This window comes from Battus philenor, unplaced genomic scaffold (genome assembly GCF_028537555.1).
Source record: "Battus philenor isolate CCGP_79_NKW_IND1 unplaced genomic scaffold, ilBatPhil1.0.hap1 SCAF_19, whole genome shotgun sequence".
Classification (NCBI taxonomy): Eukaryota; Metazoa; Arthropoda; class Insecta; order Lepidoptera; family Papilionidae; genus Battus; species Battus philenor.
The window spans coordinates 7,948,705-8,504,521 of NW_027181681.1; the positions used below are offsets into that span (position 1 = coordinate 7,948,705).

At 31.9% G+C, this 555,817-nt stretch overlaps 21 protein-coding genes, 1 long non-coding RNA gene and 1 other non-coding gene across 42 annotated transcripts; 10 read left to right on the forward strand and 13 right to left on the reverse strand.

The window, feature by feature from the left end:
• The first annotated feature begins 95,012 nt into the window (after positions 1-95,012).
• Positions 95,013-102,157, forward strand: LOC137921686 (diuretic hormone receptor). Its single transcript, XM_068764497.1, has 11 exons — positions 95,013-95,105; positions 95,215-95,449; positions 96,399-96,576; positions 97,309-97,402; positions 98,488-98,590; positions 98,814-98,894; positions 99,236-99,315; positions 99,618-99,743; positions 100,123-100,311; positions 100,802-100,968; positions 102,028-102,157. Exons 1-11 carry the CDS (start codon positions 95,013-95,015, stop codon positions 102,155-102,157), a joined length of 1,476 nt encoding a protein of 491 aa, XP_068620598.1.
• A 34,035-nt stretch (positions 102,158-136,192) lies between these two features.
• On the reverse strand, positions 136,193-140,936 carry LOC137921508 (pentatricopeptide repeat-containing protein 2, mitochondrial-like). 2 transcript variants are annotated; one of them, XM_068764290.1, is made up of 9 exons: positions 140,781-140,936; positions 140,463-140,646; positions 139,656-139,758; positions 139,065-139,259; positions 138,460-138,556; positions 138,301-138,389; positions 137,586-137,699; positions 137,405-137,512; positions 136,193-137,033 (listed from the first exon to the last, which is right to left on the reverse strand). In XM_068764290.1, exons 1-9 carry the CDS (start codon positions 140,857-140,859, stop codon positions 136,905-136,907), a joined length of 1,098 nt encoding a protein of 365 aa, XP_068620391.1. In that variant the 5' UTR covers positions 140,860-140,936; the 3' UTR covers positions 136,193-136,904. The 2 variants fall into 2 exon arrangements, with proteins under 2 accessions (XP_068620391.1, XP_068620390.1); XM_068764289.1 differs by having other exon boundaries at positions 136,194-137,033; positions 140,463-140,682.
• A 310-nt stretch (positions 140,937-141,246) lies between these two features.
• On the forward strand, positions 141,247-145,277 carry LOC137921399 (serine/threonine-protein kinase PRP4 homolog). 8 transcript variants are annotated; one of them, XM_068764142.1, is made up of 3 exons: positions 142,222-142,716; positions 142,836-142,991; positions 143,574-145,277. In XM_068764142.1, exons 2-3 carry the CDS (start codon positions 142,950-142,952, stop codon positions 145,257-145,259), a joined length of 1,728 nt encoding a protein of 575 aa, XP_068620243.1. In that variant the 5' UTR covers positions 142,222-142,716; positions 142,836-142,949; the 3' UTR covers positions 145,260-145,277. The 8 variants fall into 8 exon arrangements, with proteins under 8 accessions (XP_068620249.1, XP_068620243.1, XP_068620244.1 ...); XM_068764143.1 differs by having other exon boundaries at positions 142,222-142,368; XM_068764148.1 differs by lacking the exons at positions 142,222-142,716; positions 142,836-142,991 and adding an exon at positions 141,247-141,254.
• A 2,545-nt stretch (positions 145,278-147,822) lies between these two features.
• On the reverse strand, positions 147,823-153,996 carry LOC137921358 (transmembrane protein adipocyte-associated 1 homolog). 2 transcript variants are annotated; one of them, XM_068764068.1, is made up of 6 exons: positions 153,682-153,996; positions 153,313-153,608; positions 152,977-153,234; positions 151,716-151,902; positions 151,293-151,422; positions 147,823-150,579 (listed from the first exon to the last, which is right to left on the reverse strand). In XM_068764068.1, exons 1-6 carry the CDS (start codon positions 153,768-153,770, stop codon positions 150,412-150,414), a joined length of 1,128 nt encoding a protein of 375 aa, XP_068620169.1. In that variant the 5' UTR covers positions 153,771-153,996; the 3' UTR covers positions 147,823-150,411. The 2 variants fall into 2 exon arrangements, with proteins under 2 accessions (XP_068620169.1, XP_068620168.1); XM_068764067.1 differs by having other exon boundaries at positions 147,823-150,582.
• An 845-nt stretch (positions 153,997-154,841) lies between these two features.
• On the forward strand, positions 154,842-156,468 carry LOC137921706 (peptidyl-prolyl cis-trans isomerase 6). Its single transcript, XM_068764519.1, has 4 exons — positions 154,842-155,095; positions 155,395-155,602; positions 155,744-155,928; positions 156,172-156,468. Exons 1-4 carry the CDS (start codon positions 155,003-155,005, stop codon positions 156,301-156,303), a joined length of 618 nt encoding a protein of 205 aa, XP_068620620.1. The 5' UTR covers positions 154,842-155,002; the 3' UTR covers positions 156,304-156,468.
• A 250-nt stretch (positions 156,469-156,718) lies between these two features.
• Ttc19 (tetratricopeptide repeat domain 19) lies at positions 156,719-159,912 on the reverse strand. Its single transcript, XM_068764518.1, has 4 exons — positions 159,905-159,912; positions 159,687-159,839; positions 159,143-159,165; positions 156,719-157,784 (listed from the first exon to the last, which is right to left on the reverse strand). Exons 2-4 carry the CDS (start codon positions 159,782-159,784, stop codon positions 157,195-157,197), a joined length of 711 nt encoding a protein of 236 aa, XP_068620619.1. The 5' UTR covers positions 159,785-159,839; positions 159,905-159,912; the 3' UTR covers positions 156,719-157,194.
• A 4,377-nt stretch (positions 159,913-164,289) lies between these two features.
• On the forward strand, positions 164,290-168,090 carry LOC137921704 (maspardin-like). Its single transcript, XM_068764517.1, has 5 exons — positions 164,290-164,456; positions 164,587-164,827; positions 165,135-165,364; positions 165,889-166,137; positions 166,527-168,090. Exons 1-5 carry the CDS (start codon positions 164,358-164,360, stop codon positions 166,668-166,670), a joined length of 963 nt encoding a protein of 320 aa, XP_068620618.1. The 5' UTR covers positions 164,290-164,357; the 3' UTR covers positions 166,671-168,090.
• Stoml2 (stomatin like 2) lies at positions 167,641-174,079 on the reverse strand. Its single transcript, XM_068764515.1, has 8 exons — positions 173,935-174,079; positions 173,751-173,864; positions 172,879-173,086; positions 172,377-172,565; positions 171,995-172,150; positions 171,747-171,862; positions 170,379-170,507; positions 167,641-167,939 (listed from the first exon to the last, which is right to left on the reverse strand). Exons 1-8 carry the CDS (start codon positions 173,980-173,982, stop codon positions 167,688-167,690), a joined length of 1,212 nt encoding a protein of 403 aa, XP_068620616.1. The 5' UTR covers positions 173,983-174,079; the 3' UTR covers positions 167,641-167,687.
• Positions 174,080-176,808: 2,729 nt separating this feature from the next.
• LOC137921337 (ubiquitin-conjugating enzyme E2 R2) lies at positions 176,809-194,072 on the reverse strand. Its single transcript, XM_068764045.1, has 5 exons — positions 193,471-194,072; positions 192,370-192,456; positions 179,672-179,904; positions 178,561-178,675; positions 176,809-177,767 (listed from the first exon to the last, which is right to left on the reverse strand). Exons 1-5 carry the CDS (start codon positions 193,648-193,650, stop codon positions 177,654-177,656), a joined length of 729 nt encoding a protein of 242 aa, XP_068620146.1. The 5' UTR covers positions 193,651-194,072; the 3' UTR covers positions 176,809-177,653.
• Positions 194,073-200,782: 6,710 nt separating this feature from the next.
• Positions 200,783-227,351, forward strand: Sdb (SAXO downstream of blistered). Its single transcript, XM_068764196.1, has 4 exons — positions 200,783-203,663; positions 203,744-204,003; positions 217,023-218,851; positions 219,522-227,351. The coding sequence occupies exons 1-4, from the start codon at positions 200,982-200,984 to the stop codon at positions 227,111-227,113; spliced, it is 12,363 nt and encodes a 4,120-aa protein (XP_068620297.1). The 5' UTR covers positions 200,783-200,981; the 3' UTR covers positions 227,114-227,351.
• Positions 227,352-227,891: 540 nt separating this feature from the next.
• Positions 227,892-232,501, reverse strand: LOC137921596 (putative uncharacterized protein DDB_G0282133). Its single transcript, XM_068764396.1, has 4 exons — positions 232,404-232,501; positions 231,124-231,214; positions 229,941-230,069; positions 227,892-229,871 (listed from the first exon to the last, which is right to left on the reverse strand). Exons 1-4 carry the CDS (start codon positions 232,490-232,492, stop codon positions 227,892-227,894), a joined length of 2,289 nt encoding a protein of 762 aa, XP_068620497.1. The 5' UTR covers positions 232,493-232,501.
• Positions 232,502-234,087: 1,586 nt separating this feature from the next.
• LOC137921385 (CREB-regulated transcription coactivator 3-like) lies at positions 234,088-253,432 on the reverse strand. The gene is made up of 12 exons (XM_068764124.1): positions 253,244-253,432; positions 251,559-251,734; positions 250,463-250,623; positions 250,105-250,201; positions 248,894-249,098; positions 248,041-248,184; positions 245,334-245,381; positions 242,040-242,147; positions 241,659-241,754; positions 237,533-237,628; positions 236,888-237,116; positions 234,088-236,421 (listed from the first exon to the last, which is right to left on the reverse strand). The coding sequence occupies exons 1-12, from the start codon at positions 253,367-253,369 to the stop codon at positions 236,267-236,269; spliced, it is 1,641 nt and encodes a 546-aa protein (XP_068620225.1). The 5' UTR covers positions 253,370-253,432; the 3' UTR covers positions 234,088-236,266.
• A 283-nt stretch (positions 253,433-253,715) lies between these two features.
• Positions 253,716-266,672, forward strand: LOC137921499 (putative glycerol kinase 5). Its single transcript, XM_068764274.1, has 11 exons — positions 253,716-253,890; positions 254,017-254,110; positions 255,514-255,683; positions 256,485-256,574; positions 257,901-258,015; positions 259,969-260,171; positions 260,763-260,994; positions 261,603-261,697; positions 261,989-262,152; positions 262,553-262,686; positions 266,208-266,672. Exons 1-11 carry the CDS (start codon positions 253,786-253,788, stop codon positions 266,447-266,449), a joined length of 1,644 nt encoding a protein of 547 aa, XP_068620375.1. The 5' UTR covers positions 253,716-253,785; the 3' UTR covers positions 266,450-266,672.
• A 6,734-nt stretch (positions 266,673-273,406) lies between these two features.
• Ih (hyperpolarization activated cyclic nucleotide gated potassium channel Ih) lies at positions 273,407-425,018 on the reverse strand. 9 transcript variants are annotated; one of them, XM_068763993.1, is made up of 11 exons: positions 424,967-425,018; positions 351,207-351,418; positions 307,011-307,287; positions 280,916-281,079; positions 280,704-280,840; positions 279,428-279,565; positions 278,136-278,237; positions 277,615-277,764; positions 276,870-277,088; positions 275,913-276,177; positions 273,407-275,832 (listed from the first exon to the last, which is right to left on the reverse strand). In XM_068763993.1, exons 1-11 carry the CDS (start codon positions 425,011-425,013, stop codon positions 275,204-275,206), a joined length of 2,340 nt encoding a protein of 779 aa, XP_068620094.1. In that variant the 5' UTR covers positions 425,014-425,018; the 3' UTR covers positions 273,407-275,203. The 9 variants fall into 9 exon arrangements, with proteins under 9 accessions (XP_068620094.1, XP_068620093.1, XP_068620099.1 ...); XM_068763992.1 differs by having other exon boundaries at positions 280,698-280,840; XM_068763998.1 differs by lacking the exons at positions 351,207-351,418; positions 424,967-425,018 and adding exons at positions 310,072-310,301; positions 342,773-342,913 and having other exon boundaries at positions 273,408-275,832; positions 280,698-280,840.
• Positions 425,019-457,636: 32,618 nt separating this feature from the next.
• Positions 457,637-460,038, reverse strand: LOC137921581 (uncharacterized). The gene is made up of 4 exons (XR_011107483.1): positions 459,988-460,038; positions 459,010-459,167; positions 458,754-458,831; positions 457,637-458,131 (listed from the first exon to the last, which is right to left on the reverse strand). It is a non-coding gene; the product is annotated as an uncharacterized lncRNA (long non-coding RNA).
• A 4,606-nt stretch (positions 460,039-464,644) lies between these two features.
• On the forward strand, positions 464,645-479,356 carry LOC137921687 (dynein intermediate chain 2, ciliary). The gene is made up of 17 exons (XM_068764498.1): positions 464,645-464,692; positions 464,819-464,926; positions 465,010-465,214; positions 465,395-465,517; positions 466,134-466,259; positions 467,566-467,684; positions 467,949-468,083; positions 468,680-468,809; positions 469,224-469,391; positions 470,418-470,561; positions 471,807-471,916; positions 473,806-473,983; positions 475,040-475,268; positions 475,597-475,696; positions 476,752-476,885; positions 478,467-478,563; positions 479,273-479,356. The coding sequence occupies exons 1-17, from the start codon at positions 464,645-464,647 to the stop codon at positions 479,354-479,356; spliced, it is 2,238 nt and encodes a 745-aa protein (XP_068620599.1).
• TRNAT-UGU (transfer RNA threonine (anticodon UGU)) lies at positions 478,351-478,423 on the forward strand. Its single transcript has one exon. It is a non-coding gene; the product is annotated as a tRNA-Thr (tRNA).
• A 415-nt stretch (positions 479,357-479,771) lies between the features above and the next one.
• On the reverse strand, positions 479,772-484,686 carry LOC137921509 (ribitol 5-phosphate transferase FKRP). The gene is made up of 5 exons (XM_068764291.1): positions 483,918-484,686; positions 483,546-483,728; positions 482,118-482,290; positions 481,576-481,855; positions 479,772-480,931 (listed from the first exon to the last, which is right to left on the reverse strand). Exons 1-5 carry the CDS (start codon positions 484,650-484,652, stop codon positions 480,809-480,811), a joined length of 1,494 nt encoding a protein of 497 aa, XP_068620392.1. The 5' UTR covers positions 484,653-484,686; the 3' UTR covers positions 479,772-480,808.
• Positions 484,687-485,864: 1,178 nt separating this feature from the next.
• On the forward strand, positions 485,865-488,317 carry LOC137921516 (ATPase ASNA1 homolog). Its single transcript, XM_068764302.1, has 5 exons — positions 485,865-486,043; positions 486,126-486,231; positions 486,825-487,010; positions 487,270-487,407; positions 487,498-488,317. The coding sequence occupies exons 1-5, from the start codon at positions 485,925-485,927 to the stop codon at positions 487,951-487,953; spliced, it is 1,005 nt and encodes a 334-aa protein (XP_068620403.1). The 5' UTR covers positions 485,865-485,924; the 3' UTR covers positions 487,954-488,317.
• A 182-nt stretch (positions 488,318-488,499) lies between these two features.
• On the reverse strand, positions 488,500-497,373 carry PIG-O (phosphatidylinositol glycan anchor biosynthesis class O). Its single transcript, XM_068764060.1, has 9 exons — positions 496,773-497,373; positions 496,576-496,705; positions 495,403-495,624; positions 493,906-494,153; positions 492,339-492,490; positions 490,680-491,704; positions 489,899-490,090; positions 489,105-489,244; positions 488,500-489,017 (listed from the first exon to the last, which is right to left on the reverse strand). Exons 1-9 carry the CDS (start codon positions 497,307-497,309, stop codon positions 488,844-488,846), a joined length of 2,820 nt encoding a protein of 939 aa, XP_068620161.1. The 5' UTR covers positions 497,310-497,373; the 3' UTR covers positions 488,500-488,843.
• Positions 497,374-498,044: 671 nt separating this feature from the next.
• Positions 498,045-510,765, forward strand: LOC137921463 (uncharacterized). 3 transcript variants are annotated; one of them, XM_068764231.1, is made up of 6 exons: positions 498,045-498,395; positions 498,796-498,968; positions 506,497-506,756; positions 507,405-507,641; positions 508,101-508,194; positions 510,279-510,765. In XM_068764231.1, exons 1-6 carry the CDS (start codon positions 498,277-498,279, stop codon positions 510,311-510,313), a joined length of 918 nt encoding a protein of 305 aa, XP_068620332.1. In that variant the 5' UTR covers positions 498,045-498,276; the 3' UTR covers positions 510,314-510,765. The 3 variants fall into 3 exon arrangements, with proteins under 3 accessions (XP_068620332.1, XP_068620330.1, XP_068620329.1); XM_068764229.1 differs by lacking the exon at positions 498,045-498,395 and adding an exon at positions 504,944-505,433 and having other exon boundaries at positions 498,879-498,968; XM_068764228.1 differs by lacking the exons at positions 498,045-498,395; positions 498,796-498,968 and adding exons at positions 501,303-501,389; positions 504,944-505,433.
• A 1,379-nt stretch (positions 510,766-512,144) lies between these two features.
• Gcat (Glycine C-acetyltransferase) lies at positions 512,145-518,305 on the reverse strand. Its single transcript, XM_068764334.1, has 9 exons — positions 518,240-518,305; positions 517,245-517,405; positions 515,972-516,037; positions 515,795-515,896; positions 515,505-515,712; positions 515,026-515,206; positions 513,870-514,062; positions 513,297-513,474; positions 512,145-512,477 (listed from the first exon to the last, which is right to left on the reverse strand). Exons 1-9 carry the CDS (start codon positions 518,268-518,270, stop codon positions 512,317-512,319), a joined length of 1,281 nt encoding a protein of 426 aa, XP_068620435.1. The 5' UTR covers positions 518,271-518,305; the 3' UTR covers positions 512,145-512,316.
• Positions 518,306-544,950: 26,645 nt separating this feature from the next.
• LOC137921273 (alpha-amylase 2-like) lies at positions 544,951-553,966 on the reverse strand. The gene is made up of 9 exons (XM_068763933.1): positions 553,860-553,966; positions 553,037-553,207; positions 549,288-549,439; positions 547,938-548,118; positions 547,235-547,350; positions 546,480-546,987; positions 546,042-546,242; positions 545,591-545,752; positions 544,951-545,102 (listed from the first exon to the last, which is right to left on the reverse strand). The coding sequence occupies exons 1-9, from the start codon at positions 553,860-553,862 to the stop codon at positions 545,091-545,093; spliced, it is 1,506 nt and encodes a 501-aa protein (XP_068620034.1). The 5' UTR covers positions 553,863-553,966; the 3' UTR covers positions 544,951-545,090.
• Between the last annotated feature and the right edge of the window lie 1,851 nt (positions 553,967-555,817).

The window sequence follows — 555,817 nt, forward strand, 5'->3', positions numbered from 1 at the left end:
CAACAAAAAGACTTACCTGTTTGGTCGCAGTGCCCATAAAAATTAAACAAAAAATTACTATAAATGTAAGTACCGTAAGTAAAAACCGTTTACCTTCTTTACATGGGTAAGGGAATAGCAAAACTACTTGATCTCATTTCGCAAGTCATGGGCGTATGTTAAAAAAACATTGAGAATTTTTGGGTACAAAATAATCAGGAATCTTACTTTATTAATATATGAAATTAAAAGTAACCAAAATTAAGAAGTTACCAATAATTTTGTCATACGAAATCATGTTCTTAAAATAACACTAAAATAATTTGTTGAGCGCATACATAATATTCATATTGTAATAATAAACACAGTGATCTTAAATAAATTAAGTTTCTTCTTTTAAATATAAATGCAGTACTTATCTTCCTGTGATTATCAAGTGTTTTTTTTTTCCATGCTTGAATTAGAAAAAGCTAAAACAACCAAGAAATTCTATTAAGGATAATTTTATACGACTAAATTTAGGGCGGTAACGCCAGCGGCAATTAAATAGCGGTTAGTGATACTTTTTTTCATTTCAGAATATTAAATTTCCTTTTTCCTTCTTTCCTAAGATCTCCGCTATAGATTTATTCTACAAGGCTTTAACGTAACATCGGTCATTATAATAGTGAAAATAAACCTTGGATTTGAAATTAAAAGTTTGTGTTAAATTTTTGTACCTGATTTCGCTTGTGTTCACACTATTGATAAGGTGAACAGTAGGTTCTGTTCGCAGTAGATTTATATAATTTAATTCACATTCTGCAGAAGTTATAATTACAGGCACAGTTAGTAAAATTCTATTAGCAATGAAAACATTAGTCATCATCATCAACATTTCCGCCGTAGGTTGTACACTGGTGAACATAGGCATCTCCAGATTTCCAACAGGACTGTTAGAAAGCGGCCTGCATCCAGCGTTTTCCATCTACTCCAATAAGGTTGTCTGTCCGCCTTGTATGTGAACGTACTACACTTTAAGGCGGCCAATATCGATTCAGCTAAAATGCCTACATGTCTGACGTAGATTTTTTTTTAATTTATTAGCTCGCGGATTTTAGATTCGCGAGCCCTGAGTTTGAAGAAGCTGTAAAAGCCAGAACGGCTATATAGCGTAGCGGCCATTGTTCAGCACTGCGTGGCACTCACCTTTCTTCACCTTTCCGTCTACGAATCTCGACATTTCTGATAAAAAAAATCATGGCTCATTGAGCGACTGTGATCTTGTTAAAGAATATTTTCAGGCGTTTTTCGATACCACAAATTTAAGAACATCAAATTATTTACATAAATTACAATCATATCACAAAATATTAATTAAAGAAAAGTACAGTTTGTTTTTACAGTCAGATTATTTTATCTTCGCTTACACAGATAAATCAATGTATCTATGATAACTTAATGAATGTATCTTTAAAACCGAAGTTCTCAACTTAAAATCATTTCTGTTAAATTTATGTTTTATGGATTTCTGGTTAATATAATATTCGGTTATAACCTATGAATATGTCGTTCAGTATACAAACAATTTTATCATTTTATTAGTTTTATGTTTCTGTTAATAATAAGCGCAGCAATAAAAGCAGCGCGGTAATAATTTTTGCTAAATCAGGTGCACGGAAGGCAACAAATCCTACATTTTGTGCTGCATGTCGCGCATTTAACTTTTTTCTGCCAAGGCGTTGTACAAGTTTTATAAAAAGTAAAAGTCGGTCAGCGTCTGTAGTTTAGAATATTATCATGTAGTAGCAGCGAAGATGAGCAACTTGCCAAAGCTGGTAAAAGAGTTTCTCGTTTATTATGTTAGTTCCTTGTAGTACACATCTGCACCGACGATTGATCTGAATTTGTGATGATACATGTACTACATTATCAAACAGTAACCGTTACTCAGGGATTAGTGTTCTAAACACCACAGTCAAACCAATATGTTGATCGGTTAACATTGTCAAAACATGCATGTCATCGCAATTTCAAAATCCTTTTTTTCTCTGTTTGGTATTCAATGCGTTAAGTTTTTTTCGTAGCCAATCTGCTAAATAAATATTGTTTTCATTCAGATGTCAAAAGTTGCTGTTAAGTTAGCAGTAGATTAAATATCGTCAATTTCCACTTTCGTCTTCAATTCGTCCTTGTTGACTTTTGTTTAACAGCGACCTCGGAGACTTCAGACTAAAATTTCCGTGTCTGAAGCGAATAACGTGCCGTGCGTTCATTTGTAATATTCATTCTATACACATTGTTGATTATTGTAAGCCATCTATGCCAAATTGGTACCACTACGTGACTAGTATTACATAACGAGTTTATGTATTTTTATCGTACCTACATTGATGTAAGTGACTCAAATGTAGTGACTATAAAACACCAGTCAATAAACTAATGACTTAATTTGAAAATAGAATTCCATATTTAAAATTAAAATCATTTAAATTGGTAATTTATTATTAGAGATGAATAAATTACTGATCAATAATTAATAATATTTATCAAGATCATAGGGAAAGTAATGAAAAAATTACAAATAACGTAAAAAAGTCTAGCCTTGCAATCTTTTGATTAGAGGACCATATGGCATAACTTATGTTTTATAGATGTATTTATGGAAATACCATAAAAATACACAAAAGATTCGCATTACTTTTATGATAATAACAATCTACTAAACATACTAAATTTAATCTTTTATTTTACTTGACTTTAGAGTGCGAAGCCGATTTCTAACTTCAATTTGTAGTGCGTAAGTGGTTTGTGGCGTCGTAGCTAATATAATTAAAGCACTGATGTAACCCTTTTTAGTAAATACAAGTAATAATGTAATTACGACGCTGCTGATTAGGGCCTAAATTTAAGTTGATCACTTAACAGTATAATATGGTTATCGACAAGATATACTTAAAGGTTTGATCTATCAACTGTTCTTATACACGATGTAAGAAAATTTTCACACGGATTTTCACAAAATATGCTTCCATTTATGCTTTTCACAATAGTACAGCTTAAGAGCAATTTTATAATAATGTATTTTAACTGGGGTTTTTACAGGATTAGCATTGGTATGACTTTTTTGCATTTTATATTCTTAAACAAAATTATGCTGTAATTGAACTTCTGATATTATTTGCGAATAAGTAGTAACTATCTCACGCCACTGATATTATTTTTAACCCCTACTTAAAAAAAATTTAAAACCGGCCCTGACACATAGACCTTTTTCAATTAAATTGAAAACTAAGCGCGAGATAATAATACGAAAGGTTAAATGTTTTTCATTATGAAAATATTCAGATTTATCAATGCCTTTCTCTAATATTCGCTTACAGTATACACGTATTGCCTTTCTTGCAAGGCAAAATAAATACCAAAATAAGTTACGTAGCGACATTAAAATAATTCAAAGATAATAACCATAGATTTCTTTCCTTTAATTTACGAATACTTTTTTAATAATTATATTGCGCTTCTCGTTCTTTGATATACTTTTCATTTTGAAAATCGTATTTTCCTACCGATATTGAATATTGGGATCCGTTCTAGAGGTCGAATAAATATTGGCTCAAAGCAATCTTGTAACCCGTGTAAATTTGCGTTTTAAATGTTACAGTGGCAAAGGCAGAGGCGTTGCTGAAGATCGCAAAACGCATAGTTAAAGATAATTGAATAACTTAAAAGTGTCTTATACTTAGCATCTATATTTAACTTGTATTTTAATTATTTGTATAAAGAGTACATGTTATAGGATATCTGATACAATACAAAAAATGGCTTTTGTTCCGTTTACAATAAACAAAAGTGATGAATCACCAGCATGATAAAAGAAAAACACAACGTTACATTAATTAGTCTATGCTGTGTAGGTTTTTAAAAATTCGATAACTGGTGTAAAAAATTTCGATTTCTGAACTATCTGTAGTAAGTTTATTTATTGCAAAGCCTACACATTTTTTTGCTACAATTGTAAAAAAATATATTATTTTAACAAACCTGTAACTAGGTTTATATATAGTTGTTATAGATTTGATGACTATATATATGGTTACAACAATGGAAAACCTAAGGAAGAATGAAATACTTTGTTAAAACCGATTATGTATAAAATCTATACACAATTTTGGACGCGTGAAGTCACTTAAATTATCAATGAGGTACTATCTGGGTGACCCGGAAAATAATTGTTCCGTCAGATATCCTTGATGTGGATATGACGGCATTATACACGCATGACGACGAGGTCAAGGAAAAAAAATTAATAAGACCCATAAACTACTTAGCCAGATAAGCTAATTAAACTCTCGCGATTTTCCTTCGTAAAAATTTTATATAAGATTTTCACGAGGAACGGATTCCTCTTAAAAATAGATAGACAGGATCTAAGTGACGTCAGGGATAATTGTAACACCGTTTAATAGAACGATGAGAGTAGTTTCAGTTTTTATTGTTTTCGTTAAATGTAATGATTATGTTCAATTAATTGTTTTCGGGCGTTTATCGTACCGACCCATTTACATACCACAGATACATTTAAATTACAACATAAAAAGCGACGTAATTAACATAAGACCATGAATTTAATACGTTGTAATAAATAAGGGTTTAACTATGCCATACGTATGTTCCAAATGATTATTTCATTACAAATAATTACTAAACATTGTAAAACTAAAAAATTATTATAGATCACATGGAACAATCAGGCTCTTAAATAATCAGTAAATCTGTGATAAGCTTTTCCCTTTACTACCTTATTGCAACTGAAAAAAGTTAAGTCACGTGTATATATCATGGGTATATCGCTATTAAAGTTTCAATCTTACCTACTGCCTAAATTACAGAGGAAATGAAAACTTGTGTAGTTCCTAAAATATAGCGAACACAATTATTAAAATTGAGCATCCGACATTTTTAAAACTAGATTCATTAAATTTTACTAAACTTAAACACATTTTCTGAACAAAGTTTTTTTTATTCTTTATTTTGTATGCAATATTTGTAAAATTATTAGATCTTTACCTATTTTTCTTACTTATTTGCTGTTTTATTTATTGTGTATTCATAATAAATATTGTGAATCTTGTACACACCTTAAATAAGTATGTGCATCAGAAGTTTTAATTGTTATTACGCATAATTGTACCATTTTAATCTATCTGCTTCTGGTAAGCGTACTTATCTAAATAGATAAATCTCCTAGGTTAGATACATGGTATCAGATAATCTCCCTTGGGTCGTATCCATCTCTACTGTGGATCGTGACCCTTTTTGGAAAGTTTGTCGCACACTTTGTATGTTACGTCATCTGTGTCAGTATTCGACGGAGTGTATTGCTTCGGCTTTTGTGGTATCATGCGTGGTTCTTACATAATTGTATGAGTGTGGACTGGTGATGGTCTTCCATTAATTGTTGCTATGAAAATGTTTTTTCACGATATCAACGCTTTTTCTTGCTACGTGACCGCAAAGCGTTTTGTGTCCTGTATCAAAATAATATGTGTTATAACGAATAACCTCTATAAATAACATCGTCAAATGTAGTTCCACAGAGAAAATCAATATATTCTTTAGTTGAAAAGCTTTACAAATTATATAACCCATTTTTTACGTAAACTCTTTATTAAACATATAAAAAAAGGATTGATGTCCGTTTCAGAAAGTATTTTTCGGTTTGATATGAGAAAACAGAGGGAGGAAAATAAATTGCAGGCTTTTTCTGATAAAAAGTTTGAGTTGTTTGTTCCGTTATACGGCATATGCGTACTGGCCACGACGGAAAAGCAATTTATACTTATAAATAAAAAGATATCCGAATATTCTACTTTAATATTCAATTCTAATATTTACTGTTTTAATAGAATAAGGTAAAAATTTTCCTTGAGGAGTATTTTATGTACACTTCTGCTAAAACAACGACATTTCTGTATCATCTTTATGTCTCTGTGTTAGCGGTAACGTAGATAATGAGAAAGTTTACTAAATTAAAAGTAAATCCCTGAACTTATAGAATAGCAATAATAGCAATAGGTGGCTTAAGCCCATTCAAACATCCCAGGAGCTGGTTCATGCTGAAGATAGCCATTGGGGCCGAAAGGTTCTCGAGTAGCGACCTCGAGCTGGTAGATGCAGCGTGGATAGGCCCCCTCACTAGGAAGACTTTTTTGTGGTGTTTCTTTATGCTTCTTCTCCACAATTACAATACCTAAAGTAGAGTCAGAAATAAAATAGATTAAAAACAAAATATTAAGTTAACGATCACTAAGAGTTCTGTTAAAACTTCCAATGTTGAATAAATAAATTTTATCTTTATCTTTTAGGTGGACTGATGATTAAGATCATGGACAGCGCTGGGAGCGGGCAGCTACGAAGAAAAATAATAGCAAAAGAGCCGTTTAACATTAGGCTGTTACGTAACTAACAGGCGCTTACTGATAATGAATAAAATTTTTATTCAAAATATCTTTAATCAGATAGATATTTACATGCATATTTGAATCATCGATCATTTTAACATCATAAGTAGTAAACTACTACTGGCATGAAATGGTGATCCGCTGAGAAGTGCCAGCCGAAAACTCATGTACTGTCGAGTCACCGAGACAGGAGTTTTGTGTTATCTTCGATCGCCAGTAGTTGGTAATTTTTTTTTAATTCTATCTGACGTGCTGTCAATGTCAAACCACTTTCTTTTTCCTACCTATATGGCTATGAACAATATTTAAAAAGAAAACTCAGCCTAATTGACTTCTATACAAAATTAGCAAACTTTTTAAATTTACTGTTTTTGGCAGACCTCGTATAATTTGGCTGGTTCGCACGTCAGTTGGCAATGACGAAGGTGCCACAGCAATCACATGCGAAGCGGCCGCAGACGGAGCGAACAACGATTCACAACGGGAATTTTGTGCTATCTCAGATCGCCAGCTTTAGAAAATATTATCTATTCTTTTTCCGCCTATATGGTGTCAAAATATATGCCACCACAATTTTCTTCGATATACAACTTCGAAAACAAAGGCCTAAGATAGATATCTAGTGGTTCTTTTTTAAATGCGTACATTCAGACCCATGAAGGATTTGTTCTTTGAAAATTTAGGCATATCGATTCATGATATATCCAAATATATTATATAATATCCATCGGTTTTAGTAGTAAATTTATTTTGAACTATCAATATAAGTGCTAAAACCGACTTGATCAAACAACGCTTGTATTTATTTGTTTCTCTATTACAATCTTGAAATATTATTACAATTTTTTCTTCAATTAAAAGGATAGTATGAGTGTAAACTTTCACACAAAATTAATTTAAAGTTCGAGTGTACTTTTTATCGCTTTGCTAATGACTTGGAAGAAATACCAAAACAATATAAGATAATACTTATATCTTCAATAACCCCGCATGCTTTTAGACGTTGTAGAATATTACGTAATACATACTAACCATTTCAAAGAAGACCACAAATTTACTTGGAACACATACTTTGATTAGATCTACATTGATTTTATACATTTATGAATAATGACTACTCGATCTCCTCAGAGAACTACCATTTGAGTAATTTCCTTACAGTTAATAGATCTATTTAATATAAATCTAGATATAAAGTCTTGTCAAGCTTGAAATGTAGAAAAGGATAATAAAACGTCTCATGGAAAATAAATGTACGTTTATAATTGGACTTAACCTTATTCATTTCTTCATAAGAACCATATCTCGAAATTATTTCTCCTCCACATCTCGTGTTATTAAATTTGTTAATGGATTCCGGTGCAAATGAGTAATCGTAGAATGTAAGTGGGTTAAAAATTTTAAAATCTACCAAAAAGGCTTACTATAAAGAGAGTTTGCTAAGTAAGATGTTATTTTCAGATATAACTTAAAATGAATACAACTGCACAATAATGGACAGTTTATTTTTTAACATTCTATGCTTTTTTAATACCGTAGTATTCGTTAAAATATTTGTAATAAATTAAATATAAAGTAATTATAAATATTACTTATTCTAATCATATTGGAAAATTCTGCATGAAGAAGGTTATCCGATTTAATTCCAATGTTTTTTTAGAGCTACCTTAAAGGAAAACTACATTAAGAATCTCCGAACTTTTGTAAATTTAAAAGAAAATATTCGTCGACAATTCAGCTCAAAATTTACTGCTGCATGCAGTGCAGAACACAAGGCTTCATTTTGAACACTGGACGCAACTCGATGGATGACATATGTTTCAAAAAATTAAATCTGAACTTCTATTCTATCCATCAATGCTTTTATTAAAACTATGAGTCAAAATTTTTATTTTTACTTAACTGTATAAATATAAATTTATCATCAGACAGCCTGTATATAGCTCTAGTAAGTTTATAACTTGGTCAGAATTTTTTTTCAGCATATTGAAAATTACCAAGAATTTATTTTATAAAATTATACCTATAAAAGGCAGCGCCGACCACGCGAAACTGCGAGGTACAGCTACTATATTATATTACTTGAAATATCTTTCATTTGTTTCCACTGTTACGGCACAAGGATCCGATAACTCGAGAAGCAGTTTCGTTTAAAAATATAAAGATTTAAATATAACAATTTTTCTATAATTTTGTGATTAAATAATTACTACTAGCATTCAGAATTATAATAGAAAAACATAAAAAAATGGATTAGTATTTGTGCAAAATTATTCAGGAATTTTTTTCTTTTTTTACATAAACACCAAGGAAACATATTGTTGAAGAGAGAATGATCTCCATTTTAATAGCGAATAATTAAATTCCACGATGTATTCTATTTCAGAATCAGTAATTAGTTATTTAAAAATTATATGATGACCTTGTGCTACCGAAACAGCTGTGCCGCACTTTAGGCATTATCTAAGCAGCGAGACAGGGGAGTATCAGCCGCTCCATTGCATTAGTCCTCCGGGCGGTGTTCATACTTTTTTCCGCGGCTTCTACCGAACCGCGCTAATATAAAGCGTTCTACTGTAATAGAACTACAGATAAAAACGAAAAATACTGTGAATTTGTAAACTTTTTCATAGCAATATAGTTCCCTTTTCCTAACCCTTATTTGTATTAGTTATTAGTTTGTTTATTTTCCTTAATAAAAATAAATGAATAAATACTAAAAATTAATCTCCAGACCGCAATCGCCAATTTTTATCGAAACTACAAAATTCATTAAAAATATGTCAAATGCCAAAAGGTTAAAATGAATCAGTCATAAATAAAAAAAAACTATTGAGACCAAGTATTAAATAAAAAGGTTGTTTATACATAGTTTTCGTTACCTTAGTCTCGTTTCAAAAAATTTTCACACTATCTTCTAATTTGTTCAAAATCTCTACAATGCCTTACGTTACATGACGTAAGCTGGCTCATAAATAATAAGATTTAGGGAGGGGCTTGACTCGGTGGGGAATAAAGTTATCAAATAACGCAAATCCCGCAATCAATTTACGAAAGGTGTTAAAATAAACGATTTTTTAAATAGATATTATGAATTCACAGGTCTTAGTATTCGCAATATCTATTTTAAGAATCAAAGAAATACGAGTACTATTGCAACACGCTAACACTGATCTCTCGACGACAAAGATTTTCGATCACATTGAATATTTAAAATTTTCTATAATCTAAGGGATTCTTCTGGTATTAAATTATTATTAACGTATAGTGTCCACAAATCATCACACCTACTTTATTTGTGTTTTTTAAAGAATAATTTATATTATTGGTGATAAAAATAAGATTATCATATTTGAAGAGAATTTATGTGGGCATACTAGTTTTGTTCATTGTAAATGGGCGCAAATCCTATTTACACGTGTGTAATTCTCGGTATCATTCAAGCCTATTTGATTAATGCGTTACTTAAAATGTCATTACTGGCTGCGTCAAATTGTTCAGTTAAGATTGGTACAAGCAGTACAAATTTCTTCTAAAATTTTTACTAAACATTGCTACAACTTATTTCATGAAGTTTTAAGGGAAGCTGAAGTTTAGGCTTGTAATTGTTAATTTAACATTGTTTTTGCAACATCCTTGATTAAGAAACTTGTATAGAAATATATCAAATTACACAGCTTCTAAAGAACAACAGAATTGTGAGATAAATCTGTCAATTTATTAACCATATTAGGTATATTTAAGGCTTAAAAATATTTAAATTAAATCGTTATTTTGAACAGATTTTTAAATGAAGCATAACGGCTTATTTTGTAATACAGCCGTTACGTATATTTCGTTGTAAAAAGGATAATCGCTTGTGATAGCACGTAATTGAAAAACATTGTGGAACACTACGGAGTGATTCAATTTTTTTTTGTTCCTGTACAAATTTAATCAAAGTTTATCTCCACGGGGAATGAAATAATGTTACGTAGAATCATTCAGGATGAAGTTTTTTTACATTTTTTACAACTTCATTAGCCTCGCTTTAATAATTGTATATGTACTATATTTTTTCCAATCCAACTGTAAAATTTATCTTAGACATACGTTAAATAAAGTGTATACGTGTACTAATAGTAGTCAAGGGGCTGACGAGAAAACAACTTCTAGAAGTTTATCTAACTTACAAGTCCATGCAGTACAACTAAAATAAGTTTTCTGCTCATTTACTATTATACATAATATTTCATAAACTTTACAGCAGCAGGCGGTAGTTCACACAACTTGTGAGATCTTTGTCGTTGACAGAATCATAATACTTGTTTGACTTAGTTGTTAAGTCTTTAAGTATATTTGTTGCCTAAAATAAGATGTTAGCACTGTATGTTTCAATGTTCTTGCAAATAGGTATAAGTCCAGCCCAGAAGATATGTCGATATGTCCTCAAGTATTCTATATTGTTTTAAATCAGTTTGAACACATATATCAAGTACAAAAGAACTGCTTCCAGAAAGAAAAAAATTAATGGACTTTTTATTTTTATTTTTTTTACTTTTGTCTTATATTTTTTTGTGGCCGTTAGCATTTCTAATACAGATAAGTAATTTTGTTTTACCTTTTTATTAGGTCGTCATTATTTCATTACCTTGACGTAATATGTATGTATAATAATGGAAGTATTGGCGCCTATAGATAGACCTCTAAAAAGGTAAAAACACTAATGATTTCTCTTTCTATACATATTGCGTTATGAAATATAATTTTTTCGTAATAATTTCACGATCTGTCAATACTTCAAAAGTAAATTTTTTATTTTATTTCACACCCCAATACCATACACACAATTTCATACAAGATACAAAAATAAAAAAATTAAATACAAAAAAACTTAGGAAAATGAACAAAACGATGAAAATTTAGCATTTAGCTAAAACTGATATTTATTTATATAGTATCAAAACTATATTACATCATAAAATTAATGTAATACATAAGTTAATAAGGATACACGAACCATAGTTTCGTTTTCACTATTACGATGGTAATAAATCAATGACAGAAAGTACAAACTTTTTATAATTACGAGTTTAGATCTTTGTCAACCAAACATTTGATATTTAATACTTAAACGCTTGTTCGATTACAATATTTACTTACTGACAGAGTGAAGTAATCACAGTCTGTCCCTAACGTTATTAGTGAAAATATAAGAATAATTAAATTTATCTTAAGTATCAAGATGACGAAAGTGACACAGGATCTCTTATTTTAAAATCATTAGTGCATTATATTACACCCGTTTTTTCAACCGAGAAGTATCTTTGTTTCATTCCATAGAGACTCACTAAAAGGCATAAATATTGATAGAGAGAAATATCATAATAGCCACGCTTAACAGGCGGGTTGGCGATTGCAGTGTGGTATTATAGTACGCAGCGGACGCTGTTGCCCATCCTCTGGAAACTTGTTTGTTAGCAGTAGCAATCCTATATAATTAACGCATAAAATGTGAATTACATAAGATTGTATCCCGGGAATCAAACCTACTATCGCAAGTCTCAGTCCTATACAACTAAGCTAACACTGCTCAAGAATGGCTGGGAGGTATATTTCTCAAAAATGTTTATTTTCAGTGTTGCCAAGGATATTAATCAAAGATAGAAAGGATAACCTCTGTTTGACATTAAGTAAGAGAAATTATTATTGACTTACGTCAACGCTTGGCCTGTTTAACATATTTTTCTCAGCAAGTGAACATTTTTCATCACATCGTTTGCTATTCCAAATAATAAAGCATCTAGCTACACGCCATCAATGTTTACTTGTCCTTTTATAAGAGACAAAAATTAAATTTTGGATTATTACCATGCTATGTCCAAAGAAGTCGTATATGTAGATATATAATAACAGGTTGTCAAGTATCTCCCTTCCGCTTTTTTGCTTTTTATTCAATGCTTTATAAAAAGTGTTACAGTGATCGGATTTAGTTCAAATATGCGCCGTTTTGTTCGATAATCTGTTTTCATCTAGACGGCAACTTCATAATACCTGCCTCGTAGAAGCCCCCCTCCTTATTTGCGAAGAACTCGGACAGCCCCTTTTCACAAACCTCTTTTGAGTTCAACTTTACACCACCAAGGGCGTTCGCCATGGACAGGAACAGGTGGTAATCACTTGGCGCTATGTCCGGGCTATATGGTAGATGTGATAAAACCTCCCATCCGAGCTCCCGTAGCTTCTGACAAGTCATCAACGAAGTGTGTGGTCTGGCGTTGTCCTGGTGGAACACTACACCCTTCCTGTTGGCCAATTCTGGACGCTTCTGGTCGATCGCCTGCTTTAAGCGGTCCAGTTGTTCGCAGTAGATGGTAGAATTAAGCGTCTGGCCATATGGGAGCCTTCCAATCCCACCAAACACACAGCAAAACCTTCCTGGCCGTCAATCTCGGCTTGGCCACTGTTTGGGACGATTCACTGGCCTTCGACCACGACCGTTTTCGCTTGATATTGTCGTATGTGATCCATTTTTCGTCGCCAGTCACCATCCGCTTCAAGAATGGGTCGAGTTCGTTCCGTTTCAGCAGCATATCGCAGGCGTTGATTCGGTCCAGAAGATTTTGAAGTCACGAGATGCCACATGCCGGTCTAACTCGATGTAGTCCATGATTTGATCGGTATTTGTCGTCACAGGTCTTCCGCCGGCTGGCTTATCCATGGTGTCGTTTTCGCCGGCTCTGAATCGTCGAAACCATTCCTCCGCGGTTCGAAGTGATAGAGTACCATCCCCCAAAACACCATTAATCTCACGGAACGTTTCTCTAGCAGATTGGCCTTTAACGAAGGAAAACTTTAAAATAGCGCGAATTTCGGCGTTAGTGAACTCCATGTTTACACGTCTATAACTGTTGAACGCAATATCCAAACTAATCATGCATAGCGTCGTTTTGTAGGTTATGTCAAGACCTTTCAAATTATGTAGTATTGCCAGATATGAGCTCTGTAGCGCTTTGTACATAGCCGCGAAATTCAAAAGACAAAAAGGCGGAAGGGAGATATTTGACAACCTATATAGCGTATAAATAATACATGTAAAAAGTAAAAAATATTTTCACAGTAACTTTTAAATAACTGCTGACTCTGTCGATTGAAAACCAATAACTGGATATCTCTCTTGGGGCAGTAAAATCTATAAAAGTATGCCTCAGTACAATTTCCTTCAAATTATTTTATTATTAACTTTGCTGGAAAGTTGATCAGATCCGAATGGGATTGTTGCTTGTGTTATCAACGCTAATATGATTAAGCGGTTCTGCTCTACTCCTATAATATAATATATTCAAAGTTTCCTTTATTTAAAAAATAATAATTTTAAGTTATTAAGGGGGTTTTCGTTAAAAAAAATGGGTAGAACCACACTTTCACTAAAAAAGATGATCACCATCATTATATCAGCCGATGGACCTCACCTAAAGATAGATGCGATTACTGGTTCGGACCGGGATGCGATTTGTTTTAACATTAAATATAATTACACTTATTCAATAATTTATATTTAAATTTACAGTGTAAACCAGTGGCGTAGCTATGGTATTTGGGGCCTGGGACAGGTTGGGGCTTGGTGCCCCCTCCCCCCCTCTAAAGAGAAAATAATTTCAAAATTTAGAACAGAATGTAGTTAATATATATTTTTTTGGTTCAAAATAATAATAAATATGTATAAAATAACATTAAATCTTTATAAAATTTATTGGGAAAATTTGAAACTAACATTCCTCACTTTTTGGCCTGCAAAGTCATTAATCATTTTCAAAATCAATAGTGTCCACTAGTTCATGTTCTATTGACATTATTGCAAGATTATTTAATCTATTTATCATTAAATAATCTTTGCAATAATGTATTATTTTATTATTTTGTCATTTAGGGCCCTTTTAAAAAACACTATGTGTTTTGCGAATGAAAGGCTTAAACACTGTGTATATTATAATTTGTAACTGTTTACTTCTTTTAATGGTTATATTATTTAACAACTTTTTTAGCACAAAAATAGTAAAATTCGATATTCTTTTCATATTATTTACTTTAAATTATGGTTTTCATTTTTCTTTTAACATTTCATTATTCATCATTCAAAGAAAAATTGCTTGTGGTGCCTGGTGCGACCGCCCCGCTCGCCACCCCCTAGCTACGCCACTGGTGTAAACTAAGATCTAGAATAGGAAGGTCTAGAATATCTTGTGAAACTTTATTATATATGCGTTTTACGAGCGCATTACGAGTTTTCTTTTTGTATTCCTTACATTTATTATGTATCTATCACTAGTTGTTGTTGTTGAAATTTGTAATATTGATACATGCGAGTAAGTGGCTGGTGTTGTAATGGATGAAATACATCAAAGGATTGTGTACGGATCCCGAAAGTTACACATTGAAGGTTATAAATTGGGGAATTATACACCAACTGCAATTTCTTTATTTATTACGAACACGTTATATAAACAAAACGAAGAATTTAGTGAATATTTTATTAAAGTATCTTACAAGCTGCACCGTACCGGATTAGTAATAAAAAATTTTCATGTGCACTTTAACTGTGCAGTTCTTGATCCCTTAAGAACAAGTTCATGCGAACTCAACCAGGCTCTCTCTTTCTCTAGAGTACATCACGAATATTCTCCCCAACACTCCATATAATAAGAAGCCAGCCCCAGTATTTGTATTTATATTCTGCGTATGACTTCTTTCATCGATGATTACCGGATCTTGAAAACCGCCACAGACACTTTTTTGACTAACAAGAATCTTTTTTGTTCTCTAAAAATAATCTTCATGAAATGTAGTACAAATAGTCACGCAATATGACAAGAAAGATTAAATAAATAAATTTTAAGCGCATTTGGTAAAACATTCGAAGCATTATTAAGTAAAAGAAGTGTTAAGCGCAAACCTTTCCATTACAGGAGTATACCCCTCTGTAGCTGATATTGGCTTTATTTGATCCGCCAGAATTTCGATCATTAAACATATATTCGGACTTGTTGGGTTACTGTGACGACTTTTATGGCTTCTAGAATATTGCTAGTAAAAACAACATAAAATATTTGATACTAGCACAATCATTCACAATTCTTATCAAAAATTCACCGAAATGAAGATTGTGTAATCTAAACGAAAATAACTTCTTCGTTTTATTTAGAATAATAGACTGTTCTTAAAATAATTGAAATGAATTAAAAAATAATTGTAGAAAAAAAAAGTGTGAATATTAAAGTACAGTAGTTAAGGTGCCATGTAGTAAATATAGACGTGGTTGAATTTTGGTGCAAAAACATTAAATCGGTGAATTTATAGCCCACTTGACGCAGCAAAATGCATTAAAGTTTTTACACCTATTTCAATCATTGTGTATAACCTAATCACTCTGAAAAATGTTACATTAATCTCATTATTTTTTCTATTAGAAAACGAAAAAAAATCTATTGGGAAAAGCCTGATGTTAAACGAAACAGGCCAATAACTCGTTGCAGTGCAAAGTCTGCTTGAACAGATAGTAAACAATAATTAGTATTGATATGTAATAATCCGAATTATGAAAAGGTTTTTTCTTGTCATCTATCTTTTATATTACGTTTTTTAATATTTCTGAAACCTTTGTTTTCGATAGTATATACCTGACATTAAATGACAGCAACTGAACTGAAAATTTTACGTTTTACGATTTTTACACTTATAACCAATAAGAGCGTAGAGGTGAAAAACGCTTGAAAACTCTAACAGTATAGTTCTTCATTGCAAATATTCTGGCGATAATGTTTTAATTTATTCTGTTTGAAATAACACCTACAAAAAATTAACTTTATTGTAGCTATTTCTGTTGTGTTTATTCAACCTTCATTTAAAAATATCCTGTTCTTTATACCAAACACAATTTCTCTTTAACCTTAACTATAGTTAATACTCATATAGTATAAAAGAAAATAACGTGAAATGAATTCTAGCTGTGAATGAATTGTAAAATATTTTAAATGTTTTTAGATCCTAATACAACTCCAAGACTAAGAATATCAAAAGTTTTGAAACATTATTCCGACTCAAATTATTATTAATTTATATGATAAAGCTACTTCCATAATTTTTCATATTACATATTTTTCATATTATACATATAATTTGTTTGATTTCGTTCTCTAAAACTTTCTATTTTAAGCGACGCAAAATTTTGGGATATATTATAGAATATAGAATAAATAAATAAGACTCTGTATGTATGTATGTATCTGTTTTCTTCGTCTCACAAGATAACGTGAAAGAAGTTTCAATACAATATTACTGCACCAACTCTACTCATTTCTGACATGTAATATAAAACATTTGCTTTAATTTATACGCACTAATAAAAAAAACTGTGTGTTTTTCCATTGATTGCCTAAATTTTAAAATAGATAAGTTAAGAAACTATTCACTTATTATATCTATCTCAAATCTGTTCATGTAAAAGTTAAAATTTGAAGGTAAAACATAAATAAATAAATAACTTTGTAGTAATATTTTATACACCATATTTACCATACTTTTTAATATAAATTTATTCTGAATCATAGTGACTGGGCCATTAATTAGCTTGGATTAATAATTTGACTATTTGGCTGTCTTTTAAAAATATACAATTGTATTTACATTATATCTTTTATTATTTAATTATATCAGCTTTTTGAAAAAATTAACTTTAACGGCAAAAAAGATTTTTGCGTTTATGTATTAAAACATATTTGTATATACGCACATTGTATTGTACTAACTATTGAAAATACGAACTGAAACTTTATGTTTCCAAGAATTCAGCTAAATCTCAATAGGTTATGGTACAAAGTTATTGGAGTTGTTGGAGTGTATAATTCATTATATTATAGTCAGAATAAACTTCCGACCAGTTCGTGCCGAACATCATCCGCCCTTGCTTCCTTCTGCTAGACGCAATCTCCGTTTTATAATTTCGTTATCGTATCGAATCGTGCTCCGTTACAAGTGGCTTGTGTGTAGCACCATAAAGCTGATCACGTGCTACACATTTTATTCAATTTTGTTGTGAATTGTTTTGGCAATATATAGTAAATAATATACTTGGTAATAAGGATACTTGTTATGAACAAACATTATAAAATTCATTCATAAGTACATAGGTGTTTTAGAACCAAAGACATATTCTCATATCTATAACATTATTCCCGTAATCATAGGATTAAAATCAAACAATAAAGTATGAAGCTTAAGTTATTATATATTTTATTATTTTTCAATACCTTTCGATACACATTTAGACGCTTATATTACGTTATAATTAAGGTTCCGGGGTGGAAACCATGGATTGACAAGTGCAGCGTACACCCACAAGGTGGATAGACAACCTCTCAACCTGTCCTATTAGAAATTTATGTGGGAGACTTATGACCAGCAGTGGACGCCCTAGTGCTAAAATGAAGATGATGATGATAACACAATGGAATTGGTGATATATGTCAGAAGGAACTACTACAATATTTTACCTCAAACAATTAGTATTTAAACTTTAATGAAACCAATAGAAGTATCAATTTATATTCAAATGTTGTGCCAATAACATAATGTATCGATAACTACATCGCTTCAATAAAACTGCTGTACATATTTATGTCACGTTTTGTTGGTTTATTATTATGGAATAATAATTGAACGGATGACACTTCTATACGTAGGCTCCGGAGAATATGTCGAAACGACCATAAAACCCGAATGGGTACGGCAATGAAATATATAGATGTATTGGCTACCACTTACTGCAAAGATAATAATAGAAATGGGAATATGTAATATGTTTTTACATTCGACTTCGCTTATCTACGTCTCTATAATATTTCATTGACATGAACTAAAAGACTCAGGCAATTATTTATATTGAAAAATAGACATACCTACGTATTATTTTTAGTAGAAGATAATTAGATATACCTCAATGGTCTCAAATGGATCGGGTCGATAAATTAAGCATACTGTAGTATAAAAATATTATGTGCTAAATTCCAGTTTAAAGGGCATAGTTAGAAAAATATTGGGACGTGTCTTGCGGCACTACTACCAAACTTTTTTATTACAAGAGTTTCATCATCTTCATCATTTCAGCCTTAGGACCTCTTTTGCTGGACATAGACCTCTCCCATGGATTTCCAAAAACCACCACGCATCATACAAAACACGTCTTATCTGCTGTTACATTGAAAATGTTCAGTCTTTAAAGATAGGAACTTAATGAATGAGAATTTAAAATATTATTACGTCACAAGTTTATTCTCCTACTAAACCTGGAATACAATGGTCTGGAAGGATTGTTTGTCTATTTTTACTTGATAATGGATGAATAAAATAATCAAAGACGAAAGTGAATACAGGAAACTTCAGCAATTGATTTATGAAATTCGCACATCACTTTAAACTAAAAGTAAGGTATAGAATCCTGCATTTAATTTAACACATATGGCAGAATAGTAAGACTTACAAATTATTGATTAACTGGTTTCGATTTTGTAGAGCGTTGTCTTTATTGCACAATAGTTCGTCGATAGCTGTACAAATACAGACTTACAAAATTTAAATATGATCTCCCATTTCAGGCATCATTGGCTAGTTCACGGTCGCTCAACAAGCTATGAAGGAGGCTATATTCAAGAAATCGTTACGTGATCGAAACAGAAATGAGGAAATCCGTAGACGAACGAACGTAACCAATAAAGCCAAACAGATATAACGCCCAGTATCAATGACCGCCGCGACATTCAAATTCTTGAGTGGAGATGATGAGCCAGAAGGAGCAGTGTTTGACGTCCACTGAATAGGTGAACAGAGGACCGTTAATGCCGTTGGAAAAGTAAGGAGGCTAGAAGATGGCTGTTTCCATCTTGTTATGTTGAGAATCTGCAGGAGGTCTATGTCTCGCAGTGGAAGTTCTACGGCTGAAATTATGAAGATGATTACATATATGACCACGTCTATAACTTTTTGTTTTATTTATTTTAGTGTTGATTTTTATGACTGCAAAATCGATATATATATATATATATATACATATATATATATATATATATATATATATGTGTAAATATATATATATGTATATATATATATATATATGTATATAGATTTATATCTCAGCTTTTAATAACTCCGAGACTACTTAAAAGCGGAATTCTTCTATGTAAATCCTTTAATGGTAAGAAAGAGATGATCATTGACTTACTGCACTGGCCGGCATCACAACGGGCTTCTAACCAAACCATTGTATTTTATCAAAGAAAAATTGCATATTTTTGAAAAGTTTAAATAGTTTTTTTTAAGTTTCCGAAGAAAGTTGACAAACAACTGATATTTTCACTGAAATGGTTCTTTTAAAACCATCAAAACAAAATTAATCAAAGTTTTCAAAATAAGATCACTACCCAACTACAAACATATTTCTTTTTTCAATTAAACGCTATTACATCTATTTTTGTACGCGGAGTCTCGCGGGAGAGCGACAATTATATTGACTTTGTAAACGTATAGCTCCGTAAATAATTTATGATGTTCCAATGTTAATATTTCGATATTTTTAATAACAAAGTACATCGTGTGACTTATATACCTACAGCATAACACCTACGTAATTTAATCTACATATATTTACAAAGTGATTGTTTTTAGATGTAAAATATTTAGTGATGAATGCTTTAAAAAGAAATATCATACGAGCCACTTCATGGAATCAAACCTATTAACCTCTACACAGTAGTTTTATAAATCTATCCTTGCCATGAATATTAACATAATGCCGCATCTCAACCCAACTTTTTCTACACAACAAAATAATTTGATTGAGGATTTCCACAAACCTCATTGAAGGACTTTATGGAAAATTTGCAATAACTATGATAGTTAAAATTAATGTGTCGCTATGCTTTATTTTCACTTTTTTAAAAATCAATTTGATTTTAAAAAAATATGCTATTAATTTTACATAAGGTTAAAAAAACATCTACTGGGCCACCGAAACAGCGATCGAGTTTATTCAAACCACCATCAATGATCGCTTCGGCGGCGCTCATGTTTTTTTTTATTCGGCCCTCGCCTAGGTGAGTATACCAAAGGCGGCAGCATTATGTATAAGATAAAAAAGAAAAACACAACGGATTTAAAACTACAGAAAGAAAAAATTAGACAGGTTAGTGGTTAGAGGTGTAAAAGCCTTAAAGGGGTGAATGTATGTTATACTAAATTTTAAAATTAATTATTGTGCGTATCTATCCCTGCAGAACTAGAAATTATTAGCCTATTGCATACCTATAACAAAACTAAATAATGTAACACATTAAAGAGTAACCTAATGCGTTGTAAGTAGTAACAGGTGTAAAAACATCAAAAACTTTTGGCGGACAAATGACCTAAACATTCACCCCTTTGCAGCTTTTTCACCAATTACACAGCATTCCGGCAGGTACGCCAAATTATATTTGTAATAATCATTAACATAGAAATTAATTATAATCTAATTTGAGAAAATATGGCCTGCAGCTATATTTAAGAATTTAGAATAGAAAGTCATACAAAGCATCGCGTTTGTGTTCATCAGATCATGTCATAAAATAAACCCACCTGTTAACCATAATTCCACTACCTGTGGCGCCTAGACTAAAACAATTATGTTTGCACGAAACTCCCCGACGGCAGAAATAATAAATTTATACGTACCTTTCCAAAAGGTCAAGGCAAACACACGGACAATTAAAGTTAAATTTAATTAAAACTGAAAATTAAAAAAAGACTACGGCTCGCTATACACGAAATATTTTAACTGAATTAGAAAAATTAAATTATGTTTAATGATTCTGTGCTCTCTTTGCGCACTTGGCAAATTGAATTAACAAAATGAGTCTTACCCCTCTAATTACGAAAAGGATGTTCCCTGAAAACTTATACGACGACTTTTTTTATATTGAGGACAAGGGACAAAATAAACTTTACATGACATAAATTAAAAATATATCAATTATACTGAATGATTGCATCTAGGAGTAAATGCTTTAAAGTGGCGAATTTATAAATCTTTTACTGGTAATTACATATGGTACACCTTAATCAAATTCATTTTTGAACAAAAATTGAGTTTTTAAGAGTCATCATCTTTATATTGGTTGATTGCAAATAGGTAGAAACTTTAAAGCTTTTAGCTGTCTAATGGGCCATACATTTACATATTTAAAACTTTTACCATATATATTATCACCATGTATATTTGAAGTCTTTATATATCAACTGTACTATTGATTTAGTTACTTTCGTAGTGTGTTTCATTTCATTAATTATTTGTCCCGTGGCAAGGTTACGGATTTTTTCAAAAGTACCTTAGACACTTATTCTACTAAACAACATATATCGCAAAGTCAATGTGAAATTATTAAGTGATCTATTAACAACATTAAAGTTTGAACATGCTAAAAGTGTCAAACGTGTTCTAAAAGGGTCAATAATAAAACGTAATGAATATACGAAAAGTTTATTACGTAAAACGATATTAAATATAATCCTTACATAACAACCGAAATAGTTATATCGTCATATTAATACTGAAATATTTAAAAAAAAATTGTTAAATTTTTCTGCCCTTCCAGATATTTTCATATACATTGCAATATCTAAACGATGCGACATAAACAGACTGAAATACGGGATCTGTACTTTGTACATAACAAATAATGTGCTCTTTGAACGTTAATACTTCTCTTTGTATGTTTATCAGCGTATGTATTCGTTACATGTTTGTCAACCGACCGAATAAATATGTTCGTCAAAGTCGTGTGTTGATGCCTGAAAAAAGACGCCTGCAAGGACCCTATACGCTAAGTAGAAAAATAAGCGTTTTATTGTATTACATATTTAAAAATGAAACTCGAAGGCAAAATGTCTAAATAACAGAATGCGGTGTTAAATGGTTTTGAGAACTAGTCACAGCGATACAGAAATTGGCTATGTTCTTTTTTTTTAAATATGATTTCTAACAATTAAAAAAGTCTTGGCCGTTATACAGAACATAGTTTTATAATTCATCCTCATTATCATCTGCATAATAGACACCCACAGCAGGGCATGGGACTGTCCAAAAGATCGCCATGATGGCCAGTCTTGCGCTAATTTTCCGTGATCTTATCTGTGGTCTACCTAGTGGGGAAACACTACCTACTACTACTATCTACCTACTATCCTATGATTATTGGTACGTGATACCAAGGACCATCGGTTACCCGAGCGATGTGCTCCGTCTACTGCCATTTCAGATGAGCAATTCTTCAAACTAAGTCGATAACCTTGGTTCTTCTGCGGCCTCCTTATTTTCTGAACCGATCTCGCAGTGAAGTTCCAAGCACGTTTTATAATTATTAGGTATAAAATCAGGTCAAGAATTCTTTGAAGAGATATATTTCAAAAATATGCTGCGTCATTCGCTTATACTCTTGAAGTTTTTGTGGAAAGATTTTTGTGAAGAGCTTGCGTCTTGATCTCTAAAGGGCACAGCGTCGCGTCAATATTAACGCTCTTAAATAACAATGGAAAAGTGTCCTTCTGTTCTTGCGAATCTTGCATATTTAAATAAAATTGTAAAGATGTTTTTAAAATTTATAAAAGAAAATAATTAACTTCCTAAATTATATATGTACCTTTTTCACGTAACAAATTTAGTACAATATGTTTTAAATATGATAATAAAACATAGCTTTTAACATAAAATAAACGGTTCGAAAGTACATTTACAAAGTTATAAATACGGATCATAAATCATCTCTGTAATATTATGTAAATCTTATTGACTAAATGAATAAATATTCAAGTTTATAATTGCCCCATAAAGACTTTCAGTGCAATGACTTCTAAATTACTTGGTGAATTAGATTTTTAGAATATACACATGTAAGATCGTAAGCAAATAACGCCTTAAACACATAAAGACCTTTGAATGCGTATTTGAGTTGTTTTGCTCGTTTACGTATTGTTAAAAATGATGATAGGTATTTTCCCCGTGATAATTTAGTCGCAAGATCCGTACTATAGGTACATACTTCAAAAAAGCTTGTTTTTAAATTCACTATTATAGATAACATTTTAAAAATATTTATAATAATTCTACTTAAGGTTAATTAATATTTATATATTCGTTAAAAGACAGTAATAAGTGCTTAGACCTGTTATTCAGACGCGCTGTATTAATATTAGATTATTCCATATCATTATAAAATTCGGTTATTATTGGCGAATTATGTATAAGAAAAATTAAAAAAAAAATAATCAAAACAATATTGGATATTCAAATACGTCACATTTGAATCTTCAAGACTTTTATATATAATGTATAGATAAATATCCAAAAAATGTCGTGATGTTTCAGTATTTAAGATAATCATATCTTTAAATAAGTATTTATCTATAAGTATCTTGACCAGGTAGTTTAGTAGATGTTTCTGCAATTACATTGACGTAGTACATCAACATTAATTACTTCATAAAACTACAATTAAGGTTTTAAAAGCTAAAAATCTTAAAAGTCGCACCTATTTTTTTCTAAAAATTTCTTTTAGATGAAATTAATTACAGAATTTAGTTTACCCAAATTCTTACACATAAATTGATCTTAGCTTAAACAGATTTAATCATGAAAATAACACCGTTTTTTTTTTAACAAAATTAGCTGGTAAGCGCTAAAATAAGCACTATTCACGCAGCTTATAGACACTAAATGCCTTGTAGATAAATAAAGCATTGTGGCATAAAACACACCCTGTATGAAATAGGAAAAAGTTCCCGTCTTTGATGCGTAGAACTCCGACAGAGGTTCAGTGCAAACGTAACGGTCACGGGTGACGAACGCACGCACTGCTCCTCGATCTAAACGTTCGTACGTATAAAATTATGTAAAGTTATATTCTCCGTTTTAAGACATTTTGAAATTGCAGAAGAAAAGCGAAATAGCCATGTGATGTTATCAGTGAATAATCATATATTCTAAAGTGAAGTTAGTGAACTAAGTTCTTGCTTGAAGAGGTCAGTAATAATTCTTTAAATATATTTACAAACTAAATTATCTTATATTTAGCATTCGAGACTTATGAAGATCGTAGTGATCTTGAATCATATCGCCGGTATCAAACGGTATCAAATGACCCCGGCATTGCAAGTGATATTTGCGCAATTTGTTAATATACAGTTTAGTATGCGTAGCACAACTAAGATGTTATAAAAATATTATCCACACATTTAAATAATAACAACCAATGCTATAACTGTGAATACTTATCTCACGACCGTAGCAACATATTTATTTTGTCATGCTTATTCACAATTATGAATGTTTTAAGCTAACTACTCGTACAAAACAGTGCATATTCAATTAACTACATTAAAAAGGTTGAAGGTTATGTTATTTAGTTACCGAACACATACGTCTCCCACGTAGAATTACGTAGAATATGTTGGTTTAGGTTAATTTATTTAGGTAAAATAAACCCTCATTTCCATACCTTGCAAGCATCAGACTGAAACAATTTACAATAATAACAATAAAACACTTATGTTTTACAAATAAATATAAAATCGCTAGTTTTCTTTTTAGTGATGTGACTCGTGAATTTCCTACAGAGAAGTATTTTATAATGATTTAAATATAATTATTATGGTACACTTCGGTTCACTTCAGGCATATTGAGAGCTGCTGATGTTTAGTATCCTTTTTTTTCTTCACCTTTTGTTTTTTTGAGCAGCGAGAGTCTTCTTTATATTTTATTTATATGTAGTTGATTTCAACAATACTTATTACTGTCTCTATTAATTCACTCTGAATAAAAAAGAAGCCATAAGTAATTTTTAAAAGGACCTTGTTTCATAGATCACATCAAAGGTATGATAGATAATATGTTTCTAATTAGTCGAATTAGGTTCCTTTAGGTAGTACTTCAAAGGCCCGGTACATATATCTCCGGGTCATATGTCCCCGGGTCTTAAGAAGGAGAGGAAAGTTTATATTATGCGCCTCATTTTCTTTTATTTTTTTAGTAAAATAACAGTTTTATTTTTTAACTATGGATAAATACTCACATACAAAGTGCAGTATTAGTTCAGAACTACTTAACCAGTATTAGTTAAAAAAGGAAAAAAAGGTGTCAATTTTAAACGTATTCTAAAGATAATGATCTAATAAATATTGTATTTTAATTTATTTTAATACAGTATTAAATACAATAAGGGATTAAATATTTACACATGTACAATTTCCAAAACAATAAAATTCATTTTATGTTTCGACAGTACTTAGATAATATACTCACGATATAGTAATATTTTATTAACAGCACGCTTCTTGCGATCCTGTGAAAGTAATATACAATAGTAGTGTACACGTACAGGACAATATATATCTTGTTAAGGACATTGAAATTTTGATTTATCTTATAAAATACAGTATTATTTACATAAGTAGAAGTAATACAATGAATCCTATTTACCCAAAAACTTATTTATATGCCGTAAAACAATATTACGACAGCATTTTTGGTTGTTGCTTCGAATATAGCACCATATTTGGACAATAAAACGTACTGCTGCTCAAAATTTTTTCATTTATTTAAACACTTCTTATAGAATATAAGTCTAACGATATTAAATTAGCCGTTTTCAGAATTCAGTTGTTTACACCGCGACATTTATCTATTATCGTTCTAAAACTACATAAAGCAGGGCATTTAAGTGATATACCTTCCCTTCGTATCGCTTCGAATAATTACCAAATCGATTTTATATACCAACTAGCTAACCCGGCAAAGGTTGTTTTGCCACATAACTTATTTCTAAGGTATATATAATAATAAATAAGCAACGTAACTGATTGTAAATGTGTTATATAAATAATAACGTGAAGAAGTACTGTGATGTAGAAAAATAGAAAACATTCTTTTCTTTTATTTTCGATAACTTTTATAAATCATTAATTAAAAAAAATTAAAAAAACAATCCGAATCCCTCAATGCTGTAGTAGCGTGTATGTGGCAATTGATCAATTACCAACCACCTTGAGTAGGAAATTAATGAAGTACTAATACAAATATTAAAAATAGAGGTTGATAGTAAGAGTGAGAATTTAGAATTATATTTATTCTCGATACCAAATTTAATAAAAAATATTAAAAAATTTGAAGGAAAACTAAAAAAAATAGAGGTAGGCCACCCTTATCAAATGGATTTGAAATACAATTTACGATCGATCCTCAGACCTGCGGAATATACATATGAAATTTTATAAAAATCTATCAATTCGCTTCAGAGGAATAGCTAATAACATTGTGACCCGAGACTCTTGTATATATAGATTAGTGAAAAACTTAATATATATGAAAGAATTACTTTAAAACTACAGATTGTCTAATACTTACCCTATTCGGGTCACTTTAGTAGTACACAGGCCCAATGTTAGAAAAAACATCCCTTGTCCATTTCAGAGGTTCAGTAGTTGACATTTATGTCCGGGTCTTGAAAAGGATACGTCGGCTTATTCACGATATTTTACCTCCTCCTTTACATTTTATTCACAATAGAAACTGAGAAATCATTTAACACGACTGATCTACTGCCATAAAATAATTAGTTAATATATCTGTGTTTTTAATTTTGGATACTTACGTAAAAATCTCGACACACTTATTGATGACAAAATTGTAAAACCTCACAACTATAACTATGAAACAACCGTACAAACACACTTAACCTCAATAACAACCTTCTCATCCCGACTAAACAATAAATATACTTACTGCAATAACCACACCTTGCTCTTTACTACATCTTTTAATGACACTGATAAGTACTTTATACAGTCCACTAACATGACCCAATAAGTATCCCTGAAGGATTTTTATTTTATTACACGCGCAAGAGCTTCTCTTTTTGATAGAGTACTGTGATTATTGCCTGGTAGGATTTTAAGCATAAGCATTCTTTATTTGTAAATATATACGCAATATGAACCATACTTTAAAATCTATTTTATTCATAAGTTTATTGGACAACCTGCGATGTACGAAAATTAGTATACATTTATATATTAATGTTAATAGTAGTTACCCAGCGACAGACGACTGATATTTGCGATCACAGGTCGCGAGTTCGATTCCCACGATACAATCTTATAAAATTCATACTTTGTGCGTTTATTGTAAAGGATTGCCACTACTCATAAACTAGTATTCAGAAGATGAGCAGCAGCGTTCTCTGCGTACTATAATACCACACTACGATCTGAGAAGCATGTCGATTATGGTATACACACCGTATATATCTTTGGGGGAGGCTTATACCTTAAAGTGGTCGTCTATAGGCGGCTCTATAAAACGACGAATCTATATATACATATAAGAGATTTCCACCTATGTTTTATAACATCTTTGGAACCATAAGGCTTAGAAACGTAAAATTTAGTAATATTCCTTTTTGAGTAGACATTATCTAAAAATAGATAATGTGAAACTCTACCGGCAAGGTGGCACCTTAAGTTCGCGAAGCAGATACAAAATAGCTGGTAGTCATACATTATTTAAAATATATTGTTTTATATAACCTACATTAAAGTTAAGAAGAGGAAAACGTACAAAAAAATTTCAGAAATATTAATGTTTAACAAATCTTTTGAACAACCACCCACAAAGTTGACAAATGACCTTATTGAAGTCGTCTCAAGACGCCTGTATGTAGGCCGTTGGAAATCTGTAGTAGAGACCTATGTCCAGCTGTGGGCTTCCTATTGCTAAAATGACGATGACAATGAAGAAAAAGTTATCAATAGAATAAAACGAATGGAGTAAAATTATAAGCCGATTAATCGAACTTGAGAAAATTTATTTTATATAATTGTTCATATAACAATAGCTATTAATTATAATATTAAATAATTGATTAAAAATAAATACATAATTATACAACATTTTATAACAAAATTTCATATTTAGTTGTATTGAGCTATCGATATCACTCCATAGTCACGATTTATGAGAGGCAATAGTTAGTCCTTGTATAATTCAATAATAAACATTTCACTGGCTCATTTTATATCTCATGAAAGACTTAATAAATTTATTTATCATTTGATATATTTTTGCCACAAATAGCGTCACACATTGCAGATAAAGTTTGTTATAAATAATGTATAATAAAAAATCGATAATTGGTTTCCACTTGCCCGCCCGCAGTCTGAGAGCTTTATTATAAAGTTTTTTTTTTATAAAATCAAATGTAAAAGTTAATTAAACGTTAAAGCCTGTTATAAAAAAATCATGAAATTTTACTTTAAGGAGAGAATGGTTTCGGATTTTTCACGGTTGTGTTAAGATGAGCTCTGCTTGTTGGTTTTATACAGGATAAAATTAGCTTTAAAGAAGTAAAGGGATAGCTCATTGTCTATTTTAAAACGTCTATTTCTCGTTACCATGCTTAAAGTGGTCACTGTGATTTAGGTTATATTAATCTTTTTTTTATTTGTCGATAACTTTACAGTACAAAGTGTGCAGGGATAGGGTTAGTAAAAAGTAATTATTTTTTATATGTTGTAATCCGAATTTAGAAAATGCGATTTCAAACATTATGTATGTATTATACTTTCACCGGTTTGAAGCTTTTACACCCACAACTAACACTGTACGCAAACTGACCTTTTGACGACATACGAATAAAATATTTTGGGATTCGAAAATTTTATATGTAATAATTTATAAATAATGAATTTAAATTTTTAATCTTTCGCTTGAAGGTTATTATTTTTTTTTTCTATAACAAGAACCCAACTGTCTAATTATCACAACACCTTTTTTTGTACATTACCACTTACTTAATACCTAATATAAATACTTGAAGAATAAACAAACAGTTAATCCCGTAGGCATTTTCTACAAAAGCCAAACTCGGCGGTTTGACTTATCCGCAGAAGTACAGAACTTCTTAGTTGTAACACCGTTTGCGGTTACCCTTTATAAATACTAGTTAATTGTTTAGCTTGAAACGTTTATCTTTTTAGTTAAAATATTATTTATATAAATATAAATACACAATTGGCCATAACGTGGTTCCGTTTTATGTAATTTTTTTATAAATTCTTGGAACCAAAACTTCTAGAGCTTGAAGAGTGCAACTCCAAGGTTTGGTTCCAGCGAGACGGGACCATATATCATACACCTAATGCCAATATAGAGCACGATAAATGTTCTCGAGAAAAGTCATATTGAAGATAGAGGCCGTTTAAGATGTCCAATTGAGAAACCAACATGAAATCTAGATTTATCTGATTTTTAAAGGAACATCTCAAAAGCAGAGTCATATGTAAATCTCCAAAAACACTAAATTAAAGCAAAACATTAAAGAAGAAATAGCGTCGATTCCAATGGCTTATCCTTTGAATGAAGAATATTATTTGGAGGACATTTTGACGACATTTTCGAAAAATATATTCTCGTAATAAATCCTTCATTTATTAAATAAAAAATATTCGTATTATATTCAAATGAGAACTTTATTATGGCGAATCTTTAATACAATTCATAAACATTATTAACTTTTAACAATTATTGTGTTTACTATATCAAGTTTAATCTGGTATCTATAATTAAACTATTAGTTTAAAAACAACAAATACGTATATGGCGTCGTGTAGCGGAACAAACAATAAACATGTGCATATCTGTAACTATAATTTTATATCACAGCTTGCGTAATAACTGTCCGAGGAAGTTTATCTACCGTATTGACCGCAGTTATTACGATCTTGAACGCCACTTGGTCATCGCTGTTTTATTAATTTTGGTTATTTCAATAACAAATAAATTGATTGATCCATCAATCAGGCCAGATATATCGCGTAAAGGCGAAAATTGATTAAATTCGCGCGTAGTCGCAAGGTTCGATATTAAAAAAAAATCTGTGTACAGATTAGCGCAGCCAATATCTACGAGTTAGATATTTATACGGTTATCGTAGCCTGTAGGCGCCAGTAAAGCCTTTCAAAGAGTACTCCGTGTGTTCACAATTTTAATAAAGTACCAGTGTACCTTACACACATAACACAAACTTAACAAAAATGAACACGAAACTATTTCTTTTAACATTATAATGAAAGTTCATTAAATAAAATGTTTGTAATTTTTTTTTACAAAATCACGTCCTACGTACACGTATAACTTTTTAAGTATTAATAAGTTTTTTTTAATGTGTATATTATGCTCTCTGATTCGAATTTCGACATTAGGAAAACTTCATATTTTATCAGGCTTCAAAGTTAATTATCTAAGGTAAATAAAATATGAAGTTAACACCGTAATGTCCATCAAACTGCTGGTTGACGAAATAAAAATCATTACATAAATATTAGAAGTTTTATAATGAGTTGCTAAAAAAACACAATACCATATCTATTTCTATTGCAACCAAAGTTTTTACTAATAGAATTTGCATAACCAATTTATTTTGGTTGACGTTTATTTTGGTTGAAATAGTAGTGCTAACCTATAATGTATAAAAATAACGCTATAACACTATACAATACACGAGTGGTCTATTATTTAATTTTATAGCGAGAACTAAAACGTTCATTAAAACTTAAAAACAATTTGGATCATGAATAATTTATACACAAAATCTTGTCATTAGAATTATAATTTCAAAACATTAAAGATGGCTGCAACGTAACTGGTATAATTTTGTTATTAGGACCTGTTGATGTTAATTTTTTTGCAAAACTTGATATATCGCCTAAACACATATATAAATTGTATATGTAGTATGTGTATAGTATTTAAATTACCTTTTTTCGTTAAAGAATGCGATCGAAAACAGACAAACACAAAAACGACCACAGTAATAACGGCTAGATTATATTAAATATAATCATCCTGTTTGTTCTGTTATCAGTTTCTATAAAAATACTTTTTCGATAAACCACAAAGCTTTTAGCCATATCTATAACAAACGACGAATTCTTAATTAATTATAATTTAATTGCCACTCAAAATGTAAAGCGATTTTGTCCGTGAAACACAGATTTAATTTGGCAGGCAAGAGTGACTACTGAATGCCAAAAAGATTTCTAAACCGCAATGGCCTCATCGTCGACGAAACTTTGGCATCGTTAGCAGATGTTCTAAACTAAGTGTCTTTTAACTTTGAACTTCTTATTATATATTCAAACAGGTATTATAATGAACAAATTTAATTAAGAAAAAATAGTAAAATTTTACTTTTAACTTCAAATGTAAAAATATAGTTCATACCTTGGAAGACTTACTCACCTTGGAATTATAAAATATTCTGCTAATATATTTATTATTTATATATTCGATTATAAATTTTAGATATTGTAAATTGCTTGCATATCTTCCACAAGTTTGTCTTTCGGATGAAATAAAAAAATGGATGATAATTTATGTACACAAATGTTACCAATAATTTGTCGCTGGATGGATAAGTTTTTTTTTTAAAAAAAAAGCGTACGCACTGTTTAACCTAATATAATGTTAGTAGAAATTTAGAATTAAAGAGATGATCAGTGGTTATGTACGTAGTGTTGCATATATTTGCAACACTTACAATAAATTTAATGGAAAAAGATCTGAATTGGACATTTTTAAAGATTCTAGAAGTCCTTTCAAGTATATCTTATACTTGCTTTGACAATTTTACTGATATACTCATAAATTAACAGCATATTTTTATTAATCTATAATTTGTAACTATAAAATTCTCTATAACCTTACATTATCTTTTTCGTAATTAATCTAATAGATATTAAATTATTTGTAACAATTTTAAAATTATTTAGAGGAGCCATTTGGTTTTAATGATTAGTTTAAAGGTGTTGCTCGCATAATTATGGCCAGGGCTGTGTACGTTTATAAAAGGCTAATATTTAAATTTCTACAAGTTTATAAAACAGTTATAAAAAATTATATTATATTAGACTACCAGCCAAACCATGAGCAATTCCTAATGTACGAGGATCACTTATTTTTAAGTCTTCTACTATCAAAGTTATATAAATATTGTTTGATGACAAAGGAATCTGTTGGCTATGTTCAAATTTTCTGTTGTTCGGAAATCTGATTGTGAGGGTAACCGCACAGATACAATGCGATAACCGCAAGTCAGTATTCGTTAAGCGTTCACTTCAAGTAAATAAAATGTAAAATAGTGTTAATTACCATTTTCATAAAAATTATTAATTGGAATACAATAAACATTTTGTAGCCAACATTTAAAATTAATAAAAATGAATATAATTATATGCGGCAAAAGTTATAACTTAGTTTTATATACCTATTATCAACATTATCATTTCAGTGTTGTTACGTCATAAAATTTCAATTTGATATACCATCACAGCAACATTGTATTCTAGTCGAAAGACATCATAAAGTAAATAGACTACCTAGTTAGAATCGTTAGAAATTTTATAAACTAATACGAAACATAATCATAAAAAGTCACATACGTGTGTGAATGTAACAGCACTTAAGAACGAATTAGTAACTGAAGAATTTGCGGTTGTAATCCATTAAATTGAAAGAGGCACGTCGAATTATTTACACACCAGTCGGCGCTTATCCACTCACGTATTCGCCACTGACTAATAAACCTTGACGTATGTCAACAAGATTTGCGATATTTTCACCAAACTATTAATCGGCTTGATAATTCATATAAATTGTTTACAAAGTTTAATCACATAATTATAACCCTGCAAACTTTAGAATCGGTTTTAAAATAAAAAGTAATATTAATTTGCATAATCACTCTATTAAAGTATTTGTAAAGATAATTTTAGTTGACCTTAAGTTTTAGATTAAAAATCTCAAAGAAAATTGTTTGTCACTTGTAAGTTACAGTTTATTATTGTATATGTTTACATAGTGAACAAATCGATTTCAATGTTTTTTCAATAACTCAATTTTAAGTAGTCTCAATGCCAGAACTTAAAGCGCACTGAAGGTTTTCTAATTGTTCATTTTCTAAGTTAGATGTTTGTTCAATGTATTTATTTATTTTTGAACACAGACTCTACAATATTATATGTTTTCGAAGCCTGTATGTAGTATTTTATAATTTTAAGCGTAAACAACACATGCCATAATATTGATGGCTGCAATCTTAAACTGTAGGTTTAAACGTTAGAAGTTAATAACAAAACAATAATACTCAAATATGCCTCTGAACAGTCAAAATAAGTGAATAAATAATTAAACTTAAATTAGTTCGTATTAAAAGACAATAGAGTTCCATACACTTACATCAATGTAAGTTATACGCTTTTAGCGAGCGGGGATGAGTTACCGCCTGTGCACGAATTCATGAACAGGGTTCCTTCTTCCATGGTTAGGAAAATGATAGCCAGGACTGATCAAGGTGGTATACGATATATTTACAGGGACTACTTACATTCTTGTACTGCTTACAATTTCGATCCGACTAGAATCGCAGCGACTATCTCACTGATGAGGTCCGAATTAAAATCTACGCTCAATTTTGAATTCGGACTCGGAAAAATATTTTAATGCCAAAAAGTATTGTGTCTTGAATGACTAGTAGTACGGAGCATTCTCACCTATTCACGGAATAACGCTACACAGAGATTTCGTTAGTAACTAAGTATATTTCATAAATGTAATAGTCCGACCTGAACCGCTGTAACTCACGTTAAGAATACGGCTGTTTCAGTATTCGTTTTTAAGCTATTTTTAAAGTCTTTAGAGTATCCATTGTGGGTATTCTTACATTAAGACAATGAATGTTCATACTCGTAGATGTTTCAAATTGTTGCAATCTAGTGATGTAGTCCAAGGTTTGTTTTGTGTTGAAGGATATTAAAATATTATTTAACGACCCTTCCGGTGACTCCTGAAATAAATAATGTTCCGTCTACCGGTCTACTTATATTCATGTTCCAAGTATAGATGAAGAGAGAAAACTTATACTGCGGTTGCAAAAGGTTGTAATTTGATAAAAAACTGACTTCGTTATTGAGAAACTCATTTTCTTAAAGAAAAGCGTTCAAGAGTTTTCTTTTAAATTCCAGAGAAAATTATTCAATTAATATTTTCCGAGCAGTTTCTCACAATGGAAACGTTTTTTACAATTTCTCAGTTTTGTATTGTATTTAGGTATCCTTTTCATGACAAGGATATTTACGCTTATATACAACTACATTATTTTTTGTTGCTGCCGTACGATGTATTGGTTTTTATTAAGCTAATAGAATTCAAAGTATACCTTTCCAACGAAAAAATTGTAGTCTATCCATCGATTATAAAAAAAAGTTTTTTTTTACTTACACCGCTACTCGTTTTATTACTCAGTCAGTTAAATAATAAAAATTATCTTATACAGAATTACATACAGTGCAACCAATATCGTGAATGGCACTACACCTGTAAGACAAAGAATAAAATAAACTTTTGTTTATTTAGTCTTTATTACAGTTGGGATGTCAATTTAAGCGTATTAAAGTTGGGTTATTATTTGCTTTTGTAAAACTTCTTACGCAATACGATCTTATAAATATCAATAACAGCATTTCAATATTCAAAGTCAAAAGCTTGAGTGTTTATTCATACTCTCTTTGACTCGAGGTGGACGTTTCTATACCATCGTCAATAGTACTAGAAGCAAGCTATCACGATATTTATTTCAAGTATTAGCTAATAATAGGAAAATTGGCATGAAAAGTTTCAAAGACTTGAGTTTTTAAATCGGAAATAGGAAACCGTAAACTTTTATGACAGCAGCTGTATATTTTAATTTACATAGCTAGTATTTATCTCTGGAACCATAATTTTTCAAGATTTGAAAATAGGTAGTAATATTTTTCTTACTGATATTTCAACTAAGAACCAATTTTATGAAATTCCACCTACACGTGGATTGAAGGGTTTTCATTAAATAGCACTACTTTAAACAATGACTATTCGTCGTTTCAGCCCTAAGCAAAGCTAAGGCCTCTCTCAAAGATGTCAATGGGGAGATACACCACAAATCGCCTCGATTGGCAAGCGGGTTGGCGATTGCAGTGTGGCATTATGATACGCAGAGGACGCTGTTGATCATCCTCTGGAAATTTGTTTTCGAGCAGTGGCAATGCTATATAATTAATGCATAAAATGTGAAAACTCGCTGGGCTAGCACTGCCATTCATAGATTATAAATATTACAACAAAATTTTTTTTACTATGTTAAAAATCGCCAACGCTAATCGGGCGAGGGACAGCTAGTGTTTATATATAGATCTATTGTTAGATTGTCTCGCTCAGTCATTAACATAAAGTATGACAAATTTTAACATTATCCAAACAAACTACTTGTATTAACTTATTGGGAAGTTGTAGATGTTTTTTAAAAGTAAACATAATTTTTATTAGCAAAATGTTCATCATTTCAATAACATTGCGAAATCTAATGCAAAATTCAAAACACAAACACCCATTGCCAAATCTTATATTTAAAGCATCAATTGATATCAGCAATAATAATTTAACTTACGTCATAAAACTTATTGATTGTTAGAACGTACGCATTGATTACTATTTTAAATTAGTGTGATAGTCCGTTTTTGTTGTTAGGAGCAATTAATCTTGTCATATTCTAATGCCAATTATATAAAATTGTTAAACTATCAATTTGTATGAGGAATTTACATGAGGTCGTTATAGGTAGTTGTCTGTGCATAGTTAAATGTGATTATTCCGTATTATTGATTCGCAGTACGTTAGCGGCCAAACTCCGAATCCTAGTATAAATAATAGAAATTTTGATTTACAAGCCGGTAGAGGGAAACGTGAGAGAATGAACGTTTGCGTCCACAGAATATTGATGATATATTAAATCCCTCCTATCTCCAACAAGGCCGTTTGCGGCTAAGACTCTTCGGATTTGCATTTCAAGAAAGTACGGCACTTAAACAACGAATGCCTGTTGCTAATGGTTGTATAATATCTATGAGATTTAAACGACAAATGTGACGCCTTCGCTTAATAGAAGTATAAAACCTAGTAATAACTTTTATTCCATTTTTTTATTCAATTAAAACACCAAAAAAATTAATACCTGACTGCTAGAGGTTATAAAAAAGAACTTAAAAAAATATTCCCTGATACTAAAATGCAATCTGCACAGATAATAAATATTTTTTACATATAATAATTTTTACTATTTTAGATTATGTTTCTACGGATCATAAAATATTTGTTTTAAAACATATAAATACGGAAAATAAATCATTAAAAACAAACAATAGTAAAAAAAATAAATGTATTAACTTTTCCAAAATATAAAAAATAAAAGGTGGTGCTATATGTACATTACCTCCGCAAAAGATATTTAATAGGACCGGTTGGAAGCGGCTTGCTTGCAGCATCTCGAAAAAATAAGAATAAAAACCAAAATTATACTATCTATCAAACCTTTGGACATTTTTGAAGGGTCATATGTAAACCAGACACAATCAAATATAACACAGCAGAATATTGTATTGATTTCAAAGATGTACATAATTTTATTTATAACCTTTCCATTACAAAAAAAATGCAATAAAGTGAAGATTCTTGATCAATAAGAAATACCAGTGCAATTCATAGGTTATCACATATGCTGTATAAGTTTTAAGCATTATCTGGTATTCACATAAACACAATAACTCTTTAAGTTCACTTTTATATCAAAAATACAACCCAAACGACTCCATTAAACAAGCGCGTAGAAGCACGTAAAAAGGAAATACATTTGGTCGGCCGAATTGTTTCCTTTGTGGTGGTTTTATGGCGGTTGCTTCGTTATTTTTAAAACGTTCGATTTTCAAATGTAATGAACAATGTTTATAATATTTATAACGATAGAAATATTCAAAATGGTTGATAGATACTTCATTTATGAAATACAGATCATTCAATTTTATTGATAAACATTTAACCAGAGATATTTATTATATGTACAAATGTTATTACTAAAAAATTGAAATGTGATAGTATATTAACAACATGTAACTATAAATAATAATGTACAAGGTTGCGAAAATTCTTAACAGACGCCCAATGTATAAAGATGTATGTTCCACAGTTGATTGACCCAATTATATTATTTTCGGTGTATAGACCCCATTTCCATGATTTTTTTTCTAAATAAGTATTTTCGTAACATCGAAAAACCGTCGTCTTTTCGGTCCATAGATGTCCACTGCAAGGCAAAGACCTTCCCCAGAGATATCTATGAGAGGATATACCATAATCGCCACGTTTGTCAGGCGGGTCAGCCTTCGCATTGTTATATCATAGCATCAATGCCAATCTCCTGAAAATTTGTTTGTGAGCAATGGCAATCCTGTATAACTAATGCACATAGTATGAATTATATGTATGATTATATCCATGGATTCAAACCAGCGACCTACGATCGCGAGTCCTAGCCCTCTACCGCTGGGCTACCAATGATGAAAGATTTTAAATTATTTATATTACAAATTCATATTAAAAATAATAATAATATCGCTTCTTATAATTTTAAAATCCTTTTACTCGTAACATTGACGACACACATGACTTATTTAAAATACAAAAAAACGCGTTTTCATTACAGGCTTAAATCACCTAGTCTAGCCTTTTAGGCTTCTGGCATATCCTTCTCTTCTCGTATTCGCCACTACTGAGGAATATGTCTCTTTTTGGAAAGTTTGTCATGCACTATGTTACGCCATCTGTGCCAGTCTTCAGCGGTGCGTATTGCTTCGGCTACTATGGTGTCGACCATGGTTTGAACTTGTTTAGACCGGCGCATGAGTCTGCCCCCAAGTGGTCGCCGTCAATGTACCTTGCCAGTAACAAATAAATTAAAAACTACCCTTAGTGTCACCGCTTTTCCTAGTTATATGACGAGAACCCTAAGATCCGCATTTTGTATAACAAATTTATTTTAATTATTGTATCAATTTTTTAAAATATGAATCCTTTATTAAATCATTGATAGTGACTTCACGGTAACAACGTCACGCTATAAATAACTTAATGGCAGGAAATAAAAGCACTGGTAATCTATAATCCGACTTTATTAGTCTGATATACGTTAACAGTCATAAAACAGCACTTGAATGCCTCATTTATTTTTAAATAACACATGTAGAGGAAATTTTGTACAAAAATACAACCACGCGGATATGCAGCACATGAAACGAATAAAATATTTATGTCACAAGAGAAACTCGAAAGATATTTATTTACTGTTTCAGCAGAAATAATTTTTACAGGGATAACTCATATCCCTTATTTTTCTGCCATAATTTAAAGAAAATCTTCGTTCTTATCTTAAATAATAACGGTGAGTAACATTTATCTCAATTATAGAAATATTAGTAACAAAATTAAACAAAGTCACAAATTGAAAATTTCCTTTGTTTTTATAGGTGATGAATAAACTTCAGTATTAGTTTTTCTTAAAAATGATTCTTTTTGTGTTCCACGGCGAAAAAGGCGAAATTTCATTTGATATATTACTATGATTTTCATTGTACATATCGTTATAATTTTATCTGAAAAGCTTAGTATATCAATCGAATTGGCTGACGTTCAAATAAAATCTGATGATAATGTGTGCTCCACGTCGGAAAAATTAACACAAAAGAAGGTTCATTATCTACTTATTAAACCTCATAATCGATCTTACCTAAAAAAAAACTCGATTCATAAATGTTACATGTAATAAAATAAAAAGTATACCAAGGAGTTTGAATAATAGTTTGACGGATTAGCCTGTGTATGTACTGGTTCCTTAATTTAAATCTATACGTAAATATGAATTACATAATAATATTTAAATAAACTTAAAAAAATTATTATTGTTTATAATTTAACAGATTGTCATTTTTTCTGGTTTTGTAAAAATAAAAAAAAATAATGGTAAAAATATAAATGTCATAATAGAGCAAGTAAATACATATTATTCATTAATTTCTCCACATTTTCATTAAACCTCTACAAATACGTGAATGTATTACATAGGCATTAAATTTAATGGGTGCTCAGAACTTTACTGCACAATAAACAAAAGTAAATGACCTCACCTGTTGCTACAAGTGAGAGGACCTAATGCATGTAGTTAAACGAAATATATGTGTACATTGACATTTTTCTTTTATTAACAATTTGTAAATTTTTACAACGCATCACTTTTACATGCGCGGTGTTGTAAATTTAAGGATATACTTTTAATTTTAGATTTAAACGAAACGTATAAAAGAACATCTTTTTTTAGTGATATTAATTAATATATTGATCCAAATAGAGGATCGCCAAAAAAATAAGTTTACTTCTTTAATGCTGACCGTATATACTGGTAATTAGAAACACATATAGAATAATCTCTATAACTAATAACTATCTTATAACTTTATTTTTTATGCTTTACTACGATACTAATTGAATTATTGCAGATTTTATGTTTAAACAAGCGTATATTTTGAAATATCAATAATAATTGATATTTATATTGATATAAAGTAGATTTATTAAATATAATAAGTTTGAGTGACAATGTAGCCTAACAAAGGTCTACGAAGCTAAACCTGCTAGAAAATGCAAGTACATGTAATAGATATTTTTTTATTTATAGCTTGTCATTCGCGTTTTGACTTTTGATTGGACAGTTTTTATTACAAAAACAATAAGATAAGCAAAGATAAAATTTAATAGTAGATAAAATAGGCAACATTAACGGTATATATGAAGATAGATAATCCCAATACTCAAGTATATAGTATATAGTACTTTCTATTAGCTAGTAAATTTTACTTCAGCGTAACGAATAATTCTAGGGTTCGTGTAAAAAAAACTGTATCTTGTGTTACGTGATTGATTATTGAATCTTAATTAATAACATATTTACACATCATATTAAGTATTTAAATTAATTTTTCTATGTTAACAGACTTCTTCATTTAAAAAAATCTTGTAAAACATCATTACAGTGTCAGGAATTTTTATGTGATAGAAGAACGTCGAAATAAATTGCTCGCCACTGTGATTTTGTAAAAGTTACCAATAAAGCAACCCGTTTAAATTTGTTGTGGGTTATTCAGATAAGGGCGCGTTTAGAACCCTCGTAAATTTAAGTTGAAGGATCCTATTATAGGAGAATTTAATCTGATTCTTGTTTTTTATTTATTTGGACTCTTCTAGCATTCTCGTGACGTATACAAGTGATCAACGAAAATGATCCAATGTGATCCTAACAATATGAATTAATGATACTCTTTATTAATTTAAAAATAAATTAATTATCAGTAGATATATATCAAAATTTGTTTGAAGAAGAATATATAACAGATATACGTAAGGTTAGCAATCAGTGGTGTAGTGTTACAGATTGCTCGAGCGGCGCCCACTGTACACGAACAATAAATTACCGACGTTGAAGGATAATTACTCGTAGAATACATTAATCTTTACTTATTGTTTAATTAAGTTGGCTAGGAGTGTTATTTTTTATTTGTACGTGTTCTAAAATATCGTTTTAAATATTTATTAACTTCTGATGAACAATTTAAACAAAAAGAAACGAACTAAACCATTCAAAAATTTTTCATTGATATTGAATTAAATAAGATAAAAAGCAACTTTGATTAAACGATTCTCAACGGTATCATAGAGGAGTACATTTAAAAGTTTTTATAATACCTTCAGTCATGGTTTAATTTAAAGTTAAATTAAATACCTAAACAGCAAAACTGTGCTATACATAATATGGCTAGCATAATAATTTTTTAATTAATTTTTTAATAAATTATACGATTGAATAGTTTCTCTTTATTTTTGTTAGTTTCATATTTAGTCATATTATCTGAGTAATAGATACGCGCTGTTCTTAAATATTATCGCATAGAATAAGCACTATAAGAATTATATCAATATTTTATGTTCTAGATGCGAAGGCCATGTTAGGAACATCGGATGAAGTTGACATGACATTAGTTCTGACAAAAAAGAACTAAAATCGTTTCTCGAGATGTTGCATTTCAATTTAGTTCAGTTCTTTAATGTATGTGCAAATTAAATAAAGTTCATTTTAAAAACGAAGTCGCGCAATCTCAAAATTTATCTACTTGTTTGTTATTCTCCTATGTCATTGACAATTCGATAAAATTCAGACAACTTTCCACTCTATTAAATCTGTATAAAAAGAATATATGAAATGAATCTGAAAGCTTTGAATCCATTGTGTTTTACATTTCCATGACTTTAATTCCATTTTTTATTAATCCGTTTCAAACGAAAAATGTTTATTATTTGTAAAAATATAGCCTTGTGTAAAATAAATGTGTAAAATTTATTTTTTTACAGTCGTATTGCTAGAATCTGCTGGCTTTATATTGTAGCATAAAAATCAATGTCTTTAACCCCAATCTTAGTGAATTAAAAAGAAAAATTAACATAGATTTCAAGTCCTTCCTGTTTTTTAAATTGTTATTTGTTTTTTTCATTTATGGCAACCGATATATGCCCGCTATAAGGTATGGACAAAACCCAAAATCGCCACTTTATGCTTGTGTTAATTATGTAGTTGGTCCGCCTAGGAGAGGCCTACCTAAGCCGAATACAAGTTTGAAGCCTTTAATACGAGTTACATCAGTGACTTTCTCCTCTGCGGCTTTCCTAATTTCAGATTAGGCCTCGCAGCGAAGCTTCAAACATAGCCCCCTCCATAGCTCTCTGGATGTCCTTGAGCTTTCTTCTAAGGCCCATCATAAGCGACCACGTCTGAAAAAAGTACAATATACACACATATATATATTATTACATAGTTGTTTTTTTTATTTTTGTGGTACATTGGCTATAGACTATAGCTATAGCTATATATAGCTATATGCTGTGGTGTATGCCTTATGTAAAAATACTGATGAGATAATACGCAATTATATCTTTTGATTATGAAGTCAAAATCGAAAAACGTGACTGCTTACGTCACTAAGGCTTAAGATATTTTTATAGCTAAACATTATTGCCATAGAGAAATTAGTACCATCATCTTGTTAATTAATTACGTTTCAATTTCAAATAATATTTAATGGCCAAATAACTCGTAACAAAATATTTTCGCCTTAAGCTTAACAAACTAATACAAAACAATGTAAATAGAGGTTTGTTATTTCATTACGTCGGCTCGGAATATAGCTAAATGAAATTGTATTTCTCCAGTGATTAACACATCATCTTTGATAGAATATTACGAAACATATGTCAACAACAAAATAAATATTTTTTTAATACCGACAGCATAACATTAAAACGTTCTTTCTTTTAATTTGTGAAATCTTTTAAATTGTCTTCCTGTGTTCTATAAGACATAAATAAAAAAAGATTGAATTATTGAATTATTTTCTGGGAAGTCTTGAAAACTGTTTACTATTTTTATCTTTTTTGCGGAACATATGTTAACAGTTAATCTTTATAAAATATCGGCTTATGTCATATTCCACATGTGGCTTAGACGGTTAAAAAAATAAACGCACCATAACCAATTTAAGTATTCATCGAACAACGAGTACTCTGGGTAATGTGGACGACGGAAAGTCCATGAGAAATCAATACGAACTTAATGACTTTTGTTTCTATGTATCTGGGCCCCATAACAAAAATTTACACGGCTCTATGATGGACAACGTAAAAATGTACAACTTATTATTACAAAATTGATTCGTCCACAAAGGAAAAGTTTTGACTGAACCCTTTACTAATGTTTCTAAACATTTCCGTAATGAAAGCTGATAACTAAAATGTCTATTAGTTTTTATATTTCTCTTTATAAACAACTTGAGAATAAAGAAGTTTAAATAAATTATTAGATCTTATAATTTAAAGTTAATAATGGATGGTAAATAAAGAGCCGTTTTATTTTTTCATAAGCCAGTCACACTGCCGCGAAATTGGATCTTCATGTTCAGGCTCCGTGGTAACGATCAAGTTTACACTCGTCGTAACTTACGCGTCATAACGTTTTACTGTTTTGTTAGCTCTACGCTGCGCACACAACCGGCCTGTATGATCAACATTTACTTCACTCAGTGTTCAATACGGCGAAAACATATTATTTTCATATTAACGTCTTTTCTACCTAATGTGTAGAAGTTCGAAAGCTTATAAATATAGAAAGGTTTTCTTTTTGTCTGTACGGCTCTCCTATTGAATGTATCATCTTATAACTAGTGCGCACTATTATCAAAGTATTCACTCTCTAACAATTTTGTATTTAATCGAATTTAAATGAATATGTTAGCAATTTTACTTATACGCAGTTCTATATAAAAAAATATGGAATGATGGCGAATAAAAATTAATTTTTGCATTCATTTATTAAAATGTAGAAAGGACTATTCTAGGGATTTCTCCACAAGATCGAATCAGAATGAGGAGTTCCGTAGACGAACGGAAATAGCTAGAAAATTAGCAAAATGATGTCGCAATAAGAATAAGAACAGATAGCCGCTGGGGCTTTAGATTCTGCAGTGGAGACTACAGAACGGCAGGCGCAGCATTCACGGACAGGATGACAACCACTCCCAACCGGTTTTGTTGTAAGATTATGGAGAAGGCATGCAGTGGACATACTAGAACTAAAATAATGATGATGAAAAATATTGTTCTTACCCGGTATACTTTTATTTTATATAATTATTATGTGTCACAAATAATTATTCTGCTTTAGGAACATAATCGTACAATAATTTTTAACGGCTAAAGTTTCATCTTGATACCCGGTAAATCGTTTAATCAACTTAAATTAACTTCCGTGGACGACGCGCCTTTTAACTTTTGTAATCGTTTAAATTTGAAAGATGAAGCGAGATGTGGTCGTCATTTCACTGTCATTATGAAAATATAACACAAGTAAAACTTTTATTCAACGTAAACGGCCAGTTATACTTTAGAACATTTAGCACAATCTGCTGATAAGACTTGGAAGTGTTCATGATATCCTACATAAGTGCTATAACCATGCCAAAAATCTTGGGAAATACCTCTTCCTAAACTCTCATTTAACTTTATGGACCACCTTAGGAAAAAATCTACGATAGAATCTTCGATGACTTGGCCCGGCACATTGTTTTAAACCTCAAGGCATTTAATGGTCGGTAGCGCTTGGGCGGACTTTTTTTATTAATTCAAATTTGTATCGCTATTGTTTTTTTTACAATATTTTTTTTTAATTTTTACTAAGCGCAGACAGTTGGGAGGGTTGCTGCTATTTGATACAGATCTTTCTTCTCATAGCTGCGAGGCACGACAGTGTTTTATAATTTTTACAATTTTTCTTACACAATTTTCTCTTATGGGTAAATACAGCTAAAATTTATACATATTAACAATAAAATTTGTAAGTTTTACTCAATTATATATTAGTTGGCACATTATTTTATTTCAACTCGCTGCCCTTGCGCTACAGACCGTTATATGCCTTGAGATTTAGGACAATGTGCTGGGCCAACTCATCAAAAGATTTTGCAGTACATTTTTTCTTGAGAAGGATCGGTAAGTTGAACGGAAGGGTATTAAGGTTTTCACATAACGTCTTTTCGATTCGAATCAGGAGCAGTGTTTAAGTAAGTGATGAAAAGTCTGTACTGTGGAGTCGTCACATGGGCAAATCTCATTACGGTCTCAAAACGGTGCAGGTACTGCTTGCAGTACCCGTGCCTGCTAAGTAGTTGTGTGAGATGGAAAGATGTCTTGATGATTATTTTCAGTTTGTTTATGTCGGTGAGTTTCGAAAGGAGTCCTATGGTATGTCGACCCTGAGCCAAGATTGGGCGGACTTGAAATGAAATAATGCAGAAATATTTTATTTATTTATTCATTTAATATTCTTTGTAGTACACTTTATCGTTAATGCATAATTGAGTAAAAATCTTAAATTACATTATTTGTATGATAAATTTTAGCTATAAGTTGTGACTCGCAGCTAGGAGAAGAAAGTTCAGTATCAAATAGCGGCGATACCTATGCCAAATGCCTGCGCTCAGCAAGTGCGAAAAATGAAACATGTCGTAAACAAAACACCCAGCGATACAAAAAAAATAATAAAAAAAACTATAACCACACCTTAGCGTAAGAAGGAGTGTATTACGCAAGGCACACCACAAACTCACCACGCTCGCGAATTTTGGTATCAAAACGACTGACGTTCTATTCACCACATAAGTGCAACGTTTGAATAATTTTATTTATAGCCATATTTTTTATAGTGTGACTTTATCTTATTCTCTAAAATTAAAACCTGGTAAATACTTATAGCGATCGAGAAGACCGTTAATTAAATACCTGTTTCAGCTTAGTAATGTTCTTTGAATTAACGCATATGCGTAAAGAGGCTGACAAAGAGCACTTTAAAAGTTTATTATTTTACGAAGTGCTCTTAATTTTTAATTTATATTAAGTAGTAAAAAATTATCTACGGAACATTTTGATCTAACTCACAATTTTCTGTGTAATATGATTAGTTTGATTTCAGAACTAACATAACGTTTCCGGCCTCAAAATATTGTTTACTTAAAAGATCTTTTCTTAGTTCAGTTTGATTGTGCCGCCAAACCGAATGTTTACTCCTACAAGATGAATGTCTACAGTATAATGAAATTGCTGTCCCGAAAAAGATTAATCTTGATTGAATGTTTACCGTCACAGTCACAAAACTACGTATCAAAGAAAATCTTTGTTTTCCTGTGACATCATATCTTTATAATAATGAATTAATCTAGATTTAACTTTAATGAAACAGTTAAGAACAAGTGTTATAAACATTACATTAAAAATGACATTACGTTTATACAATTGTGAAAGTACTGAAAATCTTAAGTAAACATAATTTGGACTTAAAATTTAAATGTATTTATTGTAGATTTCGGGTCACCGACGAAAACTCCAAAGTTTCCATGTTTATTAATAGCACGAGGGTAAAAATTGCGGTTGTTTACTTTACTACCACGGGGCGAAAATTTTTCGCAACCTGGTAGCAATTTCCAAATTAACTATGTTGACACAAATAAGTAGCAATTACTCGTAAAGGTAACACTCCCTACGTTTCGCGTAATCATATAACGTGCTTGAGTGCTATAAAACCACTTGTGTTAATGTCTCACTTGAGAGGTTTTTCGGGTACCTTATGCGGTCTGTATTATATTTATAATGTGTAGAATGTTCTTTCTAAAATAAATTTACTAATGTTTTAAACTGATGACTCTAATCACTTCTCATACTTAGTACTCGATTGAACTATAAAATGCCAAATATCTTATAATACTAAAATACTATCGGGAGTAACAGAAATAAACTAAAAAAGGTACATAAAATAATTATTAATTCAAATTTATTTAGTACACGAAAAAGTAACCGTCGTTGATGCAGTGTACTCCCATTTCTGTTACTATAATGTGACGTTCTATCACACACTTTCACAATTATCTTAATTCTAGAAAATGATATAATTCTAAATAGAAACATGAAAATTTATATCCATTATATCTACCTATTGTATTATCTGCTTTTAACTAATGGAGTTCCGAGAAAGCGTTTTAATTTTATAAAGTTGCATAATATAGTCTACTGATAAGCGAATACAAAATAAAAAATAATTAAACACAAAAGTTTATTTACTCTCAAGTAAGAGATCAATATACGATAACTATACGGATGTGAGGCCTGGACCATAAAGGAAGACCTTCGTAAGCGTATAGAGGCTTTCGAAATGTGGACATATAGACGCATGCTGTCCATAAGCTGGACTCAGAAGGTGACCAACGTCGAAGTTCTGAAACGAATCGGCCATATACGCGCACAGTAAAACGAAGGAAAATCGCTTACTTGGGACACGTTCTTCGACACCAACGATACAATCTCCTTCAACTTATCATGATGGGAAAGGTCGCTGGTAAAAGGAAGGTTGATAGGAGAAAGAAGTCGTGGCTTCGTAACATTAGAGAGTGGACCGGAATCGCCAGCGCTGCTGAGCTATTACGCAGAACTAAAAATAAGGAAGAGAGCAGGAAGCTGATAGCCAACCTCCACTAGTTGGAGAGGCACTTCAAGAAGAAGAAGAGATCAATCAATGTAAGAATACAAATTGACTATAGATATTAGATTTTAATTTCTTTTGTAAGTGTATAATCACTCATTGATTGATTTCTGGCTGGCGCGTAAATCTATAAACGCTTTGACAATGCATTATTGAGCTCTGTTGGATTTAAGCTGGATTTGTTACAAAACGCTCATACACCTATTTCATTAATGTCATATCGTATCAATTGTAGATCAATGCGTTCCAAATTTACAGAAGATTACATTATAAACATTAAGTTTACAGTCGCTAACAAAAAAATTGTGATTACAAAGATTAACAAGAAATCATCTTATCATAGATAATAATAGAGTATAATAGGAATAAATAAAATTATTATATACACTGTACTAGCCCGTATAGCTTGAAATATAGATAGCTTGAGGCGAATATATTTTTGTTATTTGTAACATATACATAACTACATGTATCTTTTAAGAAAAAATTCATTATTTTTTTTCATTTCTACTTCAAAATTTTTCATTGCGAAAGGAATGAAATAAATATATAAAATCTAAAGATTTGTTTCTAAATAAAACGTCGTGTTAATCATGCCCTGTGCCAGCTCGGTGACCAATAAAAGTGTACGGTAACACGGAACAGGAGGTCCATTAAGTGGCCGTGCAATTGACCAGAGGTCAGTGGGTAGCAGAAATCACATCAAGCGTAGAGCAGTCGGTGCCCAGTAATTACTAGATTCTATCCTGTATATATATCACACTTAGGCAAGAAGGACATCCTCTTGTTTGCTTTCGTCTAGAAAATTTTTATTTTAAATTTCTAAATAAAAATTAGTAAATAAAGTGAAAAGTGAAAGATATTAATTCGATCAGTAAAATTATTTGTAATTGTTATAATTTCACAAATTGCTTAGTACCAATTCTTCTACTTCTTTTTCTTATCAACCGATAAATACGATGAGTACGGGTATTACATAAAGGTACATGCTTTATATAATACCCGTAATATTCAGAAAGTTTTGAGGAAGAAATGGAACCACAACTATAATTTTTTTCTGAGAGAACATCCCCAGTGTGTTTTTAAACTTTCATGCATCTGAATCAACTTCCTTTTACCTACTTCTAGACCATAATGAATTTATCGTCTGGTGATGAACACAGTAACTTAATTTAACTGATTTTTAATTTTAAAGAAAAGAAAGAAGTTACGGTTTCAAGTCAGATTTGTAAGACTCATCAGCAAATCTTTTAGCTATGTCATGTCGTTCCTCAGGAAGAAGAAAGTCCTTCATCTTTATCGAGTGTACGAACATGTGAGTAGTATCTATAAATGCTAGTTGATTAGATTTCAAACTGGACTGGAAGTTTCACACAATCGAGCTTTTTTGTATAGCAATAAATAAGTGGAGATTTTGAAAAAGAAATGAATGAGATGCTGTCTTCCTTTACTGAAATGTAAATAATATTCTACCGAACAAAACGTCGTAAATTCAACAGCTGTTATGTTTAGATATTTGACACAAAGAGAATTGTTATATGCCATGTCAAAACAAAAAGATGCCTAAAATAGCGAACGACATCCACCTGTGCAGCCTTAAATAAATTTGACTCTGAATAAACACATTGGTTTTTTTTTTAATTGTCAGTGAACATAATAAAATAATTAAACAAATAATTTCCTTGCGTACTGTTCATCCAATATTTAAGTCAGTATATAATAGTGATGTGGTGATAATTAAACCTTATATACATTAGTAGAATCCCAGACTTATTGCACTGAGACTTAGGTAGTTCGCGGGTTCGATTCTCGGGATACAATCCTATATAATTCACACTTTGTGCGTTTATTATATAGGACTGCCACAGTTTACAAACAAATTTTCTGAGGATGAACAGCAGCGTCCTCTGCGTACCACAATTATACCGCGATCGCCAAACTGCCCGCCAAGCGTAGGTATTTTGGTATATCCCTTATACATGTCTTAATCGCAGGCCTAAGCTATGCTATACGTGGCTATTATAAGTACACTAGTTGCTAATTTAGAAGATAGATGTATGAAAAAATATTTCATACTAATTTTTTATTCATATCTATTCATCAAAGCGAATCATCAACTGACTCTTGAAATTACATAAAAAAACACATCTTAATTTTAAATTGTTTAGTTGTACTTCTAATGATAAAGTTTTTACTAATTTTCAAAGGACCTCGCATATTTTCCCGTTAATTTTTCAAAACATTATGATAATCATTTCGAAACCTTGCAAGAACTCCGTAATACTAAAACTCTACGCCTATAATGAACAAAGTTTTAACAGAAAACGATAATGGTATAAAAAATACACGAATAATTCTATATTTACATTCAGCAAAGATAAGTACATACTTTCTAATATGAATAAAGTATTATTTTCATTTTTATGACTTTTCATCTGTACACAACGTATTCAAATTATTTCACCTCAGTTTATCCCCCGAGAAAATACAGACAAATGTTTACAGGCAACCAAATTTTCACGCGAGTGATTCGTCGTGCGTTAAACATGATTGCGGTTAATCATATACACAAAATGCTCGCCTAAACGGTAAAGCTTTTCTTACCGCAAATATTGAATATACTGTTTAATTATTTATACATATAACTTTTACATTCAAATAAACATATTCTTCTTGAAATGTAATAATCACTCAAAGTTTGCCAGAAAAATATAAAATATTAACAAGCCACGACGCTCTACTTCCAATCGAAATATTAACTTATTTATAAAATTGGAACCCGTTCACCTGATTCTTATTTTACATTGTAGCTGAGGCGTTTTACTACATACAATAAATAAAATTGTGTCTCTGTTTAGGCATGGTATATGCCCGTTTCTCTCCGGGTCGGTATTCATACATTTTTTTATGATAATGAATAAGAAGATTCCTTTCCTGGTGGTCCTGGCCAGACAAGTCAATCTTCGTTTCTATTTTTCTACAGGCTGTTCTATCTTTTGAAAGTTTTACGCCACCGTGCACGGTTATGTTGCACGATTTTGAAACTTCTTCTGTCTAACGAGTAGGCGTCCGTCTTCTAACCTTTGGACTATAGTAAACTTCTAATGAGAAGTATGTTAAATAATAATTTGGTTTAAATACAAACTTTTATCAAGTTGCAGAAAATATAATTTATTAAGTTGATGGAAATTGAATGTAATCATAAATGAATTGTTAGTCCATAAAACTGTGTAATGTTATAAAATATACTTTACTTCATTTTTTTAAACACTTGAACTTTCGAATTCCACGGAAAGGAATTTAATATTTCTTTATTACTCTTTTTTATACCCTACAATAAAAAGGGACCAACTACTACTAGTCAAAAGAAATTTATAAATCTTCAAAGAAATAGCTGTTTTGCGCAATTATAAAACCAATAATCTAGATAACTTCATTGTCGCAAGAGATTTTTCTAACACAGTTTATTTGAATATCTCGTGAACCCTCTGAATTCCATCAAATAATCATCCATATTGATCTGCCGTATCCAACACGCATGCCACGTTTACACAAATATTGACGTTTATGGTGCTAGAAGGCTTGTACAAAAATTCAAATACAAAGCAACTAGCGATGTCACAAATCAACACGGTTACTAACGGAAATTATCAATCACTTACATTTCATGTTACAACTCCCTCTAAATAATAACAATAGGTTTTGATCTTTCCATTCTTTATACACAAGTGACTGGATATTTTTTAATAATCGTCGTTAAATAACATACAATACAACAATAGTCATCTTGAAATTAACCTGTGCTTTAACAATATAAAAAATATTTAATTCTTCCGCTTTTTACCATCTAAGAGTGATTAAAAGTATGAGCAGTGGTAGCCAAGCCAAGGTAGAGAACTGTGTCTGGCGATCAAAGGTCGCGGTATCGATTAGCAGGATATATTATGTGATATATAATTCACACTTTGTACATTAATTATATGAGATTGCAACTGCTCATAAACAAGTTTCTAGAGAATGGTCAGAAGCATGCTATGCAGACCATAATGCCAGAAAGCTATCGCGAACCCGCCTACCATACGAGGCGATTATGGTATGTCCTCCCCTAAATATCTTTGGGGAAAGTCTACCTGTGATTTTTGATACAAGTAAATGAATGTTCTCCAAAAACTTTGAATCAAAGGCTAAAATTTTAAATATTTAAAAGGAATAAACGAATTGAACAAAAAATATATTCTTTCAATAATATTATCTGATGGATTCATTGCATGCTTTCTCTTTATTAATATTATTTATTCTATCATTGATATTGAAAAAAGCATATTTGTAGATAAGAATCTCTTCTTTCTAACACTAACTCAAACTGCTTGATAAAGTGTTTAAATAATAAACAAAAATGTGACTCTAATGCTATAGTATATTACTCGGTTATTTACCATATAATACATTTGTTAAATATGAAGCCCATGTTAAAATTTTTAATAATACCCATAACATTTAATATTTTTTATAATCCAATCAGATCTACATCAGATTATACATAGTTAATGTTGCTGAAATTCTACAAAAGATGTCATTTTACACAAAAATTTATTCATTAAAATATGGCATCCTGCCTTGTTGTTACAAGAAACGGATATCTCATAAAATTAACTTCTATTAAGCACTTTAACATCGAGGATCAGAAAGCTAATAACAGCACAGACAACTAACCGTGTTGTTTTATAATTAATGTATACTGGGAATATTTCTCCGGCATTTTCTATTCAGAAGGAATTTTGTAATCCTCTGTTAGATATTTACAAAAAAATAAGATGAATGCTCTAATGTGTTTTTTAATATTTAATATTTTACCATAAGCTGACTCTCGACACGTTTGCTAGATTAAATCAAATACAAAGACGTTATAAATTTCTTATGAGAATTGATCGCCTAAAAACCACGCGACAATTTTGATAACAATTTCACGTGATGAATTAACAGAAAGCATTATTTATTCATCGCGTGTTTTTGTGTTAAAGTGCGTGTTTGTCTTTATTTATTTGTTTTCATATTCGGAATAATTACTAATAGCGTTTTTGTAGATAACATCAAGAAAACCACTTAAGTTTATATTTCTGCCGTCAGAGCTGATATTATGAGTAGTAAAAATATCTTAAATTACCTAGTTAGATTCATTTTGTACATTAAATTATCTAATAATAAATGTTAAAGACTAAATACGATGTTCGATAACAAACTATTTTCAAAAAAAAATACATGTTTATTTAACGTATCTACAAATTAATACATAACTTTTAGTTATCTATTCTTATGTTGTAATAACCATTAATACTGTATTATATTAATATCGTAGTAACCATTAGTGCGCAAGTAAGATTTATCATTCAAAGTATGTACAACAACGTAGCCTTGTCAAAATTAGGAATTTTAACATCAGTAATATTCATTATCATGAAAGTATCGCTACTTTGTATTATATAGAAATAGAAATGGAACAGCACTTATAATAGCAAAATACATTTGCTGGAAATAAATTTTACATTTGATATTTCATCTTGCTCAATAAAATAAAATTATTATTATCAAATTCAACACGAATGCATAAAAAATCATACTAAAATATCGTACAAAGTGATTGGTGATAGGTGTAAAAATCTTTAAAGAAGTGAATGTGTAGTTAATTTATCGTTAAAAAGATTAAAAAAGCTTTTACATCTATTTACATTAATCCTGTATAAAGTAAACAATTTAATAATTATTTTTATTGAATGGTTACAGACCACTATCTTCTGGCAGAACGATAAGGCAGTCTGTGGAGACAGATATCAAACAATTATCATTTTGCGATTTTTCTCGCTATACTTATTACCATTACCTTATTTATTTTTTAGAGATCATTAATATGTGGATAGGCTATGCCATACATTAAATGACATCAAAGTAGCTATACATTCACCTCTAAGGGTGGTAAGGTGAAAAGAAACAGCGAACTCGGCATCAGAGGAAATACATATTTCAATTAAAAGGATAGTGTGCAGAAGGCCTGGTCTGATCAGTACTCCTCTGATGGTTGCGGTAAGCAGCTGTATGATTTCCCAGGACTGGTCAGGCGGCAGCAGGTCGGTATGGGTAGCGCCGGTAGTAGACATGTGTTCGTGCTGATCCGATGTACGAATACATTCAACTTCAACGAAACCTTTTTCACCAAAAACCAATCAGCCTGTATAAGTGAAAGTATAATTATTAAAACGTAAAGAGATTTAAATCTAAATATTTTAAATTGATCAAAGAAAACACTAATCCGTCATCAAGTTCGGTCGATAGCAGCTCAGTTCACAACGAGCGATAATAAAATTCAAATTTAATGAAGTACTATTGGTTCTCGTTAACTTCCGTTTCCGTATCACTGCGCCGATTTATTATGCGCTCTGCAATGAAGAAATGCTTCACAAATAATTCTTTTTTATTAACATAGCTTAACTCGGTAAACAATTTTTTTGGTCATGTGACCATTTTATACCTTTTTTTTCAGCTCACCCTCTTCATCTTTCCATAGAACTTATAATTAAAAAAAACAATTTCAACCAATAACTTTATTAAAATGCAGTTTGAGTCAGAGTTTTACAATATAATTTTATGTAAAAGGTCATTGTTCTTAGGTATAAAATCTTTAAAGGGTTGAATGAGCTATTTGTTGTCAAATTTTTTATGCCACCCCTATGAAATATTCAATGGTTTCAGAAATTATGAATAACTTAACATAATAATTATAAATTAAAATACCTTTATTGAAGTAGGCATTTGAAAGCGCTTTGGATTATAATAATTAAACTGCTGCTGACTCGGAACGCTGATCTATTGAGAAGAGCTGACCAGTTACTCAACAGTTGCTCTTTTAAATTAAATTTATCATTTTTCATGTGTAATTATATCAATTGCGTAAATGAGTCAACAAACCAAGTTCCAGACATTTTGACCAACTAAAACTCTAGAATGCTGTAATAAGATTTAAATAATAAAAATTTAGAATTTAAAACTAACTAAAAGAAGATCTACACCTCATGTAACTTTCAATTTTTCATTCATTACATTTCAACATGGAGGATTTGTTAACTTTTTGAAAACAAAATTTGTATTTCTTGTATTTATCACTTGTTTGTTATGATTTTTCATATTAGGAAAAAGCGTTTCCAAAATTTTGATTACTAGATATTAAAATTAATTATTGTTTACTATATATCCCTCCAGACTGTGCACTACAAAAGAGTATTGGCCGATCGCATTCAAAAAAAATAATGAAATATTTTTCAGTATAATCATAACATATAGGGTTATTGGACATAATTGTAAAAGCTTTAATAAAGCCTTTTGCTTATAATTGTAAATATATTCTCCATTGAAAGCTCCTTCGCTTATAAACAATCAAGCCTTCATAATAATACATACAGAACATAGATAATCAAAATAAAGTATCATTAGCTCGTCCGCTAGCGGACCACTCCGTTTCTGCGAAATCATTTCGACGAAGCTGTAATAGCCCGCAAGGCTAGAAGCTTAAATATGAAGTATGCGTAAATAATGTAAGAGTTCAGCCCAAAAGCATATCTACATTCTGCTGCCTTTTTTATTTAATTTAAATTTTGTCTAGTTGCGATACTTAAAGCGCATAAGTATAATTTATAATCATAGGATATATACTCAGAAGCAATATAACTCTGTCATCGTTATGTATGTTTCGTATATAATTCTTTACATAAACGTTTCTACAACAGTTAATCGATTTTATTTAAAAGGAAAAAAATCTTGAATTTTATTCCTTTAACTTTATTTGCAACCAACGACACATGTCGTTCTCTACTGTAGCGTAGTCCAATGACTCACTACAACTTTTTTATTAGTAAATATATGTATACATTAATTGAAATAAGTTCCCCAAAGTCTTTCTAGATAAACCTATTGATACATTTTTACAGAAATAATTATTTCTATGTATACAACATTAATAGTGGCGCCTGTGTTAAATTAATTTTTTATGATCTTGAGAAAATATTAGGATTATCATATAAACGTGACATTAGATCGTTTTGATGCAGATAATTTTAATATAATGTGATTTAATGTACATCATGTTCTAAAGTTTTAAATAAAGTACTATATTGGTCTTATAAGTCGCATTAAAGTGAAAATGAAAAAAAATATCCCAACGACAAGAAAGAAAATCTCCTTTTTAAAATTGGACGATTTATAATAACGTTATGTAGTATATAGGACAAACAATTACTGTGAAATGCGGCAAAGGGCTGATAAAAACAAAAGTCGATTAGTATTCGATCGTGTGTATTATCGATCATTTTTAAATTAATTATGTCTTTCTAAAATATTCTGTTTTAGTGTACTTTTTTGCCTGAGTAATTATGTGTATAACGGTGCTGTAACATTACTAGTTATCTATCTAGACATATGAGTAATAAAGATTGAAAAATACACTAATAACTTGTATCCGTAGTATATATAAACCAACAACAAATGATATCTAACAATTAACAATGGCGGGGCGTGTGAACGTATAAATTTCTTTCAGCATGGCGTACCGTCTTAGGACCTAATGATATCCATTACTTAAATAGATGCCTTAACTCAAATGTTTTTTACTAGTTAGTTTTTTCTAGATTACTATAAGTACAGAGAAAATTAATTTATTTTTAATTTTTAAATCATTATTTACTATTTCATATGTATTTCAATTTTTTGAACTTAATTCATTTACCTTTACTATTAACTCTAACTTCATCCATCTTTTATATTTTCAGATAATACAATGGATTAAGGATTAATGGATTATTACAAATAATGTAAGTGCATGTTCTATTACAATTACTATAAATTACGATTATATTATTCAAACAATTTTAGCGCTACTGTCAAGCCGGTACGCGGCTTTGGAAAGAATAAAATCGATTACTATATAATACCATTCCAAATATCTGTCTCGAAAAGAGCTTATTTTGAAAGATATTTCACTAGCTAATGTTTACTACGCGTCCTTTTTTGAGACGACATTCAGAACAAGCTTCCAAAACGACTTAACAAGAAAGGCATTTTACCAACGTCGATTTCCCCCGTTTCCTTTTCTAGAAGGCTTTTCGGATCATTTCCCGGCGGTACGAAAATCTTTTTACTAGTACTTTAAACCCATTCAAATTTGTTATAAGAAATTCTTCATTTTATCATTCCAAACCCGATTTATACAACTCATTCAACGACGCAAAAATAAAATAATTTTAAGAACATAATAAAATTTTGTTAATTTCACATCGTGGTAATAAAAAACATCAGTTAACTGAGTGCCATAAGAGAACAACATTTCGTAAACAGTTGCTAATTCATTTTAATCCGTCGATGTGGAGGCATAGTGTAACAAAAATAATATGTAACAAAATTATGTTTTAATTATATGGATGGATATTATTTTATGTTTATAAGCAAATTTAAACTGTAATAATGTATTAATCGACGTGTTTCATTAATATATTTCTCCAGCGTAACTTCTACCAGCACTGGTTTGACCACCTGAACATACCTTAACACATTTTTATTAGATGAAAGTTAAAATATTAAAGCAAGTTATACAAAATGTTGTATATGTATCTGTTAATTCGCATTAAATCAGGGGCTTTAAAAATTACGAATAGTTGTAAATGGTCGAATTAGTTTAATTAGATTTAAGGCAGCTTGAGCATTTACAAGGGTCGTATTAAAACATCTATTCAAAATCTAAGCCGCGTAGGACAGAGGGCCGTGTAGAATTCTCTGCGAGCCAACCTTTACGAATCCCCTTATATACTGTTTGCAGTTAATATTCCTTTGTGCATAAAGCATTTTAATTTCTGTTTAATATTCATAACCCTTTAAAAGAATGTGAAATAAATTCCCTCTGGTACTGTGCTTTGATGCTCGTGATGTCGATTAAATGTATCTGATGAAAGATGTTGCATTCGAGATGAATTAATTATTATTAAATTACATATTACATTAGAAGAAATAATAATTATTTTTCGTTTTTCTGCATTACATTTTTAATAAAATATTTCTCTAACTCCTGTTTAAAATTACTGATATTAAAATTTAATAGTCACGTAACGTATATTAAAGTTATTTTACAATTTCAAGGATGGTTTCGTTTTACAAAATGTTGTATGAGAGCGTGTATTTCTATTGGCAAGGGAATGTTTGGGAAGTCAGGTCTGTGCTCCGGTTCGAGGAGCACCACAACTAGTGTAATTAGTAAGCTAATACATCTTATGTCAGAAACTAACAAGAGTTAGCACGATACTACACATAATTATAGACACTGCGATTATGGGCTCTCATTTCAGTCGCACAGAGTATATAATGCTTTCGAAACCGCTGCAACGCAGTTTAAGATATACGCGCGGCGAGCCTGGGGGGCGTTTCGGCCGCTCCGTTTCGTCAGTTCGCCGTCAACATTTGCAGCAGCGGCATTAATGTTTATTTATCATTTGCATCCCCCTTCGTGTTTGCCTAAGGCGCGGTACAGCAAGTTCGATAGCGCTTTTTTTTTTTTGTTTCGGTGGGGGAAATCTTCCGGTATTCAAGATGCCCTGCCTCTGGGGGAAGGACAGGGGTATGTGGGATTCCTACCCACTAAACCCCCCCCCCCCGGTGGTCGCCCTCTGCGCTAAACGGGGGACCGCGGTATCTCCCGGTCAGGGATCGCCACGCGGTCTTCCCTTGAAGTTCGATAGCGCTATAACAACATTTCTTAAATTTTGAATCAGTTTTAAAATCTGTCTAACATCTCGCTTTTAATACCGCTGTACTATATATTAGACTTAACATTAAACATCCACTGCTTTGGTCTTTTTCTACATACATTTCATTTCAAACGCACAATGACCGTAAAAGTGGAAATAATAGACAGGGCATACTTTAAGGTTATTTGTCTCTGAATTGGCTTGTGCCCAAAAGAGTGAAGAAGGCGAACAAATAACGACGATTTGATAGATAACTGTCAAGACTAGACCCTTGTCTTTTTATTTGAATATTATAGCATTCAAATTATTGTAAGTTACATGGTTATAAAATTTTATAAACTGGTAAATCTACTAGAATATTTATTGCATTGTTATATACTACTTGTGCTAAAGGAAGAGTATTATTAATACTTTAAAGTTAATATAATGGCTCCCTTTGCTTTATCTTTTGCAAATGTAATGTAGATATAGTACAGATGCAACTTATGATAAATTCCTCTAGACGATTCTCTCCAAGAAGTCATTATTATAAGTTACTTAAACAAGCTTTATTTTCGGTACAGTCTACTATTAAGTAGGTTAAAACAATGTTAGCGCGCACAAGTTTAATAATGTTAAATAGTTTATGTTTTATTATTAAAAAATTTTCAGCTATATGTGCGGGTTTAACAAAATTGTATTAAACGTTGTTTGTAAATTTTTAAGGGTCATCTTAACTAATTAAATGGATAAATAATTTAATCATGTTTCGTAAATATTTTGTTGGTGTTTAAGTTATTAATTTACTCTCTGTTTCTTTATAATTAAAACGAGTATAATTTTAAAAAAAATTAAAAATGCTTCATGCAAATAAAAATGAATTAGTATATCGTGCGAGGATTATTGAATCGTAAAATAATTTAAACTCTTATACTAGACGTTATATTTATAACTGGAATAAGTTAAAATGAAAAATAGAATAAAGTTGAGAACTCTTGAGATTTTATTAAACAAGTTGAAAGAGTGAGTCCTGATCAAAGTTTCCGATGATATCGGAGATGGTTTACTTATTTTACTTCCATTATTTTCTGAAACACAACAATCAACTATCTAAAAATCTGTGTCTTCATTTTTATAAATCACATTATTTATAATAAAACAAATATCACGTGCGTTTTTACAATGCTAGATAAATTTTGTACAATATATATTAATAAAAAGTTAAAGTTATCCAATTTTAGAAGCAAAAAAAGCACAAATGACGTCATTGGTTAGTAATTTTGAGCTGAAGATGCGTTTACAAAGGAACAGATCAGCCCTAATCCGTCGTTTGCACAGTGTGGGCGCATCCGTTTGCTCTTATGGATATTACGCCTTTTAACCCTACAATACACTTGTGTTGTAGGTTAAGAAGACGTAATCTACATAAGTTTATAGATAGTAATATAGAAAACATAGACGTTATCTACAAGAATATTTAGAGTAAAAGTCGTTTTGAAATGATCTTCACTTAAACTGTGGACAGCAAATTGATGCACCTGTTCCTGTTTTATCTTTAAGAAGATGTTTTTCTGGGACGAAGGTAACAAGGTGTCAAAATTGTACTGGAAGCTTCTCTTCTAGATATTGCAAATAATAAAATAAATAGCATTATCTATCGGCGTTTACTAGATGTCGGTGTACAGAATAATGAAAGAAAATAGTACCACAGGTGTTTCACCACCAAATAAAATCACCAAGACAAAAAATTCGAATCATTATATAATAATGATTATAAACGGTATAAGAGATTATATGAACAGAACACAGAACAGAGGTCGAAGGTCAAAACATGAATCCCGTGGATCATAGCATAGGAAAGATTGTTGAAACCTTTATTATTATTGTATGTATTGAATGTCATATTTAATATTAACCTTTTGGTATTTATAAATATATTTAAGTTAATAAGACCGTAGTTATCTAACATTTCACATTAAAAATAAAATTTATGAAATAAAATAACATATTAATAAAATTGTGACGTTTTTTAAAAAACAATCACGTAAAAGCATTTTTAATTTTAATTCCGCAATAATCTGTTTCTACATATATAACAGTGTTTTATACAAATGTGGTCGAAACTGCGCTATTTTAACTGTTCTCGTCTGATAAACGGCCCATGCTAAAACAGAAGAGTGTTGAATAAAGTTTTGTGCATACAAAATCCAGTAGAACATCAAGTTTACGATATTTAATTTGCGATGGGCGTTTCGTTACTTTCTTAGTTTAATTAAGCATGCCTTTTATTAATAGAAACAAGTGCAAGTGCGCAATGCAAATTGCTGGCTGGAATAGCGAACAGTAAAAATATTGTATTAATAAGCATTTAATTATTCATATCTATATTTCATATTTTGTAATTTCTCATATGTTTAATTGTTCATATTAATTTATTAGTACAACTTATTACACGACAACAGTAAATCCTTTCTTGTCGCTGACGTTTAGTAGGTAAATAAAAAAACATTTGAAAAAACTGTGTGTTCAAATACGGTGTAATAATTAAATTTTTTCGACATACTAGGCAAAGTTAATATAATTGAATTGAAAAGATAAATTTGATATCTTTGTTTCTTTTATTTGACATTTCTCCTAAGAAACATTTGCAATACAAAACACGATACAACATCTTATCTTAAAGCAGAAAATATTGAAATATTATAAGTACGTCGAGTATATTGGTAAATAAATATAGCTTTATTCAAAACTGTCGCAGCGTACGTTATAAAATCTACTCACTGCGGAACCTTGCACATGTCACCAATTGTTTTGTATAAAAATAGACAAATTGTTGTATATGCAATTGTCTCAAAATATGTTAAGTAATAAAATTAGGTATAATATGTGTATAATGTCCATGCCATGCCAAAGTACGAATTTCAAAGAAGCCAATCAATGCAGTTGGACCTGTTCTATAATACTTTTAACGAATGTGTGACTAGCTTCGATCAGAAATCCGTGATTTAACCTTGACACAATGATAACAAATAAAAATCGTCAATAAAGACGAAATACCGAGCACAAGCAGTGGAATCGATTTTTAAATCTGATATTGTTTTTGTTTTCGCTGAGACTTAAAATATTTTTAAAAAAGTACGGACAAATTCGGCATTAATTCTCTATGAACTCCGAATGCTAATATTGCAAATTCTCGGTTGGGTGTCCATTTTAAACTTAATAAAATACCTCAAAGCATTAAACGGCCTAGCAGCCTTTCAACGTCTGCTTAAAATTTATTTCAATACAGAGGCTTTACAGCGACATATTCTTGACTATCATTGCCTAAAAATTACTACAGGCAAACAGGTTACCCCCATTTTTAACTTGGTATCCTCTTAGAAAACATGATCACGAGGTAAAGTTTTTTGTTTAAAACTTTAAATTTTATTCTTTTAACACTTTTATATTTCTTCGGCCGCTATTTATACGTCAATATTATCATCTGATATATATTTATTTTTATACTTCATGCAAATAACAGAGCTATTTACAATTGCCCGCAGTAATAAATTCAACTTATTCCAAAGTCGAAACCAATATCTGTGACCATTACCTATATCGACTTTTCAAAACTCAAACAAACGCGGAAAACAATCCTAATGGTAGATGACGGGAATATGATAGATGTAAAAATATGACATAAAATTGAATATTGCATATCAACCTCAAACGGTTCAATAAAATACTATCTTTCACTTTAACTTTTTGTTGAGCTTTTTTGTTTGATAAATAAGTAATATATTGACCAAAAGTATTTAAAAACTAAAATTATTTTTAACATTTTCTTTTGTAATTTTAGATATTTTAAATAAAAATAAAAACTTATTTTTTACTGTTTATTAGATTTTTCATTCCCCGGTGAAACTATTACATTAACGGGAAGTAAACCTTTATAAATATAAAGGTCCTCCATATTTATAAAGGTTTGTTTTTTATTTACTTTTTTATAGTTTAATATTAAAATTTAATATTTGTAGTTTGTGTTAGTCTAACAATTGATATCATTTACTACATGGTTTGATTGTTTTGGATATTGGTTAAATAAGCTGAATTCTGTTTAAGCAAATTATTTCTGGATCAAAGTCAAACGAACTTTACTCAGGCCTTCCTCGAAATAGATGAATAAACAACTTCACTTGTTATAGATACCGTTTGAATATTTTGTTTATTAAACATGTTTACTCAGATCACTTTTATCGATTTATTTAGTTTATTTAATCGACAAACTGGTGATCACTGAGATTTATAACTAGTCCTAAAATAAATATGACGCATAAAAAATGTATTATAATCAATTTAAAATATACTAAATATATTCAGTTTCATAAAATTAGACTCATTTTATTTTAGCTATTCTTTTCTGCTACATTTCTAACCGTAGTTTATTTTATTCGATAAATCAAGCATGAGTTATATAAAGAATGAAAACTGTTTGAAAATAAAAGTATCATATGACATTACATTCTTAAGGAGAAAAACGTTACAACGGATAAAGCTTCGCGTTCAACGTTAACAAGCAGAAAAATAGTAATGTAATTCTATAAATAAGAATTGACTTTTTTATTGTAACAAATATTCCTTGTTAAATTTTTATATTACTTATAACCTTATTAACCTCATCTCGCAGTGCTAGAAGTATGCTGAAAAGGTAAGTAAACATTTCATGTGTATAAAAGGTGCATAAAAATATTACGTCATGAAGAACAAATATCTCGTTAATATTAATTAAAAACACGAATTCATAACAAGATATTCTATTAACTAGTTGTATTTTTTATTAACTTTTTATTAACCTGGCCATAAATACTGTCATAATTAAAAATAAACAAAATATTACTTTCAATTCGAAATCTGTCATTTTATGATTACTCATTGCGTTTTCTTACTGTGTTGCGTTAACATATTGCAAAATATTTTGTGATATTTATGTGAAGAAGGGTGATAAAAATTCCGAATTACTGTGATTGCATAACATAAAGTTTGCATTAGTCGAATGTTTGTATACGAGGCTCTTGATAGGTACAATAAAACCTCCCTTGTATGTGTTAGAAAAAGATCTAACCGTCCATATAAGAATCGTACGAAAAAGACAAGCAGTTACAGAAAGAATTCGAAAAAAACCGGGCCGAAAAACAAAAGATTTCACGAGAGACGAAGATAGCACATAGAATCATGTCGCGTATTATAAAAGATGACTTAGGATGTATTTAGTTTTAGAGAGTAAGGCATGATAATTCGGATTCCCTCATATTCTGCTATTGATAATTGGCCTAAAAAGGATTATCTTGCAGCTAAGAAAAACCACTTGTAGTAAGCTTTATTAAACGTACATTTTTAGTAGTTTTATATTAATATATATAAAACATACTGTATTAGTAATAAATGCTACGTGCAATTTATTATTAATTATTTAAGTTCTATTTTTGTAACTACCTTTATGGCTAAGCATTTTAAGTTAAGTATATTACTTAAACTCATCAAAGAAGCATATTCAAGTTGAATTCACGAAAGAATTCAAGACTCTTAGGGCTTACTAAAAGACAGCAGCATAAAATTTTAACGTTTGATTTTTTAAATTATATTGTCATATAATTTACAGTCCTATCATATTTTCCTTCAATAACCAGAAATACTACATAAAACAACGGAAATATAGATCTTTATCTGAAGTATTTTATTAACAGAAAGTGACTTTGGAAGTAATACACTCACTGGACTATTCAACAATAAAATAGATTAAGAAAATTAATAGATAGTAATTAGACAATCCTGAAATAAACCTGAAACAGTAATGCATCCTCACTATTCCATAGCGGAAGATGTAAGCTGTATACCAACCAATGTATAACCAATATACAATGTATTTCGATATTCTCTAACAAAGGAAAGCCGCCGGTAATAATGTTTTCAAAATGATAATTAAACTATAAAATAATATTAAACTATAATCATTATTCATATAATTATAATCCAACGTTATTATCATAAAAATTGAAAACTATTTTATAAAACAATCTCATGTGCTTAACTAGACACAATTTCAAAAGAATTTATAGTAATTAAACACTCGTCTTAATTTTTTTAAATACTACTTGCGATCCAACCCGCATAAACTTAAGACAGTGCTTGAATTTCAACATTAACTTTCCACATCAGACCTTTTGACAGTTATAATACAATTTTACAATTATTTAAGTTATATTTAAAAATGTTATAATAATTTCATTATATTCATGTTTTATCATCATTAACATTTTATACATGAGAATTAGTAAAAGGGTAAGCCAAGGTGTAAGTAAAATTAAGTAATGTAATATAGACGAACAGAGGTTTCAGCTCTTTACAGGCCATCTTTGAAAAATAGTGACTAAACTCATACGACGGTGTTTAGTGAAAACACGATCGATTTGCGTCTATCCCAATCGTTTTATCGCTTTCATATAAAGGGGAGAAAACAAAGTGTAGTTAATAACACTTAAATCAGATCAACTACAAAGAACTTGTCGATCTTGTCTAAAAGTGGTTTTATTATCCCATAACCTAGATTAACACTAGGAATTGTTCCCGTTTGAAAGTATCGATTTTATTTATATCCGTTGTAGTTCGCTGCTAACGATTGCGCCTCGCTAAGAATGATCGTTGAAACGTAATTATATTATAGAATCTTAATAAATTTCATGAAAAATCATAATATCTGTGAACATAAATTAGTCTTTTTACAAAAACCGTATGAAGCAAAAAGAGAAATAATTAAGAGTTCATAAGATACGATAGAGATATTTAATTACCTCTTGTAAACCTAAAACAAAGTTGGGTTAGATAGTTTAGTGCAGTGTCAAAACTTTTTCTTTAAACTATATTATAAAACTGTCATATCACGCACGATATCATCTTCTTCTCCGTGTTGTGGATCAGAATGCAAAAAAACTCTTTGTTGATAGCGTTTCATCTCTGTGTCCCTTTCAAAAGGTATAAAGTCATTCTTTACAAAAAATATGTTGCTACTTGTGCCGTTTGATATCGAATAAATTAAATTAACTTAAGCGCTGTGTTTGCACTCATTTAGTAATTTTATTATCAGCGATACTCTTTGAAATGTAACGTAATAATTGTGCAAAACTTACTGCAACCAAAAACAGAGGCTGTGATACAACCTGCTCAATCGGTCTTGCAAAACGAAACCGAAGAGGAGTAACCTGGTCTAATAAAGTTAATGAGATCAAGAAGTATTCATTTTTCTGAAATTTTTATAAGTAAATAATTTCCAAGTAAGTAATTTCCAAATAATTTCAAGAAAAATATTTAGAGATGCTATATATGTATATGAATGATATATTTATTTTAATAACTTATAACGGTATTAATAATTAGTTTCCATTTCAATAAATGATTTTTCTTCCATCTGTAAACATTATTTTGTCGACGTTTCAGTTCACAAATGCCCACTGTAAGGCATAGGTCTCCCCCAAAGATATACGAGGGCATACCATACTCGCCACGCTTAGCAAGCGAAATGGCGACCTTAGTGTGGTGTGATGGTACGCAGAGGACACTGCTCTTCATCTTCTGGAATCTTGTTAGTGACCAGTTGCAATCCCATATAATTAATGCACAAAGTGCGATCTACAATGGCAAGTGTCATCACTCTACCGCTGGGCTACCACTGCTATGTTAAATATAATAATAATTTACATATATTTGTATTCTACACTTGAATTTTTAAATAACCTTCACCCTAATAAAATGTTATTTCAACGTAATTCAATTCTGCCAGAGAGACTGTTGCAAGTTTTTTATTAAGTAGTAACTTGTGTTGTAAATCTGATGTTGTGGTAATAAAAAATATAGTTATTACTATTATTATTACTTATAGAAAGACATTGAATCGGGACTTACCACATTTCATATAAAATAAAAAACTAAAATAACTACGAATATGAATGAACTCGATGACCGATTAATGGTCACTAATATCAACCAAAACTTAGTATTAATAAACAAACGATAGAAATAACTTTATACTAATAGTGAACATTTCGTAACCAATACATCTCAATTAAACTACATTGGCAAATAATTGAGATTCGTATCAAATTATATTATTCATATAAATATGTGGAAAATATACATTAGTTGCCAGAAAATCAAATTCATTGTTTCTTACATTTTCAATAACCTAGAATGGTTCTTTCAGCAGGACTAGGCGCCTAGTCATAACGTTAGATCCACCCAAACTTAGAAACGAACGTTCCGGACTTCATCAGAGCTGAAGAATAACCGTCATCTAGTACTGATCATAGTCCACTGGATTATGATTTATATTTAGTTTTAGAGCTTCCTCTAAACGCCATGATAAAAGGGAGTCTTTAATATTTTAGTATTGTTAACTGGCCTCGTTTAAAGGATTGTATTGCAGCCAATGGTATCCATTCACAGTTCGGATACGCTTTGTTTATAGTATATTTTTATTAGTTTTATATTAATGTATTAAACAGACTATATTAGTTATAAATTTTACGTACGTAAATTGTTGCATATTAAATAAAAAGTTCTTGTTTAATTAACCTCATAATTTTTATTTCCTGACATTGTATCTTGCTTAAATATTTAGGTATAACGATCGAAATTAAAATTATTAAAATTATTATTCGCGTTGGATATACATTTAAATATTCTTGCAATAAAACTGTAAACATTTCGCTTCAAATCTCGGCCTAGACAATCGAACGCCACGCTTCAGCGATCTCTGCGTTGTCCTATTTATAGTACAGAATGACCTATGCTTTACAGCCGCTCAGGACAAATACACGGGAGGCTTTGTTCCCACCGCTGATATGTTACACAGAATTGTATATTACTCGCGCTTTGTTCCTAACTTAATTGTCTGAGTTGTGAGACGAAATGTATGTTACTACACACGGTATATCTTAGGCTATAGATATATCCTTTGACATTATGTTAAAAAAATTGTAATACATATGGGAAGTATTACGACGCTGGAAAAATATTAAAGCATAAACCAAAAACTAGTTTAGGAAGAAGAAGAAAAGGAAGAGTTAAACAAGACCTGGCTGGCCAGTTCGATCTCATTGGCAAACTCACTGTCGCACAATTAGCACGGAGGAAGCTTAAGATTTCTCTACGAGATCAAATTAGAAATAAGGATATCCGTAAATGAAAGAAACAAATTCACATAAACAAGCGGATCGGAAAGTTTATTCGTTCTACGGTGTTCCAACATTGATAGCTACACACATTATTACGGGGAAGCACACAAACCATTGATAGTGTCACAGCTTACGATGACTTACCACGGAGATAAAAAATCTCTTTATCTCAACTTTTCATCAACATTTACAAGAATTATAACTGTGGATAATAAGTGTAGACCAAATAGCACTCCCACACTGCATTCTGCCCTGTCATTGTAAAACATGTAATGTCAGTTCTACATCACAAACCTTCATTAAGGTTTGTCTTTCCGTCATCATGGGCAAACAATATGCGCTAAAAAGCAGAACGACAAAGCGACTCTGGTGGAGAGCGAACTTTATCGTACCGACCCCGCAATATTTATAAATCTCTGCACTGTTAAATACCTAAACTTATGTAACATTAAACAAAATAAAAAGACATTTTCGCCATTTTTTATGAAATGTGAATACCGGCGTAGTCTTACAAAATGTTATACTTCATTAACTCTATGTTAAAGGATATTTATTCACAGTTCAATGATAAGCACAATGCCTTAACAGTGAAACAAGACGAACGTATGTTTAAATTTTTTCACACATAATTATTTTTGTTTAAATTATTCATCCAAAATTTGGGGGTTACTTTAATAAAAGCTTCGTTATGATTACTTCAAGGTATAGGATACTAGCTTGAATAGATAATGATAAGCGTTATTAACAAACTGGCCTTTAACCGTTTCATACCTCAGTGATATTTCATTGAACAGTTCTATTGAATACGTTGCTTGTCTTAAATTTGATGTGCACATTTACGAATTTTCCAGATCAATCGGAGGAGTTCCTGTTAATAGCTTTATTATCGGTCGTTAGATCAAAATAGGTCAGCCGGAATACATCAGCTTCAAGATTAGACATTTGCAAAAAGACATACAGAAGTTGCTATAGGTTTTTGACGTGAGAGTCTTCATAAGTAGATAAGATGTATCAAAATTTGTGTCTATTCTTTTATATACATTATTTGGAATTAAATTTCTTTCACACAAAACTGTTTAGTGCGAAAAATTGGAATAAAATTGTATAAGGAAAATCATCTCCATTATACTACTGTAAAATACTAAAAATTTAGTGGCTCTAGGACAAAAAGACATGGGTTACATCCTGAAAATGTTTCCTAGTTTTAGAAAACAGTGTTTTTCAAAAGAACGATGCCTTGGGATTATACAGGTCTATGACTATAAATAATATTTTTATCATGTTAGAAAGCGATAAGTGTTCATTAAAATACAACAAAAACACATCTACATTCGTATTTAGTTCGTATCGCCACATCTACGTTCTTCACTCTAAAACTTAATATGGCATGTCTTAAGAGCCTAATAATGACTGTCTACGATCCAATATAGACATCAGTAGTTCATACACCCGTAGCAGGAGTAGACCTATTAAGAGTTGTGCCATAAGAACGGGTATGCATTTTCGTGCAAATGTTATTAATTATTCACATTTAAACGAAATTAACTCACAAAGACTCAAAGTACTCAAAGATTTAATGACGGATGCGTTACCTTGCCAGATAGGTAATAAAATTCTCATCAAGCGCTATTTCCTCGTGATTATAGCTAAGACCATGAACGTGTTTATAAGTACTTTTGAATTACATTTGATTCGTCTTTACAAAATTCTGTAAAGAACCGAAAAGATTGGAACAGTCAGCTCGTCCCGTCACTGTCCAGTTTAAAAAAACCTTTAATTTTAAGGTTCTATAACTTAATTATTCAATTAATATCTGTGCTTTATACTTCAATACGTTCTATGACATACCAGGATAACCTCAAATTAATCTAAAATCAATAGAAGAGCGATCATTATAGGCCGCTTGATAATTTTTTACATGTCAAAAGTTTCCAATTTATCGGTAATCTACAGAATTTCATTTTGGAGAGTATCTGTCGGAATTCCCCTGTCTTCGTTCTTCTATCGGACAACAAGATGCGTGGATTTTCGACATTCGTACACGGTTAAAATTCCTTCCGTCCGCACTAAGCGTTTCGCCTCTTTAAGAAACTTTTTATGTATTTAACGAAACATTTTAAGGCCACTGTGACGGGTCGTAACGTATAAATATTATATATTTACCATAAAATTCTAGTTTAGAATTTATGGAAACGGGTCGGCACACGGAAGAACGAGTTAATTACGAGTATCCATGCTGTTAAGGCATAACGCGTCAAGTGCATTTTAAAATTAAATGCAAATGCACGGGAGACATTTTTCCTTCATCTGATGAAAATTTTAATATATTTTCTATCGAATAAAACTATCACACGATAATCTTAAAAGTTTATAAAATAACTTTTACTGGGATTAAATTAGTAAGTCTTTTTTGGATAATTTTTTACGGTATTACAATACTCACCCCTGTAATGTATAGTAAAAGTTATCGTGTAATGAATTTAAGTAATCAATTAAATAAAACGTTGTAAAAAATGTATTTTGGCATAAAAGATTTTTTAAGTGATCATTAAACTTGGAAACGAATTTCCCTGCCATTGTGTTAAGGCTTTTGTAAAAGTGACCAGAAAAAAATCCTCCGAGGTTGTAACAAGGTAGCTCAATCTGTCTTCAATCAAATTTAAAATAAGACCCCATTACGTTCACGAGTGGTCAATGTTATTGATCCTAAATGTATCATAATATGAATAAATAAATGTAAATTAAGTATGTTGATGTCCCGAAAAAGTTGACTGTCTGAATGCATTAAATTTTTAGGCCTATGTCGTATACAGCGATGTCAAAACGACAATCAATTTTAATTTATAATTAATCACATATTAATTGTTATATAACAAGACTTAGGTACCAGGAATGAATTAAGACATTCTATTGATCACCAGAAAACCGAATACTCAAATCCAGGACGGTTTTTCTTAATCGATAGATTGTCTAAACTTTGTGTACTACTATGTGAGTTTAGCCAATCAATCGGTTTTTAAAAATTTGTATTATTTAAAATTATAATTTTCTTTAAGAAAATAAAACTTTTTTACGGTAGTAAGTTGTTAATTATGTTAATGATATATCCGCGAGGTAACGCCTGATTCCATTAAACATTAAATTATATATCCTTTTTTAAAACATGCAATTTAAGTAGAAAGATGCTATATCTTTCATTATAGTTAAAAAGTTAAATATTTTCGTAATTAAACAAGATTATACTTTTATTTTATAAAATGATATAAATGTAGTTAACGAAATTTAAGTTTCCGTAAGAAATCATGACTATTTCTCATATTATTCTAATGCTTCTTTATAATGAATCAAGTTATTTTTTACGCTGTGTATAGTTTTTCAGATGAATTTAAAATAAACAATAAGTAAGTTCTTTTAAAAAGACTGTGATTTTTATTTCTTCAGTAACTCGAGTTATATTGTTTTAATTTTTTGAGATAAGGAACAAATAATAGACATTTACTAATAGAATAGACAGAGAGAACGAATATTCGTTGACGTATTCGTTTTATTTAAATCTTATCATTGATTATTAAATGACTAACTATCATTGATTGTTCTTAAACGATCCTTTTGGCCATTGTAAACAAAATGTTATACGGTTGCTGCTTTCATTGACCTTTCGAAATTTGATGTTAGTTATTCCGCTATAGTGGAGCATTTCCAGTGTTGTGTATGCCAGAGAACTATGTAATTGCAACCACAGAGCTCAGAAGATTCTGTTTTACTTATACTGTTTAATTTGCTGAACTCGGTGCTTATCTTTTGGATTTGTCACACTCCAATAGCGGCTTTCCTACTTGTGTATAGCTCACTTTTCATTAGTTAACGTTAGATATTGCTCAATCGCGCTTGCATTTTAGCCTTTGGCTGGCTTTCTGGAGCCTTTTCATAAGTTCTTAATTTTCTTTCATATTTTTTAATATGTTTAATTTACTGTTACCTCTATTAATTAAATTGATATATTTTTAAAAACTAATTACATAGAAGTCTCATTTCGCTGTTTTAGCACATAGCGTAGATAACACATTAAAATTTGCTTCATTAATCCGCCAAAATTATTTTTAATTTACGTAAAAATCTTAAAATTACGTTAAAAAGATAATGATTATTAATTAAGACGGATATTATTCATATAAAACCTTATTTTTAATTTATAAATTTCTTTTGGGATACCTTATTACACTGTTAGTGTATTTTTTTACTTTTTATTTGTAGATCATATCTCACATATTATAAAACATACACGTATATAAATTATGTTACATAAACTATTCTTGAATGTGTACGTGTACGTAATTTATTTTACTTTTTGTAATGAATCTTTTAATTTGTCCAACTACCCACAACTTATTGTCGGATAAGCGAAATAAACTATTTTTTATTCATTGTGAAAAATGAAAAACCGAAGTTGACTTGTTCAATAAATCAAAATGATATGATTGAAATGTTATAATATATAAAAGACAGCTATTGAATCAAAAAGGAACTCACTTAGGTTATTCTGCATTTTTTAGTACTGTTATTATTTATAATCAAGCTTATAAATGATTATGTACATCATTATTAGATAATTGCTGCTAACATTACAGCAGCAGGTAAACCACAACATATTATACACGATTAATTCTCACAAACAACTGACAACTGGACACTTTGACGGACACGTAAGAAACAATATGGAATCCCTACGCATGTCAGTCACGCGTCTTTTTTTTTTTTAAATATTAAGACGTGTAGTATTAATAGAACTTACTGTTCCCTAGAAAAAAATATGTCTAAAAACCACATCACTAAGGTGGAGTTAACCAGTGATATAAAAGCGAAATGTATCTATAACCCGTTGATTGATTTAGGCAAATGAATGTGAATATCAGCTCATTTCTAAAACAGACTTTCAAAGCTGCTTTTGAATCTTTAAAAATACGGTTTGGTAGACAGAAGTCTAGTTGGCAAACATGAACATCAAAGCATTGTAAGGAGGCCTTAATAAACCTGCTGCGCTAGTCGTCGGTCCCGGCACCCGGCTTCTAGAAAGCGATGAATTCGTAATCCATGGAATGCTAAAAAGTTACGCCTCTAATACATTGGATTATTTTCTTTAATTATTTAGTAAAAATGCTCACATAATTGGAAGTAAATGTGAGTCTCTATGACTCACATTTACTAAATTACTCTTATTTCCATAGCGCCGTACCTATATTATCCAGCTTATTAATTATGTAAAGTCTTAAAAAAAAATGAAAACTAGATGTTGCTGCTTGTTGGTACAAAAGTAGCTATATCCGAATGGTGATGCGCGCTATTAACCGTTTTGGCTTTTAAACCTTTGTTGGACTCAGGGCTCGCGGATCCGAAATCCACGAGCTAAATAAACTAAAAGAAATCTACGTCAGATGCTTCACCTGACGTATTCTATTAGCTAATTGTATAAAGTTCGAACAATTAAATACATAACCTTCGATAGTAGAATCGCTTATGTTATAACTGTTATTTATTTTTAAAAAAAATTAGACTAAGGTTTTTTGAATTTACCTCAACGGCAAGTTATCCATATAACAATATTTCATACAATACAAATAGATGAGCAAAGCTAGAAAGACGTTAATATCGCGCCGAGAACGTTATCTGACATGATTTACTGGCCACAAAATGAAGTCAAACAGTTGACTAAGAGTAATGTATTTACAGTACAGATATCTTTTTTTGACTTATTTATTTTTACATAGTATTGTTTTTTCGAATCAGCGATAATAAAGATTAATGATAATTTATAACGCACAAAATTTCTTGCGTATAACATTAACTTCAAAAATAAGTCATTTCTACGAGCCTAGTTTAGTAAGTCACCCTTTATTCTTCCTGGTAAATGAGAAAAGCGTATTACTAATGTAATATTACGAGTATGTATTATTTACTTTAACTAGATAAATAGGGCATATTTAGGTGAAAATTTAAAAAAAAAACAAATATTCATTACTTTTTTAAAAAGTTTAGGCCAAATATTAAGGTTTAATGAAAATATTGAAAAGAAAAGTATGTACATTGTACAATAGCTGTAGAGAACGGAAATCTTTTGTAGCTTCGAAAAAATACAACTCATAATAAATAAAGAAATGAAATATTAATTCAAAGTATTTAAGTAACAAAATTTCTTCGAACTTATTCGAATTTTCTTTCACTTTTGTCAATTATGTTAGAATTCTTTTATTACGTACATAAATAGTGGTTAATATATTGAAAAGTTATTTAACGTACTGATCTGCATGTATATCCAAAAATAATGTATAGAGTGCCAAAAGACATATTTCACAAACTATAGTATTGATATATAATTAAATCTTTCTTAATGTTTTATGCGTAAAAGGAGAAAAATTTTTAGCAAATTTCGTCATGTCAAATTTCAAATTGTTAGCCATGAAAATAAAAACACAGAAATATCCCATTAGCGACCGATGACACTACTATATTCTTCCTAGAAAATTAAATAAGCAATTTATTTAATTATTTGAAGGTTTTTTCATTTCAGGTTTATAGCAGAAGATACAAAAACACAACATTGACTCGAAACATATAGACCACAATATATACTTTTACCAATGTACACTACACTTAATAACAATGCTTATTAAGTGTAGTGTACATTGGTAAATTGCATATACTATACTAGTAAACTTGTACAAGTTTTGTATTTTTTAACATATATTGAAAAAATGTACAACGAAAACTAATTTAGCCTATGACGTAAAATTTGAAAACTAAATAGTATTTATCAGATCAGTGTCTTCACGGTACTTGTCTATATCGCAATTCCTAACGACCGTCTCACTACGTGAATTACACGTAAATATCACCACCGCCCAGTGACATTAAAAAGAAAACATCGCATAGAAACGGGCAATACCCGTTCAACGAAAGCGTCCACAAATCCTCACTCCTCAACGAGATGGATTACAAATCGAACAGAACGGAAAAGATCGAGAAAATTGCAGATGAAAATTCGTTGCAGTCTGCAATGAATTTTCGAAAAAGTCTATAAATGCAGACTGAAAATTATGAATTTATCTAAACATTTATTGGTCTAGACTTGCGGTATCTAAAGTGTAATGAGGTTCCACGCATTGAGTGTAGACGAGAATCCGAGACATCATAGTGTCGATGCTCCTTTTAATCTTAATAGGATACTAACAGCGCATTTTGAACATTTTTGGTAACACGCTAATAAGTTCACATGCGGTTATTTGAAAACGAGATTTGATGTTTATTATACTCGTATATGATAAAATGAATAAACAAATAATACGTTTCAATATTTAGAAATTCTCTAAGATTAATAATATGTTATAAAAAAGGAGAAAAGAAAGAAATCTTCTCACATGATACATAAAATGAAACTGGACGACTACTTCAGAAATTTTCATAACTTCAATACCAGATATACGACCTTTTGCGGTCCACGCACACTGCCTCTTATATAACGACCAGATCCACGTGTCAATAACAAACGGACTTGACGTCTTAGACTGTAATAGATAAATAAAATATTGTTAAACTAATAAAATATTACGTAAAACATGAATTCGATCAGGCTACATCAAGTAAACGAGAAATTAGACATTAATTTCATAATAAAAAATTCGTTATTACAAATTTCCAAGTGACAATTTACGAAATATTTAGAAAAGGTTGATTAATGACGTTTATTGTTGACAAAATAAAAAGAACAAACCGCTTTATTATGTAAAACTTATCTTGCTACGAATTCACTCACTTCCGGATCCGCTTATGTTATTTTTATTTATATAAATTTAGTCTCAATTTTCCTTGATTTTTGCTTCCAAAATTAAAAAAATATAAATTTTTAAATGTGTAATAATTTGTAGTCGTTGTAAAATTTTAATTTACTGTAAGGTTTCAATACATAAACTTTGTAATAATCTAGTTGATGTCTAGTGATTTGTAATAGTCTAGTTGTTGTCTGGTATTTGCTTAGTAACAATACAAACTCCCAACGGAGTTGCGTCAAATTAGCGTAATTTCCGCTTTATCGGCTTTAATAGATACTCTGTACGCGTCACGTTTGATAGAATTAGGTTAACATGCGTATACATTAAAGGGCAAAGTTTTGTTCTACAGTCGACTTTTTTCTATATCTACATGAATACTTCATTGACACAAAAGGTCACTTGTAAATTACTGACATATAAAATTTAACAAGTGAAATTATACATAAATAATATTATTTTTATTATTACACTTGTAAACTTTAAAGTGCTCAAAGAAATCAATGAAAAAAAAAAGAATGCTAGTTCAAATAGTTAAAATTTTAAATAAAGTCCTCTAATTCTTAAATTTTTTGGTCAATCATTTATCATTATTTGCTTTTTTCATTTATCATTATTAAGCTTGGCTGGCGGGTTGGTGATCGCAGTGTGGTATTATGGTACGCATCGATTTGTTTTTAGACATTGGCAATCCTGTGTAATGAATGCACAAAATGTGAATTATATAAGGATACATCCCAGGATACATACCAGGAATCGAACCCGCGACCTACGATTAAAAGTCTCAACTCTCTACCGCCGGGCTACTACTGCTCGATAAATACTATTATGCTGTTTGAAAACTAGAAGAATGACTACAGTAAAGTTATACTGGACTCTTACCAGTTAAAATTCCGCAAAAATTGCGAAACCGTAACGTCACTTCGTCGCTAATGACACAAAAGAACATCGCCTCTTATTGTTTTGGATACAGACGATTATCTTTATAAAAAAACAAGGAAGTTAACGAAAGAAAAAGCTTAGACCTGCTACATAGTTTATTCGATGAAATATTACCGATAAGAATTTAATGTATCTATTTTGAGTGATGCAATATTGGCATAAATTCAAGAATTTACAATCGTGTAGGAGCCTTTTATAAAACATCAATTTCACAAATCCGATAAGGCACATCAAATAAACGAAACTTCTTGGCGTGTTTATGTTAGTGGGTGTATTCGTGAGCTATTACTGTATCAGTAATTTTGAATATCTATCGCCCATATAAAATAACCGTAACCAAAAACGTACAGGCTGTTTTTCAAAAATAAATTATGATTGTATTAACGAAAGCAAATTATTAATGTAATTGCTGAAAAGAGCAATATTTTTATGTATAAAGAATTCGCCGATGTTTGTTTACCGACTAGGAAATATAAATTTACCCCCGAGCTAATTGTATCATCAGTTGAAATCGGAGCTTTGTTATTATTAACCATTCTGTAAAATAATTGCCGATTATTTAAAAAAAAAACAAACCTTTTGTAGAATCTTGATAGAAATCAATAACAAGTTGTAAGAAAAATCTCTGTTAATAAATAATTATAAAACAAGTTACTGAATGAACATAGTTTAAGATCTATCTTGCCCGGAGGCAAGCCTTTGTTTGCTGGATAAGAAAGCTTTTCTCGTGCAATTAACGTACCTTTTAACAATAGTTTGCTTAATACAGGTGGAAATAGCCACTTCCTTGAATTAAGTTAGAGGAGGTTAGGTAAGCACCAAAATATTCTCCAGCAAAGTTTGGAATTTTGTTTTATCGATACATAATCTTTTACCAACGAACGATTAATAACAATTTTTTAAAATACCTTGCGGATTACGAAGTAATAAAATTTCTACACTTGATTAGAAATAAGTAAAACACGTTCAAATTAACTGCAGAAATATGTACTGGATTTTAAGTAGCATGCCTTGATGGATTTAATTAAATTAAATTTTAAACGTAAACTAACATTTTAAATTTATATGTTAGAGCGATATTATTAAAAGATAGAAACACTAATTAGAAGGTGTGAAATAAATAATATTAGTATATGAAGTGCATAGATGAAATGTTTACAATAAATTATTATCACTATTTAAACCCCTATTATGTACTATTACAAACAGCATAAACGATGAAAAGGAGCATTTAGACAATGCTAGTATAATCGATACAGTTTAAAACGTTCATATGTGATAGAAGTGGTATTACAAAACTTTCCTAACTCAAAATCTAAAAATACTTAGTGGTAAGCAACAGAGCATGAAATAATACTTACAGTAATTAAATTGTGTAGTAAATAATAACATCATTCGTACGTTAATTTTGCAAAATATTTACCTTTTATGTTTTTATTAATAAGTTTGACTACATTTACTAAATATTTTTATTTCATGGATCCGTTTTAAAAATAAATTGAAATATCACAATAGTTCAATTCATAAAATTTTTTAGGTCGTTAAATTAAAATTATAAAAAGCATTATTTGTTTATTCATTTCTTTATTATTTATAATATAATAACGGGATATAAAAAGAAACCAAATAAAATAATCAAAGAAAGATTGTAAATTTTACAGTGCAAAAATAAAATTCCACGTCTTGAATCACGAAGCGTCGACAGATAAAAAATGTTACGTTTTGTATAAATTATTCTGAAGTAAAACAGAACTGTTTTTGCTAATTACACTATATTACCATATTACTATTCCACATACGTAATACTATAATTTTTAATAAAATTCCAAATATATAGTAGGACCGTTGTCTTATTTTACTCAAGTAGCTTTAGCAGTGAAAATGTGCAAAAACACAATTTTTAACCTTATTAATTAATTCATACAATTTTTATAATATCTATGTGCGTAAAAGAACGCAAATATTCTGCTCGATATTACCGGGTTCTTAACGCGGCATCAATCTTTTTGTAAATTTTTTCCACGTGCTTTACGTCAAACCAAAGTAGCAGGTTACTATTATTCAATTTTACAGCTGTAATGTATCCTACGTCAAAGTCTTTAAAAATCTAGCGAAGAATTGATTGAAGATTCTAAAATTAGACTAAATTTTAATTTCATGGTGACGCGATCACTTTAAAAAACATTTCAAATAGAGTCAAATTAGAAACAGATAATTATATTTATTTATATACATATCTATGTGAAAACACAGCATATACACATCAATATAAAAGATCAACTGCGCAATTCTGCATATTTATCATTGAAGGTAAACAACAGACCAAAAGCTCAAGTCAAAAACAATCCACCGTTACGTTTTGGAGACCATAAGAACTAATAACATTATTTGAAGATCTTTTAGAGTAAGATATCTAAAAGATTTTTTTTAAAAGAAGACACGTAGTTAGACTAACGTAAAATAAGATTATTGGTAAAAGCACGTCTATGCGAGTACATTCATTAAAGTAGAAAAATCTCATCGACGAGCACAGACAGCACGTTTCGCGGGAACAAAGCCCGACATTCGTATATTATTAGTTTTTTTTTTTCAAATATTAAATACAAAAGTAAAAAACGTGGCAACACAATCAAGACAATGCTTACTACCATCCATTATTTACTATCTTCACATGGGTATTGTTATGGAAAAAGTTAAATTATATTAATCGATAATGAAAGACGCCAGAGCATTATCTGATTCTAAAAATTCACAATTACCCTCATGGCATCATTACATCATCATAGCATAGGCCTTCTCTAGATGAACGCTCTTGTTCTCCCCACGTCCAGCGACTTCCCGCAACCTTAACTTCACTGCGACTGCGACCCTAACGTCACTCCACTTGGTGGGTAACTCGCCCCACCGCATCTGAAAGCTCGTGGTCGCCACGAAGCATTAGGCCGACGATTGCGTAAGCAAAGTGCTCTGCCCACTGCCACTCGTGATGAGCAATTATCCAAGCTGTTTAGATGACCTAGATTCTTCTGCTAATCTCCTTGCTCTGAGCATAGTGCCCTTTCTATTGGTCACTGGGTGAACTTGGGCTTATTTATATAACACTTATTTATTTTTTCAAACCGAAACTGTATACAAAAAATTTCAAAAAATAAATGTAACAATATACATTGATTATAACTAAAAGAGAGGCATAAGGAGAGGGCTTACTCCTTGGCACCACATACTTATATATATATATTTATACAAAACAAACAATGTTGTTGTTCCTACTGAAGGGTCTATGCAAATAATGTCAATATTGTTATCGTGTTGTTATTACAGTGTATCTTTTTTGTAGCGTATTCATTACAATTTGGTGCACAAATCGATTTTGATATGACACGTATTTTTGTCTCGTTTGCACTCCTAAAGCGCTGCTTTTACTTTATTTGTACTAATAAATTTTACACTATCTTTGAAGGCAGAAAATATGCCGTTTTCTTTGCTAAATTGCCTGCAGCAAAAATATTCTATTACTTATTTCCAAATAAAAAAATCGGCATATGCATTTGTTAGTAAAAAAAATTATATTGTATTAAGTAAAAAATCTTTAGTTCCAGCTAAAACTAGTCTCGACCACACATTACATTTTTTTGGTTAGGGTGTTTATGTTAACGACATAAAGCAGAGAGAAAAACGAAAAAAAGGTTGCAACGTTCATGAACTTAATTCAATGTCAGTAACAGCGCAAGAGCCCGCTAGCGCCAGATTATCTCTATTTTATTCTAGCAAAAATTTTATAGCCGTCTACGTAGTTAAACGACTGTGGCTAATAACTGTATTTACTGAATGTATTTAAAATAACATATTACTTTCGCGAAATTTTAATATTTTTTAAATATTTTCTACGAAGTCATATCACAAATTATGTCATCAATTACATTACACTTAAAGGCAGTTGCTGTCTAGATACTCCAAAATTATAATGAGTAGAAAATTTATTTACATTACACGAAAGCTGAATTTTTTATTTCACCTTAATTTAGAGTAAATATTTAGAAGATGTCCTTACTATTAGATATTTCCTTAGTAACAGGACAGTTTTGACAGTTCAAAACCCTAGCCAGATCTTCGGTTTAAAAACATGGAGTGATATTGGTTGATTGATAATTACAACATAGCTGAAGAGACGAGTTTAAAGAAAAAATTGCGACCGTCTTAAAATGCAATGGGATGAGACCTGTTTATAAAAATATTGATCACTGGAAAAAAGAAGCGACGGATCTGTTATAAAACCATACCGAAAAGAAAAAAGTCCAGTACCGAAACCATAATAAACAAGTTAATCAAGGTGGTACCGGAAATTGGGCATTTATTACGCACTTTTATAATGATAAAAAACCAATGATTTTGATCACTACTTCCAACAATATACTTCTTTATAAATTTCACGTATAAAATCTATTCAAATATTCCAACTGTACACAATTACATTAAATTTGAAAAGCAAAGCTCCGTGGTTTTCAAATCCGCTTCCGAGACTTAAAAAGTTAAGAACTTATAATAAAGCTATTTTACCGAGATAGGACAGTATTGGTATGATAAACTTTTACTTGTATCCAAAAATGATAATGCCCAAAGCCAAGGGTACATCAATATATATCAGAGTATCAAAAAAATTATAGTTGGTTCTATTTAAACCTTTAAATTTAAATTTTTGTATATGACTAGACTTATTGTTGTTAACAACAATTGTTTATAATAAATGGTATTCCAAATCGTATATTAAACCTATCAACTACGTAATAAACATTTTTCAAGAAAAGAGACACACTTCGACAATTTGCAAAGTCATTGAACGGCGACAGGGGCCGGAAATGAGCAATCTGTCCACTTCAAGTCGTATTCGATCTGACATTTAATGAATCTGTAATTTGTCAGCATCGTTCCTACGTACGAAACACTATTCTTTGTTTCGATGTTTACTATCGGAACTCTTATTTATATTTTACCAAATAATACAATACCACATAAAACATTTATTATTTTTATAGCGCGATATTAAAGTATTCCAACGTCTTCTTTTCAATTTTATTGTTTTTCTTAATTAATATTTATATTTTTATATTTATCTGTGATAGCTTGTTATTAGCGTACTCGTATAATTTTATTTTTTCTCTTACATAAATTTGCTAAATTGCAATTAATTTGTGAGCTTTCTTTAAACATTAAATAAATAAATGACAAAATGTTTTTATACTAATACTGTAGAATTATTGTTTATGAGCAAAATAGAGGTTCTCTTAGTGAAATGTAAAGTTATGACTATTAGGCAAATATCTAAAAGTCATTGAATCACAAAGCTGAAATAAGGGCCAAATAATTACAGTTCAAATATTTAATCAAAGTGAATTTGTTCCGGGTCTATAAATTATTTGCACAGAGTTTCCTGCGAAATACAATTTACACTGCTGGGTCTGTAAATCCTTTTTTATTACTGTGTATTGTTACAAAAATTTTCAAGAATGACCTTTAATTTATAAAATATTTATAGAAGTAATTTCGAAATGCATTAGTAAATACCGTATTAATTTTCTGATATGCGCATAAGCAATACATAATATCTTTCTATATTATTGTAAGGTAGCCTTGTAGCGTTATTCATTTAGAAAATTGATTTTTAATAATGGATATTGTAAAGTAATACTTTTACTCCATATTCCTTTCTAGAGCATTATTAGTAATATCTGCAATTTAAAATTACGCCTTTTAAATTGCAAAACTATGATTTTTTGTTCTCCCTATTGAAATTTGCTTAATTTTACCGAAACGTTGATTACATTATTGTATATGTATTAAAAGATGCAGATTGTATCGTTAAATACGTACCAGGTTGTATGGTTAGATGTGTAATATAGTTTTAAACTTAAAACTAACAGTAACGAATAAAATGTACATTAAACAAAAACAATCATACGAAACAAACAATACCATCATACGAAACAAATATTTCTCGTTTAAAAATGAAAAGATGTGGCATTCCACCTCCTTCTGTCGTATTCGTACTACTATTGATCGTAATCATTTTTGGAAAGCTTATAATTATAAACCGCACATCATCAAAAAACAGAAAAATTGTCATAAGAAAATTTTTAACAACGCACGCAGAGGTTTTCAGTTAAATTTGCACTGAAAGTAACTTAATATTTCTGTAGTTATGACGTAATTTGTCAAAATTGATGTATTTGTATGATACTCTTTCGCAATATAAATGAAACATCACTTGTTTAAAATAGTATTGTAACGATACCTATAGTACAATGAAAAAAACTAGATAAAATATAAAACATTTTGCTTCAGTTACAGTTGGCAAGCAGGCGTCTGTGTAATGCAATAAATTTTTTGTTAGTTTTCATTCTTTAAAAAAAACTTCATCAAAGATCATAATCACATAAGTAAGTTTATAAGCTGCTAGTTTCTAATTAAAAAAAAAGATAAAAAGAATGTATAAAGGTAAAGGAAAATTATTAAAATCAAGTTTAATATGATTCTATTTAAGCAAATATTTTAATACAAAAGTCTAGATTAATTAATTCATATGTTGTAATTAATTGTTTGTCAACTATTAAGTTTTCAAAACTTGTGTGCGCGCATTTACATTTAAAATAAACAGCCAACAATTCTTCTTCAAAACAATGGGTTACGATTTGTAGAGACGATTTTAACGATAAATGAACTCTTGCTATTGAAGAAATAGAGTCGTCCCTTGATCCTCTTGTAATATCAGATTGTAAATGATATTATTTTTAAATTAATATTTTAACATGTACTCAAGCAAGTTTAAGACCGTCATAAACTGTATAAAGCTTGATTTTCATAGGTTGATACAAGTTTATTCACAATCACAAGTAAACCATTATGTTACAAAAACCTACTGTACCTATTCAAATCAAACATGATAAGCTAAGATGTTTTCCTACTATCTAAACTGCAATACCACTGCAAATGCCATCACTTAAATAAAAATATTTTTACTCGTGTAAATGGCAACGCATCAAATAGGATTATTTGACCATTGAAGGCGGCTTTGAATTTGGGTCAGACTACTTAAAAAGGTATCAGGATAGGATTACAATCACGTGACATTGGCAGTACGACGTCATACAGGATTGGGTTTTCATTATTTTTAACTATTATTTTACTTAGGGATGGTGTTAAACTTATCTTGTGTATTCAATAATTCACCCAGTTGGAAAAAAATGACTATGAATAATTTTATTACTGTTTTCTTCATTTCAAAATAAATTCAGTTTCAATTTCAACGTATTAACAAAAGTTCTTTGGTTAGAATATTTAATACTACCGCTACGTAAACAGTTATTTTCAGCCTTTTTGCAAAAGTACGTTAAAATTGAAACTGAAATTATTTTGGAATGTAGAAAACAATAATAAAATTATGCATAGTCATTTTTTGTCATAATCGAAGAATTTGGTAAAACATGCTTAATGATAGCGATCCTCCGCCCTTTGTTAATATGTAAACAATAGTAAAAAGCTGCAAAGTTGAAATTCATTAGAAAATTTTTAACGCCTATAGCAGGTGTTGCTTCATTTTGGCGAATAACTAATGTGCTTCCAAAGTTTTGGACGGTAGTGTACGTGTATTTATATATTAGAGTGGAAAAGGTATTACATAAATACAAATAAATTATTAATGCTTTTTAAAATCCACTTTTTATATCATACACGTCTATTTAGTCATTTTACAAAAAACAACATCGGGGCGGATAGCTACATTTAATTTTATGTTACAATAGCATATTTAAGTTTCTGTTGTACCACAGTTCATGTTTACCATTTAAAAAATTAATGCTTTCCTTATTCTTAAAAACTTTAACAGTAATTTAAAATATTTTTATAAACACGCAAACTATATGTAAACGATAATATATTTATAAGGCCTTACTGTGATAAAAATTCTTCCTCATTCAGATGATTTATTTCGTAATCATTTTACTAAATAATTCGAATTTATACTAAAGTATGTCCTACGTAATAAATAAACGTTATTTATTAGTCTTCATTTCATTTCTTTTCGGGCCGTTCACCAAAGTAAGGTTCCACAGATAACTGGAGATACTTGGCAAAAGGTATGCGTAAGATATGAGGTAAGGGTATGTGGGAGGTAACAGGTAAATGGGTACGGAAATTGCGTTGGGTTTTAATTCTGCTAGACGTTGAGGTATTGACGTGCTATGGGTATTTTATATATTCGTACTGGAACACCGTTACAATAGATTATTTATATACATATACACACGTACATATAATAAGATAAATAAATATAAACTTTTATTTCGAATCACAAAGATATACACGCACAACCATACCAAAAAAATGTAAAGTAGACACGAAATCTACATTGTTTATAATTACATTATAAAAAATCTCATAACATTATAAAATTAAAGTTTTTATGAATACTAATATGCGTTTATGAAAATACCATAAACTAGTGATATAGGCAGCACTTGTTTTGATAAATGGTAGCGTAATGGTTAAGAACCTTGACAACGACAATTTCGTTGGACGCGAGTTGAATTCTCAGCAAGTGCACACTTTGCGAAAACTATGTAGCATCGAACAACTTTACAAAAAGTAAAGTTAGAGGTTCAAAAGTAAATAGAAATAACCATAAATCAAAAATATATTCGACATCCAACCTAATTCGTGGTGGGCCAGTAGATAACGGACTACATACTCTCTTTGAGACAGCGGATATGTTTATATCCAACAAATAACAACTTGATGACAAAAGAATACAAAAATTGAATAATTACGACGATTTAAGTCTATTGTTCAGTAAAGAAAGCTTAGTAAATTCGTTATTCTCTTTGTTCTAACGTACAAACAAAATAACTAATGAAAGACAAAAGTACAGTAAGATAAATTAATTAGTGTTTTTTTCTTTATAAATTAAAATATTATTAAGCGTAACTTAAAAAATTAGTTTTACTCCTTTTAAGTTTTATAATAGTTGTTATTTTGCTTGCGTTTTACTGCACTAGTTATAATCCCAAAACATACTTTACTACATTCATCGTCATCATCATATCAGCCACAAGCACAGGCCTCCTTCAATTATCGTAACTATCACCAGGCTTGCGCTGTTCACCAGTTCGTGATCACCACTCGAGAAGCTTTCAGGCCGCCAACGGCGTAGGTTAAGCGAGCGATGTGCCTCTCCCAATCTTGCATCAATTATAATACGTAAAACAGTTTATCTGTTATGTTATAATTAACCATATATAACTCTATCGTCGATTAAATAACACACATTTTTTTTAAATACTGCAGCTCCATTAAAATTATTATAATAATAATATTTTTTACAAATTTGTAAGATTTATTCATAAATAAAAATAATAATTAAACGAGAAATAACTTTAATATTTACAATTTAAAGTTTTTTTTACCCTAAATCAACATGCAGTCATATATATTTTTAGATACAATTATTGTAGGTCAACAATTTTCATATTCAAACATAAAATGTATTAAACCATAAATAGTTTAAAGTTATATTTACAATAGATGAAATATGAATTGAACTGTGTCTATTCCCCGCAACTTGTGTTTTTCAAACACAAGTTAAGATGTATAAAATATTAATATAATACTATTGTAACACCTAGTATATGTTTATATTGCACTTGTCTATGGTATAATAATATGCGATTGATGTTCAAGCTTACTCGTGCTTATACATTTTATAGGAATCTGAGATACATAAGAAAACGCTTCTGAAAAACTTTTTCCAATTACTTTAAAACAAATCTTTTATAATTTGTGTTCAGCGTTTTTCGTTACAAATTAAACTTTTTATCTTAATCGGAAAGATCGCTGAAAAACTTTTTTAAAGATGATAAAAAGATCCCCCAGTTGATTTTTGTTTCTTCATTGATGGTTCTGTTCATTACTGCGGAATACTAGTCGTGGCTATAAATTGTATATTGAGTACCTTTGAATTATTGTGCCCATAAAAATTAGAATCAAATTAAAGCAATTCTTCGACATCACTATAATTATATTGATTATACATGAATAAGACATGGACGTATAAAAGAGGATATCCGTGTAGATCGCTATATCATCTGTGGGTGTGATTGTATTGATGTTTTACTTACTCTATCTAAATTTAGGAAAAATATTTTAAATATTTTTATTGAACTTAGTGATTTTTGTGCAATTTTTAAATTATTTCTTCTGTATTTAGGAACTTATACATACAACATGCTATACGTTTTTGCTTTTGAATTCATTTGTTTTTAATTTTTCAAACTGTGTGGACTATATATTACTATTTTTCAAAGTCTGTCTGTTTGCTATAATTTCCTTAACAAATATAAAAAAGTAATCGATTTGGAACACAAATCACAAAGCTATTAGTAAAAGTAAAATTTAAATTACTAGCACAAACCGGAACAAAGTAATACTGGCACAACACTATATTTTGGCACAAATTGTTATTACGGAAGTATCTACTTATATTTGTTCTGACATCAGTATTCCGACTTTAATTATAAATGATTGTTTATCAATAAAAATTTTCCTGTAAATTATATCCGGTTGATATTTGATCTGATTTTTTCTGTTTATAAATTCTAGCAAAAAAAAACGTAGTATCAACAGGACTTGTTGTTAACGTCAACAAATTGTAATAAAAGAAAGAGAAATGACTTTCCAATTGTTCTGACACTGATGGCTTTGTCACATGCAGCAATTTTTGAATCGTTCTTCATCGCGCATCGACGACTTCAATCGCTGTTATTGTGACATGATAGCGTCGCTACAAGCTTTTAAAGTATTCCATTACACAATAAACAGACAGTTCAAGCAACGGGTGGAAGATAAACGCTTATCTATGTTCACGTCGTTGCTGTACAGCGGTGTTCTCAAGTTTAAGTTTTAAGCTGCGTTTCTATTCCCTTGCCGTAAACTGCAAGAAAAATAATCGTTAATCGTTTAGAAAGTTTTTGAGTCTTTTTTAAAACTAGAATGTGTATTTTACAAAAACAAAAATGAGGAAATCGGCAGTAGAACCAATGTGTCACGTAGCTGAATAAAATCCTCGTCTGAAATGGCAGTGGGCGGTGCACTACGCTCGTACGACCGTTAACGTAACGGCCGTTAGAGCCAAAAACTCCTCGAATGGTGACCACGAGCCGGTTGACGCAGCGTGGATAAAGCCCCCCACTAGGCGGACTGACGGAGTCCTTTCCAGTGCCCTCGATGATGCGTCTGTCGGCTGATATTATGATGATGATCAATTTTAGACGATTTCAAAAGACAAAGCTATAAAGACTATTATAGCTCTAGTCAAATATTTGGCCTTTTGAGTTAAAATAAATAAGAAAAACATATTTTTGCTGCATTTTTTAATTTTAAAGATCGAAACATGATCATACGAAAATACGCGTAGTCTTTTAGCTACGTTAAGCTTGTGCCAGATAATTAAAAAAAATAAATGTGACTTTATTTTATTTACATATTTTATATCCAAAAATTATGACATTTTTATAGACACAGTATTACATGTTATCGCCATATGTGTGTTGCCTAAAAACCTATTGTCTTTTAAAAGAGTTTTTGGATTCAGTATTCACAAACGATTTTGAGCGTACCAATCGGGCAATTTCTTTCAACGCTTTTAAAGGTCAATCCAAGCGTTGGTTATTTCTCTGTCTAGATTGTATCAAATATGCATGAACTGGATTGAGAAAACTTTTGGTATAAATTTATGTTAACTCAAATTTTTATTATTTGTAGATTGCTAAATTTTTACACATTATCTTTATAAATGGCACGTTTACCAATCTAGGATTATAAATGGTAGTATGAATGACAGTAGTGAGCAGTCCAAAATTAATAATTTTAAAGAACTGTTGATAAACTACTTGCACAAGAGGCTAATGAAAAGTGCAGCCTTTAGGACGTATACAACGTGATGGAGACGATAACAAAATCTTAGTTATCTTAGTTAATAATTTATATGTAATAACTTATTAGTTGAAATACTCACTCGGCTTTTTCCTAGATAACATATAATGAAGATTGTTTAGTGTTTCTGCGCCCAAAAAAACACAAATCATATTCAATTTATGTTATAAAAACACATTTTCCGAGATTAAATTGTATATCAAATTAGCATGCATTACTCGAAAACCACTGAACTACAACTGATGTCATTTTTAATTTTCAAAAATACCTACCGCAATAATTTAAACAATTAACATATCTTTGCAAAACTATTTGTTTCAAAAAATAGTTATGTACTTTTTTCGATTAATACTTATTTATCTTCTCACGTGTAGTACAAATATGTTTCTATACTTAATGTTTTGAAACCAAGAAATAATTTTAGTAGATAAAATTGCATGGTCTGATTTTAGAAGGACTTGTTAAGATTGAATTCATATGCTCTAAAGAAATCGATATGTATTATCGATACTGAAGTAAATACATGGATACTTATTAATAAAAAGTCTATATATAAAACTCTTATAATGGTAATGTTATACCGTACATATCATTCAGACGTTACTAGAGATGCATAGTTTTACCATTTAAATATCAATTGTCCAATTTTTTAATTCATTAAATTTAAATAGCTAAAATGTTGATAAAGAAACGAATATATTGCTATTACAAAAAAAAGTAGGTCGGCGAAACATTAATGTATTTGGTTACATTCGTATCTATGTCAGTCTGTGACCTCGCCCATGCTCTGTAAACATTATTCACGGTTTCTGTTACCACAAATCTTTCCTTTTTTTTAAAAAAAAATGTTTTTCTTTCGTATCTAACGAAACTAAATTAAACATTTTCTTTTAAAAACTAAACTTGTACCGAAAACAAAACAATTTACAATTAAATTAAATCTATGAAGACTTGGCTGTGGCTCCTGGAATAGTAAACAACAAAGAAACCAATATAATATAATATCAAACCATAAATATCGTAAGGAAAAATATTTGTTTTTCTATTTCATAAAACATTTAATATTGTGATACATGTTGGAATTAAATTAATGAAGCCTATTATAATTTCCATGGGGATCAAGACAGTCCTATAAATTGAGGTAAAATTTGAATTTAGCCTCCCTTCATTCGAAAATTCTTCGTTGCCTAAATTATACATTGCTGTACGGACTTCAAATAATCATGACAGTTAGAGCAAGCCATACTCTCAAAAACTGATAATAATTCGTTATCTAGTGAATAAAGATTGAGACTCGTTGACAGCCTGTTTTCAGTTCAAGTGAAATACGAAAAGTTAACTTTTAACCAGGGTTAAAAAGGACTTACCTTTGGAACATAGTAAGGTTAAAAGTGTTAACCACATTCTCAAGAATCGTGTCTTGACATACTTAAGCCATTGTTACCTTCTACATAAAAGTAATAGCTGTTTCTCCTCGTTACCCAAAAACCTACAAAGCCATCACTGAAATCGGATAATATCTACTTTATGCTTATTATTTATGAATGCTGTAAATAATTACGTCAAAAGATATAGATTTTTTAAATTAAATTATGATAAATTCTATTATGTGATGTATGGAAAAAATATTCAGCATTTTTGAGCAATTTTCTCTTCGGTAATGTAAAAGGTATTGGCCTTCTGCACCCTCATGAATTACCTTTTGTTTTGATCGAGGATTATTATTTATGCAAATGATATCAAACGCAAAGGAAAATTGTAACTTTAGTTGGTCGTCTGTGTTTATTTTATGCTACAAGTATTGTAGAATAAAATGAAATTATTCATAACCATAAAACATTTTTTATAAAAAATATTTTATGGTTATGATTGTTAGTTATGGCCAATTAAAGAAATAAAGGAAGAAAAAAACAATCTTAAACGAATCTAGTAAGAATAAATATTACACTTTTCAATAAATTTTGTTTTATTATCGATTTATTATTTCCGAATCGAATTTTCTAAAACTTAAATCAATAAGGGCTTTTCTAAAACAATTCTATTAAAATTAATACAGCGTTTGTCGAGTGAATTTATTAATATAAACGTTTTTTAATATGTGAAATGATTTAAACGTGGGAAGATCCAAGACAACTCAGAAGTGTTTAAAAATTCCTAATATAACGGCGCAATTCTCTTTAGGTTTTTCTATTAATTGTAACGATCACCAGTAAGGGTATTAACTTATATTTGATAATAAAAATATTATTATATCCTGAGTAGCCAATATACACATCAATTTAGCACAGTCCAATCAGTATGTTGATGGGTTCCCAGTTAGTCATGATTAGGGGTACGGAAATTTCGTATTTACGAAATAGCTGCGAATAAATGCGAAAATTACACATAAATGCGAATAAATGCGAAATATATGGTAGTGTTCGTATGATGGATTATTAAATTATTATCGTATCGCCCGAGTCGCGACTCGCGTCAATTGAACTTGAGCGAAGTTCGTTTTGGACGTAACGGTCGACGCATTTTTTGGAAACGAACTGACTCGACAGAACGAAGGCTTTCGAGTCTTATTTGTTCGTAGCCTATCGCTAGAGTTGGGGACGTTGCATGCGAGAACTCGAGCAGTGGTCATTTGTAACGCTTCAGGCACGCAAGTGTTTTACAAAAATATTATTTTTTTATCATGCTCTTAAAATGGGACGCCCTAAGAAAGATGTGACAGATAGAATACTAGAATTTAAGAAAGATGGTCTGTATGTGACCGATACAAATATTGTGATGTGCCAATATTGTAACATTCGTTTGGATGGTGACAAAAAAGATACATTGAATTCTGAGTTCTGCCTCAAAATAATGAAATTGATTGATGAGTTAGAAGGGACAAGTTATCCAAATGCACACCTGTTATGGAACAAATTAGAAGATTTCAAATCATCGCTTGAACGGCAACGTCAAGGTTATTTTGATGAAAAGACGTCACAATGTCTTAAGGACTATGAAGGAATTGATGAGACAATGAAAACTATGTTGAAATCAGCAAGCGACAAAAGTTTCAGTAAGCTTTCTCTTCACATGAAATTAAATAAGACGAACGAGGCTTTCTTTCACATTGGCCAATTGTTTTCCCCATCTGTGGCTGAACCACATTAAATATAACCATATTGCTGAAAAGCTTTTCGAAAATTCCTTTTTTCCAAGGATTTCCTCAAAATGAGCTAATTGATGGGTCCCTTAAAGTGATGCGCACTTTCATAGGTAAATTCTTCGGTCTATTAATATAAGTGAAAACCCCAATGTAAGGGGACATATTGTTGGCAGTCAAATGCAACTTTCCGTCCTTTGCTGAAGCAGCATTGCAGAGTATTTGAAGTCCAACCAACAGCGTGGACGCTGAACGCTTCTTCAGCATATACAATGTCGTCGTAACGGACCGAAGAACGACGCTTAGGGAGTCAAATGTTGAAATTGTTAATTTGTTATCTTTTAATTAATTAAAATTGTTTAATGTTAAGACTTGTACTTTGAAATTTTGTATTTTGTTAAACTTTACTTTCATATTTAGTAATAAAATTACTAAACATGTATTTTTGTTTAAAAATACCTAATTTACCCAAATTTTTTAATTTCAAAAATATAAATGCGAAATTTATGCGAAATTTTTAAATTTTGAAAAATATAAATGCGATATTGGTGATTTTTTTTTGCGAAATTTCCGTACCTCTAGTCATGATGTATTCAAAGGTACTCGTAGTTGTATGCGAAATTTAATAAAAATAATAATCAATATTGAGACCACTGGGAATCTGTCCAGTTCTTTCATTATATTTTCTCTTATATTGATCATTGAATTCTTTATTAATGTAATAAATTTTATAACACAAATGTTTTTTTCTTAAGTAACTAGCTTTGACCGTTGCGAAAATGGAAATAAAAGTTGATGTGACGAATTTAATATTTAAAGACTCGGATTAGGGTGCCGCCACCGCCCTGGCTAATCCCTATTAAATAAAGTACTTTAAATAGTTATTATTTTTTAATTTTCTGTTACCAGAATCGAATAGAACTTGTTGTGAAAGGGTTAATACTAAAATATTGAAAGTTATCAGACGTTTTAAAAATTTAGCAAATTTTATCTACCACTTTTATTCGTGCTATATATAAAGATCAGTGATATAAAGATCATATATAAAGATCACCTATTAAATAGTTACACGAGTAAAGCAAGTACGTAAAAAGTGTCGTTGTTGAATGTCAAGACGATTTCATGCAAGAGAAATTACCCGCATAATGGACACGTTACTATTGAATTATGATAACACATTAAGTCCATCAATAGTTCTTGCTTAGTGCTTGCATAAAAATGAGTATGTACATATTTAAATTCAACTTGTACAGTTTACATTACTCCTTATTCAATGATTATAACTACTGATCGATTAAAATGCTTCGTCCTTTAACTTGTTAATAAATTTCTATTCAATTAATCCTGATTATAAACTTTCCAATACTAGATTATGTCTAGCTTTTAGTTTTTATCTCTAAAACTTTAAATGGTTAAAATTGATTTTCTATCGGCTACAGCCATACAATTAGATATATATATATATATATATATATATATATATATATATATATATATATATATAAATATTCAAGTGTGCGTGTGTATGTGTGTGCAAATATAACTAATCCGCGGAAGAACCAAACTCACCAACGTAGCTATAAAATTGCATGTCTGAAGTGGCAGTTGGCAGAACACATCGTTCGTGCAATCGACTGGACCCTCCACTAAGTGAACCAGCGATCGAGAAGTCATCGTAGCGATCTTAAACGAGAACTTGCATGTTGTGAGACAGGCGTCTATTATCTAAGATGATGATGATAGCCATATAATATGCTCCTCGTCATAGATGTACATTATACTAAAGTTTCCGATAGTAATATAGGCGAAGTCCGTTTCCATGAATATATTATTAAAATATAAACTTTACTCGAATGGAGGCACGGATGGCGCTCCAATAGATCGTAATTAATAAGTTTATATTTTTTCAACATGGCGCTGTATTCAATTTGTCCTTTATATTCACCTACCCGTGTTGACTATTTTATTAAGAGATTTGTCGAACAATGACAAATTTGTTTAAGCATGTTACTTTATCATTATGTACACTAAGAAGGAAAAATGTTATTTTACACTTGTGTCGTAATTATAATATCAATATCAGAAATGTTGAAGAGTCTATGTTGTACAAGGATTGTAACCATGCGTAAATATTCAAAATCTCGCTTGCATTTTGTGCATGAAATGGTTCTTACTTTTTTATCAGAGCGTTATTCGCCCTTTAATGCTAAGATTTACATTTATATTATTTACAATATTTAACTTGTAAATTATCATATTAAAACTTAAATGATAATCACATATTTTAACAAGTTTGGAAAACCGAAAACTTTTTCATAAGTACTAGAGAATTTTTGATGATTTATTTTCTATTAACTAGTAATTAAATTTTTGTGAGTTTACATGTCCCTTTTGGTCCGAATATAAATTGATCACTGATATTGAAAAATTCATCAGGAAAAGTATGCGCTAGTCGCCGATCAAGCTTTATATTACGAACAACTTTCTACAAATAGAGGTTGCACTTCAATAACCTCGTCGATCTTTGATGTTATTAAATTGATACATTTTTAATGTCAATATTTGACATTAAAAATTATAAATAAAGAAATCGAAGATAAGCCAAGATTTTTATAGCACTAAACCGCCAGGGAAATACACTTTCGCGTTTAAAACCTGTATTCGATGAATTTAATATGTACAAAGAGAAGTTGCTTACAAGGCACGATTTTTGTTTAAAAGTAAGGGATCCCAGAATGTAGTAACCTGATCAAATTGCCTAAATTGACCTGATAAAATCATATTAATATACATAATTTTCCACCGTACATTGTTTAACTGCCTACAGTCTTAGAGTGATAAAAAATACCTAAAAATATGTAAAATATTAATTATATAGTAAATCTGAATACAAAATACAAATAGTATTAAAACTGTTAAACAAGAGGATAGTCAAATTGCGCTGCGAAAATTTTGCAAAAAAAAAAAACTACGATTACAATAAATATCGTACGATCTTACTAATACTTTCGACATCGTCGTCATTTGAGCCCATAGACGGCCACTGCAGGCAAATACCTCTCCCAAAGAATATTTATGGAGGGATATCCGCTATAATCGCCATACTTGAAAAGCGAGCTAGCAGTGTGTTATTATGTTACACAGAAGACGCTGCTATGCATTCTCTGAAAACTTATTTTTAAGCAGTGGCAAACCTTAATTATTTCACAATGTGAATTATATACAATTGTATCCTGGGAATCTAACCAGCGACGTACGATCGCAAGCCTCAATCCTCTGCTACTGGGCTACCATTGCTCATAATGTTATCTGTTCATAGTTTGACAAATGAATAACTAAATTAAAAACAAAGAAAAATTACGTTTACCCAAATTTGTAATTTTACTACTTAAAAAAATGTATTAAATCTCAGATATCTAATGTTAACTACTTTTTTCAGCGTACGTGAAGAAAATTGAGAAACACGAAAAAAAACTCCGGTTCCTTGGACGATAGACAAATACTCCCGCAGACTGTCGATGTTTGTTCTGGAAGTCTTATCACTTGATAAGTTAGAACACAAGCCTCGAGCAAACAACCTTATCATGGTAACATTCTCGCTGGAAACACAAAAGTACTCTACAGAATCCGTTGCAATCAGGCGAATCGCACGAATACCGCATTTACAAAATATTTCAGTAAAATCTTTGAACTAAAGTAATGGAGAGAAATATTGTTGTTTTATAAATAATCAAGGCGATAGAATAAATATTGCCTCTGGAAGGATACCAAATTAAAACCAACTAGTCAACGAATAATCGCTTCAAACTGGAGGACCTACAAACGCTAGAAGGCGCTGAGAGCGTGCTTGAGAATGTCAGCGCGAAGACGCAGGAATGCTTGGAACAGAACTTTAACCTGTCCGGAAACTTCTGTCCCGCCTACTACGATGGATTGCTATGCTGGGACCCAACGCCCTGGTATACTTTGGCAGTCCAAAACTGTTTTAGTGAATTTCACGGCCTCCAATATGACGACACCCGTAAGTAAATATTTTTGTTAATACGAGGTGCTATATAAATTAAGATATTCTTTTAAATTTTTCATAGAAACAAGACAACTAGTTTAACGAATGATAAGAATTCCCAGTTCTTAATAAATACCTGTATCCTTCTCTGATAAGAAACAAAAGTGTAGTTACAGTTTTAACGCTAATGAAGAGGACGAAAATGTCTCTCTACTGATCTAAACAGCCCAAACGATATGACAATCTAAAGCAGATATTTTATTACACGTAACAATGTAATTTATTTCTATCTATCTTTCCTATAAATCAATAACAATCTCGTAATTGTGAATAAATTATCATAATCACTACAAACAAGTGTTACTTATGTTAATAAAAAGTTTGTTTTTTACAATTATATTTTATGAAGACTCAGTTCAAAACAAGTTTACGTCCCTGTTGTGGTTTATTTTGCTACAGCAAACAACCTTGACAACAAACTTGCAATAAAGCTAAGCAGGACTTTTCTTCATTTAATGATATTATTATTCATAACAGAGGGGCGGAATAACGCACGTTAGATATTATAAATCGTTATGATAATTTTAAATTTAAATAATTCCGATCGTTCTTCATGCTTATACCATTTTATTAGCTGAGTTTTAATGAAATTTTGTGATTGGTAAATTAGTAATATTTGATATTGTGTCAAGGATTAAATAAAAGGACCTCAACCTCATGATGAAAAACATTGGTAAAAATGTATTATAATATGTGAATCTACTAGTATACCAAAGTAACCTATAGTGTGAATTCGTGACAAGACCCGTTAATATTAGTTTATCCGGTAATGTTCATACTTTCTTATATATGAACATGTCAGTTATGAAGGGCCTGTAAATAAATAATTAATAGCCTTGTTAAGCCTTACGCGTCTAAAAGTGCATTAGAATATTCCTAGTATTAAGCTATGTTGTATTCACAGAAAACGCGTCGAGACTATGCCTGGACGGCGAGTGGCGTAACCACTCCAACTATGAAAACTGCACCGAGCGCATCGCAAACGTCGCGCCCACAGACGTGGCCAGTCTTATTTACTTAGTAGGCTACTCGCTTAGCCTCGCCGTTCTTTCCCTCGCCGTCTTTGTTTTCCTCTATTTTAAGTAAGTTTTCTCTTAGTACGTTTTTCCTTCATTAGAATAAATAAAAGCAAGTTGTTATGTAATATAAAACTACTTCAAAACTTGCTTTTATTCATATAAATGACGGTAAAGATTTTTATTATTTTGTTTATTAAGGATTGCCGACAAATTTTAAAACTTGTAAAATATAAAGCAATTAAAAAAGTAGAGGTTTAATTGCAATTTATGACAGGCCCGAAAATATAACCCAGGACATAAACAAAAAATTTAAAATAAAAATCATATAAAATACTCAAAAACTAATTAGTTATATGTAATCAAAAGAAACGCTAGACCAACAAAACATTATTTATTTTTATGTTGGTTACGCTTTTTTTTTGTTTAATTATTTCGCCATAATTTTTATTTTCAAAGTAATAACAATGTTATACATAACAATTATTTTTAATTCCACAAGTGTATATATATAAAAAATGTTCATACGTTTCTATTTCCTGAACTTAAAACGGGGGACAGTTTACGCTGCGTAATATTTCATTCTTAAATTAATTAAAGGTGCAAATAGAACAGCGGTAATCCCGATGTTGTGTATCATTTAGTTCAAACTAACATTTTTTCGCATATATTTTGATAACAACTGATCCTAGTTCTTATATTTTCTTTATGAATAACTCTTCAAAAAACATTATTTCGTACTCATATTTCATACGCACAGCGTTCCAACCATTTACTGATATTTAATTTTCTTTTCAGAGATTTAAAATGTCTTAGAAATACTATCCATACAAACCTGATGACCACTTATATATTATCAGCGTGTAGTTGGATGTTAAACTTAGCTTTACAAGTGAGTACTGTTATGAAAAATATAACTTTCAAGATTATGTTAAAATAAATTTATCGTATAATTTCAATTGAAAATGTAATATTTTATTTATATGTTTTTTTTTTGAAATATACTAAATGTTATATTGAAAAAAAAACAACAACAAAGGAAATGAAAAAATGAGGGCTTTTCTGGAAAATAAATCGTTCTAGCCATTTACAAACGAACTGTGTAATTCCAGAAGAAATAGTATTTCATTACAGCTACACTGTTATGTTTTAAATTATATTAAATTTTTTTTTAAAACTTAGTGTATGAAATATTATGGATATTTTCAAAATTCATCTCCAGTTTTGTTTTTTCATTACAATGTAATTTCATTTGTTAATTGTGCTTTGTAATGCCGGATCTCTCTACATAAATTACAATTAATTGACTCTATTCCGTACATTTTGAAGCTCATATTTTAAACATAAACCTTTATTTACGTTAAATATCCCTTTTTGCGTTACTCCTGTTATGTCTATGAGTACATATATAAGTGCAAAATGGTTCTGAAAAAATACATATGACATGTACAACAGCGGTGAAGTCTACTTTGATTTAACAATATATATGTGCTTTAGAAAGTTACTTTCCTTCAAAAGTAAAATTTGCATTTAATATGAAAACTTCCCGCATACATTACTAAACCTAACAAAGATTCTTAAGTTAACAAACCACTTTAAACATTTTAAATTTGATATACTTTTGAGATTATGTATTGATTAAAAGAAACCAATTTTATGACTCCTCTCAATGTAAGCTTTAAAAGAAAATTATATAATTTATATCCCATTATTACTAAGAAAAATGGAAGTATGATACACTTGAATTATTCTTCTATTGTAAGTAGTCTTACATACGTTATTACTCAATTATTATTATACATAATGAGTCTTAATTTAGTATTAGTAGTATAGAAATATTATCACTTAGTTTTGTTACAGTCGAGTTTCCATTTTACACGTTTGGTACTATAAGCAAAACATAATAAGTATAATCATGTACAATGTTGTAGTAGTGCTTGATTTTAATAATATATTATGTAGAATTTTTTTTTCCAGAATTGGTCGGACGAAGTTCAGCAAGACCAAACTTCTTGTGTGATACTAGTGATATGCATGCATTATTTCTACCTCACTAATTTTTTCTGGATGCTTGTTGAAGGTGAATTTGTAGATTTAAATTATTATTTACAAATTAAAAGTATATCTTGATTGACTGTTGTTTATAAAAGCATGAAAAGTCTTTAAGAATTAAAGCCAATAAACCCATATGAATCAATTAAATTTTATTAAAAAAAAAGAAAATTTATAATAATATAATAATGCAGAACTTAATCACGCTATTTTTGTTATATATCATATTACTTAATATTTCTTAATTTCAGGTTTATATTTATATATGTTAGTTGTGGAAACGTTTACTGCGGAAAATATCAAACTCAAGGTTTACACTACTATTGGATGGGGTAAGTTTTTTAAATAATAATCCTTGCGCTATGTTTTCAAATGTTTTTTTTTATTTACAATAGATAGATAGGTATATGGCGTGGCTAAATTAGTAATTTAAAATCTAAGACAAAGATTTTAGCTTATCACCTACTATTAACTCAAATGCTTAATTGTATCGCTTTTAAATCGTAATTTAGAATCAAGTGGGTAAAACAACCATTAACTATTTAAATTAACATTTAAATGTAATTGTATAAATTTGTTCATAATTTAGGCTTACGAGTGGTGTAATCCCAAATAACAACATATTGTTTTCGCCGTGTATGTACGGTTAATTCAAAATATTATTTTTTTTCAGGTGCCCCTGCCATATTCATCATAATATGGGTTATTTCCCGTTGCTTCGTGACTGTCGTTCCTTCAACTGGACCCGATGAAGTAAGCAAACTAAACATCAATTTTTCTTTTCAAAAATTTCTCATTATACGTTGCTGTTTAATTTTTTATAACATGAAGATACTATATATAGTGCTACCGAAACCGCTGTACCGCTTACGTCGACTTACTCGACGGACTGGCGAAATGGAGCGGCTGATACTCCCCCCGTCTCACCGCGCACATATCTGTGGCGCGGTACAGAGCTATCGGTAGCACTATAATTATATTGATACTAATTGTGTTCCTTAGTATTCGAGCTTAAAATCAAAACTTATATTATGACAATAATTCATTGTCCGCAGTTGACAATTTCCAGTGATACAAAAATGTGTCTTTGGATTCACGAACACCAAGTAGACTGGATCCACAAAACTCCGGCATTGGTAGGGTTAGCGCTAAATCTCTTCTTTCTCATTAGAATTATGTGGGTGAGTACTTTTATTAAAATTAATAATAACTTTACATTTATAACTAAAGCGTTCAATCTGTCTTTTTACGTAAAAATCTCGTGTTATTTGTTTTACTGTTTAAACTACCATTTAATCCGATGTCGGGTACGAAAGTCGTATTGTTTGATTGGCAAGTTGTAGTGGTTCGGAACGAATTTCGCATCGTGGGACATCAGAAAACGCTGGGAGCAAACCGCTTCCAACCAGTCCTTTAGGAAATCTTTAAGATAGGCCTATGTCCAACAACAGTGGATTTACTACGCCTGAAATAATGATGATGATATAATTTTTCTTTCACGTCAACTAAGATCACTTACTTGTTGTTAATTTGAGCTTGATCATTATTTTTGATTACCAGGTTCTGATAACAAAGTTGAGGTCGGCAAATACTTTAGAAACGGAGCAATACAGGAAAGCTACCAAAGCACTTCTAGTTTTAATACCTCTGCTGGGTATTACAAATTTGCTTGTTTTGTGTGGACCCAGTGATAACTCATGGTTTGCACATGCGTTTGACTACATGCGTGCTCTGATGCTGTCGACTCAGGTACTTTATTGCTTCATCTAAAATCTTATGTATATTTCCAGGCGATAACCTATTCATGTATGATGGTTACTTAATCAACAGTTTATGTTTATTATGTATTAATTACATCATCATTAAACCACTTAGCAGAGGCAGCTCAGCAATAGAACACTGAGACTTGCGATTGTAGGTCGTGGGTTCGATTCCCCGAATACAATCATATATTATTCACACTACTGTATGTTATTTATTCACAATCATATATAACACAGACTTTGCCAATGCTAACAAATAAGTTTCCAGAGGATGGGTAGCAGCGTAGTGATTATTGTATATTTCCTTATAAATGTCTTTGGAAAAGGCCTTTGCCTAGCAGCGGGCGTTTATTGCCAAAACGACGAAGCAATACATCTTTAAAAAACTACAAAAATAAACACTAAAACTTTCGAAATTAAATATAAATTTATGTAATATTGATTATGCGCGTAAATAAAATTCACTGTTTTTTTAGGGTTTCACCGTAGCTTTATTCTACTGCTTTATGAATACTGAAGTTAGACATGCAATTCGATATCACGTGGAAAGATGGAAGACGGGACGAACCATCGGTGGGGGCAGGCGGAGAGGCGCATCTTACTCTAAAGACTGGTCACCACGATCTAGAACCGAAAGCATAAGGTGATTGGGTTTGATCGTATTATATAAATCAGATCTATGAAATAAACAAAATTGATATTTTTAATTAAAAGAATATTATAAGTATATTTTAGTTCATTGATTTTACAAAATCATTTATATGACGTTCTACTTTTGTTATATTTTAATTAGTTATACTTTTTTTAATATTTACATTGCATGCATAATTTGGTTTAATATTTCATTCAACGATAGATAACGTGCGTTCTGGTTACTTTAAAAAAATTGCACCTATTGTCTTACTAACATGATACCATATCTGTTATAAATATAATACATTCGTTTAAAAATAATTTTTCGTACTAGAATTAAAGCAATTTTCTATTAAACGTTTTTGATCATTTTCTTTTTATTTTCGTTAGGCTTACTGTTTGAAGAACTGTGAAGACTTGTTTCTGGATAAGTTACAAGGGATACAGCTAACAAGCGTGTTAGACCTAATAAGGAGATATAAGACTCGAGGACATATTGTGGATTTGAACCAAATTTTAATAATTATTACACATCACAGTTTTGCAATAAATCAGTATTAAGTGCGCTTTATTAATTTCATTTATTTCCTTCAGAGGCGTTTTTCATTAATAACATTGTGATAGCATGCAACTTTCTGTTAGTAAACTTGCCTTTTTAAATTAATTTGCACTTATTTTTTACGTGTGTTGTATTGCATCGGTCGCATTATATTTAATAACAATTCACATTATTCGTATATTTAACCCAAAGGTCGTACAAGTTCCTATTTAAACTGTAAAATGATTAACTTTGGATTATAGAAATATATGAAGCTTTCTAATTGTATGTTTTAGAATAAAAATAATCTATGAAAATAATTACCATGAAATAAAAATATAAACATGTTTCATTCATTATACTTATACGAAATTACGTGTTTTTTATTTCTTTTCGTTTTAAATGTTATTATAAAATAATTCTAGAATTATTCGACAAATAATAATTTAAAGAATATAAATACCAAACGTATTGATAATGTCTCAAGTTTGAAAAAACGTGGACGTTAACTTAAGCAAAGCTATGGAACAGGTTATACAGTCATCCTACAAAGCGAGAATCTGGGGCATCCGAGACTACCACCACCACATTGTTGGTACCACGGACATCCTTAGCTCCTCTTCATGACGTCAGACACCTTCATGCTGTGAGTATTAAATAGGTAAAAGAATTAGACGAAATTATTTGATCTGTACGAAATTTCTATTTAGTTACACCCTTATACGTTGATGATCCTGAAAGTTTTTAGAACTGGCCTGTTTAAAAATAATATTGAAACTAATTTTAAAATTCGTAAATAGAATTCTTTACGAATATTTTCACGTACAAGCATTGTCATTTATTTTCACAAAGTGACGGCAACTTAAATCTAACGTCTTTCCTAGATTTAACAAGTGAAAATAATCATTGTATATTTTTTTATGATATTTGTTGCGCTGTCATTTAACAATAAAGAAACGATGCCCTTCGGTAAGCTTTTGGGAAATAAGCTCTACCTTGTGCTACTATTTAAAACTAATTTAATGTAAAAAAAAAACCTAATGTAAGTAGAACTGAAGCCGCTGTACCGCGTTTTAGGAAATCCAGCGGTTCCGGTCATGTGTCAATCTCAATTAACGACCGCTGATGAACGAGTACTGTAATTAAAATCGAAGTCGCATGTCACATGATACAGTCTGATAGGAAAGTTACCCACCAGCCAATTACCAAGTCTGGTAATTTATATGAGTCAAACTGAAAATATTCACACAAATATGCAGTCGTAAGGAAACTTTGATATAGATAGATTTAGACCTTATGTTTTCGCCAAAGTTCAAAAACGCGATCGCATATATTATTACCTCAATTGCTGTATTAGAATTTATCACTGGTGATAAAAATCATATCTTTTGTTTTAATCCTGATATCAAAAGACTATCTTTACAATGGGTATTTGTTTAAGTAAAATGGGTACTAAAATCATGAGAGGAAATGTAAAAAAATTAGATGATCACCTCATTCTTTTGGCAAATAGGCTATTACGGAATAGTTGTTCCCGAAAACAAATCAACATCAGTAGAGTGATACTCTAGAGTTTGTTTTCCATTTGTTTTGGAAATATTTTGACAATAAAGTCCTCGTATCAGAATTCTCCCTTACCAGGACAACATGTTCGCGCACTCGTTTAAATGAACAACTGAGTAATTTGTTTATGGCAGTCATAGAATTATGGGTGATCATCCTTGCATTCTCGACTATACATCATGCGACTATTACTAATCCCAAAAATCAAAAAGCCGAAAAAGTGGTGGCTTCATTTGAAAATGCTGTGGAAAAGACCTCCAGAGTGTCTATTAAAATGATTGGCAAACTGATTTGAAAAACAATTAATAATATACAATTTGTAACTTAGCTTTAATTTCTAATATTCTAATAACTTTCAGTGTCTCCTCTCATATAACAATTATATCTGGATTTTTTTTAACATTGCTGTACCACACATAAATGTTTTAACCGTACAAATTATTTATTTCATATTCCATAGACCCGTCGGCAAGTTTCCATTCCTCTTTGTAATTTCTTATATTTACTCGCCAAAGTATTATTCGCATCGAAGCGTTTTAATTCACAAAGAATTGTGGAGTAGTTTGTCGGCATATGTTTTCACCCGAAAAGATGACGTAGACGCATTTTAGACGAAAAATACTTTTAGGCTTGGATGTTTCAACAGATTATCACCGTAACAAAACGCTTATCTCTATGAAAGTACATGCATATTAACATAAGAGCGATTTGCATGGCCATGGGCCATGAAGTTAATGCTCTTTTACTAAAAAAAAAAAAACAAATTCCGAACGACAATAAATTATTTACATTTTATTTTACTAACCGTCCCTAAGAGTTGTAAGTACAAAGTTTACGTATATAGTTGATAAACCCGTAGACCCCAAATGGTAAGCCAAAGCTAATTGCAACTTAGCTATTATTACTTTTAGGTTATACACCAACAAATTTAGAAGTTGTAACATTTATTGTTTCATTTAGATGTGTTTTAAAGCGATTGTTGTGGACTATGAGAAGAACGCAAAGCTATGTATAGGATTCTTACCACAAAATATATTTATGTAAACGCTACGTTCAGTACACGGTTTAGCTAGCGATGACTTACTACCTACCTACTTACCTAAATGATGCCTATTCTTAAAACACATCTATTACGTCAATCATGTGATCGTGTATTAATGTTGTAATAATGTAATGAATAAATAAAAAGAAAATGTAATGATAGTCTTTTTTGATATTTATATTCCATCGACGCAAATCATCGACATTGAATGTTATATATATTATTACGTAATACCACAAGGAAACAGACATAAGAAAATTCATTATAAAAAAGAAAACATAAATTAGAGAAATTTAGTGTGATAGCAGCTGATGATTAAATAAATTTAATTTGCAAATTACCTAGACTTCATTGAATTATTAGTAATATCACAAATAAAATACAGTAATTATTTTTTAAATACAATGTCTTTAAAGAATGTGACCAGTAATTAGACAGCCAAGTACACCAAAAGTTACTTCGAAACTCGTGTTAACCTTATTGTTTACCTTTGTGGTTAATATTAGAGTTGCCTTTGCCCAGGAGTACATAACCAGTGGCAGCGCCAGCGGGGAGCAATCGCCGGTGTGAAGTGGGGAGCGGGGGAGGCTTTCCCGCCTGCGCACTCTGCCCGAAGAGGAGGTAACCCTTGAGTTGCCCTCTCAAGCCTCTCCCGCTTCTACACCAACACTCCGCTGAACATTTGCGATGACGTCAATATACTATAAACATAAGAATTTGCTAAGTGTTACTTTATATGATATACAGGCTTGTTGCAACTTCTTTGTAAAATCAATACTCATTCCCATCAATACGTAAACGGTAACTATTTAAGTATATTTAAGCATAAAACTATGTCTTTTAATAAATGTATTACTATAATATATTTTAAAGTTAGTAATTAATAAAAAAACAGCATTTACTTATATATTAGTTAATCTAACCCCAAACTCTCAACTGTGAACTTGACAACTATTTGAGACAAGAAATTACGGTAGTATTTAAATACAAATGTTTAGAAGACTATGATGTATTTTGATATATATGTAGTTTAACATATAGCATGATGTGTATCATCAAGTCAAAGTTTATGTTTTTCGTAGAATAATATAGTACAGAATATACGGCTTGTCCTGAGAGGGATTTTGCATGAATGAAAACCACAACAATGTAGGTTACATTAGTTATGATAATATAGTATAATATAATATAGTATAAATATAGTATAGTGAATATATCCGTGACTCAGTCTGTGCTTAAGAAAAGCTGAAAGTCTAAAAATTAAATAAAAAAATAAAAATTAAATAAGTTATGACAGAAAGGGAAGAATTATTTACAATAAATCTTCAAAAATTAAATTATTACAATATGTATTTACGTTTATATAAGAATCTCAAAAGCTAAAATTAATTTCGAATCACGTTGGGTAAACGTGTAATACTTGGAGATGTGTTAACCTACATTGATATGTATAATTGTTTTGTAAGAGTTCGTTTCATTTTGGAATCTACCTGATTGCAATTATTATAAGTGATTCATTAATATTAATTTATTACAATTAGTCAATATTTTTATTCTACCTCTTTCTAAATAAACCTTTACTTAGTTACGTACTAATGTAAATATTATCATGACATTAAAAAATACAGAGTATTAAGTACATTGCGTAAATTTGATGAATAAATGTTAATGTTGCCAAATGTGTTAGAGAAATAATTAATCTACAAAGATAAATTTTTAGCCTAAAAAAAATTGGGAAACAATGCGCTATATGTAACATAATGTTTAGCATATCGTAATTCTATATAATATTATAGATCATAATTATATATTAAGCTATAAAATGTAATATCTATCTCAAATAAATGTTGATTGTATTTTTAAGATAAATTAACGTCCTTTTTTAACACAGAAATCGCTATTTATAAATGTATATCTAAAGCAGTTTTACTGAATATAAACTATACAATGTTCTTATTACTCTTTACTGGCAGACTGGTAATAGCAGTTTTTAAGATTTCTCAAGACTTAAATCGGATTTAAATGCAGTTAATAATATATATCGTAACAAAAAATTATGATATTATCAAAAAGTTAAGCCGCAGAGGAAAGTATAACTTTTTAATTTACTTACTCTTTTTACAACTTGTGTAATGGCGAACCTAATGCCTTGTAAGCATTCTATACTAATCAACACACAGTTGAGTGATAAATAGCAAGCAGATATGTAATGTTTTATAAAATAAAATTGTTGAATAAAAAAAATATAAACTATGCTTCTGACTATATTACAGATAATAAAATGAGTAATATTATATTTTAGCTAAATGTACATAACCTCAAAACTTTTTATCACTTGTATGTATTGATGTTTATATCTTTAATAAAACGTACTGCTGAAATATGTTTTTATTTATAATCAATTTTGAAAAATAATTATTGGAGCCGAGTTTACATAAACACACTGTAAAATGTCGACTTACAGATGACAGCGAATGTGAACATGTCATTTTTTTTTCATTCAATCATGTCAGCTGATAGATGTTCACTGTAAGGCATAGGCTTCTCCCACGATAGCCACAATTACTAATCATGCGCTGTCCACATCCACCAACTCCCCACGACCTTGACAACCTCGTTGTCGTACCAAGTCATATTATTTTGCCTAGCTTATATCGATATAAAATTAATTGTTAGTAAATTTTCTCACTTAATTATACAACTTTCTTTAACAACCTTTCGAACATTACGACTTGACCTGATAGATTCAAATCAAGTTTTATATGAACATTATTTCTTCATGTTTTAGCTAAATATTCCAGTTGCAACTGTTGTATGAGATTATTTAATAACACACCATGTCCTTGTCAACGTAAAGTCTGTTTTCCACATCGGAGGTGAATTGCGGTGAGGAGGCACGCAACTTTATCCTGACAGCCGTTATTAAAACCAGGGTAACGCAAAATTTCCAACGAATTGACATTTTATTGCTATGAACAAGAAAAGTATACCTTAGCCAAAATCAAGTGTACATTAAAAAGTATTTATTTCAGAGAAAAACGTTCTGTTACAAACCAGGACAACCAATAAATTGTTTAGAATAAAAAATTGAATATTTAAAGAGAACAATAGTTTTTAAACAATATTTCTTAAATAAATTCAATATGATAATTAAGTGCATCAACCTTTATTTGCAACCATAAAGAAGTAATTAAGAAGTAGCACCGTTTTGTGATTTTAATTCCATCCGATGTAAATCTTTATTCATATGCATGTTAAGGTTCTCGGTAACTGGTCTTGCGTAGCCTGCATCCAATGACTTACCACAATCAAGGACGGGACATGGTGCTAGTCCAAATGTTCACGAAGAACGATCCTGCGTGCCTTAATGGATTTTAAGCACAAGGAGAATCCCTCTTGCATCTGTGACTCGAATATGGACCACACTATGGTTGCACGAGATCACAAGATGTCACATCTTCTCTTATATTTCTATTCTCACAAACTAAAGGCCAAAGAAATCATAAATAAAGCGGGTTTATTTAATTTGCTTTCTATGTCTCCCTTAAATACAAAATGCAGTAATGGCCTTATTTTTACATTTTCTTCTGTTCAATATTAAATACTAATAATAATAATGCAAAGTTTGAATGAATGATATATGACAAATACTACTCAAAAACTCGAATTCTAGAATATATAATTTTACAGTTTTATTTCTTCGGGACAAAGTTTATGTCCCTTTCATCTAAGTAAGAAAGGAAAGCATAATAGACGCTGCATCTCTACTGCGAATGAAGCGGGCCTGTCATGCTTTTAAAATTATATAATACCATAAAGCGAGAATCCATACAAAGAATTCTTGTTAAGCAGGAAAGAACCCAGGAAGAGAAAATATTAAAATTTTACAAAAGATAGTCTTTACATTGTCTGCGATAATAACAATTATAATCAATTCTTATTCATTGTAATGTTATTTACATTACATTAAATCAGAAAACCAAAAACAAAACAATAATTTCGATAAAACACTAAATAAAACATGGTAACAAATGGCAGCAAGCTTCTATCATAATAAAACAATAAAAATGCTCATTTTTCAACAAATTATACGAATAGTTTGCAGTTAAAGCATTGTAAGCGTGTTTTGACATTAATTAATCTTACACTCCACTTTCGATTTGAAACGATGACTCCACAAAATTTTACCAATAAACTAAAGCACTAAACATGACGCAGCTGTATGCTTTTACTTTGCTATTTTTTATTTATTGATAAAATTAAAATTATTTATGTACGACACTTGGTCCAAGTTAAATAAAATAGTAAATGATTTCACACCAGAGAAGGTAGTCCAAATCAGATTAAGTAATTAAATTAATAATGAGATGAACACACGCAAATTTATTATAAACATAACTGATAAAATTTAATTGATATTTATTTATAGGTGGTGTTATAGGTTTATAGGTGGTTGTAGTGTGTAACAGAATGATTAACAATCACTTACATGCACATTATAATTTTAAAATAATATGTAAAGCTGCGCAAATTACTAACATCGTCAGTGCTTTGGTGATCAGAATTATTGGGATGAAAAATCATCAACTTCTACTTGTTATCAAGCTTTTTATATGTTGAAACAATTACGGAGTACCCCTTACATACAAGTGTGTTACGATCTCCTAAAGTTTTACAAACAATGGTAAATTAATATCTGACGTAAAGCAACTTCTTATTGTTCCTAGTAAAATCAATATTCTTGACCTAATTACAGTGATACTAAAGACGATTTATTGTTTTTATTTTTCTTAGCTTCGTATAATAAAAGGATATAAGAACAAACTTTTAGATCAGGACATAAGTCATTAACCCTTTCTGTAAAATGATAAACGAAACAGGAGGTGCAATTCATATAGGTATCAGATCAGCCCATTAGGGCTGATCTGATACCTATATGCCCCCCAAAAATTAGGCGCTTGAACATCTGGCAATATTTAAAAAGTAGTTGTAATTACATAATATACATTGGTACACAAAGTTGTATTGACTTAATAATATTCTTTATTAATGACAGTGAAATTATGCAACTTTTACATAACAGATTAGTCCAAAAATAAATTACCTAAATGTGTATCGTCATCATTTTTGTTTGACTACAAAAAAACTTCAACAGGTTCTACGTCTATATAGATTTATCACTTACGAAAAAAATAAAATACTTTTCAAGGAAAACATTCTGTTATTATATGAGATACATAAATTTACAAAATAAAATCATTATCATCTAAAATTGATCACGACAGTTTTAATATTTAATATGAATATTATCATCTAAAAAAAAATAACGAAATAAATGATTTCAGTTTACAATGTTATCAAAGAAAAATTCTTTAAATTTACTTTTATGACGTTTACCTTTCCTTTTGAATGGCTACCAGACATAGGTAATAAATGGCATTAAACATAAGATTCAAACAAGAAGTATGGAACATTGTGTTAAAATAAGAAAAATACACAAATTTTTTATATATTATGATAGCCGGCGGGCCATACAAGCAACGAAAGAAGGAAGGAACCTTCTGGAAAAAAAAGGTAGACAGACTAAATTGAGCGTGGGCAGCAGACATCGCACGGAAAGTCTGCCGGGCCAACGACAGCCACCGTTATCGGGGATCTCTCCTTCCACCCCTATTTAAGTGGGAACAGGGATTTTTATTTCCGACTTTAATTATTTTTTCACATTCCCATTATTATTTCCGTACTCTTCTTTCATACGTCACATTATCTACCTTTCGTTCTTTCATTCTACAGTCCCATCAATCTTTTTTTTCTATTCAATTCCGTTTATCCATCCTCAATCACTGCAGTTTATTTTATTTTTCAAGTTATCACAGATTTGTATTAAATTTTTTCTTGTAGGTAATCAGAGTTTATTATATCACAGTTAAATTTGTCACATATATTTTTTCTAGTATAACTTTTTGTTCCGTTTCATTTTAATTTACATTATATTATTGATTTACATTTGTTGTTTGTTCACTCTTTATTCTTCTTTATTGTCTAATTTTCCACCACCCTGCAGAATCCGGGGAAGGACTCTCTGCTTTCCTTTTCCATCAAAATGGAGGCGACTGTGGCTTCCTCGATCCTTGTACCCGGCATTCGGTTTCGAAACGGAGCCCTCCAAATGCGGAGCATTCGTGAGTGACGGTTGCCGTCGCCTTCATTATTAAAGTATCTATAAAATATTTGTTTTATTAAATATCTTGTTTAAGATTGTTTACCGAACGAACGCCTAACCTAATTAAAAATATACTCTATGTGTTTGGTATTATTTTATTGGTTATGTTGTCACCACAAATGTGTTTCACACGTTTTTAGTATTGGAATTAAGTGTTGCTCAATGACGTATAAAAGATTGCGGCCATTGTACGCCGCGATAGTGCTCGTAAATACAACCCAGCAAATCTTCTAAATGGACTGTAAGATGAAAGTATAAAAGTAATACAATGGTATCTCAATATTCTCAGCAATTTTCATACTTGACGTGACATTCTTGTTACGATCGTTTTTTTTAATATCCAATCACATTCTTGTAGGCACAAGAATCTATAATCTATGATCGTCATTTTGATTCCGAACTAACGAATTTCGAGATACTTGTATAAAAGTCTACTATACATAAATCTTTTGTGCGAGAGACTTGAGTATCCGTAAATGAAAGCCAAAATAAAAATATGTTATAACGCCAAATACATATTTTTTTAAAAATATATAGATAATCTTGCTTAAGCTGTTTTTAGTTACAAATTATATTTTCAATGTTAATATGGTCCACTCACAAAATGAAGCGACGATCTTGTTAAGTTCGTCAGAAGACGTTATATGCTAGTCGCATCCGATCAATCATTTTTGAAAATCTATGGAGAAGGCCTGCAGTGTCGTACGACTGAAATGATTTTGCTTATTATTGATATTATATGTGGACGTAAATATTTGTAAACCCTTCAAACAAAAACGTTCATAAATCTATTCGAATTTGAAATTGGCAAATAAAAAGTCTGCCATTGCGTACAGTACGAGCTCGTTCCAATTCTAATGATTTTTCAGAGCGAACGCTTTACCGGAAAGATTTTAGATTGAACTTTCGCGACCCAGGCAGAAAATAATAATGCAAAATTAATTTTACTTTTGGAAAGATTTACACGAACATTAAAATGTTAAAATGATTGTTCAATGCCTTTGATACACTTATTTTTGTTGCTATTGTGCCTTCGCACCTCGCTGGCTAAAATCATGACCATTATTACAAGTCGCAGCACGGAACAAAGAAACTTTCTTCCTGTCAGGTCTTCCCTTTCCATTAAGTTTCCTTTGCCTTTGTGATGTCCGATATTTATTTCCCTTCAAAACATGACCAAAGTAACACAGCACAGTACGAAAAAAAACAAAACCTGAAGTTGTTACTACTGGCCTTTGTTTACTGTATTGCAATCGTTGTTTGTTTTGCAGCGGACATTGGTTTTTTAATTTAGTTAAGATTTGTATGGTATACCTTGTTTCTTATTTACGAGTTTTGAAAATTCGTTTTCGTATTTGCTTATTGCAATGTATGTATGTAGTTATTTGTACTTGAAAGTACCCATAACTGCTATAATTTTAATAAATTTGTTCCTGGTCATGGGTTTTGAACCTAGTGCGAATTAGAAAATGTTAAATTTTTATTGATATTGAAACCTATATTGTAACAATTTTTTTCGCTGTATTTTTTGTGAAGGTTAGTTAGCGGTGCAAATATTACATAATTTACATAAAGAACGTTTGCGGTTATCGGATAAAGTATCCATGACTTATTATTATTGAGTATCTTTAACAAACAAGCTACCATTACTCGTAAGAAATTTGATATTTTCAATGTCAAAGCCTAAGGTTGTTTACTTGAAAAGAACATATTTTTAAGAAACAAGTTTATACATATTACCTTACCTAACAAATGTAATTGTATGTATTTTTTAAAATTTTCCTCAGTATATATTAATAATATTATAACTTAAGACTGAACAAAAAAGATAAATGTATACGCTTTTACAATAGATTCCAAGATAATGTACAGAAAGTTTCTATTGCTAGATTAAAAAAATAAATAACATCACAAGTGTGTTTGCCTCCAGACCTATTTCAATATTAATTAAAAGTGAAATTTTATATTCTTTTTAAAAAGATGTTTTGCCTCGCTTAGTTTTCGTTGGCCTTTTTACCACAAATCTCACTTACACTTATCATACGAATCGGTGGTGGACACCTCTTGAAATAAATAAGAAATATAATGATGAACTAATATTTTTTTCAATTAATTTAATATTCTAGGATAACGTTGCCCGTAGAAATTCGTGAAATTAAATCTTAAAAAATTCCATACTCAAAGGTATTTTTTTACACAAACAAGTATAACAAATTTTATGTATTTCTTTGTATTTTATTAATAAGGTTATAACCAGGTGTACCAAAATTTTTCTAAACCAAAAACAGTTTTTTATAATGCATAGAGATTCGGTTTTAAATAGAATTCATAACTCACATAAAAATATATTTACGCATCTGCATAAATAAACAAACCGACAGTTACTATCATCTCCTTGGAAAGCGTTAACCCTGAAACGATAATTGATGTAATAACGCAGATCCAATTCTGACTTAATAGAAACGTTATATATTATACACACCTACACACATAAAATTACAATATAGGTGCAACCACAATATTAATGAAACACAAAGCTTTTGTGAAGGTCATATATACTCTTCGTTATTCTACTTATAGATATATTTCTATACTTGAGAAGCATAATTTATTATTTATTGTCAAAATAAGAAACTCATTTAAGTAATTTAAAACGATGCAGCATTAATATAAGAAAGCTTCGAATTGCTGGCCACCACAAACACAACACTTTTTGTTTTAAATCATTATTGCGCGAACGAATTCAAATTCGAACGATTTGAATTCGGACGCCGAGATTGATGTGACCGCTGTCATTGCATTGGATTTTGAGGAACAAATTTATGCACGGGCGGTAGTTCACCTAATCCGTTTATCGCCGCCCGTTAATCGAGTATATGTGATCTAATGTGGGATAACATATTTATTTTCCTTTAATATAGTACCAAAACACCATCGTTTCAGTCCCTAGGCCTTTATTGCAAGGCCCTATGACTTACCCCGTGATATCTAATTGAATGTCTAACTTCAGTATTTATAAAACAGTAGAATAAACAACTACTGAATGTTATTTACGTAATATAAGTCCTAGTATAAGTCACAAAGTTAATATTACTAATTTTCAAATCATACGCCGTCGTTTCAGCCGATAAACACCCACTGCAAGGTATTGGTCACCTCCAAAGATATCTATGGGGGTCATATAACATAATCACCACGCTTGGCAAACGGATTGACCATCGTAATGTGGTGTTATGATACGCAGAGTATGCTGCTGCCTATCCCCTGGACTGGACTTGTTTGTGAACACTGACAATCTAATATAATTAATGCACAAAGTGTGCTTATAAAATTGTAGCCCAGAATTGAACCCGCGACCTACAATCTCAAACCTCAGTCTTCTACCACTGCTTACAGATATCTGCTCGAGTGATAATTCACCTCCACGCGCTAAACGTGTATAACCACTCGTACCAATTTCTTAAAATGTACATTATGAAATTGATTTCTAAAATAAATAATTTTTTTCCCAATATTACTATTAAATTCTGTTTATATACTTTTTTCTCAGTAGACGTATAATTTTTGTACGTGTGTGTGACTTATGTACAAAATCAAAATTAATTCACAAAAAATCGGTTTCAATTGCATTCTTTACATTGTTCTTTAAAAAAATAACCGGTAAATACCATACAGTGATTATCGTATAAGTACTCTTTTACGTTGACTTCTTTTTGCAGCAAATAAACATTGCCCCGATCGACATTTTTTTTGATTAATGAAAGTCTTTTGGACTTTTAATCCTAGGATTATCAATATAAATATAATTGATGTTTATCCGTAAACAATTTAAAACATTACATTTATTTATCAAAAAAAATTAAAACACACAACCTGTGTGCAACGCAACCAAAAGTGTATAAAACCAATTATTTTTTCGGAAAGGTATATGAAACTAACACGTGATTGGGTGTCAAGTATAAAAAATGGTAGATCTTTTATAAATTACGCTGTCAACGTAACGCGAAAATGATTGAAAGAACGGTGCCGCCTTCGGAAGCGTAATTAAAATTCGGATATTTGCAAAATTTCACGGCGATCGTAAAAAATAAAATATCAATTCAATCAACATCAATTAAAACATTGCGTTTAATGATGTAAATATATAGAAATAAGTGCAAAATTCTTAGTCCTTTTGGCCTTTTCTTATCTGTGTTATGTACGTAATTGGGTGATAAGGTCTGAAAAATCTATATTTCATTTAAACTTCGGCCATGGTGCCCCATTTCTAAAGTTATTACTTGTTAAAAGAAGTTGTAAGAATTCGTGCTGATCAACCAAAAAACTAGCGCTGTCATGGAATAGTCTGCAAAAATTAGGCTGAACACGAAAGGAAACACCATAAAACCTTTTTCATAAGAAAAGCAAAAAAATTAGAGACTGACAAAAGTTATAACATGCATGCATAATCCATGTGTGTGTTTGAACCACATAAAAAGGTGAGCAGGCATTTGCCACGAATCTTTCGATTTCTTAACGTTACTAAAGTTAAATTCTACAGAGTTATCACAGATTTAAATGATATGATCGTGCATAACTAGAAACTTCTAACTCAGACTTAAAAGTGCTCGATCTTAATAGAATTTAAAGCCTCTTTTCTATTTCAGTTTGATAGAACTTTTTTTTTCGACCTAATAGTGACGTGTATCATCGGAAAGAAACTCATGGAATCCAGTATCAATAAGATAGGTTATGTATTATTTCAACCATCCCCTAGTAATTCTTAATAAACATCTACTTCATTATTTTCTTTTATTTCTTCTTCAACGAATAAGTTTTTACTACATATAGTTGTTACTGCGCTTGAAATACTAGCGATTGTGAGTCTCCGGTTGAAGAACACAAATATACCATAATTATATAATATAGATGTATGAATGTCATTGCGTAAAAGTGTGTCCCCTTTTCTCTCGCAAGACCGCAATTAAAACTTTTCAACTTTTTTTGTAAACGGTATGGTTGAACATGTTACGGAAACATTCTCATACTACATACATCTAACTCATATATGTGTAATTACAGGATCATTTTTCCCGTTCCCAGTTTTATTCTATTCTACTTCTATTTCACTGTTATAAAAATGATAATCATCTCTTTGGTAGTAAAGCTATCAAAATAAAATAAAATGGCCTCGATTAGAATACTGGTTCCCCGCTTCTGGGATCGTTACGATCTTAAATTGTTTTTCTTTAATTACACTAACGTTTAGTACTTTGTAAAGGGTTTTAGCTGTGCAATGTTATTTAAAATCTTGTCCTCCTAAATGGATATAATTTATGTATTAATATAAGCGTTTTCTAACAGTACACTAGTGACGTACGTACGAAAACTTTTTAAAATACTTTATTGACTACAGTGAACCGAAATCAATGAATCTTTTCGTTGTCTAAGATTTCGCTCTGGTCTCGTAAATCAAAGATAACAGGCTTTATTGTATTGAACGTTGGTGCATATTTGAGCGACGGTCTCGTTCATTTTATTTTGGCTGGTTTTTACTGGCTATTGAACACGAAACAGTGCTTAAATAAAATGCATGTTCTCAACAAAGCGTCGAGTACGCGCTTGACATACATAGAAGTTTACAAATAAACATTTTTTCGATTTGTTTCTTGAGTTTTGTATTTTATGTTTCCCATTAACTTTTATCTTAAATTTTCTGAGGCGTAAAAAATCATTAATCGAGTCACGCTTATCAGAAAGGGTAATTAAAAATTTGCTTCCGCCCGAAAAGTTTCTCATTTCAGACAAACTCACCGTGATATCGCTGTAAAGTGAAAGTACTTACTCGGTTTGGTTAAGTCATATTGAAGTTAACTTTCCTAAATAATATTTCTGTGCACAAAATATGTAAAGGTCACGCAAAATACAAGTGGAGTAAATATTATACTTACACAGTTTACACTTGTAATGCGTATATTAGTCAATAGGAACAAATTTTAAAAGTATTTAAAATGCAAAAAAATCTAATCATTAACATCAACAATGAAAACTTCGTTAACAGAATAAGCAATCATAAAAGTTTTCTGATATGTTTATATTCGGAACTTCCTTGAAAGTTCAAGTTTATGTAAATTAGAGATGTAGAACCAATCGATGGAATTTAATTATAAAGTTTAATTAGTGGATATTGTTACGTTAAAATTAAATTTCGTTGCCTTTAGGGATGTTAATGGTTAGATATAAGGACTGCCTTAATATACGCACATATAACAAATTATGAAGAAAAAAATTGACCCGTAGACAAACGGAATTATTCGACAGAGGCCGAGGGCCGAACACATAGCGCGCAGACTAGATGGCAGCTGGTGTAATAATGTTCAGGAGAGAAGACCACAAAAATTCTGAAGATGGACCGACAAATTTGTTAAGGTCGACAGAAGAGGCTGTATGCAAGTCGCTTGCAACCTGTACTTTTGGCAATCTATGTGAACATCTTACCATTAAAATAATGACGAAAGGTAACAGAAAAAAATCGATATTCTGTATGTATGTCTCAGCAGGCAAACTAAAAGGGATTTGAATTGATTACTAATAATGAGCTGCTGCGCCAAATTCCAATATACGTTAAACAATTTCCAACGCTCGCTTTAGGCTCTCCCTAAAGAGATTAAACGGAAGTAGCAAGCTTATCTAGTAATATAATTAACGACATGCGACATCAGGTCTCATACGGACACATAATTTACCTAAACTTGATAGAACAAGTCAAGTTAAACGATAGAATATCAACAATTGTTTAAAATTTGATTTATTATTTACTTAAACAACAACTATGTGATTATGTTTAATATTGAATGATATAACTTTTAAAGTAGATTGTTATAAGCAATCGCACGGTTATTCTTAATTTTAGGCGACGAAATAGGTTTTCCTTTATTTATTCTCACGAATTTGACGTATTTGTGTTGTTAATTATAAACAATCCAAAAATACAAGACTAAATTCTATTTAACCTTTGAAAATGATAAATTCCTATATAACCAATTTATTTAAACCCTTGCTGTTTAAATTGCTTTATTGTTCTGAAAAGATGTTTCAACCGTTGGAATACGTCCATGACAGCAAAAGCGGCTTTTGCATCTAAAGAACTTTGGAAAACAAGCTTATTTTACGTAATTTATAGACAAAAGTAGGGATCGTAGTTGTGAAATTTATGTATATATATATGTTTATATTTATATATATAACTGTCTATGTGCGTGTGTATAATGATATACATACGTGTTATATACATACGTTGTGCATATAAATAATAATAATGATTTTTATTTCATCATTTAAGACGTCAGAGTTATGATACAATAAAACTTACTGCTTAACGAAACGGTCTACATCAGATATTTTTGCTCAATGGCAACCCTGCAGAACAGAACTGAGACTTGCGATCGCAGGTCGTAGGATCGATTCCTGGGATATTATATAATTCCCACTTGGTGTATTAATTATATGGGATTGCCACTGCTTAAAACAAGTTTCTAGAGAATGCGACCTCTGCATACCTTATTACCACACTGTAATCACAAACTCGCATGCCATACGTGGCTACTAAAATATATCCCTCGCATAAATATCTTTAGGGTAGGCCTAGACCTTGCAGTGAATTTGTATGGGCTGAAACAAATGAAACGTATATTTTTTACTAGTGAGCAGCGTGAGACAATATTGAAATAATATTACATACCGAAAGTGTGTCATGGCTTAACAGCTATTTTATAACGGTTTTTTTAGGTTTCCAAAAACGTTAAGGTTGTAATTTTTTGAATCCGATTAAATTTGTTATATAAATAAGCACAAATGGTAAACTCGCAAAGCTTTCAAATACAACTACTAATAAGGCTTAAGTAAAAACATGAAAGTTGAAGTGGACTTTTCCTAACAAATAAACGCTTTTCATGTTGCGTAAACAAATATTTAACATTATTAATATGTTACGAAGTTAGTTTAGAAAGCTATTAGGATAACAATTTAGGAATATAATACAGTAAGTGATGTGTGATACGTAGATAATATATCTAATATATAAAATTCTCGCGAGGACCCACAGGACCGCGTCCCTGCACTCGGCCCTTATACTTGCCGGGTTGCTTCCCCTGGACCTTCGGGTCCAAGAAGCAGCAATTTGAAATAAGAAAGGGTCATTCCCGGCAGGTGGTAAGGGACCGAGACCTGGAGGTACCGGTCAGCTACCTGAGACTACCGCACCCGTCTGGTCAAGTTGGTGTGGAGTTCTCCTGTCTGGGGGAAAGTGCGGAGGAAGTCCGACTTGCCACCGCGGCTGCCGACTTGGTAATTTATACCGACGGCAGCCGCATAGAAGATAAGGTGGGTGCGGCGTTCTGCGTCAAGCGGGGCGCCGCAGAGCTGTACACAAAAAAGCTCAAGTTGGGCAATTTCTGCACCGTATACCAGGCAGAGCTGCTGGCTCTAGCTGAGGCAACAGGGTACGCGGCCGGCGAGTCAGCGCAAGCCTGCGCCATACTGAGCGACTCGCGGTCCGCCCTCGAAACTGTCGCAAGATCGGACACCCTCCATCCCTTAGCGTTAAGAGTGAAGGAGAACGTGATGAAAGCGAGAGAAAAAGGGAAGGATGTAAGGTTGTTTTGGGTGAAAGCGCACGCGGGGATGGAGGGGAACGAGAGGGCGGACCAGCTGGCCAAGGAAGCGGCCCTGAAGAGTAAATGCAAACCTGTATATGAGGAATGCCCCATCTCATTCGTCAAGCGGCAACTGAGACTGGAGTCGCTCGACGAATGGAACAGGAGGTATGTGGAAGGAACGACGGCTTCGGTAACGAGGATGTTTTTCCCGGACGCCGTCTCAGCCTACCGCGTGCTCCGCAGCATCGAGGTGGACGCGGTCTCGGCCCAGCTCTTCACGGGGCACGGGGGGTTCTCTGAGTACCTTCATAGGTTTAAGCTCAAGGAGGACCCCTCGTGCTTCTGTGAACCGGGCGTGGACCAGACCGTGATCCACCTTCTGGCCCGGTGTCCCGCATTCGGGGGACTCCGGTTCGGCTTCGAGTGCCGGTCTGGGGTTCAAATCAGGGAGGAGTCAATAGCCTCCCTGATAGGCGAAAGTGTAACTAGGAACGAATTCCTCAAGTATTGCAAAACAATAATAACACAAGCAATACAAAAAAACAAAACTAGATAAAAGAAAACAAGAAAGACTGAAGTAAAATAAATAATAACTATAAGTAAACAACTGTGATAACATACCTAGTAAATAAGATTTGTAAAACAAAATAAGAGGATGAAAGAAAGAAGAGTAGAGTAAAAGGGCATAAAAGAAAAGAAATATAACATGATAGAGAGAAAAGAATAAAAGATAATAAGATGAATGACAGATGATTATGGAAATAAAAAACTTTGTAAAAAAATATTTGTAAAAAAAGGTCCCTGTCCTAAAAATCAGATAGGGGTACGAGAGGCCCCCAATAGCGGGGGTCATTATAAAAAAAAAAAAAATATATAAAATTCTCATGTCACGGTGTTCGAACCAAATTTTATATGCGTATTTAGTAAGTCTGAGAATCGGCTACTATCTATTTTTCATACCTCTAAGTGATAAGGGTTGTTCACCCTTAAAAATTTTTCGTTTTTATATTTTTATGATACAACATACAAAAATACATACAACCCTAAATTTTCACTCCTCTACGATTAACCCTTATTTTTAAATTGAAAATTAAAAATTTTTTCTTTGCAAAACAACGTTTGCGGGATCAGCTAGTATATATATATATATAAATATATATATATATATATATATATATATATATATATATATGGGTAATTCTCATGGAATCTCGAAATTCTTGTCCTTTTAGTTTTTACACAGTTCGAAACTATTCATGGTGGTATTTTTTTTTTTTTAAGAACATCACTTAGGCTAATAATTTTGGTAATAACCTTAAAACTTTATGTATATCTGTAAGGAATAATAAATATATAATACCCTTAAAATCATTCCCTCACTATGTCCCAAACTTTAAAATAAAACATGTTATAATTTTTGTTATTATGTTTGCGCGTGTGACTATTTTATTAAAAATACATCAAAATTTTAAAAATTCTTCGAATTTAGGATTATAGATCGTAAATAAATGAGGAAATGTTGATTTGATATGTGTCCCTTAAAAAATAGTCATTCCCTCACACCATTACCGACAGTCGATAAGTTAGCGTACTTGAGATTTTTTATTGGAACTTCTATTAATTTTTGATAGTTGGTGACACTAACAATTGCTCAGAATGGCGAAGTTGTATTAAAATTGTCGGAGTACTTGTTGGAAGAAGATTAAATTACAATTTTTCAAAGATTACATTTCAGACAGTCATTCCATCACTGAGAAGAAGACAAAGAGGTAATTACTATATTCGAATATAAATTTAAAAATAAAGTATGTTTTTAGAAGCAGTAAAATCACCGAAAAATTTACATACAGCAGTTTACTACATTTGGAGATTTTTGAGGTTATGTTTTATTTTGTCATTCCCTCATTTCATTTCAAAATGAGGGAATGACAACTAATGAGGTAATGACGTCTAGACTATTTTAACTTAGTTTTTTAATGAACTTGCTTATGTCAACCTTAAATTTACTATTCTGTTTTGTTTTAGAGCTAAAAAATGGCACGAGGAAAGAAACTGTCTGATGCAGAAGCAAAATTGAAAAAAAAAGAATATGATCGAAAACGTAGAGAAAAAATGAAATCTAATCCTGAAGTGTTAGCAAAACTTCGCGAGAAAGAACGAATTTCATATCTTAAAAAAAACAGAAGGGCCAAATAAAATCTGTAACTGCCATGAGTTCCAGAGAAAGAAGATTAAAGAGAAAAAATTGGAAAAAAAACAGTCAATCGTACAGACACCGAAAGGCACAAGTCCGTAAGAATCTGACAAGTCTCCTCAATAAAGTATCACCTTCAAGTTCTAGACTTGCAGCAGACCCTGTTCTTCAAAATAATAATAAGCGTGAAAGTATGATAGCTGTTTTGAGAAGGAAGCAATTAAGAAAACGTAGAGCAATACAATATACAAAAATTGCTAAATTACAAAAAGAATTAAAAGAGCAAATTCGACAAAAAGAGAAGTACAAGAAGAGATCTCAAAGGCGAAATAAAAAGGTTTTATCCTCTCCTGAAGCTAAAGTATCAGCACTTTTGAAAAACGTTCAAGGTGTCACTGTTACGCCTTTCCGTGGAACGCAAAAAATTCGCCAATTTGTGTTCGCTAGTGATATATTAGAGTTTAGAAGCCTTTCTTGCTGTCAATGTATTGGAGAATGTAGCCATTTTCACCTGGGATACTACTTATCTTCGAAAACTCCTCATGTTGAAAAAAGACTTGGAAAAGTACAAACGCGGTCTTGTGGTAGACAATCTGCGAATAATTTTTTCAATGATAATGATTCCCAAATTGATGAATCTTATGATATAGGCGATTTCGTTCTCATCAAGTGGAACGACGCAATTTATCCCGGAAAAATAACTTCAGTTTCTGATGATGCCGCTGTGGTAGATTGTATGGAAAGAGTAATTAAATCCTGGAGATGGCCTACACCCAAGGATGAAGCATTGTATCCCTGGACTGATGTTGTGCAGAAAATTGAACCTCCAAAATTTATCAGAAAAGGATATTTTTCCGTAAAGGAAATAAATCAGCTTAAATTGTAAAAGTTAAGACTTGACTGCAAGGTATTCTATTGTAGACTGATTCGGAAAAGACTATTATATTATTATATTCTAACTTGTGTGATATAATATTGTTTACTTTAAGACTAAATGTTGATATTAATGGTTTTAAACAATATTTTAGGATTTATATAAGAGATTTTGAAAATTTCTAAATGAGTTGAATATTTTTAGTCATTATTAATTAAGTTTCATGTTGCAAAGAAAATGCAATTAATATAAAAATGAAAGCAAGTTTTGCTGTAAGCAATTTGAGTCACTTTCAGAGCTGTGTTATTAGATAACTCCAGAATTTTCATATATATATTACCTACTAAAGTTATACATGTGTTCAAAAAATAAATAATTAAATTTTTCATAATAAACTAACATAAACATCATTTCCTCACCACAGTCATCATTCCCTCACTTTTAAAGTTTATCAATATTGATTTACTTCATTTAAAACTCGTTTATTCTGGGGACCACTATATTCCCTAAAGTTACTAACACATATAGTACAAATTTAAGATAAATTTAATAGATATTAACTAAAATAATTCTGAATAATTTAATTTACATTTTTTCCAGATTTCATGAGAATTACCCATATATATATATATATATATATATATATATATATAAACTTTAACATTACGTCTAGACATATAAATGCGTCTATGAGTTTTAACTGGAATTATGATTATTTATAGTTGTCAAGGGCAAAGGTAGTTTTTTATATTTTGTTTAAAATCTTTTTATTCTTATTAAAATGCTTATTGCGTGTTATCATGTCATCATCATGATTATTTTAACCGTAAAACTTCCACAGCTGGCACCCCCATAGATTTCTGATAACATTGGCTGGAACAGGCCTGAATTCCAAAGTCGTCTGACGACCTCAACTATTTAAAACTTCTTTCTAGTGGCCAGGCCGTAAAACGCACAGAATGTGTGGATTCTACTTGCCAATCAGCTGGACTATGTCAGTTATTTTCATTCATCTATGAGTCTCGAAGAGAAATCCCTAGCGAAGTCCACTCCATGCCTCATTGAACGGCGTGTACACTTGTATAATAACATGTAATCTGTCTATTGTACACACATATACTTCGTTTGTGTTCTTCAAAGTAAAGGGTAAAATATCAGATTATTCGAAAATTCCTTTATGATATCCTTTAAGTTCAGGTTCAGGTTCAGTGAATAATTATAACTAGATATCACTAGATTAAATCCTCCAGCACTTATAACAGTGTCGGTCGTATCATACCATCATTTAGATGAAATGGTGAGATTTCTCTTTGATAAAGTTGCTCTCAACGTCAGCTGTTCGTCATATTAATCTTTTGTTCAAACTATGCGGGCATAAGAAAGGCTGACTAACTAAAAGCCCACGGCTAAACAATGTTGATTCCAAACCTTGCTGTATTCAACTGTTTAACATTTTCACTAAATGTTTTGTTTTGAACAATTAAAATTGATTTCATGGGTTTGCAAATCTAGATTATTCTGGATTACTCCTAAGATTACTATAGGCTTCATCACGTATTAACACCGATTATAGATCATATAACAAACAACGAAATGTTTTTATAATTCATCCACCAGATTCACATTTGCAAGCATTTATTACATACCCGTAGACGTGATCCATATTCAAAAAATCCTTATTTATACAACAACTCTTTATTTTATAAATTTTACCTAATAAATTAATAGCTTTTTGTTTATAGCGAAGGCCGTTTCGTCTTCTTTTTTTTAAATTAACAAAATATTTATAACACTCACAGTGAAGCTATATTTATTTTATAAATTACAGGAGAATTTATATTACTTCGAGCTCATCTCTTACAAATTATAATTTTTGTAAAAGAAATTTAACCGTTGAAGCTTAAAGTTTTATTATGGAGTAAAATGCTGTGAAGCATCATCCTTTTAAAAGAACTAGACCGTAGTTTATTAGTTTATGTCCAAACAGTACCTACATTATCTAGCTCAGCGAACATCAAAGAAACTAAAACTTACTTTTCAATTTGCAATAAAATTCCAATCAATGATAGTGATGAACTGAAATTCATTTTCCTTTTTACTTTTGATGTATTGAATAAAAAGTCCTAATTGCTGTAAGAATTAAAACACAGTGTAATATTAAACTTTAACGGATAATTGAACAGCTAATAGCCTCGTTATAGTCATAACTAAGAAACTTGTCATGTAGTTGAAGTAGAAATTTAGTTCGCGTATTATAATACCTTGTATAACAGTTATAAAATTTTAAAGTGCAGTAAATAAAACACGTAAGCAGCATACACTTGTTTAAAATATCACCGCGAATTTGAAACATTATAGTAGATGATAAAACTAATGATTTTTTTCTTTATTATATAACAAAAAGACTAAAGCGGCAGAGTTATTAGGTTATTGCATAAATAAGATGAATACCGAACTCGTCACAGAATGATGACGACCCCATTGTGGCAAATACAATTTTTGCGTTTAATTTCTTTAATATTTTTTTCAACTAGATCGGAATTTTAGATTTAATTGTGAATGTTAAAAAGAAAAGAAAAAGTTCACAGCTTTTCAGAATTTTTTTAAAGAAAAGCAGAAGTATCCAATTACATGGTCACGTCTTAATCACTTGTTATATTTTAGCCGGCGGACGAACAACTTTGTGTGTACAATTTAATTTAATTTAAATAACTTTTAATTAATTTTAACTTTGTGTAAGATATGAGAATTCCGCTGCGAGATCGAATCGGAAATAAGGAGATCTGCAGAAGAACCAAGGGCACCGACGTAACTAGTCTGAAACGGCAGTGGGCGGAGCATGTCACTTGTGAAACCGACGGCTGTTGCGGCGGTGAAAGGTTCTCGAGTGGCATACACGAGCCTAAGAGTTCTGCCACGCTGCATGTAGATGCAGCGAGGCAGAAACTCTCATTCGAAGGTCGCGGTTAGTCGCTATATACTGACAGTGCAAGATGGGGGGTCACCGTGACGATCTGTGTTAGAGGCTATATGCTTTGCAATGGGCGTAAATCGACGGACATAATGATGATGATGATGATAATAATAAAGAAATAAGTCATGATCTTTAACCACTTAAGTAAAATTAAACAAAAATCATAATGATATTGTATTAAAGTATAGATTGCTATTGCTCTAGAAACAATAGATGTTAAGCCATTCATCGGACAAAATTATCAGTAATGACAGCAGGTAATAAAATATTGTGCATAGTGCAAAACTATCAGATACAAACGCGTGTTACGTATCACACATATGTCACTATCAGAATTGATGACAATATAGCCGTCTACTGAAGTGTCACATACACGCTGTATCGATCCAGACTACGTACAAACGTTTGTTGTTTTATAATATGATTATATTAAGGACAATAGTTTACCCTACATCTGCAATGCAATCTGATACTACATTTTAACTTTAAATGGATTATTTACACCAGTTACCATAATATACTACGTTTTTTGTTAATCATTTAAAACTTTCGCTTTTAATTCGTATGACATTAAATATGAGAACCATGCATGTACTTTAATCCTTACAGAAATTGCATAAAGTATGCAATTCGAGTGCAATTAAATAAAAACGCATTATGCCCGGTCCAGCATTCAAAATTCCGAGTTTATATATATATTCACAAGGGTTCAGTCCACAATATACAACGTTTTTTTTAACTTTTATTTCAGTCTTTAATATAAATGTAAATATTAATATTTTTATAACATAATTTAATATAAATGCTTAGTAAATGGTTAGTTGTACAATAGTATTTATCCACTAAATTCTTATTTTACTTGTGTGATTTTTTTTCTATTTTTCTTGTTATTTGTGTTTTTTGTTTTTGTTTCGTAATAGTAGCCTCACCGTAGTTGCAGTTGTTCTGTTTTTGAGTTTTAGTGTTGGCATGTATTATCGCAAATTTTGTAGGCGATTCTAAATAAATAAAATATAACCAAAATTATAATTTCAATAGAAAAATTGATCCTTCGAAACGGAGTTATATTTGAAATTAATTGTAACGCCAAAATAAAAAAAAAACAACTAGGACTCATTACACCTTCTCTAGAAATATACAATGTCAAAACCACACTTCCATGGTGACTTTGTGTAATATATGTCTCACAGTAGTTGTAAAGGAAATATACAAGAACACTATATATCATAAGAAATCCAGAATCTATTAGAAGAATTCTTTAGCCCGTACACTTCTAAGCGACTGGAGAGATGTTACGTCGTAAACATTTGAGGAATAAAGGGAACCGTTGACCTAAATATTAGTAAACGTACATGTCATCTAAATCCTAAGATAAAAAGGTATCTATATCTTTCCTTTGAACAAATCGACTCGAATATTTACGGTCCAAAAAGGTTATATTGGTAATACGAAAAACTTCAGTCGCTTTTGCAAGAGATTGCCTAAAATGGGTTGTGACAAATATCTATTTCATGGTAACAGATTGTACGTTGCTAATAATAGCCTAAAAGAGTGCAAGTCATTACGTCATGCTAATGGTCATTAATATCCGGAAACATTGCGCTTTCGTCGACAATGACATGTTTGTTATGAAAAGGATTCAATTATGAAAAGAAAAAATTGTGTACAATATTTTCTTTTTTTTTGGCCTGGTATAATTCTATATCTTTTAGTAATTAACAGAAGTCTGACTGTGAAGATTGCATTATTGGAAATATTTCAAGGAATGAATAATTAGATCATTACCTGCCAAATGCTTAAAAAGTAAAAAGTAAAAGTATTTTTTCTTTTCAAACGATAGACGCCCGCCGCAGCGTTTCCCCCAAAGGTCCCCTTCGGATTACTACATAATAAAATTAATTACTGTATACTTTCTATTCTTGCAGTCTTTGAACTGCCAAAAGTTATTGGTCTGCTGCAAGAAAAAGAAAGAATAAATTGATTTAACAGATTTGAGAGTGACCACTTTGTGGATGAATTGCCAATTTGCTCACAAATGAGGTAAACATTTACCCCTTTAAGGCTTTTACGTCTACTTTCAATCAAACTGTAGAATCCTACAACCAAATCTATCGTATTATTATATTTATTGCATCGTTGAGCGGAACTTGTTATAACGTAAACGCACTTACTATATCGTAAACGAATTGGTCGTCTCTATAAAACCCAAAGTAATGGAAAAAGTAAATCGCGACACTGTCCACACATCTAATTTAATTTAGTAGATAAGGCTGTTTCATTACCCTTACCTTGATTTTCAGTGACCAATAACACAACGTAATGATGTCTCTTATATATTTTAATATTAAGACATTTAAAATATTTAAAGCTTTATTACATATTTTATAATATATTCGTTATCAGTAACCAAATAAAAAAAACCGTTTGTCCTAATTTTTAGTTAATTTATTGTTATCACAACTGCAATGTACGTAAACAAAATAGAAAAAGTGCTAGTAAGAAATATATTTTGTATAAATAGCATAAAGGTTTCAGATGTATATGACACCTAAAAGGTTATGGGTATAAAACGAAAAAATAACCTTGAAAAGTAGGTCAATCCTCTATTGAATTTCTCAAGTATTGTAAGGTCAACAATCTGTAGTCAGCTTTATTAAGAAGAAGATACTTGTCCTCATCTTAGTCAAACATTGAAAATGTTTATTCTTTTGTTAGAAACACGATGCCTGTTAATTGAGCATAGTATAAGATTTTTAAGCAACATATTGTAACTGATTATCGAAAATATAAATATCAACTTTTCATCGTACATTATTTTATTTAATTTCAAACAACGAACACAAAAAGTATCAAATGAAAAAGTTGTTCAATATACTTATATCTAAAGTGATATGCAGTTAGACTCAGTCAACTTATTAAAAAAAAAGGAAAATATTTATTAAAAATTGAAATATAACTTATGATTTAGGACTCACTATTGATTTAAGTCTAAATTATTACGACTATTTCTTTTTCTACAATTCAGGTGTTGATGACGTGGGAATAGAAAACAAAACATTATAGTTAATTATTATAAACACGTCATTTAGTATTTGAGTACATAAAGGATCTTATTACATAAACAAAGAGTATAAAGCGAATGATTACACAACTTAAAGATTAATATGTAATGTCCATAAATATATACTATATGGCAAAATCTTATGTTATTCTTATATTACATAATAAAGGTTATCATTAAGACATCACTTCTCCCAATAGTAAAAAATAAAAGCGAACAAGTCTTTAATAACTGTTTTTCAGTCAGTACCCGACTTGCACAAGACAAATTAGACGCTAGACGCGGAGAAAAGGGTTCAAAATCTAAAATCAACAAAGGTTTTATTAGTACAATATTTTTTAGTTATTAGAAAAGAATAACATTTACTTAAAAAATAAATGAAGAATGTTAACACATTCCAGCATTCTACAGCTAACTTGTGAAGTAATCATTTAAATATTTCTTTAATATAATTCCATTTTAATATCATTTAAGTATCACATCTTTGTCCACAGATATAATGATTCATGATCTTATTTTACTGGTGCTTTCGGGAAAATGGGGTGAATTGAAATAAATTCATGAATTTACAAAGAAACACTTATAAATAAAGTCGAAAATGCCACGCCCAAAAATAAATTATTTAATCGTAATATATTATTGACGTAACGGAGAGTTTGCATATTGAAATAAAGAAAATAGTAGAAATTATAAAAGCAGGTAAATACAATGTATCCTCTATTTACTAGTATTAGAAACTAAATTAAAATAATTAAAATGTCACCTTCATATAAAAATAACGGTTAACTAATACACGGCTTTTACATTCTTTCTATTAAACAACGTAGAGAATCTATTACTTCAGATAAATTTGAGCCTGCAATCGCCGTGTTTTGCAAATAATAAATCAATACCTCACTTTTTATTCCCGCACAGTGTTTGAACGTTTCACGATATATTACATTTTTAAAAGATTAAAAATATTCAAAAACTTGCAACGTGACTTGCGTATTATTTTCGGGGCATACTATTTAAACAAAATTTTACTTTGTATGTTGTTGGTTACAAAATTTTTGTTTTTGTTTTGGTTTAAAATTAGTTTTTAAAGTAGATGTTTGTTTTCAATAATAACTTTCTGTACGTCATTTGTTATAAGAAATATAGGATTTTTTTAAACCTCGACGACCGTGTACATTAACTTTTCAAATCAAAAATAGGTGTTTTGCAAGTGTTTTACAATAACCGATTTTAGCTAAAAAGTGAAACTGTTATATGCGGCGGATTTGATTCGTATGAAAGAAAATCTAAAACTTTTTAAATTTAATTTTTTTTTTGCAACATAATTATAAATATCTAACATATTGACTGCATAAAAAAGACCTACGCAGAAAAAAATCTCTTAACATTACAAATTAACTAGGAATTGCTTTTTTAAACAAAATCAAGGCACGAAGCGTGGAGCTACTTAGAATCTCGCCAACTTTTTTGAAAATTGATCCAGGAAAAAAATGCTAACATTTTTAATTACTTAATTTATACATAAGTACATATATAGACCAACTATTTTGGATATTATGTTTCAATTTGATTGAAATTTTCGAATACCGTGTATAAAAAAAACTAATACAAGTTTAAAAAAATCGCTTTAACAATTTTGCATTTACTAAAATCCAGAACAAATATGGATCGACGTACGAAATATTATGATTTTTAATAAGATTTAGATTTTACATGGTTGTTAGATTCATTTAACACGATTTTATGTAAAGTAAAAATGGTTTCGTAGTGAAGTAATTTACCAGCTGAATTAGGGGTAGGACGTTGACAAATGGCAGTTAATAGATTGCCGTCGATGTCGCAGTTACACGCGACTTCAATATGTTACGATCCTACCTAAGCGTTTAAATTCTATCATGTGTTTTGCACTCCACCATGGAATTTTTTTTATGTTATCATTTCGTCTAAAAGAATACGGTAATCTTTCCTTTCACTTGTTTTTTCAGTAAATGTATATAACAGGTATTTATTTCTAAACAAACATCCGCATAGAGTCACGTACTTAATAGGTTCACGCTCCGCAATGACTAAGCATTGAATTTAAATGTGAGATTTTCATGCAAATCATCACATAAAAATTTTGTCCACAGGCAAAAAGTTATGCTGTAATATAAATTGTGCCAACTCATCTGTTCATTTAACTTATTTTATCAAATACCGTTCGATGGTATTAATTCCATATATAAAGACATTTTTCAAGAAAAGATGCCGTAACCCAATAAAAGTAAAAAAAAGAATTACGCGCTACCTTATCATGTTACTTGCCAACATTTGATAGTAAATTATAAGGAAAAAGTATAATATAGTCGTTTTGAGTATAAAGTTTTTATCAGTTCTCTAGGTTTAGCTACAACTATGGCCTTTCACCCAATTTATATAAGTCATTGTTTTATGGAATAACTTGTAAGTTGAACACAAAAGTCCTGTTCATCTTGAAACGCCTTGGCAGAATTGATGACAAGCTCTTTCCATACTATTTGCTGTCCATCCGGCTTTTGGTTTGACACGATCAGGCCAACGAATAAGTGATCGCCCACGTAGTCTTTCACCCTACATCCAGTAGTTTGATGAATTTATCCGGTTGTCTACAGGTGATGTAGCCTAAATAACTTAGGACTCGTTGGCAGCTTATTGTAAAAAGTTTGCTGTTAATATTGATCTGCACGAATTTGTATTTATTGGTGCATCTTGCTTTCTACGGTTTGCGTAACATTTTTTCTGACGTTATAAAACGGCTTTCGTACGGCCTGTCAGCTGTAGGAACATTTATAAGCTACCAAGATTTTAAAATTGTCATTGCTATAAAAGAAAAGCTATTTAGACCTGTAATATGGCATAAGCTCTACGTGTTTTTCCTTCACTATATAACAATACCTACTGAACCCGCAATACCACGCCTTAGGAAAACGCAACGAGGTGGGGGCCGGAGAAAAAGAAAATGAGCGCCGCAGCATTAAGCTTTGACGGTGGACTGACGGATCCCGATACTCCCCTCCCTTACCGCGCATACCTTAGGCGCGGTATAGCATTTTAAGTAGCACTATTTTAAGTAGTCACATACGATCCACTGCAGAAGAAAATATGTTCTTTAAAGAATTAGGTCATGAAATAAACTTTCCAGCGAGTATATGCCAAGGAATTTCGCCACGATGTTCTTTGATCAGGACGAGAAGTGTTTTATCCCGGCATTATCTTACAAAGAGTGTATAAAGTCCCCGATGATTGAAATAATAAAAAATGCTATTGATATTAGTTACTTGTACAGGTTGATAGTTTATAGCTGTGAAAACTTTCAAGAAGTGAATGTATAGCTCATTTGCTGTCAACTAATGTATAGTAATCCTTTTTAAAAATTAATAATTTCAAAAATAATAAATAAAGTACTGATCAAATTTAAAAAATCACTATTCGGATTACTGCATATTAAAATGAATTATTTTTTGCTATTTGTTCCTGTAAACTTTGTACTGTCACGTTATTGCTATGTTGCATTTTAATAAAAAGTAACATATTTCAGAGTTATTACTTTATACTGGATAGTTGGAAATAGGTGTAAAAATTTTTTGCTGACAAAAGAATTATACATGAATGAACCTCTTCAATGCTGTTACACCTATAACCAATCACCTACATAACGAGGCTACTAAAGTTCAGGGCGTAAAAACGAATATTTAATTCAAAATGCTTTCAGAGAACACTACGCTACGTTCGACAACAATAGAAGTGCGATGTTTGCACAAATGGAGCACACACTACCTAATCCGATTAATACACGAGCACGGATCAAAGTCGGGTTCGAATGCAATATAAAGAACTGGATAAATACAAAGAGAACAATGTAGACTTGCGTATTATAAAACATTCTTTTACTACTCGTCTTCCGCCCGCCTCTCGTGGCCCGCACCGCCTTTTGCGGGTGTAATATCAAAAATTCATACTTTTTTTTATGCCAAAACAAATATTCTAGCCTGCATTCATACCTATAAAAATAGCGAAAATTTAAATATTTTTTTATGAATTCCTCCTCCAGCCCTCTTGCGGGTAAAAATCATAAAATCTTATCATTAATCTTAGGTGAACTCTACTCGATAAAAAAAGCATTTCTACCAAATTTTAAGTCTCAGTACATAAATTGAAAACATATGAGTGACATTCCCAGTATATGATTTTTCAAAACTTTTTAGCACAAAATGTAAAATGACCTTATGAATATAATTTTAAATAAATGTACAATGTTATTTAACTGTCAAAATAACTTTATATACTTACTAAACTTAAAACTAAAAGAAATATTGGATAACAGCATATCATTGATATTTAAAACAAAGGGTGACATATTCTCAAATGTTGAATTAACAAAAAAAAATATTCAAACCCAGAAAAACTATAGTGTTTAACGCGCTTTTAAAATTGCTGTAAATTTCTACATTGCAAATGCTGTAAAACGAATCATAACTATGATTGACATCGCTATGTTTAAAACTCCGACCATACAAATTTCTTGTAAAAAATAGAACATTGGTTGTTTATTTAACTTTGTCCGAACCTAGGGAATCCTCTACCTAACCGAATCCTCTATATTTCTGTCCAGAAATAATATACTATACGTAGTATCAAGTAAAGTAAATTAATTGTTACAGGTTGAAATAACGATTGTTTAATTTTTAATATCTTGAAGTACATTTTGCTGTAAATTACTTAGATAAGAAATGTAATTAAAATTAGTAAATTATTAAAATTTACGTTATGTGTTGATGCAGGGCTTTTGCACCGCCACAACGACTAAATTTCTTTTACGATTCTCGTTAAATTGCTGTTAAAATACCTTAGCAAAGAACTTTTCTCTGGTTTACTATGTCATAAGATGCTACTAAATCTCTCAAGAGCTCTCTGTTTTATGATCCTTTTGTTTTAATGTCTCCTACCTGTGCTTTCTTAGATAAAAAGTGACTTTAAAAGATTATCTTTAAAGATTTTATTAAAGATTTTCTTTTTAAAAAAGTGCAATCTGTGGTAAAATGATTCTCTATTTGGATAATCATTTTGTAAATTTATACAAGACTCAACTTGAAGTTGTGACAGGAAATACTTTATTTATTTATTTAATACCCTTTACTGTACTCATAACACCAAAAGGAAAAGTAATGAATGAGAAATCTTATAACTCAAAGTAATTTCTTACAGACAATCATAATATGTAAACAAAGAAAAGAGAAGTAGCGAATATTTGATATGTACTTTATACAAAATAGTTTACTATACTATAAATATATAATGTGCTGTGCTCGAGCCGTTTCGGAGGAGTTCAATCACGCACACCGTGACACGAGAATTTTATATGTTAGAAGACTAGAAGATATACCCAAGAGAAGAAAAAATATAAATCAATGAAAATCAACAAGTATAATGAACGGCACAACGTACCTTAGCTTATCATCAATAAAAAAATTAATTACATTTTAACATGTGTTCTACAATATTATAATGTAAAGCTCAAGGTCACCCTGAGAGTAATTGAGATGGTTATGCTCGGAACTTCGCTGCGGGATCGAATCAAAAATGGGGATAACGGCACAAGAATGGAAGCCACCGACGAAACTCAAACAATTGCTTGTCTGAAGTAGCAGTGGGCGGTGTATATCGCTTGTGCAACCGACGGACGAAAGGACCGTTCTCGACGGTGACCACGAGCCGGCTACGGTGCGAAATTTTACCTCCGTAGACCGTCGTTATATATTCATAATCACGGGAAGCCGCTGGAGACGAGCAGCGAAAGAACAGTCATTGTAGCGATCTTTGGACGAAGCCTTTGTATATATCTTCCAGTGGGCGTCTTCCAGCTGACATGGTGATAATGATAACGTATACTAATATCTTAGAGCTTACATAATAATCCAATTTTTGAAAGAATAGCTTTAATAAAATTTTATTTTAAAATCTCGATCTCAACGTAAAACGCGAGCAATTTACTTTCCATTTTAATAAATCCTTTTAAATATTACTAATATCACCAACGTGATTCAAACGCTAGTAAAACTACTATCAAAGCTTGTTTTACTGCTACGAAACTCGTGAACAGAACCACATACAGTCGGTCTATGCATTAAAATCAACAAAGCTGACGCTGTATTTACCAACCAGAGCCAAACAAATAAAGTTGCTCTTTGTATAATATCTCATTTGTTCTTTTACACACACAGGAAATGAAAAACTATTTTTTTTTGTTCATTAATGATTACGATTTGCATAATTAATTTACTTGTATAAAAAACTTCTTAGGATAGTTTGTTAACATTAATATTCAACAAAAATTAAATGTTTATAAAGTCTTTCGGAGAAAAATGACTGATTTTTTAATTATAAACCCATTTAGTATTTTAAATATTTGGCTAACGACAGGTGGATTTTTAACATTTTACATGTTATCTTTAGTATGTTACAATTTTTAAGTAAGGCATTTTCACAAAGATCGGATTTTATCGGAAGAAGGTTAAAAATGCATATCATTGTATTATTAGAAAAGAATTTTTGATAAAGTTTATGCGGATAGGCAAGTAAGGCGACAAACTATACCCGCATGTGCAGCAGAAAAATCCAAAAATAGTTTTTTTTTATTAATTTATCTACTGATAACTTATTGGAAGCGGCTACCATATTTTCTTAGATAAAATAACCTTTTGCAAATATGCATCCCATTGATAATAATAGATCTAGCTGTAATAGATCAAAAATAAATATATTACCCATTATTAACTTATACCCTTCCGTTAAATGTTAAAGTTAAATATACCTGTATAAATATTAGTTTTTAGCAAAAAAAGAACATGTAACTTTGTAGGCAAATTTTTTTGCTTGTTCAAAATATTGACCACAAGATTCGTCACATTTCAACTTCATTAATACATAATTCATTCACATTCATTCATTAATACTATACTAGGAAAATCGTGTTTTGTGGCAAACCATCAGCCGAGCTTTTTTCCAACAATTTCGAAATTGAAGAAGTACTGCTCTGCGAATGCGTGTCAAAGTGTGAGGTGAGCTAGCCGATAGTCTCATACAATCAATTTCAAAGAATCTTCCAGTGATTTTGTAGCGCGAGACGGAATATCGTCATGTAACATAATCACTGAGATATGTCTTTTGGCCCGATCCGGTTGACTTCCGTTTAATGCGTGGTTAAAATTATTCATTTGTTGGCGATTTTATTGTGGGATTCCTCCTAGGGCCGGTAGGTCTTGAGGTAGTAACAGCACGAAGTCCTAGGAAGAAGTGTGTGTATATTCATTCTATTGTTTCGATGAAGTTATTGCTGCTAGCCCCAAGATTTTTACAAGTTCGTCGGATATGAGTTTACGGAGAGGAAGGGTCCTTAAACTGTACATATTCATTGGAGCTTCGTACCATACTTTTGTACCGACGTAAATGAACAATTATATTTTTGTGGATTTCCCCTTTTCGATGTGCCGCTGATGATGATGAAATGTTGCTGCCATAATGCCGATATATATAAAGAATTATATTTCTGTGCAATTCCCCTTTTCTACGCACCGCTAACGATGACCTAATGTTGCCCCTACATTACATTAACCGTTTTGCTGGGATTTTTACTGTATTATTTTTGTGGTCTACCAGAACACTGTCTTTAACATAAAAATCACTACGTTTAAAATGTTAAAACTACGTTGTCTTAGATGACCTAATCGATGAAGCGTGTTTACCAAATGTATTTTGAGAATGGTTTTGCTAAAATGCATACCGTTAATGACATTATCTGTAAAGTAACAAAAAACGTTTATCTAAAATTAAAGTCTTAAATTTTGGGGTGAAATAAAAAGAATGACTATTATTTTTCTTCTGATACGCCTTCAAAGATCAGGAACGCCTTTACACGGCAATGACGACGATTATTTCTTATTTACTACAAATAAAAATGAAAGCATCTCGTTCTTTAAAATTACTTATTGCTGTGTCATTGTAGCTTGAATAAGCTTACTTAAACATCATTAACGGTATTTTAACGAACAATAAAGATTAACGTAGTTACGTCCCGGCGGGTAAATAAAACACAACCACGGACATACTTAACGTTTATTAGACTTTTACAGATTCATGGAAAAAAATCATAATCTTGACTTCCAGCTGTATTTAAAATAAACACTGTTAAATCTCTTTTTATACGAATTTGGATATGTGCGGTTTGTATTTCATCCGAAAATATCTAGGAAAAACTCATATAAGGATGTTCAGGAAATCCGCGAATAGACAATCTCCGAAAATCGTGAAACGCTCAAAGTTCACTACATTTATTCGACGGACATATAACATTTATGAATGTAAAGGACACGTTGATCTACTTTCTCTTTCTATCCAGATGTCAGATGATTTAAAATAAACTTTTTAAGGTCGGGTATTCCCTTTGTTTGTGATACTTGCCATCGAACCGTAACCGTTTTGAAATTAAATTTTAGTTCAGAGCTGTTTTGTTTATTTTTATAAATAGGGAATTTAAATTTTGCTGCCGCTGAAGATTTGGAAGCACTTCGCAAACGGTGCAAACCATTATTAGATAGCGATTCTGATTAAAAAAAATTTAAAAGAATATTGAATTTTTCAGTTAAATGAAATGAATGGGTTTAATTCAAAGTTTCTTTTAATATTTAAAAAATACGGAACGCATCCCTACTTTTTCTAAGGCAAGTAGTATTTTAATGCGAATTTCTCTTAAGCGCTCTTTTTGTAGAATGTATCCATCGCATAAAACGAGACCTGACAGAATACTAATTAATGCAATATATATAAATATCACGCTGCTCGTTCTAGCGAAACCTTTTTTCTTTGTCGCAAGCCATAGGGTAACTGTGGCATACCTCGTGGTTTCACTGGAGAGTTGCTTGAATTTTTGATCTCGGAAGTTACCAACTGATCTAAAGTCTGAATATAAAGTAAAAGAATAAATTATTTACACAGTGTTTAGTTACTGCTACATTACAATTCGGAATATCTTTATTCAAGTAAGCATTTACTCTCACTTTTAAATCGTCAATTCTTTACAGATTATAAGAAGTTAACCACTACCGGAATGCTTATCTGCAAAGAACAGCCGGCCAGAAACATTATCAACCATGTAAATGCGTCAACTAACCAAATACCACACATTTCAATAAATTTAAAACTCTTAAATGATATAACATTAACATAATAATATGTTTTTAATTTAAAACTAAGAAAAAGCTAATAGACGAAGATAAATTAAAAAGTGTTTAAATAAAACTGTGTTATAAATTTGAATATAAGATTTTCACCTTATTGTCTATGAGCTCACGATCCCTGAGTGCTCTTTCCAGATTTTGGAACTCCTTTTGGATATCTTTACTATCTGCTTTCTCGACAGCACAGTGTACCTTTGAAATCTACAAAATCAATAATTAAGTACAATTGACAATTTAATAATATTAAAAATAATATAAACCTTCGATATCTTACAGTCTCTTCAAAAAACGTGTGTTTGTTATTCTGCTCTGGGCTATCAATTTCTAAGACCCCTCTTAACACTGACAATGCGTCTTCTACTCTGCCAACTTCTGCCAAAGCTATTGCCTGTCATGAAAATGGGTAAATTTAGGAATAAGCTCATCATAATTGTGATCGTACAAGATGATTAGTTATAGGAGCAAAAGCTTTAAATCGGTAGATGTACAGTTCATTTGCTGCTAATTAATGTATGATATGAGTACTACACCTTACACGAATATCAATGGATTTCAAAAATTTTATATAAAGTAATAACATTATAGATAGAAAAAGCATTTTATAAATTTGGATTACTACATATTAAAATTAATAATCGTGCATAATGAATATTACACATAACAAGTTAGAAAGTAGACTTATATTTGACTATTTGTAATATGCATCACAAGATCATTCGCCACTTGTCTAAAAAACGAAGTAACTAAAGACGTACGTTTTTGACCAATGTGTGTTGCCTGTGACATACTGATCCGAGATATAATGGCTGTAAGAGCCGAAAGGTTCGGTGAACGCGGCAGCCCTTCCCCCCCCCCCCCAGGTGGTTAAAGTCGTGGGAATTCGCTCGATACTGGCATCGCAACAATGGCCAGCGTAGCGGCCTTTAGAGGAGACCTGATCTTTACAGTGGGTGTGAAAAAAACATGAGAAAGTAGTGCAATAAATTTACCTTAATGTTTCTTATAGTAACATAATGTGGTTTCTGCATGGAAATAGACTCCAGTGCTAAATGCGGAGCACCTTGATTTAAAGCAAGTGCTGTAATAACAAAAAAATACATTTTTAAACTGAAATCTCAAGATAAAATGTATTTAATAATTCTACATACCTGCAAATAATGCAGAAGCTCGTCTAACAGGAACTACGCCAACTTTTATCATATCAGACCATACTTTAGAAGCATACTCCATGCTTTCTGGTGTGTTCTTAATCACAATGTATTAATAATTAGAAATTTACTAACTAAAATTACAATTTTCCTTGGCGGGGCATGCAATATAATATAATTTTCTCCAATTTGTTAATAGGGAAATTTTTTTAGTCATATGCTCTACTATTTGAATTCATTTGAAACAAAGTACATTATCCTTTATCAAGCTTTAGTTTTTGTGGAAAAAAAAGATATAGCTAAGGTAACAAGGCAATCAATGTTTTTTTCCTAATATGTAGTCAAAGATGCGATCAGAGACATTAGGGTAAGCTATAAATAAATATGGTAAACAAATATAGTTCGAATTTGCTTGATAAAACATATCAAAAAAATCTTTACTGTTTAATTTTCCATTGTAAAATGAATTATAATTATCATGGCTTTTTAATGTGAAGAAAGTCACTTTCGATTTTTGTTTTGTAAATCATATAAACAGATATGAGCCACTGACACAATGACTCTCAAATTAAGTTTAATTGAAACATATTGCTTACATAACTTACTTGTTTATAACAGGCTGCAAGAATGAGGTTCACTGAGTATTTAGGGTATTTTGACATGTTCAATCGTTTTTGTTGTATTGTTTCAAATACTCTGTACATCTCTTCATACATTTTATTATTATAGAGTAAATTAAGTAATATCTGATAGGAAATAAGCTGATCAAAGAAACCGTTATTAGCAGGGTCTTCAAAACACTGAAACAATTATTATTTGCTCAAGATCCAAAAGTCTAACAAAAGTGAAATATACTTCTAACAAGTAATAAAATAAATATTGTGATTGCAATTATGTTCATAATCACAATGAAAAGTCTCTTGCGATTAACCATCTATCTAAGTGAGTGTTTCCTCATTATCATAAAATTTGTATTAATAAACAATTTAAAAATGCCATTTCTTTTATTGTGTTTATCATTAACTTAGAAATGACTATATCTTTTCTCTAGAATTGCTTTGAGTTGCTGGTAATATGAATAAAAAAAACTTTGATTGCAAAGATTTAAACATTACTCTATGTACTTCTCAAATATAATGTTTGAATATAATATATTTGAACAGAAAAATTCATCATTCACTCAAAATGTCTCATACCTGTAGTGCTTCATTTGGTGTATCAAGAAAATAAAACATTCTCATCACAACTGGACCAAATACAAACGAATCAAATCTCAACTTTGTGTTTTGATCATTAAACCTAAAACAGAGAAACCGCCCAATTGTAAATTGTTTGTGATTGATGCATTGATAGTTGACCGTTAAAATATTTTAAACATGTAGTTATTATATAATATCAGTGCTGTGAAGTCAGTATAAATTTTCATGATTTCAGTAAATTTTAATTATTTAAATTATTTTGTTATTTTTAAAATGTATAATTTACTTAATAGTCTTTATTGTCTATTTCAGAAAAGTAATATACAATTGGCAAAAGGTACAACGGGTGATCTTATCAAGGCATTTAATACAGAAAACCATAATATGGAAATTAAAGGAGGACAAGAAGCGAGTAATTGATATGTTCACACAAAACACACATTTATTTCTTAATTCTTAATACCAATATAAATTTTTAAAAAGATAATTAAAAAAAGAATGTTCTAAATACAAAAGAAATATTACAATTAATACCTAAAATATTCTTAAATTAAAATGAATTATATGTGTTACAGCATAAACATTTTTCAAATTATTGGTAATGAAGTTTTATTGCAGCTGCATTACCAACGTCAGTCAATATATCACTCATTATTATCTATTCCTTATAAAATATGAGATGAAATAAAAAAGCTATTTCCAAAAAAAGTATTCACAAAAAATACTACTACTACTACTACTTAAGCAATTATTGCCAAAATTATTTATTTTATGTGAAATTACGACTTTAAGAAAGTAACTTACTTTGTTATCATATTTAAAACTAAATGCAAATCGGTACATTCAGCCAGATGCACCATATTTTTTAAATCTTCAGTGAATATCATATTTTTTGATTCGTTAACAAAATCTTTCATTTTTGTCTTAAAGTTATCAGTCAGATGTGAAAATTGTTCCTTAATCCGTTTACGTGATTGAAGATATCCATCTATACCAAGAACAGATGGCGAGTAAAGATTAATAGCTGTAAAGAAATAAACTTAAAAAATCTTTAATTTATGTGAATATTTATAAAGCATTATCTTTTGTATAAACATAAGACAAATATTTTATTATTCTAACCCTGAGTCACATGAAAAAATCTAGTCACCATAAAACGTGAATCGCATAACTTTAAACTTTTTACAGAATTAACAAACATTGTTATTGCTAAAAACTAGTAGTTTATTTCAAATTTTATTTGAATGAATATATGAAAATTGTTGTTTTTCTTTAAATTTTGACATTAACTAGCAGTGAATTTAGTTTTATAGAGTATACAACTCCAAACAAAACTTGTATCTTTAAATAATTTATTTATAGTAATAATTCATCTATGTATTTACATTATATTTAAAACCTTTAAGATATAAATACAAATTGCATAAATTTATTTGAATTCGAGGTGTATTAACATTTATTTTTGTATGTTAAGAATGGAATGTTCACACTAACGTGTGCTTGAACGCTCCCGTAATGATTGAGATTGGGGGAACATGAAGGAGTCTCAGTCAGTGAGAGTCCGACAAAATTACTCCTAAGCGCCAATATTCGAAGGTATTTTTCCTGCTTAAAACGACAAAAATATTTTAAGCCATAAGTGAAAAAAATTAACATTTTTATGTTTTTTAATACGTAGAACCCTATAAAACTGAAAAAAAGTATATTCATGTGTCTGAATTCATTTTATAACATCTTTTCCATTTTGCACTAGGTACTTTTACAATCGCTGCAAATAGCCTTTCCTGGACACACTCAACACAACTTTTAGTGATATAAAATATCTCGTTGTGCCAGTTTTTAAATTTAGAGGATAAGCTGAAATCACAGTTCCAAATAAGAGGATTATATACACTATATTCTAGGAAATCCTTAATTTTAGTCGCTGACCGTGGAATGCCAGGACGCTAATAGTGTCTACTGTGCCAGGCACGAAAAATTCTTTCCCAGATAAAAGTTATAGTTACGATTAAATATATATGTTACTGCACTTATACTCCTTCTTTAGCAGTAAACAATAAGGATTTACAAGGTGTATTATTCACAGAGCTAAATGCAGAAAATTAAACATTTTATCTGGATTCAACAATTTTTCATAAAACTTGTCGGGTAGCCTAGTACTTATTAGTTAAATTTAGAATAGCTTTCAATAAGTTTGTCAAAATTCCCACAACAGAATAGCTTGAATTTAAATGTTTTATCTGCTGTACAAGCTTACCTATTTTATGAATATTTACTGTAAAGATCAATGAAATTTTATTGATATTAAAAAAAAACTAAGCGATGATTTTTAGATTTATTTCTATTACTTAAAACCATCAGCCTAATTTACTTTAATATTAATAATTTCATGTTGTTTTTTCTAAATTCAACGTTTAGCCGTATTTTTTAGGACTAGAGAAAATTTTACTATATTAATTATTATATAACTATATTAATTTTACTATATTGGAGAAACTAAAACAAGCAAACATGTCATTTGTATCTATGACAATTGACACTTTAATAGTACATGTAACGTTGCAATTTGGTAAATTATTGTATTTGCACATCAAATTTAAAATACTTGAAGATTTTTTAGGTTTATTAATCATAGTAAAAATATTAAAGAAAATCTTTTTAATACATGTTACAAATCGTTGGTTAATAATACATTTCAATGCTTTTTTTTGTAACCATAACTGTGTCATTTCTAAAGAACAAAGTTGGCGTTGCGTTCGCCGTGTAATGAATTACTTCTATTTACCATTTCAATGAATATTACGATAAAAGTATATGGATGCGTAAATCATATTAGTATTTTATTACATGTGTTTATGTATATATACTTGTTTAATGATACATTGGCAAAAATATACCTACTTTTTAAAGTACCCTTAACCTTTATATACAACTTTATTTTAAACAGTGCTCATGTCATGAATTTAGTCTGTAAAGAAATCAAACCGTATATGGGTTATGATTTTTCAATTGTTTTGAAAATATCATGATATGTGTACTGTTTTAATTTTACACAAGAGTAAGTATTTACAAGCAATGCATGCAATTGTCATGTATAGCGTTCATTTAATAAATTAGGCTAATTTTCAAGTTTGGTCATAATTTTCCAATCAAAATAATTTTTCATTTTTTACATAGATAACCATGGATGGCACAATAAAATGAGTGGCAAGGAGCCAAGAATTAAAAAGATTTATGAAAATGAAATATGACATCCTTCAATAACAACATGAAAGAATTTCTCTCTCAATAATGTTGCAAACTGAGTACAGAGATATACCACAGGGTGGAAATGTAATCAATGATATAGTTAACAAAGAATTTAACAGCAACTTTGTCAAATTCATGATGGTGTCCAATTCCCAATTTCATTCTTGTTATTTATTATGACAGTAATAATTGTAATAAGAAATGGTCTTAACCTAATAAATTTAACACAAAAAATTAAATACAGTCCTATACTTATGCTTACATGTGACAAATGGAGAAGATTGGGGACCAGTATTATTGATAATAGGTGTTCCTCATGCTCAAGGGCAACAGCACATTTAAAGTAAGATTAAAGGAAGGGCACTAACTGTGTGATTTTACTGATTTAGATAAACTTTGACTTTGACTTTATTGATTTAGATAAACCATTCAAGTACTTGCTGTGTGTTTACATAGGCAATACAAAATAATTATCTTTGAAGAAAATATATGATAAACTATCATAAATTTGACACAGGGAATTTGCTTACTACATTAATAAAATGAGATGACTAATTTATTGTTAACTTAAAGTCTAATATAAACATTTTTACTCATTACAGATAGCATGTTTTGCTAAAATAAAACTACAGCATCACAATATTTTAATATTCAAATTGCTTATAGAGAATGGCGGAAAGATTTGAAAAAGTTTGCAGAAAAAGTAAGCATAGTGGTTCCAAAAATGTAATAAGCAGTATGTCGGAAGATCAAAGAAAATCCAGGACAAAGTGTATAGAATCCCGAACACCACCCTTACCAACGATGGAGGACTGCACCATAGATGAATTATTAAAAAAGAGAGAAGTTATTTGTGAAAACTTACATAAAATCAGTAAACATACTCGTGATGAACAAAAATTAGTGCATAAATCTAATGAAAGAAAGAGAAGATATGTAAGGAAAGAAAAATATATTAAAACTGATATTGATTCCAAAGTATGTAAAGAATCATCTGACAGTAACCAAGAATACCTACTAAGCTCTGAATCTGAAGATGAAGAATACATAATTGAATTAAGAAGAAAACAACGCAAACAATTGTTAGACCAAATAAATAGTATGAAAGATAATAAGTTCAAAAATGAAGATGGTCCTGCTGCTTCACAAAATGTGCATACAAATCATGAGAGTAAAAAAGACCATACCATCATTAAACAAGATAAACAGTATTGTACAAAAGAGACCACTGATATGTTTGCAGACAAAGATGAAATTCCTGAAAAAAAAAATTCTGCAAATATTAACCACAATGCTAATAATGAGTTGTTAACTCTTTCTGATAATTGGGATGATCATGATGGATATTATAGGGTTTCTCTTGGAGATCGCCTCAATAACAACAAATTTACTATCAAAGCAATTCTTGGGCAAGGAGTATTTGCAAATGTTGTGCGTGCCCAAGACCATGAACATGGACATGATGTAGCAATAAAAATTGTTAGGAATAATGAGTATATGCTTAAAACAGGTCTAAAAGAAATTGAATTTTTAAAAGAAATAAATAGAAATGATACAGACAATAAATATCATTGTATTAAGCTACTTCAATATTTTATGCACAAAGGCCATCTCTGTCTAGTTTTAGAGCCATTATACATGGATATGCGATGCTTATTGAAAAAATTTGGTCAACACAAGAGAATAAGTTTGAAGACGTTAATGAATTACACAAAACAACTTCTCCTTGCTTTAAAATTACTTATGAAAATAGGCATTATACATGCTGATATTAAGCCTGACAACATATTGGTAAATGAGAATAAAAATGTTATAAAATTATGTGACTTTGGGTCAGCGACCAAAGTTGGTGACAATGACCCAACACCTTATCTTGTTTCAAGGTATTACAGAGCTCCAGAAATTATTTTGGGAATTCCCTACAATCATGGTGTGGATATTTGGTCAACAGCATGTTCTATTTATGAAATGGCAACAAGTACAATACTATTTGTAGGAAGATCTAACAATAAAATGTTAAAATGTTTTATGGATCTAAAGGGTAGATTTTCTAATAAATTGTTAAGAAAAAGTAAATTTAAGGACCAACATTTCAATACCAAAAACAATTTTCTTCTCCAAAAAAAAGATAGAATTACAGAAAGGGACACGATTGTTGAAGTTACCACAGTTAATATTTCTCGAGATCTTCACAATGACTTGAAGAAATACTTCAAAAAAATAACAGTGAATGAAGAGAAAAAGGTTGCACAACTTAAAGATTTATTAGACAAAATGTTAATGCTGGATGAAAAACAGAGACTATCCGTAGAAAATTGTTTAAAGCATTCTTTTATTCACAGTCCAATTTAAATTATTCGGAAATAAACTGATCCCATTGGCTATAACTTTTAATTCAATGTAACCAATGTCATTCTTTCTCAGATTTTTTTATCGTAATCATAATAAAAAATCTGCGTAATAAAAACCAAAAAACGTTAGGCACAATTCTGTTTAAATTTTGGAAATAAATTTAATTTCGATTTACACTTTCAAACTCTTCTTCATATCTCCGTAATTAAAATGGCTTAATGATTATTATGGAATTCACCCTAGCAATAATTACAATTGCCGAATTAATTTAGAATCTTAGATCATCTGGTTTATTATTGTTACCTATTAAATGAAATTACGAATTTGCTATTATTGGCCTTTAATAAAAATTACTTCCAGAAAATTCATTAACTATGAAAAGAAATTTTCAAATAATATACTTTTTTCTTGTTATATTTGTCGTACTATTCGTAGTCAAGGCAAGTGATATAATATCTACTTCTAAAAAACCAGCAATGCGTCAGTAATGCCACCTGAAATGATGAAATATACAACAGTCTAGCTAATCATTTAAAAAATTAGTACTAGACTATTTAGTACTTTTTCAAAAATAAATGCATTATTGACTAATAATAGCAGAAAAATTGAAAGCTGCCGCAGTAGTTTCCTTTTTGTTTTATGAATGCTTTTTGCCTTTGGTATCGACTTGGCTTCACCGGATTTGGGGTGGTTGAACTCTGGCGATACTTAGCCTAGAACTCTATAGTGTACTCCTGAGGTTTTAGAGAACTCTGTGCAGCGTTGAGACGCGACATAATATTACCTATTATACAGTGGCGTACCTAGGTGGGTGGGTGTACTAAGGGGCGGTGGGTGCGGTCCGCACCAGGCGGCACCTACCTTGGGGCGGCATTTTTTATATTTACTTATAGTTGTAAAAAGCAACTTATTCATTTCATATTTATTTTCTTTCTTGAATAATAAATGATTATTATAAATTTAATATTTGATTTATACAAATTATGATTAACTATATGATTTCGAATATTATTCCTCGGTGTATATAAATGCATTTTAGTGTAAATTTTGAATTCTAATTCAAAAACAAGATAATAATTTTATTTTATTGTATTCAATAAAATTCGTTGAATTCGTCTCCAAATGCAGAATTTGTAGGATGCATAAATCATTCTTTAAACCTGGCATGTTTACACGCAGCTTCTACAGCTATCAATTCCATCACATTTTTTGGAACTATCGAACAGTTGTTTTCGTTGTTTTCTTCTTCCACTCATAGATGGATTGTTTTACTTTCTGTCACTGGTCAAGTAGTATAGTGTGTAAACGCAGTGTAGAAACTCGCTGGAGCGCTAGAGCTGCCGCGGTAACTATAGTAAAAAACATTTTTTTTTACATTTTAAGCGCTTTGGAAAAATTGACAACTGAAGAAGAAAATAGTAAAACGAGATCAGATGCTACAATATTACACAATTCTATGCAATCTTTTTCTTTTCTATGCTAACTTCATTTATGGGAACCCGTCCTTTCGGAAATTAATGACGCTCAAAAATACCTGCAAAAAAAGGGTTAAATGTCCACCAATGCCATATAAAACTAAATTCTTTGCAAACACATTTCATGGAACAAAGAGATACGCTGGTACAAAACGCTGTTATAGCAACCAAAATAATTTGTGAAGACTTGGAAATATCGACTGAGCGCCGAGTTAGAAGGAGAAAATATATGAGTGGAGATTGACATTAATACTCAACTGAAAGTAATTAATAAAAAACTTAAACCCTAAATTTCAGTGAGAGTCTTGCGATCGCGTCCTGGGAAGCAATATACTTGGACATCGCGATTGCGAAATATTCGAATTTGAAAAAGTGTAATTTTGTGCAGGTTTTACTCGGGGGCCCCGGAAAGGTGCTTTCGGGATAGCGAAAAAAATCCATACGAGTACGCAAAATTGGAGATATTTCAAATAAATTTCACGATGCTGTCGCGCGACCGCGAAGCCAGCGCTCAAACGCATCTATGCAAAAGTTAGCTACCTTGTTTATTCGACTCCCCGTACTTTCATCGTATAGAGCGTCCCCTGATTACTTAAAAACGACACGCTGTGCGGGCGCTATCTTGAATTTCAAATGCTAGGTTTATTCGGAGATCGCGTGAGGAAATGCGGAAATCCGACCATACATTCGCATTTATTTGCATACATGAAACTACGTCTTGACTTCTTCCGGGATAATGGTCGCGTCGATCAGTCGAGAGAAGTTGCAGGATTATACATAATAAAATATATTTGTATGTAAAAAAAATGGTTTTGTATGTTAAACAATGGCTTTGAATGTAACAATGGGTCTGTATATAAAACAATGAGTTCCTGTGTAAAATAATGGGGTTGTATGTAAAAAAATGGGTTGGAATGTAAAAAAAAATTGAGTTATGTGATAGACTACTAAATAAAAACAGAATCATACATCTTGAAGAAGTTAGCAGTTATAAGGAGCTTAAAAATTATATAAATGTGAAACAAAGAACCAAATTAAGAATTATTTTAATAGATTCCTAAGACAGAATATAACAAAAATATACGCCATCAACCATATATCACTTAAAGAAATTTCACACGAATATAATTACATCATGAGAATATCACAACAAAAACGTAAATTGACCTTGTCACAGCTATGAGGAGCATTAGCAGATACAATTGACTTTTTTTATTTTTTACATCTTTTATATCATATTTATTGTTATAACGTAAATGTTTAAACAAACAAAACCATTTATTTATTACGAATCATTACTTTCAGACAATTCATTAGCTTCAAAGGTACATTAAAAGGGTTTTAAGAAATACGAGGATTTCTAAATATTATTCTAGTTACATTACTTATTAGCGACAAGGTTATGACATACATAAGACAGTAATTTTGCATGTCAAAAATAGGGCCTTTAAAAGTTTTTACATTTGATGGCTTAAATAAAACAAGTCGATTTAAAATGTCTGATTGAACCAAACGGATCATTTTTAATACACATTGCACCAGTTATTTGTGAAACTAACCATAAAATTTACAATGGTCCATTACCAATCGGCGACAATTTACTTACGCTACAGCTTAATTTTCTTACAGTACAAATTTTGAACCGTTTGAAAGTTATTTCACACTTCGTACGAAACAACATCTAAAACTGTGGAAACTTTGCAGGCACCAACAAAGCGAGAAAAGCTAATTTCGCATAAACAGACTATCGCATAACTACCGAAAGTTTTTTTTTCTGAATAATTTACTCACCAGATATAAAATTTATTTTTTATCAGAGTTAAAACGTTTACAAATTATTAACTGAATTTGTTACATTGTAATGATAAAACAGGCAAATAAATGACTAGTCATAAAAAGACGGGTACAAGTTTACGACTACATTTCGGAACAGAATAAACAACCAAACAAATACAAGTTGGTGGTAATTAATATCCACGCAAAATATTTCTTTAATTCATAATTTTCTAAATAATCTTCACTTATTTTGCGGGCTCGACTATCTTAAATAGCTACTCCCGTGTACAAATACATCAAACTTATTCAAATGAAGTAAAAAAAAAATTAACAAATACACAAATTTTATAGGAATATTACAGATCTGAGCTTAAAGTATAAAATATTTATAAATCAACAACTTAATATACAGGTAAATAATCACAGAATAAATATTAAATTCAATTAAACCAACTAAGGTCAATATGATAAAATAAAATTATTTCTTAAGCTTTTAACAATTTTGCATAATGATGTAACTGTTGCAAACATTTACATGAAATTCATATACAGTATTCTAACATGTATCGTACATGTACGGTATGGTTGTTTTAATATTTAAATGTATGTGTATAATATTTAATGCCATTTTCACAAAAGGTAGAACTTATAGCATAGAGAGCCTTAACTCTTACGTCAACCTCTTATGCAGGACATAATTTTCCAGTACTTTGATAATTTAATTAACATTAATTATCTAAGGCTAATATTATTTTCTATTAAGACAAGATTAATCAGATTTGATGCAATATTATGTTGTCATGCCTAAGAGGTTAAGTAAGACTTGCACCAATTTGACATAGTGATTGTGTGTATGTGTAAAGGTTAATACTTATGAAAATAAGAAATACTGTTCAAAAAGGTTGGTTAAAAATAAACAATCCACAAAAAATCTTAGTACAATATACCAGTAAAGTTAACCGATTATATTCCGAAAATTATCTATACCTATAAGGGATAAGGTTATTTTGTTTACAATTATTTTCCCTACAGCATATGAGTGCATGATTATAAAGAAAAACAACATCTCACATAACTTGACTTAAGGTACCATTTTCATTAAATTTCTTTTATATAAGCCTTTGGTTGTTTTGACAAAAATAAAAACATTTGCACGATGTAATTTACATTTTTTTTTCTCATTACTATTACTAGTAATAAGAAAAACCTTACGGTTTCTTCTCACGAAATATTTATTAGATGAATATTTTGTGATAACATCTTATTAATTTTAAAAACAATATATGACATTAAAGTTTAGGTTAAAGTATTTAAATTAAATAGGTTCATTAAATGGATAGGATTTTTTCTTATGCATGTTAAATATTTGAAAACTGCATTGTGGATTATGGATTTAAAAATGTTTTTTTACACTAATGGTATATTATAGTTAAACAATATTTTTACCTCACCAACCTATACATACATTGAATATATAGTATTGCGAGTTTAAAAGCATTCAGTTTGAAAACTACATAAGAATAAAATTTAAAAAATCACAAAACTATCATTCTATTTACATGTACATTGCAGTTTTACTCTAATGTGAAAGTTATATGGATGGATCTATTACACAACTCTAATTTTTAAAGCAGAAAAGGGATGTTATACAGTCTCAAGTGAGTTGTTCACTGGTGCTACATATCACAAAAGAATGACTTAGTTTAAATTCAACAATAAGATTGAATTTCAAATTCATTGATAATATCCACTTGAAGAAACTTTCTATACTATCAGATACTATGTTAAACAAGCAACTAATACTTTTACATTGAATTCATTTTGTTGATATTCCTAGTTTTTAATCGATAATGTTTTTCTTTGGATGAATACACTAAGTATTACTGATATCTATATTATTGTTATGTTGATGACATATGTTGCGTTTGGAAAGCAGATGGAGGAGCTCCTATCTCAATCGATTGTCCAGATATTATGGAATCAGGACTTTGCAATGATGCACTGTACACCGGATTCATTGGTGTAGTGCCCCCAGCCTCAAACAGCGTACTATCATATACACTGTTACTCTGCTGGAAGAAATAACATACTTCAAATATCCAATTTATGATGGTTAAGATATTCTGTGCCCCATGCTAAATGTTTTAGTTTATATAATGTATATAAAGTAACTTTCAATTTAATTGATTCTTTTAGACCATAATTAACATATTCAATAACTAAAAGTATTAATAATTGTTACCTGCATCTTATGCAATTATCTAGGTGCTAACACCCAAATTAAATGTTTGATTCTTAATAATTTCTCAAAATAATTAAAGAAGCAGTATAATAATGTCATTATTTATGATTGATTACTAATTCTTCAAGTTGGTCCTCAACTATCATTTGACACCCTTTCTATAGATCAAAAACTAAAATTTTTATTACTTTTGATAAAGTCAGCCCATTAATTAATTTTTTAGTATTATCTTAAACCTTGACATTATTGTGAGCTTTCTTTTAAAAACCTTTCAAAGTCCTTAATTTTTTTTTAATAACTCATTTTCAATATAATTTTATTTGTAACATAATTGTGTATTTCTACTTTAAGAATTAATATCAGACTTACTTAAATATTACACTTAAGACACTACATCGAAATAATATAACTGATACTAATTATATTTATTGAAACTATTATTAAACATGCTTACACAATTAATTACCTGAGCAACAATAATCTAATTTTTTTATGAGAACAATTTCTGAAATTATTGATAATTAACTAAACATCTATTACCTGATAAATATAATCAGAGTCTGTCTTAAGAGAGCTGAAACTCTGTTGATGCGGTAATGAGACTTGATCATCATCCATAGGTTCATCCATTTGGGCTTTGTAGGAGAACATGATACTGGGCTGGGATACACTGTGAAGTACATCAGTTAGTTAAAATTTTAAAAATGCATAAATTTCGTTATCATATTTCCTTTTGTATAATATAGTTACAGATATCCTTGAAAAACTTTTTCTAACATCATTGATAACCTTTATCAGATTAATATAAAATTATTTTGCTATAACCTTTTAGTGACAAGAAATAAGACAAATTCAGATTAAATAATATTATGCAACTTAATCTATTATGTTAAATTTACACTGGAAAAAATAGATATAATTTGATTTCCAAAATCAATTAAAAGAAAAATGGCACTTTAATACCTGAAAAATTCACTAAGGAATGTGTGATATACTAGTGGAGTATATAGAGAAAAATAAAGCCAAGTAGTAACATCAACAACACACAGTCCAGATTGCATGGAGCCCCAGGCTAGAAGACCAGCTCCAATGGCTTGAGTTGTATCCAAAAGCGCCAGTAATAATATGTATAAGTAAAATGATAACTTTGCTGCAACAAAAATAAAGTATTAACTTTTTATATTATTTACAACATACAAATCTAGGCCATTAAAATTAATATGTTATTTGGCGTTGTAATAAAAAATATGTGAGTAATAATATGCATCACAGTAGCACATATCAAAATACTAGATATTTCGAAAAAAAAACTATCCAATACTGTCAAAACAAAAGTGATCACATAAAAAATATTTTAAGTCTTATTTGTGTTCCATCAACTACTAGTATGATAAATATAAACAATTTATTTTTGGAGAATAGAATGTTACATATTTGAGATATCACTTAGTTTTAAATATACTTGTAAAAGTACAAGTACAAGTACTTGTAAAACATCAATCTACCAATTTAACATGAGGGATGTGCAGGGGAGAAGTCTTCCTACATTCTGTTAAAGTAAAGAACAGGAAAACAATGTACAACAAAAATGACAACAACTTCTCTTAAATGTTTATGGAGCAAGGAGGCTTTCAGCTTAAGTATTTTAATTAGTACATGTTAACATATTTTTTTTAAAATGCATAATGGATAAACCTACTAAGGACAGTACAACTTTTTTTTAGTTATAATTAATACATTTTAAAATTTAAAGTACTTCTCAACTGGTATGCTATTGAAAAATTAATGTAAAATTTGATCCATCAGCTAAATAATATTTGCTATTATTAAAACCTATTCAACGATGTCCCCACTATAACTACAAGTGTGACACTAGTAACAATTTGTATTTCCCTCCTTTTTTATTCTCTTTATCATGTTACCTCATGTTACTCATATAACTCAATTTAGTATTTATTCACTACTATTTGAATTAAAAAATTTTACATCAAATTTTATTTTAACTTTATTTAATACTTTTTTTTAATTTGATAAAAAATAGGGTATTGTCTGAAAATTGTTTTGCTATAATTTTTCATTATAATTTATTTAATACAGAACATGACATGTGCCTAAAACAATATAGATAATTGAATTTGCTATGATTTTTTCTCTTGCAACTTAGTTTCTTCTTCAATGCAAGAAATAATTGTAAACAAATGTATCTGACTATAATTATTCTTACTTGGTAACGCCAAATATTCTCGGAGAGGTATCCAAGGGAGTAGCAAAATTATGTAGTATATTAATGCAAACACCAAAGAAGATGTAAACCAAAACAGCATTCCTCCATGTCCAAATAAGTCATAATCTCTTGTATCAATATGAAACACATCATCGGGCATTACTATCTCTAGCGTACCCTGTGTGATGGTAAAGGCGAGAGATATGAAAGATGTAGCTAATAGAACATATCTAATGCTACTTCGACTGTCCATATGCCCTGAAATATAATTTTAAAATAAATGCTTTTAAAACTTCAAAAAGTTATTATTTTAAAGTAAGTACCACTTAAACTCACCAAAAGCCAATCCAAATATAACCACACTCATTTCAGTTGCTAAAAGAAAAAATCTCACTGTAACCCATAATATCTTATCTACCAGACCGCCAAATGGCATAGAAGCATTAACTGTCATGGACACAGCACATCGAATCAAGCTGATGATAACGTTGCCCCATACCAACGAATAGAAGGTCAAAAATATAGGACTACTTGTAGCACGTAACTTCAATTGAGCCTTATTAAATCTTACGACTAGGAACAACACAAATAAAGCATTAGGTATTAAGATTATCAAATCCCAGATGCGAACCCTGCAACAGAATACATAACGATATAAGCATAATAACAAACAGAGTCGTACGAGGACACTAAATAAACAGTTACCTTGAGTTATTTATTTCGTAGTATAATACATATTTACAGAACGTATCTTCTGTAACAGGAGGAAAATCCGATCCGTTTATTCCATACATTTTTCTTTTCAGAAGTCCATTGAATATTACGAAATTATTCGAAAGCAGTGATAAAAAAGCATTACTTGACTTTTAGTAATCAAATTTGTATTTCATTACGTCAACTTTTGATCTAACGTTATATGTATATACGTAAAAGTTAGTCAATTTTTCATTTTATTATTTTTAACTTGGTAATCTAATTTGTAATTAAGACACCATACAAATACAAAACTATCATCTAGGATTTTTTGTTGTCGTCGTTTTATAGCAAGAATGTAGTGATGCGAAAGCAAAGTCGCCAAGTGATTCGATTTTAGCAAATCATAACTCGAACAAATATCGAGTACATTCTAAATAAAGTTTGCTTACATTATTCGCATCAAGTAAACTAATAATATTGAATTGAAAGCATTGACATTAAAGTATAATAATTTTCTTAATCAAAATCTAATTTCCTAATTCTGTTATTGGTGTAATATGTTAGGCTCAAGTTTGTACTTTTGGTAAATAAAGGCCACCAAATATTTTTAGTATATACATTCCTAGTAATTCTGAATGGATGTATTTTCAGAGGTTTTTGCATAGAAATAGAAATATTAAATTTTCATTATTTAACGCAGATTCTAAATTTATAGCCAAAATGACATTATAAAGAATAAGTAAAAAATAATACGACGTCTAATAATCAATTTCTTATGTAATAAAATTGTTTTTTGATTTTAGATAGAGAAAGCAATTAAGTAACGGTCGGTGTCAGTTCAATACAGTAGTTTTGTATAGACTTGGTACAGGTTTATGTTTATTTGGTTTTATATTAGCTTAGTTACGATATAAAATACTTTTAAATTTAGTACCGCAACTACTAATTATCAATTTTTTTAACCCTTATCAATAAATTGCATCTGATTCAATACTAATGGTTTTATTCTTTTTATGTACGTACGGACTATCGTAATAAAATAGTTATGAACATGAAAAATCGGAAATATAAAATTTAACACAAAAGCTGTTTTAACGCATAGTAAAAATGTTTATTCCGAAAGTATAAACATACCTTTATCATTAATTGGATTATGACATAGCATGACATGACGTGGACGTTCACTTAACCGACATTTATAAGGACGATTTGCCGGCTACAAGTTGTGATAATATTAATAAGATTAAAAAATTATAGTTACTATTTACATTTTAAGAGATCTTTAAATTAAGAGAAAATAGCTAGGAGAAAAGCAAAATTAGTTGTAATAATGGGTGCAATTGCAGGCATCATTGGTCTTCTATTTCTGTTCTCTGGTGCTTGGTCCGAGGAGGCACCGAAGGGTCCTAAGGTTACTCATAAGGTAAGACACAATAAGATAAGTTTTTAATAAAACAGCATTATTTTAAATTAAACATTTCAAGGTCGGTGAACTTTTATGACGCTTCATTTTTCCGTTTAGGATCGTCTTTGTTACCGTTGACCCCACTCGATGTCATGAGGTCATGTCTTTTGTTAAGTTTTATTGGATGTTATTAGTGATGGTATAGGTATGGACTATAATACATTCACTTGATGTTACTTGTAGTCTTTTTTAGTCTGATTGTATGAATAAGAAATGTTATTAATAAATTAATACCGAGTTAAAATTGTTTTATACAGGTAACTTTTGACATAACTATCGGTGGGGAGCAAGCTGGCTCTATTGTTATTGGCCTCTTTGGAAAGACAGTGCCAAAAACAACAGAAAATTTCTTCCAATTGGCACAAAAAAATGAAGGTGAAGGTTATAAAGGCAGCAAATTCCACAGAGTTATTGAAAACTTTATGATCCAGGGTGGTGATTTCACTAAAGGAGATGGAACTGGGGGTATGTAGTAAAATAGCATAATAAAGTAGTTTTAAGTTTCTAAAATACTTGTTTTAATATTTTAGGCTGTATCAACACTTAAAGCTTACCTGTTTATTGACATATTAAAGATACATTGTTTAACCCCTAAATCTATAACAGGACGTAGCATTTACGGTGAACGATTTGAAGATGAGAACTTCAAGCTTCGTCACTACGGTGCTGGTTGGTTGTCAATGGCAAATGCTGGCAAGGACACTAATGGATCTCAGTTCTTCATTACAACCACTAAGACTCCCTGGCTGGATGGTAGACATGTAGTTTTTGGAAAAGTTTTGGAAGGAATGGTATGTCACTTCTTATATATTAATTCTCAAAGAAATTTTCACAAGTGGCAATCACAAGCCAATAGAGGGTTGTAGGTAGGCCTGCCACTAGGTGGACCAATGACAGTCTAGGTTGCAGATAGTTACTGGATATGGGCAGCCAAGATTAGTCATTGTGATCTTTGGTGGAGGCCTGTCTTGCTGATGGTATTTATCTGCAGACATGGCAATGAAAGAAATTTTAATTAAATTTTTTACTTACAGGATGTTGTTCGTAAAATTGAGAAAACTAAGACTGGAGCAAATGATCGTCCTGCTAAAGATGTTGTTATAGCTGAAACCCATACTGAAGTAGTATCTGAACCATTCAGTGTCACAAAAGAAAGTGCTCAATAACATATGTTTCAATTTATTAGTTAGTGATAATATTATTTTCTTTCTATTTTGTTGTTAAGAAAATTATTCTCATATTTTCAACAAAGTATATTCTATTTACTTTTGCCATGCATTTTTTTTTATCAATAAAATGAGATTTTAGGTTAATACAATAAATTTACCAATTTTTGTAGTTTTATTTTTCTGTAATAAGAAGCAATGATTATAGAGAACCACACAATTAGTGCAAGGGAAAACAATATAAATAATGATGAATAAAAATGAGGTAGTTTTTTTTTTATTTTGGAACTATTAAATTTTTCCTTTTGTTATGACATACAAGTTTAGTGTAGAAAGAATCACATTACAGAAAATTATTGAAGTATTGTACAACAATACTATTACTTTAATACATTGTGTTTATGAAGTTTTTATTTTGAAATGCCTTTTATTCATATCTGCCAATTACAAATAATAAATTACATAATTTATATTTTATTTTATTTACCAATATATAATATATTTACAATGTTTTAATTAATATTTCAAAATAGTAAAGATGTGCTTTTGCAATTTATATTTTCCAGATGGAGATCTAATATGTTACATGATGTGTTACTTAGAAATAAATGCAATGAGAGATACTCAAAGCCAAGATTGTATATATTAATCAATGGTACTTTAATTTATTTTGATTTTTCCCTCATGTTCTCTTTGAAGGTGATATTCCTAGATCCATCTCAGATCCTTAATGATCATTTAATGGCAAAGTACTCAGGAGCATTAGTATTATTTAATATCAGAAGAACTTAGCCAGTTTCAAAACTAATAAATAGTTGGACCATGTTGTTTTCTGTGAGGAGACTTGTTGTCAAATACTCTAGAAATTCATGTTAAAAGTTAATTTACAAGTCATAATTTTAATTCCTTAAAACATAATTCAGCCTCATGTTTTAAATTATCATTTTTTGTTGTGACACCAAGTTTCCAACCTTGACCACATGATTTCCTAGCCATTTCCAATAAGTTCTGCTTCATATAAATTCTTCCAAGGTTAACATACATTGTTCCTAGTTCATCCATAGCTGACATTTGTTTACCAAGTTCAATAGCTTTTAATAAATATTTGATACCTTCATCATATTTCCCAAGACGATCACAGACAGTACCAATATCATTCATCTGTACAATAACGTGCTCCTGTTCCACATTTGTTTTTTGCATTCTGTTTAAAGAACTTATCATTAAGTTAAGTCCTTTCTCACTGTTTTCCAAATCTACTAGCAACCGTCCATACCAGTCTTCTGCCATAGCTATAAGTTTAACAATATCTTCATTATTTTCCCCAGCTAAATTTTCCAATTTCTGTAAACACCATTCATAACCTAATTTAGCTGTAGAATATTCATTTTTTAAATAACTTATTCTTGCTAATTTGATACTTATATGTATAACACGGACATCATCTTCCTTTGCACCATCTGCCATTATTCTTTGTGTGACTGTAACAAACAATTTCTTAGCTTTGTCTAGTTGATTTCTCTCTAATGCCAAATTTGCCATAATATCATAGATATAAGTTATGGCAAGCTGATTTTGCATTTGTTGAGCTTGTCTTAAAGCAACATGTAGTAGTTGTTCTGCTTTTTCATACTCTTCTCTTTGTGTAAAAAGAACACAGTGTTTAATTGTGTGAATTAGTTCATCTTCCACACTTAATTTTTTGTCAAAACCTAACCACGTAAACCCGGAAAACCCTAAAGTAAGCGGTAAAATCGCTTTACTTGTTACTTGTTTGCATTGTGTGTTTGCCAAGTGTTGGATTAATGTGTAATTTTTTTTTAATTGCACCCATTTTCTCAACAGAAACCTATATCTGCTAATCATCATTGACCTTTAGTATTTATTGCGCTACACTTGTTCTTTATTGGAACTGGTTACGTAAGTTATAAAATTAGGATCAACTTTTAATAAAACTATCTTGAAGAGCCTGACACTGACAAGCATTTGACATAATCGCACCAAATAAGTGTTACTGTTTAGAAGTAAAAAGTCAGTTTCAGACAAGAATTTTATGATAACATTTGTCATTAAATGTTGTTGAAAATAACTTACGCAAACAAACATGTCTATACCATTAATGGCTGCTTATGTATTTCTCTTCCTTGTAGTATTTTATTAGCATGTTTGTATTCTACTACACGCGATAGCAACACTTGCAAAACTCTTTTTAGTTTATTTGATTACAATAATTCTTGCAAGCCTACAAAAAAAGATATGTAGATCGCAGATATAATTTCTTACATACTAGATGCAATATCTTACGTAAGAAATAACAATATTTTAAATATAGTAAACTACATAGACGCTTGTATTTCATTGTTTAAAATACTAGATAAATTTCTTATAGAATTATAATACGTATTACGACGAAATGCACTATTAAAACACACTGTATTCTGAAAATATGTGATTATGAAAAATACAAATCACTAAACTGTTTTTGAAATTTGTGCACTGAGTTCATACAATAAAGCCCTTACTGAATATTTACATAATACACAAACCTGTGAATACTTAATGTCTTTATGGAATCGAAACAAGTTTAAAAATAGTTTAGGAAGTGATAACAATTTTTTTATTTATTTACATCGTATGATGCGAAAAGAAAAAAAGTATTAGTTGGATTAATTTAGTTTTTCAATTAATTGTTATTACTTTCAGTTAAATCTACATATTACAAATTATAATATGTCACAAAATTTAATTAAGTTATTGCGTACACTAAACTATTGTTAACAAAATAAATTGTAAAATTGTCCTTTATTCCTGCATTTTGTTACTTAATTTTCATACAAACCTAATCGCCATGTTGGTACTCGCCTAAGAAAAAACAGAAAAATATTTTCATTTATATACATAAACACAATAACAAAAGAAATGAGAAATAAATGTATTGCAGTGACTTTATGTCAATGGTCGTACTGGTTAGTTTTCACTAAAAGGTTCTAAAAAATAAAGCACTGCTTCTAAGTGTGATAAAAGAAATAACCGTTTAATTTGATTAATATTTCACGGTTGTTATTTTTATATCTGTCGCGTTCTCTTCGTTAAAACATAGGCCACTTCTTAAGGGGGATCCGAATTTTTATTTGAAAGATATCGTCTTTCTTTTACGTTAAAATGTCTGACAAACCAGAAAATGACTACTATTATTGAACGTATCTGGAATCGTATACTGTAAATAGCAAATTCGATGAAATATCGCGATTTGAAAAGAATTTATCATATTTTTATTTAATTTTTTCTTTACTTTTTCTTGTGCAATACTTAAAGTGCTATAGTCTATGGTTCTGCTAGTCATGCACTGCCAACTTTATTTTTTTTAAATTTAAAATACTTACAATTGCCTTTTATCCGTGGTTATACCATAGAGTTGAAACGGGTGCTTAAAGTTCAGAAGTTCTGGCTTTCTTTGTTCTGTTTTTAACATATTGTCCATAATTTGTCCAAAATTACACGATTTTTCATTATTTTCCAGTGGTTTTATAGTTCGGCTAAAAAAACATTTTCGATACACTTTGAGATTAAACTAATGTATATAATCACTACATATAATTACCTGTACAAACTCCGAGAAGGATTATTTGAAAATTGCCACTTGACTGAAACAATTGACTCATTAGTAACAGAAAAAAGGAATAGTTAAATAATAAAGATTCTTTAATGAAAATGAAAAACTTACATCTAATTTTTAAAAAATATAAGAATAATCGTTTCCAGACAATTTCATGGAATAATGCACATTCGAAATAGTAATACGTTAATTTTTTTATACTGTCTATAAAATTTTAAAACTATATGCATCCAAATACACTTTAACGGTTGAACTGGCCGAATCTTTTTAATAACTAAATATCATTGTTTTATGCGAAATATTAGTATACCTTATTTCATATAAAACCTGAAAGCTACCTTACCTGTGTTTGCAGTTTGATTTTTTAACAATCCATAATGACATTTGGTAGGCTTCGCTGTAGAGTCGTTTGAATTAGCCTGCTTACCGTGTGTTATCTGCGAAATGTGATGTATAACAAATGAAACTTTCGAACAAGTAGACGTAATTTCAGATTTAGATCTGTTAGTGACTTTTCAGATTTAGGCCTACATATGTCTCTCCCACAGATTTCCAATAGGACGGAAGCAGTGTGCATCTAGCGTCTTCCGAAGACTTTAACGTCGTTTGCAGGTCCGTAGTCGCCAATCCAGAACCTTAAAGCCGCAACTCTACGTGGCCTGCCCCTTCCTTGAGAGTTATTATGAACTGGATACTAAATCTGAATTGTAAAAAGATGCAGTTATTTTCATTTGCATAATGAAATATTTACCTTTTCTGTTTTCGATGACGCCTTCTTCAATTTACTTTTATTTTCTTTCCATTTTTCTAAAGCTTTTTGCTGACAATTCTTCAAATATATGTATTCTGAATACCATTTATAATGAACCGTCACATCTTCAATAGTTAAACCTTTGAAATAAAAAGTAGTGAATGATTATATTTAAAATATGAACTTTTAGAGATTTATTATTTTTATTAATAAAAATAATAAATCTGTCTGTTTAATGGTATATTCGAGTATTTTTAATACGCTATTGTCTTCTATATTTTTCTTTTATGGTCGGAGTGGAATTAGACAACATAGGGTAAGCAAAAGTTGCTTAGCATGTAATTAACTGACAATTATAATAAATGTTTCCAACAGCTCGAGTTACAAAGAAATTATTTACTAATCAACATTGGTTAATACCTGTAATTTTTTCCAAAACTTCTTCATGGAATCTACGGAACCTGTCATCGTTTTCCAAAGAATCGTCACGTTTAAACGTATTATCGCATTGAAAATACTTATTCCATATTTGAATAAAAACTTTATGATTATATTCGTTCCAACCCTTGTAATGTTTACGAGTATTTTTTAAAAACTCTTGAAGATTTTGCACTTCCTAGAGAAAAAAGATATCAAATCATAGTCAATTTGGTAGACATCTTATGTTATACACGAAAGAGATAAGTCTGCCCTCGGGCTCCCTTGAATGATAATGCTAAAGGAGCACTGAGTTTTTTTTCTACTGGTCTCTTACTGCTACCTAAAAGGCATTTACAGATTACGCGGGTTTTAACTGGCAGAGCGCAGAGCGTACCTAGCCTAAAACTCGGTTGAAATTAGCGAAGCTCGAGAGGTCCCGGTTGAACCTTGGTTCAGGCCGCGACATACTATGACGATGGCATTGTATGCAGCTTGTCTTATTGTCTTCGCATCATCTGAAAACTCGAGTGCGTGTCTCGGTCAGCCCAAGTGATAAAAGAGCACGGCGACCTTTTAATTCAGCAGTACAGCCGCATGAAGGCGTCCGTCCCGAAGGTTGCTATCGAACTAAAAGGTTTAGAGTAGGGTGCCACTTACGCTTCAAAACTGTACTGTAAATACGAACAGGAAAGCAGGTAATTATCCTTTAAAAAACAAAAATGGACATTACTTACTGGACATTTAAACGGACAGTTTATGTGGATTCTCACGGGACTTGGTACAATCTTAGTGAACGATTTAACACGCGATTTGATCGGTTCATTTTTCCTTACAATCTGATCCGTAGAACTGATAGACAACTGTAAGCAAAATTAGTTACTTTTTATGTCATAAAAATAAAATACTTATAGTTTTATGTCGGCTGCATAATTTGATATCTTTCACGTATGAAACTGGAATAACTTAACATACTTTTCACAGTTCCGACGCGTTCGTTAGTTCGATAGGTAAGTTTAAAACTGTTTAATTATTTTTTTTATTTACAAAATATTTTTACTCGGCTCTGATCTGATCTATTGATTTCCTGACTTTTAATTTTTTTTTTAAAAATTAATATTTTAGTTAATTCCTATATGAAAGAGCGCCGAATTTTGTTTTCTTTTAGACGCTAAAACCTTGGATCAAGCCATGTTTGTTTATTGATCCAACAAATTTAATGATATTCAGAATTCCAAATAACTTTATTTCATTATTTTAACTGTAGAAGTAGTACCACAGTACAGTACAGTTTTGAAATGAAATTTAACCTTTGATGTATACTTTATAATAAATATCAAGCATGTAAATGAGTGAATAAACAAAGTTCCATATGTTTCGATCAACTCTTGAATGTTAAATAAGATTTGTACAATAATAATAAAAGGAAGCTCTAACATATTGTGGAACTTGTTTTTTATATGCGTCCACTTAGACCCATAAATGATTTCTGAACATTTTCAAAACTAAATTTAATCGTTACGAGGTAAGCTTCCGACTACCATGACAACTGAATAGAAGCACAGTGGCCAACAAAATCCATAATCACACTCCACCAGATCCCCACTGCTGAACTTCTAACCATTATAGCTAAGTTCTTTACACTAACAATGCGAAAGAAATTTAAACTTTTTTTTTCACGGATTCATTGGGTTATATCAATATTTACCTTATATTCAATTTCTTTTGCAGTAAGTATCAATGTACTTAGCTCTGTTCTAAGATATTTTTTAAAGGTACGTAATTTTGCTTCCAGATGAAAAATGTCTCTTTTAATTTCGTCAATATCTGTAAGAAATAAAAATAATGGCGCACACATTTGTATTTTATTTATTATTATAATTAAAAAGCTACTCTCTAATGTTATAATATATAAACACATTCAAATTTTAAAAGCAAATTAGGGAGCCTGTTTAGTTAGTTGTATTGCAAGATTTATTTAATAAGGCGAGAGAAACCGTTAACCAAACGGTCCTCGAATGTACAAAATATGAGAACGGTCACTCGCTTTACGTACAGTTATAGATTGTTATGTACTTATTATTACTTTTTTAAGGTCTAAGTTTTGGTACCTTCTAGGATAGCGCATCAATTCTATTTTTACAAATGTAACGGATCTTAGGCTGGATATGGTATATAGATAAATAATCATTTATTTATTCAGGTAGTCCATTTATACGTTATCTGTTTTAATACGCTTTTAAGCATGTTTATAATATAATAGATCTTACTAACCAAGCTTTTCGGAGTTTTTGAAAGAATTAACTGATATCCTTATATCTTCAAAAAGATTTCTAATTTCTATAAAGAGGATATTTAACGACGATTCTAGTCTTTTAATATCACTAAATGCTGGAGGCTTTGTGTTATCTTCATTCTCAGAATAAGATATTGAAAGAGACTTATTAAGTGATGAATATAATACACTTTCTTGTATTTTCAATCGTCTTAATTTTGCTAGCGCACTTGTGTTTACGTGTGGAGAATAATTTGATATATTGTTCATAATTAATAAAATGAACGCATAAAATGAAATGAATTGTAAAGCAAATACTTTCCTATTATTAAAGCGTAAACAAATTTGTTACACAGAATTCCATACAAACTAACAGTCCTAATTGTTGTCTGTTGCTATGGTAATTTAAAGTTGGAAAGAATTAATGAATGTATAGACTATGTTCACATGCATTTTCTCTCGATTTTGATATTAGCGCCATCAGTCATTAAATAAAGAAGCTTATTACGTTCATATACCGTACCCTATTTCCATTAATATCATTATTTCCCATATATGACACAACTACTCCTTGTCTATGGCTTTTTAATGAAATGCAGGCACGGAGAGTTATTCGACAACTTGTCTTGTATACAGAGTTTGTATTTAAAATACACTGTCGCTTAATACTATTACGTAACACAAGTCATAATTTTAAATTCAGAATATAAATGTAACTGATGATTTTAAAATTTTATATTACAATTTTATTCTACTCAGTACATATTCTCATACATTTAACTCAATTTGATATATTAAAAAATTAAACTTTAGCTTTGTGGGATATATATCAAAAATGGTTTACTGATATTTTTTTCGTTCCATTTATTTATCGTACTAGTTGTGTGACAACTCACAACCATAGATAAAATATTGTAAATACGTCGACCTCGTATGTCTATATATTAGAGACATTGAAATTATTTAATTAAAGAAAATCAAACTGATTAAATATAATGAGTTATGTGAGTGATTTATCGCAGTCGAACGAATATTTAAGCTTTAGGAGCAGTATTCCATTACGCAAAATCGTTGTGGACTCGGATAGTTCCAAGGTAAACAAACGAAAACAATGTTATCAATGACATTGTTTTACAGTACATGTACTTTATGTACGTGAACAATAAAAGTAAACATCTTTGAAATACTGTTATTATGAGATACATCTTTATAATATTTCTTTAGGCCTGGCGGATATTTGATAGCGGACCGAAGTCAGTTCATTGTCCATTAATATGTTTACCACCAGTGTCTGGGACGGCAGATATATTTTTTATGCAAGTAATGGGCTTGGCCTCGAGAGGTGTCCGTGTAATAGCAGCGGAACCCCCACCATACTGGAATATGAAAGAATGGATTGATGGCTTTAAGCGTCTCATAGATTATTTAGAACTTGATAGGGTACACATCTATGGGGCATCATTAGGTAAGCATATTTATCCAAAATAAAGTAAAAACATCTTTAAAAGATTCGAAAATTTGAGGCAATAGATGGCACTTATTTTTAGAAAAAATAATTGCCTAATAAATGAAGCTTTTAAATTAACTATAAATTTTTATAGATAAATCTAAACACTCATGAATTCTGCATATGAGTTTTCCACTTAAATAATACAATAATATTAGTGATTATTGCCTTGTGGTAGATTAAGTAGGAATCCCTATTCCTGTTGAAACAAATTACTCATTCAAAATTTACATTACTATCATAATAAAATAAATTACATTTTTAGGAGGATTCATGGCACAAAAGTTTGCAGAGTTAACAAAAAACTGTCCAAGGGTGGCATCCTTGATACTATGTAATACATTTACTGATACTTCAGTTTTTGAGTATAATGATTCTTCAGCTCTATTTTGGCTTCTGCCATCCATAGTTTTAAAAAGAATGTTAATGGGAAATTTTACAATGGATAAAGTTGATCAAAGAATAACCCAATCTATTGATTTTATGGTTGAAAGGGTAAGAATATATATTATTAATTAAACACTTGTCTAGAACAACTTTCTCACTCTATGACTCATTCGCAAGCTCAGGCCTTCAACAGACTATGAATAGAGCTATATTCGGGATTTCTTTATGAAATAGAATAAAAAATAAGATGCTTCGACAAACTAAGTTAACTGACATAGCCCAGTGGCTTTCCAAGTTGAAGTGATAGTAAGGAGGCCATGGACCATGCAGAACAGGTTGCTGGCAGCTTCTTAAGGTTTTAGAGTGGACCACAGATCAGCAAGCGCAGCATAGGATGTCCACTCACAAGGTGTACACACGTACATACAGATAACCATGTTAAAGTCATTGGTAGACTAGATGCAAGGCACTTCCAACCAGTTTTATGGGAAATTTCTAAGGAAAGTCATTTCCAGCAGCGGATGTCTTATGACTATAATGAAATGAAAATGATGTTTAAAATTCAATGTATAATTAATCTTTTTTGTATGCTTGAGAAATTAAGTGAAAATAGTTAATATATTTTTTTGTAGTTGGAATCACTGAACCAATCTGAACTAGCTTCAAGGTTAACTCTAAATTGCACTCCATGTTATATTCAACCCCAGCAATTAAATAACATTCCAATAACAATAATGGATGTATGGGATGAGAGTGCGCTGAGTTCAAGTGTTCGGGAAGACCTGTACAAGTCATATCCACAAGCAAAATTAGCACATCTAAAAAGTGGTGGCAATTTTCCATACCTAAGCAGAAGTGATGAAGTTAATTTACATTTATTGGTAAATATTACTATTTTTACTTATTTGAAAATAAAGATACAGTACATACAGATACAGTCCCTTCTTTGGTCTTATAATTCTATTGTTTTAAAACTGGATTGTATTTTTCAAATAAATCATAATAATGGTAAATCACTGAAAACTTCAAGAGTAGTGCTATTCATGAAACAAGTTTTTTTTAAATATATTTTTTGATATTTAAGTGCTTACCTTAATACAGTTTTTTTTTAAGTTTGTGTAGTATGCAAAGAATTAAGTATATAATGAAACTTGACTACATGTATTTTTTGTGTAAATATGCAAGTCTTCTTTTTGGTATATGTTTTGGATTTGTTTAATTCTTAAATTGCAAATATTTAGAATTATAGTGATGTTTATGATAATTTCAGATTCATTTAAGACAATTTGATGGCACAGAACTATCATCATCTTATTTAAGTCTTCTCAAGATGCCTGCTCAGTCAAGTAGTCAATGCGAAGAAGGCTCTGTCAGCTATCGTAATTTAAAAGATAAGATTGTTAAAATATCATAGTCAAAAATTGTGATTTATCTAGTTATGTATGGTTGTTAATGATTGATATTTTTACACTTTTGGTACTGATATTTTGTTAAATGTATAAAATGTTATATGTATAAAATAATAATGATATTTAATGAAATATGATTGTTTATTAAAGTTGTACAATTAATGATAGATGCTTATCAGATGATCATTAATATATTCTCTTTCTAGAGTAGAACACTTAACGAGCTTAATGACAATCTTTTAACTAAGCTTGATAGAGGAATAAAATATGTATTTGATAGTCTGCTTTTTTATTTTAAAACAAAATTGACATTACGTGGGCAACCGAAATTTTGCATTCCTAGTGTTGATAAAATTAAGTAGCATTTTTGATTAAGATATTTATCATGCACATAATTTATTTTTATCTACTTTACTAGTTACAGGTTTGATAATCAGATTTTAATAACATCTGAAAAATATTCAGAATAGTAATAGAAAACAGACTATATTGATACAAGATGGTAAGGATCATGTATCTCTTATGAGACAGTTATATTAATCTTTGACAGAGATTGGAACAAGAACATTAATTGGACATTTTGATATGGATGCTCGTAATAATGAGGTTCAAAATCAACTTAAATTCCATTAGAACTTTTATACAATAATAATTAGTACAGGAATCTTGATATTGACTATGGAAAGCTCACAAATTTAATTTATTATCTTCAAAATAAAAAAAAATGCCACCGGAAGTTCAAATCAATGCATTAATTACCTACTTAAAATAACACAAGTAACTAAGGTTCAATAGTTGTGTTTTAACACTTTTTAAGTTGATAATTAAAAATAGAGCACTCATAGAGAATGAATAAAAAATCAATTTATGAGAGGCATTCCGTGGGTGGCATTTAAGGTAAACTGAATAAATCAAATATTATGATAGTGTTATGATTTGTATAGAGAACAGTGGGGATGCATAAAAACGATGCAATTGTTTTAAGTGTTTTATTTTTTAAACCTTCCTAATAAATAGAAATTCTATGACTCTTTTTCTTTATTTTGTTGGGATTGTTTATTCTTTTCTTTTTGGAGCTGTAGTGCTTTTTCCCTTTCCTCATCATCAGAAAAGTATTCTGCTAAGCTATCATCAATATGATTTACAGCTTGACCAGCTAATGTTGTCCCTCTTTCACTCAGTGGAGACCCTAGAGTATTAACATGATTTACATCTGAAATACTAGGCTGGTTTTGTTCATTGTGTGCAGTTACTTTTGAATAAATTGACATAGCCTGTAAAGTAATTACAAAAACATGATTATTTTTTATACTATTTTTATGTAATCATATAACTAAATACATTTTTATTTATGGCATATAGTTTTATATAGAAAACTTATTCAAATAATGTTTACAATAACCAAGCAGAGATCACATACGAAACTGTTAACCCTTTCAGGACCATAAGGTTACGGTACCTTATTTAATCAATTTAGCTAGATGTAATAAATTAATAGGCATCCTAAAAACATAATTTATACTAAAAATTCAAAAAAGTTTTACATTTTTTTTGGAAATTTATGGGACAAATGTGTCCCTATGGTCGCTAAGGGTTACTTTCTACTTAAACATCTAAATTTTGGTTTACTTATTGGTAAGTCGGTTTTGTTGTAAATAATGTACATTTGTTACTTAGTGTACTTTTTTTTACTTGTTTATGAATAATATAAATATAATAGGGCAAGTTATTTGTGGTACTCGGCGAAACAATTCCTGTTGTTAGTGTAGCAAAGGTGCACTTTACAGAAAACACAAGTATTATTTGTGCGGTTTTCTTTTTTGTACTTGGCACAATATACGCACCTCTTTCTGGCATTCGACTTTTCCATTGGGTGCGATGGTAATTGTCGTTTCATTACTTTGCGTACTACACTACTTCTTGCAGTTGGGAGGCCTCTTTGCCTTTGGTAAAACCATTTATCAAACTCCGAGCAACAACTTGTTTGAATTGCAAGGTCGGCAACAAAGATCCTTCAATTTTTTTTTGTTCATGAAGCTTAGTGTAGATGGTATGTGCATTATTGACTGATATATCTAACTGATCAAAAAATAGGCGAAGATAATGCTTTATTTTTGATCTCCGATCTATTTCATAGCACACTTTTAGTTGGTCCATTAGGTCCACTCGGCTCATATTTTTCTTATAGTGTGATACAATTTTAGGACATCTCACGTCAATTTTACCTGCTTGAAACCCCATCTTACTGGATTATTTTTATGTATTGCTTCATTACGTTGTGGCCCTTGAATTTGATCATATGCTCGTCGATGGATTGTTTTTTTGAGATGTTGAAGGTTCAGGTGATTCTTGCCGTTGAAGAGTCGTCGTTTCTTCAACCTCGACATCAAATACCCCTTGGTCATCATCCTGTACTAGAAGTCTTTGGTCTTCGTCATCAAGCACTAAGTCATCTTCCTCATCGCTATTGTCACCCACCAAAATTTGTAGCATTTTATTTTTTTTTGAAGTTCCAAAACTCCATGCCTCTTACGAAACATATTTTGCGAAAAATATGAATAAGAAAATGATAGCATTTTGGTATATCACCAGGCCAAAAAGTTAAGAAATTCCGTATAAAAAGTATCCCTTTACGCCGACAGGGACATCCGTGTCCCATAATCTTTATAACGATTTATCACAGAATACAACATAAATACATTACTACTGAATATTTAGAATAACAATTTACTTACCAGGTAATGATAATTTGACACTGTAAAAACTTGAAAAGCACTTTTACAATATCAATTATTTATTCCAAACAGCAGATCATTCCCGCCAAAAGAACTCTAACGTTCCGGTGACGATAGACAATAAACGGTGTTAGTTATCGTGTATTGCCAGTAACAAATAATAAAAAGGTACTTTCCGAAATATTAAAACAAAAAAATAATTTACAATGGTTATGTAAATATTTAATTAATCCATGATTTTTGCTTGAGACACCGGCGTCCCCGTGGTCGTGAAAGGGTTAAAAATATGAAATTTTAAATCAATGTAAAACATTACAGATTTTTGTTGTAATAAATTCATTTAAATATTTATATTTGTCTTATTTGTTGTCCATATAAAAATCTGTTTTATCATATTTTCCCTGAAATCTGTGTTTCATTTTAATAACTGATTTTGGCGCCGTTTTAGGTGTCTGAAAAGTTATTAAAAAGTATGTAAAAGTTTAATTTATATTCTTTTCAATGGCTCAAATAATTTTTTCTACAATGGTGAATATTTTACATTGCTTTGTGCTTTGTAACATATGGAACAATGCATGTATTTTTAAATTTGGGTTATATCAATGTTAGGATATGTAAACCCAATTGTAACCATCATAAATCCATTCAACAATCACTGGAGACAAGACGAGATCTGCAAAATAATTTAGCCACTTCTGACTTTGGTTATCATATATAGTATAAACATTTCTTCTGGTTGTTCTCGCAAATGACTTGATTCGGAGTTTTTTTGTAGTTACATACCTGCTTGTTATAATGACAAATAAATTTTTTGAGATGCCAAATGAAAATTACTTAGGATATAAGTGTCATAGACATGGTAAAGAAAAATGTGTTATTTAATTCCGTTCTATAATATATTGTACATAAATGTAATACATGGTTTGCATTTCTAATGTAAGCATTAATGTTAAATAATCACCAATAAACAAAACTTACTTGTGCGACTAAACTGGAAACATCACCGGCATTTGCTGGTAAAATGAGGGTATTATTTGTTCTAGCGAGTTTATTAAACGCCGATACATATTGTTCTGCTAATGTAAGAGATGCTGCATATTTACTGTCCTATAAAAAGTAAAAATATTACTACATAGTCATTTTGTTTCAATGTAAATTTATATTGAAAACATAACAATGCTAAAATACAGTGAAAGTTGGAAAACTTTAAAAATGTCAAAATTCTTATAAAAGTACCAAAACTGACTTACTAACACAAGTATATTTTATCTTAACAAGATTAGTTAAGAAGCAGAAAGCAGACGTCAACCATATTTATGTACAGTTCCCTCAATAAATATTGCACATCGACCTTTGGAAAGAGACGATCGGCTAATTTTGGCTTCGTAGAGCACTATCTCTGTCCCACACTACCTATGTGACGTTTCGTCAGTCGTTGTATTTCGTGCGACAGAGATAACGATGTGCAATATTTATCGCCAGGTACTCAAATATCTTAATTTTTTAACTTCAAAGTTGATATTTGTGGTTGCTATTTTTAATAATTTTACCAATTTAGAGGATGTAAATGATATTCATCAATGCTTGATGGTGAATTATACAGTAAAAAGATAGAATTCTCATAATTATATAAATTCATTGAAAACTAAATATATGGCTAGTTTATACATGAACTGCTTTGCAGTGCTTTTTTAGTATGCACATAAACCGTTAACTACGCCCCTATAAACAAAACCGAGCAGCGGTAGCCTAATGATAGAAGACTGAAATATGCAATCGACGGTCGAGGGTTGGATTCCTGGGGTAAAATCTTGTATAATTCACACTTCGTGCATTAATTATATAGGATTGCCACTGCACATAAACAAGTTTCCAGAGGATGGGCAGCAAGAGTCCTCTTCATACGCTAATACCACAACGCGATCGCCAACCCGCCTGCCAAGCATGGCGATTATGGCATATCCCCCCATAAATATCCTACCAAGTGACTTATGCCTTGCTGTAGGCATTAATGGGCTGAAATGATGTAACAAACAACTAATTATTAAAACTGTTGGATGGACTAATGAGGCTCTACAGAGACAAACACATTTGGAAGGGTCTAGAAGAGGCCTTTGCCTGTGGGGCATTATTATTCAAAGGGATCAATATTTTAAAAAATAACTCAAAATTTATTTTTTCCTAATATCATGTTAAATGTAAATGTGGTGAATTAAAAAAGTTTTTCATTATTATTTTTATCACGCCCATATATTTAGTGTCAGGTTTAAATCCGGTAGTCTTTAAAGAAACCAAATATATAGACAATATTGTTACTAAATGTTACAGAACAAAAAAGATAAAAACCTGCTGTGCTAGAGCACTAGCAACAAGCTTCAAACCGCGTGCTCGGGCTTCGGCGACGGCAAGCATGGCCTGGGCTTCACCGGACGCCTTGTTTATCTGCTCTTGTTTCTCAGCCTCTTAAAATAAATATAACAAAAAAAATTAAAACTGACTTAATATTAACATTATACATTTTGTTTTTACCAAAATATACAAAATATGTGTTTGTCACTTAAGTCACCATGTATAATAATGCAATTGAAGCTTACCTGATGCTAATATTCTTGCTTGGCGTTTTCCTTCTGCCACATTGATGTCTGCTGCCCGTACTCCTTCAGACTCTAAAATAGCAGCACGCTTCCGCCTCTCTGCTTCCACTTGCATTTGCATAGCTTCATGAACACGTGTTGGTAGCTTTATATCACCTAAACATTAATCTTTTGTTTGCTTTATTTATTTTATTTTGACATGTTTATTACAATAAAATAAGCAAATATAACATTTTATTTTTTACCAAGAGTATAGCAAGAAAATGTGAACATTGTATTGCTTACTTAACTTTATATTAAAACAATTACTCATTTTTTGAACAATAAATTGTAAATCATTTAGAAAACATTTTATATATCACATAATAAACATTCAACATACGTATTTCATATCTTAGACAAGCAATCCCCCAAGCTTCACTTGCTTTGTTTATGGCATCCACAATGGAAACATTCAGAGATTCTCTTTCCCTAAACACTTTATCAAGAGATATTTTTCCTAGTTCTGATCTCATTGTGGTTTGTGCTAATTGTGTGATAGCAAATTCAGGATCTTCTACACCATATGAAGCTGAAATAAAGAATTATAATTATAAATTGAATTTAGTGAAAGTCATGAAATCAAAATGAAAATTTTATACTACTTTTTTAGCACATAACATAATCTACAAGAAAAACAAATAACAATAAAATATAAAAATTAAAAAGAACACTTTCAATGAACAGTTTTTAATTTTTCTTAAATATATATTATTAAAAAAATGAACACTTTAAAAAAAAAAGAATTACAGCCATATCAGATTTCCTCTTAATTATCATATATTGTAAACGAAAATTTGGTTGAGTTCTTTAAGACCCAAAATCATAAATTAGTTTTAACATACCTAAATATGGATCAACAATCCGAAGGTACAGGACACCATCAATACTAAGAGTGACATTGTCAGAAGTAATAGCGCTCTGTTTAGGAACATCAATTGCAATTTCCTTCAAGCTCTGAACATATTTTATCTTATCAACAATTGGCCATAGTAGATTTAATCCAGGTTCTAGCAATCTGTGAAACTTTCCCATACGTTCTACAATCCATGCCTAAAACATAAATAAAAAATATATGTTAACTAAACACAGGTTACTTAAGCTTTGATTTTCCAACCTTCCAAAAGTTTGAATTTTATTTGCAACACATTACCTTAGCAAGATGAGGCTATTAGAGAAATTTTATAATGTAAATTAACACAAAACATTGTACCTCTCCTTTTGTGACTAGACATTGTGTCTAATTAGTCCAGTGATTCCAACAGCTATTTAAACTAATAGAGAGTGGTAGCTACCTAAACTTTACACTTGTAAAATAATCATAGTATTTTGCAAAGGTAAAGCTTAGACAGATTTAAAAGGATATATTACTACAGATATATTACATAAGAATATTTTTAAATTGATGCATAAGTCTTTAAATATTTGCAAGCCAGTAAGCAATGTAGTTCCCTATAATTTATTCTATAATATACAGATTATGAGCAATAATAAACAATATCGGAGGTTATGTTTAAACAATTTTTTGATTTTTGAAACATTTGATCCATTTTGTCAAATTTATCTTGGATAAAAAATTGTCTATACATTTAAGACATGTATGACAAAATATGTGAAAAATACTGTTTAAAATATTAAAAATTAAGAACGAAATAAAGAGTTAAAAAATTGTTACTTTCTATTTTATTTTAAACTACGATATCAACTATCAACTAACCTCTTGCTGTGGTACAAACATTATAATTGTATTTAGTGGAGTTGTAGATCGATACCTTGTAGTTATGCTATACATACATCGTGCTTCATTATGATGTTCCGGTTTTAATACACTCTGAAAATAAATATCGGTCTATTAACCATGCCGACAAATTTCAATTAATAATGTGAAAAATAACACATACCTTTAAAGGAAAAGCTTTAGATAAGAAAAACTTGGAACGTGTGAACATATTTGTTTATATTTATTGGAATTACGCTTAGTTGGGTTACTTTTTTGGATTTTTAACAAATAGCTATACTTCACATCTCAATATTATTAACAATATCCTAAAACGTCAAATGTCAGTTTATGGTTTTGATACATTGGTAAAAATCTCTGAGTTTCCATTAAATAAATGATTTTTTTTACTAAAAATTGATTAGAGCTTCAGATTTTGTTGAGGCTAATTCCTCATCAAGTTTATAACAATGAAACACGAATTAAAGTCGATAGACAATTATTATTTACAGATCTCGACTCAATTGGAAATTTATCATTGAGGACAAATGAAATGATGAAATTAAATTTGTTCTTACTAATTATAAAAACTGAAGCACATAAATGAATTATTTGCGTTAAAATGTTTGTAGTCCGGTACTAAATTGCTGGGTCTATCAGACAGATGATGTGAATAGAGGTGGTGTTTTTTTGGGTCTCTCGTCTTCATGGACCCGTGCCTTTAGGTTTGACTTGTACGTATGATACGAACAGTTTGTTTGGATTCTCAGCTGCAGATGCTCTCGTCTGAAGCGATTGGAGTAAGAGCGTAGACCCTGCATTTGTTGTGTTAACGGACCATGTATAGCGCATGTTGGTTTCCTTAGTTAGCTTTTTTATAATGCCCATTAATACAAACAAGTCAGAGAATGTTTTATTAAATGAAAAATGTCTAGTAACAACCTTTGCACTAGCAAATATCGAAAAATTCTTAATAAAAATGTAAACATTTTTTTTAAGTAAAATTACAAAAATATTAAGCAATTACATGAATAAATATTACACATACATGAAGTTTTAATGAAAATACAAATAGGTATCATTCTAAGAATTTTTTTAAATATTTTTATTTTCACACAGAACAGGTGGTCGCCAAGTCCTTAAGGTTCTGGAATGGAGACCGCGAACCGACAAGAGTACACATCCACCCACAAGGTAAACAGACGATCTCGACTGGGAAGAAGCTAGATGTAGGCCATTTTTAACCGGTCCTATTGAAAATTTTTGAGGAAAGCCTATATCCAGTGGACCTCTTACGGTGGAAAGATGATGATGATTTCCGTTTTCCTCTCTTGCAAAACATTACTTTCCTCTTTACTGTTAAACTAATATCTATCTGAATGGCTTTTGTCTTAAGTGTGAAAATAATGAGTAATGTAATCAGACCTTTCTCCGAAAATCGACTAGATTACAATTAACTAATACAATACGTCAGGTGACGCATCTGACGTAGATTTTTTTTAAAATTTATTAACTGAGTCCTGAGTCCGCAGAAGCTGTAAAAGCCAAAATGGCTAGCAGCGTCCAGCACCAATCGAATATAACCTAATGTAATGAAAATTACATATTAGTGAAACAACTAAAATATTATCAATAACATAATATGGTATCAGAATAAAACGTGTATAGCATCCAAACATGTTTTATTGAATATTTTACATAATTAACATTCTTCTTGGGAATTCCTACAGTAAATTTCCAAACCACTTATTATATCTTATATCTATATATTAAATGATAAATTTCGGACGACCTTTTAAATTCTGCTTTAGAATAATCAGGATATTTAGTCACTGAAGTGTTCAAATGAAAAGCACAGCTCTATGAACCCAAAAAGTAATAGGTAAATAAAAACATGTTACTCAGTATCTCTGACATTATATTAGAAATTATAGATGTTAAGTTTACTATTATTAAATATCACCTTATAATTTGTTAGTCTTAACAAATAATAAGGCTTAGTAAACAAATTCAAAATAGCAATGAAAATAAAAAGCAGTTATCAATTTTTAAAGTCCAATTAGTATTTTTAACCTTAATTGTATACAAAGACAAACCTATTAAAATTTATCTAGTGCAAACATGAGTTGAAATAAAAATACCCTTAAAATCATTTCATTTATGAATAATTAAATATATATGCATGTACTATTTGAATTTATCTTAAGATTGACTGTTTTAGTGTTCATATACATTGTTTGAGCATGTCTATCCTCATATCTTAAGTCAAAATTGATAAAATTTCTGTACATTTGAGTTTTTATCGATTACAATGAACTAAGATCAGTTTATATACATTTACTAAAGAAATGTGATGTCGTCTACATATCACATTTGATACATTTAATTAATTTTCTTTAAAGCATGCAAGCACAAATTGTAATTAAGAGTTATAATTAACATTTAAGCATTTCTTTTATTCCTATTTTTGATTTCCACAGCAAAAATCTGACTCTGAAAAAATATATATATATACATGGTTGATCCACAAAACCTTTGTATGAGTGTGTTCAACTGCGAATGAATAATAACCTTCATGTAACCATATGAATATTTAAAAAATAGATAAGTATTTTGGTGTAATAATCAAACTTTGCTTACCATTAGGCATTTATGCGTAATGTTTGTCGCTGTTTCAATTTAAAAAATAATTTTCATAAATTTACTGATTTTTTTTCAAGTCCCAAAAAAATCATTAAAACGGCAACGAAAACGGTATTTAATATTATAAAGCGATATTATTTTAAATCACATAAATCATTAACATTACATTGCCTAGTTACAATATAGCTAAATTGAAGACAAAATCATAAATTTTTATAATAATCTAGTTTCTGAAATTAATAAAATTAAACTAAAATAGCACATAGTACAGACCACATTAGAGAGCAACCGGGGTCTTTTCCTTTATCTTTATGATCTAATTTTATATAATTTCAAATCTTAATATGGAACATCAAAAAAAAAATGAAAGCATTAGATTACAAAACATTTTTAATATAATCAAACAAACAATTTTTATACACAAACAAGCATTAACTAACTCAGAATATCATGCTTTGATGCCACTCAGATACAAACTGACCAGATGATAGTCAAGTGTATACTTAGTAGAAATCTGCTTATTAGATACAAATCATTGTTGTATAATTAAGAGATCTTTATTTATATGTAAAATGAGTTGAATATTTTTCTTAGAATGCATGTTAAGAATAGTTAAGTAAACAAAATTAGAAACTCCTTTATTTCTTTGGAAACAATGTATACTGAAAGTGTTGTGGCATGGCAGTGCTATTTTTAGGTTATGTAACACAATTGAATTACTAACACCACTATAAAGTCTCTGAAATGCTGTTTTCTTAACTGTTATAGATGGTAAGCCTTTAAGTAATAAATATATAAGTATTTTTAGTTGCATCTAAGACATTTTGGATATATTAGTTTTGTTTGTTACATTACTTGCTGATTTCAACTTGAAAAAATTGAAAATCGAAATATATAGGCTGAAAACTTTGATTGTATTCTCTTAATATTATAAAATGTGATTTAAAGGCGTATTGGCCTTAGCCAATTTATAATAATAATTAAATCAATTTGGACAAGGAATCTGTCTGATTAATATAGTCTAAGTTACAAAGCATTTCAGTTCTCTACTGGCAGCGGGTCAGGTATTACAAAGCTCTTGACCGAAGTGCTAAAAGCAGAATTTACTTTCGCCTGGAGGTATTATGATACATTCGTTTACGATCATTTATGGGTAACATAAGGCTTCTGACGTAAGGTAAGTTGCCCGGTGGTCCGTACGCGAGACTTCGCCTTGTGTGCTGTGGGCGGCGGTTGGGGTGGCAAAAGGGGGGCGCTGTCTCACGACTCTCCGTTGCCGCTATCGTCGCCGTCGCCCTCGCCACCTTCGATTTCTTCATCCGAATCGGAATCGAGGTCGTCGTAATCATCGTCGTAAAAATCTGTCATATCCAACTGAGCAAAAAAGATTGTTGATAATATAAATTTAAATTATAGAGAATTGCACAGGAAAATAAGTTTAAATGAGCATTATTCATATTATTATCGACATAAGACATAATTTAGTGTCAGGTTGTGTACATCATGAGAAGAACATAATCATATCATGAGATGTCATGTCTTGACCTGTAAATGTTGTCAGTGCCTAGTTATTTTTTGAACTTCAAAGTTTTTTACCATATTCATTTGTTTATATCACATATAATACTTCACAATGAGCACTTGTGTACGACTTAAGAATTTCAGAAGAGACTAATTTAATAAAAACTAGAATCACATCGACTCCCCTATAATGGCATGAGAACTTATGTTGCGAGGGTTACAAATGCGCCGTGATCTAAGATGTCATTACAAGCTCACGCAGGTTTTTTGTGGCCGTTTTTACAATATCTTTAAATCTTTCACATTGTAATGAGATTTTATTAAAATTTTTTGTTTAGTGAACTTATTTTTAGTTATTCTCATCCACTATTATTAAGAAGAATTATTTAATTTTACAAACAACACTTAATGGTTAGGTTAGTTAGAGACAGTTGCAACATGAATTGTTTTATATTAGTATTGGTAAATGTTGTCGGTTGTTTTATGGAGCGGACTCTAATGGCATTTGCTAATTCCGCGGGTTCGAGGCGGCTAACCCAACAGCACTTTCAAAGTAGCTAAGCTCGAGGGCTCCCAGGAGAGCCTCGACACTCCGTCGCTACCTACTATTTAACCGGAATAGGATGTGTTGTGATGTGTTCCGTACCTGCGGTTCTTGCGTCGTAGATTTAACTTGAGTTTTTATGCAATAATCTTCTAGTGTCAAAGGTACAACTATGCCTTCTTTTTCAGCTTCAACACGAGCTACCTGCGCTTGTTTCCTGAAAATATCAAATTTAATTAATATTCGCAATACATAGTGATTGCTTATTAGTGTAAAAGCCTTAAAGTGGCGAATACATATATAGATCATTGGCTATTAAATTATCAATACACATTATACGAAAATCAATGGTTTCAAAAATAATTTATGATAATATAATAAGTCAAAAGCGTTTTCAAAATTCGGATCACTACATATTCAAATTAATTATGGTTAACAGCCTGTCTGTGCACACTTTGTACTGTCAGAAGTTATTGACATGTCGCATTGCAAATTAATAAATTAACACAACATATTTCAGAGTAATCGTTTTATAAGGGGTAATTGGAAAGAGGCGTACGTAATAAAAGTTTTTTACTGACAAATAAGCTGTACATTTACCCCTTTAAAGTCGGGTTTACACCACACCGATTACCAATCACGCTGTACAAATACAGTCATAGATAAAATACTATTTTGAACTAGATATCTTTCACATACATTATTTACCCTTTTAGACAATTAATTGCAAACATCCAAATAACTTTTACAACCGAAATTAACTTTTACATTTTTTTTATTTACTAATATTTGATGAAATTTGCCTGTTACAATTTTTCATAAAGAAACAATAATTATTTAGGTCAGTTGAAGACCATGTCTTAAAGGGTTCTGACCGCGTTCAACTTTTACACAAATATCTTAAATAATAAAATGGACTCTTATAAAAATCACAGCAACTGGATTACATCTTCTACGCGTTGTTTTAATGTCGTGATAGTCATCATCATCAGCCTATAGACGTCCATTGCAAGGTATAAGCCTGCCACAAAGATCACCACGAACTATCGCGATCTTGAGTATCGTAGATCCACTTAGTGGGGAATCTGACGGGCCTCGTCCACCGGCTTGTGTTTGCCAATCGAGCGATATGCTTCGCCCACTGCCTCTAAACTATAATATATTAATAAAATTAACAATTTTATATGAGTTACATCATAAGCTATGTATATACCTGATAATGTTTTCATATTCCTTATCTTTTCCTTTAGAGTCGCGCCAACGGCGATACATAACGCTCGCGTCTACGTTGGCGGGGCTGAAGGTGTTCGGTTCGTTGAGCAAAGAAATAACGGAGAGTAGGACCGTGCGCACCGACTGCGTTGGGTTCCAGCGCTCGCAAGGCAGCTCTCCTGACTGCGGGTCATCAACCGGAGGATGCAGGATCGATATACACAGATCTCCGTTCTGAAAAATAATACAAAGAATTAATTTTTTAAATAATGAACAGTAGCAAAACGTTTACAACAACAATAATGTTAGTTAATTATGTAAAGCTGCCGCAACAGTATCTGAATAATTGAAAATAATTTTATGTATAAATACATATTCAAAATATATGTTATATCAGTGCCGTGTTCACTTGTTATAGCCTATTCAAATGTATATTAATTAAAAAAAATTTATTGTATTTATATATTGTAAGTATATATACTTACAATCAATAAAACACAAAATAATTTAAGAATAATAACCTAGTAGTATTATGCATGTAAATTGTGAGTTTTGCCCGTTTCATGTATTAAGGCTTTGTTAACAAATTAGTAAAAATGTGAAAACATTATTAACACAAAACACTGTGGCAATCGACAGGCGCGAGTATTTCAATTAAATTCGCCACTTTCTCTAACATTTCATTACTCCTTTCACTGTTTCGATATTTTACGTAAACGGATAAGACGATAAGTGAATTATATTCTATACTGTTATAATGTTAACATTTTTTTTTGCTTCTGTTACGTAAACTTTGTTTATTACAATACTTTATATAAATTCGGTTTATTCTAGTTATCATGCAGTTACAAGAATTAAGGAAGAAGGAATTATCAAATTTTAAGAAGGGATAGGCGCATTTTTTATGTACCAGCACGTATCGCGACGTATTCTTTTATTTGTTCTAATATGCAGAGGTGTGAAAAAGTTGCCCATAAATTGTCTGAAGTGGCAGTGGGCGGGGCATATCGCTCCCCGTTCTGACATCGCTCGTGCAACTGATGGCGGTAGGAGGCGAACGGTATTCGAGCGGCGACTGCGAACCGGTAGACGCGGCGTAGGTGGGTTCCCTCCTGAGGGGACAAGGTCGCGGGAAGTCGATGGATACGGGGCGCGCAAGACCAGACAAATTTTATACCTACCCTCTAAATCAAGATTTAGAATTTACATAACTTTTTATGGACGTTTCATCACCTGTACATACCGCAATAATTAAATTGTCTTACACTATTTTAATGAATTAAAACAAATGTTTCAATGAAACAATTTTTCTTTCATTTTTACTATAATTTTTTTTACATAATAAAAAATACACAATTTAGTAACTCTTTTTACTTAAGGAATAATTTATATTTTATTTATATTTTCATGTCTTAGGGTTTTGAGATTTTTGAGAATGTAAATGTTGCAAATTTAGATTAAAAAACTACAGAGTAAAGAACCTCCCGACGCTATGTAGCAACTGTGAGCTTGCTAACGAAGCACGAAGTTGTATTAGATTGGATAATGTATAGTGCAACCAGAGTCACTGTACTCCGTCTTAGGAAATCACGACGAGGTGGGAGCTGAAAAAAAGGAGTACGAGCGTTGACGGCAGGAGGGAACGGAGCTCCCGTCTCACCACGTATATACCTAAGGCGCGGTACAACGGTTTCGGTAGCACTGTAACAAGATATCGAAATGTCAAGTGAACGCCTGATTTTATTCCTCATCTATACCACAAAAATACAAAAACTCATCAGTGCTAAGTTGTCGAGAAACTGATTACAGTAGTTTACAAAGTAATACAACAAGCTTTACAGTATCACGAAATGTTACCAATCAAATAATGATTATTATTTACATTGACATAATTATATAAATATTTTTTAATTTTCATTTTATTTGCGTATTTTACAAGTACTACTCGTCGTCATCATATACTCCAAACTTTCTATGGGCATGGCGGAAGAAGCCCGGTAAGTGATAGCTGCTCACCTCTAAGTTACCCTTGAATAAGTGCGCAAGAAATATTCACTATTAAGATACTTTATTCTCGTATTATCGCTACTATAATTACAACCATTTGTTTTTTACACTTGTAATGAAACAAATGTTTATTTAATGTAAGTGACAAATGAACATATTGCGACAGACTGTTAGGTCTAAATGTAGGTGAAGGTTAATAACCTGAATGATCCATTTCGTCAACTAATATATTCGGGGAACCGAAAAGTAATGTCGTTTCTGTCGAAATATTTTACAGTAAAATCGATAGATCGCTCCGGCATTGAAAAATTGTATACTAGATGGCAAAAGGTTGCTGATAACGAAGGTGAATATGTGTTTTTATAAATATATTTTTGACATTACTTTCCGGTCCCATTAATATTTTGACGACTTGTAATGCAAAAAAAATTATATATTTTTTTTTGGATGTAGCGGTCTTTAGCAGAGGCCTATGCTTTGCAGTGGGTCTCACTGTTGCCCCATTGGCGCAGATATAGATTACACAGAGCCTTGTTTCAGTTAGCAAAGGCCTGGATATTACTTTATTACTGGATTGGAGGCCATGAGCGAATGGTAAATAAAATTGCAGTTGCTATAAATTAAAACGTAAAGTAATAGTTCAATTGCATTGACTTTTTAAGTTATCGTGAACATTTTTATTTGTACGGTGAACGAGACAATCGCCAGATATGCATAGTCATAAAGGTATAATCTTGAACTATCATGTATCAACAAGTTTTGTGCAGGGACTGTTAGATTGTAATCTCCAGATGCGACTGAAACTGAAAAAATACCTCAAGATATGTCGGAATCATAAAAGTGCATAAGTGCATGTCTGGCTATACCGCTTAATGTACCTTAAAGGCGACAGATCGCAGGATATATGAATTAAAATGAAAATAAACATTTTCTAGAAAGCCATCAAATCTAACGATAGCAACGTATGATCTCTGTTTCGTTAAATATGGTCGTATCTCGGACGTAGTCACGATGATAAAGCATAAAGCGATGAACAAGGATCGTCGCCCTCGGCTAAATATATGCCACCGGTTCATTGCGCTTCACAAAGAAAACGCGTCAGGAAAGACTCAACATACACTCGGCTCACAATACTTACGTGGTAAACGATAAAGACAACTAACTAGGTAGCCGATCAAGCGATCGACAGCAAATGATAACCACCAATACCTGTTCATAGGACTGGACGAAGGGGACGTTATTATATTTTTTTTTAGTTTATTTCCATGTGATTACAATTTTTCATGTGTTATACATTTAGAAGGTTCTATTATAAAACGATCTACCTTATCCTATCATGGCTTAAACATTAATTATTCAAATTATAATTTAAAAAATAAGTTTATATATGTCAAACTTTTAAACGCCCAAATACTGACACAAACAAAAACATTTACGAATAAATAACAAATAATGAATACATGTTGTATACGGTAACAGAATTTTAACTTGAGTTTTAAATGTTTGTAATATGTAATTAGATTATTTCGACATTTAAGAAGGACGTTAACAACTGACACATTTTATGAATAGTATAGCTGCCAACTATATATTAGAATTACATGCCGTAATTTTAAGTAATTAAATAAAATTTTAAGAATCGAATACACAGTTCAGGCAAGCAAATCAAAATTGACAAATATCCAATTTGCGACCTTGGCTGCTCGGTACACTTGGATTGAAGGTCCGTTGCCGCACGGTAATAACGGAAACATATTTCTATTTCTCGAATAAAAAGATTCTTTCGTTCTTTTAAGTATTTGTGATATAAAACACAATAGAACGACTGTAACCTGTTTCTGGGACTTTAATTGTCTCATAATATGAATGATATTTTTTTCTACATTTCTACAAATGATAAAATGGTATAAAATTATTTTTATATGTGTGAAGGCGAGATTGTAATTATAGGCGACTAATTACCAATTTATTAATCATTTTACTCTTTTCAATAACTCCTACAGCAATCTGCCATAAAAGAGCGCCTAAAAATTAAAAAATAAAGAAAGCAAAGGTAACTAAATATTTAGTCTTATCCCTATACTACATGGATATGGAACATTTTTCATTCTTTTTTAGCCGCTTGGGTTTTAAATAAAAAAATGCCTCTGAATATTACGTTTTAAATAACTGTATAGACGTGATTTAAATCAAAGTAACATTTATCTGTACGTTAATTATTGCGTATTTATCAGTGCTTTCGGGTCAGAGCCATAAACACGTCACTAACGCTCTACAAACAATCGGGCGTAAAAAGCGGCACCACGTGGTTTTACACAAAGAAAATGTGATCGAAATGTTTTGGCACAAACTGCAGAGATAGAGTCGTTCATCTAGGGCGCTATTTACGGTCATGGATATATGTAGGCAGCGCCAGTGCAAAATGACATCGATGGAGGAGGTCGTCTGGAATAAGGTTAATTATCTCATGGCCGCGGCCTGCCAATGTTGACCTGTATTACAAAAAAATCGGAACTCTTACCGTTGCCTGAATCTTTTGTATCAGTTATTAATTGTACAATGAATACGAATCCTCTAATGGGGCATCTGCTGGAGCGGTCTGAGGGCTTGGCAGCCTCTCTAGGGTCTCCCGGAAGTCACCTTAAAGGATACTATGTGCCATTTCCACTTTGCCGCCTCGATCCCACGGAATCTGCTAATGCCACTTGGGCCGCAAAACGTTTCATAGATACATTACATACATTTTGCCTACACACAACCCGTAAATAAATATATCAACGCCGAACAATTGTAGAAAAAACAGGCGGTGAATCATGTCGTTAGTTTGATGACCCTTGTTTCGACACAACTTTATTTCGCCTCACGGGGACACGATCGTCTCTCAAAAATTAACGGTAAATTTTGAACGTTACATGAATTGTAATCCGCGTGATGGTGCTAATGGTATTGGCAGCGGTACCATTTAATGTATTGATTTAATAAATATTATTCTCGAGAAATAATCTGACCATGTCGTTTAAAATTTCTCGATATACAAAATAAATGGTTTACTGGTATAAAAACTTTAAACGGGTGAATGTGTAGCTCATTGGTCAGTAAAAAACAATATTTGTTTACAATCACTTTGTATAAAGTGATAACTCTGAAGTATATTAAATTAAATCTTATTTTTCTATTGGAAAGCAACAGTCCAATAACTTCTGGCAATACAATCTGCAGTGATAATTTTTTGTGTAGTAAGTAATCCGAATTTTGAAAACGCATTTTCTTACTGAATTAAATTAAATTAAAATAACGTTAATAATAATTAATGAAACTATTGATTGACCAAGGTGTATCATAAATTAATTGAGAGTAAGAAAGCTAAACTTGTGTAATTCTTAAAGAATTGCGCTTTCAATGTTAACGTCGTGTATGTAAATACTTAAATCTCATAAATTTTTATGACGGAAAATATTTCTAAAATATTGAGAAGTGATATTCTGTGAGAGCGGAAATACATGCGGTATGACCACTTTTTAATTATTTTAAAGTACACTCATCATTATAGCCGATAGATACCCACAGCAAGGCCTGTCGCAAAGGTCGTAACGATGACTGGTTTTGCGCTACCTGCATTCAGCGACTTCCTGCGCTAGGCTGCACTCAGATCTGCGATCTTTATTAAGTATAAAAAATATTTAGAGAACACGGTGAACTGTTAAAACGTTCCGTGGCAATTTTTGAAGATTTTCCATTCAGGCCGCGTGGGGCATTTACGATTCACACTTTAAAAATTCCAAAAAGTCGTTTAAGACGTATGCTTTAGTTTTTCAATACTGCAAAGACATAATTAGCGGAAGAAAGTTATAAATTTCAATATGCATTACGAACGCACATACGTAATAATGTTAAGTTATCTATATCCAGCCCTACAATTAATTTTTTAAGAATCCTTTGTTTTTCAATGAGATCTGCAAATGAACCTGAGCGGAATGTGCAACGGGGGTCGTATACGCTCCACATGGCATGGAATGTGTTAACCTTGCCTCATGATGCCTATATTCATCCTCTAATGGAATTGAAAAATATTTAGAGTTTTATTTCGAAATAAAGTTTCCCGGTACATGTTTAAAGAAGAATCAACACTTTATAAATAATTTAAAAAGTATTCACGAAAGAAAGTCGGCAGATCCGATATCCCGGCACTGAAATAAAAATATGTAAATAAACGCTACGTACGAGTAAGTAACCCGCTTAGCGGTGAATTTTATAATTTTATCGAAATGCGCAGAAGAGAAAGTTTTGTAGCCTAGCCACGGACGATTGGTACAGAGTTTTTATTCTTAAAAACATTGGTTTGGGTGCTAAGGCAAGTAACATTTATTGCACTTTGCAAATTTCTGCGAAACTTTTTTATTCATATAAAAATGGTGTCAAAGGATCTTACAAATTTAACATTTGTTAATTTTTTCGGATTTAACATTTATAAATTTCTTTTGCACGAAGCATATAACATGTTAAGGTTAACTTATAATTACTAATTTGTATAATTAACTTATAATTATATAAATATTTTTAAAACAAAATAAGATTATAAGTTAACTTATAATCAGATGAGAAGCACTTCATTTGATAAGTTTTGGTAGTAATGACGGATAACAGCAAGTTTTTAAATCTGTAATTTTAATTAAAAGTTACTTAAACATCTTTAAATAGAAATAATATTCTCGTAACGTCCAAGTTTCTCCTTCAAAAAGTTAATAAACTTTCATTGGTCTTTGTGTATGCCCTTGTATATATATATATATATATATATATATATATATATATATATATATATATATATATATATAATAAAATTTCAACTTCGTTTTATTTTAGTTTTAAATATAAAATAAAATTTATTTCATCAAAAAAATCTTATTACAGCATTCAAGTGTTTTTAGTGGATCGAAATATGTGGAGCTTGGTTTTTTAGCACCTTTTACTGAGTTTTAAATAATAGTGTACACATCAGTTTCAAAAATCTGAGAAAAAACTGTTGAGTTTCTGTTTTAAAATTAACGACGATTTAAAAGTGCGTGTAAATTCCTACTTGAGAAAGATATTCTGAATTTGAATTCGACAAATAGAACTATTTAAAAAGACTTAGGTTTAAGACTGTATTTGGTCACTAGAGGCCCTTGTCTCGCCAAAGGTCATCGAGTAGCTCGATTTAACTTTATTCGTTCGCACCTAAATTGGGATGATGTCGCTTGGGAAATATACACTTTACCGATGGCCTAGATTCTCTTTTAAGATGACAGTACGGTCAATGTATGACGACGTCCCGAATAGATATAATCTCACTGTAGGAAAATAATCTTATTGTGGCAGTATATTATTTATTAAGGGGCATACCTAGTGTGAAATTTTCAAAAAATCGATTTTTTTTTATTTTCATATTTCGATAGGTTATACCTTTAAAAATAACATACTAAAATTTTGATCGATATCTTAAATAGTTTTTGAGTTACAGCCATTTAAAAGAGTAGCCGCTCGGCAGTTAGGTAGTTGCATTGGCTACGGGACATACCTGAGCTACTGTTCGGAGTCTACCGTCTTTTCCAACCTTTGCAAATAGGATTCAGGTTTCTATTGTGAGCCTCCAGGTATCAGCAATTTAGTGATGTGCAAAACTTGTCACAATGAAATTACTTTTAATCAAGCAAGTCCAAGAGGCCTGGGGTTTAAAATTGCTATCATTTGTGAATGTGGTAATTCGTACATTAATTCTGGACCAAAGGTCGATAATGCATTTGAAATAAACAGACGTCTTGTTGCTGTGATGCGTCTTTTGGACGTCGGAATAAATGGGATCAATCTTTTTGCGGACTAATGGATCTAGCAAGCAAATTTTACCATCAAACTTTTGATGGATGTTTTAAAAATTTGTGGACAGCTTCTTCAGCTCAACAAGCCCTTTTTGAGGAAGAGGAAGGTGAAACATATGGACCTGGAATAGCAGATTAGCTGTAAGTATGACTTTAATCCATTTATAACAGTGAAAACGATCATTTTATCTTTAAACGCGTTTTTCTCGAAACAGCATTTTTCGAATTTGCTGGAGTGATTACTCGGAGACAAATGATCCGATCGCTATCAAATTTTTTTCACATCTTCTCTATATAGTTCTCCATACGATGACCCTCCAGTTTTTTGATCTGATCAAAAATCGGATTTTGGTAGGCCAAAAACCACCAAAATTTTGGGTAAAATTTAACTTTTTTTTTCAACATGCCGCCATTTTGTCAATTTTTGATTTTTTGATTCGTCCGAGGGTCATCGTACAGACAATATGTTTTTTAACGAGAATTTTTTTTTTAGGTTTTATCAACAGTTCTCCGTTGATAATACCTAAAAAAAAGAAGAATGAAGAAAAGAGGCTGCAATCACTCCAGCAGTAGAGGACCTTTTTTTTTGGCGCCGCCGGAGATCGCGTGTTATTTCAAAAATATTTAATATATTATTCCAAAAATTATACTGTGTATTCTCAAAACATGTATAAATATACTCTCAAAATTTTAAAACGATTGATCCACTAGTTTTTTTTATTAATTCCCAAAAATCGCCTTTTTTTCTGGCTGTCACACTAGGTGTGCCACTTAAGTCAGCTCTTAAACGCATACTGCAACTCAATATCCTGAACGACCAGTCTTGTAGTGCCCGGAACCAGCGAGCAGGCTATGTCGTCGGTCCACCTACCCTAGCTCGCGGTCGCCACCAGCGAACTGTGTGATCTCAAAGAAAGGGCCAAGGACATTATGTGGTAGGGTGGTATTTTGTAATTAGCATGCACGCCCCCACACATAGTAAAAAGTGGATCACAGGCACATTTGACTGTAAATTGTGACATTTTTCGATATCCATAGAGAATTTTTTTTCATGCAGCTGTAGTCCCGGAATATCTGGCTAAGGTTGGAGTCCCGGGTTTGCGGTAGCCAGCACGCTCGTCAAGCGAAATCTATTTAAACATGCTGGGTAGATGCTGGGAAAAAGTTAGGCATAGGTATCCAGCACCAGCTGTGCTAAGGGACTTTAAAACTGCATTGGTGGAAGAATGCGAATGGAAACGTAATGCCTCTAAGTTTCATTCACAACAAAGAGTATGTCTGGATGAATACAGACAGTTTCTAAATATTTCTCTTTAAAATTGATAGAATAAGAAATTTAATAATAATATTATTATTAATAAACTATCAACTCATTTAAAAAGTATGGTTTGTAAATAAATTACTTTTATGTTAATTAATAATCATTTGTGTTCCTCTAAATACATACAGTAGTGTATTTACTGTTATTTTAGTATGAAGTATACATTAAGAAAATATGAAAGTTATATATATATTAAAAATGCATTATTTAAGAATATTTTGTAAAATTATGGTTATATTCAAACATCTACGATTTAAAAAAAGTACAAAACGGTAAAATTAGAAGTGATTTTGAGTATGATTGTTCTAAGCGACGGCTACAAATATGGCGGATATAAATTTCGTATTAATCTACCAATTTTACGTTATAACGTGTGATGAAATTGTCATTTAACATTTCCTAATTATTCTAAAATTGATCTGTCAATGGTTCAGAATTAATTATTCCTAACCAGAATTAATTATTCTCAAAAATATTAATAGTAGTCTCTATCGGAAGAACTACAAACAGACAACGAAGACGACAATTTAAAGCTATTATGTAGATATCGTGATAGTAGAAGTATATAAATTAATACTAAACATATTTCAAACGACTCGACTAAATCTCGAATATAAAATTTTAGCCTTGCATTTATTATCCAGAAAATCATTCAACGCTTTATCTCTAAATTGCAAATATATAACATCATTTATTCTTATGTCCCCAAGATGGGGCAGAGGGCGTCCACAGTACGTTGCTATCCTGAGCGGTCTGGAGCCTCGCGCTTTACTTCGCTCCACGTCGTTCCAACTGCCTTCACTTCTGCAGTGATCGACCGCCGCCAGGTTTGCTTTGGACGGCAAGGTCTACGTTTTCCGTGCAATACCGTGTATAGCATATACATAACAAAACTCGCCATTAAGTGGTTTTGGATATTTTAGTAATTATTTTTTTATTTGAGTAAATATGTTTATTAAAATAGTTATGTAAGTAATAATCCATTACGAAATTGTCAAAAAATTTTGTACTCAAAAATTTAAAAACATGAAACATATTTTATACCGTTACCGTACGTTCCGTACCGTCGACAATAATTGTAACGTCATTCAACGCATATTTTTTGATGCGAGGAATAATTCTAACTGAAGATAATAATCTTTTTAGGATTCACTGATTTGTGGAACTTGAAGTATAACGTTATCTAGTTATTATTAGAAGTACTGACGTTACCACTTTGTTGATGACTAAAAGGTAAATCAGAGAAAGTACAAATACCTACATAGAGAAATTGGATATAAATGTATGGAGGTTAAAGTTAACGGGATAAATATCGAAAGTGAAGGCTTGAAAATTTACAAAGCAAACATGACTATTTTAATAAGAAAAAAAGGCTCATAGAATTATTTGGGTCTTAAAAGACGGCACTTTTGTAAACGATAATGTTAAATAGATATAACTATCAGATTAATACTAAATATTTGGCAAAATTATGTCAAAGAACTATTTAAAGACAATTATAATCATTTGAACATATTGTCACAATTAACCGGACCTAGCATAACCAAAAAAGTAATTTTCGGTGCAAATGTTGTGATCGCTGATGAGATATTGAGTGAAACATTAAAGCTACCAATAAATGAAAATCTGAGTACTTAATGAGATCTGCAACAGCGGCATCACACCAAGATTGACTGCAAATAACTTATGACACTTACAATGCTAAAAGGTGTAATGAAATTAGGCTTATATCATTGATGAGTCATTATTGATATTAGCTTTAAAGATCTTTCAAAGGATCATTTATAACTGAGATTTTAATAAAACAGTAGTAAAAGTGCATCTGAAGGCCATCCAAAAACTGAGAACATTTATGAGGATACTTTAACAACTAAAATATCATGTTCAGTTGTGATTAAGCATTAAAGACAATTCCTAAAACAACAAATTGGATAGGTTGCTTTGTCAAATCAAGACCAACAATAGATTAGTATACAGAATCATTCATAATTATTTATCAAATGGTTTAAAATATTTGAAATTGATGGTAATGTTAAAACTCTTCAATTGAATTCCTAATGCACATATGCTGAGAGAGCTCAGAGCACAGAAGCTCAGAGAGCCAACCTTTAAGTAAAAATGAGGTTTTTTATATTGCATGTAGACTGAGAATAAATAACAGGTATTTAATGCTAACAAATAAAGCCCTGTTCATCTATGACAAATATTAATGGGTTTGTTATTTGTATCAGAAGGGTCAATGTATTTTATCCACTATGAACTGATTCTATGAGATCCAAAGTTAATAAGATTTTGGAGTGGTAGTGTCAGAATGTTGTTCTGTATGATTGACATCACATTAAAAATCATCTGCAATGGCTGTTAGATTCATTCAGTAAACAGACAAATATTTTATTGTATAATATAATAAAAAACAAATTCCAAATGTGATGAACTTAGAAACATACTTTTTAAGTTCAAGTGTAGGTACCTACACAAGTAATAATTTTTCTAACCTTTCTGAAATAATCATTGATTTACATCAAGTTTAAGTAACTATATAGGCAAAGTGCCTACAAATATTGGCAGTATCTCATACTATGTTACTTAATAATACCCAGCATAAAAAAAAATTGAAAACACTCATGAGGAACATTGTACTTCATATTTAAACTTGCACCTCTTTATACTTTTTAATTTCTTTTTGTTAATATATTGAATGTTGCTTGCTTAAAAATTTACCAGTTCACTTCTTTTTATGAATCAATAATTTTCTCCTAGAAGACTAACCATTTTTTTTTAGGAAAATTAAAGTTTTGGTTTGAACAAATAAGTATGTAGTAGACAGTGACACATTAACAAAGATATTCTTAAAAAGATATTCTTTCAATGAAATTGAAAAATAAATCACAAACAATGAGGAAAAATGATTTGAAACAACTACCTGTAAAATCACTGTTAAAAGCATCTAATATCCTTTATAATAATAAAAGTTGTTAATTTTTTTAATCTTAGTGGACTGGTAAAGCTTACTGTGTTAAAAAAGAGACTTATTACAATTTCTCATCATGAAAAACTTCAATACTTGTAATATTATGTAGTTAAGATTAATAACTCTAATATAGGACTTTACAACTAGTAAGAGTAAAATTAGCAGTTCTATCTGAAAGTTCTTTAATTACATAGACAAACAAAAAAAAATTAAAGTTGATATAATTTCCTAAGACCAACCCAAGCACCTATGGTTTACTGTAAAAGAAAAGTAATGCTCTATGTATTTATCAGTTTTTTGTAAATTTTTACTTATATGTTGATGGTTCATTTGAACAAAATGAAATGTTTCTTATCATTTATGTATGCCAATACAGATACAAGTCCTGGTAAAAAAGAATAGTGTTAATAATGATAAGAAGTGCTAATTATATTTTATAACCTTAAAATAATATAAAAGAACTATTTTGAGTTTTAATTTATATAATTTTGTGTGTTGTGCCTGTTAATATAATGGGTATGATTAAAATCTTAACATACACTTACCTCATAAACATTTGGATGCCATACTTTTGTCAAAAACCTAATAGAGGGTGGAGAATAAGGATAGTCTGGAGGGAACTTCATGTGTGCCTGCAATATAACAGAAAAAGAGGTCAATTCAAAGAGTTCATGTAAAATAAATCTAACAAACTAAAAATGATATAACATGGTTATTGCACTATACTCTTGGTGGCTTTTCATTAAAGCAGCTACAATATTTACTACCATGTTAATTGCAGAGAAATTGCACAAATGTAGAAGGGTCATGTTAAGTTAATTGTATTTGGTGAATAGATGTGGAAAAAAGTGAAATAAAAATATATCTTTTAAGAGTATATGTTTAAGGTTTGCTCTATTAATTTTAAAATTAAACATATAAATACTTTAGTTATTATTCCACCAATATATTATGAATATTCCTATAAAAGAAGCATAGAGTTTTGTTTTTTCTTCTCTTTTAATTTTAGCCCAAAATATGTTTGTATGTAATTATTATTGAATTATTTACTATATTAAAAATGTAACCTTAAATAGAACACAGATCAAATGCTAGAACATATAATGTTTCGATACATATCTTTATACCTATCTACAGATATATACAATTTAATTAGTGGGCACCATCTAAACAATGGATAAATGAAGTAAAGAAGAAGAAAAGATATTATTTTAAATATTTTTGGAGCTTATAATGAATGGATTCTTGGGATTATTAAAAGCAAAACAGGGAGATATTTAAGGTATGCATCAATCCCTATTCAATAATTATTCTATTTAGTAACTTTATTATTCACATATTAGAACTACACAGCAAGAGAGCAATAATTGCAAAACTGGTCAGCACAATCAGTGTTGTTATGCAGAAAAAACTTAGAAGATTAACATGAAATCTAAAATTTATTTGTTTTACGGATAATCCTTGAATATTAATAAAATCTCCAATTATTTAGTCCATTAAATTTGGTTGTCGAAAGTTTAGCCAAAATTTGAAAACTTAAGTTCATGTGCAAATCTTAGGTTAAGTTACATAAAATGAAATAACCAGTTAATTTTATTAAAAAGAAATATAATTGTAAAAGAGGTAATAGGAAAAAGAATATTTACCTTGAAATATCCGCCTTGATATAATGTATCCGGAGGACCAAATATTGCAACTTCCCATTCAAACAAATTGTCCTCTCCTAACAGTTTCACTCTAAAACCTTCCACGGGTTCTTCCTGAAGACTTTTATATTCTAAGGCTAAAGCTCTTAAAGCAGAACTCGTTGGAACCGTACTAGACATTTTCACAAATACTTCTTTTACAGTAATAAAAATTATAATTACTATCTTCAAGTGATTCTATTGACATAACACTGTAAAACTCTCACGGTCCACGTATTCACGAGGCATTTCAATTTGATTCGAGTCACAACAACAATGAACGAATTTTGGTAAACACATCGACAAGAAAGTCACGAATTGCTATGATTCACCCACTTTCGAAGCCAATATTGAAGCATGTGCTGACAGAAATAATTAAAATGGATCCGTTAATGCTATACGGCGAAAGATAAAACAATGAGGAAGGCACTATCCAATGGTTTAACAATCACAGATCTAAGGAAAACGGCTGTGTCCGTCCATACACAGCTGCTACCTGAGTTGCCCGAACGAAAATTGTAGAACAGCTGTTAGTTATTTCCGTGCTTGATTGCGCAGCGTTATGACGCACGCGGCCATTTATCGACTATCAATGCTAGTTGAGCCATCTAGTTGTTATTTAATAAGAATATTGAATTATTAACAGAGTCATCTACTGTAAATTTTTATTAACTTGTTAAGTGCAGATGTATTAAATTAGTTCAAATATTTATGCACAGATGTCGTCATAATAAAAACATTTGATTGCGTTTCGAAACTAAAAGTTAAAATTTTAAACATTGTATATCCTTCAGCTTAAAGTTTTATTTTTTAAATCTTTATCGTTTACAGATTGCCTTTGATGATCTGAGACTAGCAACACACAAGTTGTAGTTGCTACTCTTGTACCTTTATATTTTGTCGTCTTATTGCTAACTTGTGTCTCGACCGACATCACACTTCAAGCAAAGAAAGAATAATCGTCTTGTTGACAGACGACGAACTACAAGTAACGGTTCAAGTGCAACGGGAATAATTCACGGGGCGTGCGACTGTGGGAACTGTTCATGATATTATTGACGTAGGTACATACAGAACCACGTATCTTTGTAAGCACAAGCATTTTATAAAGCATTCCGTATAGAACAGTCATGCGGTTTATTTTACATAACAGCCTTTTAATTTATTTAGAATAAAAACTCTTCACTCCTAAAAGTCTCAATTCTTAAAAAGGCATCCAAATCATTTTTGAATGAAATTACTGACACAGTCAATCTAATCTACTTTTCTACTATACGCATTAAACATAATGGAGGAAAACGAGCAATTCCTTTCGTGTATCTTTTTGTCTGGTGATAAAAATACGAAAAGTAAAATCAAATTCAGTTAACAGACCCTAAACTAAAATTTCAAAGTTATCGCAAGATTGGGCACTCTGCGGTCTCCATTAAAACTATACATATGGGGACGTTACTTTAAGAGAATGTAAAGAAAAGATAGAGGGTTCTATCTCTATATTAGTTATTATAAACAAACGAAACGAAGAAATAAATACAAATTTGAAAAATATTTGTACTTGTTACCTATATTACCACTATAATTAAGATTTCTGAATATAAATAATCAGTAGCAATATAATAAATATAATCAGTAACCTTCGAGTAACAAAAATAGAGACAAGAGTAAAAAGGCTTCTAGGCAAGCTTTGACCGTCGTAGACCTCGTTATCTCTTAACATCAGATGATACAGAGGTCAAATATCATAAAATATTGAAAAGATAAAATAAAATAAAACCATGATCAATAAACTTATTTGCGGCAGTTGCATATATTCATGAAGTGGGCGCATGATTCAAAGCCGTCTCGCCCACCATAGCCTTTAAAGGCAGCAAAAGCGGGGCCTTTTCCAACCCACGTATTCTCTTAGGAAATGTCTGCACCATTGGATATATTACGCCCCGTTTATTATATTGTTTTAATTGATTTTAAAATTACGATTGAAATAAAAATTGGAATATGTTATTCATTCATTTTGGGTCAAATGACATCGCGATGACAAACATCCCTGTGTCCAGCAAATGAATTACACCTGTACGCATAAAACGGAAATTTAAATTATCGATGCATTTCTTAACATTTATTATAAAAGATTCTTACGTGTTGTTGATGTAAAATCAAAAGTACTATGTATAATCTGCCATCAAAAAAATTTACTTGGAATTTATAGTCTATAGAACACAAAATTTACTGTTACAGTGTTTTTGATAATATCATATTAAGATTTGCACACTATTTGTGGAAGACAGATTTCGGATTGATACCTAGATCACACAAGAGACCTCTATTAGAATGTTTTATGATATCTTGTTTTCTGTTTCAAGCGACTGAATCAATAAAGACTTAAGCCTGACAAAGAGACTTTTTTGACCGATGATAGTGTGCTGTGTATAATTTAATTTCGAACACACAGATGTGTTTGTAGAATTTATTAGCGACGGGGAAACTAGTAAGAATTTTGTAAAGTTTCTCATATTAATAGCAGAAAATTAAAAAAAAAAGAATCAAAGCTCTCAACTCCTTATATATCCGTGTGATAGTATGAAATGAACATAATCATATACAGGAATTTTTATATGTATGAAATAAAGTCGTGCTAGTTACACCATTTATAACTCAAAAACAGCTGCGCCAGTTTTAATGATTTTTGTGTTTTTCGATCCAAAAAATATGGAGATAAAAAGACAATAATTCATACCTGTCATGGCAAAGGATGATAAATGATTAAGCGTTGGCTTTACCACATTTATAAATTATATATATATATATATACTTATATATATATTTATATATATATATATACATACATACACATACATACTTATATATATATATATATATTCACAAAAAAAGTCTTGTTAATAATACCATTTACAGCTCTCTAACAAATTTTTATGAATTTTCTGTTTTCGGCTTTGTCCAATGTAAGTCGTATAATAAATTGAACTTAATAATTTTGTGTAAATTTTAAATCCAAAATATGATTATTTATTGACTCCAGACGGAAAGTTCGCCGGGTCAGTCACTTATAGATAAAAATGAGCAAACATTGTAAGATAAATGAAATACGAGCGTATAAATAAGAAATAGACTGTTAAAAAAAGAAATGAAGTATTGTATTGTGGTAGAATAAAAATAAAATGTAAAAGTAGAAGTCAGGAAGTTATAGAATAGGCACAAAATATGCACCATACTGATCAATATTAGTATTGTGCATATTTTGCATGCAATACAAAATCCCTTCGTTCATTGAAAAAAATAGAAATCGAAGGATAACAAGTCCTCATGCCTATGGGAGACAGAAAAATTTCGAGAAAAAATAGTGAACGTAATTAACTTTATAAATGTTTACATTAAGTTTTACAGCAGTAAGACATGACTGCAGGGAGATTGACTTGTTGAAGTGGTAGTAAGGAGACGACTTAACGCGCAGATCAGACGGCTGCTGGGGTTTTTAGATTCTGGAGTAGAGACCGCAGACCGGTAAGCGAAGCGTAGGATTTTCACCCACAGGTAGACAAACTTGTTACGTTATTCGGAAGACCCTGGATGCACGCCGATTCTAATCGGCTCTATTGGAAATCTTTGGGCAAGCTCTACGTTCAGCTTTGGACGTCTTATTGCAGAAGTGGTGATGACGTCGACTTAGTGTGCACATAACATAAAGCTAAAAGTTCATAATTATTTTTTGATATAATAAGGTGCTAGGCAATATTATTATTTTATGCTCAAGTAAGTTATCGATAATTGCAATCGAACAAGTCGAGATTAGGTCCTTCGGACACCCACGTGCCCAGTTATGCTGTGAACCGTAAGCGACCTATATACTGGTCAACCTCTCATTTCTATGAAATAAATAATTTAACGTTCAGTCCAGCGTTTCCTTTATTTGGTATCGATTTAGTTATTGTAAAAATGTGTAAGGCATGGGTAGGTCTTCCAAAAGGCTATTAGACCAACGATATAATTAAGGTCAACGGAATTAGTTGGATGCGAGCAGCGCATCACTGATCGTTGTGGCAATCATTGGTGGACGCCAATGCCTTGTAGTGGGCGTCTGTCGACTGATATGATGATTAAACAGGTAGGCCGAGATTCAGCGCTATGCCACCTCAAATCGTGTGATACTGTAAGTCCCTACGGACATACAGCTACTGCGACTACCTATATATAACACAGTAGTGGTGTCAGTGTTTTAAAAGCACAATATGCTGCAATAATCATTATCGATAACAGCATACAGTTTACATTCGATTTTGTGTGCTTATAATCTTTTTTATATTTGGCTCAAATTTACTTGTAGCAACACGTAAAACTGCTTCCAAACTTTCATTTGCAAGACGGTTTCGATTTTTTGTTTTATTATTATTTAGTATAGAAAAAGTTTGTTCACATATATAGGTAGAACCAAATAAGCTGGCACATTTCAGAGCGTTTATGCGCAACTCTTCGTACATATTTTTATCAATGCAGCGGTAAAAGTTCAGCAAGTCTCCTTCGTTGAATTTGTTGCGTAAATCTTGGTCGTTTTGAATGTCGATAATTTCTAATTGCATTGACTCTGGCACATTTTCAACTGAAATCGTGAAAGGATTGCTGAATATGTCCAACAGAGGTTTCACTTTTTTAAACTCCGAAAATCTGTCTTGAAAAGATTGAATCAAAATATCTATCTTTTCTACATAACTGAAATTAATCGCAGTTTTGTTGAATTTTTCAGCCATTTCCTTATAATTCGGAAAATGATTGTAATTTCCAGAATTCAACTGTGATCTGAAAAGTGTTAGCTTGCATTAAAAGGATGATACATGAGCGTAGAGCTGGGATATCAGTTGATTTTTGCCTTGAAGCCGTGTGTTCAAGACATTCAAATGATTTGTATTGTCAACTAAAAAAGCCAAATCACACAACCAATCAGGATTTTTAAGTTCCGGGACATCCCTTTGCTTTTCCGCCAGAAATATTTCAATTTCTTCTATTAAATCTAGAAATCGTGCCAGTGTCAATCCACGACTTAGCCACCTTATTTCTGTATTATACAGTAAATCTCCGTATTTGTTTTCGGTGCTATCAAGGAATTGTTTGAATTATCTGTGATTGAGTCCTCGTGATTTTAAGAAATTTACAGTCGAAACTACCACTTTCATGACATTTTGAAATTCAATTTTTTTAGAACCGAGGGCTTTTTGGTGTATAATGCAGTAAAACTGCATGAGATCTTCAGCGTTTATGTTTTTTTCTTGCAGATGCTTTTTCAGCAAAGTAACTAGCCCGGAATTAACACTTATCATCGAAGGAGCACCGTCAGTCGCAACTCCCGATAATTTTTATAAGTCCAAATCAGTTTTTGAACACTTATCCAAAAGTAAATTGAGTATAACAACTCCTTTGGTTTAACCTTTCAATGAACATATAACTAATCCTAATAACGCTTCTAAGACTTCAAAATCTTATGTAACATCTCGTATGAATATGAGAAGTTGAGCTGTAGAACTAATATCAGTGGATTCGTCGAGTGCTAACGAAAAAAATTCAATGATCTTAGTTTTTTCAATTAATTGTTCCGCAGTATTACCTGACAAAGACATAATTCGTCTTTGGATAGTCATACGATTCAGACACATTTTCGCAGCGGCAATTTCTATGCATTCTTTTACAAAATCGCTATCAATGAAGGGGCGATTCGATTTCTGTAGCTGTTTCTGAATCTTGAATGGGTTTTGTAAACATAGCTTGCTGACCAATAAGCTCCAGTTTTAAAGACAACATTTTTTGCTTTCTTAATTCGCCTGTAAACTTGGTAAAAGAAGGATGCTGCGTTTCATAGTTCCTTTTTACATTATATTCCTTTGCAATCGCAACAGAATTCTTGCAAAATAAACAAACGACTTTGTTATGCGACCATACAAAAAAGTATTTTTGTATGGTCGCATAACAAAGTCCAAATTTCTTGAAAATAACGATTTTCATCTTTAACCTTACGTTTTTTACTCGGTCCTGGCTTCTCCATGTTGTGTTATAATCCTGGCTAGGATTAACACAGCACCTAAAAACAATTACAGTACCTACTTAAATTACCCATCCTTTTTTAAATCATCAAAAATAATTGATTTTTCCTCAATTATTCCTTAGAAATTTTAAGATTTTTATACATCTTATGTTTTTTTTTAAATAAAATAAGATATCGTAAATAATTTTCTCGGTATGTACTTGACCTATCATGTACAGTGGTTTAAAATGGTCTTGTAATCAAATAAGAACGGTGAGGCTTAAAGCGTACTGATCCAAAATAAAATGTAAATTTCATATAGGATGATTGGTTAAATGAATATGCTATCAATTAATTTATGGTACACCTTATCTAAAAATCAATGGTTTGAGAAAATGTAAATAATAGTTATATATAAATAAAAGCGTTTTTAAAATTGATTATTGTTTACTATGTCTCTGCAGATTTTGTACAGCCAGAAGTTATAGCCTATTACATGTAAACAGAATAATTAAATTATTGTAAAATATCCGAGAGTGATCACTTTATACAGGTGATTGGCAGTACTGTAAAGAGTTTAAAGCTTTATGTTGACAAATGAGATAAACCCCTTTATAGTTTTAATACTAATAACCACCATCCTGTAAACGAGAGGTTTCTAATTACCAAATTTAAAAATAATATTTACCAAGAAATTTTAAATACCCTGTGCAAACGTTATTTAAGTTGTTATTGTAATTTTGCTATGATGTAATTAAATTCCATGAAATCATGTTGATTTCCAGCACCACACTATTGTTTCGGTGTAACCTCATTTTGCCATATTTGTATAATTTTTAACTATATACTGTTATAATTATTCGTTTTTTTCCTTCTACAATATTATAAAATCGACCAAGAAATTATAAATATGTTAAGAAAAAAATTACTTTCTTAACAAATAAATTACTTAAGTAACTTAAAATTCGTATGGCACTAGTTTCGATTTTTTTTTATTTTATTACACTAGTTTTCCTGTAAATTGGAAAAAGGACTTATTATTAGTATTTTTTTAATGTTTTATTTGTACTAGTTTCGTTTCGTTTCCATATAGGGACAACGCAGATTGTACCATTTTTGGTATGACTTCGAATGGTATATGTAAGCGCTTACGTGTCGTAAAGGTCCGGTGGGCGACGAGGTACACGTCAAGGTGCAAGGGGGGCGTCGAGCTCTTGCTCTCAGTAACGCTGCCGCGCAGCCCGTGCCACAGATAGCGCGAGACAGTCGCGAACAGCGCGCGCGCAGTATTCCCGACACGAACGACTCTCGCGGCGGTTTATATTACATGGCAAAGTTTATTTTATTATGTGCATAAAAATATTTTATACTACATTCATATTTTCTTATATTAGCCTTCAGTAAATTAAGTGTAATTTATATTTTAAAGTTATAAAGTGAATACAAAATGACTATAAAAAATAAAAAGACTAAACAATCTAAAACGTCAGAAGTGACGTCTTCAAGCAGTGCATCAAGCAGTGTTCAGAAGAGCAGCACCTCCACGGTGCAGAAGAGCAGCAATACCTTGCAAAAAGTCAGCTCTTCTGGTAAAAAGGTTCGCTATATAGAGGTAAAGGTGGAAGAAGATGACCCTCTAATGATTACCGACGTAAGTGACCACGCTTCTATAACCGGCTCCACAATATCGGAGCATTATAACAGTCATCCGCATTATATTATAACGGAAGCTCCGTCGGTAACAGATTTATCTCAGATAAGATCGCATGAACACAATGTAAGTGACATGGCACAGTCCACTACTGGAGAATTTGTTTCTAATTCTGTGCTTCAAGAAACTTCTTCTACACATCACCAGAGCTCCAAAAGTGAAACAATTCAATCATCTTCGACCTCAGTGCAACATTCTGATTCAACTCACAGTCAAACTTTTGATAGAACTGTTGACTCATCTGTCGAAAACCAGACACTCAATACAGCCTTTATAGATAGCTCTTCGCAAAGTATAACAAATTCGAATCCCTACAAATCGACACACGGTGTTAATGCCACCAATACTCTGCTTCAATCAGAACGCGAAAACGCAACCAATACACAAACGAAACGACAATCTTTCGTATCTCGCCATGATATGAAAGACAATTTCTCAAAAATAACTGATAAGAAATTTATTAACCAACGTGAGAAGGATCGCTATCAGAATTCCCCCGACGCCTCGAAGAGAAACCAAACTGTGAAATCGGATTCTTCTAATTTTTTCGGAGGAGAGGGAACGCTTGATCGAAATACGAAAACGAAAGAATACAGTACAATAAATCAGACAAGTGAAAATACAAGCAGTAATGTTACCAAATCTACATCTTCATCATATATCGTAGAAATTATCGACGGAAAAGAACGCATAGTTGACAGCACAAAAAGAGAGTGGGGTGACGCCCAAAAGCATTCATCAAAAGAAGCTTATGCGAGTGTCAGTGGAACCAATATTGCCCCGCAATCTGTTTATAGCCAACAAAATTATGATATGAAATCTAAATATGATTCTGGAAAAGATGGAGAGCCACCAATAAATGAGATGACTATTACAGAGAATTCGAAATTTGTCAAAGACGGAAATCAAACAACCTCCAAAGAGAGCATTATCTCTCAAAAAGACAATCAGAAACATCTTAGATCAAATGAAGAACAAATATCAACTCAAGACAATGTGAAGCAAAGCACCATGTCATCAAACACAAACGAAACTAAAACCAACACAAATATCGCACAAAGTAATACGGTGACTAGTGAAACTACAAATTTACAAATACGCAATCAAAATAAGAAAACAGATTCATCGGATTTCTATGGTTACGACTCAACAATTCAAAATGAACTAAGAAAGGTGGGAGACATTTTAGAAGTACGAGAGTCAGATAACATAAATTTTTCTACAAAAATACTGAAAAGTAATACTAGCAGTGCTCAACAAGCATCGACTTCATCTTACGTTTTGGAAGTAATTGATGGGAAACAAAGAATAGTTGATAGCTCTCACAGGGAATGGGGAGACAGCAAAGAACATTCTAGCCGCGAAAAAAGTCATTATGTAAGTGGATCTGGCATTGAGCCTGAGCATGAATACACACGGCATGTATTGGACAAGGAGTCTTATTATGACACTGGTAAAGACGGTATTCCCAAAAGTGCTACTCATGTTGCGGAAGAATCTGCTTTGTATAAAAACGGTAAAGAAATTGCTTCCACTCGAAACGTTTATTCTGGGGATTTTACTAAGAAACCAGCTATTACAGAACATCCAACTGAAAAACAAGATGATTATGCTAGAAATATTAAAGGCACAACCGATGACTCTGTATATTCTGAAACTCAATTAAAAACTACTACAGATAAAAAATCTGATGTACGCGATATTAAAGATGTAACTAAAACAACTGAATTTATTACAACCGAACAGCAAAACCTAACTAAAGAATCTACATCTAAAACAACTTCTGAAACTAAAGATACATTGACGACCTATGAAAGAAGTACTGGAACTTGGAATGGAAAATTCGTATACGAAAAAGATGATGACAGACCTAAAAGACCTCAACAAATGTCTCCATTTGGTAAATCGGAGCAACCACGACATCACTTAAAGCGACAAGATACCCAGGACAATATAATATTAACATCAAAAGATATAAAGGATTTTACGTCCATAAGTGACCTGCGTAAAATCATTGAAACATCATCTTCTAATAAAGATGTTACTGTAAGTAACAAAAACATTGTCATTAGAAGAAATATTGATGACAGGGTTTTAAAAGACATAATAGAAACAGTTAAAAAGTATCCTTTTAAGAGAATCGATAAAGTTACTTTTGGTACAAAAATTAAGGAGGATGTCAAAGATCTCTATGAGGGAGTTGACGAAGAACAGGTGACTGTTTTAAAAACAAGTAACGCGGACATGATTAAAAAGTCTTTTGAAATAGATAAAACAAGAAGTCAAGTCGAAGTCACACGGTATATAACAGAAAATGGGATTACCAGAAAAATAACTACTTACGAAGATGCAAAAGAGGATGAAAATGTAAAAACAAATGTTTTTGTCGATAATAGCGCGTTAGACATCAAAAACTTGGTACGTTAAAATATGGTAGGTGTAGTTATATTTTTATTCATACATTAATAATATTAACATGTTTGTTATTTTTTTTATAGAAGGATGTCCGAACTGTTCGAGATATAAACGAATACGATGTCGTAGATCATGCCATCACCGACACCACAAGAAAGGACACCGTCGTCAGCACTGTTTATGATGAAACCGTAATTGACGATAGGAAAACAGTGCGTGATGACAGGACCATTGTTGGAGAAAAAGTCTATATAGACGAAACTAGACCAAAACATGCTGGTCCTAGAAAACCAGAGAAAACAGTTATAAAGGAGCAGTGTATTTGTGAAATCTGTACTTGTGGGTAAGTAAATTATTGTTATACAGCAACATATAGTAAGCATTTGAATTTTTAAAATTATGGACCAATTGATTATAGCGAAATTATGATAGTACTTTGTTGAGGTATTTTAAAGTTAATAACATTCGTCATCGTTATTGCATTGACAACCGGCCATCACTCGCTTGGTGATACTTGTTATGTTATGATGACTGGGAGGTATTTTATGCGAAGAGCAATAGGTATGATGCATTTTAAATTGTCCAATTTCGTTAAATTGTTCAATACGTTCGTGTTATTATAAACAATGAAGATTTAAAAAAAATATCTATGAATTATCAGTAAGTAGATATCTGGTAATATAATTTTGGTAAGATAAGAAATCAAAGGAGCGGTTTCTGCATACTGATACAACGAAAACATATTGATATTGCATATTAATTTGATAAGTTTTTGTTTAATGCTTGTTTAGTTGATTATTAACTATCAAAACCTAAGTTACTTTGGAAGTACACAATATGAACAGTAATTAAAAAAATGAACATATCTGCATTCTAACTTGCGTTCTTATGTTGAAAAGCTAAATTTTAAATATAACTGGAATAGATTTATGTTGATGGACTCTTAGGTATTTACTATTTTTATCCAAATGCGAATACTTTTGAATATATTGAGCAATTATCAACTGTCGTTAAGCAAAAAAATTATTTTAATGTCCTAGATATCATGACTTTAATTTTTTATCATAATCTTTTTCTCGCGTGTCTTGAGTTAACAAATGTGGAGACAAAGCGTCGGTGTAAGGTAATTGACGATTACGAACAGTTTTGAACATTAAATCTAAACGAATTACGTACATAATAGTCATAGCGCGTGCGTGGGCGGCATTGGTTTAGTATATATGTTCATAGTACAGCTTCGCACAATTGTTTTATTATTAGAAACAAATGTCAAATTGTTCGAGTTTTTCGTTATGTAATAAAAAGATTAGCAAAGCATCTTTCAAGTTGAGTCCTTAGAATTTGATTAGAGGTAGTTTCAAGTGCGACTTATTTTTTTTTCCTACAACTTACTAATGCTATTTTAATTTCCTGTATGAAATTACGTATCGCAGATCGTGTTCGTAGATAATTTTGGCCCAATGCCTAGTTCAGCTAATCGAATATTTTTTAATAAGTTTGTATGAATTTTTGATATTAAATATCCCAAATAAATTATTTACAGCATAATTGAAGTTCCATTATTAGTCTTAAGTGTAGTCATAACATATATTGCTCGTCAAATCGATTTTACCAGCCACAGAAGTAGGCGATTGTCTTACGATAAACATGAGTCATGTGAAACCAGCAGTGGTTCTGTTGAATCCTTATGCGCAGATGCGTAGGAGTTTAACGAACTGAAAGTGCTATTAGCATCGCCCTCAATACCGAACTCGTTTAGATAGTCTGACAATTTGAAACAGCAAAAGGCAGCTGTGATCATTCAGTTGTATGTATAGTTGGACAATAATGAATATATTTCTGAATATTGGTTCTAAGAATTAAAAGAAATAAAGGAGACTATTGTAGATAATATTTAAGTTGTGTCGTTACCAAAATGGGCGTTTCGGAATGTAATATAAATTTCGGTCCGTTAAGCTGTGAGTGCAAGTACAGTGGAGGTATAAATAGAAGTGATGTGTTCTGTATGATGTCATAATGCAGTTACTTATTTTAAAATCATTCCATTTTCAAAGCGCCTTCAAATCCAGGCAAAAAACCTTTTTTTTACATTATTTTATTAATTCAGATAAATGGATTAACTGTTTTGTACACAGGTATATGTAGAAATCATAAGTAATATATGAATACCTTACTCACTGTTTAGTAAATTAGTATTGAAAATTTTAAGACTTAAATATTTGAAATATCGAAGCAGCATTTCTAAAGCTGTTACATAATTATTATAGTTTATTAATAAATAAACTTGAAGTGGAAGTATAATATTAATCTCTGGTCAGGTTTTACAAGCACATATATTTTAAGTAAATCGTATTAATAAGACCGACCGAAATGATCGAACAAAAATGTCACTAATTTTAAAAGATATTAAATTCCATGATATGCAAAATTTCATGTTATTTCACGTTTCGGTTTTATCTTTAATTCTAATTCCAAGCACTATCTTAATTTACACGTGTGGAAGAATTCTGTGCATTTTTGATTTTATATTGATTTTATAGTGCCTGATGTTTACAGTCATAATTATTGGTGGACAAGGGAATTACAAGATTTTTTACTGTTTCTTCTAAATTTTCTTCGCTATGACCAAAAAAAAAAAATCTTTCCTTATGATACAGCACCTTCTACTACCACTATAGGCCTCGTCTTTGGACGATCAAAGATCGCCTCGATGACCCGGTTTTACTCTACCCGCATCGATCCGTCCATGATAGAGGACAATACATAAGCGATGACATGACATATTTTTTTTAATTAACGTCAATTAAACTTTTATTAACCAGTTATAAATATTTAACATGTATATAGGAAACAAAAATTTTATTGCAGTAATATTATTGTTTTTAGCTAAAAAATTTGCTCTCGTAAAATCCCCGGATATGAGCCACTGTAGTGCATGCAAAATATGACAACGATATGCAACATAATGCTTTATTATTATTTTCATCTATAAATCGCATGAAATAATTATACATTGGTCACAAAATATACATTGGAGTAAATTTCTAAAAAACTATTATAGTAATTTTTTTTATAAAAGGTGTTTTTAGTCTACAAAGTCGATATCAGGCACATTTACATGACATTTAAATAAGTTCTTTATTCAATATTAAGCGGTGAAGTCATTTGTACAGTCATTTAAATTTATTTCTTACTTCTATATATTTCGAGAAGTGCGGTTAACTACGTAGTTTTTATGCCTGATAATTATTTATATATATTAATTAGTGACACCACGACTATATCTAATATAATATATATAATACTATACATACAGTTGTGATGTCTTTAATTAATTTAGTGTATCTCAACATAGCTTACAATATAAATAATAATAGTGTAATATAAACTGATTTTGAAAAATATTTCTAAAGTCTATGTTTACACAATCAAAAATCCTTAAATTGATTTTTTGAAATTATATTTGTAAATTTCCTGGTATTATTATTCATAAAACTAAGGTGCCTGACCCCATTAGGTATGTAAATAGTTGTACTGGCTGTTACTATCTTCAGCTATTCGAATAAGTCATGTGTCGTTCCTTCTATCTGTTTTGTTTTACAAAGATAAAAGCCAACGATGACCTCACTGTCCATTTTCTCTATTATTGGTACCTGCAATGTTAATATTATTACTATTTTTTTTAAATCACCGAAGTAGGGCTTTCTGAATATGAATTTTTGACATTATCATAAAAACACGTTAGCGATGAAGGTTTACGTAACATTATTTAGCTTAAATTAAAGTCTAAGTATTAAAGGGCAAACAGAAAATAGCATATCTTAGGAATATCGTGTTTAGGTTATTTCAACGTTTATCATCTGAATATGTGGTAGACTCATTTTGCCTCCCATGATAATATATTTTTTTTTAATTTAGAAAAGAAAACTTAATTTATATGTTTTTTGATCGCAAACTTATTTTCATTCGCAGTGATGTTATAATGTCTGTCCGTCTGCGTCCAAATATTCTTAAAATTCTGAATATGTTAATAAAATTCATATAAACATTTCAAAAACTATAGTGAGTCATTCATTTTATTTTAAATTTTGTAGGAACTCTCTTTATAATTTTAAACTATAAGTAATAACAAGCTATCTATTCTTTACTTTAAAATGTTTTGCACAATGTTAGAACGTAAAAATTTGTCATAAAAGTGTATCCCGTAAATGTTAGGTATGTGTGCATAGAGGTGCAGGTTACCCGACTGTAACGTAAGGCTTGTGTTCGTCCAACGTGACGGTTTGTTGTTATGGATTGCGACACACTATCGCGGTTGCAGAAAGGGCTTTGTATGGTCACGAGCTGTATGGCTTATTCATAACGTGGTTTCATATTATTAACCAAACCAATGAGGTCTATTGAGGAAAATCTTTGGGTTTGCTAATAACTTTTGCATTTAATGTTTATAATTGTTTATAATATTTTACATTAGTAAAAGAAATAAGAGGAAAGATAGATCTTAATAGGAATGACAGAAGAGCATAAAATAAAAAAGGATATAATAATAATAATAAATGAGGAATAAAAACCCTGTTCCAAACAAAATAGGTGTACGAGAGATCCACAACAGCAAGGGCCATAAAAAAATAGTAAAGCATTATTAAATATTACATATTTTTGTTAATCATTAAACAATCTTTAAAATTGGGTATTTTTATAGCCTTGGTCAAATTATACATAGCTTTCACTTGGGGGTTCCGAAGGCGCAAAGAGAATCATATATATAACAAACACGTGGGACACATGTACAAATACGTACAAATGTCAATTTCAGTCATACAGCTGCACATTTAAATAAAAAAGGAAATAGAACCATTGATAAGTTATTATTCACAAAACTAGTTATAACTATTCTGTATTTATATATACTATAACACGATAATAATATATTATTAATTTATCCTATCAATATTCGCGTGCGACAAATAAATAAATACCGAAATAAATAAATGCTAGATTCATTAATTTCGGTATTTATTTATTTTAAAATCAATGTAAAATAATTAGGAGTAAACACTTCAAAAAATGCTCAAAAATAATATTATAATTAGTTAAAACAAACGTAAATTAAAAACATGTGATAGAGTCAACCATAGTACACCGCCATGTCCATATTAAATTAAAAAAATATATATGTATATATAAAAATTGTTGTCATAAATATTCTTTTTTAATTTTTAGTTGCATTGTTTGAAAGAAGTTTTACTTTCAAATAGTTTACAAGGGGTAATAATACTATCAAATGTACGTGTGGTAATAAATAAATTTATATACAGCATGAATGCTGAATCTTTTATTATGTTATTTAATTTCACTGTTAGCAAATCCCCGCGGACCATTGTTACAAGCACAGGTTCGTACGTGACTAAATTTGTGCACTGAAGCAACCTAGGCGTTCTAAACATTCGAGACACGTAGAAGTATTAAGCGACGATACAAGTATGACAACCATATACGCTTATGGGGGAACCTTCTATGGAAACTATGATAGTTTAAACTAGTTTACTAGTACTCATTATTGATATAGTAATCTCGGCATGAATTTGGAAACAGAACTCATTCGCAAATTAAAATTTTTATAAGGCAACATTATAAAATAATGTCCTTGACTTTGAACTTGTTTTCTCACGTAGAAACGGCGAAAATTTGTTATTTATCTTTGAGTTTATATCATCTTTCGTCAATGTTAAAGTGTTCGTTTGCAAGGCACGAAGTAACTCGTTTTTTACGTTCGTACATCACGATTCACTAACAATGCCGAGAAATTTGTAACACGGTTATATATAGGTATTGTATGCAAATATTGAGAGGGAGTGTTCTTCCAGACTAACATTTAAACAACTTTTTGCATTGTGTAGCCTGCGAGAATAGTATATTGCTGCTCGTTTTATAGTAATATGTGAGATATTTAACAGCTAAGATAGGTTATCACGTACTGACATTAATGACAAACATATTGTTGTGTGATAAACCTCCTTGCATCTTAACGACCGTGTGCACTAGTGTACTGATTTCATCCGCGTGTTCTTGTGATTCTAATAAAAGCAATGAATAAACTGTCCGCTCCATCACTCCCACTTATGCCCGGTTCCTAAATTGAAAAATCTCTTGCCTCTAAATTGACCTTAACGCCGCCTATATAAATTGTTCTTTTAGAAAATATCTACCGAGTGCTTTACATTTCTGGAAATGATAAAAATAACTATTCTTAAGGATGATTAACATGCTCAAATGAAATTTATTCTGTGTTGAAACAGCGTAAATTTATGTTTTGCAGAACATTGATCAATATGTCAAGTTATGAGATATTATCAAACGTGTAATGTATTAGATATAGAATTTGGGACATTTTTAGTGATCAGACTATGTTCGCGCTTGGCTTTTGCGTTGTGAATATATTGGACGCGACATAAAGAAAGACGTGGGGCGTAGTGGTGCAGGCTGCGCGACCTCAGGCGGCTCTATTCGCGGCGGTGATCTCATCGAGCCCACGTCTCCGTCCTCGCTTAAACTCGTTTCTTACTTGTTTACTGGCGTTGATATAACAACTCGAACGTTTCGGTCGCAGGACGCTCTCTATACGGTGAAACAGGCTTTACGTCATCGTTTTCTCGAAAAATATGATCAAAATGCAACACCGTCTATTTTATTTGCATTTACGTAGTCATTTGACGCTTTTATATTTATAAGTTAGTTAAAAAAAATTATAAATTGAGATCTTTCGGGAATGTTCTATATTTGCGGTCTATGCATTTTGCAATCAAAATGCTATAGAGGGCTATATACTATAGCCAAAAAAATGGTCCCATTCTTCACATTATTACCACAGATGACAAAAATATATTAACCAAAATTATAAAGACTTTATACGTATATTTAAAAAGTAGAATATTACAGTCTGCACTGTCTGCCATTTTGTGTAACAAATTAATGAATTCGCGTGATAAACGCGCAAAAAAACCTTGAAAGCAATTATTTACGTCACCTACAGATAACTTCACATTTTCTACGCTCGCGCATTTTCTTTTATTTGAGTACTTGCATGTAATATATTTTTTAAAATTAATGCGATATGTGTGAGAGGTATATACTCGGCGTTATGTCCATGTAAAAGAGGAATTTGGAAACGTTGAGCAGACCAACAAATAAGGCACAGCAAAAGAACGACCCAAATGCACTAAGGTTGGAAAGTAGCTGCTGCGAACATAGCCAAAAATGGACTGTCGTTGACAACTGCAGCTCCTTTTAGGTATTGAGGTGTTCTTGGGAAGCCATTTCTTTATAAAATGTAAAAGGAAAACAATTTTACTTGTATTAAGTACTATAGTTGTTTTATAACAACCTCAATTCCATAGGAGTGGACCGAGAAATATTGGAACATTTTAAATAATTTCTATAAACCGCGATTTGTCTTGTTGTATGTTATTTAATATTTTTTTGCTACATATTAGCCAGTTCTTTTTCGACTATTACTTAGAAATATCATGACGTATACTGCTTAACATTTACCTCCATCATAGATATCAAATTAGACTGATTGAAACTTGTCTGCATCCAGCGTCTTCCGACCACCTTAATAAGGTCTCTTCTTCACCTTGTGGACGTCCTACGCTGTGCAACCCTAAGACCCCTGCTGCCATCTGTTCTGTGGGCTATGGAGTATGCTCTCTTCCACTTCAACTTGTCAATCCTCCGGGCTTTATCAGTTATTTTCATTCTTCTATGTATTTCCTCATTTTTGATTCAATCTCGTACAGAAATCTAGAGCATAGTTCTTTCTATGGTTCATAATCATTGTGAGTTAGCATTGTAAGCATAGAGAAGTTTAAATATTTAATCAATTTGAATAAATCCCTGCACATGCAACATGAATAAAACAGACACATTATAATGGCTTGCATGTATATATTTACCGGTAAATAAACAAGATAGTAATAAAATTGATGTAAATATAAATCCTTTCAACGAGTCTTTCCTGTTACGTCTTAGTTCCATGTTAAAAATATATTGTAAATTTATACATTTGACATTTGTATCCTTTAGCAGGGATTTCTATTACTACTTACCTACTAAAGTTGTGGAGTTGTTTAACCGCAAGCAGGTCGAATCAATATCTTGTAATTACATACTTCGTCAACTGCTCTACCTACGTAACAGTTTATTTTTAAAAACATCGACTTGTATTTACACTGTTACCTAGTCATCAATGCTGTTGCTTTTAAATAAATAAATTTAGATAAAAGATAATAAATGATAAAAGATAAAAAAGACAAATAGTTATTTGATTATTTCTTTGTTAATGTTAAAGTGTGTTTAATGCATTGTCCTCTGTTATTAATACATAGATTAAAATAATGAAAAAATTAAATCAGAATAAGCGCGTAGATGTAAAAACAGTTAGCTAGTTGCAAATGGCAATGTTGTAGAAGGTCGACGACCATATGGTCTGCTTGAGTAAAGCGAACTATCACGCTATAAATTGGGAAGTGATTTGTAATTTTACGAAGCTAGAATAATTTGATTACTACGAATATTATGTTATTATGTTTTTAAACAAATTTAGACTTATTCTAAACATTGTTTACACGTACAAAATCCATTAATATTTGAAAATGTATAATTTGATTTTTTTTATATTAAGTTTATGATTATACAAAGATCTTAAAGATTAATTCAGAATATAAATCTTTTATTCATAAAACTGAAGTCTGCAGGCATCACACAATACTTACTTTTAAAGATTAAAAAATAGTCTGCAGTGTTATAGAATAAACGGAACGTGATTTTTCTATTAGTCTCAATAAATAAGTTATGTATATTACAGATTGATAAAGTAGACCTCTACCTGAGCCATTCACGTAAAAGAATGAACGTTATAGGCGGCAGTGATGCCATAGCTCAAATTACTTCCCATGTTTGATTATTTCGTACTTGAAAACGTGAATGGGTAGATTACCTTGACTGATTCGTACTGGTTGCAAAAAATGCATTACCACCCGAATTCCTCTATTTGTTGATCAATAATTTAAAGCAGAAAAATATAATAATAAACAAGTATTATTTTAACAATGTGAAATATCAGTTTCTCTTTTGTACGAAATTCTAATTTTAGAGTTTTATTAAGATACTAGCTATAATTTTCTTCTTGACTCAATGATAATGACATATGATTTATTTCTGATGAGCTACAATTAAATTTTCATTTAAACAGTTTTCAAACACTTTAATATACTTTTTTTAATTTTGTAGAACTTATAAGATTTGCTATATATGAAATTCTCGCTTAGTTTTTATATTAAAGAATCGTGGCTTGTTATTAATACAAATCTGTTCAAACTTTCTTACTCACTGAATTCTGCGAATGTAAATTCCAGTTGCATGGTAGGCATCGACCGTTGAGTAATCACCTTAATATAGAGACCTCTTCGATCTCGTCATCCAATGTGCTTAGCTGAGCAGTGACTCAAGCTGCATCAACAGATGTTTCATTAAATACAAACAAATAGTATATTTGTGTGTTGTTATCAACTATATGGCTACTGTTTACAGACAGATGGAAAGTATATAAATTCATATAACATGCATCAATACAACATCCTTCTTTACATGCATAATGACTTATTTTGTTTCACGGACCATGTGTGGTCTTTTAAGGTTGCAAGTGAGTCAGATTTATTTTCACAGATATGTCATGGTCGGCTTGTTCACGAATGCGCCCTTGTTGTTTATTAAGAATTACCTCGATTGATAGAAAATGTAGCTTTTATCCTTGTTTGTAATATAGGTCATTTACTATAGTAAAATTAATTCATTAAATAACTAATGAATTCAAGCTGTGTTTTTAGGTACTGTCATATAATTTAATTTTAGTTGTTCAAAATAAATATCAATATGCGAGTTGAAACAACAACGTATTTAATAATAAAATATTTAAAAATATATTGGGGATAAATAAATAGCTCGTAAATAAATAATTAATAAAGAAATATAAAATAATATTTACCAACTAAAGTTTATTGATGCTCAGATTTCTTTCAAAATTTTCTTTTTTTTTGGTTAATCCGGCGTGTTATCCATCCATTGTGGTTGTCTGTTACTGAAATAGCAAATTTTCTTGTATTTTAATTGATTTGCATTTGCAGGTAACACTGTAAATTTTTAGGCGATCCATAAAAAACAAAATAAAATATCGGATTATAAAACCGTGTATTTGTGATAAAGACTCAATTTCCGACGCGGAAATTGTTACTGCTATTGACAGGCCTTGGCTTTAATTTTTTTTTCGTTCTTTTCCTGGAATGTAAACTGCGGTAATGAATATTTGATTTTAATTGTTATAATGGTTTTACCGTTAATGAAAATTTATTAATGTATCTATGATTGACATATAATTATAATTGTTATAAATTTATTGGCTGTTTACGTCAAATATTTTATTATGTCACTCGCATTTAAAAGAAAATTTTGAGAAAAGCTTTTCGTTATATATGTGGTCGTACAGAACATCTTTACTACTCATTGCCTAGCGACGAGTTATATCGCATCGGAACGTGAAACTATGTGTAACGTAAATATTCAATGTATATTTTTGTATTATTTTATTTCGTTTCATTACATAATTACCATAAAGGTAACATTGTGAATCTGATAAATAAGTTTATAATTTGAAAGTCCATAGTTTTACATTACTTGTGTTCTAAATATAGAAATATTATGAATAGCTTTTTGGATTAATGCTAACAAAATAAAGATTATAATTTGCTGCCATTGCAAAATACGATTATTGTAAAATCAGGAATAATTATATTATTGGATTGAAGAATATAACGCTTAATCATAAGATTTTAAGGAGGCCACGGATGGAAGCACGATAAAGACATCTTATAGCATTTCTACAGACTTCTCAGCTGAGTCACGTCTAAATTAGGATTGCAATTCATTATCGCCCGCTTTGCACTTTATACAACTCCCCTTGTGTTCTTAAAGAACTGAGTATTTGTTACAATTAAGAGACGGTTAAGATAGGTTGTGTTATTATTTTAGTCCTTCAGAAAGCCGCATGTTTACACACTTGTATTTTCATATATATATTTCAATTAATGTTTAAGATTACAGATTTGATTATTTACTCTGGTAGCCCTAGCGGCAGAGGACTGAGCCTTATGATTATACGATCATACTATACGATGTACATTCTTGTATAATTTATACTATTTGCATTAATTGTATAGGATTGTCACTGCTCACAAACAAGTTTCCAAAGGATGGGCAGATGCAACTTTTACGTACTATAATTAGGGGCACGGAAATTTCGTATTTATGAAATAGATACGAATAAATGCGAAAATTACTTTTTAATGCGAATAAATGCGAAATGATCTAATTGAAACATATGCACATTGTCATAGGTTAGTTCTTCGGGTTTTTAAAATTAATAAAAACCTCAATTTGCAGGACATATTGTTGGCCGTTAAATGCAACGTTTTGTTTTTTTTTTGGTGTTAAAAGTTCAATAAACAGCGTCGCGCTCAACGCTTCCTCTACATATGAAATCTTGACGTTTAGACCAAAAACGTCGTTTAAAAAGTCGAATCTTCCTTTTTTTAAAAATTAAAACTGTTGATGTCGCGACTTGTACTTTAAAATTTTGTAAAATTTTACTTTCAAATTTGGAAATAAAATTACTAAACAGAAATTTTTGTTGCTAAATGTTTAATTTACTTAAATTTTATAATTTTAAGGTATAAATGCGAAATTTATGCGAAATTTGCAAATTTTGAAAAATATAAATGCGAAATTGGTGATTTTTTTTTGCGAAAATTCTGTACCTCTAACTATAATACCACACCGCCATCGCCAACCCGCCAGCCAAGCGTGGCGATTATTGTGTATATTTCCATAGATATCTCTAGGAGACGCGTATGCTTAGCAATGGGCGTCTATAGGCTGAAACAACGATTCGTTTTACCGTATAATATAAATTAAAATAATAATATGCAATTAAATAATTTAACTGCAAGTAATTATTATTGTAAAATCGTAATAAAATAATAGAAAATTTGAATACCCTCAAGAGGTAATTAAAAGAATAATTACACATTAAATTACAGTACGGGTATTCGCATTTTAAACTTTAATTATGTATTTCTCATTATTCCTCCGCCCTAAGAGATATAATATTATTAAGGAATTTTAAATGTAAAAGGTTCTAGTTTAATTGAATTATTATGGGCTATTAGGCCCCATTGGTAGACAAAGGCGACCTGTTTTTCAGATTTCTCATTCGTGTTTTAAACTAATTATAATTGTATACATTGAATTCCAAACAGGAATAAACACATTTCCTATTGATTCAATATATTTTACATGTAAAACAAAACCTTTATTAAGAATATTGTTGACGTGTCTCAAATTAAAATATATTAGTAAAAAGCAAGATTTGTTATGAGTATTGAATTTGGAATAAAAAGAGAAAAACAGGTTGTTGCCCTTTGGCTTGTTAAGCTTTTTTTAACACCGACTGACCGCAGAGTTTTTCCAACAGCAGTTGCTATAGCAACTGAATCACATCAGTTACAGGATTGTTGTTTTCATTATTCAGGACGGTAATATCTAGTTCATTTTACGGAATAAAACGTTTATAACAAATTGTGAATGTTTGGAGAGTGGTTTATGTTAAATAATCGAATTAGAATATTATCAATGGGCAAAAATGTAGTACATTTCAAAATTATAGAACTAATACGGCAGTACACGGCGCGTGCCTGTGAATAGTGGCAGCACGTCCTTCGTGACTCAAACATTTCACAATGTTGTCAAATAAAAGACCAAGTTGGCTTGTAAATTTTGATGCTCTGAGTTTTAATAGATAATATTGTAAAATATCATTAGTTTCATAAAATTATTATTGTTACAAAACCTAACTTTATTATACCTTTTGTGAACGACTAACAGCAAACATGACGTACATATTAAAATATGTGTACACATGCCGTTAAATGGTTTATCTAGTAATTCTAACAATATAACTAGTAGATTCAATTTAATGATATACACTTTAGAGTGTTAGTTAGTGTGTTATGGTCAAAACAGTGAAAACTATGTGAAATGAAAACAAGTGATGGCCGATTCGCTGACGCTACCACCTTTGCCTTTACGTCAACGATTTCCAATTAATCTTCATCCTTATTTTATTACAAGGTGCAAATAAGTTTTAAAGAAACTTTATTTTAAAGTAGTAAACTTTAAATTCATGTAAAACTTAAAAATTTTCTTAATAAAAATATATCACTCAACTAAAAATCTTTCTTATTTTATTAGGCGTCATCGTTGTCCACACAATGATGTCCCGGAGCCATTGTTCGATGTGGAGCATACGACGAGCGTGGTTTCTGCGTACAAACATGATTACGATGAAAAGCACGTTAGCCGAACCACCGCTGTTCATCATGAAGACCATCTCCGCCTCGAAGGAGACTTTCAAGAACCTGAACGTTCTCAATGGCGACCTGTTGAACGACCTAGACCTGTTAAGCCTGAGGATAACCTTAAACCAGAAGGGGAGTTTGAAAAACGACGTCCCGAAGAATGGCAACCGGGCGACCGGGCAACAGTTAGACGCCCAGAAGACAATTTAAAACCAGAAGGTGATTTTAGTACACCAGAAAAGGAGCGATGGCGGCCAGCGGAAAGAGAAAAACCAAAAAAACCAGAGGATAATCTAAAGCCTGAAGGTGAATTCTATAAGCGTCAACCTGAAGAATGGCGTCCGGGTGACAGAGCTCCGATTCGTCGTCCTGATGATAATCTCAAAACAGAAGGGGACTTTGCCTTACCTCAAAAAGAAACTTGGCGTCCAGCTGACCGTCCTAAGCCTATTAAACCTGAGGATAATTTACGGCCAGAAGGTGAATTTGTCAAACGCCGACCAGAGGAATGGCGCCCGGGAGATCGTGAACCGGTACGTCGACCTGAAGATAATCTCTATCCTGAAGGTACATTTGAAAAACGAAAACCTGACGATTGGCACCCTGGAGATAGAGAGCCGACCCGACGTCCAGAAGATAATTTGAGACCTGAAGGAGATTTCGAAAAACGAAGACCTGAAGAATGGCGTCCAGGCGACAGAGCTCCGATACGACGACCAGACGATAACTTACGGCCTGAGGGAGAATTTACCACTCCTGAAAAAGAACCATGGAGACCAGCAGAAAGGCAGAAGCCGAAAAAACCGGAGGACAATTTAAGACCAGAAGGAGATTTTGAAAGGCGAAAACCAGACGAGTGGTATCCAGGTGACAGAGAGCCAGTTCGGCGTCCAGAAGATAATTTAAGACCTGAAGGAGATTTCGAAAAACGAAGACCTGAAGAATGGCGTCCGGGTGACAGAGCTCCAATACGACGACCTGAAGATAATTTACGGCCTGAGGGAGAATTTAATACTCCTGAAAAAGAACCCTGGAGACCAGCAGAGAGACAGAAGCCGAAAAAACCGGAGGACAATTTAAGACCAGAAGGAGACTTTGAAAGGCGAAAACCAGACGAGTGGTATCCAGGTGACAGAGAACCAGTTCGGCGCCCTAAAGACAATCTGAGACCAGAGGGAGATTTCGAAAAGAGAAAACCAGAAGAATGGTATCCAGGCGACAGAGAACCTGTTCGACGTCCTGTAGATAATCTAAAACCTGAAGGAGAATTCACTACACCAGAAAAACAACCTTGGAAACCCGCCGAGCGGCAGAAACCTAAAAAACCAGAAGACAATCTTCACCCGGAAGGTGAATTTGAGAAGCGCAAACCTGATGAATGGCGTCCCGGTGAAAGAGAGCCAGTACGGCGTCCAAAAGATAATTTAAAACCAGAAGGAGAATTCACAACTCCACAGAAAGAAGAATGGAAACCGGCTGAGAGACCACAACCAAAGAAACCTGAGGACAATCTGAAGCCAGAAGGAGATTTTGCTAAGCGTCAGCCAGATGAATTTGTCCCTGCAGAAAAATCAATTGTTAAAAAACCAAAGGATAACTTACGACCGGAAGGAGAATTTACATCCACAAAAAGTATAACAGAAGATTATAGAGTATTTACGGGAGAAAGAGCTGAAATTATAAGACGTACAGACAATATCATAATAGAAGGAGAATTTACGGGTAAGCATAACGTGTATTTAATAGAACATTTTTGTAATCTTTAATAACATAATCGTCTCCTTCTCTTGCGCAAATACGTTAAATTCTTTATTTGTTCAAAAACTAGGTAAAAGTGCAGTTAAAGACTAATTTCTTGGAAAAGAAAAATGCTGTTCATCACAAAATATACAATATCTACTCTTTCCTGTGCTAGCACGTCAATTATACAACTTGATAGCTTATTTTTTTAATAATTGGCTTACGATTGTAATTGCTGGTACAGTTTTTTTTTGTCATGCTTTTACCTAGAGGTATACAATGTTGAGATTGTAGTAGTGCAGTGCTCAATTTTTCCCCAAATAGTGCAATTTATTTTTATGGGTAGGCTAAAAGACCTTAAATTAAATAAACATTTCTTTATCTCGTTCGATCGTTTTATGTACTAAAAATTACATGTCTGTGTACTAAACAAGATAAATTTGGTTCTTTTCTATAGTTTCACGGCGTGGGAAGTAAAACGTCACCCTTTTTTTTTTAAATATTGTGTAGTAACAATTTAAGGTTATGTAATTATACAAAATACAGACACCAAAAAGATATGTAATAAAAGTCTGAAACAAGAAAGGTCGTGAAAAATCGAATTCTAAAAGGTTAAATAAGAAATTTCTTTAATAAACTATTGTATTTACAGATACCACTACGTCACGATCTGAATATGTTGGACGACCCGTTGAACGGCCAAAACCTGTGCGACGGAATACTTGGACTAAAATAGAAGGAGACATGACAACCGAGAGTACTACTAAATCGGAATTTATCGATTACACTGATACTGTTGAGAGAACAACCTTGATTACGCGGAAAACAGATAATTTGCTAAATGAAGGTGATATGGAATTTGTAACTTCAAACCAAAATGATTACACAGAAAAAAATACGATTGTGGAACGTCCCCATCGACGTCGCACGTGGACAAAAGAAGATTTTGAAAAGTTTTATTCTACTGAAAATTTGGAATCGGTTACTACGACACAAGAGGAATACAAAACATATGAAACAATTGATGTTAGGCAAAAGAAAATAAGACCAATAGACAATTTGAGGCCTGAAGGCGATTTCACAACCCCTGAAAAAGACCAGTGGAGACCAGCTGAGCGTCCAATACAAAAGAAACCGAAAGATAATTTGAAACCAGAAGGCGACTTCGAACAACCCAAACAAGATGAGTGGCGCCCAGCAGAGAGGCAAAAACCGAAAAAGCCACAGGATAATTTAAGACCAGAAGGTGACTTTGAACAGCCCAAACATGATGAATGGCGTCCAGCCGAGCGGCAAACACCGAAAAAACCGCAAGATAACTTAAGACCAGAAGGCGATTTCACAACTCCTGAAAAAGAACAATGGAAACCGGCTGAGCGGCCAACTCAAAAGAGACCTAAAGATAATTTGAAACCAGAGGGTGACTTCGATCAGCCTAAACATGATGAATGGCGTCCAGCAGAGCGACAGACACCGAAGAAGCCACAAGATAACTTAAGACCAGAAGGTGATTTTACAACTCCTGAAAAAGAGCGTTGGACACCGGCTGAGCGGCCAACTCAAAAGAGACCTAAAGATAATTTGAAACCAGAAGGTGATTTCGAACAACCGAAACAAGATGAATGGCGCCCGGCAGAGAGGCAAAAACCGAAAAAGCCCCAAGATAATTTAAGACCAGAAGGTGATTTTGAACAACCCAAACACGATGAATGGCGTCCAGCCGAGCGGCAGACACCGAAAAAGCCACAAGATAACTTAAGACCTGAAGGTGATTTTACAACCCCTGAAAAAGAACAGTGGACACCAGCGGAACGGCCAACTCAAAAGAGACCTAAAGATAATTTGAAACCAGAAGGTGACTTCGAACAACCGAAACAAGACGAATGGCGCCCAGCAGAGAGGCAAAAACCGAAAAAGCCGCAGGATAATTTAAGACCAGAAGGTGACTTTGAACAACCCAAACAAGATGAATGGCGTCCAGCCGAGCGGCAGACACCGAAAAAACCGCAAGATAACTTAAGACCAGAAGGTGATTTCACAACCCCTGAAAAAGAACGTTGGACACCAGCTGAGCGACCAACTCAAAAGAGACCTAAAGATAATTTGAAACCAGAAGGTGACTTCGAACAACCTAAACAAGATGAATGGCGTCCAGCAGAGCGGCAGAAACCGAAAAAGCCACAAGATAATTTAAGACCAGAAGGTGACTTTGAACAACCCAAACAAGATGAATGGCGTCCAGCCGAACGGCAAACACCGAAAAAACCACAAGATAACTTAAGACCAGAAGGTGATTTCACAACCCCTGAAAAAGAACAGTGGACACCGGCTGAGCGGCCAACTCAAAAGAGACCTAAAGATAATTTGAAACCAGAAGGTGACTTCGAACAACCGAAACAAGATGAATGGCGCCCGGCAGAGAGGCAAAAACCGAAAAAGCCCCAAGATAATTTAAGACCAGAAGGTGATTTTGAACAACCCAAACACGATGAATGGCGTCCAGCCGAGCGGCAGACACCGAAAAAGCCACAAGATAACTTAAGACCTGAAGGTGATTTTACAACCCCTGAAAAAGAACAGTGGACACCAGCGGAACGGCCAACTCAAAAGAGACCTAAAGATAATTTGAAACCAGAAGGTGACTTCGAACAACCGAAACAAGACGAATGGCGCCCAGCAGAGAGGCAAAAACCGAAAAAGCCACAGGATAATTTAAGACCAGAAGGTGACTTTGAACAACCCAAACAAGATGAATGGCGTCCAGCCGAGCGGCAGACACCGAAAAAACCACAAGATAACTTAAGACCAGAAGGTGATTTCACAACCCCTGAAAAAGAACGTTGGACACCAGCTGAGCGACCAACTCAAAAGAGACCTAAAGATAATTTGAAACCAGAAGGTGACTTCGAACAACCTAAACAAGATGAATGGCGTCCAGCAGAGCGGCAGAAACCGAAAAAGCCACAAGATAATTTAAGACCAGAAGGTGACTTTGAACAACCCAAACATGATGAATGGCGTCCAGCCGAGCGGCAGACACCGAAAAAACCGCAAGATAACTTAAGACCGGAAGGTGATTTCACAACTCCTGAAAAAGAACAGTGGACACCAGCGGAACGGCCAACTCAAAAGAAACCTAAAGATAATTTGAAACCAGAAGGTGACTTTGAACAACCCAAACAAGATGAATGGCGTCCAGCCGAGCGGCAGACACCGAAGAAGCCACAAGATAACTTAAGACCAGAAGGTGATTTTACAACTCCTGAAAAAGAGCGTTGGACACCGGCTGAGCGGCCAACTCAAAAGAGACCTAAAGATAATTTGAAACCAGAAGGTGATTTCGAACAACCCAAACAAGATGAATGGCGCCCAGCAGAGAGGCAAAAACCGAAAAAGCCACAAGATAATTTAAGACCAGAAGGTGATTTTGAACAACCCAAACACGATGAATGGCGTCCAGCCGAGCGGCAGACACCGAAAAAGCCTCAAGATAACTTAAGACCGGAAGGTGATTTCACAACTCCTGAAAAAGAACGTTGGACACCGGCTGAGCGGCCAATTCAAAAGAGACCTAAAGATAATTTGAAACCAGAAGGTGACTTCGAACAACCCAAACAAGATGAATGGCGCCCAGCAGAGAGGCAAAAACCGAAAAAGCCCCAAGATAATTTAAGACCAGAAGGTGATTTTGAAAAACCCAAACACGATGAATGGCGTCCAGCCGAGCGGCAGACACCGAAAAAGCCACAAGATAACTTAAGACCTGAAGGTGATTTTACAACTCCTGAAAAAGAACGTTGGACACCGGCTGAGCGGCCAACTCAAAAGAGACCTAAAGATAATTTGAAACCGGAAGGTGACTTCGAACAACCTAAACAAGATGAATGGCGTCCAGCAGAGCGGCAGAAACCGAAAAAGCCACAAGATAATTTAAGACCAGAAGGTGACTTTGAACAACCCAAACATGATGAATGGCGTCCAGCCGAGCGGCAGACACCGAAAAAACCGCAAGATAACTTAAGACCGGAAGGTGATTTTACAACTCCTGAAAAAGAACGTTGGACACCGGCTGAGCGGCCAACTCAAAAGAGACCTAAAGATAATTTGAAACCAGAAGGTGACTTCGAACAACCAAAACACGATGAATGGCGCCCAGCAGAGCGTCAAACTCCTAAAAAGCCTCAAGATAATTTAAAACCCGAAGGACAATTTACAACTCCGGATAAAGAATTTTGGCAACCTGCTGAACGTCCAATTCAAAAGAAACCTAAAGATAACCTGAAACCAGAAGGGGAGTTTGAAAAACCCAAACAAGAAGGATGGCGCCCGGCGGAAAGACAGACGCCTAAAAAACCAAAAGACAATTTGAAACCGGAAGGTGATTTTGAAAAGCCTTGTCAAGAAGAATGGCGGCCTGCTGAACGCCCTAAACAGACAAAACCAAAAGACAACCTAAAACCTGAAGGTGAATTTGAACATCCAAAGCAAGATGATTGGCGTCCGGCAGAACGTCCAACTCAAAAGAAACCTAAGGATAATCTTAAACCAGAAGGTGTTTTCGAGCAGCCTAAACAAGAACAATGGAGACCGGCTGAGAGACAAACTCCGAAAAAACCCAAAGATAACTTGAAACCTGAAGGTGATTTCACTACTCCTGAAAAAGATCACTGGCAACCCGCTGAGCGCCCAATTCAAAAGAAACCAAAAGATAACCTAAAACCTGAAGGTGAATTTGAGCAACCTAAACAAAAAGAGTGGAAACCAGCAGAAAAACAAGTACTGAAAAAGCCTCGAGATAATTTGAAACCAGAGGGTGACATGGAAATAGTTCGTCGATCAGATTATTCCATAACAAAAGGTGATCGCGTAGACGTTGTGAAACACGAGGATCATTTAAAAATGGAAGGAGTCATAGATACACACCGTTCAAGGGATGACTATAAGCGCATAGAAAAATCTGAAAAAGTTGTTATTCGAAAGCATGAAGATAATTTGAGAACTGAAGGAGAATTTATTGATCTTCATACTCGCGATGATTATCGAGGAACCAAAGGTGATAGAGCGCCTGTCATTAAACCCCAAGATAATTTAAAACCAGATGGTAAGTTTTATAAGCCCGAATCTATTCCATCGCAACCTGCAGAAAAACGAAAACCCTTTAAACATATTGATAATATTACTATTGATAGAGATGTTGATATTCATCAGAAACATAAAATTGAACGAGTTGACATAATAAGAAGAGAAGACAATTTAAAGATTGAAGGAGAATTTATCGATATGAAGCAAAGAAACGACTACAAGGTAGTTACGGGAGAAAAAGCAGCTATAGTAAAACATGAAGATAATCTAAAAATGGAAGGTAAAATGGAAAATATTAGATCATCAGATACTTATCGTGTTGTTAAAGGCCAACGCGTAAAGTTAACGCGAAGGGAAGATAATTTAAAAATCGAGGGAGTGTTCGAAGATCATACTAATAGAGACAACAAGAATATACAGCATTCAGATCGTAAGGCTATAGTATACTATTCTGATAAGCCAGATAAACCTAAAGACCATGATGGCAAAGAACCTGAGGATGATACGTATAGATTTATAAAACAAAAAGATTATACAGAACAAATAAAACACCAGAAAAATTATAAATTAGAACGAAATGTTGTAGAAGGCTCTGAATCACGGCAAATCCAAATTGATAAGATGATAAGTAAACCAGGCCAGCGATTACCCGAATATCCTAAAAACGAAGAGCAGCCTAAACAATTTCAGATTTATCCAGGTTCCGATAAGCAGTCAGAATCACCTATTTACATGCGTACAAAAGAAAAGCCAGAGGGAGATTTCCCTGAAGGACAAAAAATCCAACCCAAGGAGCCGTATTCTCAAAATCGTCCGCAAGATAATCGTTATACAAAAAGTGGATTCCAAAGTCAACCAAAATCTCCGAGACAGCCAGGTGAAACTTTATCTCAAATGCATCCTAAAGATCATCCAGAATTTCAAGGTAGACCAGAAACACATTGGCACCCAAGTGTCCTTGCGGATCAAGTTGAACCAAAGAGTGATCAATTCCAAGATCGGCCCAAAACACAATGGCAACCGGGAGAGACTCCAGCACAAGTAAGACCGAAAGATAACTTAAAGCCTGAAGGAGATTTTCACCGTCCTTCTAAACCAAAATGGGAGCCTGTTGATCGATCGACACCAATAAAACCAAAAGATAATTTAAGTTCAATAACAGATGCAGATTCATTCCCTAGATCTCCAGAAGGAGGAGTTATTCGTCCTAAATATAAAGATGGGGCTGAAACCGGATATCACAAAAATGATCATACTCATGCTATACATTACGATGCTACAAATCAAGCATCACAGCAAAATACGGATACAGTGTTTTATACAAGGACCGATAAAGCTGTAAATGAAGACAGTTTAAGAAAAACTCAAACTGAACAGAAAATAAACAAATCTACATCACAAACAATTGAATCTCTTACGCAAACTGAACGTTCTGCTTTAAAACATGAACAAAAAGATCATCAGACTAAGCATACAACGACACAATATCAGGACGTTATAAATCGTACGGGGTCGCAAAATAGCTTAGAAAATGTTGATAGGACATACGTTCAAAATGTAAATGATAGATCTGTATCACGAAATAGCGTACAGCGGAGTGAAAATATTAATAAAACTACGAAGAACATTAAAAGTGTTTCAAGTTCGACGACTACCAAAATTGTTAAACAAATTAAAGAAAAAAAATTAATAGCAGGTAAATGGGTAACTGTCACTCGTAATGTAGAAACCAGCGTAGCGCCAGATGTTAATCAGGAAAAAAATAATGTAAAAACTATCGACGACAGAAATCGGTCGCAGGTTAAAGCACTTCCTGGTGATACGAATGAGAGAATAATTACGACGGACCGCAGAGATAATTTAAGTAACACATCACATTCTTCGTATGAAAACTACGATACTATAAAGGATGGAAACCGACGTGAAGTTTTTAACAAAACATATGTTACAAAAGGAAATCAGGAAGAAAGATTTACGAAACATTCTTCAGAGCATGCAGATTCCGATAGCCATATAATTCACCGTCAACAACGAGGAGACAGTTCCCAAAGAATCATTTCTTCAGGAGAGTCTTCTCACCAAAGCCGTGCAACGTCCGAAGTTCGTGATCAAGTAAATATGAATACAACGCATGTTGTACATGGAAGCCGAATTACTGAAAGCCGATCTCAATCTAACCAGCAGAAGCAGTTATCTGCTAGTAACAATATTTATGGAGAAAACATCAATCAAACTCTTTCAACTGGTCATGTTTCTTCTAATGAACATCGTGTGAATTCTCATCAGCACACAGTTTCAGGTCAGACGCAAAGAGTTATTGGATCTACAACTAACGTAATTGAAAGTCACGTTGACCAAACAAGTCACACGACATCCAGTCATCAGGTGAACACATCTAATAGGAATCACTTGAGTGACAGCGTTACTAAAACCAGTATCGAATTTCAACGAGCCATGCACGGTGGAAATGATACTACATCTGCAATAGATAAATCAAACACTCGCAGTGGCTACCACAAAAGAACATCAGACTTAGTATCGGATTCAACAAGTGCTAATGCTGTCTTGCATCGAAAAGGTATTACTTCAACAAATGAAGCTCAACATTCTATAAGCTCCACTGCAGCTTCTCAACGTAAAAGTATTGGAAATCTTAATGATCGTGGCGAATACATCAGTAATTCAACACACAGTACTGACAGAAAAAGTATCAGTTCGATGCATCGCTCCGCTCGTGACAATACGGTTGTCATCACGCAGCAAACAGATAGCTCAGATAACCGCCGTTCACAAAGACGTGATGGACAATCTACTATGGTTATGGAACGACAGCCACGGGCAGTTGCTAGAGACAATCTTCGTGTCGGGGGAGAGTTCTATGGACAATCGGAAGCGCGTTCGTATGGTAATTTCTCTAGATCCGAACAGTTCCAGAAAGCAGAGAAAACTGAACGAGTAGAGCGCGTGGAGAGAGTAGCGCGGCACGGTCATACGTCGCATTTTGTATTAGGAGACGGAGGAAACACCAGCTACAAACGTGAATTCACAGCTCACGTGCACGGCACGTGTCCCGCTACCACGCTTCAGTCCCCGAGTACACCTTTCAAACACACTCGTGACTCCCGCGAACATAAATTTTATGCGTCGAAAATCACTCATTAACTTTTATATTTACGTAAAAGATAGAAACGTAACTTTTGCATTCCGTAAATGATTTTGCTTACTTTGAAATATAATATTTAAAAATACAACCTATTTACAAAATATTTAACTGGCTAGTCGATAATATTTCGTTTAATATATAAAGTCAGCTTAAATCGCAATATAATTCTTAAACCACTAACATTTTATTTATCTATTGTTATTTCTTCTTTGCCATGTAATAAATTTTTATAAATAAGCAAGAGTTTTATTTTACCTACTAAGTGCCATTATTTTTGAATATACGTGAAGATACGTGTGAATTTTTTTCAAAGTCCGTTATATAAAAATTTGTAGAGCATGGAAACTAACGTTTTTTTCCTAGTCAACTTTCACGGACAAAAAATTCTTCTATTCGCATCTCCAGCCTTAATCCAGGAGCCCTATATCGTAGTGACATAGAACTGAACCGAGGTGTGAGAGAAACTTAACGATGTATTTATTTGTTTTATACATTTTGGTTTCCTGTTAGTTGATAAGATAAGTATTTAAAGATAAACCCAAATATATTAAAACAATGATGTTAAAGTAAAATTTGTTTATTTTATTTAAGCAAATAATACAAATTTCGCTTTTCATGTAATACACACAAACAATTAAAGTTAATAAAGTACTTGAAACTTATAAAAAAACAAGGTAAACATTATTATAAACTAAGACATTATTCATTATTTAGAATTTTTAAAATTCTTATGAATTATTACTGAAAATTAAAATAATCTACGTAATGACTAACAAATTATTCGTTCAACGATGGATTTTCTTGAAACAGAGGTGGTTGCTTTACGCGTCTAATTCTTTTGTATCGACCTAAATCACCTTCATAATTTCGCGGGAGAGGTCCGAACGCGTCGTTCTCTTGATAACCTGGTACATTAACGTAGGTATCAAATGCCGTTTTTACTTCGTTATCCACTAAAGGAGTTGATCTCTGCTGACGTTCATCTGACTCGTTTTTAATATTATCGGATGCGTTATTGCTGTTGTCGTTGTCTTCTGGATTGCGCCGATTTCGTAAGCCGCTGTACATTAAGTTATCATTGACACCTTCCACACTAGTCATTACGTTGTCAGTGTCCGATCCTAAATTGACAGAGTCGCTTTCTAAATTTTCGTTCCCATAATTGTTCAAAGAATTTTGCGTTAAAACTTTTTCACCTGTCCTTCCACAATGGGATTCTAATGGTTTATTATTCTCATTATTTCTTGCGTAATTAGATGTCCGGTCATAGAAACCATCTTCATCAAATTCGCTGCCTTCGTCATTATCCTCATCATCATTCTCTCCCTTGTTAGGAAAATATGGTACATTTGAATCCGCTATAACATTTGCTGATCTTTTTATCAGTGAGCCCTCGGAGTCTTTTCTTTTAACTCTAACCAAAGGTGCCATATCAGACCCGGAGAAAGTATTAGATTCATCATAGGAATTAGGAAATGATTCCTCTAAGGACTTCATGGAATCTGAGAACTCTGAAGGGTCATCTAAAGAGACTTCTCTCTTACAACTGTTTTTATAGGAATTGTGCCTCTCAGTCTCTTCATTCATTAGCTCAGATAGTTTATCATCATGTAAAAACATTTCTTGATTGTTTACAGAACCATCGAAATCTTTAAGACTGTAATTACCGTCTATAGTTTGTGAGTCGTCTGATGACTTTCCAATATTCGTCATTTCACTAAAATTAGCTTCTCTCTTATTTTCGGTTTTCTCCAAAGCTTGAGAATTAGATTCTAATTCAGAATCATTATCGGATTTCTTGGAATCTAAATCTAAGTTACTTTCCGCTTTGACTTCCTTTACTTCTTCGTTCTGGTTTGTTAGTTCATGTTTGTTTTCTGCTTTTTCACAACTAGGAGAATTCTTGGAATGCATGACGTCTCCTATTTCAGTGACACTCATAGTTCTCTTATTAGCCTCAGTAGTTTCGCGTGATATTGACGGTTCCGTATTAACATCGTCGACATTTGAACTAACTCCTTGTATTTTGTTAGAATCTAGCTGACCATTCTCGATGTAGTTAATTTGTTCAACCGCTCCAGCCTTTTTCGTGATTTCGCGTTTATTTAATGCTTCGTTTTCATTATCAATATCGTTTTCCATAATTCTTTTTAGTAGGTTTCGTTTGTCTTCGGAAAGGGTATTGAAAAGCTCTTCAAGCTCTTGTCCAGACAATTTTTTGACATGTCTTTTAATTGCAGTTTCTTCATCTTCATTTATTGTATCTAGTTCTGTAGCATCTCCTATAGGTGTTGATTCATTTGATTCTTTTAAATTAGTCTTTTGTGCTTGGCGTCTATCACGGTTTGCGTTCAAACGCATTTTTTCATATTTTTTGTAATCTGTAAACTCCCTGTTTTCATTGGGAATGTTATAAAGTTGTTTATATCGTGATGGAATATCTTCGTCAACTTCTCTTGGATATCCTCCTTTGTCTAGTTTATTTACTTGATCTTTATTTTCGAATAATAATTCGCCTTCGTCGTTAGCACTAACGGAGAGCATAGGCCTGTTATTTATAGAATTGTCATATCCGGGGTTTTGTGCGTGATTAAATTTTAAGTTATTGTCATTAAAATGTCTGTTAGTTTCTTTTTCATTGTTTTTAATATATACATCGGGTTGTTGAAATTTTGCAGGTTTTACATCAGAATCTATGTTTGTGTTTGAAATTTTATCATTCCGAACGTCTCTGTTAGTTCCAGTCATTTCTGAAAACTTTACAAAGAGTTTTAGATGTTGCTAAATTAAAACTTTTTGACGAAAACTAAAAATTGACCTATTTACATTATCAAAGTTAGCAAGGTGCATAGTTTGACAGTTGTGGACATTTTGCTTGTAAGGATTATTACTTATTTCAGGTAAACGAGCATTCTCCTGTAAAGTATCCCGTCGTGCGCTGTTTCTTACAACTTCCTGAAATTTTAAGATAAAGTTTACATTTTATCTAACTCAATTACACAAAATTTTAATTGTAATATTGGTTTATTTACAATATTGACTAAGCCACAAACCACTGCAAACAGTTTGGGCTCAATATTACGTCAGAAGGTCTAGTGAAAATTCAGCATTCGTAGGGCTTTCATAAATTTATAAAACAAACTAAAAAGCATAAAAAATTAACAATTTTGAGTTAAGTTGGATAACCTGACAAATATGATTTGAATAGAGCTAAAAAGTTAAAGGTTCCGAACAGATTAAAGTGCAATTTTTATTTCATACTAATTACATTGCAATGGAACAAATATTTATTTCTTCGAATAGACTTTGCTAAGCTCGTTTAAAAAGTCAAAATATTAATACGACAAATATAAAGTTATGTTAAATACATAGACTACTGCCAAGCTGGGAATGTTAATTTTATAGAGAACTTGTCAAGAAACTCTCAGAGTTTGAGAGCCAATTTTCTGTTATAAATCGTCTATATGTTACGTGAAAATCAGCATGATACTAGTTTATATTTTTTATCATATAATACAATTGAAAACGTTTGTCAGTGGACAGATGGCTTTTGAGGCTGGAGGTGACCACGAGATAGACACGGCGTGGATAGCAAGGTAGACACACGACATGATGAAGCTCCCTGGAAGTCGTTGGATGCGGGCATCGCTTTGGCGATAGAGTGATTTATAGATTGCTCCTCGTAGCGATCTTTAAGGGAGGTCTAAGCCTTGTAGTAGGCGTCTATCGGCTGAGAAGATGAATATAATTAGTAAAAAAAAATGATAATATTTGCCAAAACAACCAACTTCTTATATGTTGGCAAACTAAATTCATAAGTTAGTTTATTTTGAAGTAATATATGTATATATATATATATATATATGTTTATATATATATATATATATATATGTGTGTGTGTGTGTATATACATGTTTTAAATTGAAAATACAATTTTATACAATAGTCCCTTTAAGCACAGATTTATGTAAAGTAAAGAGTAAGGTAAACGATTCAATATTACATTTACTTGACTCTCCATGGATGATTCTTGGTCATCTTGAGAATACTCTTCGGCTGTAGATTCTTCTTTGTTCTCATATTCCGCTTCCCCTGTATCTCTATAAATATATATATTATACATTTATTTCATCAGATCAATCTTTAAGAATATTTATTTTTGATTCTCTATTTTCTTACACGTGGATCAATATGCTATTGTTAGAAATTTAAATCATAGAAAATCTCTTTATGCTACGTATTCAAGTAAAATGCGCAAAAATTACGTCAATATCATCATTTCAGCAGACGTAAAATTTGGACGAAAGCCTCCCCACATAAGATCGAAAGGAAGCGGCATCCAGTGTTTACCGACGATCGCGGTCATATTCGTGATTTTCATTATAGACATATACGGCCCAGTGGCCTTCTGTCATGCGCGCTATGTGACCTGCCCACTTGCCACTTCAAATTATCAACGCGCTGAGCTATATGATATAGGCAAAATGATATGAAAATAACCGATATAGCCTTTACCGGTTACTTTTGTCCATTTACGGATCTGGTCATTCCTGATTTGATCTCGCATAGTATCATCGTCATTCATATTACATCATTCATTTTACACCATCATCATTCATATTGCATCATCATAATTCGTGCATTCATTTCAGAGTGGCCGTGGTCATACCCCGGTTGGTTCTGATGCCTCCGTTGCTCTCGCAATGCATCTCCGCTTTGCTGTGTTTGGCGGAGTGAATATTCATTTACTGACAGTTTTGATGATATCTGCCCATTTCACTTCACGTCGCTTACATTTTTCCATTCTTCGCGATATATACTCGGGAATAATATGTGAAATCGATTTGAATATTAAAACTTTGCAATTTAATAACACGTAAATATTTTAACAGAAAATGAATATTTTTTTACTTTGATTTTTTATGGTAGGTACACAAAGGTGTACAACAAAAACAATAACCAATGCACGTTGTTTTCTTACTTGTGTTTTTAAAATAACTACATAGTTATTATAATAAATAATTTCCTTTGTCCATTTTTTTCAGTCGATCAATTTTGAATATTAAAATTGTTAATGTTATATGCATATGTATAAAAATTTGAACAGCGTGAAAGTTACTCTCAATTTTAAAATTTAATTATTTATTGATCTAAATATACAAGTTTATGGTGCTTAATCGAATATGTAATTGAAAAATTAGATCAATTTTTTCGTCATATTGGAGTTAGTATTTTTTACAAATAATTTATGGAAAAAAATAAAATCAAACAGCTGAACTACGTACATACCTGTTTTGGTCTGTTATTGGTCGTAACGGCTTACCAGTCGTCAAGGCCAGTATACAGAAAATTGCAATATATATTACAAAAGAATGCATTCTAAGGTTTTTATGACAAGACATTTTGTGAAGACGACAATATACTGACAGCACCATATGAATTTGAAATTTAGTTCTCGTAATTACTTTTTCGTATTCTGCCTGTTTAATTCAATAAATTATACAAAATAAATTAATAAACAATTAATAAAGTTAATTTATCAGTATTTTTAGTGATTATAACCATGCATGAATAAATTGGTGAATTTAAACGCCTTTTATATAATATAAAATAAGAAATACCATGAAAAATTTTAAAACAAATATCGATTAGGCGTCATGTGTCAATTTAATTTTATATAAATTAGCCTAATTTGATTATTCTCTTTCAAGGATTTACAAGCAAGCAGTTACTCAACAGAGCCATGCATAGGGCTATTGCTCCGGATTTCTTTACGCGATCCAATCAGTGATGACAGCACCCATTGGCAAAAAAAAAGTTACATAGCCTCACATATCTCGACCACTAAAGAACTTTTAAATGCTATGATAATATCTATTTAATAATTTAATAAGAGTTTAAAACAAAGAAAAGAAAGGTTTATTATTTCCTTTTGAATTTTATTACATATGCATACATTTAAACCCATAAAATTTAACTTTTTGTAGATGAAATTTAGGCGTCAGGAATTTACTTTTATTTCTTGTATTTTCATGTGTCTGTCACTATTTATACAAGTACACAAAATTTAGGGAACAAATAATGTTATTAAATATGTTTTGAGAAGCAACCGTACTTTTAACATATAAATTTTACACTCTCGTTCTGATATTTCGAAATTAAAAATCTTGCTAAGAAGAACATTTATAGAATAGATATTCAGATTAATAGAACACCATGTGGCCGATATGGATATTTCTAAACAAATTGATTATAATTAAAATTCATTGTTGCATACTGGTGCATTTACGTAAAAACTGATTGACATTAGTATAGAAAATAATTTTCGGGTTTTCTTGGTAAGCTTATCGTCGCTTAATGATCCACGGAGATGGCTATGTTTGGACTTTTTTCACGAGATCGAACAAGGAATAAGGAGCTTCGAAGACGAAAGAAAGTAACTGAGATAGCCTAGCGGACTGGCAATTTGATGCGCTGGTGCGCAGGTCCCATCCAGTGCCTAACAGCCGTTCAGACTAGCATGCACAGCTTAGAACATCGATTTATAAGGTGGGTAGAATACTGGGGGTTGTCGCAAGTCGCTGGTGATGATTGAAGTTAGATTAAATTGCACAATGTATTATTTTATAGAAAAACCGTTGATCTTTGCGGCACTGGCAATGATAATTTGTATACAAGATGGCAAAAGGTTGTTGATAACGAAGGTGAATATATTGTTGATTAGAAATAAAAACTTGTTAAAAATGTGGTCGTGTGATTTTAACTTAAGCGTCGTTACTTTCCGGTCCCCCTAATAAATTAAAAACCAAATATGTAATATAATGTACCCTACATAGGGCCGCTAGTGTTATTTTAAAGATTAAGCTTGTAATCTATCCAAGTGCTCTAAATACTTTATGACAACTATTTAAATAAGAGTAAGTGCAGTTACTTATTTCTATAAATGAAATACATTTATTACTTACAACAATTTAATTTTTAAATGAGACCTTTTCATCTCTATCACACTTATTATGTACATTAATTTGGTTTTAATAAACAAACCTCATACAGCGAATCTTCAATAAGTTTGTGCATATTTGAGAAAAGAAATATTTAATGCTTACTTTTAATGTCATACAAATATAAAGAATACGTAGATAACGTAGTTATAGTACTAATAGTGTGGTATGCCTTGCATCTAGTCGTTTATTTGTCACAATCAAAATAAAATAATTCAATTCGTCAACAGTAATTATATCTGTAAAATGTAATGAAAATTGTAGTAATTTAAACATTTCAAAATGGAGCTGATAGTTGGAGGCCGCTTTACGTGTGCTTGAATATTAAAGAATTTATCCAAATTCATTTACGGCGTATATAAAATAATTTGAAATCGTTTGCAAATAATACGTCAAAACTAAATTAGTTTCATTTATAAAACAAAACTTCGCAAAACAATTGTTTTTTCTCTCTTTTCCCTCAAATAGCTTAATGCAGATAGATAATGTTCATATCTAACTTTTAAAAAAAATACTATGAAAATTGCTAAGAAAAAATATTACATTTGATTAGGCTTTACTATGATTTATCTTGTGCATATTTTCTTTATCACAAAGGTACAGTACTTTTTAACAGTAAACTATGAAATCGTCTATCTAACAGCATATCATTTTAGAAGTCATATATTTATACTATTTCAACGAGATTTTAAAATTTATTCACGTAAAACACTTTCAACGTAATATATAAATATATCATATTATAAATTTGCATTTAACAAAACAACAGAGCAAACACAGATATCGATGGTAGTTTCAAATGCAGTGGTATATATTGTACGATAAAACTGAACCCAGTGCGGGATGCGACTAAGTTTTTTATCTTTTGCAACTCATTGATGACTAGATTCATAAAACATAAAATAATGAGCATTAAAAACCAAACGTTACCAGCGTTCCGACGTACTCGCATTGTTCTCTTCAAACTGAATCGGATTTATATACAAGGAAAAATATAGTGTAGAACAATTACCGCGACGGAAAGGTAAAAATCACGAACCCTTTTGTGATCACGAGTAACCCGTCCAGACTTAACTCATACCTAATCGTAGTTTGACTACAGTGAGAACTCACCCAGAAGGATTGCATTACCGGCACAGAAAACTGTGCACATGGAACAGGCCTCAACCGCACTTACGCACACACGGATATGTTTGCGACAAAAGCTTATTTCGAATTCCAACAACTCTGCACATATTTACAACGAACTAGAACGACATCGCTAAAATTTACATTGTAAAAGGATTTTTGAGGGGGGAGGGGGCTTATTGTAGACATGCTTGATGTAATGAAGCGAGTGCTAAAAGTTTACATACTATCATCACGTGACCAAGGTGAACAGCGGCGATGGATGAGCTTCCAGTCAACGCTTGAGCAATCGCTGATCAGTATAATTAAGTAGAAAAGTGTTAAACAGGGAATATTTTTTACAAAAATCGCGCCAATATTCGATACTTCGGACGACGCAAATAACGCATGCAACGTCAGCTATTTAAATGCAACTTTAAAAAGTGAACACTTTCAAGATTGTATTTACAATAGAAATGGGCGATAATGCCACATAAAAACCTCTACTTTATGGTACTAATACCAAAAGTAAACTGATGATATTCGAGAACATATTCACGATGCTTATTCAAAACAAATTATCACTTAACGCTGTACAAAAATTATCGACTGATAGATCGAGTACCTTAAAAAAATCTAGAGCGCATCTATTTTTCGAATAAAAAGTGATGAGTAAAAAGTTTGAATTTGAACACTTACACCGTTGTTATTCACAGTCTACAGATAAACGTTCAAAGTAGCACGCAAGGATGCGGGCACACGAGCGCCCCAGTACGCTGGGAATGTATGACGAGGCGCGCCGTCGTATTTCTCGCTTCCACACCGAACACCCTCTTATAGTAACGACTACCTACAACATTTATTTCGAGTACTATATTCACTAACTCAGACTTGAAACGATAGAAATTGTCATGAAGTATAGGGAGCCTCGCGTCGCAGCCTCTGCGAGGGCGACGTCAGGGGACCCGCCCCGGCGACGGCGAGCAGCTGGCCGGCCTGACCGACGTGACCGGCGACGCCGTGTGTTGGGCCGGGCTCGCATTACTACAAACGGTCCAGCCGAAACTCGTGCTCCACCGAAGAATCAGGTAGAAGCGCGCTGGGCTCTTCCAACAGCGTCAGGTCATCTAAGTCTAGTCCGGCCCGCAGTTGAGCCTCTTCGCCACCGAATATGCCTGCGTCTAGTTCACCGGAATAATCTGCAAAAAATATCAAGTGTTACAAATGTTAATGGCGGATTTGGTATGACATTGGTATTAGTTCCCAAAGAGGCCCGGGCGGTCCCCAACGGAGATCTACATAGGCATGACAAATGGTTCACAGTTTGTGAGCGATGATTCACCAAATTATTTTCGCTTTCGAAGGTAAAGGAAACAAAAGTTGGCTTGGTTTTTCCCATCTATGTAGACAGATTATATCAGCTATTATTACTATTAAAAACTTACATGTACCTCATAATCTTCACAATTTTGAGTTCTGGGAATATGGTAGAAATATAGCTGCAGGGGGTCCACATAAAACTAGGTAAATTTTGAAAGTGATTTATGAGAGGAAAAGTTTGGGAGCCGCTGATATAGTATGAATAACTTGTGTTCACCAGTGAGTATGATTTACCTGAGAGTATGGTTCACTTGCGAGTAAGGTTCGTTTGTCGGTATGGTTCACCTGTGAGTATGATGTCCGGTATGCTGGCGGGCGTGGCGGGTGTGGGCGGGGCTGAGGGCGATGCGAGCGGCTGCAGCACGGGGAAGCCGCCGCCACCCGCTACGGGGTCGCGGGCGCGCCTCGGTTCCGGCGCATGCGTCGCGTGACCAGCGTGCGTCGCGTGGCTGCAGTGCGACTGCATCGAGAGCGACGTGTGCGGACTGTGCTGCACGTGATGAACATGCGACGCCTGCGTGCGTTTACAAGCGCAGTTTTGAATCATGAATTATTTTAACATAAAAAGTAGTAAACCACCACAGGCTCGGAATGCTACCTGCTGAGATGAGTCGACAAGAAATTCAATAATTGCTCGCCTTAATAATGTTTCTTATGATGAAATTTGATAATAACCAGAGAATTTATTTTAAGTGTTTTCAAAATTTCGAATTATCAGAATAAGAACGAGAAATGTTTTAGAAGTTTCTAGACAAAAAAATTAAGTAATGCTAAATAGTATAATTGCTTGTCAAAAAGTATTTAATAACATATTATTTTTTCGCCAAAATTTGTATAAAAATAGTGACAGAGACATGACAAATACAAGAAATAAAAGTACACTCAAGAGAGTTAAATATATAGTGTATAAGTATAGTGAATAATAATTACCTGTGAATAAGTGTGCTGTGAATTCGTTGACTGCGGCGAATGCGGTGAACTGTGATTTATATAGTTTGTGTTATAGCTCGATGTCGGTGGGTCCAGCTGAAAAAACATAATAATAATTTACCTCTTGCATAACATATTTCAATACAAGCCAAATATGTAATTAAATAAACAACTACAACACTTAAAAATGAAGCAAAAATTGTAAAATCTTAAGCGTAAATGGCAAAGACCGGTATTTCTTTATATAATAAAAATAGATTGCAAAAATACATATCATCAATAATTTACTATTATTGAATAATAACATCAACGAATAACTAGTAAGAAAATCTTAAAATGGTGACGAAAATGTATAAAAGAATTACTTTAAATTCATGCTTGATGGACTTAAAGAGTATACTTTTAAACGAACTGACATGCTTTTTTAAAATTCGGTGTGGCAACATTAGTGCATCGTCAACTATATTGTTAGGTGTAAATGGTAATTATGGGCAAATGTTTCAAAATAATCTTAAAATTCTAAATTAAATTTAATTATTATGTAATAACAACTATTTGCAGATCATGCTCAATAAAATAATAATTAAAACTGAGCAAAAGAAGCCCTCTATGTATTATTTAAATTATATTCACGTACTAAAGCATTAAAAATGGTATTACACTGTAATAAATAAAATGTAATACCAGAAAAATTGAAAGGAGATGAACATATTTAATTTATTATGGAATAGACAGTTTAAAATACTCTTCTGTGTTTGATTCTTTGTGCCTTTATTTTATAGTATATTACTACCAGATTTATGAAAATGCATTTCACACTAAATAAAATAACATGAAATTTGGAATATCCCTTATTCAATATTTTGTGGCCCTTTCTCTGTGGCAAAGTTTAACAACCCTGCTGTAAATGTACAAACGATAGCGCTTTATGTAAAGTTTAGTAAATTGAATATTTTCAGGCGAATCATATATATTTATATTTCATCTTCTGGAAATATATTGTAAGTTTAATATTGATATGAAAATACACATACTATTATACATCATTATGTTTAATGTCATAACGAAATGAGAGTGAATCAGGATTTATTTATTTATTGGTAATTTTGATTTTTTTTGCATAATTTTTAAATACAATTCGGATAGTAAATAAATACATTTTTTTAAAAATACAAATTAAATTCCCGGATATTATCAACGTTGTGAGCTCAATAATTCAATTGATAATGATTTCCTTTTTCACAAGTCGGGACTCTATTTAAAAAAAAATTACATTAAAAATTAGAATCGGTGCGCAGACAACTTTTTAAAAAGCGAAAGTTACGATATTTACGGGTAGAGACCGTCACTACCGGTAAATACATTGTACAAATTTAAATGTTCATTTCCTTTGCCGACAGTATACATAAATTGGCCCCAGTGTCGCAATAGAGTGCGCAAAACTAATCAGAAAATGTACGTGCGTCTAACTTATTGTGCTACCTCTACTTTTTAATCCTAGTTCCTTACAAGAGAGAATGATATATTTACACTAAAGTTTATTTTCTTATTTATTATAGTACGACGAACCCTTACCGTATATCTAGTTTGTATGTAATATATACCCAAACGTTTTTTATTGATGACAAATAGATTACATTCTAGCAAGGCATCGTCATCATGGCAATTGGTATGGCACACAAATAACGAGCAAAGACTTAAGATATTGCACTTCCGATCGAACGTCAATCTAATGGTAAATATCACGCCCCCGTGTACCCAAAAACGCGTCTCATAGCTGTTGTCTTGCTTTATCACGTCAGTGATGTCCACGCTGTTTCCATCATTAAACCGAAACTATATATATTAAATTTTGCTCGAAAATTAAAACAATCCACTTGAATTTTAATTACGTGACGACGAAATTTTTAAAGGCGTACGAATATTTGCAGGAGGACCATAGTTGGCAGCGGGCATCTATCGGCTGAGATAATGGCTTGAATATGATTATTTTATATAATTCCGTTTGATAAATTACAACTTTATTTTTGTTATAAAAATTTCGAATAAACCAGGATCAAATACGTAGAGGTAGCATGAGAGGGCTTAACAAACACTACACGTATGAAGTCAATGTGTACGTGGTGTATAGTCGTACATTGTCCGATACTTGTACGTGCGCAGTCCAACCCGACTCCACGAGACTCTGCACCAGCTGCGCCCAGTCCTTGTCCAACACCAACGTTACAAACGTTTACGTACAACAAATATATCACAATCCACACCTCCGCGATTAATTCACTATTAACCAAATTCAAAGAATTCTTCTATTGACGAATTTCAAGCTTATATAAGCTTATAATGTAGTAAAAAATCATGATAAATTATTTGTACACTGTCCTCTATTATAATAAGAGAATGAAACTAAAAGTAACTAAAGAAATGTAATGACATTACTCGAAAAATTTTTATCTTAAACAATAGTATTTATAATTTTATATCATATACTTTTTGTACTATCGCATGATATTTTTAACTTTAAATTTTCAAATAATATCTTGCCACAGGCGCTTCAAGAGCTCAATGAGTATAAATCCATGACTTGGTTCCAGCAGAATGTGGCCACGAGGTCGTAAGAGATATATATGTTGTCAAGAAAAATCATATCAAAGAAGGGTGACAATGAGTATAATGACATCTCAAGAGCAGAATACTCTGTATTTCACCGAAAACATATGGTGAATTAAACCGAGAATAAATTGCGGCGTTTCCAATATCTGCATCAATCTTATTTTTTAAAATCGTCAGTGTGGTTCAGAAAGATGTTTTTTTGAAATTTGACACTTCGACGGAATGACTTTCTAAAAGTAAATTAATTCCCTTCCTATCTTTAATTATAAATACATTTTCAACAAAGTCAGGCTATGTATCTTATTTTATTTTTAAAAAGCGAACTTTATGGACCCACATTATAACATAGTTTTATTTCACTTTATTAGTTGTATAAAAATTATAATTTAATCTCATCTAAATAAATAGATGGTAATACCACATCAAGCTTCTGCAGATGTCTCGTATGTTGTAATAGAATATATCCTATATTCTCTAGCATATATTGAATATTCGGTGTTTTATCTAACAGAAACTATTAATAAGCATTTAATTTGTTATAACAATTTCGTGACTGTATATTCTGTAGTCTTAATTGTGCTCACTATATTAACTTGACTATATATTAAGTGCAGTTCTCTATGTGTTTCGCTTTTCAAGGTGCTAAGGATACCTATGTTCAATTAAAAACTAAACAATGACTCTTAGATCACTATCTTTGGAACATATATTGGGTGATCTTTAAAAAGCTTTCGTGAGAAAAACATCAATATTTATTATTACTTACAACTCCTTGCTATTCCATTGAAGCATAGAAATATTATAAATTATTTTAACATCCATCGTTAATTGGGGCGGTAAGTTTCACTACATAATTTTCAATTAATTATTCGAAATAATAAGTCTGATTACTCTCTGTTAAAACATTATTTGTATTAGGAGAACATTTTTCAAAAGTAAATAGAGCAAACTGTGAAGTTTATCATTAATTATGACCTTCACACGGCCTTTTTTCTAATAATAATGGTAGGGTAATTTACTTCTGTTTAACAGACTGGATTATGTACAATATGTGAAATAAAAATTTTAAAATTAAAAACAAACATGACTCATTACCTTCTGTTTTTTATCAACTTTGTTCGATTCATAGATTTTACAGATTCTTTATTATGAAAATTCCAAACTCTTATTGTACATACAATTTGTAGGCAAGTGTGCCAATCTGCCTGTTTAAAGTGATCAATTTAGGATATGTAACATTATATATATTTTTTCTATTGGAATTCGACAGGCGAATAATTAATGGCAGTACAAAGTGCAGGGTCAGATAGTAAAAAATATTAATATTTAATACATTTCGAATTTTTAAAACGCTTTTTTTTTACTACATTATCATTACATTATTAATTATTTCTGAAACTATTGATTTTTGGATAAGGTGTACCATAGATTAATAGACCGGAAATGAGCTATACAACTACCCCTTTAAAGCTTTTACAACTATTTCCAATCAATCTGTATACATGTTTAAACTTACCATTGTGATTTGTTCAAATGGTTGTAATAACGCTTGGTGCAAGTTGTTGTAGTCCGTTTGCGGAGATTCGACTGGACTCGCGGGACTGTGCACCATCTGGTAAAAAAAATTGTTAACGTGCTATTTTGGATACATACTGAAACCGCAATATTTCGTTACTGTTGCAATTAGGACGTTCACCCACTAGGTAAACAGACGACCTTGTTAAGGTCCATGGGAGAGGTCTATGTCCATCAGTGGACGTCATACGGCTGTAATGACGAAACGAGTCTGTGACAAATTAATTTCTATTTCCATTCTAGTCACTAATAAGTGCGTCCTACTTTAATCAATGTTTTGCATGTTACGGAAAAAAAAATGTTTACCGTATATTGTACTCACCGTAGGTGAAGGTATATTTATATTTGTCGTTGATGAATATTGTGAAGGCGGACTACAATTTGATTGATATCCTGACGTGATCCAATTATGGTCTAGCGGCGACATGTTCTGCAAAAGCCAACGCGGATAAATTTACTCAAACACAGCGATGAGATCAAAATAATTAAAAAATAAAAATAATTAATTTGTAAACATTTCAAATTCAAATAGCTCTTCTTTGTCGAATTTGTTCCAAAAGATATTTGCAGTTATTTAAGCTTCCAGTATTTCCTTTGAAAAACAAAATCAACAGTGTATATTTTTCGTGGCAATTTTTTAAGACAGTTTTATATTCTGGTTTCTGTTAACCTTTTGAGGCTTTTACAAGTTCATCGGACAGAACTAAGTTTTTTTTTTTAAATACAACCCATTATAACATTTTACTTTTTCAAAGGAAAATACATATGTTTATTAAGCAAAATCATGCGATTAGTCTTGTACTTTGCATTTCGCCAAGAAAACATGTCAACATTGTTTTCTGCAATGAATAATATTTACAAGTTGTTAATCACAATATTAATTCCCACAAAACAGATGCAAGCTGCATGTTATTTTTTTCAACAAACAGTCAACATTTTAAATTTTAAAAATATATTAGAGTTCAAAACATGTATTTTAGTTATTTTATTGTGATTCAAAAATATTGCCGTTCATGAAAAACGACTATAAAATAAATATAAACAACGAGAAATCTATTCCGTGAGAAACAAATGTTTACATAGGTGACACTGAACGTTTTTAGAACTGGACAGTTTAAATATTATTTTAGAATAAAAAAGTAAAGGAATATGGGACAACTTAAAAATATAGTTTTACAGTCAATATTAATTACGATTTTAGTTGCGATTGCAGCAATAAAGCCAAGAGAAACTTAGATTACTTTTTGGTTATGAAGTTACATCTCGTGCTACTATTAACAACTGGTCTAACGAGGCCCTGGGCTTACTAATCTTAATGATGAACCGAGTGAGGAAGGTTTATCAATGGCGACGCTGTGCGGCACATGATAGAGTCACATTACACATAAATTATGATATAATGTTATGGCTCCGAAACCAAGAGGCAAGCAGAGAGAACCAAGTTGGTTTTCTTTGTTATTTTTTTTGTTTTGAATAATAGGCGCAGGGAATAAAATAAAACAAAAAATTACAGCAAAACAGACCGGTATTATCATTTTGCATGTTGTTTCAGAAAAAAAAAAATGTTGCAAAATAATGAACAACGGGTCACTGGTATTAAACATATCAATGGACTATTTTGAAAAACACTTATTTGTAATTTAAAACTCGGTTTAATTTCTGTATTCTAAAAACTTTCAAGTGTCACACTATTATAAAAAATGAAGTTTGAAGCGTGTATAATGAAAAGCGTGCTACGGGCGATATCTTCAATGTTATCTAAATCAAACAACGCACTCGTTTTTAGCTGAAATTTTTTAAAAAATTGGAGTACTTATTATTCATAAACCTCTCAATGAATATATACGATTTTAGTTACGGCGATGAATATCGGGAATGGCAGAATTGGAATTATTTTAATACAGAAATATTTATAAACATATAAGCAATTTTTGGTCATGTTGGTAGACCACGATATTGTATGAAAGATTACTTCACGATGATAGATCCTTTGCAAATATTTTTTACGTTTCTTTAACTACACCAATGCTCACATTGACACAATACCACGAAACATACCGTTAAATGTGTAATGTGAATTACTGATACATATGACATTAGTGCTGTTAACCTATGTGACTCTGTAGTTTGGTATGTACGGAACGAACTGGTTCGTCGGACTTATCAAAATTATTACCGCATCTTGCATGCAGGTGACCGTTTGCATCGCAAACTGAACTTGTATTTATGTTTAGTGAACAAATTTACACAACTTTTAATTCCTATTAGTTTTTTTTTTTAATTTTTATTTCATCTGATAACTTTCTACTTAAATTTTTATATTTTATTTATTTTTGATGTTTCGGTGATTACTTTTTAGTAATAATCTAAAAATAAGACGTCTGTTATGAATTATCTAGGAGGTTATGCAGTCAATATCTATCTTAATTCCTAGATGAAACCTCTAAATACGGGAACAGATTCACAAAGGGCTAACGAGACTCATTGAGCTTAAACCTGTGAAGGTACTCAGTGAATCCCCAATGCCCCGTGAACAACTGGTATAAATGACTTCCGGTCTTCCCCTGACCGCTTCCTGTGATCTTTACTATACCGTATGTCCACTGAGTTGGGGGCATGTCTTGTACAGCATCTTGTTTTGAATAGTTGAATCGAAAACGTAAAAATAGAAAAGTCAATATTTAAAAGACAGTTTTGTTCAATTACAAAAATCTGACAGGCCTATAAATATCGACGGGCAGTTCGAGAGTTATCTCCTTTTACACATTCAACATACAAAACATTGAAATGGTATGCTTTACTCTTTTAAATTTAATATCTGAACACAAAGTTATAGCGATGTGTACATAAAAAAATTTAATGTTGTGAGACTGTCAAAGAATGTAAGAGATAAGTTGTCAGTGTAGTACATGACATACATCTGTCAGTTTATCGTAATTTCTGAGTTACTCGTAAACATTGTTCTACAGAGGTAGCATTATCTGTAATGTTTTATATAGTTGTTACTGTTAAAAAATACGAATTTGCGTATAAGATCCAAAATTTTTATGTTTTTGAATTTGCTATTGATTTTTACGTAATAAATCTGCCTTACGAGTCTAAGCAATAATTTAACAAAAAGGTGTAAACGATTTATAAATGTTATCATATTAAAAAAATCAACTTGGTGACAATTCATACTTTCACGGTTTAAATAGGCAGTCATATGGGATTTAAACAAATAATTGGCATGAGAAAAGATGTTAATATTTTTATGATATGCTGTTTTAATACCCATGCTACTAGTGCAGAAAGGTTTTAAAACAGATTGTTACAAAAAAAAATCGAACTCCTTCGTAAATTTGAGAGATTTTGTATGTTCTCCATACCTGGATGAAATGTTTATGGTACAGGGTATAACTCTTAAATAATAAGAATATGCATGCACGACGTCGAAAGTTTATAACAATGATTTAAGCCGCAAATAAAGCTAATCTCAGGAAATGTTAATTTTATTGCAAAAACTTCTCATGACAGCGTCAAGAGTAAGAGAGTAGCGTTTTAAGCACTTAAGCAAACACTTCGTAAGTGAATGACTTGGAAATATATTAAAAGGAGGTTAAAAAAGAAAACGAACCTTATTATGATGAAGGTAATTATTTGTGTTTGGTACAGATAAGTGATTCTGAAATAAATAAAAAAAAAATGATTTGTGTAGAAAGCAAAGAAACACAACAAAAAACAACAAAAATGTACAATACACTATCGATATCGGTTGAGCTGCTATTGCGACACAACGACAATACACAAACATTACACAACCAGCAATGTACTTCATGTTGGATTCTATTTAATTTATCCTATAAATAATATAACCTATCATCATCTGCTTCCTTATTAAAAATTCTTAAAAGCCCACTTTTCTTCAAATATCATAAGCCATTTAATATATTTAATTATTTCATATGACAAACTGAACTACTAGATCTAACAGATTTTCATAAGCTTTATCACTGTCTGGGCAGAGTTAGAATCGTCCCGAAATAACCATAACTTTCCTTAATTAAAAAAAAGATTTACGTATTATAAATTAGATTTATTTAAAACATCCCAGAGACGAGTCGAGTAAAGACGAAAAAAAATATCATATTCTCTCTTTACTTTTATTGTACTAAAATTTTACCTTTATTGTTCCCTAGTTACACTAATACAGGGGAGAGTAACCTTTTTAAATAACGAGCTAATTTAAATAATAATTTTTATGGTTTCATTTACAACAAAAGTATGTAAAATTAAAAAAAGTGAAGATTTTATATAAAAGTCCAATACATAAAATTTTCACAAACGCGGCGCAATTGTATTCCATGCAAATAATAGTTTCGGTTTAGTATGTACAACCATTTTAGTTGTAATTACATTTTTAATTTATATAATGATGGGAGGTAGTCGATAAAATAAATTAAATTTTAGAATCGTTTTGCGTATCAGATAAACATGTTCAACAGCCGCAAGCAGACCGCGGGCCGCGTGTTGCACAGCCCTGCACTAGTACATAGATGCAAGAAAATCTTTATTCAACATATGATAGATTACATCACTTGTTGCTGTGCGGAAGAAATGCCTCAGACTTGAGAGAACAGGCGAAAGAAACTCAGGGAAATTATTTTTTTAAATTAAATATTTAAATAGTGAGGTGGCGAACACATCGTTCCTAAGGTTTGGTACGTGCTACAAAGTCATTTAGTGTAGTAACCCTTGGCATATAAACAATCTGTTTTTTTAACAACTGGAGCTTTTTTGACATTATCCGGGATCACTTATTGTAAAAATATAAACATTGCCCATAGAAAGATTTACTAACTAAATGAATTTAGAGACAGCAAAGTCAACATCATTTATTTAAAGTGGACAAGAAGTGGCACTGTATGATGATGGGCAGCAGGTTTAATAACTTGACGATTATCTTAAACATACTTAAATATTGCCCTTTATAAATATCTCAAAAGAAACCCTTGGACATATGAATAATAATAAATAATAATAAAGTAATTACATATTTATGTCTTCATTTCGGAATGTGGTGTGGCAATTAGTATCGAGTGAAATAAATTACAAATATTTTAAACAACAGTATTCTGTTATATTCACCTGACAAAGCTAATATTTATTCTATTTCACTGTGCACTTCACGTCAGCACTAAAACATGCATGTAAATTATCAAATGCTCTCGGGTAATATATTGAAATAAATTCTGTAATTCTCATCTTTCTACGGATATAGTCTAGTCTAAAGTATTTCATTAAAATACTGGGCATAAATACAAAACATAAGATAAAATTCTTTTAATAACCATTGGAACTTTCATCAGGACCCTATTGATTGTCTACTTTTTTTAAAAGATATTTTATGTTTGATACTACTCTGCTTCGCAATGTGTTACAGGTATGGAGAAGAAGCGGAAAGAAACTTCATAATAACATATTTTTTTAAAAAAAGTTTAATACAGATTTATTAATATAGACTTGGACCGATACAGCCTACATTAAAAACAAAATGATCAAGCCACATCATTGCCAAGGATTCTTGTCATTGAAATATGCGTTTTGAGTTCTATAAATGGTAGTTCAATAAAGTATTGTAGAATTACAACATATAAATTAAAGATTTTTAGCAGTTTATTTACAGCAGGAATTTTGTTACAGCCACTTTATGACAACCATAAAAAAGCCACAGGCTTTCAATTATCAGGCTAACAATTATTTATTAATAACTTCATCAAGAATTGTTTTTGTCTGCAACTAACATCATTTGTTATGTCCTAATTAAAACTAAAACGGGAGAATCTCGTTTTGGCTTGGCCTACCAATAAAACAAAATTGTTTCTATTAGTACTTATGTATCGTATCTAACGAACGGTGCAATATATTTTGTAATTATTTGTATTAGGTATGATGTAACAGCTAACTAAAGCAATAACATAATAGATAGTTTATTCATTAGTGTTTTATACGAGAAATTCGAGACGGCAGGGGGCAAAGGACGCCTAGCTTAAGATCTCTTTTAAGGTAGCGTAGCACGAGGGTTTCCACGGAACCCACGTCCAGGCCAATACAAATTACAATAACACGCTCAGTATGAATGCATGGATTCTAAGTGTTGTGCTAATCTACAATCACTAACATCTGCTGTACAAACTCACCCTGAATACGAGGTTATTAGAAGACGACCACTAATAAGGTTTGAAGATCACCGCCGATATAAAATAATTGTTAAGGTAACTCACCGAGTGGGTAGGGTCACGGTAGTGGGTCATGTCGTGGTAGCGGCGCTGGTCAGCACTGACCTGCGCGTCGTAGAGTGCGTCGTGAGGGTGTAGTGCGAGAGGAACCGTGGCGCCGACGGGAGAGCCCGACGCCGGCGACAGCCCACCCGTCGCCGGGGACACGCTCCCACCACCCGGGGACACAGCACCCGGTGACGTTGGACTCTGAAATCAAATGTACCATCTTTAATTATTCCTATAAATCATTGCAATTTAAACTGACACACTCTAACTAGCAGGCGTTAACCAAATAAGTCCTTTTTTACCATTTTTTCATGGAATGCCGCCGAAACAGTCTAAGAGTTTGGCGGAACCTGTACATGCCACTAGCGCGCCAATGTATATCCGGTCCAAATAAAAATGTTTAATAATATATATCTTATAATTCTTTTTCTTCACGTCTAATTAAGTAAATAAGCTTGAAGAAAAAGAGTTATAAGATAAGTATCTCAGTAGCTGTCTTTCTCCCGCTTTGCACGGTGTATAATATGTGTATTTTTATTTTCAAATTAAAGCACCGTCAGACTCCTTAGCAGGTGGAATATCAAAATATCCGTTCTTGACTTATACGGAAGTATTCCTAGCAATTCAAGTCTCTTAGCCTTATGGGAAGAAATCGCTTATTTATGTATATAATCATCATTGTCATATCAGCCAATTGATGCATACTGCAAGACAAAAGCCTCCCCAAAGATAGACTAGTTATATACTTATAAATATCATAAAAGCATTTTAGTAGATCAGTTTGATAAAAGTAAATAAAATATACAACATTAGTTAAGTAGCTCAATATATACATATATATATATATAAATAAACATATATATTTAATTACCATATACATCAAAATTAATATATAGATTTGGAGTCATACATAACGGGGTTGGTACTCAGGCGAAGTCCGATGCGGCAGGTAATGAGGCGTGTGCGGTGGGTAGTGCACGGAGGTGAGGTCGGGTAGCGAGCCGCCGGGTACTTGCAGTTCGCCGCATGCCAGCCCGCCGCCACTGCCGCTCCCGCTCCCGCCACCGCTCCCGCCCCCACCACCGCCCCCGCCATCTCCACTGTTCTCGTACGCGCTGTCACATATTACTCTCCATATTATCCTCGTAGCACAATTAAAACGGAACATGCAGATTATAAGAATATAGTTGTTAATTATATAAAGTTACACGTCAGTTGTCCGAGCCATCTATGAAATTACCGCTGTCAAAACATTTGAGGAAATTACATTTTGCGGTTTTTTTTGCGTATTTTGCTCTATTAACAACTTATAAAAGGGAAAGGAATATATCTCAGGATGCAAAGTCAATTCCGTCGAAATTGGGTGACATGATAATCACATAATTAATTAATTTCATTAGCGAAATTATCAAGCATTTCTGTTAATGTTGAATAAGTTAGTAGAAATGAGCCAAAGGCAATATCAGTACCAGAACATTGCCATGATAGTGTCGTTTAAGGAATAACCTCTTTGATGTGCTTTTTGTTCACAAACCCATTTTGAAATAATTACTGACTCTTATAAGGTACATTGTTCCATCCCTCTACCCTCGAAATAAAAGAGATTTATCATTGACAAATTATTAAAATTAAATGATTTTGAAGCTGTTAGATAATAATTTAGATTTGTATTAAATAAGTTTTGATTCTCTCTTCTATATGTCTTGTAATATTTCGTAACAGTTATAGGCCAGTCATTAAAACAATATATAAATATAATTATACAAATTTCACTGTAATTAAATTCAAAGTTGCTTCAAAATTTTGTACTACAATATATGTTATTTTTGCTGATCATGTGACATATGCACATTTCGAGGGTTTAAGGGAGCAGGCTGCCGAGGGTGCTTAGCCTAAAATCTCTTTCAAAGTAGCAAAGCTGTAGAGCTCTTTGGGAAGCCCCAGCATGTGCTGCTATGATATATCACATCATAGCTATGTGGGCAAATAATCTAATGTAAAATTATCATAGTACCAAAGGAAAATTATTGAAAAACTTATCACAATACATGTACAATCATAAAGTAATTAAAAATACATTAGAATATTAAGAATTTAAAATCTCTTGTTCTTCTTACTCACTTGTTGTTTGATATTCTTGGAATTTCACAAGATGATCGGGGACGGTTTGTGGGATTCATTCCAAGAGTTGCCAGCACATCTAGATGAATGTCAGGTACTAAAAAAATAAGTTATATATATTTTTTTAATTCATTCCTAGTATTCAATTCAAAAATTGGGATGTATAGTTAAATTTGTTAATTGAATTGTTTCAAAGGAAAATCTTTTAAATAAGCCATTGAAGACAAATGTTTTAAGATAAGCAGTATTGATACCATTAAGCTTCTGCTGACCTGTGGAGCTATACCTTCTACCATTTATTTATTTTACACCTATAAGCAATTATATTGCATATGATTGTAATAATGTAAACAATTACCTCTTCGATGATTTTGGTGGTGAGGGTGGAGGTGTGGATGTGCATGGGAGTGCAGCGGATGGTGTGGTGAGAGGGGCGGTGCTCCTGACTGTTGCTCGCCACACGATTGATGCAGCGCGGAGTCGGAATTAGTGCGCCGCCAGTTGCTGTCTGGTGGCGGGCTGAAGTATTTAAAATTTTAACTTGTTATAAAAAATGATACATTTAATTAACTGCTTACACTGCTGCTCAAGTAGATTTGTAGATTCCAAGGCGCAGAAGATGCTTAGCTCAAAACCTCTTTTCAGGTAGAGAAGCCCGGAAGCCCTTCCTTTACATCCATTTAGTCGTGGTTCAGGCCACTATGTACAACCTGGCTAACTTTACTATTATTACGGAAAGCATATAGTGCTGAAAAAAGTGGCCAAAAAAAGGGGCAATCGTTTTGTTTGGGATGATCACGAGGATTGGCGACCCCTGTAATATACAAGCGGAACTCGGCTCTGACGAAGCCAGTTTTTGAACAGCTCTGTTCCATTTCTCATCTCTATGATTTACAAGTTAAAAATGAATGACTATAGAATAGAGTGGATAATGTTCACTAATGTCAAAAATAAAGAGAAATAGAGTATAAAATTATATTTTTACTCATTTTCATCATAGCAGCCGATAGACATACACCACAAGGCATAGGCCAAAGATTGGCATGATGATGAGTCTTGCCATGCCCGCATCCAACACTATCCTGCAATTATGTTGTTAGTGTTTCTAATGGAGGTACTACCCCCAACACATCAATTTTAAATGTGACATTTTATTATTAGTTACTTAAAAAAAATGATGAAAAAATATTGGTCACTAGATCATCAGTTTAATGATATAGGAACTAATCTAATACACACAATTTAAAAAAAAAGATAATACATGCATAAGATATACACTATTCAATTTTACATTTGAGTTAACTAAAATTAAAGTCAAGTCAAAAGTTAATGCAAAACATTTCCTGTTGGTATAGTCATGAAGTGTGAACAATTAATTTATAAATTATGAATGAGATTTCCAAGAATGAATAAACAATGCAGCCTTAGGTAATGTGATGTGTCATGCTGTTTACCTCAAATAGACAGTACTTCCATATGGGCTAGTATCATGTTTCCGGTCAGCAGGCCTTCGCATGGGGCCAACAGAGGAAGAAGTTCTGCCTCTTTGAACTGGAGTTCGAGAAGGTGAGGTGCCCCCACTTCGACCGCTGCTCATTGCATACTGATTAACAAGGGTATTCCCCTCCGGCTGTAGACAATATTAAACTATTTAAATATTGATAATATTAAAAAAATTCAGATGCAAAACTTAAATTTTTTTTTAGCAGTAAGTTATTACAATAGCATGAAACTAAATAATTACTTACACACATTCTACGAAAAGAATCCTAATAATATGAAAGGTAATTTAAATTAATTAATTTTACTTACACAATTTATACTAGCTTGAACAAAACAGTTTTACTAGAAATAAACATATTACAGGTAACACTGTCATTGTCATGCTACTAGAGCAATTTAAAATGAACAAATTGTTATAGATCAAAAATAAAGTGAACTTATAATAATACAATTAGAAGAACTATGTTTTAGCTTTTAAATAAATAAATTATAACATGCCATCTCAATAGAAATCAAGAATTAACTTATGTTGTATTATATTGTATAACCAATAATAATAAAGAAACAATAAATTATGTTTCATTACCAACACAACAATGTGCATGAAGTGATGTAAATTGACTAATAAGACTTGGTACTTGATTTGTTTAACATCAACTTGTTTAGAGAATGAACACATGGGGATATTCCTAGCATGTGAAAAAAAAAACTTATAGAACACATGTTACAAAATTATGTAAATTTAACTCAGCTGTCATTCTATGATTTACAAAGGATACTGGCTACACATTATTGAAAAGCAGGTTATGAATGCTTTGCTTAATAAAAATAAATGAATTTTAACTCATTGTGGATTGATAAATTTGTTTGTTAAAAAATTACATTTATCAAAAGTAATAAAGAAACCAATTGTGGTAACACACATCTACAAAAAAAAGTTCTAATACAAATAAAAGGGACTATAATGATTTGATTCCAAAATGCGGAACCTTTATGTTTTCTTGTTCAGTGGTTGGAGGTTGTGGTGCTGCCACATTTGGGAGAGAGCCACTTCTAAATGTGCCAAGAGTCTGTTGGGTAGGCCTCAGGGATGATTCTATATTTTCTTTGGGCTCTGGCGGAGGAATATTTCTTGCACGTCGGCTATTCGTATTGACCTGCAACCATGTGGCTTCAGTTTCTAGCTGGAGTTTCATTTATCCTTCCTTTAAAAACTTATATCTAAATTAATGCAAAGAAAAGCGACAGGGCTAATTAACAAGTCATAGAACAAGTAAAATACTAAATACACACCACAAAAAAGTTATGAGAGATAATAACTTAAAACATTGTTGTTTAATTGATATACAAACTATTTTAAAATGTCAGTACCCATAGAAAGATATATGGATAAAGAACCGATTTCCATTTGAAACAGAAAAATAACTTTACTTCTATGATAAGGATAATAGTCAGTTCTTAAATTAAATAAGAGACTAACACTAGTTGTCTGCTGTTGTGTATCATACATATTTAGTAAGAATTCATCACTTGTTAATTATTAAGTCGCAATAGGCATAATGAAACAATTATTGTTTACGTCGGCTCACACATTTGACGGCCAGGAAGCGATTGCCTGAGTAAATAGGCGACATACCTTATTGGTTGCATCGGAAACTTCACGCATAATTTTTTCAAAAGCAGCGGTTTCCTCTGCCTGCTTTTGATTATGAAGGGCAATTTTTTCACTAAATTTTCGTGGATTCGCCATGATGGTTAACATACATTTATTATTTTCTATTTTACATCACAATTTTCTTTAATCGTAGTACAAAACGCGCTTATCTGTCAGATTGCTAACTAAGCGTTGCCATAAAAAATGAACACTTTATGCTATGTATAAATGTATAGTAAACATAAAAATTGTTTTTTGTTTTCAATTGTCATTTTAAATTCTCGCTGAATAATTTTAAACAAAATCATAACAGAAGAATAAAAAATTAACAAACTTGTGTACAACGTTAAAAAATTGTGCAAATGGTAATAATGAAGTCTTTAATTATTTGTATTTACACGTCAGTTGTCAGAACCATTTGTCAAATTACCGCTGTCACAACATGCGAAGAAATTCGAAAATATCTACAAATATTTTTTTGTATATATATTATCAGTTGCACCGCGACTATCATTGGTAACAGTATGATGGGAGAAATATACATTTTATCGTTAGATATTGGAACGAGTACCATTCGTTCTGTAATTTATAATTCCAAGACAGATATAATTGGTAAAGCTTTTGATCAGGTAATCAGTGAATAAGTTTTTAAATTGAATGACGAGCATATGTTATAATGTAATCAGTATTTACTGTTAATTATGGCAAAATGTAAATTTAATTCTTAAGTGTGTTTAGTTTTTGTTTCTTTACAGGTAGTTTTACATTATCCAAAACCTGGATTTGTAGAAATAGATCCCGATGAGCTATGGGTGTCGGTTGTAGAAGTGGTAAAAAAATCCTTACAAGGTATGTTTCTCCTATAATCTTCATATTTCTGATTGTTCCATTTAGTCTATTATATTTATTTATATGATATAATTTTATTGTATTCTTAATGATTAAATTAATATTTATAAGAAATGAATTTTGAAAGCACAATAAATGTACTAAATGTCAAATTACAACAGATAGAAAACAGTTTGTTTATAGTGATATAAAACATTTTTTTTTAAATTTATACAAATTAACTTTAGGTTAAATTATTCTGTAATAATTAATAATTATTCAACAATCTTCATAAACATAAGATATCCAAATTTTTAGAGTGACTAGCCTATTGCAAGAAATTTATTGCAATTTTTTTAAAACCTAAGTTTTAATTAAGCTTGCTATTCTTTTGGCAAAATGTAAATCTTAGGGTTGCAATTGTTAATATAATATGAGTTTTTTTTCACATGAGGTAGTAATCCATTATTATAATGTATCTTGTTTATACTATATGCACATCACTAATACTTATGATAAAAATATAAATATACTCTCAAGGGATTTTAAATAAAAAAGTATTTGATATATATTTAAAACCTAAGAAATATTTTATAAAAAACCATGTTTGTAAAATGTTAATTAATCTGGATCTTTTTAAAACATTTCACTATACGTTACTGACTAACAATTTGGACTGTTCACAAAGTTGCTTATTTCAATAGTTCAGGAAATTTATTTAACTCATTATATTGCCTCATAAATTTTCACCATATTATAAAATAAATATGGACAGGACTGGGCTGATGTCAATATTATGCTTACTCAAGTATTTATAGGAAGTGTTATGTCTGAAGTTGTAGATTATTGTATGTTTCTCGGATAAACCATTTAGTTTGGTAAGGCCACTTCATGAAAAAGATCACTCACCAAATCGAGCTCAGATGGTCAGCTCTCGGGAAGCTCCTAAACATTTTCTGAGATAGTTATGAGCAGAGATTTGCTGCAAGATTGAGTAAGAAATGAGGAGGTCTCTTAAAAAACCAAAGTCACCGATATAGGTCATAGAAGTGCTCATGTGTCATTGTGGCATGTGGATGTGGCAGTGGGTAGAGCAAATCATTTGTGCCATTGAAGCTGAAAGGTTCTTGATTGGCATCCACAAGCCAGTAGAGGCAGAGTGGGCTGGCTCCCTACTGTGTGGTGGATCAATGACATAGTGTCGCGGGTAGTCACTGGATGCGGGCAGCACAAAAGCAGACATCATAGAGATATTTTGGGGAGTCCTTTACCATGCAGTGACAATTTTTGGGCTGAAGAGAAGAATATAAAACATAATTTTTTTAAATATTATTTACACTAGAACAATTGTATAGTGTAAAGTTTTAAGTATTAAACTTTTTAAATATTGTATTTTTAAATACATTTCTTGTTATTTTTGTCAGATGCTGGTCTTTCTGCAGTACAGATATCAGCAATGGGTATTTCAACACAGCGCAGCACATTTATAACATGGTCACAGAAGACAGGGCAGCCTTTTCACCGATTTTGCACTTGGAAAGATATAAGAGCTGATAAACTTGTAAAAGAATGGAACGAGTCATATACATGGAAGGTATGTATATAAAAATTTGTAGTAGTGGAAGTCTTTTGTTAGCTTTGTACATAAGTCTCTCCTTTGTAATGAGATACTTGGTATACTAACTTTCGTCCTATGGGATTGTAGTACAGATTAGTGAAAGTCATATATTTTAAAGAATATATACTCAAGACCTGACAAATTCCTCCAATAATTGTTCTACAGTAGTCATTCTGAAAGTTTGGCTTCTCAAAGACCTCTTACTCCCCCTGCAGCTATATTTCTATCATATTCACATTGTGAATATGAAATAAAGAAGTGATAGTTGAAGAGCTTCTTAAAATAATATCTGCTTACATTGAGAGGTGAAGACAAGCCAATATTTCAGTTTTTCACTAACTAAAGGACTAGGTAACTTTTTATAAATTGGACTTTTCATAAATGCTAAAAAAATTTAAAATTTATGACTGATTTTGCTAATTAATTGTCTGTGTTTATCTAATATTTGTCTTCTTACCCTATTTCGGCTCTACTTTAATTTATTGGACAGCTTTATATTGACAGAAGAAAGCATTCAGTTATAAATTAGTATTTTTTTTGATATAATAAATTAATGAATAAATATTTTTAAATTCAAAAATTTCATCTTTGGGTTGCTAAATATTCATAATAAAATACCTATTTTGTCACATCCTTTAGACGATTTATCAATATAACTTGTAATCTAAGCTTATAATGAAGGATGTAAATTTAATATCCTTGTAGTGCGATATCTCGCACGCAATGGCGGCATGTTGAGGTCAGAAGTAATATTATTTTTTAACGGCTTCATTTTAGGTAATCAAATTAGGCGCTTACATATTATATATGGTATCAAGAAGTAAACGATTTAAAGCCGGAAGCGTCTTCAAATTTTCAAATAATCAGGTAATTATCTTTTTACCTTAAATTCCTTAAAGTTTTTATCATTGATGATAAAAATAATTTAAAAATATTTACAAATTATAAAGCATTTATCTCCAAATTCGTAAACAAGTCATGTCCGTGTTGTACAGGATGGTTGGATAGAAATGTAAAAGCTTTAAAAACGAGAATGTATAGCTAATGTATGGTACTTAATATCCAAAAAATTATGGTTTCAGAAGCAATTAATAACGTTATATAAAATAATAAAAGCATTTTCATCATTATGATAACTATATATTATAATTATTGTCAAAAATTGGAGTTCGGAATGTTCACTTTATACAGAGTGATTGGAAATAGGAGTAAAAGCTCTGAAGCTTCTTGCTGGCAAATGAACTATAGATTTACCACTTTGAAGCTTTTATACTTGTAACCAATCACCTTGTATATATTTTTAAATTTTGAACAGCAGCTTCGTTCCCGCTATACACGTAACATACACGATCATAGTCAAAATATATTAGAATATAAGAATGTATTAGTGTGTTAATATCGTTCAAAATTGTTTGTTTCGTATGTTTTTATAATCTAGTAATAATCGATATGATAAATATATCGATTATTGAATGCATACTTCGTAATCAATGTGGAAAAGTTATAAAAATATTCATATAAATAATATTTTAAAATTTGAATGGTATAATGTCTTCACGAAAAATTCTGTTTGTCAAAGAACAGTTGTCTGCTAAAGATTACTACACTGTAAATAACTTTATAGACTACAGTACACCTAGGGAATTATAGGTGTGCCTTCATGAAACTCCAATATTTATGAAATATATTATTTCACATTTGTTGAAAAATGTATAGTCCTGCCGAGTTCCACTCGCCTGTTCTTCTCAAGACTGAGATATTTACCATTGAAACAAATAGCCTCATTATGACGTCATTAAACATGTGTGTGGTGACGTGTGTGTAATATATTGAATAAAGAATTTTTAGTTTGAATTTGTAAACTGTAACTGTTGTAGCTGCCATTTGTAACTTTGTTTTATCGGCCGCTTGCTAACCCAAGAGTTCCGGTAAAATTATCGCCTCGTCGGCAGACGACGGTCAAGAAATGGCCCATGTGCAACTCTTGATGATATCATTCCCGCTGGTGTATCAATAGCTATGTAACTTTGACAAATACAAGAAATCCGTTATAGCGTTACATTCTGATTTGTTCAGAGTCTTGTATTTCTATAAACCTCTTTCGACTCATAAACAATATTTATTTGTTTCATTAAAAACTTTAGATGTCTATTCTCTATATAGTCTCTATAGTCTATAGTCTAATATTTCCAGACAACGTTACGATTGTTTTGGGCGCTTAACAATGTGCCTGCGCTGAAAACTGCAGTTCAGAATAACGAAGCAATGTTCGGTACATTGGATACCTGGCTACTATACAAGTTAACAGGTATTTCAATTCATATTATTAACATAAATGATTTATAGATTTGAATAAGCAAGTTAATTTTATTGAACTAAAATGAGCCCTCTCGGAAAAAAAATAATAATTTACGAGCCGGTAAATGCGGCGTAGATGGGCATCACACCCGGTGGACCGACGATATAATCAAGGTCGCGGGAAGTCGTTGGATGCGAGCAGTGCAATACCGGTCATCGCGGTGATCCTTGGGAGAGGGGAGGGGGGGGGGATCTCTGCCTTGTAGTGAGCGTCTATCGGCACACATGAATGAACAATGAATAAATCAATATGTTACTTTGAAAAAATTAAAATGAATTTTTCAAAAATCATAGGATCCGTGCGTTTCCTACTTATAATATCAATTATTATTTCTCGTATATAAACGAATAATAATCTTAATTCGAAGAAAGTACATCGTTTTATTATTCATGTTAGACGGAAGCGTTGCTGAAGTTTCTTTCGCCAGTTCTCACAGCGTTACTACTACGTGATGTGTACAATGTTAGGGTGTTAGCCACTATAGGCTTTGTGCAGCTTCATTGAGATTAAGCTCACCCGAAACAGATGTCCGTGGGTTAATTTTTTTTTCAAATTATATACCTATTACATCAATAAGTTTATCACAAAATGGGACTGTACCCGTATAAGTGTATAGTGTAGTGACGGGTGCAGGTTAGTTACACGGGCCTCAACTGACCCAGCTGTAACCGATCAAGTCGAGATTTGGCTCTCTTGGACGCACGGGAGACTGAACGCCAAAGACGTTTTGGATAATTATCCAAGCTAAGGACCCTTGCGCAAGATCACTCTTGCCAAAGCAATTTAATAGCTCGGCACCTTACTAAAATTGGGGCTCCCAAGAGAACCCTCGTGCTTTGCTGTTTATAAAGAGGTTTACTAACCTCCAACTGCAATGTAGATATTAAACTAAAAAATTCTAAATTAATTAAAAAAATGCAATATGTGAAAATATTTGAGATTTTTAAAATTGTGGATAAGGAAGGTAATTTTTTGCAACAGAACTCGTTTTCGCAACAAAACTTGTTATAAATACAAGTTATGTAAAACTGGCATTTATGCAACGTAGACGTCATTATTTCGCTCGTAAGAGCTGTCTGTGTCGACGTTGTAATGATTCATTGAAACTTGACATGTTTTTGGAAATCTTCGTTGAAAGTTTCTGAGGAACACGATTTCTTTTAACATGAATGAATAAAATTTATGTTATTTCACTTGTTGATAGGTTTCATTGTAGTTTGTTTTGTCAATAATACGTATTTTGTAATGTTATTTAATTAATTTATTTACCTTATAGTATTTTGTTACCTCAGACTACATGCACATTTTAATCTATTTGTCATATACGAGATTTCTGTGTATGTCTCAACTCGATTTCTCGAGAATTATAAAACTTACAGATTTTAAATTTGATAGGACAAATTGTTCTTTAAATCGGGTAAAGGTCAAAATTCTACAAGCAAAGAGTTGAAGAGGGCGTTCAATAAAAATACATAGTTTCAAACTATAGCTCTATGGGCACAAAAACTGGCATAAATTTTTTTTCCCGTATGTTAAAAATTGCCAAGAATGGTTTCTATAAAATTATACCCACAAAAGACAATAGAGGTCATGCGAAGCCGACAGAGGACTCTTTGTAAATAAAAGTGCGACTTAAATGATTTGTATAATTTATTTAACATAATATTAGAGCACTTAAAGTATGTTTAATAATTGTGATGCAGCGTAAAATCGCTTGTTCCTAAAACCTGGACGGATAAATTAAAAAATCATGTCATCGTATTGAACATTAAAATCCTACGAACATATTTAAATATTTATGATTGAACTCTTATTGACAGAATTTGTTTATTTTTACGTAATAAATTAGAGAAAAAAAAATATAGACACAGGCAATTACAATAAATCACTATAATTACTCAGGTAATAAAATCCACATGTCGGATGTTTCCTCGGCATCGGCGACAGGTTTCTTCGATCCCTTCACAATGCAGTGGGCAGGATGGGCAATGTCGATATTTGGAATACCAATGTCAGCCCTCCCCGAGGTTGTGGACACAGCTGGGGAACATTTTACTAGCACTGCACCAGAAATTTTTGGACATGCAATACCAATCCGGAGTTGTGTGAGTACATCTTTACATAATATTTTAACAAGTTTTAATGAACAAAAGTATAAAATAATAAACATTATAAATATCCGTTTTCAAAGTCGATACCGAATAATTGGAAGTATTATGAATTATCGTAAATACGTCATAGTGCTACCGAAACTGCTTTACCGCTCCTTAGGAATACTCGATGCGAGAGAGAGGAGGGAATATAGTAACAATTGTTAGCTATAACCTTGCTTTAAACATGTATTTGAACGCGTTCATCTAGCTTCGTAAATCGTACTTGAAATTTATTTACTTCATCTAGTCAAAAATTGTATTTCATGTACTTCTTTATTGAGTTATCTTGTAATTTTTAGTTTTGAGAGAAACAACACTGTCAGCTTTAGGCTACGAATGTGTGCAATAATATCTGCATCACTAACTAATGCAGATATAAAAAAAATACATTTTAAATTTTAAAGTAATATGTCTATTGCATTATTGTTTAATTGTATTAAATCAAAGGATAAATAAATAAATGAACAACTTAATTACTAAATCCCGCGCACTCGTAGGGGGTTTTACTTCATCTGAAAAGAAGTTTTTCGTTTATTTTCGCAGATAGCAGACCAAACCGCATCTATGTGGGGTTCATGTTGTTTCGACGTGGGTGAAGTGAAGCTAACGATGGGGACTGGCACATTCTTCAACATCAACACCGGATCCACGCCTCACGCGAGTGTATCCGGCCTGTACCCGATAGTGGGCTGGAGGCTGGGAAATGAGCTCGTGTTTTCTGCAGAAGGCGCTAATAACGATACTGCAACGATTATTAAATGGGCTCAAAATATAGGTTTAGTATCATATTCTATGTAATTATCCTTCGGTCTTAAATAACTAAATTAATGAAAGGGAGAACTGTGGACAAATTAATGTAACATATATAGCCCAGTGGATTGAGCAAGTTGAACAGATAGTAGCTGGGGTCTTATGATTCTGAAGTAGATGACACGGAACAGCGATCGCAGCGTAGAGCGTCCACCTACAAAGTAGACAGATGACGCTTGATTCAAACTGCTTTCTTTCGGTCTTATTGGAAGTAATTATGATGAATATTTAAGCTTAGAGCGTATTTTAAGTTAGAGAGTGAACTTCTCCATCCTAATATATAATAATAAAAACTTGGGTGAAATAAATTACACGACTATTCCATACGGAACCCAACGCCATTACGGAATGTTTGTATATCGGCGCATAAGTTATCGTCCTATTGCACTTCCGTTATCAAAACCGTGTCTGTCAACAATACGATTATTTTTATTGATTATTTTGGCGCCAGTCGGAGTCAGCGGGTTAGCAAGCGGCCGACAAAATATGCAGATTTAAGTGCTAGCGACACGTACAAAATGTTTGAAACTTACATTTGTAGACAAAAGTGTGAAAGGACATGTTTTCTTGCAGGTTTATTTGACAGCCCCGCGGATACTGCGGATATTGCAATATCCGTTCTCGATACAGATGGCGTTTACTTCATACCGGCATTCAGCGGCCTGGGAGTAAGTAATTTAACTGTCTTTTACAATATATTATATCATATAAAATATAATAGTATTCTATTTTTTTTCGTTTCCTTTGTCTAGTTCTGTAAATTTCTGTAATTTAGTTCTTTATGTTTCCGTATTCTAATTTATATTTCCATATTCATGTTTCTGTATTCTAGTTATATATATATATATATATATATATATATATATAAATATATATATATATATATATATTTCTGTATTCCAGTATTCTAGTACTTTATATATGTAAAGTAAAGAGAACATAATTTTTTTTCTTTTCAGCCACCGTATAATGATTGCACGGCCGCAGCTGGTTTTGTGGGTATGAAGCCGTCGACTACGAAGGCGCATCTGGTGCGCGCTGTTCTCGAGGCCATCGCATTTAGAACCGTCCAGCTCTATGCTTGCGTGCGGTCCGAGACCACGTATAATTTTCACAGCATAAGGTATAAACTGTAATAAGTAACTTAAATTAAGAAAATCTGTTACCATCATCATCTCAGCCAAAGGACGTCCACTGTTTCTCTATAGGTTTCTAAAGGAACTGATTAGAAGCAGCCTGCATCAGGCGTCTTCACAAGATCATTCGTCAACATTTTGGGTGGTCATACGCTGCGCTTGCAAGTCTGTGGTCCACTTCCGTACCTTAATGCCGCAGCGGCCTACTTTGCGTGCTATGTGGCCGGCCACTGCCACTCCAATACACACCAGCATGCCTATGTCGGTTAGAGAAATCTTGAGCCTAGCTATCTCTATAGATCATAGAGAATCCTTTATACAATACCTAATACCTTTACGGGTAACAATCCCACTTCAAAGCAATCCTTGAAGCAAAAATATTTACAGACTTGATGGCGGAGTGTCTAACAATGACTTCATAGCGCAACTGGTATCTGATCTCACCGGGTTGCGGGTAGAAAGGCCCGTGCAAGTGGAAATGTCTTCATTAGGATGCGCACATATCGTTGGTTTGCAATTAGGTAAGAAAATATATATTTTTAATATGGTACCCGTTATTTGGGACCTCTCGTTCCTCTACCTTATTTTTGGGACGGGGATATATTTTTCAATATTTTTTGGTTTATTTTTTTCTCTCTTATCCTCCACAATTCCTTTAACTTTTTCCTTTACCTTTCTTCACGTTATCTTTCAATTGTTTTTTACATACATTTATTCTTCATCTATCATCTTTCACTACAATTTCCGCAGTTTTACACTTTACATTTATAATTTTTTTAAGAGAATTTATTATAATGTGTATATATAAAGTTAGTTAATAGCAAAGGTATTGTTTTCCGCCAGGACTATGTAAGAAGCAAAAAATTATTTATATTAGTTGGGAATTGATAATACTTACTGCCAGAAGTTATTGACCTGTCACATTCCACTAGAAAAAGTAAATTAATGTAAAATATTTTATAGCGATCTCTTTATAAAGAGTCTATTGCGGCTCCGTTTTCGTTCCACAGAGGCGCTTTTCACATTAACATTAGACTGTAGCTTGTCACGTGGGGTCAACTCCGAAAAGAAACGCGCATGATGATGAAGTAACCAAACACGTTCATTGATCAGAAATACACGCAAGAATATAACAACTAATCAAGTTTAAGGTTTTCTAATAGGAAGTGATTAGAAGTAAGAGCTTCTTGGTCATCAAGGGTCACTGGCACGAGCGTTAGTGGTCGTGAGTTTACCGTACATTCTGACTTTACCATTAAAGTGAGTAGCATTATTACTTGTGGATACTTTGCATTGAGGCGCGCGATAGGCGGAGACGGCGTCCGGGAAGAATTTCCGCGCTCGTCGACGCCGGTTGTCGTTTGACGAATGCGATGGGGCATTCCTCATAGTCCGGTCTTCTTTTGCACTTCAGGGCCGCGTCCTTGGCCAGTTGATCCGGCTTCTCATTCTTCTCCGTCCCCGCGTGCGCTTTCACTCAGTATAATGTTATATCCTTCCCTGTTTCTCTCACTTTCATAATATTCTCTTTCACTCTTCACGCCAAGGGCTGGAGGGTGACAGATCTTGCGACTGTCTGGAGAGCAGACCGCGAGTCGCTTAGAATGGCGCAGGACTGCGCCGACCCGCCGGCCACGTACCCTGTCTCTTCCGCTAATCCTAGCAGCTCTGCCTGGTATACAGTGCAGAAGCTGCTCCACTTGAGTTTTTTGCTGTTCAGCTGTGCGGCCTCCCGCATAACGCAGAACGCCGCACCCACCTTTCCCTCTACGCGGCTGCCGTCGGTGTATATCCGGCCAGATCGGCAGCTGCGGTGGCAAGTCGGGCAGCCTTCTCACCTTCCTCCAGGCAGGAAAGTTCTACACCAAACTGACCAGACGGGTGTGGTAGTCTCAGGTAGTTGACCGATAACTCCAGGTCCCGGTTTTCTACCACTTGTCGAGAAAATCCTCTCTTTATTTCAAATAAATGGGCTGCTTAATGGAGCCACAGGTCCAGAGGAAGCAGCCCGGTAAGGAAAGGGACGCGGTCTTAAGGGTCCTCGCCTCAAAGCAAAGCCTCTCTGGACCGCGCTCAACTGCCTGCGTACCATCAGCTTCTTAGCCGCTAGCGCCCATACACTTACTGCATATAAAATAGCGGCAACCCTAACCTAATTAACTAACCCCGTTCACGTCCGTACAAGAACTCAGGACAGTAAAACCACGGGTCGCTCTCGTCCTTCTCTGCGTGATTAGCTCATGTAGCCTGATCGGATATGTTTTCATCCGTCGGTACCTATCTCCATTGGCTCGCATCGGTTAGTTCCGTGATCTCACCTAGGGGATACGCTATAAAGAGTGCATATCGCGCTCACTCGTTTCTTATCCAATACAGCGCGGTTTGAGAATCCGACCATAGTACTACGCGGTTCGCACGTATATGATGTTCCGTTTGAATCGACGTCGCTATTCTTTCGCCGATCAAATGCGTCTGTAACTCCAACCTCGAGATGTTCTGCGATTTTAGGGCGCTACTTTTGCCTTAGCCGCAGCTAACGAAACATGGATCGCTCCGTTTTCGTAGGTTTTTCTTCAGAATGCGGTCGTGGCTTATGCTCACGCGCTAGCGTCGCTGAATACGTAGAGTTGTCGTTCGCGAACTCTCCCCGTAGGCGCGTAACATCGCGGAAAACATAGGTCGGTCATAATGTCGTTCGCACGCAACCATCGTTGAAAGCCCTCGGCGGCGTCCTCGGGTAACTCGTCGTCCTATTAGACGTCCTTTATCCTCCGCCACAGATTCTGCAGTAATATTTTCGCAGTAATCGTGACGTAACTGACGAGTTCGTGGGGATCGAACACTGATATCACTGCGCTTAGCGCCTCCCGTTTCATCGGTGAACGAGCTTAGTGTCTTGACCTTGCTCCGGACTCTATACATGCTCGTGTTGAATCTCAAGCGGTCTTCATTGGAGGCTCATATCAACTCCAACGTCTTCTCATACTTCGCCGCTTCACCCACTACCTCCTTGGGGATGCATGCGTGCAACTGTTCAGGAATGTTATACAGACATTCGTGCTTAATTGTGCTACATTCCGCCAACGTAAAGCCGGCGACGGCGGCGTCTATGCGAATAACTTCGCTTGCCGTGAGATCGGCTCTGAGCTCTACCGTCGCGAAACTATCCATTAAATCGTCCATGTATTGATGCCGGGTAGTGGTATTTAGCGCCTTCGGACACTCCTAAGCATGTTGGCGCGAGTTGTAATCTCTTACGCTGTGCGCTAGGAACGCAGAGCTTTGAGCACCGAAAATCATCGACGTCATCGTATACACGCGCGGTGGATCTGTCCTGTTTTTGACTCGTCACAGGAACATCTACGTTGTTCGATCTTCGTTCCTAATCTTTATCTGTAAGAACATCTCTCGAGAGTCGGACATGGCGATTTCGATCTCGCGGAACCAGAACAATATATCGAGTAGGTTCTGGAGCAGGTCGGGCTCTTTGACAGGCTTGTCGTTGAAGCATGTGTCTGCAGACCATGCTGTAGCGTCGAAGACAAGCTGCACTTTACCCGGCTTTTTTGGGTTCGTAACAGCGAAGTGCGTTAAAAACCATGCTGTTTTGGTCGCTCGTTCTTTTTCGCAAGCTTCTACTGCGTATTCTTTGGTTAGCAGGTTCTCGATTTGGACGTTGTACGCTCGCTTGAAACCCACGGAGCTGTCTATTTTCTTATAGATGGATTTTAACGGTCGAAACGCCATGCCGTAGCTAGGTGGCATGTTAACATCATCTTCGCGCCAAGGGAAGCCTACGTGGTAGGATTCGTCTACTGGCGTAACAGTTCAGATGATTGGTGAATAGCTTCTTAAGGTATATATTATACATTTGAAGCTTATACACATATAACCAATAAAATACATAAAGAAACAACAAACACTCATCATCAGAACAAACATCATTTTCACTTTCTAGTATTATCGACTCATCGCGTTCCACCGATACTCAAAGACTATGCAATGGATAATTAATTATTAATCAAGCTTTATTTTATTGTAGGTATTTTCAAATCGAAAGAAGAGCTGATATCGCTTCGAAAAGTTGGAACAGTTTTTACACCTAGACCTCAAATAAAGAAAGCGTACGAATACACTTTCTCTCGTTGGGAAAATGCTGTAAAAAGGATGTGTGGCTGGTACACAGACCCAAAACCAACTCAGACCGTTTCTGACACGAACTCAATCACACCTAAAAACAGCGTTAAGGTAGACTCGAAGAAAAATGGCAGACATTCTAAATAACACTGGCTTTTTTCAATTATAGCTATAATTTTGGCGTGTTTTTCTTTATGATGATAAAGTATTGGCTCTGACATATTCGATTTGTCGGTATGTTCGATTGTTGTGTAATATAAATATATACATATTTCTATATATGTGTAAGTATACTCAAGTGCTTTCCGGAAGAAAGATAAGTATATTAATTTATAAAGTGATGGTAGCACTAACGCATTTGTACCTGATTTTCTTCTTCCTTTTTTACAAACCTATTAATAAAATAATTTAACATCAAATAAATAAATTTTAGTTCATGCGTTGTTTTGTGCAATAAAAGACATTTTTCTTTTAGTAAATATTCGTTGTAATTAACAAAAATCGAATTATAACATGTATTTGAACGTTTTATTTGTAGAGAAATATATGAATAATTGAGAGGACGATAAAAAAACATTTGTTTAAACAAATTTGTTTATTCGTCTCATATTGCTCAATGTAGTATATAATACATTTATTGACTTTTAGTAAATTGTTTAACAAGCATATCTTTATCTATTTATTGTAGTTCATAAACAACTGACTTTTCCCAAATTCCACAATGACAACATTTCCATTAACTAATCATTATTTTTAAATAAGAATAAAATAAAGAAATTACTTATTTAAATTTAAAAAAAATCATCGTTTACATTGAATATTATTACAAATACATATCGTTTTAGTATTGTTTGTAATATGTTTATAATTTTTATTTATTATCGTTTTATATTTACTTCAGTCGGTGTAGTTATACACAGTGCGTTTGGTTATAGGTGTAACATTCTTAAAGGGGTGAACGTACAGCTCATTTGCTGTCAATTAGTGCATTACATCCCATGCAAAAAACAATGATTTCAGAAGTAACAAATAACGTAATGATAATACTAATAAAGAGCTGCTTCAAACTCCTGGCTGCTAAAATTAATTATTGTGTATTATCGGGCTTTACTGACTTGTTACAGCAAGAAGTTATTGCCTTGTCGCATTCCAGTAGAAAATAAATAATGTAAAATATTTCAGCGATCACTTGTGTGGAATGGTGATTGGATTTAGATGAAAAAGCTTTCGTTATCAAATGAGCTATACATTCACCCCTTTAAAACTTTTACACCCATATATCCGCATAATCGTATCTGTACAGTAATAAAAACATTATTTCTACACTGCTACCGTAACAACTGAACCGCGCCTTAGGTAAGCGCGCGGCGCGACGAGGTGTATCGGTCACTCCCTTTTCCTCCCCCCTCCCTCCACATCCTTGCTCTTATTTAAGGCGCAGTTTTGGTACCTATGTTTAAAATCATTTTTTTATTGTACATTACTTTGAATTTACATTTTAAAAAGAAATGTTACCAATAATACATGGGCGACAAGAAATATTTTATACGCAAAATTAAATTGACTATGTTATCACATTTAAGCCATATTCATTGTTCGAGGCCGAAAGATTCTCGAGTGACGAACATGAGACGGTAGACGGTTGGCGTCTATAGGCTTATATAATGATATGCATGAATGAAACGTCTTAAGTAAGGAGTCCGAAAAAAAATATTTTAATTTTGCTAAGGAATTAGAAGATAATATAAGTAACAACGTTATACCACGTTAACGATGAGAACAGAGTTCTAAAAATAGAATAGAGTCCGTTTAGCAGTGTTAGAGATTTATCCAGTGTGTTCCTGTTATAAGTAAAGGTTGTAATATCCTATTTAAGGTCTGATTTTATAGTTTGTATTAAATATCTGCAATGATAGAAGCCTAGGGGTGCAATCATGGTGACAGTGTCTTTTTTATAGTTTAAACATATAATATTACTTATTGCATGTTAAGGCTATTTTGTTATAAGAATATATTTTTCATTAATAAATAATATAAAACTATTTTTTTTTTCATTTTAATCATGAACTTGTTGAACATTTTGTTACGAGAATAAACAATGTGACTAAAATCATAATGTTGTACATCATGAATTTTAGGTGTCCAAAAACCAATAATAAAATTTATTTTAGTTAATCTTTTTATTTACACCTTGTTAAGATATGGTGTTGAAAGACTGTACGATGACGAGTGCATATGTGATTTTAAATAAAATTTTGGAATTCAATGTTTCATTAAAAATAAGAGATAAAAAATTCTTTATTTTGTTGTTGCTTGAAAGAAACAGTTTTTGAATTTTACTGAAATAAAATGCTTATTTAAATTGAAATGTGATAATTATTTCATATACTTAAATAAATAAATTATTGAATCATTTTCAAGTACTAAGAAGACCTGTTACTATTTTACTTGTGTGTACATACATCTAACTACATATATTGCTAGATTTCATCACATAAACAGCATAATGATGCACATAAACAATTTAATGATCGCATATAATAAAGTTATTTAATAATAAAATAAAACCTTAGTATGGGTGGATATTTTAATCATAGTGAGCATATACGCACAAAGAATAAGCCACTATATGTTGCGTATGACAACACGACAGTGTTTAATTTATTTCTGTATGTTTTTTCAACTACAAATTATAACACTGTTATATTGATTAATAGTATATATGTTAGTGTTTTTTTAAACTAAAATTTAAGAAATGAAATACCTTTGTAATGGCACTACGCAGTACACGTACTGTATTACACTGCTACAATATATTTTTTAAATACATATATTACATTTATTTCAAATCATACAAGATACACACACAACGATACCAAAAAAATGTAAAGTAAAAACAAACTACGTTACTTATAATTACGATATAAAAAACCTTATTACACTATAAAATTAAAGTTAATTATGTAAGTGTGCAAACGTGAGTACTGTTGCCCCCCACACTAGGCAAAGCCTGTACCGCAGGGGTAGTAGCAGAGACATTCATTTATGGATTGCACGGTAACATACAAAATTAAATACATTCAGAAAAAAATTAGCACTTTGTTCTGAATTTAAGCTCTAGAAGAGACAATAAATATATAATTCGGGGTGGAAAATTAGGGAACAAACCAAACTATTGTTTTATGGCTTTTAAAGTGTTTTCAGTCTCATCATGTGATATAAATAATAACCACTTGACAATTTTAAATTTGGCTCCACGTACAGAGCAGTGATTAATATCTTGACAAGACTTTAGAATTCTATTACAAAGAAAAGCAGAAATATATGAATTAGAACGTTACGGGAAAGCTGTGTTTGTGATTGGTAACTGTATTCTGAAAATTCGCAGACTCAACAGGGGATGGAAATCTTTAGATGCGATAGTGGTTCTATGTGTCTAATTTCAGGATAAATAGCTTTCGTAGACTTAAGATATTTGCTACATTATATAGAAGAAAAGTGGAGTACAATCGTGGTCTAGTTTCCAGTATGTATCGCTGGGCAGGTTCCAGGCATATTAAGTGAGACTTTGTCGCGCTTCCTCACATCGAAATGCAGTATGTCATTAGTGATTGATGCAAAGCATAATAAGCGACCTTAAGTTTTTCCGGTGAGGCTATATCTCGCAGGTACTTTACAATCCATATGGTTAGCCGCACTCGTGCAGCAAGAGCTTTTATTCGATCAAGAAATTTTAATTTGTCAAAAGCACATCCAATATCCGAATATCGTATAACATTGGTCCTGTCAATCACACAGCTCAGTTAACAGTATATTTTTCTAATATAGCATAATTATATAAATATGGTAAAATAAAGAAAATGTGAAATATCATAATGTAAAACATGTAGTATTTATTTACCACGATAGTTACATACATGTATTAACAGAATTAATTCAGTCTTTTCTTTTATTGAAATCTCGATGATGTGGAAGAAATCATTAAATATTAAAATTAACATAATCCAGATTCAAACCGATGCCTCTCGATTAGCAGATTGAAGTATATCCGATCAGCTTGGCCGGATCGACATATTGGCCGGATTGACCGACATATCCATAAGTACTGCTTCCCTCCTATCCGGATACCAGGCAAAATCTATTATTAGCCAACAAGTATTTCAAAGTACACATATTTGCCACCTTCAATGGTATATCTTAAGATGTAAGTAAAAAGTTAAATAAATTAAATATATAATTAATACATTAACAATACAAATAAATAATACATTAACAAAAAACGTGATTGACAGGACGCACACGACTTATTAGAGACAGACGGTTTGACGATAGTCTAGCCACTCTGTCTTGTTTACAAGCCTAAAAAGTAAGTATCACAAGAGCATATATTCTTTATTTCATTATTATTATATGATGTAGGCAGGTACAAGTGGTAACAATGTTCCAAACTGAAAGCCTCCGGGTCTAAGCCTAATGGGATTGAAACCATTGAAGCTTTAAACTTTAAATAACTCTATTATATTACATAAAACTATTTCGCTTATTATTTCTGCAATGTATTGTAATATAAATATTCAGAATGGCTGTAATAGCGATAAATTAAAACAACGAGTTTTTAATTGAAGTGGGATGCAACATGTTAAAAACGTGACACGTTGTCCTCATGGGATATAATTCAAATAAAACGTTTTTTTAATTAAGGGCATATAAAAAGTATAGACATTTTGGCAATAACTCTGTGTTTAAATTGAAATGAAACAAAGCATTGTTATGTATCTGTCTTTCACATTCTATATATGTTTTTATACATTCTTTAGTATTTTTGCTAAATGTTATTGAATATAGATTTCAAAGCAATATCACGTCATCAAACGGTGCTTGCAGAGCCATCGTTGGAAAGATCCTATCCATTTTCGAGGCTTGGATGCAGCAACGAGACGGAAGGCTCACCTTCAGACTTAGGCAGGTGATCAACGGGCACGGTTGTTTCGATGATTACTTGTGTAGAATTGGACGCGACGGCGAAGTGCTACCACTGCGGCGAGGCGGCCAATTAGGCCTTCGTTAGCTGCCAGAAGTACCGGACCGCATTCGACACCATCGACCATGTTGCCCGAGCTGCTCACACCGCCGCAATCTAGGAAGAAGCTTGCGCATCTTCCTGTGTCAGAACTGCCTTCAGAAACGGCTCCGCCACTGTCAGCGTCGGCGCGGTCGCTGCCCAAAACACGGGAGCTGATGTCGCCAAATAAACTAGGACGGCGCCATGGCCCGCATTCGGTCTGAGTGATAACCCGTCTTCAGCATCCTGGAGACGAGGGACGGATACGGCGAGACGAACTCCTAATACGACAGCTGTGTCAGTGGTGCTGCCCGAAGACTCCATTTCTTCCACCACAGAGGTTATTAGGGTGGCTATGGCTAATGATACGGCTAGTAGATCACGGTCTCGAGGCTCTTCGTAAAAGACGTTCCGTCAGCGGACCGCTAATCTTGGAGAGCAGCGGACAGGAGTGCGGTGTATGGCCAAACTGTAGACGTATTGTCTAGCAGTGGGCGCATGATCTAGCATTGGACATATGGCCAAGCAGTAGATGTATTGTCTAGCAGTGGACGCATTGCCTAGCAGTGGACGAGTGGTCTAGCAGTGGACATGTGGTTTAGCAGTAGACGTATGGCCTGGCAGTGGACATATGATCTACCAAAGGACTTATAGACTAGCAGTGGACGTGTGGTACAGCAGTAGAGTTAAGATCTAGGAGTTAACGTATAATCTAACAGTGCACAAATGTTCTAGCAGTGGATGTGTGGTCTAGCATTGGACATATAGCCTAGCACTGGTCGTAGGGCCTAGCAGTTAACTTATATTCTGGGAGTAAACGTAGCGCCTGGTGGTGGACGGATGTTCTAGCAAAAGACTTATATTCTAGTAGCGGACGTATTGTCCAGCAATGCACGTATGTTCAAACAGTGGACCAATGGCCTAGCAGTAGACGTATGGCCTAGCAGTGGACGTATGGCCTAGCAGTGGACGTATGGCCTAGCAGTGGACGTATGTCCAGCAATGCACGTATGTTCAAACAGTGGACCAATGGCCTAGCAGTAGACGTATGGCCTAGCAGTGGACGTATGGCCTAGCAGTGGACGTATGGCCTAGCAGTGGACGTATGGTCTACGTTAGACCATACATCCTAGACTAGATAGGTAGACGTTTACGTGACAAGTTATTTAGTGTACGTCTGTTGCTTTATTGTATCTTAACATGGGAACGACAACTTAGTTATCGCGTTGTCAAACGTCGCTTAAACAAACGGCGTGCGATTTAATGCACGGCGCGACTGTTGGAATCCTTTATGATTGTATTTTCATTTTATTTGACTATTTTTAAGCACACTACGTTGAAGAGGATTATGCGCCTGAGGAAACACTTTCAAATTAAGAGCTCTTTTGGTGTCTAAAGTCGACAACTAGATGTTTTCTCTTACGTGCAATTACTTTTTTCTTCAATAATATTTTTTTTAGATTTGACGTGGTATGGTCTTTTCATAGAGTCGTATATAGTAAAATTTTAAATATTGCGTCGCCTATAAACGAACACATGACAGAACTATTATTTATGCGGTAACTTTTAATGTACTAAAAGTACTTATGTGTAAAGAGTCATGTAACTTCAAACGACAATGATTATTTCAGTTAGCATAAATCTGTCTACTTCTAAAACCTTAGATGATGAGTCGGTTCAATGACTTACTACTTACTTAGCTATACAAAGCTTTATACAAAAAATATTATCAAATCATATGATATTTCAAAAAGTATTTACATTTAAACAGGAACTTAGTTTTTCATAACAAAATTCTCTTTGAACAATAGTTTAACACGTAACTATTTTTAACACTTGTTGTCCTGGGTTTAAATAGCTAATTATACCAATAATTCCAAACAAAAACAAACTTTGACCATGTGGTACCGGCGGATTTACTCAGTCCTGGATACTAAATAGGACTACATAGTATTAAAGTAAAAAAATAGATTGGATATTTAGAAGGTAATAAAAAACTTTATCAAAATAAATAAGTTTTATTCAAATGCTGGTTTAGTGTGCATCTATTGGACTGGGATAATATAAAACAACCAGATGATTTTCATCATTCTTTAATGCATTTTTTCTAATTTTTTGACAGCGATGAGCACTTTTCGTGAAAGTAGATACCGGAAACAATAACAGTAGTTTTTGTCATTATATTAAAAAAAATAAAACATTTGATTCTATACATGATTATACTTTTCTGCGGTTAAACTTCACAATAAAAATAGATCTCTTCTATAAAATTTATATAATTTATAAAAGCGGCAATATTAGATAAAATAACTATAAATAAATGCTTCTGGGGATCAAACGCAATTTATATCCTTCGTCTTTTGTAGATAAATTGACAGATAGTCACTCTGCTACGATCAATCGTATAAATATCTTATAAGTATAAAGTATCTATTGGTGTTAGTCGACAAACTGAGAACTAGGCTGCTTTCACCTACGATTAAGCTACCGCGTATTGGTTCTCCTTCCATTTAACTATATTTTGGCTAAAAAGTCAACATTTGCAAAAGGATCTTTACAAAATGTTACTATAAGAATTAGTCAACGATAAATGTCGCCGAAGCGAGTCGCCGTCGGCTCGGCGTCGTTCACGTGCCGCACATTCCTCTTGGTGTTCCCATGTCACTATCAGGTCAGCATTAATAATTGAAAAGCGTGACTTTCGAGAAAAATAATACTGTTTCAATAAAACTAAGTACAGGCATTCTAAGTTCAAGTAAAGAAGCTTGAAATGCGTTTATTTTGAATCGAATGGTAGTCCTTGTAGCGGCAGAGTACGCCGAGCCGGCAGCGCGCAAGTGAGTGGCAACGTGCTGCTGATGTTACTGCCTATCACAAGAATTAATTCGTCATAACTCGACACCGCTTCGGCCTACTTATTCCTACGTAATGATCACTATCGATAATAAATTATTACTTCATCTACAATTAAAACAAGGTACGAAGTGTAGTGGTGCATAGAGAACGGGAACGGTCGCTGCCCGTCGCGAGCACACGTGTTAATTGACTGATAGCATCACGAACGCCCGCTAATCACTTCTATGTCAAAACAAATGCTACAGGCGAATTCTCAAAATTACAATATTTACATAAAAAAACCGATCCGAAGCGCTACTGATTCACTTCTACTTAAGAAACCGTAAGAAACGCGTGAATTTTGTCGGTCGGTATGTCTACTTATTCTTAAAATTAAGAAAGCAACTGTGCTGATTTGAGTGGTTTGAACGAGATGTGCCGTGCTGCGCTCGGGCGGAGGCCCACCTACTTCCTATGTCCCAACGTATCTGTACGTGTACATAGTAAACAACTTCAAATATATAACATACCCGACGAACGTGCCATGCAGGTGCGTACCCTTCCTCGATCGTTATTATAATCTCTCGATCGATTTTTTGCATTCGTTACAATAGCGACATTCTCATACGCCAACAAAGCATAAAATAGTGATATTTTTATATCTCAGTCTAGTCTATATAATTAATTTTCTCTTTTAATGGCAAGGTATCTCTATAAAGATTCAATAGTTACAATTCAATATTTAACAGTTATATTCTATACAATCGAAATACGTCGCGTATTCGATCCTCACAGCGTCGATGATATAAAATTTAACCTAAATTATAACACAGGAGAATTAAGTATAAGATCACAAAATGAGATTCAACGGGCGACGCGTTCGGGCGCACCCGCGAAGTCGCAGCTATGTGTCTACGCTACGCTAGCGAGGCGGCGAGCTCGCACTAAGCCTAGTATTGCTATCTTAGCCTGCGAGTGGCGCGGCACTAGCACAGGGTGCGGCGTCAGGGCGCGATGCCGGCGTCCGACTTGTGGAAGGCGGCGGCGGCGGCCAGCGCGCCGGGTGCCCCCTGTGCAGAGCTGAAGTCGTGTTCTGACTTTGGCCGAGGCAATGCCGCCGCCACGCCGAGCCCCGGCAGCGCCACGCCCGCCATGCGACACGACGCCGCCTGCAGCGGTTGCAGTGCCAGTCCCAGCGACCGTTCCGATAATCTTGCCACACTGTCGTCTGACAGACTCACGTGCTCCGCTTCCGCCGCAAGCGCATTCACCACTGCGTTTATTGTGTTCCCCTCTGACGTCGTGTCGTCTTCACGATGCGCTACAAGGTTCGGATTTTTTCCAATCTTATTAAGTCGTTCGGCGGCCACACTCTCCATCGTACGCCGCATTAACGGATATTGATCGAGTACCGCATTGAAATGGTCCACGGAAAGTGAGAAAAGATTGCAGTAGGTTTCGGCGCGGACGGAAGCGACTCGGCGAGCGTTGGTTAAGAGGCAGATCTCACCGAAATAAGAACCGTCGGATAGACTTGTTGCGACTTCACCGTTTGCCATAACGATGTCCACTATTCCTTCCTGAATGAAGTACATTTTGTTACCAATGGTTCCTTCTTTAATAATGATGTCGCCTGCGAAAAATAGAATATAACAATAAAATTAAGTTGACTTATGGAATATTCATAATAGCAAAGTATATATAATGTCTTACCGGGTTGGAATACTTCGTAACGTAGTTTGGTGACGACGTCCGAAACAAAGTTAGAATCGGCGTTCGCGAAGAACGGCACAGAGGCGACCAGCGAGCGACAGTTGTAGTTAATGACATCCTCGCGCAGTTTCTCACTCAGCTCGCCCAAGATTAGCTCTTCGTCGAAGAATTTTCCTTGATAGCGGTGTTCGAAGTACTCGGTTATGCGCTGCCGCATTTCTCGAGGCAACTTTCTGTAGGCCATGTACTCTTCTACTTGCTTCACCTTAAATATTTTGGAGTTTATAACATCAAGTCGTAAGCGTGTTTGTTCTTGTAAGAGCTAAGCTATGTATCTATATTCGTTAGAATAGTGCTACACACGCACACATTTTGCTTCACAACGAAATAAAAGTGCTTTACATACTAAATAGTTAGAATTTAGCCATTTCATTTTTATACAGTAATTTAATGTGTCTTTAACGTACATATTTATAGTATGGATACCACAGGAGAAGGTGATAAAGAACAGTAATCAGAAGCAAACTGTTATGACCACCCATTTTTAAATGAAAACTTTACGTTAAGATGAATATTAATCGCTTTTGAAAAGTTAGTGTTTAGGAGAGTTTAACCAAGCGATGAACGATACGTTTGTGATTCCATACAACGAAAACCAATTAACAACCATCCAGTCCGTACTCACGTCTAGTCTCTGAAACAGGCAATGACTAGTAATTAGTTGTTATTGGAATATTACTTAAATGTACATGCGCAAACATACAGAATTATTACTTTACGAAATGAAGGAATCGACATATATGTCATAGTGATTCTGTGAATTCTTGTGTCGGAAGTGATATAATCTTAATGTTCATAACAGCTTACGTTCTGATGTTCATATTGTAATCGAAGAAGTCACACGTTTTTGTTATCATAAGAAGAAAGAAGAAGGTTATAAAAGTTTTATGATTTTACCTTTTCTCGATATTGTCTTCGCGAAGAATCAAGACTCTGAATCAAGTTCGTGGCGTGGCCAAGGAAAAGGGCATAACACGTGGCGCCGGAAATCATGGAAAGCATGGTTAACCACATGTCGGTGAGGGACTGGGGAGGAAATCGGCCATAACCAATGCAAAGCATGTGGGACATGGCTTTGAACAGCGCCCACGAATATTGTTCTAGCCAAAATGCTTCCTGCAAAATAATTATTCAAGTCTATGATAAACACAAGTGATAAATAAGTAATTATAAAATAGCTAAGTACTGCAAATGGGTATATAGAAACGAAAAATCTCTTTTTTTAAAATGCCTTGTTGTCGTTTTGTTGCTAATATCTGGCGTGGGACAGTCGTCTAATAATAGCGCAACTAAATTATTGGTATAATGAAAAGTATATTAGGTGTCAAGACGTGTCATTGTCTTCAGTAAAGACCATTTCATTTCGTCATGACCCGTACATAATAACTTGATGTCATATTCAGATGGGTTCACGATAATGTCTTTTATGTCAAAAACCCGTGAAAATTGTTTTAACTTGGATAAAGCGTATTTACCTCAGGTTTAAGCCATCAATTGTCAAGTTTGGTTGGTTTCGTCACTTTATAAAATTGTGCTAGTTTCATTAACGACGTCAAAGTATCTGATTTTTTGTACTGCTCTCTTCTTATACAGGTAAATGTAAACAGTAAAAAACAGTAAATATAAACGTTCACATGGATACCTGAAGTTCATTGATAGCAACCCATGAATTTGGTGGGAAGCCTTGCAGCATCGGGACCAAGAATTGAAGACATCCAGACCAGTGACCAATAAGCAGCATCATGCAGATCAGATTGAATATCCGCATGAACACCGACGCCATGTTGAGGAACTGCGAACATAACAAATGCACTTGAGCAACATGTTGAAGGGATGTTTTCGCCTCTAAGGGAAGCCGTGCGGACTGCGCGCGACAAGGACGCTCGTGGTCAAGCTTCGCGATGATATCTACCGATGGACTCGTACGGTGACAGATAAGATCATGAACGCGTGAACGTCATTGAGCGAGCATGCGATGAGGGCGTGGCGTAGAGAGGCACGCTCTCGCCCACGCGCCCGCCGGCCGGTCTAGGGTCGGAAAGAAACGCCAACGAAAGATAGGAAGCGAAGCGAACGCAGCGGTGTAAAGGACGCCGGGCGGCGCCGGCTACATGCTAAGCGGGCGAACGAGCATGCGCGCCGGCTCGCGCCGACCCTGGTTACCTTGAAGATCAGATTGCTTTTCGTGTCACCCTTCTTTTTGGCGACGTCGGAGCTGAGCCTCCCTCGTCGTTCGGTGCGCTTTTTTTGTAGGTTCTGCAAGATCTAGAAAAGAAGCGAGAAACACGAGATAGTAGGAAGAGACTGTCGCGCGGGGGGGCGCGGGGCGCGGGCGGGGTCCGTCGTGTGTCGCGGGTGCGGGCGGGTGCTGCAGGCGGGGCTGTGCGAGCTGCGCGCGGGATGCACTAACACCGAGCCGGGCAGGCGGGCTAGGCCCCTACGTAGCGATCGCATGCGGCGCTTGCACCTGCGCGGTGAGGTCGCGGGAGCCGGCGCCGTCCGCGTCGCCCGGCTGGTCGCGCGGCTGCGGACCGGGGCTCATCTGCACACAACATCGTCACTGCGATGTCGCCACCACACCCTCCCCGTACTCCACTTCTCTATCACTCTCCGCTTCCCCAATTTATTGTCTACTTCTAAGATCGGATTTACCATGACTCATTCTCTAGTTTAGTTGTTTTAACGCTTTTCTTGTTGATATTTATGAACAACGATTTGTGCCCGCGACGCGTGCGTTGGATTATTTTTTAACGGAGGTAAATATTAGCTACCGAATACAAGTAGTTGACAATATTTGCGCAACTAAAGTAATTCAGCGTCTCGTATAGCGTATCTGTACTAAAGGTTTCGGAAGCAGCAACATAATATGGATAACTAAGCAAATTATATTCCAGTGGGCAAGTGTGGCACGGTTCGGGTCGGCGTCTGGCAGATTGCTGTTGGTGGGCTCGGCTGAGCGACGCGAGCGCGGCACGAACGGAGCGCGGATGCGAGACGGACGCGGCGCGGACGCGACACGGAGCTCAGATAAGAGATAGACTCACGAGTGAAAAAGTGCATAGGCAGAAAGAAGCTTGCAGAGAAGCAGTAGAGAAGTGCAGAGCGGGACTTGGGCTCACATTCATACGGTGGGGGCGGGGAATAGTGGTATAATACAGGATTACATCAAATTCCATTTACACATCGTAAGGTTCACTAATATCTATTCAGGTCGAAACGCTTAATATAATAAGAATTATCAAAATATTTTATTTTACAAGTACACAATATAGTAGCCAATTGAATAATACTTTAACAGTTTACTTCATAATAGTTTTAATCCAATATTATAAGGATATTAGTAGGGTGTTTAATCATGTCGTGTTAGTAAATGTGAGCGTCATGTCGTTAGAGCAGTGTTAGTGATTAGGTAATCGACGTTGCAGAAGTGACGGCTAGAAGAGATGATGGCTTACATATACTTCCTCCCACTGCGATACATATCTGACGAGCCTAGAGAGTCGCAACAGTCGCACCAGTGACAACAGCTTGGCTAGCCGCAGTATCCTAAGCGCTCGTCCCGCGTGGAGTATTTGAAAGCTTTCACTAAAGTCCTGCGAACATTATTAAGTTATATTAAAGACAAATGCGATGCTCACATCGATGCTCAAAGAAACTGCAGATTTCCTTGAGGCACCTTACTTAAAAGTCGCTGTTTTTTTTACAATTGGCGTGAAAAAGACATGCAAAACTTTTGCCAGTAATAGTCTCAGCCAAAGAAAAGTGCTCAAGCATTTAGTTAAAGATAATTTAAATATATGTACGTTAAGTAGTCTTAAATTAGATATAACTTTCTTTAAAAAGAGTTTGACAAGTTGGTACAAGCTGTTAAAGCTATAGAATTTTGTAATAAAACTAAATTTGGATAATTTTTGTATTCACTATATATAAATATCAAAAATGTAACAATTTGGTCGTGTTTCTTATAACCATAATAAATAAAAAACAAACAAAACATTTAGGTGCAAAACTAATTGAGAAAATTGTGTATAAAACCAAAAACATGTACAAATATAAATTATTCAAACTCCCGAAAAGGGTAAAATATATAAAGAAGAAGCTTTATAAACATCATGCATCTTGATAATTAACAAGGGGGAAAATATGATAAAGAAAATAGGAAATTTTACATATTAACAGTTGACGTGCATAGAGTCATAGCAGTAGCAAAATATTATTCAGAGTACGAACAAAGGTATGTGCGATAGTTACATTTTAGTTCGGAAAGTGGCCGGTGCACAAAGTGGAAATGTGCTAAGAGAGACCAAACGTTAAGAAAGGAATTAGCACCCCATACGATCATTATTACAAGGTCGACGGTAATGCCTTCGCGGGCGAAGAAACTAAAAATTGATACATATGGGCTGCTCATGTTAACCGTGCAGGCAGTAAAGTATCAAGAAATTAAGTTATGCGCTTGGAGGCTTCGAAAGAGGAAACTAGAGTGCCAATCAAACCTTAATTTTGATAGACCCCTAAAATATGCGACATTAACACGGTGGCGCGTTGTACGTTTTCATGGCAGTCGTATAAAAATCACAATGAGAAACAATAAAAAAAACAAACAAAACCCAAAAGTACAATGTTTGCTATAAAACAAATGAAGACCCAAGCTGAAACAGAATATCAAAACATAAAAGACAGTTAAGTCTATAATAAAAGAAACACGGCCAAATTGCAACGTACGTTTACCTGATTGAAGATCAAGAAAATATAATCTAGTGGTATACTAGAGATGAGGTCAAGGAAGAACCACGTCCTCAAATAGTGCTTGGCTATCAACTTGGGGTCTAATATCACTTGTTCCGCGTTGTCTTGCTGCATTATACCTAAAAGATAATCATTAATTTAACTAACACCTACAGTTTATGATCAAACGGTTGACTGACAAAAAGTGAACATACCTGTTCTAAAATTAACAACGATATCTATAAGAAATATAGTGTCAGATAGACAGTTGAACGCAATCCACCGGGTGCTGAGGTCGTCGTTGAAGAAGGAGATAGCAACAGGTAGAATGATCAGGTTGGCAACCAATAGCAGTAGCATACATAGGTCCCAGTAGAATCTGAAATTGTATGAAAGGGTCTAATGTTAATAATAATGAATTTTGTGAATATGTTACTACATTAGAAAATCCTGTAAAATTAACGGACAAACATAGTTTATTATAAAATAAGAAATGGATTCACCTGACTTCACATTTCTATAAATAAAAAAGTCACATTTTCAGTAACAAAGAATCATTGACGTTTATATTATATTTATTTAATTACCGGGGATAGATAATATTTTGGATAAATTATATATAACAAGTAAAGATTCGTCGTTTTGCTCCTAATTGTAAAATAAATATTCTTTCAGAGCTAAATCTCATTTTGTCCGTGTTAATGTTGGAATGTTCAAATGTATCATTCCTTAAAAGTGGTGGCTTAGTACTTTTGAGATCCTAATTTTCATGATCAATAAACACAACAAATTTATGTGTAAGAGTATTGAATACAGGCATTGACCGACACAGGATATATAAAGTTCAGATTTTTATGGAGGTCTTTGTTGAAATCCGATTAACAGATATAAGCCTAAGCAATGATGGGAAGAGCAAGTGACTGCATGAACAGTCGTTTAGTTTGCATGGTAGGAATTATGAGAGCGATATAAGTCCTTCTGTATACTTTTGTGGTAAAATATTATTTTATAGCAGGAATAAATACAGTCGCACTCAGTTCAAAGAAAAATAAGTTTTCTTACAAAATCAATAAACAGTTTAAATTTTTTCATTTAATCTTTAATTGATTTTCGACGTAGTAATGTTTTTATAGCTTACAAATTAAACGCAGCGCTGAATTGCATTTTTTACTCGCGGATGATTGTGAACGCGTTTTTATTACATTAAATATAACAAAAAAATCGATTTACGATCGTACGGTTGTAACTTGTCCCGAAGTCATGAGCCAGGCTCATTATCCCAGGAACTACTGTATACTATCATAATCATCATCATCATATCACTCAATAGACACCCGCTGCATGGCCAAAGATCGCCTCGATGGTTAGTCTTCTAGTGCCCGCATCCAGCAATTTCCCATGAGCTTAACTATGTTATTGGTCCACTTAGTGGGGACCTATCCATGTCTATCATGACTGCGCACTGCGGCGTCCAGTGGGTCGAGATCAGCGTTTGAAACGATCGGACGTGCGCGACGCTATGCAACGCCAAAACCCTCTCTCGCCGAAGATCCGAAGTTGAGTGACGGCTTCTGAGACTACACCTCCGGTTCCGAGTATTTAGGCTCGTATTCGGATATAGACATCAATGGACCTTAGCTTGGCATCACGGATGACAGCTTCTCCCTCGTTACGGAAAAAAGAATAGGGCCCTCTGAGCGGTATCGTCAGCTAGGAGAGGCCCGTGTCGCTTCCGACCGCTGATTAATCCTCCCTTCGCACAACTAATATTACACTACAGTAACAGCACTATACACCTACACGGATATAATCCCTACCGTGCAAATGTCATCGTTAGAAGCGTTGTTTTTAAATATTGAAGATGAATGTAGTAATGTTTTTATAGCTTATGAATTAAATCCGACGCTCGATTGAATTTCCTTGGCGATGAAAATGTAATGTTCAGGTCAATATTTTTACATTACTGTTGATAACTAATTTATTTCTTAACGCTGGCTAGTTATTATCCTCAAAATTGCATACGAACAAAAAGCGCTTATTCATCTACCGTATAGGTAATGATTACTATATAAAATTATTTTATACATTTAAAATCAACAGTCTCATAAACTTTACGTGTTCTATCGACGTTCTATCCGTATGCGGATTTACTTACGTAGACTACTTTTGAATAAGACGAATTACCAAAATTTGATGCATTTATATATGTACATTTTAATTCGAAGTTTTGGGTTTTAATTTATGTAGTCAGTGTATAGTATTACTGTAAGTATGTGTTGTTTAACAGATGTTTACATTGCGTACTGGTTTGAAATTTACCACATCAACAAATTTGTAATGACTTACCACTAAAATCAATGACATTACAATTATTACGTAATAATGTATAAATATGCGTAGAAACATTGCTGCAAAGGACCATAAATCCTCATTGGTTTAATTAACCCTAATTCGATGCACTTGGCCATTGCGATGTATAATACGTAAACATTCCTTTGTGTAACTAATAGCTACGTTGCAATCTGCTACTTATTCTTATCGTTGAATAGTCCGTTATCCTAGTGTAAGCGTAACGAACGCATGAATATAACTTTTCAAAAGATTGGTATGAAATCCGAACTTTAATAACCTTAAAATGTTTATAGCGAACGGGTAATTCAAGTCGAGGTAATTTTAACAGGATAGAAATATTTTAGTATTCCCTACAACATTGCTCTTTCCTAGTATCTTTAATACCAAGTTTCTTAAATTTTTAAATATCCAATTAATTATACTGGTCACACAAGAGGGGTCTGTAGTGACATCCATCTACATAAAATAAAACATTGAGGTTTGATGAGTTTAGAAGAGGTTTAGTTGTCTCTGGTAAAGTTTATATATTAATTTAATTTGATGGCTAAGTGAAATTATTAAACAATTTATGAATTTTTAATGCATTATCTCGTGAAATAACAAAAATTAATATAAACACGATGCAAATGAATTATATATAATAATATATACTGTGCTAAAGAAAATTAGTTGTCTTTAATATATTTCTCATTTCAGCAAGTCAGTAGCGGCACAATCTTAACCTTAATCATTGCAATTGTTTTTTCAATAGTAGTCTACTTGTACTGTTAGGGGGCGATCTGCATACATTATCATCATCCGATATGTTTAACGAACGTTAATAAGTTTAAAATTGTTAAAAAAATTTACATACGCGACAATCTCATGCTTACCTTAGCTTGCACATCCAAGAACTGATTTTCCATTTTATTTAAACAGTTTCTTGCTTCAAGCAAACGTATAACCCGGTCTTAGCCCTTTGTTTGGTTTTTGTCATTCAATGTCTTAATATTTGGTGCCTTTACAAGGAACTAACAGCTTGCGATTTGACTACCGCCATTCTTTACACGTATTTGATAACTAAAACTATAATATACGAAATTAGCCGACTGTCTCTTTCCAAAGGTCGATGTGCAATATTTATCGCCGGGTACTATAAATAGTGTGCATTTACGGTATTAGTTATGACGTTATCGATTTAAAAGTGATCTGCGATAGTAATTTATAACTGGCGTATAAAAAGTGAAAAATGTTATAAAGATATCACTTAAACATTTATATTTTTAAGTTTATTATAATAATAAATAAAATAATATATTATGTGTTTTTTACTTTCAACATGATTAACTTGTAGTAAAACTAATAATTATAGGCAAAACACAACTTCTGTTATGAGATAAAAGAATGTCTGTAAAAGCAATCTAGACTTTAATTCCTTAACTAGTTACATCAAGTGTTTTGTGGAAGATTTTTGGTATGTAATAACTATTAGAATGAGCTCATTCATGACCGTAATGACGTAGACAAATGTATTATTACTTTTGATTGAAATAACATTTCCTAATTAGTTTAATTTAGTGTTATATACATTGTGAACAAGTATATAAAAAAACAAACGCTTATAAAAACAATATACAGTATGACAAATAATTTCATGTGTAATTCTCATTTTAGCTTCTAGCTTGTATGGACACTATTAATTTTCGTCGATCCCTGCATTCGTAACTATTCATTTCTGCTTGGTGTAGAGAGATTCTCTCGTGTAGCCTATATAAATACTCCCGGTGGAAAATCCTTTTTCAAAGTGGATAATTTTTTTTGGAAATTTTAAGGTAAATCCGGATTAAATTAGTGACACATGCAAGTAAAGCATCGCTGTATTGCTAATGAGTAGAACAATAACAATAAACGTCGTCATGCTTAATAATAAATACCTGAGTTGTTATGTATTCTATATACAAATAATTAATTATAATAAAATTGTTTTCTAAAATAATTTCTTTTCAGCTTAGTTGTAAATATTTTTTTACTATGCTGCTGTCTATATTTACTATCAAGCCAGCTGCCTCAACAAACATCGAATTAAAAAAGGGACTAATACATAGTTACTTCCGCTATGTAATAGTAGTCATGCAATGAAGTGCACCGCCAGCCCGCTGATAAGTGCGCGTGCGATAAACAATGCGAAACACAACTACCACCGTTAATCTACTCTACACGTGTTTCACTCCTCCACGAGGCATCCTCAGAAGTAGAGGCAGTAGTCATGCACTTCGTTGTATGACTACTGCTGCATAGCGGAAGTAGCTATATAATAGTTCTTTTCTTAGTAAGGTTGGACTTCCGCGAGGTAACGCCTGAATCTATTAGATATTTAGATATCGGATTGTTAAAACTTATTGGCTAACAGCAGTCCAAAAGCAAAAATAAAGTAAGTAAAGAGTATTTCACAGCGATCACTTTTTTAATTAATTGCCTTAATAATAAAAAAAAACTGACCTTATAATAACGTGATTAGATTTTCATAGTAATGGACTAATGTGCACAATTTTTTCGGTATGTTTACATCCTTACACAATGACACGCTCTTTTTGGCCTGTTCTGTGGTTTTATGAGAAAGTGTGTTTTCACTTATTTTCCGTACAATTGTTATATTATCGTTTTTATCAAACCAAAGGTTCTCAGACTTTTATCTGATAGACTACTTTCAAAATTTAGCTGGTTAAGGTGGTCCTTCCGCAGCTACATTTGTACTGTATTTTCTAAACTCTTATATGTAATATGCAACATTTTAAAGTAACAGTTGCAGAGCTTCTTTAAATATTATCTGAACAGCTATGGGTGAAGTTAAGCCAACATTTTAGTTCATCACTGTTGAACGTAGATAAATTTTCGAGGATCCCTGTTTATGAATTGTAAACCTCCTCTTTTACCCATAATTGACCTCCGTCGCGTATGCCGTGGTACCGGGGTCCACCTGGATCGTTTTAAACACTAAGCTCATTAAACCTTGTGCCTTAACGGATATATTAAAAGAAAAATTAGCTCCATTGGACGAGTTTTGCGCAATATTTATTTCTATATCTAATTAACTTATCTTAAAATTTATAAAACAACTAGTACCGTGAACATTCAAATATTTGATTGTATTCCGCTATGATTTATTAAATCACCACGTGTTGGGTGTCCTTGTCTCGGATCTACTTAATATACAAATTGTAAATATACACGTGCCTCACCTTGTTAGGAATAATGATTGAGTTTCCTACTGTAATCTCTGTTTCTGTTTTATAATTAAAAATAACAAACCATTGATTAAAATCAATGATTAAATGCATTTTTCAGTAAAACACGTTATTATATGCTTAGTACATTCAAATGCATGATGATGAAAGTGAAGATGTAGAGGAACTCGAGTTAAATTTTAGATTGTCGAATGCTTGAATGACTGCAAACTATAACTACAAGTTATAACTGCAAATATATAAAATTGCATGGTTGATAACATTTTCTTTGTAATGTTATGAAGTTCTTTAAACATTTGATAATTAAACAAAATTTATAATTATTATCATCATTTCCACGTCCATTGCTGGACATAGATCTCCCACATATATTTTCAATAGGACTGGTTAGAAGCAGCCTGCATCCAGGGTCTTCGGATGACCTTCACAAGGTTATTTGTCTACGTCTTACGTTGCGGTTGACGTTGATCTCCACTCCAAAATCTTAAATCCCGAGCGGCTATCTCTTTTTATATATTTATAATACGCCCATGTTAATATATTTTATCGAGATTAACATCAGACCTCCGTCGCTGCATTGCATATTTAATGTTGTAATAACGAGTCTGCGAGATGTCAGTAATTATACATTATTGCTATGTTCAAGCAAAATGGACAGACTGTACACCTGGGACGAATGCTTCATGCAGTCGTTTGTTCGACATAGTCATATTATTAATATTACCTCTCAGATGACTATTGTTAATATGTTAATGTAATTTACCTTCAAAGAGACAAATTTTGAAATCTGGTTGGTTGATCCGAGCAATATAATAAATATTCAATGATATTACTACATTTACTTACATATTTAATGGCAGAGAATGAGGTTCGATTGAAATCATCAATTATGCTGTTCACTGTCTTGACATATCTTAAGATAGACGTTACGTTAAGACGTTAATCTTTAATTCTATCCAAGGACAAAGATCTTAAACACCAAGGACTCAAATAGTCAATGGCGTACTTGTATTTCTACTTTTATTTACTTATTTTTTGATGTTTTTACTCTATCGATCGACAGTCGAACTAAGCTCATTCCTTAGATATTTACGGAAGAAGCGAAGAATTTTACCATCCAATAAACATAAAGCTGCCATTGTTTCGTAATAACTTTATAGTTCTCACACTTTTTTGTCGGTTTATTAAGTTTACAGGGATTTACATGGACATATTTTCTTCTGTACAACTTTGATCTCTTGCACATGTACCAAAATCAATAGTCCTTGTAACATCAGACTCAAGAATATGGTATTCAGTATGGAGAAAATTGATGAATCGTGTACTTGTATGTTTATGCAATGTAAAAGTAATGATTTTTCATTTATGTGCAAAGTAACACCCAATTGCCGTATACCACTTTATTGCCTGGCCTTTTATTTGAGTGTTTTTAGTGCTCGACTTCGACACGAGTCAGCAGTTCAACGATTAGCGTTTCAACAGAGTGCCTGGTGGCAGATTTATGTATTTATGTAAAAGTGATGGACCGCGTGTAAATTTAATTCGTAGCGCAACTGCTTTAGTTATGAACATCCCATGGTCCAGTCGATATTCAAGTACCCTCGAAAATATTGAACTGGTTGAAAGTTGTTTACGTAAAAATCCACAATCTTCAATACGGAAACGGGCAACCTCGCTGACACTTTCAAGAGCAATTATTCATGAAATTTCAAAAAGAGATCTGAAGATTCGTTCTTTTAAAATACGAATTCTTCAAGAACTCATAGAAGTGACTTAGTTTCACGAAAAAATTTTTGCTAAACAATACTGGGTTGGATTAAATTCCATTTTTCTGTTCGAAGAGGCTCATTTTACTTAAATAGACAAGCCAACAAGGAAGATAGCAGTTACTGGTCTACTCTGAATATGCTTGAAACCAGGGGACGAATTATCAAGTCATGATAAGGTATTTCTTTTAGCCGAATCTGCGAATTTGTCCATCGTACTCATCTCACTATTAGTTGCAACAGGATTGTGTGCCAGCATACACGACCAGAGCATCGATGATTTTGTTTCAGAAAGCTTTTACCGAAAACTGACCAGACGTTTTGTGGATATCGTGGAGTCTCTGAGGTCAACCTACTTAACTTCACTGGATTTTTTTAAGGAGCTACCCCAAAGTTTATTATAACAATCCACGAACTCTATTTATTCCTTTAGACCACCTCTGCGATCTGGTGGATACCAGATCGCTATTAACAATACAGAGATTTTATTTAAGTTTGAAACCAGACACTCTGTACATAAATATTGTCTATATCTGATAATAATTGTTGATGCATTTATAAAAAAAGTAATAATATATTTCTATTTGGAATTTAACATATTTCATGAATATTCATTATGTTTTATTGATTTTGCACCAATTCATGTTTTTATGATAATAACGCGGAGAGGACTGATAAAATGAACCGAACTATTTAGCATAACACAATGTAGGTATAGAGCCAAATGCGGTTCCAGAAACTTTCCGCTCGATATCGGTCGAAACATTCGATTTATTCGGGTGTAATAATAAAACCATCATTGTTTGTGATAGAAAAAGATTTGACCTTCCACATAATATTTGTACGAAAAAGGACGATCGCAGTAGAGACGGGAATAAATAGAAAAAATACTGTCTGAGAGCAAAATATAGAATGTTTTTCTAAATTGCTATTAATTTTTAATTTTATTATTGTAGTGGTCATATTTAACTAATATCATAAACATTAATAAGGGGATAACATCAAAGTTACGTCATACGTATAATGGAAAAGGAGATGTAAAAACAAAAATTCCTGACGAAAAAGTTTTGCTACTAGGCAATGTGTTAATAATTTTTGGTTTACACTCCAAGCTTCCGGAGTCAGCAGAGTACAAAGCGGATATTATTCGATTTCAGTGACGGTATAGAGGTTTGTTAGTTACTAAGGAGTAACTGCGATTGTGGTAAACGGTTCATTAGAATGTAGTTAAACCTATTAACAACATTACGTTCCATAAAATCTACGTTTCAGACTTCATCAGAGTTGGTTTGCGCGTAATGTAGTCCCGATATTTTTCAGTTGAATCATGATTTATGATCACTTTCAGAGAGATGACATTATTAATGCGACGATAATTAAAGATCCCTGAAATAACTCATGATACTGCCAGTGAAGAATTTTTCCATGAAGAGATTGCGTGACTCATTTTAATATAATTGACCTCAAAAAAAGACTTTATTCAACCGAATGAAGATAATTTTGAATTTACTACATTTATTTTTAATATTATTATATTCGTTTAAAAACAAAACACAACTGTAATACATATTTTATGTGTTAAAAAAGATTTTACCTTGTACCAATGTTCCTGGCTAGATTAGGTATAGATATATTTACATTATTTTTCGTCTAAGCCTTTTGTAACCCTAAATACATATCCGATATAATCCAATCACATTCGTGGTAAGTGGAAGTAATATAAGGGAACATTAAAATTATAATTCAAAATTTCATCCTCCTAACACAGGAACAGCAATCTTGATAACAAGGTAAACGAAAAGGAAACAGGAAGTAAGTATCCTGTCTAAACCACTAGTCTCCCGGAACGGTCAAAATTCGCACCACACTGGTTTTATTGTTTCAATGAACGGAACGACGTGTGATTCGTTTGATGAACTGATGCCCGGGATTAGCGCGGTTAATCGTCTTATGGGCATAGTCATATGAAAATTTAGAGCCAAACTCTGACGTTTTAGATCTGTTTACAAAATAGAACAAAGCGTGGTTTTGCAGCGGATAATGCAACAGTTAGTAACAATATTATGTCTGTGGAGATGTAAGCAAACATTTAGTATGCTGAATGTTTTAATGCGCAGGTATATTAGGATTATGGCATGTAACAAGCTCTGTAATTTTAAAACAAAAGATTTTAACGTACGGTGACTTTAATTTCACATTCATTTTTCTTTTAAAAATTAGCATAAAGGTTGTTCGCTAGAACAGATTCTAAATAATGTTGAAAGTAATCTCAAAAATTCACTTCTCCTATTTTTAATTTTATGTTCAGTGCACCTTTCAGTTCCTAGTGATATTCCAGTAGCCTGAACTAATTGTCATATACAAAATAAACAATTTTGAAACACAGTGAACGAATACATCATGATTAAATGTCATTGGACTACACTTGCAAATATAAAGTTATGTATTTGTAAATAACTGTTAACTTCTACAATTTATGAAGCATATATTTAATTTTAGAGTAGGTAAACAGCCCTTTAATATAGGATGCATTTAATTTCTCTTTTAATTCAAGTATTATTCGTTACTAAAACTAAATATTTAATTCAGAAGCATCAAGAAATAACAATATTAAACGAATATTTGATTTATTTCTTATCTGCTGATATGTTACATGTATGTTTATTTAATGGAGATGATATAAACCGCCATGATTCAAGATCTTAGTTTCATGTTAAAATTTTCAAAATTATTTAAACCTGTCTATTATCATGTATATGATAGGAAGCAATAAAAATAAAATGAAATATTCATTTAATTTGTAACAGGAAAAAACTGGTTTCCCTCTAAAGTTCAAAATTATATAACACAGTAAAAAATATAATTATATACACACACACACACACACACATATATGTATATATATAAATAAATAAATGTATAATTGAAACAAGCTTTTAACAGAGTCATAGAAATATATTCATAATGCTACATTTTAAATTGTTGTATAAGCGCCAGTGTTCATGTACGTGCTCTTGGAATAATATTGAATATTTTACATTAGTTGCGATGTTTTTAACCAAACCGAGTAGTTGCTTACGGTATGTTTTTAATCTAATATTTAGCTTTGTATGGGTGAGGCAACTTTTAAAATAATTCGAAGAGCTATTAGAAAAAAAAATGATTCTTGGGTTCAAATAAATTGGGCAGGGCTTATCACTTACACAGGTAGAATGTGCCGTTCAACTCGTAGCTTTATGATAATAAAGTTAGCAGGCAGGCCTTCCCACTAGTTGGAGCGACAACACAGCCAAGGTCGGGGGAAGTTGAAGGATGCGGGCGTAATACCGGTCATGGTGGTAATGTGAATAATGATGAATTTTGGTAAGTTTGAATGCCCATAACAATTACATGATGCAGCATTATTCAAGATAATTTTATTTTAACAATAATATATCCAAAATTGCCTCTCACGCTGTTTATAAATCAAATTGCAATAACTGCTTCGATTATTGAGTTAGTACAATATATTCTTCAATAGGACTGAATAATACTTGAGAATCAGGACCCATAGGATTTCTTTTTGTCAAGACAGGATAGCCGATTATTTATTGAAAGTTTATTGTACAATTGAGTCCAGTGGTCTATTGAAGTGGAGAATTTAGACGGCAGCGTTGGCAAAGGTTGAAGAGGACTCGAGATAAGAGAGGAGAGGCCGAGGTGCCCTCTTCAGGAGGGACGAAACCACCTCAGCGCGTCCCACCCGCTTTACACTTAACCTTAGTATGCCATTGTTTCAATATTCAAGGCTGCTAAGTTGTTTACACGGCAGAAATAAAATTGTGCATACAGAAACCACAATGAATAATCTTAGATAATGTCGCAGGTTAATGTTCCAAGACAAAAGGTGGGCAACTGTAGGTCACAATAGCATTATACACAATATGTTTATCAAAATACTATTTTAATTTTTCGTCTTTCCTTATTCAAGAGTAATTTAAAAAAAAAGTTTTAGCACAGGAACGTTCTTTTTAGAAATATGTAAAGCCTGCAAAAACTATTGAAAGACAATTTATTTTTCATTAGTATAGTGTTATTATATATGATAAGTATCTATATTATCTTGTGATAAGTATAGAAAAATTCTTGAGCGTTTAGTTGCACTTTGAGCTAGTTTGGAAATTTAGCCGTAGTAAAAACATAGTGGATAAAAATATCGCGAAATCGGTCCAATGAATGCTATCTTATAAGTATGAAATTAAAATCCTCAATAAAATTTGTGTCGGATCCAGTAAAGGACATAATATTTTAAAGCAATTTGAAATTTAACAATAGATAAATATTTCCTTTTAAACGTAAATACGGGAAGGATATTTTGCTCATCTTTGTGAATAAAATTAACCACGACATTACGTCTTCAGATAAGTCGTGACTGAAACTTTAGTATTGAATACATTTTTAGTTATCGTTGGCAAAAAACTGTTGTGCTGTTTACTTTGTACATCAAAGATTTACATATCTAAACAACTTTGAAATGTAGTAAAATTTTTAAAATAATTCACCGATGAAATAAAATTGAAAAAAAAAACGGGAAAGCGGCGTAAAAATGCCATGAAAATGTAAAAAAAAACTTTTGATCCGCGTTCTTACTCTAACCAAGTGGCGGTAAGTGCCTCAGAAGAGGCACAGAACTAAATTTTGTAGGTTTGCTCTGAAAAGTTCACGTAAAGATCAAAGCTTTGGATAGACATCAATTAACAAATTATTTACTGGTTAAAATTATAAATTTATGACATTGTTGCGATGAGTATATTCATTAATCGATAGACAGTAATTTATGCTTTATGTATGTGTACATAAGTTCGGGTCTATATTAGTTTTGATTCGCTCTTTTTGCTTTATCAAAACATAAGACTTCATTAAATAGATCTTGACCACAATGAAGCATTTGTTTTTAGTTTCTACAGCTATTTTCTATGGTGTTATTAGCAATAAAAATACTGTTATGCTTTAGATTTTTCAAAGTTTTAAACAAACGCGGCAGGAAAAAAAAATAAACGATGAATTTTGATAAATTACAATTTTCGAAACAAAATTGCGATTGTTTTCATACTGAATAATTTTTTGTTGTTAATTGAAATCAAAATGCTTGCCTAAACCTTTAGAAGGTGGCTATTTAGAATGAAATCACATTTATTTTTAAAGCATTAACTTTAAAAATTTCTGGTAATAATCTTTTATTTAACTTAACATTTTTAAACATGAAAACATATTTAACGACAAAAAATGACAAACAGTAAGAAGCCCTAATATTATTTATGGTGATTTGACATGACGTAATAGAAGTATTTAAAAAAAATACCGCAGTTTTTATACATTAGGTATCTAAGTAATTTACAGATTTAATAGATGTGCAGAAAGTTGATGAGAATAGTAAGTAAAATCTTAATAAATTATTCATTTTTTCAAATTACCCAGGTCTATAAATAGCCAGTTTTTTTTGCTAAGACGAATATTCAGTTAAATGAGTTACATAAGTGAGAACTGATAAAAAGGAATTTTAATTTGGTTTCAACAATACGACTATACGGCTTGACGTAAACAATCATTTCTCTTTGGAATAAAATAATTGCGTTCCAAAGCACTCGTTTCACATGTTATATAAATCAGCATTGTAACAGGTAAATAATAATTCATTGTATGTACAGGAAAAAAAGAAAAAAATATATTACTTCGGTCTTTCCAGTATTATTTATAATTATATAATATTAAACACTCAATGTATATAATTATTTATAATACATTTGACGTGATTACTTTTATATTTATATTTAAACTCTACTGTATTGCAGTAAATGACTTCTAAGTGTAAACTTTATTGATATGCGTTTTAAATTATTTTACTTACTTTTAAACATTTAAAATTGTTGTATATTTCATATGTAAAAATAATATCGAGTTACATTTTATTATCTTTATGAATGTGAAAATGTGATGGCGATAGTGCCTAGAATGTCTAAACAGAGCGCTAAGTACATACAGATTTTTTCACCGTACTCCTAATAATATAAAACCTCTGTAGTTAAAAACTATAAAACCGAACTTAGATATTATTAATAGGCTGTCAAATCAGTTATGTATTAAAACATATTATCATCTTTCGTTTTTATATGTTTCCACGACTCTTTATCACGGAATCGGGGCATATACACGTTTGTTCACACTCTGTATACTAAAATAATTTAAATTTTCTTGGAAGAGTGCTTAATGTGCTGACATTCTGTGTCCCTACTTAAATGAATATTTGTAGTGATTTTGGTTTAATTTTTTAATACGGGAGCTACAGAATCGTTTTATTATTATTCTAGCAAAAAAAAAACTAGCAGAGTTTTTGTCTGTAAATGAAGTACATGAAATTGCATACAAGACGATCGTTGGCATGAAAATTATTTTAGTGTTTGTTACTTAGTAATATATTTGTTCGTGTCAAAGTTTAGATAATTCACAAATACGCCCCAATGCAAGGATGCTATATAAACAAACATCTTACTGGTATTAATCAAGTCAGATACCATTCTAGCTAATCTGCTACTAAGCTTTGTTAATTTATAAGCTCTTTCATCGATTCAATACTACGATGTGCTAATATAACATATGTCATCGAACCTATCAGTCAGACCATGTATGTACTATTATTTTTTCTGAAAATTTTCCAGATATAGCAATAATGAATTCATGTCGTGGCTCTCTTTTATTAAAAGTACGAGTACCTATTGTTATAGCTTTACAATTTTTACGTGCTTGAATAATGTTGGTTACCCCATTAATATTTAACGTTGTATCACCTCGATGAATTACAAATTTTATGTTTAAGCTTTTATTACCTTTTTTCAAGCTGTGTGCGAAGTTTTCCGTGACAAAATAGGTTACGTTATGATATTTCATTTAAAATATAACAGTTTATTTAAAAATTATTTTCTCAAAATTGTGACAAAGGTTTCATGTCCTTGCAGATTTTAGTCTTTATTGCAACATAATACTGTTAGTACTTGTAAAATTTTAAGGTACTTTGGTTTGTTTTTCATTCGCTGTGGATATTACGGTAATAAATTGTTTTCGTTTCCTCTCTTACGATTTGCTTCTCGAGAATGCATCATCAAGTTTGACCTCGTTAATATAAAGTATTATGTTAGTTGACCGGGGCATTAATTAAAGGGCAGTTTGGATTTGTTAGCAATTAAAGTTTTCTTTATGCTTTTATGCTTAGTCTGACCATAAACACTGTAATAATAAAAAATTAACAAAATATTACTTTTCAATTTGGATTCTGTACTTTTTATATGATTTTTCATTGTGTTTTCTTACTTGTGTTTCTTATTATTTGTATAATGTCTTGTGATATTAAAAAGGACTGGGGTGATAAAGATAAATCGAATCGTGGTGATTGCATTACATAAAGTAGGTATGGTGTCTAAAACAATTTTTAAAATCATCCATATACTTTATATAAGTCGTTAGGCTATTGATAGGTACAATGATCTATTCTTCCACGTTCTACGAAAAAGACGATCAAAGCAGTAAGAGAAATAATTCGTGGAAATCCGGCTCGAATGTAAAAGATTTTATCTTGGGAAATGAAGATAGAACCCAGAATCATGCCAATTTTAAAGATGACTTAGGAACAGCAGTCTATAAGAGACGCACTGATCACTTCTTAACTAATAATTTAAAAAAAGAATAAGGTGGTGAAATCGAAACCACAGCTTAAGGGGTAGTACGCAAAGAGAGATCACAAAAAAATATTGTCTATGGTCCAATATTAAAAAAAAAACAAAATGACCTTATTTACTACTGCTAAAAGCTCTAAAAAGCTTCCTAATAAGTCAATATAGTACAACATGAGCATCATCCAAATTCAGAGATGGTTTGCTGCGGTGTTATTTATGAAGGAGTGTCTGGGTATATTTTGGTGGAAAAGGTATCAAAAGATCGGCACAAGTGAATCAATATACCATTCTCGAGAAGGTATTTAGGCCTCTTAACAACACCATGTTCAATACCTAAGAATGGTACTTTCAACAAAACTCAGTCCATCCAATCTGGGTTCGAAACGAAGTTCCTGGCTTTGTTAGAGCTGTAAACTAGCCGGTATTTAGTCCTGATCTAAATGATAATTTGGAGCCTCTTAAACAATCCATACGATAAGCAGTAAAGAATTTTTCTATAGAAAGAGTGCGTGCTGCTATTGATAATTGGCCTCAACGTTAAAAAGTCTATGTTGCAGCCAACAGAGAACACTTCGAATGAGATTTATGTATATTTTAATGGTTTTACATTAATGTATTAAAGTAATCAATGTAATCGTTATAAATGTTACGAATAATAAAAAAATTGTTTTTCTTTGCATTTACATTTATGGCAAGACTGAATAAACACTAGTTTCTTAATTATTGCTTATATGCTTTAATTTGTTTCGAAGAATTTGTAATTTAAATATTGATGTAATAATATTTGTAAGTCACAATCATACTAGGCTACATCAATATTACCGTTTGACTTATTACAGTTATATTTTCTGTGTAATAAAAACTATCTCTAATTTGATTTTATTTTATACATTTATATTTGCTTTGTTTTCTCCACCATTCATTACAGTATCAGTAACATATTAGTCTTTTAATTATAAGGTTATATATATAAAGATATGAAATGATATTTTGACAGTTCGTTCGTTTGTTCTTATGGTGTTATAAGAATGAGTTTTGCTTTAACTACATTGTCTTATAGAGGAAAATGTTTTTTACTAATATGAAATAATCTCAATGGTTAGTACTGAACATATAATTAATATTCAATAACATAACATATTATATTAAGTATTTGATATATTGTATAGAAATATGATATTATTGAAAACATAAGATGGATTATACAATAATCGTGTATTAACATTGTGCATTGTATTTGCATAATTCAGTTATTACAACATGCTTGTTAAAATTAACGGTGGTTCCACACGAAATTGTGGAATGAATGTTTCATTCTGGAGGGGTAATTGTCAATACTATTAATCGAATATTTGATATTGAAATTATGGTCAATATGTTCAATAAGGATATGTATTATATTACATAAAGGGAAAGATTGTCGTGAATATTTAAGAAAAGATCGATGACATGATCATAATTCAAAATGAACGCATGATATTACATATTTAGGGTATTAAAATTTAAATTTTAACCGAAAAAATTAACATTAAATTGTTTTTTTTCAACTCCAATCAATAATGTTATTACAGTATCACATATGAACTAAACTACCTGAAACACCTCTTCCTAATTAGGGCATGACCCTGCCTTAATATTGAAAAGGATTTCCAGAAGGAAATTGTTATATTAATATTTAAACGATTCGTGCCACGTAACAGAATTTCGCTGCCGCGGGCCTCGCCTACATCTCTCCTAACAGCTTCGCTTATTTCTTTATCAAGACACAGCGTACATACCGGCCTATAAATGTATGTGTATGTAATTTAAATCAATATAAATTCATTCGAATAGGAAAAAATAGACGTAAATGAACTTTTTAAAAATATGCTTTTACTTATTGTTTTTTTTTTAAAGGTTTGGTTATTTAAATTGGTCGACCTCTTTCGAACGCTGAGCGCAAAATTTACAAAGAAAGATGATGATGAGACTATGGGTTGTATGAAAAATAATTCCGACCCCTCTAATAATCCTGAAATAATGTATCTATTGAGAGGATCGAGCGAAATTTTTGGGTGTGGTCTGAATTCACGATCGCAGATTTTACTTTCTTTTAAAATAAGGCATAAATCATGAATTTCCGTAAATGTAATTGCTTTTGATACTTGATTTGTTTTTGTACGGTAAAAATATTTTTGGGTCAAAATAAACATAGTTTCTTCCTTTCCTTTTTTTACCAAAAAAAAAAAACACCTTGTTTGCAGAACTCACCATTTCGTCAATACCCTTCCGATTTAAGTTTTTTCAATTGAAATATGTAAATTATTTTTTTATAACTTAATATTATATAAACATTAAAGAAGAATACTATTTTGAAATAAACAAGTAAGTTATTGTTCAAAAATATCAAGTAAAAAGTATATTTAACTACAAAACTAAGCTAGTAAAGATTTAAATTTAATTATAATTAAACACAATGTTTTTAGGACTTTGTACTACTTTGTGTATCTCGTTCTGTGTATTCGATTAGATATGGATAATAAATTCGTTCGTAAATGTGCTATGATCAAAAACTTCGTAAAGTCAATCGCAAACGAAAGGTACACGGTACTCTTGGAACAGAAGTAACTAATAGTGCCAGGATCGCCGTGGACGATATTAATTAAAAGTTTGTCTGTTACTGGCCATAAAGTATCGGAAAACACCGCCAGTAACAGTCCTTTCTGTTTACTACATCTTTCAGTATTTGAAGATAAAACAAACAAAAAGAACCGAAGAACTAATTATATTAACAACAACGTAAAACAATTTTCTAAAATTAATGTTAAGGTCATTTAAATCAAGAAATATAATATTAATAGCCATGGAAATATAATAAGTTACAGGCATCATTTATATCTTGCTTGGTTTCAGATGAAGTTGATGCTGTTTTTTTTCTAATGGCTCCCGCTATCAGGGACCTCTAGTAGCCCTATCTTTGTGAAGGACAGGGTCGTTTTATTTCAATTAATAATTTTTTCAGTACTTCTATTTGCGTGCTCTTCTTGCATTCATGCTTTATCTTTCTTTCCACATTTCTTCTGCCCTTCTCTTTCATTCGATATCATTAATTCCTCACCTCATTCTTCAGTTTAACATTTATTTATTTTGCACATTTTGTTCTATATACATATCATTTTTATTTTGGTTTATTTGCTATTTTATAGTTTGCACCTGTTTTTATTTTTAACTTTTATTTCCACTCATTACTTTTTCTGCAATTTTCCTGCAAAGTTCGAGGAATATTGGTCTCTTTTCGCCGGCTATGCCAACTGCCAGCCATTAGTACGTAAGCAATATTGTCGGCTGCATTAGAACAACTTCCGAGGGACGTGGAGACGAATCCACAGCCCCCCCCCCCCCCCTGTTGGGAGCTTATTGTTCTCCTATTTCTTATACAATGGCAGGGGCTGGTATTTAAAAATGAGTCTTGTAGTTTTTTATTTATTTTACATTCTATTTCTCTTTCTTAAGAGAACCTATCCATTAAGCCATCTCAATCTCTTTCACAAGTAGCAAGTCTCAAAATTTTTATCATCCTACGTCGGATTTATTTTGTTTTATTACTTCTTCAATTATTAGTTAACAGCAGCTTTCGCTGTCTTCCAGGGGGGAAGTGACTTTGCCACTGGATATTCCTATTTCCAATTATATTTCACACTCAACTCTTCTCCTTCCATGTAAGGGTAACAGGTAACTTCTTGCACTACCGTTTATCACAGACGGGGTTTGTCTCCTCCTTACTCTGTCACCTAATCTTATGTAATCATTATCAAATTATTTATATTCCTATACAAATAATATTGTCTACGAAAGCAATCCTTAAGTATAAGTTCACTTTAATAAGTGCCCAATGTGTAAAAAAAGAATTACACCACAAAAAATAATATTGTTAACCCTGTCAAATAATTCTTAATTTAAATACATACTTAGCCTAATATTAGGCTTCTGAATATAATGTTAATATATCCATGTACGGTGTATGTGATAGCAAAAACTGAGCCGTTTGTAATAACAATGTAGCTAGAAACGGCGAACAGAGCAAGAGCGGAAAATGAAACCTGATACAAAAGACTTCGCGCATTATTCAATATTAAACTTAGTAGTAGGAGATTGTTATTCATGCTGAAAATTAAAAGGGCTTTAGAATTGAAATATTCTTAGCCTGCCATGTATTTATACAACGAAAGAAACGTGTCATTATTTAGAAGCTTTTCTATTTTATTCAAAAGCTTACTAAGGAATAGCTGGATCTTTTTTTAAATATTGTAATAGTTTTGTTTTAAATAACAATTTTATTATGGTACATTGTGTGCCTGAAGGTATGATTATCTTGTTTTATTGTTTTAGCTGCAATATAAGACTAAGTTTACAGTAAAATCATAATGAATTATAATTAGTAAGCTATTGTTATTTTTACTGCTATATCTATCAATTATAAATGTGTATATATGTACTTATTCGTGTAACATATAAGCACTTATACTCCGCACAATGTGTCATCATTAAAACAACGCAGTTCTTTATTACGAGACTACTCATCATCTTTGTGACTCAACGAACGAATATCGTCTTTATGCATCTATTTACTAGTATTACTGTTTCACCTTTTATTTCTTTTCGCGTAAAGGATACACCGCTAACTCGTAAAAATGTAATATTTTATGACAATGGCATTGGTCGTTGTAATGTCCGAAATCACCCTTAATGGAAATTATGCGCTAATTAGAACAACTCTACAATTATGAAAATGTAAATAAGTAAATAGTAAACAGGAGACCAGCAGAAGTAAACGCGGTGTGGGTAAGCCAAGTGGGTACTAGGTGGACCGACGATATGATCGAGGAACGCGGGAAGTTACTGTATTAGGGCAGCGCATGACCGGTTATTGTGATTATTTTTGCAGAAGACTTTTCTTGCTATTGGCGTCAATCGGCTGACATAGATGAGTGAAATAATAATACATAATATTATTTATACCTTCTAAAATTATTTACAGTGATTCATATATTTCTGAGCATCCATCAATTGTAACATTTGTAATAAAATAATCGATTCTATATGTACATCGACTCGGGATCAAATCCTAACTTGTTAGAACGATGTAACCGCAAACGTGATACACGGTAATATTGGCGCGTAAATAACGTCACGTTGGTAATTGAGCTTTTACGTTTTATGCCACGTGTATATATAATATAATAAAATAATTTGATTTTTTTTATAGTATTAGTCGACTCATTGCGCTGTTCAGGAAGTATTCAATTTAATATATGTCTAGTTTTGTAGTTTATAAACTAAAAAGAACTTGTAATTGATGTTACATAATAAGGGGACTGATGTGGAATCTCGTTTTGTTCGTATGTTAATAATATGAACCTATTACGATGACATACAAAATATCACCTCCGTAATTACGAATATCTTGAGACATTAGGAATTAGAAACACGTTTTGGATTATTTATCATAAGTCCAAATAAAAACTGGTCAATAACACACAATAATTTCCATTTATGCACCTTTTTACTTGATCATCACCTGTTTGATTTCATTCATTTATTACTTCTAATTTGTATCGCCAGGGTGTCTTGTTTACTTAATGTTGTTTAATTAATGCCATTTTACCGCGTTTACTGAGCGCAAACAGTTGTAAGATGGACTGGCCCTATTTGGTACGAATCTTTCTTCTTCCCGTTGTGAATCACGTAAAAGCCTTTTATTACATATATTATTTCTTATTGGTTACAGTAAGTTCAGTTAAAATTTATATTTAAAAATAAAATTTATGACTATTACTAAATTCTACATAACTTTTTTTGTATTTTATTTTAAGTCGCTGACCAAGCGCTAGAGATCGTTTTAATGTTATATAACAACGTACCGGGATCATCCCTTTTAAAGATTCTGCAGAAGATTCTTTTTTGAGAAGGTTCACTGAAAGTAACTATGAAGTAGTTCCATATTGCAAATAACAAAAATAAATAAACAAAGAAAATAACACGACGCAGCCTAGTGAAATACTTTTTTCTTAATGAGCAATCATATAATACAAATCATACTTTATGAATGGAACTTAAGAAATTTTAGAAATATGTGAATAATACGCTGCTTCGATATTTTACTTTTTACTTTGCAATTCTAGGACGTGAATTTATGATGTAAAGTACTTTAGAGTTCGTTATAATTAGGCTAATTAAACTGTGTTTATTACAGACTTAATTTTTGTAAACATTTGAGTAGATGGTAAAAAATCCATCACTTTAAAAATTAAAATTAATGTTACTTTGAACTCATAATTTATAGCGTTCTCGGTGCATTTGTTACTTGACCTACATGTTTGACACTCAAAAACAGATTTTTTATAAATATTGTTAGCACGGTTTTTGCTTTAAACTCATAAATTACATTTAATTAAGGATCTGCTCATACTTTATTCTTTTACCATAATTTAAATATAGGAAGAATAAGAAGGAACCTTTTACGTTCTTGCCATATTAAATAAAAACTATTAAATAGTTAACATTTTTAGTAGGTTAAAAGTGTATTAATTTAAAAGGGAGAATGTAGAGGGCACTTGTCAGTAAAAAGCTTTAAAGTATTTAGATCTGCTTCCACTTGCCTAGCATACTATAATAACACTGGTTACCTTTAAAGACAATTTTTTTTTACTGAAATGCGACAGGACAATAAGTTCTGATAGTACAAAGTCTGCAAGGATAGATAGAAAACAATAATTAATCGTAATAAGCAGTGTGAATTTTGAAAATACTTTTTCATACTGTGTTACCGTTATGTTATTTATTATATTTCTGAAATCATTTATTTTGAATAGAGCCTACTAACCTACTATACATTAATTGATCGCAAATGAGCTGCATTCTCCATTTTATAGCTTTTACAACCAATCGTCTTGTATTCGAACAGTTTTGTTGAAATTTTTAACATGTGGTGTGTCTGGTATACTTTTAGATCCAGGTAGGCGCCGTCTTATTGTCCTTCCGGCTATGAGGCGCAGATACTGTACAAGTTACTGCAGATGTAATATAGCGTGTACGTTGTACTGTATTTGGCTGTCTGTATTGCTTACTACTACAAATATATCATGCTCCTCGTTTTACTTGATAGTGTAATAAACCATATCAAATTATAATATAGGGTTGCTGAATGTTTAGTAATTTTTTTGTATATATTAAGTATTTTTTATAAGTTGTAACAATGTTTAAATTCCATAGCTTCTAATATGTACGGAGAATGTAGAAACATCGTAATATTTTATTAACCTAAGCGAAAGTTCCATGTCTCTTTAAATTCCTGCCATCTCTTTGTTTTTCTTATAAACTTTTCAAGAATATAAGAAAGATTTGTAAGTTAGGTAAAACTTAAATAATTTATTCGCAGAGTAAATTTATTATGTTTTTTGCCTTTCATTCGGAATAGATACGAATTTTTGATGTAATGCACAACAACTATATTTTTAGATTTTTAAAAAACGTCGATGAATAGTCAACGTTAAGGCGCCTAGTTTTGCTACAATATGAGTATTTTTAAAACGTTTTTTGTTTGATTTTTGAAAAATTTGTATTACTATTTTTCGTGTATGTTATATTGTTAGTTTCAAGTTTTTTTTTTTAATAAAATGCAGGAGGAAAACTATTTGCAAAAGCATAGATATAAAGAATAGTTAAAATTAATTGTAATTAAAATCTGTTGTTGCTGTATTTATTATACAACCTTAACCTTTTTTATAAATCTTGAAACAGGCTAAAAATAAGAAAGAACAATGCAGCAAAAAATTAGCTTACTCATCTTGGAGGTATTGTTTTACTATTAATTAACAGATAACTGGATTCTGTTATTTGATGGAAAATACGTGTCATATTTTGTTGTATTATTTTATAAAAACGTGACAACGAAATCGTCAAAGAATGCTCTATTTTGTCAAAGATGTAGTAATTGTTCCAATGAAAACTCTTACCGGCTTTGGCCTGGTTCCTAGTTTAGTTATCGACGGATGTAACTAGGCAGGTAGCGACAATTCACAAGTACCGTATCCTAATGATCCGGTAGTTGCAATGAACCGGAATAGGACCTTGGCATTGGATATGATTTGCTCACCGGTTAGTCTAACTGGTTATATCTTAATCAAACAGACGTATTTCCTGATTTAAACTCTATTATGTTTGTTAGATTATTAAATAATAGCTTAGTTGTTAATATAATATGTGTTTGCGACGTAAAATGAATTTTAGAATACTGTTAAATTAAAAAAAATAAGTTTTTTTTCAATTTTAAATAGTTTGTGGGAGTGAACAGGATATGGAGGTAACTAATTATCAAGATTTTATAATTATTATAAAAGAGATAATGATAAAGATCTGTGTCTGTATGTTTCTGGAACGTTTAATAATGTTTTTATTAGTAAAGTAAAACACAACATGAAAAGCTATCATTTCAAAACGTCAATAATTTGTCCATTCCAGGGGCGAACAGTTTATTATAGCGACAACTGTACGCGTTCACGTTTCGAGTAAGAACGACGTATGCATTGTGTTGTCGTTAGGCTGTGCGTTGTCCGCTATTGTTCGTCCAATAGCCACAATGGCTTTTGATGAACATGTTACGATGTTGATTTTATTAATGGAGCACTGGCATGCTATTTCTGGAATTTTTTTTATTGTTCAATACCAGAAACGCAACGAGTGTTATAGATAATCGTTTTATGAAGCCGCAATGACAATGTTAAATTACTTTTTTGTTCCCGATTTCTTAGATTTTAATTTATAAATCTTTGCTTATTTAGTTCCATTCATATAATTAGTTTTCAAGAGAATAATTATGAACCAAAACAATTACGGCCGAGATAAAAACTTAGGTCATAAAATAAAAAATAGAGAAAAAGCATGTTTTAGAAAATTCTGTAAAAAAAACATGTTAGAAATTTTTTATTGAAACTTGGACTTGGAATTACTATATATCGATGAAAAAGATATACCAGAGCAGCTTTCTTTTTTTAATTCCATTGGAAAAGGAAACGTATGGTCAATGTAAATTGATCTGAATCTGTATCTAATCGCAGCGGTGAGCAATCCAAGCGGAAGCTGTCACCTCGCTGACTTTACCGATAAACGATAGTTCGCACCGCACTCGGAAATTATGCTAACAACTACCGATTACTCGCGGCTACATTAATACTAAGTACGATGCTATACTCCGAGCGAATTTAAAACCTTATGCTAATATAAATAAGGTAATGTTTACTACAAAAACTAAAAATATATGTAATAATATTGTTGCTGTAAAATTTGAATATTTATATTTCGTGATCCCATCTAATTCAGCTACACTTCTCAAACTAGTCTACAACTATAGTATTTTGTATGTAAAGATGTGAGTCCATTGATATTAATATAATCAAATCCATTATTATTTATGACTTAAACCTGTAATATCATAACTGTACCAACCTACTTTTAATGAACATTAAATAACAATACATTTTTGAAGTACTGTCACGAAAGGCTACGGTCCTTTCTAAGAACGACATGAAATGGCTCTAAACAGACAAATCCGACCGAACTTAACGTTGTTATATAGAGTGCAATAAATTTTGTATTTTGTAAGTTAATAAAAATGTCCGACCGAACATTTTAGCATGGACTTTTAGTCACTTTTTCCCCTAAAATTTTTGTCGGAACACGCCTGTACACTGCCTGTACACAATACCCTGCCCCTGAAACTCTGCAATTCATAGTCTAATTAACATAATTGAACATTTATAAACTTGCGGAAGATGAATATTTTGTGGTTAATCCAGTAATAAGAGTAGTAGTCATGGAACTTAACAATGAAATAGGTAACCGATGACATCTAAAAGGTGATTCTGACATCGATAAGAGAACCAGCACGTCCACGGTGTGGAGTCACAGGTTTTAACTGTAATTGTAAATCAAAGATAGATCGATGCTCTGCGTTTATTCGATAAATAAATTAATTCATGAAAAAGCTATCAAAATCTAAAAAGTGAAGTGGTAGCGAGTAATCATAAAAAGTCGTTTAAAAGGTAAAAAATACTTGTAAGAGTTTTACATATTTATTGTTCAAGTAAAATATTTTTATCTGTCCTAGCCTAGTTATAAATTCAATTATTTAATTTCAAGAACACGCAAATAAGATGTGAATGAATAATTCACCGGGAGCCCGTTGCTGGATATAATGGGGTAGTTTCAGTGAATATTTAATAGGCTTCCGAGGCTTATACAAAATTTTAATGCACAGCTAATTACCATTCGCAGCACAAATTGAGCTCATAAATTTGTCTTTGTGAATCTATTCAGTTCTTTATAAGGTCCGAAGATTTGTTATAGAATTTGAGGTTTATTACATAAAGCCAAGAATATCATTCATTTATTTTTTATTATTTTAAAAAAATGTATATAATAATTATCAAACTTTATTAACTATGGAAGTCTATTTTATTTAGTTCTAAACTATGTTAATTGTTTAGTCTTGGATGAAATGGACGAGGTATCTGATCTTAGATAATAAAAATTATAAAACTGTTATAAAAACGAAATTATTTGTTAAAATAGCTATTTTTTTCTTTAGTTACACATTCTTTATTTGTAGTGTAACAGTTTTCGGCTGGCAGATACCAAATATGTGAGGCACAGTTACCAGGCAAAAAGTTACAACCGTTAAACATTACCTAAATGTAAGCAGTTTGAATATATATGATAAACTAACTCTAGTAAATAGATTGCTATTTAAAGTAAGTGCACTTGTATAATCAAATATGAGAAACATTTAAGACCAACTACAATAACAAAGATATATAGATATAAAGAGTGCAATTATTTAGTTGTCCGCAATTCACATTGAAGATGTTTGAAGCAAAACTCCAGACGTTTTCGTAACAGAGCAGGATAAGCAACATAGTTGCAAAAGCTGTTTTATTGCAAACGTGATAGCCGTAGATTTCATTTTAACTGCTTCCAGCATTACCACATCCAATATGTTGTAGAATAAATATTTTATGTTTGCAACATTACAACAAGACAATGTCTCTACATTGTATGCAAGTTTTTATTATGTTAGTGAATCTAAATTTGAAACAATTGTTTAGTAAATCGATAAAATCATGATAATACAATAGCGTATTGCGTACAAATTTTTGCTAAAATATTTAGTCGGTACTAAACATTACTCTTGTATCACAAGGGAATTTTAAATAAGATAGCACCAACCTGAAGCTACTGCAAGGATGGATGACCCAGTGACCGGCCGCTTTCTGCCTGATGCGCTCTTTCATCAGCGCCTTTTTCGAACCGAAGAGTTTCATAGCGAGTTTGTTGTCGGTTGGCTGGAAGAGTGCTTGAAGCTGGTTGCGCAGGAATCCCTGCTTGGCGTCGGGGACAGGAGGTGCTGGCTCCACCGGCGTCCCGTACAGTGACACATCGTCCAAACCACCGAAGTGGACCTTGCCAGTGCCGCTGCCCTGCTTTAGCGACATATCGGCGTCGCCTGTGGACAAAGCGGTAAATGAATTAAAAAAATTGATATGTCAAAGTAATTGTCAACCTTTCACAAGTCTGTATGATAATTTTTCATAACATTGCATAACAGATGTTACCTTGATGTTATTTGTATCAATATTAAGGTAAATATATTTTTAAACTATTACTAAGTTAATGATGACCTTTTCATTATATCATAGTTACAGCTCATAGAACTGATAATAAGCGATAATTATTGTAAGATGATGTTTTCTAAAATATGAAAGAGACTCCAGATGGGTTTTACCAATGAATATATAGAAGACAGTGTAGAGGTAATAAGCTAAAATAAGGTAAAATAGCTTTTGACATCGTTAGATAGCGGTGCCGTTTCATGTATAACGATTTATCATTAGAAAAAATCGAAATTATTATCAAAAAACGAAATTAATTATGCAGGGTGATTGCTTATAGCAGTAAAAGGTTGAATATATATCTCATTTGCTGTCAATCAACGTGTGGTAAACTCTATACAAAAATCATTGGTCCCAGAAATAATAAATAACGTATAGATGGTATAGTAAGAAAAAGCGTTCACAAAATTACAATTACTACTTATTATAAATTAATTATTGTTTACTATCTGTCCTTTGACTTTGTACTGCCCGATGTTATTGGCATGTTGCATACCAAATAAATGAATGTAACATATTTTCAAGTGATCATTTCATACAGAGTGAATGGAAATAGATGTTAAAACTTTAAAGTTTTTTTTCTGACAAATGAGCTATACATTCACCCTTTTAAAACTTTTACATCTATAGGCAACCACCTTGTATAAAAACTTTTTGGACTATTGCAATAATTACAATATTAATGTCAATTAAAGATTGAAAAATGTTATTACAACTTTAAATGTGACAAACACGAAATAGTAATCTTAATTTTTTTTAATATTGAGCAAGGTTTTTTTCATTTATGATATTAATGTTTGCTACGCGCTAAAGCTTTCACAATATAATAATGTAACAAAAAAGTTATAAAATTGGAAAGAGACGAAAGTTGAATAAAGCAAAAGATTATATTGACGAACTATGATTACGAAGAAAGAATGAAAAGTCACTATGATAGAGGTAGCCCATATGATATTTTTTTAAGAAAATAAATATTCATATTACAATTTAAGTACGTATAAGTATAGATAATGATATTATTTTCAATAATTGAAATGTGATGAAAATTAATGTGATGATCATATTTACTTTTATATATAGCTAATGTTTTAGTAATAAAGAAAAATGATAAGTAAGGAAATTTGAGATACGCAATAACAAAATTTTTTGAATTTATGTGTCAGCTGTGAACGACGTGAGTAACGATTTAAGGAAGTAAATAAATAAAAGAAAAAGTGCAAGGTCGGCACTCTGAACCGCGAGTTGTTGCCGTCAGACACAATGTCGCCAGATACGAGAAAACTTGAATAAGTATTATAATGACGGTGATAAATTTTAATTACCTAAATGATATTGTACATGCATTTTGCTTAAATACGTAAAATAAACACAAAATGTACTATTCGTACGATCTGTATGAATCTTTAAGTCTTTTCGTATGCCAAGAAGCTGAAAACGTGTATAATTAATTATTTAAAATTTAAAAATGATATTCTGCAACCCTGCGTCATTGCTATGGGTACACCTATATCATTGTGTGTCACAAGGAGCCGTATATACGAGCATCTCGTGTATGCCCATTACAGCTGATAAAACAGACGATTAAACAATGAGCCAATGGCACTTCATTGATTCAAGTGGCGTCAAATCGTGTAACTCAAGACCGCGAATCAACCCACTCCATGCTTAATCATTTCAAAGATCACGTACATTAAATTTAAAATATAAAATCAAACTAAAATCTATGTTAAAGTAATTAAATTTTAAAATATAACTACGGTTAGAGTACAATTTGACATGAATTTTAATAGTCATCACCAGTTTCTGACAGCTATATTTATATAGCTAGAATGTTACGAAACTTCTGTTAATATAAAATCTGTCTGCTCAGTAGCACTGTGCGTTACTGCAATAAAAATGTCCTACATCATGACTTTAATTGTATAATCTTATATCATACATAAATCATTTTACTTACCAATTTATCAAAGTAGTATAATACTTAACGTTTTACAAAGATAGGAAGTAATTCTGGACACAGTGATTAGGCAGCAGAACATCTCAATTATTCGTCACATTACGTACGTTTATACCTTAGTACACTAAGCAATTTTGTGAAATCATTTACTGAGCGGGGTTTCGCTGTATTTTTTATAACCCTGAACTCTAAACGATGATGTCACTGAGTCTATTATTTAAATTATAAAGAGAAAATTTACAGATGCCGTAGTTCATTTTTTCTTACGATCAAAGAAACAACTAATGTATTTAAAATGAGTTTGCGCTGCATATTTATTTATCGATTTTTAAGCATTTCAGATTGACATAGTTTTGTGATTTCATGCAGTTTTATATTTCTCCCATTAGCCATCAAACTATTTAAACATGTCTACTATAGCTGGCTTGTAATCCATTTCACATTATTTTATTATATTTTATAATTTCTATTTAAGTAATATCATTACTGCTCCAAATATAAATAAATATGTATTCTACATCATCGATAAAAAAACAATATACTTAAGAACATAAATATAAGATACTAAAGCAAAAGAATGAGAAAAAAACACTGTTCATCATGCATTTTAATAATTTATATAAAATTTGCTTTTCGTAGAAATTCAGCGATTTTTACTTACCCTTTGGCATATTGAAGATCAAGAGCTAATAGATTTTTCACAAAGTCGTTATCGGTCGCCAGTTATCGACATTCAGGAGTCTCGAAAGACCACATACAGTTTCGATTCGCACACATCACTTGACATAAAGATATAGGGAGTACACCAGAGAAAAATTCAATAATTAAGTTATAGATACTGTCCACTTTTAATTTTTTATATCAGTGTTTTGTTTTTACTAGTTCACGTAGCTGGAAAGATATGCTAATTTACATACAAAAATTTAAGGGTAGCTTTTAATAATGTCTAAATCTATTTATTATGTCTGTTTAACAGCGACGTAGTTTTATGAACATAAGTCATACACATATTCTGCTTGTAGTAATAAGATTAATAATCACGAGCTTTACTAGATTGCAGTGCGTTATTACCAGATCTAAAACTGGGTAATAATTACGGAAACGTCATTTATAATTGAAGCGTTTTGTTTCTGTATATACGCTTTAAATGGAGTAAATGGTTGTTTATGTTTTCAAGTGTACACGTGTCTCGTGAATTGTTTTAGTTTAAGAAATTTATGGACGTTTTTAAATTATTATCAATTTAATAATAAATATAAGATACAAATTATATGTATTTCATAAAATAATTGACATGTACTGATAAATTTTAGTTAAATTTTGGAGCGGATTGTCTTGCAAGAATCTCTTTGTCTTTATGCAGTTAAAACTTGTATTCTCAGAAGTAAAATAAAAAATAATCTATTGCTATAGAGTGTAGTCCGGTACGTATTTGAGATAATAAAGTTTACCCCTCGTAGTTGAGTTAAGGTGCAATTTGACAAGAGTCGTAAGTGCAAATTGTATCTGAGAATAGAACTGAAGACGTCCCCGGCAATTACCGGCCAATTGAGACAAAAGGATAATGTTTGGCCGCCGTGTCAAGGTCGACAAGCTTTATTTGTTCAATTGAAAATAAAATAATTAAAATTATAGATTTATTTGACGAATATCTTTAATACATTATGTTAACTTAATACGATTGATAAAATACTTTTTTTCTACCTAACTTATATAATTAATTTATAATATAAGTTAAATTAATACTGTCCACAGGTATTTCAGAATTTTACATAGTTTAGCTTGTTAGGAATATTAATGGAAGTGTTAATACTTAAAAAAAAACATAACATTGCAATTGCTACACAAAATTTTATTTCCATTATTAATAAAACAATAAAGATATTTCACGTTGGAGTTTATTGTGTTGCTATTAAAAAAATCCATGTCATAGTTTTCGCCGGGTTTATTTAAAAATATGTCCGTTCTTGATAGGAGATATCGACAGAAATTGTTTGTACGTGATCTATGCGATAAAATATACGGACACGTTCATAGCCTATTGTAAGCAATGATGATAGGAAGTTGAGGTAGAACTCACGTCGAGACAAGAGGCTAAGGCACGATAAGTTCTAGCGTCTTGGAATGAGAGAGTAAATTGTCTGCCCTGAGGCGAGGTAGCGTGGACTGCAGGCGTTAGTTGATCAGCGAACAGTTAGAAAGAATATAACACGTTGCGCACAAGCAAAATCTCTCGCTAAACAGCTTCGTATTTCTAATAATTCCACACCATCTTTACTTTTATAATAAATTAAGTGCCAAAATATACATTCTGATCCTTCGACTCCGTATGTCGCATAATCGTAGCTTTGGGAAGTAGCGACCTTTATGTAGTTGTGAGCTCATTGCTTTAACATGAAAATACAAATAATTTTGAGTCTTGTTCAAGTTCAATGCTGATAATTATTAGTTGGTTATACTACGCGTTAAGAAAAAATGTAGCGTATGAAATTATTAATCGCGACAATATACTGTATAAAAAATTACATATTATTTTAAACTGAGGAAACTGTAAAAAAGTCAAGATGAATGACTTCCGACTTAAGAATTCGAAGGGTCGATAAGGAAAAAATGAACGTATTTTTTACAAATCACAACGTACCGCAACATAATATCTATTTAAAAATCGTCCGAGCGTGGAAAAGGTTACACAAGTGGCAGGATTCTAAATTAAAAAATATACATGCTATATAAATATTATTCCAGTAGACATATATACCTAGCTCGTCAATTTTTAACAAAAAGACGTTCCTTTATTTAAAAACAGTAATTATTAATACTTTATTACATTTTGTTAATAAATTCAAGATAATTTTAAGTAATTTTTGAACTGTTACGATGGTTGCTAGGTTGAAGTATCATCGTAATAATTGAGCCCTAACCTTGAATATACACCCTAAGCTTTTTTTTTAAATATAGATAGAATAAAAAGGTTTAAAAAATACATTACATGAATTTTAGTTTCTTTCTTCTTTAAAGTTTAATCTGTAGTAATTGTTCAATCTAGTATTGCATATCTTTTGTCATAGGTTAAACCCTTAACGTTAAATGTATAATTAAAAAAAAAAAATTTTGTTACTGGATTATAATATTATATAAAATTAGACTGTGTCATACCTAAAAAGCTTCTCTGTGACATCTCTTCGATTGTTTGTTTGACTATTTTGATATCAACGAAAAAAAAACCAAAACATTTTGCCAACGTTTTTTTTTGTCTTTTCATTCTCGATAAAATTAGTGTTAAATCTTTTTATTTTTAGAAATTTCTAACACTAAATTTGACTATATTTAACAGGCAAAATGTAACTTAGCCCCAAGGAAAATGAAATGTTTGACTTAAAGAAGTGTTGGCAACAATGGAGCCGAATCAACAAATTACCAGTTATATTGGTTAAAAGCTAGCCAGTTGTGATATATATGAAAAAATCTGAATACTCTAAAACTGCGTTAAAATGTATATGAATTAAAATATGGTGAAACTTTTTGCTAAATGTGTAGTACAGGAAGTTAGCTATTATGTACCAGCGATTTTAATCACGTGGTCTTTGATATTGTAAGGCTAGCAATATTTCCTATGTAGTTTCTTGTTATTTATCACATAGTCCAACAAATATATATAATGTATTTTCACTGTGAACAAAAAAGGTTCAAATGATTTCATACTATATACACGTAATAAATAAATTCTTGCATACTGACGCGAAAATAAAGTTTGTTTTGATATTATATATAATATTATCGATACGTTCAATAACTTCGCATTTAAATAATCGCGTACACGTTTAAATTATAAACATTTTTTGCCTTGAAATGATGAGAGTACCAAAATAAGCTTAATGTTTATAAAATATTGGATATTTAAAGTAATCATGCGTTTTAGTTAGCAATTAAATTTATATATCGTTACAAGATAACATGTATTCATTTTTTCCATTTTTGATGTATGATACAGTCATTTATTTCTTTCACAGCATCAATTACTATTATTAGGTAAATAAGAGTCGTTTCATCTCTTTAGCCGAGTTTTGGTACAAATTTTCAATAAATTAGGTCTTAGTAATGACATATCATTAAAAGACCATACGTCACAACTGAAGGTCGTGACCAGTCTCGTATAAAAATATAAAAGTTATGATTATAATAAACACTCTTTTAATAAGTAGAACAAAATATCTCAGAATATATAAATATGCAAACATATACTGTCTATAAACAAGGAAGGCAATTTAGTTTACAAGGTACTCGTACATAATAAGTATTTGAGAGTATACGTAATGGTATTACTTAGAAACGTTTCTAGAAAGTTGCATTGAGGTCTGTGGTGATTGTATATTGATGAGAGGCATTCGTTTGAGTAATATGAGTCACAAAACTTGCGACAGCGTATTTCAGTCAATAAAAAAATCTAAGATAACATAACTACATAAAATTTTGGAAATATGTAACTGTAAAGAATTATTTTTAACTTGATTAAATATCAAGAATGTGATGAACAAAAACCTGGGAAATTGAAAGATTTGAGGCAGAACGGCTTCTGACGAATGACAATTGGGTTTGAATTCAAGCGCAGTTATTTTCCGTAAACCGATTAGAAGCGTACAAAACGACCGTAAAACGAACACCGGACAATGTACATGTGCGTTTGTTTATACCATAACCCGCAAATAGTATTGAACGCAAGTCGTACTTACTTTCGCGTCCGGCTAGTCCACATGTGTACTTCCTCAGCTTGTGGAAAAGGTAATTCGTAAATCCCGCACAGCACATTGTGTGGGCCAGTACTATGGTGAGTTTAAACGTCAACTGAAGTCGTGGACAAACGTCATTTTTTTGTTTTGTAGGTGCGCGGGCGGCGAACGGGCACAGGCCGTGCGCGTCCGACCAACGCGCATAGCACAATGCGACTGGGTTTATTCAACAGGCCGACATGCTACAGCGGCCCCGAAAATTATGCACTGAGCTTATTCAAAAGCGAACACTCGATGAACGGCTGACCCGCTCCGCACTCCACCAAGCACTGATAGTTTTTTCCTCGCGGCGGGCAATTAATGTCAATGACTGACGAAACTAAAGCAGATCGATTATAAGTTGGTCGATCAATAATAATAGACCGTGTTGTTTAGAGTCACAGGAACCACAATAGTGTTTTGAATCGTTGGCACGCTGTTGATACTTAAGCGAACATATACAGCAGCTTATTTGTGGACGTGCTTGTGTCACACGTCAAAACGTGTGGATTGCTTGCGAGATTCAAAACCAATGATGCATTTATTAACATCTTACATTACAAAAAACTAGTATATTATTTTTATAAATATACGAGAAGTAGTAATGCATGTATGTAAATAAATTTCACTGGACCTCTTATATAAAAAAAATAAATCTTATTTCATTATGTGTATAAAGAGACGAGATATAGAGCTATACATTTTTGGTCGGCATTTTTAAAGCAATAACGCTATATGGGGTGTATTTAAAATTTGGCGTAAAATGTCAATATGAAATTAAGTTTAAAAATAGAATTATCATTTGTGACACATGTTATCTATTGTACTCAATGAGTTGGCAAAACGGACACAGGATTACGCCGTTACTTTCGGCTGGTCCACAGTGAGGAGTCATAAAAATTATTGTCGTGTGATTATTTGCAGGTAAACTGAGATAAAGGTAACAACATAAGTACAAAAGAAACTGTCACTTTAATTATGTAATAAAAAGCAAAAATATAGTTTGCTGTGAATATGATTACACAAAGTAAGCTTCCATTTTGTTAATTTTTTGTAGGATTAGGGAATAAGCATTATTAAAATGAACATGAAACACGCATATAAATTAAAACATATAGACTTGAAAGAACAACATTAAATCAACTCAAAAGAATAAAAGCTGTGAAATTTACAAAAGCAGATATCACACCCCAAGTTACTTGTGAATAGTGAATGTAACAAACAGTAAGAACTTAGAAAGGATACTCACGGCCTTCATCATTTTTTTTTTACAAACGGTGAATTTTAATAATGTTAACTCAGCTTATGTTAGTTTAATTAAAAAAAAAATAATTTTGCTACGATTAATTCCTGTTTAATAAATACTCCAAACAGATTAGGTAATAGATAAACTCGCTCAAAGTTTAAAGGATGCCACAGAAATATTTCATTCGATTCAAGACATCGTGCAAATATAATCAGAGACGAAAGGCCTTCGCCCTTGTACATTATATTCAGCTCGACTACAGACTTTTTAACATTTACAATATTTATTCTGTAATAGATTAATAACGTATTCTAGTTTTTTATGTTCTACTTATTTTCAATATTAGCAATAACGATAAAAGATTAATCATTTTCTTATGGATAATATTTGACCGCAGTAGCTAAATGATAGTCGATTCTACTTTTTATTTTAGTGAAATTATTTTTAACATCTCACATAGGCTTTTCCTGTTAATACAGACAGTCTACTTTCACTTTACATTTTGAGCTCTTTTTTTCCAAGGTACGATTCCAGTTTTGAATGATTGTTGTCATTTCAGTCTATAAATTTCCACTGCAAGGCATAAGTTTCCCCCAAGGATATCTATGGGGAAATATCTATACCAAAATCGTCGCGATTAATTAGCGGATTGGCGATCGGGGGGTGTTATTACGATATGCAAAAGACACTGCTACCCGTCCTCTGAAAACTTGAATATGAGCAATGGCAATCTTATAAATTAATGCACAGTGTAAATTATTTAAAATTTTGTCCCAAAAATCGAAGCCGCGTCCTATGATTTCAATTTTCCGTCCTCAACCAGTACCACTGCTCAATGGATGAATTTTTATGATCATTAATAAAAAAAATTGTGAAATAAAAAGATACTTCTATGTTTACTTAATAAAGCTATAAAGGTAATGTGAAAAAAAATTGTCAACTACTTTTATGTTATTGCCTTTTTCACAAAATAGTTAAACTGCTTTAAATGACATTTGTATATACGGTATTCGCAGCGAAAACAACCGGCGGAACAAATCCAGCCGTTTAGCCGGTGTATAACAAACCGCGATCGTATTTCACGCAGTTGAGTGTGAAAATAATTCAATTGCGGTCAACAAATTTTGGGCGGACGTTGCGCTCAGGAGGCAGTGTGCCGGCCGAACAATTTATAATTTTTTACAAAATAATCTGACTGTTTTCTTCGTCTTTTAAGTTCTTCTTTAATGCTACATAAAATAGGTTTACTAAATCATAAAGTGAATTTCGCAGGATTACACTAGTATACTATTAAGATAAGCAATACAATTTCCGCGAGATTCGGATGTGAAGATACACGTTTTTTTTTTTAAATCACCGTTCTCCGATTAAAGTAGTAAGATCTTCTAATACCGTAAACGTTTTAACGCTAAAATTTTTAAATTGTAACGAAAGAAGACATCAACTTTTTATTTGTGCATGTTTTGTACTGTGTGACGTTTTGATCATCGTTTTCTTTTTCTGTTTATAATATTTGGATACGTAAATAGAAAATTTTAAAGAAGCGTGAACCGGGAAAAACATTTTCCAATACTTTCTTCATAACAGAAGTAAAAAAGGTAAGTTAAAAAACCAGGTAATTGTCCTTATTTCAATGTAACAGTTAGGCCACTTTAGGTATGATAAACAAGGGTAGCATTAGCGGGTGACAGCAATCTCAATTTTTTTAAAACAAACTATGTTAACTATTGTTGTCATTCGTCTCATAGTGCCTCTTCAATTAGCGCGGGTTGCAGGTCAGTCTCGTATATTTTTCTCTTGCTCGTTAGGCGAAATAGCTCTGTAGCAATTGCTGTGCTATTTAATACGTAAACATTACGGAGTTACGTAATCTGCCTACCATTAAAATTATTTATGAAGTTCTCTAGAGTTATTACATGTAAGTTTTAGGTAGGAGGAAGCTAAGGTTAAAGGTTTTTTGTTATTGCATTAAAGTAGCTGTTATTGCCATAGCATAGGGTTTATAGTCGTAAGATAAGAACGTAAACGATAACTGACCTGATGATGACATTGTAAATCATTACCTGTCTTTTTTTTAAAAATCTCTAAATTCAGGTTGTTGCTCTGTCTTGCTAAAGAAGAAATGTCAATTAGTTTTAGCTGTAATAAATTACGTCTATTACATGCAATCATTTAACGCTTTATTTACTTCATTATCGCTATATCATGTAACTGCTCACGGCGACTAATTTTTTTCATGTTTTGAGAATTTTTTTTCTAGATCACTGTCAGAGCACTTGGATTGTATTTATATACTTGCTTTTTTTTCAAAATTGCTGGTTATTGATTTCATGTTCAACTTGCTTGTTTTTCAGCAAATACATTAAAATACGTTAAATTTGAATTTGTGCATATTCTCCGTGGAAAATAAAATGTGCTATATCCAAAAGTGTGGTGATGGTTGTTAAAATGCTGCAGACGGGTTGGAGCCTACCGATTTCAATGGAAATTTACAAGACATGGCTGCGTAAAGCAATGGACAACTACGGCTCAAACGTCGATGACAAAGATGAAATGTGGGATATAGATCGACCCGTTATAAATATAGTAGAGTGTACTTATGAAATGAGCGCAAGACATTGATGAAATTTTAACAGTAAACTTAGCATTAGGTTTCAGGAGTATGCAATTAAAATGTGCATTAAAATTTTCTTGGCTTGTCACCCAAGATAAAGTTTAATGAAACCTACATGGTTGCCCTGAAGCGGGTCCGAGGCGGCTTCGTTAGTGGGTTCTGATTCTCTCACTTTAGAGGTGAGCAAGCGGGCTGCACCGCATTCGCATCGAATGTGGATAGAACTGTCGGTATTATGAATGAGAAGAAGAGCGTTTTCTCTTACAAGACAAGCCGGCATGGGCTCTCGCGGTTGGGGTTGCCTATTGATTTCGAAGTCCCCTATAAAGCAATCATCGAGGTTTTAATCCGTGCAAGTCCTTTATAACCTGCCTGTACTCCGCTAGAACGGTTGTGCTAAAACATTTCTCCAACGTAAAACGAAACCAAAAAACAAATTTATAGTTTGTAATAAAAACAGATTTCTTACAGATTTTTAATAAAATGTCATATTAAATGACTTCAAAAATCAAGTAAATAACATTTTCATTCTAGTTGAGTACATGATGAGAAAAATTGACGGAACCAGGTCGTAGAGTTAGGTTTTAATCTGAGTTGAAGATTAAAATTCTAAATTTAATAAAAGCTTCAATCTTTTCTCTCTTGGAAGTTGTGGTTTTCTTTTGCAAATTTACTCTGAAAATAACGTATGCATAAATAAAATTTGTACTTCAAGATCATCATAATGTTCAACAAACTTTATTCAATTCAATTTTTTTTGACACATGAATTTAAAAACTACAATATTATAGTTGAGCTGACGATGTAACGCATACAAAGGACATTATTGTTAATATACCGCTTCGAAATAAATCGGTAATTACCGGAGAAAATAATGGTGTATATACACTTCCAGAGTATTACTATGAATGAGCTAAGTACCTATAAAAGTAATTAAAATAAATAAGAAAAGGACCAATATTAAGCAACTTTCGCTATGAGCTGTGCTATAAAGAGCATATGCCGCATACGCATTTATCAGCGGGCTGGCGGGCGGTGCGCTTCGTTGCACGACTACCACTGCATGTGCGGAAGTGGCTAAATATTGGTCCTTATCTTACTTAGGATGGAATTCCGCAAGGTAACGCCTGATTCCATTAAATAATTAAAATAAAATCACTCTTTATATATAGCACAGCTCATAGCTTTCTCATAGCATTCATAGCTTATTTATAAATTATTTCTTAAATATTTTTTTTAATTAGGTAATATAAATATCGGTCAACGTCTGTTCAGTGGCGTAGCTAGGGGGTGGCGAGCGGGGCGGCCGCACCAGGCACCACAAGTAGGGGGGGCACCAAAGTTGATTTTTTTTGAATGATGAATAATGAAATGTTAAAAGAAAAATGAAAACCATAGATTAAAGTAAATAACATAAAAAGAATATCGAATATTACTATTTTTGTGCTTAAAAAGTTGTTAAATAATATGAAATACACAGTGTTTAAGCCTTTCATTCGCAAAACACACAAAGTAATTTTTAAAAGGGCCCTAAATGACAAAATAATAAATTATTACATTATTGCAAGATTATTTAATGATAAATAGATTAAATAATCTTGCAATAATGTCAATAGAACATAAACTAGTCGACACTATTGATTTTGAAAATGTGATTAATGACTTTGCAGGCCAAAAAGCGAGGAATGTTCGTTTTTAAATTTTCCCAATAAATTTTATTAAGATCTAATGTTATTTTATATATATTTAATATTATTTTGAACCAAAAAAAAAACATGGGGGGGGGGGGCACCAAGCCCCAATCCGCCCCAGGCCCCAAATACCATAGCTACGCCACTGAGTCTGTTTCAGCTTGTCTTCCGACAACGGTCTCCTGTAAAGCTTTCCAAAAAGTTCGACCAATGGCTGTGCGCATTCATGTTAGACCCACTGCTAATATCATCCTCCTATCTCTTATTCTGTCTGCCTCTACTTCTTTTGTTGCACCCACATACCTCTCTGTTATTATTCTTGTCAGTTTCTCCTTCTGTCTCTAATCCCGATGACATACCAGTACGTAGTAAATGTCATAAACGTCGTTTTTAATAAAATAATATATTTGTTTAAGATTAGAATACAGAAATTAAATAATAATTCATTTCTATTTCAGTTATTTGTAAACGATTTGGGTTTCGTTTATGGCTGGAGAACGTGGGAACTGTAAACCACACATGAACTATAACAAGGTAATAAATAATTAGAAAATTAGAGATCAAACGTTTTTAGTGCTGTACAAGAATCGATAACTTTATTGAAAAACCTTTAAAAAACGTTAAAGTAACATAAAGATCTATTACGTTAACAAGAACAAGATGAATGAATACATAAATACTTTAGTAATATATCATACGACAAAATCTTAGGTTATTCTTTTTGGGAGTGTTACCTGAGGACCTATAACGATACGTAAATCGGCCATATTGGTGCATAGCTCGTATTTGCCAAAACTAACTATTAAGAATGTTTCAAATAAATATAATGCTTGAATGATTTCGGTAATTCTTTCCGGGGAATAAAAAAGGCCCGTACAGAATCAATTATTCCTTAAAAGAATCATAGCTATTAGCTGTCACTTGATAAATAAATCAAAAGCTAATGCAGATCGGTAGTAATTTAATTCAAGGTTTATTCATGTAGTTATAAATAATTTTACAAGCGTTTTGATCACACAAGAGCAAGCGAAACTTGCTTATGTTTAGTTAATATACTGAACGCTGTTTACAATGCGCTACAAGCGAAAGGTCTGGTACGTTTGAACTCTGTTCTAACGTTTATACACAAGGTTGCCATAATGATTTCAAAATCCGGACATGATTCAAATGATATCGACGTAGTATAGGGTAGTATTTAACTTTATAGCCTCGTGAGCAACGGTTTTAATTTATGTATATATAAAAACTATTTACTTATAATGTATTAACCATTAATATTAAAAAAATGTATATTATTTTGAGTGGACTAATAGATATTACTATATATCGTTCTAAATTTTTTATAGGTGGTCATAATTGGCGTATCTTGTTTTCTTTAAGATTATGTTAAGACAAGTATTAGCACATAAAGTGACAACGACCCGTCACAAACAAAAGAAACATGTGAATGACCTTAATCCCAACTTAATTACTTATTATGTTTTCCTTCATAAACTTCTTATTATGCCCCACTTCTCTAATTATTTTTAATACTAACAAAGTGTTATAATACGAAGTTATAATTATTATCCTACGAAATAAAGGTTTAGATAATGGAAACATTAAATTTATCCGCTACTTTATTGAAAGTTACTTATAATATTCAAATTTATTTACTTATTATATACATATATATTTACGAATACAGACAACTTTTTTTAAAATTCTTTTAATGTCGAAGTAAAATAAATAAAAAGGAAAGCAATATAAATCAATTAGCTAATTTCTTTTAAGTACGTACATACGTACTTTTAATGTATTGTTGCGTAAAAAGCTTCGCTGAAGAAACTCGTTAGAGATACTGTTCAATATAAACAAGATACATAAAGAATTACTTTATATATGTTTTATTATGTAATAATATGTGTTATGTTATTAATTACTAGTATGTAAGATACGGGTGAAGTTTAAATAGACGCTCGTTTTGGAGAATAACGTACATCTGTATTAAGCGACAGGATTTACTGTACATAGATACGTGTAATGGCTTACTTCAATTTAAAACTAGCGTCCTAATATCGTTTAATAAACGTAATGAAATGTTATAAAGTAATTTATACATACAAAAATATTAACTAAATGTAAATAAGCGCCATGCAAAGCATATATATAGTAATTAGTTATAGGTGTAAAAGCTATAGAGCGGTGCATGTATAGCTCACTTCATCATTGTCATTTTAGCCGTATGGCATCCACTGCTTAACATAGGCTACCTTCGAAATCTTCTTCTTTTTAGCTGATAGACGCCCATCGATAGTTATAGGCCTTCTTTAAAGATCGCCACGATGATCGGTCCTGCGCCGACCGCAGCCAGCGACCATAACTATGTCGATCCTCCTAGAAGGAGACCTGCTCACCTACCCGCGCCGTGTCGTTATCGTGGTCGTTACTCGAGAATCTTTCGACTCCAACAGTCAATTCAACTTCAACAACAACAATCAAATTCAACAAATTCAACAATCGCTTACATTTTTCGAGCAACGTCAGCGATCCCGTGCACATTAGCTCTCAATTTATGAATGTTACACTCTATATAATATAAATGATTTAAAAAATAATAAATAAAAGAATATATAATAAGGAAAAAGGGTATTATAAGTCAGTTTACTGTATATATTAAAATAAGGAGTGTAAGTACACTGTAATCAAGAGATTACAAAAAAATATCTTATTGGTGCTGATAAGATGAATGATTTAATAAATTAGCGTTTGTATTACTTTCTTGTAAAACGCTTTTTACTGCCTTCCTACGTAAAGCGCTAAATTTTCTACTTGTGGAAGTATTGCCTGTACTCAACAATTAAAGTTTTTACTTTGCGACCTAGTTGAAGAGATTTAAAATCCGATTTTGAAATAAAAACTTAGCGTTATATTTTTATTAACTTTGCGTTAACTGTGCTTATTAAAATTGTACAACTCTCCAACGCTTGAAAAGTTCCGTAAATTTTTTAAACTGGCTGATTAGGCTTAAATTAATAAAAAAATTACATATACACATAGCAATCATATTTGGTAAATGGGAAATCTCAGATACAATATTTTACTTGAACTGAAAAAAGTGTTTAGCTTATATGACGAAAGTTCTGATAGTATAAAAATTCGAATGGAATAGTGCTTTTAGAAGTTGAGGAGATAATTATACAGAATAATAAATGAATTTTAATGAGATTTATTATCTTATCTTCTTATTTCTTTCCAGATCACTTCATGATGCGACTATACTGGGGTTATTCCCACGACACTGGAAGCATTGAAAGGCCACGGTCTCAATGTGCGCAAGGTTGCGCTTCCTTTCCGTCGAGACGTCTAGACAATAAAAGGTTTTCGATGACACCGCATGAAGGAACTACTTCAGTTTAACTTTACTATTTATATCTTTACTGACAGACGTGTTACTTTTTGGTAATATTCGTTACGTGAAGTTTATAAATATATGTCTATATATATATATATATATATATATATATGTATATATGTACATATATGCATATAATATATAATACAAAATATAAAATACAACATCACCATTGTCCTTGTCGCTACTAAACATTAACTGTGTGTTTTATAGACGTTGGAAGCATCTTTAGTGTTGTTTGAATATTTTGTTATATATATATATTTTTAAAATAATTGTTTCCTTTGCTACAACAAAATAAAATAAATCCATATATCATTGTCACACGTAATAAACTAACTGGTTTATTTAAAAAGTAAAATGAAGTTATTATAAACAACTTATTGTTCACACTAGATCATTAATTGCGTAATGATCGTTGATTTATTAGTAACTAAGATCAAAATATAATAAGAAAAGTTTAGTAAATAAGATTTAGTCTTTTTTTGTTTTGGGTTTTGTACCAGGAATCATAAATAAAAACACTTAAAAGCCTGGTCAATTAAGACTATTTTAATTGGTGTACAAAAATTACTTTACGGACATCAGAAGGTATAATTCATTTAAATATTATTTCGTTTTTCTTTTAGAAGTCACCGTGTTTTTTGATTTATTCTTGCCTTCTAAAATATCATACGATGTTAATATAATTAATATATATTATAATATGAAAGTATTTCTGGACAGTATTATAAATTGGATTCTCGCAGCATATCATATGATTACTTTGATAAATTTATTTCAAATCTATTTTGATAGGTCTGAATAAATTTGTATGATATATAATTTTTATAATTTGATTTCTACCGTAGAAACGGTGCTGTACAAACTGCTTAAAGAATAATTGACGTGTATGGTACAGTTACTCCAAACGAACGCATGCTGTGGTTTTTAGTCTGACGTCTTGGAGATTTTATTCTGTAGGTCTGAACGGATGTGCAGACGGTGTTACCCGCGGACGCCGTGGAAGACCTATCTTAAACATTATCAGAGGAAGGTATCAAATTTAAAAAGTAGGCGGCGCGTGAATAGACAGAAGCAAGTCAGCTGATTCGTATTGAGTGCAACCTTGCTTTACTTAATCGGTAGTGCAGTGGGGGTGGGGGGATTATTCGAAAGTATGGCATTATTTGTGATGAGAGTTAGACCATAAAATATTGGTAAATGTTTAGTGGGCCTCCTGTGCAGGCAATATCCATTATAGCATTTTAAAATCTCTCTACGCCACACAATAACTACAGATATGTACTGTTAATAATTTACAACGATGATGGAAGAGCCAGTCATTCGACAGACAAGATTTTTCAATTGTTTTAATCCATTTCTCCTTCTTAGAGAACTCTTACATTGTGTGATAAACTAAATTTAACGAGGATTTTTACCTTCACAGTATTTACTACATATGGAAAATATTTGTTTCCTTAATAATTACTGAGTAGTTAATTATATGAATTATTAATTTACTCTTCTGATTTTTTCCGCTACATGCCGGATTTTACCCATTATGGCAGGGAAAAAACCGCGAAATGTGGAGAAACAGATTTTATTTTTAATGACAAATTATTATATTATTTAATAATATATTGGATTTCTAAGGTGACAAAATTCGAATAAGTCAAATATGAAAATAATTCTTGTTTTCTTATATACGAGTAAAAACAATATAATAATCATTTATTTGTTATAGGCTCTTTAAGTATTTATAACAAAAAATAAAGAATACATAGGGTAAAGTAATTATTATTGTATTATTTGCAAGAATTATTATTCTTTCTAAATAATTGCTTATAATATAACTGACACGTAAAATACAGGATGTTTAAACATTTTTCATTTTTTTTTTAATTTAACCTTTGCATATAAGTAAAATATAAGAGCAGTAATGGTAGCCCAGCGGTAGAGGACTAAGACATGCGATCGTAGGTCACGACTTCGATTCTGGGAAGACAGTCTTATATAATTCACACTTTGTGCATTAATTGTACAGTTTACAGAGAATGAGCAGCAGTGTCCTCTGCGTACCATAATAATGATTATGGCATATTCTCCCGTAGATATCTTCGAGGAAGGCCTATGCCTTGCAGTGGGCGTGGGGCTGAAATGGTATCGACGGCGATAAACGAAATTCCAGAAAGTATTGACTAAGTAAAATTAATAACTGGATAAGATATACTCCTCTTGGAGTGTAGCTACACAGAGATACAAACGTTTCCTCATGGTTACCACTTATCGTACCAGTTACTACCAACATACGCTTTAATTTGCTCTGTATTATCACTTAAAACAAAAAAAAAAAAACAATTAATGCTTTCGCATTAGTGCAATGCCTTCAATTATATATTTGATACAGACATATTTGTTATTAAAATGGATGATAGCGAAAAAAAGTCGTTGAGTTGCTTTACCGATGATAGGTTTAGGTTAATTTCTACAAAACATCCGCAATGCTGAACATGATTGCGTGCTTGAGCGCTGAAGGTCAGGCTTCTATTTGGGTCATGTGATTTATTAGTAATAATGAGAAAGAAGTAGTAATTTAAGTTTAAATAGGTTATTTTCCAAATCCTCTATACACCTGTCCATATTAAAATAATAAATATATAATTTCGCCAATAAGCATCTAATTTTAGGCTTCAGACTTTCATCGCCTGGAAATTAGGAAAGAATATATGTTTTATAGTTATTTAAAAAATGAGTTGAAAATTATTGTAAGTAAAACTAAATAATTTAATGTGTTAATACAAATCGTTTTAATCGGAAAATCTTTAAATAGTTTAACGTAAATAAACATCAGATATTTGAAAAAAGTTACGTACGTTATGAATGAAAACTTATTATTATTGTATTTCATAATAAAGTTAACCATGGATTGTATAAAAATATATCACTATTTTTTATACTATTCTTTAACAAAAACTCGGAAAATAACTAGGTTTATTAATATTCACTTTATACAACGGCAAGAAACACTCGAGAAAACTCGCACTAACTAAAACAGTTTTTTATAATTCCGCAACCTTGAACTTGTGGGCTAGCGTTACTTAGTATTAAAGATAACTTTCTGTGTTGTCACTTCATTATGAATGTATACTGTATGACAAAAGAGACGCGGCGGGTTATTTTTTTTTAAAAGAATAGTCTTATATTTAAACGTTATTGTGATGATTGTAGTATCTTTCATCATCACCGTAACAACCGATTGACGTTCATTCCAAGGTATAGGCCTCTTTCAAAGATCGCCACGATGATCAGTCTTGCGCAGCCATCCATCAGCTTTCCACGATTTTCACTGAGTCGTCGATCCACCTAGTGCCTATCCACACCGCGCCTACAGGCTAGTAGTCGTCACTCGAGAACATCTGCCTAGCACTACCACTTAAGAGGGACATTATTCTAGCTGGGTGACTCCAATGTCATAATTTTTTTTTCTTATGGATACTATAGAAGAAACAATTCTTCTAAAAAATTTGCGCTTGCGGAACTGTCTTCTTATATATTTTGTATCTGATTGTATAACTGTTAATTTAGCACGAATTATGATTTTTATCAGTTACTTTCTGAACAAGGAGAGATGCCTCAGTAGAGGATATAATTGCGCCTCCAATTTTTTTTTCGTCTCGACTCAATTGACCGCGAAATTATTTTGTTTCATGGTGATCGTAAATAATTTTAAACATTTAAACCGTAAACAATTTCGCACTTATTTTTAGGTCTGCTTTGTGGGTTTGATTGTACCCAGAAATCATAAAAAAGGAAAACTTAAAAGGTTTAAATGTTAATATATGCTTGTAAATGCTGAGAATACGGGTAAACATTGCTCATAAATTATCGTTTCTTTAAACCTATTGTTGGGTCCACTATTATAAAGGTCTTTGGGATGGAAAATATTTAATATAGGACACGTTATTAGCTAACCGACCTCAGGATGTCGTAAGCATTGTGTTGTTGTTCTTGATATATTGATTAGTAAACTTAAGTTAAATGAGAGAATTCGTGTCAAAAGATTAAAGGCATATTTATGTGTATGACTTTAGTATAAAGTTATTGTTTCATTGTACTTGGTTATTTAAATTGGGTGGTACAGGTTATATCTTATGCATGGTCGCTGCTTGTATGCTGTCTAATTTAAATTTAGCCTGATTTTACTAAATATAGTACTTCGCAATAACCCTCACTAAGATAGGGTTTGACAGTATTAATTTAAAAAGGAACGATGGTTCGATAATCAGATTCACGGCACCATCAGACGTGGCTTCTTACTGATAAACGTATTTGACGCGTTTAAATAATTTCTCACGGTTTAACGCATCCGCATTTTGTTGTTGCTTGTTAAAAAGATTTTTATGAAAAGAACATTCATCATCATTTCAACTGTAAAAAGTTCAAAGCAAATTTAAAGCCTATAAAAGATTCAATTAAATTTTATTATTTACATACACATTAAGTTGTTCGTGTAATATTTAAATTGAAAATAAGGATAAACTCACATTAATAATACTCGCTGTTTATAATCTCACATATATTATATAAAACATGCAATTTATTGAATATCATTTATGAGATGTGTGTAATTAACAAAATGGCTCTGTTACCTCTTTATAATAAGTGGATTAGCACAATAACATATTAACATAAATAACAATAACTATGGTCTGTTTATTATTAACAAAGATTATAATATAAATGAAAAATATACTAGATCGCGAGATTTAGATTTTCAATTATTGCCAAGATTCAATTTCTTGAATCCTTTGACGAAAATATTTGCGTGCCTTCAATTTTTTCTCTTGAGGGCACTTGGGCCTAGTCACTCCAAAGAGTGTCTGCCGAAACGATCAAAGAAGTCTGCGGCCTTCCAATCAAGTGAAATTGTTGTTTGTGTGAGCTGAGCCTTCCCAGGGAGCGCTCGAGCTTCGTTAACTTAAAAAAGTTGTAGGCTAAGCGCTCTCGGCGTCCTGCCTTCTTGCACTCGCTTAATCTGCAAAATGCCATTTGGGCGGCAGTGCAAAATTGTCGACATTTTTCTCCGAGAATCGATACAGGTAGTGCAATTACGCTTCCGCTTTATGCGATATACATGACGCAGTCCTTTAAAATAACCCAGTACCCTGAAATCGATGTATTTTTTACTAATGAAAAATATAATCTTTTAATTTTTTTTACATATTAATATAGCTTTATGTTTTTTAAGTTAATAATAGACAGTTGCAATTTTATAACAACGAAAAAGTTTGGTTTTCTTAAGTGTAAGTAATACGTACATGTAACTATTTTTTTTTATTAAAAAAGAAAGAATATCGAAGCTTTTTAGCTCCTTTCATAAAAAAGAACAATGTTAACGGTCAGACTAAATCACGTGTTTGTAAATAAAAACTGACAACTCTGTACTTTTTACGAATTAAATCACTTTTTGCAGAAAAATCAGGTAAGAATAAGAAAACTACGACACCCAGTTTTTTTTTTAATTAGAAATTACAAAAGCACTTGGTTGTGCTTGACTATAATTTTCGAGATGCAAACCAAAATTAATTTAAAATACCTTTCAACTATTTTAACGTTTCAATGTGACATCATTAGTGCAACGGGCAAAAATGTTCAAGTTTTTCTTTTTATGTTTCAGAATTAATTTATCACATTTCAGTTAAATTATTATATTTTTAACCCTTTTACATTTTTAATTTGATTTGCCGGACTATATTAAATTTAAGTTCTTAATGAAAAAAAATCTATGTATTTCGTGACAGATGAAGTTTAAAGTCTACGTCGTATTACGTGACACATTATATGTACATATATATGAAATATGTTTGTTTAATTTAGAATCTTAGTAATTTATTTAGTAACGTACAACTTTAGAAAATTAGATAGTAATTTTATAGTAGAAATAATAAATTATATGGAAGAAAATATTTTATTTTATTTTATTAGGTACAAATGAGATACCGCGGTTTATAGTTTTCATCTCATTTTCGATCGTCATTATAAACATCTCTTCAGTAGGTACATTTGTTCAATAAGTGTGACTCTTCTGTTTAAAAAGTATCGGATTTCACACGGTCGCCAAACTATATGTCCGGTGTAGTGATTCCTTTAGGTTCAACTGTTCAATTGTTTTAATATTACATGTTAAAAGAAAAGATATGGAAAATTGTATAAGTGTAAGATTTTATAAGCGCATTTTAAGAATGTGCATATGCTTAATTACGATAATTCAATAAAATAAAAAAGAAATCAGATTGTGGTGCAAAAACTAGAATGATTTAATCGCCTTTTATTATTTTTTCCTATAAATCATTTTATACTTTAAGAAATGTATGTAATTATTTTATTTCTTATGAACGCTGTTGTCAATTCATGTTCAATATAATTCATCATCATCAACATGATGTCAGCGGATAGACACTCACTGCATGACATAGATCGCCATTAAGACCGGCCCACTAAGTCGTCGGTCCAGCTAGTGGTGGGTCTGACCACGCCGCGCCTACCGGTTTATGGTTACCTTCTCTCGGGATCATGTCATGATTAAAAATGAAAATTTAATTCAGAAAGAATTTGTATAATTTCATAATTAAAAAAATATATATATAAAATTACGAAACATATATGAAGCCATTGCATGCGTTGCTCTTGAAACATCACGTGACTACATGTCACCGAGGCTATCAAGATCGAGGTGCGACACAATGACTCAAAGTATTCGTTTAGTGTAACCGAGCGTACAGATACGTAAACAATGTTGTCGCATGGTAAACTGGCGTCAACACTGGCACACGGAACGAAAGCTATCAGTCAGAATTCTCCACGACTGTCAGCCGATTTGCAACATAATAACTCAACTCCGAAAGTATACCGAAAAACTGCGGTTGCGCCCGTCGTCGCACAGCACGGGTAGCGAGACAAATGAGGCGGGTTCCGTGTGTGCGTTAGTTAATGAGCAGTATTATTCTACATTATGTGTAAATTACGTAAGAAAAACTAAAGCACAATCTGTGTGCTGACGCTCGGTGGTCGAAAAATATTTAAAAAGAACAAAAGTGGTGAAAAAAATGAGCTGTTTATATTTGACAGTCTTCTTTTTCATAGAAAAATAGGAGTACATTTTTTGTGAATTTCAAACTTTCCAAACGTAACTAAAGGCTAAAAAAACCTTTTTTATATCAAAAGAAAAGAAATATTTTTAGCTTTAAATTTACCAGCGTCATTAGCGTGTAAAGATTCATTGTGTTTTAAAATGTCTACACATTTTGCACGCACATCGTCTCATCTTCAAGATTCGTTTACAAAACTAAATTGAACAAAGATTGGCGTAGTACAGATAGGTAGCGATTTGGGCCATGACGTATGTTCTCATTGAAGGCTGTCCATGAAGTTATGTTAATTTATTATTTATCAGTCTTTTTATTTAAAACTTGGGAGTATTTTTTATATACACTAATTTCTTTTGGTACTAAAGAAATTCACCAATGTCGACGAGCTGAGTCAGCGTTATATTTAACATAAATACTCCGGATTTGATATGCTTTTCTAGGTTAATACCCTCTTTCGTTCGAATATATCTTCCGCATTAATAATCAATTGTTAGATAAAATACTTTTTAATGTTCCTTTTTAATATTTCAGGTATAATCTTGTTCCATAAGCCTAGGTAAATAGTATAACGTTTATTTCAAAATAGGATATGATCTCGTAAACATATGCAATATTACCTGAATTTGTTTTCTCTATAAAAATTTAAAATTGTTTACCTTAGTTGAAAAACACTAGCTATTTTCTTGTATGTTTATAAGGGGCAGAATTGTTTGGTAATTTTGGATTTAGTTATGATTATCTATAAATTTTAATAATTAAATATGACTGGTCGTAGTTACTGTAATATATCGGATAAACGGCCTTGCACGCATCAGACAGATCCAGTTAAAACCGACGGGTTACCTGGACGAAGATGAGTTAAATCGCTTGAAGGGAGATTCAGATTGAACAATGACAGTTGCAGTTATATTCAATCTATTACAATTTTATAAAAGGTAAACTTAATATATACCAGGTTAGATTGTAGTACTTTTATGAAAAAAAGGATTTACGTAAGGAGCACTGGTGACTAATAATTAATGGTGCAAATGCGATTACGTAAAAGATTCTTTTTTTTTAATTTAGACTTTCTTAAATTTTAGCGGTATTATAAAACTATGCATGCTTGCTATAATGTTTAATGACTTCAAGATCAACTTGAAACCTGATGGATCGTAAATCGACTCTAGTTTTTATGGACAAGGTGTCTTTCAAAGATTTTGTAGTTACTTTTTGAATTGAGTTGCGGTCGCTGAATTTTGAAAGATGGGAAAGATGTTGTCGGCATTTGGCTATTGTTCTGGATGAAAATGTGTTGCTAACGAATAATTTGACGAACGCGGGCTCCTTTGCAAAAGGAATATTGTTCCGCATTAAATTTCTTATTATTTAAACGCGTCTGCTTACTACGCCTCTTGTGATAGAGACAACGGATTTCCTTTATATCTGCCCAGTAAAATATTTGGCCTGTTTGCCGTAGTGTATATGTTTGTAAGTATCTATAAACATAAATATACGCCACAAAATTAATTATCAGTAAATATTTATTCCTCATTTTATCCCACATGTTTTCGCGGACATTATTCAAACATTTTCCTTATATATATAATTGGTTTTAAAGAAAAGGAATACGTAAGTATATTATTGCATGTTGGTGTATTTATCCATTAAAATCCCACAAATATTTCTTCAGGATAATATTTATTGTCACCGATGATTTTACTTGTACGAGAATTAGCTGCTGCAGGCAATGCATCTCCACTTATCCGTGATTATTTTATAAATCAGTAATATGTATTAATGTTTAATTTATAAGAAATAAACTAACAATACTTATACTTGGTTTCATTTGTGTTTTTTTTGGACGTTATTATATTCTTATTATTATTTACATTTTTAAGTATATACGAGTATGTTGAATATACGGAATTTTTTTTGTTATAAATGTGAAACGTAATAAAATAGTACATTTTTATAAAACACAAAATATATACACAAAAAATTGTATAAATACACTTTATAACACTAAATGTAAATTTAATATAACAATGCCATAATTAAAAATAATTGTAAAGTTTTGTTAAGCGCCATTACCTGTTAATGTGAATCGACATTGTTAAATGTTCATCTTGTAACATGTTCCTTGCATATAATATGTTTCTTAAACATTTTTAATAATATAAAAGAACATAACCGTATTCGTCTTAAAACGTGTCCCGGTTCATTTTACTTGAAAGAGGCATTCATAACGAAACCACTTTTTTCCTATAAGATTAGAAGCCAAAAGTGTGCATGTTTTTGGAATTAAGAACACATGCGGTCCGCGCGAAGGACTTTTTGCACTGTTCGAATTTCAATCGCTGTATTTCCAACTAAGAGCGGAAGTAAGCGAAATAACAAAAATAATGTTTAAATTATACACAGTCTCATGTATAAAAATTTACTTTGTGCAAAATAATAAAACCAAAATCTCATTAAAAAACTGCAATACTAGAATTAAACATGAAAATATTAAAATATGACATTTCAGTCTTTTATAAATAATTTTTAAATGAAGAATAGGAAATTTAATAAATAAAAATAATCAGTCTTACTCAAAACATATTTAGCCCGTGTCCAGGTATCTCCATCCATGGCTTGCAACGTTTTGCGAATTCCGTCCTTGACGGAGTAACCATAATGTGTCAACATCATCATCGCTTTCTGGTTTTACTTATGTTCGGAATGCGCCTCCGCTGGTTAATTGGCACGAGTAGTTTAATCGATGCATGCGGCATGCTTGTCTTAATACAAATATAATACTGCGAGTGTCGTCAAGACGTTGACGGCTCTTGTATTAGTTTAAGGTAATCAGCGACGAACACAATAAAATGCAAATTACGAAGCAGAGTTACCGATACATCTGTACTTACTACAGTATAAAAAAAATTTAAAAACTAATTTTGTTTACGTAAGATCGATTTATGTATGCGGAGCGTGCTCTTGCAGATCAAAAGTATTGGAGGTGAAATGAGAATTTAAATATAATTATTGGCTATAGTCCTGTCAATATGAAGGTTTTATATTTTTGGTTGTTAGACGTGGAGGTTAGAGAAAGAAAAATTTATGACTCTACGTCCTTGCATAGTATTTGATATATTAAATGAGGTTTATAATAATTTTATTTATGATTTAAGAACAGTTTTCAATTTCGTTTCTTCTTTTATTTTTAACAAAAATCTGTAAAAAATCTGGTATCCGGTATATGTAGTATGTACCAGATTTTTTTACCATGTCAACAATGCTATTATTATTTTTTTTAATCCTTATAATATATGGTACACCATATCCAAAAGTTAATGGTTGTAGAAATAATAAATAACGTAATGATAAAATAAAAAAACAAGTATTTTAAAAATTTTCATTGCTACATATTAAATTTAAATATTGTTTTCTCTCTGTTCGTGCAAACTTTGCGCTATCAGAAGTTATTGGCAGTCGCATTCCAATTGAAAAAAATGTCTTATATTTTAGAGTGATCACTTTATAAAAGGTGATTGGAAACTGTTGTAAAAGCTTTAAACATTTTTGCTGACGAATGGGAAATAAATTTCTACAAATCTTTTACAACTATAGCTAATTATCCAGTATACATACGTACACCTGTATTATACATTTATCGCGAATGTTTACCACCTTAACATTTTTAGGGTATTCGATTAAATTTGAATATAAATTAGCAACGGTTATGCTCGTTAAAAGCACGATTTGCAAAATTGAATGATCCTTTTCGTTGTAAATTGATGAATTGTCATTATTAATAAATTACAGTATCTTTAATGTTAGTTGAAATATTATATTTATTTTATAGATAAGATCAATGAAATTGATGTAGTTTTCTTCCTTCTAAGACATATAAATGAAGTGTTGACAGCTTGTATTTAAAAGTTTTATGGATATTCAATCATTATAGCAAATACTTTTTTATTATTCAGCTCGTGGAAAATGCAATGTCGTACGTACACCACTGATGTTTTAATTTGACAAAATCTGCGCTACCGATTCACTGACGTTGCGACAATGAACAAGGGAGAATAGTTTTGTATACAATGAAGTACAAGTAGCGTTCGGTATTGTTGTCCGTCCGTTTTGTAACCTAATTTCGTAACAGAGGCAGTTTAGATAGATTGCCACGACATAAGTATCATTCGTTCCAGGCAGTGTTCTTTGATTGACTGGAATAATTGACGACTTATTTATAGAAGTACTATACATTCTTATAAATAGTTTTAGTTTATTTTCCTAAAATTGCAAATATAATTTTTATGCAAAACGAATTTATATTCGTTTTTGTTTGTCAAAAAATTGCCGTGAAGGTATTCTTAATTTATTTTAAATTATTTCGATTTAATAACATAACCTAGAAAGGCAAAACAGAGTTTCGATTTAAAAGAGTATTTAATATTAAATAAATATCTAATGTGATATTTTTTTTCTTTTGTACAATTTCATCTACATAGATTTGAAAGTGTGACATATAATCTATAAGACAAACATTTAGTAGCTAATTTATTTATTTATAAGCTTCTACATGTTCGTATCAAATTTTATCGTAAAAACTATATTGGAACATGGCAACATTATGCGGGTAGAGGATGTTTGCCATTTTCCAATTAGTGAAACCACAAAACCACATATTATTGGATTCAGTAGCAACAACGTCGCCACGCTCAAATGCATCTGTCTTTTGAAATACCATTTTACGGATAAAATTTATTTCGATCTCAGCACAGACCCGTTGATATATCAAAAGTGTTACGATTTTAAATTTTATACTTTTCGTGCTTGACACATTTTTTTTCTAACATATGTATTATTCTAATATTTCTAACGTATTACATATTAGGTAGGTAATGTTTTGATCATTAAATTCGCAAGTACAAAATACTGCTAAGTTTTGACGTGGTATCCAATCTTCGGGCCCCATATAAGAAAAAAAAGATGTCTGCCTCGGTATTATGTGCTGTAACTGAGACCTACTACCATATAATATGTTCTATGACGTGCAGAAAATCAGAAATACAGCATTTTTTTAAAAATGAGTTTTGTAATTATCAGATAAAAACTAAAGTATTTATACAGAATATTGCATAGAGGATACTTATATAATTATTATTTTTTATTTTAGACCCCTGCTTACTTGTTTACTGGTAAATAATGCCTGTAAAGCATTAAGTCGGCCATTACATAACGTGTAAAAGATTCAAAAAATAAATAAATATACACGTATATAATCAGGTCATGTCCTGTACTTTTCGTTTTTTATCACCAGGAAACAAAGAATCTCAGGATCGTTTCGCCTTGTATTACATATTTAATATAAATTAGATTGTTATATAATAATTATTATCTAAATTATGTATAACAACATTTATTTAATCAACATTTGACTTCGCCAGATGACATTTATCGTATTTTCTCAAGTGTGTGACCCTCGCCTCGCTAACGATAACTGGGAGTTAATTTCCGTTTATTGCATTTCCAATCTTAACGCGACTAATTAATATAAAATGAAACATTACTTAAATTTCAAAACTTTGATATTTAATTTAATTTTCTGCCGAATTTTGTTATCATTTATTTCATATTAACGGTTTCTACTTCCAATTATAACATATATTAGTAATGCGCATCTTACTTTTTAAAGAGCATGCATCATATGCTGCAGTAAACTTGATTCAATTGATTTGATTTTTCGACGAATATTTCCTGTTAAATTCACAAAATTCTGGATATTGTTATTGTAAATTCATTCTTTGAGGTAGCCCCCTAAAATATTCCTTTGGAATTAATACGGGTGATCTCGACGACCAAAGTGACGGTGACCAGCTTTTGGGGTAAATCTTCTTAGAAGCACAGTGTACAGTAGCACCATCCCGTTGGAAACAAGATAGATGGAATGATGGGTGAGTTCGAATGTTCGAACAAAAAGAAGATAAATGAGATAATCATGCCCCGGTAACTCACATTATTAAGATTCGTCTCCTAGAACGCGAGTATTTTTGGAAAAAAAATATTCATATCCAATTCGTGGATCATATGCACCAAGCAATTACCATGGCGCAAAACAATAGTGTTTGGTATTTCAGTCGAGGGTTGCGGTTCTTGGAGATCAGTAACGGCAGATTAGCTAGTTTACGTGGCCAAATAAGTGAAAATGAACCCCCTCTCCCAAAAATAGTAAATTTACAGAACGAATACACTCTGGCATCGTTTAACAAAAATTTTTGCGTGAAACAAAGCTACTCTCTTTCACTCCTTAAATTTTATTCTTTAAAAAGATGGAACTTAGGTCCTTTTTCCAAATTTCATAAATAATTGCTCTTGGAAGTACAAGTGAGACTGTTCTTTTCCGTATTGAGTCATGTATTTTCACGTAAACTACTTTTAACCAGTTCAATGTTTTCGGAAGTCTTTTAAAATCGATTGGGTCTTGGCCGTGGCGTATTTGAGGCAGATGCATCGTATTTCTGTACCGAAAGTAGTAACTAAATCAGAGTTACAGCATAATGTCCAAACCTAATTACTAAAACATTACCAACTTAATAATGATGTATATAATATTAAAAAAAATATATCACGTACGAAAAGATTATAACTTCAAATCCTGAAATATTTGACATATGAACGCGTCATTGCCATGTACTTATTATATGTGGAGTAAGATTAATTATAAGGCCCATGTATTTCACAAATTACGCGCATTCCCAACGTATATTAAATGTTTGTGTTACAAATAAAATACGCGTCATTTATATAACAATAATTTCGAAATTTTATATTGCCTTTACGATTAAATATTAAGTTAGTAGAAACTTTATATTGTTGCAAGTCTAAAACAACTATCTGTTCGCTTTTAAAAATACAATAACGCTAGAGTAAAATCTCGCGTTCTATGTTGTACGAGGATTATTGTATTCATTTGTTAAGCCAAAACGTACCGCGAACCAGATACTCAACTACGTGGGATGACTATATAATTATAAAAATAAATGAAAACCTAATAATTTCATTTCATGTCAGCTGACTTTCCTATTGCTCATAATTTTATATACTAATTAAATATTATCTGCTTATAAAATGCAGCCCTTAGCATCCAATGTTTCTCTGTAAGTGTTGAAAAATATGGTTTCTCCTTAAGTACACAAATGGCCAACAACTGATTTTAATGTTTAAAATTATCATATAGCTCTGTTCTAACTATGAGAGACCGATATCTCTACTATATTTTAACTTACATCGAAGTAGTGTTTAAAGTATGATGAGAATTAATATCAGGTTTGAATTGATATTAAAGGTTAACTGTAAACGTCATGGTTATATAAGTATATATTTTATGTATTTATTATACACCATATTTGTAACGTGTAGTAACTATTAACAATCCAGTTTATTCAGATAATAACAATCGAAACATACAAAACGGGTTTTATATATATTTTTTAACATTAAGGGGCATTCACATAAATATTCCAATAATTTAGGATCTTGGAGCATTGTTAGCGTTTTTACCACTACGAATTAGTAAAGAGGTAGCTAAACACAACTCTCAGGAAAAACTTCAGATGTGTTAGCGCTAATAAATGACTTGATAAATAGTTTGAAAGGTAAATAAATCAAGAAATGGTATTTAATTTTTAAAACATGACTAATGAAAATGTTTTTAAGTAATGTCAAATCCTATAATTTATATTAAATATGACTACCTTTAGTAAAAGTTATGCACAAATTTAATAGTGAAATTATTTTGTTGGCATGTTTATTTTAACAATTATTTGACAATCACAATGTAATTTGTGTAGTTGAAATATATAAACCGGTATTAGTAGCATGAAATTATTACTGTAAGGATATATTTTCGGATGAAACCATACACATTAAAATGTACGAAATAGATAGGACAAAAACATTTATTTTGACAAACATTGAAATATAATAACATTTTAGTGCATCCGTGGAGTGTAAGGTACACTTAAATTTTCACCCAACGTAAACGTCAATTATAATTTTAATTGTACACCAGTGTCAAAGGAATTTTTTATGCAGCATGCAGCGAGGAAACGAATGTAAATCTACTCAAACAAGCAAAACACGGGAACACAAACAGCGACATTCGCCGTGACGCCGTGGTGCCTCGTCGCTCACGTCCATAATGAAATTATGCAGTAATCTACATGCACCTCTCAGTCACTATTCATTATTAAAAATGATATAAAAGTATACAAAAATTGCAATATGTTTCAAAATGAAACTCGAGAAGCTGCGAGCGCGGAAATAAAAAGCGCGTGCTGGAATACGGGCGCATTAAACTTGATATCTTTGAAAACTCTGTTGAATTAGAACTTAAGAAAAGCTTATTTAATTATGTACCTTTCGTTATTTTTTAAACATTATTATAATTAACACTGTTACCTAATATTTTTATCTATTTTTCCCCTTCTTTATTTAAATTTTATGTTTGATCGTTAAAACGTATAATGGTCACATAAAATAAATATTATAATTTTTTTTTGAAAAATTTATACGTTTTATTTATAAAAACATGCATTAAAAATACATATCTGAATTGCAAATTTCGTGAAGGCGTAATATTTATATATTAAAAAACTTAAATACATTTTAAACAGAACCTGAAAAAGTATTATTTAAATAATTAAATTATATTATGTTAACACGTTATTGATCGTTTTATAATAGTGAATAAGAATAAACTAAAAGTAATTTACATTAGATAAAGTTATTTTGGGAGAACATAATGGAAAAGCAATATTATTTCAACTCAACTTCGTTACTTATTCAACAAGAAACTAGAGGCGGCCACTAGAATATGCAAGAAGCTATCATGCGAATATAATAAATAACAGTACAGCATCATTTTCGGGTTTCATATATTTCAGTAAACGTGATTTCAAAATTTAACTTGGAATACATATGACTGATTTCAATTACTTTTAAATTGTCTGTATTATATTTTGTACACTTTAAAAAAAATTATATTACATAACCTTGAATAAACGTTGATAGATGAACAGTCGACTAAAAGTCTTATCTTTATGTTTTATTCTTAATATTGACTTACTATTACTAGAAAATCATCTTTAAGCTTAACATTTGACCCCAAAATTACAATACTTAGTTGGTCTATATTTAAAATTGACTGCATTTGAAAAAATTTGTCATCCTCCAGCTAACTTTGTATTCGTAAACACAGCGATGAACGACTATTCACTCTATGAATTGACAATCCATATAGTCTTATCGAACGTTTCCGTTACGTGCAGAGAATCGTTTTAATTATTGATAATTCAATTGATATAAAAAAATATTGAAAATATTTTTCACATCACATCAAAGATCAGTCTTTTTGCGCGGAAGACAAAAAGGAAGCAACACAGTATGCCATCATTTTATTGCCACGTATGAGCATATCTAATACCTTGGTCATAGGAACAAAAGATACACGTACCATGTTATGTAATAAAATAAAAGATAATAACATTAACAGCTATAAAATATCGTCGGTAAAAATTAAGAACAATGATTTCCGCACAAATTACTGCCTCTGAACATAAACCGCAAGACATTGTTGCGGTAAAATCGTTTTTAATTCACATTGTATTGTTATAAATACTTTTTGGTTGTTTGGAATGTTTTTTCATTTAAATTTTGCTCCCATTTATACCAATAGTGCTTATAGGTACGCGATGAGGAATTTTGGCAGAAAAACATTAACATTATTTTCATTCATATTTATTAACATTACTTTCATGTTTTTAATTATTTCTAAAATTACTTCTTTTATATGCAAAAAAACAATAACATAAGATAAATGTTATTCACCACCGAGTTTTAATTACTAAGCAGAAATTTAAGAAAGTTGCCTGTTAAAATTTCACTGTCATAATATTTGTACGCGTGTATTGATCAACATTTTTATGTAAGACTAATTCAAAAAGTCATATTACTACAGACAGCCAAAAATGTTTTAAAAATTATCTATTTTATTGCTAACTGTAGCTGTGGAAAAGTTAACGTGGTAGTAATAATCTAATACAATCCGGAACAAAACTTAATTTTTAAAGCTTTTCATAACATAAATGTTCGCAAACTTTTATGGATATAAATAGCGACGGACTTTAGTTACGTACGAGCGATAAAGTACATATATGTAATAATTTTAAGATCAGTCAGTGTTACAAAAATATCAAGATCATAACTGTGAAATATATTTATCGGATTTTTGCCAATGTTTACGATGCGCGTAGCCCAGTTTTTAAGATATACATCCTTTAAATAGGATTGAATGTTGACAATACAAGCTTTTTAACGTCTTTGATCGCTTAAATAAAAGAAACTAACAAATTATTTGATCTTAGAAGTATGTTCGAAATCATTCATTCCTCAATGTATTAATAATTTATTGACCTATTAAGCGTTTATAGTAAATCTTTTATTACGCTGTTTTAATAAAATAGGCACATTGATATTTTATGACATAGTGTATTAATTCGTGTTATTATTTGTGGTAGATAATGTATTGTACTAGTGTGTTGGTGGACGGTTTATGGTGTAAATTATAGAAGTTGTTGTGATTGAAAAAAAAATAACCGCAATAAATATGATGGTGAAATCTTAAACAGAAGTTTCTGCTTATCTTTTATTTTGCTCCTATAAATATTTTATGTTAGTTAACTGCACATACAATGAAGCAATGTATTATGATAAAAATAAGCGGATATTAAATTTTTATTTAAAATATTAATATATTGGGGATAAAATAATGTCTCTTCCTTTTAACTTTTTATTTCTAATCAACAATATATTCTTCACTATTCGTCTTTGTTATCAACAACCTTTTGTCTAGTATATAAAATTTCAATACCGGAGCGGTAAAAAGCAATCTGTTCTTTTGTACAAAATGTCGACAGAAATGAAATTACTTTCTGATCCCCCTAATACATAATAGTACAGAACTATTTGGCACCCTTTTCAGCTGGATAAGTGGCCAACTTCTGAAGGTGGATGGACATATGGGTTTTTATTAGCCACTGGTGTCGTGTCACTCAATTAGTTGTCACGTAGGTAACCAATACCGTGCGTCGTATCGTTAATTTGTTTAATAAACATGAATTAATCGTTTCGTACGTTGGTCTTAGCGTCACGTGACCACACGTAAATAATATTGTTGCAATGTCAAGTCTCAAGTGGATGTAACCAATACGCATGCAGTTATTTGTGTGGATTACTTATGTCAATTGAGCTTGGTAAATGGCAGAATGTCAGGTCTGGTCGCCATGTAATAAATAGTAACATGTTCTTCTTTACGTTACTTTTACTAAGGTACAACCCTGTAGTCTATTGTAGGAATATACGTTTTCCTGGTTCGTTTTGTATATGCATTCCAGTTCTTAAAATGCATCAGTAATTGCAACACGAGGAGTATTAAAGAAGAGTGTTAGTTGTAAAAATGTTAAAACTAAATTTCTTATACGTGTTAAAAGGTAAACTATATTTTTTCCAAAATACGAATATTACGTTTGTGTTAATATTTTTTTTTCATAAGGAAATAGAAACAAAAAGCAAGCGCTTAAATTTGGACGTGTTAAGGAAATTATTTTGGGTTTTCAATTGAAATTTTAAATTATATAATTAAATTTATTGTAGATAGAATAACTACAAATATTAAAAACATTGTGGATATAATTTAAACAATTAGATGTGTATGTTAAATACAATGTTTCTTTAAAAAATATGCCGATTTAAAAGATACCACATGTAACTATACCAAATGTTTTAGTTTTTTTGGGTTCGCTATTTCTTTTTCTGCCTTCTGACGTTTTGTTTATATTGAAGATGAAATTAACGCACGGCTATTTTTCGTTTTGAACTATAAGTTATATGTTTTACACGAAAATTACTGCAAAGAGTACGAAAAACTATAAAACAAGTAAATAAATTTAAACTGTTAATGTGTATATATAGTAAAGTGAATAATAATTAGTGACACTATATTAGTTTTATAAGTTTTTTTTTTCAAAATTGAAGAGCATTTCATTGTACGTTTTTCACTTTCGTTGACTTTGTACTTCAAACCTAGATTACTAGAAAATTGATATTAAAAATTGACATCACGAAAATAACTCCTGAATTTTTTTTAAATTAAAAGAAACACTGCAACCATATTTATTTCATTATAACGTTTATTTTGGACATTTTATTTTGGACAGTCTGAACGAATTTTTTATATTTGATTTTCCTGTTCCATTATTTCGTTGAATAAATTTTATTGAATTAATGACTCCTAGGTTACTTGCGAATTTTTGTTATTAAATTGTGTTAATTCTAATAAAGTCGTGGTTTTAAGCTTTCTTTAAAAAAATGCAAAAATATGAATTAAAATCGCTTTTGTTAGACCCATCGAAGAACAAACACACGCACATTACAAACAAACATTGCAGGGGAACATTTAGAAGCGGACACCCTGGTATTATTTAATTACGAACGTATATATGGAATCCCCTTCGCGACATTTTCGCTTCGGAAATCTTCTATCAATCGAACTATGGAGCACTGCACACGCGAATGGCACTAGTGACTTTTGGTGATGGTTCGCGAGCTTTCCGAACACGCAGTATGTCAGCGCGCTCGGCTGGGCGGGTTGAGACTGCTCTGTGGGAACGCTAGTCGCTCGTCGGAAGCAAGCCATGCGCGTCTCGCTTCTGTACCCAGTGCGCCCCGCAACCATGGTCAATGTTAACCGAAACTATGTATTGTTTCAAGTCCAAAATGTTGCTTCATGGTACTGAAATTTAATGTTTTCACATCAACGAAAATATCTGTTCATAATTCTGCTTTTTTAATTATTTGTATCTATGTTATTTAAGAATTTATATTCAAAGGCTCAATTTTTGATTTTTTATTTAATCTTCAAATAAATATAACATATAACAAGGCAAATATTTTTTAAGAGAAAAATACAAATATGATAAAAAAAATAAAAGAATTTTTACTTACAATAATGTCTTTAAATTTCGTAATATTTTATTGGTATAAAATTTGTTTTCAATAAATATCAATCCAAATAAACCTTAATATGTTTACTTAACAGTATTGAAATCAGATGAGAATTGCGATGATTCCTGTCGCATACTTAATGAATGTACTTTGAATATTTAAACTCTCCTGAAGTACAATAACGACTTTTTAGCGACGTACTTCTAATTAGAATTTTTAACAGGGTTAAAATGATTGTTAATAATAACAATGGTTCAATATCGCCTATGTATTCTATATAAGTAGGCGATATTACTGCTCCATGAAATGAAAGTTAAGTTTTACCAAAATTAAATTAACAAATTATTAAACACGAATAATTAACTACAGGTGTTAGCACATTGCTGTCAAAAAATAACTGTGTAACCAATTTTACCTTCTTGTCTTCGACTTTGTTGAGAAACAAAGCATTGTCTTTCATCCGTCGCCGCCTTGTAGTGTAATAGTGTTCGATTCATGACGTTTGAATGTTCCAATGATGGGTTATCTTTAATTTATATAGCAATGGAGTTACCGATCATCGTAATTTTTCACATCGTCGCATTATAAATAACAAAATCATTTAAGTAATGAAATAAAGCAAATAATAGCACGAATAAAATAAATTGACCAGTTTCATTGCTCGTAAAACAGATTTTCTTCAGAGGTTTACGTAGTTATTTTATTTCCGCACCGTATTAAATATATTTATATAATGAAATGTCTGTTTGTTCTGTTTCTGGGTATAGTTTTTGTTTGTTCAATTTATATACAATCATTAACGTGCCTGAGAATAAAACTCCGGCGTCTGTTTTCTAGAAGCTTTGCATTAGACGATATCACCGTTTTATTGGGCGCATTATAAATAAAAGACACTGTTCTCCAATACATAGCGTAGCGAGATTGCATAGAGTCGATGTGGGGAGTTTCAAGCTTTATTCAACGGTTATCGGAGTTTTCATATAGAAAAGCGGGGTCGTTGTTCTTCCTCTTAGTGTAAAACCTGACGCTAATTAATATAGCTTTACACAGACTGAGCTATGCCACTCTGTGTTTGGCACTAATCGGTGTAACATAACTCCTGAAGATGCCCCTTGGAGGGGTGAAACGCGTTGAGTGATTTAATGGTGGCAGTTTTGTAAATCGGATTGTTTGCCGCATACGCATTTATCAGCGGGCTGGCGGGCGGTGCACTTTGTTGCAAGATTACCACTATATGTGCGGAAGTGGCTAAATATTGGTCCTTTTCTTTCTTACTATCCCTCCTTGGAAAATAGTAGAACGAGAGATAATATACAGAACACAGAACTTTCGTAGACAAGTATAAACTTACAACTTCAGCACAGGTACTTTTCGCAACTGTGTTTTGAAATAAACTGACGATTGATATACGTATGTTGTAACAAATCATCTTCTTCTAAAGTATTATCTTCTTACTAAAGTCGGCGACCATTAGGGCAATCTTTATTTTTGACACCGCGGCTCTGAAAAATGAACGGTTGCTCTTTCTAAACCACTGGCATAAGTTTTTTAATCTAGATTATTCATCTCCTACTCTAACTTCGCTTTCCGTGAATCTTACCCTGTACGATAAGTTGCAGTATCTCGTGTTTTAAGTTTCTCATCAGGTCTTTTAGCTAATAATATATACATATTTATTATTTATTGATTTTTAATGAAAATAGAAATTTTCCCATTTCTCTACTGAATTTGTGTTTAAATTTATAATGTAAATTAATTACATCTTCATTATTTATTTTGTACGTTGAGCAGAAAATTTACTAGTGTTATTAGGTTCGAGAAAATATTTTATTTAATAACATATATGTAAGTATATATGTAAAGAGAGAAGATAAAATGGATTGTGTTCATAATAGCTTAATATTTTCGATGAAAAAAATACCTGCCGTGCCAAATCAAATGCCGACTACAATTTATACCATAAAATCTTTACGCCTGTATGTAAATGGATATATAAACACGAAGTTTGAGCTTAATGAGATCTTACGAAAATATGTTTAAAATGAATCGGTGTTTATATAAAAGAATGATATTTAAAAAGTAAATGACTAACGACGTAACAACAAAGCTTTTCCCTGTCCTCTGCCTTATTTGCTTGTAGACAGCTGACAGAATTCTACTACAGTACGTACGTACTAATTACACTTTTTGTATTTTAAGATATTTTATGTTAAGATAATGTTAGGTATAATAATGAGGTAATGACGTAAAACTATTTTTTCTTCTTTACAGCCCATTGACGCCCACTGCAAGCCCCTCTCTAACCTGTATACATCGCCACGATGACCGGTCTTGTGCTTTATTTATTTTTATTGAAATATTTATACTATGAAGGTAATAAAATGACTACACATATTTCTTCATTATAAAGCTTAGGAGCTCTCCCAGGAGTCTGAACTTGCCCACGGCATATAATTATACTTATTACAGGATTGACTGCAGAATCAATTATTATATCAAATGTTTTATGAAATGATAGAATTATTTTTATTATTTCGGTTAAAGTACTCACTCATTTGTAAGAATTCTAAAAGTCCTGGTCGTTACGAAAAAGATATACCCTATAGAGCCTATTATAGCCTAAAACATTAACTTAACTACAATACAACTATAATATATTATTGTATTACATGTACTTTTGCTTAGTTAACCGGCCTTCATATGAAGCCTATCTGTATTAACTAACTTTAGGATGCTATCTGAAGTTAGTAGTGCTATATTATTAGAGTAACTTGCAATTTATTGGGTCTCAATAAACGAGATTATAAACTAAAGTAAATCACATTACTATACAATACAATACATACCATGCGTTATGTTACAAAAATTTTGTATTTTAGACTCGACCGCTACGTATCACGATATAAAAAAGCAATAAGTCAAGTAATTTGTTTTGTAATAAAAATATTGCATTGTTACACATGCAATCTAATTGTTCATACAATAGCCAGAATTTTAATTAACAAAAGGCGTATCGATTTGTATTATAATTTAAGTGACGCTCGATATTTAATCGCAAAAATTATACTTCGTAACAATATATTTTTATTAGTGCATTATTCGACTAGTTAAATTGTAGTATTGGATATCATGTAAAGAAATCTTATTATTGGGCATGAAGTATCATTCATTCATTCATTCATGTCAGCCGATCGACGCCCCTTTCCTTGGCATTGCCAAAACGAACAGTCTTGCGCTGCCCGCATTCAGTGACATCCCGTTTTTTTTGGGGACGCTTAGCCTAACACATTTTTTTACGAAGTTCCAGGGCTCTCTGAGAAGCCTCGGCACGGGCCGCTACATGCTACAATTTTATCGAATTAGGAGGCCGAAGAGCGTCCGCCGAGCTCTTAGGTCGCTTCAGCGGACGCTCTATTGGGTGACTAGACTCAATGACCCGCTGGACTGTTCGGCTGTTACTCGTCGATAATATCCGTTTAGGATTCCGACTTAAGGGCTCCAGAGAGGGTCCAACCTCGACTTGGTCGGGTACCTTTGCCTGGCTAATATTATTACCACTTCCGGAAACGTTAACGCTGAGAGAAAAAATAGCGGAAGAAACTTTAGCAATACTTCTATGTAGAATAATCATTGGTTAGCGACACATATGATACTGGAGCCGACCACGACTTTAAACTACTGCGAAACGTTTTATATGCCTGTTTTTATTTCGCAGCGTTATCTGGAGACTCAAAGCATATCTCGGTTTCAGGACGGCGCGGTAGTAAATGTGCCGGGTGTGATGGTTTTGTATAAGGCGGCGTCTACAAGTTTGTGTGTTAAGCGGCAGAGTCGCAGTAAAGGATCGATGCCCGTTTTAAAAACAGGACGATCGTTGTAATATTTGAATCTTGCAGAGTCTTAATTTACTTGAACTTGGAGAATGAAAGACGCGTGGATTGACTTAACTATATCCTCGGTCCACCTAATGGAGGGCCTAACGCAGCGCCACAGCTCGTGGTCGCCGCTCGAGAACCATTACAGAATATCACAAACATATAAAGCCAAATTAGTCACAACAATAACATTTAAGTATTAGAGAAACTGAAATCAAATAACTCATTCGATATGTTCGTCTTGAGACTTTATAGGAAAAAATGCTGCAAATTATTGGTTCATCAAATTAACATATAAACAATTAAAGAGGCATTCATTAGTGATTCGTGCCTCCCAGTCGTCAGTCAATGCTCGCTGGATGGCAGTCGGGCGTGAGGGCAGGATTGACATTTTGACTCTGACGCACTGACACGATTGACATTTGCAATCCCGCTGAATGCCACTAGGCGGTTCGCGCGTAAATCGTTTCGTTGCTTTGAAATATAATTGTACTAACGCCTTTCACCTGTACGTTGCTTGAGATAGTTATATTCGTTAAGTTTAATCTCTTTCGTTGTTCGTGTATTGTCATAAACCTTTTTATGTATTAGATTATATAATTATTATTTATATATACTATGAATAAATAAATCTTTGATGATGAAATGTGTTATCCTAAATCTAGCTCACTTTTAATTGGTATGTAAAGAGAGATTGAAGAGCTAATTAGAGATAAAAACAGATTATTTTCTCAAGCGTTATAAACGTATAAATCCTTTCATCTTTTTATGATATTTTTATGTACGATTAATTAAGGTAAAGTGCGTCACTAGAGATGAAAAGGTAAAGAAAAAAAACGTTACAATTTTTTTATTGTTTACGTTTGCTATGATTTTCTGAAGTTTTTAAGCATTTGCGACCTATTTCAGCTATAAATGCTTCACAAACTTGCTAAGAAATGGAGGTCGACGTGCAGTTTATGTGAAAATCATAGTGAATAACGTTTGCAGGTAAAATAATTTTATTCCACGTTTCAACTTATAGACGCCCACTGCTAGGCATCAGCCACCCTCAAGGATATACTATGGGGGGACATACCATATTCTTCACGCTTAGCAGGCAAGTTAGCGATCGCATTGTGATTTTATGGTACGCAGAGAACGTGGTTGCCCATCCTCTGGTAACTTGTTTGTGAGTAGTGGAAATTTTATATTTAATAAATGTACAAAGCGTGAATTACATAACATCGTCGAGATCGTGGTCATCTCGGGAATTGAACCCGACACCCATGATCGCAAGTCTCAGTCATCTATCGCTGGGCTACCACTACTCAAGTTAAATACACTGCTCAAATAATTTTATTTCGTAGCGTAATATATCATACACGAATAGTTCTTCCATTAATAGTCTTTAACAAAATAATTTGCCTTATTCTGTTCCTCAAAATAATATCACGTACGAACTAGAAACGAATACACTATCATACACGATAAACCTTCGAGTTACGGGGCACGGTTATGTGAAGGATTAAACAAAAAAGTCACAGCGATTCATATCTATTAGACGTATATATAAATACATAAGGATAATTTTCATTGTGACTGACGATTAAGTTGTATTTAAAATCCGAACACAATATTGCTTCAGTACTATCGTTCGTAACAAGCAGTTGAAATAAGTATCCCGAATTTTTGATATAGGTGTTTATTACCTATATAAAAATTCCAAATATTGAAAATAATAATAAATATTTAGCTAACCCTAAAAGCATTGTGTTCATTATTTTAAAGCTTTATACTCGTATTGATACTATTTATTGATAATACATAATAAATAACGTGAAGATACCTGATTTCTAGAATTTTGATGGAATATAATGTAAAAGATTAGTTACATTTAAAATATTCTTGATTTCTCTTAATATATTCTACGGCCGCTGGACTTTAAAATTCTGGAGCGGAGACAACGAACTGGCAAGCGCAGTCTATGACGGCCACCCAGAAAGCCAGACGACCGTGGTAAGCTCGGTGATAGACGATGAATGCAACCGGTTCTATTTAAAATCTATGAACGAGGCCTTTTATCCAATAGTGCCGTTCTACGACTACATCTACACTTTCAGATATTAAAACTTCAATAAATTGATCACGTATATAATTTAAAAGCTTCAACCAGGTCTAGACTAGAATTAGCAGGCACTTATAAAAAAATAAAGATGTTTGTTTGTTTCCGTTAATACCAGGGGTAAGCAACCATTTTATCAACGGGCCAATTTAAATTAAAGTTTTTGGCGGTCGCATATAATGTAACACTTATTATTAATTTAGAAAACTTTATTAAAAAAAAACATAAGAATAAAAAAAGGAGAGATTTCATATACAAATTTTATTCGGCAATGTAAAAACAAACAGGTAAAGAAAAGAAAAACAGAATAACTTGAAATTGGTAATAAAAAGTTTAAGTTTTTTCTATACAAGCTAAAAAAAAGTCGGAATAGATGGGATAGCTACACTGTACACACGGCTTTCTAATCGTGCATTACTTAGTCTCGATCGATGGTCATTTTTGATTAATTTTTTCGGCTTAGCATGTACCACCATTTTATTATAATTAATTTGATAACAATATTAAATAAATAATAAATTTCCTTTGGATATCGAGCCGCATAGGCATAATTAATGGGCCCGCGGGCCCCCTGGCTTAGACTATAGTCAATGTGCGTTTTGATTTCCAAGTAGGAGATATATAACGAGGATCAGTTTAATAAATTTGGGATAAGTACACACTTATGTAACGTATTTTTTCGCAACCAGTATTTGTCATATAATGCCCATATTGTTTTGAAGAATATATTTATATATATTTTGTAGAGCAATAAAACATATGTTTTATGTAAATACGTAAAAACACTTGAAACAGTTGATTTTTGGATTGGTTCACCGTTCCTTATTTGACAGCAAATGAGTTATAAAATCACCCTTATATAGGTTTTACACCTATAACCAATTACCTTGTATATGTATAAATAATATATAAATATGGACTAAATAGCTTATACTTTTATTAAAGGAAACCGCATTTAATATTTATGAAATAAGAGAGCTCATTTTGAAAATAATGCTTACGTAGATAAGTAATTTATTTCGTACAAACAATAACTAATTAAAAGTAATATTGATAGAGATATGACGATGTTGTGTTGTATTGTTGAAGATAGTAAATCTAATAAAAGATACAGCACGTGTACAATGTATTATCACGCTTTATGCTTATGTTTTTTAGTTTTCGTAATAATTCTCGGAATCTATTAATCGTGAATCTCGAAAAGAAATTAACTGCTGTCGTCATAGCATTTTTATTGTTAGTTGTATTCGTATCATAAATGTACAAGAATTAACTTGTAATTGGCATGTATAAAATGTAATATCATTATGTATATATATTTATGTTTGGTTTTTAGAGGTTTATTTGTCCCTTTTATAGCATTCTTTTAATTCTGCTTTCTACTGCTCAGCCTAATTAGTAAACTTGTAGAGAATACGTTCGCCATTTAGTTCGTTGATGTATTTGTAAAGTGTATAAATAAATATCACCCAAAAACTAATTGGCGATAATCAATTAGTGATACATAAAAGTAGTAAACTTTTTTGACGAGATTCACATAAACTGAATATGGGTGATTTGTTCGCCTGCTATATATAGTGAAGTTAATGGTTTGAATGAATAGCTGCAAAAAAACTTTAATGTTTTTACACCTATTTACAATTACGCTGCATAATGTGATCACTCTGATACGTAGCAGTATTTAAAGTTTGCAGGTACGGGTAGTAAAGAATAATTAATTTTAATAAATGGTAACACTAATTCGCTGGTAACGCAAAAAAGGCTATCATGGCAATCTTTGGGGAAGACTGTGATTTGCAGAGGGCGTCTATGTAACCTTCACCCCTTTAAAGCTTCTAGACCTAAAAGAAATCTTCTTGTATACTTGAAAAAGAAAAGCTTTGACACAGTAGCATGTAGGAGTCTTCGTAAGGATATTCTCAATGGACGGTTCGCTGCACGTACCTAGGAGAAGGGTCTCGTCGTCAAGTGCGGTGACGAGCGAGTCGGTGCAGCAGGTGTTGGTGTTGTCGATGGAGATGCGCACAGAGGCACAGTCGGCGGGTGAGTGCGGCAGCTGCTCAGCAGACTGCGCCGCGACGCGCCCGTTGGCGAGCCGAAGCGACGCCGCGCGCCCGCCCGTGCCTGTCGCTGCGCCGCCTCCACCATCCTCGCATCTGTTTAAATACACTTTCATTTAACATCCTGGAGAGATACCCTGCTTCAATAGGGCTTGCTACTGAAATTTACTATAATTATACTTTATACCTTTCTGGCTTCATAAAACCTGCAACTCTTTTTTGGGCAACAATGTACGTGTTTAACATATATGTAATGTCTCTATCTTGTAATCAATTCATTAAACAAAATCATAATATACTGTGATGGATTTTTAAGTGATAAAATAGCTGTAATAATTAGCTCTGGACCATCACGAACCTTTCGGACGCGACTATTTAAGACCGAAATAGTTTAAAGAAGATTTTTCAAGATCGACTGCTATCAGATCTCTTTGACAAAAATGCTTCTAGTTGGATAAAAGGATCTGGAGCCGCCCGTTTATTTATCCCCCATCAACTGCAGTTTGCACAACACGCTGCTGCTTTTTAACACGTAATGCCCGGAAAAACAATAATTAAAAAGAGAACATCGCAAAAATTTCAACGAATAGAAAGAAATTTTCGTTTTAAAATTTTAAATACATAAAAGGAACAAAATGTTTGTACTGAATTAAAATATTTCTCTTTTTTACAAACATTGTAAAATTCTCGTGTATCATATAAAAATGGCTTTACATAGAATATTATTCTGTAATAATTGTAATGACTTCATATTCGAAAGAAATCACAACTTGAAACCTGAGGAATCGTACCTTGATAACGCTCACAGAATTAATTTTTCTATACAAAATTTATATAATCTTTTTCTTTTTCTGTACAGAATCACATTGTACCCTTACTATAACTCCTCAATCTGGCACGAGTCGTTGGTATAATTTAGCTGGGATGGGCTGGGATCAGTACAGAGTTACTACAATAATCTGTTGTCATATTCATCGCAAAGTTGACACCAATACCAGAAGGTACAATTTTCATTATTTCAGTTTGTGACATTTAATTTTGAATTGAAAATCTATAATTAAAGAGCTTATCGCTTTTTAAGACTGGCAATTTCAAAAAATGCAGAGTGCTATATTATTATTTAGTTTTACACGACAAATCGTTATTACTTTAAAGTTCTTTTTTAATTGTTGCAAAATATTTTATTTTAGGACATATATTACTGTGTTACGCTCCGAAGAAATGCTAGTGTAAGGCAAGTGAAGCTTTAAATTAGAAAAATTTCTATAAAAACGAAATAAGTTGAGATAATGTCTATCACATTCAAATTATTCGTCGTCATTGTTCCACGTCAAAATGTTTAATTTCTTGTTTCTCATTAAATCACATAAAGTAGAATTTTTGAGTTTTTGGTGATTTATTACAAATTGGATACTTAAATTATTTAGGCGCTTTTTCTTATCAGAATCTAATTGTTAAAATATTTACGTAAATCTGTAATAATGTCATTAACGAAGATTAATTAGCCTTTTTCAATAAGAGATCGACACTTGTGGTTAATTCTCTGACAAATAAATATAAGATGATGTTTGAATGTATTATATTTCTGGTTATATAAATATAATGTTAAGTTCCCGGCAGTCATCGCTCTTTAAAAGATTGTTTATATTATATTTATAAAATATATTTAAATGACTTTGTTTAAATGATCCCAGTATCTGTAGCAAGAGTTTAATTGTGGTGCATGTCCGCGAGCGGTCATTATGGAGGGTGTAAAAATAGCTGGCCCTCATTTTGAGTTTCTCGTTTAGGAGTGTTATAAAAACATCTTTGGTCTGGATTGCCGCATGTTTTAAAAACATAATAATACATGTGAATACAGTTTTGTTCTTAATATTTTAAGCCATTGTTTAATGATACAAAAAAATTAAAGAAATATATTTATATTAGAATGTAATTAAACTTGCAAAATGTTCACTTGCTGATAGAACTTGCTCATAATATGAACATGACAATTATGAACATTATATTGCTTTGAAATCGATCCAGGTATTACTGAAATTCTGACCGCTTCCAACCGGTTCTATTGAAGATATATGTGGGAATCTTATGTACAGCAATGGACATTCTTTAGCTGGAAAGATGATGTTTTAATGGTTGGATTATTATTAACAATTCGTGTATTTATACATACCACATTCTATCCCTGCACCGCTAAAAGACTGATAATGCCGATGATTAAACAAAAAAAATGATAGACGAAGTTATAAATACAAACATATTTGTATATCAAAATAATCAAAAATCAAACTAGCAATGAATAACTAAATATGTTTGTAATTCTATATAGTCTAACGTCAGACGATTAACCTGTTTAGTAGAAGTGTTTTTCACGTGTAAAAGCTTTGTATAGTAGTTTTTACAATCTTTTCTTGATGGCGCCTACGTCATCCGATGGAATCACTGTAGCTGGCATGCTATTTTAGTAGTGTACTGAAAGAATTATAAAGAAGCGAAACGCCTCGTCGCTTCGACCTTTATTATGCGAACCCGGCATCCCATTGACATATTTTCGTTCCGTTATAGCATCCGGTGAATTGAGTGCTCGTTTGTTATTTCTCGCCCTCAATGAAGAGAATCCAAAAAGTATATAAGTATAATTAAGTATTATCATCCAGGTAGGTATCGAGTTGGTGTACGGTATATAATCTCTGTGTTATATTCGAAAGTAGCTTTTCTTTATCGCCTTTAGTACTTTTCCAATCTTGTACAGTTATATCAAGTATTTTTTTTCCAAAAGATAAAGGTGTGTTGAGGAAAAAAATTGTCATGTTTAAATTTTAACTCATATGATATCTTATGTGTAAAACACATTTGCAAAGGCCGTGTATTGATTTTTCCGGAAAAAAATTCGACCACACACAGTCCGAGAACAGCTGTCTTTTACTAGCTCTTTCTCTTACCTACATAAAATTTATTTATTTTAATCTATACGTGTTTTTGCGCAGAGATTCGTCGAAGTAATTTCATAATTAAATATAGTAACCATTAAAAGATGAATAGGTACTTTCAGTGTCCTTGGTAATATTTTAATTACATTTGTTTAACCAGTGTTATTAAATTACAAAATAAAATGGTTACAACTTTCCTTAAAAATTAACCTTTAACGAAATAACCAAAGCAATTTTTAAAAGAAAATTCCAATGAAAATTATACGAACTATAACTGTTTTTTTGGCATTGCCAACGTGCTTGCATTTAGAATTTTTTTTTTCGGAGAATTTTAATTGGAGAATATGAACAAACAGTAAATTATTTCGGTACGAGTTTTAGAGAACTAATTTAGCGATGCAAATTGTTCAATGAGTTTTTTAAAAGAAACGTTTTTGAAGATAAAACTTGAAATATAATAAAAACAAAGAATAGCCAAACAAAAGTACTAAAAGTACGTTGTTATACAAAAATATATAATGTCTACTTACTGGAGAGCGAACCATTATTTCCGAAAGTTTATGTTAGGATTAAAGTATGAAAGTCTACAGAATAAAGAATTATTAATAGTAAATTGTTTGGTTTCAAAGGGTAATCTTCTGGATGTACAAGATTTGCCTCTAGAGGGAGGACAGGGTTATGCGAATTCTTACTTGCTAAAACCCATAGTGGTCTTGCACGATGTCAGGAACTGTACTATTTTAGATAGCTTTTCCCAGAGTAAGCGTTTTTCTCGGAAACCTTTGTGGTACTACCACTATAGTTAGAGACCACGTCCACCACAGAGTGCCTGAAGCCAGTGACAATTAAGGGCTCCCGCCCTAAACATCCGCGACTCCGAAGACTCCGTTTCTGCTTTGATCTCGTCCACCAGTATCCGCCGCTCCTACGCAAATAATTACCGAAACAGCCATGCCCGGCGATTACTTGTGAAAGCCTGAACGCGAGCCTTCCGTCACGTCGCCGTAATCAGGCCTCGAAAATCCTCCAACGATGCGTCTGCGTGCATAAGACACTTGTGAGCTTAGCGCGCTGCATTGTAGGCGCATTTTGTTGTTCTCGCTGTCTGACTGCCGCAAGTACTCGATCCGGCTCGCTACTGCCTCCTTGACAGAGGTAATAAATTTAATCGCATCCATGACTGCCAAAATTTTTAACTACTAAAGTCTAACTTCTAACAAAATTTCTACTTCTAATAACTTAGGTCTACAGCTTCGAATAGCTGGCCTTTTTCCTACATAGGAGATCCATGGAGCCATAGACCGCACTACCCTCGCATAGAGGTGGCAAACTTCCACCCTCGGTATCCGACAGCAGTCCGTGGCACCCGCTATCCTCTAAATCTGGGAAGGATTACAGGGGGGAAGGGAGTATAACCAAATTGATCTTCGAGGTCCTAATGATTGTCCTGAGGCCGAGGTACTTCTTCACACTATGAAATAGTGTCCACCAGGGCGAATACGTGATTCGGGTGGCTCCCTCGTTCGAGGTAATTTTCGAATCCATAGAAACTTCATAAGCGCTATTTGTAACCCGAATATTAAATATACCAATAAATCCATAAAGTTTATTTTCGTTTGACAGCCAAATTTAGAGAATAATTAGCTTTAGCTGAGAGCAGAAATTTATGAGTGTAATGAATTTAAGTGAACGTAGTACTTAATCTGGCTTATTAAACTCAAAGGAAATTAGAAGAGCTTTATCACCTTAAAATCGGCGTACTCGCATAACATTTTGTGGTACGGAGTAAAGAGAGCTATAAGAGAGGTAGTGGTGCCTAGAATAATTGAATTATTGATTGAAGGTGTAAACACTGATTATGAAGCGTTCGGTGCTATTGAGCATATTAATAGTAGCAAACTATGTAAATTGTTGTAAAACATAGGTCATAAAGCCACATTACACATGCGAGAGAAGAAGAAATTCATGGTAACTTTGCGTTGCACGGTAATTTCACGGAAACAACTTACCCAAAATAATTAGATTTGTTTTTAGAATCAAGATTAGACTATGAATATTTGGCAACTAATTATGTTACGATACATAATGAGCAAATAAAAACATCAAAAACAAAACTATATTGAATGAAATTTATAATATCAAATTATGTTTTTAAACTTGCTGAATTGAATTTAGAAGTATGTATCTATTGAATATTAGATCTCCAAACTACTCTAAATTCAGTGTGTGGAACGTGCTGGCGCCGTTCAATATATACGTATCACTAAATTGCAAACTCGCATTTCAAAATTAATGTTTGAGAGAAAACGGCGTACGAAACTCCATTTATGTTATTAATAGTAACATTCGACGTATTGATATCCCTGCAGCTGGTTTAATTTGTTATAGGAATAGACAAATGTATTACTATAATATCTAACGCTTGATATTGAGTTTTCGTTTTAGGCGTTCACTGGATAAACAGTTATGAGATATGTAATTTGATATATTTTTTTAAATATACTATAATTAATTTGGAGACCTCAAGCCGTAGATTCAGCGTGAAAGTGGATCGATGTTATATCTTATACCTTGCAGGGCGGGTCTATTGGCTGATCTGATGTTGATTTGTGTCATGGCTATATTTCAATTACGTTGTTATATCAGAAAAGACACAGAATCTTCAAATATTTCGGAAAAAATTAAAATGGAAAGATTTAATTAAATTTAAAATTGTGGTTTAACAGAGCAAAAAATAACACTGCTTTAATCTGTCGATGGACTCGTGATTTTTTAAGAAGCTAGCTTTCGAGGAAAAGTGATAACATCAAGTCCTCCACTTTTTTTCCTTAAAGTCTCGATTTATTCCCCGATATTTATACGTCGTTAGTCATGGTTTATCCCCGCATACGGATTTAAAACTATGACTCGCGTTTTAATCTCAGACGTTTTATAATTTTGCCAAGATGCGAAACATTAAAAACTTCTATTCGTTGATAAGTAATATATTCATTATGTAATGCGATTGTAATTATGCTTTTGAAAGAAGGCATTACACACATTATGACTTGTGAATATTATTATGACACACATTTATTGTTCATGGCATCTATTAAACGAGAATTTATAGTTTTCCTCGTGCTATGACATTTGGGGGCCTATAGTCGGTGTCGGAAATAGATGTCGAGACATACTACCTGCCTCACGTTTTTATTCCATTTATGTAAATAATATATTTGTTTGTAAGGTAATTCTATAACATTAATTAATTTTAGGACAAAAATCTACAATCATTTTTGAAATTCGAAAATTTTATTCGTTTGCTTTTGTAAGACCTGGTGTGACAGCAGGAAATGAATTTACACATGTAATCGTTTATTCGTACTGCATAAGAACAACTAATGGTTTCAGTGTTATTTTAAAATGGCTTTAATAAATACATAATTCTACATTTTTGTGAACTTTAATATAAGACTACCAAGAACCTTTTATAAATTTAATAGTTACAAGGTTCTTGAGATGAAAGTTCTATGCGGATGTTGTAAGCTTTGTTCAAATGTTGCTTTCGGTAGCACAAAATATCAATTATGTACGAGAAAGGCTCCGTAGATTGAAATATTAAAGAACGCTGCTACTCCACATGAAGCAGGAATGAGAAATACACCGAAATCCTATGTAATTTTTATTCTTAAATTCTAATCAATTTCTTGATTTTTCTTCTTAGCTGGCATTTTTCCACAGACTAAAAAACTAAAACAAAAATCCTATAAAAACTAATTGGAAGGAAAGATTAATAACTGTAATGAGATATAATCAATAGTTTTATCATTGTTTCATTAAATATTTAATAAACATTATAACAAGAGTCCCCTTTCAAAACAAAATCAATCATGCTCACAGGTTATCAAACAAATCATGTATTGATTTAATTATGTCACCAGCCCTCTTATCTTTAGTTTACATCAGAATGTCCTTAATACACTAACAAGAAAACATAACAGGCATTCAAAACACATTGGTATAACATGATATCAATGTCAGAATTCTAATTATAAAATTGGAATTCTGTTGTTCCTACTGTTGAAATAAAATTGATCGAGACTGTAGACCTCGAACAATTTTAAATATTGTTTCTGCCCTGTACTGGCTAGTAATCGTAGGTTGGATACCCATGTGATATCAAGAAAAGCAAGAAAAGGACCAATACCTAGCCAGTTCCGCACATGCTGTGGTAGTCGTGCAACAAAGTGCACCGCCCGCCAGCCCGCTAATAAATGCGTATGCGGCAAACAATGCGAATTACATAACTGCCACCGTCAAATCACTCAACACGTGTTTCACCCCTCCACGGGGTATCTTCAGGAGTTATGTTACACTGATTATTGCCAAACACAGAGTCACTTGCTTTGGATGGACTTTCGCAAGGTAACGCCTGATTCAATTAAATATTAAGAGAATCCTACAAGGTCGAGCGAGGCGGAAGGAGAAATGTCGGTATCTTTAAGCGCACTCGCATTGTTGATGCAATGAATACTCAGTCAGCATTGTATCATATATAAACGATATATGTAAAATTTATCAATAAATATTGTGATGATTTTTTTCAGTTTAATATTTATTACCGAATTGACGTTTGTATGGATACCATTAAAACCGTGCAAAAATGAATAAATAATTAACATTAATTATATATACCAGATCAAATTTCAAGTATTATATATATAACTCAAGTCCTTCGTTCTCGTGCCTATTCAGAATTCCATATAATGACTTATAATCAAAGCGCAACGCGTTCTTCATCGCGTTTTATTATTCATTATTATCATCAACCTGTCAGCTCAGTAGAAGGCACAGAACTCTCCAAAAAATCGCTTTTGTGAGCGGTCTTGCGTTATTATTATTGCTTGTATTATTGATGAAGAAAGTAAATTCATTACCAACATAATTTGAGTCATAGCAATATATAGGTAATAGTATAATTTTAAAAATCTGCATACGGTAGATATTGGACGAGGTCCATACGACACCATCTCAGGAGTTCGGAATAGTCTCAAATAACTTCCTATATGCCTTTCTAAAGAATGTATTTTCCCTTCACCTTGTTATCTCAAAAACCGTTTCCACTTCCTGAGTAACATACTCGATGTTTACGATCTCCAGAGGATCTGGAATTAGAAGTCCCCAAGCACGCAAACTTCTTAGACAAGTCATTTACTGTTCAGGCTGCACGCTTCTGGAACGAGTTTCCTGCGTTTGAATGGTCAAACTTCTATTTTCAAATGGTTAGTAAAGTAAAGTAGTAAAGTAGTAGTTTTCTACTTATCATTGTAACATGTTATATTTAAACTTCTGTTTATGACTGCATATATTTATATGTAAGTACACATTTTATTTTAACATGTCGACATGTCGAATCTATAATTATGCTTTATAAAATGTAGTTATTTTTGTTATACGTACGAATACTTTTTATTTTAATATTTATGTGCATTTGATTTCTAACCTATTCTTTTTTTTAATTGCCGCCTGCTGTATATTTTCGTGGCAAATATGTCCTTCATGTTTATCTGGAAGAAACCGACAATTGCCATCCGAGTGCCGTTTGTGCTTTTTATTCTGCTCGTATTATATAATTAATTTTCATTTTATATATCTCGATGTACAAAAATAAGTAATATAAATGTAGCATCGAGCAGTGTCACCTTCAACTGAAACTCATAGTTATACTGCTGACAGCGCACACTGTCCGAAAAACCGCTAATGTTTACTGCGAAAACTCTGAATATCGGCTTCCTATCCTAAATCTGCTTTCTAAAGGTCCCAAATTAGCTGTAAAACTTGATTCTCTGAGATGAAGCTGGTATTCCAAAAATGTCAACATAAGAGTATTCGTATCTCATTGTTGGGAGTGATGTAATTATTAAAGGTATTACAGAAACATTATCAAAAAGGAAAATATAAATGTTCTGTAAATGAAAAATAACTGCAGAAAGGTCTGACTGTACTCGTAATAAAACTTCTCTTTGATTTATATATCATTACACACTTTTCGCTCTCACTCTTTTATGAATCCGAATGAAATGCATCCAAAACATCGAAACACTGCAAAATTTGGCGACTTTTTAAATTTTATTTAAAAAAGTCTGCAATGTAAAAATTAGTTTTATATATGATGACCTACAAACCTTTTATTAATGAATTTTATAAATTTTCATTATTTTTCTGAAGGGTCTGATTATATTTAATTCTAATCTATGTTACCTGCCGTTTGAGTACAAGAACACGACTTATCTGTACGATCTGCGCCGTGGTGTTAATTTTACAGGGCCAATCGCGTTTATATATCTTACAAAATCTTCAAACACGATAGAGTGAAAATAGGTAGTCTATTGTTAATTTAACCCTGGATTTTCAGGTAGATGGGCTTACGCGACCTCGCGTGCAGAGGTCACGGTCGGTACTTCGTGTGGATGGATGTATTTCTGTAGGCATCGATGACTCTTGGAAACGAGTGACGCGTATTACGTCATTATTTTGTTTGTACTAAAAGCATTATATTCTGAAGAAAAGGTTCATTAAACACGGAGAAGGTTGTATGTTTCACCACTTTAATGAGGTTATACTTCGTTATAAGCTTCTAAGTTATTTGCAATTGAGGTACATTTTTGATTATTTGGTTAATTATTATCGCGCGCATGTTATTTTCTTAAGCAAATCTTATATTTTATATAACAAATAGTATATTCATTAATAACCTTTATTTAGAATTATATTATTTCGAGTATTACGGTTTAATGACACGCAAGCAAACGTCAACTTAAGATTTTAAGAATTCTACTTTCTCTTGCCCGTAGTAATCTTCATTTGATTCATCAACAAAATTAATAATACATTGGTATAGAATTTTATATTGGTAATTTCGCTATTTAATTTAAATAGAAACATAAAATCATTAAAAATACATACGTATTTTATATTTAGTGCCATCTAGCGGTAAGTAGCAAACTTAAGTTTCAACGCCATCTAGGAAACTTATACAACACCTACTTAGTAACAAGTATATGATGAGTTGTGAACTAAGAACAGGCTTGGACTGAACAATTTGTTGTATAACTTCGTTTACATCATAAATTCCTTAAGAACTCGCGAAATGTTATTTTAAATCTGACAATGTAGTCAACGCAGCAATAATGTTTCATTTAATTTAGTTTTTGGATATCTAAATTTTACTTCTAATTTATAATTATAAATCGAGATCAAGTTAAAAATTTATTAACCGCAATTTACTAATATCAGCCACAATACATTGTAGCTGATGTTAGTAAACAGACAAACATACAGTTCCATAGACGATTTTTTTTAAATTTGAAAGTCATTTAAAGTTCAGGGCTAGCGATACAAATTATTGAAAAATATACAATATAATATACTATCTACGATATAATAACTCCTGTCGATGTCCGTCGGCATAAATTTCCTATTAACGCGAAATGGAAATAACTTGTACCTCGGCAATGTTTACGAAGCAATCTGTTATGTAAAATTGCACTACGTTGTGCGTGATTTTAATGCAGAAAATACTAGTTATCACTTTCTATGAAAGTCTTGCAATTCAACTTTTTTTACAAAACACTAAGCAAATCAAATGAAATAAAAAAATCTATATTTATTTTACTCTAACATCAGTTTTTATCCTTCCACGAAATATTTTCGTGGTTTTTTTTTTTATAAAAAAATTACTATGGTTACCTTGGATGCATTTTGAAAAGTTGCTTGCTTCAATTAAATAAATGTTTGTGATGTCAATTTATGTAAAATTATTCGACTGTAGTGGCCCGGTCTCTCAAAGGAACGCAATTATATTCCCTTACGCAGACTTAATTAAACAGGTCTTGTTGTGAAACTTGGTAATTTGAAAGTTGTTTGTTATGCATTTAGGTATTATAAAACGAATTATTTAATTAGCTCTCTATATCAGTTTATAAAATTAGATTCAGTAATTAATAAAATCAGATCAGATAATATGCCGTACTTTTATTCATGGAGAGAATAATGAAGTTTAAAAAATAATCATATATTATTTAAAATAATTGAAATCGCCGAATATTGTCTCTGTTCGGGTAGTAGCGTCGGCTAAATATAGACGGGTCAATACGTGGGTGTAAGTTGGCGTCGCCGCGTCTGCCACAGCCGCGCCAGGGCCTTAACTTGACAAAATATAATATGTACTAGTGTTGCGAAATACTTCATTGTGTGCACAGACAACCAAATAGATTCATTCATCATTTAATTATGTTTCATTTTCATTCATAAAAAAAACTACGGTAATATACAACGAGGAATATGAAATTACTTAATGTGATATTTCCGCATGATTCAGTGCACGAATTACATTATTGCCAATAGTCTGCATTTACATAGTTTGCGGCTAAAAACATAAATCATTTTTTTTTCAGAAGCCAATCGGACTTAAATCTATACGCAAAAAGTTTTTACTACTACAAATTGAATCTATATAGATAAAACATACTCAACTTTTCGGTGAAGCAACGTCATTAGAGTTTTTCATTTAAACGTTAACAAGTTACAAGCTATTTAAAGTCAAATAGTTGATATCGGAAGAAATACAAATTGGTTTGTTTTATTTTAATTTACTTAATGCCAATATGACGAACCAATTTAAGTTGGAGATACTGTAACAAAGTTAAGTGTTTAGGATATCTATCTCAAAGGCCATCAGTGTGACGTACACCCGATATGTGATGCAGCGAAAATCAATCACCTTTACAACTTTTATCTTTATGTTGGTAAAAATAGAATTGGTATTATGTGCATTAACAATTTACAATTTTATCCGCGAAGAATGAACGGAGGACCTTTCGTCGTATTCCTTATTACTTAGGATACATGATACATGACATTTTTTGGAAAGTTTAGCGTGTACTATGTTACGCCATCTGTGCCGATCTTTGTGTGTATATTGCTTCGGCTACAGTAGTATCGAGCGTGGCTCAGACCTGGTTTGACCAGCGCATAGTGCTGCGATTTCGCGGTCGCCGTCTATGCACTTTCACGATTATCACCAAACGTGTAAGTGATAATTTGTAAAAACGTATACTGTGCGACCGAAAAATGAAATTCTTTATATATGTCCAAAGCGGATTTTTTATATTTCTCAGTGGAAAGACGAACGGTGGTGGTGAAGCTATCTGGCATACTTATTTGAAGTATTTTGTACATTAATAATTACACTGGAAAGAAAAGATTCTGCGTTAATGGCTCTTATACACAATACATATTTTAAATGATAACATTTTTAAATTCAAAATATGAACTGTCTTGGTCAGCTCTAAAAATTAATTTGTTTGCAAAGTATAGTTATTGTTATAAAGTATTTAGTTGTAGATAATACTATCTTTTATACAAACGTTATATATACATTATCGTTTGCATAAACGTATCGTTTAAACAAACGATAATGTATTAAAAAATCTCCTTAGATTCTATTTAAGAATGTTACGAAAAAATATATTGAATACTAAGTAATAATAGAATTAGAGTTATTAAATTAATGTAAATTTTCACCTCGATATTACTATCATAACACATTTCGTAGTTCAAAAAATTAGGCTTGAAAAGTTATAGTGAAAGTGTTAGTTTTATTTCGTTACATTTATATTCGTAGAGCACGCGAAGTGAACATGCTACGCGCTACGCCGTTGTAGCCATTATTCTCAATTTTCCACTAATTATACGAAGTAGAAACATAATGGTTTCACAGTTACATCTTCTTTTTCGTCTTTTCAGCTCATAGACGCCCACAGCAAGGTATAGGTCTCTCCCAAAGATATCTATGAGGCGATATACCATAATCGCTAGGCTTGGCAGGTGGATTCGTGAACGCAGTGCTATATTATAGTACCCAGAGGATGCTGTTGTCCATCCTTTGGAAACTTGTTTATAAGCAGAGGCAATCCTATATAATTAATGCACAAGGTGAGAATTATATGAGAACGTAACCTAGGCATCGAAACAATGTTACATATTTTTTAAAAACAATAATTTTGGCCTTTTTATTTTTGTAACACCGAATTGAATTTTTCCATTTAAATCTTTATGAATTCAACAGCAAGTCTACGGTAATAAATATACTATATAAATATTTTACTTTAATACAAGAAATAAATTTATTTTAATAATATTTTATAGTTTATTTTTTATAAAGTATTAAACTGTTCTGTGAAATTGACATACCCATCTATTACATTATTGCTCATAGCAGTAACAGTGGACTGATGACCTGGTTTATTTACAAGTCCTTGACATGTACCTCGGAAACTGTTCGAGTTCCAATTTCAAATTGTACAGGCGATGGATATATGTATAGTCTGGCATTACCGCAAAAACTGAAATTGCGGTCATGGGACAGAATTTTATGTAATCATATTGAATACTATAATATTTAACTTACTAATTGTTTTTAGAAATTTTAGATGCAAAAACACTTTTTTCCTGCCATCGACCCATTACAACGTTCTACTATTTACAAACATTATTTTCCTTCTAGTTCAAAATGTTATATGAATATGATCTATAGTAGTTTTAAATCGAATATAAATCGACAAAAATTTTTGCGATGTTTCGCTCACGCCCCGATATAATAACATATAGGCATAGGGGCAAAAAAGAACGAGATATTTTAGCATTATCTACGTTCAATCAGAGTCTTATCAATCGGAGACTTCGTGAAAATTGTATATATTGCGCGGGATATAATCTCGTTTACGTTGCAGTGTTCATGTTACATGTAACACTGGGCATTGCCAATTTTACTATACTAACAAACCATTAACTATTGTAAACGGAAGCTTTCTGGTGGTTTTCTGGTAAAGTACATTATTCTAAATTACACCATCTATTCATTGAGTCCGCTAGAATAAGTTTTATCATCACTATCATACCAGCCGTATGATATTCATTGCTGGTCATTTACCTCGCCTATATATTTTTAATAATACCGCCTGAAAGCAGTCAGTGTTCAGGGTCTTTCGACGACCTTATATTAGAATGTATTTTAATTCTGTCATTAATTTATATATCTACATATTACACCCATTTTACCACATTGACCTGGGTATATACATTTTTAATCTATTAATTTTACTATAACAAATAGTGTTAAAAAATAACAATAAAGGACAAGTCAGTATAAAATTTTCTAATTTTATATTATGATAATTAGACCTTTATCATTGACGAAAACGATAATTTTTTTCAAATTTCCAGCCGGAGGTAGTGTGCCAGTAAATAATTTCGTAATAATAAATTGGCGTGAACAGGCGGTGTTTGTAATTTTCTTATGGTAACTGGAGACGTTCATCTACGAGAAAAAGGCTTAACATAAACACTTCTGCTGTCGGACGATTACCAAATCGTTATTGCTCATTCATGCCTAATTTGATGCATATACAATAAATACAGATGCTTGACCATGATGAAAATAGCCAAAGAAATATCCATAGCAAACGAATGCATAAAAGTTTAATTTTGTATTATTCATTTTATTTCGTACATAAATTATTTTTACTACATATAATTATTCTGGTTATATATTTCAACGGTATAAACATTTCTTTAGTTTTATTTTAATTAACGCTGTGTGTGTACAAACGGGTTAAGTACGCGCCCTAGTTCTAAAGAAAAGAACCGCAGCTAAAGTAAACCAGTTTACGTTTTATATGGTTCTCATAAGTTTCGAAGGAAAGGATGGCGGAGTTGTACCGTTAACATGGAACAACATCATTTCTTGGACTGCGTATAGACTTGAAAAACCTTTTGGAGTGATTTGCTTAATTAAGTCGCTATACGACTAGGTATGATAGTTATATAATAGCACCGTATAAGCACCGTATAAGTACTGATATAGCTATATAATTATTTATATGTATACATATAATTATATAGCTATGTCAGTATTTATACGATGCTATTATTCCTGCCTAATATAACAGATAATATTTATTAATAATACGATTTATTGGACACTATCACAAATTTAAATAGGTATTATTTTTGTTATATTGATGACAAGCAAATTAAATAACACAGATTTTCGACGTAGTGACAATATGAAACCGTTTAAAAGAGTTGGCATTTTGCCTAGCACAGGCGTACAATGTAAGAGATGTATTGAGGCGTTGTAGGCGCATCAATTTTTCGTCTATTTATCTTTGTATTCCTTATTGATAATCTTTAATTTATTTTTAATGAAGTGCAAAAAATTATGCTAAAATTATAGGAAACAATAAATTGTCATATAAAGTTTTCCTTATTCAATGAAAGTAGAATATTTGAGTAACAATAAAAAAGCCTGTAAACCAATTTCAAAATCTTTACTAAGCGAATATATAAAACGAGATCTAAATTTAAAAAGTTTTTTTTTGCCGGACGATCGTTGATGTCCTATTGGTGGCTAATGATGCCGCGGGGTTGGCCAGGGCCAAGTTGGAGTAGGGCGCAGATGATGGACAGTCTAAATCTCTTTTTTGGCAGCAAAGCTCGAAGGCTCCCTCAGAAGTGTCGGCAGGGACGACTTTTGGGTCAGATTAGGGTTAGTCGAATAGAAATTGAGATGTATATAATCAAAATTGTTTCATAAATTCAAACAATTTGAAAACAGTTTTGTAACTAGCAAGCGATAAGATTAGCCCAATAAATATTTCAAGAGCAGCATATAGGCTCCTTATATAATTAGTTAATGTCATATTTATTTATAAAAAAAATTTTTTATAAACATACAACAGAAATATAAGTACTATTTTTATATTTTAAATCGTATTTTTATAGTATGAAAACAAACATAGCAGACAATTAAGCTGATAATAAATAGTCTCAGCGCCATGAATTTACATCGATGAAGAAATTATAAGACTGACAGGTGAATTGATAGCCCTGCAGTCAGTACTACACAGAAGCGTTATTTCATCACCAAAAAGAGATCAATATAAGTAATCCTTAATCATTATTGTTATTTGTTTTAATATATAAATCCTACGCAAGATTATTATAATGTTGAAGCCACATTTTGTTAATCCAAATCTAAATACTATGATGCATTAAGTATTTTTAGTTTCTTTACTGTAAGAGATATTGAACCGTTAAAATAAACATACATGTTGATTTTTAATAATGATATCTGCTAATTTGGCAGAATAAGTTAATAGAATGTATTATGTACAAAACTAAAGTAATCACTAAATAGCATATGTCATTTTTAGTGGCGATAAGGAAAGTAATTGTGTTTTTTCATAAGAAACGGAAACCGGTGTGTTCCGGGGTAGATACAGCGAGTATAAACCAAGACGGATTGCATATTTCAAATCGAAATTTGGAATAGGTCAACCTAACGTCAACTAGCATAACTAGGCAATCTCCTTTATTACAAATAATCTTTTTTTGAAGAGTTTAATAGTTCATAAGTAATAAATCAATAGGAAAAAAGTCCTCATTAAAACCACAGCATTTAGTTTAGTTCTACACTTGTATAATAAAGTATCGGATGAGCGGTTTTATTATTCAAGATTAAATACAGATATCCCCTTCCCCAACGGCATCAAAACAAAGAATCGCAATAGCCATCACTTTGGTTTAAAATATACAGTGTTTTTCAATACCTCGAAAAACATTAATACTTTATTTACAACTTTGTATTTAGCATTCTTATTGATTTCTTTATTAATATCATAATAACTTCAACTGCAAATTCGAGTAAACCAGAATTATCTCCCCTCAAAAATTTGACAAAATCGCATATATTATTTCATAGTTGGCTGGAATACAAATGGCATTACAGACGATTTGTAAATTCACGACTTACGACACGCATAATGTGTATATGAATATTATCTACCTATGTGTACTTTATATGTACATTTATGACTATTTATATATATATATATATATATATATATATATATATATATAGTACGTATATATGCATATATCTACACAGTTCCTGTATAATGACGCGCGGCAATGAGCCGATATGCATTGATCGGTCACGGGCCTACCGTGCTCTCTGTTAAGCTAAACACCGAACTACAACATCAAGCGTTCATGTAATGGTCGACATCAAAGCGGCAAATAAAACAACGTTTGCGGAATAACATTTATTAATGTATTTATTGTACTTTAAATAACGCAAAACAGCCGGAGGGAAGGACGGTGAAAACAGGATGAAATGTAAAAGCGTTGCGAAACAGGGCAAACCAATTTTATATCATACCATCGTATGGATTGAATGAAATTTAGTAATGTTTGCTTTTCTCTGAAATAATTTATATGAAAAGGAGTTAAAGGAGGGTAAGGAAACATATTTTTAAATCATACATTATATTGACCGAGTGGAGCATGAATGAGATAAACAAATGAGAGTGGATAGATAATAAAAAAAATGTTAGGAGAAAGCTTAAGGCAGAGTGTGAGTGAGGAAGAGATAGAGAAGAGACGTACAGATGGTTGGTTTGTTCGTGGTCATTGTTGTCTGGAGTCGGCTGTGAGCCGGAGCGCCTGAGCCGCCAGATTGCGTGGCGGGCTGCCACCAGCCGCGCGAAGCCGTGACGAGCCACTCTCGGGAGCAGCAAACCCTCAACCCTCGATCTACAAGTAGCCCGGCTTCCGCGCGCTCCCTAACCGCGCTATCACGAGGGATCCGGGACGGGAACGGAACAATCAACAAGTGGCTACACGGAACCAGCTCACAATTAGCTTACCGGTGTGTTACAACGAACTATAACTAAGAGCAAAAAGCTTGCGTAATATCACAACCGAATATCACAAGAAGCGGTGGCGAGCGAAGCTTCGTGGACGGCTTACGTAACTTTTAACTACTCTAAAACGTGCTATGTATCGATCACAGAATGAAGCCTTAACACTAAGAGCTGTGATGTATCCCTTGAGAAATATTATGTAACGGAATCACGGGTGGTGAGGGAGTTGTGTGAAGGGCGCAGGGACATGCGCGTGGAGAAGGAGCGGTTCGAGTACTGCTTGAAGCCGTAGCGAGTACTGCCGGAGAGCCGAGCGGCCTCCCCCTCCCCCTCCAGCTGCCCTCCACCCGCTTCGCGCCACCTGTACGCCACCCCTCACGCCACCCCCACGTCACCACGGTCGCTGACTAGTTTTTAAATCAAAATATATTTTCGTTCCGTTATAATTAAAATTTTCCTTACCTAAAAGATTTGGGTTTCATTCATTATAATACATTATAATGCATTCTTTATAATACTCGCATTAAGAGTTTCACAGAAACTTAACTGTTCCAAACTGTATACATTTTTGGCAATTCATACTGTTATTGACAACGTGACACTTTTACAAAGGTTTTGCCAATTTATATTGTAGATAAGAAATAAAAATTTTGTATCCAATAGACTTAACCATTCGTAAACATTACTTGTGTCATGTCCAAATTAATAAATAAAAAATCCATAGTTACGATATCTTATATATATAAAAGAAAATCGTGTTAGTTACACCACTTATAACTCAAGAACGGCAGAACAGATTCGGCTGAAAATTGGTAGGGAGGTAGCTTAGAGCCAGGAGATGGACATAGGATTTTATCCCGTTCGACAGCGTTCCCGTGTGACTTGACATGAAACGTCAGTCACTATAAAACGTGGTATAACAAAAAAGAATCAGACTTGGAATAACAAAACGCAAATGACAGCTATGTAATTGACGTAAAATGACAGCTATGTATTGACGTATGGATGACAATTTGATATTTGTAAGAAATCAATATTAAAACTATTTCTATTAAATAAATAATTAACAAGTGGATTGAAGTAAAGTGAAGTTTAATTAATAATGCCGCGACCAAGACGATCGAATCACGGGTCGGAAGACCATCTGCGTTGTTTGTTTTTGCGCCTGATAATAAAACAAAAAATGTCGTGTATCACAAGGTACTTAAGTGAAGAGCAACCTATGTACTAAAATACAGAAATAATAATGAATGATGAATGTAGTTATTTAATTTTTTTGTATTTTTTCCAAAAAAAAACACAATCTGCTTATTTATTGCTATTATGGCGGAACAAAGTTCGCCGGGTCAGCTAGTATATATATATAAATATATATATACATATGTATATATATATATATATGTGTATATATATATATATATATATATATATATATATATATATATATATATATATATATATATAAAATATGTTTATTATGCGCGAGTGAGAAACATTACATAAAACAACTTAATTTTTTCAGTAGATATTTTTATTTGTTATTAAGTTTATAAAAACTTTAGTCTTCAAATGATTTTAACAAATGTACACTTTTTATACGTGTAGGGATTAAAAACTTTCAATTTCTGTTACAGCGCCATCTATGAGCAAGCTATATAATCGTGAAGAACTTTAAGTCATCTAGTCTCTGGCTTTACCGTCATTATTAGTGGCGCCAATTTACAACAAATAAGCAGGTAAAATGCATAGCTGGCTAATCAAATATATTGAGCGCTACACCATCAGACAGCCTTTTGCATAAGGGCGAGCCGACCTTGAACATTTTCCTTTCTATGACAAACAAAAGAAAACACTTTCTTTGAAAATGTCACCATGAACTGTCGTTCGCGTTAAGTAACAATATACAATTTTGTTTCAAATTGTTATGTATAGTTACAAATTGTGAAAATAGATATGATTTGTATAAATTTACGGTTTAAAGGAAAGTAGATTAGGTCAAAAAATGTAAAAGAAATCTGAAAATAATTAGTAAAATTATTAGTTGATTTTGTATTCTTTCGGCTCTTATTAATAATTAAATATTATTTTTATTTGTTAATATTAGTGTTTCATGCTTAAAACAAATTTGTATTCGTAGTTACAAAAAACTGAATAAAATTATTCGAAAATTAAGTTGTTGCTACTAGACGCTAGATGGCACGAAATCACCAATTTATGGCTTTTGTAGAAATTTTACCCGGAGTTTAAGTAACGTTTGTAATATTTTGTCACTCGATTTTGTAAATTTACTTAACAGAGTATTTAAGTTTATTGATTTATTGTTTATTACTTAATCGATAAAATTTTTACTTCCCTCTATTTAGCCGCTTGACAATTTATAATTTTAACAATACGAACGAAAGGATTGAAAGCCAACATTTTATAATTTGCACAAATAAACATGTACCTTTATTTGTGTTAGAAGTAAGAATAAGATGCAAAATTAAGGTTTTGAAAGCGATAACAATTAAGAACAGTTCACAATGAAGCAAAAAAAATTGTAAACAAAACAATTAAAAATTTTGACACATCATTTTAACATTTCTTATGTATAGCATTTAATAACAATTAATATTTTAATCTCGTAACTAACCTAATTCATTATCGTAAGAAATAATAAATAATAATTAATAAATAAATGAAAAAAGATATTATCATTTGACGCAAGTATTTAAATTGAGGAGCTGAAATTATCCATTGTCTCAACTTTTCCAATAATTCAAATGGGCTGTTGGAGTGTCTTAAGCCACGTGGGCGGCGAAGATACCGAGTAATTTTCTTTATAAATTTAACAACTCCCCAGTTTGTCGAAACCTAGTATTACGCTTGACCTGATAGTTATTAGAATTCCACGCAATGTATTAACTTTTAAAATTATATTTATTTAAAATTTTAGCATTAATTTATTTATTTAATATTTAATTTGTACTGGTTTGATAAGATGCTTGTTTTATTTTATTACGAGCAACTATAATATGTTACCAATAATTTCTAGAAAAATTGATTGGAAACAATTGAATTGTTTCCTATTGTGATAAAAGTTCGGATAACTATTGAAATCTTTTCTAAGGTTTGTTTATGTATATGTATGTATATATATATATATATAAATATATATGTATGTATGTATATGTAAGATAGAAGTTACTTATGTGATTACATAAGTTACGCATACTATAATAACTGTATAGATAACACGATTTCTATTGTTACATAAATATATAGGATATTGTATATCTATATAATATTTAGGATATAGTTTCACGAAAACTTTTTGAAACGTGAGGTTAATCTTATTATAACGATACCCTCCCCCTGTACCTGCCTCCCATCCTCCAAATCCAAGCCCCGAACTGGACGGGTCCTGAGCGACCATTGTTTCCAACACCGACATAACTGACGGCGTTTATCGCTAACAAAAAAGTTTCATTTTGTTACATTATAAGCCCCTATTATACTGTATTTAGTTAATTTACGTTTAGACTAAAATTGCCAGTCGATAATAATGCTTACTCATAGGAATAAAAGGTGTTCTGTTATTTACTATAATATTTACAAGTAAGAGACGATTCTAGAGTACAGGAAAGATATGTATTAGAAGATGTAATTGGCTGTAGCAGCGCACCTACGGCGAGATAACAAATCATTGAAATTTATACTAAATAACCAATAGATGTATATGTATGCTCGTAGACGGAAAAAAAGATTTTTAATAAAAATATAAAAGTGTATTAAGGTCTATGTTAAGTTTTATAATAGAATGGTAATAAATAAAAAAATAGCATCAGATAACTTTAATCCTATTCCTCAATCAATCCCGTAATTATTTTGATTAAATCTTCTCCATCGGTGACTAGTGGCAGTCTCGTGGTAGAGGACTTAGACTTGCGATCGCTGGTCGCAGAATCGATATTCCCGGGACAATCTTACATAATTCACACTTTGTGGATTAATTAGATAAGGTTTCTACAGCTCACTAACGAGTTCCCAGATGATGCGCAGCATCTTCCTCTGTGTTCCATAGTACCACACTGCGATTACCAGACTTATGCCTTGCAGTGGGCGTCAATGGGCTTGAACGAAAGCATCGGTCGTTTGTCGAACTGAGATATAGCGGCTAAAATTTAAATCTGCACACAACATGAACATATGTATCAGTCCTTTGTAAGACATCCGAATATTTTAACAGTTCGCCGAGAGAACTGGATATTTATATGTATATATCTTGTCTTTATTTATATAAAGGGTGACTGTTTATAAATGAAAAATCTTTAAAACGATTCACCGTTTTAAAGATTTTTCATTTATAAGCATCTCGTTTGTTATGTTATAGAAAAATAAAATGAATGACTATGTTTTAGGGTAATATTTATAAATAAATGTAAGGATTGTTAAGCGCAATATAATCTACTTTATTGTTAAAACCCCTGCCAGCCCTCCCTAGTTTCATCTTTCTTCGGTACGACCAGTTAAGTAATATCGCTCTATTAAACATTGGGCTTAAGAACGAGTGGAAAATTGTGAAAATAAAGGTAAACTATCAAAATGGCCTGATGATCTTGTAATTTTCTTGTAAAAAATTACTTAACTTCAGGGCTCAGTTAAAGATTAGGCCCTGATATAACCAATTCAGTAGTATAGCACACTTCAGGGCTCATGCTCGGTAAGTGGCAAATGAACCGACGTGAAAGTCAGCGGTAGCATCTATATTCCAAGTTAGGGGGACTACATATCGCTTACCAAGACGTACAACAAGCTGGTGACATACATTGCCTAGGCCTTTTAATCGCGAATGATGAAATACATAAAAAACGACGTCGTAAAGTTCCCAGGGGATAGGCGACAACAGCGGTAAGAGACGTGAATTCTGACCTGCCCAGCGGTGGTAAAAATTCGTGTGAGTATAAAATCTACATAAAAACATACAAAATCGTCCACATTACCCATCGGTATCCATAATAAAAGATTGTTTATCATAGAGAATAGAATTTAGAAATTTTTCCATGAACTACTAAATATTACATGGCTTTAATCAAGTCTGTGTGTTTGGCAACTTTGTAATAGGTGCCTGGTGCAGAGAAATGGTAATACATATACGTAGCTGTGGTCTAACATAAATAATGGCGCAAGATGTCAGTTATTAATGAATTCATTATTTCAGCAGCAGAAAGTCCACTGTTGGACATAGACTGTGCCTACAGATTTTCAAAAAGGCCAGTTGGAAACGACCCGCATTAAGCATTTTTATGTTATGTTAATACAAATAATTTTAAATTGTCACCATTAACGCCGTACTCGCAACTTTATCAATATTCTACAATGCGTGCTCGGTCAATAAGGGTTATAACACCCACAATGGAACGTAATAAACTGTTATCAATATGTATCACGTTTAACAACAAATATAAAAAGAATCAACTCATTTTCTTCTTGTTCCCTTGATGTAAGGATATTGATGGATGTATAAACTGTTATTGAATTAAATTTGATTGCAGAAGTAGACTACACAAACTGTTATATGTAATGTTTAAATTTTCTCCTCTTTTACATCTGATTTGTGAGCTTAAATTTGAGTCGAAATTTCCGACGATACCAATTTCCTGTATTTGAGAAACTAGCTGCTCGGGGAAATGTATAAATATGTTAGCTTATACAGAATAGATACTTCGATTTCTTTTCTAGTACATAAAGTAGAAGAAAAACTTTATAAGAAAGGAAAAGAGTCCATCTTTGTACTATCAATTTATATTGATATATGTTTTTAAATTTCGAAGCTACTTATGGTTCGGGTTAACGTTTGAAAAGATTTTCAAATTATAATTACTATAATATAATAATTTATTAATAATTTCAAACATAATTCAAATTTACACAAGCTAACGATAATTAGTAGTTACTTTATAATTATATCAATCTTACCATAGGAGATTAATAAATTAAAAAAACATATTGAAATAAGCAGGGTAAATACCTAATTAAAATGTTCCTTCCGAGGTTTTTCTTTGCAGCATTTTTGTCTAAGAAATTTAATACTAAGTAAGGAAATTTATGAAGATAATTTAATATAAGAAAAACAAGAAAACTGTCCGTTAAAAAGAAGACGTACACTATAATACTTGGCGATGTCGAAGAAAATGTCTTTTAATTAACTTACCACTTTTGTAGAACTATATAAGAAGGATATTTAAAAATTATATTAAAAATTTCAAGCAAGTAAGAACTAACCATAGCATTTAAATGTAATAGAGCGGCTCATTGACGCTCCCTGCTAAGCAAGGACCTCCCCCAAAAATATCTATGTGTGATATATACCATAATCGCCACGCTTGGCAGGCAGAACGGCGAACTTAGTTTGATATTCATCCTCCGTAAACTTGTTTATGAGTAATGGCAATCTTTTATTTTATGCACAAAGTGAGAATTTTATATTGTAATACCATTACGGGAATCGAATCTGCGGCTTACATAAATAAACGCGACCTACTGTAAAAGAAATATTCCTTATGATCTATAGAGAAGAGAACTAGAAGAATTCATTGTTATTCTGTAATAATAATGCATTTTATCTATTTAATTATATACCAAAGTTTTGTTTTTGCATGGTAGATATGTTTCTTAGAAAAGGGTGCCAAAATAACCGTGTTGAAAATATATATGAAATATGGTAAATACGGGACATATTCATCTGCTTTAAAAAATTAGTGAGATCAAGAAACTCTAAATATATTAAAAAACCGTGTAAAAGTAGAAATAATTAAATCTATATTCGACACGTATTTATAAAACGAAATGACATGATTATGACAAGAATTGAAATTTGTGTATATATATTCCATAAGTACATAGCGTAAAATATACTAATAATAAATTTTGTAACATGCTATTTGATAAAAAGCGTGCACGTTTATGACGGACTGAACAAAAAATGCTATCATCACATATTCAGATTTCTAGCATTACTATTAGGTTTATAGAATTTTGTAATTCCTAATAGTATTGTGATATTCTTCCTAGGGCCGACAGGTCTTGATGCAGTATCAAAACGAAGTCTGAATATTCATTCGAGCTTCGCCCGTATTTATACCGATGTTAATGAACAATTTTATTTCTGTGGACAATTTTATTTCCCTTTTCGATGCCCCGCTGACAATGACGTAATGTTGTACCCACTGTATCATTGTAGTCTGTTGCCGTATAGATAAATTGTATAGTTAAAATAAGAACTAAAAAATTATTGAAAGTCGTGTCATAACAAAAACTTCATGTAAAAAGTGTATTTATTCTTATTAGCGAACCGTGTCATTTCAAAATGATGTAAAAAAAACCGAACGACAAAACAGTTTGGTGTCTTCGTCGTGTATCTTAAATTTTTATTATAGAAATCCGCATTTATAGCTAGAAATGATTATATTTAAAATTAGATCGATGTGATAGAATATAATTTGTATACAAATGTACTACCACGCATAGAGCTAATTTCTTAACGTCTCTATGCGGCTTAATCTCGTTACCATAGACACGATAGCTAATGGAAATAACTCGCCGGCTAATTGATTGACTAGACGCGGGCTGTTCCTGTGACTCGTTCACAGTGTGCACGTCGATTCAATTCAAGTCTTTTCAAAGGATACAATGAAACAAAATCTTTTCATCAACAAAATTAGCTTTGGAATACTTAAAGTATTTAATAATTCAGTTGCAAAGGGTGATTGATTATAAGTGTAAAACCTTTAAAACGGTAATTGTATTGTATGTAGGCATTTGTCAAAAAAAAAAAGTTTTTACACTCCAGTCACTCTGTATAAGATAATCCAATCTGAAATACGTTACATTAATTTGTTTTCTAATAGAATGCAATAGGCCAACAACTTCTGGTAGTATACTTCTGCAAGGACATAATAAACAACAATAAATTTTGATGTGCAGTAATCTGAATTACGAAAACCTTTTTTCTTATTAAATTATCATTACAGTACCCGGCGATAAATGTTGCACTTCGACCTTTGAAAAGCGACTATTGGCTTATTTCGGCTTCGTAGAGCACTATTTCTATCCCACACTACCTATGTGCGTTTTATCAGTCGTATTTCGTGCGACAGAGATAACGCTCTACGAAACATATATCTAAATTTTAGATTTATGTACAAGTCAAGATTTTACTATAGACTACTACTACTAAAGATGTTTTCTTTTAAAAAAATTGCCACACTTAGTTCAATTTCAGAAGCAAATTCAATTAACTTAATAATATTTGTTTAAATATATTTATAGGTTTAATAACGTTTCAAAAATTGACTTGGTTTTATTCTGCACGTTTAAATTAGCAGCTTAACCCAGGTTCATGCAAGTGAATAATAAAAACATAAAACATAGTAAGGCTCATATTCATTTCAAGTATTAATTTATGTATGCACGTAAGCACGCTGCTTAAAGTAACAAACAGTAGGTTTTTGTAAGTCTTAAGTTACATATCGTTGTAGGTCGCGACATTTATATTAAACATTTAAACCTACTAAATTTCCAAGCATTTAAAAATAATGTTTAATATGAATAACAGTAATGAGTTGAGTTTTATATACTAATATTAAATCATATTATATATTATTTCAAAAAACTCATATTATTTAAAAAAAGTCACGAAATTATTTATAACTAGGTTTCAAAATTATTTAGACCTGCTCTTAAGGAATATCTAATATTTAATGTTATTTTTAGTCGCCTCTTCATTATACCTCTACCATAAAGCGTCAAATACTATCTTATTTACAGTTTTTTCCTTACTTTATCTCCTTGTTCCTTTATTGCATTCTTAACTCTAGCTCTTATCATCATTCCATATAAATGTTAATTATTTATGCATACCATCTTATAGTCTAATATATGTCGTTTGATATGATGGTATAGCTTATTGAGCCGTATCCCAGCTGTAAATAATTGAGACCTGCGATTGTATATCGCGGTTTCTATAGCCTTAGGTATAATTCATAATTTGTGCATTAACGATATAGGATTGCTACTGCTCTCAAACAAGTTTTTAAAGAATAGGTAGCAGCGTCCTTTGCGCATAAGTCGCCAACCCGTCTGTTTTTATTGCCAAGCAGAAGGGCTAAGCGTGGCTATTATGATATATCGCCTCATAGATATCTTTGGGGAAGCCAATGCAATGCATACATTGCAATGGGCTTCTATGGGCTGAAACTACGACGATAGCCGATTATTATTATTATTATCGATATGTATCTTATTAATTATAATAAAATTAACTTAGCTGGCTATCTGCAGTATCTGATATTCCCAAAGCGCACCAGCCGGAAAAATGTTAGCACCATATTTTACTTACAATTTTTGAAATATGATGTCTAGGTTATCCGGGTTAAATAAAATAATGGTTGTAACAAAATAGACTGTTTATTTTGTTATTTCAATAGAAATTGATGCGTGCTCTCTTAGTGGCATTAAAGATAAAAAATTGGTCATTGGACGTTGCGTGCGTTTTTGTAGATTATACACATTCTGAAAATTGGATTGGGAAATACTTATGATATTCTGTGCAAGACACGTTTTGTAAGGATTGTTTCGCGTTGTGTTATAATTTAGAAAATCTTTGAAAATTGATTCATAGGCATCTACGCTGGTTGGTAGTTATGAAAAGATTGAATGAATAATACTCAAACTCTGTGTTGTATTCTTGCATTATATAATACAGGAAAGCGGTTCTCGTCGGACTATTTTTTTAGCTTAGCTAAGTTTTTTTTTAAATAATAACATGTATTGGAATATATTTAGATATACTTCACACATATATTTATAATTTATTAACTATTATATCAGTAATGGAGACCTATGACAGACATTATGACGATGACGATATATCAGAATTAGAGTAGCTAAGAAATCCACATGTCACTAATGAGATATTAAAATTATAAGTAGATTACTTTATTTTGGTTGTGTAAATTTGAATTAAAGATAAAACATGAAATACATCTTTATTTAGCGACGAGTGATGGGTGAAATGTTGTTTTTTATTATGTTATAGAGTAAAATAAAGAGAATGGATTGGTTTGTCGTCATATATTTTAATCTTATTAAAATTGATAAGAATAACAATAAATGGATATGCGCGCGTAACAATCACTGTAATACATTTAGGGACATTTTTATTTAGAAGTCATTTTTAAATTTAAATGCCAAAAATATTTACTTATCGAAATAGATTTAATATTGAGTGATTTATTAATAAATGAATAAAAGTTTTACAAATTTTAATTTATTTTAAATAGATAGATGGAAATCAATAATTCCATTAGATAACACATTGGCGCATTTATTTAGTTAAACCAGAAAGGCTCGTCAAGTTAAAATTTTATAAGCAAATTTTTAATAACATTGTTCAGAAGAAAGGCACAATCACCGCAGTAAAGCACAGCGACTCTTCATCGCGCGAGGGCACTCGGCTGAAGGACTCGGTTTTAATTGGAGCAGCCGAGCTTACAAACTCTCTAATAACAGTTTCTAATTTTTAAACGTAAGCATGCATTCTGTCAATGTTATGAATATTTATTATTGTTAATAATAATATTTAACATTATACACAAGAGCAATCTTACTAAACATATAGTTAAACCTTAGGAAATGGAATCAGTTTATTAGTAAAAAATGTCTATTTTTATTTTTTATTTTATTTATTGAGACATAAAACATTAAATAACCATTTCTTTTATTTTTAATGTTGTACTCTGAATGAATTTTGAAAAACGGGTACTTCTATTTCTTTCTTTATTTTTAAAAATGGTACATAATAAGGCGGTTATTGATTTTCGTAGGTGTAATTGCACCTCATTCAAAATCGGAAATTTCGAACTATTGATAAAATAATTTATAACTAAAAGCTTCGCTTGTTGCTCCATGCAGATATGGTGCAAAAGTATTGTACCTGTTTACGGTATAGATTGAGGTCAAAGACAATAAAATCAAAGATAGATGGAATTGTTAAAGTGAAAGAACGTTGTTTTCCATCGTAATCTTAATTCAAAGCAACTATGGCTATTATTATATATAACTTGGTATTCATTTATACACGCTGCAAAACATCACATGCATGTCTCCAACAAAACTGAAGAACTTCAGGAAAGATTTACATTTCTAATAATACTGATACGACTGCTGTGTTTTTTTTAACAATCAGTTTATTTCAATAAATTTTATCCTATTTAATTTTTCTTTCATTGATAGTAATTACGGAATGTAAAATATGTATCAAAATGAGAACACTCAATAGTAAGTAACAAACTTTAGTAAGAAGCTAAGTCTCGGGGTTATGTAAGCCGAAAATCTCTTAGGGACGGCAAAGTAGATAATCTTTAAGGCGGGTCTTGTGCCTCTTCACACGTCTATTCAGTTTCCGTTTTAGGTGAAGATATGTCATTTAAATGGCTTTTGATCTACAAATTTCTATCAGTGTGAACAACCACCAGTAACGTACGCTATAATTTCATATATTATAAGATAAAAGCAAAAAACTATTTTATTGCCTTTTTTCAGAAAGAGATATTTTTAGTCATTTATCCTCTTAAAAATGTTTATAATAATATTTTGAGTATACTAGTTATAAAATTCAGTAAGAAAATATCCTTCAAAGTATAAACTATGAGCCCAGGACTTAGCAAAAGACTCAAGACCCTTTAACTTCCAGATTTACAGTAAATACTGTGTTTTTGCAAAGATCTCATTTAAGTCAACATTACCACGATGTATGTTATCAAATGATAGTTAGCAAATGTTAATCTATTCTAAAATATCAACATAGATTACATACAGAACCACACTCAAAGAGGAGCAAATATCCATATTCTAATGCATGATAAATGTATCGTTGTATTCGTGCTCAGAATTTCACAAGGGTAGTCATTACAATCGTAGGCTCGAAAATTCACGAATGTAATTGTTCAATCACTGCAAGTTAAGCCTTTCGACAAATATCAATCAAATTTTGTTTAATATTTTAACATAACTCTTTTTAAAAAAAACTCAATTTGGTGTAACGATCACTAAAACAAGTATAAACAAAGAAAATCGCTTTCTGTTATATATGTGTGCTAGAAAAGCCTTTCTCTTTGTTGTACGTTTTGTACATGCGAAAGTCGCGTGTTAAGTATTACAGAGCATACTCGTTCGCTTCCACAATATTATTTAAGCGAAGCTTTGTTTTTTTTTTATCGCGCGCAAAGCGTGCTTAGTGAATAATGCCACGGGTTGTAAGTGTCACTTGGGAGAACCAACAAAAAATGTGGCCTCTGCATTACTTACAACCCCCAGAGAATGCTGTCCCGTTTTAGTTATCTTTAATCACAGACAAAAACGAAAAACGTATGTCAGGTTTTTATTAAATGTAGAATAAAATAAAAAGCTTTAAAAGAAACTTAACAGTAAAAGAAAGGCCTGTTATCTAATTGAAATAGTATACATCGTCGTTTTTGTTTCAGCCCACTGCACGGCATAGGCCTCCCCCATAGATATCTATGGGTGATTTACAATAATCGCCACGCTTCGCACGTGGATATATATATATATATATATAAATATATATATATATATATGTATGTATGTATGTATATATATATATATATAAATATGTATTATCCATATATAATCTTTTGCAGAAGTATATAAGAGGAGCAGCGAAAAATATTACATTTTTTCACATTCTACACATCTTATAATTTTCCTTTGGTTTTTAGTATAACAAGAAGGTTAAAAATCATTAGTAATATATAATTTGTAATCATCATTAATGAGAAATTTTATTGATTGCTTGTTACTAATTGATATACTAAGAAATACTAATAAATATACATAACAACGTATGCGAATTAGATTAATGTATTCGTTTGTATTGACTATATATATGATCATTTAATTAATATGTTCTCATTCGAGAAATACCAATGTATGACATTTCAAGTAATATATACAACTGGATTCTTATTTACTTTCGGAACGTCGGGAAAAAGTGTTTATAAATTTTACACAAGTACAGCTTCAGTAAAATATCTTCGATTAAACTTTTCTTAATACCATGAAACACTTATCTACATTACGGGTTGCAATGTCATCACCGCACATTTTGCTTACTTTGCGCAAAAGAGTGAATCTAAACAATAAAATTAATAATCTTAAAATGTTGTTCCAAAAATACACCACAGGCAGCGAAATAAATCTTCAACGGCGTCATTAATATTCCGTACCAGTTCTGAGAAATCAATGCAATCAATGTTAATAGCTATGATCTATGTCCCTGAATCCATCTGAAGGGTTTTGTACCTAACTTATTAGAAATTAATTAACATTTTTTTGTCACGTGTTTTAAAATGTATTCGTATGATTAAAGAAAATCAAAAATCGTACAGTCACTTCATTGAAATTTGTTTTTGAGAGAAAGTATATTTTTATCAGTCATCCCATGGCATTCATTAGTTTTTTTTTCATTTTACGAATTCAGTTACCATGCTCACTTCAGTATAGTAAAACCAACAGTGAAATATAATTGCATCAAAATAACGAGTCAACTAAGGCAATGAGACGTTGCCACTAAAGCGTACGGTAGGCGAGTGCGCGGTTGAGCTCATTGTCGTCACGAAGGAGGCGACGCTCATTATCTGCTAACAACGCCCTTTGTTTTCCACAGTTTTAACAAACTGAAAACAATATATTCATTTATGGTCTAATCACAAATTATTGTAACAAGTTTCTAAAAAAATCGTGGTAGTATAATTAGCTCGGACAGCGTAAAGTTTACACGAACTTTTAATTTTATAACACTCCAGTGTCTATCCTAAAATTTTATTTCATACCTTAATGATCGTTTCTGTTTAACTTGAAATATTAAACAATCAGGCGAATAATTTTAGAACCGAAACTTTTTTTAAAATTTTTTGCAGAATTAATTGTGTGCGCGGAACAAAATTGGTCAGGAAAGGCCCCCGGCTTCACCTCGGCTAAACAAACAAAGGCCCATTAATTGTGAAGACAACGTCGTTATTTCAAAATACTCTGGGTATTGTCTGAAAAAAAAGACTTATTTTAGTTCTTAATATTCTATTTTTAGAGTTAAATTACATTATACATGTATAAAATGCAACCTCTTAAAGTCTCCTTGTCTAAGAAATAAAACAGTTACATTTTACTAAAACTTTTCTACAATTTACGATAAAATTGCATAAAGTCTTATTTAAAAATTATAAGAACTAAGGAGTTGATATCCCCGATTCCTTATACTTTAAATGCATCGTAAAATTTAAAGCGAGCATACAGTTAAAAAAATCTCGTGTTACCTTTATAGAGGGCATTCATGACCCAAGGGAAACAGACCGTAGAGTCAACGGAGGCTTTTGGCTGTTGCATTAAGTATACACCCTGGATAGTCCCTACTTTTTTTTGTTATTTACTGTTTACACGCCGTTGGCATTTGCCTGAACTCATGAACAACTTTTAAAATAAAAAATATCTAAAAACGAAAGGAGTTAGAGTTTTATAACCTAATAATATATTTAATCTTCGTAATACTTCGGCATAGTCAGTCCTAATCAGTCTAAAGCAATTTGAATCAGTAGTCATATGGAAAGAGTCATGTGAGAAGCTGATAATTCAATACACCCAGTGAAAAGAGAAGTGAACTCTTTTCGTGACTTTCTATAGGTTGTGGCGGATACCGTACACAGAGGTGCAACAGTGGTGTTCAAAGTCCTTCATGACAAATACACCGCTATCGTGAGGAAACAACTACTCGGTAAAATAAAACTATCTATGTTCTCATAAATATTGTTACGTATTGCTTTCCGACTTCCCTATGAACGAATACACGCGTACATGAAGGAGGAAAAAGTATAATACAATTACAGGGGTTGAACCCAAGAGAACTATGATATTACGATACGAAAGAAGTTAAACAATGTGACAGTTAAAGCCGCTTGCAAATAATTTATTGATTCGCTTTTAGAATTTTTAAAGCCATTGATTTAATTAATTTATTTAAACAAATAAAAATGTAATTTAATCAAAATATAGAACCTAGTTTCGGTTCCATTGTAAAACATAACCTACTGACACATGGTCGCCACTCGAAAACCTTTCACTTCAGACGAGCAATTCTTCGAAAATCTCGGGTAAAAAATAGTTTTTGATTAATTTATGCAATGATTACCACTATAAATAATTACATAAAATTGTACATAGACATATATGATATATCTTGGTTAATGACAGGCTAAGTTGCATATGCAGTTATCAGAATGTGCTTCGATAGGCAAAGAGCCAAGTCGGTACAATATTACTCGGTACAATACTCGTGTATTACGACATTTAAGAATTTTTTTCATAAAATGACATTGTTGACTACATATTAAAAAAAAACTATTTAAAATTACGCTAATCAATTTTATACTGTTACTTTAATTAGATAAATAATCAGTGGCCTTATTTTTAATTTAAGGATAATTAATCAATGGATACATATATATTTTTTTTCTAAAACATAAAGTACTATGTGCGAAATAAGATGTACGTTATAATTATCCTTACTTGGCAATTGTAAAATAGTACATAAATAATCAAAATTCGTTAACTTCTTTGACACCAGACGTTTCATACATCATTCAACTGAACGACAATTTATTTTAGGTTGACGAGTATGAATTGCATCTCCGTTACACCGGGGAACTGTTAAACGTAACAAATGGCTGGTACTACCATAACGACTTTTATTATAACTTCATGTTAATATTACGAATACGGATCGACCGACATCGGCTGAGAATATTCAAATGATGATTTATTTGAGGCCGTCATCAGTTGGGTTAAAGTTTATTGTATGTATAATTTTTTTATATTGTACATATATACACATATATATATGCATTCATATTTCATTTTTTTATATATATATATATATGCATATATATTTCACTTTTACGTACAGAATTGTATTTTGATATCAAAATAACAATATAATAAGACACGTGAAATTCATAAATTGTACACCATTTTATAAAAAATATATCGATCAACATGATAAATTTTTTTAAAGTTAACAATTTTTAAGTTACAATAAATATTAAGAATTCGCGAATAAATTTTAATATTTGGAGAGCAACAGCAACATACGAGTATATTCGTTACGGAAGCTTTACAGGTTTAAGTTACTCTAATTTTGCAACCGTCTAATGTAGAATAGTAGTCCAGCGCTGTCCTGAAAGAGCAATAAATAAACTAGGGAAATTTTGGCTGTTGAATGGCGGTTTTTTTCCTTTATTAATATAATAATACAAATTCCCGACAATTGTCTAGTCCGATATTAACATATGTAATGAATAATACCAGTATATCTAACACAATTAATGTTTTTACTTATAGAATAAGAATCCTAGACCTAAAAATATTAAGTATTTGATCTCGACTGCTTAACGCCTAGCCTAAAATGCCACAGCCATCTCGAAATTTTAATGATCACTTCTATTGATGTGGTTTAGTTTTTATTCTCTTTAATATCGTAAAACTAAAATTCAACAACCGATTTGTTGATTATAATGACACGCTGTAATAAATCCTAATGTAGACCTTATTGTGTTCGAATATAAATATTTGTAATATAAACTCCGTTGATATAACCATAACAAGTTATTTATTTACTATTATTTTTTCCATATAGTCACAGGGTAATTTAATTGTTCTTACAAGTGCCAATATACTACATGCAACATATATAATGTGCCTTCGTTTACAACTAGTTTCAGTGTTAAAATGCGGGTAAGACACCACGTACTAGTATTGACCCAGAAACCTGGTTAACCGACAAGCCCAGAAACAAAATCCGGCCAAAATAATCAATGATAGTAACGTTAACTTTCAAAATTAAAGGACGAAATCGTTTTAAATTTTTCCTTTTAAAACTTATTTCTCTTTCAACGTTTCTTCTATTTTATACTTACAATATTCAATATGACGCAGAGAAGTAGAACTGTGTTAAATACAGTATATACATGGTATGTATACATTAATCTTTTTACTCAAAGACGTCACAATAAGTTCATGAACTTGGGTATTAGAAATATAATACATGCGTAGAAGTTAGCTTAGGTAGTCTGCCATCATTTTATTGACCAAGGGAAGCGACGCAGGTGGGGCGGATTGCGTCGTCTGTCTTTCGAATTCGTCGATAGAGCCTATATACCTCGTCACGACGACCTAAATGTTGGTGCAGATTAAAATAGTTAAATTTAGTTTACATGTTTGAGTTTTAGGACAAAAATTCAAAGCTATTTAATATTGTCTAATGTCTTTGCTATTTACGATAAAGACAGATAAGTAATAATAGCTTAAATTAGAATCGCGAGCGGGATATACATGTATTATGAAAAAGTAATTTTTTACAACTTTTAGTAACTTTAGTAATTTAAACATATATTACGAGAATCACAAATCCTTGAAAAAGAAAACTACCACATCATTACGAAGTAATAAAAGAAGAAAATATTTAAGAGTCACATATAAATTTAAACTAAATATTTTCCCTTGTTAACTACTATTTGGTGAGTTCATTAGTTACTTTAACCAACAATCTAGGAAAAAAGGTCAATAAATTGTTGAGGGTTCCTGTAGTATTGAATATTCTATTCTTACAATAACCTACAATCCGAAGTGTTAGAGACTTTCCACTCAAAAATTCTTTAAACTAACAATCAGCCAAATCTATCGTGCAGTCTATGATTAAGAGCCATCCAGAAGAAGTAGTGGGATAAAGTAATTAAACAGTTGGCCCACTTTTCGAGTCTTTTTGCTACTCCACGCTTCTTCCAATTCAACACAAATGAGAATTGTTTTGGCACTTACACGGAAAATTAACGCGAGCTGAGCAATCTACTGTCACTTTTAATTCTTTATTGTTTCGCGTCCTCCACGTGACTTCATTTTTGTATCAAAATTTTCAGGATCGGAACAAGCAGAAGTGGAACTAAAACAGAATTGTGCTTTCGTTCCCGGTAACTTGATCTGTACCATCCATCGACTCTTTGAACAGTTTTGTTCGGTTGCAGTTTGCACTGGACGCTTTAATAGCATACTAAACAAACTGATTGTCCTAACTACGGCTCTATGCTAATGAGAATACAGTAACCCTTAGTATAGGTTTGACCACAAAGTAACGCTGATTCCATTTATGGCTTACACATTATGTTTCTTGTTAAACTCCTCACATATTCGTTTAAATGAACTGTATTTTTTTAATAAAACTCGCGCGGTGTGTTTAACACAAGTAAAAATTCCAAAACAAAAAGCAAACAACTCATAAATGTTTTTTAAAACTATCCGAGAAAATAATGCATTAAGTTACATTGGATATAAAAAGAATAAATAAAGTTAAATAGCTGTTTGTTCCTGGGTGAAAAGTATTTGTTAACGCTATAAGCCAGGTTTTTTTTTAACTTAGCATTTGAATTTTATTTTTCCTTATACAAAAATTAATATCTATGCTGTTGGCCACTATTTTAAGAAATTAAAAACAATAAGGGTTTTTAATGACTAAAAAAAAGTTCTTGTGAACATTGAAAATACGGTAAAATTATAAAGAGATCCGCCGTTCAGGGTAGTTTGTTTAACTGTAGAGCAACGAATCGATTTGTGCTTTCTCGAAAAAGATCAACTCCAATATCTATTAAATATTTCAAAATAAATTTAATATAATTTCAGGAAATATAACATTCTGTTTGATTGTTTGATGTTAAAATATAACAAAAAATTTAAAACCTAAATTTAATAAGTTTAGATTTTATAATTATTTACCGATGATACCTATCATAGAAATTATTGCATCGATAATTTGGTTGCGGTCACGAAGCGCTATCCAGGTCGCTGCGCTTTGACGTGCCGCATTTCACTTTCCACTGCGGCTAACCTTTATCGTTACAAAACCTTTACAGGCTAAATTTTCTTGGTTTTTTGTTCATTGATCATCAATCAGTAATATTTGTATTAAAATGCACCTTAAAAGTCTTAGTACAACGTAAAATATAATTGTTATAAATTACAATTCAACTGCTCTTGAATGAATCTAATTATAAACCTATTGACTCGAAGTTGTTCTATAGTTTGCAATTTTTAAAAGACACTACCAGTCTCTTACTTCATCAAAAAAGTAATTTAGGTTATATCTGAAGTTATGTGTGTGTATTTGTTAAACAATATCATGTTCATTTTGAATTCCGTAGATACAACCATAACCAAGTTTTAAGTAAACAGCAGACAGAAATAACGATAAATAATAGGTCGTACACATTGTGGTAAACATGGGCAGCGGCGCATGCGAAAACAATTACTTCGGTTTATACGGTGCAATGGGGCTGCAACTCATTGTCTTATTTGCTAAACCAAGTGACGTCACTTTCTCATTTGTTCACCATACACCCCGTATCAATTTTTATTTATTTATTTAAGGTTCTAAAATTCTTTATTCAACATATGATACACTATACTTCTTGTTGACATCAAGTTGGGTCGAGCCTACAACCTGTTCGGACAATAAATGTCTCAGAGCTGAGAACAGATAATAAGCATTGAAATATCCTGAAGGCGAACATATCATTCCAAAGGTTTGGTAACTTTTATGAAATAATTTCTTTTTGCTTTATTTTAAATACAAGATATTTAAATTGTGCATTTAAAAACCCTGGGATAAATGGTAATGTTTTTGTACACACAAAGTTGAACGTCCTCAAATAGAGATAAAAAATTGGAAATTCGTTACGGTCATATTTACGTAATTACTCATTTAAAAATACTAAAATAATGGCTTGGTCATTTACACACAACTTTAAATTAAATAATTTTAAATTTATTTACGCCGAATTTTATTTCTACGTTTCGCATGCTCACGAGCAAGTAAAACATTACCATGAAGTCAATATTGACTACCAACTCACTTTTATGTCACTTTAGGAAGTTTACTTGCATAAAAAATACTAGAGAGTGTTTACACTTTTCTGTTTATCTTGTTCATACAATTTATTTTACTGTTATTATCACCGTGCTTTTATCTGTCGTAAAAAATTATGAGCAACTAAAACAATTGTTTACGAAATCATTAGGCTGAAGTAGTTCCTTATACATCAAGATGGTGACCACAATGGTAAAGGAACTCCTACTCTCCTACACTAGAGCGGGTTACTTACCATTAGATGCAGACTTATTTTGTCTCACTGGCTCGTATCGAAAAATAAAAATCCCATATATATAGCCCCAATAATTGCAACTTTTATTAATAATAATAAATAAATAACCTTATGTTACAATTCCTCATATGTTTGTATTTTTTTTTTATGCAGCTATTATTAATTTCGTCAGTATTTTCGATATATTTATTCGACGACATATAGAGTCTCTATTTTTAGTTTTATTTACAATAAGTTACGTTTAGGCAGAGTACTACAGCTGGTTTAAATCAAAAAGTAAAGTGGATCGGGGAACACAGTGTAACGTTGTCATAGCGGCGGTCTTCCGGGAGGTCTTTGCCTAGCAACGGGTGCCTATCGGCTGGCATGATGTTTATAATGATGAAACTGCTCTGAGTTTTAATTTATTTTCTTTTCGCTGTCATATAACTCTTCTACATTTACAAGTTTGGTTCCTGAGAATCATTTCAAAACAACTCTTTTAGTTGACTATGGCACGAAAATAAATAATTAATATATTTATAGAAAAATGGGTTACTAAATTTGCTTTAATACGCGTCATATTTCTTTAGTTCTTTAAGTAACAAATAATTACGTCCTACGAATATTAACAAGTAATGAAAAATTAACATAAGTAGTCTACTATTTCAAGAGAAACAATGAGGTATTCATTAATGCAGCTCAGTAATACTATGCGTAATACCCGAGACTAATACGGCTTCAATTAAAATGCCGGAACTACGTTTCAGAAAAATCATTAAAACTTATTTGATTAATGACCTACTATTTAAAATATGATGTAAGCTTAACAAATAATATTATATATTCTTCATACATTTTTTTTAACAGACGATGTTAATATGTGTATTAAAATTTTCGCATCATAAAAATATAACAAGTATGAAGAATTTTGTAAGACTTGTCATTTATTCAACTAAGAGACAAAATTATTGATAGGTAATATATGGAGTACAATCATAGTTTCTTACATTTAACTAACAGTAAAACAAGGGCAAATAAATGTAATCTATATATGTGTTTTATTAATTAATTAATTAATTACTTTAATTTTTAATTAGATAGCGATTATTATTACATCTATAGTTTAATCTGTGTGTAATCCAAATATTCTATATGTTACTGAAGATCAATTTAGAATTGTGACAAAGTAAGAAGTGACAAAGTATATAAATATAATATATATAATAGCTACAGGTCCTAATTCTTATAGACAGTTTAGGTAAATACCGCCTTTCTACCTGCCTCCATCTATTTGTACATTAAAAATAATATTTCGTAATTTTTGATTACAGTATTTTGGCTTACAAGACACCGTTTAAAATAAGTTAACTAAGCTTACTTAGCAACAGTTATTCTATGATAGACCAAACGTCTCAATATGATGACATATATGCTAATTAAAAATAGCAAATTTTACACTCCGCATTTTTCAATTTGAATTATTTAAGAATAATAAATTTAAAATAGTATTTAATAATACAAGTGTATGTATTAATAAATGTATAAAGCGCCAAAACAAGTAATTAAAAATCAAAACTAAAAATTAAAAAAATTAAGTAAGAAATATAAAGCCTCACTTGCCGATACGTCGCCATTGGAATCTCTGAGAGCAACCTCTCCAGAATATTTATATAGAGGAGGAAAATTAATTAACCCAGGCGTCATGATAAATGTAAAGTGTTCCGAAGCGCATTCAGGCTTCGTAGCACCTGAGTATCTAGGAAAACTAAATTTAATGAATTATTTATTTGATTTATGCAGTGTAAGTTAAATTTAAAATAATTTAAGTGGGATAATAAAACGAATTTTATGCGTATTCAACGTGTATTGAAAATCCTTTTGAATAAACGCTTTCGGCCTTTTACTCTTGAGACAAAGTGCAGCGTGTTATTTTTGAAATTATTTCAATAGCTATTATACAATGGACATAAAATATAATTAAAATTATGTAAATACATTTCGATAAATAAATCAACGATACAAAATTTTTTCGCAGCTTGTGTTTTATTTTAAGCAAATGTGCGGTAACTGTAGTATTTATTATTAACAGTAATATTTAAAATATTTCTTTTATCTTTAAAACCTGCACGATGACTTATATTAAATTTCCTAGGTGAAAGCAAAACGTCTGCGATCATTATATCTAGTGAATTCCTACAAAATACCTTGTCTTTTGATAGTTAGCTGAGAAGATTTTGTATCCTTTTAAAATGAATTTCATATAAGGATTTCGCTTGTCGAGAATCATGTAATATGTAACAAAATTAATATTCATATGTGAATAAAAGTTACATAACACTGTCTTTGCATAAAGCTTAAACCAGCGTTGCATGGGTATTTTAAAAAATTTCTTCCAAATGAGATTAAACCCAAACTAATTTAACTGTTATTAAGTAACACCGCTTTTTAATTCTCTTATGATCATTCCCAGATGTGAGAACAACTATTTTTTATATTTAACTGATTCCAAATTTAAAAGGTTAAATTATGTAACAAGGACTAAAATATTCTAGTTTTTTAAAGAAATATTATATGGCAGAGACTTTGTCCTTAAAAAAAAGGACCGGTTAAGGCGAAGATTACGAATATCGTGGATGGCTAGTAGAACTAAAGCATCGGTAAATAATAAATAATGAAACCCAGAGCGTCTGCTTGCGTTTCCACTATACGGACAAAATTTTTTTAGTTTAAGCCAGGAAAAGCGGTGAAAACTCGGAAAAACTTTTGATCACCGAATAAGCGGATGGACGGCAACCACGAGGCTGCAACCATGCAGTAGACCAATCATATCTAAACCACACTCGATACCACATTAACCGTACTTATACACATTGCCTTATACCGGCACAGATGGCGTGACATAAGATCAATACAACTCAAGGAGGAGGATGCTAAACCAAAATATGTAATTATACACGCTGCAGGACATTTTCATTGTCTTTGAAACCAAAATATAAAATCGATTAATCATTTGATACATTTCATTTATAAGCAACGTATGATAGCCACAAAATAAGATAAAAATACCTCGAGACGCGGTACGGATTTCATTTTTTCGTTTCTATTCGCTTCATTCAACCGCAGTTATGTTAAGTTCGAAAACAATAAATGAATCGCTGTTAAGAAATCGATTGTAATATAAATTTCTATCACAGAAAGTTACTTGGAATCATTGCAATACAAATGAACAACCTTTTATTATATTACAAAAATTTAAATAAATATTCAATAAAATATACAAACTTGTAAATAAAAGAACAACATAAAATGCCATTTTATTTAGTTTATTTGATTATGAAATTTATGAGCTTTTAACAAATTGCCAAACTAACTTTGTTGTTCTGCTATGTTCATTCGCCGTCGTCGAAACAGTCCATAGACGCCTTCTGCAAGGCATAAGGCTCGCCAAAGGTATCTATGGGGGGATATACCATAATCGCCACGCTTAACAGGCCGGTTGCAGATTACAGTGAGGTACTATGGTACGAAGAGAATGTTGCTGCTCATCCTCAAAAAACTAGTTAGTGTGTTACCTGTGGAAATCCTTTATAAGTATAGTATAAAATTTGAATAATATTAGATCCCAGGAATCGAACCCTCGATCTACCATCACAAGTCTCAGTCCTCTGCTGCTGCACAATGACCTTTCAGTTAAGTTTATTAATGTTTCAAAATTTTTCTCCGCTTTTGTACTATGATAACTGTACGTATGTTCTACATTAACACTAATGTTTGTAGACATTTATTAGATTGCCACAGTAAACGCTGAACGTCTACGATTAATACATCTAGTGAATTCCCGCAACACATTTGGTCTTTTAATACTTAGTTGAAAACTTGTTTTATGTTTCTGGAATGATTTTTCTGTAAAGATTGCACTAATTGGGAATAATTTGCAACAAAGGTATTATTACATTAACGCACTTAATTATACTCCTGGAACTTAAAACACTGATGTGAAAATCAGGAACACAGAATTAATTTTAGCAAAAAAAATAAATTCCATAATTTCTGCAACATTACAGCATCTTAAGCACTATTATAAACACAATTACACTCACTAGCACTAGCAGAGTAACGTGTATATATATTTTTATACACATAGATATTCTTGTAATTCAAGAAAGCGGAAACATGTCAATACAACTTGAACCTTATTCAAACTACACCAGAATTTATCAATGGGACCTTCCACGCATTTCTATTGAATTATTAACTTTATATATACTATTTGCTGCAACATTATATATTAACAGTTTTAAAATTCTTTCGTACTATTTTATATAGAACTATTAAAGGAACCAAAATTTTAAGGAAAAACAAATTTGTTCCTTACATCTCGGTACATTGGTGGCGCTAAAAGCTATTAGAACTGGCAAGTTGTAAAAAAATAATAAATTTTAAAATACAAAAACAATAATATTCAATAACCGTTTCATGAACTAATGTACATGAAAAGATCATTTTATCATTATCTTTCACAATTTGTCATAAACTTAAAGAGGCAACTATTCAGTGGCATTATATTTACACATCAAATTCTGATTGTATGATTTTTTACGATTTTCGTTACGGTTTCAGGCAACTACAAAAGCAAGGTAAGCAAGGTAAGTTGGGGTAGGTTTCTGTGATGAAGGTATAATTCTTGCTACCTTTTACGACTGATTTAATGCGTACAAAGAGCTGAAACTAAGACCAAAGTTGTTCGGAACATAGCAGAGTTACAAAATAGCCTTACCTACCGACAAGTTCCAGCAAATTAGGGCGTTACTGTGATTCAAATTCATATTACACTATTATTACATATCTCAAATGTATTTAATTTTATCACTGTTTCCTAACATGGATTTATTGTTATAATCTTGAATCCAAGAGTTAATCTTCCTAGAGGGTATTTCTTTTAAAAGAATTGCCTATAAATATTAAGTGCATATATATTTTAAAAAACCAGAAAATTGAAACAACAGAGTGGTGTATTAAATTTCAAAAAAGTTTAAAAAACAGCTTTTACGAAGCGAAGCCCTCCACGAATAGGACAACGTGACAGCGCTCTAGGTCAATTGAATCACTGAAAATTTTCCCATAGCAGGTGTGGAATGCAACTCGCTTCCACCCAGTCCTATTAAAAGTCATTGGAGAGACCAAGGTTCAGCAATGGACGTTTTACGGTTCAAAGGATGATGATGTGGTATGGAATTGGTGAAACATCCTTCTTAATAATTGCACCGTAAAACTTTCATTTATTACGAAAATAAAACAAGAACGTAGTTTTAAGTGTAATAATTTTATAAAATGATGGTAGTTTTATTTTTTTAAATGACAACACTACTCGACCCCGTCACTCTTTCCTGACAACTTTCAGTAAGAGGATTGAGAGAGGTGGGGTTGACACAGCGTTTTGATTATTGAGGCGGGAGCTCGGTCACTCGTTCATAACCATTAAAAAAAAGTTGTCTAGAGGAAATTAGGCTAGTTGGCCTACAAGAGTAATAAAATTGGAATAAACGTATTTACTGTGCTGTGAATTGGAGTTTTTCTGATACAAGATGCTAAATAATCGGTGGCTGTGTTCTATAGCACCGTGAAAAATTACCCCAAAGGGGAGCGGGCCACTGTTTCTCATAACAATTTTCCAGTACACAACGAAGCATATGTAGATTGTCAAAGGGGCAACGAAACTGATTCCTTTAATTCGTGTACAAAATAAATGGTTTTGTACATAAAAATAAGTAATTTTAAAGCAATTGCGTTGCAAAATAAAATTAAATAACCTTTTTCGTTGACAAAAACGATTTGCACACAAATTGAGTCTGAATATTGGATCGAAATCTGGTGCTATATGTTTGTTACCAGTACATCATCACTAATGTATGCTTTCATTGTAAAATTTTATCTATATTTAATATGAGAAGCATCGAGTAGGAAAAGATGTGTAGTTTATAAAAACTTTTCCGTTTACGTATAGATTTTTAAATGAACCCATTTTGAAATATATTAGAAAATATTTTTCTCTTCGCACAATATTATAACCAACAAAACCTTACAAAATGTTTAAAAGTAAGAAAAATCTAAATGTGTAAATTTACAAACGTTGTAATTATTGCTTTGTAAACCTTTATTTTTTACACGTTGTAGTAAAATAAGAAAGTATTTTTAATAACATAAAAACTGTTATAAATTGCAGATTAAACATAAATTTTAAGGGTTCTGTCAAATCCTCCAAAATCATAATATATTAAATATACGGTCTTTAAATAAGATGTTTTTTTATAAAAAAAAGGTTCCATGTTTTCAAACCGGTTCCGAAGATTCAACTTGCAGGAATACCATAAAATATTTAAACCAGTTGTTAACAGCTTTATATTTACAAAAATAAGAATGTATTTTAGATGTCAAATGCCTCTTCCTTGCGGTGGGCATCTATCTGCTGATATGATAGTTACAATATGTTATTGTTACAATCTCGGTATGTCGTGTCTTGTCTTGTCGCCCCCCCCCCCCACTTTGATGTTACTTTAATTGTAGTAAGAATTTCAGACCATGCTCAACATATGCATATATACATTTACATAAATATATATAAATAAAAACAATGGTAATAATACACAAAAGTAATCTGGAAAGAGGAAAAAGATGGAACGAAACCATTGTAATCTGCCTCCCTATTGACAATTTTACAAAAGCACCATTGTACATATTAATTATTCCACTACTCGACTGGATTTTATAGTTCATGAAATACTGTGGCCATGGAACGAATAATTTCAATTTCTTTGAAATAAATAATTGAGCAGTATTTATCCATTGAACTTTTATTTTTTATTAATTTTATTAACTTCACATAACTTAAATTTAACTCTTTTTAAGTTGGTTTGTTTCTTGATGGAATTATGATACCTAGTGTTTAATTTTTATTGGCTCCTCGCTTATTAAACATCTCAATCATAAAACCGGAGTTGTCTGTAAATATTTTACAATTTCAGTAATAATTAAAGATTAAATGTCACACCCTGTTAATGAGATTTTTGAAATCGCAACATAAATTAAATAAAGAGAATTTGCTCTTTCTGCAATTACTACAAATGGCTTGTATCTTATTGAGAAAACAAAAATCTGCGATTAATATCCCCACGTTTTATCAATTCTTTTATCTTATATAAGTTTGATTAACTGTGCGTGTTAAATAGACTATTTTGATTTTAGTTACTTAATAAATTTATGTATATTGGCAAATAATCAAATCCAAAACAGAAACGTATTTTCTTAAGGTACTCTTTTTAACACAGTTTAAAGTAATAGTGTATATTCAAGAATAGAAGTGTAAAGTAATAGTGTATATTAAATATTATATTATAAATTAAATGAAACCTCTTCAAAATTATATACGGTGATTAGTTGTAAAAAAAGTTGTTGCGTGTAAAAGTTTGAAAGGATCGAATGTATGGCTAATTTGTAGTCAAACAATATGTGTACACCGTAACCAAAAATCAAGGTTTCGGAAGTAATAAATAACATATTAAAAATACACCAAGAAAAATTGTTTTCAAAATTCAGATAAAAATCTATTAAAATCATTATTCTTTACTGTCTGCTCCTGTAGACTTTGTGCTACAGGAAGTAATTACCCTATTGTATTGTAATTAAAAATAAATTAAAATTAAATATTTCATGGTGATTGCTTATACATGGTAATTGGAAAAGCTATACATTCACCCTTTTACACCTTTAACTAACCAACTTGTATATATTGTGTTCATTACTTAAGTGTGAATAAAAAAAATCATGTTAGGTATCAATAATGAAAATTGAATTATCATTTTAAATCATGAGAACTGTTTCCTTGTACACAGCTTTTGGTTGTACAAAAACGTCTGCTTAATAATAAATTTTTATAACATCTATAAACGTTATTATATTTAAAAGTGTCAGGTTATAAAATCTGGAAGCCGTATTCCCGACAAAAACACTTAAAAGGCTTCTCGTGACGGTACCATTTCAACAGAAAAGTGTTAAGCGTTTGGCGACAGTCCAAGAAAACAGCTGTAGCGTTAGAAACTCTCAACGAATTATAAAATATACTCTACACAAAAACTTTATGAAAAAACTTTCAGTTTATTTTCATTTATTATTACTTCATACTTTTGCAACGGCGTTTTATGGTAGTGTGATTTAAACAAGTTAAAAGTGCCTAAATTTTATATTAACCATATTGCAACTAAAATATAAAATAAATATATAGATAAGAAGAGAATATATATAATAAAAAATAAATAGAATGCAATTCCATCTAAGCAACTAACTTCTTTGGCGTTGGCCATACAACAGCTTGCATGGTACGAGTTTGCAACTAAGATGGCAGTGATCAGCGGTAGAGGACTGAGACGTGCGATCGTAGGTCGCGGGTTCGATTCCCGGGATAATAATTCACACTGCAACATTATATGATGTTGCCATTACTGCAGTGTCTTCTGCGTACCATAATACCACACTGCGATCGCCAATCCGTTTGGCATGCGTCGACATTGCGGTATATTCATACCCTCACAGATATCTTTGGGGGTGACCTATACCTTCCAATAGGCGTTAATGGGCTGAAAAGATGATGCTTGGATGCTTTTAAAACAAATGGTGTTTTAAGTTTTTGTATGACAATATATTTACCATAATTTTATTTATTACATATTATGATAACTGTGTTCTATTTGAAAAGCTTTTGGACACTAAAATAACAGGTCTGATGTGGTGTAGTGCTCAAATACCGTTTACGGTGTTTTAGCTGGATATTTTAAGGTATTTTAGTTACATGCTTAAGGAAATAAATTTCGTTTGCGCTGGATGTGTCTTTATAAATTTTGGGTACGTTGATAAGAGTCACAACGTCAAATCATTAAATCCGATGCAATTAAACAATATCATATCCTTAATCTGGTAAATGGTATTTAATTCTTTAATTTTTATAAAGGCTTTTGATACAAATTTAATAATTACCAGAGCCCTTTAATTAGTTTATAACGATCTCTTTAAACGAAGCTGTTGATTTGGTCTAAGAGCGGTATAAAAATATTAAAAGTAAAAACAACAAATAAAGGCACTAATAACAGCCTTAGAAATATCGTAGAATACTTGTGTCAAGATTTAAGCCTACATATTTGGACAAAAGCAGCCTAAAATGCGAACAAGTAGTGGAGGCGAGTTTGTATTCAATGTCAGCATCAATTTGTCACGAACGACATTGTGTCGTGTAATTAATCCACTCCCCGGCCGCTGGATTTTATAGGCTCATCAAATAACGGAGTTTCAACAGAATTTTCATGAGTGATTAAACTAGCGATGCATGTGTAACATTCATTGCCTTTTGATTAGCACCATCCCAAAGTTATGTACGCAATCTTTAATTTTACTTATAACTTATAAGATTATTAAATAATAGTATTAATTAATTGTTAAAGTTAATATTTATTTCAAACTTCTGTCGTAAAATATTATATTAAAGTAAATGATTGCCGTAAGTAGGTAAGTAGGTACATACAACAACGGCCAATAATTTTAGTTAATAAAGAAAGTCATGTATTTAGTGCTACTCATTTACACTTTTTAATTAAAAATATTAATCAAAGTAAATTAGTCATTGTACGCTTCAGTATTATTATTGACTTCATATTAGAAAAAAAAGGCCAAAGCTTTTAAAGATAAGATATTATTTCAATTAGCAAACACATTATTGTATATCACGTTATTATATCAACCTCCATTATGACAACATAACTTGATATTCAGTGATTGGTCGAGCGATTATCAAGAGTCTTGTCAGATCAGCGAATAAGATGTTAGCATTGAAAAGCCGATGCCCTGGCTGCGATCCAGATATGAAAACGAATCAACGAACGTCAGATACAACACTGTACAAAAGTCGAGGTCAAAACTACTGCACTCGTGGCTTAGAAAAACCTTGTAAATAACAAAAGAGCCTAACACCGTTGCGGGAGATTGCCTTTGTCGTAAGCTACACCTATAATATCGGCTGAAAGTTTAAAAATAGTTTTAACATTTTAATCTCAATATATTTATCTAAAGCGTGCTCAATAATTTTTGACGACACTTGACAAAATTCATGCTTAAAGAGCAAAATTTATGCTTGTGTTAACACAACGTAAGATTTTTATTAAACATAATATTGTAATAAAATTTTTACAAATTATTAGCACATTAAAATGTGTAAATTCTAATTAGTACCATCAGACAGAATAAAAGCTAATAAACAAACAAAAAAAAACATGTGGCTGTAGCAAATCTCTTCAATGAAATAAAAGTCGTGAGCATTTCGTATCTTCAACTTTTCTTACCGAGACTTTTACTCAGACAAATGAATCTTTTTACGGAATTTCAGGAAGCGAACATAAACTTGAACAAAGACTATAAACTAATTCTTTAAAATTTTATTTCATTACCTCAAAAATTAGCTTCAATATTTAGTTTAACTATAGAATAACATTGAGATTAAATGAAAATATTTGCGACAAAAACCACAGAGCATATTGGCATGCTACACGAATTGGCAAAAGAAAGTTTCAGTAATTAAAACAGCTTTATAAAAATTATGTCGTAATTTTGGACTCCCATATTATGTATATTTGTATATTATGTTTGAAAAACCAACTAGAAATATTCATTGAATATTTTTACTATTAGGCAAAACATTACGGCTATAGGCGAGACTTTGATGTAAAAAGTTATTTTCACAAACGTATGTAAGTAATCATGTAATAAAAGTAAGAAAAGGAGCAATTAATCCCCGTCTATTGAGGAAAATTCGTCGGATTGCCGCATATTAGGGCTGCTATCTATTTTTAACGACTCCTTGCCAGCTGAGCATCGGTGACTGCTGTGCTGTATTAGTGATGATCAAAAAAGTGACGAAAGAAGTGGTCATTTCACAGCTGTTACAAAAAAATGGGCTACAAATGAAACGTTAGAATCAACAAACCCAGCGAATATTAAATCACATATACCGTTGAACTACATACAGTCTGTACGTACGATGAGAACGTGATATTCTACACACGCCACCTTTGCGTAAGGATGCTCTAATTTTTTTTCTTCAACCTTAGTCGTGGGCCATTATAAATAATCAGAAACACTCATCAAAATGGCTAAACCTTTAGTATCTTTAATTACTATAAATATATTTTCAACAATCTCTCGACCACACCGCACAAAACAGACGCTTGATAAATTAGATGAGTGACAGCTAGAAAGTTTCGTCGCTCATTGAACTTTCCAGACCTTGATTCTACTGAATACCACTTTTGTTTTATAACTTGAGCATAAAATTGCGATTTCGTATATAAGGAGAATTAATATTTATTTCGACCCAATATTTCATCGCTAAACTTAATAACATAGCGCATGTCATAAAAATTCAAGACTGGAACATTTCGCACATAGTAAAGAGCCGTTTGTGAAAATAAATTTTACCAGACAATAAAATTTTATAGTACAACATCCAGCGAGGTTTGTTTCATCTCTTTTATCCGGCCTCTCTAAGTTTTTCATTTGGAATATATTCTTCATTGTACGGAGTTTGTTCAAGAAAATCTGAACCGTGTTTCTCTTGTACATATATTTTGTAGTATATCTACAACTTTTAAATACGTTTTAAATTCTGATAATTTCTTTTCTTTGATGACTGTTGTTTTTGACTTTGATGATTTTTGATAGCTATTAAATTTTCGTACTAACCATATCCAAATGCCGATAGTGGTTATGTTTAGGCAACGCAACGCCAATAACACAGGTCTATATCATTTTTTAATACCAAAAACCTGCGCTGTATAAGTATTTATTGTTTCGGCGTAATTAGGCCCCCTCCTGATGAACTAACGTCATAATAAAGGTTGCGGAAGGTCGCTAGATGCGGGCAGCGTGAGACTGGTAATCGTGGCGATCTTTGGGAGTATAATAAATTTACCGTTTAATTTCACATCATCGATTGCTTTAATTACTCGATAGCTTAAAATTGAGCGCCTCAACAAAAAGGACTTTCAAGTTTTTGACACCCGTTACACCTATGAATCGCCGACCAAAACTGTTCACACTATTACGCTAAAAAAATAACAACACAGCAAAACGCATTCAACAAAATAGCACAATTACATTAAATAATTAAAAATGAAACATATGTTTAACCCTATTTAATATTACTTTTATAAAAAACTAACACAAGTCCCACACATGAGTTTGAATGAAAGTACAGCAAAAATTCAGAAGAACTATTCTTATAGCAATCGAATTAAGTACTTACATAAGTACTCATGTTGTGCTTATGGGTACCTTGCGTGCTAAGAAACACGCAACCGCGACCTTGCCCATGCATTCTCGACCCTCGTTTTCACAGTAAGAAAGTGTTTTTGGAGCGTTGCAAACTAGTTAAAGATTCCTGTTATATAAGGAAGATTACACCTGAAAGTTAGCGATAAAAATCATCTATCGTGCTTAAACCGAATAGAACTTTTTTAAAAACATGCTCGTAAAGTGCTTGCTGGAATGTGGAAAATAAAAATACAACTCTGCGCTCAGGCACTAAACGCTTGTATTTACACAAAATATTTCAAGTAAGACTATTTAGAAAATGTTATAAAGGTGAAATTTACACAAGCGTTTATATAGATTTTCTTTTTTGTATAAAGGCTATTCAAATATCGTAGTGCATGTCCGTACCGACAGACTTTAGTGTATAAGTTTGAGCATGTTTCGATTTGAAAAACGACGTAGTGAAATTAATTGTCTAATGAGGCGTAGCTCCTTAAGCCGCAAGGTGACGATCCGATGACGATTTGTGGTTAAGATGAACACTCCCTTATACTTAATACTACGCCTCGTCTATATTACTCGCGGCGAACCGCGGAAACTTACGGGAATTATTTCATTACATATCATCTATTTATATTACACGAGGATTGGTATGACCTACGCAAAAACGGACATGTGTGCAATAATTTGTACATGGCGTAAAGTTAATGCAAAGTTTTTTTGAGAATTTTACATGAATTTGAAATAGTTATATTTATTAGTTACATTAAAAATTTCAGTTAAATTTATCTATTTTAGCCATTTACCATTTACTGGTAACAATTAAATTGTAGCTAATTTATACATGCATGTTCATGTAGTGGTTTAAAAATTGTAGCGTCCACTCGATTCGAATAATGAGAAATAATAATATCGGCAACGGTCAACAGATTCTTCGATAATTTTAAAAATTCTTTAATACTTTTTCTTCTGAAGAAACTGTACATATTTTGAATGTGAAAACAGTATATTTTTGAAGCAATAAGAAAAATTGAAGAATAGTGAAAATGACAGTTCTTTTAATAATTTTGTTATACTCCTATCTTCTCATTTACTCATTCATTACATAAAAATCTCCAGTGCATTTTCTTCCAAAAAAAATTCAAAAAAATCCTCTAAACTATTTCCTCACAAATAAAAAAAATGAATTTAAGCTCTATAAAAAATATTTACCCTGTCATATAACGCAATAAATATTGATAGTAAATAATATTAAAAGAAAAATAAAATATGGCACACCATTGTAATTGTTCTTAATTTAATTTAATGATAATATATAATTAACAATGATCACACATTAATACACGTTTTGCAATAAATTATTTTAATCCTTTCTTATTTAGTAAAGTATATTTACTTATTAAGAATTTAAGTAAAGCATAACTGTTATATCAAAAAAGTTGGAGTTTTATGTTCCTACGTTGAATACCAAGCTTTGCCCAAAATCATCCATTTATTCCAGTAAAATTCATTACCTGAAGCAGAAACTAATTAAATTTGTGAATAGATTGATAAATTTAAATGCTCGAAACAGTTTATTTTTTAAAACAAATTATCTAAGTCTTAATCAAAGTAAAAAAATGTCTAATTCAATGTCATAACTCGAAACTAAAATTAATAAAATCTTAAAACCGGAGTCTCGAAACTGACTACGATCTTCCTTTTAAACGAAAGTTATAAAATCTTTATTAATTTGAATTTATAAGCAAACAAGCCTAATTTGAATTATCCACGCTTTTTATGTTACCTCTATGTGCAATTCACAAAGAACGCAATATATTTTAGTTATATACATAGATAATACATATACGTATATAATTACTTAATTAAGAAGTAAATATACAATAAAGTAGGAAAAGCGTTCGTGAACAGATTAAACAGCACAAAATGAAGCAATTATTAGTGTTTCAAGCATTTAATGCTTGTCACAGAGATAGCAGCCGCTTCTCTGCACTCTGGTATGCCGCATTAGTTGTCGTCTGACATATCACAATGACGTAAATGGACACCGCCTCTACTCCACTGTAGTTGGATATAATGTCATTGTATTAAACTCAGAGAATGTCTTCATGTTATTGCGTTTAATGAAATTATTAACATTGTTAGTCAATGTTCCAAAATAATATGACCCTTGATAATTGTTGTTGACAACCGTTTTAGATATAACAGCAAACAATAAAATTAGCTCTTAAATCAGGTTAATAAATCTGTTTCAATTCCGAACTAAAATTGAACACAAATACCACTTCGAATGTTAAACGACAAACTAATATTTTGCATTGAACCCTCTAGAAAATGCTAAAAAAGAAAATCTAAGGAAACTTTACTGTATTTACTTTATCCAATTCTTATTAACATGTTATATATTTGTTATTTCGTTTTACAAATAATTATTCTCATTATTTTATTCACGCGAACGTTGATTGACAAGTACTGACAGGGAATTTATTTATTGATACGTTTGATCTCTTTAGCGCAAGCGACATAACGAGTGCCGTTCCGTTGAATTGATGATGAGCAAGTTCGTTAGTGGCTGGTGGATAGTCACAATAAATTAAAATTTGTAATAAATTATGTAATGATAAAATACATATATAATGAATTTTAAAACTTAAACGGAATTTTATGTAATATAATAAGGTAAGGTTTTTAACATTCATTATAAATGTTCATATAAGGAAAATTTAATGATTTGAGGGATTTAAAACAAAAACATTCCAATAACAAAGGAGTAAAATTATGGCTTAATCAATCTAAAATATATAATAAATAATTTGGTACTAAACGAATATGCGCCAAAATCTAAAAGCTTACTTCAAAAAAGCTTTTCTAAATATAGAATTCGATTTCAAATAAACTCACTCGATGGTACCGCTAGTCAGTTACTGGGACCAACAAAGTACGAAAATTTTTAAACAGAAATCCTCTCTACTTACTCGGAATAAAGTTAAATAAAGAGACAAAATATTTATATAAATATTTTGTCTACTGTACTAGAAAACATCAACGAAAATAAATTTCTACTGTATACCATCCATATACAAGTAATAAAGATGCGATTAACATAAGAAAGGCAGTTTCGAAGCTAATGTTGAACAAGCTTTGACTGAAAAATTATTTATTGTCCACAACCATGACCTCCGCAGACCATGGTTTGCGTGATCGTAGAAATCGATACAAACAAACAAGTTATAATAATATTCACTTATTTTATAATAACATTAGTCAGGCTTCTAAAATTTTGCATAGTATTTCAACCAGAATTATGTTTTTCTTGTTTCCGTTCTTCCGAATCTAAATATTAAATTACTTAGGACTATTTTTCTAATTATCAAGTAAGGAAAAATGCCTGACCGTAAGTAGCGTAATTTAAGTTACAAATTTTTTATGTACATTTTTGCACAAGTGTTTTGTGTGTTTTTGCACATGTATTTTATCTGGTATTGATTATGATTTATAATGATATATGGCGTTTGAATATTTTTAACAGTTATATATATAAAAAAACTAAACAAGATAACGACTCCTAAAGGTTAAAAAACATCTTTCGGCGGTCTAACCGCAGTGATATGAAATATATAATTGATTAATGTGCATTAGATGGACAGGCAGTACATCTAATTAAAACTTTTATCTGTAATCCCAAATTAATTAGTGAAAAATTTTGTGTTTGAAAGTAGATTACCCATTCATTGAACATGATATGGAATTAGGATTTTTCAGACATACAATCGCAGAACGCCACGCTTAAAAATAATAATGGTTTTTCTAATTCTCTATCTACTTGTTTGTACACAGGGGTAGCGCAGTAGTTGTTATTACTTGAAACTTTTTACATAAATAAAATAATGTATATATCTGTGCATTCAAACTATTAAAATTACATGTTATGATCACGTTATCATATTTACGAATTATAAAATGTATTAATTTTCTCTATTGAAATGTAGTCGACTGTAATAATAGGATATATGTATATTGAAAATCGGGCAGTCGTAGTCCATCAGTAAGGACTGTAATTTGCAATCGTAGGTCGCCGGTTCGATTCCCTGGGCCTAGTCCTATATGTAGTTTACACTTTGTGCGTTAATTATAAAGGATTGCCACTGCTCACAATCAAGTTTCCAGAGGATGGGCAGAGCAGCGTCTGATAGTATCTCATACTGCGACCAAAAACCCGCCTGCCAATTATGGCGATTATGGTATATCGCCCTATAGATATCTTTGGGTGAGGCCTATGAAATTCTACCAGCATTTATGCAGAAGTTTTAAAATTAAACCAACCTATGACTAAGCATTGGGTGAACGAAGAATTAGGACCCGCTTTGTCTAAAAAACCTAATCCCAAAATATATAAAACGCTAGAGCATAGATTTAAATGAAAGTTTTGTCAATTATTGTTTATTATTATTATGTATATATATAATTATATACAAAGAATAATATACAATATTAAATGTATATTATTCCTCAACATAGCCTGACGATACGAAGTAAATAGCTCGCGGTAAAATTACTTAATATAATAAGGCTGGGAACTAATAACTCAATAACGGAGAATAATAAAAAACGCACGAGTATTATAAAACTGACTTGAATAACAAACAAGTGTAACAACGGAGTTAGTGTCAGAACAAACAAGCTCAACAACTCCTCCACTATCCGCAAACAAAAACAACATAGAGGTCGAGTTAAGCAAAGAATTTTAGTTGCCACCTCGGCCTGTAAAATATATAACATAACTATTATAGATATGGTTACACAAAACGAAAACCGCAAAACTATTTATTTTACTTTTAATAATACTGGTTATTACACGATAGATTAACATGGAAGAAGATCAATGACTTATTTTAAATTGCAAACCTATTAAAGGGAAATAAAATTAGTACACAATTTTATATGAGAAAGATGAAATAAAATGATGTATATGTACATTCGTTAGTATTTAAATTCACAGCAGAACAGAAAGATAAATGATTACTTTGTATTCCCATACCTAATAAAAAGTTTTTGCGAATTAAAGGATTTACAGTAACATACAACAAACAAAACAAAAAACTTTTTAACAGCATTTAAATATATCGTTTTCATTTTCATACCTGTGTTATTTTTTTGTAAAGAAAATATTTATGTAATGTTTATTAATATGTACTTTCGTTTATCTTAATTGAAGTTGAACTTCTCTAAAAAAATAAGAAAAATAGAATATTAATAAAAATTAAAACGATTATGACCCACGATCTATAGATTAAAATTAATTATGTTTAAATCTATGTATGTATTAAGGATTAAAAAATTTATATAAAAGGCAACAACTCAAAAGTACACTTGATTTTGTAACGAAATTATTAATATTCAGTAATATAACGAATTAAGAATAATTTTTGGTTTCTATAATTTTAATGAATATTATGTACTTACAATTCTTTATCTCTGTTTTACATCTGCTTTTTATGGTATATTTATAATTTAAATTATACATCAATATTAGGTTACAAAAATTAAATACGTCTTACCTTTCTGCAAACTGTATTTTTAAGTAAATTCTATATACCATATGACATTTACAGTGACGACTAGAATATGTACATTTACAATTCGTAGAAATCTAATTAATACACGAAATATGTGATTGTTGTTAAAACAAAATTATTAAACATCCATCGAACTCATTTCTATACATATGTATCGATTGGTTTTCTTTCCTGTATTCCCAATACAGCAACAGCACTTCCATTAGTCACACATTAAAATATTATAATTAAAATAAGTTCCTATGTTTGCAATTTATCGATATGCGAAATTAAGACGTAAGACAAAAAAAGCCCATTTTTGAAAAAGAATTGATTCATTTCTCGTTTGATATAAAAAATAAATAGACCAATAGAGCGTCAAATCGTACTTCAATATTTGTTATTCCGCACATTAGCTATTTTACCAATAACCTATAAAATATTAATAATTTAAAAGAAAGATATGAAGATAATTTTTTTTAAATCTCATGCAAATATTACTTAGGACGTTCTTCAAAAGCATCTACAGGGTGGGTGGTTATAGCTGTAATTGCTTTAATACATCATTTGTCACAAGAACTTATTCTGAAATGTTTTACATTAATTTATTTTTTCTATTGAAATGCGATCAATAACTTCTGCCAGTACAAAGCCTGCAGGGACGGATAGTCAACAAAACGTAATTTTAATACATATTAGACCGAATTGAAACAGCTATTTATTACTTTACCTTATTAAATTTTCTTTATTCTTTCTGAAACCCTCAATTTTTGGACAGAATGTACTGTACATTTATTGATACCAGCCAACTACGTACATTAAACTCTTAAAATCTTTTGCACCTGCAACGAATCAATTTATCTATTATTTGATTTTAGAGTCGAAGTTATGTTGCAGAGACCGTCATCATAATATTCTGTGATTACCATAAATCACACGTTATATACATACTCTATACTTAAGAGTACTTTTAGTTCGGTACAGTTTTTCACTTTAAGGCAGTATCAGTTTAAATTGCGAAAACTATGCTAATACACTTTAAGTGTTTTACCTAAAAATAATTTGCCTTTCTGAAAAGACATTGTTTTTCTGGCCAGCATATCAAAAAATGAATAAAAAAAGGCATTACACATTCTGGTCGAACACATCTGTCTGTTTGATGTATATTTAAAGAGATTAAAATAAATTAACGTAACTATCAGAGACAAGAAACAACCCCATTCGTATTTTATTATATTTTAAATTGAACTTTAAAAAAAAAACAAATATCGTATTTTAGCAGTTCGCATGTTATGACTTTTAATATTAAAAACTCATTTAATTGTTATAAACGAACAGAAAAGAATGAAAAAAAGTTCTTCACTACCTCTTAAGAGTTACGTCCGACAAAAAGTTGCCTCGGAAATATAGCTACAAAACCATAAGTGTGAACTCAACTTTTACAGTTTTTTTTTTCATGTATAGTATGCAGCATTAAGCGGAGTTACTTGAAATTCTGAATGTTAATTAAGTGCCACAGAGTACCTATTCAGTATTTTATACAAGCGTTAGCCGTACAGTCGTTTCGAAAATCTACAATGCTGGAGGTACAATTATTAAATTTTAATTAATAAACAGTTATTTATTTGTTGTCACTAAGAAAGAATACAGAATCATAGAGGTAAAATATTACAAATAATCAACCAGGACAACTACAAGATTTCACTTGCAGCTTAAAATAAAATTGCGAAAAAGGGTACAAGCTATCAAAATCGAGTATCTGCAGTAAGTACGTAACCTTGAGGTTAAATTTAATTATCGTAGTCAAAGAAATCTGAGAATACTATTACAGAAGACATCTGTATGTCTCTATGAACATATATACCGGATGTCTGCTAGTAGATTTATGTTTTTAGATACAATTATTTCAAAAGTGGGAGAGAGAGAAATAAGAACTCTTACGTTACTAGTCGTCGCCATTTACTTCGATATTCGATGGAAAAGTACTGGGCCTAGTGACAGAGAGATAAATTTACTTCGGAAAGCTTTCCTCCAAAAACTTATCAGTCGCTTTGGGGATATACCGTGGCTACCGAGGTCACCGAACTTACCTCCAATGGATTTCTATTGGGCTACCTCAACTACAAATGAGAGTTTACATTGAAATTACGGAACGCTTGTAAATTTAAAAGAAAAATTCATTAACGAATCAGCTCATATGGACCGAGTTTAGTGCAACGTGTGGCGTAGAACATAAGGCTCCGTTTTGAACAGTGTGTTCAAATCAAAGGAAAATATTAAGATGGAATAATCTTTTTTAAAATTAAATCCACATGTGTCAAATATAACATATTTCATTTACGCTTCAAAACATTAATCTTCTACCGGGCACACTTTGTCGTTTTATTTGATACTTTTGTATACCCTTTATGCAATTATTCTGGACTATTGATATTTCCTTTATATAGGAATAAGGTTTTAAAATAGGTTTTTAGACGCATTTTTGTGTGACAACGTTAGGGCAAAAAAATAACGATTAAAATATATATTAAAGTAATTGGCAGTAACATCACCAGAAACTTTACATTTAATAGACGCAGTTATTGATACCTGGAAAATACGTACAACCATGCATAATAAATGCATATTAAAAATTTAATCAAAAGTCAGCGTTTTTACAAGCATTATTTTTATTTATTTCGCTTATTAATCATGCCACTGTGTATCCTTTGCTACCGCCACAACCACCGTCTCCGAGCACTCTGTAATTACTAGGAACTACTTACAGACCAATAGTAAATCTTTTGCCTCATATATCCTTAGCCCTAATTTCTCTGTTTCAGCTCATAGACACCCACTGTACACACATAGTCTGGAACTATATTTGTAAGCAGTGGTATATAATATTATTGTGCTACTTAGTGCTATATAATATGCACAAAGAGTAAATAATTTGCGATTGTATCCCGAGAATCGAATCTGTAACCTTCGATCGGAAGTCTCAGTCCTCTACCAATGGGCTATCACTGCTCGAGAGCACTAATTTAGCCCTCTTTGATTTTTGAATGCTCCATTGTACGTTTTCTAAAGGCCGTCAATATAGCGTCTATTGCAAACAGGGAAATGTATTTTAAACTTTATTTATTTTAAAATTACACCTACACAACATTTTTATTTTTTGTGTCTTAGAACTATACCTAAAAATACTCAATATATTAATTTTAAATAAAGAACGGTTAACAATGTCTCATTTACTCCACTTTAGTCAACTAAAATCCTTGAAGAACGTGTGTTAGCTAACCAGTGTGTTTATTCGACATAGGAGATAATGCAGATTTTTCCGTATCCTAATCATAAGTAAGAAACATTTAAATGCTCCCTTGCCAAAGAATAATATATATTAGAAATTAAAATGCCTTTTATTAATATTAAAAAAATAAGTCTGTCCTCCCGCGTAAGATCATTGTAATACATTCTTATTGTTGTTGATCTATACTTTGTCAATATTGCTTACAATCATTCCTCACTTTCACATGTCAATTTATACAGGGTAATTGGTTATAGGTGCAAAAGCCTTAAATAGGTGAATGTATTGCTCGTTTGCTGTCAATTAATGTATGATTTACCTTACACAAAATCAATGGTTTCAGAAATATTAAAATCATAAAGATAATATAGCAAGAAAATAATTTTTCGGTAAAGTCGGATTTATACACAATGCGAAAAACATCACAATACAATCATTTATTTTTCAACTCATATTATTGCTGCTATATGTTGCAATTATGAAATTGTTACATTTCTATAATAACTACAATTTCTGGAGTTCTAAAAGAGTAAATCAAAATTTTAATTAGTCTATTAAATAGAAATCGTTTTCAGTTAAATTGATAAATATTGTATGAGCGGGTATAATTGAACAGAGCTCTGACAGTTTTAAGGTTTGTTGGGTATAAGTCAGCAAAGCTCTGACACTTTTTAGGTTTGTTAGTTGGTTGTTTATGAAATCGAGTAGATATTGATTGAAATTTTAACGAACACGGAATAGCGTCAAAGTCAAGAGTGGTTGATAATTAAAAATTGGAAATCGTAATCAACCGTGTCTTTCACTTTTAATCGGAAGATAGCATGATTTGGATTATAGCCAGAAACATGAAACTGGGTCATTGATAGGTCAATGATTTTCTATACTCCAGGGTGATTTTTTCATTAAAAGTTATATTTTAGTAAGCGTCAAAATTATTTCCTTTTGCTTATTTAAAAGAAAAACTCATATCAATCTGCAACATTGAAAATGTTATACTTGATTTTTATTGTAAACAAACATTTTTAATTTGATATTACGACTAAACTGACAGACGAAACAACAGAGGCTTAAGTAAACGCGAATAGACAAATTAATATATTCAACAAAAGGTTTTGATCTGTAATTTCACGTTTTATTTTGATATATTTTTATGTTATTACGCGCCTTAACGCGTTCACGGTAATCATTCAAAACCATTAGTGTATACATAAATTAGACTTCCTCTAACTTGAAGATAACCGCATATGGCAAAATGGTAATGTACTTTTGTGCACGCACGCTGTATAAATTTCGTGAAATTAAATCACATATTTACTACCTATATTACTAATATTTATAAAATATCAATTTCAAGACATATTCATAGATATAGTAGTACGTATGTATAACAAAGTGACGTACTTAATAACAAGCCTTTGAGTCCGCAACGCCAAAATGTATTGATTATCGAATATTGGAATGCATCCAAATTTCTAATGTTAATGAACAAAACAAATACGATGTTATTTACATTTTTAAATAATTAGTACCAGCAATGAATGTTGGTATGCAAAAATACAGACTATTTTATTTCAATTGTGCTCTCTTTCGTAAATTTGTTAGTACCGACATTATCATCGCCCTCATCATATAGAATAAGACAAATTAGAAGCAGACCGCATACAGCGTTCTCTAACGAGATTTTCATGGTCATATGTCCACTTTTAAAGTGCACGTCCTTCGCTTCGCTTGCAGGTCCGTGGCCTCCTGTCCAGAACCTTATGGCCCCAGCGGCCATATGCTCTGCGCGTTATGTGGCCTGGCCGGTCGATACCGATGTATTTAACCAAACTTTTTGTTTTGTTAAAACAAGTTAAACATGTCCGAAGTTATACTCCTAGACAAATTCAAAATCAGTAAAACAAATGTTTATCTGTAGTCCACTCATTGACCACAAGTTCTCTTTAAAATTAACTATCTTTGATGCAATTTAAGATGAAAACTTTTAACCCTATTACAACGTTCAAATGCTCCTGAGAAATAATGTAAAAATTCAGGAGGTATATTTTTTACGCTTATGGCTAATTAACTTATTTATTAGAGACATACTATTGATTGTGAGTTACCTTCACCCCTTGTTTGAACTTTCTATTTGTACGAAAATCATTGACGAAACCAAAATTATTCGTAATTTGTAGGATTTTAATGAATCAGTCAAAAATTGACCTCTAAGACAAAGCTTGGTTACTCTTGTCAGTTTATGGTATGTTAAAAGTTGAACCGCTCTGTATATTGTTTTGATAAACTTCCTTTATTGTTACCCTGGTTATCTCGGATGTGCTTAGATTACAATGCTTTTTAATTAACTCGTGCTATCTCCATTCTTGTGGCAGAGAGAGCATCAAACGCATGCAGTTGCCGTGTCAAGTGGTGCTTTGTATCTCCCGCCCCAACGTATTGCAGCGCACCCTTTTTGTGTCTTTTCTTTTTTAAGTCATCGTCTAGTTTCCCTGCGTCATTTTTAAGATGCCAAAATGTAAAAAACACACTTCTTTAAAATTTATGCTAAAACACCATCCAAAAGATTAGAGAGAGAGTAGATTAGAGAGTATTAATATTGAATTTTTTCAAATCAATTTAAGAAATTATATTGAATAAAATGGTAGGAATGCTTAAGTAATGAATTCAAATCCTATTAACAAAATTACTAAGATAATCGTTGTGAGAACTAGCCCATTATATTTAAAAGCAGAGGAAGTCTGTGGTTGACATTTAAGGCAGCATCTGAATAGTTCTGAATAGAACACTGATTATTCAAAACTCCTTCGCAATATTTAAACCTCCGCATTAGATTGTTAAAAAATAAAGGCTTACGACTTGAATGTTAAAATTAAAGCTACTGCAGAATATAATAAATGTATAGAAACTAAATAATTTTTAACATTAAACGCTAAGAAATAGTGGAAACTTGTTTCACTTTGTATTTGTATGTAAAGCCCGTAGCAAAATGCTTTTAAGATAAGAGAATAATTTGGTAGCAAGCAAAACGTGTTATAATCCTCTTGTACTCGCACATTCCTTTGATTATGTTAAAACGGAAAATGTGGATAATTTAAAGCTTACATCACTTCAGTCGCTAAAGTATTTGACAATAAAAAGTTTTGCATATTACATACATTTATAAGCTGATTATTAATAGGTGTCAAAGATTTAAAGGGGGCGAATGGATAGCTGTGAAGCTTTTACACCCGTTTTCAATCAACTTCTACAAAGTTTTCACTTTGAAATATGTTAATTAAGTTATTTATCCTATTACAATGCGTCGGGTCAATAACTTCTGGCAATACAATGTCTTCAGAGACAGATAGTAAACCTTAATTTAATTTTATACTTAGCATTTAAAATTTTGAAAAAGGTCTTTTTTATTATTGTTATTTATTATTTATGTTATTCATTATTTTTAAAACCATTGAGTTTTGGAAAGGATATACCATACATATAACTTTACTTTTTCGATTGCAAATGAACATTATCATATTATTAACATACAACATTATTAAAATACATTTACCGTGTATATTATGTACATAGCAACTTTCATAAAATTCATGGTAAAAATGTTGAACGTTTTCCTCGGGTGGTGCAAGTGTCAGCTACAAACCTTTTTTTTTAATTGTCAAAAAATTGAGACTGTTGGATGAACGGAGACAAATCTTTTTTGACGCTTAAACTGTTCCGTCTAGACTACCCGACTCTCTGTTCACTAATTCCTCTTCACGGAGCTTTTTTCAATATACAAATGTATTAAGCATTTGTCGAGTTCGTTCAATTTCTATAACCGTCTAGACGCAAGGGTTTTATTGATTTCAAGTAACAATACCTGTAGCAACATGAAACCGTTCAGTATATACACCAATATTTTAGTTCGTAAAATATAATAAGAGAGACGAGGTTTGCATTCTAATAAGAAATGTAAAATGTAAATTTGGTATACCCTATCCAAAAATTAATGGTTTCAAAAATAATAAACAACGTAATGATTGCAAGAAAATGTATTTTCGAATTTGATTTATTGTTTACTCTCTTTCCTTGCAAATTTTGTACTGCCAGAAATTACTGACCTGCAACATTCCAATATAGTTACAAAGTAATTACATTATACAGAGTATATTTTATTTATTTTATTTTTTTGGACACCATAGATAATAACTTAAAAAAAAAAAACAAAAATAGATAATTTACATAGAGGTTCAAGAGGCCTTATCGCTCGAGGCGATCTCTACCAGATAACCTTTGGATGGAGATGTGAGACATGAAAGAAAGGGCAGTTTAATAGGAGATGTAAAAATTTTGACGCTTATTGGCAAAAATGGTCTGTACATTCACTCCTTACAAGTTTTTACGCCTAAAAAAACCTTTGTGTATACTAATTATTATTTTTGTTACTATTTTAAATTATTGTTACTCACTTAAAAATTTATTGTATATAAAATCCAGGTCACGTTATAAATTATTGAAGTAAGCTTCTACGTAATTTTCATAAGGTTTTTGTAATAAATCTATGAAATTAAAATCTGGGCTCTCAATAACAACATATATGTTTAATAAAAATGTTACCTGCAACGGTTGATATATTTTACATAGTTAAAATCGTCCTGCTAAAAACTTATTTCGTCATCGAGTAAGACAACAAAAACGCGATATGTAGCAAAGCCAAATTAACCTTTCAAAAAACATGAAACTATTCTTAAAACATAGACAAACATATTTTGATATAAACTGTTTATAAAATTTTATGACACCAAGACCGTCATTAAGGCGATGTTTCAAATAAAGAGAGAAGTTTATGCCTTACAGTGGGCGTCTAGCGGCTCACATGATAGTGATAAAAATGATGGTTAAGTATATTTACAATTATTAGATATCAACTTAATACACGAACGTAATTCTGTAATTGTTTTTTAAAACTAAATTATTAACTATGTATCGAATTCATTTCTATACAGATGTACCAATGGGTCTTTTTTTCTTATTCTCAATAAAGGAACAGCACCGATCTTGATGATACAATTTTCGCAAGTGCCTGCATTACTCAGACAGAAATATCTATATTATTTATAATACTTCTATTTTAATAGTAATTTATTACATAAATTACCACAAACTAGGTTGCTGAACATCTTTCTGTATCGGTCTCTAGATTTTCGTATTTTTAAACTATATTGTAATAAGGCCAAAAGCATTTGTCATTTTCATATCTTCCTCAAATTATTTCCATACTTATTTATCGAATCAATTTTACTAACTCGATACCATCTTTCACATATTACATTTATGCCTTTCATATACTCTAAATTTATTTTTAATATCATATAACATTTATACTTTTCATATAGAAAACGCTAAGACAATTTTAATGTTTGAGTTACGGTTGGAAATACAGTTTTATGAATTTAACGTTTCCATCCCCCTGACCCATGAATATTCACACGATGTGCGAGGTCAGTCATTCGAGTTTATTTTCATTCGTAAAAAAAGATGTTGATTTGATACGAGCAAAAATGTAATGTTCATACGCAGCTTATAACGACAACATAACATTTTATTTTTTAATTTCCTAAATTTTTTTGTAACAAAGTTACTAACAAAGTTTTTTCTAATTTTTTTTTAAATTATTCGTAGTAAATTAATTTCTATTTTAATTTGCATAAATACCAAAACCGGTATGTGAAGTATTTAATAAACAAATAAAATTTTTTAATGTCGATATAATAAATTATCATCGTAGTCGATTTACTGCAAGGCATAGGTCTGTGACAAAAATATTTATAGGGAGATATACTATAATCGCCACACTTGGCAGGCGGGTTATGGAAAGCAGAGGACGTTACTGCTCTTCCTCTAAAAACTTATTTATGAGCTAGGGCAAATTAATGCTTTGTGCATGTTTAAATTATATATAAGGCTGTATTCCGAGACTAGAATCTGTGACATACCATCTACCTCTACCGCTGAGCTACCATTGCTCATAATAAATAAATATAAAATTAATTACAAGTTAAAAAGTATTTGCAATAATTTAACCCCGTTAATATCATGACTTTCACACAAAATGTAATATATGGGCTATTAATATTAATAAGGATTAATAATAAAAGAACCAATGCCTAGGTCAATACATAAACCAGCAATTTTAACTCTACACACAACTGTTTTAATATAATTAATAACCTTAATAATAGAAGAGTATACATATTAATTTTACATAAAATTTTTGTATATATATATATATGTTTTTCATCAAGGATTCCAATATTGTGATAAGAGAATTCCACAAATACTTGATTTGTTTTACGCTTCGATCAATAACTTGTCTTAATTGAAATTTATATAAACTCGTATTTATTACACACCAGATTTAATGTTAATACGATCATCGGGTATTTCTACAAATGGGAGAGAAAGATATTTATTTTAGATTAAAACATATTTTAAGATTTAAATGTTTATGGGAGCATATTAAAAATAAGTAATTATATCGCTATTATACAGGGATGATTGGTGACAGGGGTGTAAGCTTAAATGGGTGAATGTATAGCGTATTTGCTATCAATTAATATTTGGTACAACCTGTCAAAATGCAATAGATAAGAAATAATAAAAAACCTTATGACAATATAGTAAAAAAATCATCTTCACAATTCGAATTACTTCATATTGATATTTATTATTGTTTACTATCTCCCCCTGTAGACATTACCACACTGCCAGAACTTATTCGCCTGTTGCGTTACAATAGAAAAAAAAATCAATATCAAATAATTCAGAGTGATCACTTTATACATGTTGATTAGAAATAGGTGTAAAAGGTTTAAAGCTATTTGCTGAGGAATGAACTCTACGGTATCCAGGTGATCTGTTTTTACACGTATGACAGATCACCCCGTATAATACTATAAATATGAAAACAATATTCAAAAATATTATAGCTTTATCTACAATATTTATTAATGTTTTCTAATATTTTACTTTCAGAACTGCTAAATAGACACGCGGCACTTTCCTAGCGTTTAAAGCGTTAAAATAAAAATAGAACGGGCGTTGAGTTTTTAAAACTTCATAGACCGATTCTGGGTAAAACAATTAGCCTTACAGATTTACGCTCTCCTATCAAGCGCTAGTTCGGTACAAAAAGCACGCGAATGAATACAGTTCAAATCACTCGTAATTGAAACTGTTCCAGTTTTTTTTTAATTTCCACAGAATTGCCTTTTGTGGGCATTGATACTATTATAGCAGTTGTATTAAAATTTAATTTTAAATTTCTTTTAGTATGCCATTGAATTTCTTACATATAAATACATAATAGAGATAAACGATAACCTTAAAAAATATTTGTACGTCCTATGTATATATAGATAAGTGAATACATAGGTGTGTGTGCATGTTTGTATATATGCTTCAATGTATTTTCCTTATATGAAGAGCAAATGGTTTCCGTAATACAGTGTAATATGACGTCCTTTCCACACGTAACATAAGTGACATAGGGGATCGTTTTGGCCGGCGTTCGCTAGATAGCGTCATTACATTTCACACCGTATTTCGTTTTTACGATTTAATACCAGTAATCGTTTTAAAGATGGCAATATAAAATTTTATCAGATAGTTCTTTCGTCGACGGACGCGATTATTTAATATTTATCAATATGTATATTAAAAAGTATTTATTTCTGCCGTTGACGTAGGTGTCTATATTTGTCGACAAACAGTATTATCTAAGCGATTCTGTATTCCTGTTAGAAAAAAAACATAATAAGTTTTCCTTCTACTTGTTTTCAGCCGGTGGACGATCACTACAAGGCAAAGGTCCGCTCCAAAGATCGCCACGTTGTCTGGTCCTGCGCTGCTCACATCCAACGACTTCCTGCGACCTTATCTATGTCGTCGGTTTCCCTGGTGGAAGCCCTACCCCCGCCGCGTTTACCGGCTCGTAGTGGCTACTCGTGAACCTTTCGGCCCTTCGGTTCTAAATATAAAGATGCTAAGCATAAATGTAGTGCCAATAAAAATATTTTTACAGCCTTTTTAATTTATACACAGAATTATTAATTGCGTCAGTAATATTTTGAAGTGAACTCAAATTTCAAAACCCTAATATTATAATTCTTTCTATTTACGTAAATCTATTCAATCCATTATTTATATTTGGTGTAACGTCCTAAGAAAAACGTTGACGATAATGTCTTTTTCAAATGGTTTTCTACATGTGAACCGCATGTGTTAATGTATTTACGTCACGTAAAGTTCACACGGCATTCCCGTATACCAGTGTTCATTATGACAGTTCGAGAATAAAGAAAAAATGTGTATGTTTTGCATTTGCGACATATATAACGATCCCTATAACGAATAAAGGGTCTCAAAGCCATCCGGATTCCAAAATTATCAAAATTGTAACATAAAACCAAACATCTCTAAAACTCAAGAAATAATTTTTAACGATATGAAAACGCCAAACTGTCAATGTTTATCACCGACTAGGAAAAGATTTTAATGATTTTAATGACAAAAAATGTTGTAGCGTAAGTAACTCAAAAAGATAAATAATTATAAAAGGATTTGTTTTTTACATTATAAAAGGTAAATAGTTTTCGGAAGGTTTAAGTTAAAATGAAGAAAACTTTGATATAATCTAAAACAAATGTGAAAGAAAACTTGTCTACTTTGAGCTGGGGTTGCTTAAAACTGATTGCTGGATACTAGAATACTATATCCATTAGATGAAGCCACGAGTACCCATAGAATAAACGAGAAAAAGAGCTATCTGTATTTTCCTATTACTTTAATTTATTCGTCTATGTATGTTAAATATTAAAATCTCATGTGTTATCCTAAAACATTGTTAAATTCTATTCGTCGCAAATAAATATGAAGTTGTACTTGTAAAATAAAAAAAGTATAATGTTCATTCGTCTCATAGTTAAAGCAGATTCATTTTCGTAAATAATAAATACAATCCGATGTAAATTCTACAACGATAAAAACTCGATGTCATAACAAAAAATTTCATTGCACCGACGATTACGATAAATTTTGCACTTCGTTTCTCAAATTGCAACTGCACCAGTTTAAAGTCAATTTATCCGAACATATACAGCTATTATTGTTAGGTTTTGTGGGCTATAAAATAAGCCTGTGGTATACTCGAATGGTTGAACACAATGACATCAATTTCGTCGTATGAGCAATTGGCGCGAAACCAGAAATAGTAATAAAAAACATAGAACCGAGTGATATATGCATATATCCCTATAACATATATAACCGATTTTTTATACTACAGGTAAATAGCAGAGTATATTGATAACATTGTTTATTCTATTAATATTTATTTAACCAGAAAATATAATGCTATTTATGCCGTGCTCTCAAAAAACACCAGATAATACTAAATGGCAATTGCATGCATCTGGTAATGTATCTTCTTAAAAAGTAACTTTTTCCTTGGAAAATATAATCCTTAGAACATAATATCCATAAAAGCCGCTAAGTTAGTACTGCTGCATCAGTTGCCAAAAGTATCTATAAAAATAAAAATACTTTGCCAAATGAACTGACGAAAAACTTCGTAAATAGCTCGACCATTTGAAATTTAAAATGAAACACCAGTTCCTAGGTAATGAATCAATAAGATATATCGTGTCCAGTAATTAGTATTACAATGAAAATATAATAAAAATAAAGAAAATACATATTTTAATCAATAAAACATAAACCTTGAAATGAATCTTATATTATACTGTATCTTAATTTTTAAATAAAGTAGGTCCGACAAAATTAACACATCAATCATGAAATGCAAAGCTGGATAGCCTAAAAACGAATGAAAAGCTCAATGACTATGACGACTTCTTGACAAACAATTGCAAAGAAATCTAAATAATCATAAGGCTACTTTAGTGCACGGGTAACAATGTTTTACAGATTATAGAATGTTTTTAATATAAAACAAAGATTCTTATCATTTTATTTGATATCGTAGGTTTCGTGAGTAAATATTTTATCATAGTTTCCTAGGAAATAAATAGCGTGTGGTATAAAAAATTAGGGTTGATTCATCATATATAAATATATATACTCAAATGCTATATATTTATATATATATATATATGTATATATGTGTGTGTGTGTGTGTGCATATATATACACGTCATAATCTTAAAGGCATTAAGATAATTTAAATTATTGCTGTTATACATACATTGTCTTGTATGAGAAGTGTTTTAATATATAAATAAAGACCTTTCAACAAACCTAATATCCCGATCAAAAACATTTTATAACAAACACTGTGTTACAACAAACCTTATGATTTATTATCCCATTTTCACACCGTACGGTTTAAATTTAATTTCATATAGAAACTCGAAAATGTTCGTAACAACACAAGACAATAAAAATATTCAGAATATTAAATAAGGTAGAATTCCTGACATGAAAATATACTTTACTAATTTCTCTCGTTTTCTCTTTGGGCATTTGGTTAAATATTTTATAATGTTCGTGTTTAGCAATTAATGATATTTCCTTTCAAATAAGCAAAAAAGTAATACGTAATACTTTATTACAGTATTATACTGTACCATACTATGAGTTTGTAACTGTACAAAAAAACTGCAATACGTACAACCCTATATAGGTTTAATATAATAATAGTCTGTATTTACAGTTAAGATATCTTAGAAATATAATATTTAGTGTTTAATATAAACGAATAGTATTACTTTGCTAAATAATTAACAAAACTAAAGGTAAAATTAATATTGCAATAGTATTATCGGTATGTTTTCATCCCCTCTAAGCATCTGATGCGAGAAAACCAATTTTGTAGGTTATGAGTCCAAACTTTATTTTTATACAATTGACGAAATGCCAAAGTGAAGTTTCAACATATTGCTTTTTTGTGCTACGTTCATAATAATCGAGTTTTTCGAACTTGTTTATTACATTTTTGACGCCATCGTTGTTTGAAACTACAGACGCCCACGCCATATAGGCCTCCTCCAAAGATACGGGGTATTATGGCAGGGAGAGGATGGTGCTGCCTATCCTCTAGAAACTTGTTTGTAAGCAGTGGCAATCTTATGTAATTCATGTACGAAGTATAAATTATTTAAGATTGTATCCCGGGAATTGGATCCGCGACCTGCGATCGCCAGTGTGAGTCCTGTACCACTGGACTACCACTACTTTACTTACATTTTACGTAAAAAACATCGCAAAAAACTTATCTACCTATTATATTTATACATAAAAATTACTTTTTTTACTGAAATTAAGAGCTTAACGTACAAAAATTCTTATAAATATTAATTTTAAATGAAAACATGATTGACAACAGTCAATGACAACAATCAGATAATTAAGTAAATTTAGTAAAAAAATAATTGGTAAATTGCCTAACATTGAAGTTTGAAGGGGTCCGGTGTTAAAAATAAAAATTCAAATCGTTTCAGTTGATCAATTCCGAACGTTTTTCTTTATTGGTCGAGTTTCATCAACCGTTGGCAGTAGAGATCCAATACAATCGTTTTGCCCGGTGCTCGGAATTCGCTACGAACGATAACCTTTAATTCAACCGTACACATATCATCACCTCACCGTAAGCTAACCAGGTATGTAATTACTCTGTGAAGCTCGACTGTTCTTTGACCCTAACCTTTTGTCACGAGGTGTCTGTCCAGGCTTTCAGTGTTACATTTTATTCAAACATGTAAAACGAAGTTCTAAACAAAATCCTTTTGAGCAACCTAAACATTTTTATCCTACTCTCACTTATGCTGCGTTATATGTATTTCATCTTTTATGTCAAAAAAAAAACTACAAAATGGATCCAATCTAAGAATAAGATAAACTTTGTTTCACAGCGAATAATAGAAAAATTAAATGGTATTCAAACCAGCCAGTAACAAACAATGTAGTCAAAGAGATTTCATAATAACTTTTTACTTTTAATATACAATACTAATGTTTAGTTCTAATAAAAAATAAAACAGAGTATTAACAATGGAGCGTTTGAACAAATATGATTGCTTATTTAAAATAGTTCTTTATTTGTACGTGATATACTTTTTTAAATGGTTATTTTTTAATTTGTTATTTCATCAGATACAACGGTTACGTACACCACCTTAAACAATATATATATACATATACATATATATATATATTAAGGTTAGGTATACAATACATGTGTAATAGTATATTTATAATATATATATACTATTACACATGCACCATAAGAGCGTAAGCCTCTGCTATGTAATGTTGTCGTATTTTAACGTACCAGGTATGTAACAAAGGAGCGGCGTTTTCTTTATTTATTTTTATAATAATTATTATTTTTATTTACTTATAACGCAGTGGCACTTTTGCCCATTTAAATAAAGAGAAGAAATTTTAATTCAATTAATTATGTACTCGTCTTTTAATACGAAAACAGCCTTAGTATTTTGAATGCCATACAGTGCAGTAGTTAAGGAAAATTCGATTCTTATCAGTTATACTTCCTTCTCTTGGTGTTAAAAGCCATGGAAACGAGCTCTAACGAAGACAAAGGCGAGTTAAGTCTTCAGGTTAGATAAATGACTACGTTTCTCTCAAAAAGGATGCATCAAGATGGCTAACACATTTCAATTCCTTTTTAGGCAATAAAGATGGAGAGTCCCGACGTTTATGTATTTTTATCCTCATTGTGCCTGAATGAACTAAAACAATATTTGTTATTGCTTTAAATCGTAATTCGGTCGAGAAGAAGATAATCGCACAGAATTCTGTTATACAATTTTTTTAATAGTATTACAATATGTTTGTCAATGCGTTTCCCTTTGTGAATGCAAAAATATTTCGTAAGTTTTTAATTTCGCATCGAAAAGGCAAAGTCGTCTGTACAAAATGTATTAGTCAAATCCTATTACGTTTACATCTACTTTCGTTTTCATAAGTGTTTATTTTTTAAAGTTATCAATGGGAAATCTTATCTACCTCATTTGGATTATAAAGAGTGATTAGTCAAAGGTGTAAAAGTTTAAAAGGGTGAATGCATGCTACTCGTTGTTCAAAAAAAGGTCTTTGCACATATTAACAACCTAATATAATATTACAGAAAAATGTTACATTTATTAATTTTTACTTGGACAGATTGTAAATAATAATTATTTTTATACGTAGCAAACAGAATTTAAAAGCTTTTTCTTACTATTTTATCACTATACACCTATAACCAATAACGATGTATGAGAACGAAATTGATTTAAAATAACTGTAACGAAAATAAATAATCTTGACATATTGAAGCGTTGTCTTGTTTAAATATTATTTATACAGCCGTTTATTGTCGTCTTCCGTTTATTTAATTTATTAACTTTTAAATATAAGTTGGCAAAATTATTCGTACATCGGTCCACTCGCGGAAACGTAAGAGTCTAGACACTCCACGGAACGTTTTATGAACAGTCAGTCTCTCTATGCTATGAAAAAATAGTATATAGTGATCCGAGCCGAGAGTCTTCCTGGCATGTCATCGAACTTCAGTACCTCAAAAGAGGTTTTAGAGTAAGCGCTATCTCCGGACTTCCTCCTGACAAAAATCTGCAAATGCTACTTTGGTAGCAATTTAAGCCACCTCAAAAGATATTTCTGGCCAGGCCTGTATAAATCTATTGCTTCAGGTGTGCCTATTAGAAATAAATAAATTAATAAACTTTCTGCAATACATAATATTACTATACCAGTTTTTAAATGGGAAGCTTTTTTGTAATTATTTGTTACGCCTACAACTCTACTTCCAACAAGCGAAAGAGGCGGATTATAATAGTTAAAAGCTTTTGCACCCCAAGTGTTATTTTATCGTAAATGCTATAGTTACAGTTTTTTCTATTATTATTAGTGTCAAAAAGATGTTTTACTCACAAAGTATTTTCTGCCTTACTTTTATTAAGCGCAGACAGTTGGTAGAGGGATTGTCACTCTTAAAAACTAGAGCTTCTCTGAGAGACATTTTTTATAATAAAGAACTTAGTATTGTGACTATTTCTCCACAACACTTATTTAATAACATATTTACTAAAATTCAAAACGAATAAATAAATAATGGGAGTCATGTGATAAATACAAGAAATAAAAATATAATCGTAAATCTTTCTCGGATCTGAGTATATACATATGTAATAAAATTCCACAACATACCATAACCCTTCCTTTTCTTAGTTTTAAATCTTCAATTTACAGCTTTCAAAAGTTTTTACTTAATTGTAATATCTGGAACTTGGTTTATTCACTCATTTGCATGGCTAACATATGTACATCAAAAATTGTTAAATTTCATTTGAAAAGAACTGTTGGCTCTTCTCAGCAGATCAGCTTTTCGAGCCGGTAGTAAATTACCACTTATATCCTTAATAATTGACAATTCAAAAGAGCGTGTTAACGCCTACTTCAAATATGATATTTTGAATTTGATGTTCCTTCTACTGGCGGCGAGTTGATGCTACTTACGTGTTGTTAGCGGAGGAAAGCCTCCGGTGCAGGCTGCGCAGCGACATGGCGTACCCCTAGCAAGGGGGGCTACCGCTGCCCTTGCCACGCGGCCGTCGCAAGGCGCGGGCGCCGAAGAACGCGCCTTCTTCGTTACAGGATTGGGATCGCTGTGACGCCAACATGCCGGCCGCGCGGCCCAGCGCGTGCAGCGGCCGCACACGCGCGCGCCTGCCCCACCCGCACCCGGCCACCACCTCAATCTTGTCGACTCCTAGCTAGTAATGCTCTCTATCGGCCTGCGCGTGCGACACCGCCACGCATCGATCGCGACCCCAAATCACGGCACTATAACTCGCGTTAACTCACAATGTCCACAGTCTTGGCACTACTTTTATAAAATAAACCTAATATATAATCTTATCTAATATAATTGATTGTATATTGAAGGCGCTTTCTCGTTTCCTCGTATTTATAACTAACTAGTTAAAATTGTGTATATTGCGGTTTCTTTTATAGTTTTCTTAGTGCCTCTGGTCCAAGTAATCTGAAACAAACGAATAGAATCAGTTAGACTATTTAATATTATGAAGAAAATGGTCGAAAAATATATTTTTTATTTATTAGGCAAGTCCAATTTTAAAGATTTGACCACGCACCGGTGGCGCCATCTAATACAAGAGAATGGAACGTTCCTTCCGGAAGTTCCTACTCTAGCGAAACATTAAAACCACCGTACAGCGACGTTGAGGGGTAGTTCGATATTCAACATGGCGTAGAACTGTCGGTGATGGCAGATCGTTTACGTCCTACCAAAATTTAATCCACGTTAATTTGCATTGTCAGTGTGATATCTAAAGTTTTATTTCAAGTTAAGGTTTAACCACGCCCAAAAAGATTATCCGTACAAGATGGATAAATTTGACAGTGGGTCCGGGACGGATTCCAACCGCCAACAGATTAATTTGACGTTTTTGTTTAATTTTTTGTTTATTATTGTGTGTCATTATATATTATAAATATATGGAGGTTAGCTGCGAGAGCGAAGCGGAAATAAGGGAATAAGATCCGCAGAAGAACAAAGGTTACTGACGCTGTTAGAAGAATTGCTCAACTAGTGGAAGGTTTTCGAGAGACCCCCACCAGGTGGACTGACAACATAGTCAAGGCCGTGAAAATTCGCGGGATGTGGGCATCGCAACACCGGTCATCATGTCGATCTTTTAGAAAGACCTTTGCGTTGCAGTATACGTCTAGCAGCTGCTATGATGATATATAAATAATTGTAAAAATTTCTGTCATTAAGTAAATATATGTATGGGATTATGTTGACAACCTGTTACTTGTCCTTCTTCTATTTCTATACTATGGTTGTCTGAAAATTGATTTGATTGATAAGACCGCCTATAGTGTTTTTTTTTTAATAATTACGCCTCTATGTATTTTTTTTGTGTAAAATAAAGAGTATTAAATGAATAAAAAAATCATTTCTGTAAAAATTTCTATGAACACATACATACAACGACATAACTTTAGTTCTTTTACATATTTTAGATATTAAATACAAATGTATATATATATATATATATATATATATATATATATATATATATATATATATATATATATATATATATGTATATATTATAATAGATAGTAACACGATAGATTAGGCTTATATAGAAACTTCCACTTACACCATGTATTAGACCTACTTTTTCAATTTTCAAATTAAAAGTAGCGTCAAAAAATTATTGGTTTATTGAAATGCTTGAAAATTGGTTGTTGATTAATTACATGGCTGTAATATTAACTATTGAGTTTCTTGCCGGCTCTGCTCAGTAAATTAGCATTCCGAGCCGGTGGTAGCGTACTACTTATAATTTTAAAATAAGTCATTGATTTTAAACTGATTTAAAGAAGCGTGTAAATCGTTGCTTAAAATATATTTTCATTACGGTGTGGTATTTTAATAAACGAATTGTTTTTTGAATGTATATAAAACAAATTTCACCTTTAACACGGCTTTAATTTTCATTGTAATTAGAGATGGCACAGACGGGTCCGCAACTTTTAATGAAATGATTAGCTCAGGAACAGCTAAAATAATCCTTAGGGAGCTTATAACACATGACCCATTATATACGTAATGTTCTCATTTAATAGACTTGTAATTTAAAATGAAATCGAGATGAGAGATAATTTATCTTCTATTATGTTCAAAATAACACAATTCGTAGTAACATATTCAAATAATTCAGCTTCTTCTTTATTTATTTGTAGAAGAAAGTTTTTTTTGCTAGGCAATGTGTGTTTGCAATCATTTTCCGATGAAGTTCCTAAAGCACAGTGGCACGTGAAATTATTAGAGTAATAAAGTACAACGTAAAGATGGTGATTGATATTTAAAACACTATGCTTTTACTAACACAGTAAAGCAGAATAAACTGCAGTTTTAATGTCGGACAATGTCAAAACAAATGGATCCCTCGTTCATTATGTCCATCGTTAATATCTCCGCGCCTGTCTGAGTTCCCAGATACCCTATTACGTATACGTTCAGACCTCTTCCTTATAAAACGAATCTGTGCCATAACTCTTAAATTTCAGGGCTGTGTTTCACATATAATTCTTTATCCAATTGTATTAAGGCTATAACGTTCACGCTCTGTATTACTATCCACTACGGCCACAATACATGCGCAAGAATTATTTACCATAAAAATGTTAAATCATTCTTGCACGTTTAAATTTAAATTATGGCCATTAATACGAAGCGGTAACGCAACAAGGCTTTCAATATTTGTAAGGACAAAGAACAACCAAACACAAAGTCATGAAATATCTTGATTCTTATGTCTTTGGTTCTATTCTTATCCTTCAAATTGTCTTTAAAGATTGCCGAGTATATTAATTTTGTTACTTTTTAAAGTTATATTTATAACAATGATAATATTAGTCATAATCATTTTTTTATTTTTGTTTTGATCGTAATTATAATCTTATAATCATCTTTTCAGCCATAGGACATCCATTGCGAGACATAGGCCTTCCCTAAAGATTTCTTTGGGAGGATATATTAAAATCACCACATTTGGCAGGCAAGTTTTTATTATTATTTGTTGAATGTATATACCTCTAAAAATAGGGAAATATTAAACGTTATTCCACGGTCGCTAATTTTTGTATCAGGCGGATTGACGATCGCAGTTTGGTATTATGTTTAGAAGAGGCTGTTAGTTCCCATCCTCTGAATACTTGTAAACAGTGGCAATCCTTTAGATTTAATGCACGTGTGAATTGTTTAAGACTATATCCCTGTCCTCTACCGCAGGGCTACCACTGCACTATTTATTATAACCATTAGGTTTAATGAAATGTGTGTATTTACTTCCACAAATGTTGTTTACACATATATATACATTAAGTAGGTAGTGCATCTGTTTATGTCGTTAAGTATATTCCACTACGTAGCAATCAATATACAGGAGAAACTTTTAATAAAAAATTAAAATTCAATTACTTATTTTGTCAAATTTTAGTATAAATATATATTGAAATTAAATGGATTGCAATACTCTCCAATATATTTTGACTTCGTAAAATTTTGTCGATATCCCAACCGAAATTCGTTGAACGTGGTATACAAAAAGCTATTGTGTTTCAAGTAAATACGCGGGAGTCTTTCTCGTAGGATCTTAGTCGAGAATTGTTAATCTTAATGTGGTCGATGAAATCACGGAAATACATTACAAACAAATGTAGAAAAGTTGCCGCAATATTATAGAATAATGTTTATCTTAGAGCAATCGAGTTTGTGATAAAAGAATCGTTTTATTCTGTACGTGAAATCTATAATACTTTTTGATATGGTAGTAAAACTACATATTTAAAGACTAAATATATTTTTTATAACTTTTATTCGAAAGTAATTTGAAATATTAGATAAAGACCTAAGTGTATTTGTTGACGTGTGACACGTTGTCCGCCCTTGATAAATATATTCCGCATAACATAGTGTTTGCATATACCTAACGCTTTTTTGCCTAGATCTTTGTAAACGCTAATAATATTCTTGCTTACAGTAAACTTGCAATTAATGTTACTTGATCATATTTTTATCTCAGTTTTAAAAATAACAGAGAGAGTTTGCATGTACATAATGTAATTAATATCTATTCTTAGAGTAAAATATAGTTGTAATGATAACAAAAATTCGCGGTTTCTAGTTTGTGATAGGCAACAGAAGTTGACGATTAAGTTGGTTGAATATTTGATGAAACTTTGTAATGAAAACTAGTTAATTAAAAGTCTTGTTTAGTTTATGGCGTTAATTCTATATATTTTAAGAAAATTTGTAAATTAAATAACTAATTCTCTGTCGTAGAGCGTAAACCGCGAACTAACAAGTGCAGTGAAGTACGTTTGCTCGCAAGGATAAACGACCTTGTTAAAGTCAGCAGAAAACTTGACAAGCGGCTGGCGCTTCCAACCCGTTCTGTTGCCAATATCTGTGCAAGTTCCAGCTGTAGGCATCCTATCATCCTATCGAAATGATGATGATGATGGTTATCAAAATTCTCGTTATTCATGCAAAATAACATAATGGTTAACTATTTCTTACTTTGTAGTTTAATAATATCTAAAAATAATTCTTGATAACTTTAAAAAAGTAATATAATTTTATATTAATCATTGAGAGACATATTTATCAATTCCACAACAATTTGTTGTTAGTAGTTACGAATATTTTGATAAATTTAGCAGATGGCTTAGTTATCGAAAAATTGAGGCTTAAATTTGTCAAAATAACAATACAATGTCGAAGGTGCACACTTTGTGTCAGTTTATAAAGCCTTTACTGACTAAATAGTGAACACATAACATAACATAACCAATGAACTATATCGTAAAAATCACGAAAACCTCCATTGAAAATTTTCTATACTTATGAGATTCATGCTAAGAAACTAAACTAAAATCATTATTAAAGATAGAAGAATTGCTTGTCTGAAGTGACGTCGGAAGTAACTGGATACGGATCGCGAAACGAAGGATATCCTGGCGACCTTTGAAATCCTAGATAACACATTGTAACCCGTAACTATATTCGGAAAGGACCAATTTTAATATAGAACTGAATATCAGTGACATTTCGTCCTCGTGGTGGTGGTTTCAATCCATAGAAGCCCAATTGAGAGATAGAGGAGGCCCCAAAGATATCTATGGGGATATACCATAATAGCCACGCTTGGCAGGCCGGGTTAGCGTTCAAAGTGTGATATTGTGGTACGCAGAGGACGCTACTACTACTACTTCCTCCGTCCATAATCAGTAATGTATGCGAAAATTAATTTAGCCTTTTATAGGTGAACTGGCAAACTGCAAAATATTATAAACAATTCAAAATGTACCTTTTAAATTGTGAAATAAACTTTACAAGCAAAGTACTCTTTATAAAATTGTAGAAAGAAAGATTTTTATACTTATTTGGTAAACATTGAAAATAGAACCAAACAAATCTAGGAGATGTAAATTCAATTATGAATTAAATAAACAAATCTACGTTTAGCTCCTACATCACAAATATTTTTGCTCATCTATTGGCGCGTTGCCAGTAGCGATTCAAACTCTCATTATTATATAAATGCAGCAGAACGGCAAGATGTGTAACAATATGATAGGAAAAAACATTGTCTATTATATATATATATATATATAGTATATGACATACGTTAAGATTGGTTTTAGGTGCAAAATCTTTAAATATATAACTAATTAGCATTAGCTGTCAAAAAAATAAGAAATATCCTTATGATAATATTTAAATATTTTTTTTCAATTTTGAAATTTAAACCTGTTATAAAAAGTAAATATCATACTACGTGATAATAATGGAGTGGATTTTACGTTACGGTGTCTTGGTGAACGGGGCGTTTCTTTCAACAACCAAATTAAACAGCATCAAAGTAAAAGTGAAAGTATTACTATGTCGCCTGAAAATATTATTATTCGACTAAAGAAACATACCTTTAGCATTATTACATACATTCTCTACATATGCGCAAAAAGTTCGGCAAAATTTCGAAAGCTTTAAGGTGTAAGGTATCAATTTATCAACAAGATGACTTTGCCCTTATAAAGACTTTGTCATGATCATCAAACCAAGCAATAGAAGTCCACTGCGAGTCATAGCAGGTTGTACTACACATAAATATTTAATAATACGCATTAAATAAAAAAAAAATTGGTATTGTAGTAAGTAGTGTTTATGTTAAAGTGTTTGCGTGTTGTTGTAAGTTCATCTTTAAAAACGGTAGCGGAAGTGTTACCCGAACAAATCGTCCCACAACGCTTCCTCGAAGAAAATCTATCGAAACAAAAACGGAGCATGCCCTCTGCAGTCTTTATTTGCTTGTATCGGGGAATTTAGGTCATGCTTTTATGTAACACGTCACTGTATTATTTCTCCATAAGTTACCAAATTTTTTCATCGATTTTATTTTAACTTATTGTACTTGATTTCGCTATTATAAATATATAGCAGGTGAGTGTCGAACGGCAGCCGAAAATCGTGTAGACGGTGTGGCTATATCAACCCCATCCGGAGACCGAAAGGTCGTTAATGTCGCGAGTGAATTGAATTCTATCACTAACTTGGGTTACTTAGTGAAGTTAAGAGGGGACAGCATGCATCGCAGCCGATGATGGAACAGTATCAGGTTTGTCCAACGTGTAGGTCAGTTTCAGACGGTCGGTCAACATGGTACAAGCATTGCATATATGTTACATAGTTTCATCACGTCACAAGGTCGGTAGATATCGCTGAATGCGAGCAACGCAAGATCAGTTATCGTGGCGACCTGTGAGGGAGGCCTATACCTCCCAATGAGCGTTATCGGCCTATGTGATTATGATGGTAACTCCGTCACTGGTAACTTTATAGCTACTATTTAAAAAAAAGGCTCTTTTAAATTAAACACGGGAGCCGCTAGACGCAGGCCGCTTTCAAACACTCCTATCGAAAACCTTTTTAGCGAGCCTATATCTTGAAGTCTTGCGGTTTAAATGATGCTAATAACCTAAATGTTCGTGGTATATTTTTTGTAATAAATGTAGTCTTTTTAAAACGATTAAATGAATAACAAAACAACATTTAATAGATTCATATACATCAAAATTTATATGGTTTTCGCTAACGAATGTATCTTTCGATTCATTTTAATTAAAATAAAATGTGTCGTGATGGCGCGTTAAAATCATACAGCTACGTAAATAAAACCTTTTTCAGTATGCAAATGTCCGTTTGTTTGCTTCATAATGTTTAAATTCTAACTACAATGACAAAACATAATATTGTTCTAAATGGATACATTATTGAAATCATTATTACGTCTGATGTAACATAATACCGTAGTGAAATTATTTAGCCGCAACACCCTCGCGTTTCGGTATTCAGCGACCGCGCTATATTTCAGAAAGGGAATGGTGACTGTTATTTTAACGAGAACGATTAATTATTTTCACATCGTTGATGAAATTTTATGTTTCATATTTTGCTATTTGTTGTTAAGTATTCTTTCAATAAATGGAATTCTGCGTAATTTCGACAGATTGCGTCAAAAACACTAAACCATGATCAGGCTCTGAATGGAAAGTGATGATAACAAGAATCACTTTGATGTTGATATAAATATCTAATTAGAAACGTGTCATCGGTGCATATTGTAATTGTCTAATTTGCAGAAGAGACGAGTGTTATAACAGAGGAAATATTAGAACTCTGTAACGCTAATTCCCACTGTCAATAGCAAAACCTGATACATTGGAGGAGAGCTCTGAAGGTAAATACTTGATAACTTGGTCTAATCAGCCTCTGTATATCGGAATGGCAGTTGTTATGGCTCGTATGGAAATAATTTGATACGTAGTAGAGTATAACCCATCACGTTGGTTATAATCCGATCAAATCGATCGAATGGAACATTCCCTAAATCCAGTGGCGTAGCTATGGTATTTGGGGCCTGGGGCAGATTGGGGCTTGGTGCCCCCCCCCCCCCAAAGATTCTAAATAATTTCAAAATTCAGAACAGAATGTAGTTAATACATATATTTTTGATTAAAAAAAATTATAATAAATATATATAAAATAACATTAAATCTTAATAAAATTTATTGGGAAAATTTAAAAACGAACATTCCTCGCTTTTTGGCCTGCAGTCATTAATCACATTTTCAAAATCAATAGTGTCGACTAGTTCATGTACTATTGACATTATTGCAAGATTATTTAATCTATTTATCATTAAATAATCTTGCAATAATGTAATGATTTATTATTTTGTCATTTAGGGCCCCTTTTAAAAACACTTTATGTGTTTTGCGAATGAAAGGCTTAAACACTGTGTATATTATATTTTTATAACCGTTTCCTTCTTTTTAATGTTCATATTATTTAACAACTTTTTTAGCACATAAATAGTAAAATTCGATATTCTTTTAATGTTATGTACTTTAAATTATGGTTTTCATTTTTCTTTTAACATTTCATTATTCATCATTCAAAAAAAATAAAAAAAATCATTTTCAACTTTGGTGCCCCCCCTGCTTGTGGTGCCTGGTGCGGCTGCCCCGCTCGCCACCCCCTAGCTACGCCACTGTCTAAATCTTCTAATTTTCGAAAAGGTTAAATCTAGCAGGCAAACTAAAGATGACTTGTTGAATTTACAAGGAGTTACTTGTAGTTTAATGTCCAATTTAAACATTTAAGTAAGGCGTTTAAGAAGAAAAGTAGTTAATAAGTCGAAAAGCATACCAAAATAAAATTTTATGTAAATAATATAATATATCAATACAAAATAATAAATTTTATGAATTCAGTGGACTGCTCGAAGAACCAACGCATCGATACTGATGAAATTCAGAGTATTCACTTATCTTTTCACTACATGCCCATAGACGATTTTGGAGTTTTTCGGTCACGTTTTTAGAAAAAGTAGTGATTATTTGAAAAATTTGATCACCAGAAAATTGGATGCAAGTGACTTGTGGATAGATATGACTCTACGACCACAGCCCCTTGCGCATGTTCGATCAGGTTATCTACACTTGATACCACAACAACCGAAGCAATCCACGCCGCCAAAGCCTGGCATCGATAGCGCAACATAGTACGCGTTAAATTTACCAGCGAAGGTCACAATCCTTAATAGTGAGGGAGGTGACGCAAAGAGATAAGAGATACATATGAAGAAATGTTGTTTTGAAAAAATCGTGTATTAAAGAAAATTTTGTAACACTGCACAGTCTTGAACGAACCATGTTGTTTACTCCTAGGTTAAAGCTATACTCAACTTTAACATTATCTGTTAAAAAAAAAACTTAATTCTGCGAATACCCATTTCAATAAGTTGATGATCTGTTCTAAAAATGCGTTAATAAAACTCTACATAAAATGAAATCAACAACTTATCAATTCAAAAGACAACAAGATGAATCGACTTAAGGCGCAAATAAATTTTCATTAGTAGTTCATCTACCTATTATGCCTGTCCTATATTTTCTAATAAATACCATTCATGTAAAATTTCAATTTGTTAAGGGTAAAACATTTCTTTTTACATTTTAGAAATATAAATATGACGTTGATATTTCCTTTTAAAAAGGTTAGCGCGCAGCTCATAATGCCGTATTACGTGATATTAAAATAGATCTTTTGTGTCCGCGCCGTAAACAAAATGTCGCGGAGTTTTACTAAATTAAGTAGACCATATGATAAAAACGTGATCACATAAAAGTATATTCATATCTAATTTCTATTCACATGGAAAAAATATAGATTAAAATGATAATAAAGATTTAGATTATTAAAAAAATATTTTTAACTTCAAACTGCGAGAAACAAAACTATAACTGTACAGTGTAATTCTGATGATGAGTGAACACTTTATTTATATCAACTATCATAAAATCTATTCGTCTTTGTATGATTGTTTTAAAAAAAATTTCAATAAATGTTTACATAGTGCTTGGTTATCTAAAACATTATGGTGCTATCGCTACAATTCTAATTTTAATATCTATGACATCAAATTTTTAAAATTATGTACACTTTGTAATATTGTATAACAATCCCGGAGCCTGCACAATCTGTGGCTATTGGATGCATGATCATTATTTCCGACCATTTGTGATGAAATTTTAAAATAGCTTGATATTGCGTACAAGCTAAATCCCAACAACTAATTACCGAAAACAATAATAGACTTTCGCTAATCCCGTAACTAACTTAATTATTTTAACACGAACTTTGTACAAAACAATGCACATTAATATTTAAACTTATTTGGTTGGTTTAAATATTAATGTGCATTATGTTTGTGTTCGGACTATGGTCTGAATACGAAAACAGTTATTTCATATATTGAAGGGTTTAAATCATTGTATAGAAAAAATTCAGTATACAGCAGTGAAGTAAAATTACTAGGCTAATGAGATGTATTGTTTTAAGGTACAAGGTTAGCGGAGGGTAGACGGTGCCAAGCGAGATATTGTACTTTAAAATCAGTTTCGTAACAAGTAAAAGTCAATTTAAAATTTGCAGGTGCAATAGACTCTTCATATGCATGAAATCTTGATTTTCACATCTAGAGTGGAAGGCATAGTTTAGATAGGCCTTGAACCGCGGAAGCTCAAATTTCCCCTGGAAAATGTCCTGGCATCAGCGAGTTTTGTAGTAGATATAGCGGCCACAAAAAAACAAAAAAACCACATGGCCATGTCCTCCCCAGAAGGTAGGATATGTTGCGTCTATTCAGAAAATTTCCTACAAAAATCAAAAATAAAACAGAATTAAATAAGTTCGCTCTTCACCTCTCGCAAACTAATTTTCGCCTTGTCGTACCATGGCCCTCCCTCTCCCTGCTGTTATTAAGCAGGGGCCCACCGCAAATGCGTTGCCTGTGGAGCTACAGAAGATAATAATGCTCTGCCGTCGAATTATGACTCACAGCGGAGGCAAAGACCAGATCCACCGGAAAAGGCTGAGAAGAGCATGTACTAAAGAGTAATTTTCTCTGTCGTTCCCTTGATCCGCTTGGCCTCTAGGTGATGAACTAGCAGGAGTCCTATGTCCACATTAGGTGGGGAGACTGAGAACTAAGATAAACAAGATTTCAGCGCGCTTTGCTTGGAAAGAAAAGGGATGAATTATTTCCACCGATACTAGACAACTAGAGTGGCGATCGCTGGAGTTGCTATGAAAACATTCTCCAGCCCTTCCTTATAGCGACGATGGAGAAATCTCGTGAGGTTTTTATATGATGCTTATTAGTTTAAAGCCGCCGTGACCCCCACAAAGACATCTTTCAAAGTACGGTCGTATGCGTTCTCGTGATTTAAGAAGGTGTCATTAAGATTTTAGCCGGTAGGAGTCCGGCATAACACTTTGATCCACTCTCATGAAAGAAAAAAATATTCAGTGAGAAGTAAGGCTCTTTTGCATGTGGGGAAAAGGACTAATTTAACATACCTAAGAAAAAGAGCCAATACGTGAATAAAACATTCTCGCTTTTCAGCAATGGAATAATGTTAAAAAAACAATAGCTTTTCTTTCAAGTAAATTAAAAAAATCACATAGGACATCCTATGTGTACATTAACTGACACAATAGCGAAGATTCAAGAAACGTTTATTATCTATCACCAAAAAGATTTCAATGGACAAGACTTAAAACATGTCTCACGTCTCTTTTTGAATTACACAGAATCTTTTATCAATATCTCGAGAAATATTAATAAACACAAAAAAGTACCGTTAATATTTGCAACCGTTTTAAAAGTGCAAGCTTTTCAATTATTAATATCAACAAAATATACATTGTATTATTCAAAACGCCAATACAATTTTCCCTCCACAGGCTCAACTATTCATTCATTTGATGTTAAATTGATTGTTGAAAATTTTATTAAAATTGCTAGCGACATTCAACATTTACATGACATTATTAGTTAAGTTGTATAATAATAGGGGCTCAATTGGGATTCAAGTGTGGCCGATGCGCAATATATGACTCCCATTTAAGATGAATCACTCGGCTTCTCTCCACTAACACCATTCCCTGTGTACCCTTAGAGAACATTGTTACGTCGGGTAACCTATAGCCGATATTATAGTAACCTCTTTTGGAGGTATATAGACATGAAGAATGAGAAATGGATGCATGAACCACAAGATCTCTCAGTTTAGATATCGGACGCCTGCAACACAGCGTTCAGATTTCTTATACATCACCACTGTGTTTCAGAAGGCGAGGAGAGACCATTCCAGTATCCTTTCCCAATAAATCCGTAATAAAATGCAAGGTAATAGAAATCTACGGTTATCGAATAATCTTTCATTATTTTATCCCTATCACAAATCTAAATGTGCTCATTCTTCTTTTTCTAGCCAAAGCGTTCTACTTTGAAATAGACCCCCTCTCTAATTAATATAAAAAAGGTTTTATGTTTAAAAAGAAGGTAAGAAAAATGTACACATGTATTTTGATATATAAAATTACAGTTTAAATTATTTAATTAAAAATTGTATAATTTATGTATATATTATATTCATTTATTTTGATTTATTAGTAATTAGATAATAAGTATAGTATCTATTCTGTATATCAAGCTTATAATATTATGTAATCAACCATCTTAGGATAACTAATAAAGAATGCCTTTTTTGGAGAAATTAATTCCGCCGTTAAACTAGTTGTATAAAGAGTAAATAAATAAATTCGCGAATGATAGCGTATAACTCGGTCACTTTCTTAATAAGTTCAACTGTTAATGCAAAATTTAAACAATTATGTGTAGGAATAGATTACATGAAATTGTAATTACCAAGGCATATAATGTTTTAATTTACTTTTATGATATTTGTTAAAGCCTGCGCTGAACCACAATTTACCTGTATATAATTGGAAGATTGTTTTATTAACCCTTTACATTAATTGTTTTATTCTCTAATAATCGTATCACTAATTATGATAATTAAATTTATGTATTTAAAGTTATAAAAGAAAAAAATATTTTCTTTAAGAAAATAATAACTATACTATGCTAACATAGAATAATTAAGAGGATATATCTCCCTCGCAACAAGTAGGAGAAGGCATCATTAATCTTTTGTACTTTATCACAGCTCACGCCTCTAGATACGGAAAAATCTTGACGATTTTTTAATGGTGACACTTTCCGCTACTCCTCCATAAAGACTGAAGTCAAAAACGAAACGAAAACAGTGAAAAGATAAACATTGCAGCTGTAATAAAGATTAATGCTTACGTTAGGTAAGAGAGCTGTGAAAAGTGAAAACAAAAGTATAAATTTATAACAAAAATGGACTTTACCTACCGGAAAAAAACAGGAAAGCTTTAACTTGAAATTTCAGAACTGGGATCGATTGACATGCAACCGTGTGACCCGGAGCGAAATGCTTTAATTATTTTTATCGATATCGTTCGTTTATGCGTTTTAAAACGGCGCTTGTATTCGATAGGTTTCGCACAATTATCTAGGGAAAATATAAAATATATTAAATCAATATAATATCATTATTTCTATTATTTTATTTTACCTGTTTATTAAATTTGATTTATTATATATTTAATAATAATCAGGAGTAATCACATTATATACATAATGTACACGACCAATGGTAGAAAACTGAAACTTGCCATTGTAGGTCGCGGGATCGATTTTCGGGATACAATCTTATATAATTCAATCTTTGTGCATTATTTATATAGGATTGCCACTGCTCACAAATAAATTTCCACAGGATGGGCATCAGCGTTTTCTACATACCATAATACCACACTGCGATCGTCAACCCACCTGCAAAGATATCTTTGGGAAAGGCCGATGCCTTGTAATGGGCGTCTATATGTTGAAACGATGACTATTTATTACTTTACATCATATTTAAAAAAAGTTATATTTTGCAAAGGCAACCACTTTTGCTCGGGTTGATACAGAATATTGTAGTTTAATATCTTTGAGTTATGAGACTTCAACATCAAGGCATCAAAGGTAACGTGTTTCCTTTTACAATCACAATGAAATTATTAGCGAAAAAATATCACATTCCTACTCAATGGAGATATTTAACTACAAATTATACTTTATAGATGAGTTATAAATTCAATTCTTATAGCAGTACAAACCAAAAAACACATTTATTTGTTAAACGAAAAAACTAGCAAACGTTGTTTTAATTTAAACTTCAGCGTTTTTTCGCGCGGCAAATATAACAGTCTTGCTAGAAATTGTTCATAGTAATCTAAACTCGGAGCGCAAAGGCAATAAATGTTGAGCAAATATTAATTATTTTTGAAATAAAAGTATTAATACGATGAAGTAGTAAATAGAAATAAGTATATAAAAAATTTAAGGATAAGGTTGTGCGGACCAGTGTCTAGTAAGCAAATTATTGATGTGAAATTTTAATTTATTTTGTATTATGTAGTTAAATGATTGAACGCATAAACTTTGTATTTTCTTTTTTCGTTACTATTAGATAAAATACACTTAATCTTTAAAGCCGCAGAGACCTTATACTACTTTATTTACAGTTTTATTTCCTTTCTTAATTTTGAAGTTACTATATCATAATTATTTATGAGTGCCATCTATTAGTCTTGTAGATGGTGTTACGCAAGATAGTTTAACCAATTAATTTTGCTATCTATATCTAATTTATTTATTTCTTATATATTTAAACCCTGTTTTATTTAAAATTAACTTAGCTTTCTTTCTCATCTGCTACATTTTTATCTATATATGTTATACTATTTCTTACTTTCATATTTATTTTACAAAAATGAATCAGCTGTGATAAATCGCACTCCACTCGTTGTTTTGTGTTTTTAGAAGATATCCTAGGCATTGGTTCTTTTCTTTTAAACAATCGATGCTTTGACTGAGGGGTCTACATGTTTTATATCACTTTGTTCCCTGTTCGAATCAGCTTTTATTCCTATGTATCACAGATTTCTGCAAGCACTACGGCCCACACTAGCGAATATTAACTGTTGAAAACGGTACGTTTGCGATGCGGGCAGGTGTTGACCGTGCGGGATCTTGTGGGAGTTTTTAAATGTATCCGAATTCCACCGCGGTATTTTAATCCGTAATAAACTCAAAATAACAAAAAAACACAAGGTGCATCAGATATCGAATCATTGAAAAATAAACTAAGAGATAAAATTTTAGTTCAGATAAATATTTGTTCTTACAATATTTCTACTATTATAATTTTCTTCTAAAAATCTTGGCTAATAGATTCTGGATGAATTAGCGCATATAATGCAAGTTTCCTTTGAATATTAGGTCAAGTCTAAGATTTCTTACCAGAGTTTTTCTTTGCAGGAGATATGAAGAATACTACTTATAAAGAAACTATATAATTATTATATTTGTCACAAAGTACGTACCTATAGGTATAGGTCAATATCGTAGATTCGATCCAGAATACCTATCCTGGATCGAATCTACGATATTCAATCACAAGTAGTAATGACGAGACGATAAAAATAATTTTTAACGGATTACATACGGATTTCGAACGTTTCTTACACATGTCAGGATTCTTCTTATGTATATCATATGAACGTCCAACACTCATTCGTAGAAGTATTCATTGAATCTGAACAACATTCGTGACGCAGAGAACACAAAAAAAATTAAAATATACAACGATTTAAGCCATTAAAAATTTGTTTAGTTTCATCCACAAATGTTACTACTGCTTTCCTGGGACATTAATAAATAAGTCTTTGTATTCTCGTTGTATTCAGTTAAATTTAGCATTCCAGTTTTAACTTGTACATCATATAAATCTATTGTCAACTATATTTACCGCATCTATTGTCTGTATCCGATAGTGTAGGGGCAGCTTAAAATAACATTCCGTGAGGGCAACTGTTTGCTTATATAAATTTACCCCGAGGGGCTTATTCGTAGCAATTGGTCCAATTTTCTAATTCCTTTCGCTATTATTCATAGAAATACAGTTTGTTTTTCCAATCCCCAATGACGACCAATCACCACATGGTGTATGTACTGAATAAATAAAAATGGGCCATATTTATATGAAGATATTACTTTTTAGCTCTTAACTAATTAGCCTTAATATGCCTTCAAGCCTGAGTTATGCGCTAGCTTTAATAAAACAGCAAAAAAGAATCAATGCCTTTGAAGCATACACACAAGATAAATGAGAACACTTCTTGCATTATCAAAGACAACTTTTTTATTTTTATTATTACTCTGAGACTGAATTGCGAATAATCCGTTCATTTACTATTGTTACCTCTCCAAAGCACTATTACTATCCTCTGCATTACCGATATGCTACTGTTATCTGTAGTTTTTTAAGGAATTCCGGCTTTAATTGAATTCTTTGAAATGAAGCCGCAATGAATGATAGAAGAGAGCGATAGGAGTTTATTTCGTCTTAGACATAAAAGGTTTATAAAGAGAGTAAAGCAAAGATTAAAATTGGTGAACAGAGAAATAGTTCAGCAATTTTATTTCATTAGCAGACTACCAAGGTTTCTGCACTTTTTGGATCTTTACAGAAAAATTAACTTTAAAAAAATTAATTAAAAATTATATATAGTATATAGGAAAAGCGCTGGGTTTAGTACCACTGGTTTAATACAAATCGAGTCTATCGCATAGATTAAGAAATGAGATAGAGATAGTGGAACATTATTTCCGACGTTGAGACAATCGTTCTATTTTAGCACACTCACATGAGTAGAGCTTCACGTTTCATAAGCTGTTATAACAGAAATTTATTATAAAAACTCATTTAACAGATGAACAATAAGCTCTACTCACGAACAGCCGAGCATAAATCTATGTACCAAAAGAATTTTAGCTAGGTAGAGCTAGTTTCCTTATGGACGTTTTCAAAGAACTAAATAGATCTAATAGATTTATTTGGTTATTTAAATCTATGATATTTTGCAGAAACCAGACCTAACCTAATTTTATATAGATACACCTACCACTTTTATTTTGCCTTTAAACATACTTTGCTACAGGTACACGAACGTCGCGGATAGATTGTCCACTCACTAGGTAGACTGACGACGTAGTCGAAATCGTGGAAAATCACTGGAAACCGGCAGCGTAGAACCGATGTCGTTTCCCAATTACAGAATGATTGATTATAGAAGTATACGCTTTAAGCTAAAATGCTTTAAAGCTTGTACACATATTTCCAATAACCCTATATAAAGTGATTACTCTGAAACATATTACATTAATGTATATTATTTATTGGAATGCCACAGGTCGATAACTTCTAGCTATGCAAACTCTGCAGGGACGGACAGTTAATAATTATTAATATTAATATGTAGCAATCCGAAATTTGGCAACGTTTTTTCTTATTATATTATCCTTATGTTGTTTACTATTTCTGAAATCTTTGATTTTTGATGTCGGGATTTTGTGGTTTCCAGCGAAGCCTTTCACATAGAGCTAAGCACATCCGCTCATGTAGCTCCCAAATGTCACGCCTTTTCAGGCATTTAGCAAAATTTACCGATGTAAGAATTTGGACAGCTAACTGGTTTAGATGGTTACCAAGCCGTCGTTGATAGGATTCAGCCAATGATCTGATCTCTTCAACAATCAAATGTAACCATCTTTAGATGTTTGTGAAGACATTAAATATTATTCTAAGTATCACGCTCTGCATGCTTTGAATAAAGACATATTAAACCTATTATCGTGGCGACAGAATTCTTTAGAAATCATCACTAAACATTATTTTTTATTGACATCGATTTGTCTTTAATACTATATTCTGGCAATCGCTGACCTTTCGTTTAACCAGATTAACGCCAATAGTTTTAGTTCCGTTCCTGATTAATTAATTATATTTTATCGTTTTAAATTAGCACTTTCGATACCGATACACTTTTGGAAATGAAATTTAATTCAAGTTAATTATTAAGTTTGCTTGTAGCACTATCGGCTAAATTCAATGACTATGTTGGGAAATAAATTTGATTAAGAACTCAATAATTAAAAAAAAAATGAAAGTAGATATACTTGTTATGAACAATATATTACGTAGAATTTAAATAAAATGAATTACTCCAATTACCCTATATCTTAAATTTTTTTTTGCAGTATTTCATAAAATTGCGAGTACTTTCGCATGTAATGAATAATCTTTTTTGTTTATCTTTTAATATATATATAATTATAAAATTGTGTTCCGTTAATTGAACCTGTGACCTACGGCTGCAAGTCTCAACACTCTACCGCTGCGCTACCACTGCTTTTCAAAACAGATCCAAGCGATAAAAATTATAATTAATTAAAAAAAAAAACAATTAATCTTTATCTACTTTGTGTTTTCTGTACCTTAAAAAAAATAACAAAATACTCGTGCGTATTTTTGGCAGAGAAATAAAATAATATTTATACTTTACATGCTGTAGGCATTAAAGACCTAACACCTACACATAGACAAGGCCATGTAAAAAAACCGTAAAATTCTTTGAACGCATCATTGACAGCACGTCAAGTACTGGTGTCGTAATAGCTTTGGTATCCTTTATTTCTTGGTAGGGCGTGAAGACACGGAATTGCGATTAAGCTGGAAGTGATGTTGTCGAGAGGTAGATTTATGACATCAATCAGTTCGCGACCTTCGAGAGAGTGAATCAGCAGGTTATAAACCGCCCTAGGCGGTCGTGCAAATGTTCGGGAACAATGTACGCTATAGTATGTATAGTGTAATTTAATTATGGTATAGTCTTGTTAAACAAAAGGTGTGCGTGTCTTAAACTACTAAACGGCTTTTTAGCTGTGAATATATGCTGTGATACAAATGTATACTTTTACAAAAGACAATCTAAAATATATTAAAACATTGAACATATATACAGACATGTCACATATTTACATATTCATTTTGTGTGTACGGTAAATATTTAATATTCAAATTACTGGTCTATTATGGTAATAATTCAAGCAAAGTTAATATATGTCCAAATCTTTATTTTAATTTTAATACTAAAAAGAGAGAAGTTCATGTTCGGCTATGGACATACTATGGCATACATCACGATCATTATCAATGCCGTTGTAAAGAAGCAACTATCGTTTTATTAGTATTTTTCATAATTGCTGTGGCTAAGGAAAAACTAACAATTTTAAATATATCACAAGATTATAACAGGGACAATTTCATTTTCTGGGCTAGCCAGCTCTGCAGGATAATTGTTTATAACTGAAAAAGCTTTAGAGGGTGAATGTATAGTTTATTCTCCGTAAGTTAATGAATGGTTCACCCCATCCAAACATATATCAATTTGGAAATAATGAATGACGTGGGTGATAATTAATGAGATATTCATAAATGACATGACAATTTTGGAAACGCATTTTCTAACTATATAGTAAGAACATGCATTTTAAAAATTGGGAACCCTGTCAACTTTGTTCCACCAGAAATGATTAGCCTATCGCATTTCAACAGAAAAAAAGTAATAGATAATATTTCAGAGTGATAAATTTATACAGAGTAATTATAAAGGGGCATAAAAGCTTTACAGGGGTAAATATTTAGCTCATTTGCTGACAAATTATTATCATTACGTTATTTATTATTTCTGATACCATTGTTTTTTGAAAGGGGTGTAATTAACTGGCAGAAAATCAAGTATGCATTCACCCCCTAAAAGTTTTTACATCTATAACCAATCATACTGTATAATGCTTAAAAGCAAAAACTCTTAATTATTTTATGTAATGATTTGTCAGAACCAAATTATAAAAATCATTAGAATATTAAAATGCTTAACTTTAGCATGCTGGGAAAGAACATTAATACAATTATATCATACGAGTTACGCGTCCGTCTAATAATGTGTCGAGCTTAACCTTGGTTTGTATTATCTTCCTCTAGTTGTTAATAAGCAAATTTGCATTTAATACAGCCTATTTGCATATCAATTTTAAAATCATTAACAATATTCATCTAAGCGAGATCTATGCTATTAATGTAACAATAGCTGATTATGTAATTATATAAAATGATCCAAGTAAATAATAATTCGATAATTGAAATTAATTTTTTCCTCATTGTTATCATTGCTATTATTACAAACCGATGGAATAATGAGCGAAAATGGTATTATTGCTTTCAAAATTTCTTAAATTTTATTATCTTTCAAGACATTTTTGTGTAAAAATTATTAAAACATGAATATTATACGAAATTATCTTAAACACAAATTAATAAGCGAGTTTTAAGAATTTTCAATTAAAGTGTAAGCAACTAAACACTTAATTGTATTATAAACTTCTTTGGTTAATATTGTTGGCATATATGTCAAAATTAACTATAAATATTAACAAACGATGTTTTTTCTAAATTTAAAATCTTATACCATTTTGTTAATCTTTTATACAATTATTAGATATACCTTTTTGCAATAATAGTTTTGTCTTGCCTATAATTCTATTTAAATATATGTTTGTAATGAATGCATAGTATTTAAATATATGTTTAAATCAAAATATTTTACAGACAAAATTAAATCGGTCAATTACGTCCCCAGTAATGAGCTTTAAACTTGTTTGTACTGAATAAATAAACATTGTAATGAAAATGAACACAAAAAGCGACAGTAGAGTCCCAATTTTATTCTATTAACAATATCAATGTATACGTAAACTGCAAATTTTTAAAAAATTACTCTTAATTAGATCAATCGTTGTGACAGAGGTTTGCACAAAGCAGAAACGATTCGATATATTTTAATTCCTAATTAACTATTAAAAATCTTTATAACAACAAAACGTAACGTTGTATTCAATTTAATATTGATCAACAAAAAAAATATATATTCCATCAGAAACAAATAAAACTATGCGCTGGAGCCTCAAGGTTTTGGAATTGAGAATACAGTCCGGCTAACGCAGAGCAAGACATCCAGCCACAAAGTGGGCATACGATTTCTGAAGGTCATCGAAAAACGTGGTGTTTCGTAACGGTTTAATAGTATTCTATGAAGAGGCTAATGTTCAATAGTGGGCGTCCTACAGCCGATACTGTAATAAAGATAACTTACCCTATAAAGACGAGGTGAAAACCAACAACAACAAAATCGAGAGCCTCGAAGCAAAAGTGGTAATCTAGTTTTATATTTATGTACAATTAGATTAGCAACTAAAGCTAATTGTCAAAAAAGCAGTCCGCGCGTTCGACCTTCGCTCATTTATAAACATATTTATGTTAAATCTATTTATAAAAAGTTCCGTTCTAATAATTTTGCACAATAGTACAGTATTATTTAAAATAAAATATGACGATTTAGTTATGCACGCTTAGAAACTGGAAGACAGAAATATATAATAAAAATTATAATTTAAATTTCAAAAAATTAAACAAATATCGATTAGAATTGAAAATAAAACTACTCATTATTCAAATTCATCGACACTTTTACATTTCAAGAATTATGATGCGAGATTTGGTAAAGCATGGTTTTATTAAAAAATACTAGAAAATATTTATAAGTTTTTAACAAATTGCTTATAGACATACGATTTACAGGCAAAATACAATAATAAGTGATCGAAAGTTCATTTCATCGGTATTGCAATAAATCATTCCAAGTCTAAACGCGTCGCTGCTGACAGCCGATGTATACAGGGGCCATTTACAACAAAAGCACGCGACAGAAGCTTTCTCGTCGGTCACGACATTAGTAGCATTTAACGTGTTCAAATCAATGACAACTGTTGTTGTTACAATCCGAGTGGCTGCAACTTATACTTTTAGTTGATAAAAAAAATGAGCAAATACTATATGAAGATTTATTTTTTATAAAAAACCTATTTTTAATTGTAACTAAATAATGTAAAACCTATACAATAGCCTACCACATATTCACGGCTGGAAGAGGCTAGTAATAACTTTGAAGGGGAAAATACCTCCTGAAAAGAATGGTCGAAGAAGAAACTCATTGAAACAGTGCGTGTTGGCGTGTTTGAAAAAGTTTTACCGGCATAGTATAGCCCCTGTCATCGTGTACTCTATAACATTACACCATTCTAAGAAAGTAGGGACAGCGAAATTAATGATTTAGACATCAGTATCCATTCAGCGAAGAATGTAGAAATATCAAAGGCAATCAGATTACTTAAAAGTGATAAGAGAAGGATAGTATTTCGGTAGAAGTAATGAGCTTCGGAGCTACGTTGCGAGATGGAATCAGAAAAGAGGAGATCTGTAGAAGAACCAAGATCACCAATGTAAGTCTAATAATCACTCGTGAACAACTCCTGAAGTGGCAATGAGCGAGGCACATCGCTCGTACAACCGATGGTCTAAAGGTTCTCAAGTGGCGACCTCGAGCCGAAAACACGGCGTGAGGGGTCTCAGGCGGATCGACGACATAGTTAAGATCGTGGGAAGATGGGCAGAAAAAGACCGGTTATCGTAGCGATCTTTGGGGATAGCCTATATGTCTTGAAGGGGACGGTTATCGGCTAAAAATAAGAAGATGTTTTAAGACAAATGTGGACGTAGTGGCATACGCATTAATTACGCTGATGAAAATAACGATCGATTGAGCATATGCTGTTCAGGTCCAAAACCCACCTATCGAAACAAGGCCTAATGTGACAACCGGTTAGCTATTTCTCGGCCGCAACCTTACCATCTGAAGAAGATCAGTCAAGAAGCAGTCTGCCTCAGTTGATCTCGTCTGGGGAGACTAGGAGAATGCAAGTCGCACAAGACCTTGCCATTTAATCTACTATCTTATTAAGTGAATAGTCGATAAAAAAGCCTTACCTTTTAAAATCAATCTGCTCTGCTACTGCGTACTACAAATGGATTTTGGCTATTTTAGATAATCAGAACGATAATGTAGGCAATAAGATATATGAATTATCCAATCAATTTTCGCTAAAGATATTTTAAAATATCTTGATGCAGTTAACATTTAAGACCTTAATTTTAGTCTAACTGAAGTGTTTTTTATGTATTTAGTATTTTCATTCCATTTTTTTTATCTTAATCATCTGCAGGTAAAAGGTTGCAAAAGTATATATCCAACTTTACCTTAGAATACTTTAAAAACAAGTTGAATTTGTTTACATCAAATTTATTGTAAAAGTTCTTTTTATAAAGATATAACTACGGTAGACAAGTGCGACTATTGTTTTCCTTATATTCCTGTATGAACTAGAGGCAAAGACTACTCCAACATCGATATATTTAAAACTTGGTGTCGGAGAAGAAACATAAAAGAATAACAAAACCTTTGGTTCTGCTATTATTACGGGCCTGCACAAGTTGTAAAGAATCTTGTGCATAACAAATGGCATTGTACATTGACAATCCACTTGCTTTATATTTTATTATTAAGTAAAATATTCGAGGTATTTACTAAAGGGCATTTTACTAGTTGTAATGAATTTTAATTCTAGTTTCGAAAAATTCTGGTTTCACAAACAATTTAATCATTACAGCAAGGTACTAGGCATTTCAATAATATCTAATGCCTCTAGTACGTTACGCTACGGAAAATAATATCGTAACTTCCTTACACAATAATTAATTTACATAAAATTATTGTTAACTAAAAGAGAATAACTAAGAATAAGAGAATTAAACAAATGTATGTGTAAAATTTTGGAGGAATATGTTCAAGTAGGATTCAAAAGCCTTCTCTTGAAAAAAAATAGTACATAGAAAATCATCCGGTAAACAATGGATTTTTTTTTTCATTAATTGAAATAGTATATCTTTTAAAGTTTTTTACAAATAATGTAAAAAAGATATCAAAAACAAAACAAAACATACGAAACTTACATTATACATTACTTACAGGGTTATTATTTGGAGGTGTAAAGGTATAAAGGAATAAATGTGTGGCTAATTTATCAGCAAAAAGCTTTAAGCCTACATACGTATACACCATACACCTACAACCAATCAAATGGTATAAAGTGATCTCTTCGGAATACACGACATTATTTTTTAATGCTCACATACTAATAAGATTTAGCACTACAAAGTAGGGAGTCACATATAGTAAATAATATTTTATTTTAATATATCGTTATCTGAATTTCCCAAACGCATTTTCTTCATTACGTTATTATTATTTCTGAACCATATATTAACTAACAGCAAAAAAACTACAAATTCACCTCCCATTAAAGATTTTTCACCTACAGCCAATCACCCTGTATAGCAAGTGGTATATTTATTATTACACTATTTATCTATGATTTAATAAATCTTAAGACGTGTTATGGTCAGTTGTTGTAGTTCGTCGTAACCAGGTAAATCATTTAACAGCTCCTTAAAACAAGAATGTTTATTGAAGTTATTGTTAAGAAGAAGCAAGGACATAAAATATATCAGTAGACTTTATCTATACGGATAATTAATTTGCTGTCATTATTAGTGTATCCGGCGTAGGCGCGAATATTAGTCTATATTAAACAAAATAAATCAAGAATCCACACAAAAACATTTTGAAACGCTTCCATTTGGGGGATAATTCAAAAATTTATATATTAAATCTGTCGACTTAAAATTTGATTGGGCCTTCGTTAATCATCACAACCATTAATCTTTGCTACGTGGTAATGCCCTTGCATTTGCATATGTTTATACTCTGCGGTTAAAGATTTAATACACAAGATATCATTGATGTTATAATTTTGATTTTAATGATTTTTTCATTATAAAGACGGAATAACTATTATCCGCACCAAGAATTATTATTGTTTAGTAGGACTAAAAAATTATTATCGTTTAGTTTTTTAAAAAATAAAATCAGTTTCGTTCTTCCAATTCTCAAATTTTTATTTGATTATTACGGCTGAACATATGAAACGATGGTCTATCTGTTGTTAAGTTTCTAAGAACTTTCGAAACAAAAATATATGATAATACAATATAGGTATGAGTAACAAAGGCTGTGATAATATGCCTTGGTATCGATACTCATAGTTCCTTGATAAGTTATAAGTTACAACCTGTTTTTACATATTCATAAAAAGCTAGTTAAAATTAAAATATTAGCCGATTCAATTAAATCTGGTAATAATTTAAATTTCACAATTTCATTTACATCAATAATACAGTTACGTTTCGACAAATATAAATATTTTATCATCGGACTTAAAGTATTGAAAAATTTAACGACGGATAACATTTTTAGCACGAAATTGACAATTATATTTATGTTTTAAATTTTATTTACCAAATACAAATTACCATTTTCTTTGAACGTCACCTAAAAATAACAAACAAAAGATTCGTTAGTGCGCTGTTTTGTTTATTATTGGTTGTAATATATTTTATAATGTGCACTATATGCATTAGCGTCAGTGTATGATAAATTTAATGAAATGAAAAAATTAAACGTACTGTTTTTTTTTTAAAAACTATTCCCATCAAACCAGCACTTCTCTGTCAGTCTTTTTTCAATGCACAAGTTGTATTATTAATAAGCTTCACGCGTATTGTATTTATTGTAAAGTAATGTATACACGGTAATAAAAAAGTATTCAAAGGTGTGAACGTATGTATATATTTATGTAGAATATTGTTATTATTTCTTTTAACAAAAAACATGTTTAAGTGTAATTTTTAGGTGGTTTTATATGAACTTATAAGGACGGACTTTCGGAACAGCATAACGGACACATGGGATAGAATGAGTTCACAAGTTGGATCCCACCGTGGCGGGGGTCGGCGTCTCGGAACGCCGTCGTCGCGCCACCAGACGTCCCGTTACATAACGCACTTGGCATACCACGGATTCGCACTCACCGGTCACCGGTACTTACTGCATCGATTATGTCACGTCTCAGCTGACGGTTATTGCACAACGCGGCCCGACGGTGGTTTCGTCCAGAGTTATCAGTCGATATGCGATGAGGGGGGAAGAGTAGATAAGCGCGCGTGGGTCGGCCGCGGGGTCGATTGGAGGGGGGTGGAAGTGGCGCGGAGGCTGCGGACTCACCGTGCGGATGGTTACATAAGTCACGAGGCGGGAGCGAGGATACGTGCAGCCCCTCCGGGGCGTCAGGCGCGACTGGCGGGATCGCCGTTCGCCGCCGCCCCGCGCTCATTGAGCCCAACAGCGCTGCCTTTACCCAGACTCGATTAGAGCCTTCACGTGTTCGGCGAACGCTTTAAAAACGATAATAAACCTTTACTACGAACCGATTTACAGATAACACGACGCCGCACATTATTTCATCGTCTAGAAATTTTGGTCGGTTCATTAATTATTTGCCTACTACGCAGAGAGCGCTAACTTAAGTGTTTCATTCAAAGTGCACTTAAGAACATTTTTATGGTAATGAATATTCCTAAGTGAGAATGGAAAAATTTATAACACATAAGATAATTACATTAAAAAACTCAGTTTAAGTAAACTGTGTCCGACGTGTGGTTTTTATATAAACCGAATTAGTACGTGTATTTTATTATCATCAAATATACAAAGAATTTTTTTCCGCGAGACAATTTTAACCCATGTAAACAAAACTTACAGAACCTATTCATCCATTGAATCAAACGCATCATTTACCGTCGATTTCAATAACGATTACTCTACTCTGTTTAACCTTAAGCGGAGATCGTAGAATTGTAATTTTCGAAACAGAAATTCTCTACAAATCTAGCACCCGCCTATAACTCCACTTCTCTCATTTTAATGAGCGCAACCTTTTTTTCACAGCATTTGTTGCAGAATACAGCATGTAAAAAAGTGTTAAATTGTTTTATTGGAAACTGAACAATTGTTGACTTTAAAATAATAAAAAAAAAACCTCTAATTATTGACTGAGATTACAATTTATTTAAAAAGAATTTTAATTATGATAATTTGGAGAATTTATAATAACAGTGTTTCGCTTTTTGCTAAACATAAGTTAGGAAAAAATGGAAAAATATTTAAGAATTAATTTAATAATATTTTCCGAAAGCAACTATTTAAATATTTTATTTCTATTGTTATCCTCGGGCAAGTTGATTCAAAAATGGTGAAAATTAATATTTTTTTAGTATTTATAAAGTTACGTAATTCTAAAGTTTATAACAGAAAAATAAATACTATTAATATTTTTAATTACACAAAAATATATACATATATATAAAAATTCTGCTATAATTAGAAATGTAACACTCTAATGAAGTGAATGGTTTGCACAAGATATTATTCGTTTTAAAACCACAATTTTTTTTTTTTTATTACACTTCACTCCGGGATATCATAAGTGGTTACCCAAGTATTATAAAAAGTTCAATGTCTTATAACAGAAAAAAAAAACAATAATATATTTTAAGGCAAGTAACGGAAATTTATCGATGTAGTGTGAAGTGAAAGAACGTGAATATGAGCATAAAAATGGCGTGTTCATAAAAATGCAACAGACGTCCGGTTGAGCCCAGTTATATCTTTTCGATGACAGACCGCTGCCGTGACACGGCTTCTAATATAGACGGAGGAAAGATTTCACAATTTTATCATTTGACATGATAGCAAAAATACTTTAAAGAAACATAATGTACGCTAATTTTAATACAATATGAGTATGTTGGTAAAAATACAGTAAATGTAAGATTTTATATACAAGTAACGGCATATATACACTGTTTAATATATAAAAAGATTTAGCTCATTCTATATCGTTTTGATCCTTTAAAGTTGTTCTAATTTGTACAAAGCCTTCAAGGTAATGATCCACAAAAGTCGACAAAACTGTATTTTGCCTAAAAAGAGCTTACTAAATGACAACGCTTTTGAAGCGCCATCTTATGCCTGAACATAAAAAGCATAGTCTAATAATTTTTTGTACAACTAGAAAAGCTTTATCATGTGCTAATTATTAATATTACATTTACGTTCTGAACATTTTTTTTCAGAAAACAAGTAACAAGGTTCATAAGCCTTTAAATTAATTCTAAGGGCTGTAAATTGGCAGTCAATATATCCTAGTAAGGGTATCAGTATTTTTGTCTGTCTGTATTCTCTCTTTTATTTATTTACAATAAATTGTTACATAACACATTTTCTGTTCATTCCAAATTTTGGTACGTTATCACTAGACATATTTTGATTTAACGCCCTCTGTTGTTGAATAGTTACTTTAAAACACAAAGTATTTCTTTTTGAACTTATTGATTTTTTAACATATGATATGCAATATATATATATTAAGTACTCAATTATAAAGAAGTTGCAACAAAAGAATTTTGTTCTAATAACGTGCGAAATGTTCCTTAATGACAACAATGGTAATTAAATGTACTCACTTTTAAAACATGATATTCCTTAGCATTGGTGTTTCTCAGACAATGTTTTAGTTATATTTTAATGATCCCTGAACTGTATATAAATAAGTTCGGGCACATTTTAAACTTATGTATATTGTGTATGTAAGATGGAACAGGACTTATATTTTCTAAACATTCGAAATATTAAGAAAATACCTTACATATTAAAACTTATTCATAAATGTAAGAGTAGAATAGATTGTAAAGAATTTAAAATTACTCCTAATTTTGAAGGAAGAAATATATGTGAAATTTATTCCATCTAATAAAATATCTGTATATATGAGACTATTTCACAGGTTTCTAATGCAAGAAGGTCGTACGACTGCGGTGCCTTATTATACAAACAATGTAGCAGTAGACGAAATGCATACACTATCTTGGGCGGCTCTCTTGTTATTTAAATTACTTTGCACTAAGCCCTTAATCAAAGATGTAATCCTATCATATGATTCTTAGTGTAGCGAAACTAGCTATGCTAAGCGCCAAACGCGTGTTTAAATTAAAAAAAATTGTACTGGCTTAGCTTAGTATCACATATAAATTACCAACACGTGAACGCCTAAGACATCTTGATCCATTTTTCGTTAAAAATATGTAAAAAAATATTACAAAGGATAATATGTTAAATAATAGCACTTCTTCTCAATAACCTTTTTTTTCCTACAAACCAACGTTTATTACTAAACTAAATGCTTCAAACGTGACTACGTTTCCACTCTTCAACTGATGCTTCCTCAACGGTCTCCTCTCAAGGCTGTATTCTCTTGAGCTAATTTATAATTATCGAAAATAATAAATATTCTTAAGGCACCAAATCATAAATGTATGACGTATGACTCAAAAGTTTTGTCGGTTCAAGAAAATTTCGATTCATTAGTTCAAATTTATCGAAATCTGTCTAACAATATTGACATCATTCGAAGAGTATAGAAGTTTACGTATTATGTCCGTTTCTCTTCTTGGCGACAATTTGCTAAAAACGCCACAGAGTACAAAAAAATCGCTATCATATATTTTAACGACAGTACCGAATTAGAACCTTCAACACACAATTACATTAAATGTGCGCGCCGCCAGCAAAAAAACTATCACAACGCATTCAGACGCCGCGCCGTCCTAAGAGACGTGTGCTAGAGTACCCGGACGGCGTGACGACCTTAAGACAGAAATCGTACAAATCATTTCACAGCCGGCGAATACCAACCGGCCTCCGAATCAAGGTCAGCAAGTGTATAACAGCGGTCGCCAACCCCCTGATCATTCTAGATTTATTCCGCCACTGTCTATTCCGCCATTTCTCCTAATGCTAACGATTTTCAAAATGGTATTATTTTAACGAGGTAATAACAACTGACCTAGTCAATGTTAGGCCCTATCAAGCAGAATTCTAAACGGGTATTGTTGACGAGTGACAGCGTAAGCCGAGGTTCCCTCGTGTGAACCTATTAACTACATGTAGCATCCACCTAAATGATATAAGAACTCGGCGGCCGCCCTATCCGGCGCAATTGTAGTATGTTACGGCTCAAGCCGATGCTTCACATGGAGCACACGAGCTTCGCTACCTTAAATAAGGGTTGCAGGCAATCATCCTCAGCGCTTTGCCTACTTGTACCTGCAAAATCTGCAAATACTACTTCTATTCAACAATATGTCAGCCAAAAAATATGCAAAATAAAGTCTCGTTATAAGTAAAAGAAAGTTTTCGGCAAAATGTTAGTAAAAATTCAAACATTACGCAATTAGCTAACAATCCATACAACTAGTTCATTCGTACAAATATATATATACCTCGGCTATGTCGTATATTACGACCGCAACTTTGAAAGCCTCTTAAACAGCAGGTATGTAACATATTTCTCAAGATAAACCACTTTCTTTGTAACATTTGTCTGAAACTACATTTAATTCTTCTATGCATTGCGAAATCACGACTATTCACCAAAAGCCTGAACAAACGTTTAGATTCGTATGAAGCATGAGTGTAACCAAAAATAACGAAAATATTACGGAAAGATAACTTATTACATTACAATACAGTGAGACTAGTATCAATAAGACAAAAGAGATCTTGAACACAATTGATAATGCCGAATAAAATACCAAGAGAGCCGAAAACTAAGCCAAGGTTGGAAGACCTTAGGACTTGATTCAAGATAATTACCAAAGAGTTGTTCAGAACCACATAGTTAAAAATTCGAGAGAGCCATAGTGATAGAGGAAGAAAGCACCACACATTTAAGTTGTGTAAAATTTCGTAAAACTAAAGGTTTACTGGTAAACCAGTCCCATTTACAGTTTGTACTTAACCTTCTCTCATTATGATGCGCACATTCGTTGAATAAAATTTTTACTTGTAACGCGTTTTCTTTGTCACGTCATCATCACACGATAATTTTAAAGTATTCATAAAAACTAGAAGGAAATTTAAATTTGACGCAAAAAATTTTTACTCAATTCAATTTTGAATTTTGTCTCAATTTTGTCTGGTGCTTACTCTACCATTTAGAAGAAAATTAATTACAAATTTGTAATTATAATTTTCATTGTTTTAAGCGGCTTGATAAGCCGTTAATTCTAATGAGAATTTTCCCTAAATTTTTTATTATTTCAATTTAAAAATACACAAATTGCAACGTTAATTACATTAAATTAATAAAAGTTTAAATACAAACTAAATATAACCTAAATTTCAAATTTTAATAGTTAAAATATAGTAAACTGCATGTTTATCACATTTCATGGTGAGTAAATAAAACGAAACATAAACTACAAATAGTTTAATCTGGTTTTTCAAAAAATTGTTAACATAAATAATACAAATTTACAAGAGTATACTCAAAATAAAAAAAAAATCAAAAACACAGTTAGTACCACTTAGTATCGCTAATATATCTTTTATACAATACAATATCGAGAATAAATCTTTATTTTATGAAAAAACTAATTCACTGTTAGGTACTTCTTGTAGCCGACCGTTACTATAGCTCGCAGATCGGAATACAAGGTGGAATTTTGAACTTATAAAAATTATCTTATATTAAAATATAAGATAATATTTATTATTTTTTCCTTAATCAATATTTATTTTAATAAAATTATAATAAACTTAATAGTATATACTTAATACATATTTCGTATAATACAACAATTGGCACGAAGTCTATTTCATAAAGATATTTTAATCACCGTACCGTCTATAAGAAGAAACCTAGGTAGGGAACTTATGTTCGACTTGTGGGTTTGATAAATTAAGACATATACTTATCCTACAAATATTTTTAAAAATCCTCTTAAGAAATAAGTGAAACTTTAGAAACTTAAAAAACCCTTCTACAGAGCTATCTGCCTGAAAATTTAATTTTAAACATTTATTAACTTTTTGTTAATTTTATAAACATAACATTTTTAAACAACTTTTATATTAACTTATGTACATTAAATTTATTATAAAATGAACAAATAAAAACAACGAAAAACAAATGGATTATCATAGTTACAATACCAGAATTCTTTTGGTTTCATAAATAAATTATATTAAACGTTTAATAAAGCTAAACATAAATGTATAAAAATACAATCATTGCATATTAAAAGTACAATTTGGCCAAGTCAGTCTCGTTCATGAAATTAACGACATAAAAATAGGCTATGAAAGTATTGAATTTATGTGGTTTAAAGTGGTAGAAGATAATTTATAGTATATATATTATATTTTTTATAAAAGAGTATAACACGATAGATTGACATAATTTAATAGTATTTTTTATTAACAAGACACCTAAAATTGACAATAATTACGTAATTGTGTATTTTTAATATAAACTAAAAATAATCAAATTACTTAATTTCTTTAATGAAAATCTTTAACTAGATAAACTTTTCATTCCTCCATTGAGTTTATAAAATATTTTTCCAATTAAAAGAATTTCATTTAAATATTAAAACGATATTAACATTTCTCAACGTTTGCTTTTGCAATGTGCTGCTAATTGTAGAAAAAGTTCATAAATATTAAATCCCTTTGTTACCCTGTAATTAAATTTAACGCACTTTATGCAAATTGATAATTGATAGAAATCGTTTAATGATTATTATTTAGCAATGAATATTAAATCAATTAAAATTGTTTTAGATTAAACTTAAAAAAATCATTATTATTTAATTTTTCTTTTGATAGCTTAAAATAAATAACGAATGGAAAGCCCCAGTAGAACGGAATGACGTTTTCTTGATAAATCAAGAGAAGCAATATATTTAAAAAAAATATTCGGCTAGTGAATTTTAAACAGAGCCAATTTATTCCTTTCGTCACTGCTTAAGAATATATAACTAAAATATATATTCATTTCATATAAGTCTGTTAATCATCAAGTATATTTAATTAAAACATGACGTGAAACCGACATGATTGTCATGTTAACTTATTTGTCCTTAATGCAACTTGGCAACATTACTTGGCAACTTGGCAGCAATTTGGCAACATTAAAAATTTCTAGCCCAACAGAAGAAGTTACAGATTTTAAGCATAAACGTTTGAAAAGGCGATGATGGCGATACTTTCTTGTACCGCGAGTTCTGTATAGGTATAACCAGTTCCACGATGGATGTGTCCTCTTCTTCATCCGAAGCGGTGAGCTCCACTTCGTACAGCGGTGGAGACGAACGATCAGAGCTGATTTGTTGTTCCAGCGGCGGGTTCAAAGGTCCGTGACACGGAGAATTGCCACGGCACGGCACCAAAGGAATTTCAGCCTCGGGCGAGTCCGACCAACCGTCCTCCATATCTGTCTACAAAAATAGACAAAAATAATGCTGCAAAGGCAGTTTTAAGAATATTTGCATTTTGTACCGCATTTACGCTTTCTTTTTTACAGTAATATTTAGTTTTTTTATCAACAACTTCAACTAGAGGATTATTACATTTATATTTTAAGACACAATTCTAAGAATTAAAAAATTAAAACTTAGTATTGATAAAGTTTTATTATTATTCATATTACTTATTTATTTACGCTTCAACATAAATTTATAATTTCAATTTAAGCGCTACATGAAATTTTCCTTGATTTTTGTTTTATTTTATTACATTTTAGTGCAAACAATTAATTTTTGTTTATCATGAACAACCGAAGATTTTTTTTTTTTTTCAATTCTCTTGATCTTTGCATGATATTTTATAGTACAAAATCTGACACAGCTTCTAGTCTGCGCGCCTGACCATCCGACTTAAAACAATACGACATATAAATCCAGTATATTAATAAAATTTGCCTTTTATTGTTAAATTAATGGGGCTCGTCAGCCACTTTAAAAATCTGTTTACGGAACTGAAAATATAAATTTCTAAAACCAAGATATTTTGGAAAGTTGCGTTTTCGTAACTAACAATACATAGGAATTAAATCCTCACCGAATTATTCCTGTCGCTGTATCTACCGCATGGCTGAAGTCCGATTAAATCTTCTTCACTGCTACTCGTGTTAACAAACTGGAAAAAAACAAAGATTTTTATTAAGTACCTGATTTCTATTTATTTTAGGCTTGTTAAAATTTTATGTTAATAAAATTTCGTTAATGCCATAACGTCAAACTAATGTATGTATTACTTTTTACTTTGATTGAATACTATAACATATTTTAAAAACCAAAAAAGCGCTAATGCATACAAGGTCCACTCCACGTTGACGGACCAGCCTTCTGAAAGGGTCTTCCTCGTCGCTATCGATCCCACTGTCTTCCCGTTCGGAGAACAATGGGACTAGCAGCCCGACCTGAATCTCTTCCACCCCCGCCAGTTTGCCTGTTTAATATCGCGTAACGCACTCTAAAAAATATTTTTTAATATATTAATTAGATGAATAACAAATAATGTAACAGTGAATAATCAAACACGGGTGAACATATGTTTGCTTGGTGAGTTATGATTATTATTAAAATACAGTAAATAATTTGATAATAATAATTGTAGAATAGTAACCAAGGAATTAAGAAACATTTTAATGAAATATGTAATAATAAACACAAGAAAGGTATTTATGTCAGTTATTTTTTTCGTGTATAAATAAATAAATAAATAAAGAAGAACATTAATTTTGTTCAACACTATAATGTTAATAATCCAATAAATTACGTACAAGTGTGATGCTTTAATAACATTTTATACATAGCCGTTCAACTCTGAAGTGAGAAAATGTGTTGATCCATACGATTGTTACAAAAATCAATAGCCCACTAATATTTCCTTTCATTTCACATGAATAGAACGTGGTACGAGGTAACAAGGTCATTATTTATATAATATATGCATCAGAATTTGTATATGATAAATAAATAGTTAAACCATAACGTTAGTTATTTTTGATTGTGTTGAATCAAATAGGAGGCGTGACACTAGATACAACCAGTAATGATTAACATTCTGACACTTGGACTTATGAACGGATTCGAACAATGAAACAGATATATCACTGCATAATTATTTTTAGCACTCGTGACATTTAAGGTTGCTCGCCATAACCTTTGTTTTATTAAACACACCTTGTTCACTTCTTCGTCTACTAACACATTATCGCTGTTAAAAGATATCGAAGACAATCAATAATAATTTACATGCTAATAATTGAATTGCACAATAAATCACTTACGGAAACTGTATCGTAATACTGCAATATTATTTCACAATACCGGCAATATAGAATAGGAGCAAAGTAGTGACGTATTAAACCTCCTTACTCAGCGATATCCTAGGGGAGCCCTCCCTCCGTAACCATGACAACCAAAGTATGCGCGCGCACTATTTATTTGCCATCTACAATATTTTGTCAATTTTTAAAACTATTGTTATTAAACTTCAGTTTCAAGAACTAGATAATTTTGCAAATAGGTGTTCCATTTAATGAATGTAGAGGTTTAGTATGGCTCCAAAGAAGGTATGAGATTTTATTAAATTTTAATAACACTGCAGTACAAATATATTTTTGGAACAAATTATAACGTTAATGGTTTCAGTGAATGTAAAGGTCAACATAATGTCTCTTATACATAACATTTTATTTCAAATATCGCAACAGCTCCTTTCTTTACTTGCAAATAGGAACAATTTAAATACATTTCGTATTAATCAGAACTTGTCCTAATTAAGATTAAATTAAAGTACATTTTGAAAAAATCTTTTATTATGCAAAGAGTATACTTGCCTTCGATTCTATGTCGAACTTGAATAGAATTCGTCATTTGGTTGAAAACCATTGACCAATATCTATCCATGTTTTCACATAATTAGATTTTGATTCCCATCCACAAGATGATGAGTAATCCAGTTAGTTTGCCCGATCTGTGGCATTGATTTGAGAAATATATACGTTACGTTGACTATTGCCAAACGTTGGTAGTTTATAGTTAAAATAACATCAAAATGTTTTTCTTACAATAACAATTGCAGCGGCGCTTCACACAATTTTTCTTTTCTAACAGTAATAAATGTTTCTAATACACTATCAAATAACACAGCATTGTATACTGTCACCGCACGTACATTAACTATAAATAAAATATATATTACAGATAAATAACAAATAACTACTCATCAATAAAGAAAGCATCTTAAATACGCTGCAGATTAAAATGTAAAAAATGTTATTAAATCTTACCTAAATCATTTCTATTGAAAACAATCTGTTTAATTTTTTTATTCATAACTTTTGTCTTTTTTTTTTATTAAATCTAAATTTTTTAATACATTATTTCTTAAGGTAAGAAATAATGTATTAAAAAATTTAGATGTTCTAAAAAAATCCAGATTTGTTATAATCTAAAAGCGCAACACAATCTCTACTACAGTTTTTTCTTCTTATTTTACATACTTTTTAACCCATAATCATGAAAATATTTAAATAAAATATTTAATTATTAATACGTACGACATAAGCACACTACGTAAATGAATCAATCAATTATAACAGTAATATGCACTAACTGACAATGATGAATAGAAATAAGCACTGGAATATTAAACTATCCCCTATAAAAGTCAACATTTTGCTCTATAAATTCAGCTAGTTAATTGTTGTCCTCGTAAGCAACAGTATCCATTAATAAAAATGTGGTTAATGCACAACAAGTTACAATTTTATTATTATAATAGGTATAAATATATTTATAGTTTATTCTATATAATTTACAACAATCATCTGTGGCGAGACACTACACGTGTCGTAATCACTTTTTACATTATAAAAAGTCAGTTTAAGGATTTAAAAGGGAGTTATTTTTAAATAGGATTGACCAACAACTATCTATACATCAGCATGTTAATATTACGGTTTAATAACTGATTTAGATGCCCATCCCTAATCCACAAGGGATGAGTAATCCAGTTAGATTGCCCGATCTGTGGCGAAGCAGGTCTACGGAGAAATCCATAGGGTTGATCCTGAAAAGATTCAGAGTGAGTAAAAGCAACGGCACGGCCACTTGCTGTAAATACGATCATTTTGTGTTTGTGTACGTCGACATTATGATTTTGGTATTGGCCTGAACATATCAAAACTGAAACTGGAAAACATGTTTACAGGTTCGCTTGATATGATAAAGCCAAAATGCCTCGTGACCCTGTGTTATACCTCTGTAGATGTTTGTTAGCATTACACTGTACACTAGGTTATTTTACTAATTGATTAAACTCTAGTGTGACTATTTATTTCATAAAATTATTCGTGTGCTTTTGCTGTAGACCGTGAACATCCGAAGTGTTATTTGGATATCACTTTAATTTTGCATTATTATAATTTTCTTCCTGATTGCTTTTATTAACGAACAAACACAGTGTTATATCAAGTACTGAGATAACGATATTTCAACATATATCGTAAACATTTTACATTTTATTTTGTATTGACGACTGCAAAAAGTATCATATATATTTTTGGAATATTCCACCAAATCGCCTTATGTACATATATATCATGTTAGCGGCATTTTCTACGAAAAATTAAAATTTAACAAACCTTAAATCATATTTTTCGATTTTTCTATAAAAAAAAACTTGGCTACATCAAGACACATAAAAATAATGAAAAAAAATGATTAATAACAACCTTTAGTTTCATCGTCTCCTATTTATTATCAGACCTACAGCAGGTAGTGATCCCTTTATTTATCGGCATTTCTATGTTACGGGTCTCCCTTTTTTTTCGTTTTTCGTACAGCAAGGGAAATAGTCTGCCTGCTCAACGTTTCTTTAAATATACCGTGGATGACGCCTTCATAACGACATGTGTTTTCTATTTAATTAATACCATACAAAATGTATTAGTTGAGAATTTCCCACAAGCACTGACGTGTACTTGGTATGATGGCTCTTATCAAAACCAAGTTGGGCCATCGACCAGTCTATTGTATTTATGCTGACGTCACGCGACACACCGTATATTTAACGGAAGACAATCATAAACTCGTTTATAGCTCCCCAGTCTTCTTCACTGCTCTGCAATTTTCTATTTTTAGGAAAATGTAGTACAGTACTAGAAAACTCGTAAAGATTTTTAGGATATCTCAAAGACGACGACTGCAGTATTTAAGCGGTTGACTCCCCACTTCCAATGCATCAAGTATTGTGGCGTCCTCGGGTGTTCGTTGCAGGTGTAGCGTGTCTTCTTTTTAATCCTCGGATAGCACAGCAAAAGTGCTCAAATATTTTTTTAAAAAAAATTTTCATTTTAGAAGCTTCAGAGAGTTGTCTCTTTTTTAGAAGAACATGTTAAATTTTCCTCTTTCCTTTTCATGCTTCATGTACTTATGCTTAATTTATAACGTACTTATGGTTGTCTCTAAGTGTATTGTAGATATAACATTTTCAATTTCCTATATGTATTTATTTTTCTGAGTATAAATAATACAAAACTAATTTCAACTAACTAACTTATTTCATCAACACGTAACGTTCAAAGCTTTCACTGAATTTGAAGTCATGGATAATTTCAATTTTCACTTTTTCATATAATAAAATATTAGAAATTTACTTTATTTTGGTTTTATAAAGTTATTCAAAAATAACAATAAATGATTTTTTTAAAAAGCGATATAAAGCATATAAATAATGTGAAATTTAATTAAAATTGCTAACCATTAAAGGCAAAGCGTAGGAGTGACTGTAAGCTACGAATGACCGCGACTGAAATGGCGCCATCAATAATAAGGCCAGCTAATTTTAATGCAAGTATTGTGACGACACGGCACGGCACTGTGGTGTCGCCTCAGTACTAGCTGCCGCCAGACACGGATACTAATTAGAGTTTGGTGACACGCTCGCAACGGAAAGTAAATCTGTACCGTTAGCAAATTAAAGTCACTAGATCGAAAATCATTCGATTATTTTTTAATCAATACACGAAAAATAACCATTTAGCTTCTTCTCAAATGTTATTTAAATTCAAACAAAATATATATAATCATGTACGCATTTATTGACACTTAGTTTTGAATCGTCGATGACTTTAACATTATAAGTAATAAGTAATTACTGGCTTGAAATGTTTATCTGCTGAGGAGAGCCCGACAGAAATAGTTGCTCTTTTGAAATTAAATTTAACAATTTTCGACGTATACATATATATGTATTATATCAACCATGTAAATGCATCAACAAACCAAGTTATAGACATTGTTTCCTCAACTTTTCTACGGAATTTCTGAGATTAATCTCCAAGCTTAATAAGTAATGTCCTGTTTATATTACAATTTTCTATGAAGCCTGTTTTTTACACAAATAAAATATTTGGAACACACATGATCAATTAATATGAAGAAATTTTTGTTGCGCTCTAACGGTACATGCATTAACGGTGATTTTAAAGCAATATAATGCAGTTTCTAAAATGACTTCACTGGGAACTAAAGCAAATGCTGTGATTTTAAGTTAAATTTATTTTAGTGTAATTTGAATTTTAAAAAGTATTAACATTATATTAAACAATGACTGCCGATGATTCTCCATCGAGTACACCCGACTCATCATTAACTTTGGTTTGGTTTACAAGACATTCAAATTTGAATTCGCTCTCACGCACGGATCCTTAATAATTTGTTTACGCTTGCTTGGCTTTGTTAAAATGCTTCGTTATATATATAGCCATGTTACATGATCGGCTCCAATAAAGACTTGTTATCAAATAATATGCAAATGTCTAGAGTATTTACTCGTAAATCACTGAAGTACTTAAACGTTTACACAACAGCAGTGCCTGATTTGCCGCGGTTCAGTGCTTTCGTGCTTTACCTTTTCGCTTCAAAAAACTAATCAAAATGTTAAAAGCTATGGTTAAACGTGCACTTAACGTTGACAACGAAAAGGTACTACTAGGGAAAACCTTGCAACGACTAGATGTAGGCATATTCCCTAGATTTTTGTTGGCTGATCAATCATTCAGGAATATGAAATGTTGAGTGTAATGTACTGATTTCTTTATTATCCTTCAGAAAGATGCGTCGAAATCACGCGCAAATCTGGTAGAAGACGACGCTTTGGACTGGCTCAAACCGCGTGTTCTTATTAAACCCGATGATCAGGAATTTGTTCCCGAGGCCGTAAGGAATAATAATATTTTGTTTACAAATTCAGTTACGCCAAATTTAAATAATACCTAACTTCCGCAATGCAATTGTTAAAGGACCTCGAAGAAGAAGTTGGGCGAATTTTGACTACTATAAACCCCCAATGGGTACCAGATCAAGTAGCGTACCATTATGGCCAGGGCAGATTTGTGTCAAAACCGAAACCTGCTTACGGCAAAGCATATCCACTTTACGTCTACCAAGGAACAGCTATTCGCAAAGACTCAGATGAAGCCAAAGCGCAAATTGCTGCCGGTTATGGTTAGCTTTCTTTGATTATATTATTTCTTGCATCATTTTTGGATACATGGTACGCGTTTTAAGATATATTAATGTACGAAACTTTACTGTCCGAAAACGATTCAATTATTTATTTATACTTACACATCATTGTAATTTTTTATGTAAGATGTAGTGACACGATGTTGGCTAAAATTTAAGGTATGGTTGGATTTGATGACGCTGGTCCAAAACGAGCTAAAGTCAAAAAATCTGCTGCTGAAGAAGAAGAAGAAGAAGAACCAGAGCCTGCACCGCCAGCGGCCGAAGATGTGAGAGGGGAAGGTCGTATCGCGATTTTTCCTATTACTAAACTCAATTACCACTGCTAAACTTATTCAGCCTTACAAATTTATTCTAAGGCTATGCTACTATTGACTATGAATGCTTATTTCTCAGACAAGTTTATGTATAACTGACATCAAAATTTAAAAAAATGGGGTTGCACGCACTTAAACCAATAAAAACGAAATAGAAGTTGATTTTCCCAAATATATTTTACCATCCGTGCATATTTTTAATTATTTTTATAACGTCAGATTTACAATTAAATTTTCTATTTAATTAAATCACTTCACTGTATAGAACCTGTTTAGTTGAATTAATTTAGTTAAAATAACGTTTTGGACTAGTGTGAACTATAAAATAAAAGAGAAAGAAGATAAAGTAAAAATAAAAATCTAGGTAAAGGCGATAAAAACTAATGTGCGAAATAAAGAAAGAAAAGTCATAGAAAAAGTTAAAAGCATTTTGATGAAAAAAATCAATAAGATTAAAAACAAAGTTTCAATCTAACCGTGTATCTGCAAACCTTTTTTTTTTCTATTTACGTTACTAGTTAAAATTGTTAATCAGTTTTAACTATAGAAACATTTTAGATGTAATAATTGTCATATCACAGATGAAAAGGAAGAGGGTGATGAGGAACCTAAAGTAGAAGTTGCAGAAGCTCCGCCCGAGCCTACGGAGGTGGAAGGAGAACAAGAACCTGCAGCCGAAGAAGTAGATGAACAAGAACCAGAAGAGAGTAAGACTATTAGGAAGTAAAATTTATTTCAGCTACTTTTACAGTATTATGTCTGTATCAAGATTGTTGCGTCGGAAAAGCAGTCATTCTTGCTATTTATCATTCAAGTCATATAAGTTATTTAGATCATGTAAGTAAAAATATCGACTGTTCCTTCTCAATAAGTGTATGAAAATAATTCCCCGTAAAGAAAAAGAGATATTGATAAAATTAGAAAAAAAAGGTTTTTATTATTTAACTATATAAGTATACACTGCCGCAAGGTTTCTTTCGGCTGTTGTTCTCAGATCTGACTCATTAATCCTCCGAACAGGTTGTAGAATAATTTTGACTTTAATAATAGATGTCATCTAACATAATAATTTAAGTAACAAGAGGGCTTTAGTTATGGACTAAATTTAATTAAATTTAAAAGTTTAGTAAAATTCTTACATCTAAAAGCCTATGGTAAAATAGAAAAATGTTTCGTGGACGGTAAAATGGTTTTAAAATAAAAACATACAAGTCAAGATTTACGATATTAAGGTAGACCTCTACTTATTTTTGTTTTCTTTTTTTATAATAAGTACAGGATGGTTGATTACATATGTAGAAGGATAAAGGAATGAATGTGAAGCTCATTTTTAAGCAAAACCTATTAAGCTTTTACAACTATTTTCAGTCACCTTGCTTAAAATGATAACACTAAAATACGTTACATTATTTTACTTTATATTTTAGGCTGCAACAGGTCAATATATTATCAAAGAATTATCTATCATTTCTGAAACCATTCATTTTTGGGTTTACTTTACATTAATTGACAGCATATGAGCATTATAGCCCCATTAAAGCTTTTAAACTTATAACTAATCACCAAGCTAACTACTACTAAGCATCAAGCATTACTCAAATTTAAAGTTTATTTATCGACTTTCTCACATAAACATATTGTTAAAAAATTAATTATAATGAAATGACAGTAGATACTAAACAAAAAAAATTGTTTCTCTGTCCTTTTGTTGTTTGTTTTTATTTTGCATTAAATTTTGTATATGAAATCTTCATTCTTTTAATTCTATGATATTTATTTTAATGTTTCCTATAAATAAAGTTTAGTAATTTATAAAGGTGTTGTTACAGCCCGCCATAAAAAAAAATTATATTGCCTCATTGATTAAAAAGGTTACCCCCGATGTACATTATTTAAGTTTAGCTACGTAATTGAATACTATATTAATTCCGTAACTATGCTACAATTGAAGCGAATCAAAACAAACAGCAAAATAAAAAATACTTACGTATTTTTGTGGAACTATATTTGTAGAAGAAGGAGCAGCTCCTGCTGAAGAAGAAGTGATTACGGTGAAGCCACGAGTTAAGAAGTTAGCTAACCAATTCAATTTTTGCGAACGTGCTGCTCTGACATATATCTACCCTCGGCGTGTGAGTAAATATTATACACAATCGATTTTTTTCTAAAAGTGCCCAAGATTTTTTTGTATAATTTACACACGGGAAAATATTTCATGCTACGGTTGAAGCAACCTGTAACATAGCATAAAAATTGATAATATCAATTATGAAAAAATATTTATACGTACAATATACTACCTTATTAAAAAAAATTAACAGTCACAAATATTTTGAAAAATATCGCTAAACTATTTTTTTGTTATATTTATTCACTTAATTCATTTTATTTATTAGTCCGTCGATACTCAAACCATCCCACCACCAAGAGGTACCTACGGCTCAACTGCTCTTCAAAGCATCATATTCGATTTTTATCAAGAAGATTACGAAAGGAAAATGCGTGAGAAGGAAGAAGAAAAACCAAAACGAGTAATTACTTTTTATTTTTGGATTACAAATCTTTTTATAGCGCATCTTATAATCGTATTATCATACCTTGAGCAAATAGTATCGCTTACCATTTATCTAACTTTTTGTAAAGGAAAAACAGCCTCATTTAATAAATATTGGTATATAACTATCCAAAAATATTTATTATAATTATAATAGTATTTGTGGATTATTATCATTTATAACTAGATGGGAGCAGTAGTTACCTGGCGGTAGAAGACTGTTGTTATATATAATTAACACTTTGTCCATTAATTCAGTAGGTTTGTCTCTGCTCATTAATAGGTTTCCAGAGAATGGGCAGCATTTTCTTCTGTGTAACACAAAACTATACTGTGATCTCTGAGCTGTCTGCCAGTAGGATTATGGTATATCCTCCCAAAAATATCTTTGACGGTGCCTTGAAATGAGCGGCTATGGGCTGATATGACGATAGACGAAAACACAATTCTTAGTAAATAAGTGTAGTAGTGCCATTAGATGATACGATATTTTTAACGTTGTCTCAACATCATAAATTTAATTGATTCATCTTGAGGGCAATAGATCAGTATTAATATATATTGTTTTTGCAGTTACGCAAGAAAACCGAAAAGCACGCTAAATCAGCTCAGCAAATACATGATGAGCAGCTGGCAAAACGGATTCGTGAAGCCTGGGCGATACTAGAACGTCTGGTCAACCAGAATATTTACGATGACATCGGTAAGCAAGGATTTATATATTTATCGGAAATTATACTGCATTTAAAAAGTAACGAGAAAAGCGAGCAACTGAACATTGTATTAAATAAATGTGTAACGTAATTAGCAAAAAAATTTGCGTGGATAAAACACTTAAAGTTCCATTACAAATTAAATAACTTCAAGAGCTGACAGCAAATCAGATAATGACTAATTTTTGTATTAAATAAGAATAATTGTTGCTAGCGCGTGTTTCTACAATGGTAGTGCAGAAGCATCTTTAGATTTGTTCACAACTGTTGTCGCCCGTTGATCTCTTTCGTCCCTTTACAATACCACAATAGTGAAATGCATAAAGCTCTATATAGACTCTCTCCCGCGCATGTAGTGTATTAAATAAGATTTTATGTTATTTTTTAATTTTATTTCGATACAGCTCAGGATTACCGATATTGGGATGATCCATCGGACGAGTTCCGGGAAGGTATGGGCTCGTTGCTGCCGCTGTGGAAGTTCCAGTTCGAGCCGATGCGCAACCACTCCGTCTGCGATATCCAGTGGAATCCTCACTACCAAGATTTGTTTGCCGTTGCATATGGCTCGTGTATGTCAATCTATATTTTTTTAAAGAATTATGGATTTATATTGAATACGCTTTATTTTGAATTTGTGTACTTGATAAATTGTAATGTTTGTGTCTCAAAGAACTCAATATAAAATAGAGGTTATTTATCTCATCTGTGCGAATACGAATTCTGAAGTTCTTTGTATATTTCACCCGTAAGGTGGACTCAACGGAACGTTTGGCAAAAAAAAGTAAAAAGTATGAACTCGTAGACGCTCTCCAACAAGATGGACAGATCACTTTTAAACTGCTATTGAAAACTCAGTAAATGAACGCTTCGACTCCGACAATCACTGAGCTACATGACGAGAGCAGCGGGGCACTAGAACCAGCCAGAGACTCACCACAACCGCTTTGACAAGAGTGTGAGATTGTTTGTGCAACACAAAAGGATAAACTCACTGATAATAAAACTCTGTCTCTTGATAATAATAAATACAATAGAGCAGACTGGGAAGTCTACTCAACAGGTGGACAAAGTTTACAGCAGGTACATCAAAAATATATGAAAAATAACTCTTACGACACTGTTCAACATTGCGATGTTAGGAAGCGTCTCTTAAAGTCTTTTTAATATATATTCTCGTGTATTTGCAATTCTTATTAAATTGTTCATGATGCAATTGTTTTAATGATGAGTCTGATCATTATTTTTATAAAATTTTTAAAAGAGAACTTCATCGAAGTAATTTTAGGTTTATTTATTGATATTTTCATAATTATATATTCTAATATATGTATTATGTACTATATATAAATTAATATACGCATGTCTTATTGACTACATTGAATATCATATTCCAAACTATTACATACCACTTACTGGTTGCTTGCCCGCTTCTTGTTCTTTTCTTTTCTTTTTTTTAATTATTGTAACTATATTATCCATTCAGATGTTACGTACAATAAAGAGCCTTAAATGAAATTATATTTTGCTTTACAATCAGTATCGTCTACAAAATTTCACGTATTTTGTTTGCTAAAGATTATTGTATGTCTTGACAGTGGATTTCACAAAGCAACCGAAAGAAGGCTGCCTCTGTTTATACAGCATCAAAAATCCAGCGTATCCAGAGTATGCCGTCACTACTGAGTCTCCGATCATATGCCTTGACGTATTTAAGGAGACGCCTTATTTTATATGCGTAGGTGAGTAAATCTATGCTAAATTTTATACATATTAAGATTGGATAATAATCAAGACTTGAAAGCGTAATGGTCCTTATTTCAGCTTATACTTGCGTCCACAATAGAATAATATATTGTACCAAAAATTATCAGATTATTTTTTTATAAAATACAAGCAGCTTCAATAGGGCAGTTCAATAAATTTTAGTTTAATTTTTTCAAAACTTATTAAATTGTCTGTTTTATGGATTTATATAAAAGGTTTTTCATGGCCATTACATTTTTATTTAATTAATGTCTTAAATCTGTAACATATATATTATATTACAATGAAAATATGTTTAGATGTCATACGTGTATGATTATAATGCCTACATAACACGACTTATTTTTGTCATGTTGCATCCCAACACTTCTTTTTCGTTTTTGTAAGATGTTAAATATTTACAGTTACAGCTTTTCTTTTCATAAGAACCTTCTCATGCCTCAATGAAAGTATGATGGGCGAAAAGTAATGGATATTATCAAGTCATTCTGGAATTTTACAATTAGCTGCACATTTTTAGATTCATTTTTATTTTCAAAGATTAGCATATGTTGCTGGTTAGGCGCATTTGTTAATGACAAAACTCTTAAAAACGATCTGTAAATAAAAAAGAAAAAACTTTATATCATCTCCATCATTTCTGCCATAGGATGTCCACTGTTGGACATAGACCTCCCTTCTATATTTCCAATAGGACCCGTTGGAAGCGGCGTGCATTCGGCGTCTAAATTCCTTTTACATATGAAACATGTGATAGTTTAAAGTGATTACATTAAAAAAATCGTCTAAAATTGTCGTAAGCTGCAAAAGCTTGACAGGCATGAACAATGTATTTAAAAAATAACTAATTATGTTTTTGACTAGACTTGTACTGCTGCCCAAGAGGTATTTGCAGATACCGCAAATTCCAAGGAGTAGACCGCTGGGAGCGTTTAGCCTAAAACCTCTATTGAGGTAGCGAAGATCTATTAGAGGGCTTCCTGGAAATCAACGGCTCAGGCCGCTTTTACCGATTTTACTGTACTACAATATCACCGGATTAGGAACTCAATTTCATTACAGCTTTTACTCATTATAAGTTCTTGTACCAGTCTTCTCGTGACGCACTCAAATGTGTGACAAATGATACAAAGTAAGTAATAAAAAAATTAAATATTGCTGCGATGAAAACAGAAAGTTAAACTCTATATATTGAACTGATCTTTAAATCTCTCCCTCAGGCCGCTACGATGGCAACGTCTGCGTGTACAACGCGCAGTTGACTTTAGAGGCGTCTTACCAGTACAAATCGGATTCTGTGCGAGATAAACACAACTGTATAGTTTGGGAAGTAAGCGGACGATTTCTTTATGCATAATACAATTCATGCGTAGTAACAAAGTATATACCGCTGCGCGCAGTCAATTTAAGAATACAGATAGTATTAAATACATATTCTACTAAAACCAAAATGAATGAAAAGATGCTAAAAATGTGTGTGTATTTAATAAAAAACATTGGGACGTATTTTAATCAGTTTTTCGATTGAGCTCAAAAAGGAGCACTTACTACCTTCAGTACAACGCGACCTTTAAACAAATCTAAAGGATGCTGTGGTTGTAACCGCACTAACCACATCCTACTTTGTATTATTCTAAATTGTACCATTTTCTACAGTCGTATTTAATGTGATGGAGGTTGCTTCAATTCACTTTTACGTAATTCGATTCTTTCTACCCTTTTATGCAAATAATATACCATTGAATAAAAATTTGTTTCAATATTAAGGCTTTAGGATTTCCTTGAGTATATTTAAAGCTCGAAAATCTACAAACCAAAATGTTTTTTTATTTATTAAACTGTCGCATTTTTTTAAAACAGCAACAAAATATCATTCCCACCCTAGCATCGTTTTCAACCCATTATCCATATCTTTAACGCACTTATGATCACTTTGTTATTGTGAACGAATTTCCATATGACGATACTGCTAAGTGCCTTTAGAGATGAACCAGTGAACAATGATCCTTATAAGACTAATCTTAAAGTTATATTTTTGATGTTGCAGTATCTAAATGCGATTTCATTTTCTTTTTTGGTTAGTGGCCTTTATTAAAAACTAGAATTTCATTTATATTCAAAATAAATTATACTATCATTAATTAATGTAATACGAAAAAACATACGAATACAACTTCTAAATTTTCAATGATACCTATGATCGTAGGTAATGCGTTCGCAATGTTACAAGCTATTTCTGCTATGTAGCAGTAATCGTACAATAAAGTGCACTGCGAATTACACAACTCTCACCTTTAAAACACCACTAAATCAGTGATCAGATGAGTGATTTAACGGTGGTAGTTGTGTAATTTGCATTGTTTGCCGCATGTGCATTTATAAACGGGCAGGCGGGCGGTGCACTTTATTGCACGACTACTGCTACATGGCGAAAGTAGCTACATTTTAGTCCTTTTCTTACTTAATCCTAGGCATGCCTATGTCCTAAATCCTTTGTGTATAATAAAGTTTCACAAAATATCTTTAGCCTTCCTTTTCTTAGTTTTAAATCTAGAATTAAAAGTATATTTTTTAGTTGATCGAAATGTGTGGAACTTGTTTTGTTGACTCATTAACATGGTTGATATTATACTGTATTCATCAAAGATTGTTAAATTTCTTATTAAAAAATAAGAAAGGACCAATATCTAGCCACCTCCGCACATGCAGCGGTTGCCGTGCATGAAAGTGCACCGCCCGCCAGCCCGCTCGTAAATGCGCATGCGACAGACAATGCAATTAGTGCTAAACACCGAGTTAGCACTAATCTGTGTAACAACTCCTGAAGATGCCCCGTGGAGGGGTGAAACACGTGTTGAGTGAATTTACGGTGGCGGTTGTGTAGTTTGCATTGTCTGTCGCATGCGCATTTACGAGCGGGCTGGCGGGCGGTGCACTTTCATGCACGGCAACCGCTGCATGTGCGGAGGTGGCTAGATATTGGTCCTTTCTTATTTAGGATGGACTTCCGCAATGTAACGCCTGAATCCATTAAATCTTATTAAAAACGCAACGTTAAATTGCCGGCTCTTTTCAGCAGGTCAACATATCCTTTATGTCCCAGTATAGCTTATTACGTATAATATTAAGATTATCGATGATTCAAAACTTCGAATAAATACCTACTTTTATATATATTTTGAATTTTAATATCGTGAAACATTTCTTGTTTTTTCGAAGGTCCGTTGGGGCGCTCGTCTAATAGATGGTGAGGCGTCGTTCTTCTCGGTATCAGGCGACGGTCGCGTGGTGCAGTGGGGGGTGATGCCGGGCGAGCTGCGTGCCACCACCATCATCGAATTGCGCTCGCCTGCTGCGCCGATACTTGGCCCCGACGGCACACTCATCACCGTCAACAGTAATTATTCCTTAGTTTTATTACATAAAGCTTAATAAGAAATGTGTCATATAAAACATTACTCAGATATTTTATAATATTAAAACTTTATAAAAATGATTTTAAATTACATAAAGCTTAATAAGAAATGTGTCATATAAAACATTACTCAGTGTCATATAAAACATTACTCAGATATTTTATAATAATAAAACTCAATAAAAATGATTTTAAATTACAAAACCTCTCTGTGAATATTTTTATTGACTTAGCTTAGTTTAACACTAAAATAGAAAGGTATTTTAAAATCCTTAAGTGACAAAGGTAATTTCCGTTTACATTAACCGTTACTTACGAGTTGATAAGTTATAGGCGTAAAAACTTTAAAAGAGTAAAATGTATAGCTTTTTCAGCAAATAACTTTAAATCTTTTAAATCTATTACCAATCACCTTTATATTAATCACTCTAAAATATCACATTAATTAAATTTTTGCAATTGGAATGCAACAAGCTAATAAGTTCAATCAGTACAAGCAGGGAAAAATCATCGTCATCAACATTATATCAGCTAATAGACGTCCACTATAAGGCATAGAACTCCAAATATAACCATGATGACCTAACCCTGAGCGACCTTAACTATAAACAAATAGTAAACGATTATTAATCTCAACGCGTAGTAATTCGAATTTAGAAAATGCATTTTCTTGCTATATTATCATTACGCTACTTAATATTTCTGAAACCAATGATTTTTGGATAGGGTATACAATACATTAACTGACCGCAAATGAGCCTTTAATTTAGCCTATTTTAATTCAGCTTTTACATTTAATATATTTTACCAATCAACTGTACGTTAATAAAAAAAACTCTTTATGACAATTTGCAGTAATGATTAAGTATTTACGAACGAGTTACGATACAGATTTACATTTAAACAAAAAGGTACAAATTTGCATCGTAACAAAAGCTAACTTTTGGAATATATTCACCACCTTGTAAAATATTGACTAATTTATGTACATAATTTGGCCAGGTTTATTATGAATATTGTATTGCTTGTATGATGTAGGTTGCGGTAGTGCGATCTGCTTCCATCCAGAAAAGCCGGACATATTCCTCGTGGGCACGGAAGATGGCTCTATCCACACGTGCACGCTGAAATACAACCGAAGTTATGTGAGCTCGTGCCAAGCACACCACATGCCCGTCTATCGCATTAGCTACAACTTCTTCAACAACGCCATCTATGCCTCCTGCTCGGGCGACTGGAGGGTCAAGATTTGGGAGGACGGCCGGGAGTAAGTTGTAGTTGCTACTCAAGCCTTTATATTTCATCAGCGGCTTTCTTAACCGCGGTACCCGACCGGCGCCAAAATAATCTTCTTTATAGCAGACGACGGACTGAGAACACCCGCTGCATGCAATAAGACGACAATAATTATACATTTATTTTTTTACAAATATTATTCCCGCAGATGTATCAACAGCTATATAACCACGATAAACACAAGTATTCTGTGATAGCATTCCCAATGTAACAGTTATGTGGTTCACTTAACCTATTGTCCCGTCGATACGATTTCTTTCTTTACTAGTAGTAACGTGAAATAATTTTTATTGAAACAGCGAGCCAATTTTTATGTTCGAGTTGGGCTCACCAGTGGGTGATGTAAAATGGGCTCCGTACTCAAGCACAGTTTTTGCCGCATGCACCGCCGACGGAAAGGTATTCGAGTTTTTAATAAATGGTTTATAACAAAAATGGCTGCACGACCTTTTTTACCTGTCTGCGCATACCCGCCCGTAATAGAGTTGTATGTTAAAAGTGAGCCGAGGAACAAATATTTTTCATGTTTCATCTACAAGGCAACGGATATAGTTTAGAATATTCCTAGGACTCGGCAAACGCCGGCCGACCCAAACCTTCTCAAAGAGGTAGCATACCATTCGATCACGTATTCCTGGTCAATGGTACATAGAGACCGGGGAAAAAAAAATGAATTGCGCGTCAAATTAACCAACTGTTGGAATGAAATAATTACCCTTTTTGTACTAAAATTAAATTGATAATTAACAACATATACAAAAAATTCAAGTGCATTGTACATTCTTCGAGAGGTTATTGACTTTTGCATTCACACGTGCTTTTGTGTCGAACATATTTGGTAATTATAATAACAAAATTTAATAGTATTTTATTGGGTATACACCTACACATCTTTTCCTTTCTTTCTTATGAAAAAGAAGAATGTACTCATAGAAAATAATAATATGTAACATTAAGAAATCCATTTTATTTCCTATTACATCAAAGAAGAAATACAAATTCAATTTAAAAATATTTTACGAATGTTTTGATTTGGCTGTCTAGAAATATGTTATCAAGTTTAGTTAAATCATCTGGGAGAGCAATTTCAGCGCACATACAATCGAGTGTGTTATGTGAAACTTCTTAGCTAGAAAAATACTGATTTAAGATGCATCAAGTTGTGTTGCGTACAAGTTTTAAAAAACTGGCTTTGTCCACGTAATTACAGTGTGGAATTATCGCGTATAAGGACGAAGGAGATTAGTTTCTGGTTTAAAGTTTAAAATTTATAAAATTCATCCGGTCCGGCGTTCAAAACAACTAAAGTAATTATGTCATGAACGGACAAAGATTCAGAAACAAAAGGTCAAGCAAAAAGCATTGACCGACCATGACTTGTTCCGTTGTTCTTTACAATTTACTTTAACCGGTTCTCGTGCATAAAGAAACAAAAATAATATCCGTTTGTACAGGTCCATGTATTCGACCTCAACGTTAATAAATATCGGCCTATATGCGTACAAGCTGTTGTCTCCAAGAAAAGTAAGAAGTTGACGAGAATTGATTTTAATAAAAGATTACCCATTCTCGTCTGTGGAGATACAAAGTAAGTATTTGTTTATAATTAACTCATTTGTCGCGTCAATGCTAGCACATAAATTTAAATCGTATTATAATTCACATTTCACGATTTTACCGTTTTTATTAACGAATTCCGAATTCGAAATAAGCATCTAAATATTTAAATATCGAAGCTGTACCCACTTTATTTACAATTGTATACGTGATTATACATAGAATAAATAACAAGAATAATTAATTTCAGTTATTTTAGAAATCTTTTTTCATGAACTTCTTCGATCGCTAGTTAAAAATTTGAAAATTCCTAACCCATCTCTAGTCGTAACAATGATCCCGTTCAACCATAAAATTTACTAAATATTTGCATAGTTTGGGCCTTAATATGTTATAGAACTTCAGAGTAGTAAATATTTTGATGATAGCCAGGGCTTACAAAACCGGGATTACGGGATCCCGAATACCCGAATCTCGGACGACTTTTGTCCGTTATTAAAAACCGGTATTCATGTAAAAATACCCGTATTTTGGTATTACATTAGTTGATAAAAATTGAATTTATGCACAATATAAATATAATTTATTTTGTACGAAAATTCCGTCCTCGCTTGATGATAAAACGATTGATTATATTTGTTGAGAGCATACTTTAATAAACAAAACGCAAGATATTAATATCATTTCACAAATACTCTCAATTTAATTTTTTTTTGTTTGTTAAATTACATAATTCCATACGAGCCTGTTACATGTGAAATGTAACATATAATTTAATATGTACTTATTTTTTCTTCCACGTTTTTCGTACCTATCTACTCCTACTCTCTACGTAATACAATAAATAATATCTATCATTTCGGAACAATATATATTGGATTTCATATATTATTTATTAATAAGTCAATATAACAACTGAGATATTTCAAATATCAAATACCGGTATTCAGATTATAATTCGGTATTGTAGGCCCTAATGATAGCCACTTACTATGAATTTACTAACACAAACTCTGGTAATACAATTGAATGCGGCAGCTCGAGCCGAGACTTCCAAAAAATTCTTCAGCTTAGCTACCTGTAAAAGTGGATTCGGCTAACTGCTATCAGCATCCCGCTACTTGACCAGCAGTGTAGTCTAGATCAATAATAAAATAAGTGAACATTACAATATTACAACTTTAGACTAGCATAAGAACCCGCGTAAGATTTTAAATATGGGCTACGCTCTTTTCAACTTTTATAAAAAAGAGAACATTCTTTCATATAATCAATAACACACAAATAATAGCATATTTACAATTTTTTTATAATAAGTGCAGATGTGTTGCTGGGAACATATTTCATTTTAATATTGTGAAATTTCACACCGTTGTTTGTATATATGATATAATTGTAAAGAAAGCTTAATATCAAAATAACATTATAATGGTATCTTATTAACACGTAAAATAATGATTTTGAATAAATCTCAATAATTCAAATTTCTACTGTGAGCCTCCATAGCTCAGGGGTTAGAGCACTGGTCTTGTAAACCAGGGGTCGAGAGTTCAAATCTCTCTGGGGGCATGTGTTAAAAACATTTTTTGGATAGTTTAATTTTTTGATTTAGGGGCACATGCCACGTGGTAAAACTGTCACCTAATCTACGGGTTATGTGCAAACCTCCTAAGAAGGCAGCTCAAGGAATTACACAAAGAGCAATGCAGGTAAATTAATATTAAAATAGTAAATTAACTTTATGTAAAATATTTCCAAAAACGTTAGATAGGCTTAAAATGTTAGATGGTTCTGTTTTTTTAGTATGTTGCCAACGTTAATAGTTTTAAAGATGTTGCTCTAGTCATAGAAAAATGTTTTTTAGATGGCGGGACCGCTTACAATTGCTAAAGATAACCTAATTTTTTAACTTAATATTGTCAAACTTTACAATGTTTTTAATACCCTATCTTTCCTTTATAATCAAATGTAAGCTTTATTATATATTCCTGTTTGCGTTTCAAATTTTTTTTCCTGTTCTGGTTGTTTTGTATAAATAATTGAAAATAATACTGTACAATTATAAGTCATTATCATTCTGATACGCGTGATAATGTCTCGAAAGAACTTTTGCGGACAGAATAGATACAGTATATCTGCTCAAATATAAGATAGGCTCTTATATTTAAGCACTACTTAGTTTTACACATGTATCGATTTGTCTTACGATTATAAGAGTAAATAAAATGAAACCCAAAGAATTGTTAATCAAAATCTTAGACTTTGTCATGTATGTAGATCACCCATCGTATTTCCATTCACTTTATTTGATGTCAACTTTTAAGAAATACATTATTGAAAATAACTTCAAAAAAAATAATAATAAAAATAATAGAACTTATTTTGTTATTAATGTTATATGTACGGCTTTATTTGCAGATACTTAAATTAGACAAACTTCTCACACTTGTACGTGATCCGCCTTTCACACCAGGAGTTATAGTGGAAAAGTTTGAAGATTAAATTTTTAGATATTACTTTTAACACGTAATAAAGAACTTTTTTTGTAATGTCTCATTCACAATTTTTTCCTGGTGTACTGTGAAAGTTACTACAGCTTGATAAAAATATAATAGATTACAATGGTTCAAATGATTCGTAATGTTAAACTTTTTGTTTCTAATTTTATATTTCATTAATAACCTATATAATATTCCATATCTTTACAATTTTAATAGGTTTTATAATAAAACACAATTTTATGCTATAATTTTCAGCTTTTATTCTTTGGTATATTTGAAATCAAAATATAAATTAATCTTGTCTATTTTAAAATTATTAAATGTAGGTAGCATACTTACATAATTTGTAATTTTAAATGAAAACAATATTACACTTAAAACTTACACCAAAAAAACAAGAAATCTTCCATGGTAAAGTCAAAAATTTTGCACAGTAACAAAAAATCGTTAAAATGTGATTGGTAATACATCCAGCTTATATTGTTTGCAATATCTATTAATTCACAATAAAATTTATAAACAAAACAATACCATTCTTAATGGTTTTCTTTATAATCATTACATTAATTAAATATAATAAACTAGTCAAGATGAGATCAAGAAAATTTTTCCTAGCTAATAAAGGAATTCACCTTTTGAAACATGCTAAAGTTTTAATTTAAGAGAATTTTAAAAATTTCTAGTTTGAGATCATAATTTTTATATTTAATATATTACTAACTTAAGGCCCAAATTTAGTGAGAATAATATTTAAATGTTCTCTATATCTCCTACGTTATTAAATTTTCGTAATAATTATCTGTAATATTTACTTATAAATACATGCAACACAGTAAATTAAATTAAATAATATCTCAGTGCTAATGCACTACTTAATGCAATGTTTCAAAGCTATCATCTTTCAGTAGTTTGTCATAGGTAAACATAAAAGAAATTTATGAACAACAATTAAATAATCTTTCGAGTTGCTTACAAAAATGTGCAACATGTTTGTATATATCAATACATATTGTTTGTATAAATAAATTACACTAAATTTTAAGGAACCATATGTTAATAAAAAGAGTTTTGAGAAGATAATTCCTATTGCAGAGGGCACAGTGCAATGTATTATATAAACAAGCACAGACAAATATATCAATATATTTTTCTATGTTACAAGGGATATTGGATAATTGACTTATAATAATTTAATCACCACAGTAGCTATGCTTGTATTTCTTGGGACTATGAAACCTAGATACTTTATGTTGTTTACAGAATATAAAACTATAGGAATACTGTCATTATAACACAAAATAATTGTTTTAATTTTTAAAGCAATTGCAAACATGTAGCTTATTATTTATGCTTACACAATAATACTAAAGCATAGAAGTTTTATAACAGGTACAAACAATCTTAGGTAACCTTTTCTAGAATTTAAATATATTTGTACTTTGATGTTGTAAACTCATGGGTATATTAATTTCGGACCAATCCTGTTGCATCTCTCGACGGCCGAATTGCCTAACTTTAAATCAAGAAAGGCTCGAGCGTCATTAGGTGCTGGGGCTTGTCTTCCTCCAAATTGTATCTATATAAAAATAATAACTGTCAGTTTATAATTTAATTTTTGTAATAATAAAATTTTGCATTTGAGCTATCTGTACAGTAAATGTGCAAACTGAACATTTTTTACAAAAAGGAGACAGTAATACAATTATTGCATGGAGCATTCTAAGCAATGGTAGCTTGTGGAATCGCTTTGGTGAAGCTGCGGTGAGAGAGGCATGTCACTTCTACTAGGTGGATTAGAGACATAGTTAAATTCGCAGTAATTCACTGGATGCAGGCAGCGCAAGACATGTGATCGTGGCAATATTTGAGGAAGCCTTGAACCTTGCAGTGGCCATCAAGCATCTGACATGACCATAATGAATATAATTGTTCTATTTCTCAAAATTTGTAGTTAGACAAAACACAAAACAACATCACGCATTTTAAAGATTCAAGTGGAGCATAATGATTTTTAAGTTACACATTGCCTTATCAGCCCCGTGTTTTTTAATCATACTGAGGTTTACTTCATTTTGTTCATTTCTGTTGATATAATTATGTATTAAATTTCAATTTTCTATCTGGTGTGACCTAGTGGTAGAGTATAATAATACCTGGAATCTAGAAACTAATATTACATGGAAATTGCATATAAATCATGTGAAAGTTATGACTACTAACCTGTGCCAATGGGTGTAAATGCCTTTCAGGAAATTCTTTCTGATGAGCCATTACCCAGTCTGCTGGCCACATTGTCCCATTTCTGGCAGTAAAAGGCAGCACCAAGACATATATTCTATTAGACGCTGAGTAAGCTACTCTATAATAATGGCCTTTGGTTGCTCGTTCCCATACATATCCTTCAGAATCTGCTCCTCCCCTTTGCAACCATGATACTAGTGAAACATCTGATGCATGGATGCCTATTTCAGCATATTCTGCCCATGGAAGAAGATCTCCTCTGTAACATGTGAATGTAGCAGGTATATATCATTATTATTTTTTTGGCATATCTTACAAAATTAAAGATCATTTCAGTTAATTCTACACACGAAAATAATCTTGTAAGGAAAAGTGTTCAATGAAGCTTTCATTTCACAACTCTTGCACATTCTTTAAGGAAGTAAATAATAATGAAAATACGCATTACATTTAACATTTTAATTTAAGGGAATGTTATATGGTTTTGCTAATAATAATTTTTACTGATATAAATAAATTACCTAACAACAGCACCCAATAAAGAAGTTGTTTCCAGCCAGCACCTAGCGCCTGCTTGAAGTAATGTGCGTAATACATGGGCCACCGTCCGGCGTATATTTTTGCGACAACATGGCGGTGTATTTCGGCCAGAGAGAATGTATGACGGTGTTCCTTGCACTGATGGAAAACATCTCTGGAAAAACCATATTTTCTATAATTTACTACTGTAAATTAAAAGTGTGGAGGAAGTGATGATGATGATTATTATCATCTGTTATTATCAATGGCAGATACTAAATCAACCATAAATATGATCAAAATTTTTTCTTATTATATTGATTTAAATATTAAATTTAATTATATTATCAATGCATGTGACATTAACTCTTAGCATTCCATGGATTTATAGAACAAGTGCCTGTACCTTAACCCTACTTTAGCAAGAGGGGCCGAGTATGATGGTTAAGGCTGATGGCCAGCATAGCAAAGCTCACTTCCAAATTCCTACTATTGTTGGTTTAGAAGACTCAGAAATGAACTGACCAACTGATGAACTAGCCTAAATCCTTCTGCAGAATATAGAAAGATTACACTATTGTAGCTCTCGCTCCTTCATAAAAAATATAAAAAACATAAACTGCATAAAAAATCACTATGAATTTATTACTGTTTGTATTTTTTTATTACTAGTCTTACATTGCTATTAAACATAACATATTTGGTCTCTTTTTATTTCTTGATGGAGCAAAGGCAAAACCAGCCTCAAACCTTTTTCACAGGTAAGTAAGCCTGGTGAATACCTCAGAACTCTCCACAAGGAACACTGCATTCTACTATATTACTGGGAGTTCACTGAGCTCTTTGATAGTACGGGAAGAACCTCAACTTTTGTGCTACGGCCTGGCCAAACTATTTCTCATAAATGTTCATCAAAAGTCTAATCAACAGCTGATTACCTAATAGAATAAGGCTTATCTCCAATTTTTATCGCATCTTTAATTTTGTTACTGAGAGACTAAATGTATATTTTCCAAAACTCTAATATTGCATGCCTATTGTTTCTCAACATCTGTAGGGAGATATATTTTTATGACATTTACAATGTATAAATAATGTTGGCACCCAATTATATATTCAGGTGTGCCACTAATCACCTAATGCTACACAAAACTCCTGTTTATCACTTGCTATGGATTCATAGGCTCACTGTGGCACTTAGAAAGCAACAACAAAAGGTCACTGTAATTTATTGATAAAGTAATGAGAAAAAGGAGCAATAAAAGTAATTACTGAATAGCAGAACCAATCTCTAGCCTTTTGTATTAGGTTGTATATGACTTAAGCTACAGTAAAACAAACAATTTTAAATACTTTAGAAACAACCTTAAAAAATATTACATAATTTGTATCATTCTATTAATGTTGATATTTATATGTCATAAGAGTACCTGTGTTTCTCGCTTACAGCCAAACCACTGCACTTTGCCATCTTCTCTAACTACTGTTTTGACCCCCAGCTCTTTGTAGAGAGCAATTCTAGAGTCTCTCAAACGTCTTGAAGTTTTCTGTTTAGCTGTAGGAGATTTGAGCACACTCCTACCCGATCCAAATTTCCCATCCATAATCTGAATCTAAAGTATACTTCACTTGAATTAAAACTTTTAAATTATGGTTTACAATTATTTAATGACACTTATTGTAGAATTAGTATGCAGTGTTTCTACCGTGATTAACTACTTGTACCACAATTCCAATTAAAAGTTAAATAACAAATATAATTTTCACACTCTTTAAGTTATAATAAATTAACAAATGCTTACCTTTATATTTCTAACAGAAGTTTGAAGATATAATGATTCTGGAAAAGGCATTCCAAAGGGCTGTGGGAGTGTTTGTAATAGAGAAGTTTTGATGTACAGAGCATGTTGGCCATGCACAGCATCGCACAGTTTTTTAGATGGAACCTTACTATATTGTAATGTCCAATCAACATAATTCCATTTAACTTGTTGACATAACGGACGAGAATTAGAAACAGCAATGGCTATAGCTTGAGATGGGAATGCTGAAGCAGCTACCGCCAATTGCTGCAGCACACGTCGTGATACCCGAGTTGAGTCGGGAACGATAAGCACATATTCAGTAAAAATATACGCAAGAGGATTCAAATCGCGAGGAGATGCGTCGAGCCGAAACTCCAGGGATATAATTTTAACATTACGCAAAGTTTCATTAGTGACTGAAAACTGAAAAGGAGGATATTGCAAGCTTTGACACAAAACGATTATAGGCATATTAGGAAAAGCTGAGACAAACGATTGTACACTGTCAGCAATATCATTTTCAAACTCTTCGAACTGACGAAAAACGACCGTGATTAGCTTAGACAAATGACGAGACGAACGTGATTGTTGAGCATTAGGAGATACTGTAACTTGTACTTGATAAAAATGAATCTTGGGATATAAATAGGCACACATTATAAAAGTGAAAATAACAATTGACAGAAAATAAATTTTGTAAAAATAACGACTGCGTATTAATCGACAACACATTTTTTTTCATATACATTCATTTCTTTCATAATAAAAGAAATTATCTTTAGAAAACATTAAAGGATAACAATCAACCCAGATTACTCTAGTAAGTTGTCAATGTCACATTGAATTATTTTTTAGGTTTAGGTACTAAACTTAAAATTATTCAATGACAAATAACATTAAAAATAGCAAAAAAATATTTCTAGGCGTTTTTAAAGCGAATGGTGCATATTATTTAAATAAGTTTTTTAGCTTTTTATTTCCATCTATTAAAATTTAACTTTAATTTAAATTATTTCTTTAATTTTTCATAATAATTTTATTTTAATAATACTTTCAAATAAAACTATCGTTTAAACTTAATTTTAGAATTCCTTGGCATATTTTTTAAACAAGAATTATTACGAAAGTTTATCAACTGCCCATCATAGGCATTTTTCTGATTTTCAAAAAGATCGGTTGAAAGCGGCCTGCATCCAGCGTTTTCTGACTAACCTTAACAATGTCTTGCCTATACATGGTCTCCACTTTCAATACTTTAAAGCCCAGCAACTACCTGTTCTGCCCACTTTATGGATTGCCCACTGCTGCCTTAAGTTGACAATTTACTGGGCTATTTTAGTTACCTCATTCCTCACTCGATCACGTAGAAAAGTTTTGAACATAACCCGCTCTATGATTTGTTCAGCGATTGTAAACTTGCCAATGAAGTGAGAGATCACTTTTGTGTCCTGAAAGTAATTACTTTATATTTTTGTGTGATGAAATGACTTTATGCTTTTATATTTTTGTAATGACATATAATAATATGTAAAACACGTTAATTGTAGAATTTTATTTTTAAGCAATGAGAGGTATTAAACGAGAGATTTACAGTTTCCCGGAGACTGTCCAACCGTGTTGGGTTCAGTAATCTACTTCTTAACGGTCATTAAAATAAAAAAATCGTACAATTGAATGTGATTCATTTTCAAATGCATGTGCACAGCACTTTACTTTCCGTATAAACAGATTAAATATAATTTATGAGATATTTGTATTAAAGATGATTAGACGCACGTAATAAGCTCAAAAATGTAATATAAATATCATTGCAATTTTAAGTAATGAAAACGATTTGATAATTTAACTAAGATTAAAGGCTTCATAGATAGTAAAAACGAACGTTTATAAAATTAATCTTCTATTTGTAAAACCTATTGATAATCTATGATAGAGTGATTTTGATTTTGACGCGTATCAAGTGTAACCAAAAATCATAATTTGTGATCTGAATTTTTAGTGAAAATGGAAGATAATAAAGATTTTGAGCCCTTGGAACCTTCTCTGCGCAATGTTATTGAACAGAAATCGTTGCGATGGATATTTGTCGGAGGAAAAGGAGGTGTAGGTAAAACGACGTGCAGGCAAGCGATTAATCAATCTACATAAACCTCCCTGAATATTTTTCTTTAATTTATTATTATTTAAAATAATTTATGTTTGCAGTTGTAGCTTGGCCGTTCAGTTATCCAAAGTTCGAGAATCAGTGTTAATTATTTCAACTGACCCTGCTCATAACATCTCTGATGCATTTGATCAGAAATTTTCTAAGGTATTTATTAAAAACTTGCTAATATTCATGTTTAAGTTAAAAATATAAATTTTAAAGGGACATAAGTGTCAAGTAGGTATCAAAAGATAACTATTACATTAATTTTTGTGCAATGTATGCTGACAATGATTCAACTGTTGTTAAAAAATATGATGAAAAAAATATTCAATTATCTGTATAATCAAGATAGATATGATTCTTTTACTAGTTTTGCATGAAATCTTAAATAAGCTAATAACCTAACCAAGCTAACCTTTTCTCTATTTCTTTTACGGTATTTTGTCATTTGTTTTAAAGCAGCAGATAAACCAACACCTAAATGCATATATTACTAATTTCTGACATAAACAAGGCGTTTTTTCATGTATTAGTAGTAAAACAGACATCAAAAGGTTTTTTTAGAGGCTAAAAGCATCAAATATGAAAATGAATGTCAAACTTAATCTAAAGCTCTTTGGTTTGCTCATATTAAATGAAATATATAGTCATCTTTTAGAATATAAGCTTTTCCAGCATTAACACAATCCATGATCACTTGTTATACCATTTATTGCATTATGAAACAAATTTAGCTGAGACATTTATATTAACAGGTACCCACTAAAGTGAAAGGTTTTGACAATTTATTTGCAATGGAAATTGATCCTAATGTGGGCCTAACTGAACTACCTGAAGAATATTTTGAAGGGGAAACAGAAGCAATGAGACTTGGTAAAGGTGTAATGCAAGAGATAGTTGGAGCATTTCCAGGAATTGATGAAGCTATGAGTTATGCAGAGGTAATATAAGAAATGTTAAATGCATTTAGCATCTTTATGTTTACAACTTAATATAGGTTTCTTAAAGAGAATTCACTATATTTTATTAATTTGTTGCTTGTACATGGATCAAAGTAATAAAAATATCTTTAGAAATGAAATTACACAAAACCAATACAAAGTTGTCTGATAAACTGAACAGTCATTTAGTCAACTGTTTCTGAAATTAAGGACAGTTTTATACTTTTAATAATTAAAATTTATATTCTTAAAACTCCAGGTAATGAAATTAGTTAAAGGAATGAACTTCAGTGCTGTTGTTTTTGATACTGCTCCAACAGGCCACACACTTCGTTTACTTTCATTCCCTCAAGTTGTTGAGCGTGGCCTTGGTAAATTGATGAAATTGAAGTCAAAGGTATTATGAAAATTCTTTACTTATTATAAAATAATTAATATTGTCTTATTTCAAAGGAATAAATGTTAAAGACTTGCAATTTTATTACAGGTTGCTCCGTTTATCAATCAGGCCGCTACACTCTTTGGATTGTCAGAATTCAATTCTGATATGTTCAGCAACAAAATGGATGAAATGTTATCTGTTATTAGACAAGTTAATGCTCAGTTTAAAGATCCCAATCAAACAACATTTGTGTGTGTATGTATAGCTGAATTTCTGTCATTGTATGAGACAGAGCGTTTAGTTCAAGAGCTAACTCGTTGTGGAATAGACACACATAACATTATTGTAAATCAGTTATTACTCCGAACGTCAGCACCGTGTGAACTCTGTGCTGCCAGACACAAAGTTCAGGAGAAGTACTTGGAGCAAATCGCTGATCTTTATGAAGACTTCCATGTTACAAAGCTTCCATTATTGGATAAAGAAGTCAGAGGAGCAGCTGCTGTTAATTCTTTTTCAGAGTATTTATTGAAACCTTATGTCCCACCCACCACAACATAGACAGTTTCACTCAAACCATTTTTATTATTGTCAAGTCTGTATTATTTTACAATGTTTTTAAATTAGTAGAAGCTGTTTGTTCTGTTCTGATGGTTTTAAATGGTAAATTCGGACTGGTTTTATATTAATGTATGGGTTTCATTGTCATAACCTATGAGGATTTTATTTTAAAACAAAATTTTGTCCAATTCTTATTTAGGAGAAGCCACAGAAATATTTTTTAAATTCAACACTGTGGTAGGCTGTTTAATTGATTTTGTATTAAGCACTTTATAGATAGTTATCAAAATATATTATTGTACAACAAACGAATAAATGTAATATATTCCATGTACATTTAATAAATAAATTAAAAGTATTCAAAGATTTGTTTTACATTAATGATGTATCTTCTGCATACCATGGTTATAAATAATACACAAATAAACAATGAGCTGTAACAATTTATTAATACTGTTAATAAATAAAATATGGCAGTGTCCATTCTATGATGTTAACATTTTTTTTAATTCAATACAAAAGTATTATGCATTTAAGCTGCACTAAATAAGTCTCACGTTAAAAATTAACAACCATTAACGACATTTCTTACGAAATATCATTTAAAAATCAACATAAAATAGAAAGTACTGTTATTTATGTCCCTTTTTTTAAACCCATAATACTAATATTTTTTAAAGAAATAAATCGTGCTTTCAAATTAGAATTATTCTTTCTTTAAAATATAAAAATTGTGAAAGCCAATGCTAAAAATTTAATATTCACCTAAATGGCAGTAATTTGAAGTAACGCATGTAATAATAATATTCATTAATCATAAATAACTTGATAAATATTAAAAAGAAATTAACAGTGCATAATTATTTTTTATAGAAATAATTTTGCTCATGTCAACTGTTCCGCTGTTGTTTTGGTAAATGCCAAGCCGTAAGGGTAGCTCCTAATACAGTACCAAGGAAAGCTGCGACACATGCACCACTTTCAAATAACAATTTGGGCGTGAAAACTCCCCATATCATAAGATGTCGGCAGTGAATTGTCGCTGATATGGCCGAAACGAAAACCTGTTGATCAATAAATATATTTTTATAACAAACTTAACTTTATTTTATATAAATATAATTTTATATCTAATAAATAATTTAACTCACCCTGATTGCAAAACAAAGTGCAAATTTAAGACACAAGGAAAATACCGCTGCCATTTGTGTTCGGGGTCCTAAAGATGACACTTCATTTTTTCCCCATAGCACTAGTAAGGGTGCTGTCGCTCCAAACAGCAAAGGCATTCCTTTGAAATTTAACATATTATTACTATTCCGTTATCACGATAAACCGCTTACAGGAAAACTTAAATTATATATACACAATGTAAGTACTAAAAGCGAAAACAAGTTCTGTTTACTGGACTGGATTTCATTAAGTGGCTATGAGCAATTCTATGTACACGCTTTTACAAGATCCCGAATGATTCAAAAATCTCTATTTCTAGGTTTAAAAGAAACGTTAAAGAACTTATGTGTGCTTGGGGTTCATCATCATTATGTCGCGTCAACCGGATCGTGGTAGAACAAGAACCTTTCGAACACAACGGTTGTCGATCGCATAAGCTATGCTCCACGCCCGCTTAAGGTTACTACAGTGTAAATGGCTTCGTAGAATATGCCACAACTTGGACATGGTCTGTTCGATTTCAGAAATTGAAGTATTTATAAATACTTTTTTTTTAAATTCACAGAATTCTTTTCGCTCGTTCTTCTCGGGTCTGAGATATTCGTCATCAGATCATGAGCGAAGTGTGAAGTTAAAAAGAGATGAAATCCTTTGCATATTGAATAAAAAAAATTTTGAACTTAAAACCAAAAATGTACATTGATACAAAAACACCGCAGAAAAGATCTTTCGTTAGCTTATAAACTTTATTAAAATAAATGTCGAAACTAACCAAAAAGATGGAGCGATGTGAGGGCAACCGTGATGACAGGACCAATTGTTAAGTAATTAGGGTCTCCTGCGTGGAATACTGGCGCCCACCTGATATGTCCCAAAGTTGCGTGGTGGCCTGTGGCGTAAAAATTATACGAGGCGAACAGTGCCCATAAACACGCCACGCTTGAGTTGCATCGAGCGGCCAAAGCTGGAATTCAAAATTATATTACATTCATTGCTTCATTATAGTAAAAATAAAATCTTATAATTACAGTATTTCATTCCGAATAAAATTTATCTGTTCTAAACTAATCACGTTGCTTTATTATTTTTGATTGCAATGTAGTTAACTTACATTATTAAATACATTTCGTAAATATTATTCAACTTCACCCAACTCTTTTTGCTTGATTTTTTTGTTTCAGCACGGACTCTTAAAAAATCTTTTAATACTAATTTTGACAGCATTTAAACGTGCACGCTTATTATGAAGTAGTGATAAATAGTTACAAAATTAATAAATTTTTACATATGGATTTTTCTTTTTGTTTTATAAAGGCTTACTATTACTACTTTTTCATTGTTTTTCTGCAAAATATTTAGTTTACTCTCATTTTTCGGAATTTTTTAAAGTCGTGGTATAGACCCCCAAGCTAACCATATGTCCCATGTATTATGTTTTAGCAACTTTTCTAAGTAATGTATCTACCATGTAAAAAGAATTAGGTGTATTAAAAATTGTTTAAAAAATCAGTTTATGTAGTATCAAAATAATAATAATTAAGTGCATAACTTACAAAATTTAGGCGAACCTTCAGTCTTCAATAACGAAACCACGTTGAGGGTCAGGAAACCTGAGAGAAGAGCTAAAGCAGCGGCAGGGGCGTAACTAGCTCCCAATACCAAAACATTAGCAAGGTACAGCAGTAAACCAAGTATCACCAGTGGCATTGTGGCACCGCGCCTATCCCTCTTCCACAATAATATAAACATTACTGCAAGAACTAACCAGGCCAACCTCGCTAACAGTTTTGATTGCGTTGGTGACCCAAGCGAACCCCACCCGACGGCCCAGTGGCCACAGACCAAGACACCTCCTAAAGCCACTCCATAGCCTTGCCATGCTGTGTGTCGCCGAGCGATAGCTACAGTAGCGCTCACGGACCCTAAAGCTAATACTAAAGCTGCTCTTGAAGCTTGGCCAGTCGGAGCGCCTTCTCCGGCTGTCCAACAATCTCCTTGCTCCTCCCTACAACCTCTATATAACCGCGTGGTGGATATAGCGATCCCACAAAAAATCCACAGCGCTAATGCCTTTACAGTACCAATGTTCCAAGCCATAACGCCCATTACAGTAAACGACAAAAACGATAGAGTAGCTCCCTCTTCAATAACGTAACTGTTTGAAACCAGCACTGCAGCAGAGGCGACTAAAGCTGCTCTCGAGAACCTCTCATAGAATTGTGACCTGCCTTCATACCACCGCTGGGTAATACCATCCCAATGCATAATTATTAAAACACAAACCAGGCCACCAGAAATTACGCCTGTACTCAAAATAATCGAATGTTCAAGATCGTCTAAGTAATTAAAATAAAATAAATTATAACAAACAACCACACAAATCACCACAGATATCAAGCCAGTAGGGACGAAAGAACTAGCGAAAATATTGGAGATCCGCTCGAATGGCACGCCCTCAGTGACGAGCCAATTGAAAAAAATAGCTATTAATAGCAACAGCAGCGCCCTCAGCATAGACAGAGAGTCGAATTCCACCCAAACTTCTCTAAACGTATTGCGAATATTTTTCATCAGATCCCTGTAACAATATACATAATTTTGTTACTCACTTCAAATTATCACATTTTAAATACCAAGTTTATGCAACAGAAATAGTTTTAATAATAAAAGTAAATGCGGGTATACTACTTCAGTCTTATATCAGCATACCTTCATTAGCATACAGCAGCAACATAATTAGCGAGAGACAAAAAAAGTCGTATACAAAATAAATCCAGTATCATGTGTTTTTCTCTAAACTATAACTACAATAATTTGTTATTATATTCGTCATTATCATATTAGCCAATAGACGCACACTACAAGGCATAGGCTTCTCTCATAGATCGCCACGATGATCGGTCTTGCACTGCACGCACCCTGTGACTTCCACCGACATTAACTATGTCGTCGGGTGTCATAGTGCGGGGCCTACCCACGCCTTGTCAACCGGCACGTGGTCACCACCCGAGAACCTTTTGGCCATCGGTTGCACGACCGACATGACTCGTCCACTGCAACTTCAGACGAGTAACCTTGATTCTGCAGACTCATTTCTGATTCAAAATCGCAATATCTTATAATCGCATTATTGTATTACATTTACTTTATTTTACTAATTTCGACCCCAATAACTAAACTTAGATCTAGGGCATTTCCAAAATTGTACATACCTAACATCAGATATGTAATTCTGACATTCTAAATCAGTTTTAACGCTGACTGCTTTTTCTATTTGATCCCTGGTCGCATTTATTAGATAAGCAAGTTTATCTAACGGCACTTGCTGCGATTCTTCACCATATCTAATTAAATATTTTGTTACCTAAAATATAAAATAGAATTAAATTTAATATATAATAAATCATTTTGCTTAGTTTGTAATGTATTGATTTGTGTATGCTATATTACATAAAACATAAAATATTAACCACTCTTGGTTGGCCTTGTATTCATGATTATTTTTACATATTAAAGTACACAGTATTAAAGTTTACACTTAAATTTGTATGAATATCAATATAAGAGTATTTTATACTGTATATCATTTCACTACAGCAATGGAAAGCAAATATGCAATAAAATTAATAAAACAAAAAAAAACTAATACTTGATATAAAACAGATTAATTTAAACTCTTATTTTGATATCCATACAAATTGCCTCAATAGATACAGTATTCAACTTAACAAATTTAAGTAATTTGTATTTTTCGCCACCAACACAAAACATATTTTACTACACTTATTCTATAAAATCTACTTAATTGCTATGTCAACTTTTCTACATATTCTATTAATATTAATTCTATTGTGCCCTTGCTTTCCATTGCTAGAATGGAATGCCATACAGTATTTTATACTAAAGTAGTTCTATTTTATACATTTCAATAGACTTATTCCATTAATATCGTCACTTTATTTTCTATTTTTGGAGTGTGTTATCGATTTTCCAAATAAATGCCATTTGGCACACTATTAAAAACTATTTCTTAAGTTGACTACCTCCTATAGTTTTTCCATTTTATGATCTTAATTTTTTGCAACTAGCAGCCGGCTTTGACTGGTCACAACCGGCGCGAGACCTGTGTGATTTTTTTTTATCATATCTTTCTTGCCAGGGTGCACTGAGCTGCCGTATCTGGCCAAAGGTTAGAGAACTATATATTCCATGAGAGCGTGGAGATGTTGCCTAAGCACATCGTCGGAGAGAACCTCAGGCATCGCACCGAGTTTTACCGCATTATACATTAATTTATAAGTATATTAACATGAAATAATTAAATATCTTTTATACCAATATTTAAATGTAAGAGTATTCATAGTACAAACGACTTTGGGTCTCATTGGCAAGCTCTCAGTCACTCAATGAGCCATGGTGGAACTATGCTCCATATTTCTTTACAATATAGAATTAGGAAAGACGAGATCCGTCGACAAACTTAAGTTACCGACATAACCAAGCCGCTTATCTTATTGAAGTGGCAATGAGGAGGCCATATTATGCACAGAACAAATGATTACTTAATAGTAAATTTTTGGAACCATCTCTTTTGTTAAAATCAATTCAATTTGCCTGACAGATAATTGACTAACATTATACATTGTCATATATATTTGTAAGCCCTGATGGTAAAACATTACTCGCTTTTATTATCATTTGGTATTTGAGACCTGTAACTACATATGTTTTAATAAATAAATTATTCATTATTATTGTGCACATACTAACTATTAGTACCTGTTTTAAATTATTACTGAGGTGCAACAATGTCAAGGATGTAGACATCTTTGGCAACACCGTGAACAAAAGGTTTCCTAGAGAGGGCGCTGGTGGAGGTCGCCCCAGCACAGCACTCAAAGTTGGAGCGAGATCTGTCTGCTGCACCTCTTTGCCTACTGCCTCTTTAATGTCTCCACCAAGACCGGAGCCTCTGTACACAAACATTGCTGCTGTACGTTCGGCTTTACTTTCGCCTCCGTGGTCACCTGAAAAAGAGGCTTTATTTAAAGTATTGATTTAGATGCTGTTTTTTATGTTTAGTTCTTAATATAAGCGACATCATCACGTTCCACAAGCATTAAAACGTAAAAGGTGATGAATGGTTATTCTGACTTTATATACTACTTGTCTTTGACACCATTACTATTACATTTACTACTTTTTTGGTTCCCAGTTACGTGATGGACACCATTAGTTTAACAACATTAGTTTTCACAAAAAATATTTCAATTATTAAGTGTTGTATGTAATTATACAGGCGAAATTATTTAAAATTACATACATAAAAACTTTTAATTTTATACAGTATTTAATTTAAAAATTATTTTTCTACAACTGCGTTATTCTATTTATAACTGTTAATTACACATTTATCCATTGCCCATGTCTTTCCATTCTTGTGACTAAGTGCCATTATTAATATTTAACAGCTACTTAAATTATGTATATTAAAACTAATATCTATATTGATTATATATAAATAAATATAATAATATATATATACATACGCACCAAAATTTTTATATATGTATGTAAAATAATAAATATATATATGTGTATATATATACACAGTCTACATTATTTTAATCACGTGAGATAAAAGTATGTTGTATAAAATTTTAACAAGCTGACATCTGAATGTCGGCATTGTTATTCCTGCAAAGAGCTACCAGAAGCTAGGAAGGCAGTTCTACGAAAAGAGCCAGCGAGACACTCAACAATTGATCTTCACAAATATAGTTTTTATGTGTTTGATGATTTATTAACAATATTTAATTCTGTGCATTAACATCAGCATAGTATCTATTCTTGAATAGATTAATATACTTTTTTCAATAATATTTTTTTAATATTGGTTATAATTCTATCCAGTGGTAGATCTGAAATGGATAGTGCAATTACATTGTACATATGTCTTGTGCCATATCTGGTTACCAATACCATTAGCGGCAGTAATATAATACTATTTTAAACAATAGATAGTATTTTTTTTTTTCGGGATAAATATAACATTTGTCCTGCAAAGATGTGAATAGCAATGTTTTTGGATATAAATATATGTTAGTTAATCTAGTTTTGATCACTATGATTATAAGCTGTTGAGTGTTATTTAGGCATCAGAAATTAGAGAATTGGTTGTGTGATACAAAATAACGGAACAACAAGAGTTAACATAGGAACTAAGATGTACTATACATGTATCTATATAACAAATAATTTATAATTATATCATACCTGTCTCAGTCATTCCATGGTCACCAATAACACAGAGCAATACATCTGAAGGAAGGATGTTAATAATTTTCTGTAGTCTTGTATTGGTTTCTTCTAGTTTTCTTGCCATCTCTGGATGATTAGGGCCATACCGATGTCCAGCATGATCCACACCGAGGTAGTGTGCCACTAGCAAGTCCCAATCATCTTTCTTAAGCTCATCATATATTTTTGAATCTATTTCTGTAATATAATAATTCAAAATGTTCAGTAAATCATGATTTTAATTAATCAATACACATATGTAGACATAATAATAATACACATAAAATTCACTTTTACATGTGTTATTATTAAACTATGATTTTAGTTAGCTTTTGTTAAAAATTGACAAGACACTTAAAGCAGACCCAAAGATGTACTTATGCCATGCTCAAGGATCAAATGGAAAAAATCATGTATAGCTATAAAACATAGTTTTTGCAAAACAGTTGCAAAGTTTTTTTTATGCGGTGGATAGGGACAACATTAAATTATACATGATAATAACTCAATACCCTAAAAACTAATTAGAAATGTACAAGTATTGTCTTTCTTGTGGTAAACTGGTTCAAAATCGTCACTTGTATATACTACCTCATACTTATGAAATTTTGCTTAAAAAAATCTTCTCTGGTGTGAAATTAAAAAGTTTTTAATTTGCATTGTGATTTAATCATAAAAATCATATAAATGTCCAGCTTAATTAGTATTTGAATTATTACTACAAGAAAAAAATAAAATTTACAATTTAAATAATAAGCTATTTCATTGATATTCACAAAAACAGGATAAAGCATACACACACTACATATCATTCTCAAGGATATTGCAAACTAAGTCAATATTATCCTAAGATAAATTAGTATCGTTAAAAAGGACAATATTTATGAAAAAATATTAAAAGAGATGATGTAGTTAAACAGAAGAAAACATTGTAATTATTACTTTATAATTAATTTTGTAAAACATCATTCACTAAAATAAATAAATCTATAAGTAATATATTGAATATTAAGTAAGTTAATGAGTAAAACAGGATATGGAAAGTGTGAATATTGTGTATTATACAGTAGTTGATTTATTGCATATGTTCAGACATCAAAAAAGCAAATGTGACAGCAAGATAAATGAGAAAATAATTAAATTATTTACCATTGTCTACTGTGTCAAGATCCCAAGTATGAAATGAATAGAGAGCATGGGAACGAAGCCACCTTCCTGGCATAAGCCGAGACCATGTATCATCACCCAACAAAACTGCTTTTCCCCCATTTTTTGCTATCTACAAATTACATAGTTATATGAACAAGACTTAAAATGAATCAAGTGTAAATAAAGATGATAAATACCTGGTCAACAAAATTGTCTTCTTGTAGTTCCATTGCAGCAAAATTAGAACTTGCATCTACAAAAGTTGGCAAGGAGCCCGTGACTAAAGCTTTTACTCGCTGAAGAGTTGTGGTAGGCGGATCTGCCATAAACCGATAAAGACGTGTACGCTCAGGCCATTGCTCTAGAGTTTTCTGAATGATAGGTAAACGATTTTGGTAGTGCAAAGGCTTTTCTATTTTGTGATCGTACTCAGCAAAATCATACCGAAGAGCGTCTACTAAAACCACAACAACTTTATTGTGATTAGGAGCGCATATTAAAGGCGCGCCAAAATTAGAGGCTATGTGTCTTATTTTAACATCATCGCTGCAAGTATCTGTATTTTTCAGGTAAAATTTTCCGTCGCAATCTATTTTACTTAGTGGAATGCATTCTGATAAATCGTTGAAAGTTTTCCTAGATAAAAGAAAACCATGACCGAACATTAGAATAGCAGCTACAATCAGATAAGAAAACCATATGAGATAGAAAACAAAATTCCATTTCTCTTTCATTGTTTTCGCTTTTCTTATTTTAATGTGATTTATAGAATTGTATTTAATTTAATAAGCAAAACAATTATCCATAAATAAATTTATAAAATATCATTTTTTAGCTGAATCGTTAACTGTCAAAATAACAGTTGATGTTTGCTAATTTTTTCTTTTTAAGAAGTCGTCATGGTATTAGTCACAAGCTTTTTACCAACGTTGAAGTATCACTATCCGTAAAAATTTTGAAACATTATTTTAAACCATACTATATAATTAATACAAAAAATTAAATAATTTAAAAAAATTAGATTAAATATTAAATCGACTTTATTCCATTTATATTGGTTTTTTTCGTCAGTTATATTTCACTAAGCCTATGAATTTATGCGCTGGCCATTTACTATATATTTAGCATAATTGAAAGCTAATATTTAAAATTAAATTTTCCTTCATTGAACGGATTTTTTTCTTAAAATCAAGGTATGTGTTAAGCAGGAAGTATAATATAAGATGAATTGCAATATTTAACTTGTAATTTATTAATTACTTATTATAATTACAATACAATTTTTAAACTGCATTAAATAATTATGAACAAGAGATTAATTAATTAGCGTAATTAAAGTTTTGTTGTCGTGAAGAATACAGGTAATATAAATATTTCATTGATTATTCATTTATTTCCAAATCATAGATAACGTATAAAACATATGGTTATGGGCAAGTATTATGAACAAATGATAACATATCTTCGCAGTTACATGAAACGTTGATATTTTCGCAAAGATATGTTATATTAAAACCTGCAAAAACGCTGAGTTAAATGCTATTTTAATTTGTTTCATTCATAAATTTGGTGTGAATTTGTACTCGATGATAAATTTACTTTGTTGATTAATCATATCCTCAAATTTGTCTGATAAGAGTTATACATAAAATATAATACTATACTGGTGGAAGGAATGTTGTGTATGTATGAAGACACAAAATGTCTTTACCTAATAAAGTTAATAAAGAAAATTTTCGACTGTTGGACCTTTCAAGTGATGAAGAATCTGAGGATTTGCAGTTAGAGATTATACCAAACAGAAAAAAGAAAATTTCAAGGCTTGTAAATTTATTATCATTTTTATAAAAATATATATTGTAATATAAGCTATCAATGGCGCTGTTTTAAAACCCTATAATCAAAAGGGCTCCTTTCTTTAAATACCATCATACATAGCATGTAGTTACCTCTAACATTACATGTTTTAAATGGTTAGAGTCTAAGACAGCTATAGCCAAGTTAGTTAAAGTATTATATTAATTAATTCCTTATGAAATGCTAATTGTTATTTAGATCAGCATGATAGTTTAATTAATCAAAGATTAGAATAAAGCTCCTGTAACAATCTAGTACTTTTAAATTTGGGAATAGTAGTATTAATTCTAAATATATGATTAATACTCTGTATTTTATTAAGCTTCATTTTGTTTATATTTTATGTGTGTTATGATTTTGTAGGAAAGAAAGAAATCGTACTGTTGCAATTAAAGAACCAAATATTGGAACTGAAGTACAATGTGCATTAAAGTGGGCAGTAAGAGGAACATTGTTGTTGTGGCTTCTCATGTTGACATGGATTTGTGCAGCACTTTATGATCAAGTGTCTATAATGCGCCTTGACATTGCCAAGGGTGAGTAACATTTATTAAAAATGAAAAAGTGGTAATGTGCAGTAGGATTTTCATTAGGGGGATCAGAAAGTAATGTTGCCTTAAGTTAAATTCACACAAATACATTTTTAACAAGTTTTTATTTCTAATCAACAATATATTCTAATTTGTTATTAATCTTTTGCCATTTAGCAAACAAATTTTTAATGCTGAAGCGGTAAAAATCAATCAATTGTTCTGTAAAATATGTTGACAGAAACAACATTACTTTCCAGTCCCTCTAATAGATAGATTACAATTAAATATCTAAATTTAGTGTATGTTTTATTTGCAACTTAGATCACTTTAATTGTGAAATACAACTAGTATAATTAATTAAACTGCTATTGAATCCAAATTTTTGTTATATGTAAATAGAATAAAATGTGAGGGTAGAAATCATTTTTAGTATTGAAAATACAGGTCTAATGTACCATCACACAATAGTCTCGGGGAAAGTCAAATCTCGCAAATCTTATCTAAATTGGCCTTTGTAAATAATACCCAAGAGAGGTCAGTATCTGGGAGCCAGCAGCTGCTGCATGGCTGCTGGCTGGCATGGCTGCATGCCCTTATTAGCGAATATTCAAGTTAATAGATCAGTCTGAAATTTAAGATCATGTTAATAATAAGTTTCTGTAGTTCATAAAATTAATCATCATTAAGAACTAGATTAACAAGATTAAATAAAACTGAATATTTGATTTGTTTAGGATGCTACATCTAAATTATTTGTGGGTTTGTTAGCAAGCTTATTGCATATTACTTATATACTGGATCATAACAATTCAATGTCAATTATAAGCATGAAAAGTCAGAAATATTTGTTGTTAAAGGCTGCCATGATACCACATTTATTTTTGCTGGTAAATATTATTTTTTATGGAGTAAAGTCCTCACTAGGTGGACCAATGATATAGACAAGGTTGAGGGAAGTTGCTGGAAACAGGTGCAATATGGGTCACCATGGCAAGTTTTGGAAGTGGCCCATGCTTTGGTTCTGGTATTAAAATTGCTAAAATTCTGAATTTCCAGGAGTGAATAGTATAACAGGTTAATTCAAATGTGTGGATGCTATATAGGGGGTATAAATGTCTAAACTAACAGGAATGTTTTGCCAGACACCAAAGCTTCATATTTTTAAATATAACACTTTTCACAGATGTAACTTTAAGAAATGGCCACCATAAAAAGGATGCATTTTCAATTTCTTAGATGTTCATATCTGGTATAGAAGTACTTCTACAAAATATCTTTTTGATATTTAGCTGGTTTTGTTGTTTTAATAAGGCAGGAATAGTTTACATTGTAACAATTTCTTCATTTCATTAATACTCAGGAAATCATATCAGTTTGTAATGTTAAATAAAAAGGCTATTGATAATACAGTATTAGGATCACACCAAATATTATTTTGTTATTTATATTGTGTTTTTAATGAAGTTCTATGCATATTTATAATTATTACAATGGCACAATTTATAGTTTTTTTTTTATGCTCCATGCATGTATTCATGTACTAAGGATAGTCACTGTGCAAGATATTAAAATTAGATCATATATTTTAAAACCTATTTTAACTATTTTTTAAAGAAACTGTGATAATAGTAGCAAAATCTCCAATAATATAGACTTTTCTAGAATGGCAACATATAATATGGTATGAAAATTCTAACCCTAAATATTTTGATAACAAATTAAATGTAAATATCTTTCACATAACCACGAAAACTAACTAAAAGTGCGAAAGCATTGGCTTGGACTGAAATAATTTTCTTTGATAATAAGAATGTTTAAACCTTTCTCTTTTTAAAGTTTTTGGTAGTAATCATGTTACGGACACGAACACGAAACGTTTACGATGTTTATTTTATTAAGATTTTTTTACTTACAAACTTATTATTTTACGGAAGGTTTTTTGGGACTGTGATTTAACGGACATAGGAACTTTAATAATTTCCTTTGATTAGAACTATAAGCAACATTTAGGATCTATTTAAATCATATCAATTTGCTAATAACGTTTTTATGTACTTTATAACATCTCTAGTATTCACGCTTTCTACTTTTGTTGGTTCAACAGGTTTGAATGTGCATTAGATTAATTTTTCATGAAAATAAAGATAATGCATTAGCCACATTTTTATGCATAAATCCGTTGAAAAATTGATTATATATGTTTGCTTGATGTATTCTAATTATCAAAATTTTGAATGAATGATGCTAAACCGCGTCTTCTGTTTTATATTATATAATGGCGTTATACCGTGTTATCTAGTGTACGCATGCGTCGTATCGTTGGAGGACGGAGGGTCGTGACGTCATGTTTAGTTTTAGCTTGAACCTCCTTGGAGGCCCGTGAGCTGTTTGTGACATCCAATAATTAGTATTTATTATTATTAGGTGGAACTATATTTATAATTTTACGTATAATAGTGTCTGGGTGATTGGGTTGTGTTGGTGTGTGATAAAACTCGTTGATATGCGTCTAATGAATATAATAAACATAAAAATATTTTATGCGTTAATTTAATCACAATATCAGTTTCTGCGTTTTTGTGATTATTATTAATTTCTTACTGCTGTTTATTTAATAATTATTTTGATGGTTTTGGGTTTGTGTTATCGTGTCGCAGGATTCGCGCATGCGCAGTCGTTTCACTTGCTGGGTACACGGCCGTAGGTCGATAATGCCCCCTTATTACTCTAGAACAACATTATGAATGTATGTAACGTTATAGTTATATACTCATTTTAGTATACGCAGTTGAACTTTAGTAGTTATTGTTTACCTTAGGATTAAATTAAATTTTGGTGTAAAATTTTTGTGAACAAAATAATTTTTTGACTAAAGTTTTAAAATTTATACATTTCCTTTTATAATCCGTATTTATTCCATGTGTCCTTTTTAAATTACGCTTGTGATTAATACAATTACGTCTTACTGCACAATTAAATGTTTTTTTTTTGTTCGATTTTACAAATAGTGAAGTTATTTTTTATTTCGACTTTTACATAGTTCCGCTCAACAATATCAATCGCGACATGAGCAGTGTCTTAAGTTCATAGCTAAATTTAAATCTTGTTTATAGGACCGCACTTAATACATTAACATATCTAAGATCAATTTTGTCTATCTTTGAATTAAAAATACTTGATTATATTGCATCATTTCGGCCGCAAGGTGGCCACTGATAGACATAGACGACCCTCGTAGATTTCGAATAGGACTTGTAGGAAGCGTCCTAAATCCATCGTCATCCGATGACTCTAACAAGGTCATTTGTCCGTTTTGGGGATGAACGCCTTACGCCCACGCTAATCTAACCATGATTCGAAGAAGACTTGACTACTTATATGTTTTATTTGCGAAACGTTATGAAATTGAATTTAGAACTACCATCGCAAATAAAGTTATTTAAATAAATTAGTTTTTGGAAATAAATGGAACTATTACATAAATTACATTGTAAAAGTTAATAATAATTATTAGCTAAAGAAACTCAAAAAAAAAACATTATTCTATTCTTTGATTACAAATAAAATTTCAATAAATGTTTCGTTATAACTGTGAAGTGATGAGTAAATGAAGTCATTTATATTTCATCAAGTAGGTGACAGATATTGCTTTATCATCTATTATCCAAAATTTCTCTCCTGCTCAAAATATGAATTTGTTTGTAATTTTTATTTTTCAACAGAATACTTCAACTGTTTTATTGGTAGGCATTATTGGCAAGGAATATGAATGATCACGCGTTGTTAGAGGTCCAAAGGGTCATAAAAAACAAAAAAAATTACAGAAAGTATATATACTTTATTTTTAACTAACCGATGATAGTAATATGAATGTAATAATTAGTTACATCTTTATTGCCTATTTCTTGCCTATTAGATCTTTATAACTAATTGGCTATGAAAATAAATAGTTTAGTTATTTTTCATGGTCCCTTATATTTCTTTAACTAAAAAAATTAGAACGTATTGGTGTAGAATAATATTTAAGTATAATTTTTTAAATTTTTATCTGATAATGGTATTTTCTATTTTTCATGTTTTCATTGAAATCGCAACGTGTGCTTGTATTAGCGTGTGACATTGTAAATTTAGTCAGCAGTGGTAGTAGCCAAGCGATAGTTCAGGCGAGGTCGGTCAAGAGAGGCCCCTGTCGCTCTTGACCGCCAAGCAGTCCTCGCTTCGCAAAACTTACACTACATCTCCCTTAGTCCCGCTTCGTGCGTATGTCTTCGATGTAACTGAAATGCGATCACCCAGCGTAAATTCTTTAGTCCGCGAACGACCTGTTTCCACGGACTTAATTTAGAAGAAGCTGCATAAAGCCTAAATTAGCTAGCAGCGTAACTTCAAAAAGATCAAATGCAAAAAAAGCGGGAAAGGACTGACACTTGCGATGGTAGGTCGCAGGTTCGATACCCGGGATAAAACTGTATATAATTCACACTTTGTGCATTAATTGTATAGCAGAGTCCTCTGCGTACCACCCCACGTGATTATGGTACATCCCCCTTAAATATCTTTGGAGGAAACTTATGTCTTGCGTCTATGGGTTGAAACGACGATTGCATAAAAGAGACCGGAAGTTATGTCGTTTCTGTCGATCTATTTTACAGAAAATCCGATTGTTTTAACCGCTCCGGCATTGAAAATTTGTGTAGCTACATGGCAAAAACTTGCTGATAACGAAGGTGAATATATTGTTGATTACAAATAAACTTGATAAAAATGTGATCGTGTGAATTTAACTTTAGAAAACGACAATACTTTCCGGTCCTCCTAGTAAATTTCATTGACGATTTATAATAGATAATATAAATGTGTTTAGTATAAATGTGATGCCTTAATCAAGAACAATATCGGAACCGGAAGAGTGCGCCACTGTGTTATTTACATGATAAAGGAAATAATTCCTTTATGATACAAACTCATCCGTAATTGATTACTTTTCGGTCCATTTGCCACATACATTTATTATCAATTAAATTATTGAAGTCTAAACAAACGTATCAATATCAAGGTTGCTGAACCATTACAAGTAGTGGGTACATTTCAATGTCATCGCGTAAATGACCTTACGCAACGATGAATAATTCAACTACCATTTTAATTCAGTCATTGATGTGTCACGTGAGCTATAACTTAATATAACTTGAAACTGTTTCTTTTAAGTTAAGGTCATTATACCTTCTATTATGTCACAGAATGTTATATTCTAAGTATCGACTTTAAATTAGCGAATAATTTACATATTTTTAATAAATTAATATAACCTTAGAAAAGCGTGTAAAAATACATGCGACTTATGGTAAATTTGGGGGACATGTTTTAAAATTTTACAAAATCGTGTAAAATGAAAGAACTCTAAAGGATTTCAATGAACTAAAACAATTCTATTCATTTTGTCTTTTCTAATTCATTTTTATCACAATACTACATTTGACTATTCTTTAATTACAAAAAAATAATAATATGAAAGTATCAAAACACAATTTGAAATTAGGAATAAAAATCAATTTGGTTAATATTGATCGCTACTTGATATGGGTTCACGATTATTGCGGACTGGATATGATGATATATAAGAGATATGCAGACGTCTGGCACAAATCTTGGGTTCGGAGGACTTCGTATATTTCCAATTGTATTTTATGGCTGTGTAGATAAGTTTTATAAGAGTGTATTGAATTTCTTTTCGTGATTCGTGCTAGAACAAAAATTTGTGTAAAAATTGTATTTATTCTTACCGGAGAATCGGGTTATTTCAAAATCGCGTAAAAAAAATTTGGGTATAATTAATTAAAATGTTATTTGGAAATTGTAACATCTTTATTTTTATTAGTGATAACACAGACACGACTCTCACGCGTTTATTGATAATTAGCTTTTCGTTATAACAAGGCGCCACTTATGCACCGCGCCTAATGTAGTATTTTTCACAGTTATATAGCAGGCTGTACGTACGGTCCAGCCGCCCACCTGTTGACATATTTTTCCGAGTGAATAATTTGAAGTCTCCGCTCCACTCGTAAAACAATCTCCGCGTGGAGCGCTCGCGCCAAAAGCTTCAAAGACAGTGGTTATAGTGATAATATTGTGCGGATGCGTTCGCGGTAGCGATTCTGTACGGTATGGAGAGCGCGGTGCATGCGGCTGTGCCGCTGCGTGTTGGGAAGAAAATGCGCAAAAGGCGGGAGCTAGATGCCCTAGTTGGAGGCGTGGGTTCTAGAGGCGGGAGATTACTGTCCGCCTCCAGCGACGAAGGGGAGCCCTGGGGACGGCGAACCGCTCGTCGTCGTCGGTCGCGTCCTTTTCTTCGTCTCGCTGCCGCCTTAGGACTGTGCGTGTGCGTCGTATCGGCAGCGACCGTTCTCTGGCTCTTCGTAGATGTAAGGCGACAGATTGTCTCGCTTCGCATGGAGATGGACCGAGGTTCGTTTATATCTAAAATGGATGAGAATTTCTTTCACTGGAAACTTGTAACTGGCGTTTTCGTTCTCTGATACATAAACATTTGTTATATTAATAGAACTTTCATTATATACAGAGGCTTAAGATGTTTTAGTGCAATGAAAAAAATATGAATTTTAAAAATTTTACACATACTTGTTAATTTCGTGTTAAGCAACGCTAAAGGAATTTGAGATCTATTTTTCACTATTTTTATGTAAAGTGTACAGTTAGAAGTTATCGAATTAATTATTAAAAATAAGTTGAATGAAAATTGAGAAGAAAGAATATGGAATGGATATAACATATCCACGTTTTGATTGTTATTTTTTTTTAAACACGTCTGTATTAAAAAAAAATTGTTAATTTTTTTTATCTAATATTACCATATTATATATATATATATATATATATATATATAACATATATATATTGTTACTTATTTAAAATGAGGAATGTTTGCTTTCTAATATTGTAAAATAATTACGAGTCGCGTTAATAATTTAACAATTTTATATTCTTGTCCTATTTTGTCTCAGCTTTGTAAGACGTCTTATTCAATCTAAATATCATTTGCAGAACGCACACGTGTGTCATTAATGTTTATACTTTTAAGTCGCTGCACAATAAAGCGTGTTTTAAATTTTAAGATATGCAATAATGTCTGTCTGGATTTTAAGAAGTTTAGCGATTGTCGATATGAAACAATGAAACAAATATTTATTCTTTCTAATAAGTTTTGTTTACCATTTAAACATGTATTTATATTACTGCCCGATTCGGAATGTTATTCTGTCGAGAAGAACCTGACTAGACACTCTGTAGTTACTATATTAAAGACAATTTTACAATTTTTGCCTGTTACAAATCTATTCGTTATGTTAAAATTAGCATGATACCAAAGCTAGCCATATTTATCTCTTATATATTCGCTAATACAGTAATATGCTTATGATGATATGTGTGATGTGTATGCACATAAAATATTTTGAATATTCCATTCACATACTATATATTCGTTAAATATTTATGATTTTTTTAACAGTTTCGACAAGTAGCGACAGCGTAGGCGACGCCCTTCAAGTGTGCCACACAGCGGCGAAGGAGCTCCGTGCCAATGCGTCCAATTTGCACGAGAGGCTCACGAGGCTCGAGAGCGAGCACATGGAGCTCATAAAGAGAGTGAAACAGACGGCCGGCAAGCTGGCGTCTGTCTCCGAGCAGCTCTCCGCCGCGCCTGAGCTGGCAGACACGCCGCGGCAGCTTGGCGAGCTGCAGAGAACTGTTGGCGAAATCGGTTCTCAGGTTTGATTAATTTATATCTAAAGTTGTATGCTTTACGACCTACTCGTTAGCTTAATGAACCACTCCATCCGCGCCTAGCCAAAATCAGGATATCAATTATTTTTATTAATTGAGATTCGTATTATGTAATTTAAGTATATAAAAGCCGGTTTCTAATTAATAAAATAAAATTTTTGTGACTTTTACCGTCTATTTTTAGCGATGTAACAAAAGGCTCTCGGGCGGGGTATATTCGCTGAAAAAATCAAAATGTTTTTCTTATAAGAAACCAGGCAGCCCAATTATGCAACGGGGTCATGCGGCTCACTTCCATGTGCGTTATTACGTTTGGTAGTTGCAATGTCTGGCTTATGGGAAATGTTACAGATGTACTTTATACGAGGCTTACGGGGACCCACATGCTTTATGCTGAGCAAATGTTTTGGCTGCTCGTCATTAACAACCCTTCCCGAGGTTTAAATTACTTTCTCGATACATTAGCAAATACATTGTCAGTAAATTGCTGATTTATAATTATTCTCTCTACTTTATCTCGGTATTAATTCATTCGGATTGTACCGTCTGGTGGTAATACTGCTAAGGATTTTTTTTTAAATTTTCTATTAAAAAATTCCGAGCAAATTAAATTAAAAAAAAGTATTGTTTTAGATAAATAGTTTTGAGGGAGCGTTAAACTCTGCTCGCAAACAAGCCGTCTCAGCTAGCACGGGGGTGGAGGAGGTCAAGACCTTACTACATGAGTTGGAACTAAGAAGCAATGAGACCATAGCTAATGTAAATAGCAACGCCAAGAAAGGTGACGAGCTGCGGGACCAAGTCGCATCAATCAACGCTACACTCGTGAATGAAGTCAAAGCGCTCCAGATCAGGATAGAGGAAATAAATGTAAGTATAAAGTGATACCATTGCCACCGACGTGGCTTGAACAATTTTTTGTCTAAAGTGGCATTTGGCGGAACATATTGTTTCTGCAGCTGACGGTCGTTTGTGCCGGTGGGTTCTGGAATGGCGACCGCGAGTCGGTAGTCACATTGTGGGTAGGCTCCCTGCTAAGTGGACCTATGCCATAGGTCGCGGAAGTCGCTGGATGCGGGCGGTACAAGAGAGGCGATCGTGACGATCTTTCGGGAGCCTTATGCTGATGATGTGCTGATAATTATAATGAAAGATGTGTTATATATGTAATAGAACCATGATTATTAAAAGGCGTAGAAAGTTGAAAAATGTTTAATGTTTTTTTTTCCATTTAAACCCATTACATATTTAAAATAAAAGAAAGAGATGTGACTCTGACCGGAGCGGGAATGCGTAAATTGTTGTTTTAATTACATGTTACTTTTGCAGAAGCCTGTAAATACGTCAGTATTAGGAGTGACACCATCATCCAGTACTACTTCAACAACTTCAACCACCACAAGCTCTACCACGCAAACTCCGGGTGAGCAGTTCGATATATCAGATATCTCATAATTATAGCTTCTAGCTTGTTTAGATTCCCCAAAGTATATAAACATAGTTTACACGTTTGAAAGAAATGCTTTGGTGCACCGTGTGCTAATGTTTTTTAGACAAGTATATGTGTTTTCATCATTTGACACTTTATTTAGTATAAAAAGAATTGTTACATTCATCATTAAAATACAAAAACGCGTCGTTATTGTTCACATATTCTTCATCACTATATTATTCTTTATCTATCGTCAAAAATAAATTTAAATTGTGAAAAATTGTCATTCAGTTTTTAAATATTTTTATACAAAATTTACTATTTTTTTACATACATTATACATTATTGATTTCAATTAGTGTTATTAATGGCGTATTGGCATTTTCTGGTCGCGAACTTATGTCTAATGCCATTTGACTACAAGTGTTATAGTCACTATTGCATAGAATTGTTTTGATATTTATAACGAGGGTCCGGCGGTGTCCTTGGGACGAACAATTTACTCCGCGAAAAGTCTTTTTAAATATAGCTGTGTAGTTTTATTAATGCTAAGCTAATATAACATTGCGTGTAATTTTTTTTTGTTGGTTTCAAGTTTAAAGTCAATATTTTAAAATGTCTAAAGAATTTAATTTATTATGTATAAACAGGAGGTAGGAGGTTTTAAAAAAAAATCACGTCTGTGTGATAGTAACTTTACGAAAACGGTTTCTTTCATGTGTTAAAACGAAGTCTGCTACAAATAAAAATGAACGTAGCATTTGGTATATAATTATAATGCAAATTATCCCTTTATCATGTTTTTATGTACATCTTTTATACTTTTCTCTTACAAATGTATCATTCGTGAGATCATATAAAATATTTTTAATCACAAGTCGTTAATGTCTTTGCATTCAACAATAATGCAAAGGCCAGTTGGTGATTGTACTTATTTTCCTTACACGTAGTTCGTCAGGGTTTTAAATTAACCTTTGCAGAGGTCAACTTGTTTCGCTTTAAATAACTTGTAGTTGAATGCAGGCAATTCCGCGAGTAAATAAAAAGAAAGACTTTTTGTTAACATTTTTTGACATCTTGAATGGTTTAACGCAATTGTTATGACTCCGTTCATTTACAATCTGGATTTCTTTCTATATCGAACATTCGTTTTTTCGGCATTTCTTATTATAACTGTTTCTAGTTCACAAATAAACAACATTCAACAACTCTTAATCACGGGAGCCAAAACAAGACTGCCAAAAATTTCTTATTAAATTCCAAAAAACATCGTTTTTCACATTGTGCGAGCTTTTTGTTGAAATCATATTTTGTTATTGCCTATAATGTTATTGTAATTGTTATGTAAACAGTTTACTAATTTTTAAAATCGCACAATTTGAATCAGTCCGATTTTTTAATTAAAATTCTTGAATAAACTCCTAAATTTTCTTCTGAATTTTAATATTTGAAACGGATACTAAAAGTTCTGACCCCGGAATGAACCCATTTGGGTTTTAAACACTCGCGTCCGCTATTGACCGTAGGAACCGCAAGCGTTGACGGTCACTGGGGACGGAATAGTTTTATGCTACACTGAATCGAATATTTACGGCGCAAACAGTAATAAATAGTGATCTATTTGCACGCGGTCAAATAATTAAAGAGTTGAATTACGCGGGATGTTTTTAAATTTAACTGTTGTGGAACTCTATTGTTTAAGGGATAGATGTGACCACAGTGTTGTTTGCGTATATTGTTAAAACTCATGTAGTTTAATTCGTTAAAATTCAAAGTTAAGGAAGTGTAGTTTTTTTTACAAGCAATTTACAACACAATTTTACAATTCATGATAGATTCAAATTTGAATTCGAAACTTGAAAAAATCGACCGTCACATATCACCGAGTCCAAACCTACTTTCGTCAAACGCATATATGCGTCCATAGATCCCAAAAGGTTAATAATATATGTTCGTGGTCATAATTTCTTCACAGATTTGTATTTATTATTATTTTGCCTATTTTATTGTCATAAATGTTACATTTGAATATTTTCCGTTGCGTCAAACACTGTTATGATTTACATTTGTTTCAGGCCCTCCTGTGAAGCCATCGATTTTAAAACACTGAGTGAAGCAACGCCCCGCATACGCACGAGCTCGAATATAAGCCGATATAAATTTGCTCATAAACACTTGTCTCAAGACACAGATACGTCCTCGCGCTAATTCTACACAACGTTTTGTTGGTCGATGGTACCCTCCAAATGATTAGACGTAATGTTTTTACTTAATACGACTTTGTCTATAGAATGAAACTTGTTAGTGGGTGTGAAATTTAAATAGATGTACGAAAAGATGGCATTTAATTAGTTTTAATCACGAGCCCTGGTCTTAGGTACTATTAGAAATAAAAATAAGACCAAACAACGAGATGATACAAAGGAAGAGGTGCGAACTCGATTTGATGACAATGTAAATATATGAAATAACTAGAGATTAATTCGGATTCACGTTGTGTGGAGGGATTCATGTGGCGGCACACAGTGTTACGTGGAGTCAATAAAATTACGAATAATAAATTATTGTTAACAATACGTTGTTTTATTCAATACGTTCTTAAATAAAACTCTATTTATAACATTATTAGAAACAATCTCAGAGGGGTGAATGTGTAGCTCATTTGCTGTCTGTTAATGTATCGTACACCTTGCACAAAAATGAATGGTTTCACCAATAATAAATATCCTAATGTTTATTACAGCCCAACACGAGATATACTCCATTTAATGATCAACTCGGATCAATCAGCTGGCCGTGCTCGCTGGCGGCTCCCACGTAATGATAATATTGCATTTGTAAGATATAAAATACTCGACATTTGATATGGCACATCGAAGGCGCAGAAGATCTATGTCAATAATAGGATTCTGTTTTGTTGAGCGTTCTTTATCGGACATTACTCTTAACAGCTTCGTAGTTATTTAATGGAATCAGGCGTTACTTCGCGGAAGTCCATCCTAAGTAAGAAAAGGACCAATATTTAGCCACTTCCGCACATGCAGTGGTAGTCGTGCAATGAAATGCACCGCTCGCCAGCCCGCTGATAAATGCGCATGCGGCAAACAATGCGAATCACACAACCGCCACCACCAAATCACTCAACACGTGTTTCACCCCTCCACGGGGCATCTTCAGGAGCTATGTTACACCGTATTAGTGCCAAACACAGAGATTGACTCTGTGACTGACTGACTACCACTGCATGTGCGGAAGTGGCTAAATATTGGTCCTTTTCTTACTTAGCTTCGTAGTTACTTCTTACGGCTAATTGGTTATAGGCGTAAATGCATTAAAAGTGGTAAAGTTATAGCATATTTGCCGTCAATAAATGTATGGTACACTCTATCAAAAATCAATAGTTTCAGAAATACGGTATCATCATAATATTCTAAGAAAAAGCGTTTTAATCGTTTAAAATTCAGATTACTGAACGTCGCAGGCTATCCTAGTTTGGCATTCTATTAAAAAATTAACATATTTCAAAGTGACGACTTTATAATTGAGGATTAGAAATAGGTGTAAAAGCTTTGAAGCTTTTCATTGACAAATGAGCTATACATTCACCCCCCTTAAAGCTTTCTCACTATAACAATCACACTATATATATATACTCGTATATATATATATATATATATATATATATATATATATACATACACATATATATATATATATGTATGTATGTATACATAATGATACTTTCATAATAATAAAGAAAATGTTTTGCCGGTAGTAAAATACGCCGTTGAATCTATCTTCTATTTAAGTTTCCCATAATTAATGCAAATATTTAATTTGCAAAAAAATCCACTGTCCCTTAGGAATGGTTTTTACTCAAATAAATACCTTGTTTTTGGAATGATTATTGCTTTATTGAAAGAACATTTCTTAACATGCGTTTTAAGGAAAATTATAACTTAAAAATATTCTACATTAAGGATTTTCTTAAAGCCAGGGAAACAAAAATTATGAAGCATTACAAATTTGAATTTCGCATATTAAGTAGATCATTGAGTTTTATTTACAAATTTTAAACATATCAAATCTTAATATTGACAAAAAATCACGTGCCTATGACTTAATGAGGCCAATATTTCTAGCAACGTCGGCAAATGCGTCCACGGCTTGCTTGATATCTTCCCGAGTGTGCGCTGCGCTTATCTGTACTCTGACTCGCGCGCCACCTTTTGGTACTACGGGGTAACTGAATGCCACCACGTAAACACCGCGCTCTGGAATTAAATTAAAAATATCTTTATTCAATTAGGCATCAAAATGCACTTTTGTATCGTCAATTATTTTAACATTATACGTAATAAGTTATCGCCGGCTCAGAATGTTGACTTGCTGAGAAGAGCCGGCAACTTAACTGTGTTTGATGTACGAGTATACAGTATAATATGAACCATGTCAATGTGTTAACAAAACAAGTTCCACATTTAGATCAACTAAAACTTTTGAAACCTATCATAAGTTTATTTTTAAAAATATACTTTTAATTTTGAATTCAAAACCAAAAGAAAGGGATGAAATATTAGCTGGTTACATTTAAGGGAAATAGCGATATACATAAGGTCAGCACCAGAAATCAAGAAAAGCTTGTTAAACGTTTTGTTTTTTTTTGGCTTAATAGATTAAATAACAATTACTAACTCTTGTGAACAACTATATGTTGTACTGTATGTAATGTCTCTAAATTATCTTGTAATAAATTTTAGAAGTTCATCAAACAAAAACTTGCAATAATAATTTTATTACGTCGAGGAAGATATTTTAACAGATAATAGTACTTTGGAATCAATTGTTTTAATGTGAATATTGTAAAAGTGACCAAAATTCATCAATCACTCTAAGTTTATTGTGGGCTCTTCTCAGATTCGGGCGCGTTTAGAAACCTCGTTGCTTTATGTTGAAAGATGACTTATGGTTTTCCTCGCATGACGCACGTGGTAACTTTAAATGTGAATAGTAATTTGTATAAAATTTAATCTTTGTTCGCAGACAACGAATAAATGATTTATATATAGTTTGTAAGAATAATCGGAATGTACCAAGCATTGCAGTTGCAAGTTCCACAGCGAGAGATGCCTCGCCAACCATGACCGGACAGATGGGATGGTCGTCCCCAGCTACGGTCAAACCGGCAGATTGCAGACCTGAGCGGAACATGCGAGTGTTCTCTCGGAGACGCTGCCGTAATTCGCCGCTGTTCTCTACTAAATCTAGAGACTGGAATTTTTTTTAGAATTAATTGGAGTTTTTAAATGAGAGAATGTACAGGTCTTGTCAGAAAAAAAACTTTAAATCTTATAAACCTATTTCCAATTATACAGTATAAAGTGATGGCTCTAAAAGATGTCACATTTATTATATTTTCCTATTATAATGTAGTAGGTCAATAACTTCTGGCAAAACTAAGTCTTCAGGGACGAAAATGCTTTATTTTAGTATTGTTACGTTATTATTTCTGAAACTTTTGATTTTAAGGTAGGCTGTACTATACATTAATTCAAAGCAATATATATATATATATATATATATATATATACACACCCTTTAGAGGTTTTACACCTATAACTAATACATGTATAACACACATGTACCAACTAATGATATTTGCTCACCTTCAAAGAAGCTGCGACGACGGGCGGAGGAGGTGCGTTTGAGAATAAGTAAGGTCGCGAGACATTTCTCAACAATGTAATGAGCTCTTTGGGTCCCGTCGTGTAACCTCCAGCTGCTCCGCTAATAGCTTTGCCCAGTGTTGAGCAGATAATATCCGCTGCGCCCAAAACGCCGCAATACTCCTCAGTGCCCCTAGTAAACCATATAAAAGTATTTTGATCTATTTCAAGCATTAAAGTTTAAACGTCTATGTGATCTTCGGTTATATTGTTATGTTTGTTCTTTTTACATATTATAAAGAGGTTTAAACAATTATTGTCTCTATAATTATTATTGCCTGTGCCCCTTGTAATTTTTTTTAGTTATTGTGCATCTGTTTGTTTTGTGATGTTTACAATATATAAATATTGTAAATCATTAAACAAAACTAGTGAATAATGAAGAAACATGTTTCCTAGTAGAAATGCAACACCCTTCTCTTCATCATTATCATCATTTCAGCCGTTAGACGCTTTTTACTGGATCCCATAGAATTGCCAACAAGATCAGTTGAAAGCGTCCTACATCCAGCGTCTTTTGACAATAACATAAGGTCATGTGCCAACATTATAAGGCCCCAGCGGATACCTGTTCTGTGTGCTATGTGGACTGCTCATACGAAATTGTCAAGTATTCTACAATGCCTGTATTGTATGTAATATGGCCCCTCACACTTTGAACTACCACGCGATTCTCAAAATTTTGAACACTTACAAACAAATTAAAGCGGAAATGTCAGAATTGAACATTTTTTATAGAATGCTTAAATACTTTCATAAATCGTTTACTTTACTTTTTCCTGTAATATTCTCGTAACGTAAGCATAAAATCATTCACATAAGTGATTTAACATACAATAGACTGTCCGTGTCTTCTTTTATTGTTATTAAGAAAGAATTTTATAAATTTTCCTGTTTTTTTCAGTTTTTATTTATAATATATTATTATGTACGTTTATATATTCGGTAATTAGCTAGCATTATGGTATGGTTAGGTTTATTAAGTCATTTATAGATAAACATATTTAATTTTGTACTTTATTATATACAAAAAACTAGTGTATTATGTATTGTTGATGGGAATATGCAACTAAAAAGACAAAACATTAAAAAATACCGTCCAGTTTCGCCAAAGAAGCCGGTAGCATGACTGTCATCAACCGCCAATAAGGCTCGGTACTTGTCCGCCAAAATTCGTAAACCCTTTATAGGAGCCACGGTACCGTCCATTGAAAATACACCGTCAGTTACAATCAACTTCAGTCTTGCTTCGGTATGTGCCAAGAGATGTTCCAGTTCTAATGATAAAATATAGAAATATTAATGCTTGTATTATTATAACTCGATTTAATTTGTTCAGAGTATTGCATAAAGCTGTTATTTTTGACAGAAAATATGTGTAAATTATATATTTTTATACTGCAATTAGCTTGTTTCTATGTGTGCTATATAAAATTACGCCTCTGCGGTGATATTGATGTCATTTTTTAAAATTAATTTTAAATGTCTTATGTCTTTAAAATTACAACAAGGAGACGTTCATATCTCGGCACAGGATTAGATTATCTGAAAATGAATATTAATCTTAATTATTACCGTTAAGATCTCTATGAGGATATCGGTACTTCTGTGCTTTACATAAACGAATCCCATCAATTATAGAAGCATGGTTGAGCGCGTCGGAGAAGACAGCGTCTTCCGGAGTCAGCATGGACTCGAACAATCCAGCATTTGCATCAAAACATGATCCATAAAGAATAGTATCTTCCCTACCATGGAATTGAGACAGTCGCTCTTCGAGCTCCTAAAATACCAAAAAAAAAAATTACGAATTATTCACTGAGAAAAATGCTTTATATTGAATAAAGTAAAATTTAAATGCATACCTTATGTAAACACTGGGTACCGCATATAAATCGAACGGAACTCAAGCCTGCTCCATATTTCTTTAAAGCCTCCCGAGCAGCTTCTACCACTTCTGGGTGATTCTAAAATTATGTATCTTTTTATAATAACAAAAATCGTAATGATAAATCCTAATTTACTGCGCATTAATAACTTACAGATAATCCAAGGTAGTTGTTAGCGCAGAAGTTTAAAAAGTCACCGGTTGCCCCTTTCACGTTCACCTGTAAAACCACAACAAATTCTTAATAAATTTAATAGCATCTTTGCTAGTAGACAGCAAGAAAGTTTGAAATAGGTGAAAGTCGAGACAATGAAATTATCGTCGTGTTGAAGATAAACACAACATCGTGAGGCATAAGCGAATAGTTTAAAACCGTACTAGACTTACACACAAATTTAAAGTGTATAATAGGCATCAGTAATGTATCGAAAACGTCTTTGGAAATTACGTGTACAAACGTACATAAAGATGTATGTTTGTTGCATTGAAGTACCAAATTATATCATATTATCTTTATATCAGTGGTTTTCTATATCTAAATATAAAACTAGATAAATATTTATTAGTACTAAGTCTCATGGCGACAATCATAAGTCACAACTAAGTTTAATCTACTACTTTCAAAAGTTTCTCTTTTCTGTAAAAATTTTGCAGTCTTATTAAATTTTGTTTAAATATATGGTATTTTTAAAATAAATAATATTAACTATATAATAATTCATATTACACTGGGAATCGGTGAACGATATTTATCTAAATTTATAGAATAATGAAGTACAATTATTTGTCAACACGTGATCAATATCGTGTACCACGAAGCATTACTGTGAAAACCTAAACAAGTTATTATTAAAGTCTTGGAGTGTACTGTAAGAGTAACCCTTACGTAATATTTGTTTATTATTGAGATATTTAATCAATAAATAAGGTGATCACTTGTAAGGCGTTTTATTTTTTTTGTTGAAATGCCACTGGTGAATATCTTTTGACATCACCTAGTCTGTCGGGCCAGATAGTTATAAATAAAAATACAAGAGGATTTCAGGTGTAAAAGCTATGAAAGGGTACTATAGCCATTGTGCGGTAAATTATTGTATGGCATCTATCTAAAAATCTATGGTTCTAGAAGTAATATTTTGATATAAGTAATATAGGATATATAAATGATTTTCAAATTCGGATTGGTTAATATTAAAATAAATTGTTTTTATGTCTGTCCCTACAGATTTTTGTTCTGCCAGAAGTTATAGGCTTTTTAATAAGATTGATTAAAAATAGGTGTAAAAGCTTTCAGGGTGTTTGCTGATAAATGAGTTTAGATTCTATCCTTTAAAGTAACTATACCCGACCACACCGTAGTATTGTCAGCTCATAAAAATTGATCAAATAGAGAGCAAAATCTATTATTTTAACTGTTATACAGGTACCCTTGTGTCTTGTGGCGAGGTGAGGACCCTTTCATGTTTCCAGGTCTTCGCTTTTTTAATCTCTTGCAATCTGTCCTCCAACACTTCACGCAAATTAATAACTCCAGCACTTTCCTTTTTCTTCAAATCATGTAATTTTCGTACACGTAGTCCATTGAACACTGAAACATAAAATGTGATAACTCGGCGAAAGTATCTTTTCTATTGTAGTAGTGGGTGTAAATGTTATGTTCATGATTTTTATTAAATATTGTTAGAAATATATGTTTGTATTTTTTATATAATATATATATAATATGAAAATACAAATACATACCAAAACCGACATGTAAATAACATAAATTTTATTAATACTTTAAACTTATAACCGGTTTTAGCTTTGTTTGTTATTCCTTATCCACATGGTAGCCAATCCGCATAATAAAAACCTGCTTATGATTTTGCTTTAAGAGAAATGTCATGTAACAGTATTCTTTTTTTATTACGAAAAACATATGTATATATTGAAAGTATAAACAGATTCTTAGTTCATTACAATCAGGTCTAAACAAATGTATAATAAGTACAATATGAAAATTATACACTATTACATTAAGATAAGCAATGTTTTCTTAAAATTGATAAGTAACTACAATATCTAGGTTTTAATTATGTAACTGTTGTCGTTAACATGAGCACATAGGTTCATGTTTGTAATCTGGTATTGAATAAGTATAATAAAAGAATGTAGCAAAACCTTATTCATTACCAAATAATAAATAAAATGTACAGTTTCAAGACGTGTTTACATAGCTTAAACTATATAAATACTTGATAGCAAGTGTTGTTTTAATGAGTTTACATGTAACATTGTCCTTAAAGCCTGATGCCTTTGTGTTGATATTGTTAGAACTGTTTATTGTCCATTTGTTGTTACGTATTCGTATCAAACTATTACGTATGAAACTAAAATCCACGTTAAAATGTAATTATTTAAAAGAAAAACATAGTTTTACCTGTGCGCAGGAGTTGTGAGCGTGCTGCCATTGCGACGAATGGAGGCGCGTCAGTGACGTTCTCGTTCGCCGATCACTTGTGGGTGTAGTAGGAGTAAAGGCCCTCTCACTGTTAAACTAGTCATGCAAGTTTCTTATTACGATACAATCTTAAAATAGAACTACTTAAGACGTGCTCTAAAATACGTGTTGGTAATGTTTTTACGTTTAATTAATTGAATATTATTCGTTATTAAGAGATCCCAAGAAAACGTAAAATATAATTACTTGAATTTCAAGTATGTGGATAGAAAATATTTTCTTATTTATTGTATTTAATAATTGGAGCTTGAACTTGAACAGTCGCATCGAAACTTATTCCGAGGAGATACACCCCAAAACATTTTTTTAACTTTTTTTTACCATAAGGCAGGCTGCGAGGGTTCGAAACGCGCTCTGATCTGTGAAGAGCTCACAACAAAGTGTGACGTGTTTTTATTTTGTGATCACTTACAATATCCTTAACTACAGTAATTCCGTGTTATGACTAAAATATCTTATTTACTTACAAGTTTTTGTTTTATGAATTTCTCGAAGTTATTATTATAAAATAATTTAGAGACATTACATAGGATTTTATTGTAATATATAAACAGTTGCCCACAAAGAGTTATTAATTTTGTTATTATGTATACTATTTTTTCCAACGTTTATTTATATATATATATATATATATATATATATGTATATATATAAATATGATATATATATATTTATGTATATAAATATATATATATGATATATATATATATATATGTATATATATAACTGCAAGGCACAGGCTTTTCCCAAAGATATGAGGGTATATGCCATAATCGCCACTCTTGCTAGGCGGGTTGGCGATCGCAATGGTACAGTACAATATGGTACGCAGATGACGCTGCTGCCCATCCTCTGTAGACTTGTTTGTGAATAGTGGTAATCCTATACAGTAAAAGCACGAAGTTTGAATTATATAAGAATGTATCCCGGGAATCAAATTGTAGATCGCGCTGAGATCGCAAGGCTCAGTCTTTTATCGCTAGGCTACTGTTGCTCGCTGGTCGTATACATATATATAAGGTTCTTCTGTCACAAAGTTCTCTCTTTTTTGATGCAGAATGAATAAACTTTATTGTGTTGTTCTAAGCTTCTTATGTCTCCCAGGAAGCTTCAACGAGGGCATCATTTAAAATTTTTTGACTTTTTTGCAAGATATCTATCTGACATATTTACTTCCCTTACAGATTTAAAAAATTCAGCGCGGAGAATTTTTTTAAAATAGTGGAGCAAGTAATAATTAGATGAAGAAAGGTCTAGGGAGTACAGAGGAAGATGTAGAACATTCCGATGAAATAGTAGCAATTTTGTCTTACTGCCATCTCAAAAATGACGCCTCCTTGGTTCGCCAGTTCTGGCTGGTTTTTTTTGCTATGGTGGCTTTCAATCGATGCAGTTGATTGCCATATTTGTCATCATTGATAGTATCACTTTGAAGAAGGAGTTTGTAGTCTACTATACCTTTTAAGTCCCACCAAATGCACAAAAAACCGCCTCGTGTATCTCTATATGAATTGTTTCTTTTTTTTTAGTTATTTTCTATGGTGTACAAAAAAGTGTAAATAAATAAGGAAGGACTTCTTTTTGCTTTGTAATAGTTTAAGGTCTGTTTTCCTTAGACCTAGTGCGTTTTCGACGGAGACTCGATTCTTAAGGTCTACGTTAATAGGTGTGAAACCCTAACTTATATAAAGTTATATCGATACACATATACCATCTTTATAGATTAAATGCTTTGGAAATATTAGTGGCATCCCCTATCTCACAAAATTTTTAGTGAGCACACTCTTGATATTGTCCGTATCAGTCGTTATAGGGCGGTCGCTTCAGTCTTCATCGTTCAACTCGAAATTTCATGATCTAAATTTTTTAAATCAATTGCGGACGAGTTCATTTGCGGTTAAATTTGTACTATTGTTTTCTTTAAGAAATAATGCACAAGTAGCAAATAATCGTTTCGGCTCTCCATATTGAAAGGTTAAAAAATATTTTAGAAGAGACGAATTTCGACAATGCTCTGGGACGACTAAAATCGATCCTATAAACGGCTTAAAGATAAGCCAGCATGTACTTAGAAAGTTAACCACTTCAGCCATTAACTTATGGGCAACATAATAATGTGATAATGAATTGAAATTATAGCATATTTATAAACCACGTTAATACATAATCAACAAGTAAATTATTCTTTATAAAATATATGATACTCTGATATCAATATGTTGTTTATACTTAAAGCACAATAGTTTCTTAATACTTACCTTAAAAATAACAATTGCTATTCTTCACTATTACCGGTTTCCATTATATTTTAAATTTCCATGCAGAATTAAATATGTACACATGTCATTGAATAAATATATTTCATATTATAGAGAAAAATAAAATTGATTTTTTTTAAATTGTTTATTATAATCTCAAAACAAAATTATACGAAGCTTAGTTAAAAGTATATAAACTAATAATCCAAAACGGGTATTTGCATTAGGACAGATACATAATAGTTTCCTTCGTGTTACTTAGGATTATAAGATGATGCATTGACATTTTTTTTTAATTTACGAATCGCGTTGGTTTTCGCATATAATGCCATAATCTGAAAAATCGGTTATATTTATTACTAGTAAATCAACTTTTACTATAACGAAATAGCAGAAGTCAATTTCTTTTATGTATTTACTATTTTGCTTTACAATAACATGTCATATGAATAAGAATTTATATAGTCGATCTTTAAATGTGGTTATTGACATAAAAATACACAATTTGAATCTAAGAAAGAATTTCCTTTTCCACACTATTTTCAAATATTTTCATAACATCACAACTCTCGCTGCCTGAAAGGATTTTTATAGGGATTGACATGACGGCCTCATTAACAATCTCTCTCATGGACTTCCTGCTGGGTTTTGTACTTAAAAGCTGACTTTCTAGGGGAAAAATCAATTCGAGTCGTCATTATTTGCTACTCGTTAGATCGATTGGTTATTGATGCTGGGGTACCTCAGGGTACAGTTCTCTGCGCAACACCCTTTTTACTGTATGCAAACGATCTGCTTAAGTACAGTATTTTTGGGTATGCAGACGAAAGTTGCGGAGAGGTAATCAAGCCTTCGAGTCGCAAAGGCGGAATTATAGGCATTGAGAGTAGCCGTGGTGCAGCGGATGAATAAAATTGTTGAGTTTGGGTCCCACTAGGGTGACGAGAATCTTGTTAAAATATTACGCAATTGTTTATCGCACTGTTAAGATGTACAGTGAAGTGACATGCGTTGATGTTTTCGACCTGTTAAGACACCAGCAATTATAAAAGTGATTAAGGCACGAATTGCAAGAAATTCTGTTCGGAATAAGTAGTTGTGGGCTCTTTCGATGGGTTTGAGTAGAAAAAATATAGAAAATGTACTTAAAGAGAACCTAGGGCTGCGGGCTTACAGAAAAAATGCAAGGTATTGTGAAAAACATGCCTCGCACATGTTTATGAGTGCGACCGTGAGTTTCAACTGGACACTATACCGGCACATGAGATTAAACAGGCTTGGTATGAACATTAAAATATTGATTACATCACACATGAAGATTAAGCTCTGAGATATATGGCCCTCCTACAACCCAGAGCTTAATTCTTTGGGTGACAAAATATTATATCTTCTAGACTGCGAAATAAAAATTGATTAACATTTTAGTTTTATAGCTAATTACACATGTCACAGTATTTCACAAACGACTACATAATTCGGATTTTAAGCAATTTACTTACCTGAACGTCGAATAGAACACGATTTCAGCCAGGCTTAAAAACGAAAACCCCATAAAGAGTCCCATAATCCCACCGCAATAACCGACGAGATCAACGTTGCTGTATAATTGAGAGCGAAAGATCGATGTAAATCTCTCTTTTACAATATACAGAATCAATATAGAAGGTTTTTGCCTACAAGTGAATAATAATGTTACTCTTAATAAATCTTAAAAACTCTGAATTTATTAAAAAAATATCTATGAATTTTATTGTGCATATAATTTAAAATCTTAACTCTACACTGCGTATGCCTCTGCACATTTATGTATTATAGTTGACTAAATAATATTTGCGTGCTTGCCGATGATAACCTGTGGTTTGTCTTTTGATTTATAATCGCTCTTTCCCGGTTAGGTTTCTGGCACTTGAATAACATCCGCTACTTGCGGACGTCCAAGGAAAATACGGCAAAGAAACTGGGGTCAATTCTCTAGGAAGAAGCTTGTGTTACAACAGTGGAAACATTACAAAGCTAATTTTTCTTGCATACATGTCGATGAAAGCGGTGTCACTCCATCAGTAAAGAAGCTTCGCATAAAAACTAGTAAACAAACACATTTTCTTATATATTTACTGCGATATGTCACCACTAAGGGACATTGTGCGATATGTATGATGATGAACCAGGTCTTGAATAAGATTAATGCCTATCTTGAAAGATTTTTCTTTTCAGTTCAGGTTTCTGTCTCTGTGTGACTTCACAAGTTTATTTCCTTCTTCGCTCTTTGTATTTGCAAATCATTATGCAGCTGTTCGTCAGACACTATAATAATCCTAATGAAGGAATATTTTCAATTATGCGCAGTACCTTATTTTAATCTCGTTGACTAATATGTGGGTTAGAGTGGGAAGAAACAGAATTAAGATCTTATAGAGAAGAAGTTTATTTCCGAATGGGGACCTCCGTCCAATAAACCAATAGAGCTTCCGCAGCTGAAGCAAGTCGTTTACGTTTGTTGAATAGGTGCATAAAACATAAATAATGAACACAATATTTGTCCTATACGTTATTATATCTTCCTTTTCCTGTAAAAAATCTTTATATCATAGATTTATTCAAGATTACCCGTTTTTAATAATGTTTGGGACATGTTTATACTTGAATATTGAATTGTGATAATCAGCCTGCATTAACTCAGTTTCGTATTTTATTTCCGTACAAGTTTGCAGGCAGTTACAGTTCGGGATGTCTTCTTTACTAAGAAATTTCATCTTATTGGAGATACTACGAGATAGCTTATCTGAAACGAACAAGTTTAAAATGAGTTAGCGGAGTAATGTCTTTAAAAAATATATATATATATTTTCCTTTGTTTTGTAGACATATAAATTAAACATAATTGCATCTTTCATTCAATGAAATGGCTGCCATGCAAGGATTTTACACATCCTTGGATTTTATATACATCCAACTGTTACGCGGAGGATGCGTTGGATAAATTTGAGAATGTATTCCATTACTTTATAAAACGGTGTAAAATGAAAAATCTTTAAATTTTTTCCCAAAAAGCCATTCATTAAAAGTAATAACGAAATCACTTTACACAAGGATTTATAAAATAATTCAACTAATTTTAATTACGAAAAATTAAAAAGTTTAGTGTGTACTCAAAATTCAGTTCATAAGTAGAAAATATCTAAAAATATAAAGAAGTGAAGAAGGTGTTCGTCACTATTTCATAACACGCGTGCACGTTTATTATATCATATATGGACTGGCCTAAAAATGCTATCATCAGATATGCAGGATGTTTAGCAAAACTGTTGGTTTTAGTTCTGTTTTAGCACAGTCAAAATTATAATTAAAGAAAAAATTGTATCAATTCGTTTTTGAATAACTCAAATCGTGTAAAACGATATACATCAGCTTATCCCTTCGTGTGTCGCAATATGGCGCCTGACAGTATCGGAAACCAATTTTTTTAGACGATGAATGAAATATTACTGTCTATGATCCTGTGATGATTTTAGACTGTATTTTTAAGGAGATTCGATATAATGTAGCCTACTTTATTTCGGGCAGATCTGACCCGTACGCACCCGGGGACTTCGTACAGGACATATCTGTCATACATAGGCAGCTGACAGGTTAATGGTGAATCGCGTTATGTTAAAATCGTGTAGAAAAATACTGCGCAAGAAAAGTTGGGTGTGTGAAATATTAATCTTCCTAAAATTAATGTTGTCTATTGTAGGTATACTATTTTTTTGTGATAATGCTGTTGCTGTTAACCCGGAGGGTTTTTACAGCTTCATCAGAGCTAAGTTCTGGGAACGGAAGGTTACGTGAACTTATATGCTAGATGTTAACTTACTGCAAGCTAATGAAGTTGGGGAAGACTTTATGTGCAATAATTACAATCTATTATTATTTTAAAAGGATAAACTAGTGTCACTCGTACTTACCATAAGAATCTCTCACACAATTCTGTTTTCCACCGCCACATATTTTTGTATTTGGATCACCTAAAAATATTTTATATGTTTACCTCATAGCTGCATTGAAATAAAAAAACAACAATGACCTATATACTGTGATAAATATATATATATGTAATACAAATAAATAATGTGAGCTTTAATAAAATAAGAATAGACTGTGATACATTATTATTAATGAATCTAGACTGTGATAATTGAGAATTGAAAGGCGACGCTAAGAAGGAAATGTAGAAAGAATGAAAAAGTAAGATTATTTAGAAGAGAAAATAAACGATTGTGTGACTTTAAGAAGAGACTGAAAATAAAAGGCAGGTGAAAATGTAATAAAAATCTAGCTAGGAATGTACGAATGGCCCCAAAAAAGGAGAGCAATCAAAAAAACCGATATAGGCGTAATTGTATGCAATTTTTTTTATAGAATAGACAAAAGATATAAAAAACATTTATAATATTTTTTTAAAGATCGTACGCTTTCCAAATGAATCTCACAGAAATTGTTGAAGTTCAATTGTATTAGTTACTTTACAAAATTACATTTGGCTTGTTTCAATAAGAAATTGTCGAATGTGTATCATTATCTGCTGTCTTTTGTACATGTAAAATATATAACAATACCGATAGAGGGTAATGGGTGAATGCACTTTTATGTATGAAATCAGATATTTGTATTTATTCCACGAGTTTTCTTCTTGAAGACAATGGGAAATGCTTTAAACCAACGTTTGAACACGTTTATGGTCTAGATTAAATTAAGCTGATGTGATAGCTAACAGATTTAAAAATTTTCATTCGATGGTCAGGCTTATCAGATATTTAAGTTTTTAAGCTGATGAATTGCTTTAAACAAACGATACAGTGAGTACCAAATATGATATGTTTTTACGTGGCATATAAGGAGAAACACATCCGCATTCCTGGACCGTGTAGTTTGCATAGCACTCCAAGATGCAGTTATGCTCTGTGTATTTCCGGAAAAAACGAAGGTAGCGTTCATCCGAAAAGTAACATTGTCTTCTAAAAATAAGAATAAAAAGAATTTATTCTAAGGAAGAGAATTCAATGTTTGTTTGTAGTTAGATTAGTAATGCAGGATAAATAGCACTCATTTTAAGTAGTTACAATATTACAGACTTATTTGACCAGGTTGAAAAATACAAAAATGATATTTTTAAAAAATTTTAATTATTTAAAATATTTTTTTTTTAAATTTGAAATACGGTTAATTTTATGTACTAAATTAAGAATTTTGATAATTTCATTTCATATATTATCAAACCGCTTGTCCCAACCGACTACACAGTTCAAGCATAGAGTACAAGACTTGTAGACGACTGACGGGCAAGCAATGCCTAATGTGTCACAGGATATGGGACAAAGTTGATCACAACAAACCACTCATATGCCGCGCGACCGTGGGGTCCCTTTATAACTTTGTTACAGGATAAATGGCTACATAGCCATTATATATATATATACATTAGTTACATAAATTTCACTATACAACAATTCCGTAAAAGCGTCGGTAAATATACGTTGAAGATAACCACTGGGAGGGTGGTTCGGTAAATGTTATAAACATAATGGTGAGATAGTCCGACGTTGTTGAGGGTTTGTTACGTGGTTATTGGCGAATATTAAGCTTCTTGATAAAATGTTAAGGTAAGTTATTGATTTAATTAATTATAAAAGGCATTGAAAATGATAATAATTGATATGATAATAAAAAAGAATTTACTTGTCATTATTTATTGCCTTAATAGTAGTAAGTTTTTGTATTAACATTAAGGAATATATTTATACCTCATAGTTAAAATATATCAAAATGGGTATTGATTTTATCTTGTGTTTTTTATTAATTTAATTTCAGAATTTAATAATATTTATGACGAATTGTGAATCGGCAATATTAGCCGACTGTTGTTGGCAAAGTATAAATTCATTTATATTAATGATTAAGTTATAAAATTTGGTGTTTATCATAATTCCAGCATTTATCCGTACAAATATTTTTAATGAATTAGTGATGTTTTATTTTATTAATTTCAATTATAAGTTATTGTATAAGTTCTGATGTAATTGATGTGTTTTTCATAAATATATAAATGTTATAAAAAAACCTTAAAGTTATTTGCCTAATTTAAGCACAAATAGACGGTCTTAATATACGTATAACATCATCATATCATGTTATGATCGATAATGTAAATAACAAAACACTCATGAAAGAAACGGTAAAACAATTCTCCTTATTAAAGTACTTTTGTAGACGTTAGCACAGTAATTATTGCTTCAGTGATACAAAAAATGCCTAAATGTATGTTAATATAGCTAGTTGTAGTAACACGGCACGGGTAGGCTCCCATTAAAACTGATGATATAGTTAACGTCAAGGGAAGTCGATGGATACGGGCAGCGCAAGACAGGTCATTGTGGCGTTCGTTGAGGAGGTTATGATGATGATGGCGATGATGATGATTATGATCATAATGGTGATGATCATGTAGTTGTAATATAATATATACTAGTTAACGAAGTGAAGATTTTATCACTAACTTGGCTGGAGAGTAGCGGCGTAGTTTTTTCGTTGTTTGCGTGAATTCTATGTCGATCGCGACTGAAGTTTGGTACATGACCGGTAAACGAATACTTAGTTCGTTTAGATTTGGTAACTCCTCAGGATTATGTAGCAAGATCTGAAAAAATATTTTTACAAAGTTTGTAATGTATCTGCACCTTGTTATTCGCAAAATAGGCATTTCATTCAAATGTCAATTCGCGTATTTCAATTGTAATACCTTAAAGCCTTGTAAAGGTGCGGTGCATTGCAAATCTTTATCATGTGAGTTTGTCAATAAATTCACTTTGAATTCGTGACCGCTGTAACTCTAAAATATTTTTCAAACATTTTAATTTATTAAATAAAATTTCTCGATGTCCAAATAAATATTATTACTACTAGATAATCATCAAAAAATAAATGAATTCGTTGCTGTGTTTCTTTTTAGTTCTTCTCAGTAAATAGCGCGTTAGTAACTAGCGAAAACTTAAGCTGACGATAGATGATTGTAATGATCTTATATAAAAAAGCTATTTTGGCTTCACTACTCCAGGCGAAAAATCTGGATGGATAACTAAGAGGTCGATGGATGGATAACTAACACACTAAGAGGTCGAAAGAGTAACACAGGTCAATAATATAATATATTTCATACGAAATAATAAAACATAAATTTAAAAAGAGTATTACAATAAAAGTATTAAGTTTATCATCATATTTTCACCATAGGACACCCACAAGTGGACATAGGCCTTCCACAGAAATTTCCAATAATACCGGTTGGAAGCGGCCTGCATCCAGCATCTTCTGTCGACCACGACGTCTGACAACCACGCTGCGCTTGCAAGTCCGTGGTGTCCATTCCAGTACCTTGAAGCCTCAGTGGTCATCGGTTTTGTGAGCTATGTGGCCTGCCTATTGTCACTTCAACCAATTAAGAGCATTCCTCGCGCTAAATTATATTACGCTCGACAGTTGCATTATGCTCGCCTGATCGATTGGTTATTAAAGTATACCTCAGGGTTCAGTTCTCTCCGCAACTCTATTTTTGTTGCATATTAACGATCTGCTTAAACCCGGAGTTTATAGGTATGCAGACGACAGCACAGTTGTGGAAAAGTAACCCCGAGTTGCAAAGGCGGAAATACAGGCATTGGGAGTATGCGTGGTGCAGCAGATAAAAAAGGTTCTTGAATCTGTGTCCCCCTGGTGGAACGAGAACGAGGGTAAATTTAACGCAGGGAAAACGCAAGGCAGCTTTTTGTCTGCCAAAAAATGTCAGCTCAGTTCAGTTCCTGTACATGTGGTAGATCACCTTGTGCTCCTTGGGTTGATCCCGACGTTCGACTACGGAAACTACCTTGAGTCGTAGGCTAAATTAGCTGTTAAAGATCTGGGTGCAAGGTAAGGTGGTATTTTACAATGCGGTAGTCTGTATCAAGCACAGGTGCGTGAAACACTGCTGCTACCTTTGGGATGGTCCGTCTAAATACCAGCTCGAAACTTTTGACTCAATAGAACAGCACATTGTTTGACTTGTAGGCGATAATAAATTAGTTTCTAAGAAACTTTTTAGCCTTAAAGATCGCCGACGATTAAAGAGTCTTTTCTTTTTCTACGGGTTTCATTTTGAGAAATACGCTAAGACCTTGTTCCAACATCACCTTTTCTTTATAAGGCGAGTAGAAAGTCGGCCTACTACAGGTATCTTTAAGATCAGACTTATCAGGTATTCACTGAGTCTGTGTGCTTCATCTTCGACCACATTGTCGTTTTCCAACAGGCGAGTAGTTGATCAAAGGCGGACTAGTATCTTTACGTTAAAATGAGTAGATTATTTTTTAGAAAAATATTCATGGTATTACTCTGTAAATTACTTTGCCATCACTAATCATCACATAAATTTCCTATACACAAATACTTAATAATTAAAAAAAAACTATAATGTTTATAATCCGAGAGGGCACGAAATATTCGTTTTATGTTTTATATTTCATTTTGTCTTCTCTAAGTTTATATTGAAATTACTTAAGGAACTCCGTTAATAGAGTTATCGTCGAAACCTGAAGATTTAATGTTTTTTTCCTGTTTAGTAACTCTTTTTTCAAATTAATTATTATTTTAAAAACACGCACCAAGCTTCTCAAAGGATATGTTTGTACAGGTGTATTGGGGGCATAACCATTTTCTAATGTCCAAGTGCTCTTGTTTTGGCCAGCGATATAGAAATAGTCTTTGTGTAAACTGAAAAAAAATTGTTTTGATTTGGTAAAATATATACTTTTTTGTTATTGTACCAAGCAATGGGACATACCTAGAAAGGCTTTCATTTGTATAGTTTGATATACGTTACTATTTGATTATAATAGTTCCAGTAGTCAGACTTTATTTGGTATTAGCGATAAATTGATATTTAGAAAAACCTATGCAACGGGACTGTCGAGAGTTGTCGTTGAGGGTAGAATAAAAAAATGCATTAAAAGCAGAGCTTATTAAGAAGAAAAGAATTAAATAAGCAATAAATGCAGAGCATACAAGTAAAGAGAACAAAGGTTTGTACTCGTAGTTACGAGTCAACAGTACGACGAACTGAACTATATTTTTTTATTAATTTTCTATCCCAATCTTAACTCGAAATATCCAGAATTTGTTTTATAATGTTACGGGATTATTATGATTTTTGAATGATAGTACTCTCTTCGACGGAAAGTTAATATCGCTTTTTCACCGGCATATTTGTAAGCTAGAGAAAAATTAGCAAATATGTAAGATGGATGGACGTTTATTACTGCTAATAAATCCTAATATAGGTTTACTTTGGGTTACTTCTTTAAGATAAAATAATGTATTTGTTTGTTTTTTTAATTTTTGTCGTCGTCAATATGTCTGTAGCTCCAAATAAATACATACATATAAAAACACGAAAAGTCACACGTAAATTTAAAATACAAACTTACATATATAATATATCTAGTGGGTAAATTCTCAACTAGGTCGATCGACGACGATATCGATCAAATCAAAATATACCAAAAACATGGTAAGTTTTAGAAGACAAAAGCAATTCATATAAGAAGCAAGAGAAGGCTCGAGAAGGGTCGTAAAGCAGATTTCTATATAATGAAGTCTTAATACTTTATAAAAGTATAATTTTTTTCATTGGCTAATGACGTAAATTGTGCATTATATACTTCTCTGTTCTTAACATATCCTCTGCCGATAGCATGTTGAATGTAAAGCAGTAACCTTCAGCGGTAAGAGTTTGATAAAACATTTGTTTACATGAAAAATTCTTCCATGAGCAAGACAAAAATATTTCTTCGTGTGTTGGTGCTAACTAAAACATTACCAAAACATTAAAAAAATTCTGAATACATACATACAAAAATCTGTATACATTGCATGCTATTATGCAAATGATTTTTATAGACGATAAATTAATAAAAAGTATAGGGGGTCATTCTAAAAAAAATATTAATTTTGGCTTACAAAATCAATAATTTTTTTGATATTCATTATTTACTGTGCAAAGACTGAATAAAAAAACATACTACCGCCCATCGTAAAAAGGCTATATGTCATTTATCCATTTTAATACGTTCTTTGTTATATAAAAAAGTAACAGTTGGTGCTAACCTTCCGCATGTTTTCTACGGAGTCAGGGTCCATAAAATCTGGTCCGTCACTGTTTTCGTTGTTACACACCAGCAACAAATCATAATAAGTTTTTAAACTAAAACAGTAATATTTACTTATTACGGATTTTTTTGCTTCATCAAACTGTAAAATAATATTTTAAAAAGAGAAATATCATAAAGTTTTTTTTTAGACAGGACTTTCACTTATGGTCAAATGGCATTTGCAGATCCCGCAGTTTAGGTGGCAGTATTTACAATCAGTGAATTTGTATGTTGAATGGCAGATTCAAAGTTATAAATTCATGCCCATTTTAGAAACCTTTTGTTTGGTTACTTTATTTAACAGAGTGACATTTTATTCTCGTTGTTTAGCAATGGATAAAGGCAGTAGAGGATGAAGGGACGCTTTCGACTTGCGCATTGAGAGTTTATCATCCAAGATAACACTTAGATATTGAGTTTTGGTTAGTTATGGCATTATTAAAACCGCATCAATGTCATATAGTATAGGAGGTGTTTTTTTGGTCGCTTAAAAAGTGAAGGAAATATTTTCTTTGAATAATAATAATATTTTCTTATACTTGTTTTCATAATTTATATTTACTTTGTTTCATTAATGATTGGCGGCACCGACCAACGTTCAATATAGGCTTTTGTATAATTGAAGACCGTCTGGCGGACTTTGTTTTCGGTACATATAGTCACTGCTGGGAATGGAATCTAAAAAAATATATTGCGAGGTTTATTGTTATTCTTTAAATTTAATCATTTAAATATTGTTTTAACTCTTATACTAATGTTTAAAATGTCGTCGCGGCTACAATAATTATCCATGAATACGGTGTAATTTATTAATAAATGTTGTAATAGGTTGACGAAATGTTTACTGAAATGTTTATTTTATATAAAAATTCATGCTACAGTTTTACAAAATAGGCAGTGTGCACTCTTAAGGTAGTGTATATATTTATGTAACACACTGCCTAAAGAAACAGAAACATAGAAATATAAACATGACTGACATAAAAATTTTTGGATAAAAAACGTTAAAACCGTCGTAACGTCACATTTTTTGGTTTTCTGAAGAGAAATTTTAAAATGTATCGAAGTTTTTCATTTGATTCACTTATTTTGGCAGAAAGACAAACAAATGGGAAACAACCGAGTAACAAAATTCTACAAACTTTTTCTTTTTAAGTACATTCTTTTTAGTGTCATCAAAACCAACCGTATCTAAATATTACAACCAAAGAGATTTTATAATAAGTATGTTCTATTTGCGAAAAGACTTTTCCTCCGATCTTATACGAAACTTTTTTAAGTATTATCCATTGGTAATAAAGAAAACTCAAGTTTAACCCTGAATGTAAATACATACAAGCCAGTCCGAGGCAGATATGTCTTGCAAATTTGCAATAACTGGTGTATCCTCGCTTTTGTTCCAAATTTTCTTAATTAAAAAACCACACATAAGGATACTGCATATTACCATTACTAGCCACCACAACCTGAAAAATTTGTTCCTATATTATTTATTATTATAGCTTTGTAATTATTCCAGCAACTAGGGTAACTACAAAACTGTTTTTTTTAAGAAAAAGCTACTAATTAATAAAACACCGGGTGGACGTGTGAACGAAGCGGATTTGGGGATGACGCAAATCTTTAACACGTGTGCAAAATTTCGATAAAATATGACAATAAATATCACGAATTTCCAACCATTGTAATTTAGAGTTGAATCCAATAAAAATAAAGGTTTACTATAAAGCGGAATTATTTTTTACCTCTCAATCCTGGTATATTTTTTATTCATTAGAAACCGGAATCCATGGAGCGATGTATTAAGCGTGAAATCTGTCAAATTACTACACAAAGGATGGGGAATCTTTTCAGGTTGAAGAACAGTGGATTTTAGAATTAAAGGGTTTTTAGATATAACGGTTGAAGAATGTGTTGTCCATATACCTCTTAAAATACATATAAATATACAATTAATTAAAAAAAAATGTTTTAAACAGTACAATATTTAATTATATACATACCCATATTGTCCAATAGTGGACGTCCCGGGGCTGAAATGATTGCGATGATATTGTTTCATCATTGTATCTCTAATTACTTTTCTTTCCATTTTCAAAAAAAAGATACTGAAACATATCTCGGGTTATGTAGTTTACACACGATAAAATTATACTGAAAAATTCATTTAGGAACATAAATACAGTAGTAATGTCGCTTACATAATTATTTTGTTGTGATGTTAAAATTAAAACGTTAATAACTATTACACCGTCAAAATATACATTTGATAATTAGTTTCGTAAAAAATCAAAGTAAAGTTGACATTGCTCTGAAATTTGTATTTACTATGCATAAGTAACAATAGTACAATTGAGTTTTATGTTTTATGAGTAATACAAACAGTTTCGACTGGTAATTACTGGAATTATTACCTTTACTCTGTACCTCGTAGCTGTTGTCAGTTTGAATATTAAAATATGTTTGGATCGCTTTATGTAGTGATAGATTTTATAAAACAACTACAAAACATACTTTAAATACAATATGCATGCTTTAATTATAGACATTAGAATCGCATCGAGTTTTATTATTTTCTCTGTGATTAACAATAAAGCTAACATAACAGGTTTTTAATTCACGTTATTACAATCGTTATGATAAAGATACATTTTTAAAAATGTATAAGAGACAAAAATAAGTAAAAATCTGAGAATGCATATCCAGGGGTTAAATGATTAATGAATTAAGTCTTAGCAAGCAAGCTCACTTAACAATCTAGTAAGTGTCATAAGCGAGATCACGAGTCATTGTAAAAGATCACACCCCTGAAAGTTTCTGTTGTCTTACAAATTTTACTCTTTAAATAAGATTAAACAGAAGGAAAAAAATAAGAATGAGTAAAAGATATTAAGATGGAAGTGTGATCAAATAAAAGCGAACTTGTAGAAATTATGAAGTTAAAATTGACTTTGTGTATTGAAGACGGGGAAATATACGAGACGCCTCAAAAGTGGGAGCCATTATTAAAAAAATAAATTCGGTGAAGTAGTTGTCTGTAGTGGCTCGAGGCGAGGCTCCTCCGGGAACCCTCGAGATTTGCTATCAGCAAAAAGTATTATTAGGTTAGGCGCCTTCTGCGCCCTGTTGCCTCGAACCAGCGGAATTTTCAAATGCCATTTGGGCAGCACAAAGAGTCTAATTATCTAAAAAGGAATACGCTAAAAATTTATTCTTTACTGTATAGATTATTGGGTACAGAATGAGTAACGGAGTGTCTACCAAAAGTAAGTGTCGCTACCCTTTTATTTGTCGAATTTGCAATTGTTTTAAGGACAACCTACAGCTTCAGTGGTAGATTTGTTACACTTTTGGTTAGAATCTGATATCAAAAAGTAAAGCGATCCAAAAATACAAATGTTATTTAAATATGAAAAACAAATTATACAAGATACACGGAAAAATATTTCATTTACGTAAGGACATACGTAAGGTAATCGTCCTATATATCTTATATGGTAATTGTAATTGGAAATTAAATGAAAGAAAAACATACATGACAAATTTAAATCAAATACAGCTCAAAATATAAATTTCAGGCTTCATTCGCTAAAACTGATCCACGAGAATTCTGTACGCGAACACGCTTAGCACGAGTTAGTGTGCGTAATAATAAATTGGAACATGGCAATTTCACTTTGGGACCATACGTTAGTTAAAGAATGGACAAACTTGTCATGACTTCACAACAGAAGCTTATAAGACAACAGATGTCAAAATTACCCATAATAATATATATTAATTATGCCTAAAATCCTTTTCAACATTGCACAATTATCTCTACATAGAATTCTGTATTAGTCCTATTTTTGGTAGTATGATACTATTTAACGAAGCTATCTATAAATTCTATTAATTGATGCAGTTCTTATTTTTAAACATTTTATGGTCGTAATTATGTTAGTAAATATTATAAGTAGATTATATTTTAGACGCTTTAGGCAATTACAATTATCCTTGTATCAAACTGTAATTATCCTTGTAATGGCTTACGTTAAGATGTTACTTAAGAAAAAGATCGCAAGAAATGTAAAAGATGATAAAATAGCCCAATGATTCGTCGAGATGACGTATGGTTGAAAATTGCTCATCAGACGTTTGAATCAGAGGAACTCCCAGTGATTGTTGGCAGAATTTTTAATGAATGCCAATGAATTGCACTGTTATCTCATCAATTTTAGGCGTAGATTAGAAAGACAGGTAAGGTACAGAAAAGTAACACAATCTTATTTAATATAATTTTATTTCCAGTATAATTAGCAGTGCGAATATCTAAGTACCATTTCTTTTAATTTGAAACGTGAAAGAATTAAAAATCGGAAAAATTACATTTGGTCACTCTGCTGTATTAGCACACTTGGTTACTTGATAAACTCTTTCATCAACTTGCTGTGGTAAGTCGATTGACTAATTGAACATTGCAACTACTCTCAAACAGTGAAGGAAATTATTACAAAAAACTGGCATGTCCTAAAGTCAAACAAACGATATATTTGTTACATAAATTGGACTGTATTTGAGTGCTCAATTATATCTTGATTATGCTTTGTGAATTATGTTTCTCTTGATGTTGGGTACATATTACAGAGGATGTGATGATTAAAGGTGATAAAATCTGGCATCTAGTACAAGAAGATCGATCGATTAAAAAAAGAATATCCTTCGGTACAGTAGCCAGTAGAAATATTTAAAAATGCCAGTCTAGTCAATCACAGTGACTGATAGACCTAAAGTTATTTTATATAAACATAAATTAGTAATTGATTCCCATACCAAACGTTTTAAAAAACCTTTGTGTTATAGGATATCTTTTATTGTAAATCGAAGAAGCTTTGGTTAGCCTTTCTCTAAGACTTAGACGAACACAGTAAACGGCCACTGTTTATGAAATAGACATTTTTTAAATGATTTCTGTGTTGTTATTTCGCTGCGACAGTGGTACATCTTCGTATTTTGCACGACAATCTGAAACTTTTCCCTGATTATTAAATTTTAAATAGATAAAGATACTATGTTAGAAAGATATTTATTTATTCCTTTTTAATCCTGCACCTGTATCAAAAAAGCGAATAATCAAACAAACCATTCTAAAGCGACGTTTGATTGCTTAAGTAGTGATTAAAATAAATTGACACATGTGTCTCCATACTACAAAAAAGATTACTTCAAACATTTACAAGAGAAATAAGAAATATTTACTATTACAGAAAGAATATTAAGTAGTAATAATAAAAGTTTTAGAATAATAATTTAAAGTTTTATACCTTAAAGAAATATAAAACACAATTTCGACTAGACTCAGGACGGAAAAGCCAATAAAAAAGCTCAATATCCCGCCGCAGTTGGCGAGAAAGTCGATAGTTCCGAAGAGCTCGGCACGTTGAGTCGATGAAAATTTGAAATTAGACATGTACAACGCCAGTTCCGAATAAAGAATTCTGCAACGAAAATTAAATATAGTATAATATTGAATATACATACACGTACACACACACACACACACACACACCCACACCCACACACATATATATATATATATATATAAAAAGGAATTATACCTAATTATGAGAAAGATCGAGGTCACCAAGAGAGCAATGGTGAGAGCTATGCTTGGAACGTGATCGAATAAGACATAATAAGATCCGTAAAAGGACTAAAGGCATCGTCGTTGCTTGAAGAATTGCTCGTTTAAAATCGCAGGCAGCTAGGTGGACCGACAACATAGCGCAGACACAAGGCACCAAGGTAACCTATGCCTTTCAATAGGCGTCTATCGACTGACATGAATAAATGAATGAATACCTATTTTTTGTCGATTTAGGTTTAGGTCTACGAAATCCTAAATAGTTTTTTAATATATTAAGTATTGATAAGTCGATATTAATACTAATAAATGTTTTCAATAAATTTTATATTTTCTTTTATAATAATAAGATTTGCATTTATCTGTGCCTGATACGATTCATATTTAAGTGTACGTATTTACGTGTTATTTTTTCCTCCATTTTCATTTAAGTTTTATATTAACTTTTTTTTTCAAGTAGTTAAGAATTGAGCTGTTTACAGTGTTAATGTGACGTAATGACGTAAAAAAAATTGAAGAAATCTACACTCATAAACAAATGACCGCTCACCTTCCCTGCGCAATATCTAGATCGGGATTGTTTTTCAATGCTTCTAAGTCAAAATAACTTTGAGAGGTTAAAGGTCGATATCTCAGGTCAATGCAGGATTGAAGACAATTACATTTAGACATAGAAAAATCATTTACGGTTTCCAATTCCAATTGTATAAGCTTCATCTCATCTAAATTAATGAAATTAATAACAAAAGTCATTTTAAAAGATGTTTTAAAAATGTAATAAAATTGAGAACGGTTTTAATCTTTTATCGCAGCATGTGGCTAACAATGTTTATGACTTTAGTCCACAAATATTTTAACATTAATATGTTCAGACGCAAACAACCTGCGTGAGAACCATGGCTGGGGAAAAAGTCTCTTAACAGTTTATGTGAAAATTGCGAGTCCTATTTTTTTCAATAATTTATCTATATTCATTTATAGTATAGTATATCAGTGTCATTTTTTCGATGTCTTATCAGCTATCTCGTAGGTAGTGACATGGCGCCGATGTTGTAAACATTTTCGCACTTCTGATAAAAAAGCATGACATGTAATTTTAGCATGATGTTAACGTAACACTGTTTTAAGAATTATCAAGAAATCTAAACATGTCAAAATCAAGAAGTACAAATTTAGGACTATATGATTAATGCTTTATCACCTCTCGATATTAGTGGCGACCACGAGCTGTTGGACGCGTGACTAGGTCCACCACTAGGTGGACCGAGGACATTGTTAGGGTCGGAAAGTCGCTGAATGCTGGCAGCGCAAAACCGGTCACTGTGGCAATCTTTCAGAGTGCCCTATGTCTTGTAGAAATGTCATTAAAACCAGCCTGATACGAATACAAGATTTTGCACATCATTTGCGAAAAGACTTTTTCCCTGACCTGGAATATATATATTTTTACTTGTTATCGCTTAGGTGCTGTTACCCACTTAATATAATATTAAAAAAAAAACATAAATTGCATAAAAAACTAATTAAATATACTGTTCGAAATTGTTTTCACCTTCAACTTTAGAAATGCATCTTGCTTTGCCACCGCCACAAATTTTTATATTTGGACCATCTGAAAAGGGAATAATGCAAGTCTGAAAATCTGCAAAGTAAAGCCTAATTATTTCTAAATCAATTTTTTATTATATTCAAAACAAAATTTATTATTTGTATTGTTAATTAGTAGAACGAAATAAGACTAAGGCGCAAATAAAATCCGTAAACTTAGTTATTGGTGTTTATTATTTAACAATCTTGACTGTAAAAAAATAAGAAGCTGTAAATTAATTGCGTTGAGATAAAATAAACTCACGGGGCAGGTGTAGAGGTACACAACCACATCGTTTGGCCGTGTAGTTAGCGATGCATTCGGTTTTACAGTTCTGTTCGGTGTATATTCGAAAAAAACGGAGATAGCGCTCGTTAGCGAAGAAACAACGGCGTCTGCAAATTATTATTGATTGTGTGTATTATTACGAGTGCTGTGATATACGTGTGCATTATACTTAACTTTAATACACATATTTTATACTTTTGTTTAAATAATTACTATTAATGTGAATTTTGTATTTATTGGATTATTCCTATTTAATGGATTATTTTCCGTGTTTTAAATGCGTATTCAATAGCGGCACGCAAAAATATTTCAAATTTAGAAAAATGACTCGCACCATCAAAGATCTTTGCCACTTCTGCTTTAGAATAAATATGAAAAAAAGTTAAAGTGCAATAACATTTTTTTATATATACAATTGCAACAATCGGTGTACTTACTTCTGAGGAGAATAATTACGCAGTGTTTCCTTTGTTTCTGTATATACAGGTGTAATTGCTGCAGTCGTATATTGTTTAATAGACAATCTGATAAAATGTTGCTTCATTGGCGGCAGTTCTGATGGATTATGCAGCCAAACCTGTACAATTTTTATAGACAATTAAATATATTATTATTGAGGTTGTCGAAACTTACATGTACCTGAGGCAAACAGTGAAACTAGATAAGTGCACCTTTGAGACGAGGTTAGTCGACGTAACCACCCGACTATGCAACCTTACGATTTTTAGACACTTTAGGCTTTGTGTTTATGAAGGTCTATCGTCATCGTGTTTTATTGGTGATTACTTAAGGCTATGCTTTTACATCGTGTCTCATTTGCAAGCTTTAAATTTCTCTGTGAGATCGAAATAAGAGAGACATAGACAGACAGTGGTGAATTTAAATAGCATATAGCGTGTAGAACAGTGACAATCGGGATCTTAAGGTTCTGGGGAAAAGACCACGACACACACGGTGGACAGACGACCTGGTTACGGCTATCGGATAACCGTGGATGCTGTCCATTTTTTCCTGGTCTTATTAGAAATAGTCATGATCAGGTCCGGGAATGGACCTGCTAAAGTGTGGGTGATATTTTAATATACTATATGCCTAGTAATAATTCAAACAACGCAGATAACGATTCTTTAAACGCATACCTTAAATCCTTGTAAGTATCCTCGGCATGTGGCGTCCAAGTCTCGCAAATCAGTTGAGAGAGTAATTTTGAATTGGCCGTGATTATAACTCTTGAATTTTAAAAAAATAGTTCAATAAGAATTCTTTATTCATTCGTGGTAATTTATAAAAGAGATTTCGTAGAGCTATGACAGAAATAGGACCTATAACTTTCTTTTAAAGTCGTAACTAATTTCAAGTTGACCTGGTCTTTCAACTTTTATATATTGTAAACATAAAGAAATAATACATAAATGTTTTAGAAAGTTTAAGTTTTAAATTTGATACTCTAAACAACATTTTTTGTCGGTGACAAATAACAATGATATATATAAAAGAAAATAAGATACCGAAAAGATTATTACAGTCCTTGAATATCCATTATATTTGTGTAAATATCCAAAATTGATAATCAGCATTTTGGGTAACCACGAAGCATTTGAGGGCAGGTGAGAGTATATATGCAGCTATGTATATTTAAAGCATGGTTAAAAGCAAGATTTAAAGCACACAACGTACTTAATGTTATTTGCGTGATGTATGACTGCATTTCAATGACAAGTTCATGACGGTAACATTAAATTAAAACCTTCTAAGGTGTTTTTTTTTGTGGGTATTGATGCTCCTTACCGGGCTTCGTAGTGGATAGGTGTTCCATGGAGCATCAGGAGAGTACCCATGTTCCAGCGACCAGGAGCTTTTATTGTGACCACTCACATGCAGGTAATCCTTATGCAAGCTAACCAAAATATATTATAATTATTTAATACTTTTCTTGAGTCCAAAATTCTGAACGAAAAATATGTCTTTGAAAAAAGCTTAGTTATACAGATATAAGATATTGCAGATATTTCAATTAGCTGACATCCCTTAATTTTGTTTTGTATATATTATTGTATCATCATCATTTCGTTATGCTTCATCACTATCATCATATTAGTCGATAGACGCCCACTACAAGGCATAGGCCACCACTGAACCCCCCCCCCCCCCGGAATTTGGCCATGATGAACGGTTTTACGCTACTCGCATTCAGCGACTTTCCACGACCCACACCATCCCGCGTCCACCGAATCGTGGTCACCACTCGAGATCCTTTCGGTTCCAATGGCCGTCGAATACACGAGAGATGTGCTCCGCCAACTGTCACTTTAGACGAGAATATTTTTCGATCTGTCGGTTACCTTAGTTCTTCTGCGGATCTCATCATTTCTGATTTGAAATTGTTATTCTCATAAAATTCAAAAATATTCTTATAAAAGTCAGTACTCACTTTTCGGTTCTAAACAATTCCTTAGCTGAAAGCATATTAAACGTGTAACAATAACCATCAATTGTTAAAATAGGATAGAACATTTGTTCGCAGGTGAAGTTGTGCCATTCGCACTTACGGAAAATTTCTTTAAAAGGCGGCGCAAACTGGAATTCGATAAATAAACGCTTTGCAGAGATGAAATATAAATAGCAAAAATAATTATGGATTTCTTTGTATGATAATTAAGTTTCATACATAACTTACGATATTTACCCTTTTCATTGTCTCGATTGAGTTTACGTCAGCGAAGTCAGGTCCATCGCTATGACTATTATTACACACTAACAACATGTCGTGATACATTTTTAAACTGCAATTAAAATAAAGTTTTTATTAAAATATTTCCTGAATATATCATTTCTTACAGCGACAAACAATTGCAATTTTCTAGTAGTATTAACAACTTTGCTATGTAAAAGCATCAATATCTGTTTACATGAGTAGAGACAAACAAAATGCTTCTGAATAAACTGTTAACTTTAGGCTGGGAACCTTAAACCTAGTAGTATTTAAACGTAATTAATTCAATTGCCGCTATTAATATTCAAGGTTATCTTTACGGTTCAGAAATAGTCTAGTGAATGTATTTAATTTTTAAATTTATATATTCAAAAACTTCAAAATCGTACAGGCACTTGCACTCGAAGCTGAGTTGTAAGAGTGAACATTAGTAGAAAGGTCTAAGCTATCTGTGCGTATTATTTAAACTATTTTTCGTGCATCTGAAAAGGCGAAAATTAGACCGCAGGTTATTTGCTTTTCCATGAAAGCGTGCCGATTTATAAAGGTCGCAGCTTTCACTGTTAGGTGGGACAGTGGACTTAAAAAATCATCATCTACGGACGTGGCTTCGTCCTATGTTCGTCTACATCTAATTCCCAGTGATTCCTTGGAGTTTGAAGAAGGGAAAGGGACTTTGAACCCGAACCTCTGGAAAAATCTTCGTAGTAAGTTGAATTTTCTTATGATGAATAGTTGAAGGCGCCAACTAATGAACACTTTGAGACAAAAAAATAAAATTATTTCCCGCATTAACAAGTATATTGAAAAACAAATTTTATTTAGAATTTTCTTTAACCAAAAATACATCGAACGTTCTTTGTAGTAATGCTTTTACGACACTGAAACATGGCCTCTCGTTTCTGGCCTCATTGGCAATTTTGAAAAATGTTTCGACACGTTAGAAATTTTTGGAATAACAGAGATTTTATAGAAAGAAAAAGAATTTTTTTCGGGATATTGTTCCACATCAATTCTCTATATCACAACATTAATAGTAAGAAGAAGCTGCGAATCATAAGATTATACAGAAAGCTTATTATTTTCTGTGATAATAAATATAAGAGTAAATAAAACCTCTCGTGCATAAAACCGTTGATGCTACGTCTGCTCTGTTTTCTCATTTACCCATATTATTCTTTGATATTTCATTCTACATTCTAACGTATCTCTGAAATTCTCGAAATATCATTTCTAATTGATTTTTAAAACATAAAACCACTTACTCTTCATCATTGATAGTTGGCGGTACACTCCAACGTTCGTAAAAGGCTTTTGTATAATTGAAAACTCTTTGCCGCGGTTTTATTTCGGGGCATATAGTGACAGCAGGAAATGGAATCTAAAAATATTTACAGTTATTTTATAATACGCAAGAGTATATATTTATTTAGAGTATATATTTTATATATACTATATACGATTTTATATAGTATATATAAAATCGTTATTTTTTATTTAAGTACATAAAATTCTGTCCGAATATTACTTAGAAAAGTTATGAGTCTATTCGTGAATTAAGAAGACATAACATTAATGATTATATTAACAAAAATATACATATGTACTCGCAATGACTTAGGAATATGAGACGTGGTCGTTTACGAGGGACTATGCGGTCCAGAAGGGTCTAGGTCACCCATAGAGCAATGGAGCGGTCTATGCAAGGAGCTTGGCTGTGAAATCGAAAGAGAAATAAAGAGATTCGTAGAAGAACCAAGGTTACCGCCGCAGCTTGAAGATTTGCTAACCTGTGACTGCGGTGGGGCATATTGAACGTATAACTGATGGCTGTGGGGTCAAAAGGTTCTCAAGTGGAGAGCACGAGCCGGTAAATCTAGCGGTTGACCGGCAACGTGGGAAGGTCTCCCACCAGGTGGACTGAGGACAGACTCAAGGTTAAGAAAGTCACTAGATATGTGCAGCACAAAACCGGTCGTCGAGGCAATGTTCAGGGGTGGCCTATGCTTTAGACTGTGCGCCTATCGACATGATGATTATGATATACTTGTACTTACGTCCCAGGCAGACATAGAATAATCGGCTAACTTCAATACGACTGGAGTGTCGTTCCATTTATTCCATATTGTTCTGATCATGAAACTGCAGGCTATTACGCTGCAGATTATCATTATAAGCCAGAAGAGCCTATATAATAACAGGATATTTAAAAAACATTTTTTTTCATGAGTTATATTAAAGTTTACAAAGGTACAACTGCTCCATTTCGTACGTATATATATGAACTTAAAAATCATCAGCATTTTCCGGCGCGACGGCCGGAGTCAGCGTTGATTAATGTGTAACTAGATATTACATTGTCATACTAGATAATGGTATTAAGAAATTTTTTAATTATGTACTTAATACGGGTTCTGCTTAAAGATTACGTTTTTACGGTTAAGTAAATCGAATGAAAAAGCATTTTTAGTTATTTTTGCTGTATATTGTTTTATTTACCTCTCTATAGGAGAGTATTTCTTATTTAATAAATATTGAAAGCCATGCAATGTAGTCGAAGAAGTAAACTCGTGGATGCTATCATAGAATGGTCGGTACTTTCTTTTTGTCTGTACTGCAATCTGGTGAAAATCAGGTATAGTTTTCGAAAGTATTAATTTACGCAGTGTTGAACGTTTGTTGCTGAAAATACATATCTAAAGTAAATTATTAAATATATTTATTATTAATATTTATATTTATATTATATTTATATTATTTATATAATATGGTAGCTGTTTTATATATGATTAAAAATATGATAAACAAAAAATAATCAATATATTTTTGTTGATTATACACCTGTATCGACACATAGCAGATTTCTTCATTATCCCTTTTGCTTTGACATGAATAGGAGATCGAAACGCTTCGTGAATATACATTGTATTAAATCATACCGTTTCAACCCCCAATAACATTCTATTTATAACATAAAAAACGCGTTCAATATTATCCATCAATAATAACTGCTGTAAAATAATTAAATAATAATTATTGATATTCAGAGATAAGAAATAATTATTTACGCGGATACAAGCTATGTCATTATACTATATACTATCTAAATTTATAAATCAAAAAGGAACATGTTCATTATATTCAGTTGACAATTTTAATCACCAGTTATTTATCAAGTAATTATACTTTATATCGGTTTTATTTTGTGGCCTCGATAAGGACTTTTTGGTGAGTGGCCGCTCCTAATAACACCTTATTATAATTCGTCTATACTGTTAGATATAAATCAGTCACATTAGTTCGAAATACATACTGCATTTTTTCTTTGTTCATAAAACTTTTTAAGTACTATTATACATATTAACAAAATTTATTGACTTTAAAAAACTAAAAATTATTTTCTTTGTAATTAAATGGAAAATTTTCATACATCCTGAGTATTATCTCCTTAGAATCTCTCAAAGTAAATTTACTTATGCGGACTAATCTTTCACATTGTAAATATAACATCATAAAATTTTTTTGGACGGAACTGCTCTGCTGCCAAAATGATATTTGCAGATTACGCAGGTGGCACAGCTTTTTAGCTGAAGAGAAGAAGAAGAGAAGAGAAGTAGAAGAGCCTAGCCTAAGACCTTTTTTCAAAAAGCGAAGCTAAATGGCTCACCGTCGGTATCGGTTGCGGCCATTACATATTACTATTTCGTCGGATTAGGCCGCCGCCAGGCTCTTAGTTCGCTTTGACAGACGTTCTATGGACTGAGTAGACTCAAAGGCCCCCATGATAGCCAATACTTTTCCGAATTTTCTATATTAAAAATTTAAATAACCGATTTTGGTTACAAAATAAAATAAATATCCATATATCAATATTTTAATAATACTTTAATAAACTTGTAGAAATACTTTATATAAACGAAATATGACATCGAGACTGGTTAGGAAATCATAATTTTCTTTTCAATAATTTAATTGTACTGTAATCTGAAATTATACAGCTGAATAAATCTGTCTTGATAGGATGAAAGGATCTCTCATTTCACGAAGTCTGGTTTGCGTGTACTCACTGAGTATCGAAGTTTAAAGGCGACTCTGAAACAATTTTAGTAACACATGTTAAAACGCTTAACGTTTTATATATCGTACTCTATTTGGTAGCATTTATCAAATTGAACCCTGTGACAAACAAGGTCGCTGAAATAAAAGATCTGGATTAGGTAGTTGAGCGTATAATGCGTTGGGTGGCTCAATACGAAAAGGGAATAATTGTATTATAATTTAAAAGCAGTGCAATTGCGACGCTAAAATTAGAACTATTACAAATTGTTTGCCAATGAATAGCTTTTATTAACTTATTTTTAAACTGGTTCCCTAAAGAGCGCTAGTGTGCGATTTTTAATACGTTACTATTTACAGTAACATAGTCTTTCTGTTAACTTTTTTTTCGCCATGACTATTATTTTTCTTAGACATAAACTGTAGAAACGTATATATTTACATAACACATATAAGGATTCTGTATCAAGAATCAACGGAGTTGTATTTAAGAAATTATTTCAATAATATGACACTACACCCACCTCGGGACCAATATGTATTGCCAACATCATGTCATAATCGTTAGCGCCGATGTGGATCTGAGCGAAACCATTGCTACCAACCGTTATTCTTTTTCCGCGGCAAGTATTGTTCACTTTGTCACCTGATATAACGTCGCAGTAAGTACCGCCTGGAAGGCAAGTCTGAAAGGAAAATTTTATAAAAAAAAATTCTAGAAAATGGTTAGAATGAAATAACGTTATTGTATTCTTTATTCTTAAACAAAAAAAATATAAACTTTAGATGATAAACACCTATTCAACAACAAAATCAGCCTCGCCCGACACATATTTGTAAACTTTTAATATTGGTTTAGTATAATAACCAGCAGACATAAGACTTTTCGTTCTTATTTTTCAGTATCAGGAACTGACAAAAACAAAAAGTGTATGTAGGTGTATTGAACAAAGCGGCGAAATATACTTAAGTAACCTGAATATTTTGGTTAAGATCCCAAACGTCATTGTTGAAAGCAATAAATGCGTTACGCCCTCGGCAGAAAGCAATCTGATTGCTACCGTTATCCCACCAGTTGCTAAGAGGGGCAGAACCTGCGGCGTTTCTAAAAGCAACCATTGCGTAGATCTGTCTCCATCTATGTTGGCATACCCAACCATTGCCACAACTTCCGTCCTGCAAAGAACCATATATTATAATTCTCGTTAGCAGGCGCAACATTTTTAAATCAAATAATTTTGTAAATTTAATAATGAAATAAATATTAAATTAAATTCTTGTATTCTTATACAAGAATTTATAGGACCTTTCCTATAAGATGTATATATAAATGTTTATTATTTAACTATTATATCTAAAATTTTATATCAATAACTATCATAATGGTAAGATGAAAGAAACAAAAAAACTCACTGAATTAATCGCAGGTGAAATAATATTCCCATCTCTATCCATTGGCGGTCCTATTTCAGAATCCAAAAAATGAAAACTACTCATTATTTGCGGTTCACCGTAAGGATGAGCTAAGAGGAAAGCAATCGCTCCTTTATAAGGACGTGGTTCTTTATACGTCAAGATCCCTCCACCGCCGCCGTGCCCTCTTTCATTATCGTGATTATCAATAAAAGTGAACGCGTCGTTATGAGATAAAAGGCCCCATTGAGGACCCCATGTTGAAAGCCATCTAAGCTGATTGTTTCTTCTAAAAGCGCGGCTGAGCTCCGATCCAGCAAGAAACTCGGTAACAGCGCCAATCGGCGTATACTCGTCTCTGCTTACAGCTTCGCCACCATAATCTATCACTTCTTGGTAGATGTATGGACGAGCGTTCGCTGGAAAGCCGTGGGCAGTGTTCAAATTTTTTAAACGGTCATAAATAATCCTCAAGTCTTGAGGCCACATGTGTTTGGCTGCATCGATTCTGTGAACAATATTGGCAGTATTTTGATGGCGATTTTTTAAAAATTTTCAAAACTGCAAATACTCTTCAATATAAGTTATAATCATCATCATCATAATTTCAGCCATATGGGGGTTCACTGCTAGGCATATGCCTACTTCCAAAATGTAAAAAAGAGATATAATTGTTCATGTATAAGCGGAAATCTTACAAAATTTCTTCAAAATCTTAAAGCCCAAAAAAAAAGTAAACAAGAAAAAGTTCTTACCGAAAACCAGCTACTCCGTAGTCGATCAATTTATTCATGAAATCAACTATTTTATTTCTAACGTGTTCGTGACCTTGATTTAGGTCTTTTAACCCGACAAGTTCACAATTTCGGACCTGGAACAGAAATATCAACGTCAGAGGCATTCGGTATATTTATATTAATTAGTTACTATACACAAAAAACAAAAATAACAAATGCAATTTAAAGGAGAATGCCACTCAAGTTAGCTAAATTCACGTGAATAATTCTGGTAATGTTCTCGGTGAGACATAACTTTTCCTTAGTTGTTTAATCCGGCCGTTTCGTTAGTTTTGCAAACTGGCAGCTTCTTCTCAGTGATATTATAATGTATTATTTTTGGTATATACAATAATATACATAGATATTTTGATTTAAATGACATTAAAAATTTTATTACCTTCAAATCTGCTCTCGAATTAGTGTGGAAGGATTTATCGTGTAAGATAAAAATTTTATGGTATCGTAAAAATGAGAGAATATTTAGAAATATTGTTTATCTGCCTGAAACACACCCACAACTGGGCTTCGTTTTGGAGAGACTGTTTTCACCAATTGTAGTAATAAACATTTTAATATATTTCACTCTATACCTCTGTAAACAAATATTTGCTTCCGCACCGTCGGAAAATCTTTATTTACCACATAACTTGACGGCTTATGCAGTTCAAAAATCACTTACACGATGAGCATTGTTAACATAATCCATGCCATCTATGACACAGTGTGGCCAGTTGAAGTGCTCTGCTCTGAAGGGCACTGCGGGATAGTACCACTCTCTGTAGTTGGCAGTGTTGCCTGCTGTGCCGAAGTTCTCTTGGGGTTCACCGGTCATATGATTAATAACTGCGTCCACATAAATCCTATAATATGAAAGTGTATTTTTTTATAGATATTATCATAGGTAAATTGTTTGAAAGACGCTATTTGCCATGACTAGTGCTATATTTAAAATTTCTACGAGATCAAATAGGAAATTAGTAGATCCGGAATCGAATGAAAATAAGCATCATAGTCAAGTTGAAGTGCTACCACTGGGCAGACCACGTATCCTGGAGAACAGATGGCTGCTATGCCTAAAGAATTCAGAGTCGATGCCACGGTCCGGCAAGTGCAGTGTAATACGTCCACCTATAATTTGGACAGATGACCTTATTTAGGTCGTTGGAAAACACTGGTCGATTCGACACGGTTGTATTGTATATGTTCAGGAAAAGCCTGTGTTCAGAATGTAAAGAAAACGTTCGAAATACCAGATCATACCAAGCAATTAATCACAGAAGAATGTTTTCCATTTCATCTCCCAGCAGATGTGATTAGTCTCTATTCGAGGTTCGACCCTTCCGGAAGAATGCTAAACGAATCTTAAGCTCCACCTAATAGTTCGACTGCTTCTAAATCAGTTAAAATACCCCAAAATAATGGACTAAATCGCTTCTTTGAGAAAGCCCTCGAGCTTACTATAAAAGAAGTTAAGAGTAAAAGTTCTGCCGCTAATCCAGCGAAACTAAATGCTAATAAGACAAACAAAGCCGCGTAAGTAATGAAAGAAGCCTACGACAAATAAACGACAAGGAGCTTCAAATTTTATATAATAATTTAATATATATTTAATATCAACTAAATAATGATCGTAACTTGTATACAATAATTTACGATATAAGCGACTACCTTTAGTGGTCTGTATTTTATATACGGTTGACTTGCTCTGATAATATAATGTTGACTGATTCGAATAATAATTTTTTTTTTCTTAAATGTAACTATTAAGTTAAAATGAAATTGAAACTGTAAAAACAAAGTGGAAATTCTTATAAAACAAGTAAAATACTCCAGCGAGTTAAATTTCAAATCTATTACAGCTAACGGCAACAACATGGCTCCGTTTGCTTTTCGTTAACTTAGTGTGGCTTATCGTCTATCCGAAACCATGGTACATGGTCATTGAAATATAATTGATACATTATTGTCATTTTTAAGAGTTTTTTTTTAGGTTCCCGTAAAATAAAGCACGTTCAGTAATGATGCTCACCTCACGCCTGCTCTATTGCAACGACGAACCATATCGGCGAACTGTCTCTCGTCTCCGGATCTCGTCACCAACACGTAAGAAATTGGCTGGTACCGCTCCCACCACGGTCGGTTGTACGACCATAATACAACATTTTCATTAGGTGGAGATATCTAAAATTACAATATATAAACAAAAAAAAATCATTTCGAAACGTACAAAATATGCCGTTGCATAGAAATTAATTATTTTGAGTATAGATGTTCATCATCATATTAACATAAATTAATAAAGCTCACTGGAAGGTATACACTCCGCGACAATAGTATAACCCACCCCTCGAATTTTTTTATATTTACTGTAAAACTAAATACAAGTAAATAAATTCCTAACGCGCCAGCATTGTTTTCTTGATTCTAGTACTATGGTATATATATAGTTACGTTTCGATGCTGCTTTGTTACGCAGCGGCGAAGTTATTGGTTTGATAGCGCGACAAAAGTATAACCCATTCGTCTCATTGGCTCAAGCAGCTCGGTGCACTGGACATGTCAATTCATGTTTATACTTGTTTCGTGTAACTCGTAAGTTCTTACGTATAAATAAATTGTTTAAGTTAATATTTGTCTATTTTTTATTTAAAATGCCACGGGGAAAACACTTAAACGAAACTGAAATAAATATAATTAAAAAATTGCATTCTGAAAATTATTCTAAGGCCAAAATCGCAAAAATCATCAACAGAAGTCATCGTGTTGTGCGAAATTTTTTAAAAGATCCGGACAACTATGGTAAGAAAAAACGGACAGGTCGACCGAGAGCAACTACACCACGAGAAAGAAGGTCAATTCTAAGAGTTGCGTCAAATTCTACGCTTACCGCAAGACAAATCGCAGCGGAGGCTGGTGTTGGTACTAATTTAAGAAACGTTCAACGCATTATACGTGAGTGTGAGCATTTAAAACGTGAGAAATTACCAAAAAAACCACCGTTGTCTGCTAAACATAAACTAGTTAGACTACAATTTGCAAAAGATCACGTTCAATGGAAAAAAAAGTGGCGAAAAGTTATTTTTTTTTGATGAAAAGAAGTTTAATTTGGATGGACCTGATGGTTTTAATTACTATTTTCACGATTTAAGAAAAGATAATTTTATATTGAGTCGTCGGCAAGCCGGAGGTGGTAGTGTAATGGTATGGTCTGGCATTGGATACTCAGGTAAAATGGATATTAAGTTCTGTTCTGGAAAAATAACTAGTAAACGATATATAGAAGTAATAAACGAGCAAATTAACTCTCACGCAGTGCGAATTGCTGGTCCTAATTTTATTTTTCAACAAGATAATGCCAGTATCCATCGAGCAAAGGTAGTTAGAGACTACTTTAGTGAAAAAAATATTCAAGTTCTTGAATGGCCAGCATATTCTCCTGACTTGAACATAATTAAAAATTGTTGGGGAAATTTATCACGAGCTGTCTATCGTGGATCAAGACAATTTACTTCTGTTGAAGAGTTAAAAAAGGTCATAGTTGACGAGTGGCAAAATATAAATCAAGACGTAATTAAAAAGCTATATGACAGTTTACCGGACCGAATGATTGAGGTGATAAGTAAAAGTGGTGGATCTACTAAATATTAGATTACATGAATGATTATTGTTTGTTATATTTTTCTCGAATTTTTATTTAAATTTTATTACCTGGGTTATACTTTTGTCGCACTGTAAAACCCAATAGCATTTGTATTTGGTTAATTATGCATTTAATAAATAATGTATTGATAGTATAATAAACTTACTAACACCCAAATTTTGTGTATTAGTAATATATTAATATAACTATAATTCTTTATCAGATATGAAAAAATTAAGGGGGTGGGTTATACTTTTGTCGCGGAGTGTAGGCCTCCCTCAAAGACCGCCTTGGTAGCTAGTGTTGCACTCCCTGCATCCTGCAACTTCTCGCTACCTTAACTTTATCGTTGTTCCACCTAGTAGCGGCCTGCTTACCTCCGGGCCTTCTACCGGGCTGTGGTCGCCACTGCTTTATCACGATCATTTTTCGTGATAAACTTTCGTCAAGAAAGAATTAAAATTTGTGGTTTTTCAGTTAAAATAGGTTTAGTTTTATAAATAAGCATGTTGCATATGTACTCTGTTATTTACACAACTTTTTATAGAGAGTTTCAGATGCAAAGGCGAACACATTCACGTTTAATTTAGAAACAAGACTAATGTGTCCGGGATTATGAATATTACTGATTTGCAAAGTGAAGAATAAAGTAACTCCAGTTACATCACTTAACAATTATTCTAAAAATTTTATTCAAAACCTCAACCATGCAATCTAAGATAAAATTGGTCTTATCGTCATTACTGTTATAACTATTATCATTCGATGATATTTATCAACTTTTATTGCATTTTTATTGATCAAAAACACATTAACCGGTCAACATCGTCATCAATCATATTTTTTATCGTAACCTAAAATAAGTAAATGACAAAACGTATATTTTTAATTTAACACGACGATAAATTAAATTGAAACATTTTACCAACATTATATGACCATTTAATATTCTAAAATATCTATTCGATTCATACATGTGCTGTTCATTTTGAAAGTGGCATAAGTAAAAAAAAAAAACAAAGTGTTTTTAAGTGGAGATATTTATAAAAATGAAAAGATACCGTTTAATTGTATTTAGTGTTGCCAGTAACTCGATTTTTTGAAAAAGTAACTTATGCCACTTATAAATACACGGCTCATATTATACGTGGTCTTCCGTTCGAGCTCCCTCCCTCCCTCGTCAATCCATGTAGCGGCCCGAGACTATTCTTCACAGGAACTCTCGAGCTGGCCTATCTTAAAATAGTTCCTAGGCAAGGTGCCCTCTACACTCTGCCCACTTATTCTCAGTTGATGTGGGTACTGTTAGCTCAGGGGCTTTTACGCCTTCTTAAGAACTGAGTTCACGGAGCGGAAGGGTTCGTATACTTAAAATCGCCTTGCCGTCTCGAATCCTCGGAATCCGCAAATGCCTCTTGAACAGCAGTAGTAGTCCGGTCACAAAAATCTTAATCTTTACTTGGTTTATATGCACAAAGAGGACATTGCATTACTACTAAGATGTTTGAGGTTTATGATATAATTGCGTACTTGTTATTTTCTTTATATTTTATTTAATATGTGATATTTCCACAAATATTATAGTGTGGATTGAGTGAGGATTTTAACCATTTAATTATTGAATTACTTCAATAGCAAGGTTTTTGGAATCAGAACTCAATAAAGAACTGTCGTTGGTTACTGAAAGTGGTTATAGAAACTTTGTGGTGATACCAAATAAGAATCATTCGATTTTTCAAGAATGCACACCACACTATCAATATAACACAAAAGGCCAGTCTTTTCTCCACAAATATCAACGCATCATTATCTGAGCTCTGAGCGGAATTTTGCACATTTTAATGTGTTTCGGGTACGATAATTTTTAATGAAAGTATAAACATTAAATTATTTTTTTATACGTTTTTCTATTTGTAGATAGGGGAATTCAATCGAATTCTAGTTTCTATAAAATTGGGCACTTCGGACATTCTTCACATGAACGACACAAATGTTGATAATAATATAAATGATGAATGAATTAATATTTATTTAAAATGATCACGAAGACAAGCTTTACCCTAATATCACTCATAATGAAGCAATTTCGTTAATATAGCGTCGTAATTATTTGTTTAAATAAAATAGATGACACCGACCTGTATTCCTCCGTATCCTTTAGGTCCCAAAAATCTTTCGCATTCGTTAGCTATATCATTCCATTTCCATTCGAACAGATGCACATTTACGGATCTCTCCGGAGCATAGTAGGGATTTTTATAAGCTCTTATTACTGTTATCAGCACTATACCCACGAGGGTTAATTTCCACTAGAACACCAAATAAAATGATATATTACCTCAAGTTATGCAAATTACAATGTAATAAAAAACTTCTAAATATTTTATTCCTATTTGTACAGTTCACCAAAGTTTATTAACAAAAGTATAAAAAATTAATAAAATAGATAAGGTTTACTTATGAACAATTAATTTACATATATTTTTTTCGCTACAGGGAAGATCAAAGGTTACTAACAGCGAGTTATATATATATATACGCAGTTGTATGTAAAATAGGCTGAAAATGTAGGAAAATGCAGAAATAAAATTAATTCAGAGTAAAATTCAAAATAATAAGAAAAAGTCAAACGGATAACTTCAAAAAATTAAAACATCTTTCTTAATTAGTTGTATACGTATATAATAATATTGTAAGTTCTACACTAAGGAACAAAACTATGTTTCTAGTTAAAAGTCAAAACTTTTTTTACTACGTTTCTAGTTAAAACTATGTTAAAAGTCTTGTAAAATATAATATTAATGCTTAAATTTAAAGAATTGGGTTATTTTTTCTCTGTATTTTACTAAAATTTTCAATTATGCAGAATGGTCGAAAAAAATCCTGTGCAAAAACAATAAGCAAGTATTAAATACAAGTATGGATATTGTAATTTTGATGTCGATTGCATTTATAACTTACCATTATACAACAATTGCTGTTCTATTTAATAGCTCGTTATAATTACCACAAGCTGATTGTCTGTATCACCAATTTATAACAATTTGTCAATATCGTCTCTATCGCTGTAATCTGTTTTAGATTGTCATCCAAAATTATTTCAATCTGAGGGCTGTACAAAAATCACTGACCGTACTCATATTTTAATATTTTATCTATTAACGACTTCAGTTTCATAGGAAACTGTGACGAATCAAGTAGAAGATCATCATCATTATATGTCAGAATATAGACGTCTACTGCAAGGCACAGGCGGCTCCCAGTGATCGCTACAATAACCGGTCCTCGTATCGAGCTACTTCCCTCGGCCTTGAATATATCATCGGTCTACCTAGACTGATGTCTACTCTCACCGCGTCTAATGGCTAATGCTCGCCATTCAAGAACCTCAATCAAGTATTTATTAAATATTCATTTAATTCAAATTTATTTCAAATGTTTTTGTAGTTCCCCGAGTCAGAGCTGGCACGGAAGGCCGGGAAAAAATATTTTACTCGATCTAAATCCTATATAATCAGTTCTCTTCATCCTGCAAATATGGGAAAGTTTTTGCACTCCCGACACTTGAAGGAAAGAAAGATACGATACGGTGAGCAAACCTGATCGTATCACATTGTTATCGATGGTTTCGAATGACCGTGTGCACATGATAATATGACAATAGCTGTTTGTAATGCTATCTAAACTTTCTGACAATTAACCAATAACGAAAACATATGCATTGCTAGAGGATTATACGTGTGATCAGATAAAATTAACTTAAATTATATTGAAACAAAATAAAAATAGTTCACAAATTTCAGTTTCCAATCCAATTCAATACCAGAAATTAAACCTAGTATAAACTTAAAAATGAATAATTTTTTTTCCGAAATCATTAAAAATGTAAGAAGCAGTGAGTCTATTGCCATTGCTTTTTAGTGGTCTTTACAGCGGGTTTTACAGCCTGAACAGGAACCATTTTTCTACATTTTGAAATCATCTTAAACTGTATTCCACGAAGTTACTTTTATTTTTGGGAAATAAAAAATCGCATGGTGCACAGTCAGGACTGCGAGGAGAATCTTCCACCAATTCCACAGCTGTTATAGTCAAATACTCAGTTATTCGTTTGGCCGAATTCGCTGACGCGTTGTCTTGGTGAAGGAGGGCTGCCTATTTGCTGACTAAGACCGCAACGAAAACCGTAAAAAAATATGTAACGAAAATTTTCACGTATTGAATCCATATTAACACTGAAACGCTTTTCTTTAAATTATAATAACATCATACATATAAAAAGATTAGTACTATTTTCGAATTTCAAAATTTCTTTTTTGTATTATTTACATTATTTGTAATATTATACATAAACTGGCCAGGAGTAAAATCATTTAGTATCACCTACGGATGTCAGAGCAATTATGTATTACAGGTTTACCGTATAATACTTGACCGTTCTATCAACTGAACAAATAATCACCAAAATTATAAAACTGCGATTTTTCAAAGGTATTTTTTACATTAATATTAATTATAATAATTTAATTAAAAAAATTATAATTGGGTAATAATATTTTATTTCATAGATATAGACATTTTTTTTGAACACAATGTCTAAAGACAGGTCAGTCTTCAATTTACTTTTTTGAAATTCACAAACTACGGGTTACACTAAAAGCTAGCTGATATTATTCACCACCAATTATTTTTTTATCTGCTTAAACACATTTAAAAGTGTTACCATTAGTTTTTAATAAAGCAGGTATTCTTACGGTACCGTTCTGCGATCTTTAAAATGTTTTTTGTTGTCCGAAAAAATATTTAAAATTATTTAAAAATCTGTGATAGACAAGGTGTTAATACAACAACAAAAATATGCTGTATATTTCTAGTTTTCATGTTTTAAAATTAAATAAGTCATTTATTGCACAAGGTAT

Bases quoted from the DNA above. Each gene is read 5' to 3' on its own strand.
- LOC137921273 (XM_068763933.1), bottom strand. The intron at 547,351-547,937 runs GTAAGTGATTTT...TTTCTGTTCCAG, and splicing joins ATGTTAACAATGCTCATCGT to GTCCGAAATTGTGAACTTGT. The intron at 546,988-547,234 runs GTAAGAACTTTT...TATTGTTCACAG, and splicing joins TACGGAGTAGCTGGTTTTCG to AATCGATGCAGCCAAACACA.
- LOC137921516 (XM_068764302.1), top strand. From the start codon at position 485,925: ATGGAAGATAATAAAGATTTTGAGCCCTTGGAACCTTCTCTGCGCAAT. The intron at 487,011-487,269 runs GTAATATAAGAA...TTAAAACTCCAG, and splicing joins AAGCTATGAGTTATGCAGAG to GTAATGAAATTAGTTAAAGG. The intron at 487,408-487,497 runs GTATTATGAAAA...ATTTTATTACAG, and splicing joins TGATGAAATTGAAGTCAAAG to GTTGCTCCGTTTATCAATCA.
- LOC137921508 (XM_068764289.1), bottom strand. From the start codon at position 140,859: ATGTTTGTTAATTCTGTAAAAAGTTTAAAGTTATGCGATTCACGTTTT. The intron at 139,260-139,655 runs GTATGAGACATT...TAATTGTTTCAG, and splicing joins CACCAAATGAAGCACTACAG to TGTTTTGAAGACCCTGCTAA. The intron at 138,390-138,459 runs GTATGTAGAATT...TTGTTATTACAG, and splicing joins AGCTTCTGCATTATTTGCAG to CACTTGCTTTAAATCAAGGT.
- LOC137921706 (XM_068764519.1), top strand. From the start codon at position 155,003: ATGGGTGCAATTGCAGGCATCATTGGTCTTCTATTTCTGTTCTCTGGT. The intron at 155,096-155,394 runs GTAAGACACAAT...TGTTTTATACAG, and splicing joins GTCCTAAGGTTACTCATAAG to GTAACTTTTGACATAACTAT. The intron at 155,603-155,743 runs GTATGTAGTAAA...AATCTATAACAG, and splicing joins TAAAGGAGATGGAACTGGGG to GACGTAGCATTTACGGTGAA.
- LOC137921337 (XM_068764045.1), bottom strand. From the start codon at position 193,650: ATGTCTAGTACGGTTCCAACGAGTTCTGCTTTAAGAGCTTTAGCCTTA. The intron at 178,676-179,671 runs GTATATACATAG...TGATATTTTCAG, and splicing joins GAATATGAAAACATTATCAG to GAAACAAGCGCAGGTAGCTC. The intron at 177,768-178,560 runs GTACGGAACACA...TTTTTTGCTCAG, and splicing joins CTACGACGCAAGAACCGCAG to TTGGATATGACAGATTTTTA.
- Stoml2 (XM_068764515.1), bottom strand. From the start codon at position 173,982: ATGTTCACACGTTCCAAGTTTTTCTTATCTAAAGCTTTTCCTTTAAAG. The intron at 173,865-173,934 runs GTATGTGTTATT...ATTTATTTTCAG, and splicing joins CTAAAGCTTTTCCTTTAAAG to AGTGTATTAAAACCGGAACA. The intron at 171,863-171,994 runs GTAAGCTTCAAT...ATTTATTTTAAG, and splicing joins AGCAAGAATATTAGCATCAG to AGGCTGAGAAACAAGAGCAG.
- LOC137921463 (XM_068764229.1), top strand. From the start codon at position 505,133: ATGGAGAGCGCGGTGCATGCGGCTGTGCCGCTGCGTGTTGGGAAGAAA. The intron at 506,757-507,404 runs GTTTGATTAATT...GTATTGTTTTAG, and splicing joins TTGGCGAAATCGGTTCTCAG to ATAAATAGTTTTGAGGGAGC. The intron at 508,195-510,278 runs GTGAGCAGTTCG...CATTTGTTTCAG, and splicing joins CTCTACCACGCAAACTCCGG to GCCCTCCTGTGAAGCCATCG.
- LOC137921704 (XM_068764517.1), top strand. From the start codon at position 164,358: ATGAGTTATGTGAGTGATTTATCGCAGTCGAACGAATATTTAAGCTTT. The intron at 164,457-164,586 runs GTAAACAAACGA...ATATTTCTTTAG, and splicing joins TGGACTCGGATAGTTCCAAG to GCCTGGCGGATATTTGATAG. The intron at 164,828-165,134 runs GTAAGCATATTT...TTACATTTTTAG, and splicing joins CATCTATGGGGCATCATTAG to GAGGATTCATGGCACAAAAG.
- LOC137921596 (XM_068764396.1), bottom strand. From the start codon at position 232,492: ATGCATTCTTTTGTAATATATATTGCAATTTTCTGTATACTGGCCTTG. The intron at 231,215-232,403 runs GTATGTACGTAG...ATATATTTATAG, and splicing joins CCAATAACAGACCAAAACAG to AGATACAGGGGAAGCGGAAT. The intron at 230,070-231,123 runs GTAAATGTAATA...TTAAAATTTCAG, and splicing joins AATCATCCATGGAGAGTCAA to GAAGTTGTAAGAAACAGCGC.
- LOC137921358 (XM_068764067.1), bottom strand. From the start codon at position 153,770: ATGTATGGAATAAACGGATCGGATTTTCCTCCTGTTACAGAAGATACG. The intron at 151,903-152,976 runs GTAAGAATAATT...TTTTTGTTGCAG, and splicing joins AGAATATTTGGCGTTACCAA to CAAAGTTATCATTTTACTTA. The intron at 151,423-151,715 runs GTATTAAAGTGC...TGTACTTCACAG, and splicing joins TTCCTTAGTGAATTTTTCAG to TGTATCCCAGCCCAGTATCA.
- Sdb (XM_068764196.1), top strand. From the start codon at position 200,982: ATGACTATAAAAAATAAAAAGACTAAACAATCTAAAACGTCAGAAGTG. The intron at 204,004-217,022 runs GTAAGTAAATTA...TTATTTTATTAG, and splicing joins TGTGAAATCTGTACTTGTGG to GCGTCATCGTTGTCCACACA. The intron at 218,852-219,521 runs GTAAGCATAACG...TTGTATTTACAG, and splicing joins AATAGAAGGAGAATTTACGG to ATACCACTACGTCACGATCT.
- Ih (XM_068763992.1), bottom strand. From the start codon at position 425,013: ATGTCGCTGCGCAGCCTGCACCGGAGGCTTTCCTCCGCTAACAACAC. The intron at 351,419-424,966 runs GTAAGTAGCATC...GTATTTAAACAG, and splicing joins CTTTCCTCCGCTAACAACAC to ATGCGAGGATGGTGGAGGCG. The intron at 281,080-307,010 runs GTTGGTGCTATC...ATACAATTTCAG, and splicing joins CATCCTTGCAGTAGCTTCAG to ATTCTACTGGGACCTATGTA.
- LOC137921509 (XM_068764291.1), bottom strand. From the start codon at position 484,652: ATGTGTTGTCGATTAATACGCAGTCGTTATTTTTACAAAATTTATTTT. The intron at 481,856-482,117 runs GTAATTTATTTA...CACATGTTACAG, and splicing joins TTATTGGGTGCTGTTGTTAG to AGGAGATCTTCTTCCATGGG. The intron at 480,932-481,575 runs GTTAGTAGTCAT...ATTTTTATATAG, and splicing joins ATTTACACCCATTGGCACAG to ATACAATTTGGAGGAAGACA.
- LOC137921687 (XM_068764498.1), top strand. From the start codon at position 464,645: ATGTTAAAAGCTATGGTTAAACGTGCACTTAACGTTGACAACGAAAAG. The intron at 468,084-468,679 runs GTAATTACTTTT...TTGTTTTTGCAG, and splicing joins AAGAAGAAAAACCAAAACGA to TTACGCAAGAAAACCGAAAA. The intron at 478,564-479,272 runs GTAAATTAATAT...CTTTATTTGCAG, and splicing joins TTACACAAAGAGCAATGCAG to ATACTTAAATTAGACAAACT.
- Gcat (XM_068764334.1), bottom strand. From the start codon at position 518,270: ATGGCAGCACGCTCACAACTCCTGCGCACAG. The intron at 515,897-515,971 runs GTAAGTTATTAA...ACATAATTTTAG, and splicing joins ACAACTACCTTGGATTATCT to AATCACCCAGAAGTGGTAGA. The intron at 514,063-515,025 runs GTATTTTTTAAT...ATGGTTTACTAG, and splicing joins TTCTTTGGCGAAACTGGACG to GGGCACTGAGGAGTATTGCG.
- LOC137921686 (XM_068764497.1), top strand. From the start codon at position 95,013: ATGGTAACATTCTCGCTGGAAACACAAAAGTACTCTACAGAATCCGTT. The intron at 97,403-98,487 runs GTGAGTACTGTT...TTTTTTTTCCAG, and splicing joins TGTTAAACTTAGCTTTACAA to AATTGGTCGGACGAAGTTCA. The intron at 99,744-100,122 runs GTGAGTACTTTT...TTTGATTACCAG, and splicing joins TTCTCATTAGAATTATGTGG to GTTCTGATAACAAAGTTGAG.
- Ttc19 (XM_068764518.1), bottom strand. From the start codon at position 159,784: ATGGACAATATGTTAAAAACAGAACAAAGAAAGCCAGAACTTCTGAAC. The intron at 159,166-159,686 runs GTAAGTATTTTA...GTTTTTTCTTAG, and splicing joins ACCACGGATAAAAGGCAATT to GCGAGTACCAACATGGCGAT. The intron at 157,785-159,142 runs GTTTGTATGAAA...TGTTTGTTACAG, and splicing joins AGTACCAACATGGCGATTAG to TCACACAAAGAATAATGGCA.
- LOC137921385 (XM_068764124.1), bottom strand. From the start codon at position 253,369: ATGTTAACCATCATGGCGAATCCACGAAAATTTAGTGAAAAAATTGCC. The intron at 242,148-245,333 runs GTTCGTTTTCTT...TGGCTTTTGCAG, and splicing joins ATTACCTTCATCATAATAAG to AACATGTCGCCGCTAGACCA. The intron at 241,755-242,039 runs GTGAGTACAATA...TTTTTTTACCAG, and splicing joins TAAATATACCTTCACCTACG to ATGGTGCACAGTCCCGCGAG.
- PIG-O (XM_068764060.1), bottom strand. From the start codon at position 497,309: ATGAAAGAGAAATGGAATTTTGTTTTCTATCTCATATGGTTTTCTTAT. The intron at 490,091-490,679 runs GTAAGTTATGCA...TTTGAATTCCAG, and splicing joins TGAAGGTTCGCCTAAATTTT to CTTTGGCCGCTCGATGCAAC. The intron at 489,245-489,898 runs GTTAGTTTCGAC...TAAATTTCAAAG, and splicing joins CACATCGCTCCATCTTTTTG to GAATGCCTTTGCTGTTTGGA.
- LOC137921499 (XM_068764274.1), top strand. From the start codon at position 253,786: ATGATGGGAGAAATATACATTTTATCGTTAGATATTGGAACGAGTACC. The intron at 254,111-255,513 runs GTATGTTTCTCC...TATTTTTGTCAG, and splicing joins GGTAAAAAAATCCTTACAAG to ATGCTGGTCTTTCTGCAGTA. The intron at 256,575-257,900 runs GTAATTATCTTT...TAATATTTCCAG, and splicing joins TCAAATTTTCAAATAATCAG to ACAACGTTACGATTGTTTTG.
- LOC137921399 (XM_068764142.1), top strand. From the start codon at position 142,950: ATGTTGCAAACTGAGTACAGAGATATACCACAGGGTGGAAAT. The intron at 142,992-143,573 runs GTAATCAATGAT...AATTGCTTATAG, and splicing joins ATATACCACAGGGTGGAAAT to AGAATGGCGGAAAGATTTGA.